Source organism: Corvus hawaiiensis, chromosome 14 (assembly GCF_020740725.1).
Source record: "Corvus hawaiiensis isolate bCorHaw1 chromosome 14, bCorHaw1.pri.cur, whole genome shotgun sequence".
NCBI classification, from domain to species: Eukaryota; Metazoa; Chordata; class Aves; order Passeriformes; family Corvidae; genus Corvus; species Corvus hawaiiensis.
Window position 1 is genome coordinate 15,286,175 of NC_063226.1, and position 514,306 is coordinate 15,800,480.

The window sequence follows — 514,306 nt, forward strand, 5'->3', positions numbered from 1 at the left end:
GTCGGGCTGGCTGCCCCAGCCCCAGCCCCAGCCCCAGCCCCAGCCCCAGCCCGGGGAACAGTGGGTGGTGGGGGCTGTTGGCAAGGCCAGGGGCCGACTCCCATTTCGTAAGCACCCCAGCCCATCCCGCCCGCCCCGCCGAAAAGCAGCTTGGCAGCCGGCTGAAGAATTAGTTGCATCCGCCCCAGCAAAGGGGGGAACCTTTGCTTCCCGGCCAGGCCGTGCAATGCCCAAATCTGGGAGCATCCCCCTGGGTGTGGACTCATCTGTAAATTCGCTGTGGAGCCTGGCTTTGAAGAAGGTGCCAGAATCAAAGCCCATCATCTTCAGCTTGCCGGTGGCCAGGTCGAGGAAGAGCTCGTCATCCTTGACGTCGTCCTCCATGTCTCCAGACGCAGCAGCCCCACCTGGCACAGCTTCTCCAGGGGCTCCTTCTTCCCTGCGGCTGAGAGCAGGCTGTCAGTGCCCCGCCCAGGGCCCCGGCTGTCAGTGAAGCAGGACAAGCAAAAGCAGCTTGCACGGCGGCCACCAGTGCTGGGAAGAGCAGCTCAGCTCCAGCACAAGGGCTGCGTGTTCCCATCTGACGACCCCTGCGCAGCGATACAGGCAGGGCAAAAAAGCCTGCGTTTCTTGGCTTCTTCTTGCCAAGGCACGTGTGGAGCTGTAACTTACCGGCTCCCTGGATCAAAGTGTGCCTGTGGCTCTCTCCCTTCTTCTACGGATGGTGAATATCCTGCAGCTAAGGATCACACGACAGGTCTTCTAATGAGGGCCTGTCCAAGGAGTGCAGGGACAGACACCATCTGATGAGTTCCTTGCAGTCTGCGGGGAGAAACCAGAAAGCGCCGGTCAGTTGCAGAAGGCTCCTGTCCGCTTTGCCCCACTATTGCCATGCCCAGGCCATGCCATGGCGGCTCCAAGCTGTGCCTGAACTTTCCCATCCATTCTTTGTTTTGGAGGAGAGCAGGAGAGCGGGGCATGTGCCACCTCCTCGGCAGCTGCCAGAGCGGGATGCTCGTGAGCCCGCTGCTGTCTCCCAGCACCGCTATTCCCCCCGTGCCGCAGAGATGAGCATCCACCTTGAGAGAGCCGTTGTGGGAGCGACAGCTGGCCCCAGCTGATGTTCCGGCCCTTCGGGAACGGGTGCTGCCCGCAGACCATCTGGTGCAGCACGATGCCCAGGGACCAGACGGTAGCTGCCTCGCCGTAGTACCAGCCAAAGTGGTTCCATTCCGGGGGGCTGTACGATGGTGTTCCTACGGAATAGAGAGGCAGTTCATTAGGGGGATGCTGCCTGCTCCCGGAGCCTCGCCCCAGCATCCCTGGGCACGCGGGGGCCGCACCAGTGGCACGCGGCGTGACCCGCTGCCCTCTCGCCAGCGCCTGTGACTTGCGGACAAACTGTGGGTTGTAAAAGAAGCCACCGGTGTCGCAAGAGGGCAGCGGAAGCCCTGGCAAGGCCCGAGCATTCCACGCAAAGGGAAAACCCGCTCAGTGCCCGGGGGGAAAAACCATGCCTTCACCCTGCCTGCCTGCATTGCCCCAAAAAACATTCTGAAGCCAAGGCAAACCAGGCAAGCTGAGCAGTCCAAGCCCTTTCTCGCCTGCACACCAAACCGGCGGGTGCACAGCTTCTGGCCCCGCCCTCTCTGCTACCCCCACCCACGGGTGTGTTTTTGTCACGCTGGCTGCCCCAGCCCCAGCGCCAGTCCTGGGCAGAGTGGCTGGCGAAGGCTGCCAGCAGCACTGGAAGATGGCCCCCTGGCCACCCACACTCAAAAGCAACTGGGCTGAACACTCGGTCCTGGCATCAAAAGGGAGAATCCCCGCTGCCACAGCCAGGCTGGGCCGCGAGATGCCGGCACCGGGAGCCTACCCCGGCGGGGACTCACCTGCAAAGCGGGTGTAGGCTGTGTCTTGCAGGTGGGTGCCGCAGCCAAAGTCAATCAATTTGGCCTGGCCGGTGGCCAGGTCAACCAGGATGTTCTCTGGTTTCAGGTCCCTGTGAAGGACCCCGCAGCTGGTGCAGTGCCGCACGGCCTCCAGGACCTGGCGGAAGAGCTCCCGTGCCACCTCCTCTGACAGGAAGCCCCGCTCTCGAATAAAATGAAGCAGGTCCTGAGAGTGCTCCGGCCGCTCCATCACCAGCACCACGTTGTTGGGGAGCTCGAGCCACTCGAGGAGCTGCACCACACCAGGGAAGCCGGTGGACACCTTGTCCAGCAGCACGACCTCGAGTGGTGCGCTGGTGCCGTTGGGCTGCGGGAGGAGCACGATGCCGTCAGTGGGGCTGATGCCGTGCCAGGGCTCGGGAAGGCCCTCGCCCAGCCCGGGATGCTCTGCGCCCTCCGCTGCCCCCACGCCCGCTCTCCCCCGAGGCGTCCTGCCGCCTTCCACCCTCCCGGGCCTCGGCTTATCCCCGCCCGTCACGCCCCGGCTTCTCCCGCTGCCCACCACCCCCCTCCTCCCCCCGCTCACTCACCAGCTCGCCCCAATGACGGATGCGGTTCCGTGGCACCCGTTTGATGGCCACCTGCAAGCCAAGGGAAGCAGCGGGTTGAGCTCGCCGCCCGCCCTGCCGAGCCCCATCCTCCTTCTCCTGCGCCCTCCTCCTCCTCCGCCCCCCCTCCTCCTGCGCCCGCCGCCGGCCCCGCCACTCACCGGGGCGCCGTCCGAGAGCCGCGTCGCCGCGAACACGCTGCCGAAGCCGCCGCGCCCCAGCAGCGAGCCCACCCGGTAGCGCTCCGTCAGGCCCTGCTGCGCCTTCCCTGCCGGCGACACGCGGCTGTCAGCGCTCGGCCCGGCTCCAGAAACGGCCCGCGGCCGCTCCTCAACCGCCCCGGGCCGGGTATCCCCAGATGTTGCCTCTTTCGAAGGGGACACCGGCAGCTCGGGGGCGGGGGCCGCGCTGCCGAGGGGAAGAGCTCGGACCGGGGAAGACGCCGCGGACGCGGCGGGAGCGGTCGCGCTGTCTGTGTCCGCGGCGGGTCCCGGGAGGAGCCGGGGCCGGGGCCGGGGCCGGGGCCGGGGCCGGGGCCGGGGCCGGAGTCGGAGTCGGAGGCGGGCCTGGGGCCGGGGCCGGAGTCGGACCAGCCGGAGCCAGAGGCTGGCAATGCTGCCCAAGAGGCAGGCACTGATGCCCGCCCAGCAGCGCCACCGCCAGTACGGCAAGAGCCGGGCGGAGGCGAGACCGCGGCGGGACGCCCGGGGGCGGGGAGGGCGCAGCCCCGCCCGGGGCCGCGGGCGGGCCGGGCGCATGGCCCGGCCTGGCATGGGGAGAGGGAGGCCGCGGAAGGGGCGGAGGGAGTGGAGCACTGAAGGGAGAGCGGGACAGGGGATGCGGGACACTGGGAGAAGGAGAGGAGGAGCAGGAGAAGGAACGCGGAGGCTCTGGAGAACCGCTGCTTTTGTGTTGCTCTTCTGCTGCTGCCGCTGCTGCCGCTGCCGCCGCTGCCGCTGAAGCGCTGGGAGCGTTTGTCCGCGTGTCCGTGTGTCTGTTGCCCGGGTGTCCGTTTTTCCGCCGCGCGCCCCGCGGCCGAGCCCCGCGCGCCCCGGGCCAGCACGGGCCGCTGCGCTCCGGGGCCGAAGCGGAGTCACGGAGCATCTCTTCCTCCCGCAGCCGCGCCACACGCACCGTCTTGTTTAGCTTCCTCTTCACCAGATTGTAACTCTTCCTTGCGGCAGTCTTGCAACTTGCCCCTGCTGCTCGCTCGCCCCGCGCCGCGGTCTCTTGCTCACGAGCAAGCAAAGCGCTGTCCGCACTTTTTGCCTGGAGCAGAGCAAAGTGCTGAATGAGGCGCCTGCCAGCGCCAGGCAGAGCCAGCCCCGTGGGAGGGCAGAGCAGGACGTGAGGAGGGAGACGTGCGGCCCCTGCGGGGCGCAGCGCTGCTCCCCGGCCGCTCGGCGTGGGCAGTGGGAGCGGCGGGGCCATGCCCGGCGCGGTGCCCTCGTCGCCAGGGCTGTTGCTATTTTCTTGTCCGGTTCCAGGTGAAAATCGGAGGCTGCCGATAGGAGGATTCAAGGAAAAGAATGGAAACACTCTTTTTGCCGAGTTCTGATGCCAGTCCAATAGAGCAGCTCAGCTCTCAGCTGTCTGCCTCCTCCCTGCCAATCCAGCACTTTCAGCCGGGAGCAAAGGCCCTCTCTGCAAAGAAACTGCAGGCTGGTTTCCTTCTCCTGCTGTTCATTGACACAGGTAGAAAAGCAGACTAGTTTGGATGCTGAGTCTGTCCAAACAGACAGTGAACTTTGCCATGTGAAGCCAAGACACGGAGTCTTGAGCCCTGCGACAGTGTCATGGGAATCACCTTTGTTGCTTCTGCTGTCTGTTGTCACTGCTGAGGGTGCAGTCCCATGGGAGCACATGCCCTGTCTCTAGAAGCCAGAGCCGAGCAATGCACTGGGCTCTAAAATCTTCCGTTGGCAGGCTTCTGGTGTCTCCAGCATTGCTTTCAAAGCCAAACAGGGAGAAGGCAAACTGTGTGTAGCTAATGATACTGTAGAGTGTCTCAAACTTGCCAAGTCCTAGGTCTTCTAGGTAAGATCAGTTTGGAATGACAGTGGGGTAGAACTAGTGCAAGACAGAAAAGGGGAGCCTAGAAGGGAAGCAATTAATAGTATACGGGAACATCTTGGGCTGTTTCTTTCCGTTTGCATGTCACTTCTGGGAAGCTGTTTTGCTTTTGCAAGAATCTTGCCCACAGTGATGTCTGCTCTTTCCAAGACCCTTTCCTGGAGACCTTGCTCGAGCTCCTGTCACAAGATGTGCCATCACGTGCAGCTTCTCTTGGCTTGCCACACTGTGTGTGCAGCACGACTCTTGCAGCAAAGCAGGACCAAGGTTTTGAGAGCTTGACAACTTGTCCTTTCTCCTCCTGGTGGGCTAGCGAGTTGTGCGGTGGGTAAGGTTTCCGTCGTTACTGTTCTAGGCTAAGGAAACAGGAGGAGGGGGTAGCAGCAGTTGTTAGGCTGGCTGAATGGAGAGAAAGAATCTCCGGAGCCTGCAGCCAGAAGTGGAGAGCTGTGGGCTAATCCTTCCAAGCTCTCAGTGGACATCTTGCAAGTGACCTGGAACGTGAGAATGGTCTGACAGAGGCGGTTGGTTTCTGAGTTCAGCGTAGATGCTTGCACATCTGGTGCGTTGGTGCGCAAATCAAGAGTACAATCGGTTCATGGGAAGCACCAGAAGAAGCTGGAGCTCTCCGAGCAGACGACTGAAAGAATCTGCAAAGGAGAAATGTGGGAAATGACTTGGTGTACCTTGCCTGGAAGAAGGGTAGTTTTTTCTAATAATTCCTAATCCGTTCCCTTGGCTTTTGACTTTCTTAACAAGGCCGTTTGCATCCCCGATTCAGCACGAAGCCAGAGGCCCGGGCTTACGGAAGCGCGCCAAAGATTCCTCCGCAGTGACGCTCAGGTGGAAAGAGGAGCGGGGCGCCTGAGCAGCCTCCGGGGAAGCATCCCGCGAGGTGCAATTTGCGCCGTGCTGGGAGAGGAGGAGGGGGAGAAGGATGGGCCGTGCGTGGCAGCAGCAGCAAGTTTGGGCCGCAGGACATTGCGCCTGCGCCGCTGCCCCACAATGGGCGGGCGTGTCCCCGGGGCTGCGGCCCCGGCACCGCGTCCGCTGAGCTGCCGACGCTGCGGGAGCTCCCCGGGCTGGGCTGGGGTTCCCGCTGGGACTGGGCAGCAGGCTGTGCTCTCACTGTGGTCAGCAGCAGCGGCACGTACCTCTGGACATCCACGTCTCCTGCTGCTGGGAAGAAGCAATGAAGCGAGTGCAGAAGTTCTGCTTCCTCTTTCTCCCGGTGGAGTTTTTCGTTTCATTCCACACTCCAGAGGCAATTTCTGTGCTGGCCTCTGTCAGCTGATTCTATTTCAAGAGCACCAGCAACAGGGCTGCGTTTGAGCGCTGTGAATGTGGCCTGTATGGCTTTCATTCTCCTCGCCTTAGTGCTCAGGGGTGGTGGGCATTCCAGTATCTGCTGATCCTTATGCCTGCGACAAAAAGACTGACTTCGCTGTCGTGAAAGCACCGTGGATAGGCCTGCTTGAAAGCGGCAGTTGCAGTTTGGCTGAAAAATGCAGGTGGCAGCCGGAAGGGGTGCCACAGCAGCCGTGGGGTCCAATTCACAAGGCAGAGGCAACAGCAGCCTCCTGACGGCGCATCACGGTGAATGAAAGGGTGCAGAAACCCGATCATTTCTTTCTCTGAAGTTTGCTTCGGGAATGTACAGGCAGGCTCTGAGGAACCAGGGCTGTTTGTGGGGGAGTGTTGTTGTGATCAAGAGATTCAATTAGAAAAAGAAGGTGTTACGCATTTTGAGTCTTGACTTCAGTGCTTAGTCAGAAAGACCCAGTAGAGTAAGAAAACACCGGGAACTTGCAACTGGGAGAACACAGAGCGTTTAGTTAGAAAGCAAGGACTATTCAGTCAAGGCAGGAGAGATGGAACAAAGCTTTTAAAAATGTAACAAGTAGCAGGTGCACAATAGTTTGCAGAAAGAAGTATTACACAAGCATTTATCTTTGGGAGAAAAGTCTGATGTTGCTGTTAGGGACTTGATCACGACTATTATTGGTTAGCAAGCTTATTAACAATTTTACTATTGGCTATCCAGGCTCACACTATTCTAACCCGATGGTGAAAAGATTATAAAAGCTATCGACACTTTTAATAAACGTCTCTGGTTATAGCCCGACTGGCGACCGCATTTCTTTGATGCGTTGCACAAGCAACGTGACTGACACTTTCGCTCTCCGTGCTCGTTCCGCAGCCACGGGTACAAAGACATTATGGGAACCCTTGTGCAGACAGAGCCTTCTATCCCTGCAGAACGCAGCGCGGCGGGTGGGGGCGGTTGGCGGGCAGCGAGCCCCGGGCAGCAGGCGAGATCCGGCTCCGCACCTGCCGGGCCCTGCTAAGGCTCAATGCCGGCTCCTCTGCAACAGCAAAGACCTTGAGCCTTGTCACTGCCCAGAGGGGCAGTGCTGGCCCGGCCGCACAGCTCGTTTTCCCCACAACTTGCAGGAGGTGAGAAGGCAACACTTGCAAACACTGACTGCGAGCCGCAGCGCCGGCTGCGCACCATTAACCTCAGCTCTGGGACCACTGTCTGCCCCAAGCTCCGGGGGATGCGGTGGGAGCCCGGCTGGGCTCTGCCCTGGGGCCATCCTCCAGTGACAGCTGCAAACAGGGAGCATTTAGTTGCCACCAAGAGCCCAGCCACGCGTGGAGGGGAGCTGGTGCAGGTGCGGCCTGCGCTGTTGCCTGCTGTGCTCTGGGGCTGCTGCTCCCCGCAGAGGGAACTGCACTGGCGTGCCAGAGGAGACAAAGAAGCTTCAGCTTAAGCCGAACTGAGCTGGGTGGCTGGGCTGGCAGGAGTGGGGAGGGTCAAGGGCATTCACAGAGCTCATCCTGCTGCAAGGACGAGGAAAAGTGGCAGTGGGAAGCTAACAGTGAGGAGAGCTGAGGCCTGGAGGGCAGCTCTTGAATGACACTCAGGTCTCGCCGGACCTCTGAGACATTGCTGTTCTTCTGCCAGTGACAGGATGAGTCCCTAAACCTGGGGCTCGCTCCTCCTCCTCGTGGTCAGGGGCATCAAGGAAGGCTACAGTGCGACAGAGACCGCCCTGAGCTGGCAACTCACTGGGGGAAAAGAGGGAGGGAGCACTTGTGAACTAAAGGGCAGGTGGGGCAGAGAACTGTTCAGAGAAGGGCTGAGCTAAAGCTTGAGCAAGCTGAGAAACGTCATTTGGGGTCATCCCACATTGATTTCATTTCACAAGTTATTGAACAAGTTTATTTGGGGCGGGGGGGGGGTGTCATGTTTTCCCCTGGAGGCGTGCACTCTGCAGGCTTGAGCTGCGTTGCCGAAATGCTCGGGCACGTCTCTGCTGCAGCTCACACCGGTTCTTCTTTGGCTTCTTCCGGCCCGGTGCTGAGCCGCAGCAGAGCCCTGGCGGAGCCCAGAGCAGCCTCAGCATCCACAGAGCCCGGCTGCAAGGAGAGAAAGCAGAAACCGCCCGTCACGTGAAGGCTGCTGTCCCCCTTGTCCCAGCCGCCCGCGGTGCCCAGGCCGTGCTGGCCGTGCTCAGAGCGGTGCCCGAAGCCGCCCGTCCCTGCTGCCTTTGGCAGGAGAGCAGGATGGCAGGACACGTGCCACCACCCGCAGCCAGCCGTGGCAGATCCACCTCCTCAGCAGCTGCCCAGAGCGGGATGCTCCTGTGCTCGCTGCCATCTCCCAAAAGCCCTTATCCCACCCGTGCCAAGAAGACGGGGACCCACCGCACGCCACCCGCCGCTGGAAGAAAAGCTGCTCCCAAGCGATGTCCTCGGCCTTCTCCAAGGCCACGTCCCATCCACGCCGCAGCTGGTCCCAAGCACTTCCCGATCCAGACTGGACACCACCTACAACGCTTCCTCGAAGAAAAACAAACAACAAATTAATGAAAAGGGATTACAGACCAAAAGGAGAAACAAGAAAAAAGGTCAAAAATCTTCTCTCTGTCGGGGGCCTGAGGAAGGCCCAACCTTCCCTACATGCTGGGGAAAAACCCACCCACGGGCGAGGGAAGCCCACGCTTTCTCCCTTCCCCCCTGCACTGCCCCCCAACAGGCACGGCGAGCCCGAAGCAAACAAGGGGAGTGGAGCAGCCCGAGCCCTTCCTTTCCCGCAAAACAAAGCAGCCCGTGCACAGCTCCTGGAGCGCCACCTCTGCTCCTGCCATGGGGGCTTGTTTGTGTCGGGCTGGCTGCCCCAGCCCCAGCCCCAGCCCCAGCCCGGGGAACAGTGGGTGGTGGGGGCTGTTGGCAGGGCCAGGGGCCGACTCCCATTTCGTAAGCACCCCAGCCCATCCCGCCCGCCCCGCCGAAAAGCAGCTTGGCAGCCGGCTGAAGAATTAGTTGCATCCGCCCCAGCAAAGGGGGGAACCTTTGCTTCCCGGCCAGGCCGTGCAATGCCCAAATCTGGGAGCATCCCCCTGGGTGTGGACTCATCTGTAAATTCGCTGTGGAGCCTGGCTTTGAAGAAGGTGCCAGAATCAAAGCCCATCATCTTCAGCTTGCCGGTGGCCAGGTCGAGGAAGAGCTCGTCATCCTTGACGTCGTCCTCCATGTCTCCAGACGCAGCAGCCCCACCTGGCACAGCTTCTCCAGGGGCTCCTTCTTCCCTGCGGCTGAGAGCAGGCTGTCAGTGCCCCGCCCAGGGCCCCGGCTGTCAGTGAAGCAGGACAAGCAAAAGCAGCTTGCACGGCGGCCACCAGTGCTGGGAAGAGCAGCTCAGCTCCAGCACAAGGGCTGCGTGTTCCCATCTGACGACCCCTGCGCAGCGATACAGGCAGGGCAAAAAAGCCTGCGTTTCTTGGCTTCTTCTTGCCAAGGCACGTGTGGAGCTGTAACTTACCGGCTCCCTGGATCAAAGTGTGCCTGTGGCTCTCTCCCTTCTTCTACGGATGGTGAATATCCTGCAGCCAAGGATCACACGACAGGTCTTCTAATGAGGGCCTGTCCAAGGAGTGCAGGGACAGACACCATCTGATGAGTTCCTTGCAGTCTGCGGGGAGAAACCAGAAAGCGCCGGTCAGTTGCAGAAGGCTCCTGTCCGCTTTGCCCCACTATTGCCATGCCCAGGCCATGCCATGGCGGCTCCAAGCTGTGCCTGAACTTTCCCATCCATTCTTTGTTTTGGAGGAGAGCAGGAGAGCGGGGCATGTGCCACCTCCTCGGCAGCTGCCAGAGCGGGATGCTCGTGAGCCCGCTGCTGTCTCCCAGCACCGCTATTCCCCCCGTGCCGCAGAGATGAGCATCCACCTTGAGAGAGCCGTTGTGGGAGCGACAGCTGGCCCCAGCTGATGTTCCGGCCCTTCGGGAACGGGTGCTGCCCGCAGACCATCTGGTGCAGCACGATGCCCAGGGACCAGACGGTAGCTGCCTCGCCGTAGTACCAGCCAAAGTGGTTCCATTCCGGGGGGCTGTACGATGGTGTTCCTACGGAATAGAGAGGCAGTTCATTAGGGGGATGCTGCCTGCTCCCGGAGCCTCGCCCCAGCATCCCTGGGCACGCGGGGGCCGCACCAGTGGCACGCGGCGTGACCCGCTGCCCTCTCGCCAGCGCCTGTGACTTGCGGACAAACTGTGGGTTGTAAAAGAAGCCACCGGTGTCGCAAGAGGGCAGCGGAAGCCCTGGCAAGGCCCGAGCATTCCACGCAAAGGGAAAACCCGCTCAGTGCCCGGGGGGAAAAACCATGCCTTCACCCTGCCTGCCTGCATTGCCCCAAAAAACATTCTGAAGCCAAGGCAAACCAGGCAAGCTGAGCAGTCCAAGCCCTTTCTCGCCTGCACACCAAACCGGCGGGTGCACAGCTTCTGGCCCCGCCCTCTCTGCTACCCCCACCCACGGGTGTGTTTTTGTCACGCTGGCTGCCCCAGCCCCAGCGCCAGTCCTGGGCAGAGTGGCTGGCGAAGGCTGCCAGCAGCACTGGAAGATGGCCCCCTGGCCACCCACACTCAAAAGCAACTGGGCTGAACACTCGGTCCTGGCATCAAAAGGGAGAATCCCCGCTGCCACAGCCAGGCTGGGCCGCGAGATGCCGGCACCGGGAGCCTACCCCGGCGGGGACTCACCTGCAAAGCGGGTGTAGGCTGTGTCTTGCAGGTGGGTGCCGCAGCCAAAGTCAATCAATTTGGCCTGGCCGGTGGCCAGGTCAACCAGGATGTTCTCTGGTTTCAGGTCCCTGTGAAGGACCCCGCAGCTGGTGCAGTGCCGCACGGCCTCCAGGACCTGGCGGAAGAGCTCCCGTGCCACCTCCTCTGACAGGAAGCCCCGCTCTCGAATAAAACGAAGCAGGTCCTGAGAGTGCTCCGGCCGCTCCATCACCAGCACCACGTTGTTGGGGAGCTCGAGCCACTCGAGGAGCTGCACCACACCAGGGAAGCCGGTGGACACCTTGTCCAGCAGCACGACCTCGAGTGGTGCGCTGGTGCCGTTGGGCTGCGGGAGGAGCACGATGCCGTCAGTGGGGCTGATGCCGTGCCAGGGCTCGGGAAGGCCCTCGCCCAGCCCGGGATGCTCTGCGCCCTCCGCTGCCCCCACGCCCGCTCTCCCCCGAGGCGTCCTGCCGCCTTCCACCCTCCCGGGCCTCGGCTTATCCCCGCCCGTCACGCCCCGGCTTCTCCCGCTGCCCACCACCCCCCTCCTCCCCCCGCTCACTCACCAGCTCGCCCCAATGACGGATGCGGTTCCGTGGCACCCGTTTGATGGCCACCTGCAAGCCAAGGGAAGCAGCGGGTTGAGCTCGCCGCCCGCCCTGCCGAGCCCCATCCTCCTTCTCCTGCGCCCTCCTCCTCCTCCGCCCCCCCTCCTCCTGCGCCCGCCGCCGGCCCCGCCACTCACCGGGGCGCCGTCCGAGAGCCGCGTCGCCGCGAACACGCTGCCGAAGCCGCCGCGCCCCAGCAGCGAGCCCACCCGGTAGCGCTCCGTCAGGCCCTGCTGCGCCTTCCCTGCCGGCGACACGCGGCTGTCAGCGCTCGGCCCGGCTCCAGAAACGGCCCGCGGCCGCTCCTCAACCGCCCCGGGCCGGGTATCCCCAGATGTTGCCTCTTTCGAAGGGGACACCGGCAGCTCGGGGGCGGGGGCCGCGCTGCCGAGGGGAAGAGCTCGGACCGGGGAAGACGCCGCGGACGCGGCGGGAGCGGTCGCGCTGTCTGTGTCCGCGGCGGGTCCCGGGAGGAGCCGGGGCCGGGGCCGGGGCCGGGGCCGGGGCCGGGGCCGGAGTCGGAGTCGGAGGCGGGCCTGGGGCCGGGGCCGGAGTCGGACCAGCCGGAGCCAGAGGCTGGCAATGCTGCCCAAGAGGCAGGCACTGATGCCCGCCCAGCAGCGCCACCGCCAGTACGGCAAGAGCCGGGCGGAGGCGAGACCGCGGCGGGACGCCCGGGGGCGGGGAGGGCGCAGCCCCGCCCGGGGCCGCGGGCGGGCCGGGCGCATGGCCCGGCCTGGCATGGGGAGAGGGAGGCCGCGGAAGGGGCGGAGGGAGTGGAGCACTGAAGGGAGAGCGGGACAGGGGATGCGGGACACTGGGAGAAGGAGAGGAGGAGCAGGAGAAGGAACGCGGAGGCTCTGGAGAACCGCTGCTTTTGTGTTGCTCTTCTGCTGCTGCCGCTGCTGCCGCTGCCGCCGCTGCCGCTGAAGCGCTGGGAGCGTTTGTCCGCGTGTCCGTGTGTCTGTTGCCCGGGTGTCCGTTTTTCCGCCGCGCGCCCCGCGGCCGAGCCCCGCGCGCCCCGGGCCAGCACGGGCCGCTGCGCTCCGGGGCCGAAGCGGAGTCACGGAGCATCTCTTCCTCCCGCAGCCGCGCCACACGCACCGTCTTGTTTAGCTTCCTCTTCACCAGATTGTAACTCTTCCTTGCGGCAGTCTTGCAACTTGCCCCTGCTGCTCGCTCGCCCCGCGCCGCGGTCTCTTGCTCACGAGCAAGCAAAGCGCTGTCCGCACTTTTTGCCTGGAGCAGAGCAAAGTGCTGAATGAGGCGCCTGCCAGCGCCAGGCAGAGCCAGCCCCGTGGGAGGGCAGAGCAGGACGTGAGGAGGGAGACGTGCGGCCCCTGCGGGGCGCAGCGCTGCTCCCCGGCCGCTCGGCGTGGGCAGTGGGAGCGGCGGGGCCATGCCCGGCGCGGTGCCCTCGTCGCCAGGGCTGTTGCTATTTTCTTGTCCGGTTCCAGGTGAAAATCGGAGGCTGCCGATAGGAGGATTCAAGGAAAAGAATGGAAACACTCTTTTTGCCGAGTTCTGATGCCAGTCCAATAGAGCAGCTCAGCTCTCAGCTGTCTGCCTCCTCCCTGCCAATCCAGCACTTTCAGCCGGGAGCAAAGGCCCTCTCTGCAAAGAAACTGCAGGCTGGTTTCCTTCTCCTGCTGTTCATTGACACAGGTAGAAAAGCAGACTAGTTTGGATGCTGAGTCTGTCCAAACAGACAGTGAACTTTGCCATGTGAAGCCAAGACACGGAGTCTTGAGCCCTGCGACAGTGTCATGGGAATCACCTTTGTTGCTTCTGCTGTCTGTTGTCACTGCTGAGGGTGCAGTCCCATGGGAGCACATGCCCTGTCTCTAGAAGCCAGAGCCGAGCAATGCACTGGGCTCTAAAATCTTCCGTTGGCAGGCTTCTGGTGTCTCCAGCATTGCTTTCAAAGCCAAACAGGGAGAAGGCAAACTGTGTGTAGCTAATGATACTGTAGAGTGTCTCAAACTTGCCAAGTCCTAGGTCTTCTAGGTAAGATCAGTTTGGAATGACAGTGGGGTAGAACTAGTGCAAGACAGAAAAGGGGAGCCTAGAAGGGAAGCAATTAATAGTATACGGGAACATCTTGGGCTGTTTCTTTCCGTTTGCATGTCACTTCTGGGAAGCTGTTTTGCTTTTGCAAGAATCTTGCCCACAGTGATGTCTGCTCTTTCCAAGACCCTTTCCTGGAGACCTTGCTCGAGCTCCTGTCACAAGATGTGCCATCACGTGCAGCTTCTCTTGGCTTGCCACACTGTGCGTGCAGCACGACTCTTGCAGCAAAGCCGGACCAAGGTTTTGAGAGCTTGACAACTTGTCCTTTCTCCTCCTGGTGGGCTAGCGAGTTGTGCGGTGGGTAAGGTTTCCGTCGTTACTGTTCTAGGCTAAGGAAACAGGAGGAGGGGGTAGCAGCAGTTGTTAGGCTGGCTGAATGGAGAGAAAGAATCTCCGGAGCCTGCAGCCAGAAGTGGAGAGCTGTGGGCTAATCCTTCCAAGCTCTCAGTGGACATCTTGCAAGTGACCTGGAACGTGAGAATGGTCTGACAGAGGCGGTTGGTTTCTGAGTTCAGCGTAGATGCTTGCACATCTGGTGCGTTGGTGCGCAAATCAAGAGTACAATCGGTTCATGGGAAGCACCAGAAGAAGCTGGAGCTCTCCGAGCAGACGACTGAAAGAATCTGCAAAGGAGAAATGTGGGAAATGACTTGGTGTACCTTGCCTGGAAGAAGGGTAGTTTTTTCTAATAATTCCTAATCCGTTCCCTTGGCTTTTGACTTTCTTAACAAGGCCGTTTGCATCCCCGATTCAGCACGAAGCCAGAGGCCCGGGCTTACGGAAGCGCGCCAAAGATTCCTCCGCAGTGACGCTCAGGTGGAAAGAGGAGCGGGGCGCCTGAGCAGCCTCCGGGGAAGCATCCCGCGAGGTGCAATTTGCGCCGTGCTGGGAGAGGAGGAGGGGGAGAAGGATGGGCCGTGCGTGGCAGCAGCAGCAAGTTTGGGCCGCAGGACATTGCGCCTGCGCCGCTGCCCCACAATGGGCGGGCGTGTCCCCGGGGCTGCGGCCCCGGCACCGCGTCCGCTGAGCTGCCGACGCTGCGGGAGCTCCCCGGGCTGGGCTGGGGTTCCCGCTGGGACTGGGCAGCAGGCTGTGCTCTCACTGTGGTCAGCAGCAGCGGCACGTACCTCTGGACATCCACGTCTCCTGCTGCTGGGAAGAAGCAATGAAGCGAGTGCAGAAGTTCTGCTTCCTCTTTCTCCCGGTGGAGTTTTTCGTTTCATTCCACACTCCAGAGGCAATTTCTGTGCTGGCCTCTGTCAGCTGATTCTATTTCAAGAGCACCAGCAACAGGGCTGCGTTTGAGCGCTGTGAATGTGGCCTGTATGGCTTTCATTCTCCTCGCCTTAGTGCTCAGGGGTGGTGGGCATTCCAGTATCTGCTGATCCTTATGCCTGCGACAAAAAGACTGACTTCGCTGTCGTGAAAGCACCGTGGATAGGCCTGCTTGAAAGCGGCAGTTGCAGTTTGGCTGAAAAATGCAGGTGGCAGCCGGAAGGGGTGCCACAGCAGCCGTGGGGTCCAATTCACAAGGCAGAGGCAACAGCAGCCTCCTGACGGCGCATCACGGTGAATGAAAGGGTGCAGAAACCCGATCATTTCTTTCTCTGAAGTTTGCTTCGGGAATGTACAGGCAGGCTCTGAGGAACCAGGGCTGTTTGTGGGGGAGTGTTGTTGTGATCAAGAGATTCAATTAGAAAAAGAAGGTGTTACGCATTTTGAGTCTTGACTTCAGTGCTTAGTCAGAAAGACCCAGTAGAGTAAGAAAACACCGGGAACTTGCAACTGGGAGAACACAGAGCGTTTAGTTAGAAAGCAAGGACTATTCAGTCAAGGCAGGAGAGATGGAACAAAGTTTTTAAAAATGTAACAAGTAGCAGGTGCACAATAGTTTGCAGAAAGAAGTATTACACAAGCATTTATCTTTGGGAGAAAAGTCTGATGTTGCTGTTAGGGACTTGATCACGACTATTATTGGTTAGCAAGCTTATTAACAATTTTACTATTGGCTATCCAGGCTCACACTATTCTAACCCGATGGTGAAAAGATTATAAAAGCTATCGACACTTTTAATAAACGTCTCTGGTTATAGCCCGACTGGCGACCGCATTTCTTTGATGCGTTGCACAAGCAACGTGACTGACACTTTCGCTCTCCGTGCTCGTTCCGCAGCCACGGGTACAAAGACATTATGGGAACCCTTGTGCAGACAGAGCCTTCTATCCCTGCAGAACGCAGCGCGGCGGGTGGGGGCGGTTGGCGGGCAGCGAGCCCCGGGCAGCAGGCGAGATCCGGCTCCGCACCTGCCGGGCCCTGCTAAGGCTCAATGCCGGCTCCTCTGCAACAGCAAAGACCTTGAGCCTTGTCACTGCCCAGAGGGGCAGTGCTGGCCCGGCCGCACAGCTCGTTTTCCCCACAACTTGCAGGAGGTGAGAAGGCAACACTTGCAAACACTGACTGCGAGCCGCAGCGCCGGCTGCGCACCATTAACCTCAGCTCTGGGACCACTGTCTGCCCCAAGCTCCGGGGGATGCGGTGGGAGCCCGGCTGGGCTCTGCCCTGGGGCCATCCTCCAGTGACAGCTGCAAACAGGGAGCATTTAGTTGCCACCAAGAGCCCAGCCACGCGTGGAGGGGAGCTGGTGCAGGTGCGGCCTGCGCTGTTGCCTGCTGTGCTCTGGGGCTGCTGCTCCCCGCAGAGGGAACTGCACTGGCGTGCCAGAGGAGACAAAGAAGCTTCAGCTTAAGCCGAACTGAGCTGGGTGGCTGGGCTGGCAGGAGTGGGGAGGGTCAAGGGCATTCACAGAGCTCATCCTGCTGCAAGGACGAGGAAAAGTGGCAGTGGGAAGCTAACAGTGAGGAGAGCTGAGGCCTGGAGGGCAGCTCTTGAATGACACTCAGGTCTCGCCGGACCTCTGAGACATTGCTGTTCTTCTGCCAGTGACAGGATGAGTCCCTAAACCTGGGGCTCGCTCCTCCTCCTCGTGGTCAGGGGCATCAAGGAAGGCTACAGTGCGACAGAGACCGCCCTGAGCTGGCAACTCACTGGGGGAAAAGAGGGAGGGAGCACTTGTGAACTAAAGGGCAGGTGGGGCAGAGAACTGTTCAGAGAAGGGCTGAGCTAAAGCTTGAGCAAGCTGAGAAACGTCATTTGGGGTCATCCCACATTGATTTCATTTCACAAGTTATTGAACAAGTTTATTTGGGGCGGGGGGGGTGTCATGTTTTCCCCTGGAGGCGTGCACTCTGCAGGCTTGAGCTGCGTTGCCGAAATGCTCGGGCACGTCTCTGCTGCAGCTCACACCGGTTCTTCTTTGGCTTCTTCCGGCCCGGTGCTGAGCCGCAGCAGAGCCCTGGCGGAGCCCAGAGCAGCCTCAGCATCCACAGAGCCCGGCTGCAAGGAGAGAAAGCAGAAACCGCCCGTCACGTGAAGGCTGCTGTCCCCCTTGTCTCAGCCGCCCGCGGTGCCCAGGCCGTGCTGGCCGTGCTCAGAGCGGTGCCCGAAGCCGCCCGTCCCTGCTGCCTTTGGCAGGAGAGCAGGATGGCAGGACACGTGCCACCACCCGCAGCCAGCCGTGGCAGATCCACCTCCTCAGCAGCTGCCCAGAGCGGGATGCTCCTGTGCTCGCTGCCATCTCCCAAAAGCCCTTATCCCACCCGTGCCAAGAAGACGGGGACCCACCGCACGCCACCCGCCGCCGGAAGAAAAGCTGCTCCCAAGCGATGTCCTCGGCCTTCTCCAAGGCCACGTCCCATCCACGCCGCAGCTGGTCCCAAGCACTTCCCGATCCAGACTGGACACCACCTACAACGCTTCCTCGAAGAAAAACAAACAACAAATTAATGAAAAGGGATTACAGACCAAAAGGAGAAACAAGAAAAAAGGTCAAAAATCTTCTCTCTGTCGGGGGCCTGAGGAAGGCCCAACCTTCCCTACATGCTGGGGAAAAACCCACCCACGGGCGAGGGAAGCCCACGCTTTCTCCCTTCCCCCCTGCACTGCCCCCCAACAGGCACGGCGAGCCCGAAGCAAACAAGGGGAGTGGAGCAGCCCGAGCCCTTCCTTTCCCGCAAAACAAAGCAGCCCGTGCACAGCTCCTGGAGCGCCACCTCTGCTCCTGCCATGGGGGCTTGTTTGTGTCGGGCTGGCTGCCCCAGCCCCAGCCCCAGCCCCAGCCCGGGGAACAGTGGGTGGTGGGGGCTGTTGGCAGGGCCAGGGGCCGACTCCCATTTCGTAAGCACCCCAGCCCATCCCGCCCGCCCCGCCGAAAAGCAGCTTGGCAGCCGGCTGAAGAATTAGTTGCATCCGCCCCAGCAAAGGGGGGAACCTTTGCTTCCCGGCCAGGCCGTGCAATGCCCAAATCTGGGAGCATCCCCCTGGGTGTGGACTCATCTGTAAATTCGCTGTGGAGCCTGGCTTTGAAGAAGGTGCCAGAATCAAAGCCCATCATCTTCAGCTTGCCGGTGGCCAGGTCGAGGAAGAGCTCGTCATCCTTGACGTCGTCCTCCATGTCTCCAGACGCAGCAGCCCCACCTGGCACAGCTTCTCCAGGGGCTCCTTCTTCCCTGCGGCTGAGAGCAGGCTGTCAGTGCCCCGCCCAGGGCCCCGGCTGTCAGTGAAGCAGGACAAGCAAAAGCAGCTTGCACGGCGGCCACCAGTGCTGGGAAGAGCAGCTCAGCTCCAGCACAAGGGCTGCGTGTTCCCATCTGACGACCCCTGCGCAGCGATACAGGCAGGGCAAAAAAGCCTGCGTTTCTTAGCTTCTTCTTGCCAAGGCACGTGTGGAGCTGTAACTTACCGGCTCCCTGGATCAAAGTGTGCCTGTGGCTCTCTCCCTTCTTCTACGGATGGTGAATATCCTGCAGCCAAGGATCACACGACAGGTCTTCTAATGAGGGCCTGTCCAAGGAGTGCAGGGACAGACACCATCTGATGAGTTCCTTGCAGTCTGCGGGGAGAAACCAGAAAGCGCCGGTCAGTTGCAGAAGGCTCCTGTCCGCTTTGCCCCACTATTGCCATGCCCAGGCCATGCCATGGCGGCTCCAAGCTGTGCCTGAACTTTCCCATCCATTCTTTGTTTTGGAGGAGAGCAGGAGAGCGGGGCATGTGCCACCTCCTCGGCAGCTGCCAGAGCGGGATGCTCGTGAGCCCGCTGCTGTCTCCCAGCACCGCTATTCCCCCCGTGCCGCAGAGATGAGCATCCACCTTGAGAGAGCCGTTGTGGGAGCGACAGCTGGCCCCAGCTGATGTTCCGGCCCTTCGGGAACGGGTGCTGCCCGCAGACCATCTGGTGCAGCACGATGCCCAGGGACCAGACGGTAGCTGCCTCGCCGTAGTACCAGCCAAAGTGGTTCCATTCCGGGGGGCTGTACGATGGTGTTCCTACGGAATAGAGAGGCAGTTCATTAGGGGGATGCTGCCTGCTCCCGGAGCCTCGCCCCAGCATCCCTGGGCACGCGGGGGCCGCACCAGTGGCACGCGGCGTGACCCGCTGCCCTCTCGCCAGCGCCTGTGACTTGCGGACAAACTGTGGGTTGTAAAAGAAGCCACCGGTGTCGCAAGAGGGCAGCGGAAGCCCTGGCAAGGCCCGAGCATTCCACGCAAAGGGAAAACCCGCTCAGTGCCGGGGGGGAAAAACCATGCCTTCACCCTGCCTGCCTGCATTGCCCCAAAAAACATTCTGAAGCCAAGGCAAACCAGGCAAGCTGAGCAGTCCAAGCCCTTTCTCGCCTGCACACCAAACCGGCGGGTGCACAGCTTCTGGCCCCACCCTCTCTGCTACCCCCACCCACGGGTGTGTTTTTGTCACGCTGGCTGCCCCAGCCCCAGCGCCAGTCCTGGGCAGAGTGGCTGGCGAAGGCTGCCAGCAGCGCTGGAAGATGGCCCCCTGGCCACCCACACTCAAAAGCAACTGGGCTGAACACTCGGTCCTGGCATCAAAAGGGAGAATCCCCGCTGCCACAGCCAGGCTGGGCCGCGAGATGCCGGCACCGGGAGCCTACCCCGGCGGGGACTCACCTGCAAAGCGGGTGTAGGCTGTGTCTTGCAGGTGGGTGCCGCAGCCAAAGTCAATCAATTTGGCCTGGCCGGTGGCCAGGTCAACCAGGATGTTCTCTGGTTTCAGGTCCCTGTGAAGGACCCCGCAGCTGGTGCAGTGCCGCACGGCCTCCAGGACCTGGCGGAAGAGCTCCCGTGCCACCTCCTCTGACAGGAAGCCCCGCTCTCGAATAAAACGAAGCAGGTCCTGAGAGTGCTCCGGCCGCTCCATCACCAGCACCACGTTGTTGGGGAGCTCGAGCCACTCGAGGAGCTGCACCACACCAGGGAAGCCGGTGGACACCTTGTCCAGCAGCACGACCTCGAGTGGTGCGCTGGTGCCGTTGGGCTGCGGGAGGAGCACGATGCCGTCAGTGGGGCTGATGCCGTGCCAGGGCTCGGGAAGGCCCTCGCCCAGCCCGGGATGCTCTGCGCCCTCCGCTGCCCCCACGCCCGCTCTCCCCCGAGGCGTCCTGCCGCCTTCCACCCTCCCGGGCCTCGGCTTATCCCCGCCCGTCACGCCCCGGCTTCTCCCGCTGCCCACCACCCCCCTCCTCCCCCCGCTCACTCACCAGCTCGCCCCAATGACGGATGCGGTTCCGTGGCACCCGTTTGATGGCCACCTGCAAGCCAAGGGAAGCAGCGGGTTGAGCTCGCCGCCCGCCCTGCCGAGCCCCATCCTCCTTCTCCTGCGCCCTCCTCCTCCTCCGCCCCCCCTCCTCCTGCGCCCGCCGCCGGCCCCGCCACTCACCGGGGCGCCGTCCGAGAGCCGCGTCGCCGCGAACACGCTGCCGAAGCCGCCGCGCCCCAGCAGCGAGCCCACCCGGTAGCGCTCCGTCAGGCCCTGCTGCGCCTTCCCTGCCGGCGACACGCGGCTGTCAGCGCTCGGCCCGGCTCCAGAAACGGCCCGCGGCCGCTCCTCAACCGCCCCGGGCCGGGTATCCCCAGATGTTGCCTCTTTCGAAGGGGACACCGGCAGCTCGGGGGCGGGGGCCGCGCTGCCGAGGGGAAGAGCTCGGACCGGGGAAGACGCCGCGGACGCGGCGGGAGCGGTCGCGCCGTCTGTGTCCGCGGCGGGTCCCGGGAGGAGCCGGGGCCGGGGCCGGGGCCGGGGCCGGGGCCGGGGCCGGGGCCGGGGCCGGAGTCGGAGTCGGAGGCGGGCCTGGGGCCGGGGCCGGAGTCGGACCAGCCGGAGCCAGAGGCTGGCAATGCTGCCCAAGAGGCAGGCACTGATGCCCGCCCAGCAGCGCCACCGCCAGTACGGCAAGAGCCGGGCGGAGGCGAGACCGCGGCGGGACGCCCGGGGGCGGGGAGGGCGCAGCCCCGCCCGGGGCCGCGGGCGGGCCGGGCGCATGGCCCGGCCTGGCATGGGGAGAGGGAGGCCGCGGAAGGGGCGGAGGGGGTGGAGCACTGAAGGGAGAGCGGGACAGGGGATGCGGGACGCTGGGAGAAGGAGAGGAGGAGCAGGAGAAGGAACGCGGAGGCTCTGGAGAACCGCTGCTTTTGTGTTGCTCTTCTGCTGCTGCCGCTGCTGCCGCTGCCGCCGCTGCCGCTGAAGCGCTGGGAGCGTTTGTCCGCGTGTCCGTGTGTCTGTTGCCCGGGTGTCCGTTTTTCCGCCGCGCGCCCCGCGGCCGAGCCCCGCGCGCCCCGGGCCAGCACGGGCCGCTGCGCTCCGGGGCCGAAGCGGAGTCACGGAGCATCTCTTCCTCCCGCAGCCGCGCCACACGCACCGTCTTGTTTAGCTTCCTCTTCACCAGATTGTAACTCTTCCTTGCGGCAGTCTTGCAACTTGCCCCTGCTGCTCGCTCGCCCCGCGCCGCGGTCTCTTGCTCACGAGCAAGCAAAGCGCTGTCCGCACTTTTTGCCTGGAGCAGAGCAAAGTGCTGAATGAGGCGCCTGCCAGCGCCAGGCGGAGCCAGCCCCGTGGGAGGGCAGAGCAGGACGTGAGGAGGGAGACGTGCGGCCCCTGCGGGGCGCAGCGCTGCTCCCCGGCCGCTCGGCGTGGGCAGTGGGAGCGGCGGGGCCGTGCCCGGCGCGGTGCCCTCGTCGCCAGGGCTGTTGCTATTTTCTTGTCCGGTTCCAGGTGAAAATCGGAGACTGCCGATAGGAGGATTCAAGGAAAAGAATGGAAACACTCTTTTTGCCGAGTTCTGATGCCAGTCCAATAGAGCAGCTCAGCTCTCAGCTGTCTGCCTCCTCCCTGCCAATCCAGCACTTTCAGCCGGGAGCAAAGGCCCTCTCTGCAAAGAAACTGCAGGCTGGTTTCCTTCTCCTGCTGTTCATTGACACAGGTAGAAAAGCAGACTAGTTTGGATGCTGAGTCTGTCCAAACAGACAGTGAACTTTGCCATGTGAAGCCAAGACACGGAGTCTTGAGCCCTGCGACAGTGTCATGGGAATCACCTTTGTTGCTTCTGCTGTCTATTGTCACTGCTGAGGGTGCAGTCCCATGGGAGCACATGCCCTGTCTCTAGAAGCCAGAGCCGAGCAATGCACTGGGCTCTAAAATCTTCCGTTGGCAGGCTTCTGGTGTCTCCAGCATTGCTTTCAAAGCCAAACAGGGAGAAGGCAAACTGTGTGTAGCTAATGATACTGTAGAGTGTCTCAAACTTGCTAAGTCCTAGGTCTTCTAGGTAAGATCAGTTTGGAATGACGGTGGGGTAGAACTAGTGCAAGACAGAAAAGGGGAGCCTAGAAGGGAAGCAATTAATAGTATACGGGAACATCTTGGGCTGTTTCTTTCCGTTTGCATGTCACTTCTGGGAAGCTGTTTTGCTTTTGCAAGAATCTTGCCCACAGTGATGTCTGCTCTTTCCAAGACCCTTTCCTGGAGACCTTGCTCGAGCTCCTGTCACAAGATGTGCCATCACGTGCAGCTTCTCTTGGCTTGCCACACTGTGCGTGCAGCACGACTCTTGCAGCAAAGCCGGACCAAGGTTTTGAGAGCTTGACAACTTGTCCTTTCTCCTCCTGGTGGGCTAGCGAGTTGTGCGGTGGGTAAGGTTTCCGTCGTTACTGTTCTAGGCTAAGGAAACAGGAGGAGGGGGTAGCAGCAGTTGTTAGGCTGGCTGAATGGAGAGAAAGAATCTCCGGAGCCTGCAGCCAGAAGTGGAGAGCTGTGGGCTAATCCTTCCAAGCTCTCAGTGGACATCTTGCAAGTGACCTGGAACGTGAGAATGGTCTGACAGAGGCGGTTGGTTTCTGAGTTCAGCGTAGATGCTTGCACATCTGGTGCGTTGGTGCGCAAATCAAGAGTACAATCGGTTCATGGGAAGCACCAGAAGAAGCTGGAGCTCTCCGAGCAGACGACTGAAAGAATCTGCAAAGGAGAAATGTGGGAAATGACTTGGTGTACCTTGCCTGGAAGAAGGGTAGTTTTTTCTAATAATTCCTAATCCGTTCCCTTGGCTTTTGACTTTCTTAACAAGGCCGTTTGCATCCCCGATTCAGCACGAAGCCAGAGGCCCGGGCTTACGGAAGCGCGCCAAAGATTCCTCCGCAGTGACGCTCAGGTGGAAAGAGGAGCGGGGCGCCTGAGCAGCCTCCGGGGAAGCATCCCGCGAGGTGCAATTTGCGCCGTGCTGGGAGAGGAGGAGGGGGAGAAGGATGGGCCGTGCGTGGCAGCAGCAGCAAGTTTGGGCCGCAGGACATTGCGCCTGCGCCGCTGCCCCACAATGGGCGGGCGTGTCCCCGGGGCTGCGGCCCCGGCACCGCGTCCGCTGAGCTGCCGACGCTGCGGGAGCTCCCCGGGCTGGGCTGGGGTTCCCGCTGGGACTGGGCAGCAGGCTGTGCTCTCACTGTGGTCAGCAGCAGCGGCACGTACCTCTGGACATCCACGTCTCCTGCTGCTGGGAAGAAGCAATGAAGCGAGTGCAGAAGTTCTGCTTCCTCTTTCTCCCGGTGGAGTTTTTCGTTTCATTCCACACTCCAGAGGCAATTTCTGTGCTGGCCTCTGTCAGCTGATTCTATTTCAAGAGCACCAGCAACAGGGCTGCGTTTGAGCGCTGTGAATGTGGCCTGTATGGCTTTCATTCTCCTCGCCTTAGTGCTCAGGGGTGGTGGGCATTCCAGTATCTGCTGATCCTTATGCCTGCGACAAAAAGACTGACTTCGCTGTCGTGAAAGCACCATGGATAGGCCTGCTTGAAAGCGGCAGTTGCAGTTTGGCTGAAAAATGCAGGTGGCAGCCGGAAGGGGTGCCACAGCAGCCGTGGGGTCCAATTCACAAGGCAGAGGCAACAGCAGCCTCCTGACGGCGCATCACGGTGAATGAAAGGGTGCAGAAACCCGATCATTTCTTTCTCTGAAGTTTGCTTCGGGAATGTACAGGCAGGCTCTGAGGAACCAGGGCTGTTTGTGGGGGAGTGTTGTTGTGATCAAGAGATTCAATTAGAAAAAGAAGGTGTTACGCATTTTGAGTCTTGACTTCAGTGCTTAGTCAGAAAGACCCAGTAGAGTAAGAAAACACCGGGAACTTGCAACTGGGAGAACACAGAGCGTTTCGTTAGAAAGCAAGGACTATTCAGTCAAGGCAGGAGAGATGGAACAAAGTTTTTAAAAATGTAACAAGTAGCAGGTGCACAATAGTTTGCAGAAAGAAGTATTACACAAGCATTTATCTTTGGGAGAAAAGTCTGATGTTGCTGTTAGGGACTTGATCACGACTATTATTGGTTAGCAAGCTTATTAACAATTTTACTATTGGCTATCCAGGCTCACACTATTCTAACCCGATGGTGAAAAGATTATAAAAGCTATCGACACTTTTAATAAACGTCTCTGGTTATAGCCCGACTGGCGACCGCATTTCTTTGATGCGTTGCACAAGCAACGTGACTGACACTTTCGCTCTCCGTGCTCGTTCCGCAGCCACGGGTACAAAGACATTATGGGAACCCTTGTGCAGACAGAGCCTTCTATCCCTGCAGAACGCAGCGCGGCGGGTGGGGGCGGTTGGCGGGCAGCGAGCCCTGGGCAGCAGGCGAGATCCGGCTCCGCACCTGCCGGGCCCTGCTAAGGCTCAATGCCGGCTCCTCTGCAACAGCAAAGACCTTGAGCCTTGTCACTGCCCAGAGGGGCAGTGCTGGCCCGGCCGCACAGCTCGTTTTCCCCACAACTTGCAGGAGGTGAGAAGGCAACACTTGCAAACACTGACTGCGAGCCGCAGCGCCGGCTGCGCACCATTAACCTCAGCTCTGGGACCACTGTCTGCCCCAAGCTCCGGGGGATGCGGTGGGAGCCCGGCTGGGCTCTGCCCTGGGGCCATCCTCCAGTGACAGCTGCAAACAGGGAGCATTTAGTTGCCACCAAGAGCCCAGCCACGCGTGGAGGGGAGCTGGTGCAGGTGCGGCCTGCGCTGTTGCCTGCTGTGCTCTGGGGCTGCTGCTCCCCGCAGAGGGAACTGCACTGGCGTGCCAGAGGAGACAAAGAAGCTTCAGCTTAAGCCGAACTGAGCTGGGTGGCTGGGCTGGCAGGAGTGGGGAGGGTCAAGGGCATTCACAGAGCTCATCCTGCTGCAAGGACGAGGAAAAGTGGCAGTGGGAAGCTAACAGTGAGGAGAGCTGAGGCCTGGAGGGCAGCTCTTGAATGACACTCAGGTCTCACCGGACCTCTGAGACATTGCTGTTCTTCTGCCAGTGACAGGATGAGTCCCTAAACCTGGGGCTCGCTCCTCCTCCTCGTGGTCAGGGGCATCAAGGAAGGCTACAGTGCGACAGAGACCACCCTGAGCTGGCAACTCACTGGGGGAAAAGAGGGAGGGAGCACTTGTGAACTAAAGGGCAGGTGGGGCAGAGAACTGTTCAGAGAAGGGCTGAGCTAAAGCTTGAGCAAGCTGAGAAACGTCATTTGGGGTCATCCCACATTGATTTCATTTCACAAGTTATTGAACAAGTTTATTTGGGGCGGGGGGGTGTCATGTTTTCCCCTGGAGGCGTGCACTCTGCAGGCTTGAGCTGCATTGCCGAAATGCTCGGGCACGTCTCTGCTGCAGCTCACACCGGTTCTTCTTTGGCTTCTTCCGGCCCGGTGCTGAGCCGCAGCAGAGCCCTGGCGGAGCCCAGAGCAGCCTCAGCATCCACAGAGCCCGGCTGCAAGGAGAGAAAGCAGAAACCGCCCGTCACGTGAAGGCTGCTGTCCCCCTTGTCCCAGCCGCCCGCGGTGCCCAGGCCGTGCTGGCCGTGCTCAGAGCGGTGCCCGAAGCCGCCCGTCCCTGCTGCCTTTGGCAGGAGAGCAGGATGGCAGGACACGTGCCACCACCCGCAGCCAGCCGTGGCAGATCCACCTCCTCAGCAGCTGCCCAGAGCGGGATGCTCCTGTGCTCGCTGCCATCTCCCAAAAGCCCTTATCCCACCCGTGCCAAGAAGACGGGGACCCACCGCACGCCACCCGCCGCCGGAAGAAAAGCTGCTCCCAAGCGATGTCCTCGGCCTTCTCCAAGGCCACGTCCCATCCACGCCGCAGCTGGTCCCAAGCACTTCCCGATCCAGACTGGACACCACCTACAACGCTTCCTCGAAGAAAAACAAACAACAAATTAATGAAAAGGGATTACAGACCAAAAGGAGAAACAAGAAAAAAGGTCAAAAATCTTCTCTCTGTCGGGGGCCTGAGGAAGGCCCAACCTTCCCTACATGCTGGGGAAAAACCCACCCACGGGCGAGGGAAGCCCACGCTTTCTCCCTTCCCCCCTGCACTGCCCCCCAACAGGCACGGCGAGCCCGAAGCAAACAAGGGGAGTGGAGCAGCCCGAGCCCTTCCTTTCCCGCAAAACAAAGCAGCCCGTGCACAGCTCCTGGAGCGCCACCTCTGCTCCTGCCATGGGGGCTTGTTTGTGTCGGGCTGGCTGCCCCAGCCCCAGCCCCAGCCCCAGCCCGGGGAACAGTGGGTGGTGGGGGCTGTTGGCAGGGCCAGGGGCCGACTCCCATTTCGTAAGCACCCCAGCCCATCCCGCCCGCCCCGCCGAAAAGCAGCTTGGCAGCCGGCTGAAGAATTAGTTGCATCCGCCCCAGCAAAGGGGGGAACCTTTGCTTCCCGGCCAGGCCGTGCAATGCCCAAATCTGGGAGCATCCCCCTGGGTGTGGACTCATCTGTAAATTCGCTGTGGAGCCTGGCTTTGAAGAAGGTGCCAGAATCAAAGCCCATCATCTTCAGCTTGCCGGTGGCCAGGTCGAGGAAGAGCTCGTCATCCTTGACGTCGTCCTCCATGTCTCCAGACGCAGCAGCCCCACCTGGCACAGCTTCTCCAGGGGCTCCTTCTTCCCTGCGGCTGAGAGCAGGCTGTCAGTGCCCCGCCCAGGGCCCCGGCTGTCAGTGAAGCAGGACAAGCAAAAGCAGCTTGCACGGCGGCCACCAGTGCTGGGAAGAGCAGCTCAGCTCCAGCACAAGGGCTGCGTGTTCCCATCTGACGACCCCTGCGCAGCGATACAGGCAGGGCAAAAAAGCCTGCGTTTCTTGGCTTCTTCTTGCCAAGGCACGTGTGGAGCTGTAACTTACCGGCTCCCTGGATCAAAGTGTGCCTGTGGCTCTCTCCCTTCTTCTACGGATGGTGAATATCCTGCAGCCAAGGATCACACGACAGGTCTTCTAATGAGGGCCTGTCCAAGGAGTGCAGGGACAGACACCATCTGATGAGTTCCTTGCAGTCTGCGGGGAGAAACCAGAAAGCGCCGGTCAGTTGCAGAAGGCTCCTGTCCGCTTTGCCCCACTATTGCCATGCCCAGGCCATGCCATGGCGGCTCCAAGCTGTGCCTGAACTTTCCCATCCATTCTTTGTTTTGGAGGAGAGCAGGAGAGCGGGGCATGTGCCACCTCCTCGGCAGCTGCCAGAGCGGGATGCTCGTGAGCCTGCTGCTGTCTCCCAGCACCGCTATTCCCCCCGTGCCGCAGAGATGAGCATCCACCTTGAGAGAGCCGTTGTGGGAGCGACAGCTGGCCCCAGCTGATGTTCCGGCCCTTCGGGAACGGGTGCTGCCCGCAGACCATCTGGTGCAGCACGATGCCCAGGGACCAGACGGTAGCTGCCTCGCCGTAGTACCAGCCAAAGTGGTTCCATTCCGGGGGGCTGTATGATGGTGTTCCTACGGAATAGAGAGGCAGTTCATTAGGGGGATGCTGCCTGCTCCCGGAGCCTCGCCCCAGCATCCCTGGGCACGCGGGGGCCGCACCAGTGGCACGCGGCGTGACCCGCTGCCCTCTCGCCAGCGCCTGTGACTTGCGGACAAACTGTGGGTTGTAAAAGAAGCCACCGGTGTCGCAAGAGGGCAGCGGAAGCCCTGGCAAGGCCCGAGCATTCCACGCAAAGGGAAAACCCGCTCAGTGCCGGGGGGGAAAAACCATGCCTTCACCCTGCCTGCCTGCATTGCCCCAAAAAACATTCTGAAGCCAAGGCAAACCAGGCAAGCTGAGCAGTCCAAGCCCTTTCTCGCCTGCACACCAAACCGGCGGGTGCACAGCTTCTGGCCCCACCCTCTCTGCTACCCCCACCCACGGGTGTGTTTTTGTCACGCTGGCTGCCCCAGCCCCAGCGCCAGTCCTGGGCAGAGTGGCTGGCGAAGGCTGCCAGCAGCGCTGGAAGATGGCCCCCTGGCCACCCACACTCAAAAGCAACTGGGCTGAACACTCGGTCCTGGCATCAAAAGGGAGAATCCCCGCTGCCACAGCCAGGCTGGGCCGCGAGATGCCGGCACCGGGAGCCTACCCCGGCGGGGACTCACCTGCAAAGCGGGTGTAGGCTGTGTCTTGCAGGTGGGTGCCGCAGCCAAAGTCAATCAATTTGGCCTGGCCGGTGGCCAGGTCAACCAGGATGTTCTCTGGTTTCAGGTCCCTGTGAAGGACCCCGCAGCTGGTGCAGTGCCGCACGGCCTCCAGGACCTGGCGGAAGAGCTCCCGTGCCACCTCCTCTGACAGGAAGCCCCGCTCTCGAATAAAACGAAGCAGGTCCTGAGAGTGCTCCGGCCGCTCCATCACCAGCACCACGTTGTTGGGGAGCTCGAGCCACTCGAGGAGCTGCACCACACCAGGGAAGCCGGTGGACACCTTGTCCAGCAGCACGACCTCGAGTGGTGCGCTGGTGCCGTTGGGCTGCGGGAGGAGCACGATGCCGTCAGTGGGGCTGATGCCGTGCCAGGGCTCGGGAAGGCCCTCGCCCAGCCCGGGATGCTCTGCGCCCTCCGCTGCCCCCACGCCCGCTCTCCCCCGAGGCGTCCTGCCGCCTTCCACCCTCCCGGGCCTCGGCTTATCCCCGCCCGTCACGCCCCGGCTTCTCCCGCTGCCCACCACCCCCCTCCTCCCCCCGCTCACTCACCAGCTCGCCCCAATGACGGATGCGGTTCCGTGGCACCCGTTTGATGGCCACCTGCAAGCCAAGGGAAGCAGCGGGTTGAGCTCGCCGCCCGCCCTGCCGAGCCCCATCCTCCTTCTCCTGCGCCCTCCTCCTCCTCCGCCCCCCCTCCTCCTGCGCCCGCCGCCGGCCCCGCCACTCACCGGGGCGCCGTCCGAGAGCCGCGTCGCCGCGAACACGCTGCCGAAGCCGCCGCGCCCCAGCAGCGAGCCCACCCGGTAGCGCTCCGTCAGGCCCTGCTGCGCCTTCCCTGCCGGCGACACGCGGCTGTCAGCGCTCGGCCCGGCTCCAGAAACGGCCCGCGGCCGCTCCTCAACCGCCCCGGGCCGGGTATCCCCAGATGTTGCCTCTTTCGAAGGGGACACCGGCAGCTCGGGGGCGGGGGCCGCGCTGCCGAGGGGAAGAGCTCGGACCGGGGAAGACGCCGCGGACGCGGCGGGAGCGGCCGCGCCGTCTGTGTCCGCGGCGGGTCCCGGGAGGAGCCGGGGCCGGGGCCGGGGCCGGGGCCGGGGCCGGGGCCGGGGCCGGAGTCGGAGTCGGAGGCGGGCCTGGGGCCGGGGCCGGGGCCGGAGTCGGACCAGCCGGAGCCAGAGGCTGGCAATGCTGCCCAAGAGGCAGGCACTGATGCCCGCCCAGCAGCGCCACCGCCAGTACGGCAAGAGCCGGGCGGAGGCGAGACCGCGGCGGGACGCCCGGGGGCGGGGAGGGCGCAGCCCCGCCCGGGGCCGCGGGCGGGCCGGGCGCATGGCCCGGCCTGGCATGGGGAGAGGGAGGCCGCGGAAGGGGCGGAGGGGGTGGAGCACTGAAGGGAGAGCGGGACAGGGGATGCGGGACGCTGGGAGAAGGAGAGGAGGAGCAGGAGAAGGAACGCGGAGGCTCTGGAGAACCGCTGCTTTTGTGTTGCTCTTCTGCTGCTGCCGCTGCTGCCGCTGCCGCCGCTGCCGCTGAAGCGCTGGGAGCGTTTGTCCGCGTGTCCGTGTGTCTGTTGCCCGGGTGTCCGTTTTTCCGCCGCGCGCCCCGCGGCCGAGCCCCGCGCGCCCCGGGCCAGCACGGGCCGCTGCGCTCCGGGGCCGAAGCGGAGTCACGGAGCATCTCTTCCTCCCGCAGCCGCGCCACACGCACCGTCTTGTTTAGCTTCCTCTTCACCAGATTGTAACTCTTCCTTGCGGCAGTCTTGCAACTTGCCCCTGCTGCTCGCTCGCCCCGCGCCGCGGTCTCTTGCTCACGAGCAAGCAAAGCGCTGTCCGCACTTTTTGCCTGGAGCAGAGCAAAGTGCTGAATGAGGCGCCTGCCAGCGCCAGGCGGAGCCAGCCCCGTGGGAGGGCAGAGCAGGACGTGAGGAGGGAGACGTGCGGCCCCTGCGGGGCGCAGCGCTGCTCCCCGGCCGCTCGGCGTGGGCAGTGGGAGCGGCGGGGCCGTGCCCGGCGCGGTGCCCTCGTCGCCAGGGCTGTTGCTATTTTCTTGTCCGGTTCCAGGTGAAAATCGGAGACTGCCGATAGGAGGATTCAAGGAAAAGAATGGAAACACTCTTTTTGCCGAGTTCTGATGCCAGTCCAATAGAGCAGCTCAGCTCTCAGCTGTCTGCCTCCTCCCTGCCAATCCAGCACTTTCAGCCGGGAGCAAAGGCCCTCTCTGCAAAGAAACTGCAGGCTGGTTTCCTTCTCCTGCTGTTCATTGACACAGGTAGAAAAGCAGACTAGTTTGGATGCTGAGTCTGTCCAAACAGACAGTGAACTTTGCCATGTGAAGCCAAGACACGGAGTCTTGAGCCCTGCGACAGTGTCATGGGAATCACCTTTGTTGCTTCTGCTGTCTATTGTCACTGCTGAGGGTGCAGTCCCATGGGAGCACATGCCCTGTCTCTAGAAGCCAGAGCCGAGCAATGCACTGGGCTCTAAAATCTTCCGTTGGCAGGCTTCTGGTGTCTCCAGCATTGCTTTCAAAGCCAAACAGGGAGAAGGCAAACTGTGTGTAGCTAATGATACTGTAGAGTGTCTCAAACTTGCTAAGTCCTAGGTCTTCTAGGTAAGATCAGTTTGGAATGACGGTGGGGTAGAACTAGTGCAAGACAGAAAAGGGGAGCCTAGAAGGGAAGCAATTAATAGTATACAGGAACATCTTGGGCTGTTTCTTTCCGTTTGCATGTCACTTCTGGGAAGCTGTTTTGCTTTTGCAAGAATCTTGCCCACAGTGATGTCTGCTCTTTCCAAGACCCTTTCCTGGAGACCTTGCTCGAGCTCCTGTCACAAGATGTGCCATCACGTGCAGCTTCTCTTGGCTTGCCACACTGTGCGTGCAGCACGACTCTTGCAGCAAAGCCGGACCAAGGTTTTGAGAGCTTGACAACTTGTCCTTTCTCCTCCTGGTGGGCTAGCGAGTTGTGCGGTGGGTAAGGTTTCCGTCGTTACTGTTCTAGGCTAAGGAAACAGGAGGAGGGGGTAGCAGCAGTTGTTAGGCTGGCTGAATGGAGAGAAAGAATCTCCGGAGCCTGCAGCCAGAAGTGGAGAGCTGTGGGCTAATCCTTCCAAGCTCTCAGTGGACATCTTGCAAGTGACCTGGAACGTGAGAATGGTCTGACAGAGGCGGTTGGTTTCTGAGTTCAGCGTAGATGCTTGCACATCTGGTGCGTTGGTGCGCAAATCAAGAGTACAATCGGTTCATGGGAAGCACCAGAAGAAGCTGGAGCTCTCCGAGCAGACGACTGAAAGAATCTGCAAAGGAGAAATGTGGGAAATGACTTGGTGTACCTTGCCTGGAAGAAGGGTAGTTTTTTCTAATAATTCCTAATCCGTTCCCTTGGCTTTTGACTTTCTTAACAAGGCCGTTTGCATCCCCGATTCAGCACGAAGCCAGAGGCCCGGGCTTACGGAAGCGCGCCAAAGATTCCTCCGCAGTGACGCTCAGGTGGAAAGAGGAGCGGGGCGCCTGAGCAGCCTCCGGGGAAGCATCCCGCGAGGTGCAATTTGCGCCGTGCTGGGAGAGGAGGAGGGGGAGAAGGATGGGCCGTGCGTGGCAGCAGCAGCAAGTTTGGGCCGCAGGACATTGCGCCTGCGCCGCTGCCCCACAATGGGCGGGCGTGTCCCCGGGGCTGCGGCCCCGGCACCGCGTCCGCTGAGCTGCCGACGCTGCGGGAGCTCCCCGGGCTGGGCTGGGGTTCCCGCTGGGACTGGGCAGCAGGCTGTGCTCTCACTGTGGTCAGCAGCAGCGGCACGTACCTCTGGACATCCACGTCTCCTGCTGCTGGGAAGAAGCAATGAAGCGAGTGCAGAAGTTCTGCTTCCTCTTTCTCCCGGTGGAGTTTTTCGTTTCATTCCACACTCCAGAGGCAATTTCTGTGCTGGCCTCTGTCAGCTGATTCTATTTCAAGAGCACCAGCAACAGGGCTGCGTTTGAGCGCTGTGAATGTGGCCTGTATGGCTTTCATTCTCCTCGCCTTAGTGCTCAGGGGTGGTGGGCATTCCAGTATCTGCTGATCCTTATGCCTGCGACAAAAAGACTGACTTCGCTGTCGTGAAAGCACCGTGGATAGGCCTGCTTGAAAGCGGCAGTTGCAGTTTGGCTGAAAAATGCAGGTGGCAGCCGGAAGGGGTGCCACAGCAGCCGTGGGGTCCAATTCACAAGGCAGAGGCAACAGCAGCCTCCTGACGGCGCATCACGGTGAATGAAAGGGTGCAGAAACCCGATCATTTCTTTCTCTGAAGTTTGCTTCGGGAATGTACAGGCAGGCTCTGAGGAACCAGGGCTGTTTGTGGGGGAGTGTTGTTGTGATCAAGAGATTCAATTAGAAAAAGAAGGTGTTACGCATTTTGAGTCTTGACTTCAGTGCTTAGTCAGAAAGACCCAGTAGAGTAAGAAAACACCGGGAACTTGCAACTGGGAGAACACAGAGCGTTTCGTTAGAAAGCAAGGACTATTCAGTCAAGGCAGGAGAGATGGAACAAAGTTTTTAAAAATGTAACAAGTAGCAGGTGCACAATAGTTTGCAGAAAGAAGTATTACACAAGCATTTATCTTTGGGAGAAAAGTCTGATGTTGCTGTTAGGGACTTGATCACGACTATTATTGGTTAGCAAGCTTATTAACAATTTTACTATTGGCTATCCAGGCTCACACTATTCTAACCCGATGGTGAAAAGATTATAAAAGCTATCGACACTTTTAATAAACGTCTCTGGTTATAGCCCGACTGGCGACCGCATTTCTTTGATGCGTTGCACAAGCAACGTGACTGACACTTTCGCTCTCCGTGCTCGTTCCGCAGCCACGGGTACAAAGACATTATGGGAACCCTTGTGCAGACAGAGCCTTCTATCCCTGCAGAACGCAGCGCGGCGGGTGGGGGCGGTTGGCGGGCAGCGAGCCCCGGGCAGCAGGCGAGATCCGGCTCCGCACCTGCCGGGCCCTGCTAAGGCTCAATGCCGGCTCCTCTGCAACAGCAAAGACCTTGAGCCTTGTCACTGCCCAGAGGGGCAGTGCTGGCCCGGCCGCACAGCTCGTTTTCCCCACAACTTGCAGGAGGTGAGAAGGCAACACTTGCAAACACTGACTGCGAGCCGCAGCGCCGGCTGCGCACCATTAACCTCAGCTCTGGGACCACTGTCTGCCCCAAGCTCCGGGGGATGCGGTGGGAGCCCGGCTGGGCTCTGCCCTGGGGCCATCCTCCAGTGACAGCTGCAAACAGGGAGCATTTAGTTGCCACCAAGAGCCCAGCCACGCGTGGAGGGGAGCTGGTGCAGGTGCGGCCTGCGCTGTTGCCTGCTGTGCTCTGGGGCTGCTGCTCCCCGCAGAGGGAACTGCACTGGCGTGCCAGAGGAGACAAAGAAGCTTCAGCTTAAGCCGAACTGAGCTGGGTGGCTGGGCTGGCAGGAGTGGGGAGGGTCAAGGGCATTCACAGAGCTCATCCTGCTGCAAGGACGAGGAAAAGTGGCAGTGGGAAGCTAACAGTGAGGAGAGCTGAGGCCTGGAGGGCAGCTCTTGAATGACACTCAGGTCTCACCGGACCTCTGAGACATTGCTGTTCTTCTGCCAGTGACAGGATGAGTCCCTAAACCTGGGGCTCGCTCCTCCTCCTCGTGGTCAGGGGCATCAAGGAAGGCTACAGTGCGACAGAGACCACCCTGAGCTGGCAACTCACTGGGGGAAAAGAGGGAGGGAGCACTTGTGAACTAAAGGGCAGGTGGGGCAGAGAACTGTTCAGAGAAGGGCTGAGCTAAAGCTTGAGCAAGCTGAGAAACGTCATTTGGGGTCATCCCACATTGATTTCATTTCACAAGTTATTGAACAAGTTTATTTGGGGCGGGGGGGGTGTCATGTTTTCCCCTGGAGGCGTGCACTCTGCAGGCTTGAGCTGCGTTGCCGAAATGCTCGGGCACGTCTCTGCTGCAGCTCACACCGGTTCTTCTTTGGCTTCTTCCGGCCCGGTGCTGAGCCGCAGCAGAGCCCTGGCGGAGCCCAGAGCAGCCTCAGCATCCACAGAGCCCGGCTGCAAGGAGAGAAAGCAGAAACCGCCCGTCACGTGAAGGCTGCTGTCCCCCTTGTCCCAGCCGCCCGCGGTGCCCAGGCCGTGCTGGCCGTGCTCAGAGCGGTGCCCGAAGCCGCCCGTCCCTGCTGCCTTTGGCAGGAGAGCAGGATGGCAGGACACGTGCCACCACCCGCAGCCAGCCGTGGCAGATCCACCTCCTCAGCAGCTGCCCAGAGCGGGATGCTCCTGTGCTCGCTGCCATCTCCCAAAAGCCCTTATCCCACCCGTGCCAAGAAGACGGGGACCCACCGCACGCCACCCGCCGCCGGAAGAAAAGCTGCTCCCAAGCGATGTCCTCGGCCTTCTCCAAGGCCACGTCCCATCCACGCCGCAGCTGGTCCCAAGCACTTCCCGATCCAGACTGGACACCACCTACAACGCTTCCTCGAAGAAAAACAAACAACAAATTAATGAAAAGGGATTACAGACCAAAAGGAGAAACAAGAAAAAAGGTCAAAAATCTTCTCTCTGTCGGGGGCCTGAGGAAGGCCCAACCTTCCCTACATGCTGGGGAAAAACCCACCCACGGGCGAGGGAAGCCCACGCTTTCTCCCTTCCCCCCTGCACTGCCCCCCAACAGGCACGGCGAGCCCGAAGCAAACAAGGGGAGTGGAGCAGCCCGAGCCCTTCCTTTCCCGCAAAACAAAGCAGCCCGTGCACAGCTCCTGGAGCGCCACCTCTGCTCCTGCCATGGGGGCTTGTTTGTGTCGGGCTGGCTGCCCCAGCCCCAGCCCCAGCCCCAGCCCGGGGAACAGTGGGTGGTGGGGGCTGTTGGCAGGGCCAGGGGCCGACTCCCATTTCGTAAGCACCCCAGCCCATCCCGCCCGCCCCGCCGAAAAGCAGCTTGGCAGCCGGCTGAAGAATTAGTTGCATCCGCCCCAGCAAAGGGGGGAACCTTTGCTTCCCGGCCAGGCCGTGCAATGCCCAAATCTGGGAGCATCCCCCTGGGTGTGGACTCATCTGTAAATTCGCTGTGGAGCCTGGCTTTGAAGAAGGTGCCAGAATCAAAGCCCATCATCTTCAGCTTGCCGGTGGCCAGGTCGAGGAAGAGCTCGTCATCCTTGACGTCGTCCTCCATGTCTCCAGACGCAGCAGCCCCACCTGGCACAGCTTCTCCAGGGGCTCCTTCTTCCCTGCGGCTGAGAGCAGGCTGTCAGTGCCCCGCCCAGGGCCCCGGCTGTCAGTGAAGCAGGACAAGCAAAAGCAGCTTGCACGGCGGCCACCAGTGCTGGGAAGAGCAGCTCAGCTCCAGCACAAGGGCTGCGTGTTCCCATCTGACGACCCCTGCGCAGCGATACAGGCAGGGCAAAAAAGCCTGCGTTTCTTGGCTTCTTCTTGCCAAGGCACGTGTGGAGCTGTAACTTACCGGCTCCCTGGATCAAAGTGTGCCTGTGGCTCTCTCCCTTCTTCTACGGATGGTGAATATCCTGCAGCCAAGGATCACACGACAGGTCTTCTAATGAGGGCCTGTCCAAGGAGTGCAGGGACAGACACCATCTGATGAGTTCCTTGCAGTCTGCGGGGAGAAACCAGAAAGCGCCGGTCAGTTGCAGAAGGCTCCTGTCCGCTTTGCCCCACTATTGCCATGCCCAGGCCATGCCATGGCGGCTCCAAGCTGTGCCTGAACTTTCCCATCCATTCTTTGTTTTGGAGGAGAGCAGGAGAGCGGGGCATGTGCCACCTCCTCGGCAGCTGCCAGAGCGGGATGCTCGTGAGCCTGCTGCTGTCTCCCAGCACCGCTATTCCCCCCGTGCCGCAGAGATGAGCATCCACCTTGAGAGAGCCGTTGTGGGAGCGACAGCTGGCCCCAGCTGATGTTCCGGCCCTTCGGGAACGGGTGCTGCCCGCAGACCATCTGGTGCAGCACGATGCCCAGGGACCAGACGGTAGCTGCCTCGCCGTAGTACCAGCCAAAGTGGTTCCATTCCGGGGGGCTGTACGATGGTGTTCCTACGGAATAGAGAGGCAGTTCATTAGGGGGATGCTGCCTGCTCCCGGAGCCTCGCCCCAGCATCCCTGGGCACGCGGGGGCCGCACCAGTGGCACGCGGCGTGACCCGCTGCCCTCTCGCCAGCGCCTGTGACTTGCGGACAAACTGTGGGTTGTAAAAGAAGCCACCGGTGTCGCAAGAGGGCAGCGGAAGCCCTGGCAAGGCCCGAGCATTCCACGCAAAGGGAAAACCCGCTCAGTGCCGGGGGGGAAAAACCATGCCTTCACCCTGCCTGCCTGCATTGCCCCAAAAAACATTCTGAAGCCAAGGCAAACCAGGCAAGCTGAGCAGTCCAAGCCCTTTCTCGCCTGCACACCAAACCGGCGGGTGCACAGCTTCTGGCCCCACCCTCTCTGCTACCCCCACCCACGGGTGTGTTTTTGTCACGCTGGCTGCCCCAGCCCCAGCGCCAGTCCTGGGCAGAGTGGCTGGCGAAGGCTGCCAGCAGCGCTGGAAGATGGCCCCCTGGCCACCCACACTCAAAAGCAACTGGGCTGAACACTCGGTCCTGGCATCAAAAGGGAGAATCCCCGCTGCCACAGCCAGGCTGGGCCGCGAGATGCCGGCACCGGGAGCCTACCCCGGCGGGGACTCACCTGCAAAGCGGGTGTAGGCTGTGTCTTGCAGGTGGGTGCCGCAGCCAAAGTCAATCAATTTGGCCTGGCCGGTGGCCAGGTCAACCAGGATGTTCTCTGGTTTCAGGTCCCTGTGAAGGACCCCGCAGCTGGTGCAGTGCCGCACGGCCTCCAGGACCTGGCGGAAGAGCTCCCGTGCCACCTCCTCTGACAGGAAGCCCCGCTCTCGAATAAAACGAAGCAGGTCCTGAGAGTGCTCCGGCCGCTCCATCACCAGCACCACGTTGTTGGGGAGCTCGAGCCACTCGAGGAGCTGCACCACACCAGGGAAGCCGGTGGACACCTTGTCCAGCAGCACGACCTCGAGTGGTGCGCTGGTGCCGTTGGGCTGCGGGAGGAGCACGATGCCGTCAGTGGGGCTGATGCCGTGCCAGGGCTCGGGAAGGCCCTCGCCCAGCCCGGGATGCTCTGCGCCCTCCGCTGCCCCCACGCCCGCTCTCCCCCGAGGCGTCCTGCCGCCTTCCACCCTCCCGGGCCTCGGCTTATCCCCGCCCGTCACGCCCCGGCTTCTCCCGCTGCCCACCACCCCCCTCCTCCCCCCGCTCACTCACCAGCTCGCCCCAATGACGGATGCGGTTCCGTGGCACCCGTTTGATGGCCACCTGCAAGCCAAGGGAAGCAGCGGGTTGAGCTCGCCGCCCGCCCTGCCGAGCCCCATCCTCCTTCTCCTGCGCCCTCCTCCTCCTCCGCCCCCCCTCCTCCTGCGCCCGCCGCCGGCCCCGCCACTCACCGGGGCGCCGTCCGAGAGCCGCGTCGCCGCGAACACGCTGCCGAAGCCGCCGCGCCCCAGCAGCGAGCCCACCCGGTAGCGCTCCGTCAGGCCCTGCTGCGCCTTCCCTGCCGGCGACACGCGGCTGTCAGCGCTCGGCCCGGCTCCAGAAACGGCCCGCGGCCGCTCCTCAACCGCCCCGGGCCGGGTATCCCCAGATGTTGCCTCTTTCGAAGGGGACACCGGCAGCTCGGGGGCGGGGGCCGCGCTGCCGAGGGGAAGAGCTCGGACCGGGGAAGACGCCGCGGACGCGGCGGGAGCGGCCGCGCCGTCTGTGTCCGCGGCGGGTCCCGGGAGGAGCCGGGGCCGGGGCCGGGGCCGGGGCCGGGGCCGGGGCCGGGGCCGGAGTCGGAGTCGGAGGCGGGCCTGGGGCCGGGGCCGGAGTCGGACCAGCCGGAGCCAGAGGCTGGCAATGCTGCCCAAGAGGCAGGCACTGATGCCCGCCCAGCAGCGCCACCGCCAGTACGGCAAGAGCCGGGCGGAGGCGAGACCGCGGCGGGACGCCCGGGGGCGGGGAGGGCGCAGCCCCGCCCGGGGCCGCGGGCGGGCCGGGCGCATGGCCCGGCCTGGCATGGGGAGAGGGAGGCCGCGGAAGGGGCGGAGGGGGTGGAGCACTGAAGGGAGAGCGGGACAGGGGATGCGGGACGCTGGGAGAAGGAGAGGAGGAGCAGGAGAAGGAACGCGGAGGCTCTGGAGAACCGCTGCTTTTGTGTTGCTCTTCTGCTGCTGCCGCTGCTGCCGCTGCCGCCGCTGCCGCTGAAGCGCTGGGAGCGTTTGTCCGCGTGTCCGTGTGTCTGTTGCCCGGGTGTCCGTTTTTCCGCCGCGCGCCCCGCGGCCGAGCCCCGCGCGCCCCGGGCCAGCACGGGCCGCTGCGCTCCGGGGCCGAAGCGGAGTCACGGAGCATCTCTTCCTCCCGCAGCCGCGCCACACGCACCGTCTTGTTTAGCTTCCTCTTCACCAGATTGTAACTCTTCCTTGCGGCAGTCTTGCAACTTGCCCCTGCTGCTCGCTCGCCCCGCGCCGCGGTCTCTTGCTCACGAGCAAGCAAAGCGCTGTCCGCACTTTTTGCCTGGAGCAGAGCAAAGTGCTGAATGAGGCGCCTGCCAGCGCCAGGCGGAGCCAGCCCCGTGGGAGGGCAGAGCAGGACGTGAGGAGGGAGACGTGCGGCCCCTGCGGGGCGCAGCGCTGCTCCCCGGCCGCTCGGCGTGGGCAGTGGGAGCGGCGGGGCCGTGCCCGGCGCGGTGCCCTCGTCGCCAGGGCTGTTGCTATTTTCTTGTCCGGTTCCAGGTGAAAATCGGAGACTGCCGATAGGAGGATTCAAGGAAAAGAATGGAAACACTCTTTTTGCCGAGTTCTGATGCCAGTCCAATAGAGCAGCTCAGCTCTCAGCTGTCTGCCTCCTCCCTGCCAATCCAGCACTTTCAGCCGGGAGCAAAGGCCCTCTCTGCAAAGAAACTGCAGGCTGGTTTCCTTCTCCTGCTGTTCATTGACACAGGTAGAAAAGCAGACTAGTTTGGATGCTGAGTCTGTCCAAACAGACAGTGAACTTTGCCATGTGAAGCCAAGACACGGAGTCTTGAGCCCTGCGACAGTGTCATGGGAATCACCTTTGTTGCTTCTGCTGTCTATTGTCACTGCTGAGGGTGCAGTCCCATGGGAGCACATGCCCTGTCTCTAGAAGCCAGAGCCGAGCAATGCACTGGGCTCTAAAATCTTCCGTTGGCAGGCTTCTGGTGTCTCCAGCATTGCTTTCAAAGCCAAACAGGGAGAAGGCAAACTGTGTGTAGCTAATGATACTGTAGAGTGTCTCAAACTTGCTAAGTCCTAGGTCTTCTAGGTAAGATCAGTTTGGAATGACGGTGGGGTAGAACTAGTGCAAGACAGAAAAGGGGAGCCTAGAAGGGAAGCAATTAATAGTATACAGGAACATCTTGGGCTGTTTCTTTCCGTTTGCATGTCACTTCTGGGAAGCTGTTTTGCTTTTGCAAGAATCTTGCCCACAGTGATGTCTGCTCTTTCCAAGACCCTTTCCTGGAGACCTTGCTCGAGCTCCTGTCACAAGATGTGCCATCACGTGCAGCTTCTCTTGGCTTGCCACACTGTGCGTGCAGCACGACTCTTGCAGCAAAGCCGGACCAAGGTTTTGAGAGCTTGACAACTTGTCCTTTCTCCTCCTGGTGGGCTAGCGAGTTGTGCGGTGGGTAAGGTTTCCGTCGTTACTGTTCTAGGCTAAGGAAACAGGAGGAGGGGGTAGCAGCAGTTGTTAGGCTGGCTGAATGGAGAGAAAGAATCTCCGGAGCCTGCAGCCAGAAGTGGAGAGCTGTGGGCTAATCCTTCCAAGCTCTCAGTGGACATCTTGCAAGTGACCTGGAACGTGAGAATGGTCTGACAGAGGCGGTTGGTTTCTGAGTTCAGCGTAGATGCTTGCACATCTGGTGCGTTGGTGCGCAAATCAAGAGTACAATCGGTTCATGGGAAGCACCAGAAGAAGCTGGAGCTCTCCGAGCAGACGACTGAAAGAATCTGCAAAGGAGAAATGTGGGAAATGACTTGGTGTACCTTGCCTGGAAGAAGGGTAGTTTTTTCTAATAATTCCTAATCCGTTCCCTTGGCTTTTGACTTTCTTAACAAGGCCGTTTGCATCCCCGATTCAGCACGAAGCCAGAGGCCCGGGCTTACGGAAGCGCGCCAAAGATTCCTCCGCAGTGACGCTCAGGTGGAAAGAGGAGCGGGGCGCCTGAGCAGCCTCCGGGGAAGCATCCCGCGAGGTGCAATTTGCGCCGTGCTGGGAGAGGAGGAGGGGGAGAAGGATGGGCCGTGCGTGGCAGCAGCAGCAAGTTTGGGCCGCAGGACATTGCGCCTGCGCCGCTGCCCCACAATGGGCGGGCGTGTCCCCGGGGCTGCGGCCCCGGCACCGCGTCCGCTGAGCTGCCGACGCTGCGGGAGCTCCCCGGGCTGGGCTGGGGTTCCCGCTGGGACTGGGCAGCAGGCTGTGCTCTCACTGTGGTCAGCAGCAGCGGCACGTACCTCTGGACATCCACGTCTCCTGCTGCTGGGAAGAAGCAATGAAGCGAGTGCAGAAGTTCTGCTTCCTCTTTCTCCCGGTGGAGTTTTTCGTTTCATTCCACACTCCAGAGGCAATTTCTGTGCTGGCCTCTGTCAGCTGATTCTATTTCAAGAGCACCAGCAACAGGGCTGCGTTTGAGCGCTGTGAATGTGGCCTGTATGGCTTTCATTCTCCTCGCCTTAGTGCTCAGGGGTGGTGGGCATTCCAGTATCTGCTGATCCTTATGCCTGCGACAAAAAGACTGACTTCGCTGTCGTGAAAGCACCGTGGATAGGCCTGCTTGAAAGCGGCAGTTGCAGTTTGGCTGAAAAATGCAGGTGGCAGCCGGAAGGGGTGCCACAGCAGCCGTGGGGTCCAATTCACAAGGCAGAGGCAACAGCAGCCTCCTGACGGCGCATCACGGTGAATGAAAGGGTGCAGAAACCCGATCATTTCTTTCTCTGAAGTTTGCTTCGGGAATGTACAGGCAGGCTCTGAGGAACCAGGGCTGTTTGTGGGGGAGTGTTGTTGTGATCAAGAGATTCAATTAGAAAAAGAAGGTGTTACGCATTTTGAGTCTTGACTTCAGTGCTTAGTCAGAAAGACCCAGTAGAGTAAGAAAACACCGGGAACTTGCAACTGGGAGAACACAGAGCGTTTCGTTAGAAAGCAAGGACTATTCAGTCAAGGCAGGAGAGATGGAACAAAGTTTTTAAAAATGTAACAAGTAGCAGGTGCACAATAGTTTGCAGAAAGAAGTATTACACAAGCATTTATCTTTGGGAGAAAAGTCTGATGTTGCTGTTAGGGACTTGATCACGACTATTATTGGTTAGCAAGCTTATTAACAATTTTACTATTGGCTATCCAGGCTCACACTATTCTAACCCGATGGTGAAAAGATTATAAAAGCTATCGACACTTTTAATAAACGTCTCTGGTTATAGCCCGACTGGCGACCGCATTTCTTTGATGCGTTGCACAAGCAACGTGACTGACACTTTCGCTCTCCGTGCTCGTTCCGCAGCCACGGGTACAAAGACATTATGGGAACCCTTGTGCAGACAGAGCCTTCTATCCCTGCAGAACGCAGCGCGGCGGGTGGGGGCGGTTGGCGGGCAGCGAGCCCCGGGCAGCAGGCGAGATCCGGCTCCGCACCTGCCGGGCCCTGCTAAGGCTCAATGCCGGCTCCTCTGCAACAGCAAAGACCTTGAGCCTTGTCACTGCCCAGAGGGGCAGTGCTGGCCCGGCCGCACAGCTCGTTTTCCCCACAACTTGCAGGAGGTGAGAAGGCAACACTTGCAAACACTGACTGCGAGCCGCAGCGCCGGCTGCGCACCATTAACCTCAGCTCTGGGACCACTGTCTGCCCCAAGCTCCGGGGGATGCGGTGGGAGCCCGGCTGGGCTCTGCCCTGGGGCCATCCTCCAGTGACAGCTGCAAACAGGGAGCATTTAGTTGCCACCAAGAGCCCAGCCACGCGTGGAGGGGAGCTGGTGCAGGTGCGGCCTGCGCTGTTGCCTGCTGTGCTCTGGGGCTGCTGCTCCCCGCAGAGGGAACTGCACTGGCGTGCCAGAGGAGACAAAGAAGCTTCAGCTTAAGCCGAACTGAGCTGGGTGGCTGGGCTGGCAGGAGTGGGGAGGGTCAAGGGCATTCACAGAGCTCATCCTGCTGCAAGGACGAGGAAAAGTGGCAGTGGGAAGCTAACAGTGAGGAGAGCTGAGGCCTGGAGGGCAGCTCTTGAATGACACTCAGGTCTCGCCGGACCTCTGAGACATTGCTGTTCTTCTGCCAGTGACAGGATGAGTCCCTAAACCTGGGGCTCGCTCCTCCTCCTCGTGGTCAGGGGCATCAAGGAAGGCTACAGTGCGACAGAGACCACCCTGAGCTGGCAACTCACTGGGGGAAAAGAGGGAGGGAGCACTTGTGAACTAAAGGGCAGGTGGGGCAGAGAACTGTTCAGAGAAGGGCTGAGCTAAAGCTTGAGCAAGCTGAGAAACGTCATTTGGGGTCATCCCACATTGATTTCATTTCACAAGTTATTGAACAAGTTTATTTGGGGCGGGGGGGGGGTGTCATGTTTTCCCCTGGAGGCGTGCACTCTGCAGGCTTGAGCTGCGTTGCCGAAATGCTCGGGCACGTCTCTGCTGCAGCTCACACCGGTTCTTCTTTGGCTTCTTCCGGCCCGGTGCTGAGCCGCAGCAGAGCCCTGGCGGAGCCCAGAGCAGCCTCAGCATCCACAGAGCCCGGCTGCAAGGAGAGAAAGCAGAAACCGCCCGTCACGTGAAGGCTGCTGTCCCCCTTGTCCCAGCCGCCCGCGGTGCCCAGGCCGTGCTGGCCGTGCTCAGAGCGGTGCCCGAAGCCGCCCGTCCCTGCTGCCTTTGGCAGGAGAGCAGGATGGCAGGACACGTGCCACCACCCGCAGCCAGCCGTGGCAGATCCACCTCCTCAGCAGCTGCCCAGAGCGGGATGCTCCTGTGCTCGCTGCCATCTCCCAAAAGCCCTTATCCCACCCGTGCCAAGAAGACGGGGACCCACCGCACGCCACCCGCCGCCGGAAGAAAAGCTGCTCCCAAGCGATGTCCTCGGCCTTCTCCAAGGCCACGTCCCATCCACGCCGCAGCTGGTCCCAAGCACTTCCCGATCCAGACTGGACACCACCTACAACGCTTCCTCGAAGAAAAACAAACAACAAATTAATGAAAAGGGATTACAGACCAAAAGGAGAAACAAGAAAAAAGGTCAAAAATCTTCTCTCTGTCGGGGGCCTGAGGAAGGCCCAACCTTCCCTACATGCTGGGGAAAAACCCACCCACGGGCGAGGGAAGCCCACGCTTTCTCCCTTCCCCCCTGCACTGCCCCCCAACAGGCACGGCGAGCCCGAAGCAAACAAGGGGAGTGGAGCAGCCCGAGCCCTTCCTTTCCCGCAAAACAAAGCAGCCCGTGCACAGCTCCTGGAGCGCCACCTCTGCTCCTGCCATGGGGGCTTGTTTGTGTCGGGCTGGCTGCCCCAGCCCCAGCCCCAGCCCCAGCCCGGGGAACAGTGGGTGGTGGGGGCTGTTGGCAGGGCCAGGGGCCGACTCCCATTTCGTAAGCACCCCAGCCCATCCCGCCCGCCCCGCCGAAAAGCAGCTTGGCAGCCGGCTGAAGAATTAGTTGCATCCGCCCCAGCAAAGGGGGGAACCTTTGCTTCCCGGCCAGGCCGTGCAATGCCCAAATCTGGGAGCATCCCCCTGGGTGTGGACTCATCTGTAAATTCGCTGTGGAGCCTGGCTTTGAAGAAGGTGCCAGAATCAAAGCCCATCATCTTCAGCTTGCCGGTGGCCAGGTCGAGGAAGAGCTCGTCATCCTTGACGTCGTCCTCCATGTCTCCAGACGCAGCAGCCCCACCTGGCACAGCTTCTCCAGGGGCTCCTTCTTCCCTGCGGCTGAGAGCAGGCTGTCAGTGCCCCGCCCAGGGCCCCGGCTGTCAGTGAAGCAGGACAAGCAAAAGCAGCTTGCACGGCGGCCACCAGTGCTGGGAAGAGCAGCTCAGCTCCAGCACAAGGGCTGCGTGTTCCCATCTGACGACCCCTGCGCAGCGATACAGGCAGGGCAAAAAAGCCTGCGTTTCTTGGCTTCTTCTTGCCAAGGCACGTGTGGAGCTGTAACTTACCGGCTCCCTGGATCAAAGTGTGCCTGTGGCTCTCTCCCTTCTTCTACGGATGGTGAATATCCTGCAGCCAAGGATCACACGACAGGTCTTCTAATGAGGGCCTGTCCAAGGAGTGCAGGGACAGACACCATCTGATGAGTTCCTTGCAGTCTGCGGGGAGAAACCAGAAAGCGCCGGTCAGTTGCAGAAGGCTCCTGTCCGCTTTGCCCCACTATTGCCATGCCCAGGCCATGCCATGGCGGCTCCAAGCTGTGCCTGAACTTTCCCATCCATTCTTTGTTTTGGAGGAGAGCAGGAGAGCGGGGCATGTGCCACCTCCTCGGCAGCTGCCAGAGCGGGATGCTCGTGAGCCTGCTGCTGTCTCCCAGCACCGCTATTCCCCCCGTGCCGCAGAGATGAGCATCCACCTTGAGAGAGCCGTTGTGGGAGCGACAGCTGGCCCCAGCTGATGTTCCGGCCCTTCGGGAACGGGTGCTGCCCGCAGACCATCTGGTGCAGCACGATGCCCAGGGACCAGACGGTAGCTGCCTCGCCGTAGTACCAGCCAAAGTGGTTCCATTCCGGGGGGCTGTACGATGGTGTTCCTACGGAATAGAGAGGCAGTTCATTAGGGGGATGCTGCCTGCTCCCGGAGCCTCGCCCCAGCATCCCTGGGCACGCGGGGGCCGCACCAGTGGCACGCGGCGTGACCCGCTGCCCTCTCGCCAGCGCCTGTGACTTGCGGACAAACTGTGGGTTGTAAAAGAAGCCACCGGTGTCGCAAGAGGGCAGCGGAAGCCCTGGCAAGGCCCGAGCATTCCACGCAAAGGGAAAACCCGCTCAGTGCCGGGGGGGAAAAACCATGCCTTCACCCTGCCTGCCTGCATTGCCCCAAAAAACATTCTGAAGCCAAGGCAAACCAGGCAAGCTGAGCAGTCCAAGCCCTTTCTCGCCTGCACACCAAACCGGCGGGTGCACAGCTTCTGGCCCCACCCTCTCTGCTACCCCCACCCACGGGTGTGTTTTTGTCACGCTGGCTGCCCCAGCCCCAGCGCCAGTCCTGGGCAGAGTGGCTGGCGAAGGCTGCCAGCAGCGCTGGAAGATGGCCCCCTGGCCACCCACACTCAAAAGCAACTGGGCTGAACACTCGGTCCTGGCATCAAAAGGGAGAATCCCCGCTGCCACAGCCAGGCTGGGCCGCGAGATGCCGGCACCGGGAGCCTACCCCGGCGGGGACTCACCTGCAAAGCGGGTGTAGGCTGTGTCTTGCAGGTGGGTGCCGCAGCCAAAGTCAATCAATTTGGCCTGGCCGGTGGCCAGGTCAACCAGGATGTTCTCTGGTTTCAGGTCCCTGTGAAGGACCCCGCAGCTGGTGCAGTGCCGCACGGCCTCCAGGACCTGGCGGAAGAGCTCCCGTGCCACCTCCTCTGACAGGAAGCCCCGCTCTCGAATAAAACGAAGCAGGTCCTGAGAGTGCTCCGGCCGCTCCATCACCAGCACCACGTTGTTGGGGAGCTCGAGCCACTCGAGGAGCTGCACCACACCAGGGAAGCCGGTGGACACCTTGTCCAGCAGCACGACCTCGAGTGGTGCGCTGGTGCCGTTGGGCTGCGGGAGGAGCACGATGCCGTCAGTGGGGCTGATGCCGTGCCAGGGCTCGGGAAGGCCCTCGCCCAGCCCGGGATGCTCTGCGCCCTCCGCTGCCCCCACGCCCGCTCTCCCCCGAGGCGTCCTGCCGCCTTCCACCCTCCCGGGCCTCGGCTTATCCCCGCCCGTCACGCCCCGGCTTCTCCCGCTGCCCACCACCCCCCTCCTCCCCCCGCTCACTCACCAGCTCGCCCCAATGACGGATGCGGTTCCGTGGCACCCGTTTGATGGCCACCTGCAAGCCAAGGGAAGCAGCGGGTTGAGCTCGCCGCCCGCCCTGCCGAGCCCCATCCTCCTTCTCCTGCGCCCTCCTCCTCCTCCGCCCCCCCTCCTCCTGCGCCCGCCGCCGGCCCCGCCACTCACCGGGGCGCCGTCCGAGAGCCGCGTCGCCGCGAACACGCTGCCGAAGCCGCCGCGCCCCAGCAGCGAGCCCACCCGGTAGCGCTCCGTCAGGCCCTGCTGCGCCTTCCCTGCCGGCGACACGCGGCTGTCAGCGCTCGGCCCGGCTCCAGAAACGGCCCGCGGCCGCTCCTCAACCGCCCCGGGCCGGGTATCCCCAGATGTTGCCTCTTTCGAAGGGGACACCGGCAGCTCGGGGGCGGGGGCCGCGCTGCCGAGGGGAAGAGCTCGGACCGGGGAAGACGCCGCGGACGCGGCGGGAGCGGCCGCGCCGTCTGTGTCCGCGGCGGGTCCCGGGAGGAGCCGGGGCCGGGGCCGGGGCCGGGGCCGGGGCCGGGGCCGGGGCCGGAGTCGGAGTCGGAGGCGGGCCTGGGGCCGGGGCCGGAGTCGGACCAGCCGGAGCCAGAGGCTGGCAATGCTGCCCAAGAGGCAGGCACTGATGCCCGCCCAGCAGCGCCACCGCCAGTACGGCAAGAGCCGGGCGGAGGCGAGACCGCGGCGGGACGCCCGGGGGCGGGGAGGGCGCAGCCCCGCCCGGGGCCGCGGGCGGGCCGGGCGCATGGCCCGGCCTGGCATGGGGAGAGGGAGGCCGCGGAAGGGGCGGAGGGGGTGGAGCACTGAAGGGAGAGCGGGACAGGGGATGCGGGACGCTGGGAGAAGGAGAGGAGGAGCAGGAGAAGGAACGCGGAGGCTCTGGAGAACCGCTGCTTTTGTGTTGCTCTTCTGCTGCTGCCGCTGCTGCCGCTGCCGCCGCTGCCGCTGAAGCGCTGGGAGCGTTTGTCCGCGTGTCCGTGTGTCTGTTGCCCGGGTGTCCGTTTTTCCGCCGCGCGCCCCGCGGCCGAGCCCCGCGCGCCCCGGGCCAGCACGGGCCGCTGCGCTCCGGGGCCGAAGCGGAGTCACGGAGCATCTCTTCCTCCCGCAGCCGCGCCACACGCACCGTCTTGTTTAGCTTCCTCTTCACCAGATTGTAACTCTTCCTTGCGGCAGTCTTGCAACTTGCCCCTGCTGCTCGCTCGCCCCGCGCCGCGGTCTCTTGCTCACGAGCAAGCAAAGCGCTGTCCGCACTTTTTGCCTGGAGCAGAGCAAAGTGCTGAATGAGGCGCCTGCCAGCGCCAGGCGGAGCCAGCCCCGTGGGAGGGCAGAGCAGGACGTGAGGAGGGAGACGTGCGGCCCCTGCGGGGCGCAGCGCTGCTCCCCGGCCGCTCGGCGTGGGCAGTGGGAGCGGCGGGGCCGTGCCCGGCGCGGTGCCCTCGTCGCCAGGGCTGTTGCTATTTTCTTGTCCGGTTCCAGGTGAAAATCGGAGACTGCCGATAGGAGGATTCAAGGAAAAGAATGGAAACACTCTTTTTGCCGAGTTCTGATGCCAGTCCAATAGAGCAGCTCAGCTCTCAGCTGTCTGCCTCCTCCCTGCCAATCCAGCACTTTCAGCCGGGAGCAAAGGCCCTCTCTGCAAAGAAACTGCAGGCTGGTTTCCTTCTCCTGCTGTTCATTGACACAGGTAGAAAAGCAGACTAGTTTGGATGCTGAGTCTGTCCAAACAGACAGTGAACTTTGCCATGTGAAGCCAAGACACGGAGTCTTGAGCCCTGCGACAGTGTCATGGGAATCACCTTTGTTGCTTCTGCTGTCTATTGTCACTGCTGAGGGTGCAGTCCCATGGGAGCACATGCCCTGTCTCTAGAAGCCAGAGCCGAGCAATGCACTGGGCTCTAAAATCTTCCGTTGGCAGGCTTCTGGTGTCTCCAGCATTGCTTTCAAAGCCAAACAGGGAGAAGGCAAACTGTGTGTAGCTAATGATACTGTAGAGTGTCTCAAACTTGCTAAGTCCTAGGTCTTCTAGGTAAGATCAGTTTGGAATGACGGTGGGGTAGAACTAGTGCAAGACAGAAAAGGGGAGCCTAGAAGGGAAGCAATTAATAGTATACAGGAACATCTTGGGCTGTTTCTTTCCGTTTGCATGTCACTTCTGGGAAGCTGTTTTGCTTTTGCAAGAATCTTGCCCACAGTGATGTCTGCTCTTTCCAAGACCCTTTCCTGGAGACCTTGCTCGAGCTCCTGTCACAAGATGTGCCATCACGTGCAGCTTCTCTTGGCTTGCCACACTGTGCGTGCAGCACGACTCTTGCAGCAAAGCCGGACCAAGGTTTTGAGAGCTTGACAACTTGTCCTTTCTCCTCCTGGTGGGCTAGCGAGTTGTGCGGTGGGTAAGGTTTCCGTCGTTACTGTTCTAGGCTAAGGAAACAGGAGGAGGGGGTAGCAGCAGTTGTTAGGCTGGCTGAATGGAGAGAAAGAATCTCCGGAGCCTGCAGCCAGAAGTGGAGAGCTGTGGGCTAATCCTTCCAAGCTCTCAGTGGACATCTTGCAAGTGACCTGGAACGTGAGAATGGTCTGACAGAGGCGGTTGGTTTCTGAGTTCAGCGTAGATGCTTGCACATCTGGTGCGTTGGTGCGCAAATCAAGAGTACAATCGGTTCATGGGAAGCACCAGAAGAAGCTGGAGCTCTCCGAGCAGACGACTGAAAGAATCTGCAAAGGAGAAATGTGGGAAATGACTTGGTGTACCTTGCCTGGAAGAAGGGTAGTTTTTTCTAATAATTCCTAATCCGTTCCCTTGGCTTTTGACTTTCTTAACAAGGCCGTTTGCATCCCCGATTCAGCACGAAGCCAGAGGCCCGGGCTTACGGAAGCGCGCCAAAGATTCCTCCGCAGTGACGCTCAGGTGGAAAGAGGAGCGGGGCGCCTGAGCAGCCTCCGGGGAAGCATCCCGCGAGGTGCAATTTGCGCCGTGCTGGGAGAGGAGGAGGGGGAGAAGGATGGGCCGTGCGTGGCAGCAGCAGCAAGTTTGGGCCGCAGGACATTGCGCCTGCGCCGCTGCCCCACAATGGGCGGGCGTGTCCCCGGGGCTGCGGCCCCGGCACCGCGTCCGCTGAGCTGCCGACGCTGCGGGAGCTCCCCGGGCTGGGCTGGGGTTCCCGCTGGGACTGGGCAGCAGGCTGTGCTCTCACTGTGGTCAGCAGCAGCGGCACGTACCTCTGGACATCCACGTCTCCTGCTGCTGGGAAGAAGCAATGAAGCGAGTGCAGAAGTTCTGCTTCCTCTTTCTCCCGGTGGAGTTTTTCGTTTCATTCCACACTCCAGAGGCAATTTCTGTGCTGGCCTCTGTCAGCTGATTCTATTTCAAGAGCACCAGCAACAGGGCTGCGTTTGAGCGCTGTGAATGTGGCCTGTATGGCTTTCATTCTCCTCGCCTTAGTGCTCAGGGGTGGTGGGCATTCCAGTATCTGCTGATCCTTATGCCTGCGACAAAAAGACTGACTTCGCTGTCGTGAAAGCACCGTGGATAGGCCTGCTTGAAAGCGGCAGTTGCAGTTTGGCTGAAAAATGCAGGTGGCAGCCGGAAGGGGTGCCACAGCAGCCGTGGGGTCCAATTCACAAGGCAGAGGCAACAGCAGCCTCCTGACGGCGCATCACGGTGAATGAAAGGGTGCAGAAACCCGATCATTTCTTTCTCTGAAGTTTGCTTCGGGAATGTACAGGCAGGCTCTGAGGAACCAGGGCTGTTTGTGGGGGAGTGTTGTTGTGATCAAGAGATTCAATTAGAAAAAGAAGGTGTTACGCATTTTGAGTCTTGACTTCAGTGCTTAGTCAGAAAGACCCAGTAGAGTAAGAAAACACCGGGAACTTGCAACTGGGAGAACACAGAGCGTTTAGTTAGAAAGCAAGGACTATTCAGTCAAGGCAGGAGAGATGGAACAAAGTTTTTAAAAATGTAACAAGTAGCAGGTGCACAATAGTTTGCAGAAAGAAGTATTACACAAGCATTTATCTTTGGGAGAAAAGTCTGATGTTGCTGTTAGGGACTTGATCACGACTATTATTGGTTAGCAAGCTTATTAACAATTTTACTATTGGCTATCCAGGCTCACACTATTCTAACCCGATGGTGAAAAGATTATAAAAGCTATCGACACTTTTAATAAACGTCTCTGGTTATAGCCCGACTGGCGACCGCATTTCTTTGATGCGTTGCACAAGCAACGTGACTGACACTTTCGCTCTCCGTGCTCGTTCCGCAGCCACGGGTACAAAGACATTATGGGAACCCTTGTGCAGACAGAGCCTTCTATCCCTGCAGAACGCAGCGCGGCGGGTGGGGGCGGTTGGCGGGCAGCGAGCCCCGGGCAGCAGGCGAGATCCGGCTCCGCACCTGCCGGGCCCTGCTAAGGCTCAATGCCGGCTCCTCTGCAACAGCAAAGACCTTGAGCCTTGTCACTGCCCAGAGGGGCAGTGCTGGCCCGGCCGCACAGCTCGTTTTCCCCACAACTTGCAGGAGGTGAGAAGGCAACACTTGCAAACACTGACTGCGAGCCGCAGCGCCGGCTGCGCACCATTAACCTCAGCTCTGGGACCACTGTCTGCCCCAAGCTCCGGGGGATGCGGTGGGAGCCCGGCTGGGCTCTGCCCTGGGGCCATCCTCCAGTGACAGCTGCAAACAGGGAGCATTTAGTTGCCACCAAGAGCCCAGCCACGCGTGGAGGGGAGCTGGTGCAGGTGCGGCCTGCGCTGTTGCCTGCTGTGCTCTGGGGCTGCTGCTCCCCGCAGAGGGAACTGCACTGGCGTGCCAGAGGAGACAAAGAAGCTTCAGCTTAAGCCGAACTGAGCTGGGTGGCTGGGCTGGCAGGAGTGGGGAGGGTCAAGGGCATTCACAGAGCTCATCCTGCTGCAAGGACGAGGAAAAGTGGCAGTGGGAAGCTAACAGTGAGGAGAGCTGAGGCCTGGAGGGCAGCTCTTGAATGACACTCAGGTCTCGCCGGACCTCTGAGACATTGCTGTTCTTCTGCCAGTGACAGGATGAGTCCCTAAACCTGGGGCTCGCTCCTCCTCCTCGTGGTCAGGGGCATCAAGGAAGGCTACAGTGCGACAGAGACCACCCTGAGCTGGCAACTCACTGGGGGAAAAGAGGGAGGGAGCACTTGTGAACTAAAGGGCAGGTGGGGCAGAGAACTGTTCAGAGAAGGGCTGAGCTAAAGCTTGAGCAAGCTGAGAAACGTCATTTGGGGTCATCCCACATTGATTTCATTTCACAAGTTATTGAACAAGTTTATTTGGGGCGGGGGGGGGGTGTCATGTTTTCCCCTGGAGGCGTGCACTCTGCAGGCTTGAGCTGCGTTGCCGAAATGCTCGGGCACGTCTCTGCTGCAGCTCACACCGGTTCTTCTTTGGCTTCTTCCGGCCCGGTGCTGAGCCGCAGCAGAGCCCTGGCGGAGCCCAGAGCAGCCTCAGCATCCACAGAGCCCGGCTGCAAGGAGAGAAAGCAGAAACCGCCCGTCACGTGAAGGCTGCTGTCCCCCTTGTCCCAGCCGCCCGCGGTGCCCAGGCCGTGCTGGCCGTGCTCAGAGCGGTGCCCGAAGCCGCCCGTCCCTGCTGCCTTTGGCAGGAGAGCAGGATGGCAGGACACGTGCCACCACCCGCAGCCAGCCGTGGCAGATCCACCTCCTCAGCAGCTGCCCAGAGCGGGATGCTCCTGTGCTCGCTGCCATCTCCCAAAAGCCCTTATCCCACCCGTGCCAAGAAGACGGGGACCCACCGCACGCCACCCGCCGCCGGAAGAAAAGCTGCTCCCAAGCGATGTCCTCGGCCTTCTCCAAGGCCACGTCCCATCCACGCCGCAGCTGGTCCCAAGCACTTCCCGATCCAGACTGGACACCACCTACAACGCTTCCTCGAAGAAAAACAAACAACAAATTAATGAAAAGGGATTACAGACCAAAAGGAGAAACAAGAAAAAAGGTCAAAAATCTTCTCTCTGTCGGGGGCCTGAGGAAGGCCCAACCTTCCCTACATGCTGGGGAAAAACCCACCCACGGGCGAGGGAAGCCCACGCTTTCTCCCTTCCCCCCTGCACTGCCCCCCAACAGGCACGGCGAGCCCGAAGCAAACAAGGGGAGTGGAGCAGCCCGAGCCCTTCCTTTCCCGCAAAACAAAGCAGCCCGTGCACAGCTCCTGGAGCGCCACCTCTGCTCCTGCCATGGGGGCTTGTTTGTGTCGGGCTGGCTGCCCCAGCCCCAGCCCCAGCCCCAGCCCGGGGAACAGTGGGTGGTGGGGGCTGTTGGCAGGGCCAGGGGCCGACTCCCATTTCGTAAGCACCCCAGCCCATCCCGCCCGCCCCGCCGAAAAGCAGCTTGGCAGCCGGCTGAAGAATTAGTTGCATCCGCCCCAGCAAAGGGGGGAACCTTTGCTTCCCGGCCAGGCCGTGCAATGCCCAAATCTGGGAGCATCCCCCTGGGTGTGGACTCATCTGTAAATTCGCTGTGGAGCCTGGCTTTGAAGAAGGTGCCAGAATCAAAGCCCATCATCTTCAGCTTGCCGGTGGCCAGGTCGAGGAAGAGCTCGTCATCCTTGACGTCGTCCTCCATGTCTCCAGACGCAGCAGCCCCACCTGGCACAGCTTCTCCAGGGGCTCCTTCTTCCCTGCGGCTGAGAGCAGGCTGTCAGTGCCCCGCCCAGGGCCCCGGCTGTCAGTGAAGCAGGACAAGCAAAAGCAGCTTGCACGGCGGCCACCAGTGCTGGGAAGAGCAGCTCAGCTCCAGCACAAGGGCTGCGTGTTCCCATCTGACGACCCCTGCGCAGCGATACAGGCAGGGCAAAAAAGCCTGCGTTTCTTAGCTTCTTCTTGCCAAGGCACGTGTGGAGCTGTAACTTACCGGCTCCCTGGATCAAAGTGTGCCTGTGGCTCTCTCCCTTCTTCTACGGATGGTGAATATCCTGCAGCCAAGGATCACACGACAGGTCTTCTAATGAGGGCCTGTCCAAGGAGTGCAGGGACAGACACCATCTGATGAGTTCCTTGCAGTCTGCGGGGAGAAACCAGAAAGCGCCGGTCAGTTGCAGAAGGCTCCTGTCCGCTTTGCCCCACTATTGCCATGCCCAGGCCATGCCATGGCGGCTCCAAGCTGTGCCTGAACTTTCCCATCCATTCTTTGTTTTGGAGGAGAGCAGGAGAGCGGGGCATGTGCCACCTCCTCGGCAGCTGCCAGAGCGGGATGCTCGTGAGCCCGCTGCTGTCTCCCAGCACCGCTATTCCCCCCGTGCCGCAGAGATGAGCATCCACCTTGAGAGAGCCGTTGTGGGAGCGACAGCTGGCCCCAGCTGATGTTCCGGCCCTTCGGGAACGGGTGCTGCCCGCAGACCATCTGGTGCAGCACGATGCCCAGGGACCAGACGGTAGCTGCCTCGCCGTAGTACCAGCCAAAGTGGTTCCATTCCGGGGGGCTGTACGATGGTGTTCCTACGGAATAGAGAGGCAGTTCATTAGGGGGATGCTGCCTGCTCCCGGAGCCTCGCCCCAGCATCCCTGGGCACGCGGGGGCCGCACCAGTGGCACGCGGCGTGACCCGCTGCCCTCTCGCCAGCGCCTGTGACTTGCGGACAAACTGTGGGTTGTAAAAGAAGCCACCGGTGTCGCAAGAGGGCAGCGGAAGCCCTGGCAAGGCCCGAGCATTCCACGCAAAGGGAAAACCCGCTCAGTGCCGGGGGGGAAAAACCATGCCTTCACCCTGCCTGCCTGCATTGCCCCAAAAAACATTCTGAAGCCAAGGCAAACCAGGCAAGCTGAGCAGTCCAAGCCCTTTCTCGCCTGCACACCAAACCGGCGGGTGCACAGCTTCTGGCCCCACCCTCTCTGCTACCCCCACCCACGGGTGTGTTTTTGTCACGCTGGCTGCCCCAGCCCCAGCGCCAGTCCTGGGCAGAGTGGCTGGCGAAGGCTGCCAGCAGCGCTGGAAGATGGCCCCCTGGCCACCCACACTCAAAAGCAACTGGGCTGAACACTCGGTCCTGGCATCAAAAGGGAGAATCCCCGCTGCCACAGCCAGGCTGGGCCGCGAGATGCCGGCACCGGGAGCCTACCCCGGCGGGGACTCACCTGCAAAGCGGGTGTAGGCTGTGTCTTGCAGGTGGGTGCCGCAGCCAAAGTCAATCAATTTGGCCTGGCCGGTGGCCAGGTCAACCAGGATGTTCTCTGGTTTCAGGTCCCTGTGAAGGACCCCGCAGCTGGTGCAGTGCCGCACGGCCTCCAGGACCTGGCGGAAGAGCTCCCGTGCCACCTCCTCTGACAGGAAGCCCCGCTCTCGAATAAAACGAAGCAGGTCCTGAGAGTGCTCCGGCCGCTCCATCACCAGCACCACGTTGTTGGGGAGCTCGAGCCACTCGAGGAGCTGCACCACACCAGGGAAGCCGGTGGACACCTTGTCCAGCAGCACGACCTCGAGTGGTGCGCTGGTGCCGTTGGGCTGCGGGAGGAGCACGATGCCGTCAGTGGGGCTGATGCCGTGCCAGGGCTCGGGAAGGCCCTCGCCCAGCCCGGGATGCTCTGCGCCCTCCGCTGCCCCCACGCCCGCTCTCCCCCGAGGCGTCCTGCCGCCTTCCACCCTCCCGGGCCTCGGCTTATCCCCGCCCGTCACGCCCCGGCTTCTCCCGCTGCCCACCACCCCCCTCCTCCCCCCGCTCACTCACCAGCTCGCCCCAATGACGGATGCGGTTCCGTGGCACCCGTTTGATGGCCACCTGCAAGCCAAGGGAAGCAGCGGGTTGAGCTCGCCGCCCGCCCTGCCGAGCCCCATCCTCCTTCTCCTGCGCCCTCCTCCTCCTCCGCCCCCCCTCCTCCTGCGCCCGCCGCCGGCCCCGCCACTCACCGGGGCGCCGTCCGAGAGCCGCGTCGCCGCGAACACGCTGCCGAAGCCGCCGCGCCCCAGCAGCGAGCCCACCCGGTAGCGCTCCGTCAGGCCCTGCTGCGCCTTCCCTGCCGGCGACACGCGGCTGTCAGCGCTCGGCCCGGCTCCAGAAACGGCCCGCGGCCGCTCCTCAACCGCCCCGGGCCGGGTATCCCCAGATGTTGCCTCTTTCGAAGGGGACACCGGCAGCTCGGGGGCGGGGGCCGCGCTGCCGAGGGGAAGAGCTCGGACCGGGGAAGACGCCGCGGACGCGGCGGGAGCGGCCGCGCCGTCTGTGTCCGCGGCGGGTCCCGGGAGGAGCCGGGGCCGGGGCCGGGGCCGGGGCCGGGGCCGGGGCCGGGGCCGGGGCCGGGGCCGGAGTCGGAGTCGGAGGCGGGCCTGGGGCCGGGGCCGGAGTCGGACCAGCCGGAGCCAGAGGCTGGCAATGCTGCCCAAGAGGCAGGCACTGATGCCCGCCCAGCAGCGCCACCGCCAGTACGGCAAGAGCCGGGCGGAGGCGAGACCGCGGCGGGACGCCCGGGGGCGGGGAGGGCGCAGCCCCGCCCGGGGCCGCGGGCGGGCCGGGCGCATGGCCCGGCCTGGCATGGGGAGAGGGAGGCCGCGGAAGGGGCGGAGGGGGTGGAGCACTGAAGGGAGAGCGGGACAGGGGATGCGGGACGCTGGGAGAAGGAGAGGAGGAGCAGGAGAAGGAACGCGGAGGCTCTGGAGAACCGCTGCTTTTGTGTTGCTCTTCTGCTGCTGCCGCTGCTGCCGCTGCCGCCGCTGCCGCTGAAGCGCTGGGAGCGTTTGTCCGCGTGTCCGTGTGTCTGTTGCCCGGGTGTCCGTTTTTCCGCCGCGCGCCCCGCGGCCGAGCCCCGCGCGCCCCGGGCCAGCACGGGCCGCTGCGCTCCGGGGCCGAAGCGGAGTCACGGAGCATCTCTTCCTCCCGCAGCCGCGCCACACGCACCGTCTTGTTTAGCTTCCTCTTCACCAGATTGTAACTCTTCCTTGCGGCAGTCTTGCAACTTGCCCCTGCTGCTCGCTCGCCCCGCGCCGCGGTCTCTTGCTCACGAGCAAGCAAAGCGCTGTCCGCACTTTTTGCCTGGAGCAGAGCAAAGTGCTGAATGAGGCGCCTGCCAGCGCCAGGCGGAGCCAGCCCCGTGGGAGGGCAGAGCAGGACGTGAGGAGGGAGACGTGCGGCCCCTGCGGGGCGCAGCGCTGCTCCCCGGCCGCTCGGCGTGGGCAGTGGGAGCGGCGGGGCCGTGCCCGGCGCGGTGCCCTCGTCGCCAGGGCTGTTGCTATTTTCTTGTCCGGTTCCAGGTGAAAATCGGAGACTGCCGATAGGAGGATTCAAGGAAAAGAATGGAAACACTCTTTTTGCCGAGTTCTGATGCCAGTCCAATAGAGCAGCTCAGCTCTCAGCTGTCTGCCTCCTCCCTGCCAATCCAGCACTTTCAGCCGGGAGCAAAGGCCCTCTCTGCAAAGAAACTGCAGGCTGGTTTCCTTCTCCTGCTGTTCATTGACACAGGTAGAAAAGCAGACTAGTTTGGATGCTGAGTCTGTCCAAACAGACAGTGAACTTTGCCATGTGAAGCCAAGACACGGAGTCTTGAGCCCTGCGACAGTGTCATGGGAATCACCTTTGTTGCTTCTGCTGTCTATTGTCACTGCTGAGGGTGCAGTCCCATGGGAGCACATGCCCTGTCTCTAGAAGCCAGAGCCGAGCAATGCACTGGGCTCTAAAATCTTCCGTTGGCAGGCTTCTGGTGTCTCCAGCATTGCTTTCAAAGCCAAACAGGGAGAAGGCAAACTGTGTGTAGCTAATGATACTGTAGAGTGTCTCAAACTTGCTAAGTCCTAGGTCTTCTAGGTAAGATCAGTTTGGAATGACGGTGGGGTAGAACTAGTGCAAGACAGAAAAGGGGAGCCTAGAAGGGAAGCAATTAATAGTATACGGGAACATCTTGGGCTGTTTCTTTCCGTTTGCATGTCACTTCTGGGAAGCTGTTTTGCTTTTGCAAGAATCTTGCCCACAGTGATGTCTGCTCTTTCCAAGACCCTTTCCTGGAGACCTTGCTCGAGCTCCTGTCACAAGATGTGCCATCACGTGCAGCTTCTCTTGGCTTGCCACACTGTGTGTGCAGCACGACTCTTGCAGCAAAGCCGGACCAAGGTTTTGAGAGCTTGACAACTTGTCCTTTCTCCTCCTGGTGGGCTAGCGAGTTGTGCGGTGGGTAAGGTTTCCGTCGTTACTGTTCTAGGCTAAGGAAACAGGAGGAGGGGGTAGCAGCAGTTGTTAGGCTGGCTGAATGGAGAGAAAGAATCTCCGGAGCCTGCAGCCAGAAGTGGAGAGCTGTGGGCTAATCCTTCCAAGCTCTCAGTGGACATCTTGCAAGTGACCTGGAACGTGAGAATGGTCTGACAGAGGCGGTTGGTTTCTGAGTTCAGCGTAGATGCTTGCACATCTGGTGCGTTGGTGCGCAAATCAAGAGTACAATCGGTTCATGGGAAGCACCAGAAGAAGCTGGAGCTCTCCGAGCAGACGACTGAAAGAATCTGCAAAGGAGAAATGTGGGAAATGACTTGGTGTACCTTGCCTGGAAGAAGGGTAGTTTTTTCTAATAATTCCTAATCCGTTCCCTTGGCTTTTGACTTTCTTAACAAGGCCGTTTGCATCCCCGATTCAGCACGAAGCCAGAGGCCCGGGCTTACGGAAGCGCGCCAAAGATTCCTCCGCAGTGACGCTCAGGTGGAAAGAGGAGCGGGGCGCCTGAGCAGCCTCCGGGGAAGCATCCCGCGAGGTGCAATTTGCGCCGTGCTGGGAGAGGAGGAGGGGGAGAAGGATGGGCCGTGCGTGGCAGCAGCAGCAAGTTTGGGCCGCAGGACATTGCGCCTGCGCCGCTGCCCCACAATGGGCGGGCGTGTCCCCGGGGCTGCGGCCCCGGCACCGCGTCCGCTGAGCTGCCGACGCTGCGGGAGCTCCCCGGGCTGGGCTGGGGTTCCCGCTGGGACTGGGCAGCAGGCTGTGCTCTCACTGTGGTCAGCAGCAGCGGCACGTACCTCTGGACATCCACGTCTCCTGCTGCTGGGAAGAAGCAATGAAGCGAGTGCAGAAGTTCTGCTTCCTCTTTCTCCCGGTGGAGTTTTTCGTTTCATTCCACACTCCAGAGGCAATTTCTGTGCTGGCCTCTGTCAGCTGATTCTATTTCAAGAGCACCAGCAACAGGGCTGCGTTTGAGCGCTGTGAATGTGGCCTGTATGGCTTTCATTCTCCTCGCCTTAGTGCTCAGGGGTGGTGGGCATTCCAGTATCTGCTGATCCTTATGCCTGCGACAAAAAGACTGACTTCGCTGTCGTGAAAGCACCGTGGATAGGCCTGCTTGAAAGCGGCAGTTGCAGTTTGGCTGAAAAATGCAGGTGGCAGCCGGAAGGGGTGCCACAGCAGCCGTGGGGTCCAATTCACAAGGCAGAGGCAACAGCAGCCTCCTGACGGCGCATCACGGTGAATGAAAGGGTGCAGAAACCCGATCATTTCTTTCTCTGAAGTTTGCTTCGGGAATGTACAGGCAGGCTCTGAGGAACCAGGGCTGTTTGTGGGGGAGTGTTGTTGTGATCAAGAGATTCAATTAGAAAAAGAAGGTGTTACGCATTTTGAGTCTTGACTTCAGTGCTTAGTCAGAAAGACCCAGTAGAGTAAGAAAACACCGGGAACTTGCAACTGGGAGAACACAGAGCGTTTCGTTAGAAAGCAAGGACTATTCAGTCAAGGCAGGAGAGATGGAACAAAGTTTTTAAAAATGTAACAAGTAGCAGGTGCACAATAGTTTGCAGAAAGAAGTATTACACAAGCATTTATCTTTGGGAGAAAAGTCTGATGTTGCTGTTAGGGACTTGATCACGACTATTATTGGTTAGCAAGCTTATTAACAATTTTACTATTGGCTATCCAGGCTCACACTATTCTAACCCGATGGTGAAAAGATTATAAAAGCTATCGACACTTTTAATAAACGTCTCTGGTTATAGCCCGACTGGCGACCGCATTTCTTTGATGCGTTGCACAAGCAACGTGACTGACACTTTCGCTCTCCGTGCTCGTTCCGCAGCCACGGGTACAAAGACATTATGGGAACCCTTGTGCAGACAGAGCCTTCTATCCCTGCAGAACGCAGCGCGGCGGGTGGGGGCGGTTGGCGGGCAGCGAGCCCCGGGCAGCAGGCGAGATCCGGCTCCGCACCTGCCGGGCCCTGCTAAGGCTCAATGCCGGCTCCTCTGCAACAGCAAAGACCTTGAGCCTTGTCACTGCCCAGAGGGGCAGTGCTGGCCCGGCCGCACAGCTCGTTTTCCCCACAACTTGCAGGAGGTGAGAAGGCAACACTTGCAAACACTGACTGCGAGCCGCAGCGCCGGCTGCGCACCATTAACCTCAGCTCTGGGACCACTGTCTGCCCCAAGCTCCGGGGGATGCGGTGGGAGCCCGGCTGGGCTCTGCCCTGGGGCCATCCTCCAGTGACAGCTGCAAACAGGGAGCATTTAGTTGCCACCAAGAGCCCAGCCACGCGTGGAGGGGAGCTGGTGCAGGTGCGGCCTGCGCTGTTGCCTGCTGTGCTCTGGGGCTGCTGCTCCCCGCAGAGGGAACTGCACTGGCGTGCCAGAGGAGACAAAGAAGCTTCAGCTTAAGCCGAACTGAGCTGGGTGGCTGGGCTGGCAGGAGTGGGGAGGGTCAAGGGCATTCACAGAGCTCATCCTGCTGCAAGGACGAGGAAAAGTGGCAGTGGGAAGCTAACAGTGAGGAGAGCTGAGGCCTGGAGGGCAGCTCTTGAATGACACTCAGGTCTCGCCGGACCTCTGAGACATTGCTGTTCTTCTGCCAGTGACAGGATGAGTCCCTAAACCTGGGGCTCGCTCCTCCTCCTCGTGGTCAGGGGCATCAAGGAAGGCTACAGTGCGACAGAGACCACCCTGAGCTGGCAACTCACTGGGGGAAAAGAGGGAGGGAGCACTTGTGAACTAAAGGGCAGGTGGGGCAGAGAACTGTTCAGAGAAGGGCTGAGCTAAAGCTTGAGCAAGCTGAGAAACGTCATTTGGGGTCATCCCACATTGATTTCATTTCACAAGTTATTGAACAAGTTTATTTGGGGCGGGGGGGGGGTGTCATGTTTTCCCCTGGAGGCGTGCACTCTGCAGGCTTGAGCTGCGTTGCCGAAATGCTCGGGCACGTCTCTGCTGCAGCTCACACCGGTTCTTCTTTGGCTTCTTCCGGCCCGGTGCTGAGCCGCAGCAGAGCCCTGGCGGAGCCCAGAGCAGCCTCAGCATCCACAGAGCCCGGCTGCAAGGAGAGAAAGCAGAAACCGCCCGTCACGTGAAGGCTGCTGTCCCCCTTGTCCCAGCCGCCCGCGGTGCCCAGGCCGTGCTGGCCGTGCTCAGAGCGGTGCCCGAAGCCGCCCGTCCCTGCTGCCTTTGGCAGGAGAGCAGGATGGCAGGACACGTGCCACCACCCGCAGCCAGCCGTGGCAGATCCACCTCCTCAGCAGCTGCCCAGAGCGGGATGCTCCTGTGCTCGCTGCCATCTCCCAAAAGCCCTTATCCCACCCGTGCCAAGAAGACGGGGACCCACCGCACGCCACCCGCCGCCGGAAGAAAAGCTGCTCCCAAGCGATGTCCTCGGCCTTCTCCAAGGCCACGTCCCATCCACGCCGCAGCTGGTCCCAAGCACTTCCCGATCCAGACTGGACACCACCTACAACGCTTCCTCGAAGAAAAACAAACAACAAATTAATGAAAAGGGATTACAGACCAAAAGGAGAAACAAGAAAAAAGGTCAAAAATCTTCTCTCTGTCGGGGGCCTGAGGAAGGCCCAACCTTCCCTACATGCTGGGGAAAAACCCACCCACGGGCGAGGGAAGCCCACGCTTTCTCCCTTCCCCCCTGCACTGCCCCCCAACAGGCACGGCGAGCCCGAAGCAAACAAGGGGAGTGGAGCAGCCCGAGCCCTTCCTTTCCCGCAAAACAAAGCAGCCCGTGCACAGCTCCTGGAGCGCCACCTCTGCTCCTGCCATGGGGGCTTGTTTGTGTCGGGCTGGCTGCCCCAGCCCCAGCCCCAGCCCCAGCCCGGGGAACAGTGGGTGGTGGGGGCTGTTGGCAGGGCCAGGGGCCGACTCCCATTTCGTAAGCACCCCAGCCCATCCCGCCCGCCCCGCCGAAAAGCAGCTTGGCAGCCGGCTGAAGAATTAGTTGCATCCGCCCCAGCAAAGGGGGGAACCTTTGCTTCCCGGCCAGGCCGTGCAATGCCCAAATCTGGGAGCATCCCCCTGGGTGTGGACTCATCTGTAAATTCGCTGTGGAGCCTGGCTTTGAAGAAGGTGCCAGAATCAAAGCCCATCATCTTCAGCTTGCCGGTGGCCAGGTCGAGGAAGAGCTCGTCATCCTTGACGTCGTCCTCCATGTCTCCAGACGCAGCAGCCCCACCTGGCACAGCTTCTCCAGGGGCTCCTTCTTCCCTGCGGCTGAGAGCAGGCTGTCAGTGCCCCGCCCAGGGCCCCGGCTGTCAGTGAAGCAGGACAAGCAAAAGCAGCTTGCACGGCGGCCACCAGTGCTGGGAAGAGCAGCTCAGCTCCAGCACAAGGGCTGCGTGTTCCCATCTGACGACCCCTGCGCAGCGATACAGGCAGGGCAAAAAAGCCTGCGTTTCTTGGCTTCTTCTTGCCAAGGCACGTGTGGAGCTGTAACTTACCGGCTCCCTGGATCAAAGTGTGCCTGTGGCTCTCTCCCTTCTTCTACGGATGGTGAATATCCTGCAGCCAAGGATCACACGACAGGTCTTCTAATGAGGGCCTGTCCAAGGAGTGCAGGGACAGACACCATCTGATGAGTTCCTTGCAGTCTGCGGGGAGAAACCAGAAAGCGCCGGTCAGTTGCAGAAGGCTCCTGTCCGCTTTGCCCCACTATTGCCATGCCCAGGCCATGCCATGGCGGCTCCAAGCTGTGCCTGAACTTTCCCATCCATTCTTTGTTTTGGAGGAGAGCAGGAGAGCGGGGCATGTGCCACCTCCTCAGCAGCTGCCAGAGCGGGATGCTCGTGAGCCCGCTGCTGTCTCCCAGCACCGCTATTCCCCCCGTGCCGCAGAGATGAGCATCCACCTTGAGAGAGCCGTTGTGGGAGCGACAGCTGGCCCCAGCTGATGTTCCGGCCCTTCGGGAACGGGTGCTGCCCGCAGACCATCTGGTGCAGCACGATGCCCAGGGACCAGACGGTAGCTGCCTCGCCGTAGTACCAGCCAAAGTGGTTCCATTCCGGGGGGCTGTACGATGGTGTTCCTACGGAATAGAGAGGCAGTTCATTAGGGGGATGCTGCCTGCTCCCGGAGCCTCGCCCCAGCATCCCTGGGCACGCGGGGGCCGCACCAGTGGCACGCGGCGTGACCCGCTGCCCTCTCGCCAGCGCCTGTGACTTGCGGACAAACTGTGGGTTGTAAAAGAAGCCACCGGTGTCGCAAGAGGGCAGCGGAAGCCCTGGCAAGGCCCGAGCATTCCACGCAAAGGGAAAACCCGCTCAGTGCCGGGGGGGAAAAACCATGCCTTCACCCTGCCTGCCTGCATTGCCCCAAAAAACATTCTGAAGCCAAGGCAAACCAGGCAAGCTGAGCAGTCCAAGCCCTTTCTCGCCTGCACACCAAACCGGCGGGTGCACAGCTTCTGGCCCCACCCTCTCTGCTACCCCCACCCACGGGTGTGTTTTTGTCACGCTGGCTGCCCCAGCCCCAGCGCCAGTCCTGGGCAGAGTGGCTGGCGAAGGCTGCCAGCAGCGCTGGAAGATGGCCCCCTGGCCACCCACACTCAAAAGCAACTGGGCTGAACACTCGGTCCTGGCATCAAAAGGGAGAATCCCCGCTGCCACAGCCAGGCTGGGCCGCGAGATGCCGGCACCGGGAGCCTACCCCGGCGGGGACTCACCTGCAAAGCGGGTGTAGGCTGTGTCTTGCAGGTGGGTGCCGCAGCCAAAGTCAATCAATTTGGCCTGGCCGGTGGCCAGGTCAACCAGGATGTTCTCTGGTTTCAGGTCCCTGTGAAGGACCCCGCAGCTGGTGCAGTGCCGCACGGCCTCCAGGACCTGGCGGAAGAGCTCCCGTGCCACCTCCTCTGACAGGAAGCCCCGCTCTCGAATAAAACGAAGCAGGTCCTGAGAGTGCTCCGGCCGCTCCATCACCAGCACCACGTTGTTGGGGAGCTCGAGCCACTCGAGGAGCTGCACCACACCAGGGAAGCCGGTGGACACCTTGTCCAGCAGCACGACCTCGAGTGGTGCGCTGGTGCCGTTGGGCTGCGGGAGGAGCACGATGCCGTCAGTGGGGCTGATGCCGTGCCAGGGCTCGGGAAGGCCCTCGCCCAGCCCGGGATGCTCTGCGCCCTCCGCTGCCCCCACGCCCGCTCTCCCCCGAGGCGTCCTGCCGCCTTCCACCCTCCCGGGCCTCGGCTTATCCCCGCCCGTCACGCCCCGGCTTCTCCCGCTGCCCACCACCCCCCTCCTCCCCCCGCTCACTCACCAGCTCGCCCCAATGACGGATGCGGTTCCGTGGCACCCGTTTGATGGCCACCTGCAAGCCAAGGGAAGCAGCGGGTTGAGCTCGCCGCCCGCCCTGCCGAGCCCCATCCTCCTTCTCCTGCGCCCTCCTCCTCCTCCGCCCCCCCTCCTCCTGCGCCCGCCGCCGGCCCCGCCACTCACCGGGGCGCCGTCCGAGAGCCGCGTCGCCGCGAACACGCTGCCGAAGCCGCCGCGCCCCAGCAGCGAGCCCACCCGGTAGCGCTCCGTCAGGCCCTGCTGCGCCTTCCCTGCCGGCGACACGCGGCTGTCAGCGCTCGGCCCGGCGCCAGAAACGGCCCGCGGCCGCTCCTCAACCGCCCCGGGCCGGGTATCCCCAGATGTTGCCTCTTTCGAAGGGGACACCGGCAGCTCGGGGGCGGGGGCCGCGCTGCCGAGGGGAAGAGCTCGGACCGGGGAAGACGCCGCGGACGCGGCGGGAGCGGCCGCGCCGTCTGTGTCCGCGGCGGGTCCCGGGAGGAGCCGGGGCCGGGGCCGGGGCCGGGGCCGGGGCCGGGGCCGGGGCCGGAGTCGGAGTCGGAGGCGGGCCTGGGGCCGGGGCCGGAGTCGGACCAGCCGGAGCCAGAGGCTGGCAATGCTGCCCAAGAGGCAGGCACTGATGCCCGCCCAGCAGCGCCACCGCCAGTACGGCAAGAGCCGGGCGGAGGCGAGACCGCGGCGGGACGCCCGGGGGCGGGGAGGGCGCAGCCCCGCCCGGGGCCGCGGGCGGGCCGGGCGCATGGCCCGGCCTGGCATGGGGAGAGGGAGGCCGCGGAAGGGGCGGAGGGGGTGGAGCACTGAAGGGAGAGCGGGACAGGGGATGCGGGACGCTGGGAGAAGGAGAGGAGGAGCAGGAGAAGGAACGCGGAGGCTCTGGAGAACCGCTGCTTTTGTGTTGCTCTTCTGCTGCTGCCGCTGCTGCCGCTGCCGCCGCTGCCGCTGAAGCGCTGGGAGCGTTTGTCCGCGTGTCCGTGTGTCTGTTGCCCGGGTGTCCGTTTTTCCGCCGCGCGCCCCGCGGCCGAGCCCCGCGCGCCCCGGGCCAGCACGGGCCGCTGCGCTCCGGGGCCGAAGCGGAGTCACGGAGCATCTCTTCCTCCCGCAGCCGCGCCACACGCACCGTCTTGTTTAGCTTCCTCTTCACCAGATTGTAACTCTTCCTTGCGGCAGTCTTGCAACTTGCCCCTGCTGCTCGCTCGCCCCGCGCCGCGGTCTCTTGCTCACGAGCAAGCAAAGCGCTGTCCGCACTTTTTGCCTGGAGCAGAGCAAAGTGCTGAATGAGGCGCCTGCCAGCGCCAGGCGGAGCCAGCCCCGTGGGAGGGCAGAGCAGGACGTGAGGAGGGAGACGTGCGGCCCCTGCGGGGCGCAGCGCTGCTCCCCGGCCGCTCGGCGTGGGCAGTGGGAGCGGCGGGGCCGTGCCCGGCGCGGTGCCCTCGTCGCCAGGGCTGTTGCTATTTTCTTGTCCGGTTCCAGGTGAAAATCGGAGACTGCCGATAGGAGGATTCAAGGAAAAGAATGGAAACACTCTTTTTGCCGAGTTCTGATGCCAGTCCAATAGAGCAGCTCAGCTCTCAGCTGTCTGCCTCCTCCCTGCCAATCCAGCACTTTCAGCCGGGAGCAAAGGCCCTCTCTGCAAAGAAACTGCAGGCTGGTTTCCTTCTCCTGCTGTTCATTGACACAGGTAGAAAAGCAGACTAGTTTGGATGCTGAGTCTGTCCAAACAGACAGTGAACTTTGCCATGTGAAGCCAAGACACGGAGTCTTGAGCCCTGCGACAGTGTCATGGGAATCACCTTTGTTGCTTCTGCTGTCTATTGTCACTGCTGAGGGTGCAGTCCCATGGGAGCACATGCCCTGTCTCTAGAAGCCAGAGCCGAGCAATGCACTGGGCTCTAAAATCTTCCGTTGGCAGGCTTCTGGTGTCTCCAGCATTGCTTTCAAAGCCAAACAGGGAGAAGGCAAACTGTGTGTAGCTAATGATACTGTAGAGTGTCTCAAACTTGCTAAGTCCTAGGTCTTCTAGGTAAGATCAGTTTGGAATGACGGTGGGGTAGAACTAGTGCAAGACAGAAAAGGGGAGCCTAGAAGGGAAGCAATTAATAGTATACAGGAACATCTTGGGCTGTTTCTTTCCGTTTGCATGTCACTTCTGGGAAGCTGTTTTGCTTTTGCAAGAATCTTGCCCACAGTGATGTCTGCTCTTTCCAAGACCCTTTCCTGGAGACCTTGCTCGAGCTCCTGTCACAAGATGTGCCATCACGTGCAGCTTCTCTTGGCTTGCCACACTGTGCGTGCAGCACGACTCTTGCAGCAAAGCCGGACCAAGGTTTTGAGAGCTTGACAACTTGTCCTTTCTCCTCCTGGTGGGCTAGCGAGTTGTGCGGTGGGTAAGGTTTCCGTCGTTACTGTTCTAGGCTAAGGAAACAGGAGGAGGGGGTAGCAGCAGTTGTTAGGCTGGCTGAATGGAGAGAAAGAATCTCCGGAGCCTGCAGCCAGAAGTGGAGAGCTGTGGGCTAATCCTTCCAAGCTCTCAGTGGACATCTTGCAAGTGACCTGGAACGTGAGAATGGTCTGACAGAGGCGGTTGGTTTCTGAGTTCAGCGTAGATGCTTGCACATCTGGTGCGTTGGTGCGCAAATCAAGAGTACAATCGGTTCATGGGAAGCACCAGAAGAAGCTGGAGCTCTCCGAGCAGACGACTGAAAGAATCTGCAAAGGAGAAATGTGGGAAATGACTTGGTGTACCTTGCCTGGAAGAAGGGTAGTTTTTTCTAATAATTCCTAATCCGTTCCCTTGGCTTTTGACTTTCTTAACAAGGCCGTTTGCATCCCCGATTCAGCACGAAGCCAGAGGCCCGGGCTTACGGAAGCGCGCCAAAGATTCCTCCGCAGTGACGCTCAGGTGGAAAGAGGAGCGGGGCGCCTGAGCAGCCTCCGGGGAAGCATCCCGCGAGGTGCAATTTGCGCCGTGCTGGGAGAGGAGGAGGGGGAGAAGGATGGGCCGTGCGTGGCAGCAGCAGCAAGTTTGGGCCGCAGGACATTGCGCCTGCGCCGCTGCCCCACAATGGGCGGGCGTGTCCCCGGGGCTGCGGCCCCGGCACCGCGTCCGCTGAGCTGCCGACGCTGCGGGAGCTCCCCGGGCTGGGCTGGGGTTCCCGCTGGGACTGGGCAGCAGGCTGTGCTCTCACTGTGGTCAGCAGCAGCGGCACGTACCTCTGGACATCCACGTCTCCTGCTGCTGGGAAGAAGCAATGAAGCGAGTGCAGAAGTTCTGCTTCCTCTTTCTCCCGGTGGAGTTTTTCGTTTCATTCCACACTCCAGAGGCAATTTCTGTGCTGGCCTCTGTCAGCTGATTCTATTTCAAGAGCACCAGCAACAGGGCTGCGTTTGAGCGCTGTGAATGTGGCCTGTATGGCTTTCATTCTCCTCGCCTTAGTGCTCAGGGGTGGTGGGCATTCCAGTATCTGCTGATCCTTATGCCTGCGACAAAAAGACTGACTTCGCTGTCGTGAAAGCACCGTGGATAGGCCTGCTTGAAAGCGGCAGTTGCAGTTTGGCTGAAAAATGCAGGTGGCAGCCGGAAGGGGTGCCACAGCAGCCGTGGGGTCCAATTCACAAGGCAGAGGCAACAGCAGCCTCCTGACGGCGCATCACGGTGAATGAAAGGGTGCAGAAACCCGATCATTTCTTTCTCTGAAGTTTGCTTCGGGAATGTACAGGCAGGCTCTGAGGAACCAGGGCTGTTTGTGGGGGAGTGTTGTTGTGATCAAGAGATTCAATTAGAAAAAGAAGGTGTTACGCATTTTGAGTCTTGACTTCAGTGCTTAGTCAGAAAGACCCAGTAGAGTAAGAAAACACCGGGAACTTGCAACTGGGAGAACACAGAGCGTTTCGTTAGAAAGCAAGGACTATTCAGTCAAGGCAGGAGAGATGGAACAAAGTTTTTAAAAATGTAACAAGTAGCAGGTGCACAATAGTTTGCAGAAAGAAGTATTACACAAGCATTTATCTTTGGGAGAAAAGTCTGATGTTGCTGTTAGGGACTTGATCACGACTATTATTGGTTAGCAAGCTTATTAACAATTTTACTATTGGCTATCCAGGCTCACACTATTCTAACCCGATGGTGAAAAGATTATAAAAGCTATCGACACTTTTAATAAACGTCTCTGGTTATAGCCCGACTGGCGACCGCATTTCTTTGATGCGTTGCACAAGCAACGTGACTGACACTTTCGCTCTCCGTGCTCGTTCCGCAGCCACGGGTACAAAGACATTATGGGAACCCTTGTGCAGACAGAGCCTTCTATCCCTGCAGAACGCAGCGCGGCGGGTGGGGGCGGTTGGCGGGCAGCGAGCCCCGGGCAGCAGGCGAGATCCGGCTCCGCACCTGCCGGGCCCTGCTAAGGCTCAATGCCGGCTCCTCTGCAACAGCAAAGACCTTGAGCCTTGTCACTGCCCAGAGGGGCAGTGCTGGCCCGGCCGCACAGCTCGTTTTCCCCACAACTTGCAGGAGGTGAGAAGGCAACACTTGCAAACACTGACTGCGAGCCGCAGCGCCGGCTGCGCACCATTAACCTCAGCTCTGGGACCACTGTCTGCCCCAAGCTCCGGGGGATGCGGTGGGAGCCCGGCTGGGCTCTGCCCTGGGGCCATCCTCCAGTGACAGCTGCAAACAGGGAGCATTTAGTTGCCACCAAGAGCCCAGCCACGCGTGGAGGGGAGCTGGTGCAGGTGCGGCCTGCGCTGTTGCCTGCTGTGCTCTGGGGCTGCTGCTCCCCGCAGAGGGAACTGCACTGGCGTGCCAGAGGAGACAAAGAAGCTTCAGCTTAAGCCGAACTGAGCTGGGTGGCTGGGCTGGCAGGAGTGGGGAGGGTCAAGGGCATTCACAGAGCTCATCCTGCTGCAAGGACGAGGAAAAGTGGCAGTGGGAAGCTAACAGTGAGGAGAGCTGAGGCCTGGAGGGCAGCTCTTGAATGACACTCAGGTCTCGCCGGACCTCTGAGACATTGCTGTTCTTCTGCCAGTGACAGGATGAGTCCCTAAACCTGGGGCTCGCTCCTCCTCCTCGTGGTCAGGGGCATCAAGGAAGGCTACAGTGCGACAGAGACCGCCCTGAGCTGGCAACTCACTGGGGGAAAAGAGGGAGGGAGCACTTGTGAACTAAAGGGCAGGTGGGGCAGAGAACTGTTCAGAGAAGGGCTGAGCTAAAGCTTGAGCAAGCTGAGAAACGTCATTTGGGGTCATCCCACATTGATTTCATTTCACAAGTTATTGAACAAGTTTATTTGGGGCGGGGGGGGTGTCATGTTTTCCCCTGGAGGCGTGCACTCTGCAGGCTTGAGCTGCGTTGCCGAAATGCTCGGGCACGTCTCTGCTGCAGCTCACACCGGTTCTTCTTTGGCTTCTTCCGGCCCGGTGCTGAGCCGCAGCAGAGCCCTGGCGGAGCCCAGAGCAGCCTCAGCATCCACAGAGCCCGGCTGCAAGGAGAGAAAGCAGAAACCGCCCGTCACGTGAAGGCTGCTGTCCCCCTTGTCCCAGCCGCCCGCGGTGCCCAGGCCGTGCTGGCCGTGCTCAGAGCGGTGCCCGAAGCCGCCCGTCCCTGCTGCCTTTGGCAGGAGAGCAGGATGGCAGGACACGTGCCACCACCCGCAGCCAGCCGTGGCAGATCCACCTCCTCAGCAGCTGCCCAGAGCGGGATGCTCCTGTGCTCGCTGCCATCTCCCAAAAGCCCTTATCCCACCCGTGCCAAGAAGACGGGGACCCACCGCACGCCACCCGCCGCCGGAAGAAAAGCTGCTCCCAAGCGATGTCCTCGGCCTTCTCCAAGGCCACGTCCCATCCACGCCGCAGCTGGTCCCAAGCACTTCCCGATCCAGACTGGACACCACCTACAACGCTTCGTCGAAGAAAAACAAACAACAAATTAATGAAAAGGGATTACAGACCAAAAGGAGAAACAAGAAAAAAGGTCAAAAATCTTCTCTCTGTCGGGGGCCTGAGGAAGGCCCAACCTTCCCTACATGCTGGGGAAAAACCCACCCACGGGCGAGGGAAGCCCACGCTTTCTCCCTTCCCCCCTGCACTGCCCCCCAACAGGCACGGCGAGCCCGAAGCAAACAAGGGGAGTGGAGCAGCCCGAGCCCTTCCTTTCCCGCAAAACAAAGCAGCCCGTGCACAGCTCCTGGAGCGCCACCTCTGCTCCTGCCATGGGGGCTTGTTTGTGTCGGGCTGGCTGCCCCAGCCCCAGCCCCAGCCCCAGCCCGGGGAACAGTGGGTGGTGGGGGCTGTTGGCAGGGCCAGGGGCCGACTCCCATTTCGTAAGCACCCCAGCCCATCCCGCCCGCCCCGCCGAAAAGCAGCTTGGCAGCCGGCTGAAGAATTAGTTGCATCCGCCCCAGCAAAGGGGGGAACCTTTGCTTCCCGGCCAGGCCGTGCAATGCCCAAATCTGGGAGCATCCCCCTGGGTGTGGACTCATCTGTAAATTCGCTGTGGAGCCTGGCTTTGAAGAAGGTGCCAGAATCAAAGCCCATCATCTTCAGCTTGCCGGTGGCCAGGTCGAGGAAGAGCTCGTCATCCTTGACGTCGTCCTCCATGTCTCCAGACGCAGCAGCCCCACCTGGCACAGCTTCTCCAGGGGCTCCTTCTTCCCTGCGGCTGAGAGCAGGCTGTCAGTGCCCCGCCCAGGGCCCCGGCTGTCAGTGAAGCAGGACAAGCAAAAGCAGCTTGCACGGCGGCCACCAGTGCTGGGAAGAGCAGCTCAGCTCCAGCACAAGGGCTGCGTGTTCCCATCTGACGACCCCTGCGCAGCGATACAGGCAGGGCAAAAAAGCCTGCGTTTCTTAGCTTCTTCTTGCCAAGGCACGTGTGGAGCTGTAACTTACCGGCTCCCTGGATCAAAGTGTGCCTGTGGCTCTCTCCCTTCTTCTACGGATGGTGAATATCCTGCAGCCAAGGATCACACGACAGGTCTTCTAATGAGGGCCTGTCCAAGGAGTGCAGGGACAGACACCATCTGATGAGTTCCTTGCAGTCTGCGGGGAGAAACCAGAAAGCGCCGGTCAGTTGCAGAAGGCTCCTGTCCGCTTTGCCCCACTATTGCCATGCCCAGGCCATGCCATGGCGGCTCCAAGCTGTGCCTGAACTTTCCCATCCATTCTTTGTTTTGGAGGAGAGCAGGAGAGCGGGGCATGTGCCACCTCCTCGGCAGCTGCCAGAGCGGGATGCTCGTGAGCCCGCTGCTGTCTCCCAGCACCGCTATTCCCCCCGTGCCGCAGAGATGAGCATCCACCTTGAGAGAGCCGTTGTGGGAGCGACAGCTGGCCCCAGCTGATGTTCCGGCCCTTCGGGAACGGGTGCTGCCCGCAGACCATCTGGTGCAGCACGATGCCCAGGGACCAGACGGTAGCTGCCTCGCCGTAGTACCAGCCAAAGTGGTTCCATTCCGGGGGGCTGTACGATGGTGTTCCTACGGAATAGAGAGGCAGTTCATTAGGGGGATGCTGCCTGCTCCCGGAGCCTCGCCCCAGCATCCCTGGGCACGCGGGGGCCGCACCAGTGGCACGCGGCGTGACCCGCTGCCCTCTCGCCAGCGCCTGTGACTTGCGGACAAACTGTGGGTTGTAAAAGAAGCCACCGGTGTCGCAAGAGGGCAGCGGAAGCCCTGGCAAGGCCCGAGCATTCCACGCAAAGGGAAAACCCGCTCAGTGCCGGGGGGGAAAAACCATGCCTTCACCCTGCCTGCCTGCATTGCCCCAAAAAACATTCTGAAGCCAAGGCAAACCAGGCAAGCTGAGCAGTCCAAGCCCTTTCTCGCCTGCACACCAAACCGGCGGGTGCACAGCTTCTGGCCCCACCCTCTCTGCTACCCCCACCCACGGGTGTGTTTTTGTCACGCTGGCTGCCCCAGCCCCAGCGCCAGTCCTGGGCAGAGTGGCTGGCGAAGGCTGCCAGCAGCGCTGGAAGATGGCCCCCTGGCCACCCACACTCAAAAGCAACTGGGCTGAACACTCGGTCCTGGCATCAAAAGGGAGAATCCCCGCTGCCACAGCCAGGCTGGGCCGCGAGATGCCGGCACCGGGAGCCTACCCCGGCGGGGACTCACCTGCAAAGCGGGTGTAGGCTGTGTCTTGCAGGTGGGTGCCGCAGCCAAAGTCAATCAATTTGGCCTGGCCGGTGGCCAGGTCAACCAGGATGTTCTCTGGTTTCAGGTCCCTGTGAAGGACCCCGCAGCTGGTGCAGTGCCGCACGGCCTCCAGGACCTGGCGGAAGAGCTCCCGTGCCACCTCCTCTGACAGGAAGCCCCGCTCTCGAATAAAACGAAGCAGGTCCTGAGAGTGCTCCGGCCGCTCCATCACCAGCACCACGTTGTTGGGGAGCTCGAGCCACTCGAGGAGCTGCACCACACCAGGGAAGCCGGTGGACACCTTGTCCAGCAGCACGACCTCGAGTGGTGCGCTGGTGCCGTTGGGCTGCGGGAGGAGCACGATGCCGTCAGTGGGGCTGATGCCGTGCCAGGGCTCGGGAAGGCCCTCGCCCAGCCCGGGATGCTCTGCGCCCTCCGCTGCCCCCACGCCCGCTCTCCCCCGAGGCGTCCTGCCGCCTTCCACCCTCCCGGGCCTCGGCTTATCCCCGCCCGTCACGCCCCGGCTTCTCCCGCTGCCCACCACCCCCCTCCTCCCCCCGCTCACTCACCAGCTCGCCCCAATGACGGATGCGGTTCCGTGGCACCCGTTTGATGGCCACCTGCAAGCCAAGGGAAGCAGCGGGTTGAGCTCGCCGCCCGCCCTGCCGAGCCCCATCCTCCTTCTCCTGCGCCCTCCTCCTCCTCCGCCCCCCCTCCTCCTGCGCCCGCCGCCGGCCCCGCCACTCACCGGGGCGCCGTCCGAGAGCCGCGTCGCCGCGAACACGCTGCCGAAGCCGCCGCGCCCCAGCAGCGAGCCCACCCGGTAGCGCTCCGTCAGGCCCTGCTGCGCCTTCCCTGCCGGCGACACGCGGCTGTCAGCGCTCGGCCCGGCTCCAGAAACGGCCCGCGGCCGCTCCTCAACCGCCCCGGGCCGGGTATCCCCAGATGTTGCCTCTTTCGAAGGGGACACCGGCAGCTCGGGGGCGGGGGCCGCGCTGCCGAGGGGAAGAGCTCGGACCGGGGAAGACGCCGCGGACGCGGCGGGAGCGGCCGCGCCGTCTGTGTCCGCGGCGGGTCCCGGGAGGAGCCGGGGCCGGGGCCGGGGCCGGGGCCGGGGCCGGGGCCGGGGCCGGAGTCGGAGTCGGAGGCGGGCCTGGGGCCGGGGCCGGAGTCGGACCAGCCGGAGCCAGAGGCTGGCAATGCTGCCCAAGAGGCAGGCACTGATGCCCGCCCAGCAGCGCCACCGCCAGTACGGCAAGAGCCGGGCGGAGGCGAGACCGCGGCGGGACGCCCGGGGGCGGGGAGGGCGCAGCCCCGCCCGGGGCCGCGGGCGGGCCGGGCGCATGGCCCGGCCTGGCATGGGGAGAGGGAGGCCGCGGAAGGGGCGGAGGGGGTGGAGCACTGAAGGGAGAGCGGGACAGGGGATGCGGGACGCTGGGAGAAGGAGAGGAGGAGCAGGAGAAGGAACGCGGAGGCTCTGGAGAACCGCTGCTTTTGTGTTGCTCTTCTGCTGCTGCCGCTGCTGCCGCTGCCGCCGCTGCCGCTGAAGCGCTGGGAGCGTTTGTCCGCGTGTCCGTGTGTCTGTTGCCCGGGTGTCCGTTTTTCCGCCGCGCGCCCCGCGGCCGAGCCCCGCGCGCCCCGGGCCAGCACGGGCCGCTGCGCTCCGGGGCCGAAGCGGAGTCACGGAGCATCTCTTCCTCCCGCAGCCGCGCCACACGCACCGTCTTGTTTAGCTTCCTCTTCACCAGATTGTAACTCTTCCTTGCGGCAGTCTTGCAACTTGCCCCTGCTGCTCGCTCGCCCCGCGCCGCGGTCTCTTGCTCACGAGCAAGCAAAGCGCTGTCCGCACTTTTTGCCTGGAGCAGAGCAAAGTGCTGAATGAGGCGCCTGCCAGCGCCAGGCGGAGCCAGCCCCGTGGGAGGGCAGAGCAGGACGTGAGGAGGGAGACGTGCGGCCCCTGCGGGGCGCAGCGCTGCTCCCCGGCCGCTCGGCGTGGGCAGTGGGAGCGGCGGGGCCGTGCCCGGCGCGGTGCCCTCGTCGCCAGGGCTGTTGCTATTTTCTTGTCCGGTTCCAGGTGAAAATCGGAGACTGCCGATAGGAGGATTCAAGGAAAAGAATGGAAACACTCTTTTTGCCGAGTTCTGATGCCAGTCCAATAGAGCAGCTCAGCTCTCAGCTGTCTGCCTCCTCCCTGCCAATCCAGCACTTTCAGCCGGGAGCAAAGGCCCTCTCTGCAAAGAAACTGCAGGCTGGTTTCCTTCTCCTGCTGTTCATTGACACAGGTAGAAAAGCAGACTAGTTTGGATGCTGAGTCTGTCCAAACAGACAGTGAACTTTGCCATGTGAAGCCAAGACACGGAGTCTTGAGCCCTGCGACAGTGTCATGGGAATCACCTTTGTTGCTTCTGCTGTCTATTGTCACTGCTGAGGGTGCAGTCCCATGGGAGCACATGCCCTGTCTCTAGAAGCCAGAGCCGAGCAATGCACTGGGCTCTAAAATCTTCCGTTGGCAGGCTTCTGGTGTCTCCAGCATTGCTTTCAAAGCCAAACAGGGAGAAGGCAAACTGTGTGTAGCTAATGATACTGTAGAGTGTCTCAAACTTGCTAAGTCCTAGGTCTTCTAGGTAAGATCAGTTTGGAATGACGGTGGGGTAGAACTAGTGCAAGACAGAAAAGGGGAGCCTAGAAGGGAAGCAATTAATAGTATACGGGAACATCTTGGGCTGTTTCTTTCCGTTTGCATGTCACTTCTGGGAAGCTGTTTTGCTTTTGCAAGAATCTTGCCCACAGTGATGTCTGCTCTTTCCAAGACCCTTTCCTGGAGACCTTGCTCGAGCTCCTGTCACAAGATGTGCCATCACGTGCAGCTTCTCTTGGCTTGCCACACTGTGCGTGCAGCACGACTCTTGCAGCAAAGCCGGACCAAGGTTTTGAGAGCTTGACAACTTGTCCTTTCTCCTCCTGGTGGGCTAGCGAGTTGTGCGGTGGGTAAGGTTTCCGTCGTTACTGTTCTAGGCTAAGGAAACAGGAGGAGGGGGTAGCAGCAGTTGTTAGGCTGGCTGAATGGAGAGAAAGAATCTCCGGAGCCTGCAGCCAGAAGTGGAGAGCTGTGGGCTAATCCTTCCAAGCTCTCAGTGGACATCTTGCAAGTGACCTGGAACGTGAGAATGGTCTGACAGAGGCGGTTGGTTTCTGAGTTCAGCGTAGATGCTTGCACATCTGGTGCGTTGGTGCGCAAATCAAGAGTACAATCGGTTCATGGGAAGCACCAGAAGAAGCTGGAGCTCTCCGAGCAGACGACTGAAAGAATCTGCAAAGGAGAAATGTGGGAAATGACTTGGTGTACCTTGCCTGGAAGAAGGGTAGTTTTTTCTAATAATTCCTAATCCGTTCCCTTGGCTTTTGACTTTCTTAACAAGGCCGTTTGCATCCCCGATTCAGCACGAAGCCAGAGGCCCGGGCTTACGGAAGCGCGCCAAAGATTCCTCCGCAGTGACGCTCAGGTGGAAAGAGGAGCGGGGCGCCTGAGCAGCCTCCGGGGAAGCATCCCGCGAGGTGCAATTTGCGCCGTGCTGGGAGAGGAGGAGGGGGAGAAGGATGGGCCGTGCGTGGCAGCAGCAGCAAGTTTGGGCCGCAGGACATTGCGCCTGCGCCGCTGCCCCACAATGGGCGGGCGTGTCCCCGGGGCTGCGGCCCCGGCACCGCGTCCGCTGAGCTGCCGACGCTGCGGGAGCTCCCCGGGCTGGGCTGGGGTTCCCGCTGGGACTGGGCAGCAGGCTGTGCTCTCACTGTGGTCAGCAGCAGCGGCACGTACCTCTGGACATCCACGTCTCCTGCTGCTGGGAAGAAGCAATGAAGCGAGTGCAGAAGTTCTGCTTCCTCTTTCTCCCGGTGGAGTTTTTCGTTTCATTCCACACTCCAGAGGCAATTTCTGTGCTGGCCTCTGTCAGCTGATTCTATTTCAAGAGCACCAGCAACAGGGCTGCGTTTGAGCGCTGTGAATGTGGCCTGTATGGCTTTCATTCTCCTCGCCTTAGTGCTCAGGGGTGGTGGGCATTCCAGTATCTGCTGATCCTTATGCCTGCGACAAAAAGACTGACTTCGCTGTCGTGAAAGCACCGTGGATAGGCCTGCTTGAAAGCGGCAGTTGCAGTTTGGCTGAAAAATGCAGGTGGCAGCCGGAAGGGGTGCCACAGCAGCCGTGGGGTCCAATTCACAAGGCAGAGGCAACAGCAGCCTCCTGACGGCGCATCACGGTGAATGAAAGGGTGCAGAAACCCGATCATTTCTTTCTCTGAAGTTTGCTTCGGGAATGTACAGGCAGGCTCTGAGGAACCAGGGCTGTTTGTGGGGGAGTGTTGTTGTGATCAAGAGATTCAATTAGAAAAAGAAGGTGTTACGCATTTTGAGTCTTGACTTCAGTGCTTAGTCAGAAAGACCCAGTAGAGTAAGAAAACACCGGGAACTTGCAACTGGGAGAACACAGAGCGTTTCGTTAGAAAGCAAGGACTATTCAGTCAAGGCAGGAGAGATGGAACAAAGTTTTTAAAAATGTAACAAGTAGCAGGTGCACAATAGTTTGCAGAAAGAAGTATTACACAAGCATTTATCTTTGGGAGAAAAGTCTGATGTTGCTGTTAGGGACTTGATCACGACTATTATTGGTTAGCAAGCTTATTAACAATTTTACTATTGGCTATCCAGGCTCACACTATTCTAACCCGATGGTGAAAAGATTATAAAAGCTATCGACACTTTTAATAAACGTCTCTGGTTATAGCCCGACTGGCGACCGCATTTCTTTGATGCGTTGCACAAGCAACGTGACTGACACTTTCGCTCTCCGTGCTCGTTCCGCAGCCACGGGTACAAAGACATTATGGGAACCCTTGTGCAGACAGAGCCTTCTATCCCTGCAGAACGCAGCGCGGCGGGTGGGGGCGGTTGGCGGGCAGCGAGCCCCGGGCAGCAGGCGAGATCCGGCTCCGCACCTGCCGGGCCCTGCTAAGGCTCAATGCCGGCTCCTCTGCAACAGCAAAGACCTTGAGCCTTGTCACTGCCCAGAGGGGCAGTGCTGGCCCGGCCGCACAGCTCGTTTTCCCCACAACTTGCAGGAGGTGAGAAGGCAACACTTGCAAACACTGACTGCGAGCCGCAGCGCCGGCTGCGCACCATTAACCTCAGCTCTGGGACCACTGTCTGCCCCAAGCTCCGGGGGATGCGGTGGGAGCCCGGCTGGGCTCTGCCCTGGGGCCATCCTCCAGTGACAGCTGCAAACAGGGAGCATTTAGTTGCCACCAAGAGCCCAGCCACGCGTGGAGGGGAGCTGGTGCAGGTGCGGCCTGCGCTGTTGCCTGCTGTGCTCTGGGGCTGCTGCTCCCCGCAGAGGGAACTGCACTGGCGTGCCAGAGGAGACAAAGAAGCTTCAGCTTAAGCCGAACTGAGCTGGGTGGCTGGGCTGGCAGGAGTGGGGAGGGTCAAGGGCATTCACAGAGCTCATCCTGCTGCAAGGACGAGGAAAAGTGGCAGTGGGAAGCTAACAGTGAGGAGAGCTGAGGCCTGGAGGGCAGCTCTTGAATGACACTCAGGTCTCACCGGACCTCTGAGACATTGCTGTTCTTCTGCCAGTGACAGGATGAGTCCCTAAACCTGGGGCTCGCTCCTCCTCCTCGTGGTCAGGGGCATCAAGGAAGGCTACAGTGCGACAGAGACCACCCTGAGCTGGCAACTCACTGGGGGAAAAGAGGGAGGGAGCACTTGTGAACTAAAGGGCAGGTGGGGCAGAGAACTGTTCAGAGAAGGGCTGAGCTAAAGCTTGAGCAAGCTGAGAAACGTCATTTGGGGTCATCCCACATTGATTTCATTTCACAAGTTATTGAACAAGTTTATTTGGGGCGGGGGGGGTGTCATGTTTTCCCCTGGAGGCGTGCACTCTGCAGGCTTGAGCTGCGTTGCCGAAATGCTCGGGCACGTCTCTGCTGCAGCTCACACCGGTTCTTCTTTGGCTTCTTCCGGCCCGGTGCTGAGCCGCAGCAGAGCCCTGGCGGAGCCCAGAGCAGCCTCAGCATCCACAGAGCCCGGCTGCAAGGAGAGAAAGCAGAAACCGCCCGTCACGTGAAGGCTGCTGTCCCCCTTGTCCCAGCCGCCCGCGGTGCCCAGGCCGTGCTGGCCGTGCTCAGAGCGGTGCCCGAAGCCGCCCGTCCCTGCTGCCTTTGGCAGGAGAGCAGGATGGCAGGACACGTGCCACCACCCGCAGCCAGCCGTGGCAGATCCACCTCCTCAGCAGCTGCCCAGAGCGGGATGCTCCTGTGCTCGCTGCCATCTCCCAAAAGCCCTTATCCCACCCGTGCCAAGAAGACGGGGACCCACCGCACGCCACCCGCCGCCGGAAGAAAAGCTGCTCCCAAGCGATGTCCTCGGCCTTCTCCAAGGCCACGTCCCATCCACGCCGCAGCTGGTCCCAAGCACTTCCCGATCCAGACTGGACACCACCTACAACGCTTCCTCGAAGAAAAACAAACAACAAATTAATGAAAAGGGATTACAGACCAAAAGGAGAAACAAGAAAAAAGGTCAAAAATCTTCTCTCTGTCGGGGGCCTGAGGAAGGCCCAACCTTCCCTACATGCTGGGGAAAAACCCACCCACGGGCGAGGGAAGCCCACGCTTTCTCCCTTCCCCCCTGCACTGCCCCCCAACAGGCACGGCGAGCCCGAAGCAAACAAGGGGAGTGGAGCAGCCCGAGCCCTTCCTTTCCCGCAAAACAAAGCAGCCCGTGCACAGCTCCTGGAGCGCCACCTCTGCTCCTGCCATGGGGGCTTGTTTGTGTCGGGCTGGCTGCCCCAGCCCCAGCCCCAGCCCCAGCCCGGGGAACAGTGGGTGGTGGGGGCTGTTGGCAGGGCCAGGGGCCGACTCCCATTTCGTAAGCACCCCAGCCCATCCCGCCCGCCCCGCCGAAAAGCAGCTTGGCAGCCGGCTGAAGAATTAGTTGCATCCGCCCCAGCAAAGGGGGGAACCTTTGCTTCCCGGCCAGGCCGTGCAATGCCCAAATCTGGGAGCATCCCCCTGGGTGTGGACTCATCTGTAAATTCGCTGTGGAGCCTGGCTTTGAAGAAGGTGCCAGAATCAAAGCCCATCATCTTCAGCTTGCCGGTGGCCAGGTCGAGGAAGAGCTCGTCATCCTTGACGTCGTCCTCCATGTCTCCAGACGCAGCAGCCCCACCTGGCACAGCTTCTCCAGGGGCTCCTTCTTCCCTGCGGCTGAGAGCAGGCTGTCAGTGCCCCGCCCAGGGCCCCGGCTGTCAGTGAAGCAGGACAAGCAAAAGCAGCTTGCACGGCGGCCACCAGTGCTGGGAAGAGCAGCTCAGCTCCAGCACAAGGGCTGCGTGTTCCCATCTGACGACCCCTGCGCAGCGATACAGGCAGGGCAAAAAAGCCTGCGTTTCTTGGCTTCTTCTTGCCAAGGCACGTGTGGAGCTGTAACTTACCGGCTCCCTGGATCAAAGTGTGCCTGTGGCTCTCTCCCTTCTTCTACGGATGGTGAATATCCTGCAGCCAAGGATCACACGACAGGTCTTCTAATGAGGGCCTGTCCAAGGAGTGCAGGGACAGACACCATCTGATGAGTTCCTTGCAGTCTGCGGGGAGAAACCAGAAAGCGCCGGTCAGTTGCAGAAGGCTCCTGTCCGCTTTGCCCCACTATTGCCATGCCCAGGCCATGCCATGGCGGCTCCAAGCTGTGCCTGAACTTTCCCATCCATTCTTTGTTTTGGAGGAGAGCAGGAGAGCGGGGCATGTGCCACCTCCTCGGCAGCTGCCAGAGCGGGATGCTCGTGAGCCTGCTGCTGTCTCCCAGCACCGCTATTCCCCCCGTGCCGCAGAGATGAGCATCCACCTTGAGAGAGCCGTTGTGGGAGCGACAGCTGGCCCCAGCTGATGTTCCGGCCCTTCGGGAACGGGTGCTGCCCGCAGACCATCTGGTGCAGCACGATGCCCAGGGACCAGACGGTAGCTGCCTCGCCGTAGTACCAGCCAAAGTGGTTCCATTCCGGGGGGCTGTACGATGGTGTTCCTACGGAATAGAGAGGCAGTTCATTAGGGGGATGCTGCCTGCTCCCGGAGCCTCGCCCCAGCATCCCTGGGCACGCGGGGGCCGCACCAGTGGCACGCGGCGTGACCCGCTGCCCTCTCGCCAGCGCCTGTGACTTGCGGACAAACTGTGGGTTGTAAAAGAAGCCACCGGTGTCGCAAGAGGGCAGCGGAAGCCCTGGCAAGGCCCGAGCATTCCACGCAAAGGGAAAACCCGCTCAGTGCCGGGGGGGAAAAACCATGCCTTCACCCTGCCTGCCTGCATTGCCCCAAAAAACATTCTGAAGCCAAGGCAAACCAGGCAAGCTGAGCAGTCCAAGCCCTTTCTCGCCTGCACACCAAACCGGCGGGTGCACAGCTTCTGGCCCCACCCTCTCTGCTACCCCCACCCACGGGTGTGTTTTTGTCACGCTGGCTGCCCCAGCCCCAGCGCCAGTCCTGGGCAGAGTGGCTGGCGAAGGCTGCCAGCAGCGCTGGAAGATGGCCCCCTGGCCACCCACACTCAAAAGCAACTGGGCTGAACACTCGGTCCTGGCATCAAAAGGGAGAATCCCCGCTGCCACAGCCAGGCTGGGCCGCGAGATGCCGGCACCGGGAGCCTACCCCGGCGGGGACTCACCTGCAAAGCGGGTGTAGGCTGTGTCTTGCAGGTGGGTGCCGCAGCCAAAGTCAATCAATTTGGCCTGGCCGGTGGCCAGGTCAACCAGGATGTTCTCTGGTTTCAGGTCCCTGTGAAGGACCCCGCAGCTGGTGCAGTGCCGCACGGCCTCCAGGACCTGGCGGAAGAGCTCCCGTGCCACCTCCTCTGACAGGAAGCCCCGCTCTCGAATAAAACGAAGCAGGTCCTGAGAGTGCTCCGGCCGCTCCATCACCAGCACCACGTTGTTGGGGAGCTCGAGCCACTCGAGGAGCTGCACCACACCAGGGAAGCCGGTGGACACCTTGTCCAGCAGCACGACCTCGAGTGGTGCGCTGGTGCCGTTGGGCTGCGGGAGGAGCACGATGCCGTCAGTGGGGCTGATGCCGTGCCAGGGCTCGGGAAGGCCCTCGCCCAGCCCGGGATGCTCTGCGCCCTCCGCTGCCCCCACGCCCGCTCTCCCCCGAGGCGTCCTGCCGCCTTCCACCCTCCCGGGCCTCGGCTTATCCCCGCCCGTCACGCCCCGGCTTCTCCCGCTGCCCACCACCCCCCTCCTCCCCCCGCTCACTCACCAGCTCGCCCCAATGACGGATGCGGTTCCGTGGCACCCGTTTGATGGCCACCTGCAAGCCAAGGGAAGCAGCGGGTTGAGCTCGCCGCCCGCCCTGCCGAGCCCCATCCTCCTTCTCCTGCGCCCTCCTCCTCCTCCGCCCCCCCTCCTCCTGCGCCCGCCGCCGGCCCCGCCACTCACCGGGGCGCCGTCCGAGAGCCGCGTCGCCGCGAACACGCTGCCGAAGCCGCCGCGCCCCAGCAGCGAGCCCACCCGGTAGCGCTCCGTCAGGCCCTGCTGCGCCTTCCCTGCCGGCGACACGCGGCTGTCAGCGCTCGGCCCGGCTCCAGAAACGGCCCGCGGCCGCTCCTCAACCGCCCCGGGCCGGGTATCCCCAGATGTTGCCTCTTTCGAAGGGGACACCGGCAGCTCGGGGGCGGGGGCCGCGCTGCCGAGGGGAAGAGCTCGGACCGGGGAAGACGCCGCGGACGCGGCGGGAGCGGCCGCGCCGTCTGTGTCCGCGGCGGGTCCCGGGAGGAGCCGGGGCCGGGGCCGGGGCCGGGGCCGGGGCCGGGGCCGGGGCCGGGGCCGGAGTCGGAGTCGGAGGCGGGCCTGGGGCCGGGGCCGGGGCCGGAGTCGGACCAGCCGGAGCCAGAGGCTGGCAATGCTGCCCAAGAGGCAGGCACTGATGCCCGCCCAGCAGCGCCACCGCCAGTACGGCAAGAGCCGGGCGGAGGCGAGACCGCGGCGGGACGCCCGGGGGCGGGGAGGGCGCAGCCCCGCCCGGGGCCGCGGGCGGGCCGGGCGCATGGCCCGGCCTGGCATGGGGAGAGGGAGGCCGCGGAAGGGGCGGAGGGGGTGGAGCACTGAAGGGAGAGCGGGACAGGGGATGCGGGACGCTGGGAGAAGGAGAGGAGGAGCAGGAGAAGGAACGCGGAGGCTCTGGAGAACCGCTGCTTTTGTGTTGCTCTTCTGCTGCTGCCGCTGCTGCCGCTGCCGCCGCTGCCGCTGAAGCGCTGGGAGCGTTTGTCCGCGTGTCCGTGTGTCTGTTGCCCGGGTGTCCGTTTTTCCGCCGCGCGCCCCGCGGCCGAGCCCCGCGCGCCCCGGGCCAGCACGGGCCGCTGCGCTCCGGGGCCGAAGCGGAGTCACGGAGCATCTCTTCCTCCCGCAGCCGCGCCACACGCACCGTCTTGTTTAGCTTCCTCTTCACCAGATTGTAACTCTTCCTTGCGGCAGTCTTGCAACTTGCCCCTGCTGCTCGCTCGCCCCGCGCCGCGGTCTCTTGCTCACGAGCAAGCAAAGCGCTGTCCGCACTTTTTGCCTGGAGCAGAGCAAAGTGCTGAATGAGGCGCCTGCCAGCGCCAGGCGGAGCCAGCCCCGTGGGAGGGCAGAGCAGGACGTGAGGAGGGAGACGTGCGGCCCCTGCGGGGCGCAGCGCTGCTCCCCGGCCGCTCGGCGTGGGCAGTGGGAGCGGCGGGGCCGTGCCCGGCGCGGTGCCCTCGTCGCCAGGGCTGTTGCTATTTTCTTGTCCGGTTCCAGGTGAAAATCGGAGACTGCCGATAGGAGGATTCAAGGAAAAGAATGGAAACACTCTTTTTGCCGAGTTCTGATGCCAGTCCAATAGAGCAGCTCAGCTCTCAGCTGTCTGCCTCCTCCCTGCCAATCCAGCACTTTCAGCCGGGAGCAAAGGCCCTCTCTGCAAAGAAACTGCAGGCTGGTTTCCTTCTCCTGCTGTTCATTGACACAGGTAGAAAAGCAGACTAGTTTGGATGCTGAGTCTGTCCAAACAGACAGTGAACTTTGCCATGTGAAGCCAAGACACGGAGTCTTGAGCCCTGCGACAGTGTCATGGGAATCACCTTTGTTGCTTCTGCTGTCTATTGTCACTGCTGAGGGTGCAGTCCCATGGGAGCACATGCCCTGTCTCTAGAAGCCAGAGCCGAGCAATGCACTGGGCTCTAAAATCTTCCGTTGGCAGGCTTCTGGTGTCTCCAGCATTGCTTTCAAAGCCAAACAGGGAGAAGGCAAACTGTGTGTAGCTAATGATACTGTAGAGTGTCTCAAACTTGCTAAGTCCTAGGTCTTCTAGGTAAGATCAGTTTGGAATGACGGTGGGGTAGAACTAGTGCAAGACAGAAAAGGGGAGCCTAGAAGGGAAGCAATTAATAGTATACGGGAACATCTTGGGCTGTTTCTTTCCGTTTGCATGTCACTTCTGGGAAGCTGTTTTGCTTTTGCAAGAATCTTGCCCACAGTGATGTCTGCTCTTTCCAAGACCCTTTCCTGGAGACCTTGCTCGAGCTCCTGTCACAAGATGTGCCATCACGTGCAGCTTCTCTTGGCTTGCCACACTGTGCGTGCAGCACGACTCTTGCAGCAAAGCCGGACCAAGGTTTTGAGAGCTTGACAACTTGTCCTTTCTCCTCCTGGTGGGCTAGCGAGTTGTGCGGTGGGTAAGGTTTCCGTCGTTACTGTTCTAGGCTAAGGAAACAGGAGGAGGGGGTAGCAGCAGTTGTTAGGCTGGCTGAATGGAGAGAAAGAATCTCCGGAGCCTGCAGCCAGAAGTGGAGAGCTGTGGGCTAATCCTTCCAAGCTCTCAGTGGACATCTTGCAAGTGACCTGGAACGTGAGAATGGTCTGACAGAGGCGGTTGGTTTCTGAGTTCAGCGTAGATGCTTGCACATCTGGTGCGTTGGTGCGCAAATCAAGAGTACAATCGGTTCATGGGAAGCACCAGAAGAAGCTGGAGCTCTCCGAGCAGACGACTGAAAGAATCTGCAAAGGAGAAATGTGGGAAATGACTTGGTGTACCTTGCCTGGAAGAAGGGTAGTTTTTTCTAATAATTCCTAATCCGTTCCCTTGGCTTTTGACTTTCTTAACAAGGCCGTTTGCATCCCCGATTCAGCACGAAGCCAGAGGCCCGGGCTTACGGAAGCGCGCCAAAGATTCCTCCGCAGTGACGCTCAGGTGGAAAGAGGAGCGGGGCGCCTGAGCAGCCTCCGGGGAAGCATCCCGCGAGGTGCAATTTGCGCCGTGCTGGGAGAGGAGGAGGGGGAGAAGGATGGGCCGTGCGTGGCAGCAGCAGCAAGTTTGGGCCGCAGGACATTGCGCCTGCGCCGCTGCCCCACAATGGGCGGGCGTGTCCCCGGGGCTGCGGCCCCGGCACCGCGTCCGCTGAGCTGCCGACGCTGCGGGAGCTCCCCGGGCTGGGCTGGGGTTCCCGCTGGGACTGGGCAGCAGGCTGTGCTCTCACTGTGGTCAGCAGCAGCGGCACGTACCTCTGGACATCCACGTCTCCTGCTGCTGGGAAGAAGCAATGAAGCGAGTGCAGAAGTTCTGCTTCCTCTTTCTCCCGGTGGAGTTTTTCGTTTCATTCCACACTCCAGAGGCAATTTCTGTGCTGGCCTCTGTCAGCTGATTCTATTTCAAGAGCACCAGCAACAGGGCTGCGTTTGAGCGCTGTGAATGTGGCCTGTATGGCTTTCATTCTCCTCGCCTTAGTGCTCAGGGGTGGTGGGCATTCCAGTATCTGCTGATCCTTATGCCTGCGACAAAAAGACTGACTTCGCTGTCGTGAAAGCACCGTGGATAGGCCTGCTTGAAAGCGGCAGTTGCAGTTTGGCTGAAAAATGCAGGTGGCAGCCGGAAGGGGTGCCACAGCAGCCGTGGGGTCCAATTCACAAGGCAGAGGCAACAGCAGCCTCCTGACGGCGCATCACGGTGAATGAAAGGGTGCAGAAACCCGATCATTTCTTTCTCTGAAGTTTGCTTCGGGAATGTACAGGCAGGCTCTGAGGAACCAGGGCTGTTTGTGGGGGAGTGTTGTTGTGATCAAGAGATTCAATTAGAAAAAGAAGGTGTTACGCATTTTGAGTCTTGACTTCAGTGCTTAGTCAGAAAGACCCAGTAGAGTAAGAAAACACCGGGAACTTGCAACTGGGAGAACACAGAGCGTTTCGTTAGAAAGCAAGGACTATTCAGTCAAGGCAGGAGAGATGGAACAAAGTTTTTAAAAATGTAACAAGTAGCAGGTGCACAATAGTTTGCAGAAAGAAGTATTACACAAGCATTTATCTTTGGGAGAAAAGTCTGATGTTGCTGTTAGGGACTTGATCACGACTATTATTGGTTAGCAAGCTTATTAACAATTTTACTATTGGCTATCCAGGCTCACACTATTCTAACCCGATGGTGAAAAGATTATAAAAGCTATCGACACTTTTAATAAACGTCTCTGGTTATAGCCCGACTGGCGACCGCATTTCTTTGATGCGTTGCACAAGCAACGTGACTGACACTTTCGCTCTCCGTGCTCGTTCCGCAGCCACGGGTACAAAGACATTATGGGAACCCTTGTGCAGACAGAGCCTTCTATCCCTGCAGAACGCAGCGCGGCGGGTGGGGGCGGTTGGCGGGCAGCGAGCCCCGGGCAGCAGGCGAGATCCGGCTCCGCACCTGCCGGGCCCTGCTAAGGCTCAATGCCGGCTCCTCTGCAACAGCAAAGACCTTGAGCCTTGTCACTGCCCAGAGGGGCAGTGCTGGCCCGGCCGCACAGCTCGTTTTCCCCACAACTTGCAGGAGGTGAGAAGGCAACACTTGCAAACACTGACTGCGAGCCGCAGCGCCGGCTGCGCACCATTAACCTCAGCTCTGGGACCACTGTCTGCCCCAAGCTCCGGGGGATGCGGTGGGAGCCCGGCTGGGCTCTGCCCTGGGGCCATCCTCCAGTGACAGCTGCAAACAGGGAGCATTTAGTTGCCACCAAGAGCCCAGCCACGCGTGGAGGGGAGCTGGTGCAGGTGCGGCCTGCGCTGTTGCCTGCTGTGCTCTGGGGCTGCTGCTCCCCGCAGAGGGAACTGCACTGGCGTGCCAGAGGAGACAAAGAAGCTTCAGCTTAAGCCGAACTGAGCTGGGTGGCTGGGCTGGCAGGAGTGGGGAGGGTCAAGGGCATTCACAGAGCTCATCCTGCTGCAAGGACGAGGAAAAGTGGCAGTGGGAAGCTAACAGTGAGGAGAGCTGAGGCCTGGAGGGCAGCTCTTGAATGACACTCAGGTCTCACCGGACCTCTGAGACATTGCTGTTCTTCTGCCAGTGACAGGATGAGTCCCTAAACCTGGGGCTCGCTCCTCCTCCTCGTGGTCAGGGGCATCAAGGAAGGCTACAGTGCGACAGAGACCACCCTGAGCTGGCAACTCACTGGGGGAAAAGAGGGAGGGAGCACTTGTGAACTAAAGGGCAGGTGGGGCAGAGAACTGTTCAGAGAAGGGCTGAGCTAAAGCTTGAGCAAGCTGAGAAACGTCATTTGGGGTCATCCCACATTGATTTCATTTCACAAGTTATTGAACAAGTTTATTTGGGGCGGGGGGGGTGTCATGTTTTCCCCTGGAGGCGTGCACTCTGCAGGCTTGAGCTGCGTTGCCGAAATGCTCGGGCACGTCTCTGCTGCAGCTCACACCGGTTCTTCTTTGGCTTCTTCCGGCCCGGTGCTGAGCCGCAGCAGAGCCCTGGCGGAGCCCAGAGCAGCCTCAGCATCCACAGAGCCCGGCTGCAAGGAGAGAAAGCAGAAACCGCCCGTCACGTGAAGGCTGCTGTCCCCCTTGTCCCAGCCGCCCGCGGTGCCCAGGCCGTGCTGGCCGTGCTCAGAGCGGTGCCCGAAGCCGCCCGTCCCTGCTGCCTTTGGCAGGAGAGCAGGATGGCAGGACACGTGCCACCACCCGCAGCCAGCCGTGGCAGATCCACCTCCTCAGCAGCTGCCCAGAGCGGGATGCTCCTGTGCTCGCTGCCATCTCCCAAAAGCCCTTATCCCACCCGTGCCAAGAAGACGGGGACCCACCGCACGCCACCCGCCGCCGGAAGAAAAGCTGCTCCCAAGCGATGTCCTCGGCCTTCTCCAAGGCCACGTCCCATCCACGCCGCAGCTGGTCCCAAGCACTTCCCGATCCAGACTGGACACCACCTACAACGCTTCCTCGAAGAAAAACAAACAACAAATTAATGAAAAGGGATTACAGACCAAAAGGAGAAACAAGAAAAAAGGTCAAAAATCTTCTCTCTGTCGGGGGCCTGAGGAAGGCCCAACCTTCCCTACATGCTGGGGAAAAACCCACCCACGGGCGAGGGAAGCCCACGCTTTCTCCCTTCCCCCCTGCACTGCCCCCCAACAGGCACGGCGAGCCCGAAGCAAACAAGGGGAGTGGAGCAGCCCGAGCCCTTCCTTTCCCGCAAAACAAAGCAGCCCGTGCACAGCTCCTGGAGCGCCACCTCTGCTCCTGCCATGGGGGCTTGTTTGTGTCGGGCTGGCTGCCCCAGCCCCAGCCCCAGCCCCAGCCCGGGGAACAGTGGGTGGTGGGGGCTGTTGGCAGGGCCAGGGGCCGACTCCCATTTCGTAAGCACCCCAGCCCATCCCGCCCGCCCCGCCGAAAAGCAGCTTGGCAGCCGGCTGAAGAATTAGTTGCATCCGCCCCAGCAAAGGGGGGAACCTTTGCTTCCCGGCCAGGCCGTGCAATGCCCAAATCTGGGAGCATCCCCCTGGGTGTGGACTCATCTGTAAATTCGCTGTGGAGCCTGGCTTTGAAGAAGGTGCCAGAATCAAAGCCCATCATCTTCAGCTTGCCGGTGGCCAGGTCGAGGAAGAGCTCGTCATCCTTGACGTCGTCCTCCATGTCTCCAGACGCAGCAGCCCCACCTGGCACAGCTTCTCCAGGGGCTCCTTCTTCCCTGCGGCTGAGAGCAGGCTGTCAGTGCCCCGCCCAGGGCCCCGGCTGTCAGTGAAGCAGGACAAGCAAAAGCAGCTTGCACGGCGGCCACCAGTGCTGGGAAGAGCAGCTCAGCTCCAGCACAAGGGCTGCGTGTTCCCATCTGACGACCCCTGCGCAGCGATACAGGCAGGGCAAAAAAGCCTGCGTTTCTTGGCTTCTTCTTGCCAAGGCACGTGTGGAGCTGTAACTTACCGGCTCCCTGGATCAAAGTGTGCCTGTGGCTCTCTCCCTTCTTCTACGGATGGTGAATATCCTGCAGCCAAGGATCACACGACAGGTCTTCTAATGAGGGCCTGTCCAAGGAGTGCAGGGACAGACACCATCTGATGAGTTCCTTGCAGTCTGCGGGGAGAAACCAGAAAGCGCCGGTCAGTTGCAGAAGGCTCCTGTCCGCTTTGCCCCACTATTGCCATGCCCAGGCCATGCCATGGCGGCTCCAAGCTGTGCCTGAACTTTCCCATCCATTCTTTGTTTTGGAGGAGAGCAGGAGAGCGGGGCATGTGCCACCTCCTCGGCAGCTGCCAGAGCGGGATGCTCGTGAGCCTGCTGCTGTCTCCCAGCACCGCTATTCCCCCCGTGCCGCAGAGATGAGCATCCACCTTGAGAGAGCCGTTGTGGGAGCGACAGCTGGCCCCAGCTGATGTTCCGGCCCTTCGGGAACGGGTGCTGCCCGCAGACCATCTGGTGCAGCACGATGCCCAGGGACCAGACGGTAGCTGCCTCGCCGTAGTACCAGCCAAAGTGGTTCCATTCCGGGGGGCTGTACGATGGTGTTCCTACGGAATAGAGAGGCAGTTCATTAGGGGGATGCTGCCTGCTCCCGGAGCCTCGCCCCAGCATCCCTGGGCACGCGGGGGCCGCACCAGTGGCACGCGGCGTGACCCGCTGCCCTCTCGCCAGCGCCTGTGACTTGCGGACAAACTGTGGGTTGTAAAAGAAGCCACCGGTGTCGCAAGAGGGCAGCGGAAGCCCTGGCAAGGCCCGAGCATTCCACGCAAAGGGAAAACCCGCTCAGTGCCGGGGGGGAAAAACCATGCCTTCACCCTGCCTGCCTGCATTGCCCCAAAAAACATTCTGAAGCCAAGGCAAACCAGGCAAGCTGAGCAGTCCAAGCCCTTTCTCGCCTGCACACCAAACCGGCGGGTGCACAGCTTCTGGCCCCACCCTCTCTGCTACCCCCACCCACGGGTGTGTTTTTGTCACGCTGGCTGCCCCAGCCCCAGCGCCAGTCCTGGGCAGAGTGGCTGGCGAAGGCTGCCAGCAGCGCTGGAAGATGGCCCCCTGGCCACCCACACTCAAAAGCAACTGGGCTGAACACTCGGTCCTGGCATCAAAAGGGAGAATCCCCGCTGCCACAGCCAGGCTGGGCCGCGAGATGCCGGCACCGGGAGCCTACCCCGGCGGGGACTCACCTGCAAAGCGGGTGTAGGCTGTGTCTTGCAGGTGGGTGCCGCAGCCAAAGTCAATCAATTTGGCCTGGCCGGTGGCCAGGTCAACCAGGATGTTCTCTGGTTTCAGGTCCCTGTGAAGGACCCCGCAGCTGGTGCAGTGCCGCACGGCCTCCAGGACCTGGCGGAAGAGCTCCCGTGCCACCTCCTCTGACAGGAAGCCCCGCTCTCGAATAAAACGAAGCAGGTCCTGAGAGTGCTCCGGCCGCTCCATCACCAGCACCACGTTGTTGGGGAGCTCGAGCCACTCGAGGAGCTGCACCACACCAGGGAAGCCGGTGGACACCTTGTCCAGCAGCACGACCTCGAGTGGTGCGCTGGTGCCGTTGGGCTGCGGGAGGAGCACGATGCCGTCAGTGGGGCTGATGCCGTGCCAGGGCTCGGGAAGGCCCTCGCCCAGCCCGGGATGCTCTGCGCCCTCCGCTGCCCCCACGCCCGCTCTCCCCCGAGGCGTCCTGCCGCCTTCCACCCTCCCGGGCCTCGGCTTATCCCCGCCCGTCACGCCCCGGCTTCTCCCGCTGCCCACCACCCCCCTCCTCCCCCCGCTCACTCACCAGCTCGCCCCAATGACGGATGCGGTTCCGTGGCACCCGTTTGATGGCCACCTGCAAGCCAAGGGAAGCAGCGGGTTGAGCTCGCCGCCCGCCCTGCCGAGCCCCATCCTCCTTCTCCTGCGCCCTCCTCCTCCTCCGCCCCCCCTCCTCCTGCGCCCGCCGCCGGCCCCGCCACTCACCGGGGCGCCGTCCGAGAGCCGCGTCGCCGCGAACACGCTGCCGAAGCCGCCGCGCCCCAGCAGCGAGCCCACCCGGTAGCGCTCCGTCAGGCCCTGCTGCGCCTTCCCTGCCGGCGACACGCGGCTGTCAGCGCTCGGCCCGGCTCCAGAAACGGCCCGCGGCCGCTCCTCAACCGCCCCGGGCCGGGTATCCCCAGATGTTGCCTCTTTCGAAGGGGACACCGGCAGCTCGGGGGCGGGGGCCGCGCTGCCGAGGGGAAGAGCTCGGACCGGGGAAGACGCCGCGGACGCGGCGGGAGCGGCCGCGCCGTCTGTGTCCGCGGCGGGTCCCGGGAGGAGCCGGGGCCGGGGCCGGGGCCGGGGCCGGGGCCGGGGCCGGGGCCGGGGCCGGAGTCGGAGTCGGAGGCGGGCCTGGGGCCGGGGCCGGGGCCGGAGTCGGACCAGCCGGAGCCAGAGGCTGGCAATGCTGCCCAAGAGGCAGGCACTGATGCCCGCCCAGCAGCGCCACCGCCAGTACGGCAAGAGCCGGGCGGAGGCGAGACCGCGGCGGGACGCCCGGGGGCGGGGAGGGCGCAGCCCCGCCCGGGGCCGCGGGCGGGCCGGGCGCATGGCCCGGCCTGGCATGGGGAGAGGGAGGCCGCGGAAGGGGCGGAGGGGGTGGAGCACTGAAGGGAGAGCGGGACAGGGGATGCGGGACGCTGGGAGAAGGAGAGGAGGAGCAGGAGAAGGAACGCGGAGGCTCTGGAGAACCGCTGCTTTTGTGTTGCTCTTCTGCTGCTGCCGCTGCTGCCGCTGCCGCCGCTGCCGCTGAAGCGCTGGGAGCGTTTGTCCGCGTGTCCGTGTGTCTGTTGCCCGGGTGTCCGTTTTTCCGCCGCGCGCCCCGCGGCCGAGCCCCGCGCGCCCCGGGCCAGCACGGGCCGCTGCGCTCCGGGGCCGAAGCGGAGTCACGGAGCATCTCTTCCTCCCGCAGCCGCGCCACACGCACCGTCTTGTTTAGCTTCCTCTTCACCAGATTGTAACTCTTCCTTGCGGCAGTCTTGCAACTTGCCCCTGCTGCTCGCTCGCCCCGCGCCGCGGTCTCTTGCTCACGAGCAAGCAAAGCGCTGTCCGCACTTTTTGCCTGGAGCAGAGCAAAGTGCTGAATGAGGCGCCTGCCAGCGCCAGGCGGAGCCAGCCCCGTGGGAGGGCAGAGCAGGACGTGAGGAGGGAGACGTGCGGCCCCTGCGGGGCGCAGCGCTGCTCCCCGGCCGCTCGGCGTGGGCAGTGGGAGCGGCGGGGCCGTGCCCGGCGCGGTGCCCTCGTCGCCAGGGCTGTTGCTATTTTCTTGTCCGGTTCCAGGTGAAAATCGGAGACTGCCGATAGGAGGATTCAAGGAAAAGAATGGAAACACTCTTTTTGCCGAGTTCTGATGCCAGTCCAATAGAGCAGCTCAGCTCTCAGCTGTCTGCCTCCTCCCTGCCAATCCAGCACTTTCAGCCGGGAGCAAAGGCCCTCTCTGCAAAGAAACTGCAGGCTGGTTTCCTTCTCCTGCTGTTCATTGACACAGGTAGAAAAGCAGACTAGTTTGGATGCTGAGTCTGTCCAAACAGACAGTGAACTTTGCCATGTGAAGCCAAGACACGGAGTCTTGAGCCCTGCGACAGTGTCATGGGAATCACCTTTGTTGCTTCTGCTGTCTATTGTCACTGCTGAGGGTGCAGTCCCATGGGAGCACATGCCCTGTCTCTAGAAGCCAGAGCCGAGCAATGCACTGGGCTCTAAAATCTTCCGTTGGCAGGCTTCTGGTGTCTCCAGCATTGCTTTCAAAGCCAAACAGGGAGAAGGCAAACTGTGTGTAGCTAATGATACTGTAGAGTGTCTCAAACTTGCTAAGTCCTAGGTCTTCTAGGTAAGATCAGTTTGGAATGACGGTGGGGTAGAACTAGTGCAAGACAGAAAAGGGGAGCCTAGAAGGGAAGCAATTAATAGTATACAGGAACATCTTGGGCTGTTTCTTTCCGTTTGCATGTCACTTCTGGGAAGCTGTTTTGCTTTTGCAAGAATCTTGCCCACAGTGATGTCTGCTCTTTCCAAGACCCTTTCCTGGAGACCTTGCTCGAGCTCCTGTCACAAGATGTGCCATCACGTGCAGCTTCTCTTGGCTTGCCACACTGTGCGTGCAGCACGACTCTTGCAGCAAAGCCGGACCAAGGTTTTGAGAGCTTGACAACTTGTCCTTTCTCCTCCTGGTGGGCTAGCGAGTTGTGCGGTGGGTAAGGTTTCCGTCGTTACTGTTCTAGGCTAAGGAAACAGGAGGAGGGGGTAGCAGCAGTTGTTAGGCTGGCTGAATGGAGAGAAAGAATCTCCGGAGCCTGCAGCCAGAAGTGGAGAGCTGTGGGCTAATCCTTCCAAGCTCTCAGTGGACATCTTGCAAGTGACCTGGAACGTGAGAATGGTCTGACAGAGGCGGTTGGTTTCTGAGTTCAGCGTAGATGCTTGCACATCTGGTGCGTTGGTGCGCAAATCAAGAGTACAATCGGTTCATGGGAAGCACCAGAAGAAGCTGGAGCTCTCCGAGCAGACGACTGAAAGAATCTGCAAAGGAGAAATGTGGGAAATGACTTGGTGTACCTTGCCTGGAAGAAGGGTAGTTTTTTCTAATAATTCCTAATCCGTTCCCTTGGCTTTTGACTTTCTTAACAAGGCCGTTTGCATCCCCGATTCAGCACGAAGCCAGAGGCCCGGGCTTACGGAAGCGCGCCAAAGATTCCTCCGCAGTGACGCTCAGGTGGAAAGAGGAGCGGGGCGCCTGAGCAGCCTCCGGGGAAGCATCCCGCGAGGTGCAATTTGCGCCGTGCTGGGAGAGGAGGAGGGGGAGAAGGATGGGCCGTGCGTGGCAGCAGCAGCAAGTTTGGGCCGCAGGACATTGCGCCTGCGCCGCTGCCCCACAATGGGCGGGCGTGTCCCCGGGGCTGCGGCCCCGGCACCGCGTCCGCTGAGCTGCCGACGCTGCGGGAGCTCCCCGGGCTGGGCTGGGGTTCCCGCTGGGACTGGGCAGCAGGCTGTGCTCTCACTGTGGTCAGCAGCAGCGGCACGTACCTCTGGACATCCACGTCTCCTGCTGCTGGGAAGAAGCAATGAAGCGAGTGCAGAAGTTCTGCTTCCTCTTTCTCCCGGTGGAGTTTTTCGTTTCATTCCACACTCCAGAGGCAATTTCTGTGCTGGCCTCTGTCAGCTGATTCTATTTCAAGAGCACCAGCAACAGGGCTGCGTTTGAGCGCTGTGAATGTGGCCTGTATGGCTTTCATTCTCCTCGCCTTAGTGCTCAGGGGTGGTGGGCATTCCAGTATCTGCTGATCCTTATGCCTGCGACAAAAAGACTGACTTCGCTGTCGTGAAAGCACCGTGGATAGGCCTGCTTGAAAGCGGCAGTTGCAGTTTGGCTGAAAAATGCAGGTGGCAGCCGGAAGGGGTGCCACAGCAGCCGTGGGGTCCAATTCACAAGGCAGAGGCAACAGCAGCCTCCTGACGGCGCATCACGGTGAATGAAAGGGTGCAGAAACCCGATCATTTCTTTCTCTGAAGTTTGCTTCGGGAATGTACAGGCAGGCTCTGAGGAACCAGGGCTGTTTGTGGGGGAGTGTTGTTGTGATCAAGAGATTCAATTAGAAAAAGAAGGTGTTACGCATTTTGAGTCTTGACTTCAGTGCTTAGTCAGAAAGACCCAGTAGAGTAAGAAAACACCGGGAACTTGCAACTGGGAGAACACAGAGCGTTTCGTTAGAAAGCAAGGACTATTCAGTCAAGGCAGGAGAGATGGAACAAAGTTTTTAAAAATGTAACAAGTAGCAGGTGCACAATAGTTTGCAGAAAGAAGTATTACACAAGCATTTATCTTTGGGAGAAAAGTCTGATGTTGCTGTTAGGGACTTGATCACGACTATTATTGGTTAGCAAGCTTATTAACAATTTTACTATTGGCTATCCAGGCTCACACTATTCTAACCCGATGGTGAAAAGATTATAAAAGCTATCGACACTTTTAATAAACGTCTCTGGTTATAGCCCGACTGGCGACCGCATTTCTTTGATGCGTTGCACAAGCAACGTGACTGACACTTTCGCTCTCCGTGCTCGTTCCGCAGCCACGGGTACAAAGACATTATGGGAACCCTTGTGCAGACAGAGCCTTCTATCCCTGCAGAACGCAGCGCGGCGGGTGGGGGCGGTTGGCGGGCAGCGAGCCCCGGGCAGCAGGCGAGATCCGGCTCCGCACCTGCCGGGCCCTGCTAAGGCTCAATGCCGGCTCCTCTGCAACAGCAAAGACCTTGAGCCTTGTCACTGCCCAGAGGGGCAGTGCTGGCCCGGCCGCACAGCTCGTTTTCCCCACAACTTGCAGGAGGTGAGAAGGCAACACTTGCAAACACTGACTGCGAGCCGCAGCGCCGGCTGCGCACCATTAACCTCAGCTCTGGGACCACTGTCTGCCCCAAGCTCCGGGGGATGCGGTGGGAGCCCGGCTGGGCTCTGCCCTGGGGCCATCCTCCAGTGACAGCTGCAAACAGGGAGCATTTAGTTGCCACCAAGAGCCCAGCCACGCGTGGAGGGGAGCTGGTGCAGGTGCGGCCTGCGCTGTTGCCTGCTGTGCTCTGGGGCTGCTGCTCCCCGCAGAGGGAACTGCACTGGCGTGCCAGAGGAGACAAAGAAGCTTCAGCTTAAGCCGAACTGAGCTGGGTGGCTGGGCTGGCAGGAGTGGGGAGGGTCAAGGGCATTCACAGAGCTCATCCTGCTGCAAGGACGAGGAAAAGTGGCAGTGGGAAGCTAACAGTGAGGAGAGCTGAGGCCTGGAGGGCAGCTCTTGAATGACACTCAGGTCTCACCGGACCTCTGAGACATTGCTGTTCTTCTGCCAGTGACAGGATGAGTCCCTAAACCTGGGGCTCGCTCCTCCTCCTCGTGGTCAGGGGCATCAAGGAAGGCTACAGTGCGACAGAGACCACCCTGAGCTGGCAACTCACTGGGGGAAAAGAGGGAGGGAGCACTTGTGAACTAAAGGGCAGGTGGGGCAGAGAACTGTTCAGAGAAGGGCTGAGCTAAAGCTTGAGCAAGCTGAGAAACGTCATTTGGGGTCATCCCACATTGATTTCATTTCACAAGTTATTGAACAAGTTTATTTGGGGCGGGGGGGGTGTCATGTTTTCCCCTGGAGGCGTGCACTCTGCAGGCTTGAGCTGCGTTGCCGAAATGCTCGGGCACGTCTCTGCTGCAGCTCACACCGGTTCTTCTTTGGCTTCTTCCGGCCCGGTGCTGAGCCGCAGCAGAGCCCTGGCGGAGCCCAGAGCAGCCTCAGCATCCACAGAGCCCGGCTGCAAGGAGAGAAAGCAGAAACCGCCCGTCACGTGAAGGCTGCTGTCCCCCTTGTCCCAGCCGCCCGCGGTGCCCAGGCCGTGCTGGCCGTGCTCAGAGCGGTGCCCGAAGCCGCCCGTCCCTGCTGCCTTTGGCAGGAGAGCAGGATGGCAGGACACGTGCCACCACCCGCAGCCAGCCGTGGCAGATCCACCTCCTCAGCAGCTGCCCAGAGCGGGATGCTCCTGTGCTCGCTGCCATCTCCCAAAAGCCCTTATCCCACCCGTGCCAAGAAGACGGGGACCCACCGCACGCCACCCGCCGCCGGAAGAAAAGCTGCTCCCAAGCGATGTCCTCGGCCTTCTCCAAGGCCACGTCCCATCCACGCCGCAGCTGGTCCCAAGCACTTCCCGATCCAGACTGGACACCACCTACAACGCTTCCTCGAAGAAAAACAAACAACAAATTAATGAAAAGGGATTACAGACCAAAAGGAGAAACAAGAAAAAAGGTCAAAAATCTTCTCTCTGTCGGGGGCCTGAGGAAGGCCCAACCTTCCCTACATGCTGGGGAAAAACCCACCCACGGGCGAGGGAAGCCCACGCTTTCTCCCTTCCCCCCTGCACTGCCCCCCAACAGGCACGGCGAGCCCGAAGCAAACAAGGGGAGTGGAGCAGCCCGAGCCCTTCCTTTCCCGCAAAACAAAGCAGCCCGTGCACAGCTCCTGGAGCGCCACCTCTGCTCCTGCCATGGGGGCTTGTTTGTGTCGGGCTGGCTGCCCCAGCCCCAGCCCCAGCCCCAGCCCGGGGAACAGTGGGTGGTGGGGGCTGTTGGCAGGGCCAGGGGCCGACTCCCATTTCGTAAGCACCCCAGCCCATCCCGCCCGCCCCGCCGAAAAGCAGCTTGGCAGCCGGCTGAAGAATTAGTTGCATCCGCCCCAGCAAAGGGGGGAACCTTTGCTTCCCGGCCAGGCCGTGCAATGCCCAAATCTGGGAGCATCCCCCTGGGTGTGGACTCATCTGTAAATTCGCTGTGGAGCCTGGCTTTGAAGAAGGTGCCAGAATCAAAGCCCATCATCTTCAGCTTGCCGGTGGCCAGGTCGAGGAAGAGCTCGTCATCCTTGACGTCGTCCTCCATGTCTCCAGACGCAGCAGCCCCACCTGGCACAGCTTCTCCAGGGGCTCCTTCTTCCCTGCGGCTGAGAGCAGGCTGTCAGTGCCCCGCCCAGGGCCCCGGCTGTCAGTGAAGCAGGACAAGCAAAAGCAGCTTGCACGGCGGCCACCAGTGCTGGGAAGAGCAGCTCAGCTCCAGCACAAGGGCTGCGTGTTCCCATCTGACGACCCCTGCGCAGCGATACAGGCAGGGCAAAAAAGCCTGCGTTTCTTGGCTTCTTCTTGCCAAGGCACGTGTGGAGCTGTAACTTACCGGCTCCCTGGATCAAAGTGTGCCTGTGGCTCTCTCCCTTCTTCTACGGATGGTGAATATCCTGCAGCCAAGGATCACACGACAGGTCTTCTAATGAGGGCCTGTCCAAGGAGTGCAGGGACAGACACCATCTGATGAGTTCCTTGCAGTCTGCGGGGAGAAACCAGAAAGCGCCGGTCAGTTGCAGAAGGCTCCTGTCCGCTTTGCCCCACTATTGCCATGCCCAGGCCATGCCATGGCGGCTCCAAGCTGTGCCTGAACTTTCCCATCCATTCTTTGTTTTGGAGGAGAGCAGGAGAGCGGGGCATGTGCCACCTCCTCGGCAGCTGCCAGAGCGGGATGCTCGTGAGCCTGCTGCTGTCTCCCAGCACCGCTATTCCCCCCGTGCCGCAGAGATGAGCATCCACCTTGAGAGAGCCGTTGTGGGAGCGACAGCTGGCCCCAGCTGATGTTCCGGCCCTTCGGGAACGGGTGCTGCCCGCAGACCATCTGGTGCAGCACGATGCCCAGGGACCAGACGGTAGCTGCCTCGCCGTAGTACCAGCCAAAGTGGTTCCATTCCGGGGGGCTGTACGATGGTGTTCCTACGGAATAGAGAGGCAGTTCATTAGGGGGATGCTGCCTGCTCCCGGAGCCTCGCCCCAGCATCCCTGGGCACGCGGGGGCCGCACCAGTGGCACGCGGCGTGACCCGCTGCCCTCTCGCCAGCGCCTGTGACTTGCGGACAAACTGTGGGTTGTAAAAGAAGCCACCGGTGTCGCAAGAGGGCAGCGGAAGCCCTGGCAAGGCCCGAGCATTCCACGCAAAGGGAAAACCCGCTCAGTGCCGGGGGGGAAAAACCATGCCTTCACCCTGCCTGCCTGCATTGCCCCAAAAAACATTCTGAAGCCAAGGCAAACCAGGCAAGCTGAGCAGTCCAAGCCCTTTCTCGCCTGCACACCAAACCGGCGGGTGCACAGCTTCTGGCCCCACCCTCTCTGCTACCCCCACCCACGGGTGTGTTTTTGTCACGCTGGCTGCCCCAGCCCCAGCGCCAGTCCTGGGCAGAGTGGCTGGCGAAGGCTGCCAGCAGCGCTGGAAGATGGCCCCCTGGCCACCCACACTCAAAAGCAACTGGGCTGAACACTCGGTCCTGGCATCAAAAGGGAGAATCCCCGCTGCCACAGCCAGGCTGGGCCGCGAGATGCCGGCACCGGGAGCCTACCCCGGCGGGGACTCACCTGCAAAGCGGGTGTAGGCTGTGTCTTGCAGGTGGGTGCCGCAGCCAAAGTCAATCAATTTGGCCTGGCCGGTGGCCAGGTCAACCAGGATGTTCTCTGGTTTCAGGTCCCTGTGAAGGACCCCGCAGCTGGTGCAGTGCCGCACGGCCTCCAGGACCTGGCGGAAGAGCTCCCGTGCCACCTCCTCTGACAGGAAGCCCCGCTCTCGAATAAAACGAAGCAGGTCCTGAGAGTGCTCCGGCCGCTCCATCACCAGCACCACGTTGTTGGGGAGCTCGAGCCACTCGAGGAGCTGCACCACACCAGGGAAGCCGGTGGACACCTTGTCCAGCAGCACGACCTCGAGTGGTGCGCTGGTGCCGTTGGGCTGCGGGAGGAGCACGATGCCGTCAGTGGGGCTGATGCCGTGCCAGGGCTCGGGAAGGCCCTCGCCCAGCCCGGGATGCTCTGCGCCCTCCGCTGCCCCCACGCCCGCTCTCCCCCGAGGCGTCCTGCCGCCTTCCACCCTCCCGGGCCTCGGCTTATCCCCGCCCGTCACGCCCCGGCTTCTCCCGCTGCCCACCACCCCCCTCCTCCCCCCGCTCACTCACCAGCTCGCCCCAATGACGGATGCGGTTCCGTGGCACCCGTTTGATGGCCACCTGCAAGCCAAGGGAAGCAGCGGGTTGAGCTCGCCGCCCGCCCTGCCGAGCCCCATCCTCCTTCTCCTGCGCCCTCCTCCTCCTCCGCCCCCCCTCCTCCTGCGCCCGCCGCCGGCCCCGCCACTCACCGGGGCGCCGTCCGAGAGCCGCGTCGCCGCGAACACGCTGCCGAAGCCGCCGCGCCCCAGCAGCGAGCCCACCCGGTAGCGCTCCGTCAGGCCCTGCTGCGCCTTCCCTGCCGGCGACACGCGGCTGTCAGCGCTCGGCCCGGCTCCAGAAACGGCCCGCGGCCGCTCCTCAACCGCCCCGGGCCGGGTATCCCCAGATGTTGCCTCTTTCGAAGGGGACACCGGCAGCTCGGGGGCGGGGGCCGCGCTGCCGAGGGGAAGAGCTCGGACCGGGGAAGACGCCGCGGACGCGGCGGGAGCGGCCGCGCCGTCTGTGTCCGCGGCGGGTCCCGGGAGGAGCCGGGGCCGGGGCCGGGGCCGGGGCCGGGGCCGGGGCCGGGGCCGGAGTCGGAGTCGGAGGCGGGCCTGGGGCCGGGGCCGGAGTCGGACCAGCCGGAGCCAGAGGCTGGCAATGCTGCCCAAGAGGCAGGCACTGATGCCCGCCCAGCAGCGCCACCGCCAGTACGGCAAGAGCCGGGCGGAGGCGAGACCGCGGCGGGACGCCCGGGGGCGGGGAGGGCGCAGCCCCGCCCGGGGCCGCGGGCGGGCCGGGCGCATGGCCCGGCCTGGCATGGGGAGAGGGAGGCCGCGGAAGGGGCGGAGGGGGTGGAGCACTGAAGGGAGAGCGGGACAGGGGATGCGGGACGCTGGGAGAAGGAGAGGAGGAGCAGGAGAAGGAACGCGGAGGCTCTGGAGAACCGCTGCTTTTGTGTTGCTCTTCTGCTGCTGCCGCTGCTGCCGCTGCCGCCGCTGCCGCTGAAGCGCTGGGAGCGTTTGTCCGCGTGTCCGTGTGTCTGTTGCCCGGGTGTCCGTTTTTCCGCCGCGCGCCCCGCGGCCGAGCCCCGCGCGCCCCGGGCCAGCACGGGCCGCTGCGCTCCGGGGCCGAAGCGGAGTCACGGAGCATCTCTTCCTCCCGCAGCCGCGCCACACGCACCGTCTTGTTTAGCTTCCTCTTCACCAGATTGTAACTCTTCCTTGCGGCAGTCTTGCAACTTGCCCCTGCTGCTCGCTCGCCCCGCGCCGCGGTCTCTTGCTCACGAGCAAGCAAAGCGCTGTCCGCACTTTTTGCCTGGAGCAGAGCAAAGTGCTGAATGAGGCGCCTGCCAGCGCCAGGCGGAGCCAGCCCCGTGGGAGGGCAGAGCAGGACGTGAGGAGGGAGACGTGCGGCCCCTGCGGGGCGCAGCGCTGCTCCCCGGCCGCTCGGCGTGGGCAGTGGGAGCGGCGGGGCCGTGCCCGGCGCGGTGCCCTCGTCGCCAGGGCTGTTGCTATTTTCTTGTCCGGTTCCAGGTGAAAATCGGAGACTGCCGATAGGAGGATTCAAGGAAAAGAATGGAAACACTCTTTTTGCCGAGTTCTGATGCCAGTCCAATAGAGCAGCTCAGCTCTCAGCTGTCTGCCTCCTCCCTGCCAATCCAGCACTTTCAGCCGGGAGCAAAGGCCCTCTCTGCAAAGAAACTGCAGGCTGGTTTCCTTCTCCTGCTGTTCATTGACACAGGTAGAAAAGCAGACTAGTTTGGATGCTGAGTCTGTCCAAACAGACAGTGAACTTTGCCATGTGAAGCCAAGACACGGAGTCTTGAGCCCTGCGACAGTGTCATGGGAATCACCTTTGTTGCTTCTGCTGTCTATTGTCACTGCTGAGGGTGCAGTCCCATGGGAGCACATGCCCTGTCTCTAGAAGCCAGAGCCGAGCAATGCACTGGGCTCTAAAATCTTCCGTTGGCAGGCTTCTGGTGTCTCCAGCATTGCTTTCAAAGCCAAACAGGGAGAAGGCAAACTGTGTGTAGCTAATGATACTGTAGAGTGTCTCAAACTTGCTAAGTCCTAGGTCTTCTAGGTAAGATCAGTTTGGAATGACGGTGGGGTAGAACTAGTGCAAGACAGAAAAGGGGAGCCTAGAAGGGAAGCAATTAATAGTATACGGGAACATCTTGGGCTGTTTCTTTCCGTTTGCATGTCACTTCTGGGAAGCTGTTTTGCTTTTGCAAGAATCTTGCCCACAGTGATGTCTGCTCTTTCCAAGACCCTTTCCTGGAGACCTTGCTCGAGCTCCTGTCACAAGATGTGCCATCACGTGCAGCTTCTCTTGGCTTGCCACACTGTGCGTGCAGCACGACTCTTGCAGCAAAGCCGGACCAAGGTTTTGAGAGCTTGACAACTTGTCCTTTCTCCTCCTGGTGGGCTAGCGAGTTGTGCGGTGGGTAAGGTTTCCGTCGTTACTGTTCTAGGCTAAGGAAACAGGAGGAGGGGGTAGCAGCAGTTGTTAGGCTGGCTGAATGGAGAGAAAGAATCTCCGGAGCCTGCAGCCAGAAGTGGAGAGCTGTGGGCTAATCCTTCCAAGCTCTCAGTGGACATCTTGCAAGTGACCTGGAACGTGAGAATGGTCTGACAGAGGCGGTTGGTTTCTGAGTTCAGCGTAGATGCTTGCACATCTGGTGCGTTGGTGCGCAAATCAAGAGTACAATCGGTTCATGGGAAGCACCAGAAGAAGCTGGAGCTCTCCGAGCAGACGACTGAAAGAATCTGCAAAGGAGAAATGTGGGAAATGACTTGGTGTACCTTGCCTGGAAGAAGGGTAGTTTTTTCTAATAATTCCTAATCCGTTCCCTTGGCTTTTGACTTTCTTAACAAGGCCGTTTGCATCCCCGATTCAGCACGAAGCCAGAGGCCCGGGCTTACGGAAGCGCGCCAAAGATTCCTCCGCAGTGACGCTCAGGTGGAAAGAGGAGCGGGGCGCCTGAGCAGCCTCCGGGGAAGCATCCCGCGAGGTGCAATTTGCGCCGTGCTGGGAGAGGAGGAGGGGGAGAAGGATGGGCCGTGCGTGGCAGCAGCAGCAAGTTTGGGCCGCAGGACATTGCGCCTGCGCCGCTGCCCCACAATGGGCGGGCGTGTCCCCGGGGCTGCGGCCCCGGCACCGCGTCCGCTGAGCTGCCGACGCTGCGGGAGCTCCCCGGGCTGGGCTGGGGTTCCCGCTGGGACTGGGCAGCAGGCTGTGCTCTCACTGTGGTCAGCAGCAGCGGCACGTACCTCTGGACATCCACGTCTCCTGCTGCTGGGAAGAAGCAATGAAGCGAGTGCAGAAGTTCTGCTTCCTCTTTCTCCCGGTGGAGTTTTTCGTTTCATTCCACACTCCAGAGGCAATTTCTGTGCTGGCCTCTGTCAGCTGATTCTATTTCAAGAGCACCAGCAACAGGGCTGCGTTTGAGCGCTGTGAATGTGGCCTGTATGGCTTTCATTCTCCTCGCCTTAGTGCTCAGGGGTGGTGGGCATTCCAGTATCTGCTGATCCTTATGCCTGCGACAAAAAGACTGACTTCGCTGTCGTGAAAGCACCGTGGATAGGCCTGCTTGAAAGCGGCAGTTGCAGTTTGGCTGAAAAATGCAGGTGGCAGCCGGAAGGGGTGCCACAGCAGCCGTGGGGTCCAATTCACAAGGCAGAGGCAACAGCAGCCTCCTGACGGCGCATCACGGTGAATGAAAGGGTGCAGAAACCCGATCATTTCTTTCTCTGAAGTTTGCTTCGGGAATGTACAGGCAGGCTCTGAGGAACCAGGGCTGTTTGTGGGGGAGTGTTGTTGTGATCAAGAGATTCAATTAGAAAAAGAAGGTGTTACGCATTTTGAGTCTTGACTTCAGTGCTTAGTCAGAAAGACCCAGTAGAGTAAGAAAACACCGGGAACTTGCAACTGGGAGAACACAGAGCGTTTAGTTAGAAAGCAAGGACTATTCAGTCAAGGCAGGAGAGATGGAACAAAGTTTTTAAAAATGTAACAAGTAGCAGGTGCACAATAGTTTGCAGAAAGAAGTATTACACAAGCATTTATCTTTGGGAGAAAAGTCTGATGTTGCTGTTAGGGACTTGATCACGACTATTATTGGTTAGCAAGCTTATTAACAATTTTACTATTGGCTATCCAGGCTCACACTATTCTAACCCGATGGTGAAAAGATTATAAAAGCTATCGACACTTTTAATAAACGTCTCTGGTTATAGCCCGACTGGCGACCGCATTTCTTTGATGCGTTGCACAAGCAACGTGACTGACACTTTCGCTCTCCGTGCTCGTTCCGCAGCCACGGGTACAAAGACATTATGGGAACCCTTGTGCAGACAGAGCCTTCTATCCCTGCAGAACGCAGCGCGGCGGGTGGGGGCGGTTGGCGGGCAGCGAGCCCCGGGCAGCAGGCGAGATCCGGCTCCGCACCTGCCGGGCCCTGCTAAGGCTCAATGCCGGCTCCTCTGCAACAGCAAAGACCTTGAGCCTTGTCACTGCCCAGAGGGGCAGTGCTGGCCCGGCCGCACAGCTCGTTTTCCCCACAACTTGCAGGAGGTGAGAAGGCAACACTTGCAAACACTGACTGCGAGCCGCAGCGCCGGCTGCGCACCATTAACCTCAGCTCTGGGACCACTGTCTGCCCCAAGCTCCGGGGGATGCGGTGGGAGCCCGGCTGGGCTCTGCCCTGGGGCCATCCTCCAGTGACAGCTGCAAACAGGGAGCATTTAGTTGCCACCAAGAGCCCAGCCACGCGTGGAGGGGAGCTGGTGCAGGTGCGGCCTGCGCTGTTGCCTGCTGTGCTCTGGGGCTGCTGCTCCCCGCAGAGGGAACTGCACTGGCGTGCCAGAGGAGACAAAGAAGCTTCAGCTTAAGCCGAACTGAGCTGGGTGGCTGGGCTGGCAGGAGTGGGGAGGGTCAAGGGCATTCACAGAGCTCATCCTGCTGCAAGGACGAGGAAAAGTGGCAGTGGGAAGCTAACAGTGAGGAGAGCTGAGGCCTGGAGGGCAGCTCTTGAATGACACTCAGGTCTCGCCGGACCTCTGAGACATTGCTGTTCTTCTGCCAGTGACAGGATGAGTCCCTAAACCTGGGGCTCGCTCCTCCTCCTCGTGGTCAGGGGCATCAAGGAAGGCTACAGTGCGACAGAGACCACCCTGAGCTGGCAACTCACTGGGGGAAAAGAGGGAGGGAGCACTTGTGAACTAAAGGGCAGGTGGGGCAGAGAACTGTTCAGAGAAGGGCTGAGCTAAAGCTTGAGCAAGCTGAGAAACGTCATTTGGGGTCATCCCACATTGATTTCATTTCACAAGTTATTGAACAAGTTTATTTGGGGCGGGGGGGGGGTGTCATGTTTTCCCCTGGAGGCGTGCACTCTGCAGGCTTGAGCTGCGTTGCCGAAATGCTCGGGCACGTCTCTGCTGCAGCTCACACCGGTTCTTCTTTGGCTTCTTCCGGCCCGGTGCTGAGCCGCAGCAGAGCCCTGGCGGAGCCCAGAGCAGCCTCAGCATCCACAGAGCCCGGCTGCAAGGAGAGAAAGCAGAAACCGCCCGTCACGTGAAGGCTGCTGTCCCCCTTGTCCCAGCCGCCCGCGGTGCCCAGGCCGTGCTGGCCGTGCTCAGAGCGGTGCCCGAAGCCGCCCGTCCCTGCTGCCTTTGGCAGGAGAGCAGGATGGCAGGACACGTGCCACCACCCGCAGCCAGCCGTGGCAGATCCACCTCCTCAGCAGCTGCCCAGAGCGGGATGCTCCTGTGCTCGCTGCCATCTCCCAAAAGCCCTTATCCCACCCGTGCCAAGAAGACGGGGACCCACCGCACGCCACCCGCCGCCGGAAGAAAAGCTGCTCCCAAGCGATGTCCTCGGCCTTCTCCAAGGCCACGTCCCATCCACGCCGCAGCTGGTCCCAAGCACTTCCCGATCCAGACTGGACACCACCTACAACGCTTCCTCGAAGAAAAACAAACAACAAATTAATGAAAAGGGATTACAGACCAAAAGGAGAAACAAGAAAAAAGGTCAAAAATCTTCTCTCTGTCGGGGGCCTGAGGAAGGCCCAACCTTCCCTACATGCTGGGGAAAAACCCACCCACGGGCGAGGGAAGCCCACGCTTTCTCCCTTCCCCCCTGCACTGCCCCCCAACAGGCACGGCGAGCCCGAAGCAAACAAGGGGAGTGGAGCAGCCCGAGCCCTTCCTTTCCCGCAAAACAAAGCAGCCCGTGCACAGCTCCTGGAGCGCCACCTCTGCTCCTGCCATGGGGGCTTGTTTGTGTCGGGCTGGCTGCCCCAGCCCCAGCCCCAGCCCCAGCCCGGGGAACAGTGGGTGGTGGGGGCTGTTGGCAGGGCCAGGGGCCGACTCCCATTTCGTAAGCACCCCAGCCCATCCCGCCCGCCCCGCCGAAAAGCAGCTTGGCAGCCGGCTGAAGAATTAGTTGCATCCGCCCCAGCAAAGGGGGGAACCTTTGCTTCCCGGCCAGGCCGTGCAATGCCCAAATCTGGGAGCATCCCCCTGGGTGTGGACTCATCTGTAAATTCGCTGTGGAGCCTGGCTTTGAAGAAGGTGCCAGAATCAAAGCCCATCATCTTCAGCTTGCCGGTGGCCAGGTCGAGGAAGAGCTCGTCATCCTTGACGTCGTCCTCCATGTCTCCAGACGCAGCAGCCCCACCTGGCACAGCTTCTCCAGGGGCTCCTTCTTCCCTGCGGCTGAGAGCAGGCTGTCAGTGCCCCGCCCAGGGCCCCGGCTGTCAGTGAAGCAGGACAAGCAAAAGCAGCTTGCACGGCGGCCACCAGTGCTGGGAAGAGCAGCTCAGCTCCAGCACAAGGGCTGCGTGTTCCCATCTGACGACCCCTGCGCAGCGATACAGGCAGGGCAAAAAAGCCTGCGTTTCTTAGCTTCTTCTTGCCAAGGCACGTGTGGAGCTGTAACTTACCGGCTCCCTGGATCAAAGTGTGCCTGTGGCTCTCTCCCTTCTTCTACGGATGGTGAATATCCTGCAGCCAAGGATCACACGACAGGTCTTCTAATGAGGGCCTGTCCAAGGAGTGCAGGGACAGACACCATCTGATGAGTTCCTTGCAGTCTGCGGGGAGAAACCAGAAAGCGCCGGTCAGTTGCAGAAGGCTCCTGTCCGCTTTGCCCCACTATTGCCATGCCCAGGCCATGCCATGGCGGCTCCAAGCTGTGCCTGAACTTTCCCATCCATTCTTTGTTTTGGAGGAGAGCAGGAGAGCGGGGCATGTGCCACCTCCTCGGCAGCTGCCAGAGCGGGATGCTCGTGAGCCCGCTGCTGTCTCCCAGCACCGCTATTCCCCCCGTGCCGCAGAGATGAGCATCCACCTTGAGAGAGCCGTTGTGGGAGCGACAGCTGGCCCCAGCTGATGTTCCGGCCCTTCGGGAACGGGTGCTGCCCGCAGACCATCTGGTGCAGCACGATGCCCAGGGACCAGACGGTAGCTGCCTCGCCGTAGTACCAGCCAAAGTGGTTCCATTCCGGGGGGCTGTACGATGGTGTTCCTACGGAATAGAGAGGCAGTTCATTAGGGGGATGCTGCCTGCTCCCGGAGCCTCGCCCCAGCATCCCTGGGCACGCGGGGGCCGCACCAGTGGCACGCGGCGTGACCCGCTGCCCTCTCGCCAGCGCCTGTGACTTGCGGACAAACTGTGGGTTGTAAAAGAAGCCACCGGTGTCGCAAGAGGGCAGCGGAAGCCCTGGCAAGGCCCGAGCATTCCACGCAAAGGGAAAACCCGCTCAGTGCCGGGGGGGAAAAACCATGCCTTCACCCTGCCTGCCTGCATTGCCCCAAAAAACATTCTGAAGCCAAGGCAAACCAGGCAAGCTGAGCAGTCCAAGCCCTTTCTCGCCTGCACACCAAACCGGCGGGTGCACAGCTTCTGGCCCCACCCTCTCTGCTACCCCCACCCACGGGTGTGTTTTTGTCACGCTGGCTGCCCCAGCCCCAGCGCCAGTCCTGGGCAGAGTGGCTGGCGAAGGCTGCCAGCAGCGCTGGAAGATGGCCCCCTGGCCACCCACACTCAAAAGCAACTGGGCTGAACACTCGGTCCTGGCATCAAAAGGGAGAATCCCCGCTGCCACAGCCAGGCTGGGCCGCGAGATGCCGGCACCGGGAGCCTACCCCGGCGGGGACTCACCTGCAAAGCGGGTGTAGGCTGTGTCTTGCAGGTGGGTGCCGCAGCCAAAGTCAATCAATTTGGCCTGGCCGGTGGCCAGGTCAACCAGGATGTTCTCTGGTTTCAGGTCCCTGTGAAGGACCCCGCAGCTGGTGCAGTGCCGCACGGCCTCCAGGACCTGGCGGAAGAGCTCCCGTGCCACCTCCTCTGACAGGAAGCCCCGCTCTCGAATAAAACGAAGCAGGTCCTGAGAGTGCTCCGGCCGCTCCATCACCAGCACCACGTTGTTGGGGAGCTCGAGCCACTCGAGGAGCTGCACCACACCAGGGAAGCCGGTGGACACCTTGTCCAGCAGCACGACCTCGAGTGGTGCGCTGGTGCCGTTGGGCTGCGGGAGGAGCACGATGCCGTCAGTGGGGCTGATGCCGTGCCAGGGCTCGGGAAGGCCCTCGCCCAGCCCGGGATGCTCTGCGCCCTCCGCTGCCCCCACGCCCGCTCTCCCCCGAGGCGTCCTGCCGCCTTCCACCCTCCCGGGCCTCGGCTTATCCCCGCCCGTCACGCCCCGGCTTCTCCCGCTGCCCACCACCCCCCTCCTCCCCCCGCTCACTCACCAGCTCGCCCCAATGACGGATGCGGTTCCGTGGCACCCGTTTGATGGCCACCTGCAAGCCAAGGGAAGCAGCGGGTTGAGCTCGCCGCCCGCCCTGCCGAGCCCCATCCTCCTTCTCCTGCGCCCTCCTCCTCCTCCGCCCCCCCTCCTCCTGCGCCCGCCGCCGGCCCCGCCACTCACCGGGGCGCCGTCCGAGAGCCGCGTCGCCGCGAACACGCTGCCGAAGCCGCCGCGCCCCAGCAGCGAGCCCACCCGGTAGCGCTCCGTCAGGCCCTGCTGCGCCTTCCCTGCCGGCGACACGCGGCTGTCAGCGCTCGGCCCGGCTCCAGAAACGGCCCGCGGCCGCTCCTCAACCGCCCCGGGCCGGGTATCCCCAGATGTTGCCTCTTTCGAAGGGGACACCGGCAGCTCGGGGGCGGGGGCCGCGCTGCCGAGGGGAAGAGCTCGGACCGGGGAAGACGCCGCGGACGCGGCGGGAGCGGCCGCGCCGTCTGTGTCCGCGGCGGGTCCCGGGAGGAGCCGGGGCCGGGGCCGGGGCCGGGGCCGGGGCCGGGGCCGGGGCCGGGGCCGGGGCCGGAGTCGGAGTCGGAGGCGGGCCTGGGGCCGGGGCCGGAGTCGGACCAGCCGGAGCCAGAGGCTGGCAATGCTGCCCAAGAGGCAGGCACTGATGCCCGCCCAGCAGCGCCACCGCCAGTACGGCAAGAGCCGGGCGGAGGCGAGACCGCGGCGGGACGCCCGGGGGCGGGGAGGGCGCAGCCCCGCCCGGGGCCGCGGGCGGGCCGGGCGCATGGCCCGGCCTGGCATGGGGAGAGGGAGGCCGCGGAAGGGGCGGAGGGGGTGGAGCACTGAAGGGAGAGCGGGACAGGGGATGCGGGACGCTGGGAGAAGGAGAGGAGGAGCAGGAGAAGGAACGCGGAGGCTCTGGAGAACCGCTGCTTTTGTGTTGCTCTTCTGCTGCTGCCGCTGCTGCCGCTGCCGCCGCTGCCGCTGAAGCGCTGGGAGCGTTTGTCCGCGTGTCCGTGTGTCTGTTGCCCGGGTGTCCGTTTTTCCGCCGCGCGCCCCGCGGCCGAGCCCCGCGCGCCCCGGGCCAGCACGGGCCGCTGCGCTCCGGGGCCGAAGCGGAGTCACGGAGCATCTCTTCCTCCCGCAGCCGCGCCACACGCACCGTCTTGTTTAGCTTCCTCTTCACCAGATTGTAACTCTTCCTTGCGGCAGTCTTGCAACTTGCCCCTGCTGCTCGCTCGCCCCGCGCCGCGGTCTCTTGCTCACGAGCAAGCAAAGCGCTGTCCGCACTTTTTGCCTGGAGCAGAGCAAAGTGCTGAATGAGGCGCCTGCCAGCGCCAGGCGGAGCCAGCCCCGTGGGAGGGCAGAGCAGGACGTGAGGAGGGAGACGTGCGGCCCCTGCGGGGCGCAGCGCTGCTCCCCGGCCGCTCGGCGTGGGCAGTGGGAGCGGCGGGGCCGTGCCCGGCGCGGTGCCCTCGTCGCCAGGGCTGTTGCTATTTTCTTGTCCGGTTCCAGGTGAAAATCGGAGACTGCCGATAGGAGGATTCAAGGAAAAGAATGGAAACACTCTTTTTGCCGAGTTCTGATGCCAGTCCAATAGAGCAGCTCAGCTCTCAGCTGTCTGCCTCCTCCCTGCCAATCCAGCACTTTCAGCCGGGAGCAAAGGCCCTCTCTGCAAAGAAACTGCAGGCTGGTTTCCTTCTCCTGCTGTTCATTGACACAGGTAGAAAAGCAGACTAGTTTGGATGCTGAGTCTGTCCAAACAGACAGTGAACTTTGCCATGTGAAGCCAAGACACGGAGTCTTGAGCCCTGCGACAGTGTCATGGGAATCACCTTTGTTGCTTCTGCTGTCTATTGTCACTGCTGAGGGTGCAGTCCCATGGGAGCACATGCCCTGTCTCTAGAAGCCAGAGCCGAGCAATGCACTGGGCTCTAAAATCTTCCGTTGGCAGGCTTCTGGTGTCTCCAGCATTGCTTTCAAAGCCAAACAGGGAGAAGGCAAACTGTGTGTAGCTAATGATACTGTAGAGTGTCTCAAACTTGCTAAGTCCTAGGTCTTCTAGGTAAGATCAGTTTGGAATGACGGTGGGGTAGAACTAGTGCAAGACAGAAAAGGGGAGCCTAGAAGGGAAGCAATTAATAGTATACGGGAACATCTTGGGCTGTTTCTTTCCGTTTGCATGTCACTTCTGGGAAGCTGTTTTGCTTTTGCAAGAATCTTGCCCACAGTGATGTCTGCTCTTTCCAAGACCCTTTCCTGGAGACCTTGCTCGAGCTCCTGTCACAAGATGTGCCATCACGTGCAGCTTCTCTTGGCTTGCCACACTGTGCGTGCAGCACGACTCTTGCAGCAAAGCCGGACCAAGGTTTTGAGAGCTTGACAACTTGTCCTTTCTCCTCCTGGTGGGCTAGCGAGTTGTGCGGTGGGTAAGGTTTCCGTCGTTACTGTTCTAGGCTAAGGAAACAGGAGGAGGGGGTAGCAGCAGTTGTTAGGCTGGCTGAATGGAGAGAAAGAATCTCCGGAGCCTGCAGCCAGAAGTGGAGAGCTGTGGGCTAATCCTTCCAAGCTCTCAGTGGACATCTTGCAAGTGACCTGGAACGTGAGAATGGTCTGACAGAGGCGGTTGGTTTCTGAGTTCAGCGTAGATGCTTGCACATCTGGTGCGTTGGTGCGCAAATCAAGAGTACAATCGGTTCATGGGAAGCACCAGAAGAAGCTGGAGCTCTCCGAGCAGACGACTGAAAGAATCTGCAAAGGAGAAATGTGGGAAATGACTTGGTGTACCTTGCCTGGAAGAAGGGTAGTTTTTTCTAATAATTCCTAATCCGTTCCCTTGGCTTTTGACTTTCTTAACAAGGCCGTTTGCATCCCCGATTCAGCACGAAGCCAGAGGCCCGGGCTTACGGAAGCGCGCCAAAGATTCCTCCGCAGTGACGCTCAGGTGGAAAGAGGAGCGGGGCGCCTGAGCAGCCTCCGGGGAAGCATCCCGCGAGGTGCAATTTGCGCCGTGCTGGGAGAGGAGGAGGGGGAGAAGGATGGGCCGTGCGTGGCAGCAGCAGCAAGTTTGGGCCGCAGGACATTGCGCCTGCGCCGCTGCCCCACAATGGGCGGGCGTGTCCCCGGGGCTGCGGCCCCGGCACCGCGTCCGCTGAGCTGCCGACGCTGCGGGAGCTCCCCGGGCTGGGCTGGGGTTCCCGCTGGGACTGGGCAGCAGGCTGTGCTCTCACTGTGGTCAGCAGCAGCGGCACGTACCTCTGGACATCCACGTCTCCTGCTGCTGGGAAGAAGCAATGAAGCGAGTGCAGAAGTTCTGCTTCCTCTTTCTCCCGGTGGAGTTTTTCGTTTCATTCCACACTCCAGAGGCAATTTCTGTGCTGGCCTCTGTCAGCTGATTCTATTTCAAGAGCACCAGCAACAGGGCTGCGTTTGAGCGCTGTGAATGTGGCCTGTATGGCTTTCATTCTCCTCGCCTTAGTGCTCAGGGGTGGTGGGCATTCCAGTATCTGCTGATCCTTATGCCTGCGACAAAAAGACTGACTTCGCTGTCGTGAAAGCACCGTGGATAGGCCTGCTTGAAAGCGGCAGTTGCAGTTTGGCTGAAAAATGCAGGTGGCAGCCGGAAGGGGTGCCACAGCAGCCGTGGGGTCCAATTCACAAGGCAGAGGCAACAGCAGCCTCCTGACGGCGCATCACGGTGAATGAAAGGGTGCAGAAACCCGATCATTTCTTTCTCTGAAGTTTGCTTCGGGAATGTACAGGCAGGCTCTGAGGAACCAGGGCTGTTTGTGGGGGAGTGTTGTTGTGATCAAGAGATTCAATTAGAAAAAGAAGGTGTTACGCATTTTGAGTCTTGACTTCAGTGCTTAGTCAGAAAGACCCAGTAGAGTAAGAAAACACCGGGAACTTGCAACTGGGAGAACACAGAGCGTTTCGTTAGAAAGCAAGGACTATTCAGTCAAGGCAGGAGAGATGGAACAAAGTTTTTAAAAATGTAACAAGTAGCAGGTGCACAATAGTTTGCAGAAAGAAGTATTACACAAGCATTTATCTTTGGGAGAAAAGTCTGATGTTGCTGTTAGGGACTTGATCACGACTATTATTGGTTAGCAAGCTTATTAACAATTTTACTATTGGCTATCCAGGCTCACACTATTCTAACCCGATGGTGAAAAGATTATAAAAGCTATCGACACTTTTAATAAACGTCTCTGGTTATAGCCCGACTGGCGACCGCATTTCTTTGATGCGTTGCACAAGCAACGTGACTGACACTTTCGCTCTCCGTGCTCGTTCCGCAGCCACGGGTACAAAGACATTATGGGAACCCTTGTGCAGACAGAGCCTTCTATCCCTGCAGAACGCAGCGCGGCGGGTGGGGGCGGTTGGCGGGCAGCGAGCCCCGGGCAGCAGGCGAGATCCGGCTCCGCACCTGCCGGGCCCTGCTAAGGCTCAATGCCGGCTCCTCTGCAACAGCAAAGACCTTGAGCCTTGTCACTGCCCAGAGGGGCAGTGCTGGCCCGGCCGCACAGCTCGTTTTCCCCACAACTTGCAGGAGGTGAGAAGGCAACACTTGCAAACACTGACTGCGAGCCGCAGCGCCGGCTGCGCACCATTAACCTCAGCTCTGGGACCACTGTCTGCCCCAAGCTCCGGGGGATGCGGTGGGAGCCCGGCTGGGCTCTGCCCTGGGGCCATCCTCCAGTGACAGCTGCAAACAGGGAGCATTTAGTTGCCACCAAGAGCCCAGCCACGCGTGGAGGGGAGCTGGTGCAGGTGCGGCCTGCGCTGTTGCCTGCTGTGCTCTGGGGCTGCTGCTCCCCGCAGAGGGAACTGCACTGGCGTGCCAGAGGAGACAAAGAAGCTTCAGCTTAAGCCGAACTGAGCTGGGTGGCTGGGCTGGCAGGAGTGGGGAGGGTCAAGGGCATTCACAGAGCTCATCCTGCTGCAAGGACGAGGAAAAGTGGCAGTGGGAAGCTAACAGTGAGGAGAGCTGAGGCCTGGAGGGCAGCTCTTGAATGACACTCAGGTCTCGCCGGACCTCTGAGACATTGCTGTTCTTCTGCCAGTGACAGGATGAGTCCCTAAACCTGGGGCTCGCTCCTCCTCCTCGTGGTCAGGGGCATCAAGGAAGGCTACAGTGCGACAGAGACCACCCTGAGCTGGCAACTCACTGGGGGAAAAGAGGGAGGGAGCACTTGTGAACTAAAGGGCAGGTGGGGCAGAGAACTGTTCAGAGAAGGGCTGAGCTAAAGCTTGAGCAAGCTGAGAAACGTCATTTGGGGTCATCCCACATTGATTTCATTTCACAAGTTATTGAACAAGTTTATTTGGGGCGGGGGGGGGGTGTCATGTTTTCCCCTGGAGGCGTGCACTCTGCAGGCTTGAGCTGCGTTGCCGAAATGCTCGGGCACGTCTCTGCTGCAGCTCACACCGGTTCTTCTTTGGCTTCTTCCGGCCCGGTGCTGAGCCGCAGCAGAGCCCTGGCGGAGCCCAGAGCAGCCTCAGCATCCACAGAGCCCGGCTGCAAGGAGAGAAAGCAGAAACCGCCCGTCACGTGAAGGCTGCTGTCCCCCTTGTCCCAGCCGCCCGCGGTGCCCAGGCCGTGCTGGCCGTGCTCAGAGCGGTGCCCGAAGCCGCCCGTCCCTGCTGCCTTTGGCAGGAGAGCAGGATGGCAGGACACGTGCCACCACCCGCAGCCAGCCGTGGCAGATCCACCTCCTCAGCAGCTGCCCAGAGCGGGATGCTCCTGTGCTCGCTGCCATCTCCCAAAAGCCCTTATCCCACCCGTGCCAAGAAGACGGGGACCCACCGCACGCCACCCGCCGCCGGAAGAAAAGCTGCTCCCAAGCGATGTCCTCGGCCTTCTCCAAGGCCACGTCCCATCCACGCCGCAGCTGGTCCCAAGCACTTCCCGATCCAGACTGGACACCACCTACAACGCTTCCTCGAAGAAAAACAAACAACAAATTAATGAAAAGGGATTACAGACCAAAAGGAGAAACAAGAAAAAAGGTCAAAAATCTTCTCTCTGTCGGGGGCCTGAGGAAGGCCCAACCTTCCCTACATGCTGGGGAAAAACCCACCCACGGGCGAGGGAAGCCCACGCTTTCTCCCTTCCCCCCTGCACTGCCCCCCAACAGGCACGGCGAGCCCGAAGCAAACAAGGGGAGTGGAGCAGCCCGAGCCCTTCCTTTCCCGCAAAACAAAGCAGCCCGTGCACAGCTCCTGGAGCGCCACCTCTGCTCCTGCCATGGGGGCTTGTTTGTGTCGGGCTGGCTGCCCCAGCCCCAGCCCCAGCCCCAGCCCGGGGAACAGTGGGTGGTGGGGGCTGTTGGCAGGGCCAGGGGCCGACTCCCATTTCGTAAGCACCCCAGCCCATCCCGCCCGCCCCGCCGAAAAGCAGCTTGGCAGCCGGCTGAAGAATTAGTTGCATCCGCCCCAGCAAAGGGGGGAACCTTTGCTTCCCGGCCAGGCCGTGCAATGCCCAAATCTGGGAGCATCCCCCTGGGTGTGGACTCATCTGTAAATTCGCTGTGGAGCCTGGCTTTGAAGAAGGTGCCAGAATCAAAGCCCATCATCTTCAGCTTGCCGGTGGCCAGGTCGAGGAAGAGCTCGTCATCCTTGACGTCGTCCTCCATGTCTCCAGACGCAGCAGCCCCACCTGGCACAGCTTCTCCAGGGGCTCCTTCTTCCCTGCGGCTGAGAGCAGGCTGTCAGTGCCCCGCCCAGGGCCCCGGCTGTCAGTGAAGCAGGACAAGCAAAAGCAGCTTGCACGGCGGCCACCAGTGCTGGGAAGAGCAGCTCAGCTCCAGCACAAGGGCTGCGTGTTCCCATCTGACGACCCCTGCGCAGCGATACAGGCAGGGCAAAAAAGCCTGCGTTTCTTGGCTTCTTCTTGCCAAGGCACGTGTGGAGCTGTAACTTACCGGCTCCCTGGATCAAAGTGTGCCTGTGGCTCTCTCCCTTCTTCTACGGATGGTGAATATCCTGCAGCCAAGGATCACACGACAGGTCTTCTAATGAGGGCCTGTCCAAGGAGTGCAGGGACAGACACCATCTGATGAGTTCCTTGCAGTCTGCGGGGAGAAACCAGAAAGCGCCGGTCAGTTGCAGAAGGCTCCTGTCCGCTTTGCCCCACTATTGCCATGCCCAGGCCATGCCATGGCGGCTCCAAGCTGTGCCTGAACTTTCCCATCCATTCTTTGTTTTGGAGGAGAGCAGGAGAGCGGGGCATGTGCCACCTCCTCAGCAGCTGCCAGAGCGGGATGCTCGTGAGCCCGCTGCTGTCTCCCAGCACCGCTATTCCCCCCGTGCCGCAGAGATGAGCATCCACCTTGAGAGAGCCGTTGTGGGAGCGACAGCTGGCCCCAGCTGATGTTCCGGCCCTTCGGGAACGGGTGCTGCCCGCAGACCATCTGGTGCAGCACGATGCCCAGGGACCAGACGGTAGCTGCCTCGCCGTAGTACCAGCCAAAGTGGTTCCATTCCGGGGGGCTGTACGATGGTGTTCCTACGGAATAGAGAGGCAGTTCATTAGGGGGATGCTGCCTGCTCCCGGAGCCTCGCCCCAGCATCCCTGGGCACGCGGGGGCCGCACCAGTGGCACGCGGCGTGACCCGCTGCCCTCTCGCCAGCGCCTGTGACTTGCGGACAAACTGTGGGTTGTAAAAGAAGCCACCGGTGTCGCAAGAGGGCAGCGGAAGCCCTGGCAAGGCCCGAGCATTCCACGCAAAGGGAAAACCCGCTCAGTGCCGGGGGGGAAAAACCATGCCTTCACCCTGCCTGCCTGCATTGCCCCAAAAAACATTCTGAAGCCAAGGCAAACCAGGCAAGCTGAGCAGTCCAAGCCCTTTCTCGCCTGCACACCAAACCGGCGGGTGCACAGCTTCTGGCCCCACCCTCTCTGCTACCCCCACCCACGGGTGTGTTTTTGTCACGCTGGCTGCCCCAGCCCCAGCGCCAGTCCTGGGCAGAGTGGCTGGCGAAGGCTGCCAGCAGCGCTGGAAGATGGCCCCCTGGCCACCCACACTCAAAAGCAACTGGGCTGAACACTCGGTCCTGGCATCAAAAGGGAGAATCCCCGCTGCCACAGCCAGGCTGGGCCGCGAGATGCCGGCACCGGGAGCCTACCCCGGCGGGGACTCACCTGCAAAGCGGGTGTAGGCTGTGTCTTGCAGGTGGGTGCCGCAGCCAAAGTCAATCAATTTGGCCTGGCCGGTGGCCAGGTCAACCAGGATGTTCTCTGGTTTCAGGTCCCTGTGAAGGACCCCGCAGCTGGTGCAGTGCCGCACGGCCTCCAGGACCTGGCGGAAGAGCTCCCGTGCCACCTCCTCTGACAGGAAGCCCCGCTCTCGAATAAAACGAAGCAGGTCCTGAGAGTGCTCCGGCCGCTCCATCACCAGCACCACGTTGTTGGGGAGCTCGAGCCACTCGAGGAGCTGCACCACACCAGGGAAGCCGGTGGACACCTTGTCCAGCAGCACGACCTCGAGTGGTGCGCTGGTGCCGTTGGGCTGCGGGAGGAGCACGATGCCGTCAGTGGGGCTGATGCCGTGCCAGGGCTCGGGAAGGCCCTCGCCCAGCCCGGGATGCTCTGCGCCCTCCGCTGCCCCCACGCCCGCTCTCCCCCGAGGCGTCCTGCCGCCTTCCACCCTCCCGGGCCTCGGCTTATCCCCGCCCGTCACGCCCCGGCTTCTCCCGCTGCCCACCACCCCCCTCCTCCCCCCGCTCACTCACCAGCTCGCCCCAATGACGGATGCGGTTCCGTGGCACCCGTTTGATGGCCACCTGCAAGCCAAGGGAAGCAGCGGGTTGAGCTCGCCGCCCGCCCTGCCGAGCCCCATCCTCCTTCTCCTGCGCCCTCCTCCTCCTCCGCCCCCCCTCCTCCTGCGCCCGCCGCCGGCCCCGCCACTCACCGGGGCGCCGTCCGAGAGCCGCGTCGCCGCGAACACGCTGCCGAAGCCGCCGCGCCCCAGCAGCGAGCCCACCCGGTAGCGCTCCGTCAGGCCCTGCTGCGCCTTCCCTGCCGGCGACACGCGGCTGTCAGCGCTCGGCCCGGCGCCAGAAACGGCCCGCGGCCGCTCCTCAACCGCCCCGGGCCGGGTATCCCCAGATGTTGCCTCTTTCGAAGGGGACACCGGCAGCTCGGGGGCGGGGGCCGCGCTGCCGAGGGGAAGAGCTCGGACCGGGGAAGACGCCGCGGACGCGGCGGGAGCGGCCGCGCCGTCTGTGTCCGCGGCGGGTCCCGGGAGGAGCCGGGGCCGGGGCCGGGGCCGGGGCCGGGGCCGGGGCCGGGGCCGGGGCCGGAGTCGGAGTCGGAGGCGGGCCTGGGGCCGGGGCCGGAGTCGGACCAGCCGGAGCCAGAGGCTGGCAATGCTGCCCAAGAGGCAGGCACTGATGCCCGCCCAGCAGCGCCACCGCCAGTACGGCAAGAGCCGGGCGGAGGCGAGACCGCGGCGGGACGCCCGGGGGCGGGGAGGGCGCAGCCCCGCCCGGGGCCGCGGGCGGGCCGGGCGCATGGCCCGGCCTGGCATGGGGAGAGGGAGGCCGCGGAAGGGGCGGAGGGGGTGGAGCACTGAAGGGAGAGCGGGACAGGGGATGCGGGACGCTGGGAGAAGGAGAGGAGGAGCAGGAGAAGGAACGCGGAGGCTCTGGAGAACCGCTGCTTTTGTGTTGCTCTTCTGCTGCTGCCGCTGCTGCCGCTGCCGCCGCTGCCGCTGAAGCGCTGGGAGCGTTTGTCCGCGTGTCCGTGTGTCTGTTGCCCGGGTGTCCGTTTTTCCGCCGCGCGCCCCGCGGCCGAGCCCCGCGCGCCCCGGGCCAGCACGGGCCGCTGCGCTCCGGGGCCGAAGCGGAGTCACGGAGCATCTCTTCCTCCCGCAGCCGCGCCACACGCACCGTCTTGTTTAGCTTCCTCTTCACCAGATTGTAACTCTTCCTTGCGGCAGTCTTGCAACTTGCCCCTGCTGCTCGCTCGCCCCGCGCCGCGGTCTCTTGCTCACGAGCAAGCAAAGCGCTGTCCGCACTTTTTGCCTGGAGCAGAGCAAAGTGCTGAATGAGGCGCCTGCCAGCGCCAGGCGGAGCCAGCCCCGTGGGAGGGCAGAGCAGGACGTGAGGAGGGAGACGTGCGGCCCCTGCGGGGCGCAGCGCTGCTCCCCGGCCGCTCGGCGTGGGCAGTGGGAGCGGCGGGGCCGTGCCCGGCGCGGTGCCCTCGTCGCCAGGGCTGTTGCTATTTTCTTGTCCGGTTCCAGGTGAAAATCGGAGACTGCCGATAGGAGGATTCAAGGAAAAGAATGGAAACACTCTTTTTGCCGAGTTCTGATGCCAGTCCAATAGAGCAGCTCAGCTCTCAGCTGTCTGCCTCCTCCCTGCCAATCCAGCACTTTCAGCCGGGAGCAAAGGCCCTCTCTGCAAAGAAACTGCAGGCTGGTTTCCTTCTCCTGCTGTTCATTGACACAGGTAGAAAAGCAGACTAGTTTGGATGCTGAGTCTGTCCAAACAGACAGTGAACTTTGCCATGTGAAGCCAAGACACGGAGTCTTGAGCCCTGCGACAGTGTCATGGGAATCACCTTTGTTGCTTCTGCTGTCTATTGTCACTGCTGAGGGTGCAGTCCCATGGGAGCACATGCCCTGTCTCTAGAAGCCAGAGCCGAGCAATGCACTGGGCTCTAAAATCTTCCGTTGGCAGGCTTCTGGTGTCTCCAGCATTGCTTTCAAAGCCAAACAGGGAGAAGGCAAACTGTGTGTAGCTAATGATACTGTAGAGTGTCTCAAACTTGCTAAGTCCTAGGTCTTCTAGGTAAGATCAGTTTGGAATGACGGTGGGGTAGAACTAGTGCAAGACAGAAAAGGGGAGCCTAGAAGGGAAGCAATTAATAGTATACAGGAACATCTTGGGCTGTTTCTTTCCGTTTGCATGTCACTTCTGGGAAGCTGTTTTGCTTTTGCAAGAATCTTGCCCACAGTGATGTCTGCTCTTTCCAAGACCCTTTCCTGGAGACCTTGCTCGAGCTCCTGTCACAAGATGTGCCATCACGTGCAGCTTCTCTTGGCTTGCCACACTGTGCGTGCAGCACAACTCTTGCAGCAAAGCCGGACCAAGGTTTTGAGAGCTTGACAACTTGTCCTTTCTCCTCCTGGTGGGCTAGCGAGTTGTGCGGTGGGTAAGGTTTCCGTCGTTACTGTTCTAGGCTAAGGAAACAGGAGGAGGGGGTAGCAGCAGTTGTTAGGCTGGCTGAATGGAGAGAAAGAATCTCCGGAGCCTGCAGCCAGAAGTGGAGAGCTGTGGGCTAATCCTTCCAAGCTCTCAGTGGACATCTTGCAAGTGACCTGGAACGTGAGAATGGTCTGACAGAGGCGGTTGGTTTCTGAGTTCAGCGTAGATGCTTGCACATCTGGTGCGTTGGTGCGCAAATCAAGAGTACAATCGGTTCATGGGAAGCACCAGAAGAAGCTGGAGCTCTCCGAGCAGACGACTGAAAGAATCTGCAAAGGAGAAATGTGGGAAATGACTTGGTGTACCTTGCCTGGAAGAAGGGTAGTTTTTTCTAATAATTCCTAATCCGTTCCCTTGGCTTTTGACTTTCTTAACAAGGCCGTTTGCATCCCCGATTCAGCACGAAGCCAGAGGCCCGGGCTTACGGAAGCGCGCCAAAGATTCCTCCGCAGTGACGCTCAGGTGGAAAGAGGAGCGGGGCGCCTGAGCAGCCTCCGGGGAAGCATCCCGCGAGGTGCAATTTGCGCCGTGCTGGGAGAGGAGGAGGGGGAGAAGGATGGGCCGTGCGTGGCAGCAGCAGCAAGTTTGGGCCGCAGGACATTGCGCCTGCGCCGCTGCCCCACAATGGGCGGGCGTGTCCCCGGGGCTGCGGCCCCGGCACCGCGTCCGCTGAGCTGCCGACGCTGCGGGAGCTCCCCGGGCTGGGCTGGGGTTCCCGCTGGGACTGGGCAGCAGGCTGTGCTCTCACTGTGGTCAGCAGCAGCGGCACGTACCTCTGGACATCCACGTCTCCTGCTGCTGGGAAGAAGCAATGAAGCGAGTGCAGAAGTTCTGCTTCCTCTTTCTCCCGGTGGAGTTTTTCGTTTCATTCCACACTCCAGAGGCAATTTCTGTGCTGGCCTCTGTCAGCTGATTCTATTTCAAGAGCACCAGCAACAGGGCTGCGTTTGAGCGCTGTGAATGTGGCCTGTATGGCTTTCATTCTCCTCGCCTTAGTGCTCAGGGGTGGTGGGCATTCCAGTATCTGCTGATCCTTATGCCTGCGACAAAAAGACTGACTTCGCTGTCGTGAAAGCACCGTGGATAGGCCTGCTTGAAAGCGGCAGTTGCAGTTTGGCTGAAAAATGCAGGTGGCAGCCGGAAGGGGTGCCACAGCAGCCGTGGGGTCCAATTCACAAGGCAGAGGCAACAGCAGCCTCCTGACGGCGCATCACGGTGAATGAAAGGGTGCAGAAACCCGATCATTTCTTTCTCTGAAGTTTGCTTCGGGAATGTACAGGCAGGCTCTGAGGAACCAGGGCTGTTTGTGGGGGAGTGTTGTTGTGATCAAGAGATTCAATTAGAAAAAGAAGGTGTTACGCATTTTGAGTCTTGACTTCAGTGCTTAGTCAGAAAGACCCAGTAGAGTAAGAAAACACCGGGAACTTGCAACTGGGAGAACACAGAGCGTTTAGTTAGAAAGCAAGGACTATTCAGTCAAGGCAGGAGAGATGGAACAAAGTTTTTAAAAATGTAACAAGTAGCAGGTGCACAATAGTTTGCAGAAAGAAGTATTACACAAGCATTTATCTTTGGGAGAAAAGTCTGATGTTGCTGTTAGGGACTTGATCACGACTATTATTGGTTAGCAAGCTTATTAACAATTTTACTATTGGCTATCCAGGCTCACACTATTCTAACCCGATGGTGAAAAGATTATAAAAGCTATCGACACTTTTAATAAACGTCTCTGGTTATAGCCCGACTGGCGACCGCATTTCTTTGATGCGTTGCACAAGCAACGTGACTGACACTTTCGCTCTCCGTGCTCGTTCCGCAGCCACGGGTACAAAGACATTATGGGAACCCTTGTGCAGACAGAGCCTTCTATCCCTGCAGAACGCAGCGCGGCGGGTGGGGGCGGTTGGCGGGCAGCGAGCCCCGGGCAGCAGGCGAGATCCGGCTCCGCACCTGCCGGGCCCTGCTAAGGCTCAATGCCGGCTCCTCTGCAACAGCAAAGACCTTGAGCCTTGTCACTGCCCAGAGGGGCAGTGCTGGCCCGGCCGCACAGCTCGTTTTCCCCACAACTTGCAGGAGGTGAGAAGGCAACACTTGCAAACACTGACTGCGAGCCGCAGCGCCGGCTGCGCACCATTAACCTCAGCTCTGGGACCACTGTCTGCCCCAAGCTCCGGGGGATGCGGTGGGAGCCCGGCTGGGCTCTGCCCTGGGGCCATCCTCCAGTGACAGCTGCAAACAGGGAGCATTTAGTTGCCACCAAGAGCCCAGCCACGCGTGGAGGGGAGCTGGTGCAGGTGCGGCCTGCGCTGTTGCCTGCTGTGCTCTGGGGCTGCTGCTCCCCGCAGAGGGAACTGCACTGGCGTGCCAGAGGAGACAAAGAAGCTTCAGCTTAAGCCGAACTGAGCTGGGTGGCTGGGCTGGCAGGAGTGGGGAGGGTCAAGGGCATTCACAGAGCTCATCCTGCTGCAAGGACGAGGAAAAGTGGCAGTGGGAAGCTAACAGTGAGGAGAGCTGAGGCCTGGAGGGCAGCTCTTGAATGACACTCAGGTCTCACCGGACCTCTGAGACATTGCTGTTCTTCTGCCAGTGACAGGATGAGTCCCTAAACCTGGGGCTCGCTCCTCCTCCTCGTGGTCAGGGGCATCAAGGAAGGCTACAGTGCGACAGAGACCACCCTGAGCTGGCAACTCACTGGGGGAAAAGAGGGAGGGAGCACTTGTGAACTAAAGGGCAGGTGGGGCAGAGAACTGTTCAGAGAAGGGCTGAGCTAAAGCTTGAGCAAGCTGAGAAACGTCATTTGGGGTCATCCCACATTGATTTCATTTCACAAGTTATTGAACAAGTTTATTTGGGGCGGGGGGGGTGTCATGTTTTCCCCTGGAGGCGTGCACTCTGCAGGCTTGAGCTGCGTTGCCGAAATGCTCGGGCACGTCTCTGCTGCAGCTCACACCGGTTCTTCTTTGGCTTCTTCCGGCCCGGTGCTGAGCCGCAGCAGAGCCCTGGCGGAGCCCAGAGCAGCCTCAGCATCCACAGAGCCCGGCTGCAAGGAGAGAAAGCAGAAACCGCCCGTCACGTGAAGGCTGCTGTCCCCCTTGTCCCAGCCGCCCGCGGTGCCCAGGCCGTGCTGGCCGTGCTCAGAGCGGTGCCCGAAGCCGCCCGTCCCTGCTGCCTTTGGCAGGAGAGCAGGATGGCAGGACACGTGCCACCACCCGCAGCCAGCCGTGGCAGATCCACCTCCTCAGCAGCTGCCCAGAGCGGGATGCTCCTGTGCTCGCTGCCATCTCCCAAAAGCCCTTATCCCACCCGTGCCAAGAAGACGGGGACCCACCGCACGCCACCCGCCGCCGGAAGAAAAGCTGCTCCCAAGCGATGTCCTCGGCCTTCTCCAAGGCCACGTCCCATCCACGCCGCAGCTGGTCCCAAGCACTTCCCGATCCAGACTGGACACCACCTACAACGCTTCCTCGAAGAAAAACAAACAACAAATTAATGAAAAGGGATTACAGACCAAAAGGAGAAACAAGAAAAAAGGTCAAAAATCTTCTCTCTGTCGGGGGCCTGAGGAAGGCCCAACCTTCCCTACATGCTGGGGAAAAACCCACCCACGGGCGAGGGAAGCCCACGCTTTCTCCCTTCCCCCCTGCACTGCCCCCCAACAGGCACGGCGAGCCCGAAGCAAACAAGGGGAGTGGAGCAGCCCGAGCCCTTCCTTTCCCGCAAAACAAAGCAGCCCGTGCACAGCTCCTGGAGCGCCACCTCTGCTCCTGCCATGGGGGCTTGTTTGTGTCGGGCTGGCTGCCCCAGCCCCAGCCCCAGCCCGGGGAACAGTGGGTGGTGGGGGCTGTTGGCAGGGCCAGGGGCCGACTCCCATTTCGTAAGCACCCCAGCCCATCCCGCCCGCCCCGCCGAAAAGCAGCTTGGCAGCCGGCTGAAGAATTAGTTGCATCCGCCCCAGCAAAGGGGGGAACCTTTGCTTCCCGGCCAGGCCGTGCAATGCCCAAATCTGGGAGCATCCCCCTGGGTGTGGACTCATCTGTAAATTCGCTGTGGAGCCTGGCTTTGAAGAAGGTGCCAGAATCAAAGCCCATCATCTTCAGCTTGCCGGTGGCCAGGTCGAGGAAGAGCTCGTCATCCTTGACGTCGTCCTCCATGTCTCCAGACGCAGCAGCCCCACCTGGCACAGCTTCTCCAGGGGCTCCTTCTTCCCTGCGGCTGAGAGCAGGCTGTCAGTGCCCCGCCCAGGGCCCCGGCTGTCAGTGAAGCAGGACAAGCAAAAGCAGCTTGCACGGCGGCCACCAGTGCTGGGAAGAGCAGCTCAGCTCCAGCACAAGGGCTGCGTGTTCCCATCTGACGACCCCTGCGCAGCGATACAGGCAGGGCAAAAAAGCCTGCGTTTCTTGGCTTCTTCTTGCCAAGGCACGTGTGGAGCTGTAACTTACCGGCTCCCTGGATCAAAGTGTGCCTGTGGCTCTCTCCCTTCTTCTACGGATGGTGAATATCCTGCAGCCAAGGATCACACGACAGGTCTTCTAATGAGGGCCTGTCCAAGGAGTGCAGGGACAGACACCATCTGATGAGTTCCTTGCAGTCTGCGGGGAGAAACCAGAAAGCGCCGGTCAGTTGCAGAAGGCTCCTGTCCGCTTTGCCCCACTATTGCCATGCCCAGGCCATGCCATGGCGGCTCCAAGCTGTGCCTGAACTTTCCCATCCATTCTTTGTTTTGGAGGAGAGCAGGAGAGCGGGGCATGTGCCACCTCCTCGGCAGCTGCCAGAGCGGGATGCTCGTGAGCCCGCTGCTGTCTCCCAGCACCGCTATTCCCCCCGTGCCGCAGAGATGAGCATCCACCTTGAGAGAGCCGTTGTGGGAGCGACAGCTGGCCCCAGCTGATGTTCCGGCCCTTCGGGAACGGGTGCTGCCCGCAGACCATCTGGTGCAGCACGATGCCCAGGGACCAGACGGTAGCTGCCTCGCCGTAGTACCAGCCAAAGTGGTTCCATTCCGGGGGGCTGTACGATGGTGTTCCTACGGAATAGAGAGGCAGTTCATTAGGGGGATGCTGCCTGCTCCCGGAGCCTCGCCCCAGCATCCCTGGGCACGCGGGGGCCGCACCAGTGGCACGCGGCGTGACCCGCTGCCCTCTCACCAGCGCCTGTGACTTGCGGACAAACTGTGGGTTGTAAAAGAAGCCACCGGTGTCGCAAGAGGGCAGCGGAAGCCCTGGCAAGGCCCGAGCATTCCACGCAAAGGGAAAACCCGCTCAGTGCCGGGGGGGAAAAACCATGCCTTCACCCTGCCTGCCTGCATTGCCCCAAAAAACATTCTGAAGCCAAGGCAAACCAGGCAAGCTGAGCAGTCCAAGCCCTTTCTCGCCTGCACACCAAACCGGCGGGTGCACAGCTTCTGGCCCCGCCCTCTCTGCTACCCCCACCCACGGGTGTGTTTTTGTCACGCTGGCTGCCCCAGCCCCAGCGCCAGTCCTGGGCAGAGTGGCTGGCGAAGGCTGCCAGCAGCGCTGGAAGATGGCCCCCTGGCCACCCACACTCAAAAGCAACTGGGCTGAACACTCGGTCCTGGCATCAAAAGGGAGAATCCCCGCTGCCACAGCCAGGCTGGGCCGCGAGATGCCGGCACCGGGAGCCTACCCCGGCGGGGACTCACCTGCAAAGCGGGTGTAGGCTGTGTCTTGCAGGTGGGTGCCGCAGCCAAAGTCAATCAATTTGGCCTGGCCGGTGGCCAGGTCAACCAGGATGTTCTCTGGTTTCAGGTCCCTGTGAAGGACCCCGCAGCTGGTGCAGTGCCGCACGGCCTCCAGGACCTGGCGGAAGAGCTCCCGTGCCACCTCCTCTGACAGGAAGCCCCGCTCTCGAATAAAACGAAGCAGGTCCTGAGAGTGCTCCGGCCGCTCCATCACCAGCACCACGTTGTTGGGGAGCTCGAGCCACTCGAGGAGCTGCACCACACCAGGGAAGCCGGTGGACACCTTGTCCAGCAGCACGACCTCGAGTGGTGCGCTGGTGCCGTTGGGCTGCGGGAGGAGCACGATGCCGTCAGTGGGGCTGATGCCGTGCCAGGGCTCGGGAAGGCCCTCGCCCAGCCCGGGATGCTCTGCGCCCTCCGCTGCCCCCACGCCCGCTCTCCCCCGAGGCGTCCTGCCGCCTTCCACCCTCCCGGGCCTCGGCTTATCCCCGCCCGTCACGCCCCGGCTTCTCCCGCTGCCCACCACCCCCCTCCTCCCCCCGCTCACTCACCAGCTCGCCCCAATGACGGATGCGGTTCCGTGGCACCCGTTTGATGGCCACCTGCAAGCCAAGGGAAGCAGCGGGTTGAGCTCGCCGCCCGCCCTGCCGAGCCCCATCCTCCTTCTCCTGCGCCCTCCTCCTCCTCCGCCCCCCCTCCTCCTGCGCCCGCCGCCGGCCCCGCCACTCACCGGGGCGCCGTCCGAGAGCCGCGTCGCCGCGAACACGCTGCCGAAGCCGCCGCGCCCCAGCAGCGAGCCCACCCGGTAGCGCTCCGTCAGGCCCTGCTGCGCCTTCCCTGCCGGCGACACGCGGCTGTCAGCGCTCGGCCCGGCGCCAGAAACGGCCCGCGGCCGCTCCTCAACCGCCCCGGGCCGGGTATCCCCAGATGTTGCCTCTTTCGAAGGGGACACCGGCAGCTCGGGGGCGGGGGCCGCGCTGCCGAGGGGAAGAGCTCGGACCGGGGAAGACGCCGCGGACGCGGCGGGAGCGGCCGCGCCGTCTGTGTCCGCGGCGGGTCCCGGGAGGAGCCGGGGCCGGGGCCGGGGCCGGGGCCGGGGCCGGGGCCGGGGCCGGGGCCGGAGTCGGAGTCGGAGGCGGGCCTGGGGCCGGGGCCGGAGTCGGACCAGCCGGAGCCAGAGGCTGGCAATGCTGCCCAAGAGGCAGGCACTGATGCCCGCCCAGCAGCGCCACCGCCAGTACGGCAAGAGCCGGGCGGAGGCGAGACCGCGGCGGGACGCCCGGGGGCGGGGAGGGCGCAGCCCCGCCCGGGGCCGCGGGCGGGCCGGGCGCATGGCCCGGCCTGGCATGGGGAGAGGGAGGCCGCGGAAGGGGCGGAGGGGGTGGAGCACTGAAGGGAGAGCGGGACAGGAGATGCGGGACGCTGGGAGAAGGAGAGGAGGAGCAGGAGAAGGAACGCGGAGGCTCTGGAGAACCGCTGCTTTTGTGTTGCTCTTCTGCTGCTGCCGCTGCTGCCGCTGCCGCCGCTGCCGCTGAAGCGCTGGGAGCGTTTGTCCGCGTGTCCGTGTGTCTGTTGCCCGGGTGTCCGTTTTTCCGCCGCGCGCCCCGCGGCCGAGCCCCGCGCGCCCCGGGCCAGCACGGGCCGCTGCGCTCCGGGGCCGAAGCGGAGTCACGGAGCATCTCTTCCTCCCGCAGCCGCGCCACACGCACCGTCTTGTTTAGCTTCCTCTTCACCAGATTGTAACTCTTCCTTGCGGCAGTCTTGCAACTTGCCCCTGCTGCTCGCTCGCCCCGCGCCGCGGTCTCTTGCTCACGAGCAAGCAAAGCGCTGTCCGCACTTTTTGCCTGGAGCAGAGCAAAGTGCTGAATGAGGCGCCTGCCAGCGCCAGGCGGAGCCAGCCCCGTGGGAGGGCAGAGCAGGACGTGAGGAGGGAGACGTGCGGCCCCTGCGGGGCGCAGCGCTGCTCCCCGGCCGCTCGGCGTGGGCAGTGGGAGCGGCGGGGCCGTGCCCGGCGCGGTGCCCTCGTCGCCAGGGCTGTTGCTATTTTCTTGTCCGGTTCCAGGTGAAAATCGGAGACTGCCGATAGGAGGATTCAAGGAAAAGAATGGAAACACTCTTTTTGCCGAGTTCTGATGCCAGTCCAATAGAGCAGCTCAGCTCTCAGCTGTCTGCCTCCTCCCTGCCAATCCAGCACTTTCAGCCGGGAGCAAAGGCCCTCTCTGCAAAGAAACTGCAGGCTGGTTTCCTTCTCCTGCTGTTCATTGACACAGGTAGAAAAGCAGACTAGTTTGGATGCTGAGTCTGTCCAAACAGACAGTGAACTTTGCCATGTGAAGCCAAGACACGGAGTCTTGAGCCCTGCGACAGTGTCATGGGAATCACCTTTGTTGCTTCTGCTGTCTATTGTCACTGCTGAGGGTGCAGTCCCATGGGAGCACATGCCCTGTCTCTAGAAGCCAGAGCCGAGCAATGCACTGGGCTCTAAAATCTTCCGTTGGCAGGCTTCTGGTGTCTCCAGCATTGCTTTCAAAGCCAAACAGGGAGAAGGCAAACTGTGTGTAGCTAATGATACTGTAGAGTGTCTCAAACTTGCTAAGTCCTAGGTCTTCTAGGTAAGATCAGTTTGGAATGACGGTGGGGTAGAACTAGTGCAAGACAGAAAAGGGGAGCCTAGAAGGGAAGCAATTAATAGTATACAGGAACATCTTGGGCTGTTTCTTTCCGTTTGCATGTCACTTCTGGGAAGCTGTTTTGCTTTTGCAAGAATCTTGCCCACAGTGATGTCTGCTCTTTCCAAGACCCTTTCCTGGAGACCTTGCTCGAGCTCCTGTCACAAGATGTGCCATCACGTGCAGCTTCTCTTGGCTTGCCACACTGTGCGTGCAGCACGACTCTTGCAGCAAAGCCGGACCAAGGTTTTGAGAGCTTGACAACTTGTCCTTTCTCCTCCTGGTGGGCTAGCGAGTTGTGCGGTGGGTAAGGTTTCCGTCGTTACTGTTCTAGGCTAAGGAAACAGGAGGAGGGGGTAGCAGCAGTTGTTAGGCTGGCTGAATGGAGAGAAAGAATCTCCGGAGCCTGCAGCCAGAAGTGGAGAGCTGTGGGCTAATCCTTCCAAGCTCTCAGTGGACATCTTGCAAGTGACCTGGAACGTGAGAATGGTCTGACAGAGGCGGTTGGTTTCTGAGTTCAGCGTAGATGCTTGCACATCTGGTGCGTTGGTGCGCAAATCAAGAGTACAATCGGTTCATGGGAAGCACCAGAAGAAGCTGGAGCTCTCCGAGCAGACGACTGAAAGAATCTGCAAAGGAGAAATGTGGGAAATGACTTGGTGTACCTTGCCTGGAAGAAGGGTAGTTTTTTCTAATAATTCCTAATCCGTTCCCTTGGCTTTTGACTTTCTTAACAAGGCCGTTTGCATCCCCGATTCAGCACGAAGCCAGAGGCCCGGGCTTACGGAAGCGCGCCAAAGATTCCTCCGCAGTGACGCTCAGGTGGAAAGAGGAGCGGGGCGCCTGAGCAGCCTCCGGGGAAGCATCCCGCGAGGTGCAATTTGCGCCGTGCTGGGAGAGGAGGAGGGGGAGAAGGATGGGCCGTGCGTGGCAGCAGCAGCAAGTTTGGGCCGCAGGACATTGCGCCTGCGCCGCTGCCCCACAATGGGCGGGCGTGTCCCCGGGGCTGCGGCCCCGGCACCGCGTCCGCTGAGCTGCCGACGCTGCGGGAGCTCCCCGGGCTGGGCTGGGGTTCCCGCTGGGACTGGGCAGCAGGCTGTGCTCTCACTGTGGTCAGCAGCAGCGGCACGTACCTCTGGACATCCACGTCTCCTGCTGCTGGGAAGAAGCAATGAAGCGAGTGCAGAAGTTCTGCTTCCTCTTTCTCCCGGTGGAGTTTTTCGTTTCATTCCACACTCCAGAGGCAATTTCTGTGCTGGCCTCTGTCAGCTGATTCTATTTCAAGAGCACCAGCAACAGGGCTGCGTTTGAGCGCTGTGAATGTGGCCTGTATGGCTTTCATTCTCCTCGCCTTAGTGCTCAGGGGTGGTGGGCATTCCAGTATCTGCTGATCCTTATGCCTGCGACAAAAAGACTGACTTCGCTGTCGTGAAAGCACCGTGGATAGGCCTGCTTGAAAGCGGCAGTTGCAGTTTGGCTGAAAAATGCAGGTGGCAGCCGGAAGGGGTGCCACAGCAGCCGTGGGGTCCAATTCACAAGGCAGAGGCAACAGCAGCCTCCTGACGGCGCATCACGGTGAATGAAAGGGTGCAGAAACCCGATCATTTCTTTCTCTGAAGTTTGCTTCGGGAATGTACAGGCAGGCTCTGAGGAACCAGGGCTGTTTGTGGGGGAGTGTTGTTGTGATCAAGAGATTCAATTAGAAAAAGAAGGTGTTACGCATTTTGAGTCTTGACTTCAGTGCTTAGTCAGAAAGACCCAGTAGAGTAAGAAAACACCGGGAACTTGCAACTGGGAGAACACAGAGCGTTTAGTTAGAAAGCAAGGACTATTCAGTCAAGGCAGGAGAGATGGAACAAAGTTTTTAAAAATGTAACAAGTAGCAGGTGCACAATAGTTTGCAGAAAGAAGTATTACACAAGCATTTATCTTTGGGAGAAAAGTCTGATGTTGCTGTTAGGGACTTGATCACGACTATTATTGGTTAGCAAGCTTATTAACAATTTTACTATTGGCTATCCAGGCTCACACTATTCTAACCCGATGGTGAAAAGATTATAAAAGCTATCGACACTTTTAATAAACGTCTCTGGTTATAGCCCGACTGGCGACCGCATTTCTTTGATGCGTTGCACAAGCAACGTGACTGACACTTTCGCTCTCCGTGCTCGTTCCGCAGCCACGGGTACAAAGACATTATGGGAACCCTTGTGCAGACAGAGCCTTCTATCCCTGCAGAACGCAGCGCGGCGGGTGGGGGCGGTTGGCGGGCAGCGAGCCCCGGGCAGCAGGCGAGATCCGGCTCCGCACCTGCCGGGCCCTGCTAAGGCTCAATGCCGGCTCCTCTGCAACAGCAAAGACCTTGAGCCTTGTCACTGCCCAGAGGGGCAGTGCTGGCCCGGCCGCACAGCTCGTTTTCCCCACAACTTGCAGGAGGTGAGAAGGCAACACTTGCAAACACTGACTGCGAGCCGCAGCGCCGGCTGCGCACCATTAACCTCAGCTCTGGGACCACTGTCTGCCCCAAGCTCCGGGGGATGCGGTGGGAGCCCGGCTGGGCTCTGCCCTGGGGCCATCCTCCAGTGACAGCTGCAAACAGGGAGCATTTAGTTGCCACCAAGAGCCCAGCCACGCGTGGAGGGGAGCTGGTGCAGGTGCGGCCTGCGCTGTTGCCTGCTGTGCTCTGGGGCTGCTGCTCCCCGCAGAGGGAACTGCACTGGCGTGCCAGAGGAGACAAAGAAGCTTCAGCTTAAGCCGAACTGAGCTGGGTGGCTGGGCTGGCAGGAGTGGGGAGGGTCAAGGGCATTCACAGAGCTCATCCTGCTGCAAGGACGAGGAAAAGTGGCAGTGGGAAGCTAACAGTGAGGAGAGCTGAGGCCTGGAGGGCAGCTCTTGAATGACACTCAGGTCTCACCGGACCTCTGAGACATTGCTGTTCTTCTGCCAGTGACAGGATGAGTCCCTAAACCTGGGGCTCGCTCCTCCTCCTCGTGGTCAGGGGCATCAAGGAAGGCTACAGTGCGACAGAGACCACCCTGAGCTGGCAACTCACTGGGGGAAAAGAGGGAGGGAGCACTTGTGAACTAAAGGGCAGGTGGGGCAGAGAACTGTTCAGAGAAGGGCTGAGCTAAAGCTTGAGCAAGCTGAGAAACGTCATTTGGGGTCATCCCACATTGATTTCATTTCACAAGTTATTGAACAAGTTTATTTGGGGCGGGGGGGGTGTCATGTTTTCCCCTGGAGGCGTGCACTCTGCAGGCTTGAGCTGCGTTGCCGAAATGCTCGGGCACGTCTCTGCTGCAGCTCACACCGGTTCTTCTTTGGCTTCTTCCGGCCCGGTGCTGAGCCGCAGCAGAGCCCTGGCGGAGCCCAGAGCAGCCTCAGCATCCACAGAGCCCGGCTGCAAGGAGAGAAAGCAGAAACCGCCCGTCACGTGAAGGCTGCTGTCCCCCTTGTCCCAGCCGCCCGCGGTGCCCAGGCCGTGCTGGCCGTGCTCAGAGCGGTGCCCGAAGCCGCCCGTCCCTGCTGCCTTTGGCAGGAGAGCAGGATGGCAGGACACGTGCCACCACCCGCAGCCAGCCGTGGCAGATCCACCTCCTCAGCAGCTGCCCAGAGCGGGATGCTCCTGTGCTCGCTGCCATCTCCCAAAAGCCCTTATCCCACCCGTGCCAAGAAGACGGGGACCCACCGCACGCCACCCGCCGCCGGAAGAAAAGCTGCTCCCAAGCGATGTCCTCGGCCTTCTCCAAGGCCACGTCCCATCCACGCCGCAGCTGGTCCCAAGCACTTCCCGATCCAGACTGGACACCACCTACAACGCTTCCTCGAAGAAAAACAAACAACAAATTAATGAAAAGGGATTACAGACCAAAAGGAGAAACAAGAAAAAAGGTCAAAAATCTTCTCTCTGTCGGGGGCCTGAGGAAGGCCCAACCTTCCCTACATGCTGGGGAAAAACCCACCCACGGGCGAGGGAAGCCCACGCTTTCTCCCTTCCCCCCTGCACTGCCCCCCAACAGGCACGGCGAGCCCGAAGCAAACAAGGGGAGTGGAGCAGCCCGAGCCCTTCCTTTCCCGCAAAACAAAGCAGCCCGTGCACAGCTCCTGGAGCGCCACCTCTGCTCCTGCCATGGGGGCTTGTTTGTGTCGGGCTGGCTGCCCCAGCCCCAGCCCCAGCCCGGGGAACAGTGGGTGGTGGGGGCTGTTGGCAGGGCCAGGGGCCGACTCCCATTTCGTAAGCACCCCAGCCCATCCCGCCCGCCCCGCCGAAAAGCAGCTTGGCAGCCGGCTGAAGAATTAGTTGCATCCGCCCCAGCAAAGGGGGGAACCTTTGCTTCCCGGCCAGGCCGTGCAATGCCCAAATCTGGGAGCATCCCCCTGGGTGTGGACTCATCTGTAAATTCGCTGTGGAGCCTGGCTTTGAAGAAGGTGCCAGAATCAAAGCCCATCATCTTCAGCTTGCCGGTGGCCAGGTCGAGGAAGAGCTCGTCATCCTTGACGTCGTCCTCCATGTCTCCAGACGCAGCAGCCCCACCTGGCACAGCTTCTCCAGGGGCTCCTTCTTCCCTGCGGCTGAGAGCAGGCTGTCAGTGCCCCGCCCAGGGCCCCGGCTGTCAGTGAAGCAGGACAAGCAAAAGCAGCTTGCACGGCGGCCACCAGTGCTGGGAAGAGCAGCTCAGCTCCAGCACAAGGGCTGCGTGTTCCCATCTGACGACCCCTGCGCAGCGATACAGGCAGGGCAAAAAAGCCTGCGTTTCTTGGCTTCTTCTTGCCAAGGCACGTGTGGAGCTGTAACTTACCGGCTCCCTGGATCAAAGTGTGCCTGTGGCTCTCTCCCTTCTTCTACGGATGGTGAATATCCTGCAGCCAAGGATCACACGACAGGTCTTCTAATGAGGGCCTGTCCAAGGAGTGCAGGGACAGACACCATCTGATGAGTTCCTTGCAGTCTGCGGGGAGAAACCAGAAAGCGCCGGTCAGTTGCAGAAGGCTCCTGTCCGCTTTGCCCCACTATTGCCATGCCCAGGCCATGCCATGGCGGCTCCAAGCTGTGCCTGAACTTTCCCATCCATTCTTTGTTTTGGAGGAGAGCAGGAGAGCGGGGCATGTGCCACCTCCTCGGCAGCTGCCAGAGCGGGATGCTCGTGAGCCCGCTGCTGTCTCCCAGCACCGCTATTCCCCCCGTGCCGCAGAGATGAGCATCCACCTTGAGAGAGCCGTTGTGGGAGCGACAGCTGGCCCCAGCTGATGTTCCGGCCCTTCGGGAACGGGTGCTGCCCGCAGACCATCTGGTGCAGCACGATGCCCAGGGACCAGACGGTAGCTGCCTCGCCGTAGTACCAGCCAAAGTGGTTCCATTCCGGGGGGCTGTACGATGGTGTTCCTACGGAATAGAGAGGCAGTTCATTAGGGGGATGCTGCCTGCTCCCGGAGCCTCGCCCCAGCATCCCTGGGCACGCGGGGGCCGCACCAGTGGCACGCGGCGTGACCCGCTGCCCTCTCACCAGCGCCTGTGACTTGCGGACAAACTGTGGGTTGTAAAAGAAGCCACCGGTGTCGCAAGAGGGCAGCGGAAGCCCTGGCAAGGCCCGAGCATTCCACGCAAAGGGAAAACCCGCTCAGTGCCGGGGGGGAAAAACCATGCCTTCACCCTGCCTGCCTGCATTGCCCCAAAAAACATTCTGAAGCCAAGGCAAACCAGGCAAGCTGAGCAGTCCAAGCCCTTTCTCGCCTGCACACCAAACCGGCGGGTGCACAGCTTCTGGCCCCGCCCTCTCTGCTACCCCCACCCACGGGTGTGTTTTTGTCACGCTGGCTGCCCCAGCCCCAGCGCCAGTCCTGGGCAGAGTGGCTGGCGAAGGCTGCCAGCAGCGCTGGAAGATGGCCCCCTGGCCACCCACACTCAAAAGCAACTGGGCTGAACACTCGGTCCTGGCATCAAAAGGGAGAATCCCCGCTGCCACAGCCAGGCTGGGCCGCGAGATGCCGGCACCGGGAGCCTACCCCGGCGGGGACTCACCTGCAAAGCGGGTGTAGGCTGTGTCTTGCAGGTGGGTGCCGCAGCCAAAGTCAATCAATTTGGCCTGGCCGGTGGCCAGGTCAACCAGGATGTTCTCTGGTTTCAGGTCCCTGTGAAGGACCCCGCAGCTGGTGCAGTGCCGCACGGCCTCCAGGACCTGGCGGAAGAGCTCCCGTGCCACCTCCTCTGACAGGAAGCCCCGCTCTCGAATAAAACGAAGCAGGTCCTGAGAGTGCTCCGGCCGCTCCATCACCAGCACCACGTTGTTGGGGAGCTCGAGCCACTCGAGGAGCTGCACCACACCAGGGAAGCCGGTGGACACCTTGTCCAGCAGCACGACCTCGAGTGGTGCGCTGGTGCCGTTGGGCTGCGGGAGGAGCACGATGCCGTCAGTGGGGCTGATGCCGTGCCAGGGCTCGGGAAGGCCCTCGCCCAGCCCGGGATGCTCTGCGCCCTCCGCTGCCCCCACGCCCGCTCTCCCCCGAGGCGTCCTGCCGCCTTCCACCCTCCCGGGCCTCGGCTTATCCCCGCCCGTCACGCCCCGGCTTCTCCCGCTGCCCACCACCCCCCTCCTCCCCCCGCTCACTCACCAGCTCGCCCCAATGACGGATGCGGTTCCGTGGCACCCGTTTGATGGCCACCTGCAAGCCAAGGGAAGCAGCGGGTTGAGCTCGCCGCCCGCCCTGCCGAGCCCCATCCTCCTTCTCCTGCGCCCTCCTCCTCCTCCGCCCCCCCTCCTCCTGCGCCCGCCGCCGGCCCCGCCACTCACCGGGGCGCCGTCCGAGAGCCGCGTCGCCGCGAACACGCTGCCGAAGCCGCCGCGCCCCAGCAGCGAGCCCACCCGGTAGCGCTCCGTCAGGCCCTGCTGCGCCTTCCCTGCCGGCGACACGCGGCTGTCAGCGCTCGGCCCGGCGCCAGAAACGGCCCGCGGCCGCTCCTCAACCGCCCCGGGCCGGGTATCCCCAGATGTTGCCTCTTTCGAAGGGGACACCGGCAGCTCGGGGGCGGGGGCCGCGCTGCCGAGGGGAAGAGCTCGGACCGGGGAAGACGCCGCGGACGCGGCGGGAGCGGCCGCGCCGTCTGTGTCCGCGGCGGGTCCCGGGAGGAGCCGGGGCCGGGGCCGGGGCCGGGGCCGGGGCCGGGGCCGGGGCCGGGGCCGGAGTCGGAGTCGGAGGCGGGCCTGGGGCCGGGGCCGGAGTCGGACCAGCCGGAGCCAGAGGCTGGCAATGCTGCCCAAGAGGCAGGCACTGATGCCCGCCCAGCAGCGCCACCGCCAGTACGGCAAGAGCCGGGCGGAGGCGAGACCGCGGCGGGACGCCCGGGGGCGGGGAGGGCGCAGCCCCGCCCGGGGCCGCGGGCGGGCCGGGCGCATGGCCCGGCCTGGCATGGGGAGAGGGAGGCCGCGGAAGGGGCGGAGGGGGTGGAGCACTGAAGGGAGAGCGGGACAGGGGATGCGGGACGCTGGGAGAAGGAGAGGAGGAGCAGGAGAAGGAACGCGGAGGCTCTGGAGAACCGCTGCTTTTGTGTTGCTCTTCTGCTGCTGCCGCTGCTGCCGCTGCCGCCGCTGCCGCTGAAGCGCTGGGAGCGTTTGTCCGCGTGTCCGTGTGTCTGTTGCCCGGGTGTCCGTTTTTCCGCCGCGCGCCCCGCGGCCGAGCCCCGCGCGCCCCGGGCCAGCACGGGCCGCTGCGCTCCGGGGCCGAAGCGGAGTCACGGAGCATCTCTTCCTCCCGCAGCCGCGCCACACGCACCGTCTTGTTTAGCTTCCTCTTCACCAGATTGTAACTCTTCCTTGCGGCAGTCTTGCAACTTGCCCCTGCTGCTCGCTCGCCCCGCGCCGCGGTCTCTTGCTCACGAGCAAGCAAAGCGCTGTCCGCACTTTTTGCCTGGAGCAGAGCAAAGTGCTGAATGAGGCGCCTGCCAGCGCCAGGCGGAGCCAGCCCCGTGGGAGGGCAGAGCAGGACGTGAGGAGGGAGACGTGCGGCCCCTGCGGGGCGCAGCGCTGCTCCCCGGCCGCTCGGCGTGGGCAGTGGGAGCGGCGGGGCCGTGCCCGGCGCGGTGCCCTCGTCGCCAGGGCTGTTGCTATTTTCTTGTCCGGTTCCAGGTGAAAATCGGAGACTGCCGATAGGAGGATTCAAGGAAAAGAATGGAAACACTCTTTTTGCCGAGTTCTGATGCCAGTCCAATAGAGCAGCTCAGCTCTCAGCTGTCTGCCTCCTCCCTGCCAATCCAGCACTTTCAGCCGGGAGCAAAGGCCCTCTCTGCAAAGAAACTGCAGGCTGGTTTCCTTCTCCTGCTGTTCATTGACACAGGTAGAAAAGCAGACTAGTTTGGATGCTGAGTCTGTCCAAACAGACAGTGAACTTTGCCATGTGAAGCCAAGACACGGAGTCTTGAGCCCTGCGACAGTGTCATGGGAATCACCTTTGTTGCTTCTGCTGTCTATTGTCACTGCTGAGGGTGCAGTCCCATGGGAGCACATGCCCTGTCTCTAGAAGCCAGAGCCGAGCAATGCACTGGGCTCTAAAATCTTCCGTTGGCAGGCTTCTGGTGTCTCCAGCATTGCTTTCAAAGCCAAACAGGGAGAAGGCAAACTGTGTGTAGCTAATGATACTGTAGAGTGTCTCAAACTTGCTAAGTCCTAGGTCTTCTAGGTAAGATCAGTTTGGAATGACGGTGGGGTAGAACTAGTGCAAGACAGAAAAGGGGAGCCTAGAAGGGAAGCAATTAATAGTATACAGGAACATCTTGGGCTGTTTCTTTCCGTTTGCATGTCACTTCTGGGAAGCTGTTTTGCTTTTGCAAGAATCTTGCCCACAGTGATGTCTGCTCTTTCCAAGACCCTTTCCTGGAGACCTTGCTCGAGCTCCTGTCACAAGATGTGCCATCACGTGCAGCTTCTCTTGGCTTGCCACACTGTGCGTGCAGCACGACTCTTGCAGCAAAGCCGGACCAAGGTTTTGAGAGCTTGACAACTTGTCCTTTCTCCTCCTGGTGGGCTAGCGAGTTGTGCGGTGGGTAAGGTTTCCGTCGTTACTGTTCTAGGCTAAGGAAACAGGAGGAGGGGGTAGCAGCAGTTGTTAGGCTGGCTGAATGGAGAGAAAGAATCTCCGGAGCCTGCAGCCAGAAGTGGAGAGCTGTGGGCTAATCCTTCCAAGCTCTCAGTGGACATCTTGCAAGTGACCTGGAACGTGAGAATGGTCTGACAGAGGCGGTTGGTTTCTGAGTTCAGCGTAGATGCTTGCACATCTGGTGCGTTGGTGCGCAAATCAAGAGTACAATCGGTTCATGGGAAGCACCAGAAGAAGCTGGAGCTCTCCGAGCAGACGACTGAAAGAATCTGCAAAGGAGAAATGTGGGAAATGACTTGGTGTACCTTGCCTGGAAGAAGGGTAGTTTTTTCTAATAATTCCTAATCCGTTCCCTTGGCTTTTGACTTTCTTAACAAGGCCGTTTGCATCCCCGATTCAGCACGAAGCCAGAGGCCCGGGCTTACGGAAGCGCGCCAAAGATTCCTCCGCGGTGACGCTCAGGTGGAAAGAGGAGCGGGGCGCCTGAGCAGCCTCCGGGGAAGCATCCCGCGAGGTGCAATTTGCGCCGTGCTGGGAGAGGAGGAGGGGGAGAAGGATGGGCCGTGCGTGGCAGCAGCAGCAAGTTTGGGCCGCAGGACATTGCGCCTGCGCCGCTGCCCCACAATGGGCGGGCGTGTCCCCGGGGCTGCGGCCCCGGCACCGCGTCCGCTGAGCTGCCGACGCTGCGGGAGCTCCCCGGGCTGGGCTGGGGTTCCCGCTGGGACTGGGCAGCAGGCTGTGCTCTCACTGTGGTCAGCAGCAGCGGCACGTACCTCTGGACATCCACGTCTCCTGCTGCTGGGAAGAAGCAATGAAGCGAGTGCAGAAGTTCTGCTTCCTCTTTCTCCCGGTGGAGTTTTTCGTTTCATTCCACACTCCAGAGGCAATTTCTGTGCTGGCCTCTGTCAGCTGATTCTATTTCAAGAGCACCAGCAACAGGGCTGCGTTTGAGCGCTGTGAATGTGGCCTGTATGGCTTTCATTCTCCTCGCCTTAGTGCTCAGGGGTGGTGGGCATTCCAGTATCTGCTGATCCTTATGCCTGCGACAAAAAGACTGACTTCGCTGTCGTGAAAGCACCGTGGATAGGCCTGCTTGAAAGCGGCAGTTGCAGTTTGGCTGAAAAATGCAGGTGGCAGCCGGAAGGGGTGCCACAGCAGCCGTGGGGTCCAATTCACAAGGCAGAGGCAACAGCAGCCTCCTGACGGCGCATCACGGTGAATGAAAGGGTGCAGAAACCCGATCATTTCTTTCTCTGAAGTTTGCTTCGGGAATGTACAGGCAGGCTCTGAGGAACCAGGGCTGTTTGTGGGGGAGTGTTGTTGTGATCAAGAGATTCAATTAGAAAAAGAAGGTGTTACGCATTTTGAGTCTTGACTTCAGTGCTTAGTCAGAAAGACCCAGTAGAGTAAGAAAACACCGGGAACTTGCAACTGGGAGAACACAGAGCGTTTAGTTAGAAAGCAAGGACTATTCAGTCAAGGCAGGAGAGATGGAACAAAGTTTTTAAAAATGTAACAAGTAGCAGGTGCACAATAGTTTGCAGAAAGAAGTATTACACAAGCATTTATCTTTGGGAGAAAAGTCTGATGTTGCTGTTAGGGACTTGATCACGACTATTATTGGTTAGCAAGCTTATTAACAATTTTACTATTGGCTATCCAGGCTCACACTATTCTAACCCGATGGTGAAAAGATTATAAAAGCTATCGACACTTTTAATAAACGTCTCTGGTTATAGCCCGACTGGCGACCGCATTTCTTTGATGCGTTGCACAAGCAACGTGACTGACACTTTCGCTCTCCGTGCTCGTTCCGCAGCCACGGGTACAAAGACATTATGGGAACCCTTGTGCAGACAGAGCCTTCTATCCCTGCAGAACGCAGCGCGGCGGGTGGGGGCGGTTGGCGGGCAGCGAGCCCCGGGCAGCAGGCGAGATCCGGCTCCGCACCTGCCGGGCCCTGCTAAGGCTCAATGCCGGCTCCTCTGCAACAGCAAAGACCTTGAGCCTTGTCACTGCCCAGAGGGGCAGTGCTGGCCCGGCCGCACAGCTCGTTTTCCCCACAACTTGCAGGAGGTGAGAAGGCAACACTTGCAAACACTGACTGCGAGCCGCAGCGCCGGCTGCGCACCATTAACCTCAGCTCTGGGACCACTGTCTGCCCCAAGCTCCGGGGGATGCGGTGGGAGCCCGGCTGGGCTCTGCCCTGGGGCCATCCTCCAGTGACAGCTGCAAACAGGGAGCATTTAGTTGCCACCAAGAGCCCAGCCACGCGTGGAGGGGAGCTGGTGCAGGTGCGGCCTGCGCTGTTGCCTGCTGTGCTCTGGGGCTGCTGCTCCCCGCAGAGGGAACTGCACTGGCGTGCCAGAGGAGACAAAGAAGCTTCAGCTTAAGCCGAACTGAGCTGGGTGGCTGGGCTGGCAGGAGTGGGGAGGGTCAAGGGCATTCACAGAGCTCATCCTGCTGCAAGGACGAGGAAAAGTGGCAGTGGGAAGCTAACAGTGAGGAGAGCTGAGGCCTGGAGGGCAGCTCTTGAATGACACTCAGGTCTCGCCGGACCTCTGAGACATTGCTGTTCTTCTGCCAGTGACAGGATGAGTCCCTAAACCTGGGGCTCGCTCCTCCTCCTCGTGGTCAGGGGCATCAAGGAAGGCTACAGTGCGACAGAGACCACCCTGAGCTGGCAACTCACTGGGGGAAAAGAGGGAGGGAGCACTTGTGAACTAAAGGGCAGGTGGGGCAGAGAACTGTTCAGAGAAGGGCTGAGCTAAAGCTTGAGCAAGCTGAGAAACGTCATTTGGGGTCATCCCACATTGATTTCATTTCACAAGTTATTGAACAAGTTTATTTGGGGCGGGGGGGGGGTGTCATGTTTTCCCCTGGAGGCGTGCACTCTGCAGGCTTGAGCTGCGTTGCCGAAATGCTCGGGCACGTCTCTGCTGCAGCTCACACCGGTTCTTCTTTGGCTTCTTCCGGCCCGGTGCTGAGCCGCAGCAGAGCCCTGGCGGAGCCCAGAGCAGCCTCAGCATCCACAGAGCCCGGCTGCAAGGAGAGAAAGCAGAAACCGCCCGTCACGTGAAGGCTGCTGTCCCCCTTGTCCCAGCCGCCCGCGGTGCCCAGGCCGTGCTGGCCGTGCTCAGAGCGGTGCCCGAAGCCGCCCGTCCCTGCTGCCTTTGGCAGGAGAGCAGGATGGCAGGACACGTGCCACCACCCGCAGCCAGCCGTGGCAGATCCACCTCCTCAGCAGCTGCCCAGAGCGGGATGCTCCTGTGCTCGCTGCCATCTCCCAAAAGCCCTTATCCCACCCGTGCCAAGAAGACGGGGACCCACCGCACGCCACCCGCCGCCGGAAGAAAAGCTGCTCCCAAGCGATGTCCTCGGCCTTCTCCAAGGCCACGTCCCATCCACGCCGCAGCTGGTCCCAAGCACTTCCCGATCCAGACTGGACACCACCTACAACGCTTCCTCGAAGAAAAACAAACAACAAATTAATGAAAAGGGATTACAGACCAAAAGGAGAAACAAGAAAAAAGGTCAAAAATCTTCTCTCTGTCGGGGGCCTGAGGAAGGCCCAACCTTCCCTACATGCTGGGGAAAAACCCACCCACGGGCGAGGGAAGCCCACGCTTTCTCCCTTCCCCCCTGCACTGCCCCCCAACAGGCACGGCGAGCCCGAAGCAAACAAGGGGAGTGGAGCAGCCCGAGCCCTTCCTTTCCCGCAAAACAAAGCAGCCCGTGCACAGCTCCTGGAGCGCCACCTCTGCTCCTGCCATGGGGGCTTGTTTGTGTCGGGCTGGCTGCCCCAGCCCCAGCCCCAGCCCCAGCCCGGGGAACAGTGGGTGGTGGGGGCTGTTGGCAGGGCCAGGGGCCGACTCCCATTTCGTAAGCACCCCAGCCCATCCCGCCCGCCCCGCCGAAAAGCAGCTTGGCAGCCGGCTGAAGAATTAGTTGCATCCGCCCCAGCAAAGGGGGGAACCTTTGCTTCCCGGCCAGGCCGTGCAATGCCCAAATCTGGGAGCATCCCCCTGGGTGTGGACTCATCTGTAAATTCGCTGTGGAGCCTGGCTTTGAAGAAGGTGCCAGAATCAAAGCCCATCATCTTCAGCTTGCCGGTGGCCAGGTCGAGGAAGAGCTCGTCATCCTTGACGTCGTCCTCCATGTCTCCAGACGCAGCAGCCCCACCTGGCACAGCTTCTCCAGGGGCTCCTTCTTCCCTGCGGCTGAGAGCAGGCTGTCAGTGCCCCGCCCAGGGCCCCGGCTGTCAGTGAAGCAGGACAAGCAAAAGCAGCTTGCACGGCGGCCACCAGTGCTGGGAAGAGCAGCTCAGCTCCAGCACAAGGGCTGCGTGTTCCCATCTGACGACCCCTGCGCAGCGATACAGGCAGGGCAAAAAAGCCTGCGTTTCTTAGCTTCTTCTTGCCAAGGCACGTGTGGAGCTGTAACTTACCGGCTCCCTGGATCAAAGTGTGCCTGTGGCTCTCTCCCTTCTTCTACGGATGGTGAATATCCTGCAGCCAAGGATCACACGACAGGTCTTCTAATGAGGGCCTGTCCAAGGAGTGCAGGGACAGACACCATCTGATGAGTTCCTTGCAGTCTGCGGGGAGAAACCAGAAAGCGCCGGTCAGTTGCAGAAGGCTCCTGTCCGCTTTGCCCCACTATTGCCATGCCCAGGCCATGCCATGGCGGCTCCAAGCTGTGCCTGAACTTTCCCATCCATTCTTTGTTTTGGAGGAGAGCAGGAGAGCGGGGCATGTGCCACCTCCTCGGCAGCTGCCAGAGCGGGATGCTCGTGAGCCCGCTGCTGTCTCCCAGCACCGCTATTCCCCCCGTGCCGCAGAGATGAGCATCCACCTTGAGAGAGCCGTTGTGGGAGCGACAGCTGGCCCCAGCTGATGTTCCGGCCCTTCGGGAACGGGTGCTGCCCGCAGACCATCTGGTGCAGCACGATGCCCAGGGACCAGACGGTAGCTGCCTCGCCGTAGTACCAGCCAAAGTGGTTCCATTCCGGGGGGCTGTACGATGGTGTTCCTACGGAATAGAGAGGCAGTTCATTAGGGGGATGCTGCCTGCTCCCGGAGCCTCGCCCCAGCATCCCTGGGCACGCGGGGGCCGCACCAGTGGCACGCGGCGTGACCCGCTGCCCTCTCGCCAGCGCCTGTGACTTGCGGACAAACTGTGGGTTGTAAAAGAAGCCACCGGTGTCGCAAGAGGGCAGCGGAAGCCCTGGCAAGGCCCGAGCATTCCACGCAAAGGGAAAACCCGCTCAGTGCCGGGGGGGAAAAACCATGCCTTCACCCTGCCTGCCTGCATTGCCCCAAAAAACATTCTGAAGCCAAGGCAAACCAGGCAAGCTGAGCAGTCCAAGCCCTTTCTCGCCTGCACACCAAACCGGCGGGTGCACAGCTTCTGGCCCCACCCTCTCTGCTACCCCCACCCACGGGTGTGTTTTTGTCACGCTGGCTGCCCCAGCCCCAGCGCCAGTCCTGGGCAGAGTGGCTGGCGAAGGCTGCCAGCAGCGCTGGAAGATGGCCCCCTGGCCACCCACACTCAAAAGCAACTGGGCTGAACACTCGGTCCTGGCATCAAAAGGGAGAATCCCCGCTGCCACAGCCAGGCTGGGCCGCGAGATGCCGGCACCGGGAGCCTACCCCGGCGGGGACTCACCTGCAAAGCGGGTGTAGGCTGTGTCTTGCAGGTGGGTGCCGCAGCCAAAGTCAATCAATTTGGCCTGGCCGGTGGCCAGGTCAACCAGGATGTTCTCTGGTTTCAGGTCCCTGTGAAGGACCCCGCAGCTGGTGCAGTGCCGCACGGCCTCCAGGACCTGGCGGAAGAGCTCCCGTGCCACCTCCTCTGACAGGAAGCCCCGCTCTCGAATAAAACGAAGCAGGTCCTGAGAGTGCTCCGGCCGCTCCATCACCAGCACCACGTTGTTGGGGAGCTCGAGCCACTCGAGGAGCTGCACCACACCAGGGAAGCCGGTGGACACCTTGTCCAGCAGCACGACCTCGAGTGGTGCGCTGGTGCCGTTGGGCTGCGGGAGGAGCACGATGCCGTCAGTGGGGCTGATGCCGTGCCAGGGCTCGGGAAGGCCCTCGCCCAGCCCGGGATGCTCTGCGCCCTCCGCTGCCCCCACGCCCGCTCTCCCCCGAGGCGTCCTGCCGCCTTCCACCCTCCCGGGCCTCGGCTTATCCCCGCCCGTCACGCCCCGGCTTCTCCCGCTGCCCACCACCCCCCTCCTCCCCCCGCTCACTCACCAGCTCGCCCCAATGACGGATGCGGTTCCGTGGCACCCGTTTGATGGCCACCTGCAAGCCAAGGGAAGCAGCGGGTTGAGCTCGCCGCCCGCCCTGCCGAGCCCCATCCTCCTTCTCCTGCGCCCTCCTCCTCCTCCGCCCCCCCTCCTCCTGCGCCCGCCGCCGGCCCCGCCACTCACCGGGGCGCCGTCCGAGAGCCGCGTCGCCGCGAACACGCTGCCGAAGCCGCCGCGCCCCAGCAGCGAGCCCACCCGGTAGCGCTCCGTCAGGCCCTGCTGCGCCTTCCCTGCCGGCGACACGCGGCTGTCAGCGCTCGGCCCGGCGCCAGAAACGGCCCGCGGCCGCTCCTCAACCGCCCCGGGCCGGGTATCCCCAGATGTTGCCTCTTTCGAAGGGGACACCGGCAGCTCGGGGGCGGGGGCCGCGCTGCCGAGGGGAAGAGCTCGGACCGGGGAAGACGCCGCGGACGCGGCGGGAGCGGCCGCGCCGTCTGTGTCCGCGGCGGGTCCCGGGAGGAGCCGGGGCCGGGGCCGGGGCCGGGGCCGGGGCCGGGGCCGGGGCCGGAGTCGGAGTCGGAGGCGGGCCTGGGGCCGGGGCCGGAGTCGGACCAGCCGGAGCCAGAGGCTGGCAATGCTGCCCAAGAGGCAGGCACTGATGCCCGCCCAGCAGCGCCACCGCCAGTACGGCAAGAGCCGGGCGGAGGCGAGACCGCGGCGGGACGCCCGGGGGCGGGGAGGGCGCAGCCCCGCCCGGGGCCGCGGGCGGGCCGGGCGCATGGCCCGGCCTGGCATGGGGAGAGGGAGGCCGCGGAAGGGGCGGAGGGGGTGGAGCACTGAAGGGAGAGCGGGACAGGGGATGCGGGACGCTGGGAGAAGGAGAGGAGGAGCAGGAGAAGGAACGCGGAGGCTCTGGAGAACCGCTGCTTTTGTGTTGCTCTTCTGCTGCTGCCGCTGCTGCCGCTGCCGCCGCTGCCGCTGAAGCGCTGGGAGCGTTTGTCCGCGTGTCCGTGTGTCTGTTGCCCGGGTGTCCGTTTTTCCGCCGCGCGCCCCGCGGCCGAGCCCCGCGCGCCCCGGGCCAGCACGGGCCGCTGCGCTCCGGGGCCGAAGCGGAGTCACGGAGCATCTCTTCCTCCCGCAGCCGCGCCACACGCACCGTCTTGTTTAGCTTCCTCTTCACCAGATTGTAACTCTTCCTTGCGGCAGTCTTGCAACTTGCCCCTGCTGCTCGCTCGCCCCGCGCCGCGGTCTCTTGCTCACGAGCAAGCAAAGCGCTGTCCGCACTTTTTGCCTGGAGCAGAGCAAAGTGCTGAATGAGGCGCCTGCCAGCGCCAGGCGGAGCCAGCCCCGTGGGAGGGCAGAGCAGGACGTGAGGAGGGAGACGTGCGGCCCCTGCGGGGCGCAGCGCTGCTCCCCGGCCGCTCGGCGTGGGCAGTGGGAGCGGCGGGGCCGTGCCCGGCGCGGTGCCCTCGTCGCCAGGGCTGTTGCTATTTTCTTGTCCGGTTCCAGGTGAAAATCGGAGACTGCCGATAGGAGGATTCAAGGAAAAGAATGGAAACACTCTTTTTGCCGAGTTCTGATGCCAGTCCAATAGAGCAGCTCAGCTCTCAGCTGTCTGCCTCCTCCCTGCCAATCCAGCACTTTCAGCCGGGAGCAAAGGCCCTCTCTGCAAAGAAACTGCAGGCTGGTTTCCTTCTCCTGCTGTTCATTGACACAGGTAGAAAAGCAGACTAGTTTGGATGCTGAGTCTGTCCAAACAGACAGTGAACTTTGCCATGTGAAGCCAAGACACGGAGTCTTGAGCCCTGCGACAGTGTCATGGGAATCACCTTTGTTGCTTCTGCTGTCTATTGTCACTGCTGAGGGTGCAGTCCCATGGGAGCACATGCCCTGTCTCTAGAAGCCAGAGCCGAGCAATGCACTGGGCTCTAAAATCTTCCGTTGGCAGGCTTCTGGTGTCTCCAGCATTGCTTTCAAAGCCAAACAGGGAGAAGGCAAACTGTGTGTAGCTAATGATACTGTAGAGTGTCTCAAACTTGCTAAGTCCTAGGTCTTCTAGGTAAGATCAGTTTGGAATGACGGTGGGGTAGAACTAGTGCAAGACAGAAAAGGGGAGCCTAGAAGGGAAGCAATTAATAGTATACGGGAACATCTTGGGCTGTTTCTTTCCGTTTGCATGTCACTTCTGGGAAGCTGTTTTGCTTTTGCAAGAATCTTGCCCACAGTGATGTCTGCTCTTTCCAAGACCCTTTCCTGGAGACCTTGCTCGAGCTCCTGTCACAAGATGTGCCATCACGTGCAGCTTCTCTTGGCTTGCCACACTGTGCGTGCAGCACGACTCTTGCAGCAAAGCCGGACCAAGGTTTTGAGAGCTTGACAACTTGTCCTTTCTCCTCCTGGTGGGCTAGCGAGTTGTGCGGTGGGTAAGGTTTCCGTCGTTACTGTTCTAGGCTAAGGAAACAGGAGGAGGGGGTAGCAGCAGTTGTTAGGCTGGCTGAATGGAGAGAAAGAATCTCCGGAGCCTGCAGCCAGAAGTGGAGAGCTGTGGGCTAATCCTTCCAAGCTCTCAGTGGACATCTTGCAAGTGACCTGGAACGTGAGAATGGTCTGACAGAGGCGGTTGGTTTCTGAGTTCAGCGTAGATGCTTGCACATCTGGTGCGTTGGTGCGCAAATCAAGAGTACAATCGGTTCATGGGAAGCACCAGAAGAAGCTGGAGCTCTCCGAGCAGACGACTGAAAGAATCTGCAAAGGAGAAATGTGGGAAATGACTTGGTGTACCTTGCCTGGAAGAAGGGTAGTTTTTTCTAATAATTCCTAATCCGTTCCCTTGGCTTTTGACTTTCTTAACAAGGCCGTTTGCATCCCCGATTCAGCACGAAGCCAGAGGCCCGGGCTTACGGAAGCGCGCCAAAGATTCCTCCGCAGTGACGCTCAGGTGGAAAGAGGAGCGGGGCGCCTGAGCAGCCTCCGGGGAAGCATCCCGCGAGGTGCAATTTGCGCCGTGCTGGGAGAGGAGGAGGGGGAGAAGGATGGGCCGTGCGTGGCAGCAGCAGCAAGTTTGGGCCGCAGGACATTGCGCCTGCGCCGCTGCCCCACAATGGGCGGGCGTGTCCCCGGGGCTGCGGCCCCGGCACCGCGTCCGCTGAGCTGCCGACGCTGCGGGAGCTCCCCGGGCTGGGCTGGGGTTCCCGCTGGGACTGGGCAGCAGGCTGTGCTCTCACTGTGGTCAGCAGCAGCGGCACGTACCTCTGGACATCCACGTCTCCTGCTGCTGGGAAGAAGCAATGAAGCGAGTGCAGAAGTTCTGCTTCCTCTTTCTCCCGGTGGAGTTTTTCGTTTCATTCCACACTCCAGAGGCAATTTCTGTGCTGGCCTCTGTCAGCTGATTCTATTTCAAGAGCACCAGCAACAGGGCTGCGTTTGAGCGCTGTGAATGTGGCCTGTATGGCTTTCATTCTCCTCGCCTTAGTGCTCAGGGGTGGTGGGCATTCCAGTATCTGCTGATCCTTATGCCTGCGACAAAAAGACTGACTTCGCTGTCGTGAAAGCACCGTGGATAGGCCTGCTTGAAAGCGGCAGTTGCAGTTTGGCTGAAAAATGCAGGTGGCAGCCGGAAGGGGTGCCACAGCAGCCGTGGGGTCCAATTCACAAGGCAGAGGCAACAGCAGCCTCCTGACGGCGCATCACGGTGAATGAAAGGGTGCAGAAACCCGATCATTTCTTTCTCTGAAGTTTGCTTCGGGAATGTACAGGCAGGCTCTGAGGAACCAGGGCTGTTTGTGGGGGAGTGTTGTTGTGATCAAGAGATTCAATTAGAAAAAGAAGGTGTTACGCATTTTGAGTCTTGACTTCAGTGCTTAGTCAGAAAGACCCAGTAGAGTAAGAAAACACCGGGAACTTGCAACTGGGAGAACACAGAGCGTTTAGTTAGAAAGCAAGGACTATTCAGTCAAGGCAGGAGAGATGGAACAAAGTTTTTAAAAATGTAACAAGTAGCAGGTGCACAATAGTTTGCAGAAAGAAGTATTACACAAGCATTTATCTTTGGGAGAAAAGTCTGATGTTGCTGTTAGGGACTTGATCACGACTATTATTGGTTAGCAAGCTTATTAACAATTTTACTATTGGCTATCCAGGCTCACACTATTCTAACCCGATGGTGAAAAGATTATAAAAGCTATCGACACTTTTAATAAACGTCTCTGGTTATAGCCCGACTGGCGACCGCATTTCTTTGATGCGTTGCACAAGCAACGTGACTGACACTTTCGCTCTCCGTGCTCGTTCCGCAGCCACGGGTACAAAGACATTATGGGAACCCTTGTGCAGACAGAGCCTTCTATCCCTGCAGAACGCAGCGCGGCGGGTGGGGGCGGTTGGCGGGCAGCGAGCCCCGGGCAGCAGGCGAGATCCGGCTCCGCACCTGCCGGGCCCTGCTAAGGCTCAATGCCGGCTCCTCTGCAACAGCAAAGACCTTGAGCCTTGTCACTGCCCAGAGGGGCAGTGCTGGCCCGGCCGCACAGCTCGTTTTCCCCACAACTTGCAGGAGGTGAGAAGGCAACACTTGCAAACACTGACTGCGAGCCGCAGCGCCGGCTGCGCACCATTAACCTCAGCTCTGGGACCACTGTCTGCCCCAAGCTCCGGGGGATGCGGTGGGAGCCCGGCTGGGCTCTGCCCTGGGGCCATCCTCCAGTGACAGCTGCAAACAGGGAGCATTTAGTTGCCACCAAGAGCCCAGCCACGCGTGGAGGGGAGCTGGTGCAGGTGCGGCCTGCGCTGTTGCCTGCTGTGCTCTGGGGCTGCTGCTCCCCGCAGAGGGAACTGCACTGGCGTGCCAGAGGAGACAAAGAAGCTTCAGCTTAAGCCGAACTGAGCTGGGTGGCTGGGCTGGCAGGAGTGGGGAGGGTCAAGGGCATTCACAGAGCTCATCCTGCTGCAAGGACGAGGAAAAGTGGCAGTGGGAAGCTAACAGTGAGGAGAGCTGAGGCCTGGAGGGCAGCTCTTGAATGACACTCAGGTCTCGCCGGACCTCTGAGACATTGCTGTTCTTCTGCCAGTGACAGGATGAGTCCCTAAACCTGGGGCTCGCTCCTCCTCCTCGTGGTCAGGGGCATCAAGGAAGGCTACAGTGCGACAGAGACCACCCTGAGCTGGCAACTCACTGGGGGAAAAGAGGGAGGGAGCACTTGTGAACTAAAGGGCAGGTGGGGCAGAGAACTGTTCAGAGAAGGGCTGAGCTAAAGCTTGAGCAAGCTGAGAAACGTCATTTGGGGTCATCCCACATTGATTTCATTTCACAAGTTATTGAACAAGTTTATTTGGGGCGGGGGGGGGGTGTCATGTTTTCCCCTGGAGGCGTGCACTCTGCAGGCTTGAGCTGCGTTGCCGAAATGCTCGGGCACGTCTCTGCTGCAGCTCACACCGGTTCTTCTTTGGCTTCTTCCGGCCCGGTGCTGAGCCGCAGCAGAGCCCTGGCGGAGCCCAGAGCAGCCTCAGCATCCACAGAGCCCGGCTGCAAGGAGAGAAAGCAGAAACCGCCCGTCACGTGAAGGCTGCTGTCCCCCTTGTCCCAGCCGCCCGCGGTGCCCAGGCCGTGCTGGCCGTGCTCAGAGCGGTGCCCGAAGCCGCCCGTCCCTGCTGCCTTTGGCAGGAGAGCAGGATGGCAGGACACGTGCCACCACCCGCAGCCAGCCGTGGCAGATCCACCTCCTCAGCAGCTGCCCAGAGCGGGATGCTCCTGTGCTCGCTGCCATCTCCCAAAAGCCCTTATCCCACCCGTGCCAAGAAGACGGGGACCCACCGCACGCCACCCGCCGCCGGAAGAAAAGCTGCTCCCAAGCGATGTCCTCGGCCTTCTCCAAGGCCACGTCCCATCCACGCCGCAGCTGGTCCCAAGCACTTCCCGATCCAGACTGGACACCACCTACAACGCTTCCTCGAAGAAAAACAAACAACAAATTAATGAAAAGGGATTACAGACCAAAAGGAGAAACAAGAAAAAAGGTCAAAAATCTTCTCTCTGTCGGGGGCCTGAGGAAGGCCCAACCTTCCCTACATGCTGGGGAAAAACCCACCCACGGGCGAGGGAAGCCCACGCTTTCTCCCTTCCCCCCTGCACTGCCCCCCAACAGGCACGGCGAGCCCGAAGCAAACAAGGGGAGTGGAGCAGCCCGAGCCCTTCCTTTCCCGCAAAACAAAGCAGCCCGTGCACAGCTCCTGGAGCGCCACCTCTGCTCCTGCCATGGGGGCTTGTTTGTGTCGGGCTGGCTGCCCCAGCCCCAGCCCCAGCCCCAGCCCGGGGAACAGTGGGTGGTGGGGGCTGTTGGCAGGGCCAGGGGCCGACTCCCATTTCGTAAGCACCCCAGCCCATCCCGCCCGCCCCGCCGAAAAGCAGCTTGGCAGCCGGCTGAAGAATTAGTTGCATCCGCCCCAGCAAAGGGGGGAACCTTTGCTTCCCGGCCAGGCCGTGCAATGCCCAAATCTGGGAGCATCCCCCTGGGTGTGGACTCATCTGTAAATTCGCTGTGGAGCCTGGCTTTGAAGAAGGTGCCAGAATCAAAGCCCATCATCTTCAGCTTGCCGGTGGCCAGGTCGAGGAAGAGCTCGTCATCCTTGACGTCGTCCTCCATGTCTCCAGACGCAGCAGCCCCACCTGGCACAGCTTCTCCAGGGGCTCCTTCTTCCCTGCGGCTGAGAGCAGGCTGTCAGTGCCCCGCCCAGGGCCCCGGCTGTCAGTGAAGCAGGACAAGCAAAAGCAGCTTGCACGGCGGCCACCAGTGCTGGGAAGAGCAGCTCAGCTCCAGCACAAGGGCTGCGTGTTCCCATCTGACGACCCCTGCGCAGCGATACAGGCAGGGCAAAAAAGCCTGCGTTTCTTAGCTTCTTCTTGCCAAGGCACGTGTGGAGCTGTAACTTACCGGCTCCCTGGATCAAAGTGTGCCTGTGGCTCTCTCCCTTCTTCTACGGATGGTGAATATCCTGCAGCCAAGGATCACACGACAGGTCTTCTAATGAGGGCCTGTCCAAGGAGTGCAGGGACAGACACCATCTGATGAGTTCCTTGCAGTCTGCGGGGAGAAACCAGAAAGCGCCGGTCAGTTGCAGAAGGCTCCTGTCCGCTTTGCCCCACTATTGCCATGCCCAGGCCATGCCATGGCGGCTCCAAGCTGTGCCTGAACTTTCCCATCCATTCTTTGTTTTGGAGGAGAGCAGGAGAGCGGGGCATGTGCCACCTCCTCGGCAGCTGCCAGAGCGGGATGCTCGTGAGCCCGCTGCTGTCTCCCAGCACCGCTATTCCCCCCGTGCCGCAGAGATGAGCATCCACCTTGAGAGAGCCGTTGTGGGAGCGACAGCTGGCCCCAGCTGATGTTCCGGCCCTTCGGGAACGGGTGCTGCCCGCAGACCATCTGGTGCAGCACGATGCCCAGGGACCAGACGGTAGCTGCCTCGCCGTAGTACCAGCCAAAGTGGTTCCATTCCGGGGGGCTGTACGATGGTGTTCCTACGGAATAGAGAGGCAGTTCATTAGGGGGATGCTGCCTGCTCCCGGAGCCTCGCCCCAGCATCCCTGGGCACGCGGGGGCCGCACCAGTGGCACGCGGCGTGACCCGCTGCCCTCTCGCCAGCGCCTGTGACTTGCGGACAAACTGTGGGTTGTAAAAGAAGCCACCGGTGTCGCAAGAGGGCAGCGGAAGCCCTGGCAAGGCCCGAGCATTCCACGCAAAGGGAAAACCCGCTCAGTGCCGGGGGGGAAAAACCATGCCTTCACCCTGCCTGCCTGCATTGCCCCAAAAAACATTCTGAAGCCAAGGCAAACCAGGCAAGCTGAGCAGTCCAAGCCCTTTCTCGCCTGCACACCAAACCGGCGGGTGCACAGCTTCTGGCCCCACCCTCTCTGCTACCCCCACCCACGGGTGTGTTTTTGTCACGCTGGCTGCCCCAGCCCCAGCGCCAGTCCTGGGCAGAGTGGCTGGCGAAGGCTGCCAGCAGCGCTGGAAGATGGCCCCCTGGCCACCCACACTCAAAAGCAACTGGGCTGAACACTCGGTCCTGGCATCAAAAGGGAGAATCCCCGCTGCCACAGCCAGGCTGGGCCGCGAGATGCCGGCACCGGGAGCCTACCCCGGCGGGGACTCACCTGCAAAGCGGGTGTAGGCTGTGTCTTGCAGGTGGGTGCCGCAGCCAAAGTCAATCAATTTGGCCTGGCCGGTGGCCAGGTCAACCAGGATGTTCTCTGGTTTCAGGTCCCTGTGAAGGACCCCGCAGCTGGTGCAGTGCCGCACGGCCTCCAGGACCTGGCGGAAGAGCTCCCGTGCCACCTCCTCTGACAGGAAGCCCCGCTCTCGAATAAAACGAAGCAGGTCCTGAGAGTGCTCCGGCCGCTCCATCACCAGCACCACGTTGTTGGGGAGCTCGAGCCACTCGAGGAGCTGCACCACACCAGGGAAGCCGGTGGACACCTTGTCCAGCAGCACGACCTCGAGTGGTGCGCTGGTGCCGTTGGGCTGCGGGAGGAGCACGATGCCGTCAGTGGGGCTGATGCCGTGCCAGGGCTCGGGAAGGCCCTCGCCCAGCCCGGGATGCTCTGCGCCCTCCGCTGCCCCCACGCCCGCTCTCCCCCGAGGCGTCCTGCCGCCTTCCACCCTCCCGGGCCTCGGCTTATCCCCGCCCGTCACGCCCCGGCTTCTCCCGCTGCCCACCACCCCCCTCCTCCCCCCGCTCACTCACCAGCTCGCCCCAATGACGGATGCGGTTCCGTGGCACCCGTTTGATGGCCACCTGCAAGCCAAGGGAAGCAGCGGGTTGAGCTCGCCGCCCGCCCTGCCGAGCCCCATCCTCCTTCTCCTGCGCCCTCCTCCTCCTCCGCCCCCCCTCCTCCTGCGCCCGCCGCCGGCCCCGCCACTCACCGGGGCGCCGTCCGAGAGCCGCGTCGCCGCGAACACGCTGCCGAAGCCGCCGCGCCCCAGCAGCGAGCCCACCCGGTAGCGCTCCGTCAGGCCCTGCTGCGCCTTCCCTGCCGGCGACACGCGGCTGTCAGCGCTCGGCCCGGCTCCAGAAACGGCCCGCGGCCGCTCCTCAACCGCCCCGGGCCGGGTATCCCCAGATGTTGCCTCTTTCGAAGGGGACACCGGCAGCTCGGGGGCGGGGGCCGCGCTGCCGAGGGGAAGAGCTCGGACCGGGGAAGACGCCGCGGACGCGGCGGGAGCGGCCGCGCCGTCTGTGTCCGCGGCGGGTCCCGGGAGGAGCCGGGGCCGGGGCCGGGGCCGGGGCCGGGGCCGGGGCCGGGGCCGGGGCCGGAGTCGGAGTCGGAGGCGGGCCTGGGGCCGGGGCCGGAGTCGGACCAGCCGGAGCCAGAGGCTGGCAATGCTGCCCAAGAGGCAGGCACTGATGCCCGCCCAGCAGCGCCACCGCCAGTACGGCAAGAGCCGGGCGGAGGCGAGACCGCGGCGGGACGCCCGGGGGCGGGGAGGGCGCAGCCCCGCCCGGGGCCGCGGGCGGGCCGGGCGCATGGCCCGGCCTGGCATGGGGAGAGGGAGGCCGCGGAAGGGGCGGAGGGGGTGGAGCACTGAAGGGAGAGCGGGACAGGGGATGCGGGACGCTGGGAGAAGGAGAGGAGGAGCAGGAGAAGGAACGCGGAGGCTCTGGAGAACCGCTGCTTTTGTGTTGCTCTTCTGCTGCTGCCGCTGCTGCCGCTGCCGCCGCTGCCGCTGAAGCGCTGGGAGCGTTTGTCCGCGTGTCCGTGTGTCTGTTGCCCGGGTGTCCGTTTTTCCGCCGCGCGCCCCGCGGCCGAGCCCCGCGCGCCCCGGGCCAGCACGGGCCGCTGCGCTCCGGGGCCGAAGCGGAGTCACGGAGCATCTCTTCCTCCCGCAGCCGCGCCACACGCACCGTCTTGTTTAGCTTCCTCTTCACCAGATTGTAACTCTTCCTTGCGGCAGTCTTGCAACTTGCCCCTGCTGCTCGCTCGCCCCGCGCCGCGGTCTCTTGCTCACGAGCAAGCAAAGCGCTGTCCGCACTTTTTGCCTGGAGCAGAGCAAAGTGCTGAATGAGGCGCCTGCCAGCGCCAGGCGGAGCCAGCCCCGTGGGAGGGCAGAGCAGGACGTGAGGAGGGAGACGTGCGGCCCCTGCGGGGCGCAGCGCTGCTCCCCGGCCGCTCGGCGTGGGCAGTGGGAGCGGCGGGGCCGTGCCCGGCGCGGTGCCCTCGTCGCCAGGGCTGTTGCTATTTTCTTGTCCGGTTCCAGGTGAAAATCGGAGACTGCCGATAGGAGGATTCAAGGAAAAGAATGGAAACACTCTTTTTGCCGAGTTCTGATGCCAGTCCAATAGAGCAGCTCAGCTCTCAGCTGTCTGCCTCCTCCCTGCCAATCCAGCACTTTCAGCCGGGAGCAAAGGCCCTCTCTGCAAAGAAACTGCAGGCTGGTTTCCTTCTCCTGCTGTTCATTGACACAGGTAGAAAAGCAGACTAGTTTGGATGCTGAGTCTGTCCAAACAGACAGTGAACTTTGCCATGTGAAGCCAAGACACGGAGTCTTGAGCCCTGCGACAGTGTCATGGGAATCACCTTTGTTGCTTCTGCTGTCTATTGTCACTGCTGAGGGTGCAGTCCCATGGGAGCACATGCCCTGTCTCTAGAAGCCAGAGCCGAGCAATGCACTGGGCTCTAAAATCTTCCGTTGGCAGGCTTCTGGTGTCTCCAGCATTGCTTTCAAAGCCAAACAGGGAGAAGGCAAACTGTGTGTAGCTAATGATACTGTAGAGTGTCTCAAACTTGCTAAGTCCTAGGTCTTCTAGGTAAGATCAGTTTGGAATGACGGTGGGGTAGAACTAGTGCAAGACAGAAAAGGGGAGCCTAGAAGGGAAGCAATTAATAGTATACGGGAACATCTTGGGCTGTTTCTTTCCGTTTGCATGTCACTTCTGGGAAGCTGTTTTGCTTTTGCAAGAATCTTGCCCACAGTGATGTCTGCTCTTTCCAAGACCCTTTCCTGGAGACCTTGCTCGAGCTCCTGTCACAAGATGTGCCATCACGTGCAGCTTCTCTTGGCTTGCCACACTGTGCGTGCAGCACGACTCTTGCAGCAAAGCCGGACCAAGGTTTTGAGAGCTTGACAACTTGTCCTTTCTCCTCCTGGTGGGCTAGCGAGTTGTGCGGTGGGTAAGGTTTCCGTCGTTACTGTTCTAGGCTAAGGAAACAGGAGGAGGGGGTAGCAGCAGTTGTTAGGCTGGCTGAATGGAGAGAAAGAATCTCCGGAGCCTGCAGCCAGAAGTGGAGAGCTGTGGGCTAATCCTTCCAAGCTCTCAGTGGACATCTTGCAAGTGACCTGGAACGTGAGAATGGTCTGACAGAGGCGGTTGGTTTCTGAGTTCAGCGTAGATGCTTGCACATCTGGTGCGTTGGTGCGCAAATCAAGAGTACAATCGGTTCATGGGAAGCACCAGAAGAAGCTGGAGCTCTCCGAGCAGACGACTGAAAGAATCTGCAAAGGAGAAATGTGGGAAATGACTTGGTGTACCTTGCCTGGAAGAAGGGTAGTTTTTTCTAATAATTCCTAATCCGTTCCCTTGGCTTTTGACTTTCTTAACAAGGCCGTTTGCATCCCCGATTCAGCACGAAGCCAGAGGCCCGGGCTTACGGAAGCGCGCCAAAGATTCCTCCGCAGTGACGCTCAGGTGGAAAGAGGAGCGGGGCGCCTGAGCAGCCTCCGGGGAAGCATCCCGCGAGGTGCAATTTGCGCCGTGCTGGGAGAGGAGGAGGGGGAGAAGGATGGGCCGTGCGTGGCAGCAGCAGCAAGTTTGGGCCGCAGGACATTGCGCCTGCGCCGCTGCCCCACAATGGGCGGGCGTGTCCCCGGGGCTGCGGCCCCGGCACCGCGTCCGCTGAGCTGCCGACGCTGCGGGAGCTCCCCGGGCTGGGCTGGGGTTCCCGCTGGGACTGGGCAGCAGGCTGTGCTCTCACTGTGGTCAGCAGCAGCGGCACGTACCTCTGGACATCCACGTCTCCTGCTGCTGGGAAGAAGCAATGAAGCGAGTGCAGAAGTTCTGCTTCCTCTTTCTCCCGGTGGAGTTTTTCGTTTCATTCCACACTCCAGAGGCAATTTCTGTGCTGGCCTCTGTCAGCTGATTCTATTTCAAGAGCACCAGCAACAGGGCTGCGTTTGAGCGCTGTGAATGTGGCCTGTATGGCTTTCATTCTCCTCGCCTTAGTGCTCAGGGGTGGTGGGCATTCCAGTATCTGCTGATCCTTATGCCTGCGACAAAAAGACTGACTTCGCTGTCGTGAAAGCACCGTGGATAGGCCTGCTTGAAAGCGGCAGTTGCAGTTTGGCTGAAAAATGCAGGTGGCAGCCGGAAGGGGTGCCACAGCAGCCGTGGGGTCCAATTCACAAGGCAGAGGCAACAGCAGCCTCCTGACGGCGCATCACGGTGAATGAAAGGGTGCAGAAACCCGATCATTTCTTTCTCTGAAGTTTGCTTCGGGAATGTACAGGCAGGCTCTGAGGAACCAGGGCTGTTTGTGGGGGAGTGTTGTTGTGATCAAGAGATTCAATTAGAAAAAGAAGGTGTTACGCATTTTGAGTCTTGACTTCAGTGCTTAGTCAGAAAGACCCAGTAGAGTAAGAAAACACCGGGAACTTGCAACTGGGAGAACACAGAGCGTTTCGTTAGAAAGCAAGGACTATTCAGTCAAGGCAGGAGAGATGGAACAAAGTTTTTAAAAATGTAACAAGTAGCAGGTGCACAATAGTTTGCAGAAAGAAGTATTACACAAGCATTTATCTTTGGGAGAAAAGTCTGATGTTGCTGTTAGGGACTTGATCACGACTATTATTGGTTAGCAAGCTTATTAACAATTTTACTATTGGCTATCCAGGCTCACACTATTCTAACCCGATGGTGAAAAGATTATAAAAGCTATCGACACTTTTAATAAACGTCTCTGGTTATAGCCCGACTGGCGACCGCATTTCTTTGATGCGTTGCACAAGCAACGTGACTGACACTTTCGCTCTCCGTGCTCGTTCCGCAGCCACGGGTACAAAGACATTATGGGAACCCTTGTGCAGACAGAGCCTTCTATCCCTGCAGAACGCAGCGCGGCGGGTGGGGGCGGTTGGCGGGCAGCGAGCCCCGGGCAGCAGGCGAGATCCGGCTCCGCACCTGCCGGGCCCTGCTAAGGCTCAATGCCGGCTCCTCTGCAACAGCAAAGACCTTGAGCCTTGTCACTGCCCAGAGGGGCAGTGCTGGCCCGGCCGCACAGCTCGTTTTCCCCACAACTTGCAGGAGGTGAGAAGGCAACACTTGCAAACACTGACTGCGAGCCGCAGCGCCGGCTGCGCACCATTAACCTCAGCTCTGGGACCACTGTCTGCCCCAAGCTCCGGGGGATGCGGTGGGAGCCCGGCTGGGCTCTGCCCTGGGGCCATCCTCCAGTGACAGCTGCAAACAGGGAGCATTTAGTTGCCACCAAGAGCCCAGCCACGCGTGGAGGGGAGCTGGTGCAGGTGCGGCCTGCGCTGTTGCCTGCTGTGCTCTGGGGCTGCTGCTCCCCGCAGAGGGAACTGCACTGGCGTGCCAGAGGAGACAAAGAAGCTTCAGCTTAAGCCGAACTGAGCTGGGTGGCTGGGCTGGCAGGAGTGGGGAGGGTCAAGGGCATTCACAGAGCTCATCCTGCTGCAAGGACGAGGAAAAGTGGCAGTGGGAAGCTAACAGTGAGGAGAGCTGAGGCCTGGAGGGCAGCTCTTGAATGACACTCAGGTCTCGCCGGACCTCTGAGACATTGCTGTTCTTCTGCCAGTGACAGGATGAGTCCCTAAACCTGGGGCTCGCTCCTCCTCCTCGTGGTCAGGGGCATCAAGGAAGGCTACAGTGCGACAGAGACCACCCTGAGCTGGCAACTCACTGGGGGAAAAGAGGGAGGGAGCACTTGTGAACTAAAGGGCAGGTGGGGCAGAGAACTGTTCAGAGAAGGGCTGAGCTAAAGCTTGAGCAAGCTGAGAAACGTCATTTGGGGTCATCCCACATTGATTTCATTTCACAAGTTATTGAACAAGTTTATTTGGGGCGGGGGGGGGGTGTCATGTTTTCCCCTGGAGGCGTGCACTCTGCAGGCTTGAGCTGCGTTGCCGAAATGCTCGGGCACGTCTCTGCTGCAGCTCACACCGGTTCTTCTTTGGCTTCTTCCGGCCCGGTGCTGAGCCGCAGCAGAGCCCTGGCGGAGCCCAGAGCAGCCTCAGCATCCACAGAGCCCGGCTGCAAGGAGAGAAAGCAGAAACCGCCCGTCACGTGAAGGCTGCTGTCCCCCTTGTCCCAGCCGCCCGCGGTGCCCAGGCCGTGCTGGCCGTGCTCAGAGCGGTGCCCGAAGCCGCCCGTCCCTGCTGCCTTTGGCAGGAGAGCAGGATGGCAGGACACGTGCCACCACCCGCAGCCAGCCGTGGCAGATCCACCTCCTCAGCAGCTGCCCAGAGCGGGATGCTCCTGTGCTCGCTGCCATCTCCCAAAAGCCCTTATCCCACCCGTGCCAAGAAGACGGGGACCCACCGCACGCCACCCGCCGCCGGAAGAAAAGCTGCTCCCAAGCGATGTCCTCGGCCTTCTCCAAGGCCACGTCCCATCCACGCCGCAGCTGGTCCCAAGCACTTCCCGATCCAGACTGGACACCACCTACAACGCTTCCTCGAAGAAAAACAAACAACAAATTAATGAAAAGGGATTACAGACCAAAAGGAGAAACAAGAAAAAAGGTCAAAAATCTTCTCTCTGTCGGGGGCCTGAGGAAGGCCCAACCTTCCCTACATGCTGGGGAAAAACCCACCCACGGGCGAGGGAAGCCCACGCTTTCTCCCTTCCCCCCTGCACTGCCCCCCAACAGGCACGGCGAGCCCGAAGCAAACAAGGGGAGTGGAGCAGCCCGAGCCCTTCCTTTCCCGCAAAACAAAGCAGCCCGTGCACAGCTCCTGGAGCGCCACCTCTGCTCCTGCCATGGGGGCTTGTTTGTGTCGGGCTGGCTGCCCCAGCCCCAGCCCCAGCCCCAGCCCGGGGAACAGTGGGTGGTGGGGGCTGTTGGCAGGGCCAGGGGCCGACTCCCATTTCGTAAGCACCCCAGCCCATCCCGCCCGCCCCGCCGAAAAGCAGCTTGGCAGCCGGCTGAAGAATTAGTTGCATCCGCCCCAGCAAAGGGGGGAACCTTTGCTTCCCGGCCAGGCCGTGCAATGCCCAAATCTGGGAGCATCCCCCTGGGTGTGGACTCATCTGTAAATTCGCTGTGGAGCCTGGCTTTGAAGAAGGTGCCAGAATCAAAGCCCATCATCTTCAGCTTGCCGGTGGCCAGGTCGAGGAAGAGCTCGTCATCCTTGACGTCGTCCTCCATGTCTCCAGACGCAGCAGCCCCACCTGGCACAGCTTCTCCAGGGGCTCCTTCTTCCCTGCGGCTGAGAGCAGGCTGTCAGTGCCCCGCCCAGGGCCCCGGCTGTCAGTGAAGCAGGACAAGCAAAAGCAGCTTGCACGGCGGCCACCAGTGCTGGGAAGAGCAGCTCAGCTCCAGCACAAGGGCTGCGTGTTCCCATCTGACGACCCCTGCGCAGCGATACAGGCAGGGCAAAAAAGCCTGCGTTTCTTGGCTTCTTCTTGCCAAGGCACGTGTGGAGCTGTAACTTACCGGCTCCCTGGATCAAAGTGTGCCTGTGGCTCTCTCCCTTCTTCTACGGATGGTGAATATCCTGCAGCCAAGGATCACACGACAGGTCTTCTAATGAGGGCCTGTCCAAGGAGTGCAGGGACAGACACCATCTGATGAGTTCCTTGCAGTCTGCGGGGAGAAACCAGAAAGCGCCGGTCAGTTGCAGAAGGCTCCTGTCCGCTTTGCCCCACTATTGCCATGCCCAGGCCATGCCATGGCGGCTCCAAGCTGTGCCTGAACTTTCCCATCCATTCTTTGTTTTGGAGGAGAGCAGGAGAGCGGGGCATGTGCCACCTCCTCAGCAGCTGCCAGAGCGGGATGCTCGTGAGCCCGCTGCTGTCTCCCAGCACCGCTATTCCCCCCGTGCCGCAGAGATGAGCATCCACCTTGAGAGAGCCGTTGTGGGAGCGACAGCTGGCCCCAGCTGATGTTCCGGCCCTTCGGGAACGGGTGCTGCCCGCAGACCATCTGGTGCAGCACGATGCCCAGGGACCAGACGGTAGCTGCCTCGCCGTAGTACCAGCCAAAGTGGTTCCATTCCGGGGGGCTGTACGATGGTGTTCCTACGGAATAGAGAGGCAGTTCATTAGGGGGATGCTGCCTGCTCCCGGAGCCTCACCCCAGCATCCCTGGGCACGCGGGGGCCGCACCAGTGGCACGCGGCGTGACCCGCTGCCCTCTCGCCAGCGCCTGTGACTTGCGGACAAACTGTGGGTTGTAAAAGAAGCCACCGGTGTCGCAAGAGGGCAGCGGAAGCCCTGGCAAGGCCCGAGCATTCCACGCAAAGGGAAAACCCGCTCAGTGCCGGGGGGGAAAAACCATGCCTTCACCCTGCCTGCCTGCATTGCCCCAAAAAACATTCTGAAGCCAAGGCAAACCAGGCAAGCTGAGCAGTCCAAGCCCTTTCTCGCCTGCACACCAAACCGGCGGGTGCACAGCTTCTGGCCCCACCCTCTCTGCTACCCCCACCCACGGGTGTGTTTTTGTCACGCTGGCTGCCCCAGCCCCAGCGCCAGTCCTGGGCAGAGTGGCTGGCGAAGGCTGCCAGCAGCGCTGGAAGATGGCCCCCTGGCCACCCACACTCAAAAGCAACTGGGCTGAACACTCGGTCCTGGCATCAAAAGGGAGAATCCCCGCTGCCACAGCCAGGCTGGGCCGCGAGATGCCGGCACCGGGAGCCTACCCCGGCGGGGACTCACCTGCAAAGCGGGTGTAGGCTGTGTCTTGCAGGTGGGTGCCGCAGCCAAAGTCAATCAATTTGGCCTGGCCGGTGGCCAGGTCAACCAGGATGTTCTCTGGTTTCAGGTCCCTGTGAAGGACCCCGCAGCTGGTGCAGTGCCGCACGGCCTCCAGGACCTGGCGGAAGAGCTCCCGTGCCACCTCCTCTGACAGGAAGCCCCGCTCTCGAATAAAACGAAGCAGGTCCTGAGAGTGCTCCGGCCGCTCCATCACCAGCACCACGTTGTTGGGGAGCTCGAGCCACTCGAGGAGCTGCACCACACCAGGGAAGCCGGTGGACACCTTGTCCAGCAGCACGACCTCGAGTGGTGCGCTGGTGCCGTTGGGCTGCGGGAGGAGCACGATGCCGTCAGTGGGGCTGATGCCGTGCCAGGGCTCGGGAAGGCCCTCGCCCAGCCCGGGATGCTCTGCGCCCTCCGCTGCCCCCACGCCCGCTCTCCCCCGAGGCGTCCTGCCGCCTTCCACCCTCCCGGGCCTCGGCTTATCCCCGCCCGTCACGCCCCGGCTTCTCCCGCTGCCCACCACCCCCCTCCTCCCCCCGCTCACTCACCAGCTCGCCCCAATGACGGATGCGGTTCCGTGGCACCCGTTTGATGGCCACCTGCAAGCCAAGGGAAGCAGCGGGTTGAGCTCGCCGCCCGCCCTGCCGAGCCCCATCCTCCTTCTCCTGCGCCCTCCTCCTCCTCCGCCCCCCCTCCTCCTGCGCCCGCCGCCGGCCCCGCCACTCACCGGGGCGCCGTCCGAGAGCCGCGTCGCCGCGAACACGCTGCCGAAGCCGCCGCGCCCCAGCAGCGAGCCCACCCGGTAGCGCTCCGTCAGGCCCTGCTGCGCCTTCCCTGCCGGCGACACGCGGCTGTCAGCGCTCGGCCCGGCGCCAGAAACGGCCCGCGGCCGCTCCTCAACCGCCCCGGGCCGGGTATCCCCAGATGTTGCCTCTTTCGAAGGGGACACCGGCAGCTCGGGGGCGGGGGCCGCGCTGCCGAGGGGAAGAGCTCGGACCGGGGAAGACGCCGCGGACGCGGCGGGAGCGGCCGCGCCGTCTGTGTCCGCGGCGGGTCCCGGGAGGAGCCGGGGCCGGGGCCGGGGCCGGGGCCGGGGCCGGGGCCGGGGCCGGAGTCGGAGTCGGAGGCGGGCCTGGGGCCGGGGCCGGAGTCGGACCAGCCGGAGCCAGAGGCTGGCAATGCTGCCCAAGAGGCAGGCACTGATGCCCGCCCAGCAGCGCCACCGCCAGTACGGCAAGAGCCGGGCGGAGGCGAGACCGCGGCGGGACGCCCGGGGGCGGGGAGGGCGCAGCCCCGCCCGGGGCCGCGGGCGGGCCGGGCGCATGGCCCGGCCTGGCATGGGGAGAGGGAGGCCGCGGAAGGGGCGGAGGGGGTGGAGCACTGAAGGGAGAGCGGGACAGGGGATGCGGGACGCTGGGAGAAGGAGAGGAGGAGCAGGAGAAGGAACGCGGAGGCTCTGGAGAACCGCTGCTTTTGTGTTGCTCTTCTGCTGCTGCCGCTGCTGCCGCTGCCGCCGCTGCCGCTGAAGCGCTGGGAGCGTTTGTCCGCGTGTCCGTGTGTCTGTTGCCCGGGTGTCCGTTTTTCCGCCGCGCGCCCCGCGGCCGAGCCCCGCGCGCCCCGGGCCAGCACGGGCCGCTGCGCTCCGGGGCCGAAGCGGAGTCACGGAGCATCTCTTCCTCCCGCAGCCGCGCCACACGCACCGTCTTGTTTAGCTTCCTCTTCACCAGATTGTAACTCTTCCTTGCGGCAGTCTTGCAACTTGCCCCTGCTGCTCGCTCGCCCCGCGCCGCGGTCTCTTGCTCACGAGCAAGCAAAGCGCTGTCCGCACTTTTTGCCTGGAGCAGAGCAAAGTGCTGAATGAGGCGCCTGCCAGCGCCAGGCGGAGCCAGCCCCGTGGGAGGGCAGAGCAGGACGTGAGGAGGGAGACGTGCGGCCCCTGCGGGGCGCAGCGCTGCTCCCCGGCCGCTCGGCGTGGGCAGTGGGAGCGGCGGGGCCGTGCCCGGCGCGGTGCCCTCGTCGCCAGGGCTGTTGCTATTTTCTTGTCCGGTTCCAGGTGAAAATCGGAGACTGCCGATAGGAGGATTCAAGGAAAAGAATGGAAACACTCTTTTTGCCGAGTTCTGATGCCAGTCCAATAGAGCAGCTCAGCTCTCAGCTGTCTGCCTCCTCCCTGCCAATCCAGCATTTTCAGCCGGGAGCAAAGGCCCTCTCTGCAAAGAAACTGCAGGCTGGTTTCCTTCTCCTGCTGTTCATTGACACAGGTAGAAAAGCAGACTAGTTTGGATGCTGAGTCTGTCCAAACAGACAGTGAACTTTGCCATGTGAAGCCAAGACACGGAGTCTTGAGCCCTGCGACAGTGTCATGGGAATCACCTTTGTTGCTTCTGCTGTCTGTTGTCACTGCTGAGGGTGCAGTCCCATGGGAGCACATGCCCTGTCTCTAGAAGCCAGAGCCGAGCAATGCACTGGGCTCTAAAATCTTCCATTGGCAGGCTTCTGGTGTCTCCAGCATTGCTTTCAAAGCCAAACAGGGAGAAGGCAAACTGTGTGTAGCTAATGATACTGTAGAGTGTCTCAAACTTGCTAAGTCCTAGGTCTTCTAGGTAAGATCAGTTTGGAATGACAGTGGGGTAGAACTAGTGCAAGACAGAAAAGGGGAGCCTAGAAGGGAAGCAATTAATAGTATACGGGAACATCTTGGGCTGTTTCTTTCCGTTTGCATGTCACTTCTGGGAAGCTGTTTTGCTTTTGCAAGAATCTTGCCCACAGTGATGTCTGCTCTTTCCAAGACCCTTTCCTGGAGACCTTGCTCGAGCTCCTGTCACAAGATGTGCCATCACGTGCAGCTTCTCTTGGCTTGCCACACTGTGTGTGCAGCACGACTCTTGCAGCAAAGCAGGACCAAGGTTTTGAGAGCTTGACAACTTGTCCTTTCTCCTCCTGGTGGGCTAGCGAGTTGTGCGGTGGGTAAGGTTTCCGTCGTTACTGTTCTAGGCTAAGGAAACAGGAGGAGGGGGTAGCAGCAGTTGTTAGGCTGGCTGAATGGAGAGAAAGAATCTCCGGAGCCTGCAGCCAGAAGTGGAGAGCTGTGGGCTAATCCTTCCAAGCTCTCAGTGGACATCTTGCAAGTGACCTGGAACGTGAGAATGGTCTGACAGAGGCGGTTGGTTTCTGAGTTCAGCGTAGATGCTTGCACATCTGGTGCGTTGGTGCGCAAATCAAGAGTACAATCGGTTCATGGGAAGCACCAGAAGAAGCTGGAGCTCTCCGAGCAGACGACTGAAAGAATCTGCAAAGGAGAAATGTGGGAAATGACTTGGTGTACCTTGCCTGGAAGAAGGGTAGTTTTTTCTAATAATTCCTAATCCGTTCCCTTGGCTTTTGACTTTCTTAACAAGGCCGTTTGCATCCCCGATTCAGCACGAAGCCAGAGGCCCGGGCTTACGGAAGCGCGCCAAAGATTCCTCCGCAGTGACGCTCAGGTGGAAAGAGGAGCGGGGCGCCTGAGCAGCCTCCGGGGAAGCATCCCGCGAGGTGCAATTTGCGCCGTGCTGGGAGAGGAGGAGGGGGAGAAGGATGGGCCGTGCGTGGCAGCAGCAGCAAGTTTGGGCCGCAGGACATTGCGCCTGCGCTGCTGCCCCACAATGGGCGGGCGTGTCCCCGGGGCTGCGGCCCCGGCACCGCGTCCGCTGAGCTGCCGACGCTGCGGGAGCTCCCCGGGCTGGGCTGGGGTTCCCGCTGGGACTGGGCAGCAGGCTGTGCTCTCACTGTGGTCAGCAGCAGCGGCACGTACCTCTGGACATCCACGTCTCCTGCTGCTGGGAAGAAGCAATGAAGCGAGTGCAGAAGTTCTGCTTCCTCTTTCTCCCGGTGGAGTTTTTCGTTTCATTCCACACTCCAGAGGCAATTTCTGTGCTGGCCTCTGTCAGCTGATTCTATTTCAAGAGCACCAGCAACAGGGCTGCGTTTGAGCGCTGTGAATGTGGCCTGTATGGCTTTCATTCTCCTCGCCTTAGTGCTCAGGGGTGGTGGGCATTCCAGTATCTGCTGATCCTTATGCCTGCGACAAAAAGACTGACTTCGCTGTCGTGAAAGCACCGTGGATAGGCCTGCTTGAAAGCGGCAGTTGCAGTTTGGCTGAAAAATGCAGGTGGCAGCCGGAAGGGGTGCCACAGCAGCCGTGGGGTCCAATTCACAAGGCAGAGGCAACAGCAGCCTCCTGACGGCGCATCACGGTGAATGAAAGGGTGCAGAAACCCGATCATTTCTTTCTCTGAAGTTTGCTTCGGGAATGTACAGGCAGGCTCTGAGGAACCAGGGCTGTTTGTGGGGGAGTGTTGTTGTGATCAAGAGATTCAATTAGAAAAAGAAGGTGTTACGCATTTTGAGTCTTGACTTCAGTGCTTAGTCAGAAAGACCCAGTAGAGTAAGAAAACACCGGGAACTTGCAACTGGGAGAACACAGAGCGTTTAGTTAGAAAGCAAGGACTATTCAGTCAAGGCAGGAGAGATGGAACAAAGTTTTTAAAAATGTAACAAGTAGCAGGTGCACAATAGTTTGCAGAAAGAAGTATTACACAAGCATTTATCTTTGGGAGAAAAGTCTGATGTTGCTGTTAGGGACTTGATCACGACTATTATTGGTTAGCAAGCTTATTAACAATTTTACTATTGGCTATCCAGGCTCACACTATTCTAACCCGATGGTGAAAAGATTATAAAAGCTATCGACACTTTTAATAAACGTCTCTGGTTATAGCCCGACTGGCGACCGCATTTCTTTGATGCGTTGCACAAGCAACGTGACTGACACTTTCGCTCTCCGTGCTCGTTCCGCAGCCACGGGTACAAAGACATTATGGGAACCCTTGTGCAGACAGAGCCTTCTATCCCTGCAGAACGCAGCGCGGCGGGTGGGGGCGGTTGGCGGGCAGCGAGCCCCGGGCAGCAGGCGAGATCCGGCTCCGCACCTGCCGGGCCCTGCTAAGGCTCAATGCCGGCTCCTCTGCAACAGCAAAGACCTTGAGCCTTGTCACTGCCCAGAGGGGCAGTGCTGGCCCGGCCGCACAGCTCGTTTTCCCCACAACTTGCAGGAGGTGAGAAGGCAACACTTGCAAACACTGACTGCGAGCCGCAGCGCCGGCTGCGCACCATTAACCTCAGCTCTGGGACCACTGTCTGCCCCAAGCTCCGGGGGATGCGGTGGGAGCCCGGCTGGGCTCTGCCCTGGGGCCATCCTCCAGTGACAGCTGCAAACAGGGAGCATTTAGTTGCCACCAAGAGCCCAGCCACGCGTGGAGGGGAGCTGGTGCAGGTGCGGCCTGCGCTGTTGCCTGCTGTGCTCTGGGGCTGCTGCTCCCCGCAGAGGGAACTGCACTGGCGTGCCAGAGGAGACAAAGAAGCTTCAGCTTAAGCCGAACTGAGCTGGGTGGCTGGGCTGGCAGGAGTGGGGAGGGTCAAGGGCATTCACAGAGCTCATCCTGCTGCAAGGACGAGGATAAGTGGCAGTGGGAAGCTAACAGTGAGGAGAGCTGAGGCCTGGAGGGCAGCTCTTGAATGACACTCAGGTCTCACCGGACCTCTGAGACATTGCTGTTCTTCTGCCAGTGACAGGATGAGTCCCTAAACCTGGGGCTCGCTCCTCCTCCTCGTGGTCAGGGGCATCAAGGAAGGCTACAGTGCGACAGAGACCACCCTGAGCTGGCAACTCACTGGGGGAAAAGAGGGAGGGAGCACTTGTGAACTAAAGGGCAGGTGGGGCAGAGAACTGTTCAGAGAAGGGCTGAGCTAAAGCTTGAGCAAGCTGAGAAACGTCATTTGGGGTCATCCCACATTGATTTCATTTCACAAGTTATTGAACAAGTTTATTTGGGGCGGGGGGGGGGTGTCATGTTTTCCCCTGGAGGCGTGCACTCTGCAGGCTTGAGCTGCGTTGCCGAAATGCTCGGGCACGTCTCTGCTGCAGCTCACACCGGTTCTTCTTTGGCTTCTTCCGGCCCGGTGCTGAGCCGCAGCAGAGCCCTGGCGGAGCCCAGAGCAGCCTCAGCATCCACAGAGCCCGGCTGCAAGGAGAGAAAGCAGAAACCGCCCGTCACGTGAAGGCTGCTGTCCCCCTTGTCCCAGCCGCCCGCGGTGCCCAGGCCGTGCTGGCCGTGCTCAGAGCGGTGCCCGAAGCCGCCCGTCCCTGCTGCCTTTGGCAGGAGAGCAGGATGGCAGGACACGTGCCACCACCCGCAGCCAGCCGTGGCAGATCCACCTCCTCAGCAGCTGCCCAGAGCGGGATGCTCCTGTGCTCGCTGCCATCTCCCAAAAGCCCTTATCCCACCCGTGCCAAGAAGACGGGGACCCACCGCACGCCACCCGCCGCCGGAAGAAAAGCTGCTCCCAAGCGATGTCCTCGGCCTTCTCCAAGGCCACGTCCCATCCACGCCGCAGCTGGTCCCAAGCACTTCCCGATCCAGACTGGACACCACCTACAACGCTTCCTCGAAGAAAAACAAACAACAAATTAATGAAAAGGGATTACAGACCAAAAGGAGAAACAAGAAAAAAGGTCAAAAATCTTCTCTCTGTCGGGGGCCTGAGGAAGGCCCAACCTTCCCTACATGCTGGGGAAAAACCCACCCACGGGCGAGGGAAGCCCACGCTTTCTCCCTTCCCCCCTGCACTGCCCCCCAACAGGCACGGCGAGCCCGAAGCAAACAAGGGGAGTGGAGCAGCCCGAGCCCTTCCTTTCCCGCAAAACAAAGCAGCCCGTGCACAGCTCCTGGAGCGCCACCTCTGCTCCTGCCATGGGGGCTTGTTTGTGTCGGGCTGGCTGCCCCAGCCCCAGCCCCAGCCCCAGCCCGGGGAACAGTGGGTGGTGGGGGCTGTTGGCAGGGCCAGGGGCCGACTCCCATTTCGTAAGCACCCCAGCCCATCCCGCCCGCCCCGCCGAAAAGCAGCTTGGCAGCCGGCTGAAGAATTAGTTGCATCCGCCCCAGCAAAGGGGGGATACCTTTGCTTCCCGGCCAGGCCGTGCAATGCCCAAATCTGGGAGCATCCCCCTGGGTGTGGACTCATCTGTAAATTCGCTGTGGAGCCTGGCTTTGAAGAAGGTGCCAGAATCAAAGCCCATCATCTTCAGCTTGCCGGTGGCCAGGTCGAGGAAGAGCTCGTCATCCTTGACGTCGTCCTCCATGTCTCCAGACGCAGCAGCCCCACCTGGCACAGCTTCTCCAGGGGCTCCTTCTTCCCTGCGGCTGAGAGCAGGCTGTCAGTGCCCCGCCCAGGGCCCCGGCTGTCAGTGAAGCAGGACAAGCAAAAGCAGCTTGCACGGCGGCCACCAGTGCTGGGAAGAGCAGCTCAGCTCCAGCACAAGGGCTGCGTGTTCCCATCTGACGACCCCTGCGCAGCGATACAGGCAGGGCAAAAAAGCCTGCGTTTCTTGGCTTCTTCTTGCCAAGGCACGTGTGGAGCTGTAACTTACCGGCTCCCTGGATCAAAGTGTGCCTGTGGCTCTCTCCCTTCTTCTACGGATGGTGAATATCCTGCAGCCAAGGATCACACGACAGGTCTTCTAATGAGGGCCTGTCCAAGGAGTGCAGGGACAGACACCATCTGATGAGTTCCTTGCAGTCTGCGGGGAGAAACCAGAAAGCGCCGGTCAGTTGCAGAAGGCTCCTGTCCGCTTTGCCCCACTATTGCCATGCCCAGGCCATGCCATGGCGGCTCCAAGCTGTGCCTGAACTTTCCCATCCATTCTTTGTTTTGGAGGAGAGCAGGAGAGCGGGGCATGTGCCACCTCCTCGGCAGCTGCCAGAGCGGGATGCTCGTGAGCCCGCTGCTGTCTCCCAGCACCGCTATTCCCCCCGTGCCGCAGAGATGAGCATCCACCTTGAGAGAGCCGTTGTGGGAGCGACAGCTGGCCCCAGCTGATGTTCCGGCCCTTCGGGAACGGGTGCTGCCCGCAGACCATCTGGTGCAGCACGATGCCCAGGGACCAGACGGTAGCTGCCTCGCCGTAGTACCAGCCAAAGTGGTTCCATTCCGGGGGGCTGTACGATGGTGTTCCTACGGAATAGAGAGGCAGTTCATTAGGGGGATGCTGCCTGCTCCCGGAGCCTCGCCCCAGCATCCCTGGGCACGCGGGGGCCGCACCAGTGGCACGCGGCGTGACCCGCTGCCCTCTCGCCAGCGCCTGTGACTTGCGGACAAACTGTGGGTTGTAAAAGAAGCCACCGGTGTCGCAAGAGGGCAGCGGAAGCCCTGGCAAGGCCCGAGCATTCCACGCAAAGGGAAAACCCGCTCAGTGCCGGGGGGGAAAAACCATGCCTTCACCCTGCCTGCCTGCATTGCCCCAAAAAACATTCTGAAGCCAAGGCAAACCAGGCAAGCTGAGCAGTCCAAGCCCTTTCTCGCCTGCACACCAAACCGGCGGGTGCACAGCTTCTGGCCCCACCCTCTCTGCTACCCCCACCCACGGGTGTGTTTTTGTCACGCTGGCTGCCCCAGCCCCAGCGCCAGTCCTGGGCAGAGTGGCTGGCGAAGGCTGCCAGCAGCGCTGGAAGATGGCCCCCTGGCCACCCACACTCAAAAGCAACTGGGCTGAACACTCGGTCCTGGCATCAAAAGGGAGAATCCCCGCTGCCACAGCCAGGCTGGGCCGCGAGATGCCGGCACCGGGAGCCTACCCCGGCGGGGACTCACCTGCAAAGCGGGTGTAGGCTGTGTCTTGCAGGTGGGTGCCGCAGCCAAAGTCAATCAATTTGGCCTGGCCGGTGGCCAGGTCAACCAGGATGTTCTCTGGTTTCAGGTCCCTGTGAAGGACCCCGCAGCTGGTGCAGTGCCGCACGGCCTCCAGGACCTGGCGGAAGAGCTCCCGTGCCACCTCCTCTGACAGGAAGCCCCGCTCTCGAATAAAACGAAGCAGGTCCTGAGAGTGCTCCGGCCGCTCCATCACCAGCACCACGTTGTTGGGGAGCTCGAGCCACTCGAGGAGCTGCACCACACCAGGGAAGCCGGTGGACACCTTGTCCAGCAGCACGACCTCGAGTGGTGCGCTGGTGCCGTTGGGCTGCGGGAGGAGCACGATGCCGTCAGTGGGGCTGATGCCGTGCCAGGGCTCGGGAAGGCCCTCGCCCAGCCCGGGATGCTCTGCGCCCTCCGCTGCCCCCACGCCCGCTCTCCCCCGAGGCGTCCTGCCGCCTTCCACCCTCCCGGGCCTCGGCTTATCCCCGCCCGTCACGCCCCGGCTTCTCCCGCTGCCCACCACCCCCCTCCTCCCCCCGCTCACTCACCAGCTCGCCCCAATGACGGATGCGGTTCCGTGGCACCCGTTTGATGGCCACCTGCAAGCCAAGGGAAGCAGCGGGTTGAGCTCGCCGCCCGCCCTGCCGAGCCCCATCCTCCTTCTCCTGCGCCCTCCTCCTCCTCCGCCCCCCCTCCTCCTGCGCCCGCCGCCGGCCCCGCCACTCACCGGGGCGCCGTCCGAGAGCCGCGTCGCCGCGAACACGCTGCCGAAGCCGCCGCGCCCCAGCAGCGAGCCCACCCGGTAGCGCTCCGTCAGGCCCTGCTGCGCCTTCCCTGCCGGCGACACGCGGCTGTCAGCGCTCGGCCCGGCGCCAGAAACGGCCCGCGGCCGCTCCTCAACCGCCCCGGGCCGGGTATCCCCAGATGTTGCCTCTTTCGAAGGGGACACCGGCAGCTCGGGGGCGGGGGCCGCGCTGCCGAGGGGAAGAGCTCGGACCGGGGAAGACGCCGCGGACGCGGCGGGAGCGGCCGCGCCGTCTGTGTCCGCGGCGGGTCCCGGGAGGAGCCGGGGCCGGGGCCGGGGCCGGGGCCGGGGCCGGGGCCGGGGCCGGAGTCGGAGTCGGAGGCGGGCCTGGGGCCGGGGCCGGAGTCGGACCAGCCGGAGCCAGAGGCTGGCAATGCTGCCCAAGAGGCAGGCACTGATGCCCGCCCAGCAGCGCCACCGCCAGTACGGCAAGAGCCGGGCGGAGGCGAGACCGCGGCGGGACGCCCGGGGGCGGGGAGGGCGCAGCCCCGCCCGGGGCCGCGGGCGGGCCGGGCGCATGGCCCGGCCTGGCATGGGGAGAGGGAGGCCGCGGAAGGGGCGGAGGGGGTGGAGCACTGAAGGGAGAGCGGGACAGGGGATGCGGGACGCTGGGAGAAGGAGAGGAGGAGCAGGAGAAGGAACGCGGAGGCTCTGGAGAACCGCTGCTTTTGTGTTGCTCTTCTGCTGCTGCCGCTGCTGCCGCTGCCGCCGCTGCCGCTGAAGCGCTGGGAGCGTTTGTCCGCGTGTCCGTGTGTCTGTTGCCCGGGTGTCCGTTTTTCCGCCGCGCGCCCCGCGGCCGAGCCCCGCGCGCCCCGGGCCAGCACGGGCCGCTGCGCTCCGGGGCCGAAGCGGAGTCACGGAGCATCTCTTCCTCCCGCAGCCGCGCCACACGCACCGTCTTGTTTAGCTTCCTCTTCACCAGATTGTAACTCTTCCTTGCGGCAGTCTTGCAACTTGCCCCTGCTGCTCGCTCGCCCCGCGCCGCGGTCTCTTGCTCACGAGCAAGCAAAGCGCTGTCCGCACTTTTTGCCTGGAGCAGAGCAAAGTGCTGAATGAGGCGCCTGCCAGCGCCAGGCGGAGCCAGCCCCGTGGGAGGGCAGAGCAGGACGTGAGGAGGGAGACGTGCGGCCCCTGCGGGGCGCAGCGCTGCTCCCCGGCCGCTCGGCGTGGGCAGTGGGAGCGGCGGGGCCGTGCCCGGCGCGGTGCCCTCGTCGCCAGGGCTGTTGCTATTTTCTTGTCCGGTTCCAGGTGAAAATCGGAGACTGCCGATAGGAGGATTCAAGGAAAAGAATGGAAACACTCTTTTTGCCGAGTTCTGATGCCAGTCCAATAGAGCAGCTCAGCTCTCAGCTGTCTGCCTCCTCCCTGCCAATCCAGCACTTTCAGCCGGGAGCAAAGGCCCTCTCTGCAAAGAAACTGCAGGCTGGTTTCCTTCTCCTGCTGTTCATTGACACAGGTAGAAAAGCAGACTAGTTTGGATGCTGAGTCTGTCCAAACAGACAGTGAACTTTGCCATGTGAAGCCAAGACACGGAGTCTTGAGCCCTGCGACAGTGTCATGGGAATCACCTTTGTTGCTTCTGCTGTCTGTTGTCACTGCTGAGGGTGCAGTCCCATGGGAGCACATGCCCTGTCTCTAGAAGCCAGAGCCGAGCAATGCACTGGGCTCTAAAATCTTCCATTGGCAGGCTTCTGGTGTCTCCAGCATTGCTTTCAAAGCCAAACAGGGAGAAGGCAAACTGTGTGTAGCTAATGATACTGTAGAGTGTCTCAAACTTGCTAAGTCCTAGGTCTTCTAGGTAAGATCAGTTTGGAATGACAGTGGGGTAGAACTAGTGCAAGACAGAAAAGGGGAGCCTAGAAGGGAAGCAATTAATAGTATACGGGAACATCTTGGGCTGTTTCTTTCCGTTTGCATGTCACTTCTGGGAAGCTGTTTTGCTTTTGCAAGAATCTTGCCCACAGTGATGTCTGCTCTTTCCAAGACCCTTTCCTGGAGACCTTGCTCGAGCTCCTGTCACAAGATGTGCCATCACGTGCAGCTTCTCTTGGCTTGCCACACTGTGTGTGCAGCACGACTCTTGCAGCAAAGCAGGACCAAGGTTTTGAGAGCTTGACAACTTGTCCTTTCTCCTCCTGGTGGGCTAGCGAGTTGTGCGGTGGGTAAGGTTTCCGTCGTTACTGTTCTAGGCTAAGGAAACAGGAGGAGGGGGTAGCAGCAGTTGTTAGGCTGGCTGAATGGAGAGAAAGAATCTCCGGAGCCTGCAGCCAGAAGTGGAGAGCTGTGGGCTAATCCTTCCAAGCTCTCAGTGGACATCTTGCAAGTGACCTGGAACGTGAGAATGGTCTGACAGAGGCGGTTGGTTTCTGAGTTCAGCGTAGATGCTTGCACATCTGGTGCGTTGGTGCGCAAATCAAGAGTACAATCGGTTCATGGGAAGCACCAGAAGAAGCTGGAGCTCTCCGAGCAGACGACTGAAAGAATCTGCAAAGGAGAAATGTGGGAAATGACTTGGTGTACCTTGCCTGGAAGAAGGGTAGTTTTTTCTAATAATTCCTAATCCGTTCCCTTGGCTTTTGACTTTCTTAACAAGGCCGTTTGCATCCCCGATTCAGCACGAAGCCAGAGGCCCGGGCTTACGGAAGCGCGCCAAAGATTCCTCCGCAGTGACGCTCAGGTGGAAAGAGGAGCGGGGCGCCTGAGCAGCCTCCGGGGAAGCATCCCGCGAGGTGCAATTTGCGCCGTGCTGGGAGAGGAGGAGGGGGAGAAGGATGGGCCGTGCGTGGCAGCAGCAGCAAGTTTGGGCCGCAGGACATTGCGCCTGCGCCGCTGCCCCACAATGGGCGGGCGTGTCCCCGGGGCTGCGGCCCCGGCACCGCGTCCGCTGAGCTGCCGACGCTGCGGGAGCTCCCCGGGCTGGGCTGGGGTTCCCGCTGGGACTGGGCAGCAGGCTGTGCTCTCACTGTGGTCAGCAGCAGCGGCACGTACCTCTGGACATCCACGTCTCCTGCTGCTGGGAAGAAGCAATGAAGCGAGTGCAGAAGTTCTGCTTCCTCTTTCTCCCGGTGGAGTTTTTCGTTTCATTCCACACTCCAGAGGCAATTTCTGTGCTGGCCTCTGTCAGCTGATTCTATTTCAAGAGCACCAGCAACAGGGCTGCGTTTGAGCGCTGTGAATGTGGCCTGTATGGCTTTCATTCTCCTCGCCTTAGTGCTCAGGGGTGGTGGGCATTCCAGTATCTGCTGATCCTTATGCCTGCGACAAAAAGACTGACTTCGCTGTCGTGAAAGCACCGTGGATAGGCCTGCTTGAAAGCGGCAGTTGCAGTTTGGCTGAAAAATGCAGGTGGCAGCCGGAAGGGGTGCCACAGCAGCCGTGGGGTCCAATTCACAAGGCAGAGGCAACAGCAGCCTCCTGACGGCGCATCACGGTGAATGAAAGGGTGCAGAAACCCGATCATTTCTTTCTCTGAAGTTTGCTTCGGGAATGTACAGGCAGGCTCTGAGGAACCAGGGCTGTTTGTGGGGGAGTGTTGTTGTGATCAAGAGATTCAATTAGAAAAAGAAGGTGTTACGCATTTTGAGTCTTGACTTCAGTGCTTAGTCAGAAAGACCCAGTAGAGTAAGAAAACACCGGGAACTTGCAACTGGGAGAACACAGAGCGTTTAGTTAGAAAGCAAGGACTATTCAGTCAAGGCAGGAGAGATGGAACAAAGTTTTTAAAAATGTAACAAGTAGCAGGTGCACAATAGTTTGCAGAAAGAAGTATTACACAAGCATTTATCTTTGGGAGAAAAGTCTGATGTTGCTGTTAGGGACTTGATCACGACTATTATTGGTTAGCAAGCTTATTAACAATTTTACTATTGGCTATCCAGGCTCACACTATTCTAACCCGATGGTGAAAAGATTATAAAAGCTATCGACACTTTTAATAAACGTCTCTGGTTATAGCCCGACTGGCGACCGCATTTCTTTGATGCGTTGCACAAGCAACGTGACTGACACTTTCGCTCTCCGTGCTCGTTCCGCAGCCACGGGTACAAAGACATTATGGGAACCCTTGTGCAGACAGAGCCTTCTATCCCTGCAGAACGCAGCGCGGCGGGTGGGGGCGGTTGGCGGGCAGCGAGCCCCGGGCAGCAGGCGAGATCCGGCTCCGCACCTGCCGGGCCCTGCTAAGGCTCAATGCCGGCTCCTCTGCAACAGCAAAGACCTTGAGCCTTGTCACTGCCCAGAGGGGCAGTGCTGGCCCGGCCGCACAGCTCGTTTTCCCCACAACTTGCAGGAGGTGAGAAGGCAACACTTGCAAACACTGACTGCGAGCCGCAGCGCCGGCTGCGCACCATTAACCTCAGCTCTGGGACCACTGTCTGCCCCAAGCTCCGGGGGATGCGGTGGGAGCCCGGCTGGGCTCTGCCCTGGGGCCATCCTCCAGTGACAGCTGCAAACAGGGAGCATTTAGTTGCCACCAAGAGCCCAGCCACGCGTGGAGGGGAGCTGGTGCAGGTGCGGCCTGCGCTGTTGCCTGCTGTGCTCTGGGGCTGCTGCTCCCCGCAGAGGGAACTGCACTGGCGTGCCAGAGGAGACAAAGAAGCTTCAGCTTAAGCCGAACTGAGCTGGGTGGCTGGGCTGGCAGGAGTGGGGAGGGTCAAGGGCATTCACAGAGCTCATCCTGCTGCAAGGACGAGGATAAGTGGCAGTGGGAAGCTAACAGTGAGGAGAGCTGAGGCCTGGAGGGCAGCTCTTGAATGACACTCAGGTCTCACCGGACCTCTGAGACATTGCTGTTCTTCTGCCAGTGACAGGATGAGTCCCTAAACCTGGGGCTCGCTCCTCCTCCTCGTGGTCAGGGGCATCAAGGAAGGCTACAGTGCGACAGAGACCACCCTGAGCTGGCAACTCACTGGGGGAAAAGAGGGAGGGAGCACTTGTGAACTAAAGGGCAGGTGGGGCAGAGAACTGTTCAGAGAAGGGCTGAGCTAAAGCTTGAGCAAGCTGAGAAACGTCATTTGGGGTCATCCCACATTGATTTCATTTCACAAGTTATTGAACAAGTTTATTTGGGGCGGGGGGGGGGTGTCATGTTTTCCCCTGGAGGCGTGCACTCTGCAGGCTTGAGCTGCGTTGCCGAAATGCTCGGGCACGTCTCTGCTGCAGCTCACACCGGTTCTTCTTTGGCTTCTTCCGGCCCGGTGCTGAGCCGCAGCAGAGCCCTGGCGGAGCCCAGAGCAGCCTCAGCATCCACAGAGCCCGGCTGCAAGGAGAGAAAGCAGAAACCGCCCGTCACGTGAAGGCTGCTGTCCCCCTTGTCCCAGCCGCCCGCGGTGCCCAGGCCGTGCTGGCCGTGCTCAGAGCGGTGCCCGAAGCCGCCCGTCCCTGCTGCCTTTGGCAGGAGAGCAGGATGGCAGGACACGTGCCATCACCCGCAGCCAGCCGTGGCAGATCCACCTCCTCAGCAGCTGCCCAGAGCGGGATGCTCCTGTGCTCGCTGCCATCTCCCAAAAGCCCTTATCCCACCCGTGCCAAGAAGACGGGGACCCACCGCACGCCACCCGCCGCCGGAAGAAAAGCTGCTCCCAAGCGATGTCCTCGGCCTTCTCCAAGGCCACGTCCCATCCACGCCGCAGCTGGTCCCAAGCACTTCCCGATCCAGACTGGACACCACCTACAACGCTTCCTCGAAGAAAAACAAACAACAAATTAATGAAAAGGGATTACAGACCAAAAGGAGAAACAAGAAAAAAGGTCAAAAATCTTCTCTCTGTCGGGGGCCTGAGGAAGGCCCAACCTTCCCTACATGCTGGGGAAAAACCCACCCACGGGCGAGGGAAGCCCACGCTTTCTCCCTTCCCCCCTGCACTGCCCCCCAACAGGCACGGCGAGCCCGAAGCAAACAAGGGGAGTGGAGCAGCCCGAGCCCTTCCTTTCCCGCAAAACAAAGCAGCCCGTGCACAGCTCCTGGAGCGCCACCTCTGCTCCTGCCATGGGGGCTTGTTTGTGTCGGGCTGGCTGCCCCAGCCCCAGCCCCAGCCCCAGCCCGGGGAACAGTGGGTGGTGGGGGCTGTTGGCAGGGCCAGGGGCCGACTCCCATTTCGTAAGCACCCCAGCCCATCCCGCCCGCCCCGCCGAAAAGCAGCTTGGCAGCCGGCTGAAGAATTAGTTGCATCCGCCCCAGCAAAGGGGGGAACCTTTGCTTCCCGGCCAGGCCGTGCAATGCCCAAATCTGGGAGCATCCCCCTGGGTGTGGACTCATCTGTAAATTCGCTGTGGAGCCTGGCTTTGAAGAAGGTGCCAGAATCAAAGCCCATCATCTTCAGCTTGCCGGTGGCCAGGTCGAGGAAGAGCTCGTCATCCTTGACGTCGTCCTCCATGTCTCCAGACGCAGCAGCCCCACCTGGCACAGCTTCTCCAGGGGCTCCTTCTTCCCTGCGGCTGAGAGCAGGCTGTCAGTGCCCCGCCCAGGGCCCCGGCTGTCAGTGAAGCAGGACAAGCAAAAGCAGCTTGCACGGCGGCCACCAGTGCTGGGAAGAGCAGCTCAGCTCCAGCACAAGGGCTGCGTGTTCCCATCTGACGACCCCTGCGCAGCGATACAGGCAGGGCAAAAAAGCCTGCGTTTCTTGGCTTCTTCTTGCCAAGGCACGTGTGGAGCTGTAACTTACCGGCTCCCTGGATCAAAGTGTGCCTGTGGCTCTCTCCCTTCTTCTACGGATGGTGAATATCCTGCAGCCAAGGATCACACGACAGGTCTTCTAATGAGGGCCTGTCCAAGGAGTGCAGGGACAGACACCATCTGATGAGTTCCTTGCAGTCTGCGGGGAGAAACCAGAAAGCGCCGGTCAGTTGCAGAAGGCTCCTGTCCGCTTTGCCCCACTATTGCCATGCCCAGGCCATGCCATGGCGGCTCCAAGCTGTGCCTGAACTTTCCCATCCATTCTTTGTTTTGGAGGAGAGCAGGAGAGCGGGGCATGTGCCACCTCCTCGGCAGCTGCCAGAGCGGGATGCTCGTGAGCCCGCTGCTGTCTCCCAGCACCGCTATTCCCCCCGTGCCGCAGAGATGAGCATCCACCTTGAGAGAGCCGTTGTGGGAGCGACAGCTGGCCCCAGCTGATGTTCCGGCCCTTCGGGAACGGGTGCTGCCCGCAGACCATCTGGTGCAGCACGATGCCCAGGGACCAGACGGTAGCTGCCTCGCCGTAGTACCAGCCAAAGTGGTTCCATTCCGGGGGGCTGTACGATGGTGTTCCTACGGAATAGAGAGGCAGTTCATTAGGGGGATGCTGCCTGCTCCCGGAGCCTCGCCCCAGCATCCCTGGGCACGCGGGGGCCGCACCAGTGGCACGCGGCGTGACCCGCTGCCCTCTCGCCAGCGCCTGTGACTTGCGGACAAACTGTGGGTTGTAAAAGAAGCCACCGGTGTCGCAAGAGGGCAGCGGAAGCCCTGGCAAGGCCCGAGCATTCCACGCAAAGGGAAAACCCGCTCAGTGCCGGGGGGGAAAAACCATGCCTTCACCCTGCCTGCCTGCATTGCCCCAAAAAACATTCTGAAGCCAAGGCAAACCAGGCAAGCTGAGCAGTCCAAGCCCTTTCTCGCCTGCACACCAAACCGGCGGGTGCACAGCTTCTGGCCCCACCCTCTCTGCTACCCCCACCCACGGGTGTGTTTTTGTCACGCTGGCTGCCCCAGCCCCAGCGCCAGTCCTGGGCAGAGTGGCTGGCGAAGGCTGCCAGCAGCGCTGGAAGATGGCCCCCTGGCCACCCACACTCAAAAGCAACTGGGCTGAACACTCGGTCCTGGCATCAAAAGGGAGAATCCCCGCTGCCACAGCCAGGCTGGGCCGCGAGATGCCGGCACCGGGAGCCTACCCCGGCGGGGACTCACCTGCAAAGCGGGTGTAGGCTGTGTCTTGCAGGTGGGTGCCGCAGCCAAAGTCAATCAATTTGGCCTGGCCGGTGGCCAGGTCAACCAGGATGTTCTCTGGTTTCAGGTCCCTGTGAAGGACCCCGCAGCTGGTGCAGTGCCGCACGGCCTCCAGGACCTGGCGGAAGAGCTCCCGTGCCACCTCCTCTGACAGGAAGCCCCGCTCTCGAATAAAACGAAGCAGGTCCTGAGAGTGCTCCGGCCGCTCCATCACCAGCACCACGTTGTTGGGGAGCTCGAGCCACTCGAGGAGCTGCACCACACCAGGGAAGCCGGTGGACACCTTGTCCAGCAGCACGACCTCGAGTGGTGCGCTGGTGCCGTTGGGCTGCGGGAGGAGCACGATGCCGTCAGTGGGGCTGATGCCGTGCCAGGGCTCGGGAAGGCCCTCGCCCAGCCCGGGATGCTCTGCGCCCTCCGCTGCCCCCACGCCCGCTCTCCCCCGAGGCGTCCTGCCGCCTTCCACCCTCCCGGGCCTCGGCTTATCCCCGCCCGTCACGCCCCGGCTTCTCCCGCTGCCCACCACCCCCCTCCTCCCCCCGCTCACTCACCAGCTCGCCCCAATGACGGATGCGGTTCCGTGGCACCCGTTTGATGGCCACCTGCAAGCCAAGGGAAGCAGCGGGTTGAGCTCGCCGCCCGCCCTGCCGAGCCCCATCCTCCTTCTCCTGCGCCCTCCTCCTCCTCCGCCCCCCCTCCTCCTGCGCCCGCCGCCGGCCCCGCCACTCACCGGGGCGCCGTCCGAGAGCCGCGTCGCCGCGAACACGCTGCCGAAGCCGCCGCGCCCCAGCAGCGAGCCCACCCGGTAGCGCTCCGTCAGGCCCTGCTGCGCCTTCCCTGCCGGCGACACGCGGCTGTCAGCGCTCGGCCCGGCGCCAGAAACGGCCCGCGGCCGCTCCTCAACCGCCCCGGGCCGGGTATCCCCAGATGTTGCCTCTTTCGAAGGGGACACCGGCAGCTCGGGGGCGGGGGCCGCGCTGCCGAGGGGAAGAGCTCGGACCGGGGAAGACGCCGCGGACGCGGCGGGAGCGGCCGCGCCGTCTGTGTCCGCGGCGGGTCCCGGGAGGAGCCGGGGCCGGGGCCGGGGCCGGGGCCGGGGCCGGGGCCGGGGCCGGGGCCGGAGTCGGAGTCGGAGGCGGGCCTGGGGCCGGGGCCGGAGTCGGACCAGCCGGAGCCAGAGGCTGGCAATGCTGCCCAAGAGGCAGGCACTGATGCCCGCCCAGCAGCGCCACCGCCAGTACGGCAAGAGCCGGGCGGAGGCGAGACCGCGGCGGGACGCCCGGGGGCGGGGAGGGCGCAGCCCCGCCCGGGGCCGCGGGCGGGCCGGGCGCATGGCCCGGCCTGGCATGGGGAGAGGGAGGCCGCGGAAGGGGCGGAGGGGGTGGAGCACTGAAGGGAGAGCGGGACAGGGGATGCGGGACGCTGGGAGAAGGAGAGGAGGAGCAGGAGAAGGAACGCGGAGGCTCTGGAGAACCGCTGCTTTTGTGTTGCTCTTCTGCTGCTGCCGCTGCTGCCGCTGCCGCCGCTGCCGCTGAAGCGCTGGGAGCGTTTGTCCGCGTGTCCGTGTGTCTGTTGCCCGGGTGTCCGTTTTTCCGCCGCGCGCCCCGCGGCCGAGCCCCGCGCGCCCCGGGCCAGCACGGGCCGCTGCGCTCCGGGGCCGAAGCGGAGTCACGGAGCATCTCTTCCTCCCGCAGCCGCGCCACACGCACCGTCTTGTTTAGCTTCCTCTTCACCAGATTGTAACTCTTCCTTGCGGCAGTCTTGCAACTTGCCCCTGCTGCTCGCTCGCCCCGCGCCGCGGTCTCTTGCTCACGAGCAAGCAAAGCGCTGTCCGCACTTTTTGCCTGAAGCAGAGCAAAGTGCTGAATGAGGCGCCTGCCAGCGCCAGGCGGAGCCAGCCCCGTGGGAGGGCAGAGCAGGACGTGAGGAGGGAGACGTGCGGCCCCTGCGGGGCGCAGCGCTGCTCCCCGGCCGCTCGGCGTGGGCAGTGGGAGCGGCGGGGCCGTGCCCGGCGCGGTGCCCTCGTCGCCAGGGCTGTTGCTATTTTCTTGTCCGGTTCCAGGTGAAAATCGGAGACTGCCGATAGGAGGATTCAAGGAAAAGAATGGAAACACTCTTTTTGCCGAGTTCTGATGCCAGTCCAATAGAGCAGCTCAGCTCTCAGCTGTCTGCCTCCTCCCTGCCAATCCAGCACTTTCAGCCGGGAGCAAAGGCCCTCTCTGCAAAGAAACTGCAGGCTGGTTTCCTTCTCCTGCTGTTCATTGACACAGGTAGAAAAGCAGACTAGTTTGGATGCTGAGTCTGTCCAAACAGACAGTGAACTTTGCCATGTGAAGCCAAGACACGGAGTCTTGAGCCCTGCGACAGTGTCATGGGAATCACCTTTGTTGCTTCTGCTGTCTGTTGTCACTGCTGAGGGTGCAGTCCCATGGGAGCACATGCCCTGTCTCTAGAAGCCAGAGCCGAGCAATGCACTGGGCTCTAAAATCTTCCATTGGCAGGCTTCTGGTGTCTCCAGCATTGCTTTCAAAGCCAAACAGGGAGAAGGCAAACTGTGTGTAGCTAATGATACTGTAGAGTGTCTCAAACTTGCTAAGTCCTAGGTCTTCTAGGTAAGATCAGTTTGGAATGACAGTGGGGTAGAACTAGTGCAAGACAGAAAAGGGGAGCCTAGAAGGGAAGCAATTAATAGTATACGGGAACATCTTGGGCTGTTTCTTTCCGTTTGCATGTCACTTCTGGGAAGCTGTTTTGCTTTTGCAAGAATCTTGCCCACAGTGATGTCTGCTCTTTCCAAGACCCTTTCCTGGAGACCTTGCTCGAGCTCCTGTCACAAGATGTGCCATCACGTGCAGCTTCTCTTGGCTTGCCACACTGTGTGTGCAGCACGACTCTTGCAGCAAAGCAGGACCAAGGTTTTGAGAGCTTGACAACTTGTCCTTTCTCCTCCTGGTGGGCTAGCGAGTTGTGCGGTGGGTAAGGTTTCCGTCGTTACTGTTCTAGGCTAAGGAAACAGGAGGAGGGGGTAGCAGCAGTTGTTAGGCTGGCTGAATGGAGAGAAAGAATCTCCGGAGCCTGCAGCCAGAAGTGGAGAGCTGTGGGCTAATCCTTCCAAGCTCTCAGTGGACATCTTGCAAGTGACCTGGAACGTGAGAATGGTCTGACAGAGGCGGTTGGTTTCTGAGTTCAGCGTAGATGCTTGCACATCTGGTGCGTTGGTGCGCAAATCAAGAGTACAATCGGTTCATGGGAAGCACCAGAAGAAGCTGGAGCTCTCCGAGCAGACGACTGAAAGAATCTGCAAAGGAGAAATGTGGGAAATGACTTGGTGTACCTTGCCTGGAAGAAGGGTAGTTTTTTCTAATAATTCCTAATCCGTTCCCTTGGCTTTTGACTTTCTTAACAAGGCCGTTTGCATCCCCGATTCAGCACGAAGCCAGAGGCCCGGGCTTACGGAAGCGCGCCAAAGATTCCTCCGCAGTGACGCTCAGGTGGAAAGAGGAGCGGGGCGCCTGAGCAGCCTCCGGGGAAGCATCCCACGAGGTGCAATTTGCGCCATGCTGGGAGAGGAGGAGGGGGAGAAGGATGGGCCGTGCGTGGCAGCAGCAGCAAGTTTGGGCCGCAGGACATTGCGCCTGCGCCGCTGCCCCACAATGGGCGGGCGTGTCCCCGGGGCTGCGGCCCCGGCACCGCGTCCGCTGAGCTGCCGACGCTGCGGGAGCTCCCCGGGCTGGGCTGGGGTTCCCGCTGGGACTGGGCAGCGGCTGTGCTCTCACTGTGGTCAGCAGCAGCGGCACGTACCTCTGGACATCCACGTCTCCTGCTGCTGGGAAGAAGCAATGAAGCGAGTGCAGAAGTTCTGCTTCCTCTTTCTCCCGGTGGAGTTTTTCGTTTCATTCCACACTCCAGAGGCAATTTCTGTGCTGGCCTCTGTCAGCTGATTCTATTTCAAGAGCACCAGCAACAGGGCTGCGTTTGAGCGCTGTGAATGTGGCCTGTATGGCTTTCATTCTCCTCGCCTTAGTGCTCAGGGGTGGTGGGCATTCCAGTATCTGCTGATCCTTATGCCTGCGACAAAAAGACTGACTTCGCTGTCGTGAAAGCACCATGGATAGGCCTGCTTGAAAGCGGCAGTTGCAGTTTGGCTGAAAAATGCAGGTGGCAGCCGGAAGGGGTGCCACAGCAGCCGTGGGGTCCAATTCACAAGGCAGAGGCAACAGCAGCCTCCTGACGGCGCATCACGGTGAATGAAAGGGTGCAGAAACCCGATCATTTCTTTCTCTGAAGTTTGCTTCGGGAATGTACAGGCAGGCTCTGAGGAACCAGGGCTGTTTGTGGGGGAGTGTTGTTGTGATCAAGAGATTCAATTAGAAAAAGAAGGTGTTACGCATTTTGAGTCTTGACTTCAGTGCTTAGTCAGAAAGACCCAGTAGAGTAAGAAAACACCGGGAACTTGCAACTGGGAGAACACAGAGCGTTTAGTTAGAAAGCAAGGACTATTCAGTCAAGGCAGGAGAGATGGAACAAAGTTTTTAAAAATGTAACAAGTAGCAGGTGCACAATAGTTTGCAGAAAGAAGTATTACACAAGCATTTATCTTTGGGAGAAAAGTCTGATGTTGCTGTTAGGGACTTGATCACGACTATTATTGGTTAGCAAGCTTATTAACAATTTTACTATTGGCTATCCAGGCTCACACTATTCTAACCCGATGGTGAAAAGATTATAAAAGCTATCGACACTTTTAATAAACGTCTCTGGTTATAGCCCGACTGGCGACCGCATTTCTTTGATGCGTTGCACAAGCAACGTGACTGACACTTTCGCTCTCCGTGCTCGTTCCGCAGCCACGGGTACAAAGACATTATGGGAACCCTTGTGCAGACAGAGCCTTCTATCCCTGCAGAACGCAGCGCGGCGGGTGGGGGCGGTTGGCGGGCAGCGAGCCCCGGGCAGCAGGCGAGATCCGGCTCCGCACCTGCCGGGCCCTGCTAAGGCTCAATGCCGGCTCCTCTGCAACAGCAAAGACCTTGAGCCTTGTCACTGCCCAGAGGGGCAGTGCTGGCCCGGCCGCACAGCTCGTTTTCCCCACAACTTGCAGGAGGTGAGAAGGCAACACTTGCAAACACTGACTGCGAGCCGCAGCGCCGGCTGCGCACCATTAACCTCAGCTCTGGGACCACTGTCTGCCCCAAGCTCCGGGGGATGCGGTGGGAGCCCGGCTGGGCTCTGCCCTGGGGCCATCCTCCAGTGACAGCTGCAAACAGGGAGCATTTAGTTGCCACCAAGAGCCCAGCCACGCGTGGAGGGGAGCTGGTGCAGGTGCGGCCTGCGCTGTTGCCTGCTGTGCTCTGGGGCTGCTGCTCCCCGCAGAGGGAACTGCACTGGCGTGCCAGAGGAGACAAAGAAGCTTCAGCTTAAGCCGAACTGAGCTGGGTGGCTGGGCTGGCAGGAGTGGGGAGGGTCAAGGGCATTCACAGAGCTCATCCTGCTGCAAGGACGAGGAAAAGTGGCAGTGGGAAGCTAACAGTGAGGAGAGCTGAGGCCTGGAGGGCAGCTCTTGAATGACACTCAGGTCTCGCCGGACCTCTGAGACATTGCTGTTCTTCTGCCAGTGACAGGATGAGTCCCTAAACCTGGGGCTCGCTCCTCCTCCTCGTGGTCAGGGGCATCAAGGAAGGCTACAGTGCGACAGAGACCGCCCTGAGCTGGCAACTCACTGGGGGAAAAGAGGGAGGGAGCACTTGTGAACTAAAGGGCAGGTGGGGCAGAGAACTGTTCAGAGAAGGGCTGAGCTAAAGCTTGAGCAAGCTGAGAAACGTCATTTGGGGTCATCCCACATTGATTTCATTTCACAAGTTATTGAACAAGTTTATTTGGGGCGGGGGGGGTGTCATGTTTTCCCCTGGAGGCGTGCACTCTGCAGGCTTGAGCTGCGTTGCCGAAATGCTCGGGCACGTCTCTGCTGCAGCTCACACCGGTTCTTCTTTGGCTTCTTCCGGCCCGGTGCTGAGCCGCAGCAGAGCCCTGGCGGAGCCCAGAGCAGCCTCAGCATCCACAGAGCCCGGCTGCAAGGAGAGAAAGCAGAAACCGCCCGTCACGTGAAGGCTGCTGTCCCCCTTGTCCCAGCCGCCCGCGGTGCCCAGGCCGTGCTGGCCGTGCTCAGAGCGGTGCCCGAAGCCGCCCGTCCCTGCTGCCTTTGGCAGGAGAGCAGGATGGCAGGACACGTGCCACCACCCGCAGCCAGCCGTGGCAGATCCACCTCCTCAGCAGCTGCCCAGAGCGGGATGCTCCTGTGCTCGCTGCCATCTCCCAAAAGCCCTTATCCCACCCGTGCCAAGAAGACGGGGACCCACCGCACGCCACCCGCCGCCGGAAGAAAAGCTGCTCCCAAGCGATGTCCTCGGCCTTCTCCAAGGCCACGTCCCATCCACGCCGCAGCTGGTCCCAAGCACTTCCCGATCCAGACTGGACACCACCTACAACGCTTCCTCGAAGAAAAACAAACAACAAATTAATGAAAAGGGATTACAGACCAAAAGGAGAAACAAGAAAAAAGGTCAAAAATCTTCTCTCTGTCGGGGGCCTGAGGAAGGCCCAACCTTCCCTACATGCTGGGGAAAAACCCACCCACGGGCGAGGGAAGCCCACGCTTTCTCCCTTCCCCCCTGCACTGCCCCCCAACAGGCACGGCGAGCCCGAAGCAAACAAGGGGAGTGGAGCAGCCCGAGCCCTTCCTTTCCCGCAAAACAAAGCAGCCCGTGCACAGCTCCTGGAGCGCCACCTCTGCTCCTGCCATGGGGGCTTGTTTGTGTCGGGCTGGCTGCCCCAGCCCCAGCCCCAGCCCCAGCCCGGGGAACAGTGGGTGGTGGGGGCTGTTGGCAGGGCCAGGGGCCGACTCCCATTTCGTAAGCACCCCAGCCCATCCCGCCCGCCCCGCCGAAAAGCAGCTTGGCAGCCGGCTGAAGAATTAGTTGCATCCGCCCCAGCAAAGGGGGGAACCTTTGCTTCCCGGCCAGGCCGTGCAATGCCCAAATCTGGGAGCATCCCCCTGGGTGTGGACTCATCTGTAAATTCGCTGTGGAGCCTGGCTTTGAAGAAGGTGCCAGAATCAAAGCCCATCATCTTCAGCTTGCCGGTGGCCAGGTCGAGGAAGAGCTCGTCATCCTTGACGTCGTCCTCCATGTCTCCAGACGCAGCAGCCCCACCTGGCACAGCTTCTCCAGGGGCTCCTTCTTCCCTGCGGCTGAGAGCAGGCTGTCAGTGCCCCGCCCAGGGCCCCGGCTGTCAGTGAAGCAGGACAAGCAAAAGCAGCTTGCACGGCGGCCACCAGTGCTGGGAAGAGCAGCTCAGCTCCAGCACAAGGGCTGCATGTTCCCATCTGACGACCCCTGCGCAGCGATACAGGCAGGGCAAAAAAGCCTGCGTTTCTTGGCTTCTTCTTGCCAAGGCACGTGTGGAGCTGTAACTTACCGGCTCCCTGGATCAAAGTGTGCCTGTGGCTCTCTCCCTTCTTCTACGGATGGTGAATATCCTGCAGCCAAGGATCACACGACAGGTCTTCTAATGAGGGCCTGTCCAAGGAGTGCAGGGACAGACACCATCTGATGAGTTCCTTGCAGTCTGCGGGGAGAAACCAGAAAGCGCCGGTCAGTTGCAGAAGGCTCCTGTCCGCTTTGCCCCACTATTGCCATGCCCAGGCCATGCCATGGCGGCTCCAAGCTGTGCCTGAACTTTCCCATCCATTCTTTGTTTTGGAGGAGAGCAGGAGAGCGGGGCATGTGCCACCTCCTCGGCAGCTGCCAGAGCGGGATGCTCGTGAGCCCGCTGCTGTCTCCCAGCACCGCTATTCCCCCCGTGCCGCAGAGATGAGCATCCACCTTGAGAGAGCCGTTGTGGGAGCGACAGCTGGCCCCAGCTGATGTTCCGGCCCTTCGGGAACGGGTGCTGCCCGCAGACCATCTGGTGCAGCACGATGCCCAGGGACCAGACGGTAGCTGCCTCGCCGTAGTACCAGCCAAAGTGGTTCCATTCCGGGGGGCTGTACGATGGTGTTCCTACGGAATAGAGAGGCAGTTCATTAGGGGGATGCTGCCTGCTCCCGGAGCCTCGCCCCAGCATCCCTGGGCACGCGGGGGCCGCACCAGTGGCACGCGGCGTGACCCGCTGCCCTCTCGCCAGCGCCTGTGACTTGCGGACAAACTGTGGGTTGTAAAAGAAGCCACCGGTGTCGCAAGAGGGCAGCGGAAGCCCTGGCAAGGCCCGAGCATTCCACGCAAAGGGAAAACCCGCTCAGTGCCGGGGGGGAAAAACCATGCCTTCACCCTGCCTGCCTGCATTGCCCCAAAAAACATTCTGAAGCCAAGGCAAACCAGGCAAGCTGAGCAGTCCAAGCCCTTTCTCGCCTGCACACCAAACCGGCGGGTGCACAGCTTCTGGCCCCGCCCTCTCTGCTACCCCCACCCACGGGTGTGTTTTTGTCACGCTGGCTGCCCCAGCCCCAGCGCCAGTCCTGGGCAGAGTGGCTGGCGAAGGCTGCCAGCAGCGCTGGAAGATGGCCCCCTGGCCACCCACACTCAAAAGCAACTGGGCTGAACACTCGGTCCTGGCATCAAAAGGGAGAATCCCCGCTGCCACAGCCAGGCTGGGCCGCGAGATGCCGGCACCGGGAGCCTACCCCGGCGGGGACTCACCTGCAAAGCGGGTGTAGGCTGTGTCTTGCAGGTGGGTGCCGCAGCCAAAGTCAATCAATTTGGCCTGGCCGGTGGCCAGGTCAACCAGGATGTTCTCTGGTTTCAGGTCCCTGTGAAGGACCCCGCAGCTGGTGCAGTGCCGCACGGCCTCCAGGACCTGGCGGAAGAGCTCCCGTGCCACCTCCTCTGACAGGAAGCCCCGCTCTCGAATAAAACGAAGCAGGTCCTGAGAGTGCTCCGGCCGCTCCATCACCAGCACCACGTTGTTGGGGAGCTCGAGCCACTCGAGGAGCTGCACCACACCAGGGAAGCCGGTGGACACCTTGTCCAGCAGCACGACCTCGAGTGGTGCGCTGGTGCCGTTGGGCTGCGGGAGGAGCACGATGCCGTCAGTGGGGCTGATGCCGTGCCAGGGCTCGGGAAGGCCCTCGCCCAGCCCGGGATGCTCTGCGCCCTCCGCTGCCCCCACGCCCGCTCTCCCCCGAGGCGTCCTGCCGCCTTCCACCCTCCCGGGCCTCGGCTTATCCCCGCCCGTCACGCCCCGGCTTCTCCCGCTGCCCACCACCCCCCTCCTCCCCCCGCTCACTCACCAGCTCGCCCCAATGACGGATGCGGTTCCGTGGCACCCGTTTGATGGCCACCTGCAAGCCAAGGGAAGCAGCGGGTTGAGCTCGCCGCCCGCCCTGCCGAGCCCCATCCTCCTTCTCCTGCGCCCTCCTCCTCCTCCGCCCCCCCTCCTCCTGCGCCCGCCGCCGGCCCCGCCACTCACCGGGGCGCCGTCCGAGAGCCGCGTCGCCGCGAACACGCTGCCGAAGCCGCCGCGCCCCAGCAGCGAGCCCACCCGGTAGCGCTCCGTCAGGCCCTGCTGCGCCTTCCCTGCCGGCGACACGCGGCTGTCAGCGCTCGGCCCGGCTCCAGAAACGGCCCGCGGCCGCTCCTCAACCGCCCCGGGCCGGGTATCCCCAGATGTTGCCTCTTTCGAAGGGGACACCGGCGGCTCGGGGGCGGGGGCCGCGCTGCCGAGGGGAAGAGCTCGGACCGGGGAAGACGCCGCGGACGCGGCGGGAGCGGTCGCGCCGTCTGTGTCCGCGGCGGGTCCCAGGAGGAGCCGGGGCCGGGGCCGGGGCCGGGGCCGGGGCCGGGGCCGGGGCCGGAGTCGGAGTCGGAGGCGGGCCTGGGGCCGGGGCCGGAGTCGGACCAGCCGGAGCCAGAGGCTGGCAATGCTGCCCAAGAGGCAGGCACTGATGCCCGCCCAGCAGCGCCACCGCCAGTACGGCAAGAGCCGGGCGGAGGCGAGACCGCGGCGGGACGCCCGGGGGCGGGGAGGGCGCAGCCCCGCCCGGGGCCGCGGGCGGGCCGGGCGCATGGCCCGGCCTGGCATGGGGAGAGGGAGGCCGCGGAAGGGGCGGAGGGAGTGGAGCACTGAAGGGAGAGCGGGACAGGGGATGCGGGACGCTGGGAGAAGGAGAGGAGGAGCAGGAGAAGGAACGCGGAGGCTCTGGAGAACCGCTGCTTTTGTGTTGCTCTTCTGCTGCTGCCGCTGCTGCCGCTGCCGCCGCTGCCGCTGAAGCGCTGGGAGCGTTTGTCCGCGTGTCCGTGTGTCTGTTGCCCGGGTGTCCGTTTTTCCGCCGCGCGCCCCGCGGCCGAGCCCCGCGCGCCCCGGGCCAGCACGGGCCGCTGCGCTCCGGGGCCGAAGCGGAGTCACGGAGCATCTCTTCCTCCCGCAGCCGCGCCACACGCACCGTCTTGTTTAGCTTCCTCTTCACCAGATTGTAACTCTTCCTTGCGGCAGTCTTGCAACTTGCCCCTGCTGCTCGCTCGCCCCGTGCCGCGGTCTCTTGCTCACGAGCAAGCAAAGCGCTGTCCGCACTTTTTGCCTGAAGCAGAGCAAAGTGCTGAATGAGGCGCCTGCCAGCGCCAGGCGGAGCCAGCCCCGTGGGAGGGCAGAGCAGGACGTGAGGAGGGAGACGTGCGGCCCCTGCGGGGCGCAGCGCTGCTCCCCGGCCGCTCGGCGTGGGCAGTGGGAGCGGCGGGGCCGTGCCCGGCGCGGTGCCCTCGTCGCCAGGGCTGTTGCTATTTTCTTGTCCGGTTCCAGGTGAAAATCGGAGACTGCCGATAGGAGGATTCAAGGAAAAGAATGGAAACACTCTTTTTGCCGAGTTCTGATGCCAGTCCAATAGAGCAGCTCAGCTCTCAGCTGTCTGCCTCCTCCCTGCCAATCCAGCACTTTCAGCCGGGAGCAAAGGCCCTCTCTGCAAAGAAACTGCAGGCTGGTTTCCTTCTCCTGCTGTTCATTGACACAGGTAGAAAAGCAGACTAGTTTGGATGCTGAGTCTGTCCAAACAGACAGTGAACTTTGCCATGTGAAGCCAAGACACGGAGTCTTGAGCCCTGCGACAGTGTCATGGGAATCACCTTTGTTGCTTCTGCTGTCTATTGTCACTGCTGAGGGTGCAGTCCCATGGGAGCACATGCCCTGTCTCTAGAAGCCAGAGCCGAGCAATGCACTGGGCTCTAAAATCTTCCGTTGGCAGGCTTCTGGTGTCTCCAGCATTGCTTTCAAAGCCAAACAGGGAGAAGGCAAACTGTGTGTAGCTAATGATACTGTAGAGTGTCTCAAACTTGCTAAGTCCTAGGTCTTCTAGGTAAGATCAGTTTGGAATGACGGTGGGGTAGAACTAGTGCAAGACAGAAAAGGGGAGCCTAGAAGGGAAGCAATTAATAGTATACGGGAACATCTTGGGCTGTTTCTTTCCGTTTGCATGTCACTTCTGGGAAGCTGTTTTGCTTTTGCAAGAATCTTGCCCACAGTGATGTCTGCTCTTTCCAAGACCCTTTCCTGGAGACCTTGCTCGAGCTCCTGTCACAAGATGTGCCATCACGTGCAGCTTCTCTTGGCTTGCCACACTGTGCGTGCAGCACGACTCTTGCAGCAAAGCAGGACCAAGGTTTTGAGAGCTTGACAACTTGTCCTTTCTCCTCCTGGTGGGCTAGCGAGTTGTGCGGTGGGTAAGGTTTCCGTCGTTACTGTTCTAGGCTAAGGAAACAGGAGGAGGGGGTAGCAGCAGTTGTTAGGCTGGCTGAATGGAGAGAAAGAATCTCCGGAGCCTGCAGCCAGAAGTGGAGAGCTGTGGGCTAATCCTTCCAAGCTCTCAGTGGACATCTTGCAAGTGACCTGGAACGTGAGAATGGTCTGACAGAGGCGGTTGGTTTCTGAGTTCAGCGTAGATGCTTGCACATCTGGTGCGTTGGTGCGCAAATCAAGAGTACAATCGGTTCATGGGAAGCACCAGAAGAAGCTGGAGCTCTCCGAGCAGACGACTGAAAGAATCTGCAAAGGAGAAATGTGGGAAATGACTTGGTGTACCTTGCCTGGAAGAAGGGTAGTTTTTTCTAATAATTCCTAATCCGTTCCCTTGGCTTTTGACTTTCTTAACAAGGCCGTTTGCATCCCCGATTCAGCACGAAGCCAGAGGCCCGGGCTTACGGAAGCGCGCCAAAGATTCCTCCGCAGTGACGCTCAGGTGGAAAGAGGAGCGGGGCGCCTGAGCAGCCTCCGGGGAAGCATCCCACGAGGTGCAATTTGCGCCATGCTGGGAGAGGAGGAGGGGGAGAAGGATGGGCCGTGCGTGGCAGCAGCAGCAAGTTTGGGCCGCAGGACATTGCGCCTGCGCCGCTGCCCCACAATGGGCGGGCGTGTCCCCGGGGCTGCGGCCCCGGCACCGCGTCCGCTGAGCTGCCGACGCTGCGGGAGCTCCCCGGGCTGGGCTGGGGTTCCCGCTGGGACTGGGCAGCGGCTGTGCTCTCACTGTGGTCAGCAGCAGCGGCACGTACCTCTGGACATCCACGTCTCCTGCTGCTGGGAAGAAGCAATGAAGCGAGTGCAGAAGTTCTGCTTCCTCTTTCTCCCGGTGGAGTTTTTCGTTTCATTCCACACTCCAGAGGCAATTTCTGTGCTGGCCTCTGTCAGCTGATTCTATTTCAAGAGCACCAGCAACAGGGCTGCGTTTGAGCGCTGTGAATGTGGCCTGTATGGCTTTCATTCTCCTCGCCTTAGTGCTCAGGGGTGGTGGGCATTCCAGTATCTGCTGATCCTTATGCCTGCGACAAAAAGACTGACTTCGCTGTCGTGAAAGCACCGTGGATAGGCCTGCTTGAAAGCGGCAGTTGCAGTTTGGCTGAAAAATGCAGGTGGCAGCCGGAAGGGGTGCCACAGCAGCCGTGGGGTCCAATTCACAAGGCAGAGGCAACAGCAGCCTCCTGACGGCGCATCACGGTGAATGAAAGGGTGCAGAAACCCGATCATTTCTTTCTCTGAAGTTTGCTTCGGGAATGTACAGGCAGGCTCTGAGGAACCAGGGCTGTTTGTGGGGGAGTGTTGTTGTGATCAAGAGATTCAATTAGAAAAAGAAGGTGTTACGCATTTTGAGTCTTGACTTCAGTGCTTAGTCAGAAAGACCCAGTAGAGTAAGAAAACACCGGGAACTTGCAACTGGGAGAACACAGAGCGTTTAGTTAGAAAGCAAGGACTATTCAGTCAAGGCAGGAGAGATGGAACAAAGTTTTTAAAAATGTAACAAGTAGCAGGTGCACAATAGTTTGCAGAAAGAAGTATTACACAAGCATTTATCTTTGGGAGAAAAGTCTGATGTTGCTGTTAGGGACTTGATCACGACTATTATTGGTTAGCAAGCTTATTAACAATTTTACTATTGGCTATCCAGGCTCACACTATTCTAACCCGATGGTGAAAAGATTATAAAAGCTATCGACACTTTTAATAAACGTCTCTGGTTATAGCCCGACTGGCGACCGCATTTCTTTGATGCGTTGCACAAGCAACGTGACTGACACTTTCGCTCTCCGTGCTCGTTCCGCAGCCACGGGTACAAAGACATTATGGGAACCCTTGTGCAGACAGAGCCTTCTATCCCTGCAGAACGCAGCGCGGCGGGTGGGGGCGGTTGGCGGGCAGCGAGCCCCGGGCAGCAGGCGAGATCCGGCTCCGCACCTGCCGGGCCCTGCTAAGGCTCAATGCCGGCTCCTCTGCAACAGCAAAGACCTTGAGCCTTGTCACTGCCCAGAGGGGCAGTGCTGGCCCGGCCGCACAGCTCGTTTTCCCCACAACTTGCAGGAGGTGAGAAGGCAACACTTGCAAACACTGACTGCGAGCCGCAGCGCCGGCTGCGCACCATTAACCTCAGCTCTGGGACCACTGTCTGCCCCAAGCTCCGGGGGATGCGGTGGGAGCCCGGCTGGGCTCTGCCCTGGGGCCATCCTCCAGTGACAGCTGCAAACAGGGAGCATTTAGTTGCCACCAAGAGCCCAGCCACGCGTGGAGGGGAGCTGGTGCAGGTGCGGCCTGCGCTGTTGCCTGCTGTGCTCTGGGGCTGCTGCTCCCCGCAGAGGGAACTGCACTGGCGTGCCAGAGGAGACAAAGAAGCTTCAGCTTAAGCCGAACTGAGCTGGGTGGCTGGGCTGGCAGGAGTGGGGAGGGTCAAGGGCATTCACAGAGCTCATCCTGCTGCAAGGACGAGGAAAAGTGGCAGTGGGAAGCTAACAGTGAGGAGAGCTGAGGCCTGGAGGGCAGCTCTTGAATGACACTCAGGTCTCGCCGGACCTCTGAGACATTGCTGTTCTTCTGCCAGTGACAGGATGAGTCCCTAAACCTGGGGCTCGCTCCTCCTCCTCGTGGTCAGGGGCATCAAGGAAGGCTACAGTGCGACAGAGACCACCCTGAGCTGGCAACTCACTGGGGGAAAAGAGGGAGGGAGCACTTGTGAACTAAAGGGCAGGTGAGGCAGAGAACTGTTCAGAGAAGGGCTGAGCTAAAGCTTGAGCAAGCTGAGAAACGTCATTTGGGGTCATCCCACATTGATTTCATTTCACAAGTTATTGAACAAGTTTATTTGGGGCGGGGGGGGTGTCATGTTTTCCCCTGGAGGCGTGCACTCTGCAGGCTTGAGCTGCGTTGCCGAAATGCTCGGGCACGTCTCTGCTGCAGCTCACACCGGTTCTTCTTTGGCTTCTTCCGGCCCGGTGCTGAGCCGCAGCAGAGCCCTGGCGGAGCCCAGAGCAGCCTCAGCATCCACAGAGCCCGGCTGCAAGGAGAGAAAGCAGAAACCGCCCGTCACGTGAAGGCTGCTGTCCCCCTTGTCCCAGCCGCCCGCGGTGCCCAGGCCGTGCTGGCCGTGCTCAGAGCGGTGCCCGAAGCCGCCCGTCCCTGCTGCCTTTGGCAGGAGAGCAGGATGGCAGGACACGTGCCACCACCCGCAGCCAGCCGTGGCAGATCCACCTCCTCAGCAGCTGCCCAGAGCGGGATGCTCCTGTGCTCGCTGCCATCTCCCAAAAGCCCTTATCCCACCCGTGCCAAGAAGACGGGGACCCACCGCACGCCACCCGCCGCCGGAAGAAAAGCTGCTCCCAAGCGATGTCCTCGGCCTTCTCCAAGGCCACGTCCCATCCACGCCGCAGCTGGTCCCAAGCACTTCCCGATCCAGACTGGACACCACCTACAACGCTTCCTCGAAGAAAAACAAACAACAAATTAATGAAAAGGGATTACAGACCAAAAGGAGAAACAAGAAAAAAGGTCAAAAATCTTCTCTCTGTCGGGGGCCTGAGGAAGGCCCAACCTTCCCTACATGCTGGGGAAAAACCCACCCACGGGCGAGGGAAGCCCACGCTTTCTCCCTTCCCCCCTGCACTGCCCCCCAACAGGCACGGCGAGCCCGAAGCAAACAAGGGGAGTGGAGCAGCCCGAGCCCTTCCTTTCCCGCAAAACAAAGCAGCCCGTGCACAGCTCCTGGAGCGCCACCTCTGCTCCTGCCATGGGGGCTTGTTTGTGTCGGGCTGGCTGCCCCAGCCCCAGCCCCAGCCCCAGCCCGGGGAACAGTGGGTGGTGGGGGCTGTTGGCAGGGCCAGGGGCCGACTCCCATTTCGTAAGCACCCCAGCCCATCCCGCCCGCCCCGCCGAAAAGCAGCTTGGCAGCCGGCTGAAGAATTAGTTGCATCCGCCCCAGCAAAGGGGGGAACCTTTGCTTCCCGGCCAGGCCGTGCAATGCCCAAATCTGGGAGCATCCCCCTGGGTGTGGACTCATCTGTAAATTCGCTGTGGAGCCTGGCTTTGAAGAAGGTGCCAGAATCAAAGCCCATCATCTTCAGCTTGCCGGTGGCCAGGTCGAGGAAGAGCTCGTCATCCTTGACGTCGTCCTCCATGTCTCCAGACGCAGCAGCCCCACCTGGCACAGCTTCTCCAGGGGCTCCTTCTTCCCTGCGGCTGAGAGCAGGCTGTCAGTGCCCCGCCCAGGGCCCCGGCTGTCAGTGAAGCAGGACAAGCAAAAGCAGCTTGCACGGCGGCCACCAGTGCTGGGAAGAGCAGCTCAGCTCCAGCACAAGGGCTGCGTGTTCCCATCTGACGACCCCTGCGCAGCGATACAGGCAGGGCAAAAAAGCCTGCGTTTCTTAGCTTCTTCTTGCCAAGGCACGTGTGGAGCTGTAACTTACCGGCTCCCTGGATCAAAGTGTGCCTGTGGCTCTCTCCCTTCTTCTACGGATGGTGAATATCCTGCAGCCAAGGATCACACGACAGGTCTTCTAATGAGGGCCTGTCCAAGGAGTGCAGGGACAGACACCATCTGATGAGTTCCTTGCAGTCTGCGGGGAGAAACCAGAAAGCGCCGGTCAGTTGCAGAAGGCTCCTGTCCGCTTTGCCCCACTATTGCCATGCCCAGGCCATGCCATGGCGGCTCCAAGCTGTGCCTGAACTTTCCCATCCATTCTTTGTTTTGGAGGAGAGCAGGAGAGCGGGGCATGTGCCACCTCCTCGGCAGCTGCCAGAGCGGGATGCTCGTGAGCCCGCTGCTGTCTCCCAGCACCGCTATTCCCCCCGTGCCGCAGAGATGAGCATCCACCTTGAGAGAGCCGTTGTGGGAGCGACAGCTGGCCCCAGCTGATGTTCCGGCCCTTCGGGAACGGGTGCTGCCCGCAGACCATCTGGTGCAGCACGATGCCCAGGGACCAGACGGTAGCTGCCTCGCCGTAGTACCAGCCAAAGTGGTTCCATTCCGGGAGGCTGTACGATGGTGTTCCTACGGAATAGAGAGGCAGTTCATTAGGGGGATGCTGCCTGCTCCCGGAGCCTCGCCCCAGCATCCCTGGGCACGCGGGGGCCGCACCAGTGGCACGCGGCGTGACCCGCTGCCCTCTCGCCAGCGCCTGTGACTTGCGGACAAACTGTGGGTTGTAAAAGAAGCCACCGGTGTCGCAAGAGGGCAGCGGAAGCCCTGGCAAGGCCCGAGCATTCCACGCAAAGGGAAAACCCGCTCAGTGCCGGGGGGGAAAAACCATGCCTTCACCCTGCCTGCCTGCATTGCCCCAAAAAACATTCTGAAGCCAAGGCAAACCAGGCAAGCTGAGCAGTCCAAGCCCTTTCTCGCCTGCACACCAAACCGGCGGGTGCACAGCTTCTGGCCCCACCCTCTCTGCTACCCCCACCCACGGGTGTGTTTTTGTCACGCTGGCTGCCCCAGCCCCAGCGCCAGTCCTGGGCAGAGTGGCTGGCGAAGGCTGCCAGCAGCGCTGGAAGATGGCCCCCTGGCCACCCACACTCAAAAGCAACTGGGCTGAACACTCGGTCCTGGCATCAAAAGGGAGAATCCCCGCTGCCACAGCCAGGCTGGGCCGCGAGATGCCGGCACCGGGAGCCTACCCCGGCGGGGACTCACCTGCAAAGCGGGTGTAGGCTGTGTCTTGCAGGTGGGTGCCGCAGCCAAAGTCAATCAATTTGGCCTGGCCGGTGGCCAGGTCAACCAGGATGTTCTCTGGTTTCAGGTCCCTGTGAAGGACCCCGCAGCTGGTGCAGTGCCGCACGGCCTCCAGGACCTGGCGGAAGAGCTCCCGTGCCACCTCCTCTGACAGGAAGCCCCGCTCTCGAATAAAACGAAGCAGGTCCTGAGAGTGCTCCGGCCGCTCCATCACCAGCACCACGTTGTTGGGGAGCTCGAGCCACTCGAGGAGCTGCACCACACCAGGGAAGCCGGTGGACACCTTGTCCAGCAGCACGACCTCGTGTGGTGCGCTGGTGCCGTTGGGCTGCGGGAGGAGCACGATGCCGTCAGTGGGGCTGATGCCGTGCCAGGGCTCGGGAAGGCCCTCGCCCAGCCCGGGATGCTCTGCGCCCTCCGCTGCCCCCACGCCCGCTCTCCCCCGAGGCGTCCTGCCGCCTTCCACCCTCCCGGGCCTCGGCTTATCCCCGCCCGTCACGCCCCGGCTTCTCCCGCTGCCCACCACCCCCCTCCTCCCCCCGCTCACTCACCAGCTCGCCCCAATGACGGATGCGGTTCCGTGGCACCCGTTTGATGGCCACCTGCAAGCCAAGGGAAGCAGCGGGTTGAGCTCGCCGCCCGCCCTGCCGAGCCCCATCCTCCTTCTCCTGCGCCCTCCTCCTCCTCCGCCCCCCCTCCTCCTGCGCCCGCCGCCGGCCCCGCCACTCACCGGGGCGCCGTCCGAGAGCCGCGTCGCCGCGAACACGCTGCCGAAGCCGCCGCGCCCCAGCAGCGAGCCCACCCGGTAGCGCTCCGTCAGGCCCTGCTGCGCCTTCCCTGCCGGCGACACGCGGCTGTCAGCGCTCGGCCCGGCTCCAGAAACGGCCCGCGGCCGCTCCTCAACCGCCCCGGGCCGGGTATCCCCAGATGTTGCCTCTTTCGAAGGGGACACCGGCAGCTCGGGGGCGGGGGCCGCGCTGCCGAGGGGAAGAGCTCGGACCGGGGAAGACGCCGCGGACGCGGCGGGAGCGGCCGCGCCGTCTGTGTCCGCGGCGGGTCCCGGGAGGAGCCGGGGCCGGGGCCGGGGCCGGGGCCGGGGCCGGGGCCGGGGCCGGAGTCGGAGTCGGAGGCGGGCCTGGGGCCGGGGCCGGAGTCGGACCAGCCGGAGCCAGAGGCTGGCAATGCTGCCCAAGAGGCAGGCACTGATGCCCGCCCAGCAGCGCCACCGCCAGTACTGCAAGAGCCGGGCGGAGGCGAGACCGCGGCGGGACGCCCGGGGGCGGGGAGGGCGCAGCCCCGCCCGGGGCCGCGGGCGGGCCGGGCGCATGGCCCGGCCTGGCATGGGGAGAGGGAGGCCGCGGAAGGGGCGGAGGGGGTGGAGCACTGAAGGGAGAGCGGGACAGGGGATGCGGGACGCTGGGAGAAGGAGAGGAGGAGCAGGAGAAGGAACGCGGAGGCTCTGGAGAACCGCTGCTTTTGTGTTGCTCTTCTGCTGCTGCCGCTGCTGCCGCTGCCGCCGCTGCCGCTGAAGCGCTGGGAGCGTTTGTCCGCGTGTCCGTGTGTCTGTTGCCCGGGTGTCCGTTTTTCCGCCGCGCGCCCCGCGGCCGAGCCCCGCGCGCCCCGGGCCAGCACGGGCCGCTGCGCTCCGGGGCCGAAGCGGAGTCACGGAGCATCTCTTCCTCCCGCAGCCGCGCCACACGCACCGTCTTGTTTAGCTTCCTCTTCACCAGATTGTAACTCTTCCTTGCGGCAGTCTTGCAACTTGCCCCTGCTGCTCGCTCGCCCCGCGCCGCGGTCTCTTGCTCACGAGCAAGCAAAGCGCTGTCCGCACTTTTTGCCTGGAGCAGAGCAAAGTGCTGAATGAGGCGCCTGCCAGCGCCAGGCGGAGCCAGCCCCGTGGGAGGGCAGAGCAGGACGTGAGGAGGGAGACGTGCGGCCCCTGCGGGGCGCAGCGCTGCTCCCCGGCCGCTCGGCGTGGGCAGTGGGAGCGGCGGGGCCGTGCCCGGCGCGGTGCCCTCGTCGCCAGGGCTGTTGCTATTTTCTTGTCCGGTTCCAGGTGAAAATCGGAGACTGCCGATAGGAGGATTCAAGGAAAAGAATGGAAACACTCTTTTTGCCGAGTTCTGATGCCAGTCCAATAGAGCAGCTCAGCTCTCAGCTGTCTGCCTCCTCCCTGCCAATCCAGCACTTTCAGCCGGGAGCAAAGGCCCTCTCTGCAAAGAAACTGCAGGCTGGTTTCCTTCTCCTGCTGTTCATTGACACAGGTAGAAAAGCAGACTAGTTTGGATGCTGAGTCTGTCCAAACAGACAGTGAACTTTGCCATGTGAAGCCAAGACACGGAGTCTTGAGCCCTGCGACAGTGTCATGGGAATCACCTTTGTTGCTTCTGCTGTCTATTGTCACTGCTGAGGGTGCAGTCCCATGGGAGCACATGCCCTGTCTCTAGAAGCCAGAGCCGAGCAATGCACTGGGCTCTAAAATCTTCCGTTGGCAGGCTTCTGGTGTCTCCAGCATTGCTTTCAAAGCCAAACAGGGAGAAGGCAAACTGTGTGTAGCTAATGATACTGTAGAGTGTCTCAAACTTGCTAAGTCCTAGGTCTTCTAGGTAAGATCAGTTTGGAATGACGGTGGGGTAGAACTAGTGCAAGACAGAAAAGGGGAGCCTAGAAGGGAAGCAATTAATAGTATACGGGAACATCTTGGGCTGTTTCTTTCCGTTTGCATGTCACTTCTGGGAAGCTGTTTTGCTTTTGCAAGAATCTTGCCCACAGTGATGTCTGCTCTTTCCAAGACCCTTTCCTGGAGACCTTGCTCGAGCTCCTGTCACAAGATGTGCCATCACGTGCAGCTTCTCTTGGCTTGCCACACTGTGCGTGCAGCACGACTCTTGCAGCAAAGCCGGACCAAGGTTTTGAGAGCTTGACAACTTGTCCTTTCTCCTCCTGGTGGGCTAGCGAGTTGTGCGGTGGGTAAGGTTTCCGTCGTTACTGTTCTAGGCTAAGGAAACAGGAGGAGGGGGTAGCAGCAGTTGTTAGGCTGGCTGAATGGAGAGAAAGAATCTCCGGAGCCTGCAGCCAGAAGTGGAGAGCTGTGGGCTAATCCTTCCAAGCTCTCAGTGGACATCTTGCAAGCGACCTGGAACGTGAGAATGGTCTGACAGAGGCGGTTGGTTTCTGAGTTCAGCGTAGATGCTTGCACATCTGGTGCGTTGGTGCGCAAATCAAGAGTACAATCGGTTCATGGGAAGCACCAGAAGAAGCTGGAGCTCTCCGAGCAGACGACTGAAAGAATCTGCAAAGGAGAAATGTGGGAAATGACTTGGTGTACCTTGCCTGGAAGAAGGGTAGTTTTTTCTAATAATTCCTAATCCGTTCCCTTGGCTTTTGACTTTCTTAACAAGGCCGTTTGCATCCCCGATTCAGCACGAAGCCAGAGGCCCGGGCTTACGGAAGCGCGCCAAAGATTCCTCCGCAGTGACGCTCAGGTGGAAAGAGGAGCGGGGCGCCTGAGCAGCCTCCGGGGAAGCATCCCGCGAGGTGCAATTTGCGCCGTGCTGGGAGAGGAGGAGGGGGAGAAGGATGGGCCGTGCGTGGCAGCAGCAGCAAGTTTGGGCCGCAGGACATTGCGCCTGCGCCGCTGCCCCACAATGGGCGGGCGTGTCCCCGGGGCTGCGGCCCCGGCACCGCGTCCGCTGAGCTGCCGACGCTGCGGGAGCTCCCCGGGCTGGGCTGGGGTTCCCGCTGGGACTGGGCAGCAGGCTGTGCTCTCACTGTGGTCAGCAGCAGCGGCACGTACCTCTGGACATCCACGTCTCCTGCTGCTGGGAAGAAGCAATGAAGCGAGTGCAGAAGTTCTGCTTCCTCTTTCTCCCGGTGGAGTTTTTCGTTTCATTCCACACTCCAGAGGCAATTTCTGTGCTGGCCTCTGTCAGCTGATTCTATTTCAAGAGCACCAGCAACAGGGCTGCGTTTGAGCGCTGTGAATGTGGCCTGTATGGCTTTCATTCTCCTCGCCTTAGTGCTCAGGGGTGGTGGGCATTCCAGTATCTGCTGATCCTTATGCCTGCGACAAAAAGACTGACTTCGCTGTCGTGAAAGCACCGTGGATAGGCCTGCTTGAAAGCGGCAGTTGCAGTTTGGCTGAAAAATGCAGGTGGCAGCCGGAAGGGGTGCCACAGCAGCCGTGGGGTCCAATTCACAAGGCAGAGGCAACAGCAGCCTCCTGACGGCGCATCACGGTGAATGAAAGGGTGCAGAAACCCGATCATTTCTTTCTCTGAAGTTTGCTTCGGGAATGTACAGGCAGGCTCTGAGGAACCAGGGCTGTTTGTGGGGGAGTGTTGTTGTGATCAAGAGATTCAATTAGAAAAAGAAGGTGTTACGCATTTTGAGTCTTGACTTCAGTGCTTAGTCAGAAAGACCCAGTAGAGTAAGAAAACACCGGGAACTTGCAACTGGGAGAACACAGAGCGTTTAGTTAGAAAGCAAGGACTATTCAGTCAAGGCAGGAGAGATGGAACAAAGTTTTTAAAAATGTAACAAGTAGCAGGTGCACAATAGTTTGCAGAAAGAAGTATTACACAAGCATTTATCTTTGGGAGAAAAGTCTGATGTTGCTGTTAGGGACTTGATCACGACTATTATTGGTTAGCAAGCTTATTAACAATTTTACTATTGGCTATCCAGGCTCACACTATTCTAACCCGATGGTGAAAAGATTATAAAAGCTATCGACACTTTTAATAAACGTCTCTGGTTATAGCCCGACTGGCGACCGCATTTCTTTGATGCGTTGCACAAGCAACGTGACTGACACTTTCGCTCTCCGTGCTCGTTCCGCAGCCACGGGTACAAAGACATTATGGGAACCCTTGTGCAGACAGAGCCTTCTATCCCTGCAGAACGCAGCGCGGTGGGTGGGGGCGGTTGGCGGGCAGCGAGCCCCGGGCAGCAGGCGAGATCCGGCTCCGCACCTGCCGGGCCCTGCTAAGGCTCAATGCCGGCTCCTCTGCAACAGCAAAGACCTTGAGCCTTGTCACTGCCCAGAGGGGCAGTGCTGGCCCGGCCGCACAGCTCGTTTTCCCCACAACTTGCAGGAGGTGAGAAGGCAACACTTGCAAACACTGACTGCGAGCCGCAGCGCCGGCTGCGCACCATTAACCTCAGCTCTGGGACCACTGTCTGCCCCAAGCTCCGGGGGATGCGGTGGGAGCCCGGCTGGGCTCTGCCCTGGGGCCATCCTCCAGTGACAGCTGCAAACAGGGAGCATTTAGTTGCCACCAAGAGCCCAGCCACGCGTGGAGGGGAGCTGGTGCAGGTGCGGCCTGCGCTGTTGCCTGCTGTGCTCTGGGGCTGCTGCTCCCCGCAGAGGGAACTGCACTGGCGTGCCAGAGGAGACAAAGAAGCTTCAGCTTAAGCCGAACTGAGCTGGGTGGCTGGGCTGGCAGGAGTGGGGAGGGTCAAGGGCATTCACAGAGCTCATCCTGCTGCAAGGACGAGGAAAAGTGGCAGTGGGAAGCTAACAGTGAGGAGAGCTGAGGCCTGGAGGGCAGCTCTTGAATGACACTCAGGTCTCGCCGGACCTCTGAGACATTGCTGTTCTTCTGCCAGTGACAGGATGAGTCCCTAAACCTGGGGCTCGCTCCTCCTCCTCGTGGTCAGGGGCATCAAGGAAGGCTACAGTGCGACAGAGACCACCCTGAGCTGGCAACTCACTGGGGGAAAAGAGGGAGGGAGCACTTGTGAACTAAAGGGCAGGTGGGGCAGAGAACTGTTCAGAGAAGGGCTGAGCTAAAGCTTGAGCAAGCTGAGAAACGTCATTTGGGGTCATCCCACATTGATTTCATTTCACAAGTTATTGAACAAGTTTATTTGGGGCGGGGGGGGGGTGTCATGTTTTCCCCTGGAGGCGTGCACTCTGCAGGCTTGAGCTGCGTTGCCGAAATGCTCGGGCACGTCTCTGCTGCAGCTCACACCGGTTCTTCTTTGGCTTCTTCCGGCCCGGTGCTGAGCCGCAGCAGAGCCCTGGCGGAGCCCAGAGCAGCCTCAGCATCCACAGAGCCCGGCTGCAAGGAGAGAAAGCAGAAACCGCCCGTCACGTGAAGGCTGCTGTCCCCCTTGTCCCAGCCGCCCGCGGTGCCCAGGCCGTGCTGGCCGTGCTCAGAGCGGTGCCCGAAGCCGCCCGTCCCTGCTGCCTTTGGCAGGAGAGCAGGATGGCAGGACACGTGCCACCACCCGCAGCCAGCCGTGGCAGATCCACCTCCTCAGCAGCTGCCCAGAGCGGGATGCTCCTGTGCTCGCTGCCATCTCCCAAAAGCCCTTATCCCACCCGTGCCAAGAAGACGGGGACCCACCGCACGCCACCCGCCGCCGGAAGAAAAGCTGCTCCCAAGCGATGTCCTCGGCCTTCTCCAAGGCCACGTCCCATCCACGCCGCAGCTGGTCCCAAGCACTTCCCGATCCAGACTGGACACCACCTACAACGCTTCCTCGAAGAAAAACAAACAACAAATTAATGAAAAGGGATTACAGACCAAAAGGAGAAACAAGAAAAAAGGTCAAAAATCTTCTCTCTGTCGGGGGCCTGAGGAAGGCCCAACCTTCCCTACATGCTGGGGAAAAACCCACCCACGGGCGAGGGAAGCCCACGCTTTCTCCCTTCCCCCCTGCACTGCCCCCCAACAGGCACGGCGAGCCCGAAGCAAACAAGGGGAGTGGAGCAGCCCGAGCCCTTCCTTTCCCGCAAAACAAAGCAGCCCGTGCACAGCTCCTGGAGCGCCACCTCTGCTCCTGCCATGGGGGCTTGTTTGTGTCGGGCTGGCTGCCCCAGCCCCAGCCCCAGCCCCAGCCCGGGGAACAGTGGGTGGTGGGGGCTGTTGGCAGGGCCAGGGGCCGACTCCCATTTCGTAAGCACCCCAGCCCATCCCGCCCGCCCCGCCGAAAAGCAGCTTGGCAGCCGGCTGAAGAATTAGTTGCATCCGCCCCAGCAAAGGGGGGAACCTTTGCTTCCCGGCCAGGCCGTGCAATGCCCAAATCTGGGAGCATCCCCCTGGGTGTGGACTCATCTGTAAATTCGCTGTGGAGCCTGGCTTTGAAGAAGGTGCCAGAATCAAAGCCCATCATCTTCAGCTTGCCGGTGGCCAGGTCGAGGAAGAGCTCGTCATCCTTGACGTCGTCCTCCATGTCTCCAGACGCAGCAGCCCCACCTGGCACAGCTTCTCCAGGGGCTCCTTCTTCCCTGCGGCTGAGAGCAGGCTGTCAGTGCCCCGCCCAGGGCCCCGGCTGTCAGTGAAGCAGGACAAGCAAAAGCAGCTTGCACGGCGGCCACCAGTGCTGGGAAGAGCAGCTCAGCTCCAGCACAAGGGCTGCGTGTTCCCATCTGACGACCCCTGCGCAGCGATACAGGCAGGGCAAAAAAGCCTGCGTTTCTTAGCTTCTTCTTGCCAAGGCACGTGTGGAGCTGTAACTTACCGGCTCCCTGGATCAAAGTGTGCCTGTGGCTCTCTCCCTTCTTCTACGGATGGTGAATATCCTGCAGCCAAGGATCACACGACAGGTCTTCTAATGAGGGCCTGTCCAAGGAGTGCAGGGACAGACACCATCTGATGAGTTCCTTGCAGTCTGCGGGGAGAAACCAGAAAGCGCCGGTCAGTTGCAGAAGGCTCCTGTCCGCTTTGCCCCACTATTGCCATGCCCAGGCCATGCCATGGCGGCTCCAAGCTGTGCCTGAACTTTCCCATCCATTCTTTGTTTTGGAGGAGAGCAGGAGAGCGGGGCATGTGCCACCTCCTCGGCAGCTGCCAGAGCGGGATGCTCGTGAGCCCGCTGCTGTCTCCCAGCACCGCTATTCCCCCCGTGCCGCAGAGATGAGCATCCACCTTGAGAGAGCCGTTGTGGGAGCGACAGCTGGCCCCAGCTGATGTTCCGGCCCTTCGGGAACGGGTGCTGCCCGCAGACCATCTGGTGCAGCACGATGCCCAGGGACCAGACGGTAGCTGCCTCGCCGTAGTACCAGCCAAAGTGGTTCCATTCCGGGGGGCTGTACGATGGTGTTCCTACGGAATAGAGAGGCAGTTCATTAGGGGGATGCTGCCTGCTCCCGGAGCCTCGCCCCAGCATCCCTGGGCACGCGGGGGCCGCACCAGTGGCACGCGGCGTGACCCGCTGCCCTCTCGCCAGCGCCTGTGACTTGCGGACAAACTGTGGGTTGTAAAAGAAGCCACCGGTGTCGCAAGAGGGCAGCGGAAGCCCTGGCAAGGCCCGAGCATTCCACGCAAAGGGAAAACCCGCTCAGTGCCGGGGGGGAAAAACCATGCCTTCACCCTGCCTGCCTGCATTGCCCCAAAAAACATTCTGAAGCCAAGGCAAACCAGGCAAGCTGAGCAGTCCAAGCCCTTTCTCACCTGCACACCAAACCGGCGGGTGCACAGCTTCTGGCCCCACCCTCTCTGCTACCCCCACCCACGGGTGTGTTTTTGTCACGCTGGCTGCCCCAGCCCCAGCGCCAGTCCTGGGCAGAGTGGCTGGCGAAGGCTGCCAGCAGCGCTGGAAGATGGCCCCCTGGCCACCCACACTCAAAAGCAACTGGGCTGAACACTCGGTCCTGGCATCAAAAGGGAGAATCCCCGCTGCCACAGCCAGGCTGGGCCGCGAGATGCCGGCACCGGGAGCCTACCCCGGCGGGGACTCACCTGCAAAGCGGGTGTAGGCTGTGTCTTGCAGGTGGGTGCCGCAGCCAAAGTCAATCAATTTGGCCTGGCCGGTGGCCAGGTCAACCAGGATGTTCTCTGGTTTCAGGTCCCTGTGAAGGACCCCGCAGCTGGTGCAGTGCCGCACGGCCTCCAGGACCTGGCGGAAGAGCTCCCGTGCCACCTCCTCTGACAGGAAGCCCCGCTCTCGAATAAAACGAAGCAGGTCCTGAGAGTGCTCCGGCCGCTCCATCACCAGCACCACGTTGTTGGGGAGCTCGAGCCACTCGAGGAGCTGCACCACACCAGGGAAGCCGGTGGACACCTTGTCCAGCAGCACGACCTCGAGTGGTGCGCTGGTGCCGTTGGGCTGCGGGAGGAGCACGATGCCGTCAGTGGGGCTGATGCCGTGCCAGGGCTCGGGAAGGCCCTCGCCCAGCCCGGGATGCTCTGCGCCCTCCGCTGCCCCCACGCCCGCTCTCCCCCGAGGCGTCCTGCCGCCTTCCACCCTCCCGGGCCTCGGCTTATCCCCGCCCGTCACGCCCCGGCTTCTCCCGCTGCCCACCACCCCCCTCCTCCCCCCGCTCACTCACCAGCTCGCCCCAATGACGGATGCGGTTCCGTGGCACCCGTTTGATGGCCACCTGCAAGCCAAGGGAAGCAGCGGGTTGAGCTCGCCGCCCGCCCTGCCGAGCCCCATCCTCCTTCTCCTGCGCCCTCCTCCTCCTCCGCCCCCCCTCCTCCTGCGCCCGCCGCCGGCCCCGCCACTCACCGGGGCGCCGTCCGAGAGCCGCGTCGCCGCGAACACGCTGCCGAAGCCGCCGCGCCCCAGCAGCGAGCCCACCCGGTAGCGCTCCGTCAGGCCCTGCTGCGCCTTCCCTGCCGGCGACACGCGGCTGTCAGCGCTCGGCCCGGCGCCAGAAACGGCCCGCGGCCGCTCCTCAACCGCCCCGGGCCGGGTATCCCCAGATGTTGCCTCTTTCGAAGGGGACACCGGCAGCTCGGGGGCGGGGGCCGCGCTGCCGAGGGGAAGAGCTCGGACCGGGGAAGACGCCGCGGACGCGGCGGGAGCGGCCGCGCCGTCTGTGTCCGCGGCGGGTCCCGGGAGGAGCCGGGGCCGGGGCCGGGGCCGGGGCCGGGGCCGGGGCCGGGGCCGGGGCCGGAGTCGGAGTCGGAGGCGGGCCTGGGGCCGGGGCCGGAGTCGGACCAGCCGGAGCCAGAGGCTGGCAATGCTGCCCAAGAGGCAGGCACTGATGCCCGCCCAGCAGCGCCACCGCCAGTACGGCAAGAGCCGGGCGGAGGCGAGACCGCGGCGGGACGCCCGGGGGCGGGGAGGGCGCAGCCCCGCCCGGGGCCGCGGGCGGGCCGGGCGCATGGCCCGGCCTGGCATGGGGAGAGGGAGGCCGCGGAAGGGGCGGAGGGGGTGGAGCACTGAAGGGAGAGCGGGACAGGGGATGCGGGGACGCTGGGAGAAGGAGAGGAGGAGCAGGAGAAGGAACGCGGAGGCTCTGGAGAACCGCTGCTTTTGTGTTGCTCTTCTGCTGCTGCCGCTGCTGCCGCTGCCGCCGCTGCCGCTGAAGCGCTGGGAGCGTTTGTCCGCGTGTCCGTGTGTCTGTTGCCCGGGTGTCCGTTTTTCCGCCGCGCGCCCCGCGGCCGAGCCCCGCGCGCCCCGGGCCAGCACGGGCCGCTGCGCTCCGGGGCCGAAGCGGAGTCACGGAGCATCTCTTCCTCCCGCAGCCGCGCCACACGCACCGTCTTGTTTAGCTTCCTCTTCACCAGATTGTAACTCTTCCTTGCGGCAGTCTTGCAACTTGCCCCTGCTGCTCGCTCGCCCCGTGCCGCGGTCTCTTGCTCACGAGCAAGCAAAGCGCTGTCCGCACTTTTTGCCTGGAGCAGAGCAAAGTGCTGAATGAGGCGCCTGCCAGCGCCAGGCAGAGCCAGCCCCGTGGGAGGGCAGAGCAGGACGTGAGGAGGGAGACGTGCGGCCCCTGCGGGGCGCAGCGCTGCTCCCCGGCCGCTCGGCGTGGGCAGTGGGAGCGGCGGGGCCGTGCCCGGCGCGGTGCCCTCGTCGCCAGGGCTGTTGCTATTTTCTTGTCCGGTTCCAGGTGAAAATCGGAGACTGCCGATAGGAGGATTCAAGGAAAAGAATGGAAACACTCTTTTTGCCGAGTTCTGATGCCAGTCCAATAGAGCAGCTCAGCTCTCAGCTGTCTGCCTCCTCCCTGCCAATCCAGCACTTTCAGCCGGGAGCAAAGGCCCTCTCTGCAAAGAAACTGCAGGCTGGTTTCCTTCTCCTGCTGTTCATTGACACAGGTAGAAAAGCAGACTAGTTTGGATGCTGAGTCTGTCCAAACAGACAGTGAACTTTGCCATGTGAAGCCAAGACACGGAGTCTTGAGCCCTGCGACAGTGTCATGGGAATCACCTTTGTTGCTTCTGCTGTCTATTGTCACTGCTGAGGGTGCAGTCCCATGGGAGCACATGCCCTGTCTCTAGAAGCCAGAGCCGAGCAATGCACTGGGCTCTAAAATCTTCCGTTGGCAGGCTTCTGGTGTCTCCAGCATTGCTTTCAAAGCCAAACAGGGAGAAGGCAAACTGTGTGTAGCTAATGATACTGTAGAGTGTCTCAAACTTGCTAAGTCCTAGGTCTTCTAGGTAAGATCAGTTTGGAATGACGGTGGGGTAGAACTAGTGCAAGACAGAAAAGGGGAGCCTAGAAGGGAAGCAATTAATAGTATACGGGAACATCTTGGGCTGTTTCTTTCCGTTTGCATGTCACTTCTGGGAAGCTGTTTTGCTTTTGCAAGAATCTTGCCCACAGTGATGTCTGCTCTTTCCAAGACCCTTTCCTGGAGACCTTGCTCGAGCTCCTGTCACAAGATGTGCCATCACGTGCAGCTTCTCTTGGCTTGCCACACTGTGCGTGCAGCACGACTCTTGCAGCAAAGCCGGACCAAGGTTTTGAGAGCTTGACAACTTGTCCTTTCTCCTCCTGGTGGGCTAGCGAGTTGTGCGGTGGGTAAGGTTTCCGTCGTTACTGTTCTAGGCTAAGGAAACAGGAGGAGGGGGTAGCAGCAGTTGTTAGGCTGGCTGAATGGAGAGAAAGAATCTCCGGAGCCTGCAGCCAGAAGTGGAGAGCTGTGGGCTAATCCTTCCAAGCTCTCAGTGGACATCTTGCAAGTGACCTGGAACGTGAGAATGGTCTGACAGAGGCGGTTGGTTTCTGAGTTCAGCGTAGATGCTTGCACATCTGGTGCGTTGGTGCGCAAATCAAGAGTACAATCGGTTCATGGGAAGCACCAGAAGAAGCTGGAGCTCTCCGAGCAGACGACTGAAAGAATCTGCAAAGGAGAAATGTGGGAAATGACTTGGTGTACCTTGCCTGGAAGAAGGGTAGTTTTTTCTAATAATTCCTAATCCGTTCCCTTGGCTTTTGACTTTCTTAACAAGGCCGTTTGCATCCCCGATTCAGCACGAAGCCAGAGGCCCGGGCTTACGGAAGCGCGCCAAAGATTCCTCCGCAGTGACGCTCAGGTGGAAAGAGGAGCGGGGCGCCTGAGCAGCCTCCGGGGAAGCATCCCGCGAGGTGCAATTTGCGCCGTGCTGGGAGAGGAGGAGGGGGAGAAGGATGGGCCGTGCGTGGCAGCAGCAGCAAGTTTGGGCCGCAGGACATTGCGCCTGCGCCGCTGCCCCACAATGGGCGGGCGTGTCCCCGGGGCTGCGGCCCCGGCACCGCGTCCGCTGAGCTGCCGACGCTGCGGGAGCTCCCCGGGCTGGGCTGGGGTTCCCGCTGGGACTGGGCAGCAGGCTGTGCTCTCACTGTGGTCAGCAGCAGCGGCACGTACCTCTGGACATCCACGTCTCCTGCTGCTGGGAAGAAGCAATGAAGCGAGTGCAGAAGTTCTGCTTCCTCTTTCTCCCGGTGGAGTTTTTCGTTTCATTCCACACTCCAGAGGCAATTTCTGTGCTGGCCTCTGTCAGCTGATTCTATTTCAAGAGCACCAGCAACAGGGCTGCGTTTGAGCGCTGTGAATGTGGCCTGTATGGCTTTCATTCTCCTCGCCTTAGTGCTCAGGGGTGGTGGGCATTCCAGTATCTGCTGATCCTTATGCCTGCGACAAAAAGACTGACTTCGCTGTCGTGAAAGCACCGTGGATAGGCCTGCTTGAAAGCGGCAGTTGCAGTTTGGCTGAAAAATGCAGGTGGCAGCCGGAAGGGGTGCCACAGCAGCCGTGGGGTCCAATTCACAAGGCAGAGGCAACAGCAGCCTCCTGACGGCGCATCACGGTGAATGAAAGGGTGCAGAAACCCGATCATTTCTTTCTCTGAAGTTTGCTTCGGGAATGTACAGGCAGGCTCTGAGGAACCAGGGCTGTTTGTGGGGGAGTGTTGTTGTGATCAAGAGATTCAATTAGAAAAAGAAGGTGTTACGCATTTTGAGTCTTGACTTCAGTGCTTAGTCAGAAAGACCCAGTAGAGTAAGAAAACACCGGGAACTTGCAACTGGGAGAACACAGAGCGTTTCGTTAGAAAGCAAGGACTATTCAGTCAAGGCAGGAGAGATGGAACAAAGTTTTTAAAAATGTAACAAGTAGCAGGTGCACAATAGTTTGCAGAAAGAAGTATTACACAAGCATTTATCTTTGGGAGAAAAGTCTGATGTTGCTGTTAGGGACTTGATCACGACTATTATTGGTTAGCAAGCTTATTAACAATTTTACTATTGGCTATCCAGGCTCACACTATTCTAACCCGATGGTGAAAAGATTATAAAAGCTATCGACACTTTTAATAAACGTCTCTGGTTATAGCCCGACTGGCGACCGCATTTCTTTGATGCGTTGCACAAGCAACGTGACTGACACTTTCGCTCTCCGTGCTCGTTCCGCAGCCACGGGTACAAAGACATTATGGGAACCCTTGTGCAGACAGAGCCTTCTATCCCTGCAGAACGCAGCGCGGCGGGTGGGGGCGGTTGGCGGGCAGCGAGCCCCGGGCAGCAGGCGAGATCCGGCTCCGCACCTGCCGGGCCCTGCTAAGGCTCAATGCCGGCTCCTCTGCAACAGCAAAGACCTTGAGCCTTGTCACTGCCCAGAGGGGCAGTGCTGGCCCGGCCGCACAGCTCGTTTTCCCCACAACTTGCAGGAGGTGAGAAGGCAACACTTGCAAACACTGACTGCGAGCCGCAGCGCCGGCTGCGCACCATTAACCTCAGCTCTGGGACCACTGTCTGCCCCAAGCTCCGGGGGATGCGGTGGGAGCCCGGCTGGGCTCTGCCCTGGGGCCATCCTCCAGTGACAGCTGCAAACAGGGAGCATTTAGTTGCCACCAAGAGCCCAGCCACGCGTGGAGGGGAGCTGGTGCAGGTGCGGCCTGCGCTGTTGCCTGCTGTGCTCTGGGGCTGCTGCTCCCCGCAGAGGGAACTGCACTGGCGTGCCAGAGGAGACAAAGAAGCTTCAGCTTAAGCCGAACTGAGCTGGGTGGCTGGGCTGGCAGGAGTGGGGAGGGTCAAGGGCATTCACAGAGCTCATCCTGCTGCAAGGACGAGGAAAAGTGGCAGTGGGAAGCTAACAGTGAGGAGAGCTGAGGCCTGGAGGGCAGCTCTTGAATGACACTCAGGTCTCGCCGGACCTCTGAGACATTGCTGTTCTTCTGCCAGTGACAGGATGAGTCCCTAAACCTGGGGCTCGCTCCTCCTCCTCGTGGTCAGGGGCATCAAGGAAGGCTACAGTGCGACAGAGACCACCCTGAGCTGGCAACTCACTGGGGGAAAAGAGGGAGGGAGCACTTGTGAACTAAAGGGCAGGTGGGGCAGAGAACTGTTCAGAGAAGGGCTGAGCTAAAGCTTGAGCAAGCTGAGAAACGTCATTTGGGGTCATCCCACATTGATTTCATTTCACAAGTTATTGAACAAGTTTATTTGGGGCGGGGGGGGGGTGTCATGTTTTCCCCTGGAGGCGTGCACTCTGCAGGCTTGAGCTGCGTTGCCGAAATGCTCGGGCACGTCTCTGCTGCAGCTCACACCGGTTCTTCTTTGGCTTCTTCCGGCCCGGTGCTGAGCCGCAGCAGAGCCCTGGCGGAGCCCAGAGCAGCCTCAGCATCCACAGAGCCCGGCTGCAAGGAGAGAAAGCAGAAACCGCCCGTCACGTGAAGGCTGCTGTCCCCCTTGTCCCAGCCGCCCGCGGTGCCCAGGCCGTGCTGGCCGTGCTCAGAGCGGTGCCCGAAGCCGCCCGTCCCTGCTGCCTTTGGCAGGAGAGCAGGATGGCAGGACACGTGCCACCACCCGCAGCCAGCCGTGGCAGATCCACCTCCTCAGCAGCTGCCCAGAGCGGGATGCTCCTGTGCTCGCTGCCATCTCCCAAAAGCCCTTATCCCACCCGTGCCAAGAAGACGGGGACCCACCGCACGCCACCCGCCGCCGGAAGAAAAGCTGCTCCCAAGCGATGTCCTCGGCCTTCTCCAAGGCCACGTCCCATCCACGCCGCAGCTGGTCCCAAGCACTTCCCGATCCAGACTGGACACCACCTACAACGCTTCCTCGAAGAAAAACAAACAACAAATTAATGAAAAGGGATTACAGACCAAAAGGAGAAACAAGAAAAAAGGTCAAAAATCTTCTCTCTGTCGGGGGCCTGAGGAAGGCCCAACCTTCCCTACATGCTGGGGAAAAACCCACCCACGGGCGAGGGAAGCCCACGCTTTCTCCCTTCCCCCCTGCACTGCCCCCCAACAGGCACGGCGAGCCCGAAGCAAACAAGGGGAGTGGAGCAGCCCGAGCCCTTCCTTTCCCGCAAAACAAAGCAGCCCGTGCACAGCTCCTGGAGCGCCACCTCTGCTCCTGCCATGGGGGCTTGTTTGTGTCGGGCTGGCTGCCCCAGCCCCAGCCCCAGCCCCAGCCCGGGGAACAGTGGGTGGTGGGGGCTGTTGGCAGGGCCAGGGGCCGACTCCCATTTCGTAAGCACCCCAGCCCATCCCGCCCGCCCCGCCGAAAAGCAGCTTGGCAGCCGGCTGAAGAATTAGTTGCATCCGCCCCAGCAAAGGGGGGAACCTTTGCTTCCCGGCCAGGCCGTGCAATGCCCAAATCTGGGAGCATCCCCCTGGGTGTGGACTCATCTGTAAATTCGCTGTGGAGCCTGGCTTTGAAGAAGGTGCCAGAATCAAAGCCCATCATCTTCAGCTTGCCGGTGGCCAGGTCGAGGAAGAGCTCGTCATCCTTGACGTCGTCCTCCATGTCTCCAGACGCAGCAGCCCCACCTGGCACAGCTTCTCCAGGGGCTCCTTCTTCCCTGCGGCTGAGAGCAGGCTGTCAGTGCCCCGCCCAGGGCCCCGGCTGTCAGTGAAGCAGGACAAGCAAAAGCAGCTTGCACGGCGGCCACCAGTGCTGGGAAGAGCAGCTCAGCTCCAGCACAAGGGCTGCGTGTTCCCATCTGACGACCCCTGCGCAGCGATACAGGCAGGGCAAAAAAGCCTGCGTTTCTTGGCTTCTTCTTGCCAAGGCACGTGTGGAGCTGTAACTTACCGGCTCCCTGGATCAAAGTGTGCCTGTGGCTCTCTCCCTTCTTCTACGGATGGTGAATATCCTGCAGCCAAGGATCACACGACAGGTCTTCTAATGAGGGCCTGTCCAAGGAGTGCAGGGACAGACACCATCTGATGAGTTCCTTGCAGTCTGCGGGGAGAAACCAGAAAGCGCCGGTCAGTTGCAGAAGGCTCCTGTCCGCTTTGCCCCACTATTGCCATGCCCAGGCCATGCCATGGCGGCTCCAAGCTGTGCCTGAACTTTCCCATCCATTCTTTGTTTTGGAGGAGAGCAGGAGAGCGGGGCATGTGCCACCTCCTCGGCAGCTGCCAGAGCGGGATGCTCGTGAGCCCGCTGCTGTCTCCCAGCACCGCTATTCCCCCCGTGCCGCAGAGATGAGCATCCACCTTGAGAGAGCCGTTGTGGGAGCGACAGCTGGCCCCAGCTGATGTTCCGGCCCTTCGGGAACGGGTGCTGCCCGCAGACCATCTGGTGCAGCACGATGCCCAGGGACCAGACGGTAGCTGCCTCGCCGTAGTACCAGCCAAAGTGGTTCCATTCCGGGGGGCTGTACGATGGTGTTCCTACGGAATAGAGAGGCAGTTCATTAGGGGGATGCTGCCTGCTCCCGGAGCCTCGCCCCAGCATCCCTGGGCACGCGGGGGCCGCACCAGTGGCACGCGGCGTGACCCGCTGCCCTCTCGCCAGCGCCTGTGACTTGCGGACAAACTGTGGGTTGTAAAAGAAGCCACCGGTGTCGCAAGAGGGCAGCGGAAGCCCTGGCAAGGCCCGAGCATTCCACGCAAAGGGAAAACCCGCTCAGTGCCGGGGGGGAAAAACCATGCCTTCACCCTGCCTGCCTGCATTGCCCCAAAAAACATTCTGAAGCCAAGGCAAACCAGGCAAGCTGAGCAGTCCAAGCCCTTTCTCACCTGCACACCAAACCGGCGGGTGCACAGCTTCTGGCCCCACCCTCTCTGCTACCCCCACCCACGGGTGTGTTTTTGTCACGCTGGCTGCCCCAGCCCCAGCGCCAGTCCTGGGCAGAGTGGCTGGCGAAGGCTGCCAGCAGCGCTGGAAGATGGCCCCCTGGCCACCCACACTCAAAAGCAACTGGGCTGAACACTCGGTCCTGGCATCAAAAGGGAGAATCCCCGCTGCCACAGCCAGGCTGGGCCGCGAGATGCCGGCACCGGGAGCCTACCCCGGCGGGGACTCACCTGCAAAGCGGGTGTAGGCTGTGTCTTGCAGGTGGGTGCCGCAGCCAAAGTCAATCAATTTGGCCTGGCCGGTGGCCAGGTCAACCAGGATGTTCTCTGGTTTCAGGTCCCTGTGAAGGACCCCGCAGCTGGTGCAGTGCCGCACGGCCTCCAGGACCTGGCGGAAGAGCTCCCGTGCCACCTCCTCTGACAGGAAGCCCCGCTCTCGAATAAAACGAAGCAGGTCCTGAGAGTGCTCCGGCCGCTCCATCACCAGCACCACGTTGTTGGGGAGCTCGAGCCACTCGAGGAGCTGCACCACACCAGGGAAGCCGGTGGACACCTTGTCCAGCAGCACGACCTCGTGTGGTGCGCTGGTGCCGTTGGGCTGCGGGAGGAGCACGATGCCGTCAGTGGGGCTGATGCCGTGCCAGGGCTCGGGAAGGCCCTCGCCCAGCCCGGGATGCTCTGCGCCCTCCGCTGCCCCCCACGCCCGCTCTCCCCCGAGGCGTCCTGCCGCCTTCCACCCTCCCGGGCCTCGGCTTATCCCCGCCCGTCACGCCCCGGCTTCTCCCGCTGCCCACCACCCCCCTCCTCCCCCCGCTCACTCACCAGCTCGCCCCAATGACGGATGCGGTTCCGTGGCACCCGTTTGATGGCCACCTGCAAGCCAAGGGAAGCAGCGGGTTGAGCTCGCCGCCCGCCCTGCCGAGCCCCATCCTCCTTCTCCTGCGCCCTCCTCCTCCTCCGCCCCCCCTCCTCCTGCGCCCGCCGCCGGCCCCGCCACTCACCGGGGCGCCGTCCGAGAGCCGCGTCGCCGCGAACACGCTGCCGAAGCCGCCGCGCCCCAGCAGCGAGCCCACCCGGTAGCGCTCCGTCAGGCCCTGCTGCGCCTTCCCTGCCGGCGACACGCGGCTGTCAGCGCTCGGCCCGGCTCCAGAAACGGCCCGCGGCCGCTCCTCAACCGCCCCGGGCCGGGTATCCCCAGATGTTGCCTCTTTCGAAGGGGACACCGGCAGCTCGGGGGCGGGGGCCGCGCTGCCGAGGGGAAGAGCTCGGACCGGGGAAGACGCCGCGGACGCGGCGGGAGCGGCCGCGCCGTCTGTGTCCGCGGCGGGTCCCGGGAGGAGCCGGGGCCGGGGCCGGGGCCGGGGCCGGGGCCGGGGCCGGGGCCGGGGCCGGAGTCGGAGTCGGAGGCGGGCCTGGGGCCGGGGCCGGAGTCGGACCAGCCGGAGCCAGAGGCTGGCAATGCTGCCCAAGAGGCAGGCACTGATGCCCGCCCAGCAGCGCCACCGCCAGTACGGCAAGAGCCGGGCGGAGGCGAGACCGCGGCGGGACGCCCGGGGGCGGGGAGGGCGCAGCCCCGCCCGGGGCCGCGGGCGGGCCGGGCGCATGGCCCGGCCTGGCATGGGGAGAGGGAGGCCGCGGAAGGGGCGGAGGGGGTGGAGCACTGAAGGGAGAGCGGGACAGGGGATGCGGGACGCTGGGAGAAGGAGAGGAGGAGCAGGAGAAGGAACGCGGAGGCTCTGGAGAACCGCTGCTTTTGTGTTGCTCTTCTGCTGCTGCCGCTGCTGCCGCTGCCGCCGCTGCCGCTGAAGCGCTGGGAGCGTTTGTCCGCGTGTCCGTGTGTCTGTTGCCCGGGTGTCCGTTTTTCCGCCGCGCGCCCCGCGGCCGAGCCCCGCGCGCCCCGGGCCAGCACGGGCCGCTGCGCTCCGGGGCCGAAGCGGAGTCACGGAGCATCTCTTCCTCCCGCAGCCGCGCCACACGCACCGTCTTGTTTAGCTTCCTCTTCACCAGATTGTAACTCTTCCTTGCGGCAGTCTTGCAACTTGCCCCTGCTGCTCGCTCGCCCCGCGCCGCGGTCTCTTGCTCACGAGCAAGCAAAGCGCTGTCCGCACTTTTTGCCTGGAGCAGAGCAAAGTGCTGAATGAGGCGCCTGCCAGCGCCAGGCGGAGCCAGCCCCGTGGGAGGGCAGAGCAGGACGTGAGGAGGGAGACGTGCGGCCCCTGCGGGGCGCAGCGCTGCTCCCCGGCCGCTCGGCGTGGGCAGTGGGAGCGGCGGGGCCGTGCCCGGCGCGGTGCCCTCGTCGCCAGGGCTGTTGCTATTTTCTTGTCCGGTTCCAGGTGAAAATCGGAGACTGCCGATAGGAGGATTCAAGGAAAAGAATGGAAACACTCTTTTTGCCGAGTTCTGATGCCAGTCCAATAGAGCAGCTCAGCTCTCAGCTGTCTGCCTCCTCCCTGCCAATCCAGCACTTTCAGCCGGGAGCAAAGGCCCTCTCTGCAAAGAAACTGCAGGCTGGTTTCCTTCTCCTGCTGTTCATTGACACAGGTAGAAAAGCAGACTAGTTTGGATGCTGAGTCTGTCCAAACAGACAGTGAACTTTGCCATGTGAAGCCAAGACACGGAGTCTTGAGCCCTGCGACAGTGTCATGGGAATCACCTTTGTTGCTTCTGCTGTCTATTGTCACTGCTGAGGGTGCAGTCCCATGGGAGCACATGCCCTGTCTCTAGAAGCCAGAGCCGAGCAATGCACTGGGCTCTAAAATCTTCCGTTGGCAGGCTTCTGGTGTCTCCAGCATTGCTTTCAAAGCCAAACAGGGAGAAGGCAAACTGTGTGTAGCTAATGATACTGTAGAGTGTCTCAAACTTGCTAAGTCCTAGGTCTTCTAGGTAAGATCAGTTTGGAATGACGGTGGGGTAGAACTAGTGCAAGACAGAAAAGGGGAGCCTAGAAGGGAAGCAATTAATAGTATACGGGAACATCTTGGGCTGTTTCTTTCCGTTTGCATGTCACTTCTGGGAAGCTGTTTTGCTTTTGCAAGAATCTTGCCCACAGTGATGTCTGCTCTTTCCAAGACCCTTTCCTGGAGACCTTGCTCGAGCTCCTGTCACAAGATGTGCCATCACGTGCAGCTTCTCTTGGCTTGCCACACTGTGCGTGCAGCACGACTCTTGCAGCAAAGCCGGACCAAGGTTTTGAGAGCTTGACAACTTGTCCTTTCTCCTCCTGGTGGGCTAGCGAGTTGTGCGGTGGGTAAGGTTTCCGTCGTTACTGTTCTAGGCTAAGGAAACAGGAGGAGGGGGTAGCAGCAGTTGTTAGGCTGGCTGAATGGAGAGAAAGAATCTCCGGAGCCTGCAGCCAGAAGTGGAGAGCTGTGGGCTAATCCTTCCAAGCTCTCAGTGGACATCTTGCAAGTGACCTGGAACGTGAGAATGGTCTGACAGAGGCGGTTGGTTTCTGAGTTCAGCGTAGATGCTTGCACATCTGGTGCGTTGGTGCGCAAATCAAGAGTACAATCGGTTCATGGGAAGCACCAGAAGAAGCTGGAGCTCTCCGAGCAGACGACTGAAAGAATCTGCAAAGGAGAAATGTGGGAAATGACTTGGTGTACCTTGCCTGGAAGAAGGGTAGTTTTTTCTAATAATTCCTAATCCGTTCCCTTGGCTTTTGACTTTCTTAACAAGGCCGTTTGCATCCCCGATTCAGCACGAAGCCAGAGGCCCGGGCTTACGGAAGCGCGCCAAAGATTCCTCCGCAGTGACGCTCAGGTGGAAAGAGGAGCGGGGCGCCTGAGCAGCCTCCGGGGAAGCATCCCGCGAGGTGCAATTTGCGCCGTGCTGGGAGAGGAGGAGGGGGAGAAGGATGGGCCGTGCGTGGCAGCAGCAGCAAGTTTGGGCCGCAGGACATTGCGCCTGCGCCGCTGCCCCACAATGGGCGGGCGTGTCCCCGGGGCTGCGGCCCCGGCACCGCGTCCGCTGAGCTGCCGACGCTGCGGGAGCTCCCCGGGCTGGGCTGGGGTTCCCGCTGGGACTGGGCAGCAGGCTGTGCTCTCACTGTGGTCAGCAGCAGCGGCACGTACCTCTGGACATCCACGTCTCCTGCTGCTGGGAAGAAGCAATGAAGCGAGTGCAGAAGTTCTGCTTCCTCTTTCTCCCGGTGGAGTTTTTCGTTTCATTCCACACTCCAGAGGCAATTTCTGTGCTGGCCTCTGTCAGCTGATTCTATTTCAAGAGCACCAGCAACAGGGCTGCGTTTGAGCGCTGTGAATGTGGCCTGTATGGCTTTCATTCTCCTCGCCTTAGTGCTCAGGGGTGGTGGGCATTCCAGTATCTGCTGATCCTTATGCCTGCGACAAAAAGACTGACTTCGCTGTCGTGAAAGCACCGTGGATAGGCCTGCTTGAAAGCGGCAGTTGCAGTTTGGCTGAAAAATGCAGGTGGCAGCCGGAAGGGGTGCCACAGCAGCCGTGGGGTCCAATTCACAAGGCAGAGGCAACAGCAGCCTCCTGACGGCGCATCACGGTGAATGAAAGGGTGCAGAAACCCGATCATTTCTTTCTCTGAAGTTTGCTTCGGGAATGTACAGGCAGGCTCTGAGGAACCAGGGCTGTTTGTGGGGGAGTGTTGTTGTGATCAAGAGATTCAATTAGAAAAAGAAGGTGTTACGCATTTTGAGTCTTGACTTCAGTGCTTAGTCAGAAAGACCCAGTAGAGTAAGAAAACACCGGGAACTTGCAACTGGGAGAACACAGAGCGTTTAGTTAGAAAGCAAGGACTATTCAGTCAAGGCAGGAGAGATGGAACAAAGTTTTTAAAAATGTAACAAGTAGCAGGTGCACAATAGTTTGCAGAAAGAAGTATTACACAAGCATTTATCTTTGGGAGAAAAGTCTGATGTTGCTGTTAGGGACTTGATCACGACTATTATTGGTTAGCAAGCTTATTAACAATTTTACTATTGGCTATCCAGGCTCACACTATTCTAACCCGATGGTGAAAAGATTATAAAAGCTATCGACACTTTTAATAAACGTCTCTGGTTATAGCCCGACTGGCGACCGCATTTCTTTGATGCGTTGCACAAGCAACGTGACTGACACTTTCGCTCTCCGTGCTCGTTCCGCAGCCACGGGTACAAAGACATTATGGGAACCCTTGTGCAGACAGAGCCTTCTATCCCTGCAGAACGCAGCGCGGCGGGTGGGGGCGGTTGGCGGGCAGCGAGCCCCGGGCAGCAGGCGAGATCCGGCTCCGCACCTGCCGGGCCCTGCTAAGGCTCAATGCCGGCTCCTCTGCAACAGCAAAGACCTTGAGCCTTGTCACTGCCCAGAGGGGCAGTGCTGGCCCGGCCGCACAGCTCGTTTTCCCCACAACTTGCAGGAGGTGAGAAGGCAACACTTGCAAACACTGACTGCGAGCCGCAGCGCCGGCTGCGCACCATTAACCTCAGCTCTGGGACCACTGTCTGCCCCAAGCTCCGGGGGATGCGGTGGGAGCCCGGCTGGGCTCTGCCCTGGGGCCATCCTCCAGTGACAGCTGCAAACAGGGAGCATTTAGTTGCCACCAAGAGCCCAGCCACGCGTGGAGGGGAGCTGGTGCAGGTGCGGCCTGCGCTGTTGCCTGCTGTGCTCTGGGGCTGCTGCTCCCCGCAGAGGGAACTGCACTGGCGTGCCAGAGGAGACAAAGAAGCTTCAGCTTAAGCCGAACTGAGCTGGGTGGCTGGGCTGGCAGGAGTGGGGAGGGTCAAGGGCATTCACAGAGCTCATCCTGCTGCAAGGACGAGGAAAAGTGGCAGTGGGAAGCTAACAGTGAGGAGAGCTGAGGCCTGGAGGGCAGCTCTTGAATGACACTCAGGTCTCGCCGGACCTCTGAGACATTGCTGTTCTTCTGCCAGTGACAGGATGAGTCCCTAAACCTGGGGCTCGCTCCTCCTCCTCGTGGTCAGGGGCATCAAGGAAGGCTACAGTGCGACAGAGACCACCCTGAGCTGGCAACTCACTGGGGGAAAAGAGGGAGGGAGCACTTGTGAACTAAAGGGCAGGTGGGGCAGAGAACTGTTCAGAGAAGGGCTGAGCTAAAGCTTGAGCAAGCTGAGAAACGTCATTTGGGGTCATCCCACATTGATTTCATTTCACAAGTTATTGAACAAGTTTATTTGGGGCGGGGGGGGGGTGTCATGTTTTCCCCTGGAGGCGTGCACTCTGCAGGCTTGAGCTGCGTTGCCGAAATGCTCGGGCACGTCTCTGCTGCAGCTCACACCGGTTCTTCTTTGGCTTCTTCCGGCCCGGTGCTGAGCCGCAGCAGAGCCCTGGCGGAGCCCAGAGCAGCCTCAGCATCCACAGAGCCCGGCTGCAAGGAGAGAAAGCAGAAACCGCCCGTCACGTGAAGGCTGCTGTCCCCCTTGTCCCAGCCGCCCGCGGTGCCCAGGCCGTGCTGGCCGTGCTCAGAGCGGTGCCCGAAGCCGCCCGTCCCTGCTGCCTTTGGCAGGAGAGCAGGATGGCAGGACACGTGCCACCACCCGCAGCCAGCCGTGGCAGATCCACCTCCTCAGCAGCTGCCCAGAGCGGGATGCTCCTGTGCTCGCTGCCATCTCCCAAAAGCCCTTATCCCACCCGTGCCAAGAAGACGGGGACCCACCGCACGCCACCCGCCGCCGGAAGAAAAGCTGCTCCCAAGCGATGTCCTCGGCCTTCTCCAAGGCCACGTCCCATCCACGCCGCAGCTGGTCCCAAGCACTTCCCGATCCAGACTGGACACCACCTACAACGCTTCCTCGAAGAAAAACAAACAACAAATTAATGAAAAGGGATTACAGACCAAAAGGAGAAACAAGAAAAAAGGTCAAAAATCTTCTCTCTGTCGGGGGCCTGAGGAAGGCCCAACCTTCCCTACATGCTGGGGAAAAACCCACCCACGGGCGAGGGAAGCCCACGCTTTCTCCCTTCCCCCCTGCACTGCCCCCCAACAGGCACGGCGAGCCCGAAGCAAACAAGGGGAGTGGAGCAGCCCGAGCCCTTCCTTTCCCGCAAAACAAAGCAGCCCGTGCACAGCTCCTGGAGCGCCACCTCTGCTCCTGCCATGGGGGCTTGTTTGTGTCGGGCTGGCTGCCCCAGCCCCAGCCCCAGCCCCAGCCCGGGGAACAGTGGGTGGTGGGGGCTGTTGGCAGGGCCAGGGGCCGACTCCCATTTCGTAAGCACCCCAGCCCATCCCGCCCGCCCCGCCGAAAAGCAGCTTGGCAGCCGGCTGAAGAATTAGTTGCATCCGCCCCAGCAAAGGGGGGAACCTTTGCTTCCCGGCCAGGCCGTGCAATGCCCAAATCTGGGAGCATCCCCCTGGGTGTGGACTCATCTGTAAATTCGCTGTGGAGCCTGGCTTTGAAGAAGGTGCCAGAATCAAAGCCCATCATCTTCAGCTTGCCGGTGGCCAGGTCGAGGAAGAGCTCGTCATCCTTGACGTCGTCCTCCATGTCTCCAGACGCAGCAGCCCCACCTGGCACAGCTTCTCCAGGGGCTCCTTCTTCCCTGCGGCTGAGAGCAGGCTGTCAGTGCCCCGCCCAGGGCCCCGGCTGTCAGTGAAGCAGGACAAGCAAAAGCAGCTTGCACGGCGGCCACCAGTGCTGGGAAGAGCAGCTCAGCTCCAGCACAAGGGCTGCGTGTTCCCATCTGACGACCCCTGCGCAGCGATACAGGCAGGGCAAAAAAGCCTGCGTTTCTTGGCTTCTTCTTGCCAAGGCACGTGTGGAGCTGTAACTTACCGGCTCCCTGGATCAAAGTGTGCCTGTGGCTCTCTCCCTTCTTCTACGGATGGTGAATATCCTGCAGCCAAGGATCACACGACAGGTCTTCTAATGAGGGCCTGTCCAAGGAGTGCAGGGACAGACACCATCTGATGAGTTCCTTGCAGTCTGCGGGGAGAAACCAGAAAGCGCCGGTCAGTTGCAGAAGGCTCCTGTCCGCTTTGCCCCACTATTGCCATGCCCAGGCCATGCCATGGCGGCTCCAAGCTGTGCCTGAACTTTCCCATCCATTCTTTGTTTTGGAGGAGAGCAGGAGAGCGGGGCATGTGCCACCTCCTCGGCAGCTGCCAGAGCGGGATGCTCGTGAGCCCGCTGCTGTCTCCCAGCACCGCTATTCCCCCCGTGCCGCAGAGATGAGCATCCACCTTGAGAGAGCCGTTGTGGGAGCGACAGCTGGCCCCAGCTGATGTTCCGGCCCTTCGGGAACGGGTGCTGCCCGCAGACCATCTGGTGCAGCACGATGCCCAGGGACCAGACGGTAGCTGCCTCGCCGTAGTACCAGCCAAAGTGGTTCCATTCCGGGGGGCTGTACGATGGTGTTCCTACGGAATAGAGAGGCAGTTCATTAGGGGGATGCTGCCTGCTCCCGGAGCCTCGCCCCAGCATCCCTGGGCACGCGGGGGCCGCACCAGTGGCACGCGGCGTGACCCGCTGCCCTCTCGCCAGCGCCTGTGACTTGCGGACAAACTGTGGGTTGTAAAAGAAGCCACCGGTGTCGCAAGAGGGCAGCGGAAGCCCTGGCAAGGCCCGAGCATTCCACGCAAAGGGAAAACCCGCTCAGTGCCGGGGGGGAAAAACCATGCCTTCACCCTGCCTGCCTGCATTGCCCCAAAAAACATTCTGAAGCCAAGGCAAACCAGGCAAGCTGAGCAGTCCAAGCCCTTTCTCGCCTGCACACCAAACCGGCGGGTGCACAGCTTCTGGCCCCACCCTCTCTGCTACCCCCACCCACGGGTGTGTTTTTGTCACGCTGGCTGCCCCAGCCCCAGCGCCAGTCCTGGGCAGAGTGGCTGGCGAAGGCTGCCAGCAGCGCTGGAAGATGGCCCCCTGGCCACCCACACTCAAAAGCAACTGGGCTGAACACTCGGTCCTGGCATCAAAAGGGAGAATCCCCGCTGCCACAGCCAGGCTGGGCCGCGAGATGCCGGCACCGGGAGCCTACCCCGGCGGGGACTCACCTGCAAAGCGGGTGTAGGCTGTGTCTTGCAGGTGGGTGCCGCAGCCAAAGTCAATCAATTTGGCCTGGCCGGTGGCCAGGTCAACCAGGATGTTCTCTGGTTTCAGGTCCCTGTGAAGGACCCCGCAGCTGGTGCAGTGCCGCACGGCCTCCAGGACCTGGCGGAAGAGCTCCCGTGCCACCTCCTCTGACAGGAAGCCCCGCTCTCGAATAAAACGAAGCAGGTCCTGAGAGTGCTCCGGCCGCTCCATCACCAGCACCACGTTGTTGGGGAGCTCGAGCCACTCGAGGAGCTGCACCACACCAGGGAAGCCGGTGGACACCTTGTCCAGCAGCACGACCTCGAGTGGTGCGCTGGTGCCGTTGGGCTGCGGGAGGAGCACGATGCCGTCAGTGGGGCTGATGCCGTGCCAGGGCTCGGGAAGGCCCTCGCCCAGCCCGGGATGCTCTGCGCCCTCCGCTGCCCCCACGCCCGCTCTCCCCCGAGGCGTCCTGCCGCCTTCCACCCTCCCGGGCCTCGGCTTATCCCCGCCCGTCACGCCCCGGCTTCTCCCGCTGCCCACCACCCCCCTCCTCCCCCCGCTCACTCACCAGCTCGCCCCAATGACGGATGCGGTTCCGTGGCACCCGTTTGATGGCCACCTGCAAGCCAAGGGAAGCAGCGGGTTGAGCTCGCCGCCCGCCCTGCCGAGCCCCATCCTCCTTCTCCTGCGCCCTCCTCCTCCTCCGCCCCCCCTCCTCCTGCGCCCGCCGCCGGCCCCGCCACTCACCGGGGCGCCGTCCGAGAGCCGCGTCGCCGCGAACACGCTGCCGAAGCCGCCGCGCCCCAGCAGCGAGCCCACCCGGTAGCGCTCCGTCAGGCCCTGCTGCGCCTTCCCTGCCGGCGACACGCGGCTGTCAGCGCTCGGCCCGGCGCCAGAAACGGCCCGCGGCCGCTCCTCAACCGCCCCGGGCCGGGTATCCCCAGATGTTGCCTCTTTCGAAGGGGACACCGGCAGCTCGGGGGCGGGGGCCGCGCTGCCGAGGGGAAGAGCTCGGACCGGGGAAGACGCCGCGGACGCGGCGGGAGCGGCCGCGCCGTCTGTGTCCGCGGCGGGTCCCGGGAGGAGCCGGGGCCGGGGCCGGGGCCGGGGCCGGGGCCGGGGCCGGGGCCGGGGCCGGGGCCGGGGCCGGAGTCGGAGTCGGAGGCGGGCCTGGGGCCGGGGCCGGAGTCGGACCAGCCGGAGCCAGAGGCTGGCAATGCTGCCCAAGAGGCAGGCACTGATGCCCGCCCAGCAGCGCCACCGCCAGTACGGCAAGAGCCGGGCGGAGGCGAGACCGCGGCGGGACGCCCGGGGGCGGGGAGGGCGCAGCCCCGCCCGGGGCCGCGGGCGGGCCGGGCGCATGGCCCGGCCTGGCATGGGGAGAGGGAGGCCGCGGAAGGGGCGGAGGGGGTGGAGCACTGAAGGGAGAGCGGGACAGGGGATGCGGGACGCTGGGAGAAGGAGAGGAGGAGCAGGAGAAGGAACGCGGAGGCTCTGGAGAACCGCTGCTTTTGTGTTGCTCTTCTGCTGCTGCCGCTGCTGCCGCTGCCGCCGCTGCCGCTGAAGCGCTGGGAGCGTTTGTCCGCGTGTCCGTGTGTCTGTTGCCCGGGTGTCCGTTTTTCCGCCGCGCGCCCCGCGGCCGAGCCCCGCGCGCCCCGGGCCAGCACGGGCCGCTGCGCTCCGGGGCCGAAGCGGAGTCACGGAGCATCTCTTCCTCCCGCAGCCGCGCCACACGCACCGTCTTGTTTAGCTTCCTCTTCACCAGATTGTAACTCTTCCTTGCGGCAGTCTTGCAACTTGCCCCTGCTGCTCGCTCGCCCCGCGCCGCGGTCTCTTGCTCACGAGCAAGCAAAGCGCTGTCCGCACTTTTTGCCTGGAGCAGAGCAAAGTGCTGAATGAGGCGCCTGCCAGCGCCAGGCGGAGCCAGCCCCGTGGGAGGGCAGAGCAGGACGTGAGGAGGGAGACGTGCGGCCCCTGCGGGGCGCAGCGCTGCTCCCCGGCCGCTCGGCGTGGGCAGTGGGAGCGGCGGGGCCGTGCCCGGCGCGGTGCCCTCGTCGCCAGGGCTGTTGCTATTTTCTTGTCCGGTTCCAGGTGAAAATCGGAGACTGCCGATAGGAGGATTCAAGGAAAAGAATGGAAACACTCTTTTTGCCGAGTTCTGATGCCAGTCCAATAGAGCAGCTCAGCTCTCAGCTGTCTGCCTCCTCCCTGCCAATCCAGCACTTTCAGCCGGGAGCAAAGGCCCTCTCTGCAAAGAAACTGCAGGCTGGTTTCCTTCTCCTGCTGTTCATTGACACAGGTAGAAAAGCAGACTAGTTTGGATGCTGAGTCTGTCCAAACAGACAGTGAACTTTGCCATGTGAAGCCAAGACACGGAGTCTTGAGCCCTGCGACAGTGTCATGGGAATCACCTTTGTTGCTTCTGCTGTCTATTGTCACTGCTGAGGGTGCAGTCCCATGGGAGCACATGCCCTGTCTCTAGAAGCCAGAGCCGAGCAATGCACTGGGCTCTAAAATCTTCCGTTGGCAGGCTTCTGGTGTCTCCAGCATTGCTTTCAAAGCCAAACAGGGAGAAGGCAAACTGTGTGTAGCTAATGATACTGTAGAGTGTCTCAAACTTGCTAAGTCCTAGGTCTTCTAGGTAAGATCAGTTTGGAATGACGGTGGGGTAGAACTAGTGCAAGACAGAAAAGGGGAGCCTAGAAGGGAAGCAATTAATAGTATACGGGAACATCTTGGGCTGTTTCTTTCCGTTTGCATGTCACTTCTGGGAAGCTGTTTTGCTTTTGCAAGAATCTTGCCCACAGTGATGTCTGCTCTTTCCAAGACCCTTTCCTGGAGACCTTGCTCGAGCTCCTGTCACAAGATGTGCCATCACGTGCAGCTTCTCTTGGCTTGCCACACTGTGCGTGCAGCACGACTCTTGCAGCAAAGCCGGACCAAGGTTTTGAGAGCTTGACAACTTGTCCTTTCTCCTCCTGGTGGGCTAGCGAGTTGTGCGGTGGGTAAGGTTTCCGTCGTTACTGTTCTAGGCTAAGGAAACAGGAGGAGGGGGTAGCAGCAGTTGTTAGGCTGGCTGAATGGAGAGAAAGAATCTCCGGAGCCTGCAGCCAGAAGTGGAGAGCTGTGGGCTAATCCTTCCAAGCTCTCAGTGGACATCTTGCAAGTGACCTGGAACGTGAGAATGGTCTGACAGAGGCGGTTGGTTTCTGAGTTCAGCGTAGATGCTTGCACATCTGGTGCGTTGGTGCGCAAATCAAGAGTACAATCGGTTCATGGGAAGCACCAGAAGAAGCTGGAGCTCTCCGAGCAGACGACTGAAAGAATCTGCAAAGGAGAAATGTGGGAAATGACTTGGTGTACCTTGCCTGGAAGAAGGGTAGTTTTTTCTAATAATTCCTAATCCGTTCCCTTGGCTTTTGACTTTCTTAACAAGGCCGTTTGCATCCCCGATTCAGCACGAAGCCAGAGGCCCGGGCTTACGGAAGCGCGCCAAAGATTCCTCCGCAGTGACGCTCAGGTGGAAAGAGGAGCGGGGCGCCTGAGCAGCCTCCGGGGAAGCATCCCGCGAGGTGCAATTTGCGCCGTGCTGGGAGAGGAGGAGGGGGAGAAGGATGGGCCGTGCGTGGCAGCAGCAGCAAGTTTGGGCCGCAGGACATTGCGCCTGCGCCGCTGCCCCACAATGGGCGGGCGTGTCCCCGGGGCTGCGGCCCCGGCACCGCGTCCGCTGAGCTGCCGACGCTGCGGGAGCTCCCCGGGCTGGGCTGGGGTTCCCGCTGGGACTGGGCAGCAGGCTGTGCTCTCACTGTGGTCAGCAGCAGCGGCACGTACCTCTGGACATCCACGTCTCCTGCTGCTGGGAAGAAGCAATGAAGCGAGTGCAGAAGTTCTGCTTCCTCTTTCTCCCGGTGGAGTTTTTCGTTTCATTCCACACTCCAGAGGCAATTTCTGTGCTGGCCTCTGTCAGCTGATTCTATTTCAAGAGCACCAGCAACAGGGCTGCGTTTGAGCGCTGTGAATGTGGCCTGTATGGCTTTCATTCTCCTCGCCTTAGTGCTCAGGGGTGGTGGGCATTCCAGTATCTGCTGATCCTTATGCCTGCGACAAAAAGACTGACTTCGCTGTCGTGAAAGCACCGTGGATAGGCCTGCTTGAAAGCGGCAGTTGCAGTTTGGCTGAAAAATGCAGGTGGCAGCCGGAAGGGGTGCCACAGCAGCCGTGGGGTCCAATTCACAAGGCAGAGGCAACAGCAGCCTCCTGACGGCGCATCACGGTGAATGAAAGGGTGCAGAAACCCGATCATTTCTTTCTCTGAAGTTTGCTTCGGGAATGTACAGGCAGGCTCTGAGGAACCAGGGCTGTTTGTGGGGGAGTGTTGTTGTGATCAAGAGATTCAATTAGAAAAAGAAGGTGTTACGCATTTTGAGTCTTGACTTCAGTGCTTAGTCAGAAAGACCCAGTAGAGTAAGAAAACACCGGGAACTTGCAACTGGGAGAACACAGAGCGTTTAGTTAGAAAGCAAGGACTATTCAGTCAAGGCAGGAGAGATGGAACAAAGTTTTTAAAAATGTAACAAGTAGCAGGTGCACAATAGTTTGCAGAAAGAAGTATTACACAAGCATTTATCTTTGGGAGAAAAGTCTGATGTTGCTGTTAGGGACTTGATCACGACTATTATTGGTTAGCAAGCTTATTAACAATTTTACTATTGGCTATCCAGGCTCACACTATTCTAACCCGATGGTGAAAAGATTATAAAAGCTATCGACACTTTTAATAAACGTCTCTGGTTATAGCCCGACTGGCGACCGCATTTCTTTGATGCGTTGCACAAGCAACGTGACTGACACTTTCGCTCTCCGTGCTCGTTCCGCAGCCACGGGTACAAAGACATTATGGGAACCCTTGTGCAGACAGAGCCTTCTATCCCTGCAGAACGCAGCGCGGCGGGTGGGGGCGGTTGGCGGGCAGCGAGCCCCGGGCAGCAGGCGAGATCCGGCTCCGCACCTGCCGGGCCCTGCTAAGGCTCAATGCCGGCTCCTCTGCAACAGCAAAGACCTTGAGCCTTGTCACTGCCCAGAGGGGCAGTGCTGGCCCGGCCGCACAGCTCGTTTTCCCCACAACTTGCAGGAGGTGAGAAGGCAACACTTGCAAACACTGACTGCGAGCCGCAGCGCCGGCTGCGCACCATTAACCTCAGCTCTGGGACCACTGTCTGCCCCAAGCTCCGGGGGATGCGGTGGGAGCCCGGCTGGGCTCTGCCCTGGGGCCATCCTCCAGTGACAGCTGCAAACAGGGAGCATTTAGTTGCCACCAAGAGCCCAGCCACGCGTGGAGGGGAGCTGGTGCAGGTGCGGCCTGCGCTGTTGCCTGCTGTGCTCTGGGGCTGCTGCTCCCCGCAGAGGGAACTGCACTGGCGTGCCAGAGGAGACAAAGAAGCTTCAGCTTAAGCCGAACTGAGCTGGGTGGCTGGGCTGGCAGGAGTGGGGAGGGTCAAGGGCATTCACAGAGCTCATCCTGCTGCAAGGACGAGGAAAAGTGGCAGTGGGAAGCTAACAGTGAGGAGAGCTGAGGCCTGGAGGGCAGCTCTTGAATGACACTCAGGTCTCGCCGGACCTCTGAGACATTGCTGTTCTTCTGCCAGTGACAGGATGAGTCCCTAAACCTGGGGCTCGCTCCTCCTCCTCGTGGTCAGGGGCATCAAGGAAGGCTACAGTGCGACAGAGACCACCCTGAGCTGGCAACTCACTGGGGGAAAAGAGGGAGGGAGCACTTGTGAACTAAAGGGCAGGTGGGGCAGAGAACTGTTCAGAGAAGGGCTGAGCTAAAGCTTGAGCAAGCTGAGAAACGTCATTTGGGGTCATCCCACATTGATTTCATTTCACAAGTTATTGAACAAGTTTATTTGGGGCGGGGGGGGGGGTGTCATGTTTTCCCCTGGAGGCGTGCACTCTGCAGGCTTGAGCTGCGTTGCCGAAATGCTCGGGCACGTCTCTGCTGCAGCTCACACCGGTTCTTCTTTGGCTTCTTCCGGCCCGGTGCTGAGCCGCAGCAGAGCCCTGGCGGAGCCCAGAGCAGCCTCAGCATCCACAGAGCCCGGCTGCAAGGAGAGAAAGCAGAAACCGCCCGTCACGTGAAGGCTGCTGTCCCCCTTGTCCCAGCCGCCCGCGGTGCCCAGGCCGTGCTGGCCGTGCTCAGAGCGGTGCCCGAAGCCGCCCGTCCCTGCTGCCTTTGGCAGGAGAGCAGGATGGCAGGACACGTGCCACCACCCGCAGCCAGCCGTGGCAGATCCACCTCCTCAGCAGCTGCCCAGAGCGGGATGCTCCTGTGCTCGCTGCCATCTCCCAAAAGCCCTTATCCCACCCGTGCCAAGAAGACGGGGACCCACCGCACGCCACCCGCCGCCGGAAGAAAAGCTGCTCCCAAGCGATGTCCTCGGCCTTCTCCAAGGCCACGTCCCATCCACGCCGCAGCTGGTCCCAAGCACTTCCCGATCCAGACTGGACACCACCTACAACGCTTCCTCGAAGAAAAACAAACAACAAATTAATGAAAAGGGATTACAGACCAAAAGGAGAAACAAGAAAAAAGGTCAAAAATCTTCTCTCTGTCGGGGGCCTGAGGAAGGCCCAACCTTCCCTACATGCTGGGGAAAAACCCACCCACGGGCGAGGGAAGCCCACGCTTTCTCCCTTCCCCCCTGCACTGCCCCCCAACAGGCACGGCGAGCCCGAAGCAAACAAGGGGAGTGGAGCAGCCCGAGCCCTTCCTTTCCCGCAAAACAAAGCAGCCCGTGCACAGCTCCTGGAGCGCCACCTCTGCTCCTGCCATGGGGGCTTGTTTGTGTCGGGCTGGCTGCCCCAGCCCCAGCCCCAGCCCCAGCCCGGGGAACAGTGGGTGGTGGGGGCTGTTGGCAGGGCCAGGGGCCGACTCCCATTTCGTAAGCACCCCAGCCCATCCCGCCCGCCCCGCCGAAAAGCAGCTTGGCAGCCGGCTGAAGAATTAGTTGCATCCGCCCCAGCAAAGGGGGGAACCTTTGCTTCCCGGCCAGGCCGTGCAATGCCCAAATCTGGGAGCATCCCCCTGGGTGTGGACTCATCTGTAAATTCGCTGTGGAGCCTGGCTTTGAAGAAGGTGCCAGAATCAAAGCCCATCATCTTCAGCTTGCCGGTGGCCAGGTCGAGGAAGAGCTCGTCATCCTTGACGTCATCCTCCATGTCTCCAGACGCAGCAGCCCCACCTGGCACAGCTTCTCCAGGGGCTCCTTCTTCCCTGCGGCTGAGAGCAGGCTGTCAGTGCCCCGCCCAGGGCCCCGGCTGTCAGTGAAGCAGGACAAGCAAAAGCAGCTTGCACGGCGGCCACCAGTGCTGGGAAGAGCAGCTCAGCTCCAGCACAAGGGCTGCGTGTTCCCATCTGACGACCCCTGCGCAGCGATACAGGCAGGGCAAAAAAGCCTGCGTTTCTTGGCTTCTTCTTGCCAAGGCACGTGTGGAGCTGTAACTTACCGGCTCCCTGGATCAAAGTGTGCCTGTGGCTCTCTCCCTTCTTCTACGGACGGTGAATATCCTGCAGCCAAGGATCACACGACAGGCCTTCTAATGAGGGCCTGTCCAAGGAGTGCAGGGACAGACACCATCTGATGAGTTCCTTGCAGTCTGCGGGGAGAAACCAGAAAGCGCCGGTCAGTTGCAGAAGGCTCCTGTCCGCTTTGCCCCACTATTGCCATGCCCAGGCCATGCCATGGCGGCTCCAAGCTGTGCCTGAACTTTCCCATCCATTCTTTGTTTTGGAGGAGAGCAGGAGAGCGGGGCATGTGCCACCTCCTCGGCAGCTGCCAGAGCGGGATGCTCGTGAGCCCGCTGCTGTCTCCCAGCACCGCTATTCCCCCCGTGCCGCAGAGATGAGCATCCACCTTGAGAGAGCCGTTGTGGGAGCGACAGCTGGCCCCAGCTGATGTTCCGGCCCTTCGGGAACGGGTGCTGCCCGCAGACCATCTGGTGCAGCACGATGCCCAGGGACCAGACGGTAGCTGCCTCGCCGTAGTACCAGCCAAAGTGGTTCCATTCCGGGGGGCTGTACGATGGTGTTCCTACGGAATAGAGAGGCAGTTCATTAGGGGGATGCACCTTGGATAGCCCTGCTTGAAAGCGGCAGTTGCAGTTTGGCTGAAAAATGCAGGTGGCAGCCGGAAGGGGTGCCACAGCAGCCATGGGGTCCAATTCACAAGGCAGAGGCAACAGCAGCCTCCTGACGGCGCATCACGGTGAGTGAAAGGGTGCAGAAACCCGATCATTTCTTTCTCTGAAGTTTACTTCAGGAATGTACAGGCAGGCTCTGAGGAACCAGGGCTGTTTGTGGGGGAGTGTTGTTGTGATCAAGAGATTCAATTAGAAAAAGAAGGTGTTACGCATTTTGAGTCTTGACTTCAGTGCTTAGTCAGTAAGACCATGGAGTTCCGTTCTGCGCTTGGTGCAGTGCAGGGAAAGGGCTGAGTGTCTGAAGTGAGTCCTCTTTTTTATCTGTATAACTTGGAAAGTATTTTAGACAGTGGTGCGGAGCAACTTTTAGTATTTGTTTTGAAGGCACCAGTGTATTTTTCATGGTTAGATGACACAAATGAACGTACAGGTGTCTGCTGTATGTGCTTTGCAGTTTGTAAGCTAGATCTTGCCTTTTTATTTTCCTGAATTTTTCTAAGTCTGGCAGCCAGGAAGTTCTCACTGTAAGATATGTGGCTTCAATGAGGTACAGTTATCTTCTGAGTTTCAAAACATATCAGCTCTGCTGGGGATTCCCAGCCACTTGACCCACTCCTTGCTTGCCCAGAGGAGCCACTGACCAGCCCAGAATGTACAGGGACTGCTGACCCCTTCAGTAACTGGCTTCCCTGCCACACCAAACAAGGTTGGTTGAGCTTCTCATCAATCAACACCCCAAGTCCTTCTCAGGGCTGCTCTCAATCCATTCTTCACCCAGCCTGGGTTTGTGCTTTTTAATCATATGGTGTACTGTAATGTGTGCATGTATAAGAGACTGTGGCTAAGCCTTATGCTCAAAATCCCCAGAACTATAGGAATTTTAGTATTCTGAGAATGTTCCAACCTTTGACTTTGGTTCAGTTTTGTCTCAGTGAAAATGCTAGAGCTAAACATCCCTAAAGCTTTGGAAGCATTTGAGTCTGAGCAGATTGGCTGCTGTTGATTGCATAAAGCTTGGTTGTATTTTCAGAGGGGTGTTAAGTTCTTCCCTGCCCCTACATGGAACAGGTTTCAAAACAAAACCACATTTCTCTGATTGCTTATGGATTTACTTGTTATTATAGCTGAGCTATTACTGCTGAAATAAGTTGTCTACTTAGATGTGGAATGGGAAAATGAAAGGTTTGTTTAAGTTAGGACAAAAGTGTTCACTTAGTAAGCTTTGTGTGTTTAGCAATATTGATCTTGAGCAAATTGCTTCATCTGCTCTTCATTAGCTGCTCTGCACACTGCTACTGAAGTAGCAAAACCAGACCAATCTCCCTGTGCTACTAAGCTGCCAAAACCTGGAGCTGCTGTGCTGGTGGGGTGGATGCTGGTGGAGGGGTTGGTTTTGAAGTGCCTGTGGCTGGCAGGGGGAGTGGGCTGGTTCCAAAGCCCCTGTCCCCAGGGAGGCATTCAAACCTGAGCTAGGTTTGGCTGTGTAATGCTCAGTGTGCTGCTCCTAGCACAGGGAAAGGAAAGGGAAATGGGCACTGCAGACGGATGGTGAGTTAATTGGTTATCAGTCACACAGGTTCAGAATCAGCCCAAAGCCTGAGGTAAAAACTGAGCAGTGGTGACTCCTATGAGAAAGGGTTGAACTCTGTGTTTACACTCGCTTTTTTGGTGCTCGTATAGGCAGCAGCTGATCCTGGGCCATGTAATCACTACTCAGGAATCTTCCCTCTCAATGGCGGGCTCTCACCCAGAGCTCCAGCCTGCGTATAGTGACATGTGGCTGTTTGGGATGTGTTTGAACGGCTCCTGGGACTCAGGGCAATTCCTGCAGAGCAGTTGATAGGAGGCAAGGCCTCTCCATCAAAAGAGTGGCTCTGTGGAGAAGAGGAACTCAAAATGTTCTTTCTCCTGTTATTTTCCTTTGTTGCCTCAAATTCCCTGCCTCAAATTCCTCTACAGCATGTCACACTCGTGGTTGCAGTGACTCTGCCAGCATTTTGATCGCACTGCCTGATGCAGGACAACTTGGCAAAAGTGTGTAAGTGCTGGAGCAAGGGACTGGTGCATGCAAACTGGCTGCCCCAAAAGTAACTGCAGGGCCCTGGAGAAACAGGACTTTTTATTGTGAGTTCCATAGATCAAATAATAATTAATGACGCCAACACAGCTAACAGATAAGTAGAAAAAGGGGTTGCTGGTTGAAGTGGCAGGTTTGAAGCATCTGTCAAATGATGGAGGCAGCAATGGCCAGTCCAGTGAGGGAACAGTACTAACCCAGTATTTCGTAAGCCAACTTCAGTCAGGACTGACTGTGCTGCTGAGTATTCAGCAAACATGAATTCAGTCATTGGAAGCAGGCTGGCTCACGGCTGGGCACCTTGCGCTGGTGCCACTGTGTCTCCGGGCTGCTGTGGAGTGTCAAGGAGATCGGCATCTTCCAGAGGTCCCGCTGCCCACGCCACGCCCCGTGCTCTGTCCATTGTGGGCACTGGGGCGGGCTGGGGGAAGAGGCCGCTGTGCTGGGACGTGATGGAGGAGGTGAGCCACCACTCCTGGGTGGCACGCGGGGGATCACCCATCACCCCGAGACGTGATGTCAGGAGGAGCCATCACTTCTGAGAGGGGGCCCGGGCGGGTGAAATCCACCCGGGAGAAACGTGGGTTGTGCGCCCGGAGAGAATACAGCGACGGGGACGCCCGGCTGCGCACCCCGCCCAGCACCGGCGAGGCCGCAGCGCCCGGGATCCCCACTCCCCGGGCAGCGGCGGGGGTCCACTCCCGGCGGGGTTCCCGCGGCGCCGGGCGGTGCTGTGCAGTGGTGCGCGGTGCGGTGCGGTGGTACGCCGTGCCGGGCTGTGCCGTGCCGTGCCGTGCCGTGCCGTGCCGTGCCGTGCCGTGCCGTGCCGTGCCGGGCCGTGCCGTGCGGAGCGATGGTGCGCGGTGCCGCGCGGAGCTGGGGGCGTGCCGCGGCGGGGGCGGCCCCGCTCCTCCCCCGGCAGCCGCGGCGGCGGCTTTAGGCGGCGGGGCGGCGGGGCCGGGCCGTGCTGGGATGCCGTCGGGGGCCGCGCTGCTGGCGCTGGCCGCGTTGCTTTGCGCCGTCCCGCCGCCCGGTCCCCGCGGGGCGGCGGCGGCGGCGTGGACCGCCTGGCTGAACGTGTCATGGGAGAACAGCGCAGACCGCAACCGGAGCGGCTGGGAGGCGGGCGAGAGCGGCCTGTATGGGCTGCACTCGCCGCTGCAGTCGGCCGAGGGGCTGCTGGTGCTGCCCGACAGCCCCGACGCCTTCAATGCCTGCAGCGCGCTCACCAACTTCAGCGGGGCCCCCCCGGCCGGCGGCTCCCCGGGCTGGCTCGCTCTCATCCAGCGCGGCGGCGGCTGCTCCTTCGCCGACAAGATCCACCTCGCCGCCGAGCGCGGCGCCGCCGCCGCCGTCATCTACAACTACCGCGGCACCGGTAACGCAGTGCTGCCCATGTCCCACCGCGGTGAGCGCCGGGGAACGGGGGGGCTTCGAAGGAGGGGGGTCCCCGCGCTGGGAGCGGCCTCTTCCCTCCCTCCCTCCCTCCCTTCTGTCGGCGGGTGCGGGAACATGGCACGGCCCGGGCGCAGCCCCCGCCGCACATCCCCGGCGCGGCTCCTCGGTAACAGCCGGGAATGTCGCTGCCTTTCTTGCACCACGGGAGTTTCTGCCCGGACTGGCCGGTGCTGTTTCGGGCGCTGCTGATGTTGTTTTTTCTCTGACTAATGAGTAACCGTGTCCGAAATCTGCGGCTGCTGCTGCGGCTGAGGACGAGCGGGCGCCAGCTGAGCGCTCTAGCTGGGCTGGGCCGGGCCCTGGCTGCAGGTGTGCGGGGCTCAGGTTTTTGGCCTGAGCCTGTAGTCGCCAGAGGTGATGGATGCTGAGGTTTTCAGTGCCTGTTAAGACTGGGGAGTTGATTTGGGCCGTAAAGTGGGCTGGGTTTCCACGGTCAGACACTGTTTCTCCCTATGCCCTGCACACTAACCAGCGCAGAAATAAGTGAAGTACGAGACTCCTCTGTAGGTAACTTTTCAGCAGCAAAATGCCACTTCTCATGCAAGTAGCTGAAGGCCTTTAAAGGTTGTTTTCCGGTTGCATAGGCTGATGACAGAATTCCTCTTCTCTTACTATAGAAAGTCTCCTATTTGCTAGAAGGTTTTTCCTGATCTGCCCATCTTTCAAATGAAAAATGAGTTTTGGCTGTATTTTAGGCTAATGGTGCCTGAGAAACAGACCAAGGCTGAAAGCTGAGTAAGTGCCTTCCGGTGATGGTCCAAGCAGGTGCCCTGTGTATCACAGGGTGAGAGGCTTTGGTGGCTCTGTCCAGCTTTTGGATGGACGCACACCCTCCAGTACCATGTGTGTTGGAATTCTGTGAAGTGGCACTGCTTTGGGAAGTTCCATCTTCTGGGGATAAACTGAACAATAGAAATGAGTAGTGCATCTTAAAGGGTCTGAGTGGTTCAAAAAATAATTATATCCCTGCAGCAACCTTCTTAGAAGGGGTGGAGACGATTTCTGTTAGCAGTGGAGGCAAGTGTTCTGGTGAGACAAGGAAACAGTAGCTGTCTCTGGAGGTTTGTTGTGTGTAATCTTAATGAGCTGTAAGACTGTTGGTACTCTGCTTTAAGAATTCAAAACATACAGTCTGGATAGGCTCTGGCCTTTCTGAGGCAAGGCTTTCTTATGTAATCAAATCATCAGCTGACAAATGCTATTGAGATCTGGCTATTGCTGGGTGAGTTCCTCCTGCTGAACTGACCGAGCATCCCTGCCCCTGAGCCCTGTTCACTGGGTGCCTGCCTCATCCTGCAGCTCTTGGAGGAGCTCCCTTGGCACTGCTGGCCTGGGTAGGTCACTGCTGAACCTGTTCTTGAGGGGAAGGGCCATGTGCTCCTGCCCCTCCTCCATCCTGGCTGCTGGGAGACTTACAGCGTCTTAACCTTGCTGGGAGCTGCCTCTCGAAATGAGCCATGTGCTCTCGGCGGGGTTTGCTCCAAGAGGAGGTCCCTCCTTTCCTATGCTGTCCTTAAGCTTTCTGCTGAGGCATTTATGTCAGAGTGGCTCTAGCTGTCCTGATTATCCTGCATGATGGGATGGATACTCGAGGGCATGTTGAAACTTCCCAGCTGAACTGCAGACAAATAGGACAGGGACTCCTTGGAGAAGACAGCTTCTGTCAAACCACTTATTTTATCTGCCTGACTCCTCCTTGCCATGTCGTAGCACAATTACTGGGCTAAGCTTGTTGCTGCTGTTGCTTTTATTGCTTGTCCTTGTTTTAGTCCCTCACTTTCTTTCCTGTTCCATCCTCCCTTTTCTTCTTCTCTGGACTTGAGTTCTTTTTCTATCATCACGTCTGTCTGCGAGTCCCTGTTCTTGGCTCTTCCCACAGCGATGCTTTTCCTTCTGCTTATGGGGCTTTGGTGACACGCTGTGCTTGGGGTGCCCCTGCCTCCTGCCCCTGCTGGGGGCCAGCGCTCTCTGGTCAAACTCAACAAATGTTGCAGGCTTTGGACGTGGCATAGCCAAGATGGAGCAATTTACAAGTCGCCAGCCTCATTCGGTTTGCCAGGTGCAGGATATTCCCTGTGTAATGCTGATGAGCTCAGCCTACAGCACTACCCCTCAAACTTAGGAGGTAAGAGCTGGTCATAATGCCCTTTGCTGAGCTGTGCTTTGGGATGGCTCCCCTCTCCTGGCCTCATTGGTGGCACTGGGTGCTCTAACCTGGAGCCGATGGGGAAGGTGGCCCTGCTCATTAAAGAATGGCCTTTGTGCAACCACAACTCCTGCCATGGCTGTAACGGCTGTAGCTGTGCTAACAGTGACTTTGCAATCTGGGTTTCCTATGTGGCTTCATTTCTGCTCTGACTGGGGCCATCAAATGCCATCAAGTGAAACCAAACACTTCCTCCAAGCTGAGGCAGTAGGAAGTAGCAGGAAATGGCTTTGCTGGGGTGAGGGGGAATTAAGTAGCAGTACTGAGGACTTTCCTCTCAAGTGTGGGGTGTGGAGCTGTCATCTGCCTGGCAGAGAAGGAAGATTTCTGTGGGTGGGCTCTGATGAAATGTATGGCATAACACACTTTTCTTTGAAGAACTTTGGTAGCAACAAAACACAAAGTTATTAGCAGAAGCTTGTCTAAAAATGCAGTGTGCCTTTTTCTGGGTGTTCAGACTTGGCTTTTGAAGCAACTTTCTTGTTTAGAGATTTAAATGGGCCTGTATTTGCAGCAGTGTTTGTCCTAGTCATCGTGCTTCCAGAGACTTTTTTTCTTATAATCATGTTTAGTCTGATGAATTCTTTATTGCATCAGTGCTCTATGTAACCTTTTGGTGTGCCAACTTAAAAAAAACCCCTAAACAACAAAAAGCAACTCACTCTGGCAATTAAAACAACAGCATGCAGTGGATAGCCAAATCAGATATGATCAAATCCTGCCTAATCATCTTTAACATGTAGAATGTCAAGAATTTAATGGAGTCCAAAGTAAAATTTGCTTTGTGATTTATAAGCACAAACCTGTATCAGTTAGCAAACTTGAATTTTAACTGTGCACATTTTAAGATGGTACTGCTCTGTGTCAGGCTGAGCAGGGTTTCAAAGTACAATTCTGTGTGCTCATAATTGCACCTCTCTGTAATCTCTATTGACCTTCTGAAAAAGACATTTGATTGGAGAAAACCAGCAGCATGTGGGGAAAAAGTGCAGGGCAAGAGTTGTTTTTTTTTTTAAAGGTGGACCTTGCCTTAAGGCAGAACTAGGCTGTTAGGTGGCTTTGGCTTGAGGGCATGGTGGTGCCGGTGGGAAGCATTCTTTGGTGTTCAGTATTTCCTTGCAGCTAGTGAAGAAGGATTCTTTGTAGGTCAGAAAGCAACTGTGATCATTTTCTTTAGTTTCTCTCCTGTGGTGTAACTCTAGACTTAAGAAGCACATCACCTGATCTGCAGAGGGCTTATTCTGGGGGAACACAGCTAAATGATTCTGGCTCAAGCAGTAACAGCATGTCTCAGGCTAACAAGATCTGGTTCAAGTGTAAACTTGAATCAGTGGGTGAAAGGGGAAGGAAAGGTTAAATAAATATGTAGCACTGCTACTTAAACTTGTTCTGCAGGAATTTCACTGAGGTGAAGCCTTACCTCCATATGCTTAGAGAAAACAGTGTATGGCAGAAGTGTCTAGTTGTGCTCCACTGCTTTTTGTGAGGTATGATCTTCAGAAACAAGCTAAAACTTTTCCAAGGTATTAAAATGCTGATGTGAGCTGTAAAACTGTTAAAGATTGAGTCAGAATTGTAATCCCAAGATGGGCTGTGCTAAGACTTTGTAAGCCTTGTGTAAACAGATGGTGTACGTCCCTTTGCAATGAGGGAAGACTTGTGCTGAGGGCATCTGAGGAGAGGAATGAGGATGCAGGATCTAATTAATGACAATTCCTCTCCCATGTTCCTTGGCCATGGCCAGATAAGCCTCTGCAGATTATTTAGCCTTTCCTACAGTTCCTTTTTGAGATGGACCTTGCATGCATCTACTGTGCCTGGGTGGTATTTGGAGTCTGTAGTGTCTGGAGTTTGTAGCTCTTTGCATCTGAGAATAGCTTTTCGATGTGCTCAAACCTCAGTTTGGTTCTCCTGGCTGCCTGGTTTAGAGTAAATTAATGTCACAGCTGTAGTGACATTCAGATAAGCAACTGTGGCACATGAGTGACCTTGATCTCCTCAGAGGATGGTAGAGTGTGACAGTGACTTGGGGCTGCCCCCAGCACCACAGTCTGTGAGCAAGCAGGAGGGACACTGAGAAGCTGGATTAGACTAACTGGTGCTATTGACAGCTTCTGATCCCTGCCCTTGCTCTTTGATATAATTTAGGTACCTCTATGACATGGAAAACTGTAGGGTAGGCCCTTATATATATTGTCCCTTAGATAGCCTGGAATAGGTCTGTGAAGTGCCCTTGCTCTTTGGGTTTACTGGGCTGCTGAAATGTGAAAGGATGCATTAAAATCCTAAGTGACAGCTGTGGTAGCAGAGGCTTCATTGTGAGAGACGTCGTCCCTAAAACAATGACAGTGCTTGTTTGCCTCCGGCCTTGGATGTGCTGGTGAGCACACAGCAGTCAGCTCAGCACAGTTCCCCACTGTGTCCAGTGTGACCTGTCATCTTTCCACAGACAGATGCTTTCTGGCTGACACTGTGCCCACTTACATCATTTTATCATTAGCTTTCTCAAACTCACTTGTGAGCACTTAGCTGCCACCAGCATGTGGAGAGCAAGGGATATTAGTGGTGAGCTCAGTCTCATTCAAAGAGGGTGAGCAATGTATTTACTAAATCAAAACTGCTGAGTAAACTCACCAAAGAATTTTCATTAGGAATGTTGCTTGCTGTTTCTCCAGGGGGTTTTAGAGGCTGTTTGCTAGATTGAAAGGCGGTGCTTTAGTCTTGCAGGTGCCACTGACCAAACAGCGTGTGAAGAGAGCTGTCCTACAGATCTCATTCATTTCTGTGCCCTTGAAAAGTGTTACTGTCCTGGCTGCTGTTTTAGAGGATGATTTCTTGTTATAAATATTCTAAGATTTAGGAGGATGGGAGCATTTACATGAGACTTTAAGGCTCAGAAGGTGAGGAGGGGGAGAAAAAAAGGGTTAGTAACTGTTGGGTTCACTTGACAAATAATAACATTACTTAAACTGAACAGATTGGAGGTTGGTTTCCACCTCTAGTATTTCCTGGGGACTGATGGAAACTCGTATCATGTAAAATGACATTTGGTCTTGATGTGCCCCTTTATACACCTAGCCTGTTTGGTAAAAAAGTTTCCCCACACTTCTTAGTGTGGAAATCTTCCTTCTCCGTGTGTCTTGCTGTCTTGTTCACCTTATTCATCCCTGATGTCTATGAAGGGATAGTGTGTGTCCTGAGCTGATAATACAGACTGGGGAGGAGTGGATATTCCTGAAGGCTGTGGTGCCATTCAGGGAGGCCTGGAAAGGTTGGAGAGCTGGGCAGAGAGAAACCTAATGAAGTTCAGCAAGGGTCCTGCACCTGGGGAGGAATAACCCTGGCCATCAGTACAGTCTGGGGCTGATCTAATGGAAAGCAGCTCTGTGGAGAAAACCCTGGGGAATCCTGGTGGACACAAGCTGTCCACGACCAGCGTGTGTTCTTGTGGGTAAGAAGGCCAGTGGGATCCTGGGGTGCATTAGGAAGAAGTCAGGGAGGTGATCCTGCCCCTCTACTTTTCCCTGGTGAGGCCTCACCTGGAGTTCTGTGCTCCTTGGTTCAAGACAGACATGGAGCACCTGCTGTGAGTCCGGAGAAGGCCTGTGAAGATGATGAGGGATTGGAGCCATCTGCTGTACAATGAATGGTTGAGGAAGCTGGGCCTATTTAGGCTGGAGGTGAGAAGAATGAGAGGGGACCTCATCAGGGCACACAAATGTGTTAAGGGTGGGTGTCAGGGGGATGGGGCCAGACTCTTTTCAGTGGCGTCTAGAGCAGCACAAGGGACAGTGGGCACGAACTGAAATAGAAAGTTCCATCTGAATAGGAGGAAAAACTGTAGTGTGAGGGTGACTGAACATTGGAACAGACTGCCCAGAGAGGTTGTGGAGTCTCCCTCATTGGAGATATTCAAAACCTGTCTGGATGTGATCCTGTGCAACCTGCTCTGGGTGAACCTGCTTTAGCAGGGGGGTTTGAACTAGATGGACCCCAGAGGTACTTCCCACCTCAGCCGTTCCATGGTTTTGTGTGACTGTTTGCCCCTGTATGCTGAAAGGCTTATGTGTTTAGGAGGAAGAGATCAGACATAGTGCCATCTGTCAAGTAAAGCAAGCTGGAAGTAGATTTAATGAAGCTTAGGTGATAGTGTGAGGAAAAAGGTATTTCAGACAAACAGTTTAGATCATAAGGGGCTGTAGCTTTAAATAACTGCAAAATAACCTGGATGTGAATTACTCTCTTATCTTGGTGCCAGGTAATGTTTGGGGTGGACAACGTGCAAAGCAGGGGAAGGAGAAGGAACAAGCCTACTGACATCAGCTTATCCAGGCTTATATTGCTTCTGAACTATGAGTTCAGTCACCCTCCCCCCTCTTGCAAAGTGAAGAGCTTATCACAGGGCAATAAAGGCGTTTCTTTTGACAGTGTCTGAGATGGCAGATGATTGTGGGGATGGGCACATTCCTGATGAGATTTTGCCTTGTGTGTGTGGATGAGTGCAATCGGCACTTTTTTTTTTTTTTTTAATCCACACTGTACCACCGATGAGAGCAGAGCTGGCTGGCAGGGTCTGGTTTCATATTGTCTGAGGCCAGGGACAGCCCTCATGTTCCTAGAGTGGTGTGGTGCTGAGGCTTGATGGCTTTTATGTGCAGTGCTGGCCTGTCATCTGAGGTGAATTACATAAGGTTGGTAATACCACCTCCGTCTGTGTACACTGCTAGTTTATTTTTCCTCCTACTGTAACAGATAACAGTAAGCTTGTACCATCCTGTTTGATAACCACCAGAAATCTCATTTCTTACTATTCCAGTATAGTGAGACAAGCAATGTTCAAGACATTATATAGGGTTTTTTTTAAACATGAAAGATAGGCTATCAGATACTCCTCTTACATGCCTGAAGAGCCAGGTGTGCTAAACTGGTAGGAAATGGTTGGAGTGTCAACTGACACTGACAGTGTCTTTCATGTTAAAGAACAGTAGATAGCTTGATCTCCTAATGCCTTTTTTGCTGATGGGGGGGTTGGAAGGGTGCCAGGGAAAAACCTCTAGCTCCTCTGACTAAGGCTTAAAGCACAGCTAGTACTGATCTGTGCTGCAAGCACCATATCTTGTAGATAAAAGCAATGATCCAGGCACCAAGGTTTGAGTTGTATTTTGTCTCCTGAAAGAGCCTTCAGATAGTGTTTCTGCTGTGGTTAGGGAGAAACTGTCCATTCTTTGATAAGTCAAACTCCAAAGTCTGCATTTTCCTTTTTTTTTTTTTTTTTTTTTTTTTTTTGTTTAATATATGAAACATTCAAAATCAATTTCTTCCATTCCTCTTTTTCTGAGTGGGTGGCTTATGTGGTGGTCAGCTGGGGTTGTTGAAATATATTGGTGATCCCACCAGGAGAAAGGATGGGGTGGGGTATTCCCAAGTGGAACGCTGGGCACGCTGGGGTGAGCTGTGCTGGTCCTGGGGAGAAGCAGTGTGGCTGTGCCATAGCAGAGGCTCTGGTTGCACAAGGTGCTCTCTGGACAGAGTGAAGGAATACTGGTAAAACTGTGGGCACTTAACTTCAGTCTGATTAAAGATGAGGCAAAACTTCAGACTTTGAGAAAGCAGGGGTGAAAAAAACGATAAAATCCAAAATGCTGGAGGCTGTGTGTGGCACGCTAGCTTTTTCCTTGTTCTGAAATAACTTGCCTACTTAGCATGTTTTATACCTTCTTTCTTAAAAATGCCCTCAAAATTATTGCCTTCCTCACATATTTTCACTGAACTGTGTTGTAGCTCGGTCTGTTCCCAAAGAGGAAAAGGGTCCATCAGTTTTACATCCCGTTCTTGGTAAACGGTGATAGAGACATTAGAGAGGTTTGGCTCTCCCTGTCCAAGAAAAGAAAAATGTATGGAATTTACACTGAGGCCTTTAAGCCAAAATGAAGGGGTCTTTCATGACTTAATTGAAGCTGAATTTGTTTGGTTTAAACAATGCAAAATGATTGCAATGCCTAAACGAGCTGAGAAATTACTTTTGAGTGAGGGTAGAGGAACTGACTTGGAGTTCCTGAGTTGGCATTGGTCAGTGGATTTGTTTGGCCTCGAGATCTGATCCTTGCCTTGATGTGCTTTAATGCATTAATAGATTGTGATTTTATTGCTAAAAGTGAGCATTGTTAAGGCACACATTGGTATCATTGCATTCTAAATATCATGGGGCGAGTGTTCTCCAGGCTCTACAACTTGTTGGGATAGATTCGTCTGTAGCACACAAAAATGTAGCACTGGATTAGAATAATCACCTTAAATGATTGTGAAAAGACAGGTGTGTACTATGCAAAAGGTAATTCTCCCAGCTCTGTGCCCCCCTTGCACATCTCATTTCTCTACTGAATTATCAAACCTGTAACTTTGTGTTTAGGAGCCGAAGTGTAATGGCAGAACAAGTGAAGTCTTTGCAGGGCAGAATTTCATATAGGCATTGATACTGCTATAAATAGATGCAACTTTACATCTAAGTCAAACTGATCCAGGAAGGTAAAACTTAGATCCCAGTCATGCACTCACTCTCCTTGTGGGCCCAATGTGCTGTGCTCCAGCTCCTCCCTGCCCCAACAAACCACTGGGGTTCTTGTGCTTCATCTGTGCCAACCCATTTCCTTCAGATTTTGGCCATCTGCTGCCTTACAATATGGGGGGTGCCCAAAGAGGCAGGCTGTGTTTTCCTAAAGAGTTGAATAACTTTCCCTCTCCAGTTTACAGGAAATGGCAAAGGAAAGAGGCTGGGAAATGTTTAACTGAACAGGTCTTGCTTCTGTTTAGCAATGAGCCCATTATCAACTAAACAGGCAGCAGATTAACTTCACCTTCTAGTGTCCCTTATAAACTGTTTCAGAAGCTTTACCTGAACCACAAAAGCTGACACCTGGGCAAAGAATGTGGGTTTCTGTGAGGTTTTTGCCATGCACAACTAACTGACTTTCCTCTTGCTTTGCTGGAGTCTGGGTGGGGAAAAGGCTGACAGCTGAGAGCAGCTGCTGTAATTGAGATACCTCTGCAGATGTCCCTGGTTTTCTGTATGATGGCCAAGCCCTGTCAGAAGCCTCTGTGTAGGTTGGTGGTTTCAAGGCCATGATAACATGTTTCAGTACCTGTCCTGATGGGACCCAAGTGAACAGCTCAGGAAGTGTTGGGTGGGGGTGATCCTCTTGCTTTTGTTATGGAAGCACAGAAGTTGTCGCAAACACGTGCTGATGGAAATGGCCACTCGCTTCTGCTCTTGTAGTGCCAGTGTCAAAAGCCACCAGCTGGCCACTCGTGTGTGTTCATCTAATTTCAGCAGAGCTGAAATTGCAGCAGAAATCTCTGGGGTTGAGAAGTGTCAGTGAGAATTAAAGCTGTCATCTGATGACATCCTTGTGAACTATGCAGTCTGAAACTTAAATGGAGGACTTTTTTTTTAAGGGTAAAACTTGTTCACAATGGATGGCTTAGTAGCTTGAATGGTTTTGCAGGCTGATGGTGACATTTCAGTAATAGGAATCCCTGTGCTGTGTCTTGTGTTGTGCGTAACCACAAGATAGATCTTCTGTGAGATGTGCAGAAATATAGGGGAATAGGGTAGGAAAAACTTTTTTTGCCTTTTTTTTGACAGGCTTTTTATTTTCTCATTGTTGCAGCCTGTTCTTCCATGCTTATGAAAGCAAGTCTCAGCTTCTGACTTGATGCTTAATTCTTTGCTTGCTGCTACCACCTGCTCATATTATAACTGATGTATACCACCTGCTCATTTTATAACTGATGTATAAGCCCTAGTTCATCCTAAAGAGTAGTTGCAGTCTCGGAGACTTTTTTTTTCTCTGTGTGATGTCCTTGTCTTTACAAGGAGCTTTCTGAATAAAAGATGAGTTTGGTCCCACTGAGGAGAGTTGCTTGCTGTGTTGGATCACAAGCATTATGGGAACAAGCTGGAAAACTAATATACACTTTCTCCAATGACAGCCTTTGTGGTTTAACACCAATTCTAGGGGGTTTTGGTAGCTGAAAGCTGAGTAACTTTCAGCAGAGGGAAGTAACTTGAATAACTCAGCAGAGGGAAAAACAATTGGTCTTCCCATTAAAGAGTGTTTGGCTGGGGGTTTAGCTAAAAATAGCACTTCGTAACAGTCTTTATTCTTCCCCCATGCAATGTCTTTTATGAATGTTGTGCAGGTGATGGTTTAATGCAGTGAGACTCCTGATCAGCTGGTCTCAAATCTCCTTTTCTTGTATTTAGTTTAGAGAGAGAGCAGTGATAATTTCCTCATCACCCTTTCTCCCTTTTTCTTCCTCTCTTAAGAGCCTATCTGTTATATTGGGTCTTTCTAATGTTTCTGCAAACAGTATCAAGTGTCCTCAAGCCCTTGCATGTCACTGAAAGGAAACTGGTTTGCTCTGGTCTGTGCTTGGTGACTGGAGTTGCTTGAAATTTCTTCCTACCATAAACCCCTTGATTGCTTTGACTTGTTGTGGTGTTCAGCTGAGCCAATAAAACCTGTTGTTAAAATCAGGATGGCCTTTGCCATCTTGCCCCTAGCTGTTTAAAAGTGGAGCACGCCTTCCTCCATATTTGCTTCCTTCTGAATTTGCAGTAGAAGCTCACAAAAACTCACTTGAAATTCACAATGAAATCTCCCTCAATCATTTCTCAATTGCTGCTGAAAATACGGAAGCAAAGGGTGATCTATGTATTTGATTGCTCAGTGTCTGGGGAAATACTCAAAAGTACTGTCAAATTTAGAAAAGAGGTGTTAAGAAGTAGCAGTGGAGCGGGGGGGGGAGTTGGATCCATTACAGGAAGCAATCCCTATACAGATATCACAATCCCCAGTGACCTTACTCTGTAGAGGATTTATTTTTAACTTCCTGTAGTTCAAAGGCATGTTAAAGTGTAAATTGCCAAAGTGTTGTGTCTAAAATAGGACAGGCTGTGTCCTCTATAGGAGTGAGGAGTGCTATGGAGACCAATGACTTCTAAGCATGGTTCACTTATGCAGCTCATAGGTAATGGGACATACTTTAAGCTGGACAAACATATAGTGATGACACTTGTTTTGCATGACATTGTTCCATCAGTTCATATTGAATCTACAAATACTATTTAGAAAGTTCCCACAGCCATTTCTTTAGCACTTGAAGCAGGATATTTAAGACAATGACTCTGATACAACACCTGGGAACTGAGCATGGATTCCCCTTCTCCTTTGCAGGTGCTGAAAAGATCGTTGCAATTATGATTGGCAACCTGAAAGGCATGGAAATCCTGCACCGGATTCAGAGTGGCATGAAAGTCACCATGGTCATCGAAGTGGGCAAAAAGCGCAGTGTTTCCATGAATATCTTCACCATCCTCTTCATCTCCGTGTCATTTTTCGTCGTGGCAGCAGCAACCTTGGGCTGCTATGTGTCTTACTCTGCTCGGAGACTCATTATGGCAAGGGCCCAGTCCAGGGAGCAGGTGAGTTTGTGTCATTGCTGTTTTATACTCCCATCCCCCCGCGGTGTGGATCTCAAGGTTTGTATTCTTTGGTTAAGTATGAAAATGATTGAATTTGTTTGTTTGATCTTTAAAATGCTGAGAGATACATCTTTGCACAGCTTAAAACTTTCCTAAGAACAGCCAAAAGTAAATTCTGTGGAGAAAAGCTGGTTGTACTCAGCTCATAGAAATACTTCCTGAACTGCAGTGCAGCCGTAATGCTGATGTCGTGGGGACTGTGAGAGAGCTGAACTGCTTTTAGCTAACTGCTTTCATCCTTCCCACTTAGCACTGCCTATGTGCTTGTTGTAACAGGAGACAAGACTGGAAGTGTGTCTGCAAAATGGGGCACGACTTTAGCTGCAGGTTGGGAGCCTGCTGCTTGTTGAAAGCTGCTTTCTGACTGAAAGCTTTCTGAGAATTACAGTGACAGACTCAATTAGGGTTGGAAGTATTGGAAGTTGTCATCTGCCTGTGAGATGCAGCATTGCCACTCCTGGATGAAATGGGGAGTTGTCTGTGTAACCTGATGCTGTCTGCTTGCTGATATTTGTGGAAAGAGATGCACAGTCAGTCTCCTGCTGATGAATTCTCTTTCATTCCCTGCCGTCTACCTTAGTCTCACAGCTCTGTTTAATAATGCTAAATAAATCTGGACAGGAGAACCTGGGTGCCCTATGCACTGTTCATTAAATCAAATTGAAATGTTTCCTCCTTTGAAGGTACTTAACAGTGCAGTTGTGAGCTATCAGGCTTTCAAGAAACTACAGAGGTTATTAATGCGTCAGTGATAGCTGGTACTGGGAAAATCCAGTCTGCTTGGCTAGCAGTCTTGGGTTCCATGTGCACAAGGAACTTAGATTGAAAAATAACATTGATAAATGATGTGCTAGTTCCACGTGATTTCAGCAGAACTGAAATCAAGGAGCCCAAATAAGTGCTTTACAGAGTATAAGAATAGAAGAAAGCTTCTCTGCTGTCAGGGTGTAAAAATGTACTGTTCTGTTAAAGTGAAACTCAAAGACAATCTAGAATTGTTTTCGGTTCTTATTGTACCCTGGCATCTCAGACTGACCTCACAGTGATTAGGTGAGTAAAGAATAACAAGAAAATGCTTGTTAGTTCAGGTGAACTACTAAAAGGTAATGCTACCATGTGACCTGTTAGCTGCTGATTGGATTTTCAGTGTAGATCCAAAGTTTGAGAGTTTTAAGTGCTTTGGCTCCATGAAGTACTGAATATTAGTTAAACAACTTCCTGGCTTGTGTGGTACGTCCTGGTGCCTCTCCTGTCATCGTTCAGCCCTTTGAAAACCCAGATTGCCTGGACTTGAGTGACTGTTGAGAAGAGCCAGTCATGTCAGCTTCTGGTCCAAGCAAAAAGAGAAGTTTAGTAGCACATCTATCCTAACCTAACAGTTAAACCAGAGTAGTTCTTTCCTCATGAGCAAGCTACACTGTGCAACCTCCTAGTTCCTTCTTGAATGCATCTTTTCTTCTGGACTTGAAATTCAAGTCTCCACTTCTGCAGTCTCTTCCTGCTTTGGGAGGTCAGTGAGCAAGAAGGTGGAAAATTGAGGCAAGCGTGGTAGGTGGCTTTCTACCTGTCTAGTCAGTGGAGTACTGAAAAATTCAGTTCTCAAAATAGTAACCTTTCTTAATAGTGCAAAATGACCCATGATGTTATCTGTGGCCTGGTTTCTAATTTCAGCTCAAGTCTTTGCTTCCTTTGATTTCATAAAGATTAAATGTTGCAGCTGAGAAATGACCTAATTAATGGCTTTGGAGGAGACAAATTGCTCAACTTTTACCAATTCAAACTGCTTTCATGGCAGTAGCTACCTGTGGGGAAGAACTTCCTTAGCTTACAGGAGAAAAGCAGGAGTTCCCAACCCTCCTCAGAGCTGTCTGGTCTGCGCTGCCATGACCGTGCTCACAGGGTCCCAGAAAGGCACCCTTATGCAGAAACGGCTGGAGGTAAAATTGGCATCTTTGAACAAGGGAGACTGAGGACTAAGCGACTGCAAACCTGATTTTCCCAATTAGGTACCTCACTACTTCAGCATGCCAGAGCCTGGATAGGAGCTGGAACCTGACCTGTTTTGTAATATCTTGACTCTATTTCCTCAACTTAGCTATTTCTTCTAGCTTTTTCTGGGTTGGGGCTTTTATACTTCTAACATAATTCACGTTTCACATTTGCTTGAAAAACTTGGCTTCACAAAATGCTTTGACATTCCAAGCTTGAGTATCCTGGTAGACTATTCAACAAAAAGCTGCTTCTGCAACCTTTCTCCATCCCCTGGAGGGATTTTCTGCTGTACTTGCCAAAATCAATGTTAAAGGTGACTTTGGCATTGATGCATTTAATGAGAAGCAATTAAACTGGTACCCATGCAAAACTTAAAATATTGTTTCAGTAAATTATTAACAGTGCAGCCAGTTGGGTCCTGTCTAATATGCTTGGCATGACATTAGATGTGTAGATGAGATATGAGGGAGTACATTCCTAGAAAGTTTAGTTTTCAGTTAATAACAAGTAGTGGTGACAATTCTGGCCATGTATGAGAAGTACTTACATTGCTGCATTCCTGCTCTGTTGATGTTACCCGGTTTGCTGCTCAGACTTTCGGGGACCTCAGTAAACGGCAGTGTGTGGCTGCTGCTCTGTGGCTTCAGTCTCAAACCTTGACAAGGGCAACATAATTTCAAAGTTAACCATAAGCAGCATACAGAAACATATATTGATGTCTTCAGCAGAACTTCACAAACTTCCAAGAAAACCTCAGTAGTTCTTGTTTCTAAACAAATCTGCACATCTGCATCCTTCACCTTTGGACTGTATGTGTCTCTTCCTTGATAGCTGTTGGTAGCTGTCAGCTGTTAAACTCTTAAAGCATGCACATGGGTACTCTTAGGGCACAAAAACAACACTGATACAAAAATAGTTCATTTTGTACCAAGACTACTTGACAGAGTCCCAGGGGGATGTGTAAATCAACTTGTTTGATATTAACTGCTTCAGCACAAGGAATCTTATGCAGATTTGAATGGCCAGTCCTTGCAAGATTGTTAGGTCTCAGCAACAGCCCTCCTCCCACCTGCCCTTCTGTACTTGTGCCACCAGCGCTGCACTTGGAAAAGTTTCATGTAAATGAGCTAAAATGCCGAAGGAGATGGAATGCTGGAAAGCCAACAGTGCAGGGCTCCTGCACAGAGCAGTTGAATTGGAAAGAGGCTTTTTGGTTAGCTGCAAAACTTGAGTCCGCTCTGTCCCTGCGGTAAGTGTTGTGTTGGGGATGGCACTGCCAGAGCTGCCTGAGGTGCACCGGGGAGGGAGAGGACAGTCGTATTCTGAGTCGGTGGAACGGCACCAACGTGTGACCTTTAAACAGAGGTTGGCTCCTGGGCTAATTCCAGGCACTGCACTGACAGCTGGACAGCAACAGTTGCCAGGCAAGCTGTAAAGCAGTGGAAGCAGAGGAGTAGTTCAGGGTGTGTTGGTGCTAAGTGGGCTGACTGGTAAAAAGAATCTCTCTCACCTTTCATCAGAATGTGAGTTTGTGGCAGGAAGGTGTCCTAAAGTGAGTAAAACATAAAACAGTTGATTGTTGAACTCAATGTTCAGTCTTCTGTACCAAGTCAGTTTGAAGGCTTCTCTTTGTTTTGGCTGGGTCTAATCTGATCAAGGTATTATCTTGCACCTTTAAAAAAAAAACTTTTTCAAAACCCCTTGGATTTCCTGTGCTTTGTGAAAAGGTTAGGTTACAACCAAAGCAGACCTAAGCCTTCTTGGTGTGTCACCCAGTCAGTAACCATATCAGTATGTCCCAAAACTGTTGTCTCCAAATAGCAGGTCATGCTTACTTGGCTTGTTTTGATAACATCAGTTTTAGAACTGTTACCTGCTTGCAGCAGGCCCCTGGGTAAGTATTAGTAAGTGAATAGAAAAGTGGCTGTGTCTAACCAGAACTGCTTTGTGTCACAGCGGCGGCTGAGGGCCAGGGCTAAGAAGGCCATTGAACAGATGCTGCTACGCACCCTGAAGGAAGGGGACAAGGTAGGACTGACCCTGTGATCTCTCCTGCTTTACAGCACAGCCTTTGCACAGAACCCAGCAAGCTCCCTCGTGCTGGAGGAGGACGGAGAAGTCTCTCTGAGGCTGTAACTCTTGGTGGCAGAGACAGTTCCTCTTTCAGACCAGGTCCTTTTCCAGGCTGCAAGACTTACATTCTTATAAATCAGTTTATTTTGTTAGCTGCTTGCTCGTAGTCTTGCTGATGTGAGAGGTCCTAATTTGCTGACATGGATGCTTAAACATAAACTAGTATCTAATCAGCTTCCCTGGCTCTTCTTTCTGTAACTAAAACTGGAGGTAGCAGTTTCTAAACCTCTACAGTAGTGCCTTCAGTAATCCAATGATGGTTTCAGCTGGAATTCTAAACCATGGGTTTAAACTTTCAGTGCTTCTTTTGAAGTGTCAGCTTGACTGTGACTAATCCACTAAGTGTGTTTATATAAGATTATATTCAGGAGCATCATGGATGACTCTAGCTAGACCCATTTGTCTGCAATAAATATGACTGGAGTTCAGAGGAAGCTTTCAAAGTGTGTTAAAGCTGTAAATTCATTTCACTGTTTTAGGAAACTGGTCCAGATGGAGATTCCTGTGTTGTGTGCTTTGAGCAGTACAAGGCGAATGACGTAATGCGTGTTCTGACTTGCAAGTAAGTTGTCTTCCAAACTGCCCCTTTATCCAAAACTCTGCCATGTTTGTTAACAAACTTTCATCAAGTTGTTGTACAGTGAGAATTCTTGAATATCTATCAAAACAATATTTTGAACAACAGAAAATGTGTGAATACACATTTGTAGTATGCCCCAATGGCTTGTGTTCATCACTTCCCCTGTGAGTGCATTGACACACACAAGTTGGCAGACCACAGTGTCCCTCAAGGGGATGCCAGGGCTTTTAAAATATTTCTTCCTTTGCTGGTGTATAAGAGTGTTACCACTAACTTGCAGATAATTGGCAAAATGTTGCCCATTTCTTGTCCCTTACATTACCACTTACTAAGAGGGTTGTGTTTCTGCTAAATTTGTTAAATCATGCTGGCTTTTGTAGTTTAAAATAAAGCATTTCTATTCTTGTATGCATCCTCTGAGATAGAGACCAAAATAGAGCTATAGCAGTTTATTTTTCTAGAATTCTCTCTTGTTGTATCTCATTCCTGTGCTGCTGTGGAAGCTCAGTAGTGAAGCACTAAGGCTTTAATGTGATTGCTCCTAAGGTGAGCAATGAAGCAGCCTCAAGGCTTAAGGAAACTTGTTCTGTGGGATTTCCCTCTGTGCCTGCTGACTGGGAATGCTCTGGCCAAGCTTCTAAAATCAGAGGGCTGCCAGGTGAACTGCCCAAACTGTGCATAGGAAGAGGTGTCATAACCCTTAGGGAGGGTTACAAAAAGCACTTGGAACCATTTTGATGTAGGATAATGAAGTTCTGAAGAATAGAAAAATGGGTAGCTGCTGTTGTGTGCTGAGCAGTGCTGTCAAACACTGTCAAATCTCAGCTGAAGTTACCTGTGCACCAGGTTACAGTTTTGCAAAGGCTTTCTCTGCTCCCAAACAGTAGAACCTCTAAGCTGTTTTGATAACACAAAGTTGGTCTGCTAAAGTGTTATCAACCAGCTTTCTTGATCTAATGCTTAAAACTTTAGAAAAAACCAAAACTGAATAACCTTTCAGGCATGTGTGTTAATGACTATTCAGTTGTCTTGTTATGTTTATGCTCATGGGTAGTTTTGCTTAGTAATGGACAAAGTCCCATGAGTACAGGAACTTTTAGACAGGCTCCAGACAACTTTTCCTTGATAGGAGACCTGACTTCTCATTATTTCCCTATAAGCCCTGCTAATCTTGGTATGAACCTGCAAACAAAGCATGACTTATTTGGGTAAGAGTGGAGTAACATCTTTTGAATGTGTTCTTCATACACGAATTTCCTGCATTTGCTCTGAGACTGCTTTTATGTACATTTGTGATGTTACATTCCTCTGCAGCCCAAATGTAGCTCTCAGAGGCACACTAGTTTAAAATGACTGCATGGACTTGATAATCTTCACAAGTGGTGATATCTGCCAGTATCAACCATATAAAATTCTCCCTCACATGAGTTATAAACTGATATTTACTGCAAGAACATGCTGGTGGTTGACCTCAACACTTCGAGCGTACTTGTTGAAAGCATTTAACTGTATCTAGGAAAGAACCACGCAAAGGAGTGCTCCTATGAGTCACATTGGTGGTATCTGAGTCCCTAGGGTGTGGGTATTTGCCGACGGCATTCTTGTCCAGAGAGTCAAACTGAATGCATTTATAGTTGGAGAGGTTCGCAAGTCCAGTGTTAAGTTCAAGGACTTAAAATAGTGAGGTGTCAAGGAAGTCTCAGGTTTTATTCTAAACATGGTGTTGATGCAGCTGGAAGGAAGTGCCGATTATGTGAGCTGAATTGGAGAATCCTTGGATCCTTCTGGAGTGTAGGGCTGCTGAGCACTGGATGTGGTGATCTCCACACTTACTTCATAATAGAGTTGATTAATACTGAGCACTGCTTGTTTGCCTTGCTGTTTCTATTCAGGCTGAGGGAACAGGCAGATTAGAGGATTTCAAGTCATTCTCCTAAATCTGTGGCCTAATTTAAACCCATTGTGGAATTGAGTGTCTTAATAGAAGCATCCATTTGCATCTGTGATGGCTGAGCTATATTTACTTTCTTGAGTGTAAAGCCTGCCAAATACCCACTTGGGATACACAGTGATTGTACAGACACAGTAAATGGGTGGGAGTACAGTTTATCTTGAGGACATAAGTCTGTGAGATGATTTGCCTATGTAGTTATAACAAAAACAAGTGCTATTTAGTCATCTGCATCTGCACGACAGAAGTTAACCTTAAAGCTGAGGCTGAGATGTCAATAGCTGTATCATCTAAATTATTGGCTAGAAGTGTATTGTACACAGTTTTGGAAAAACAGCTTTAGACTGGTTTAGCAAAAAGGGTAATGCTGAATTCTAGCAAGTTGTATTGGGATACTAATAAGCACAAACCAGCTACAGGTTGAAAGATCAACTGTCCATAACTTTCAGCTGAAACTTGTGGCAAAACAAGGTCATCTGTTCTAGAAGGAATAAATTCTTGGGGTTACAAAAGGGTCCTTCATAGCTGGCACATGAGCAATCTTCCTGGTATGAAAACTAACCTGTTGGCTACATTCTTCCACCAGCCATGTCTTCCACAAGACCTGTATTGACCCCTGGCTTCTGGAACACGGGACGTGTCCTCTGTGCAAATGTGACATCCTCAAAGTGTTGGGTGTTGAGGTAAGCCAGCAGCCTGTGGTCGTGGCAGCCACAGAGGCCATCCTGCCCTTAACGAGAGTCCGGTGTAGAGAGCAGCTTGTTACTTGTGTATGTTAACTTTGATAGAGGTCTTTTGTTCTCTCTGGAAGATGCATACCCGGGAAATGACCACAGCTATAAGCACCAGGTGTGAATGTTTTTCCTTTATCTCCCAGAACACGGGGAGATGGCATGTTTTCGTGAATGGCTGATAAGGGGCAGAAAAGTCTGCCCTGCCACGTGTTTGGTGGTGTAGCTGTTTTGTCTTTCCCTCTGCACGTTCCCAAAACTTCCTTAAAACTTTCCCATGGCAGAAACATATAAATACTGAAGTGTGTGTAATAAAGATGGATCCTGCTACAAGAAGCAGTGGTCTCTGTGTTTTTTCCAAGCTGCTGCAGCAGCTGCCAATTGCAGTGTTACACTGCTGTCGTGGCCACATCTTGAGTTATTTCATGCTGCCTCTAGAGTGCAGGTGATAAACACAGGTGTTGCCATGTCTGTGCCCAGATGCTACAGGAGTAATTGCTGTGTCCCTTTTAGGGAAGCCTGCAGCTGACCTGGTGTGAGTTGGTATCACCTAAAGGCTTGGGCAGAATGTCAGCCAAAGCTGACTCATGCCTGACGGAAGATTCGGTCTTAACTGTTGTGCTTCCAGCTAAGGGTGTTTCTCATATCTTCAGGCAGACTTTAACAACTCATACTGTCCCTGAAACCAGCTTCTCTTCAGCTGCTCAGTACTTGGAGTCCGTGAAAAGTGAATGTGTTAGCATGTATGACATTTCTGGAACTGCGTGATTTCCTGGGATACATCAGGAATTTCTGATGTGTTCTGTAATTGCTTATTGTTGCAAGTGCCAGAGGAAGATGCTGTTGCTAGTGCCTGATGCTGCCTGGACCAGCAAAAATGTAAGCCAGTTTGCCTGGGGGAGGCAGATCTCCACTGAGTGGAAGGAAGATTCTCTTTTCCTGGTACTGGGCAAACAATGCAGAAGCTGTGTCTGAACTTCCCACTCAATTAGGCAGTAACTGGTTTTCACCTCTGATGCTGGAGGTTAACAGCAGAGCTTTTATTCCATTTCATGTTTTTTCCTCTGCATAAAAGTGCTCTGGACTCAGTCCTTGTGGGCACTGTTCTCCTGGAACGATGCAGTCTCCTGCCAAGTTGCAATTTAACCCTTTTCTCTTTTGTTCACAAAGATGGATGTAGAACCACGGTCTGAGCCTGTGCAAGCCCCAGGATCCAGTGGCCAGAGACCTCTATCCACTGTTACTATAGTTAATGAAGAGGACAATCTTAGTGAAACAGCATCATCTGGATATGATTCTGTACAGGGACCAGATGAATCTGCTCAGGAGGCACATGCACCATCAGAAAGTACGTCTACTGTTTCATCTGCCTTGCTAGATCACGTTGCACTTGGCTGCATAGGCTGTGAATTAGGGGGAGTTGCCTTCATAGCATCTCACAGGGCTTGAATACTTTTGTTTTTCAGGGTTATCTTAATCTTCCCTTTTGTTTTAGCCTTTAGCTCTGACACTTGGTCTTTGTTTTAAAATGAAACAAAGCCTTAGTGTGAATTAAAAGCCGAAGTGTATGAAAGAGTAGTTCAAAGTCAGAGGCTTACTACTTCAAGAGCAGAGATTTTTCCAAATATGTCCCCTACCCCTTTGTCTCTTTGGAGATTTCATTTGGATGAGTGAGTGTTGCTTTGCTACCAGATCATCTGCTTTAAGTAGGTACTTACAGAAAACTTTTGGGGAGTCAGTCCTGCTCTAGCTCAGATGGTGCAAGAGAGAGGAGGAAGATACTTCAATTGAATTTCAGATTTGCTAAGGCTGAGTCATCCTTGAACACTTTTAGAGAGTGTTAATTTGGAAAGACTATCAGATTTTCCAAATACCTTATTTTTTTGAACGAGCAAACCAATTGAAAACGTCTTTTTAGTGGTCAGCTTTGCCAACACATACTCAGTGTTGCTGTTGGCTTTAAAAATGGAAAGGTTGCAGGTAAACAAATGAAAGTAACTACCCCTGAATTGTGGCATGGCCTTAGGAAGGGGATGCTCTATTTCTCATGGGAAGACTAGCTGACAGGAAAATCTGGGATTTGCTGCCTCCTGTGGGACTCGTTGCTGCAGCAAGTGATGTGTGTTCAGGAGTGCTCTGTTGAAGCACCCCAGTAGAGAAGAGGACACTTCCTATGAGCTAAACATCAGAAGTTGAAATTGCATCCCCCTAAGCAACTCAAGGTGTGCTGGGTTAGTTACGTGGGTCATTCTCATGTATTCTCACTTGGAGTGGGAAGGGCACACAGGGACATCAGCCAGACAAGGTTAGTCTGTAGGGAGAAGGCCTTCCTGTCCAAATCAGCATGGCCCCCGCCCTAATTCATCCTGAGCCTGGTCTCTAGGAGTTGCTCTTGATGCCTGCCTTCAGCAGCCTAAAGATTCAAGACTTGGTAATATCCTCCAGGTTGGATTTTGTAGCCATGTAGGGCCTTCTGTGGCTTAAGCACACAACTTCAGCTTGCTTAGCACTACTGAGCTGAGTAGGTGTCTCCAGAAAGGACAGGCAGTGACAAGAGTGGGCTCCCAAACGACCAAGGGGCAGGAGGAGAGAGGTAGTGGGAGCATGGCCTTGGATTTCCATCTCTGCAGGAAAAGTGCAGTGAGCTTGCGCAAATCAAGTGCGTGTGGTTTGCTTTAAGGTGCTAATGCTTGGCTGTGACACTTTTTAACTTGTCTTCACTTGGCTTTCTTCTGGACAGATGACAGCACACATCCTGTAAGTGAAGAATCCCAGCCCTCCACTGTGACTGTCTTTTCACACGGTGACAACCCAGGTTTTGAGGGAGATGAAACACAAGTTTGTGAAGGCAGGATTGTTTGTGAAGTCACGCTCTGAGAACATGCCCAGCCACATGGTGCAAGCCTTCTGCAAGGAACTGCTTACTGCCATTCCATATAAACCAAAAGTTGCAAGACTGTTGCAGAAAATGCTGCATTGGCAATGTTTAGATAAATAGACTTGTCCAAATCATAATTGTATGGTTTGCCTTTCTTAAAACTGTATTTCCTGCAGGAGTTTTAACACTCTCCAGATAAAGCTGTCTTAAATATAAAGAAAACCAGCAGATCTTCACTAAAACAAAAGTTCCATCTTCAGCAAAGCTTCTGTACCGTATTTGAGTTGTTTAAATGAGAAGATTTTTTACATCATAGTTGTCTCCACTGGGAATCGTTTTGAGTTGGGTCTTTTTGTTGTTTATTGTTTTCATTCAAGTGGATTTTCATTGTAAACAAATTTATTTTGATCTGTTCTAATACTTACTTATGAGACACAGTTTTGTTTAAAGCAACATGGTCTTTAATGTTTGATAGGAGAAAGTGCAAACTAATGCTTGTCAAACTGGATTTTGTCCACAGTGTCTTTGGTTCTCTAGTAACCAACTGATTCTCTACCTCTCAACTCCAGCCTGCCAACCCCACATTCCTAAAGGGGAAGAAAAGAGAGCTGCAAGCTGACAGGCCAAATCTGACTTTCTGTAAAGGGAACAACTGCAGGAACTTTTCAAACCTTGTTCACGTTAGCCTGTTAGTCTGAAAGATCCTCAAGTGATCTGGGGACTTAAAACCATTTCTAGCACCAGCAATATGCCAGAGTCCTGGCTTTGTGGGAGTCTGGGATAACTTCAGGAAAGACTCAGCTGAAGATGAAAAGACAGATTCTTACAAAAGGATCTGCTGTGTTTTGTTCAGAAAATGATCCAGCCTCTGAAAAATGCTGGACTGTTGCTGTACATTGTCTTGCTCAAGTGCACAAGCTGCAGGGAGATCCAATGTCCTGAGAGTGTAACAGAGGGTTGGAGAAGCTGTCTGTCCTCTGTGTGGAGTTGAGATGGGGTCAAGGAGGAGCACTGGGTGCCTCAATAGTAAGTGACTTGGCCTTGTCCAGCAAAGGTAACTAAGGACATCTTATAAATGCACTTTATTTTTTTACCTCTGCATCTCTGACTAGTTTCTAATGTTTAGTACGACTTTGTCTTAAAGCCTGCAATAAATAACTTAAGAATCTGGGGGGTGAAAGCAATGCATTTTCTTAGCTATAGTACAAATGAAATGGTTGTAAATATTTCGTAATTTGTATTGAATTTGAATATGAAAATGTAAATGTAAATAAAACTCTATTTTTGATGATCCTGACTCACATAAAATATTACCAGCTCTCATGGAAGCAGATGATGAATTTGCCCTGTCCCACAACCTCAAAACACATCTTTCTTTTGGAAGGCCAAAAAGCAGCAGTGTTTGCTCAAAGTAATTGGAATAAGGAGTGCTAGTTATGTGCAGGATGCTTCTGTTACATGGATTGAAATTGTGTTGAGAGGCTTAAACCAAGTAGCTGTACTCAATGTTAAAGAAAATCCAAGCACCTTAGGGTGTGTACAAGGGCGTGTTGAATTGTTCTACAAGGCATGTTCAGCACAAGGCAGTCTGCCACGTGCACTTCAGACCAGACTGGCTGCATCTCACTTTTCCTCTGTCAAGTTGCTCAGAAGCCCTTTCTTACCCAAGGGTGTGCTTGCTTTGAAGAAAAAACATTTTAAAAATTATTATGTGTCCTTTGTTCTATACTCTGCTATGATATACAGTAAAAGCCTGTCGCTCTCCTGGCCAGTTTGGGAGCAGTTAAGTCTTGTGTTTCTTTCTAGCTCAGTTCCAAGTTCAGTCTAGAAAATACCAGTTGGTTCTAAGCTCCAGTTGCAAAGCTGATTATAATCAGACTCCACTCTGAAGCTGTAATTTGCTGTGATTGCCTTTTTATTCTATCTGTCAAGTGCAGAGCAGTGAAAGGAACAGCCAAGCAGTAACTATGCAGCCCCCGATCACTTCATTCCATTTCACAAAGCTGGTATAAATTTATTGTGGTGTGTAAGCTGCAATGTAGTAGAATCTTATGAGGATACAGTCTCATGAAATCATCTCCCAGTCTTGTATTCAATGGGAGCAAAATTTGATGTTCAAAATAAAAACAGGATTCAGATCAATTCAGTACATTGAAAGGCACTTCTTGGGTTGCTTTGTTTGTAGAATTCAAGCTTTACATTTACTGCCTTTTAAGAGGAACAAATCTGCCTTTTCCCCAGTACTTGTATTTCTAAGGGTAATGTGAATGCATAGCACTTTCTCAGGGAATGCACTAGGGGAGAACTGGGGGGGTGCAGAAACTCACGTTGATGAACCTGTACTGCTGTAGGATCAGGTGATGTGTATGTGATCTGCCAAGGCAGCAGCTTGCTTGCTCAAGACACTTCGCTAATTTTCAGAGAGATATTTGGGATTCTTATATCAAAGGTGACCCACTGCTAAAGGAACACATTCAGGGTAAGTACCAGAGCAGTATTTGAGCTACTGTTAGGCAGAACTTAATGGTTCTCCGGTATTGCAGCTTAACTTGCAAGTCTGCCATGCTCTTACCTGTGCAGGTTTGTTTATAACTAGTAGCTATGCAAGGGATTCGGTTTAAAAACGAAAGTGTAAATTTCATGAACACCATCTGTGATACTAAACTTGGGACTGTTGCTGCCAGACTGCCTTAAAGAAATTTCAAAGTTCCACTCTCACTTTTTGTAGTTCCAAGTTTCCATGGATAGCAGCTGTCTTTAACCAACCCTACTTAGGGGACTGTGCAGCAAAATTGTCACTTGTTTTTGGTGATGCCACGGGCTAGAATGTCTCCGGGTCGTGTATATGTACGTGTTTGTGCCCTGGCATGACAGACTCTTTCCTCTAAGCAAGAGGCCAACAGGAATGTACCTGGGGATAGAGTTGTTCCTGACAAGCAGTAAAAACTTGCTGTTATTGTGCAGTAGTTTTGGCGTTTTCTATAGATACGCTAATGCTTGTGGATAACGGAATGATATAGATGAAATGATGAGCCCACAAGTGGTACAGTTGCTAAAATGTCTGCCTATTGACTGTTAATATTCCCACTGAGTCACACAGACATGTCAATTCTTCTGTCCCCAAAGAACAAACTGAACAGGCTCCGGCATCGGCATCGTGGCCAAGTGTTTACTCACTCCCTCAGGGAAAGGAAGGGAGTCACCCCTCTCCCTCAGGAATGCCCTGATCTAGACACTTGAGTGGAACACTTGTGTGGTCTCAAAGGGGAACTGGGAAAATTTTTTTATCCCTGGTGGAGAGGAAGCCTTGTTGCCTGGTGCTGGATAACTGTGCTCTCTTGTAAATCAGGCTTTACAACAGCAGGACTTAATTTTAAATGCCAAATCAAAATAAGACCATTTTCTCATCTTGAGGAAAATTTTCAGGTGTCCGTATAGAAATGTAGTTTCAGATGAGAATTTTGCTTAAAGGATAAAGCAGGACTTATGATGAGGGCCTGCAAACATATAAAAGCAGTTTGAGTCACAGGGGCTATTGGACTCTTGCCATAAAATGGAGAGACTTAGTCCATCTCAGTCTTTAGAGGGGAAATTCTGCACTTCACAAGTCCCTTAAGAATTGGACATAATAAATACAGACATTTACCTTGCCTGTGTGATTTAAATTTCTTTCCATGTTTAACACACCAGCACAGAAGGTAGCCCTGCCTTTTCCCTCAGGTTTAGACTGATGCCTTTCCTGTGCAGATGTGAATGGGGCTCCTCTCCTGCAGGGGTGTAATGTGTGCAGTTTGGAAGAGATCAAGGAAAATCTACTGGCGTCAGCAATTAATTTTGGTTTCAAGAGAAAATTGAAATCAAATTGCAGCGTTCATGCTTTGTGAATTAAAAATTATGTAATACTCCTAGTGCAACTCTGCATTGTTCAACAGTTGGTTATACAGAGTGAATCCAAAATTTATTTATATAGCTATTTATTTATATTATCTTGACGTGGTTATTTGAAAGAAATAATTTACAATATCTAATATAAGTCTTGAATAAGTGAAAGAAAAAGTCTGCAGCCCTAAATAGATCGGTATTGCTGTAGAACGCATTGATTACACTGTAGCATGATTGTGCACTGATTAAGGTTTTCAAATGGCTATATATAAATTCCTCCAAGTCCATAGAGGAGCACTCTTTGCATCTTAACAGGATTTGATTAAGAATCCAGTGCCTGAGGGAATTGGAAAAAAGAAAGACATTCAAGACCTTGAAATGAGGAGAGAAAAACAGAACACTTTCCAAGCAGTAGCATTTTACTGTTAAATATTTATCCAATTAAAAAAGTTTGAATGTTACATTAGCAAGTAACACATGTCCTAACATGTCCAGTGTGTGCATGAGTCAACAAAAGGCAAGTTCTGGGTACGAAATGCCAAGGGCCTCTTCCTTAAAATTATCATCAGAATTAGAAGGTCTTTGTTAGGTCCTTAATTTTCTGTATCCAGGGGCTTGTCTAATTGAGGAAAATTAAATGGTAAACACTCTCTCTGGGAATGCTCTTAGAGGAGCAGGATCCATGCAGGAACCACTCAATCAGTTCAGCTGGTAAATCCCCAGCAATGTCTGTTAACTTGTGGCTTCAGGTGGGGGATTGAAGACGCTGCCTCATGAAGAGCTGTGTGCCAGGGTATCTGGGACTCTCATTAATGTTTGATCTGTGTCAGTTACCACGTACTGGCTAATGACTTTTATTTTATTTTTCCTTTCTAGTAAAGGTAGACCACCAGAAATTTGTTGCTTCCTCTTCTGTTATAAAAACAAGTAAAAAAATGGTATTAGTTAAATCTATATCTGGTCCCCAAAGTAGAACTCTTCAATACTACAGCTCCTCTTGCTGTTGTGCAATGAGTGATAGAAAAGGAAAAAAAAAGTCTTATACCCGTGTAATTCACCCAGTTTTGAAGCTTCCTGTGAGTTAAATGTGATTGCACACTTGGGTCTGCTTTCACACTGGCCCTTTGGGTAGGTGGTTGCTTATGCAGCTGGAAGTGGATGAGCATTGCTAAATAATTTCTGAGACTGCTTGGCAAAACCTCGCTGTGCCTGTGCTCACAAATAGACCAGTGCTGGCAGCAGCATTTTTGGTGAAGTACTATTGAAAACCATGAAGGAAGGCAGGATGAAGCAAAAGTGCCAAGGTTGCAATGTATAGTTAGTGCACAATGTGCGTAATTTTTTTTAGAAAGAGCTCAGAGTAGAGGCTGACTTTAAACAACTGTCTGCTGCATTTTTTGTATGACACACAATCAATAAAGCATTATCCTTGAAAAATCTCAGGAAGGTCAATTATGCTGGAAATAGAGTGCTAAGGGAAGTGCACAGAAGTTCCTGGGAAACAGGAAGGTCTACTCAGTACTGAATGACAGATGGTGTTATAACAGGAGTGAATCTTGCATGGAGGTGGGAAGAGACGGTAACTCTGGGAACTCCTCGGCACCAGAGACTGGAGCAGAGTAGGCAGTAGGGCCTCCAGCCCTCTGAAGCTCGTTTGTTTTTTTTATCAGCTTCTTTCTCTCTGCGCCCCAACCCTCGCCTGCAGTGCCAGGCCCAGTGCTGACTGGAACACACCTGGGCACCACACACCGTCTCTGGTGACGATCGTCTGTCCTCTGGGCTGAAAATGGAGTCAGGTTTGGCCAGAACTGAAAACGGGACTTGTGCCATGGGCAGAGCGGCCGCAGCAGCCTCTGCCCCGCCTGCGGCGGGGGAGGTGCAGTGTGCGGGAGCGGCAGAAGAGCCGCTCCCCGGGGCACAGCAAAGCCGGGACTCGGAGCCCCCGATCCCCGCTCCGGGGCACACAAAGCCGCAATCCGCGACCCCGCTCCGGGACAGGCCCCGGGGCTCTGAGCGGCAGCACCGCCACGCGGCCCGGGGCGCGCAGGGCCCGACGGGAGCTGTAGTCCCGAGGCAGGGGAGCGCACAGCCCGACGGGAGTTGCAGTCCTATGGCCGCAGCGCAGCGCGGCCCCTCGGCGGCAAGGACTACAGCTCCCAGCATGCCCTGGGAAGCCCCCCCCTCCCCCGCCCTCCCCTGCCTAGCACAGCAGCTGCGAGCGCGGAGCGGGCACGGCGGGGGGAGCGCAGTGCCGTGAGGGGCCGCGCGATGTGGCTGAAGCCCGAGGAGGTGCTGCTGAAAAATGCCCTCAAGCTGTGGGTGCAGGAGCGCTCCAACCAGTACTTCGTGCTGCAGAGGCGGCGGGGCTATGGCGAGGAGGGCGGAGGCGGGCTGGCAGGTACTGCCCCCGTGGGGCCGGGGCAGGGCTGGAGCGGGAGGACGGGGGTCTGTCGGCCCCGGGACCCCCGGCCAGAGGGGCAGGAAGGCGGCCTGCTGGAGTTCTGGAGCCCCGGACCTTCCTGGGTTTCTCGTGGGGCTCTTCTCTCCTTCCTTTCCCCGCGTAGCGCGGCCCCAGGGGCAGCAGAGCCCGGCGGGGACGGGCACCCGGCGGGGCTGGGAGCGGCTGGTGCCCTGGGCCCCCGAGTCACCGGGGAGCTGAGGGCAGCACAGCCCAGCCTCGGCACGGGCTGAACAGCCTCTGCTCCGGTGGAGTCCGGCACACCGCCATGGGCAGCTTGGTGGAAGTGGACACGTCTGAAGAAGGACTGATCTGTCTTGCTTTGGCAAGATGCTCATTTCCAAATCCCTTTTCCTGCGTGCATCTGAGGCTGCTTGAGATGAACTCCTGCTCAGGCATTTCTGATCGCTTATTTTAAAAACAAGCATATGGTTTGATGGAGCTTGTCAGCAGTGGTGGGTCAGGAAAGTGACAGAGGGGTCAGGACAATGACCATCATATAATAAACTTTATTCCATGAGAACTTCAAGGTATGGAGCTGAATTTCTATTTTTAATTCTCGCCTGTTTGTATCATCAGGCACTGTAGGAGCCCCAGCTGCTGCTGAGACCTATGTGATGGTGGCAGCTATTCTGACTAGAACTGACTCCTTTATAGGCTGGTGGTGTCTGTCATTGACCCTGTCAAGGAGAAATGCTACAGGGAATCAGCACAAAGTCATTCCTCCGTGGGATGTGGTTCTCGAGTGTTTTGCATCTCTGTAGGTTTTCTAGGCTCTATCTAATTTGTGTCATCCTAAAGCAAGTTATGTTAAACATGAGGCATAATTGTCTTGTGGAAACATTTATTAATTTTACTGAACAAAACCACAAGGTTCAAACTCCTGGCTGGTGAATTTCAGATGTGGAAGTGGCCCTTGCAGCAGGAGGTGGTGCATTCTTCATTGGCATCTGAATGAACCACTGGCAGGGCACATGGAAAGTGTAAAAGAAAGCATCCCCAAATCCCAGGTTCCTATGCATATCATAGTCTTATAAGCAGATAGATAATGTCAGGCTTTGGCTTAGAACCAAGGGTGATACACTGCAAGCTTGGAAGTGTTGGGATCAGGCTTGATGGCCTGTTTTCTGCCTTGATATATTTGGAAGCCAAGGAAACCGAGTCGGTATGAAGGTTGATTTTCTACATGATAAAATTCATTTAAGGACTGCAATGAATGTGGAACAATGAGAACTGGAATAAGTTGTTGTTCTGAAAACCTCCTTATAGGCTTACAGCTGGGCCCTCCAATTGCCCTTTGGGTTTTGGTGAAGGTGAGGCTTCTATTGCTCCTCTCTTGTCGTGGGTGGCTGTTGACAGTGTGGGAAAAACACTTGGATGAGATAGTTGCTGTACTATGCTTTTTTTTGACGTGGCATTGCACATTTTATTTTTGTAACTTCTTATAAATTCTTACAGGTTCTTCTGTGCAAGTTACGTTTGTCACTAGACACAAACAAAAGGAGCGAGATGTTATTGAATTAAAATCGTGATTAAGAAAGATTAACAAGACAGTTGCATAAAAATGCAATTATATTTGTGTTTGCAGGTTTGAAAATATTCAAACCTCCTAGGTATGAGCCAGCATGATTTGCTGTGCCTGGGTTTAATTTGATACTGCTGTGTGTCACTCGAGAAAATTAGCACTTCCTTTAGGAAAAAGCAAAGCACAGCTGTTGTGTATGAAATCATCTCAAATGTCCCAGTACAATCCTGTTCTCCTGAAGAGCATTTTACAGCTGGTGAGACAAGGCTGGAGGTGACTAACAGCACAGAGGGACTGGGGAGTTAGGAGTGAAAGAGGGAGGCAGCAGTGCAAGACCGAGTCATGAGGGAAGAGGGGGACAATGCCTCGAGACAGGAATGGAAAGAAAGATGGGCAGTGCTGCAGGGTTTGAATAGCAGTAAGGGGACCTGGCAAAGGATTCCCAAAAATACAGGAGTACACTTGGTAAGACAGGCTTTAAGGAGGGGAGTTTTGAGGAAGCAGCCAGTACCTGGAGAAAGGTACAGACAAAGGAGGAAAAGATAGATTACAACAGAGGTACTTACCTGAAGGAAGGCTGGGAATTCTGGTGCTGTCCTAGGAAAAGAATGAAGTCTGCAGTTGGATTGTTTGTATGACCCTTCTGGAGTGACAGGGGCAGGACCAGTTTGTAATCCGTAGATGACCCAGGGAGCTGTTACGGCTTGTGTGCACACACACCACAGTTCTGAGTTTGCTCATGTGGATAACTTGTAAACAGGCACAGAAACACCCTGTGCTGGTTGTGCTCAGCCTTGGCTCTCTCCTTGCAGATATGTACTTGCTCAGCTTTACACTTCATTCTCTTTGTTTAAGAGCTCCCCTAAGGATACTGATGCTGTAACCTGTCTGAGTGGTGCTCCATTGGAAAATTCCTCATGCAGTAGTGGGCTGTCCCAAAGTGTGTCTGTTAGTGCAACCATGTAGCCATGGCCTCTGGTTCTGTCTTCTGTAGAGCCACTCTGGGAGAGCTGCTCAGGTTTTTCAGAATGGATGGATAGGAATACATTTGTGAATGCATGTGCTGTAACCAAGCTCTAGTGAGATTAAGCATGTTGGTTACAGAGCTCTAGCTTTGGTTCTAGTTTAGGCAGGACCTTGGTTAAGAGATAGGTATGCCAGGAGCAGTGATGCAAGTGAGTATTTGGTGTCATAAAATTCCAATCTTTCACTGAAATTTGAACAAACCAATTGTTTACTTTCTGTTTCTACTGTTTCAATTTGCCTCATTCTGCTTGACAAAGATAAGTAAAATGCAACTGTGAGAGGACAAAAACTTACCAGTGAAATAAATATATGGTTGGAACTAGTCTTTCCTGTGCTGTGCTTGGAAAGGTCGGGAAAACCTGTGACTCTCCCACGTCCTGGATCTCCTGTGGCAGTTGTTGCCATCCCAAATCTGTCAAAGGCCCCTGCTGGTATCCCCACTGTTTAAAAGCCGTGGCTTGTTGGCTGGGACATTGCTGGCTGGCTTGCATGCACAGGGAGTTGGGAGAAGGGGAGACAGAGCTGGGGAAATTTTCCTTCTCTGACATCTGACAGAAGGAGCAGTGTTCAAGTATTAGTCGTGGATGTCAGTGGCAAGGACTTTGTCTCTAACAAAATTTCCTGGTGGACCAGTTTAAAAAGTACTTGGTGATCTCTGTACAAACTCAGAGATATTTACTTTGGTAGGAACTTCAGAATGGGAGAGGAACCTTGTGATCTAGCTTGACCCAGTCTGCAGCACAAAGGTGCTTGGTTTTCCAGACTTCCTGGTCTGGGCAGGAATCATTTATCCCTGCTGGTGTTTCCGCACACAGAACTTTTGGTGTGGCTTTCTTACTGTGGGTCCTCAACCTGGATAGGAATCAAATGGGAAACTTGCTGGTTAATGAATCTGCAATTATGTCAGCTATGTGGTTTTTTTTTCAGCAGCTGTAGCAAAGATTATTTTGCAAGTGCCTATACTGGTGAGACAAATAACACCCTTCTGTTAAGATGCGTGTTTACATTTGGGGATGATAGGTAGAAAAAATGACCAACATGTACTTCCCAGTTCCTGTCAGACAGCTTTTTAGAAACAAAACCAAAGATGAGCTGTGATATCTGCAATACGTTTTCTGTTCTTACCAAGCAGACCAAAACTTACTATTTTTTCAGAGTTGCACTTGTAATTTTCCCTATTTCTAAGGATATCTTTCTTGCTGCATAGAGGCAAGGTTGGACACACACCTTAGTTTAATTGGTTACTGTTGTCTTACTGAGTCACAACCACTGACCATAACGCACTTGAGTTATTGTAAATGGAGTTGAAATCTTTTGGCTCTAAAGGCTTAAACTGATGTGTTTGATGTCTGAATTGTCTTAGAACATTCCTATCTCAGCCCATGCTCAGTATTTCCTTAAGCTGGAGTTTCTTAGTCATGAAATCAAGTTCACTTATGAAAGAAAATGAAGCCAAACATCTTTCTGTGCTTAATTTGAGGCTGTTGGAAAAGGAGTATGAGTCACAAGTTGGCATTCCTTAATTTAAATCAAATACACACAGACGATGTCTTTTCATGGGTTATATTATTGAAATCTGAAACTTCAGTCCATTTTTTTAAACAAAACCAAAATGCTCTATGAAAATAGTTGCTATTATAGAATGAAGTTTTATTCTGTCACTGTAAAGAAATATTTGCTGTTATGTTTCTCCCCTGTTACTGCATCCTATACCAGAGAAGCCTTAGAGGAAGTTACTGAGCATGTGCTATGTTAGGCTGGTAGTTTTGGTTCCAATGGACCTGCATTTGTGGGCTTTTGGTGTATTTTTTTCTCCCCCTGTCCCACTGGGGAGGGGGTTGATAGAGCATCTTGGTGGGCACATCCAGCCAGGGCCAACCCACAACAGCTCTCTATCACAAACTTAATTGTTTTACAGTGTTTTTCCTTCTTTGGTTCTGCTCTGATGAGGCTGTGAATTCTTCAGATTGCAGAAGGGAGCAGTTTTTGCTGGAATGAAACTGGGTATAGCTGCAGAATGTCTGCAGTATGTCTGTAGAATGTCTGCAGAGCTTTTACAGTGTTTTCCAACAACTCTTTTTTTATCGTGATGTAAATAAACTAAAAGCGAGAACGCTGTTGTACACCAACATATCTGCTGTTCAAAATCCTTGCTGCAATGGGGCTGCCCTGTGTGGTGCTAACAGAACATTTCTGTTTGTAAGGAACCCTTGCATTCTTATAAATATTTTCTATTCCTTAACACTTCTAATGTAGCAAATCAGGAGACTGTCTGATCCAGTTTTAATATAATTAACTATTGACCTCAAAGGCACTGTTATGCATTAGAGGGGAGACCAGGCCTATGCTAACTTTGCTTCAGAAAAATAGTGCTTTTTAAAAAAAAAGACAGCCTCATGTTTTCTTTGCTTCTGATTCTTCATTAGTAAGAGAAAACTGATATTATTGTTTGCATTACACTAGTCCCACAAAGGATAGGAAGGAGTCAAATTGCTATAAATAAAGTAGATCCTTAGAAATAAAAAAGCTGTAACTGGTGCTATTTCAGGAGAAGAAAATAAAAATATTTGAGACTCTGGTTTTAAAGGACCAAAAAAAAAGCACCAATATTAGTATTCTTTTGGTGTACTTGGTGAAATAAATATAGAAGGACAAAGTGGTACTGACCCCAAATGGCACAATGCTGGGCAGTTACTAACAAGTAATGTCAATTGGTATGTGCCCTAAATTGGTACAACTGAGGGCAAAATTCAGTGCTGATGTTTTGTGACACATCTCTGAGCTTATGTTGATATTTTTCTAACCAAGTCTTTTAGAGACGTCTTGGGATTAACACATGTGTATTTCAAAACTATTCTGGATCCTTGCCGTGTATTTTGGTTTCTAGGGTATTTTATCCTGTTTACTGAAGCATCTAGGGTATTTCCCAGTAGTTTTACTCAGGCAGCTATGAAACTGAAAATGTTTTCTGAAAGCAGAGCCCTTTCTCCATATAAATGTGCATCACTATCCATAGGTACTGCAGTCATTCCCTGAGGAAAGCAGGAGGATGATTAAGGTGGAATACCTGGGAGAAACTCTAGCTTTAAGCAGAGATGAAAGTAGAGGACCCTCTGTAAGTTGTCCCTTGGTTCCCATTGGGAAACAGCAATCCAAGGGAGTGCTTGCTGAGAAACACACAAGAACGTGAGGGTATGGCAACCGTGACTGATAATGCAGTATTCCAAACATTGGCAACTTGTGGAGCACTTTCAGAACTAGGATGAGAAGATGAGTGAGCCTGTGCTTGTTCCTCACAGTTACGCCAGTGTCCATAGCCATGGAATTAGTTTGTGCTGTAATGAGGGAGTATTTATTGTCCTAGGCTCGAACCTGTAGTCTAGATCCCATTCATGACTTGTGGGAATGCTGAGGTGATGGATACTCACCTGGTACAGTTCATTGTGTCTAAAATCTGATGACCTTCCAAGGAGACAGGAGCTGTGATGGCATTTTGAGGAGTGCTGCTTTCTAGTGCACTGTGGTAACCATTGGCTCAAGTTGAGTTGCATTAGCCTTATAAATGGTGAATAATATCCTTGTAGTGTATAGTATAACAGAAAATGTTACTAGGAGAATTGTGAATGAATTAATGCAACATTTGCAAAAGCAAAGCCAACTTTGAGATCCGCTCAGTGTCGTGACTCATTCAGTAAGCAGAAGCTGCTTAAACAGTCATCAATGTTATTACTTATTCAATGTCTGTCTTCAGTCAGGAACTAAAAAATAATTCTACTTTCCAACAGCAACTTACAATCTGTTAATTGCAGACAAGACCAGAGATGTAATGTACTGGTCTGTTTTTGGTTTTTTGTTGGTTTTGATTTTTTTTCCCCTGGTTGTTGGTTTGGGGTTTTTTTGTGGTTTTTCATAATTACTTACTTCCATGTTTTTGAGAAGAAGCAAAAACATTTGAAACTTGAATAGCCACAGTGAGGTAGTCTCACAGGCTCTATGCTGAAAGTGTATCCTCAGGAAAACCATGCTTTGTGGATGAGTATCTAGACTTCTTAATTTGGCCTTATTTTGCTTTCTTGTATTCTTTCACAATTTCTTTTTTTCAGAATTTGAGAGGGAGTTAATAGAAAGAAAGTGAAACCCAAAGTACCAAAGAAGCCAACCTAAAAATTCTGAAATAACTTTTGAGTGGTGTATTTGAAGTCATCTAAATCTAGTGCTTCTATAGAATATTAAAAACCAAAATCAAAAGATCATTTTCCATTAAACAGGGAAGGGTATTCAAAGATATAAAGGTGCTACAACGGTTCATATTAGTTTTGCATTCCAGCTCTCTGCTCTAATAGCATTTTTTGGGAATGCTTTGCATCTATGATCTCAACAGATTTGTGGAACAGACTTTACAGCTGGTCTTGGGGTAATTGTGTAATGGTTTTTTGGGTAATCTCATCTCTTCTTTTGCTGTTCTTCTGTAGGAGAATAAGAGCCCAGTGTGACTGCTTTGGTAACTTTGCTTCAATTGAATTTTCTGTTTCTATGGCCGTGATGGAAGGGTGCAAACATAGAAAATACAGGAAGAAGCATAAGGTCCTGTTGATTGTATTTTTGTTTCTGTTGTAACGAGAAAAGGTCTTACGGTGCATTAGGAACCAAAAGTTTGTATTGTTTCTTCAGTATTGATTTTTCTTCTTTTAGAATTTCCTGATTTTTAGATTTTAAAGGATCAGTTAAGATATCTGGGCTAATATCTTTATTACTGCACAGTGAGAGAGAATGATTTTGAGTCATTATAAAGTGCATCCTCATTTTCCCAGAAAATGTTTTTGTCCTGGTTCTGGAGAGATGAAGATTGGCTCTTTAGTGAAATTGGTATATTTTCATATGAACTCTATTTAATGGAAGTTAATTGGCAGAGAGGTGACATATCCAATTATGGTCTTCAAGGGCTCTTTCCTGTGACTGGAAAACAGAACAACAGTAAATTACTAATTAAGAGGTAGTTCAATTGCTGCTTGTGCTTATTGAAGGCTGAAGTAACTGCCCTGTTACATTTCTGGTTGTGCTCTGGTTTCACATACTGCATAGCTGTCACTTCCATGGGGGTCATCTCAAAAAACTTCTTCACCCTCATTTGTGCCTCACGGCTTTTACTGGATCAAAATATCGCCTCCCAAAGAAGTTCTTCTGGGAATACTTCATGCTCTACTCAATTGTGCTTCTTATTTTCTCAGAGTTCATTAGTCCTTACTTGGGCAGCATTCCTGTTCCCCTAGAAACGAAGGAGAGGGGAGTGTACGTTTCAAAACTTGAGTTTCACTGTGCTGTGTACATTTTCTTGGACACAACAGGTCTCCTTGTGGGAACATTAGATGCAGTGTTGGACTCGACGTCGAAAGTCGCCCCATTTCGCATCCTGCATCAGACTCCAGACTCTCAGGTCTACTGGTCCATCGCGTGCGGTACGTACCGTGCTCTGGGAGCCGACCGAGTCCAGAAAGTGGAAAAGGAGGGTGAAAAGTATGGGATCCATTTTTGGCTTAATCCTCTCACATCATTATTCATTCTCCTGACCTCTAAATGGTTTAAAAACATTTGCAAGCCTGAGCTCGACAGCAGCGTGTGGTTCCAGTTTTTCAGAACAGATCTCTGGACTCTTCCTATTACACCTTCTGATTGCCTGCTTTTTGCAGGAGTCCATCAGGTACCGAAGCCTTTGGGCACTGTTACAGTGACAGAGGCACAATCCTTTCTTCTGTAAGGTGCAAGAATAACTTGACACAGTTCAGGATGGACTCCTCAGGGTCAGCTTATCCCAAAGTGTGCTGTAGGTAGGAATAACAGTAGATGCTTATCCTAATACTTTTGTTTACTTTGTCTTTGCATGTTAAAACATGAAGGTTCCCAGTCATGGCCAGAGCTGAATTCTTCCTCATATCTGTTGCTCTTGTGGTATAAGTTCTCTCTCTTTCTCATGTTGTGTTATTAATCAATAGGGAATGGAAAAGTAAATACAGATTTGTTCTTGTAGCTTTAATTTAATGTAATTGCATGTCACTTTAAAAGGGCAGCCTTATAGAATTTGAACAGTTTGTGAATTGACAATATATTAGATTTCAGGGTCACTTCTGAAGAAGTCAGACCTGGTGACAGGCTATCAAAAAAGTACTTTAATATGTATGTTGGAAGTACACTCTGGGGAATTCAACTGCCATCAGGTCAGCCCTTTGGAAAATACAAAGGGTAATCTGCATTTTAGGACTGAATATATATAGATTTTGTGCTGCATAGATATGCTTTAGAACAGAAAGCTATATAATATAATTGTCCTAATTGTGTTAGATTGTTTCTTCTGTGAAGAAATTGAAGGGATGACACTTTGTTCCTGCTGTTACGTATTAAGAGTCTGAAACAGTGCTCCTAAACTATTTAAACAATTAATAAAATGTTTAATCATTCCTGGGTCACCTCTGTGCCTCTGATTCACACTGTAACTCAAATAATTGGTCTACATGTATAGTCTGAGAAAAAGAATTACTTTTGTGATGTAATTGCTATGTTAATTACTCTTCATATAATTTCTTAAGTGTTGTTGCAAGTCTACCCGGTGTAATGCAGTCTGACTATTTAACTGTGTTTAGAGCAATTTCTATTCACTCACAGGGCCACTTTAATCCTGTGGAGCCTGTTGAAAGTTGGTTAATTACCTTTTATAAAGTAAGCGGAGAAAAAAGCAATTGTTCAAGGTGTGTTCTTGCTTGAGGGTATCAATAATATGTGATCACACTGCCTGCTTCGATTGGTGAGCATTCTTGTGGAGGATGAAGCTGCCAATTAATTTATATTCTAGAATGCCTTTATTCAAACTTGTGTAAGTTCTTTCACTCTCCCTGTGCGCCAGCATCTGACAGGGAATCACCTGTCTGTAAAGCACTGACTCTGTATTGAATTTGCTGAAACCCTGCGGTTTCCCTCGTGGCATCTCAATCCTTGCTGCTTCCCTGGTTACAGTGATGTTTGCTTTACATCCTCACACGTGTTAGGAGGGGTTTTGCACAGCAAGTCCTAGTCTTGAAATTCTGCTCTGGAAACTGTTATGGGCCAGTGATCAAAGCTGAGGATATCAAAGGCACAGATTTAATTTCCTGCTGAGCCTCATTGGTTTGGTCTCACATTTCCCACGTTCTGGACTATTAGACTGGGAGTGTTGCAGTGGGGCTGTGCTGTCCGTGTTCGGGAGGTACTGCTGAGAGGAAGGAACTGTCAGTCTAACTCAGGCTTCACCACTGAGCCACATAATGTTAACAAAGCTGAGATGCTTTTGGATTTGAAGGCCAGAAATAGGGCTGCATAAAGGGCTTGAAAGATAAAAACATAGCAGTGCACATTTCATGTACACTAAATACGTTTTCAGTGTTCACAAAGGTAACAAATTCGAGACTTGTGGTTTTGACTTGTGTATCTAAGTTACTGTGCAACTCGGGAATTTGCTAAGTCTTCTCTTGATTAATAGTTTTGATGAAATGATTAAAGTCTGTCCTAATTTAAAGTAATACTTTCTTTTTCAATCAGGATCCAGCAGAGAAGAAATAACAGAACACTGGGAGTGGTTAGAACACAATGTTATGAAGACTTTATCTGTATTTGATTCAAATGAAGACATTACGAGCTTTGTCCAGGGAAAGATAAGAGTAAGTAACAGGCATAATTGGGAAAGGCTAAGTACATTTTTTCCTCTAACTGTACATGAGTAATACATGCTCTGTAGAATATCCAAGGACAGCATGCTAGTGCTGCCTGTTCTGATTGTGTAGTATGTGACTGTTTCTCTGCCCCACAACTAAGTAAGGTTGTTTGACATAAACTCCGCTTGGTAAATGCTACATCAAATGCCTTTAGACAGTGGTCTAAAACTGTTGATAAATTATTTCACAATAATTTTAACAGTGCCTGGGAAGCATATGGTCTATTTTTGTTCACTCTATATGTGCTAAATATTTAGCCTAGGAACTCCTGGGATTAAGTGAGGAAAATATGTCTGTTTCAGAAGAGGAGACACAGGAATGTGTGTCTTGCCTGAGCTATGTGGGAGACTTGGTGGATGAGTCTGAAATAGCACATTTTACTTGTGATTTGTGATTTGATCCTCAGACTATTCTTCCCCTTCTAAAACTTATTCTCCTGTTGGGAGAATGCTGTACTGTGTGCATGCAGGTGAATATATGACACCCACCCACATGGACACATACATAAAGTAATGTGATTTTTTGCTGTAGGGTTTGATTGCTGAAGAGGGAAAAGGTTCTTTTGTAAAAGAAGATGATCCTGAGAAGTTTCGTGAAGGTCTTATGAAGTTTGAAAAGTGTTTTGGATTACCGGAGCAGGAGAAGTTGATTACCTACTACTCGTGCAGTTACTGGAAGGGCAGAGTGCCCTGTCAAGGATGGCTCTATCTTAGTACCAACTTCCTTAGCTTCTACTCATTTTTGCTTGGAGCAGAAAGTAAGTAAACCTTGATGCTAAGATGAGTCTCTTCATGCTTCACTGCTTATCTTTCAGATTAGGAGGAATTCTTCCTATGTGTTAAAGGAGCTATTTTGTCATGTGGGCAGATGTCAACAGAGATGAGCTAAAACTGCCAACATGATTTATGGAAATGCATACATTTGTGTAACATACTACACAATATCCATTATTATGCTTCCTTCATTCAAGCTTCAGAGAGAAGGCAGACTTCCAGAAGTTGATTGTAGCTAAAAATTGTCCATCTGTTCATGCTGCATTATTAACTTCGTGAAGATTACAGTTATTTCTTCACACACAGGCTTAATATTTCACATGGATGCACTACACAGTGGTGATAATTGCACATGACTTTTTTTTTTCCCTGTGTAACATTAGTTTGAAATGCCCAAACAAATGCCTCTAATAATGTGTATTATAACTGTACTTATGTGAAAAATGGAAAACATATAGAAAGTAGGATCCTTTCAAAGCTTACTTTGATCTGTGTTGAGAAATGCCATGGCTAAAGGGCACAGTTCCTCTACATGCCAATACATGATGGATTTAATTTAAGAAGCCCTATTGGTGAGCTGTTGAAGGGGGTTGGCTTGTATGGTGGTGTTTGTTTGCTGTTTGCAGTTTCACATAAGAGCAAGAAAAAGATGATGTAGACTTGTGTTGTCATACATGGTGTGTCTTTTAATGTTTTTCGATAAAATTCTTTCAAATGGAACTATTTTTTAGGAAATGTGAAGAGAATGCGTTTTGTGCTTATTAGTTTGTAATCCTTTTCAAGTGTGTTATCATTTGACTGTGTTGCTTAATTATATTTTATTAGTGCTGCTACCACTGCATTTCTTTCTTTAATACAAGCAGATACTGAGAAGTGACTCACATGTCCTTATATTTTTATTTTCAGTAAAACTTATTATCTCCTGGGATGAAATATCAAAACTTGAGAAAACTTCCAATGTGATTCTGACAGAGAGCATTCATGTGTGCTCCCATGGGGAAGATCATTATTTTTCCATGTTTTTGCATATTAGTGAAACATTCCTTCTCATGGAGCAGCTGGCAAACTATGCAGTTAGAAGACTTTTTGACAAGGAGACATTTGAGAATGATCCAGTCCTTCATGACCCCCTGCAGATCACCAAGAGGTAATGTATTACTTATAGTTTATCTGTTGTGCACCCATTATTTGTTTAGGCAAAGAGAAAGAGAATCCTTGTCTCAAAGAGATAGTAAATATCAGCAAAGCTGTGTTGTCTTAACCAAGGGTCTCATTAAAGTGTTGGACCAAAGCCATGCGAGGCATTGTAATTTGTTGTTACTGGGCAGGATCCAAAGTCTGTATGAAGGCAGGAGGTAATCAAATCTTCAGAGCTGGTCTTCTAACTAAAGGGTTTGTGTTAGTTTGAATTTTGAAAAGGTGTTCTAGCAGCATTTAGGATTAGAAAATTCAGATTAGAGCTACAGTGTCTCCAGAGATACCTGATGAAGAAGGATAAGGTGGGGAAGAAATCATCTAATAAACATGTGTAAATGATAACTGCATGGCGTTTCTGAAAGTCCCTGGAGGTGAGTGATAAAACCAATGAGTTGCAGGTGGGTGCATGGCTTTCCTGAAGTAAAATATTATTTTGGGTTGTGGGAAAGACATGAATATCAATATCTTAATGATTAAGATCCTTCCTTTTCCTTTGATCCCTCAGTTTGGTAGCAATGCTGGAGAGGGATACTGGTCTACAACCAAAACATTGTTTCTGGCTGCAGTTATCTGGGAAAAATTAGCCCATGGCAGATGTTTACAACATGTGCTACATTTCTAGCTAATTAATCCTCTGTCAAGCCAAAACCTGTTTTATTTTTAAATGGATTATTCTGATGTATGGGGAAACAGAGCACATTATACTATTAGTATATTTGTGCACTACCTGTAGGCCCTGTAGTGCTCACCTGTGTAAAAGAACGTTACTGAATCTGGTCTTGTTTAGTGACGTACTCAAATATTTTGTTAAGTGCATGTACAGGTAGGTGTGGTCCTGCCGTTTGTTGCCTCTTCAAGAAAAACATTGAACCCTCCAGACTGACCCCATAGATTATGGGAGAGGAGAGCATGATGATTTACGGTCTTCCTAAGATATTTTTGACTTTTGTTTTTGTAAAGACATTTAAAACTTACTTAATTTTTCTTTTGTCTTTCCTTCCTATTTGTTTTATTTTTAATCCAGAGGCCTGGAGAGCCGTGCCCACAGTGAGCAGTTTAGTGCATTCTTCAGGCTACCTAAAGAAGAGTCCTTGAAGGAAGTTCATGAGTGCTTCTTATGGGTTCCTTTCAGTCATTACAACACCCATGGGAAAATGTGCATTTCAGAAAACTACATCTGCTTTGCTAGCCAGGATGGCAGCCTGTGCAGTGTAATCATTCCATTGAGAGAGGTAATGCAAACTACCAGAGTCAGTTATACCAGCAGTTTTGCACTTGTGTGGTTTTATGTCAGTTTAGCAGATTTTCATTAGGACCTCTTTACTTTGTGATGTCATGTATTTCCCCCTACCCTGGATACTGCATGTAGGAATTCTGTTTGTAGGTTTTCAGAACTGCTTTCATGTGTCAGATTTGTTTCTCTACCTTCTTTCCCTTTTCTATATAGTATATTTTCTATATACTCTTAATTTCTGTAGCTTGGTACAGAATCCAAATGTTTTAATATTTCTTTTTTTTTAATTAAAAAGCTTTTGCTTAGTCCTTGAAGGTGAGTTAATGAGACATTCTCAAGATAAGAAGTAAAGGATTGTAGCACGTAAAGGATTTTGAAGATTAGTAATCACTGCCATGTTTCTTAGCTCAGTAGTGCATTTTTTTTGCAGCAGTTGAGCAGTGCTGTCTGTTCAAAAGTGTAGCAAAATCCTGTTGGCAAGTGAGCAAGTAGCAATGCCATTACAGCTGATAATCTCAACAGACTATAAGGACAGAGTAAGGACCATATAGCAAAGGACACAGCATTGGAATTTCTATAGAGTACTATAGTAGACTGCAGAATAACTTCTGGGAAAAAACAGCCAAGCCTCTCCATTCCTGTCTTGACTTCATGTGATCTGGGACATTGCCACATTTCAGTCTTCCAGTGTTAAAAGCTTTTCCTCAACACCAGACACATTTTACAATAGCCCACAAATAAACCTTGCTCTGTAATTGCTTTACATGCTCTGTGTATTCACTGCCTAACATCTGGCATAGGGGGTGAGCTGTACTAATTTCAGCAATACACTTGGTGTTCTCCACCTACATAAAACAATTTATTTGATTATCTATAAGTAGTGCTGCAACCACTAGAGACTTCCATAACGTAAGAGGCTGTGTTAAAGGAGCTGGCTCTAAATTTATTCTTATGGACTGTCGGGCCCTCGCTATTTGTTCTACAGTACTGCAGTTACCTCATTTCAGTGGTGTTTCCTTCTTTACCTGTAACAATGTCCTCAGAGGTTTTCCATTCTTTACCTTTAACCATGTGAATGCATCAGCAATGCCAGTCTAGATCCTCATGATTGTCACGCTTGTACTTGCATGATTAAAGTGTTTTAACTGCTCTAATCTGTAACTGTTCCATCATGGCAATTAAAGTCAGCTCCAGCTGTCATGTGTTATGACAGCTGTTTTGACAGGGCATTCTCAGTGGAAATTCAGTCTTGTAAAACTTGTTTCATTTGATTACTTACAGAAGTCATGTTTTCTCTGCTTTTGGATGGTAAGAAAAAAAAAAGCAACAGCTTCAGTGGGTAGAAGGAGACAAGGTTTTCAAATAAGCTGAGTACTCACAGCTGGGAAAACCTTTTCGAAGATTTCTGGTACTCTGTCAAAAATCTATTGCATAATACTTAGGGCCTTTTGCTAAAATAGCTACAGGCAATTGAGCTTTCAACTTATACTTGTGTTACCAAGTCTGCCTGTTTCACTTACACATGTATTCTTAACAGGTTTTCTCTTTTATAAGTAAGCAGGTAAAATTTCTTGCTTAATTTATGTGTCCTTGTTTCCATAGGTCACAGGGGTGGATAAGGCAGATCCAGCCAACAGAGGAGTCAGCATTAGTACCAAAGGGAAAACAGCTTTTCGTTTCACGGAGGTGAGAGATTTTGAACTGCTTGTGACAAAGCTCAGAATGAAATGCAATGCAACTGCAAGTCCACAACACATCATAAGTACTGAGGTAACTGCTCTGGCTATTCTAACTTCTTAGAATTTGTTCATAGGAATAAGTCATGTACCTCTGGTTTTAAGGTTTGGAAAGATAAATGACTGTACTCATGTGAAACAAAATGGGTTAAACAATGGTACTCCTGTGAATGCATTACGGTTTGGGTTCTTTCACCTTGCTTTTCTTCAGGTTTTGAAAAACAACTCCAGCTCTAATGCTGGTTTTCAAGTGCTCTCAGGTTTTCTGTATAGTTCATTGTATGCATGGGGTTTTTTTGGTGGTGATGGATGGTCAAGCCTTGTTGGGGTCTCCCCCCTGCCATGGAGCCCTGGGAGATGGGCCCTGGGGAGGAGACACGGGGTTTCTCTGCCCTTGGTCAGTCTCATTTCCCATTGGTTGGTTTGTGTTCCCCGGTGTGGCCAAGGACCCTGGGGTCCCGTGACTGCAGAGTTCCTGAGCTGAGCCCCGGCCATGCGGCTGGAGAAATAAACATCTCTGAAACATCTACCACGAATCTGTCCATATATACTTCATTTCTACGGGACTCCTGGTTTGATATATGCTTGTTGCAGTAATCCCCGCTGTAACAAAGCCTCCCTATCCTCATATTCTCAGTTTTCATTACAAATATTTGTCCTTTCATAATTTTGTTTTTTTTGCTCAAGAGATGGCTTTTTTTTTTTCCCCCAAGTGAGGCCTCCTGAAAGCCCAGCTGTGCAGAGCAGGGATTGCTGTTTTTCATTTATTTTAGAAGCCTGTATTTGGTACCTGTAACTTAGTATAGTAAACAATGATGGTCTGGTATCAATGCTACTTCTTGGAGGATTATTTGTTATTTATGAATACCACTGTTACATTTTTTTCAAGGTTGCAGCTGGTTCTGCCACTGACAGTCCAAAGGATTTTGGTGCAGGACAGTCAAAGATGGGCCAGAGAGATAACAGCAAAACTGTCAGTACAGAAGCACTAATGACTGTCTACCATCCTCAGGATGCTGAGAACCTTGACTCTAAAATGGTAAGGGATAAAATGGCCAATAGTCATTGGAATTGAATTGGAAAGGACAGAATCAAAATGAATTCCAGCCAGGCTGCTGATTTCCTCTGGGTCTTTGCCAGCCTTCTTTCATCTGCATTTTCTGTATTTGGAGTCCACAGGGTGCTTCTTCATGGCTCCATTCAATTTTCTGCTCGTCTTGTTTAATAATGATATGCCTTATCTTCATGGAGTTAATTTCTCCTGCTCTTCCACCCCTCAGGGAAGAGTTGGCTGCTTGTTTTATGATAGTGAACATGTTGCACGTCTATCTGAGTTTTCAAGATACAAAGTCACTACAAACTCTTTGGGAGCAAGGAAAACGTTATAAGAAATTGACTTAACTTCTTCCTTGTTTCATTCTTCTGCACCACTGTCTAACAAAGTTATGCTTTGGAGAATATTAATGTAGTTGCTTTTGCAGCAGAACATCCAATTTTTGCTTCTCCATAGTATGTGCAAGAAGACAGGTTTCATTTCAAAGTAAGTCTTTCAGCAGAACTGGGTAAATTAAGATGCAAAATTTTTTATATTAGAAATACCAGAAAATAAATATCCTTTGGGCAGGACAAAAGGGGGTCCAGATTTTTAAGTCCTGCTTTTTATAGTATGTTGAACAAAAGTGGACAAAATCTACTTTTCCTTTCAGCACCGTTAATTGCTTTAACAACGTTAAATCTTAGTGCTGCATGCACAGAAGCTGTAGTGGTGACGTTCACCTTGTCTCAGCCCTGGAGCCTCACATGAGCTGGGGCACCCAATCAGCAATTGCTTTGCTTCAGAGAAATGTCCGTTTGACCTTCCTGTGCTGTGGCACTTGTTAGTTTCTGCCAGATGGGATACTGGATTAGATCTACCTTCTGTCTCATCTGGTATAAACATACTTTAAAGACTAGTAGGTCATGTATGAGATGGCATTTTATGCTAAATTTGTGCCCTGCATAGGCTGGATTTTGCTCTGATTTGCTTCAGCATTCATTTCCCACATCAATACGGATGCCAACGCTGCAGTTTCCAATTTATATGAATATAACAGGGAGCAAAATTTACTTTTGTTCTCTGAAACCTGCGGAGAATCTACCAGTATACTTAATGCTTGTTATCTTCTGCCTTTTGTAGTTGAAAGAAAAAATGAAGGAACAGTCGTGGAACATCCTGTTTGCGGAACGGGGCCATGGGGTCAGTATGTTTCGAACAAAGAAGACTCGAGACCTAGTTGTAAGAGGCATCCCAGAGGCATTAAGAGGAGAACTTTGGCTACTCTTCTCAGGTATTGCATAACAAGTGTAATTGATTTATTTTGGGAGTCATCATTGGCAATTTTCATTGCAGAGTGATTCCATTAATTTCGGTAGAATTACTCTGCCGCATTACTTCAGTAATATCTGGAGATTCATGAAGTACCTCAGTAGTCACCAAAATTTTTATACAAATTGCGAGCAATCAAATAACTGCTGTGCTGTTGTCCTCTAATAGTGTGCAATGCAATGTATTGGCAGGTGCTGTAAATGATATGGCATCCAATCCTGGTTATTACGCTGAGTTGGTGGAAAAGTCCTTAGGAACATGCACTTTGGCTACTGATGAAATTGAACGAGATTTACGTCGCTCCTTACCTGAGCACCCTGCTTTTCAAAGTGACACAGGAATTTCTGCACTCAGGAGAGTTCTTACAGCTTATGCATACAGGAATCCACAAATTGGATATTGTCAGGTACAGCAGTTTTGAGAGTCTCAGTGTTGGTTGTTGAAATATTAGCTCATGATGGCAGTATGGTAGCACCTCATAAAATCTGTCACAGAATTGTGGAATAGTTTCTTGCTTAGTGGTTCACTTACTTTGCTTATTTCATGCCATTGTGTAAAATGGGCTTTTACATTGTACTTGAATTAGTTTATAAGTGCTGTCATGTCCACTTCATATATGCATTTGCATTCCAACTAGGCATATAGCACAAAAAAATATTTTTATGTACTTTAAATACTCTCCTCTTTATTTAATAACATAGAAGTAAAACTCTTGTCCTGGACATGGCTGTAGGTTATCCCAGCACTTTAAAAATGTGCTGTAAAGTGCTTTCAGAAATACAAGTTCTAAGAAATAGCACCAGTTGTGTTTTCACCATCTTTTCTCTGAAATGTTTCCTTTCCTGTTTGAATGTTGCAGGCAATGAATATTCTGACATCAGTGCTTCTGCTGTATGCTAAAGAGGAGGAGGCATTCTGGCTTTTGGTTGCTGTGTGTGAGAGGATGCTCCCTGACTATTTCAATCGCCGAATCATTGGTAGCATCCATCTGCCTTTTTATCTATCTTGAATTGAATGTCTATCTATACTGAATGTCCATGGTTAAGAACAAATGTAAGAAGTGAGCTGAAGACTGACCTGTGGAGAGAAATCATTGCATTTGGTTTGGTATTGTTGAGTAGAAAATGGAGGTTTCAGAGAACATCCCATGACTCCTCCCTAAATAAGCGTGGATGTGATTTTCAGATGTTGTCAGTATTCTAGGCATAACTACTGAGGAAATAGTCAGTTACACTATTATACTGTTCTTTCGGAATTATAACTGCAATTCCTACTATTTGTTTGAAACTTAGCCAGTTTAGATAAAAGAAAAGGAGTTACTCCAGGTCCAGACTTAGACTTAGATCTCATATGCAGTTCTTAAAGGTGTATATGCTAGAAGAAAATGGGGTGTGAAGTTTCTCTCCTGTTGCAGAGGGAGTGTATTGGCTGTTAGGAGAGTCACTGGAAGCAGCCATGCACTTACCAAAGTGCCAACATACTTCAAGCATGCCTAAGGCTCTGGCCCCATGCATGGAGAGCACAGCTCCCAGCACGGGGAAAGGAGCCAATGGTTCCGTGCAGCTGGGCCTGTGTGTGCTTGTACAACAAAGCAGCACTAGGACAGGAACTTTGTTTCTGGCTGGTGCTCTGAGAAAAGTGTGTTTCTCTGTATTAAGATTTGGGTGGTGGTTTTGTTATCCTTTCCCTGCAGGTGCCTTGGTAGATCAGGCAGTGTTTGAGGAGCTCATCAGGGTTCATCTGCCTCAGTTGACAGACCACATGACGGACATGACTTTTTTCTCCTCGGTCTCTCTCTCCTGGTTCCTTACCCTTTTTATCAGTGTGCTGCCAATTGAAAGTGCAGTCAATGTGGTGGACTGTTTCTTCTATGATGGAATAAAGGCAATCTTGCAGCTGGGCCTTGCAGTGCTGGAATACAACATGGAGAAGTTGCTCACTTGTAAGGATGATGCAGAAGCAGTCACTGTTCTCAACAGGTATCAGTGTAACTTACTCTTTCAGGTTACGTAGCAGCTCTATAATTGCATATAGGTAAGTCATTCTGAGGTAACTGAGAAGACAGCTAGCCAAGACTTCCAAAGGCTTCAAAGGAATTAGTGTTCATCTCAGGCTGAAATTCTGGAAGAGGTGGCTGGAAAGTGGGCCTGGATCCTCTGAAAATCCCACCTTACATTCAAGTTCTTCTAAAACCAAAACTATTTTGTGAATTTTAAAGAAAAAGCAATGTACTTTTTACCTTGAATTTTTATCATGTATAGAAGGCATCTTTCCTAATGATGAGATGATCAAAAACACATTATGACTGTCCCAGAGAGTTCAGGCATCAACTTGCAGCAAATTCTTTAGCTCAGTTCTTGTAGTTTAGCCTGCTGAATCCTCTGCTATTAATGGCTTAAAACAGAAATAAGACCAAAAAAATGCGGTGAGTTCAATCATGATGAGATGTTTGTTCTATATTGGCAACATGAAGTGCACTTTAAACTGATGTACTGCAAACAAAACTTGCACAGTTTTTTCTTGACTAACTAAATTCTCTTGTTGACGTTGTGGTTGTGTATCATGGAGTATTAAAACAGCAAAATTACTGTGGTATAGGAGTTAACGAGTTATAACTGTTAAGAACTGATAAGAAACATTTCTGTTCAGTGAGGCTTTTACATGTTGCATGCATGTTTTACATGTTTGAATGGGGTAGGAGCTACAGAATTATTGAGGAAAATGTAATTTTTGTTATGAGATCATGCAGTCTGGTGTTTATTGTAAAATCTGGCCTCCACACTGGGTCTATGTAGGTTGGTTATGTAGGTGTGATAAGCAGGTACAGATGAAGCATGTCTTTGGCTTATACATCTGGGGGAATTAGGATTGTCTTGTTCACAGTTCAGGACAAGGATTTTTCTCTGTCCCACTTAGTACAACCTTGCTATATGGATTAGAAAACCACGGGAATGCCAAGTGGAAGGGACCTTGGAAAGGGTCTAGTTTAACTTCCTGCTCAAAAGGGGGTTACTGCTAGCACTGGGTCACATAAGCTCAGTCTTAAAAATTCTCAATGCTAGAAGCTCTACAGCCTTCTCTGGGTGGGCAGTTCCCATGTTTGTGTATCTTTGTTGGTATTACGGCACATTTGTGCTACTGACTCTGATATTCTTTGCTTTTTCCCATTCTCTGCACACTTCAGTAGATGCCAATGCTGTTGTTTTATTGGGATAAACTGGTTCTTGCTGATTTCTCATGTGTTTGCTTTGTGCAGATTTTTTGACAGTGTCACTAACAAAGACAGTCCTTTGCCTCCAGCTGTGCAGCAAGGCTCCAACCTCAGTGATACAAAGAGTGACCATCCAAAAGTGGACATCACTGACCTGATCCGAGAGTCAAATGAAGTATGTGTTCTTGTGGGTATGTTTTTGCATCCTGTGCAGTGTTTATGTTTCATGGACTAATTCAAAATAGTACAGTTGCATTGTACAAACTAGGGAAGAAAATCTGTCTGGATTGGTAGAAATTTGGCTCTGCGTTTTGTTGAGCCTCACTGAAAAACTTAAGAGGTTATGGGATAGGTTTGCTTTTCTGTTGTTTTGGGTTTTTAACTGCTGAGAAGGTCTTTCTAGTCTATCCTGAGTGGAGTTCCCTAGATTCACTGCAGGTCATGTATTACCATCCCTCGTTTGCATTATTAGGATGTTAACTAAGTGACAAAACACAGCAGGAACAGCCTTCGTGTTATACTACTTTGAGACTGATTATTGCACATTGCAGATACTGGTAACTTTTGACATAACAGTGTGTATGGGAAACTATGTACTTGAGTAGTTTATGGTATGGGTGAGGAAGACCAGCTATATTCTTTTAGTACTTTCTTTCAATTTGCAAGTTTACTTTCTGCGTTGTTAAGCTTTGGAGCTCTGCACTGGGGAGGAAATACATCTAGCTTCTCCTTTTTGTCCCCAGATTTCCATCAGACATTTTTTTCCCTTGCCATGATGTGAGTCAGGGTATTAATCTATTTGTAGATAGGTTTCTGCTCAGCTCACCAGAAGGCAAGCTGAGAGAAAAGATATGTTCATATTTTGCTTTTTCTGTTAACTGGTTTCTTTTATCTGTGTGATAGTTCTTTTGTTTTCTGATTCTCAGTCATGTTTCTAATAAAAAATCCACAGTGCATCTCTTGTCCTGACCTTGACTCAGAGAAGATTAACTAACTGTAATTTGTACAATTTAGAAACTGTCTTCTTTGATCTTTTTCTGAGAAGAGGGTGTTACTTTCAATGGGGTGAACAATGACAAGAATCAGAAACTCAGTTTCTCTTGGAACTGTCTATGGCACTGGGCTAATCATACAAAAGTGTATTCTGCTATAGTATTGTTTTACAAGAACGTTACACTGAAGAAACATGTTTGGAAAATGCCTTATGATTCTTGAAAACAAAGTTGCAAGGTATTATGGGTCTTCCTTGTCATGATGAGAACTCAAAGTGAGGATGAATACATGCAGAATAGAGACCAGAGACAGTAAATAATGAAGTGCTGTATATTGCATTCAGAAGTGTAAGTTGAAGCTTTCACAGAGATGGAATCATGACTGTAAAACAAAAATTCACTTTCTTCTGCAGGAGACCGCACCAAAGCAGTAGTCTCGGGTTTGGTATGGCTTTTGAACATTGTTTTGGGCAGATCTTTGAACCTGAGCTTTCCACTTCCAAGCTGACAGCCCTGTTCCTAGGCCCATATCCCAGTTTCTATCTCACAGGCCCTTTTTCATATGCAAATATTGTCTTCAGTTGAAACTAAGCTTCTTCAGTGCTGGCAAGTGTCTCATATTTGAGAACTGCTCATACAAAGTAAGAGTCAATTTCCTGCTTCCCATTTTGACCAGACAGTTAATTTTAATACAGTTGTGGTTTGGTAAAGGGTTTTATTTTCATACCACTGTGGAAATAAAACAAACTTCTAAATGGGAAGATTGCTGCAATGTAGAGTTGTCATTCCGCAAATAGGTTACAAATTATGGAGAAGTGAACAGAGATACTTTCTGTGATACTGTTGTTTTGAACAGGTGTTCACAAGATAAATGAGTTTAAGTGAAAAGGTATGGAGTTGAATTTAAAATGTAGTTTAGTTTCATGCCTTCGGCTCAGGCACAAATGCAGATTCTTTGGCAGTCTAATCAGGCATTAAGAAGTCATGTTTACTTAGAGAATGGAAAACTATAATGTTTTATCACATTACAGTAATTCAGAATTACCTTAGACATTGTATTTATATTCTTACTACGGCCATTGCACAATATTAGTGCTCAGAAGCCACACCAGTGAATGAGTTATGATCCAGAAATGCAATTTCTCTCTGCTTCCACTTTGTTTCAAGCCAGAAGGATGCTGGTAGTGGTCTCCACAGGAACATAGAAATACAATTCTGGGAGGAAACTCCACAGGTCATCCAGTCCAGCTTCCTGTCCAGCATTCACCCAGATCATCCTTTAAAAAGTCTAGTGCTGTTGAAACAGTTCAACAAAAGAAAATCTGCAAAATCATTAGTCCATTATAGGATTTCTCTGCCCATGTGGGAAAATATCCAGTATAATTTCTCTCGGATGTTCATAAAGCGCTATCAAGGAGAGTTGGTTGTGGTTTTCTCTGTAGTTCCTTGTTGCTATTAGGTCGTTGTTCATCATTAACCCTTTCAAGTCTGGTCATAGAATAAATTATAGAATAGTTTGGGTTGGCAGGGGCCTTTAAAGACCATCTAATCCAATGCCCCTGCAGTGAGCAGGAGCAGCTAGATCAGGCTGCTCAGTTGGAGTCCAGCCTCATCATGACTCTTAATTTACAAGAATGAGTCCTACAGATTGCTCTCCCAATAGGGAGTTGCCAGATCTATTATTTTTCTAGATTTAATACAACCAGTTCCTTTAACCTTTCATCAAAGTTAATGTGCTCAGACTCTTGTCTGTGTTGCAGTTTTTCATATCTTGTTTAAAGGGCATTGCTGATAAGGAAACAAACACACTGCAGAAAAGCTTCTGGAAAGTCCTGCATAGTTTGGTTGTTTATCACTCATTTGTTCTCAAAGTTTGTTACTAGAATTTTAGTTACAGTTTTGCCCATGGTGCATGGTGGTCATGGTTAGGCCGTGTCTTCCTGATTGCCTGTGCTGTTGAAAAGTGTCAAAAAAACTTACAGAAGAGAAGTTGAATCTGCTGTTTCACTTCTACTGAATTTCCTCATAGAAGGAAATTAAATTGATTTGGCACGGTCTTGATAAAGAATGTTGTCCTGTTTTGATCTCCTGGTTTCTGTTTAGATTTTAATTGTTTAATAATTTTGTTCCATGATTTCTCTGATAATTTGTTTCCAGTTTTTGCCTCCTATCCCACTTTTCCTTAAATGTAAATGCATTTATTCTACTCCAGTGCTCAGACACCTATCCTGTCCTTCAGAAATTACAGAGGTAGCTAGGAATGATTCAGAAATTACTTAGGTAATTTCTTAATTTCACTAGAGTGAACTTCAATTCCTGACAACATGCAAATCTCAGACTTTCCTGCCTTGCAGTAGTAGTCACCATGTGATAGCAGAGTTGGGCATAGAGCCAACACACAGTAAAATCCCTTCCTTTGTCTTCCCACAAAGGGAACTACTTCAGTTTCTTCTTTCTCCATCACTCTCTGAAACACTTTTTAAACACCCTTTTGAGAGTTACACTGGTTAGGGAGAATGTTAGTGCTCTAATAAATTATTTTTTCCTCAGAGTTTCTGTGAACTTCCTTTGTGTCCATGCCTATATTATGCTTAGCTGCAAGAAAGACAAAAATACCTGTTTAGATGTGTCTCCCAAGAGTTGAATGGAATGGTGCTTTTCTTCTTAGAGATACGGTGATATTCGCTATGAGGATGTGGAGAGCTTGCGCTGCAGGAACAGGCTTTATGTGATCCAGACCTTGGAAGCCACGACCAAGCAGAATGTGGTGAGTGACTTGGAAGAGTTCAGCCTTCTCTCTGATAAAATTCATTCCCTTTTGGAATGTTCTGAGAAGAGCTACAGTTTCCAGGGCCAAATATATTATTTTATACAGTGAGCCCCCTCATGTCTGCAGGGTGTCTGTTAACTAAGGCTTGGCCTGTGATGTTTTCAGTCTGTGAATCACAGCATGACCTTCTGGTGGTCTTACAAGTAACACCTTCGCCAGCCACTTCCAAAGGCTGGAATACCTCTCACACTCTGTGTGGATTGGAACAGGCTGACCTATATTTCTATCTGCTGAAGTTAATGCATTTCTCTTAGAGGCACAGAGCACCGTACAGTAAAATAATTAAGCACCTGCATTTTTACTCTGGGAAGCAGCACTGAAGAGGTTATTGTAGTGCATTCAACAGGGGTTGCTTTTTGTCTGTGATGTGTGTGAATGTCTGGTAATGTGGCAGCTTTCCATCTGCCTATCTCATCCTTTCAGTTCAGACTGATGAATGAAAGTGGAGGTTGTGAGGAGCTTCCTTTGTTTGCCTGTTTTCTTTCAGTGGCTCATTTCCAATACCTGGTGGTGATAATACTAGCCTGTCCACCACCCAGTGCTTCTTTCTGTAGTAAGTGTGGCTTGTAGCAACAGAAACTGTGAATGCTGGTGGTTATGCTAAGATGGCATTGTTGCATTTCATTTTACAAAACATATATATTGTGAAGATGGAAGCTGGTCTTACAGCAAACTTTGTTTTAAAAAGCTGTGAACAATTTTTTAATTTAAAAAAATGAGGTTTCAGCTTCACTGTTGAGAGCTGAACATGCATTTGCCCATTTAAAGGAAGCTATATGTTACGTCGTTATAAATAATTGCAAATATTAAGGAGTTTTATCTCCTGGGTTTCATAGTGTAGGCTCCATGTATGTTAGTAACGTGACTAGCTTTAAGCTTTTCTTTTTTTTGAGAAATTATTTCTTTTAATCTATAATCTTCTGATTACTTTTTAAAAGAAGTGCTATTCTTACTTCTAATTGTAACATGCCAAAACCTGGAATATGCAAACAGTGTCTCTTAATGTAATGTTAAGTCTCCCATAATTTTATTTTATGGCCTTATTCCAAAGAGGGAAGGCCCATTAATTAATTTTTTCTTAATTTTGTTTCAGCTACGTGTTGTGTCTCAAGAAGTAAAATTCAGTCCTAGTGATCTTGAAGAGCTTTATGAATTGTTCAAGGTAATGTGCCATTTTCCTCACTTACTGAACAGACTTTGAAATGGCTTTAATAAATAAAGGTTGGACTCAATGTATGTTTTACATGCCAGCTGTAAATCTGATTACGTAGTTAACTCCTCACATCTTTCCCCTGGAGAGACTTGTTGTTTCCTTAAACCTCATGTTTTATCTTTCTTTACAGAAGGAGCACTTTCTTTCATGTTACTGGAGTGTAAATAGTCCTGTCCTGCAACATCACGATGCCAGTCTGCCCTACCTTGACCAGTACCGCATTGACTGCCAACAGTTCAGGGTTCTCTGCCATCTCTTGAGCCCCTGGTCACACTGTGCCAACAGGGACTCCCTGGCCCTGTGGACATTCCGGCTGATGGATGAGGGCTCTGACTGCCTTATAAACTTCAAACAATTTGCCTGTGTTCTTGGTATGGCAACAACACATACATGAGCACGTTCACGAGGCTCCTGGGAGTAGTCCTGCGGTGTGTCACCTTCCATACACGATATGGAGAGCTAAGGAGACTTAGTCTCTTAACACAGGGTCAAATAGTGTGATTTTTATCACAGACAGAATAATCCCCTCTTGGAGATTAAATTTAAATATGGCTTGGCGATCAAAATATCAAAAAATTAGAATGGTCTGATCTCATTGCCCAGCCTGTTTGGTTTATGATAAATCTTCATACTAAGTCATCTTATACACAGATTGTGCAGGATGACCAATGCCTTGTATCTCTGGGGAACTGAAAGCTTTCTTGGCTCACTGCTCTGTTCCTTTCATCTTGTTTTCAAAGTGGTATTATTCAGGAAACAAAAATGTAAGGGAAATGTGGAGATGTTAGTGCTGTATTTCTTTGGTGCTGTGGTTTTATTTTAGTAAGTCATAGACATTATTAGTGTTCTTTCCTCAGCATAGGCTAACCCCAGGCTCAACCACAGGTGATAGTGCTTTCCTTAAGATTAATCTCTGATTATACTCCCTGTAAGGTAGGGCAGGTGTCCAGTTCCAACCTCCCTGGGTTGTATTTGTTTAGGTTAAACAAGTGTTTTAAAGTTTGGTCCAGTTGAATAGACTGTCCTTTCCCCTAACAGATACGATGTATAATGGAAGCTTCACTGACAAACTCAAGCTTCTTTTTAAGTTGCACATCCCTCCAGGTAAGTGAGAAGCAGTGGCATTTGGGGAGAGCTGTTTCTGGTCTTTGTCATTGTTATTACTGCTTTGGTAATGCCTGGGTGCCACAAACCCACTTTATTCAATCATTTATTGCAGCTTTTACTGAAGTAGAATATCTAAGCCCTTCCAAAGGGGATGATCTTTCAAAAGAAGAGCTGATCCACTTCAGCCAACTCAGTGGTAAGCTCCAGAGTGTGAGGTTTTGCCTGCAGAATATGAGAAGGGATCTATTACTTATCCTGTGAAAAATGGGGATTTCTTCTGAAAACTAGTAAATCCAGTAAATTATATCCCTGTTAACAGAATCCTCTGTGAAGATCTTCTGTAGATAGTTAAAATTTAATAAAGTTGTGGGGAATTTGTGGGTAGCTCATCTGATGGTTGAATTCAAAGGCCATAGGTGTTTACATGGAAATAGCAGAGCGTATTTGGTTGGCATTTTTCAGCATTGTAGGCAGCCTGTTGTGGTTTTGAAGTGATGGTCGTTTTATTTTTGCATCCTGGGCATAAAGGGATGGTATTTTCTGCCTCAAGAATTAAAATACCAAATCCATACTTACTTTGAGGCACATAAGCAAGTGTTTCAAAATTCAAACCTGAAAAAGGTTTAGTAAGTTTATGGAGTTGATAAAATAATCTGTTTCAAATACTCTTGAAAGCTGTGTGATTTTTATAGGGAAGACAGATCCCCTTTTGGTTTTTAAAATCTGCCCGAAGTAGATAATAAATAGGTACTGTTCCTGCTGCTCTTCAAGTAATGGACCATGAACATTATAAAGATTATTTGATATAACTGATAGCAGTTTCATTTGTGATCTTCTGCCTCACATTGGCTTCTATTTTTATAGAAAGTATGCAAATTTTACCATGTGGTTTCTTCTTTACCTAATCTGTGCTGAGAACATTGAGGGTCTTGCCCCTTAAGGAAGGAATTTTTGATAAGGGAAATGAAACATTGGTCCTCTTTTCTGAAATAAATAACTTGTTTGTTTGTTTGTTTCTTCTCCTAAATTGTAGTTTCATCTGTTGGGGATAGTCTTGAAAGTGATTCTTTGAAGAGCAGCCCAGAAAAAGGTAAAAGAATCCTGGTGGCACATTTGGTAACTGTGTCTTTTGGGGGAGTAGAGCTGGGAAAGTGTGTGCTGACAGAGTATATTCAGTAACATCATCCTTAGTGCGCTGCTAACATTCTCTCCACTTATGTAAGTGTAGTTGTGGGAGCAAAAGGGCAGTGTAAACTCTGCTCCTGTGTAGTCCTTGGCCCCACCACTCTGTTGAGAAGGAATGACACTGAAGATGCCAGTTCTTTTGCTTATCATCTCTTAGTTCTTGTGGGAAGCTCTTAGTTCTTGTTTGTTCACTTTTTTTTTTTTTTCCACTTCTTCCCCTTCATAAAGGGAAGGGGAAGGTTGATATTCAGGCATATCTGAAGCAATGGCAAGATGAACTTCTTAAAAAAGAAGAAAACATCAAGGATTTGCCAAGAATGAATCAGGTAAACGGTCTGTCTCTTACTTAAGTCTATTTTATCTTGAAAGTTTACCCTTTAAGTCTTGTTACAATATTTCTAAAGGATTTGTAGGATCCCTTAAATTTCAAATCTTCACATCAATCATTGGACTGTGGCTTTTTAAAACTGCTGTAACGTATGAAGAGAGGGACTTTGAGACACACAGAGGTTTCTCAGAGCTGGTCCATGCTGTCATTAGAGCAGCTGCACCAGGTGCCTGGCAGCAGCAGGCACTGGACTGAGAGCACAACAGGTAGTGAAACAAGACAGTTGTGTTGCTCTTCTCTGAACAGTCTCCTCTGTATCTCTCTGTAGTCTCAGTTTATCCAGTTCTCAAAAACTCTCTACAATCTGTTCCATGGGGATCCTGAGGAGGAGCTGTTGTATCGGGCTATCGCGGTGGTGACCAGCCTCCTGCTGAAAATGGAAGAAGTTGGCAGAAGACTGCAGAGTCCCATGTCACCTGTCAAAAGTCCACTTGCTGATACCGAGATGGCTGCTGGAGTCCCCAGAGAAAGGCAGGAGGAAAGCAGCTCTGAGCAGACTGAAGGCAGTAGAGCACAGAGTTCGGGAGGGAACCATGAATGGTCTTTTGCCTTTGAACAGATTCTGGCATCCTTATTAAATGAGCCAGCCTTTGTGAGATTTTTTGAAAAACCTCATGACATAAAAGCTAAAATAGAGAGTGCTAAAAATTTACAGCTTAAAGTAAGAACCAGAGTGTAATTTTCTTTACCTTTGACTCTGAATTAATCACATGAAATGCTTACAAATGAAGGCCGTAACTATGGAAATCAAGTCTGGTGTTTACATGGGGAATGAAGTTTGAAGAGTTAGCTTTAATTATCAGATTACTGGTATGTAATGTAAATAAAAATAGTTTGAAGCACAATCACTTTCTTGCATTGTTCATAAGTTTCACTCCGAAAAAAGGGACTGAATAATAAACTGTCTTTACCATGTTATTAAAACATGCCACATTGCTTGGAGATACTGGGTGTGTACCTGTTGCAAACCTATCTGAATGACTGTTGTTAGAGTGAGTTCTCCAGGTTCATTTCTATTACTGTGATAAAAGGAATTACTTTTTTCTATTTTCACTTTAAAGGAGTATCAACAGCTTGGAGGTTGTCTTCCACAGTAATTAATTATTTACAAACTTGCATGTGGACTGGGGTCAAAGCAGGGTGAAGACTAAGAACAGAGGCTGTGGTAGCACAAGACCATGAGATTAGAGAAGGAAGTTGCCCTGCTCTCTATTCCTCTGCTTTAATGTTACCCATGGGTCTGGACTCCAGCAGATTCCAGCCCCTCACAGCAGTTTGCAGACTGCATTCTCCCAGCCCGTGGCTCAGTATTTGCAACAAAAAACTGGTTGCCTGCTTTTCTAGCTTGGCCTAGAGGTCTCTTTCCCACTTTCATACCAATCCTCCTACAAAAAAAGGTGAAAAGGACAGAAGCTTATTTGTTCATCCAGGCTGCACAAGGATGCAAAAACTAATATTGATTGTTTGAAATCAAGGGAAAGCAGTGGCTAAATCTGTCTGACCACATGGTGTTTGTACTTTATGTGGCAAGAGGAGCCATTCTTGTCTTCTTAGGAGCATGTTGATGAAATGTAGAGTTTTTGCTGGTGTTTGAAAAGTCCAAGCACAGGCCAGCTGTAGCTGAGTGCTGACTATTGAGCTGCTCAGGGACAGATTCCAGTTGCTTCTTTGCCTACCCTGAGTCCCTATCTCAACCCAGTAATTACTATTGCTTTTCTATAGCACTCGGGATTATTGCTGCTGTAATATTTTCCATCTGTCAGGATTCAAGGCAACAAGAAAACCCCCTTGAATCTGACTTGAAATTTTTAATATAGAAAATATGATATAGTGGAGATCCTGTGGAGGAAAGCTCTGCCAGTGTAAATGCTGAGAAATGTTGACTTTGAGTCTTTGGTAACTGGTGCTAGAAGGCATTCAGAGGAGGGTAAGAGCTTGTATTTTAATAACAATAGCAAAGTAAGTGGGGAGTCTGTGCTAAACTAGATAAAAATGTCTGATTCTAAAGCCTGTATGACAATCTTTTTCTGCAGAGCAGCATTATTTTTATACTGTGCATGTTTTTTTAAAGAAGCAGAATGGGGATGGTATCTTTCTGAGGCTTTTCTTGCAATACTAGTGTGAATGAAGAATAAAACGAATTTCTGACTTGTGTTACAGGCACTTTGTGAAATGCCATCATTGCAGTTGGTGTTAAATTTATGAATTATGTCTTATACTCTCCCCGATAGTCTCAGGTATTAATGTAAAATAAAGTTTTACTGAAGAAGTCCAAAAGCTTTATCATACATGTAGAGAATGAGGAAGTTTTTTTCAGAAGCCTTCACAAAGTAATTGCACTTGATACAATATAGTGCTGATTTGTATTTTTATGTATAAAATAGAAAAACTAATTTATCCATTTAAGTGGATATGGATAGGGCCACACTGTATTACTTCTCTGAAAATGTATTTACTCACTGTTTTCACAAAGTTGTTTAGAAATACAAAGCAGATGATATTGTTGTTCTAGTCCAGAAAGTACTCAGATAAGGTTTGATCAGTGAGTAATTCTACTGCAAATAGCCATGATGAATTAATGGAGCCTCACAAAAATACATACAGCTGCCCATCCCAAAAGCTTTTGGAGGTTTATGAGAGATATTGTTTATGTCAACAAGTAGTCAAAGCTGTGAACTGTTTGCTAATCAAGGTAACAGAGATATGAAAGTCTTAAATTTCAAAGACTTTTTTTAAATGAGAAAGAGCCAAGATATGAATATCTAAGTACAGAAGAGTGTGGTGAAGGAACTTGCAAAGTACAACAACCTTCTGTTGTTAGCTGGTTGTAAAAAGGTGCTCAGTTTTAACAATACCCTTTTCTATCAGTGCCCACCCAAGAGACTGTAGAGCCTTTGCCAGGTGGGTAGAAGCTCTTGTCAGATGTTGTGTCTATGTATAAAGAAACATTACCAGCATATATATATATATATCAAAATAGATTTAAAGTGAGAAGTTAGGATATGTAGGGGAACACTAACTTTTATTAACTGCATGGATTTTTTGTTCAATTTTTTAATATTTTTTCCCAAAATGGGTGGTGTCTTTAAATTCTTCCTGTAATACACCTGCAGGTTGATCCAGGAAGACTAGTCCCAGTGACCAGGCATCCAGTCGCAGCAGGATGGAGGGTGGAGCGAGGTCACTTCCAGCAGGCTGGCAGCATTCAGGCAATGGCCCACCTTGGCAGGGTCTTCCTGTTGGAACCTCTGGAGCATGGGCTGGTCCTCTAGGGAGATGTAGATGTAGCAAGTGCCAGTGATTTCCAAGGAGTGTGACCCAGAGGTATGTTTGCTGAGCTACTACCACAGTGCACCAGAAGTTGAGCTCTGCTTGTGACAGAGTAACTCTGGAGTTAGTGTTTAGCTTCTTTCCTTTGCTTTCCTATTCCAGCTCCTTCCATCCCTATTCCAGACAGGCTGGCTAACAAATAGATGCAGGTTTACCTGGGATTTGCTAGAGCAACAGCAGCTCGTTCCCTGCCTTCATTCCTGAAGAGTGATACCTTGACTTCAAAGCCCTGCACAGTCAGGGACAGAGGTCCCTGTGCCATACAGCTTCTTGGCCAGGTGAAGCTGGTGATGCAAAGATGGCCCCAGACTCCCATCAAATCACCTGAGGGTGCTGGGTGTGCCCACAAACAGGAAGCACTTCTGTTGTGTCACTTCACTCATCTGTGTTACTTTCTTTCTGTAAGTCTTCATGAAGTTTTCCGCCTTTATTTTCAGGTTCAGTCATAGGAAATAAATGCAGGTGTATCATTCAGTACAAAATAGGCAGTTGTAGGTAGGCTATAGATTGCTACAACTACTGATGCTGTTTGTACAGTTTGACAATTGCAGTGCCTGCTGCAGCATCACCCCGTGACTTGGCAGCTGTGTCACGGGCACTCCACAGCACTGACAGTGGCTCTTGAGGACACTGCACAGTCCTTCCTTGTGGCTGGGCCATTGTTGCTGTGTACTGAGATGCCTTTTGTCAGACCTAATCAGTAGCCTAGGGACACAGCCAGCAGAGCTGTGATGTCTTCTCGGTCTTGCCATATGGAATGTGCTGCTCTGGAGCCTGGCGCTCCTCCCTGTGCTTGGGGTGACCAGTGGCAGCCCTGACCCCCACAAGGAACTGGCTGCTCTGTGTGCCCAGCACAGGCCTTGGGCATGTGAGGGGAGGAAATAACTCAAAAAATACCAGCTCTTTCCACCATGGGGGAGAACTGATGGTAATTCAACCAGTAGCATTTCCCAGGACATGGAAGTGGCTGCTGCCATGTGATACAGAAAAATCACTTTCTGTTTCCATCGATTCCTAAAACAAGCCACTTGTTCATCACTCTAATGGCTGAATAATAATGTCATTTTAGAAGAGTTTGCTACCATAGTGACTAAGAAATAGCTGTGTGTTGATTTTATCAGAAGTTTCTCATCCAATTGTACCATACAAGGTTCTTGATTGTGATTGCTGTTGTTATCTGGACTAAAACAGAAGGAAATATTCCGATTTGTTTCCAGAAAAATAGGCTATTCTGTCTTTTTTGCTATAGCTTTGTCACTTTACCAAGATGGCAGCACATGTTTGTGTTGACAGATTGGCTTTTAAACAATGTGTTGTATGCAGAGGTACTGTAAGACAAATGGGATGTTAAATAAAATATTGTTTCCCTTAAGAAAAAAACCCCTGTCTTTGAGGCACTATTATTTCTTGTGATGGCCTGTTGTGGAAGTTCCTTCAAGAGTGCTGGCCATGTTAAAGCCATGTTTAGTCAGTGCATTCCGAAACAAGGACCAAGCCAAAGCCCCTGCTGGGACAGCAGCCTCCCAGAAGTGGAAGAAAAATGGGGACCTGTGTTTTGCAGCCTGGGACTAGTTTAGGCTGGAGTGCAGCCCGAGCTGGCTTCAGTGCTGACCTGGTAAGTGAGAGAGGCCAGGAGTACTGGCACTTGCTTTTTGCATCCAGATTCAAACAGTGTGCAGACCCTGATCCCTTGTTCTTTCTAATTTATGCATTGCTCCTATTGCCTCTGGCACTGGTCGCAGAAATCCCATTCCTTGTCCTGAGCCCCATCCCTTCAGCTGTCCATGCACATGGACACAATGGCTGCTGCTCTTGTCTCTCCTGGAGAGTAGGGATCAGATCCCCAACAGACCCACACCACCCAGGGAATAACAACAGTACATAGTGTGTAAGAGTATTATTTTATTTCTTCTTATTTTTTTTTAAATACTATGTACAATCTGTTTAAAGCTTGTCAAAATGCACGGGCTCCCATTCAATGGAGCTGTGCAGGGACATAGATTCAAAACAAGAATAAAATCTTTACTGTTCATCTTCATAAGACACTTACTTTTTCCCATTACAAAATACTTTTAAGAATAGTAACATTTATAAATGTATTTATATTCAACATCATATAAAATAAACCAAGATTTATACTCAATTCTTGACTTTTTCTTTTCTTTTTTTTTCTTGCATGGACTATACAATATATACAGTAACTTCTCATTGTGTTTGTCAAATCAGCCTGATTATACCCACCAGGCTTTAGCTTATATGTACAAATACGCTAAAAGTGCAAGACTTTATTAATTAAAGCTGCCTGTGTTTTCAGAGGTCTGGAATTGTGTGGCCTACATATATTTATATATAGATATACATCTCCATACATATAAATGTATATTAAAAATACGTACATCTATATATAGACTTATAGTATATAGGTAATTGTGTATGAGAGAACCTCAGAACATTTATGACTGATAGGTCAACACTGACACTGGAGGCCAACCCTGCTGCCATCGGTCACGTCCCTGCCCTCTGCTTGTCACCAACAAGTCACACTTGTGTTTTCTTGTAAGCGGCTGGGGGGGTGTGAACCAAACCCACCAGCAACCCTCAATTCCAAATGAGTCATAAAAACACAGGTCATAGCTAACACCGAGGTAAACAAATACAAATCAACCTGAATAAAGAGATTTTTTATCCATCTATTTTTTTGAGCGTCAGGGACAATATAAGGCAAAACCCTCCTGGCCCTGACTCAGCCTCCCCCTTGGCTGGAGACAGACTGAGCAAAGACCAAGCAAGCCCCAGAAAGGGACGGTGGGATTTTGTCCTTTGGAGCATGTCAAGAAAACAAGGCCCTGCCCCTGAGGCAGTGCCTGGGACTGTGCAGCCCCCGTCCACCAGCAGCGAGGCCAGCGGCTGGGGGTGCTCTGAGATAAGGGGGGGGCACATGATAAAGTGCATTTTTAGGTGTCTGGTTTTAGCAAGGCTGATCTAACATGTAAACATCCTCACCAAGCTCCTGTGCTCCTTGCTGGGAGCTGTGAGCAGGGGCTGTGCCCCCAGCCCTCTGTCCCTGCAGCCCAGTGCTGCCATCAGCAGGGCCGTGCCCAGGGCCCAGCCCCATCTGGCGCACCCATTGCCTCCCACCTCCCCCGGAACCCCTTCCCACCCCTATTTTTTTTTGGACTCACTGCCAAAGCCACAGCAATGCCAGAAAACTGCTCTGCCTCAGCTACCTCCCTACCACGCCCTGTTAAAAAAATACACCCCCAAGCCCCCGACCCCAACCACTACCACCTCTGAGATCCATTTGATTGCCACCTGCCATGTCTGGGCTCATGTGTGGTGATGGGGCACTGCAGACAAGCCATGGGGATGTGCTGGGGTGATGCAGGTTTAATGGGGAAGCCAGGGAAATGCACAGCCTTTCCCTTCAGCCAGCCACCCTGAGCCACAAACTGCACAGTGCCGGAGCCCTAACACAAATATATGTGTTTGCCTCCCCTTCAACATTATGTGCCAAGGCTATGGTGGAAAAAACCCCACGAACAACAACCCCCACAAACAACAATCCCAAAAATACAACCCCCACCTACTGCACCCTCATGAGCCACCCCACTGCCTTAGAATGGGGAGAGGGAGACCCTAACACTAATAGGGCTTTAAAAACACAAGGTTCCTACCCTGAAGGCTCTATGCTGGCCCTTACTGCAGCGCAAACCTGCAGAGTAGGAAAGCCCCAGGTGTTACTATTTCAGCTCCAGACTGCCCCACAAAGGCAGGTGCTCCACATCCCACTACCAGCAGTGAGGTGGCCCCAGCCCATGGTTCTGCTGCAGCCACGATTTCTTGTGATGGTTTGAAATGGAGGGGCTGGCTCCAACTGTGTCCAAGAGCAGCTGCTCGGTTGCCCAGCACCCAGGGGCTGCATGTGCTGTGTGGGCTGGGGCCCAGCCAGGGACTGTGCTGACAAGGCATGAGCCCCGATACCGGACCCCAGGCTGTCGGGCACCTCACTGCCTCCATCCTATGGCCCAGAACACTCCCCAAAATGCTGCATGTGGCCAGCTCTGCAACCCACAATCCATCATGTCTTGCACCCCTGAGAGCTGTGCACTCAGTGTCCCAGTCAAAGCTGACCCGTGCAGATGCTTTTGCCAAGGGAGGGGACACATGGAAAGCCAGGGACTGGCACAGCTTTTGTTCAAAACACCAAAGCACCCTGGGGCCCTGCACCAGCCCCAAAAGCTCCTGGCTGAGCCCAGCTCCAGCAGCCTGTCCTCCCACCACCACTCCCCAGGCAACGTGGCACAGCAAAACCCCATCCCCTTCCCCAGGAAGAACTGCTGGGAAACAGCCCCTGGTGTACCAGGGCTGGACGAGCCCCACTGCGCCCTTCTCTTGAAACACAGGGCTGCTTGGAGCTGCTTGTGCCAACAACACCAGTAACACCAGCTGCTGCAGTGCTGCGAAGGGCCAAGAAAGTGGCTTGCAGAAGGAAAAGAAGGAAACACACACAAAAAGAAAACCCCATTAAAAAAAAAAAAAAAAGGCAAAACCAAGCATTCTTTGCTTGGTTTCAACAGATGCTAGGAACTAAACATTAGGAACTAACTCCTCTCTAAACCTTGCTCTGTCTGCCAGCTGGAGCTTTACTGCTAGATGGACCTGGTCCTAACTAACCACTGCCCTGCAAAGTTTACAGTAATGGCCAAACCCATCTATGTTTGGGCTCTAACAATGCCCAAAGTTAGTACTCAGCTACTAACACTTCAAAAATGTACTTTTTAATTTTTCCTTTGGAAAGACACAAACAGTAGGGACACTTAACTATACACCCACTGAGGAATAAACTGGTTTTTCAATTCATAAATATAAACATACAGTTAAAAAGTGACAATTTACAAAAATACAATTTATTGCTGACCCTATGGGCTTGTAACATCGCGTGCGTTGTGATTATACATTTTGGGTTTGCCAAATTGAAACATGACCTAGCAAAACCACAAAGTTTGCTGTCATATGCTGTTCTATGCAGGTTTGTTTGTTTTTATGTATAGAAACATATACAACTACATCACTTGAAACAAACAAAAAAAAAAGGAGTAAAGATTCTTTGTCTGTAACCTGAAAAATATTTGGCTACAGGGAGTAAAAACCATACAAATTTATCTTCACTTGTTAACCAAAACCAAAACATGACAAATATTGTACTAGCTGCGATGTGAGCTGGTATAACAACAGTAAGAAATTCAGGCAAAAGTGGTGTTATGTAAATTAGCAGCATTATCCAATCTCCTGGAAAACAAAAATATGCGGGACTGAGGTATAGAAAAAGGAAAAAGAATCCACAATGGACCTACTACAGCAAAACAAGTTATGTACACGGTAATCCAATGGTGTCCTGCGGACTGGTACAGTCTATGTGCTCCAAATGCTGGGCTTAAATTCACAGTGACTTTCAGCATTGAAGTCCTGAATGGAAAAGGGTTTTTTCCATTGCAAACTGAGCTTCACAGCGACCTGATACCTCCCCTCCCTGCAGCCAGAAAGCCACCGCTTCCAGTGGCACCACGGTGCTGGGCCAGGGCACACCCTGCTGCCGGAACAGCATCACGGACTGCTGCAGGGGAATCCCAGCAAACAAGGCCCTTGCAGCCATGCATCCCTGTCAGGGATCATCCCTCTGGCCACCACCTCCCCACGGAGCCTGACCTCTCCCGTGCCGTGCTCTGACGGCATCGTGCTCTCCTGCGTGCGCCCGCGCGCAGCAGCTGCAGCCGTGTGGTCCTTGTCTCCCAGAACCGACCTTCAGGGCAGCTGCATCTCAGGCAGGTCGGGCAGGTTGCAGGGCTGGCCCTGCGTGTGGTGGCTCTGCTGCTGCGGGTGGAGGAAGTAGCTCAAGGGGTTCTGCTGTGGGGTGTGGGGTGGCTGGAAAATGCGCTGCGTCGGAGCCCCAGGCACCAGCTCAGGACCTTGCATCTGTCGGGAGACACAAATCTGAGCAGTCAGACCTGCTGCATCACTCAGCTGTCCCTCTCTTGCTGCAGGGCTGATGCTGAGGCTCATGCCCAGGAGTGTGTGCAGCAAGTCCTAAACTTGAGGGTATCAGCTGTGCCCCTTAGGATGCTGTTGCTGTCAGCACAACCAACAATGCCTGGAGAGCACAGGGGGGAGGCAGGACCCATCTGTCCTAACAGGCTCATGGGGAGCCCAGCAGGAATGGAGACCTCCAAACACTACTCGAATGCAAGGTAAAATCTGCAGGATGTGCAGCTTTGATCTAGCATGGGAAAGACCTTCAAACAACCAAGGAAGAGGTCCTAGAGTGACCATGTATCCACCCATGGCTGGTACCCCAAAGACCTGGACTTGCTGTTTCACCCCAGTGTCCACATTGCTCGTCCTCAGGACCTCCATGAAGCCCATGAGGACATGTACCCAAAGCAGGGACAGTTCATGCCACATTTGCTAACAACAGTGATTCATTTCTCACTCTAAATCCAGTCCTGCTGTGTGGCTGCTTTCAACTGTACCTACTCCTCCTGTTTTCTTTTCTACCATCTTTGCCTGGAGGACTGTAACTGACCTCTGCCATCCAGGCAGGGCTTGGAGAGAGTGTTACTAATGAATTACTAGTTTCAACAGCCCCTCTCCTTGGTGGTGTCACTAGTTCAGCATATACTGATGTAAACTGTGTGTTGAAAAACCAAAATCACCTTGTCCAGATGCGTGTTGTGAAATACCCATTTATTAAATGAGGGCAGCTGACAAAAACCTTGCTCTGCTGAGATGTAACAGCAGGAGGTATGTTTTCCAAAGAGCTTATCTCTTATCATATTTCATGACTACAGCAAGCTTCCCACCACACCTCCTCGGGGTGAAAAGCTGTGTTTGAAAAACTGGGTATTTCTTCCGTACATGCTGTGATAACTCTGTTGGAAAATACTGCCTTGAGCGGGTGCAGTCAGCCTGCAAAGGTAGAGCACTTGGCTATGTGGAGATACAATGGGAACGGAGGATGTGCAAAGGCACTGACCAGGTTTGATCAGCCAGATAAGCCCCATTTCTTCAAAAAACCCCAACCAATCCCTAAGCCATCCCTGTACCTCCTCAGAAACCTGCTCCAATACCTGAAGGTAGAGGCGGTGCTGCTGAACCTGCTGCTGTGGCCACTGGTGGAGATGAACTGGTGTGCTGGCCTGGTGGGATGTGAAGCTGGTGTGTGGGATCATCAGAGATGGGGAGAAGATGGGTGGCGGGGCTGGAGGTCGGACGGCGCTGCAGGTGACTGGCTGCACCTGCGCTGGGGGAGGCAGGGTCTGCTGCTCTGCAACGAATCTGCCACAAGGAGGAAAACCAGGCGTGAGATCCCACACCCAGACCCACCCTCAGAAAGGGCACTGGGGAGCCCAGCTGCTGCAGGAGCCAGCCTGGAGCAGGGCTGGCCAAACCATGCAGACCCTGCTGACAGCAGGCCCCAGATTCCCCCCTGCCCACAAAGCACAGACTGGAACTGCTGAAGATAAAGGTTTTCAAGGCTGTACATTTTCTCTGTGTCTTGGCCAAGCATTTTCCGCTTTGCAAAAGCCAGAAAATGGTTAATTTTTTTTTCAAAGCACTTTATTTATCAAAAAGTTCTTTGTAGTTAAAAACTATTCTCATTACTTTTTCTCCTAACTGGCTGAATTTTTGTTTCACTTCAGACTGAGACTGTTTGTGTTTGCACAATCAGGTGCAAGTTTTTCCACGTCTTTTTCAGTGCCATTAAGTGTCCTGCTAAGACACTGCAGGAAAACAAGGGCCAGCAGAGACTCACTTTCCTTGCTGCCTGCTGGCACTGCTCTGCACAGGCTGGCCACTGCTGTTGGCTGCAGGCATCATGGCTTGGATGGACTGATCCAACAGCATCCTGTGGTGGAAGGAAAACAGAGGATGGTCAGGGAAGGGAGAGGTCCAAGCTCCTGTCAACAACTCCTTGAAAATCCTCCATGAAAGAGGGTAAACCACTATCTTGAAAACAAGCAAACAAGCTAATGAAACAGGATGCTTCTTATCACCTCACATCTCTCCTGTGAATATAGGCTGAGAAGACTGGGATTGTTGAGACTGGAGAAGAGAAGGCTCCAGGGACACCTTATAGCACCTTCCAGTCTCTAAAGGGATTACAAGAGAGCAGGAGAGGGACTTTTGACAAAGGCATGGACTGACAGGACAAGGGGGAATGGCTTTAAACCGACAGAGGGCAGGGTTAGATTAACTTATGGAATTTGGGAGAGAAAAGGATTTAATGCCCTTGATGATACAGCATGACGTGCACAGCACCTTGCTTGCCTGCACACTGGGCTCACCCCTGCAGAGGGAACATCCTTATACCTGCTGTGGCATCCCGAGCCCAGTGCCCCGAGCCCAGCCACACCTGCCCTCCCTGCTGCCCCAGTACTGCTATTTTCTGTCACTGCCCCCAGGATGGTCCCAGCAGGGCTGTGGGTACCTGAGGCTCCTGTCCTGGCTGTAGTCAGCTGGTGGTTGCCTCTCACTGCTGTCAGTTGGCACCTGCGCAGCCACAGCGATGGGGTGTGTCTGGGAGAACACCATGGGGTTGTTGTAGAGGGGCACTGAAATGCTCGCCTGCCCTGGCACACACATTTGCTGCCCTTGGCTTCCTCTCATTGGGTGCTGCTGCTGCTGCTGCTGCTGCTGCTGTACCTGAAATGAAGACATAGGTACCCATGCACATTTTAAAGCTCCCTAATGGAAGGATAAAATAATCACTTACAGTGGGCAGATGGGAAAAGGAGAAGGAACAATAGGATATTGTCTCTGAACACAGCAGTAGGAACAGTGTATCTATTCAAGACAACCAACCCATTAGTGTTTATTGTCCCTGCAAGGCAGGTGTTGGCATCCCCAGACAGTCTCTTGAGAAATTAGGTAAGGGCACAAAAGGCTTGAGGAAGAAAAGAACAGCTTAAGAGAAGAAGTGCAAATCCAAAGTCTCCAAGGAAAGCATCTCATCTGTCCTTTAAAGCAGCAGTTTTGGCTTGCTTTGCTTTTGAACAACTCAAGTCTTTCCCGTCTTAATAGTGGATTTAGGTCTACTGATGACAAAATTGTTTTTTCAAAGCTGCCTCCCAAGATTCCTCAGGCAGAGGAAAATTAATCTTTTAAAATGATGCCTACTCCCATGTTATGAAACCACAATTCTCACTGGCTATGAATGAGCATTGTGTTGATGAGAGCCCAGACTTCCCATTCACTTCCTCCCCAGTCACCAGGAGGGCTCCAGCAGTCCCTGGGGGTCAAATGCTTTTTGGCTACCTGGCTTTTATTTTTACAGTTGAGTGACGTTGTTCACAACTGACTCTTGACACAAATTCCTCAACGCCACCTACGCAGTAAAACCAACACAGAGGGGATGCTCGGGACCACGGGGAGGACTGACGGGGCAGACAAGGATTTGGAAGCCAGGAAAGGGGGTCATGAAGACAACGAAGCAGCCAGTGACCTGGGGGGCTGTGCCACAGGGGTCCCTGAGGAACGGGCGTGGTGACAGCAGGTGGGTGCTGCAGTAGTGCTTCGTCCCCATGAGGCCTGGCTGCTGTGACTTCTTGGCCGTGGTCTGCCTGGGTGTCCCCTGCGGCGGCGGCCTCCGGGGGCTCGGCTGCTGCACATTGTTAAAGACGACGGGGATTGGCTGCTGCATCAGCATCTTTAAACAAAAGAGGAACAGGAGTTGTTGGTTGTACCACCTGGCAGAAATAACACTGCAGCAGCAGCAGTATCTCTAAATCCAGGGGCAGAGTGAACTATGAGCAACGGAAAATCAAATGTTAGCTTGTGTCAAATATTTATTCAGAGACAGGACCGTTCCAGCTCCATTGTGCCTGCTGTGTTTTGCAGGAGCGGCAGTGGGGATCCAGCAGCACTAACCAGACACAGAACCACCAAGCTTTTTGTGCGCAGGAGACTTTGGATTAATTTGGGATTGGTTTTTCTAAATCACGGAAATCACTGATTCAATACTCAGATACTGATGTCGCTTCATCTCTCGGGAAACACCACTCCCACATCCGAAAACACGTTACCAATTTGTCCAGAGTTCATTCCTGAATACTTTTGCCACAGACAATTAATTTTGTTACTGCTCTGTGTGCTTAAAGGAAAAGCAAATGGCTGGTGAGTTTGGGAGCCTCAGGGGCAGCAGGTACCTGCAGGTTGGAGTCCTGCACGAGCTGGAGCTGCTCCTTGATGACGTGGAGCTCCTCTTGCTGTGTCTTGATGTCAGCTTGCAGTATGCGAGTCCTCTCCTCCAGCTGCTCCTTCAGCTGGTGCATCATCCCCAGCTGGGTGGGGAAATGGTACACTGGCTGCAGGGAAGAGAGAAAAAGGATGACAGGGTAGGACCAGTCCTGGTACTCACATTCATAGCAATGCTGGATTGAGAAAAATGATGGCTTTTCAGCTTTTGCCATAAAAAATATGATGCTGACAAAAAATGGCAATTGCATATTTAACTGAAGTGCCACTGTAGTTCCAGAGCAGCAGCACATCTGGCTCACACACAGTGCCTCCCTCCAGGTGTTGGTCTTTAGATTACTGCACAGATGAAGTGTCTATACATGGGACTCTCCTGTCCCCTCAGGATAATACCCTGCTGGTTTGGGCCCACTTGTGTTTTGTGGCAGACACTGCATCCAAACCCTTGCCACACCTCCTGGCTGGGCTTTCAGTTGTGCTGCTAATGGTATTTACCAGATGCCAGGCCCAAGTTAGGCTGCAATCCCACCTGGGGATCCATCCTTCACACCTACCCTGGCCATCTTCAATCTCTGTTTTATAGTCTGAACATTTACTGCACTGACATCAAAGCCCTGTAAGGACAGACCTTGTCATTATGGTTTATGATTCCCACATTTTTCTTGTTTTTTTCTTTTTTTCTTTTCCGGGACTAACTCAAACCTTCCTCTACTAAATGACATCCCCTTCCTCTACTAAAACTCTTCAGCATTGTATCAGCCTGCAGGTAGCTGCTACAGATTCAGGGAGAAGCCTTCAGCAGCTCACAATGCTTTTCACAAGTGTAAACCTTCTCCTGTATCCTCCTTTGGGTGTCCCACCTGCTCTCTCTGCTTGCTGAAATAAGCGGTTGCAATAATTTGGTTGCAGGTAAATCCCAGTAACAGCAACAAAAAGGGCACAGAAGCCTTGTCCCCACTCTAGGATGAGCCAGCAAGGATGGGAGGGCAGTGAACCAGAGCCACCAAGGCTGCCTTGCTGACAGGACACACCAGTGCACTTAACAAAAATAAACCACGTACCATCACAGGGTGCTGGGAGGGCACTGCCAGCTGAGCCACAGGGTTCTGAGGGAGGTGTTCACCAGGGGCTTGAGGAGTGGCTATGGCCTAGAAATGAAAATTTTGCCTTACTGTAGGTCCATAGCACCTCTAGTGCAGAGCTGGTGCTGTACCAGCTCATACCAGGGATGAACAAGTGCAGGGAATTGGACAACTGAGACTGGAGATCTGAGGATAAGTCTGCAGGGAGAATTTAGGTTCCTGCAATGCCCCTGCTAATTGCAAGTCCTTGGTGTCAGCATCCACTTTGGATAAAGGCCATTTCATGTGTACTAACCCCAAGAAAAGAGGGTTGGTGGTGTGAAAAGGCATTTGGCCCAGAGGAGCAAACTGAATCCTGAAAGAAGGCAGCAGAGGAGCCTCTAGCACCTCTCCACTAGCTCTGCCAGCCAGTGGCACTCCCCAGGAAGTCCCAGCACACTCAGAGTGTGGGATCCAGCATCTCTGAGGGTGAGATCAACGCTTGTTGAGCTCATTTCACAACAGCCTCAGAAAGGCTCTTGCTCCTCAGGCCCACTGACCTGAGCGCTCCTGACTGCTGCCAGCCGCAGGGCCGCCTTCTCGGCCGGAGCCCCCGGCACGGCCGGCTGGGTGGGGGTGCTGGTGTCCGTGCGCCGCATGGATGACGTGGCTGCAAGAGAGACATTCACTGTGATACAGCAGACCCGTGCCTGGCTACCCTGGCTAAGCCTGAACTCTGCATATGCAGATGGGCCAAACACTGCCAAAGTGAGACCCTCTGTGGTCCCTCTGGCTCCCCACCTGACTTGCTGGGTTCCCTCCTGATGCAAACCCCCTGTTCAGCCTGCCCTCCATGGGTATATCTAGATGAGATCCCTGCTCTCCCCACAGCAAGTACCTCAAGAAAAGTCCCCTGAGTTTCCTACCCATAGCCCCACACAGGGCACTGCAGTCACCTTGCTACCTCCCGAAGGGCAAGGTGGGCACTCACAGGAGCTGGGATGAAGCTGCCAGCAAGGCAGGCATCCTTCTGTGCTCCTTCTGCAGGGATTTCACATCAGAGACCCCACAATAAAATTATATTATCCCAACATAAAACTTTTGTCAGTGAGCTTGGCTCAATCAAGCTAGCGAGTCACCTCGTGTCCCCTGAACCACAGCAGACAGCCATGACCCTCAGCTGGTGAAAAGCCAGGAGAAATCTGCTCTCACACAGGCAGTGGGTTAAGAGGGAGGAGGTGGCAGGTGGCCGTGGCTCTGTTGCTGCTCTGTGACTTGTCATGACGCGATATGTTGGTGCCAGCAATGACCATTCCCCCCCACCCCGACTCGGTCCCTTCCAGCCGAACCCCAGTATTCTGGAGGCTGCTCTGCCCTCCACACCACTGCCTGCACCCAGGCTGGGCTGCCCCGGCACCTACAGGTGGAGTCGGAGAGGGCGGTGTGCGAGGAGTGCCGGGAGCTGTGCGATGACAGTGACACTCCCTCCCGGCTGGCGTCCTGGCTGCTGCCGCACTGCCCCACGTCCAGGTAGCTGCTGTGGCTCTGCGGGGAGCAAAGCACAAGCAGTGAGACCGTCAGCAGGTGGGAATGGCCCCGGAAGGGACCTCCCTGAGCTCCTGTTTGCAGATGAACCCAGCAGGCTGGGTGTGCAGCACCGTGCAACCACACCACCAAACCCTGCTCACTCTGAGTTCACCCGAAAGCCTTCGGGCACACAGGACCCTCACAGTCATGCCCTGGGCACCCGTCTGATGGCAGCGAGCAGCAGTGGAGGACTGCTCCTCTATGGGGATTGCTGCCTGTGGCCTGCACTCTGGTGTGCCACCCTCCTGCTCCCCTGCCCACAGAGCCGTGGGCAGCAGGAAATAAGCTTTTGTCGTTAGCCTCTTTCCACCTGATCTCTTCAGGGATGTCCCAGCTGGTTGGCTGTGGCTCTCTGGGGAGTGATGGCAGGGGCAATGAATGAAGGTGGCAGGAGGGGCTACCTGGGCAATAGCTTTATCCATTGCAGAGATGGAGAGAGATGACATGGAGCAGTGGCATGGGGACATCAGCCAGAGCCCCAAGAGGACCTACAGCAAACGCCTCCTGAGGGGGACAGGTACTGGGCAATGCTGAGAGCTGCAATCCCACTCACTGCTCCCTGGGGAGGAGTGGCTCCAGCAGCCTGTTCTGGGCACGACCTGGGCAACAGAGGGGAACAGCCTGAGCTCCCATAAAATAATGTCTGAACAGCAATGAGGCTGATGGAATGACAACTACACAATAATCCCCTTGAAATTACTTTGATTTCTGGTCTTATTTGTAAACTACCAAGAGAAAAAACTTAAAAGTTAAAATGACCTTGTTACTTGGGCTGAGGTGTGGTGATGCCAGACTGACTCAAGCCATGGAAGCTATTGCTCTGGTCACAATCCTACACTTCGTGTGATCCAGCAACAGAGCTGAAATCTAGGTAAGTGTTTTCCCTTCAATTCCCATCCTCATCTGAGTATCAGTGATGATCTGGCACAAGCAAGACAGGTACCCTGTGGTACTGCCCTTCTCTTGGGTCCTCTGTGCCTTACTGAGGGTGATAGGTACAGCAATCTGGCCTCCAGCTCCAGCTGTGCTTCTGAGACAAGGTGGTTTAACCCGTTTTTCGCGTCATGGTCTCAGAAAGATTACAAGGAGCAGAACAGAGCAATGCAACTGCTGAATTCGCAGTTATTGGGGTATCAGATAATACTTGGAGTTAAAGATCATCTAGGTCCAATCCCTCTGCCGCGAGCAGGGACATCCACCACTAGATCAGGCTGTTCAAGGCTCATCCACCCTCATCCAACATGGGCAATTTGGAGCCATGCAGAGGAAAGCTTCTCAGGGGCTGCTTGAGTCCTGACCCAGGTGAAGGCTTGGAATGAGATGGGAGTAAAGAAAATGGAGAAGAAAGAACAGATATGTTCCTAAGATTGGTAAGCTATTACTCAGTTTGGTTTAAACATCTTCTCATTCAACTGTGAAGGAACATGGTACCTTTAGAGAAGAGGATGCCAGTTCAATTGATGACTCTTCGAGGCGAAGATCTCGCCTTCTCTCAGCCCGAACTTCTGCATAACTAAAAAAATCGAAACAAAAAACCCCAAAAATTATTCTACAGCTCCTGTGCAGGTAAACTGCTGTAACAAGTGTACATTCATTTTCTAACCTAATGATGATGAACAAGAATCACTTTTTTGCATGGTAGCTCAGTGATCCCTACGCCAGTGCCTTGGGCAGGACAAGGTCAGGTCCCTCCTTCTGAGGGTGCACACAGCTGTGCATGCATCAGAGTTAACACCCTGCACTTCAGTGGAAGTTCCAAATAAAAACCCAGGTGCAATGTGAAGTGCAGGAATCCCTATAACGAGCCTCTAAAAGAGTATATTTTCTTTCCTTACTTTTTCCCCTCTTAAATAATAAAATATTTACAGTTACAAATGCCACATGAGTCACCACTTGGATAAACTGGAGAGGATGTTTCAAAGACTCTCTGAGTGCTCATGGATCATGGGCACTGAGAGGTGCCAGACTTTAGGGTGATGAAATATTAATGAGCTATAACCTTTGTGGGAGGCAAGAGAAGTTGCTGAACTGACCTCACTTATATAATCGTGGCAATGAATTTTCCTGAAACAACATTTTAACTTGTGTACTTCAGTAATGTATTTTAAACCTTAACTATCTGAGACAGAATTGAACTTCAAAATCTATTTAGGGCTACATTGTTAGGTTTAAGAGGCACTGGAACCAGAAAGAAGAAACAAATCAATGCACAATTAAGTTCAGACCTTAAAGTGAAGCTGAATTCCCTGAAGGATGGCAGAAGCAAGACAACTGAGAAGCAACCTCTCTGTGTAACATTTGCTTATGTTAACACTTCATATGTAATTTATATCACAGATTATAGAATCAGAATCAATAGAATTTGGGTTGAAAGGGACCTTAAAAATTATCTGGTTCCAACCCCTCGACTGTGGGAAGAACACCTTTCACTAGACCAGGTTGTTCAGGGCCCCAGCCAACCTGGCCTTCAACACTTCCAGGGATGGGGCAGCCACAGCTTCTCTGGGCTTCCAGTGCCTTACCAGCCTCATAGGGAAGAATTTCTATCTAAGATCTAATCTAAACCTATCTCTGACAGTTTGAAGCTATTCCCCTTTGTTCTACCACTCCATGTCCTCGTTCAAAGTCCTTCTCCAGCTCTCTTGGAGTTCCCTTAGGCACTGGAAGAGGCTCTAAGGTCTCCCTGGAGCCTTCTCTTCTCCAGGCTGAACAACCCCAGCACTCTCTTCCTGTCTTCACAGGAGAGGTGCTCCAGCCCTATGAGCATCTTTGTGGCCCTCCTCTGACTCACTCCAACAGATCCATGTATTTCAGATTTACTAGTGTTTGCTCTTCCAGATGTTTGACAGAAAAAGAGGGGACCAGAAAGAAATTGATTCCTGACACTAAAGAAATACACAGTGAGCAGTAAGTTTACTCAAGTTAATAGAGCAGTTAATAACAGTGAATCACTATTTTTTCAAGCCCTTCAGAAAACATATTCTTACTCTTAACACAGTCTTTTTTCAGATGGCAGCGCTGATCCAGCAGATCCCCCCCCAGAAGGTGCATTCACAGAGCATCTGTGCATTCACACATGCACTGCCTTCCAGCACGAGCTGCAGCTCAGCACAAGCAGCTTCCCACTAGGGGGGGATCCAGGGCTGGATTTGGGTGAGGAATAAGGCCAGCAAGCCAGCAGCTTAATAAGTCATAAATATTTAAAGCTCTGATCAAAAGGTTTTGTAGGAGTTATGTGATCTCATTCATGCCCAGAAAGCTGTCTGATTCCCAACAGCTTTAATTCTTTCTATGGCCATGTCATCACTAGGGATAAAAGGGGAATGTAACACACTGATAGATTTGGCCAGAGGTGGCTTCCAGGCTACTGCCCCAGTTGCCAAAAAAAAAAAAAAAAAAAAGTAAACAGGTAAATAAAACACATATTCCCTGTTGGAACAGTTTCATGGAATTAGATATCATTTTTGTGTGTCAGTACGCACAGCAGGTATTTGGTTAACATGAAGCAGAACTAGAAGAAGCGATGGCTCAACACTTAGACATAACATACACTGTGAAGAGTTTGGTGCTTGCTCCTACCTAACTACCAGGTGAGTGCAAACGATGAACTCGGGCTTGGAGTTCCACTGGTGGTAGGTGATGTAGTAGTGGGTCTGCAGCCATATCCACTGCTGCCCTTTGGTCAGGAACCGATAGTAACAGGACTTTCCTTTTCCAAACTGCATCACTGTTTAACAAAAAGAGAAAGCAATTCATAGCAAACAGGGATTTCATGGTGCAAAGGTGATTGGAAAAACAATTCAGTCCCACACCCTTCTCCCAGACTAGGGCAGTGCTAAAGTGGCTCTTGAGCTTTATAAACAAGACAGATGATACACAACCAGGTACTCGGCTTTTGTTTAGGGTCATTCCTGCTGACTTTCCGGAGTGCTGTTTGTTATTTTGAGATTGCTCTTATAACTGGTATATAACCATATAACTAGCTACATTCTTATAACTTACTCATGGGCTTCCCTGAAATAAGCATAAATAACATTAATTAAACAAATTATTTGCTTTTCATAAGTACGTGAGAATGCATTTCAAAGACTGAAGGTGTGACGTAAGAATCCTAATAATGGCACAAAACAAGACAGTGGAGTTTTAACAGTTTAACTGAGAGTTTTCTCCAAGACCTGGCCTAGGCCAGCCCGGTATGTATTATCAGGCTACATCCAGAAAAATCTCAGGTTCTGTAATACAACTGGAAAATAATGAGGGGAACTACGTTAAATAACCACACTAACTGTTCCAAACTGCAGGGAATACAAAATGAAACATGCTCACTTAAAATACCCACAATTAATGCAAAGTAAAATACAAATGTGGTTTAAACAAACCCATTTCACTTGACAGTAGTGACACAAGATGCCTGCCCAGAGTGTCAGTGTGACAAACAGGAACTTAGCAAGCCACACTAACCCAAGTGGTCTTTTACTCACCTGCACACCTCTACTTTGTTAAAATATCAGGACTGACTTCTTTAGCAATCCCATTAACAGTGATGGGCTTTAGATGAAGCACTCAGCAGAGATTTTCTGGCTAACATAACATGCTGGGGATCCCTCAGCTCCTAGTCCTGGCAGAAATGTCCTGAAGCAACTTCTCTAAGCCACTTTGCCAGCACTTTACTTTGTTTCCCTGTGCAGTAAAATGAAAAGATCCTTCCCTACAGGTGTGTTGTGCAAATATTCTTCTAATAGGTAAGAGGAATGCATGGCTGATAGAGATGTAGAATATAAATCATCAAATTGATTCTCTGCTGAATGACCTGACCCACTCTCAATACAGTTTGTGTCCATACCAAACTGCACATGCATTACCAAAAGGCCACTGTCTGGTTAAGTATCTCACTTGTATCTGAATCGTCTTTTAAGCAAACAGCACTAAGAAGTACTGTACTTGAAAACATTTAAAATACTCTGTTAATATTCCCATCTACGCTTTTGCTGCACTTGACACAACTTGTGTGTCCCCCCTGTCACAGCTTCCTCCATGTGCTCAGCCAGGCAACCCACTTCCCTGGCAGGGGCTGTACCAGTGGCTCTGCCTGGACAGGGCAGAGCAGCCAGCAGGGAAGTGGAGCAGGGAAACTTGATATGCAGGGAAGTATTCTCCCCCATTCTCTTCTAGGTCCCTCAGCTCCTCATTTGTGTAAGTGGTACAGGGTTTGTGGTAGAGATGGGGGTGGTTTGCAGCTCAGAGATGGGTTGTCTCCAGAAGGCTGTGGTTCTTGGTCCCAGCATCGTGCTGCTCTGCATCTCAGAGCAATTACAGCATCCCACTTGCTCCACTCTCCAGGGTGTCCTCATTTCCTTTTGACAAAACACTCTCCTTTCAAGTGGAGATAGCAGAGAGACAGACACTGTCCCCAACAGGAAACCTGTAATATTTCTTAGCAAAATACCTGATTACCTAGATGCATTTTACAAAGTATGTAGTTATTTTTCATTGCAGTGCTTGGCAATGCAAAACCACCGCAGGACACATGTAACTCTGGCTCAATATCTCAGTCTGAAATGCACCCAATAAAATGGAAAAATCTGGGTCTTGGGGATAAAACATCTCACACCTGCTAAGAAATGCACACTGATTAAGAGTAGACCACATCTGCAGACACCCTCTGCCCTTCTCACACTGGCTCCAGCCCTCAGCAGGAGATGGTTCTCCAGCATTCGGCTGCACTGCTGTGGAACTCACGCGAGTGCTCCTTCTATTCTGGCTCCCACAGGTCACACCACTTCTGCTTGCATGAAAATGAACTTCACGGACCTTCTGTGGTGTTCACACATCAGCCTGAACTTGACTCTTCTGCTTTGTTCGTTTTCCTTTCAGGTCGACCAAACATGAGCAATCCTCATCCACAGGGAAATTGCGTTCAGTAGTTTTGTGTTTAAAATAATACTGAATCTCCAGAAGCATTTTACTGATGAGTAAGTGAGGTTCACAACATCTAATTGCACAGGCAGGTGATCCAAATGATATGCTCAGAAGGTGTTTTGGTGAGCTGAGCCTCCTGGCTGACTCTGGAGCCCAGGGGAATGGCAAGGCCCCATGAACTGTGATGAATCAACAAAACTTGCAGGACAGAGGGGGGAAGTTCTAACTCCCAATCTTTTAATCTCATTTCACTCTGAGACAACCTGTGCTCAAACAAGGTATCTGCCAATTTAGGAAATCTGCACAAACAGTTTCTGATTTGAGTGAATTCTGCAGGTTTCAACCTCGCAGGTAAGTGTCAGCTGTGACAGTCTGTCATGGGAAGGGAGAGTTCCCTCGTGCCCCTGAAGATGAAGCCTTTTGTGATGACAGCAAAAGGTTTTGCACAACTGACAAATGAGATCAGAGACAGACACATTGCAGAGGGATGGCAACTTACAGTGTTCATGGCACCTAGCAAGAAGCTCCAGGTCATCTGCGTGGTAGTAATCATACCCTGACGTTCCCAAAACCTCAAAGGGTAAATATCCTATAATAGGTGGAGCCCTAGAAAGGAAGCAAAGAGCAGGGAGTGAGCACAAAACTTGATGCTTTGACATCCTGGCAGATAAGCTGTGATACCAGCAACAAATACCTTGTTCGTTCACTTGGCAGGGAAATCTGGAGTGGATTTTCCACAGGCAGTGATATATTTTCATATACAAACAAAAAAAAACCCCGCAGCAAGGGAGAGGTAAAAACTGGGAAAATGAAAAGGTGTGTGTTTACTCTTTGACAGCCTATTCATTATGTGGGTGTAGAGACAGGCATGTACGTATGTGAGTGACTCAATTCATTAAGGAGACACAGCTTGAGAAACGCTATGGCCGATCCCGCGCATAACAACTTGGAGCTGGAGTGAAATTATCCGGTAGGCTGGATGTAAACGTCACCTGGGTAGTAACTGTGGAAGAGAGAGTAAGTGGGAAGCTGCAGTGTGTGTCAGGACCAGCTTGGGAAGAAGTAATTGCTCCCCTGGAAAACCTTGGGAAACTACAGCCAACAAAACTTTCTGTGCTGAGAGTACAGATAGCAATAGGCATGGGGCTGATTTAGGGCTGGTTTTGTTTTGCCTGGTAGGGAAGGAATTGATGAAGTATTTAGATAGGCACATTGCAATGACTTACCTCACTATTTTGCTATCAATTCTAGATTTTCATTTTTCTAGGCAAAATAAGAGATTTTTTTTTTTTGCAGGTGTCCTAACGCAGCCTTCACCAGAGCCTGATAGCTTATGATTATGAAACCACTGAAATGTGAGGACAAAACCACTGTTTTTTTCTCTCCTCCCTATCACTGTCCATCTTCCAGCACTCAGGTACACTCCTGTCTGCACCAACTCAAGCACTCAGTGAGGCAGAACCTGTGCTAATGTGGCTCCACCTGTTTGTTCGGGCTGCAGGATGTGCTGGTAGTGTGAGGTTCACCTGCCAAGTTCAGTGTGTTTCTCAAAAACAGGGCAAAATGGTAAATAACTCAAAATGGGGCAGGCTGAAGGGGATGGTGCCCATCAAAGCTGCCTCTCCTGCTGCCCCGCTCCTGGTATGCTGACTGCTCTTAAGGAAGAAGGCCATAAAGTGGCCAGGACTATGAACAAAAAGTTATTTCAGTGTAGTACCTGTGGGTTTGGATGGATCAGCCCTGAGTTTCTTGGTTGTGTGGAGTTCTCTCTTGGCTGAGCCACCCAGCTCCACATTTGTCCTCTTGAGAGACACAGTGGGCATCAGTTATTCAGCCACAGAGAGCCCAGGCAGGTCTGTAACCTCCCTCTTCCCCACAGCTGCAGGCAGGCAGTCTGGCACCAAATGGGAAATGGAGGAAGGAGCATCTAGGGATCTGCTCAACAGCAGCCCCAGGAGGAGCAAGGTGTGAGCAGGAGCTCCCGAGTCCCAGCACAAGGGGTTAGCTGGCAGAGCCAGGCCTCCACTCCACAGCAAATCTCTTGAACCAGACTGTGCTGAGCACACAGTGGTCTCTGCCACAATACAGCTTTATTTATTCAAGTAACTTTTCATAGAGCACTCTGTTTCTTTTCCTTATGTGACCCAGATTTCTGTTAATGATGGTAATATTTGTATTTATCAAAGTGTCCTTCCTTGCTGTCTCTTCGGCAGAATGCATCACTGTTTCTCCTATTTTTAATGACATGCTTATATTCAAGACAATAATGTCTTTCAGAAGCACATCAGATAAACATTTAAGCTGATCAGGAAAGTATTATGCTTTCCTGAATATCACCAGAGCTCTTTATATAAGAAAGCAGCCACAAAATGCTCCTCATCTGTCGTTTGACAAGGAGATGCCTTGTGGAGCAATTTAAAAGTGTCTTGTTAGCTTAAGTTCCAGCCCTGAGACCTGCAACTTGCTGTGCAAATGGGAAGGCACAGTCTTCAGAGAGCCTTTTGGGTGCAGTCTTTTAATAAATGAAGGGAAAATAAGAACAGTACCACAGCGCAGAAGAGAAACAGATCATTATCAAAGTTGACGGGTTTTTCTTTCTCTACACATATTTACATATAGACCCAGAATACAGACTTTTCCTATTTTTCTCATGTTTATTCAGATCTATGGAATGCTTTTATTGCATCTGTCTTTACTCTGATTTAAGTTGCAATCATGATAGCAAAGGTCCTGATTCCAGCTCCTGCTGGGTACCCTCTGCCCCTGTTGATAGTACACCTCAGTGCCAGGCAGCCTGTGGTGATGCAAATCAGCAAGAAACAGCAACATTTCCCAGTGTCCTGCAGACTGTACTGGAGAGAGCTTTGAATCAGATTAAATGAGACAATTCCCATGATCTGCTTATTCTTGGGTCTGAGCTCACTGCTTGCATCTGGGGTTGTCACAAACTCTGCCTCAGCATCTGCATCATCTTAATTTCCTCTCAGTAACAATGGTTTCCTCGCTGGGGATATCAGTGGGACTGGAGTGTCTGCAAGCACCAGCAGAGAGATTCCTCTCTGAGTCATAACCAGATTCATCAAAGACTCTTTGACAAGTTTCAAAGTAGCTCCTACTCACATTTTTCACAGGAGCTGCTGGGACACAGCCCTGTGGAAAAGCAGCTCGCTTCATCAGTGAAGTGAGGGGTTTAGGGCTCTTTTACAAATCTTAACATTAATCAGCTGATTCTCAAAATGTGCATTATCAGACAGGCCAATTAAAGTCTAACAAAGCCACTCCAGCAAGATCTCATCTGAATGAATAATTATCCAACTGTCCCAAACCACGCATAATCAGCTGTAGGGCTGTCGCTGGGTCAGCTCCTCCATGCTTCAAGGTGTGAAGCACACACCTTGTGTTCTGTATAAATGGAAGTTATTATTCATTTGTATTTGCTCTCTCTCTTTCTTGCTCTAAATGTGCAGATGATATTTAGATATTTTCCCTCACTAATGTTTTTTTTTTCCTCAGAGCCTTATTTACTGGTCTTCTGTTTTTAGTAATGACTACCTTTGCACAGCTCATAAGGGAAGGGATAATGGAATGGGTAGGATTTTTCAATGTGCTTATTGTTCAGTGTGCACATATGTCAAATCCAGAGAAGTAAGAGTGAATAAAACCCTCCAGCTTCTTTTGAAGAAAATGAGTCCTAAATTAAGCAGCTTAATAAAGTGGTTCCAGTCTGTTTCATTCACCAAGCTGAATTCTAGCTCACCATATTGCATTGTTAAAAACTAATCTGCAATTAAATAATAAAATCCACTGGTTTTTATTTTATTTTTAGAAATTCTATAATTTCTCAAGATGAAAAATCAAAAGTTTGTTGACACAGCAAAAGATTTAGAAGGATTCCTAGAAGCTGTAGTTGTAAAACAGAGGAGCTAAACCAATATGGGGAACATACTGGGACCCACACTGCTCACTTTCAATGGCTTGTTATCTTGGTTAGAAGATCAGACATTTTTCTAGACATTTTCCATGGTTTCTTACTTGCCTAAAATATGGAAAATAGTGAAGCACTTAAGGATGCCTAATAGCTAAGTTCAGAGTATTGCTACTTACTAAGTTGCATATAATTAGAACTATTCCATTTGGGATCTCAGGCGAGAGGTACAGAAAGTTTTCTATTTTTAAACTACAGTTTATTTATTCTTCAGTGACTAAACCCAGATCTCTTACCTGTGGTCCAAGAATAAAAACTTCCATTCTAAACTATGCCTCGATGTGAATTCTTCACATGGCTCTTCAATGTTGCAGAGCTCCTGCAAAACAGTGGGCACATTCAGACATTTAATTCTATGAAATGACAAAAGGAGTCCACTATCAAAACCTAGGATCCACTTTGTTCATATAATAAACCACAGGAAAATACAGTGCTTTAAAAGCACTTGACTTATTTTCCTCTAAGGAATGTGTAAGACTTGTTTTATAGATGCATGAACTGATGAAAAATGGCTGAATAGTTTACCTTGAGCTGAATTTCAGAGCTAGGATAAATAGTCGTAGGGTTTCATCTTGCACTCTTTAGGCAAAATTCCACAGCTTTTTGCAAATACTGGTATTGGAATATGGATGACAGCTCCAGGTCCAGCCTCTAACTGAGCTGGCTAATGCCCTCCTGAGCAAGCAGCACCTGGAGTTGTTATCCCTGTCATCAGTGCACAGTGCCACAGGACATTTACAGACCAGCAGGAAGAGCCCATGACACACGTTTTCCATGTGTTTCAAGATGCAGATGGCTTCCTTGCACAAAGGAGTGGTGGATGGATATCTTTGAAGGCTGCGAATTCCCAAGTGGTGTAGCTGGTCCCCTTGTCCTGGAGCTTCCCAGGCTGCCCCCTCTGAGACACCCCATCACAAAACCAGCTCTTCTCAAAAGCAGCTCCTGCTTTATACCTTACCTTTCCCAAATACACACTTGTGTCATCTCCCACTCCCAGCCACAGCAGTGTCCTCTCTGCTCTCCCAAGCCCGTGCACAAGCAGCCTGTGCCGCAGCCCGGCTCCCGCAGCGCCCGCGGCCGCGCCCCAGGGCAGAGGCGGCACAGAGCTCACCTTTAAGAACTGTGGTGTGACGAGACGAACAGTCGCTACCAGGCAAATCTGCTCCTCCGTGGCTGACCTGAAAGCTCGTGCAATAGCTGACTCAAAGCCATTACAGGAGGGTGTAGGCACTAGAAACAACCAGACAATTTATTTAAGAAGAAGAGGAAGGAGAGCTCTCTTTTCATGTCAAGGCAGGTAGGGTGACTGATGAAACCCAAGCAACAAACTCCTCCTACCCACGGGGTGATGCCACGCTGATCCACGCTGATGTTATTTAAAGCATGACCCTTTAGGCTCCAAGTTACACAGCTGTAACCACCTATCCCTGGTTTGCAGGGGAGCTTTGTAAGACAGCTCTGAGCAGCTCACAGTGTGCAGCTGCAGTCTCCTTGTCAGCCTTTCTCCAGGCCAACATTTGCAAGATTTGGGATTTTACAGGCACCTCAAACTACTTAATCTCTGTAAAGTGTCATTTCACTGCAACAAGTGAAACAGAATACCATATTTTACTGGCTATTTGAATAAGTAGGCTGCTTTACAATAGGCAGTGGGTCAGAGGTATTTTCAGTATGGTTTCAGCTTTAGGCACAGCATGAAGGAGAGCGCACTCTTCTGATCAACAGCCTCCCCACCACTTTTGTATGAAAAATATATCCAATGTATGCACAGCTCATTCCATCTCTGACAATTACAGGGCATTTTCAGCAGAAGCAGAGCCTTTAGGATGCTACAGATCAACACAATTTAAAGGAGAGAGGTGGAGAGGCAAAGGTAGGCCGAAACAGTAACTTACCATGAGTAAAATATTTAAAATCCACTACAAATTTCACATATTCATACATCAGGGGTTCATTTGGATCTAAGCTGCCTCTTGCTAAATGGCAACAAAACTCTATTTGTTTTTCCGCTGAAATGAGAGAGAGGGAGACACAGACAGTGGTATTAGAAGTCTGCACCTTAGCTCGCTCACGTATTTAATTTATCTACCAACCCTGGTGTGGTGGTATCTGGGCACACCCTGCTGGGATGCTTCTGATACCCAAAAGTAAATATTTAACTGCTAGGAGCAATTATCAGTTGTTTCTGCTTAAGGAAATGTATTCTCACCCTTTTTTCCTTGTCTCTGCAGTCACCCAGTAAACTGGGTGTGAAACCCTGGCTGTACTGGTCAGCAGCATTGACTTCATGGATGCAGGATTTCATGCAAAGCAGTTACATGGTACTGCAGTATCCTGTTCTGGCACTGCTCAGAAGGACCCAAAGCGCACTGAACTCACCCTAAGCCATTAACAGTGAAGGGCACCGTGCCAAGCTCTAATCCAGTTTTCTGCCCCAAGTCTGAACTCCATGGATTAGGCTACGAGGCCAGCCAGAGGGAAACCACCCCCAGGGCAGAGCATCATCAGGCTGCTCAGCTCCCACTGATGCTCATGGGGCAGCAGGGAGGGGAGCCCAGTGCTGCTTGGTGCCCTTGCCAAACCCACCAGGAAAAGGGTGGGGCCCAGCACAGGTTTGGTGAAATTCAGGTGATGAGAAGATGCTCCTGCCTGCTCTGGTCCTGGGGACATTTTCTGAGGGAAAGGGACATTCTGGGGGTGGCACAGCAGCCAGCAGTACAGATTCAGACAGACTGTTCAGATAGGGAGGCTGGTGCTTAAGTTACGTTAGGGCTTCTCTCGTGTCCTGAGACATGCAAGCTTCCTAAGGAATAACAGCTCTGCCAAAACTGTTTGGGATTTCTCCAAATTTTTGTTCCCCTAAGCCCTCATTCCCTTTTCAGGCTTAGTCTAGCATCCCACCTGGGGAAAAGCATCTCCTGAGGGCAACTCCATGGGGGAAGAGCAGATGGTAAAACAAAGACTGTCCTAATCAAAGAGCAAGTACTGGGAGCACACAGGAACATTAGAACTGTGATGCACTAAACCCACAAATGCAGCAGAACAGTAGTGGCAGGCAAGAGCATTAAATAGCTGGAGAGCTCTGTGCAGACTCCCCTGGGAGCTGTTTACCTTTGGCAAACTTCCCTGACCAACAGACAAGAGCAGAACTTACCATTTAGAAAATCAGCTGCAACAGGATCTGTCATGAGCACATGTGGAGAAAGGAGCTTGTACACTTCACTCTGCTCCCGCTCAGGCAGAAAGTTTAATATATTTTGGTCCACCAAATCTGACTGATACAAAAGAATGCTTTGTCATGTTCAGCAGCACAGCCTGACACAACCACATGCCTTTTCATCCCTAAGCAGAGCACAGATGCTGCCCGTCTGGCACGGATGCCTAAGACAAGGAAGCCCAGTCAATCTGTAGATGGATCTAGGGCAGAACATAACCCTTAGGCTATTTTACCCCAGGATTACTATCTATTTGCAAAAGGTTGAATGAGTCCCAGAGGTTGCCCCTCAGTTCAGACATAGGTTGGAGAAGAAACCCTGGTACCACTGGAATATAAAATGATGAGAAGTGAAGCATTTTTCTTTGAAAGCATGACACAGAAGATGGAGAGCTCCTCCCCACATCCTCTGTTTGTCTTCTAGGCTGAACATCTGGCAAAATCAGCTTGACCTGCAAGTGATTCAGTGCTCATCGACCCACACATTCTGACTAAAGGGGTTCTACCAAAATGTCAGCACAGATTTGTTCTTTGCATACCAGGACATTCAGGTAACTGTGTGCTCAAATTTCCCCTCATATAGGGCATCCTTGGTGCTTCATGCTTGGCACCAGATAAAGAGAAAAATGTTTTTGAGGAGCCAAGCTGAAATTTCTGCACCTGACAACTAACTGGTTTCTAGAAGTTCTCCCAGAAAACCCTGAGGCCACACACTTGTTACTAAAGGCAATGGGCTCAAAGTAGAAAAACCCAATGTCATTAGAAGAGCATAGATTCAGTTCTGAAATAATGTTTACATTATCTAAGAAGAGCTTTGGCATGGATTTCACAACCATAAGATTTTCCATTAACCTGGTGGGACAAACATCTCCCAGAGCTTCAGATGTACAGCCAAGTGATGAGCTATGAGTACAGTGATTTTGCATAGTTGGGTTTTTTTGAAGCTAACTCATAGACCCTGGGAGAGAATCTGTTATTCACAGGAACTTGAGAAACTCCACAAGAGTTCATTGGTTGACCTCCCACCCACAGTCAGTCAGTTGCCTCTTTGGTTGGACAAAACCAATCCCCAGCCCTGCACTGGCTGATTTGCATTAAGGAGGGGAATGAGCCTTCAGTGTATTGCGTGGTCAGAACTTACCGGTAAGTGTCCTAGCAGAGACGAAACACTATCAGATACATAAATAATAATCCCATCAGTGGTAAGAGCAATGAGAAAGCCATCTAGTGCCTAATGATAATAGACAGGAAAAAAAAGAAAAAAAACCAAAACAGAATTATGCAAGGGAAAAACTTAAAATATTTTAGGCTAATTGATTCTTTAATGATGCTTCTAACAGCTTAAACCTAGCAGAAATTAATCATGGAAATGACAGTTCAGTGTGGAAAAATAAAAATTACACATGCTGTCTAATTCAACATTCTTTTTATATTCTTATTTTTTCATTCTCATTATTATTAAATTGACTTGTATTTTTCACCCAGCGAGTATTTATTTAACATGAAGCGAGACAGTGATGCTTATAATTTCAACACCCACACAATCCTGGTGACTTCAGTCATTTCGTTATGTGTTCTGAATTACACCATAGTTAACAAGGTCAGTGTGTAAGGAGATGTTAGATATCATCATGGCAAACCCAGCATTGTGGATGGATGGATGGATAAGCAGAGACAGAAAAATGATACAATTATGTATTTTTAGCAATTTATGGACAATATGAAGAAGATCTAAAGCCTCATTTATTTTGCTTAAAGCACTGATTTGTAAGGCTAGTGACAAAACAATTTTAAGGCTTGTTTTGTTTCCCCTTTCTTATTCACAGTGGTTTCTGTCCCAGAGTCAAAACTCCCTGTCCCTTTTAAGTCACTGCCTGTGCTTTTCTCCTTGGGTGTTGTGTTCTCCCTATTCTTCAAAACATCTCCTTGTACCATTTACCCAGTGTCTGTCCTTATTCTTCTCTAACATCAAGATCCAGGAGGTTTAATAGCTGGTCAGCACTGTGCACAAAGCCAGCTCTTCTAAAGACACTGTGAGGCTGCTCTGCAGCTTAGCTACAGGGAGCCAAAGATGCAGCATTCACCATCTCCCCCACCTCACTGCCACACTCTGCCTTTGCTCAAAATGAATCGTCTCTGGAAAAAAACCACTGATTTTAAGCAAACTGTTTAATGGCCTACCAGAGTCCAGCAAACCATCACTTATTAAAGGGCTGGCTCTCCTCCACCACTTCCAATCTTCGGGGGGAATTTGTTTTGATTCAGCTGGAACAAGCTAGCTTGTTCGGTGAGAGAGATTCCCAGAAAGAATGAACAGACTTTTCCAGAGAGGTGAGTCATGACATCCTGATGAAAAGGAATAACTAAGACACAGCAGCACCTCCCAGCTCAGCCCAGCATACACCCTTATTTTGGTGGGGCAAAGAGCAGCAGCTGCCCACGCAGGGTAGGAGATGTCCCTGCGAGAGGAGCATGCAGCACAAACCCAGAGCCACATCCTTAAGAGGGGAGAAACATAGGCCTGGGGGGTGTTTCTAGATCAGCAAAGCATTTTAGAGGTGGGAGTATCAGAGCTGTTTTCCTGAATGTACTTAAAGGCAATTCAAGCAAAAGAGGCAGCACTCCCATCACGAGGACAGCAGCACACAGCCAGCAGCTGCAGAGGCAGCACAGGCGATGCTGCCTGGCTAATGGGATGTGGGAGGAAGAGAGCTGCTCTCTTTTTTCAGGTCCTTTCAAGTTTTTCTTAAAACTGCCAGCTCTAGCAGCTCTTCTGAGAAAGGAAATTCTCTTTTTCCTCTCTTACCAGGCCAAATCAGTCTTCATTCCTAAAGGAAAAGCCATTTATCTTTAAGGAGAAGCAATCACATTTTCAATTCTGTGTCTGCAAAGCATTTAGTACAACATTGGTCTCTGTCAGGTTTGTATTGCATGTGCCATCAGAGTAGAAATCATTAACATTGGGACCTACAGGGGAAAAGGAACTGTATATCCCTGAACTACTCCACTGAACTGATTATTTCTCCCTAATATATTTCATTTCTTCTTACCTCTAACATCAACTGGGTGAACTCCTCGTTGCTAAGAAATGAAGGCTTCCAGTCTTGTCTAATCTCACAGGCTTCTGTCTGTGCTGTGATTTCTTAAAGAGAAAATATCAAAAAAGCAACATGACTCATGCTACTTGCATTTTTTTTTTCATTTTCAAGTAACACTAGATTTCTTTAAAGAGGCTTTTAGAGGAATCGTCCTCAGATCATTCTTCACACAAAGTCTTCTTGCGTGCAACAGTCATTTTCCATGCCATCATGATACAAATGCATCAGAAATCAAGAAATGGAAATCGAGACATTTTAGGTGGCCTGAAAATAACATTAAAAAGTTAAGGTCAATGGGCTAATTTTAGTGTAGTAGAGCATCCCTGTGAGCAAAGGGTGTCTGCAAATCTCAGGCTGTTTCAGAAAGGCTCTTGTGCATGCCCAGGGAGCAGGACAGGCTGACAGTCATCTCCTAATCCAAGAGACCTGGGAAGATGGCATAGAATCCTCTCCTGACTTCTGTAATGGGTGCTGTTCCTCAGTTTTGCCCTCCTCATGTTCTGTTTGAGAGTGCACAATGCAGGCCAGGGGATGGAGAGGCCAGTAAGGGAAATGATGTCTTCACAGTAAAAAGCATACAGCATCTTTCCAAAGCTATGTTTAACTGGTCAGCAATGTAGTCAGCTCTAGCCCATTTCCTGAGGCCACCTGCTGGGTCTTATCCTGCCTCTCACTTAGGCTCATGTCCTCTGTGGATGTCTGAGATGCTTGGGAAAGACAGTTCTCATTTTCTGAGTGGAAACTGGCTGCTGGGCAGATGCAGAGCCAGCACCCTCCAGTACCTTTCTGTTTCTGTAGGAAGTCGATGGTCCTCTGCAGTATTGTAGACTTGTCCATCTTGAGAGGGTGGCCGTGGCCCTGCAGCATCGTGCAAAGCTCTTTAATGAGGACATTGAACTGGTCTCTCCTCTTCTTCTCAGATTTGTTGCGTGATGCCCTGAGTGACAGAAACATAAACGCCACTAAGCAGAATGAAGGACCTACAGCTCAAGCCAGGGTGAGGTAAACTACCCTGCCCCAGCAAAACACTTTAAATACAAGAATTTAAACTCTGCTGGGAATGTTAATTTGTTTAAAATTGGGCTTGCACACAAGGATTTTGCTGGTGCTTAGAGCCTTGTAGCAAGACTGAACTCACCAGCCACAAGGAACACCTGGAGGTTACAAGTATGTCTGGGTTCATTTGGAAAAGGCCATATCCTTACATACATTTTGGCAGCAGTTCCCACTGTTTCAAAGGCAGTGATAGTGAAGGTGTTATGGGAGAAATTCCTCCACTAAGAGAAAAGTATGTTCATGTATGTTCATGTTTTGCTCACTTAATTTTATCAACTTTTGTTCTGCAGTTAGTACACACAGATATGAATGTCAAAATGTGAAGGATTTCTCTGATCTGAACTTGCAAAAGGAGCTTATCAAGAGACAAACTGCAGAGTCAACTGAACTGCAGAATAAAATCTTGTATGTGGTCTTGAAAATCTACTGCTATGGTATGAAACTGGGAATGTTAAGAGTCTGGCTGCAGAACTGCAGACTAGTTTTCACTTCACATTGACACAAATTAAGAATGTTTTATTAGGGTTTTCCCCTCCATTAAAAACAATAAAGGAGAAAGCAAATCCATCCAGTTTCTTACAAAGTGTTCTTCCCAATGCTTATATCTGAGATAACACTCTTTTCATACGACCTCTTCCAGTAGTAATTAATTTGCTTTTCAAGTGTATTCATGATGACACAACTTCCTGTGACCTAGACTGAGGGTGGTATGCAGAAAGCATTTCCATTCATATTCAGGTTGGCATTTGGATGTTCCAGATCCAGCATTCACGTTCACAGCCATCTCTGTTTTGGCACTCGTGTGCAATGACTAAATAGAACTGAGCCAAGTGCTTCTCTGACAGGAGACTAACTCAGACCTGTGCTAAAGCAGGAACTCTACCCCAGGCAGGCAGTACTGCTTGATGCCAATAAAATCACAGGTCAGGAATCCTGCTTCAAGATACTAAATAGTCATGGGATAGCACGAGATCCTGAGGGCACAGCAATGTAATTTAACGACCACTCAGCCAGACAACCCATTGTAGGGGTGGCCAAACTCTGTGAGAAACCCAAAAATGGTGACTTAAATTATGCTGCATGTGGTCAGCTATACACAGCCTGTAAACTGTGTGGGAGCTTTGCCTCTGACATCAGTGGGGTCAAGTTCTTTGTCAAGCACTGGACAACACAGCATTTACAATTCTCTTCCAGGAGTGCATCCTGTCATACCTCTTTGCCCTGTCCTTCTCATCTTCATCCATCAGTTCGTTTACACAACACAGGGCTCTGCAAGGAAAAGACAGAAGTACTTACTGAGACACATTCCCTGATCTTGCTAAGAATATCCAAACATGGAGCATAGTGGTTTGTACTTAAAGACCTCCTGGATGTTTCAATCTTCCCCTTCCCAAATTCCACTCTTGGTATGTCCTTCCTTGTCTGTTCAGTCAGCTACTGAGGCATGAGAAGTGAGACCACTGCTACATGCCCAAACATCCAGCTACAACAACAGGGAAAGATCTGAAAGCCTGCAGCCCCTCAGCCTGCCTTTGGCATTGCCCCCTGAGCCAGGATAGGGAATCCTGCTGAAGCACCCATCTCTGCACAGGAATCAGCATCTTCCTGGCAAATGGGAGAGCAAAAAAGAGAGAGATCTGACCTGGTGTCTGCACCAGGCAGCACCACAGCTGGTTGATTTCAAGCACTGCACTGCTTGAAACACATCTGGGATTTCTTTTCCAGTGGAAGGACATAGGAGAAAGAAAGAAACTGTGCTAATCCCCTAAAGGATTAGTATTAGGCAACAGCAGGATATTATCAGGGTATCTAAGAGATGGTATGATAGACAGGTTCATCCAAAGCACCCTGCAGCCAATGACTGCTGCTTGCACTGGTGGAGTTCTCCCACATCATCCGAGCTGTGTCCTGGGATTCACACCCAAGGCTTCAATTTAAAACATCCTCACCTGGCACTAACCAGGGAAGGAGAACAGTTGGCAACAACTCCCGGTAAGGACACACTACTCCCGAGCCCCATTAAAGGATGGAAAATTCAACACAAGGGTAAGGTGACTTGCTTTCTGTGACTCAGATGGGCTGAGTTTGAGGGACAGACAGTGAGGGAGGTGCAGGTGAGGCAGCTGCTGTCACTCCACGCCACATTGCCCAGGTCAGCTCTGCTGGATTGCACCCCTTCAGACACCTCCAAAGAGGAAACTGCACCTGTCTCCACCATCAGCACCAATCTGCCCCCCATCTCCAGTGAGCACTTTCCCTGCAAAACCCTCTCATGCTGCCCAGAACTCAGGGGGCATTTTTCAATAGGTACATCCAAAAGATTTTCTCTGTTTTGAGACTACTCCAAGCTCAAACAACTTGGTAGCTATGAAAGTAATGCAAAATAGAACCACCCACAACTGTCAGGAAGTTGAAGATGCTGCTCACAGCAACAGCTACAAAATTTTATCCTTTCTTCCCTGCTCCAGGGCAAGGATCTCCCTCCCTGCATATGACCTGGGCAGAAGAAACTGTATGAATTCTTTTGTTATTAATGCACTGCATAAAGAGGGAGTGGTTCTCACTGCCTGAGTCACCAAAAGCTACAAGCCAAATTAGAAATTACCTGTTCTATTCCTCAGATTCATCAGTCCAGACTGACAGAGTGGGATTAGCACTTCTTATCACCATGTAAATAGAGATGGAGAAAAATTAATCCTGGAAGGAAAAGCAAGTCCAGTTAAAACACAGTTGCAGGCAAGACTTAGCCTAGACAGCAGCAACCACTTCAAGCTGAGAAAAGTCTACCACCACGAATTAGAAACATGCCTAAATGTGACTGATGAAAGCTCAGCAAAGCCTCCAGCAATGGGAGCTGGACCAAGTTCTTGGGCTCCTGGCTCTGTGGGCACCACCCACTGCCACAGAAGCAGCCTGGGAAGGCCAGTGTGACCTCTCATGTCCAAAAAGCCATGTGACCTAGCAGGGTGGCGGAATGGCCCTACTGGCTTGGAGCCACCGAGGGTCAACTGGAGTTCTTCCAAAGTATGACAGTTTACCTGGTGTGCTGTGAAACCAAAAGTAGGACCTGTACCTCATCTATCACATCTTGCAACCAAAATCTCCTTCAAGACAAACATGATCAGCAAAAATCAGCACAAGCCACAACCACCCACCTGTGGATGGACTTAAGGCCTCCCCTTAAGATTTGCAACTGATGGGACACACAAAATCTAGGGAAAATGTCATGTAACTCCTGACACCCTCAGTGACGCTGCAACTGGAAACAACACCTGCATAGCAAACTTAAACTCAGTGGATCTGCTCTGTCTCTGTTCTCACAGCAGTTGTACCCTGGCCAAGTGACATGTTTTTATCCTGGTTCAAAAGGAGTGTGTGACCTTATTTGTCACCCACCTGTTGAGCTGAGGCACTTATCACTGCTGCTCATCCCTCAGTGCTGTTCTATCAAAATCACACAGTTGTTTCTTCTCTAGAAGAATGACCCCTACAGAAGTCTTGGTGACTTGGGATGAGTTCAGAGATACTTAGGTATAAAGAAAATTAGTTTTAAAGCAATGGATTAAATTATAAGAAGTGCTTGTGGATACACAGGAAGATCTATCACAATTTTTCAGGGAACGTTCTTTGTATGAGGACTTAAGCATGCAAAAATTCAGCTAAAGAAAAGGATTCTTCCTGAGCTTGGAGTGCAAAGCATTGTTTTATAGAAATTGTATTTTATGGAAACTTTGTCCGCAGGTTGTCTGACAACTGAAAGCACCCAGGAAGCCTGGTGGGTTTTCTGCCTCATTAGCATGGTTGGCCTCCCAGCCAGCTGGAAAAGCAGCAAGTTGAGGGAAGCTGTTTGGTCACCAAGAGAGTCAACAACCCAGCTAATGCTCACTGAGTCTAAACTGGGAAACGAAGCTTGGATTCTCCAGTCTCCAGGAGGAGCTATCACTCTGCTGCAGTACAGCTGATGTGAGCTGCCAGAAGCAGAAGGATGGGGCTTCCTAATGAATATGAGCAATGCCCTCAGCCAACACCAGCCTTCGAGGAGCTCACAGAATAAATGGCCATAAAAGAATTCACAGGCCCAACCACACAGAGCAGCTTTTTGCATGATGCAGCAGGATGGTGAGCTAGAAAAAGTCTTAGTAGAAGACACCTAAGGACAAAATAATCTTAACCGGCTTAAGCACTTCAGGCCTACATTTAGCTAAGTGCTTTTTGTCTTGTTATGAGACATAGTTAAATATAGTAACCAGAATACTTAAGAATAGTTTCATAAGGGTTGTATACACTCCTCAGCCAGATAAGGCACTTAGCACTACTGACAGCAGTATGTCTGCAGCTTAAGAGCATTTTAAATAGCCCCAGATAGAATCTCTTTGACCTTAACTGTATTAACCAGAGGGATCAAAATTTATTTATTGCCTCCTGAAAATCCCCTTCTGTAACACTTTGAGAGAGGGATTCCTGAACTCTGTGGGCAAGTAAAGAGGAGACTTGGTCTCATTTCTCATCCCACCTACAACAGGTGAGGATCAGCTTTCTCACAAAGCAATGCACATCCATCACTGCTTAATGCCCTCTGTAAAGGGAAATTATTTTTTTCTTCCTTTGTACAGGGAGCCTCAGAAACCACTCAGAGTGTTTTAAGGGCATGTTATATTTTAGACTTTTCAAATATCACAGTATTTGAAGTTGTTTCCAGGGTTACAGAAAGGGTAATCTAGCCAAATGACAGCCTTAACAAGACAAATGGACTTTGCAGACAACAACTAATAGTTAAAGCATTATTCCATGCTATCTGCTATATTTTGGCACATTTTTTACTGAAGAGAGACTGGCAGAGGGAATTTTTTTTGATTTTCTGTTTTGCAGAACTATCTGACTTCAGGAGCTATCTAAAACTGCAAACCTGTGACTAAAGAAAATGTTTACCACACAAACCATCAAAACATTGACACTACCTTGGGATCATTCTTAATGGAACAGTCAGACCCGTGCCCTGAAACCAACAGCTCCTATGAACATTTTATTATAGGTTAAATTTTAATTATTTGGTTATGTCACTGATGGCAAGGCAAAGATATTTCTATGTGAGATGCTGCCCATTTCTTTGATCAGCAATGAATAAAGCTTTCATCCATCACCTAAAAGTGTCCCTGAACCCAGATGGTTTGATTGCTTTTCCCAGCTATAACAACTGGTCTAATGAAAAACATTCTCTATGCATAAAAACTTTGTTCAGCTTGTATTTAAATTTTCCTAGAATTTTGCATTAAAGTAACATACAGCAGTTAGGGAGTCTTCAAATCTATACTGTAGGAAACATTTTAATTATGGAAATGTGCTGTGCTAATAATTTCCACATACTTTGCATGCAATGAATTCATCAGAGAGCCCTCAATTACAAGATGCAGCACTTTGTGGCACAATGCAATCACAAATAAGAGAGATAATGCATTCTCTAGCAATATGATTTATATGTCAGTATGCCAGTGTTTCATTATTCTTGAGGCAACAGGAGGGCACGACTGTGGCTGGCAGCAAACCAGCTGATTTCATTTTTGAAAGGCAGAATTTAACCTCTTCAGTAAAGTGCTACTGATTCAGCTGTAAGACACTTATGTAAACGGCATTCGAAAGACCAAAGAGTGTGGCTGAATCCCTATGGATGCTCAGCACAGGAAGGATCAGCACTTCTGCTGATGCCCAGCAGCCCTGCAGTCCCGGCCCTGCCACTGGTGCTGTGCCACCCACCTTGTGCTCCCAGCCATCTTCCCGTCACACAAATGTTTGCCCCAGTGCCACAGTGAGCGGGCCAAGAGCAGCAGCTCGGCAGGGTTGTGGCATTCCCACCCGCCAGAGCACCCCCAGGGCACAGCCTCACCACTGCTGTGTCACAGCTCAGCGTGAAGCCACCATGCAGAAATGCAAAGACTAAACCAGGTGTAGCAAAGGAGTTGCATATCTGTGTTACTGGATCTGCTTAATTTTTTCTGCCTGTTATTTCACCCTCTCCTTTCCTTGCCATGCCTTGCCTTCTGTTGTTCTTCACTCTTTCCTGCCCTTCCCTCACTTATCCCCCCTTGCTTAACATCCACTGGATCACAATTCAGAGAATTGGATCTCTTTTGAACACGGTTTCCCCCCATCTTGCTGTTTCTTATATTACCTGCCTTCATCTTTCCGTTGCTTTTTATTCTCCATGTTCTTCACTTTCCTTTTCTCAAAAGAGAAAAAAATGTACAATGACCTCAGTTTTAACAATCACCCAGCCATTTCACTGTGGGAACTTGGCTGGCCCAGGTCTGAGGCACACATGACTGACAGATTCTCTTTAGGGACAGACTGCCTTAGGAATCATGCTGGTGGGGATCTGATGGGTTTTGGCTCCCATGACACCTTGGTCCAGCTACAGGAGCACTGGGTCCTGTCCTGCCTGACAGCTCCCAATCCCAGTTTCAGACCCTCTTTGGAGGAACTGGGATCTCCCTCAGGTCAGTGGTAAAGCTGTGCAGCTCCAAGCTTTACAGAAACACCACCCTACATCCACAGTGTGGGGTGGCTGAGGGACGTGGTCCAGCACAGCACACCCTGGAACTCTTTGCAGGTACTATATATAGGTACCTATATTTTCACACAGCATCTTTGTTTGCTAGAACATGGGTGATGGTGGTCAGTGGCTGAGGGAACCAAATGTTCTGTGTTTTCCCTTTGTTAACCTGCCAGAAATGGACTTTCTGTGCCACTATTGTAACTGTTGCATCTCAATGAACTTACTTATGTACAGCATACTCTCCCCTGGTTTATTGAGCTCTAAATTTAGCTTGTTACCTGTGACAGATTTATGACTATGTTCATTATAGCAGTAACAGCTTCAGACAGAAGCTAAGAGGTGTCCAAAGAAAATGGATTATACAAAACAATTACACCATAAAAAGGGCTGTAATGGAACACTGTGATTCAGCACAGAAGCGACATGAAAGATACAGGCAGGAACAATGGTAGTGTGTTGGGGTTTTTTGGTGTTTTTTCTTTTTTTTTTAACCAGTATACGGTGCTTCTGAAAAAAGAAAGGCGGAAAAGGATTAAAAACTAACAGATACTTGAAAAGAAAAGATGATTACTGGAACATTTTGTTCTCTAGGATTTTTGTCAGATCCTGGAGAAAATAGCCAGCCAAGTTTGTTCTGTTCTAGCAAATTGCTGAACCTTGCAGGATAAAGATACAACACTGTAGAATATTATTCAAAATGTCTCTGGGGTTTCTGTAACAAGAAGAGCATGCATCTAATTAATTCTACCAATTTGTCTAATGGCCCCTTAAAATTCCCAAACCATGGCAAACAGCAGAATGCTGATTCACAACCCTAAGAAATACAAAACTGTACTTTTGGCACAAACAGGGTAGGATGAGAATGCATATGCAAATAATACTTCTTCTGCAGTCTTGGGTGAATACCTGTGTTCATTTATAGCCATTCAGTTACTACAGGAAAGGTAAATAAATATATGTTGTAGTATGAAATGATGATGTCCAACCTATAAACAATTCTTTACCATACCTGACTCAGACAAAGAGCCAAATAATCCTCAAATAATAACATGGCTTTTCCTCATGTAGGATGAGAGCAAAGGTAGCTGTTCACAGTTAATCCCTTCAGCAGCAGTTGAGATTGTGTTTTCATGGAACTACTTCCAAAAAAGGTACATAGAGCTAAAGAGAAGGCAGGAATAGTGAAAGTGAATGGACAAAAGTCTTTTGAACAGAATGTTCTCCAAAACTTCCAGCTCTTAAAGCTCTGTTTCTTTTTCTGGCTGATCCAAATGATGAAAATGCATGTGTGTGGGGGTGAGTGCATAAACACATTTTACTTCAGAGCAATTTGCAAAAAAATACCAAGAGCAATTTCTACCCAGGAAAGCAGTGGTGACATTCAGGATGACTCCTGCAGCGCTCACCTCCTGATGTTGGGAGTTAAGTAACCATTGCTGCTGAGTACATGGGAAGGGAGGTGAGCAGAGCTCCCTCACTCCTGCCTCAGGCCCCTTCCTATCATATTCACTTCTCTGGCAAATCACAAAGGAGTAGGGGGTGTGGGAAGGTCAACCCAATAAATTTCAGCAATGAAAACAGTTACTTAACAGGCTAAAAAAATCCCTCCCAAAGCTATTGATTATCCAGCTTAAAAAATCGGAACACCTTCTGATCATAAACCTGGTGTTGAAATTCTGGCTCATTGCAGGGTTTCATTCAGAAGAGTTTTACCATTACCAGAGCCAACCAGCAAAGGACATTTTTAAAAGAAACCAGCACTTTTCTCTGTCGGCAGTTATCTTCTGCAGAACTGCCTGCAAAGCTGGTGCTGGGCACCCTGACCCCTCCTGCTCCACTTTCAGGGCTCGCCAGCAGGAGCAGGGAGCACCAGACTCCCTGGGAGGTGCTGTGCATTACTCCCACCAAGAGGACACAGCTCGCAGCAACTGCATTGGTGGCATTGAATGAGGTCATCGGGTCCTTTCTCGGTTTTGGATTTTGTTTTGGCAACAAGGTAGGTACAAGGACAAACATGTCAAAGCTGCCTGTTTGGATGCATCACCCTGAAATCCCTCTTGTAATTCCTCTTCTCCTCTATTTACTACAGGTCAAACTCATCCTAAGCAGAGAGCTACATAAAGTCTGTGTGTCAGTAAACTGCCTACTTTTATGCCTTGAACTCTCCCTGTGCACAGAATAAATGTAATCATTAGACAGCAAAGAAAATCAGTGATCTAATCAGACTAAGTACCTTCTCCTCTACTTTTCTGAGTAAGAGAATACCCCCAGCAACTACCAGTTCATTGGAAGAGGCAATAGTAGCGTTCATGTCCTTAGCTGTTCTCTTTTTTTCCTCAAACAATACATTTTTTGCTTTGTTTCTTCTTTGCCTTTCTCCATCTTATATATAAAATGCATTTCAGATGCTTGAGGACGGTACAGATAAGATGAGCACTTGTGCTTTGTGTTTGCTTGTGCTGGAGGTTGAAGCGATATTGCAAAAATAAATGTGAGGCCTGAGGGGCTGCTTGCCTTGTACAGTAAAAGCAGGGGCTTTCAACTGGGTCAGGAGTGGGTTCTAGGTGGTTCCAGGACCACACTGCAGAAGTGCTCTGCTCCAGTGGGGCAAAACCACTGCATATGACTTGGCTTCATGGTGCATCTACTCCCAGTTTGCAGGACCAGCAGATGGTAGGAGCTATTTGTGGACTGGAGGATTTTCTTTCAAACGTGAACATCTTCTGTCTACAAGCATTATTCCCTGGGCATTGCTCTATAAATGTGCTTCAACTCACTTTAAAGCCTGAGAGCAGCCACAGTCGACCCTGGAGCCAGGATGCAGCCGTGGAAGTGATGTACTCACCACCTGTGAAAGCAGGAAGAGTCGAGCAGCTCCCCAGCCCACTTCAGGAAATACTCTCAGGACTCTTCCACTACCTGAGCAGACATTTAGCAGAGCTGCTCCACACCTGCACAACAGGTCTGCCCCTCTCTGGCATGCTCAGACTGGCTGTGTGTGACACAAATCAGAGTCTGTTACAAGCACACAGCTTGCTACACCTGCATCACCCTGACTGTGATCAGTCCTGTGTCTCTGGATCCCCCTTCCAAGAAAGGGCAATTCAGCTGCTCCTCTGCTGCTGTTGGGAACAGGTGGGAAGGCAGCTGGATGGGCAGGATGCTGCACAGACAGTCTGCAGACAGCCAGCAACCTTTGGCCCTGTCATTTCTGCACTTCCTTAGATCTGCTTGGTCCTCTATGCAGCCTGGGGAGCCCTTTGGCTGGTGAACTCTTGGAAGTCTGGCCCTTGCTCAGCATCCTTTGATTTCTACTGAACAATGTCTACTTTTCTGACACTTTGCAAGCATCTTGCTGCCATCCTTTCTCCTGTCTAGTGCTTTTACATCAGGAAGTCTCAGCACACTCTACAAACACAGTTATCCATCCTTGTTGTACAAATGAGGAAACGGGTACACATTTTACTTGTCTCCTTTTTACAAATGTCCCAGTTGTGGGAAGCTGAATTTGAAACAGTGAATGCAGTTACAGCCTAATTTTCAGTAATGCTGAAATCCAGCATAAGCACCTACAAATATTGAACATTTTGGAAAAGCTCAACCTAAATCATTGACCCAAGGTCATGCAGCAGAGTTAAGAAGTGAATCCAGATGTCCTGATGATTAGCTCTGTCTACTGGCATTCAGTCAAGTCCTCCCTCCTAAAATAAGCTTCCTGAAGCATCTAAGACTATAGTCTTAGAACTCCCTTAAACACACAGCACTGGTAAGACCTGATTTCCAAATTAAGGAGGGGAGGGAAAAACCCAGTGCACTATTTTTTCCTCAAGTGATCACTGAATGACCAATGAAAGGGCAGCTCAGAGTCATTTGATCTCAAACTTCTTCCTATAAATAAAAAACGGAAGATTCTTCTCCCTTTTCAAACAACATGAAGAAAAAATGTCCTGCCTCAGTAATTCTAGACCTGAGTAATTAAATCTGTTCTCTGTTATAATCTGTTTCCCATGTGTATCACCAACCTGGAATTTCTGGAACTCAATACATAAGGAAGCTATTCAATAAAAGGAAATACTACAACAAAGGGATTAGAGATAGGTCTGAACCAGACTGAAAGGCTCCCTATACCAGAGAAGGATCCAGTTCCTTGTCCAGAGTTCAACTTTTCCATCTCAACCAGTATCTCAAACCAAACACTGCAAAAACAATGGACCTCCCAGAGCCAGACCACCTCTCACTCTGGTTCGGAGGCAGAAGAAATGAGGGAACAAGTTGAGGAGACTGGTATTGCAGCAGAAGTGGAACAGCACTACCTGTCTGTACAGTTAACTGCTCAGCAGAATACAACAGAGTATTTCAGTTGGAAGGGACCTACAATGATCAGCTAGTCCATCTGCCTGATCACTTCAGGCCTGACCAAAAGTTAAAGTGTGGTATTATGGGCATTGTCCAAATGCCTCCTAAATGCTATCAAGCTTGGGAAATTGACCACCTCTCTAGGAGCCTGTTCCAGTGTCTGACTACCCTCTCATTAAAGAAAAGCTTCCCAATGTCCAGTTTATGTAAAAGACCTGTGAGAAAATTATAAAGAGCTTAGTAGTTAAAATTCAAAGTCTTCCCTCCAAGCTCAGAGTTTTATCTACTTATCCATTAAATGAATATCAAAGGATTCACTGCAGCTGAGCTAACTGACCTCATTTTACATCTTTGGCTTCATGCATTCAAGTTCAAGCATAAGAAACTTCCTTACCCTCTTGGTGTGTTTAATTCTGGAGCATTCCAGCTATAATGTGCACCTAAGTCAAAAGGAATTTAAACAAAGCACTTAGATTTCAAAATTTGTGTTATCCTCATTTGGCTCCCAGAATTTCAGCTGCTTTCCTTAAATGATCTGCTCACATCTGCTCTCCAGCTGAGCCGTGTTCATGCCCCACTGACCTGACCGCTGCCATCTCTGTAATCTTGCAGCTGAGAATAACCAGCAATGCACTCAGTCCCTGTAAGTGTCAAGGGCCTTTCAAGAAGGAGGAGGTGGAAAAGAGGCAGCCTTTATATAACAGGGAAAAGTAGGATTTCAGAGAAAAAACATTGTTCGGCTAAGGTGAGTAATGGGAGCTGCACGCCTGAAGTGCCCTGGTCCAGTTCCCTCAGGCAATGCAAACTGGAGGTGTCAGCATCTTGCAGGATTATTCTCTGCAATGGCAGCTGGCAGATATTTTTCTAATAGAGAGCACAGCAGCATCGTTCACACTCATTTGATTCTATTTGCTGCTGTTCCTATTCAAACTCGGCTAATCCGATCAAGTTATTTCTTGGCCTGTGCCTTAAAGCTGAGTAAGTAAACACCTTTCATAAGGTCTGGGCCCACTTGTTTCAAGTGCATGATTAAGGGCTAGACTTGAGCATTATTGTGAGAAAACCCACTTCATTACTCACAATTTCCAAAATCACTCACAGGTGTCTTGAAGTGGCACTTTTCCATCCAGTGTTTTACTCCCTGCATTACAAATATATAACACAGTGGCAAAGGGGCCCAAACACCAAATATACATTTGTGTTCCAGCTGCCCTAAAGAACGGCTCTTTGAGCTGAGAATAGCTCATAATGGCACCACTTAGAGACTGTGATGCAAAATATTTTCTGTGGCTACCAGACCTTCTCCACAGATGTCTATTCTTGTTTACTATGAAGAAGACAGATGATAAATATAGTCAGCAAGTGTATTTTGGACAAAGTCGTACTCATTTGTAGTATTTGCATTAAGTAACACTAGAAGACTTATGCAACAGAAAAGATGTTGACCCAACTGTAATTCCTTCTCTGGTACACCAAGGATGGATTTGTACTATTGAAGTTTACAAGTTTTTTTCAAGAAGAATTGTTGCTGCTTATGCTGGTATTGCTAATAATATAACTGGTATTGGTAATAATATAACTGGGGTTTTTACACCTTTTTTTAAAACACCCCCACACAGTTCTCCTTCTCTTTTCTGAGGCACTTTTAACTTCACATCCAATATTCTCTTTTGCATTATCTTGCCCACATCACTTCTCAACTAGCTCCTCAAAAGATGGTTATTTGTTTTGAAAGCTTTGGGAATAAAGGAATATTTAAACAATTAACTGCAATCATATTCGTCATCTTGCATGGTACCATGAATATGCACTAGAAATGTAATGAGAAAGTAAAACTTTCCTTCAGGAAGAAGAAAAGAGAAGATAAACATCCACAGATCTCTCTGTCATTACTTTCTTATCTTTTTTAGACTGCAAATATGTCAGTCATTGGAACACTTTCATACTAGGTCATTATTGTTACACATACTATGCACAAAGACCCAAGGCCTCATTCTGTCGTAGATAAGCTATTCACACACATCTTTTTTTTCCCCTTGCAGTTTATTTGCATGGCTGACTGGATAATCAGCCATAATAACAAAGTATGACTCAGCACGGCTGAATGTCCAATTCACTTTGGGGATTTTCTTGGAGGGTTTTTTTTTTAACTATTGAAGACCAGAAAAGATGTGTCCCTCCCAGATAAAATTAATGTAAAAAAGATTTGATTAAACACAGAGGTCAGGGGAAAGGGAACGGATCAAACAGCAACATTTCTGCTGCCATGCCCTCAAAGAGGCTCTGGCCTCTTCAGCTGCTCTGACCAGTGCTGCAGGGTGCAGGGTCCCTCGTCCCCCCTGCAGGATGGACAGGGGGATTTCTCATGGAAATCCCCTCCTCAGGGCAGAGGGAGGCTGCAGGACAGAGAACTGGTCATGTTCCTCAAGGATGGGCATCCTTGATATTAAGGACATATGTGTTTTCCTGGACACCTAAATTCTGCCTATGGGATATTACCATTGTGCAAGCACACTGAATATTTTAAAATATAATTTATTCCACATCTTCAATAGTCCAGTACTAAGAATCCTCCTAGTATCAGTTCAAAATCATGACTCCAGTACGACCATTAAATGAAATACATGGGTCCCTCTCTCTCAAAGGATAATTCTCCTCTACTTAAGCAAGTCAATGGCAGTAGCAGTGAACACTGCCATCCTGCTCAGCAATCCTGGCTGTATGGATGTGACAAAGATGGTGGATCTGAACCTTTGACACCTCTGGTCCCTGGTTTTCAAGTAAGAGAGCTGAAAAGGCTGCAGTGTGAGAACATATTTCACCTGGGACAGAGTGAAAAGAGCATTTAGAGCTTGGCCCTTCATTTAGCCAGATCCATTGGCACATGTCTCTATTTTTAACTATCTGTGCAATTCTTGGGTGAAAACAGATTTGTGTTTTCCAAAATTAGGGTAAACATGAGTTTTTTACCTAGGGCTTTAATGACAAAAGTACTTTAAACTGTATAACCATATACTAACAATGTCTGTTACTGTCTTCAACAGAACAAAATTAGGCTGGCTGAGAAAATACGCATTAAAATCAGCTGAAGAAAGGAATCACACTGTAATGTACATGCATAAAAACCACATGGATCTTATTTCTGTGATAATCTGACTGTGTAATACCACCAAGGCCAGCGAGATTCCTGACAAACATCTACGCAGGAGCATGAGCCCAGCAGCAGAAGTTAAAAATGCCCATGACCTTTAGCTGGCAGTCCCAGTTTCCTCAGAATTCCACACTGTTTGAGAGGCAAACATCATCTGTACTCCCAGCCTCCTTCCTTAGTGCACTGCTTACGTGCACATCTGCTAAAAATCACAAGCAAACTACACAGTAGTTTAACCGAAACTCAAACAGAGAAAACATTCAATTAGGCAGAGAGAAAAGCTAACTTCCTCCTTCCTTTCCTTCCTCTCATCAGCCTTTCTGCAAGAGATCAGTGGTGAAACTCTTATCTACTTCAAAATTGGTATTGCACCCACCCTGATTTAATGCCAAAGTTTCTTCCAATTTATTTCGGTTTTGTTTTTAACAAGTGAGAAGTGCAAAACAAACAAGACATTAAAGCTGTGTCCTTAACTATTGCTTACGTAGAGCGAGTACTTCAAAGAGCCAGCAGAGATATGAGAGCCACTGCCCGAAGGGGCACAGAGCACCTTATCCTGGCTCAGCCAGCACACACGAGCTGTGCTCACCACCACAGCTTGGCACCAACTGGGCAGTGCAAAGCCAAGGCAGAGGATGGGTGCTCAGGCTGTCATGTTCCTCTCAAAGCCAGAATTTACTCTGGTGCCATGAACATCTCCCAGTGGCAGAATCTCCAGCTTTGTGCTCATCCTGAGGACAAGCGCTGCACACTGTAAACCAGGACTGAGCTGGCCATGTTTATCAGGGTTAGGGATGTAAAGGACTGTGATTCTCCCCCTCTACTCTGCCCTCATGAAACCCCACCTGGAGTTCTGCATTCAGCTCTGGGGTCCTCAGCACAAGAAAGATGTGGACCTGCTCCAGGAAGTCCAGAGAAGGGCCGCAAAAATGATGAGGGCTGGAGCAGCTCTGCTATGGAGACAGGCTGGGAGAGCTGGGGTTGTCCAGCCTGGAGAAGAGATGGCTCTGGGGAGACCTCATTGTGGCATTCAAAGACTAAAGGGAGCTTATAAAAAAGAGGGAGAGTGACTTTTTACATAATCAGATAGTTATAGGACAAGGGGGAATGTTTTTAAACTAAAAGAGATTAGATTTAGATTAGATGTTAGGAGGGAATCCTTCACTTTGAGGGTGGTGAGGCCCTGGCACAGGTTGCCCAAAGAAGCTGTGGATGCCCATCCCTGGAAGTGTCTGAGGCCAGGTTGGGTGCAGCCCTGAGCAACCTGGTCTGGTGGAAGGTGTCCCTGCCCATGGCAGAGGGGTAGGAATTTGATGATCTTTAAGGTCCCTTCCAACCCAAACCTTTCAATGATTCTCTTTGGCTGTCTTCAAAGTGAGCCCCTGGTTATGATCAGTGCTGTCACAAAATGTAATCCAAAGTACCTAAACTTCTTTATTCTACACTGACGTTAAAATGAATAAGAAATCAAGTACAGTGCCTCAAAATGCTTCTCTTCAGCCTCAGAGGCTTGTTTACCATTGCTGTAGTAGCTGAACTGCTGAATGAAATATTTACAACTATTCATGCAATCAAACTCATTTTCCTTAGGAAATAACTGATTAGGTATCTCACATCTGTTCCTGACAATGATTTAAGCCTCTGCTGATCCCTATCCAGACCTGACATGAATGTTAATGTTTTAGAAACCATCATCCTTAATGGGAGGGTGACGACAGCCTCTCTGGGTCTGGTGGTGGTTGAATGCAATGGGGAAGCTCTGCTTCATCTGCCGGTGAAGGATGACACAATCAGCCCACAGTTTTCTCTAACCTTGTGACCCAGGGCTTGGGAAGCCCGGTAGGAGACAGAAGCTACAGTAGAGCTTGACACAGAATTATCTTGAGAATTATCTTCCTATCCCTATCAAAAGTTTTTAATATCTCCCAGATGCTGGCTCTCTTTATGCAGAGCAGCAATCCTGCTCCACCACACTCCAGGGTTGCATGTCATCCTTTCACCAGTGTTTCCCCATTGGGGCCCTTTGATGGAAGCTGCTGCAAGCGTTGCAAGGTTGTGAGAAAAACGAGCTGCTAATAAAGCTGATTGACATGATACCCTCATAAACCATGATGCTCATGTCAGGAAAGACAAAAATAAATTACACATTTTTCCTCAAATAAAAGCTGTTTCATGGGTAAAGAGTCAATGACAATGCACTATTAGAGAGAGAAATCTAATGTTTAGCTAACCTATTCATCTGACAATCCTCTTTTCCACAGGAAATTTGTCAAAAGAACTTACCAAAAAAAGTAGGAAAAAGAAGTATTTATCTTAATATACTCTTTATCTCTGCAAGAGCAAGGGAGAAATCTTCATCCCTCTCAGGTCAGCTGCCACATTGTGCCAAAGATTCCAATAAAAAAAGAGTTGGTCTCTATTACTGCTCCTTCTGGTAAGGTTGAAAACTGGGCTTCCTAAGTTCTGAAAAGAGCAACTAGATCAGAAGAAAACTTTTGGCTTTTACTACAAGGTCAAGGGACTGAAAAACAAGTGAAGTTAATGCACATTTGCCTGCAAACAACCTTGTAGAGCCGTAATTCAAATAGAAATGAAGTCTATGTAAGTGTCTGAAGAGTAATCTCTGAAACAGTCAGAAATGCTGCATAAAAGTAGATTTCAAACACAATCCAAAGAAGATTAAACTGGAAATTCATCTCTCTTAGGACTTCTATACATCATAAATAGGCATTATGCCTTCTATGTAAAGCAGCTCATTATCTGATTTATTCACCAATATATCTTCTTATTCAAACAATTCAAACGAGACTATATTGGAAAATCCCAGAACAGTTTCCTCAGCACAGCAACTTTTGAAATAAGTTGATGATTTATATTTATAAAATTTTACTTACTGTACAACTAAATTCATGTTTGTTAATATAATACACTATCTCTAAGGACAATTTTTAAGAAAGATGCTATCCCAGCTGGATCATTTATTAATATTCACATGCTTTCCTTCAAAAAAAATCAAAATACAGAAGTTGTTCTTGTCTGCATTAGTCTTTTTTTTTATCCCTCAAGTGAAAACAGAAATTCTGCTCTACTGACAACAGCCTACTACTGACAAACTAATCATTCTAACACTCCAGACTCCATTCTAACACTCCTTGCCTTTTAAACTATGAATATATCCAATATAAGGAATTCAGCTCCAGATTCAAAACATGTGCCCTAGATAAGACAAAGTTCTGACTCAGCCTCATTTCAGGTTTACAAATGGTTTAGTGACAATTTTAGTACACTATTTTTTATTCTTCTCCCATTTTAGGCAATGGATCTTTGCCCTTTCCAGACAATATACCAGGACTATTGCAGAATCATATACACTTTCCTTCTAACAACCTTTTTCTGGGAGCCTCTCCTTACACACTCTGAATGATTTCCAGAGAGTCGAAACAGAATTGCAGTCAATTTTCCCATGTAACATAATTCTCAGCAAGGCTCCCTGAGTTGTACAAACTTCCCCAAATAATGGACTTCAGCTCCAGTCCCAGTGAGACACAGATACCAGGAGGTCTTGCCGTTGAAAGGCCAAGTCCCATGAGATGTGAAGATGCCTCAGGTGAGAAGGTGCTTTCTCAGAAGTCCATGCTGCAGCAGAATGAGCAATAAGAATTGTCTGTCCCAGGACTGGCACTCAAGGGCCAGCGTAAGCTCTCCCTGCAATTACACAGCTCCACATCACTGCTGCCGTGTGGGAGGTTAACCCCAGAGTTTATGACGGAAAGAAAATACAGTAACTCACTTTTCCTGTGTTGACACATTGTCTCCACTAATGAGAAGGCTCAGCCCTCTGCATAAGCGAAATTAAACAGAAAACGTAGGTGTTAAGATTTGCACAAAGAGTTTGTTTTATTAATACTTCCTGCTGTGCCCTTGCCATGGAAAGCCTGCCTCAAAAGGAAGCCATTAGAATTATTCTATTTAAGAGAAAAGGCAAACTGTTAATACTCATCTTTAATATACACATCAGTAGTGGAGTCAACCCAAGTCCCACCTTTTTGCCTCATGTGACTCACTTAACACACACACTTAACACATCACTTAATAAAATTTGATTGGAAGCAGTTTGATCAGAGTGAATATTTTTAAGTTACTGTAAATCAAGCCAGTGTACACTGCACTCAGAGACAGGACAAACAGGTTTATGGTCAAACTTCCTCAGCAAGGGGTGTAACCCTCCCCAGCTATTAGAGCCTCCCTAATTGCTGCCTTTGCTGTGACAAGCCACCAGCGGACCAAACACACAGCATCCTCCTCTATGCATAAACACCTATTTGCAGTTTGTGCAGCAGAGCTTTGAACAGCCTAAACTCAAGGACTGACTCCCAGGGACATCCATTTTTCTCCTCAGCTGATACTTTGGGAGAGGTCCCCACAAAGAAGCTGGTGGAAGTTCGACCTTTGTCTTTATCAGGGCCAGGGGTTTATCTCATCCCCTTCAGATAAAGCCTCTGTACTGGCTTGAAAATCTTCCTATAATGCTGCCATGTCTATGCAAAATACCTATCGGCAACGGGAGCTCTTATCAGCTCATCTGTTGCTCATTAATTACCCCAAAAAATGGTTTATTGAGTGTGTTGTTTATGATCAAAACTTTATTGTCCGGAAGCAATGTGTTGCACGGTGCTGTGCATTAAACCAAGATTAAAGTAGGCTGAGCCCAGAAGAAAACCAACAAACCTTATTAATTTCTTTTAAGCATGTGTGTATGCGTGTGTTTGTGGGCTGAACAGATGAAGCAAGAGAGAAGATCAGCATTTTTATGGATATGATTCCTGCCATTGCTACATACTCGACAATCTTGCCTAGGCTTGGGCAGTTTGTAAACAAGAATAAACACACCTACAAATATCTCTGCATTTATCTATTAGTCAATCAATTAATTAATCTGTCTATAGCTGACACTCAACAAAGCACCTCACATTTACTTATAGGTGAGGGGGGACACCTCAATGATCCTTGTGGGTTCCTTCCAACTCAGAATAATCCATAATCACGGGGAGAGACAAGAGGCTCAGCACAGGTGTCTGCTGAGCTGTGACACTGCTGCTGGGTACAGGGAGGCTGAAGCCTCTGCCCAGAGCCAGGGCACAGAGAACAGTGCAGGTAACAAGTGCAGGTACAAGTGCAGGTACCACACAGCAGCCAGCCAAGACCTGGGAACTGGGTGTAAAACTCTGAAAAGTTTTATGTTTCTATTTCACACAACAGGCCCCTGCAGAGCAGTCCTGAAGGACTGAGATCCCAGAAGCTGATGGAAGGTGATGTGCAGGGTGGCAGAGCCCTCCATGCAGTGGGACAGTGGTGCAGGGAAGACCAAATCCTTTGCTGCCCCTGCCTGCTCAGGACACCAGGTGACAGGGATCCAGCAGGAGGGTGGTATAGCTGTCCCCAGTCCATCAGCTGTGCCAAGATCAGGTAGCAAAAGCGTTGAAGGCAGTTGTCATCCAAGGTCATCTCTTTGATCACACCCAGAACATGTGCATGGCCAGCAAACCGCCCGATGCTCACCTTCCACCGCCTGCAACAGGAGCCCAATTCCAACTGCTCAGGTGTGTGCGTTTGTGTGCGTGTTTGTGGCGTGCATCAGTCCTCCAAGGCCAGAGCTCCAAGGTCTCGCTCTGCCTCCCTCCCTCTCTCCCAAGGAAAGATGTTTTGCAGTGTTCCCGCGGCAATGTTTAGCAGCCTCTTGGTTACCATAGCGTTATGCACTAAAGGCATGTCGACAAATTAATCAATTGTACAATTGTGTTTGCATAAGAATACAAGTCAGTCAGATGATTCAATGCATTTCAACAGCTCCATGGAGTTTGGTTAACATACTTCCTCTTCTACCATTTCAGTGTTACCCTCATTGGTGCTGCTGTTTTTCAGTATTTCAATTTCCCTTTACAAGCAAACTGGCAGGTAGGTGATCTCTGCTGCAGGCTAAGTTGAGCTGTTTTCCTTCCTCCTTGCCTGCTTAATTTCTGTCTTTTTTTTATTTATTCCCTTCTCTCTTTCTTGTAATAAGACGGACATCATACACTCAACTTTCCAGTAACCAACTGTGTTTCTAAAGTTACTAATTCATCACTAATGGTCAGCAGTCACTTCTTTCTTCTAGATTTTATCCTGCGTGATTTGGAGAAATTTGCTCTGATCAGCAACAGAGCAGAGCTGATACTAAGTCCAGGTTTCCAATTTATTTTAGGAATATCAGGTTAAAAGGGAACACCAACACCATCACTCCAGTCTTTGAAAACAATGCTGTTAATAGCTGCTTAACAACATCTCTTCAACCTGCCAAGGAGCACCAGAAGCCCGAGAACACATCCTCATGTCATACAATAAACTTATGATACATATCAGAAGCATGCAAGATTAAACCGTGCTGTGACACAGCAAAGGGGAGGTGAAGATCACTGCCAGTACTGCAAGTCCTTGGAGCCACACAGAGTTCATTAACACCAGCAACAGAAAATCCAGATCCCAGAAAATACACCATGAAGTATAATATGGTTACTGGCAACACAGTCTGAAGGAAAAATGTCTCTGGCCCAAAATCTGATGAACAGGTTGAACCAGAGAGCATGCCAGAAAAATCTGCAGGCAATTGTGCCTGTCTAATGCTACATGGAGTCTGCACTGTACATTTTCGATGTCTAGTGCTTGAAAGGAAGGCAGATATGGGAGAAAAAATATTCAAACCTGCAGGAACAGAAAAAATTATTTCTTCCCTCAACTCTCAAGAAAACAGCAGAAGCCTTGACACATGGGGTTAAAAGTGTAAACAAACCAGGTCCATTCTCCTTTCAAGTATACATTAAAAATATGACTACACTGCAGACCAAAGAATTAACTCTGCAAATGTAATTTCCTATCTCCGGGAACTCTAATTTAATTGTATAATCTCTTTCATAAGATTATCAAGATCTATCTCAAAACTACCCTAATTGAAAGACTCTTATGCAACTTCAATCCTTGGGCAGCTACAAGCTTTCTTCTAATTCCCCACCCAAATTTATTCATGACCAACTTAAGACAATTTGACCTCCTGCAGATATTATCTTTTTAGCTTGTTTTTTTCTGCCCCCTTGCTATATAGTGCCAATTGTATGTAAAATACCCCAATGTAGCCTGTCCCTTTGCTGGTTCACCTGGCCAGAGCTAAACAAATGATGCTCTTTAACCTCACTTTGTACCACAGATGGTCTGTTTGTGTAACCACATCTGTAGCCCTCCTACTGTTGTAATTTAACATTTTCTTGACAAGGGTATCCAGAACTATGCAAAATGCCAGTGGGCTGCTCCACAAGCAATGGAAAGCTCTTGTATTGACACCCTGTATGATAATCTGTACGATGATCGTATCACATTTCCCTGAATTTCTCATATCATTTTCCTTTGGTATCCAAGGATGACAGTGGTCCCCTTCCCAGCTCTATCTCAGTGCTTGCTCCCAGGTATCTCCTGAGAAGCCAGTGCATCCACATCTCTCCCTTCTGTCATGGACAACTGATGAGCTCCTACTTCACACTGGAAATTCTTGTTACTGGTCTCCATGCTTACAACTTTACACGACTTTGCACTCAGCACTATTAAATGCCATTTTATGTCTATCACTCCCAATCAACAAAGTCATCTAAATTCCTTTCATATGATAACCTGATCCTCCTCTGTATTGACAATACCTCCCAAGTTTTTGTCATCCCACACAGCTCCTGGGCACACACCCAGACCTTGCACACATCTCACAGTCTGGTCCTGAGGGAGCACCACCACCAACCTCCCTCCATCCTGATGACTTTCTCTGAATACCTCTTTCCATTCAGACAACTTTATTTGCATGCAAAGGTTGTATCTTTTCTTTGGCCAGGTTCTTTTCCACCTTTCAATTCTTGCCTTGAACCACCATCTTCATTTTAAGCCATAATATCCTGTGGGGCATGGTATCAAATGCTTAGCTTTAGATAAATTACATTCCTGCCCTACCCCATCTAAATAATCTGTTATATGAAAAAGATGCTAGATTAGTCTAGCACAATCCATCTTTGATAAAATCGTGTTGTAATTTAGCCTGCTTCCTCATTATTTCCATGTCTAATTATTCTTTCCTACAAAATACGTCATGAGACGTTCAAACCAGCTGGGCTAACATTTCCTGCATTGCTTTTTTATTTTCTGACTCTCTACGGACTCTCTCTAAAGGACACAAATGCCTGCCCTCTTTGGCATCTGAAGAGCGACGGGAGAGCCTTGCTGCAAGCTATGCAAGCCTTGTGCCACTGCTTTCAGTATTCCAGGAGTGGGATTATTGGCACCTCTTCATTTGTCTCACTAAGATATTTAAGTTTTGCCTGTTTTCTCTGGGTTTTTTTGAAAACTTTGCTATGAATAGCTTTCACTTGCCTGCAGATTTGTCAGTAATTACACTCTGTTCCAGATTCTACAGAAGGTTCTGCTTTCATGAGAAAGTTGTGTCATTATTTAGAGACATCAGTTCCCCTTCCAGTTTAGGCACATCTAATTTCGGTTCTGTGCAAATTGACTAAGTGCAGGTTTTGGTTGAACCCAAATAAGCTCATTTGAACCAAAATAAGAATGTCCTTACACAAGGTCACATCAGGTTAATCAAATCACTTTAAAAACAGACTTAAACTAAATTGGTGTAATCTCCCCATGTAGACAAGGCCAAAGCCAATAAAGGAATATGAAGTAGGTCAAACTCTCTCATTAACTGCACACACCTTTGTGGTTTGACTGAATCTGGTGATTCTGAGGCTGGGCAGATGTGCAGCCAGCAAGCCCAGATGTGCACAGAGTGCTTGTTGGGGCCTACCACCACGTCAGCCTCCCTTAAACCCGGGCTTAAGTGAGACTGGAGTAACAATAAATAGGGCCTTGTAGGACTTTTCTACAGGGACATTGCTCCTTCAGTTTATGGGCCACAGAGCAAGAAGTCACACTGTGCCACACCAAAAGTAGCAGTGAAACAAGGAAAAAAAGGAATGGCCTCAGCCTGGGCTGAGGATGGGACAGAGCTGGTGGAGCTGCAGCCAGGCAAGCCCATCACCAGGACTGTACTGGCAGGCACAGAGCTGCTGCTGCAGCAGGACACTGAGCAGACTATGACCCCAGCTGAGCCAGGACTCGCCCAAAAGAAGGGTGTCATTCAGGTCCGAACAAATAAATGCAGTTGTTGTACCGGCCTGACTTCCCTAACAGAGATTTGGAACTGAAGTGATAGAGAGGTGTATCATTTCAATAATATCAGAAAACACTGCTTCATACTATTTTGGTTTTTATAAGTTTTACTATTCTGTTTAAAGCCACATTACTTCACTGGGATCCATAACTGTTCCAGTACAAGCCTGAATTCAGTTGTTCTGATATAGGCACATAGCTTATTTCTCCAGTCTTGAAAGAATGAGCTATGTTGGCATTAAAACCTTTGTACCATTACATGTGAATCTTGGGAGGTTGCGTAATTTAGGACAAAACAAAGCAACTTCTGTGCATAGACAAGCCCTGGCTCCAAACCGTAAAGACATTCTACCAATATTTTGATACTACTAATGAGCAGAAGTTGGATTTGACATCAGTATCTCTGCAATGTAATGCCACTTCCTCCATCATGAGACTTTAATTATGAACTACTCATTTGCTAATTTTAATCTTTAACTCTGAGCTATTTTTGTGTACTTGATGTATGTCTCAAACCAGAAAAATAATTAATACAGATATAGTCTCAATGGCTAAAAGCCAGGAACCATCACATATCTTACTGAAGTTTGCAATTTATAAAAAAAATTTCAAACCAATTTTACTTTTTCCTCTAAATCAAGTAACTGTAGTCCACAGCTTGGAATGATCAGGATAAGTGAGCAGCAAGCAACCACTCCTAAAGCCATTTGCATTTTTCCTATTACCTCTTCCAGAATAATTCTAAAGATTAGGTAGTAAACATGTTTAGCCCAAGAGATACGAATGCCTCCCTTCCACACAAATTTCAACTTTTGGCTTTCTCTGGAGCCTCCTGTCCTCATTAGTGCCTGCTGCGTTTGTCAGGGCTCCATCAGCCGCAGAGCCCCGAGTGCTGTTGTTCTGGCACATCAGTGCCAGGGCTCTGGTCCTCCCTGATGCAGCACTGACACACTGGCTTACTCTGATTAGCACATTACGGGAGAATGATCTATTTTTTTTTTTTTAGTTACAGTTTCTAAAAAACCCAAAATCCAAATGTATTTTTCTGACTGAGTAACTATGGTGAAGGGTTGCAGCCTAGGAAGCTTATAAAAATTACACAAATTCCCAACCAAAACACCACGTTGTCAGACATTCAGTACCAGGGCTTCACACTGCGTACTCTTGAAACTGTCTGCTGCTTCACACAACATCCGTTAGATCTGTGAGAACTGTAAACCCTACATATCAAACTCATGAAGAGCGAGCTGTCTCTTTCAGGCAAACTCCCATTTCCAGAACTAGGGATTAGCCAGCAGTGATCCAGCAAAATAAGGACAGGGGAGCCACCGGCATTCTGCTCAAAAATGAAGGAAGTGACTCCTAACATCTTCTCATGTCTACACCAGAACGTCTCATCCCTCTAGTGAAATCAGCACCGCAGCTTTCACTGCACACAGCAAAATAAACTTCAGCTAATAAATAACCCTGCCCTCCCCGGATGATCCTGCACCCTCCCAGGCAGGTAAGGCATGGGGCATTTTAACACCTTTGATTTCAGGGACATTATCTCCGGGGCCACTCCCCTGCTGAAGGAGACAACTTCATTCAGGAATCAGAGGTAGCTGGCACTTGGATGCCAGTTCTGTCCCCAAAAAGGGACTGACATGCTGGACTTCTCCAAAATCTACCGGACCTGCTCTGCGATGGCCCAGGAGCCTCCTGCCTTCGGGGACTGTGGCACTTCACAAAGGACTAGAGCTCTCCAAAGCGCGTGTGACACCTCACTGATGAATCACACAGGGCTCAGCTCCGACCTGTGCTTCCAGTGCAAGCTACCAAGAACAATCACTTCACAATTTCTTCCACTAAGGACCAAGGCAAGGCATGGAGTTATCATTCACAAATCCATGGCTGAAACATATGAGGGACTTTCAAAGCCTTCTTAATTTCCCACTTATAATATAAACATTCTGTAAAATCAAATGACACAACAACCGTGGTGGGAAGAGTGACTTTTCAATCTGGATTTCAGATGCTATCTTTAGGTTCAAGACTCATTTCGGAGGTTTTTCTCCACGCTCTTTTCAGCCAAACACAATCCTTGAACGACGAAACTTCAAGACAAAACGAGAAGACTGCGATCAGACCCATTTCAGTCTCCAGAAAATCGGTTTTCCCCAAAACCAAATCACCGCAGCTCTCAGCTGCGCTCAGCCCGTGGCTACTCCCGAGCCGCTCCATGCGCCCGGGTCCGTGGGCGCTGAGGGACAGGGATGTCGATGCCCAGCCTCGGCGTGCGCCGCGCTCCTGCATCCCTGTCCCGGCGTCCCCTTCCCGCCTGCCGTCTACGGCCAGAGACCCCCGGACATCCTGCGCTGCGTCCTGTGCCCATCCTGACCGAACACGGATTTTTTAAGCAAAAAATCAGAAGACTTGCGGCTGTCAGTTTTCCTTTTCAGAACTTACCTGGGACCGTCCTGGCAGTGTCCGACGAGGGCAGCGCGGAGCGGCGAGTGCCGCGTACCGGCCCTGCAGCGGGGGCTTTACCCGGGCTGCCCCGCTCCCCGCCGGCTGCAAGTGCGGGGACCGCCCCTCTCCCCCCGGCAGGGTTCGCGGTCCCCGCGGGCGTACGTACCGTCTAGGAGGATGCGCGTCCCGGAGCCGCTCTCAGTGCCATGCCCAGCCCCGGCGTGGTGCCCCCCCGGCGACAGGGGTTACCGCTCGCCGCAGGGTCCCGCTGCCCGGCGGTGACATGGCATGAGCGCGGGCAGGGCGGGGGGCAGTGCCGGCGATGCGCGGCGCGGCGCGGGGGTGGGCGCACGGGGGGCGCGGGCTGCGGGCAGCCGCGGCGGGACTTGTGAAACTCGGCTGTGGCGGCGGCCGGTTGTGTAACGCGGCGGGCTGGGCCCGGCCCCCCGGCACTGCACAGGCGCGCTGCTCCCCCGCCCCGCCGCCGCCGGCACTCGCGGGCAGAGCGCGGGCAGAGCGCGGGCGCGGGGCGGAGCGCACGGGAGGAGCGCGCAGGGAGGAGCGCACCTCCGCGGGCGCGGGGCCCGGGCGGGGCCGTGCAGGTGGCGCGGGCAGCGGCGGTGCTGTGCGCCGAGAGGAGCCGGTGGGAAGTAGGTCACCGCCGCCGATCCGCGGGCACCGGCCGCCGGGTGGCCTCGGCCGCGAAGTTCTGCCGGGACCGGCTCATCCTCCCTCCGTGCGCAGCTGTCGCCGGGCGCTGCGCGCAGCAGAGCGAGGCCCGGCCCCGGCCGCCCCGACGGGTCCCGCGGCCGCTCTGCGCTCCCCGCGAGGCGCGCGGCACCGATTCCCTGCGCGGCACGAGCTGTGCCCTGACGGGATTAGTCATCCCGTACCGTGAGTCACCCATTGAACATTTGCCGCTTCCTTCCTCATCGTTTTTTTGGGGTTTTTTTGATTCCCTTTCTCCACTGTAACTATTTACCCTCCTCTCCAAGGACGGCGGGCAGCTCCTTTCCCCTTCCCGCGACTATAGCCGTGCCCAGCTGCGGGCGCGGAGCCGCAGCCGCCGGCAGGAGCAGCGGGTCCCGCCGACCCTGCCGCGGTGCCGCCGGACAGTCGGGCTGGGGTCGCTGCTCAGTCGTACCATGTGTTCCTGCCCATCGCCAGAGTTTGGTTTATGCTCGTCTTGCATCTGGAAGCAGTAGGTGCCAAAGCTGGGGCATCAAGGCTGTTCTGAAGTCCCTTCCTCTTCTCAAGACACTGCCAGGAGGGGACCAGTGCTACGGTGGGAAGCCACTGGTTGATGCCACAGTTGGAGCGACTTGGGGGAACATCGCTGGGTCCCTGACTCCGGTCCCGGGCTGCTCCAAGCAGCTTCCAAAACTGAGTGCACTCTCTTACCAACAAGTTAATTTTTTTGGGTGCTCCCCCCCCCCCAGTTCAGCTCCTCTTGGAAAACTGCTCCTTAACCTATGCAGTGCTGGGAGGTCTGCTTCCTCTGGGAGCACCTTACTGCATAGTAGCCCTTTCCCACAGCTGGCATCCTCACCGCTGGCTTTCTTTGCTCAGCCAAAATTCCTGTTCCTCTCCCAGCCCTCGTTCTGCTGGAGGAAAGGGGCAGGCACGCAGGCCGCCTGCACGGCCCCATCCCCACACGTGCCAGTGCCCCAAAGCACAGTACGGGGGACAAAAGCAGAACCACAAAGGGGACAGTGGACAAAAGACTTTGCTATGAGGTTTTTAATATAAACCTGATGCCAGTGAGGAAAGGGAAGTGACGTTGTTACAGCAATAACCCTGAGGAACATCAGCTGTTATTGATGAGGACAAGTAAAAGGGCACCTTTGCACGCCGTTAATATTTCTTATTTGCTTTCTTATCGGAGGCAAAGAAAGTAGCGTGGTTGTGCTGCCTGCCACAAATAGCAAACCTCTTTTTCTCACTTAGAGTGGGTTTTTGAGGCATGGCCTCATCATGTGAAACACAGCAACCCTTCCCTCATTCATGTGGTAAAAATCTTTCCTGCTCAGTGTCAGGTGAGATACAAATAGGTATCAAATGCAGTGTTTCTCTCCACTTTTACTCGGGTTAAGGTGTCTCTGCAGCCTGCAGTGCAGCCCTGTCACAACAGTGACCAGCACCGAGGGGATGCCACTGCCTCCCTACACGGGCATGGAGATACACATTTGGGGAAGTAGGTGAGGAATGATGAGAACACGAACTCTGTGACTGAGGCACTTTAAGATTAAGCACCCGCAGACGGATGGGTGGGAAGTGCAGGCAGGCAGGATGTGGCCCCAAAGAGGTTGGGGTAGGTTTCCCCTCAAGGTACAAGTGCCACAGCCATTGCCCTGAGTTGTGCTGGCAGCTGGCCAGGGGTGCTAGCACTGCTGGGACAATTCCATGGCCACCCCCTATCCCACAGGCCTGGCAGGCACAGGAAACAGCATCAATACTGCCTTCTAATAAAGCAAACCGTTCAGAAATACCACTTTACCTGATAAAAAACATTATTTGCTGACCAGAAATCATGTTTTATATGAAGTTTATATGATTTATATTAATCAACTCTCCTGCAGCCCCTGGCAGGTAGAGCCAGCAGGCTTGGCACATACAGGGGCCCTTCCTCCTGGAGCAATGGTGAAGGAATCTTCATATCAATTAATTTATTTATCTCATTTAGAATAACACACTTTCCACCAAGATCTTTCCAAAAGTTAAGAAAGAACAGGGAAACAGACATTTCTGCCACCACAGAATTCACACATTGTTCAGCAAGTTGTGGTGTTGGGCAGCTTTGGCTGTGCTCAGCAATAGTTGGCATAGCCTCAAATTTGTTTATATTGTTAGTTTTTGACAGTGTTGCATTGCAAAGACATCCCAGCAGCAATAAAACCGAGAGAGAGCTGGTTTTGGTCAGAAAATACGAACATCAAAGAAAAAAATTTTTCTCTGTTGTTCTCATATATATTCTTGCATGTTTTTATATATATTCCTGTGTGTGAGTAGAAGTATATCTATATTGTATCTATGTGTATATTTATATAAAAATACATACATACATGTATATACAAATTATATATATGTATATAAAACCCAGCCTGTCCCTGCTGCACTCGCCCAGTGGACTGGGGAATCCTGCAGCCTGACAGGCACCACTAAAGAGCAACATAATTAAATGAAGAACTAGAAGGACACCTTGGGCTGTATTTTGGAAGATCACACTCGAATTTACCATCTATTATCCCGAGCAAAGGGTTGTCCAAACTAGCTTTTAAATTACACACTGCAAAAACTCCTACCCAGGAAATGCTCGCATTGCTCAGTGCTAAGTCAATAACCAGTCCCGGTTCAGGATCAGGCACCTCAGCCTTGTCTCCCTCCACTCCCTTCTGAGTGTGCCCAGAAATTCAACGTGATGTTTTTCCCTTTTCACACAGTAGTAACCGTGAGGCTTGGGATCACGCAAACTAAAAGGAAAGAGAGGAGCAGAGATGACAAAGTGGAAAAAGCACCCTTGCCTTGGTCCGAAGTGGCTGTTTCTGCGCAGGTTCCGCGGTGGCTCTGGGATGCGGCAGGGAGCGGAGAGCTGGAGCGGCAGAGCCCACCCAGCGCTCGCCATGGGAGCGTGCGGGCGAGGCCGGCGGGAGCCCCGTTCCCGGCTCTGCCCAAGGCAGGGACACAGTGTTAATTGTGTCAGTGCTATTGCACAACACTGTTGCCTTGACACCGTGTCATGTAAAGATTTTAAACTGCCTCTTTATTAGTCATCCTCTATTCATTTTAATTGTGCCTGATAAGCAGGGCCATTTCACCTTTGTGTTCTCTATACGAGCTTATCGAGCGTATTTATGTCGCCCAGAGACTTTCAGTCTCTTCCTGTAGCGTTGGTAGGTGCAGAGGAATGAGGAGGCATTGCCATCACAGCCTGCTGGGGTTCTCACCTGTTTGCTTGCTACCTTTTCAGAGCCCTGCTCTCCTGTGTGACATCTCCACAGGTCCTTGATCCTGGCACCAAAAATGCTCCCACAGAGGCTTAGGTTAATGCATGGGAACCAGTAAGAAGGGATAGGCTGATTGAAACACGCACCTAATTTTTTTTTCAGGATCAAGTGCTGTAGGTGTGTGCTTAACACCACGGGACTCACTTTGATCTTCTCCAAGGACAGAATTTTCTATGGATTAAATTCTTGCCTCTGAATTAGGGTATTGGTTATTTAACAAAATCAAAGCTGGGAGATGAATAACTAATTATTGGATTTAATGCAACGAATATAGAAAAAACTTATGGAATATTTTCGTCTCACTTACTTGCAATATAAAAATACACTGCCCAAGAGTTTGCCTGTGTGAACTCTGTCCCTGCACCTCCTTATCTAGCCTTATCTTTGTGAAGTTTGAAGTTTCACTGAAAATTCCTGGGAATAGCAGTGCATTTTCCCTTCTGGGGTATTATGACCTTCTCCTCATCCCAAACATCCCCTGTGTTTGTGGTGGGAGAAGGAAGGGCCCTTTGGCCAGGGACAATGCTGCCCACCTGTAAGAGCAGTGCAGTCAGGTGACACAGCTGCTTCCCCAGCACCTGGAGCGCTGCAGGGACTGCAGGGACTGTTTGCTTAGAGCACATGTCTGCTTCAGGAAACACCCAACACTTATCAGAGTCCTTCTCCATCTGGAGATGGATCTATTCTCTGGGCTTATTTAGTTTCACCTTAATTTTTCCCATTTAAAAAGACTCAAAGCTAGAATTCAGGTTTGAGGCACAGTCATGTGAGGAGATGGGTGAAATCCCATTCTCAATTAAGTTCAGAAAAAGGAACGGAAACGCCATTAAAGGCAGAAGAAAAACCACATTTACTCCAGTGTGAACAGGATTTCCCCCCTAGCATAAGATCTTGCATCCCTGTGGGCTGAAATGAGCTACTCTCCTACCCAGCATCTTCGAGGGCCACTTGGAATATTTATGCAACTGCTTAGAAGGATTAGGAACATACATGAATGAGTTAATCACCACTTAGGACAAAATTCCATCTAGGCTTTTGAGAACCAACTGGAATATTTTAATTTCCATCATCCAGCACCTTATTTTGTAGAAAATGGTTTAAGATGGTTCTTTTAGAGGCAACAGTAGTACCTAAATTTTGTGTGTATTTAAGGCCCTGTATTTCCTTGTGCTGGAGTAATACCATGGCCAGATAAATGAATGTATTTATTTGAAAAGCTGAGAAGTGCTCAAGTCATATTTTTGGCCCAGAAAAAGCTTAAAGAATACTTTTCATGTGGCTGATCATACTTCCAAAAATAATTATTATTTTTGTAAAGGAAAAAGTGTTCTCTCTTAACTGCAGTAAAATATTCTCTGATAAGTATTCTTGTGATCTGTTATTCTGCCTAATTCAAAGAAGGGAGGGGGGGAAACTTGCACAAACAAGAGCATGGCTGCCTTCTTCTGCCCATATCCTTTCATGAGAGCATACAAGCTAAAGCTAAAGCTCTTTGACCACATTTTAGCTTGATCCCACAGGATAAAGTACCTATGAATTAATTTTCTTTGATGCTTAGTTCATATCTTCTGGAGACTGTGCTGAAGACAAATTCAGACTGCTGCATTTAAATATGGGCTAAGTCACCTCTGATTAAGTTAATCAGCTACCAAGGGGCCTCTTGAACAGGGACATAAAATAGAAACTTAATAATAATTATGTTAAAGGCCCAAATCCCCCTGAATTCAGCAGGCAGAGGATGAATGAGCAGAGGGAGTACCAGGCAACGGCAACAGCTGCAGTATTGCCCATGTAAGAAGCACAGAGGAGGAACAAACAAGTCAGTGCAGAATTACTGTCCATCATCTGCAAGTGCATCCTTCCTAATAAATCACAGTGGTTACTACTTAGCACATTAAATCCACATTGATAACCATGGATATTTCCTATTAATGCTTATGCTGATGCTGAGCTTTATTCCTACGAGCTGGTAACGCTTTAAAGCTTCTCGCTGGTGCTTGTCCATTCTTAGTTACTTGATGCCATACACAGCAGTTGGGAATTGTGCAGGTCAACTATTCCTTCCCTCTTGGGGCTTTACTTAGGGCACATGCAAAGGTAACATCATCATCTCACAGAGTTTTCAACATCTTGGATTAGAGCAGCAACTGCTGACTCCAAGACAAAACCCAATGGGCTCCTGGCCAAACATGGCAGATGGAAAGTTGCCCTTGTCACCTGGACTTCCTACTACAAGCCAGGGTCTGAGAAGACACCCAGGTTTTACATGTGGGTGACAAAGACATGCTTGTTGTGAAGGCTGTGCTGGTACAGGAGCTGCCTCTGTCCATACCTCCCCGTCTGTCTCCCAGCTACTGCCATCCTCCTCCTCTGTTTTGCCTGGATTGGGCTGTGGCCAGAGGGCTCCCAGATATACCCTAATCTCCTCCCAAAATTGGGTCGGAAAGTGGCATTAGGATGGCTGTGACTCACAGGCATTTGCAGCAGCCCCACTCGCCCCCTGCGCAGCCTTGCTGGTGGGAAAACCTTCCCTCTGCAGAACCACCTGCAGTGGGGTGCTGAGAGAAGCTACTGCTGATTTCACTTTGTAAGGAAAGCAGAATCTTCCTTTTCATGACCAAGTGACCTGAGTGGCCCTTTCCCAGCTCTGTACAAGAAGACATTAAAATCAAGACTATTGAAGATGGATAAGGATGCAGCAGGAAGCAGACAGGGCATTTGTGTTGAGAAGATGGTGGGGTTGACACTTCTACCACACCCTGATTGGCAAAGACTGAGAAAACTATGCAAATCCATCTGTGTATGTAGCTGACACCATGCAAACTTGCTCACCTCAAACAACCACTGTGGAAAGACCAGGCATAGTCTGACAGTCGGATTATAAATGTCAAGCAGTGGCATTTTAAGCTCAAACTGTGCCGGTGGTTCTTTAGAAGAACTAAGCAGCCTGAGGGTCTTGAGGGACCAATGACAACACAACCACTGACAACACTGGAAAGGACAGAAGCCTGGAGCACAGGCCCCAGGGCAGAACTCTCCAAACACCTCCCTTAATGGTCTTTCAGGATACACAGAAAAGGTGTGTCCTTCATCCCAGGTGCACCAAAGTTAACAGGGTTCTTGGGTAATTTCCACTGTTTTCCTTCTGCCTTTTTTAAAAACACAGAAACTTTCTAGATAATTTCATCAATGCATAAAACAGGTGGACTGATATTCAATAGAGAATTTGCCCAGGGAGCAGGATGGACATGGACTGAAAGCCTCACATGCTGCTGAGGCTGTGCCACTCTGCTCATACCCAAACAAAAGCAAGTTAAATTGCAAGTCTATGAGATTTTAGAACTGTGTTTTACCCCAAAATGATATTGAAATGTGCCAAAGTTATTCAGAACTGCATGGGATGTTACTGCACTCTCTACTCACAGAAAAGCACATGGTTTTTCCGGGCACAGGGGAGGTGCTGAACACCATCAGTGAATTGATTATTATACTGGAAACGAGTATTATGTGACAGATTTTGTCTACAAGCAGTGTTGCAAAAAGTCATCCCTAATAAGAGGAAATGAACCTCTGAATAACCTGGGGAAATCAGGTTCCATTATGCAGCTCTAAATGATGGCATTTTTGTGTGTCTGTAGAAGATGAGTATATGAGACAGTTGGAATTTCCTCATCCAAATGGAAATATCAAGATCAGTTTTGGTCAGGGCTTGTGAATGAGAAGCTGGGATTGGAGAGGGGAGCTCTCTAGTGAACATGTTTTCATGAAACTCAGGAAGTGTTTTGCAGAAGTAAGACCTGTGAAAAATGGATTGCATTTTTGGTCTTTGGACTTGGCTTTTTACTTGGCCCAGATATGGTGGTGATCATGTGGGCAGTTATGTACTGCCACACTTCTCATCCTGACCCCAAACCTTCACTGCACCCCAACTGTCTTAGAAACAGTTTCTGGTTCTGTCCTCATTAAGAAACCCCCTCTTACGTCTTATTCCGGGAGAGCATCCATCTTGTCTGGCAAGCCAAGCAGCACCTTCCCAGCACATTTGCAGGCAGCCAGATGAGCCTGATGAGGTTTGTGGTGTGGGTGTGGGTTATTTTAGATTTTGGGTTTGGTGGGGGTTTTGTTTGTTTTTGGTGGGTTTTTTTGTTTGTTTGTTTTTGTTTGGTTTTTGTTGTCCTGTTTGTTTTGGTTTTTTCTTTGTTTTTGTTTTTCTTTGTTTTTGGTTTTTTTTAAATTTCAGCACAGTATGCAAACAATATAGTTCTGCAGAAAAGAGCCTGATGGCTCTCAGAGCACTGCAAACCACTTTTAGGAAAATGCTAGCTTACAACAAATTTCTTTTCAATAAAGCAAAAGGCTTCCTTCTTTGGACCATCATTGCTGTCATAGTGACATCTAGTTTCCCTGAGTTTTCATCCTTCCCTTGTCCATTTAATACATCTGCCTGCCCTTAACCCTGGTGGTGGTGCTAGTTTGCAGAATAAGTCATTTCAACTGAGGAAAAACAACATCAAGAGACTCCAAAAATAAATTTTTAAAAGTGCATTGTTTCTTCTAGAGCTTCAGTCCTTTCAGTGGCAGCGCTTTGGGTGACCTGCATTAGACAGCACTTGCACAGAGCACTACAAAAGCAGCACTCACTGTGGGTTTGCTGCCCTGTCATCATCTCCCTCAGTGAATTCAGACACCATGCAGTACCACATACCCGGCACAGATAGTGTCACTAGCACAGCAACTGGTGGGTGAATCATAATGAAACCATGAAGAGGAAACCTGTCACACGCTGAAGGAAACACTTGCTTTTCAGTGGAGTGTTTCATCTCCATAAGAGGGCTGAAGCAAAGGATGCTGATGAGAGAATTAACTCGTGCCCTGGTCACTAAATGTAGCTTTTTATGCAGTTATTTACTGCATAAAAAATTGATGGTCCTGTTGCCATGGGAAATATGAATACTTGCCATGACAACTGCAGCAGAGTGTAGCACATAATCCACTTCACACAGAGCATCTTCCAAAGGAACCACTCCCATTCATACATCCTACAAAACTCTGTGTCCTTGAGAGCAATTCAGTGTGTGTTTTTCAGGCACAGTGGTTAATTCTTCTGCACTTTCCTTGTGGAATATTTCCTTGTGTCTAATACTATTTGTTACTTGGTTCTTACATACCCTTTTCAGTAATACATCTGAAAGCACTTTGCAAAGGTAATCTCTACAAAAAACTTCTCTGTTTATTTTCCAGATGAGCAATTCAGGCAAAAAAAATTCACATGAGTCCCCACAGAGCAGTAGGATCAGGACTGGTGTTTGCACCCACATCACTCGGGCCAGTGACAGGAGCATGGCTCTCACTGCAAAAAGGTGGGATGAACTCTGAAGCCAAAATCTGCACCATCAGGGCAGAACAGCTGCTGGGGAAAACTTCAGTGATCCCAGTGCATCTGTACCTCCGATTAGACAGGAAAAACATGCCACAGTGATCTCCTTGACCCCTGGTTTGGGGTGCAGCTGGGTGGCTGCATGACTGCTGGACACTGTAGGCAGTCTGGGCATGGAGGGCAATCCCTGTGCCAGCCAGACCTCTGCAGAGAAAGGATTGCACTCCCTGTGGCATTTTGTTCCAGAAGATGCTTCTGAAAACATCTTTCCCCATTCACATAGAGGAGCTGTGCATGCTGCTGCTGATCAGAGCTGTGCACATTAAAATAGAGCACACGCTGTCTTTGCTGTGTTCATCCTGGTCAACCTGCAGCTCCAAGCACCCTGCAAGCCTGCACTGCCCTTTGGCAGATGGCCTTCCTCATGCCAAACCTCGTGCTGCTCCCCAACAGGCACAGCCAGTGACACAGGGCGAGCAAATGCCACCAGTTTGGGTGGCCAGGTTGTACTTATTTTATCCTAAGAACTCATTGAAGCCCTGCCATGCCCGGTCCACTTGTGGAGCATGGAGTTTTCTAAAGTTAGGTGCCTTAATATAATTTCTGGAGGGGAAAAAAAAAAGAAAACAACAAATTGTGATCAAGAGTTATGAGTAACCTGGAACACCAAGAATGTGCTTGGAGTAAATATGTGACTGAGAAAACCATTACCAACCCAGACAATAATTATTCTGGCTATTTACCTCTTAATCTTGCCAGACATGTTCAAAAGTGCATAATAAGTGACATCTCTCCTTTATCACAAAATTTAGCCTAGAGGGAAACTCTCTCTCTTTGAGTTACCGATGTTAACGATGTTGCTTTTGGCTTTGGATCTATTTCCCTACTTTAAAAAACAGCATTGACAACTTTTTTCCACTGTTTAATTTGCGTAGTCACAGTAATTAAATATGAATCTTCAAGTATTGCTTGACATGTTGTAGATTTATCATCAGTGAAACAGTCTTCTGCCCATTTCCATAATTATTGCTGTTCAGAACAAAATGGTTATGCGCTGAAAGACTGACAATTTTCTCCTTTTAGTTAAGTTCTCAGTTGTTTGCCCTTTTGGCAGTGCTGCATAGAAGTTTCATTCCATAATTAAATTAATTTCCCCTTGCATATGGAGGCAATAGTTTCCTTTCCTTTTTTTTTTTTTTTTTTTTTTTGTATTTTACTTTAAATTGTTTCTTAAGATGTGGACTCCAATATGTTCTGCAAGGAGCCAACATATCCTGTAACAGCATCTTGGAAAACACTGCTCTTATGTGGCCCTGAATGAGTAACAGGACCATATAAATCACCTGGATATTTCAGTTGAATATGGTGGCCTTGATGGCCAAGACAGTTTTGCCTGATTGGTGTCTTTAACCCTTCCTGCTTGTGGGGGTGGTAAATTTTGCAAAGAATTAACAGTGACTTCAGGCCTTTGTTCAGATTGAAGGGTTGGGTTTTTTCCACCTCTATGCTGAGCACTTGTACATAACGACTGCCTGTCATTATGTACCCCCATAAACCCTGGCGGAGCAGCCTGTGTGATTTCCATGCCTCAGAAAGTGCTGGGCAAAGTGCTCTCCATCCTAACTCCCCAAGCAGGTGGCTGACTAAATGTTACCTGTCCATCAGTCATGTTGTTACACAAGCTATTCTCAGAGTCTCAGCCTAACTGTACATGCGTTTGTATCTGCTCAGAAACCCTTCTGGCTGTCCTCTCCTCAGTAAATAAATATGTAACTTCTTGTGAACAAAGTCTTATCAGATTGAAGAAGCCTCTTAAGAATGGCTGAGGTATGAGAACTAGTACAATAAGCTGCAGACGGGTTGAAATACTTAAAATGATAAGAAGCCCCAATGATTTTTTTCACTAAAAATCAGTATTTCATTCTAGGGGCCAGGTTACCCTTTCATCTATAAAGGTGAGAAAGGAACAGGCTGTTCTTGTTGCATGTGCCTTTCATAAACCCTCAGCAAGCACAGCTCTCTGTGTCTCACCACCCTGCGGTTTCTGGGTGCTCCCAAGTGGGCCCTGCGTGGGCACTGCAGTCACTCCTCAATGCATCTGGTGATGGTGCTGAGAGCCCAGGGGCCTCCAGTGATGGGACCAAAGGAGATTAAAAACATGACCTTTACATTAGGAGAGAGCAAGGAGTTTCTCCCAGCCATGATTAAACCCAAGCTTTTCACTTCCTGCCTGTGTATGCCTGGAACTCACTGCTGGTGCAAAAGCCATCCTGATTCATCCAGGCCTGCAGCTCCTCCCCTCCTGGTGGAAAGATGCAGCACGTGGTCTCATGCAGCTCCTGCACTTCTCATCACATGTCTCAGGGTTTCATCACAGCCCCTAAGAGCTAGAAGAGCATTTCTTCATTTCACAGGAGCCAGATCAGTCCTCTTTGAAGAGCAGCTTTCATCACAGATTAGTGACTGTGAGACTACAGCTTTGGGGGTTTTTTTTCATCTTCATACTCAGTACAGGTTAGAGTTACGGCTGGTGGTGAAGATGGGCAAACTTCAACTTTTCAACAGGTTTCATCTAAAAGAAAGACTTACAGTTTGAAGAACTGAACCAATTGACTTTGTAATTTCCTACTAGTCACAGGCAAAACCCATTGTCCATGTGAACATCAGGTGCTTTTGCTATCACTGATCAAAACACACAGGGGCCAGGGAGCAGTGAAATGATTTCTGAGGAACAGCTCCTCCTCCTCCCTCCATGAAGGCCTGGAGATCTCCCTGTGCATGGCCAACATTCAGGTGCACGTTTCTATTTCAGGTCTCAGCTGCTGGAGCTGGCTGGAGCAGTTGACTGGCTTACCTACTGTCTTGCCAGGATCAGGGCTTGAATGCAGGCAAGCTGGCAGTGACCCAACCCAGATAAGTCTAAGGTTGTGCTGACAGGTTGTAGAAGAGAGGGGGCTGGGAGAACTTTTGCTCTCTATGGCAATAACTTGGTTTTTATTGTTCAGATTTCCAGACCCAGAGACCTTAGTGTACTGGCTTCTGCCCATCCATCAATTATAAGAAGAATGAAAGGTCTGAGTTGTATTTTTAGATTAGCTTGGAAGGTATAACCAAGGTTTTCAGCCAGGTGTATGACTGTATTTTATGTGCAATTTAAAATGGGAGCAAGTAGAGCTATATCCTCTGACTGAACAAAAAGACAACAGAAATCTTCAGGCAGAATTCTCTTCTTAGATCTACCTACGCTGCACACAGTGATGGCAAAGAACAGCATCTTCTGTGCCACTTGCAGGGAGAATGCAGCTTGAAAACAGATGCCCAAAGCATGTATCTTAGATTAATATATTTAGCCTAGAAGTGTTTCAGACTGAGAAGTGATCATGGAAAATACATTTTCCTTGCCAGTATTATTTTAGTAAATAAGGAGGAAAATTTTATCCTACTTACTATCATAGATAAACTGGTTAAAGTGGGGACGAAGGAGTAGCTTTGGGTGTGCACTGATAGGAAGTACTGTGACATGCAGTGTACTCAAACTCTTAGATCTTAATTTCTGGTTCAATGGTTAATAAATGAAGCAGAGCTTTCAGTTTTAAGCCTTTTTGGGGGAAAGGAACAGCTAAACTCCAGGAGTTTGAAACCTGCTCAGTTAGTTAAACAGGTAGAATTTTCAGTGAAAATTATCAGGTGCTAATTTTTAGTGAAAGGTGACACATAAAACTTCAGAGGGTTGATTGTTTTGTTTGAAGGAAGTAGGCAAGTGTGTGAAAAATTGCATGTAAAAGAGAGAGAGCTCTGGAGATTTTAGAAGACACATCCTAAGGAGGGAAGGCTCATACCAGCAGATACACTCATGCAAAGTGTTGCCATCAGTGCTGCCAGGACATTGGTGTGTGCCCATCACTTTCTTACATTGCTTCCCATGTACATCACTACTGCTGCCTGCTGTTCCCACCATGCCAAATGGAGGTTTTTCTCAAGAATACACTTCCAGGTGTTGCTACAGCACCACAGGTTTGCAAAGTATGTAGATCATTGCTAATGCACCACCAAAATTAGTCAATATAATTCAATATGGGAAACAACTGGCCTAGTTTGAGAAGTCTAATGGTCTAATGTAGACAGTCTTGAGCAGCCTGTCCCTATCCTTCTCCAAAAGGACAAGTTGAGTCCTAAATTCATCTGATGAGAAGTGACAAAGTGCAGAGGATACTAGAGCAGAGTAAATCAGAGAATCATGGAATGGCTGGGGAGGAAGGGACCTTTGGAGATCACAGAGTCCAACTCTCCTGCTAAAGCAGGTTCACCCAGAGCAGTTTGCACAGGGTGAACCCCAGGAGGGTTTTGAATATCACCACAGAAGGAGACTCCACAACCTCTCTGGGCAGCATAGCATATATTCAGAACAGAACACATGTTTTCTAGTTACTTGATCACTCCATTACAGAATAAAACTAACAGACACAATACAAAAATGCCATGGAGCAGGCAGTGCTATGGCTAGTCAGAACTGTAGGATCTGGCAGAGAAGAAGCATTTAAAAACTAAGCAGGGAAACATCCTTTCCTCCGGTAAAAGAATAGGGTGAGGTTTGGCCTGATAAAATGGGCTGGTTTGGCTTGGCTGGGTCTTTATCTAAATATATTATTATGCCCAAGTGAGCTGGCAATTATATATTCATCACTCATAACATGCATTGCTCAGAAGTTGCTCCCTTCAGTCACTGGGTACCATCCCAAGGGATACTCCACCAGACCCAGCTCAGGAACTTCTGCTGCTTAAGATCCATTCTCAAAGCCAGGAGCCCACCTCTTCTGCAAAACTAGGCCACTTTCACACCAGGAGGACTGGAGCTGCATTTCCTTTCCCTTTGCCAGTGCTCTGGGGATCTCCATCTCCATGTGCCTGATGAGTCAAACTTGCTCCCCAGTTCCACTGAGAAAAATGATTAGGCTGCATGGGGAAATCCTGCCTCCGTGGGGGTCCCTGCTCAGGCCCTGCCTCTGCCACACACAGGTGTGCCTGCCCTGGGGTGGCACTTCCCTTGCTCCATCCCCTGAGCTGGTTCCCAAACCTGGCTTGCTGCAGCTGCCACCTGAGGCCTGTGGCACAGCATCTGCTGTATGCAGAGTGCCAGGGAAGGAAAGGGTTTCCTTCGTGCCAGATAGTCACTTGTTGTTGCAGGCATTTAAGGCACGGTGTGCAGGTGGGGTTTGCAGTGCTTCACCTGTGCCAAAAGGCAGTCGAAGAGTTTGTGTTTGGACAGATCTGTATCTGCACAAAAGACATCACAATGAAACAGCAGGATGAGGGACTATGGGCAAACCGCCACATGAGCCATGAGCCATGAGCCATAAGCAAGTGGCTGCCAGCTTTACATATTACAATATATCACTTGCTGACAGGCAAAACTTCCCTTCCAGGGCCACTTATTCTCTAGGATAAACTCCTGTTCTCCATGAGGATCCTGTAAACACTTCCTGGGTGGGGAAGCAGACATCAGGAAGACAACGATGACACAATATAATGAAAACAATTTAAGGATTGCTTAGTGCAGAGTGAAGGACACAAGAACTCAGCAAGTTTGAAACACTACTGTAATAACAAAGAACACAAGTCAGAGGAGTCTTTTCCTTGTGGTATCACTGCAAAAAACTTCCTGTCTCTCAGATGGCTCTGCTAAGTCAGTTTTGCACTGGGACTAGCCACTGGCAGGATGACAGCCTACACTTTGCTCCTTAATCTTATTGGCACATTTACTTGGCCAGAGTTTAATTAATACTAGATTGATTTATAGCTGCAATCATGAGGGATGTGAAAGTTCTAAGAATGACTTGCAAAGTCGAGATCCATGACATTTCCTCTCATTTTCTGCTGTCCAAAATTTTTTTTGAAGCCTTCAAACATCTCTGACCTCTCTGGGCTGAAATTTGGAGGTAGGATGACTCCATAAATGCATTGGGAAATAATACTTAGTGATGGACAAACCTGAATCAGTTTGTCCTCTCAGCTCCTTTGGGATGTGGGTTAGCCAGCAGAGCCAGAAGTTGTGCAATCCCTGGATTGCCTGGCTGCAGCACTGCCCATGTCCGGCGTGCAGGGAGGTGGCTGTTTGTGCCTGTGTAATGGGGGGAAGTGTCCATTCTGAACCAAATCTAAAAACTCTTTCTCAGCACTCCTAGGACACACGTGGTGATGACTGTGCCTGATGGCTTCAGCTTGGGAAGAGGGCAGGACAAGCTTGGGAAGGAACTGACCCACAAGAGGCCTTGCACCATGTGCAGCGCAACCTGACCCCTCTCTTGTCACCCATTCCCGACTGTGCATGCTGATGTCTGATGGCAGCTGTTTTTTCAATAATAAAGCACATGCAAATAGCCTGCTGAAGGTGGATGAGACTGACGGGGTCCCAAGTACACCAGCCCTATGCACAGAAAAAACTGAAGCTGGTTCTACCAAGAAGCAGAGGTTACAGTCTGAATAATTCATTTAACTACAGCACAACTCTACCGTGACATGGATTTCAAGCCAAAAGTGAGTAATGTTTCAAAGGGCCTTTAATGACAGGGGAACTTGGGTTCTCTCTGTAAATCACAAGGGGCTGCATCCTTCAGAGGGCAGGGATGTACGTGCTTCTCTGGAAAGAAAATTGTTGCTTTTTGGAAATGTCACACATTACTTTTGCTTTTTCAAGCACACTGAGATAAAGCCAGAGAAAGTTAGGAGCTAGGAGGAAAATTATGACTCTGTTGAATAACTGTCTGGCCAATAGGATCTCCATAAACAGTTATTCAGATATGGCCTGTTCACACCTATCACCAACTAATTGCACCATGACTATAAGATCACCAGGACCGTATTGACATGAGAGGAAGTGATTATGAACACAGAGCTTCCTAAGAAGCAAGGACTGTCCCACTTTTCACAATGATGTTGGAGAACAGAAATCTCTGCAGAGCTCTAATGGGCTACAGGGGTGAGCTGACAATAAGCACTCTTTAATTAAGCTCTTTGAGAAAGTCAGGCTCCCACTGGGCTTGTTGTGAGAGCAGCAAAGCTCCTGATTTATAGCAATTCAATGCCCAAGCTTCCTAATACTGATGTAGGACACCAAATCACCAAGACCTCTTCAGTGTAATTAAAGGCAGGATGTGCTCCTGGCTGGCATATCCCAGCTCTGAATGGGAATGCAGTCAGGGGTGTTCCTGGGGTTTGTCCTGTAGCTTGCATGGTCTATGCTATATAATAGGTTGCACTGGTGATGGTAAAAGCTCAGTCAATTAGAAAAGGGGAAGAAGTAGTGATGGGGCAATAATTCAGGATCTTCCAAGTTCTGACCATGCTGCAAACTTGCTCAAAAAATTCTCAAAAAAAAGTTTTGAGAAGCCTGAAGTTTCCCTTTTCCTCTTTTACATCAAGTGGGAAAAAATAATTAAGCCCATTGGCATGCAGGGGTTAATTAGTTACGGCTTGATTTTCAGAAATGCTAAAGAAATTTCAACTCATTCTTGGCACTCTTTATCTTGGAAAAATCAGGCCAAAGAGTGTTATATTTCTTGCAGCATTTCTTTATAAAAGGAATATTGCTCCTATGAGCTAAATCTATCTTGGCCATCCCATCAGGGCTCTAAGCATTGATGCAGCACATGCAATGTCTGCAGTAACTGCTCCCTGAGCTAGTGCTCGAGCATTGGATACGCCACCAGCTTGTGAGGCCCGTGACTGCTGGCCACTCCATGTTGTCCTTATGTGGAGGTACCCAAGGAGGTGCTGCCAGTATCTCTAGCTGGAGCACACTTCAGCTGGCCACCAGCACATTAAAATGTCTGTCTGTCTGCACTTGCAACTGCCCTGCACGTGAGGATCTGGTCTCTGATGAGCCACAATGATCTGTGCAAATTGAATTGATTTGGGAATTTTAACTTCAACTTCCAGATGCTGACTCTCATAATGCCTTTATGTGCTAAATAGGAGGACTCCCTACTCAGAAGTGTTCCTTGTAGGGAATATTAGCACTTTCTAGACTGCAGTCAAGTTGGCCCTAAGCCTTTTCTTTGGCAAGCCCAGCTGGTGGAAGTTGTGGACACTTTACCAACTTCTGCATTTTCCAGTGCCTCTGTCACTCTTGTTCCTCTGCAGACTTTTATCATCCTTCTTGAATTAAAGGAATGCTTGCATGAACAGAAGCAACATCACTTAATATCCCTAACTGTAGTCCTTCTAACGCACTGTGACTATTTAACTGTAACTCTTAAAGTCTTGTTCAGAGTCGTTACTTTCAATCCTGTGAGCCTGCCTTCCCATCTGTTTCTTTTGATGCATGATTCTCAATCAGCCCACACCCATGTGCTTGCCATAGGCCACTATTCCCTTAATATTACCTTACAGGGCTAAATAAAAAAAAAAAAAAAAAGAATTTCAGTTTTCTGCTTTGGTGCAAAAAAACCACAGGAAAGAAAATGCCACCAAGAAAATCTAGGTACAATTACAACCCTCAAGGTCACAACTGTGCTGTGGCCAGTGGGATTCTTTTGTAGGTGAAGTTACTCCCTGTGCAGAGGCCCATCTGAGGCCTTTGTCCCAAAAATTCTTCATAAATCAGTTCCCCGCAGCAGCTAGGTTGCTCTTTTACTCAGGACTGAATTTCAGTCTGTGTGCATATCAGATGAGTAAGATTTGGTTCAGTGACAGAGTCTGAAGGGAAATTTTTTTCAAGCTGTGTGATGTGCAAAAACACCCAACCCATCAAGAAGAAAGACATGAAAAAAACAATAGAGAAACCAAAAGCATAAAGGAGGAATAAAGACATCCTTCGGGATAAGGCAATGGAACACGTGTGGGTGGAAAAGCACACAGGAGAGATATGGAAAGTATTCAAAGAGAAATTACTGTATGCCCAATGGTTATGTGTGCCATTGAGCTATAAATACTTCAAGACTGGAGACAAGGGTAAAATTTATACAAGGAAGTGGAAAAAGTCATCTGATGTAAGGTAAAGCTCTCTAAAAGCATAGGAAAATTGAAAAGATTGAGGTGGAGAATGGAAAGAAAGACCATTTAATGACGTGAAGAGAGCAGGACCAAAACCACATGTACTTCTTCCATGTATGGGTGTGTGTTTACTAAAACCTTACTGTTTGCAACCCTGGTGTCACTGTGAAAGAGGATTTCTGAAGCAGCCACATCACAAAGGCTCAGGCACCCTTCAGAGCCACCCTGGCAACACCTCCTGGTCATCCTGCCTTTCTCCCACTGCTTGCTGGATCCACCACTGCCTCCAGGACCACCTTACATTCGACACTCCTGTGGGTCCTGACTGCTGATTTCTTCTGTGCTTTTCAGCATCCAAGCGGCCCAGTGCCTCCATGTGCCTGAGACCAAGCAGAATTAAAAATCACACCCCCAGTGCCAAGGCTGGCTTTTAGAATCATCATTGCTGACTGCACTCATTTCTGTTTGCCCAGCAGCAAACACCTGTCCATTGACCCTTATAAGCAGGAATTTCATGTCCCCAGGTGATGGATGTGAGTGTGCAAATAAAATGTTGCAAGTCCTGTAACTATCACTACACACTGAGAACCACATACAAGACCTATGCCCAGAGGTGTGAATAACTTCTAACAAGGGTAATCATACATTACCTCAAGGAATTCAGGCTCCCCAGGGGAGGATTCATCTCAACCGAACTGAATTATTTAAGAACTCAGTGCTTACTCCCAGTTAATTGTGCTGACTTGTTTCTAGAAACAGTGGAGGGGGAAAGGCTCCTTCAAAGACTTTGACTCAGAGGCATGAAGATTGCATGCAACTTCTCTTGCCATGGCAGTCTGTTGGGCAAGGCATGGGAGGCTGCCCGGTGACTTCAACCTCATTGCAGGAAATTCTGTTTTCCAGAAATGGTTGTGCTGTTGTAATATTTTGGGGAGATGTGTCAAGAGCCGAGAAGGAACATTTTACAGAAGGGGTTGAAATGTATCTTCAAACCCACTTGGACCTACCACAAGCAGCTGTACACTGAAGCCCTGTGAAAGTTGATCCCAACAAGAGACACTTTCCCATCAGTGTCCCTTCACCACGGGCAAGTACATCCACCCTCTGTTTAGTCATGCAGGCTCTCTTGGTGAGATCAGCCCCCACACAGAAGGAACAAGAGCCACACGTGCAGCCGTGCCCTGCCCTGAGCAGCAGGCAGGCGAAAGCCGAGCTCGGCTGCCCGCTCCCTCCTCTGTCCTACTTGCTTTGCTGTGATTACATAAGCAGCATTTGCCTGGCTCTTCCTTTCTCGTTTCCTTTGCTTGTTTTCTGATTTTTAGGACACTCTTTTGCTCGAGTTACACTGACCTCTTTTGCGAGAGAAGGTACCATATTTTCTGACCAAAGCCTCTTATCTTTAATAACCCGGCACATTTACTGTCCAAGTCAATAGTTAGACTTGGGAATTCTTTTAATTAGAAAAGCAACCAGTCTAATCAATAGTGAAATCTGAAAGCCCCATGTAACAGAGAAGCAGCTATGCAGAAATCTAGACCATCCGCAAGCAAGACAGACACCTACAACAAGTATCACATTCATTTTCTCCTTTTCATTCAGCAGTGGAAAATATGTGAACATATTGCAGGGCATCCAAATGACCCTAAACACAGTCATCTGTGAGAAGTTCTGCTGTAGTTATAGTCAAATAAAAACCCAGCAGCATCATTAAAAAAAACAGGTACCAGTTAACAAATTCCAAAATTCTCCCTCCACTCTGGCCACTGTGATTTAACCATGCAGCTGTGGGAGACTGTCAGCAGCACAGTGGCTTATCTGCCTTGGCTAGTAGCTTATCAAACACAAGCTGAGGGTTTCCTTCTCAGATGTGTGGCACAGGTGGCAGCTGATGCAGTGGCACAGATAGCAAAACTCCCAGCCCAGCCAGCTGGCATGGAGATGGATTTTCTCTTTAAATCATGACATGGCCAGGTTAATTCAAAAGCTATTTTATCCATGATATAAAAGAACTTGTAATGTGGAGGGCAGGGGTGAACAAGGAGACAGAAGACACATAGTGAGGGGACACAGGAGAGAAATGGGTTAAACCAGAAGGTAACAAAATACACAAGGTTCAGCTTGATCCAGGGGTCCCCTCCTTACCCTGCACAGGGACACAGCGTGTGAGGGTACATGGGCTGCTCTCTGTGTGTATCCTAGGTACGTGTTAGGATGCCAGAGGATTGCTGTAAAATCTACTTGTCATGGGCTCCTATGTAAAAAATGTGCTCCCCCAACTTTAAGCTAAGCAGCTCCCAAGCTCCTGACTGGCAAGGCTGAACACCAACCCTGGGGATTTTGCTTGCAAGCCCTTACAGAGGATGACATTGGTTAGTGAGTGCCAAGACCCTTCTGCACCTAGCCCAGAATGATGGTGCTTCTCTGCTCAAACAGAATGGAAGATTAATCAGATGTTAAAAATTACTATTCAAAAGATATTCTGTGACATAAATACCCCGACTGACAGCAGAGCATTCAGCAACATGTCCGAATCCTCTTCCTCTTCATGAGAGGAACAGAAACCGCTTCTCAAACAAATGAGAAAAAGACTTTTGTTTTGCTTTGTTGCAAAGAAGAATCAACTGATGATAGCAGACATTTAAAAAACAACTTCATGCTTAATTATAATCCTTCTGGAGCAACCAGGATGGCTTCAGATTATTTTACATAACTGTGTTAAATCCCCCCTGAGAATTATTTGCCTCCTACACTCCAGGGTGCCTGAGCTTAAAAGATGGCCAGTTATTTAACAGGCTTGTCAGTAGCTTAAAAATGTACCAGCACTTGCTGCAAAACAACAATTGCAAGTGGGTTTATTTCATTATCTTCACAGACCCTCTACAATGGGCAGGAAATTGTTCTTTGATGGTGCATTTTATTTTGAAATGCGTATTGCACCTGTGTATTTAAATTGTAATGAACATAAAACATATATATATGTGTATGTGTATATATATATATGGCCAAAGCTTGGAGTACCCTTTTTGAGCAGTACTTGCAGCAGCAGCCTTGCAAAACTTTACAAGTCAGCTTGCATAAATACAGCATGTTTTTCTTCTGTAATTTGGGAAAGGAAGAAACATCTTATTTTCCTGCATTGCCTTCCTAGAAAAAGAGAAGCCATCTGACTAATGAATAGCCTAGTATTTCGTTGGTGACTTAAAAATGCAGCTGGGAAAGGGAAAGAGGACGTGATTCAGCCCCGGCTGAATGCTGTGATCTTTCCTTCTTAGGTTACATTTATTTGATTTTTGGTGTTTAAGACATGATTTTAACCATAATTCCTTTGTGTTCACATAACATAAATTATGAAGATAAACAACAAAGTGAGGAAAGAACTGAATTCCTGATCATGGACTTTTAAGCCCAGTACTTTCAAGGGAGTTTGCATGCAGACCTTTGTACTCTCAAATATTCCTCACCAGAGGACAAGACAATTTCTGGGTTTGAGCAGGCAGAAGGACAATTTGTGTCTTCTCTCCCTCCTCTGGCCTATCTTTTCTGAGTAGAGACAGGTCTTAAGGCAGGTAGGTAAAAGAATTAAGCAGTATGTGGGCTTCAGCATAGCCCAGGTATTCACTGTCACAGGGACAAGAAATGAGTACACTGGTAACATCTTAATTTTTGTTTCCCTCCAATGGTCTGGCAGCAAAGTATGTCATTTGTTGATCAAATTCTCAGTGAGTTATACAGGGACAAAAGTGCATATTAGCTGCAACCATGAAGATGAAAAAAGTCCCAAGTGAGATGCAGCAGATCTTTCTCAGCTGCTGATAGTAACAACCAACTCAAATGTCCCATAGAGTTGTAAATGGGAGCAGAAGCCATTCCTGAGCATCCCTGTGCCACCTCCAGCACCCTTGGGACTGCACCTATGAAGGCTATAGAAGCCTTTTCTATTATTATTTTTGATGGTTAATCATCTGAGGGCCAGATGAGTGGCATCGTGCTGATGGCAGGCAGCCAGCCCCAAGAGCAGCCTTTGGAGGGACACCTGAACTCTCTGCCAGCATTGACTCCCAGCTCAGGAACCTTTTAATTATAACTATAACCCTGACTTCTTCCAGCAATGGAAGAGCTGTAAGTACTGGAGTTATATCACTGCTGGGCTCAGGGTTAAATCTCATGCTGGGAAATTCAGAGGACTCTCCCCCTGTGCCTCATGGCTCCAGTCCCTTCTGCCAACCACTTGCACTGAGTAGGTGGGACGGGTCAGGGAATGGGAAGAGGATGCACTTTGTGGATTCAGTGTTATGGCCTTCTCTGTGCCCTGGCACTGGATTTTCTGTGTTCATGGCAGGGCAGAAGGGAAAATACAGCCCTGAGCCTGATGACTGTAATTCTTATAACCAGGCACCGATGTGAAACCTTCAGCACTAAAACCAAAACCAAACAAGAGGGTCCATAAGCTGGTCACTAAGCGATAAAACAATCTCCTGCAAACTGCCAGAAGGGAGTGTAGACCTCAGTGACCAGTTACAAGCCAACAGAGATGGAGAGAAGTTCATCATGTCCCAGGCAAGCCTGGACTACCCGCAGTCAGCATCCCCCAGCAGCAGATGGGCTCCAGTGCTTATCAAAAGGGCGAGTTGCACCTTGATGCAAACCCAAGCGTATGGGAACCTGCAGGGTCACGTCTGCTGCCAGAGTCCCTCGGCACTGCAGCACTGTGGAGCAGCGCCATGCCTCCCTTCACGCTTGGGCGAAGCTGTTCAAGAGGATGTGCCAAAACATGGATCTCTAAGCTCAGAAGGGAAAGGGTACAAGCAGAGTTCAAGCTGACAGACTATGGCACAACAGCCGAGATGAGCACCAGGACACATGGAAGATGGGATGGAGCCAGAGCAGCCCTGCAATGGCCAGAGGAGCAGGCAGTGGCTAAAACACAGCTGGTTTCTCATGAAACCTCTCTGCAGAGCTGGAGATGGCAGCAGTGGGCAGGACACTGTGCTGGTTTAGATGGATGGATGAGCAGCATGGAGGGACTGATGAAGCTAGCACTGGTACTTGCATCGTGATCTTGGGCCATGCTAGTGTCCAGTGCCCACCTCTCTCTGCATCCCAACCCGTCCCATGTACTGTGGGCTGTGTCTGACTCTGGGCCCCCACTTGCCCAGTCTCTTGGGACTATGAGGTAGGAAAGAGGAACTCTCCTTCCCTCTCTCTTTTTCTGTATTTGTAAAAAACTTCTTCTGAAAGAATGTAAATGAACTCATCTAGAAACAAGAAACTCAAGTTTTCCGAGAACACTTTGGAGAGACTGATTTTGTGTTTCTGAGGGTGTAAATTTGGGCTTTGTGACTTCAGCAGAACTATTTTGAATTTGCCCCATATAATGAAGCTAGCCATTTTGAATACAAATAGAAAATACAACAACTGATATTAAATGCCTTCAATCCCATTTTAATGAGCTCTGCATTTCAGAGCTGGGACAAGTGCCCTCACTCTCTGCAGTTACTATAAAAGCTACATGACTACCCAGTATTATTATATGTCAGAACTGACACGGAAGTACAGAACTTTATCATAATTGGTGAAAGAAAGTTAAAAGTACATAGCTGATGAACTTATCTTATTCAACCTCTGGGTTTGCCACTTATTCCATTCAGGGGAATAAACATACACCATTTACACTTGTAAGTACATTGTGTCCTTTCTTCCTCATCAATCAGTCCCAGTAGGGAGCACTGCAATTGAGCTGCAAAAAAGAAGACTTTGGAAAAAGTCAAAACAGATGATTTTAAAGCTTGAGTATATTAAAAATCTACATTGTTAGTGTGACAGATTTGTGTTTTATAAATCAGGCCTCTAACCAGCTTTCTAAAATATAATGGAGCAGTCCCAATTGCCAGTGGCAGCTCAGGGAGTGGGGCTGTGGGGGTACCACACCAGAGCACTGCAAAGAGCAGCCCCGAGCAGCTGCCCCCTGTAAGAGCAATGTCACTGCCACAGCATCTGCCTCACCCACCACAGGGAAAAACCTGCAAACAGGGAAGTGATGAAGTGCCTGAAGAAATTTAAACTCTATTCTCTAAGTCCTCACAGGGAGTTTCAGCAGCATTCCCAAAACTGGGTCCGTCTCTGAAACGTGCTGCCCCAGCTGGTGAGCAGCATTTGGCTAAGCCATGTCTTGGTTTTGAAGTGGAGGAGACAATCCATCCCTCAGCAGGAAGGTACAAGTGGCTGGGTTGTCTCCCCTTTTGTCTGTGGTCACCTGGCAGGGATGACCCAGGGAAGCCTGCAAAGGGACCCTCCCTGGGGCACTGGCCCAGATCCAGAGTGAGGTGAGGCTTTGGGCATCTGCTGTGCCAGGCCTGAGAGGATCATCAGCTCAGGCTGCATCCTCTTACTTCCCTGCTCAGTAACAAAGACAAGAAAAACTCTCAAAGCACATACTCCATGTGCTAATTTAGGTGTTCACCTACAGTTCATGGGTACTCAAAGTATCTCCATTGACTGGACATTAAAAGACTGAAACACAAAGTCTGTAGCAGGTGCTGAAGTTGATCTCTGGTGGCATGAAGGCTGTTTAAAGAAGTGCCAAGGAGAAAGGACTTCCAAAGGATCTCCAAAAATTGTCCTTGGGGGAATCAGCTGAGGTGAACCAAGCAGCCTGAGGTGATTTCCATAGTAGAGAAGGAGCGCCATCCCTTCCTCAGAACAACCAATTGCTACACCCAAAAAGAAAGTTCCCAAGCACTAGGCAAGCAGTTAGGGTTAGGCTAGGGAGGGTTAGGCTAAGCAGGTGCAATTTCCATTAAAAATAATATATTTAATATTTAGGTAACTTAAATTTTGCTCCTGTTCAATGGACTGCAGAAATTCAAGAGTAGAAAAACCCCAAAACTAAACCTGCATCAAGCCATCTGTGCCTCCTGTCTGTTCAGCATGGGGTAGAGTCTTAACAAAGAAAGATTAATGTGTGGAAATGGAAAAACCATGTACAGAAAAATGCAAATAAGCAGCGGGACCGCAGAGCCAGATCAGGGGCTGAACTGTGACCCCAAGACAAATGGAGAGGGCAGCTTTTTCTTGGATTGTCAGGAATCAACCTGTGTGTCAACTAAACTTTTCCAGCTGTGAGTAAAGAAATAAGAAAGGCCAGAGAGGGAGGGAACCTCACAGGCTGCAAACATCTCAGGGTTGGGTTATGGCAAGTACTAGAAAGGAGGAAAATATAGCACCTTCCAGTAAGGATACAAGAGAGCTGAACAGGAACTTTTGAAAAGGGCATGGAGTGATTAGGCAAGGGGGGATGGCTTTAAACTGAAAAAGAGCAGGGTTAGATTGGTTATTGGAAGAATTTCTTCCCTGTGAGGGTGGCAAGGCACTGGAACAGGATGTCCAGAAAAGCTGTGGCTACCCCATCCCTTGAGGTATTCAAGACCAGGTTGAATGAGACCCTGAGCAGCCTGGTCTAGTGGAATATGTCCCTGCCCATGGCTGGGGTGTTGGAACAAGGTGATCTTTAAGGTCCCTTAGAACCCAAACCACTCTATGATTCTATGGAAGTGTCAGTGAAACAACATGAAAAACTTCCCTGCTTGGGACCAAACTATACTAAACCATGACAGGCCTGAACCTCATGGAAAGGCAAAAGGGACAAATGACCCACAGGCACTGTGGGGCCGCAGGATGCTCAGAACAGCCCCTTGCCAGTGTGGAGCAGAAGGGTCCATGTGAGTCACACCTCCTGCAGAGCTGGTCCTCCCTGCATCATCCATGCACTTCTGCTTGCATTAACCATCCAAGGCAAGCCTTGTTGTCCACCCTTGAAGAACCCCTCCTTAGTTTTTCATGGGGCAAATAACGAAAGAACATTTTTACTTGAAACTTCAAGCGGAACTCTATAAACCCTTTTGGTAGCATTTCTCACTGAAAAGTAATAAGCCCATTTGCGAATGGCACTGCTGCTCAGTTTAATTGGTCCCCTTTCCCAGGGGAGCTCTGACCTCAAAAATCCCCGAGGGTTTTGGAATCGATCAGGATCTGTATTTTCCAGGAGAATGCCTTATTTAAAAAGCATCTGAAAGCTGACTCTCAGCTAATCCCTTCACAACAAAAAGGCACCTTCTTTCCACCTTTTCGTCTCTCTGCTATTTTTTCTATCTCCCTGTGATTTCCTACACTTTAATGTATATCCAAATTTTCCTCTCCATCCCCTTCTCTGTGGTCAGTTCTTAGTTAAAGGGTAAGTAAAAGACGTATTTTTGTACTCCTTGGGAAAGGGCAGATCTAAGGAAAGAAAGAACTGGGTGAGTGAGCCATGTACCCTCTCTCCATCACCAAGCACTTGAACAGGATGGCATCTCTGATCTCAGAGTATAGAAATACCAACAGCCCCTGTATGGAAAAAGTGAATTTTTCTAAATGCTTGGGCAAACCAAAGGTTTGGACCAGTTATTAATAGACTGGGATAGCTGGAAGAAAGCTCACTGTATACACTAATGAAAATGTGCCTAAGTACTGTGGGGCTGTGAATTTCTATTTTGAGAGGATGTGGGTAGTTAAGTAACCCCTGCCTGCTTGTGTCAGAGCAACAGTGGCAAATGCCCTCCCTGCAAAAAACCCCAAGCCACAGAGGAACAAAATAAAGTCCTAAAAGACTGAAGCAGAATCTTTCAGCTGAGGGAGACCCAGAGGGCAATGAAAAATCCGGATGGACAGACAACCACACATCGCTAAGGTAAGCCCGGCCAAACCTGGGGCAAAAGGCAGCAGGGAAGTAGCAAAAGTTCAGGACACACTGACCTAGGGCAGGAGGCGTGGGAGACCCCAACAAAATCACAGGGGGCTCTTCAGGTGGGCATTGTGCAATTATTCCTATTGAGATTCAGATATGGAGCTGGAATTAGTGGCTCTTCCTCAGCCATCAAATCCCACAAGCAGTCAGAGAGCCCTGAGCTGCTGCACGTTGGCTCCACTGCAGCTCCAAGAGCAGCCTCCAAAGCCGGGCAGCCTTCCTTGGACATGCCTCCTGCCATGCCAGCCTCATTTCAAACCTTGTTATCAGGCAACACAAAATTGAAAGGGGTGAGAACAAAGAGTAGAAAAGAGAATGATTTATACAATTTCAGGTGAAATATAGATAAAACCACTTTTGGTTGCCACACAGCCCAGGGAAGAGGCTGTTCAGGGCTCACTGTGCTCACTTGTCCACTACTCCTTCACTGTGGGCTTTGGCAAATCTGGGGGCAAGGTGACTAAACCCTGCAACCATGCTCAAACTCTCCCTGAAAATGGCTGATTTTCCCAATTTCCAGCTAACCTACCTAACGTGGTGCTTCATGGGGGACAATTAAATAGCCAGAAACAACAGGCATGAAGATAGCCTGCTGTGAGCTCTTAAGACTTTTCTATGAGTCTAGTATTTAAAAGGTTAATTACTCCCTGTGGTGGCCAAAAAATGCAAAAAAAGCCTACTCTAGAATTCCTTTGCCTTGATCACTTCCTATTCATAACAAAAACCAAAACCACAAAGCTGCCGTATTTTGCTGCAATTAAGAGCATGTGGCTAATGCTCAAGCTTGACTTTGTCCACTTAATTAATCTGGAGCAGCACCACTGAGCATCTGAGGAGCTGCTGAGAGGTGAGCATGCCAAGAGCTGATCTAAGGATTTGATCTGTATCACAGCCTTCTTCAACCTTCAAAAGAGCTGAACATTTTATTAAGGGCATCCAATAGGATGCTTGTGATCCTTCTGGGTACAGTACAGGTGCTTATCTTAATGGCATTTCTGTCCATCATCAGCTCAGACTGTTCAATACAAAAAGGAAAAAACAGAGCAGTCTAAGAAGAGTCTATGGATGGGTGGATAGCAAACCCAGAGAGGAAGAAAATTCAAATCTCTAGTTCATTCAAAGTAGAGATTCTCCACCTCCTCTCCTCTGTCAAGTTCCAAAATCTGAAACAAAAATATTCAGTGAGGAATTCTCTGTGCAGATATAGTAATTATATCCTGATGTAAATTCTGCAAACCACCTCCCATGTCACAGACAGCTATTCCAGGTGTTAGCTGACTTGCATTTCAAACACCAGAGAGGGAATGGACACAATGGGACTGCTGACACCCCTGGGCTCTGAGTAATGAGGTCCATCAGCACCATTCCTGTCTCCAGGAGCATTGCTCAGCATCACCTCAGGTATCTGCAGGCAGTCACTCTGGATTTGGGATTAGCCGTGCCATGGTCATAGAGGCAACAGAGCTGGTGTCTGCCTGGGATATTTGGATCAGGTTCAACATAATTTCATAAAGAATTTAGCTACACCAAGTGCAGAGTCCTGGGGAACAGATGGAGAGGTGGAACAGGACTCGTGAGTGGGTGCAGTGCAGAGATAATGGCGGTGCTGGGCATAGAAGCAGCATAGATTTGGTATGGCCACCACTGAGCTGGATAAGCAAGGCTGGATCCAACCCTGATTTCTGCCAAAGTTTCCAAGTGAGTCTGTGATTCTGGGACTCTAATGTAGGGCAGGGTTTCTTCACATGAGAACAGCTCAGCAGTCACCATGCACTGCACATGAGCTAATCTTTCCACTTGGACCTGGGAGCTCAGGCAGGTGAGCCAGGTCAGAACTTACATAAAGAGATGACCTGAAGGAATTTGTTAGAAACTGCCCTCTACAAACTTAGGGAGATTGTACAACCAGCCTTCTCTTGGTATAACAGGGGTCCTCCTTACTAACACAGAAAGAAAACACTTGCCAATTTTTGGAACATCACAATGTAAGTGCATGGGAAAGGGAGAAATCCCCAGTTCTCATGCTTGGTTTTCATGAAACGAAAGGTTCTGGGCCAAAATTTTAGATCCTGAGGTGACTACAAGAAAACACCTAAATAATTGTGGAGCTTACTGGAGTGCTGCAGGGATGGCTGTGCCATGATTTCAATTGGTGTGAAGCACCAGGAGCAGACCAAGAGCGATACACATCAGCCAGCAATCCGGCTTACTGAGTCTGTTCGCATTTCCTTCCCACAAGATAAAGGCTGTGCTGATGGATATGTCAGTGGTTGTCCAAGAGGGGTAAACTCTGACAAAAGAATTCAAAGCTCTCAGAGGTACTGAGAAAAGGGAAGTGGGAGATTCCTAGTCCTGCTGTTCTGGCAAGCCATTTGGCAAGTGTTCCTTAGGACCTATATTTGGGAGTAGGTGCACTTTTCAGATCAGAGGAATGAGGAGCAATGTCCTATCACTGCAATATTTCCCATTGGAGGGAATCTTCCAGGACTCAGATCTCCACCAAGAAAGACATGGCTCAAGAGCAGCTTGGAAGTGGCAGTCTTTGCTAAAATATTCCAGGTAATTAGGGTTCAGTTGTGTCCTCTTCTTCTCTGCTGTCCATTTTCCTCCAAAACTGGTGATGTTTCACAAGAGCCTGAAGGTGGGGGAGGTGGGACCTTCCTCTGGAGCTGGTGAGGACCATGGCAGAGGCTGGCTCCTGGGTGGCTGTGGTCTGGGGAAGTCAGTGCCAGGCTCCGAGTCCTACAGGGAAGGGCAGCCATGAATCCTCCTTGGGAGCTCTCAGCAGGGTGAAGGAAGGTGGCAGAGGAACCAGCCAGTTTCACTTGGTCACACGTGAGCACCAAGATGGGGCTGCCCAGCCCCTGAGAAGCCCCAGGGCCCATCACTTAGAGGGGACTGCTCAAACCCCAGCTGCAAGTCACAGACCTGGGTTCAGCTCACAGAAAATTTGAATTCTGTGCTTGGCCAGCCATTGATAGCAATGGTCTTTTCCTGCTATAAAACTCTCTCAAACACAAACATCTGTGTGTGAACATTAGCATGGCCTTGTTTTGAGGACAAAAAAAGAAATTACCTCCTTTCCCACAGCATTTGTCACAATGAATGGTAACTATGGAGCCTTTCACACTTGTTGGCAGTTTTCAGATGGAAAAAAAATCTTAGCAGGTATAAATAAATGGGAAAGATATATATATATATATATATATATATATAATATAAAGTCTCACCATAAGTTAATGGAATACAAACATGCCTGTGTCTGAATGAAAATGCAATAAGTAAAGGTTTCCATCTTTCTTTTCCATTTTTCAAATACTCTTGAAAGTAAATATTTGGGGTATTTTTCATATAGACAGAAAGAGAGGAAACCCATGCATCTTACTTTAGGAGTTATTATTTTTATATGCCTAAATAGCTGCTGTATTGAGATGCCAAGAAAAAACCACAGTGTATTTAGTCCCAAAACAAACTCAGTATGAGTAGAGCCAGTGCTGGCTGCTCTCCTGAGGGTCTCAGGAGAGATACTTCAGCTTTGGTTTGGAAAACCTTCTTCAGGGAGGGAAAACACCACAGCCCCATGTCTGCCTGGCTGCTTGCCTGCCTACAAACAGCTGGTCACGGTGCTAAAGAGGGCAGGGATGGGATTGAAAAAGACACTTTCCTCCCTTCAAAAGAAAAAGAGAGGAGAAAGTCCAGCAATCTAAAACCTGAAAAGTTTATGCACTGACTGCTGAGCTGTGGCTCCTTTTGCACAGGTCACTGGAGTGACATCAGATGGAAAGACCTTTTAATTGCTAACGGCCTGGTCTGGATTTCAACACATGACACAGAGATAAAGGTCTCTGTATCCTATTATCAGTCCCCCAAGCAACTGTTACATCTTATTAAGTGTAACTATAGATTCATAGATCAGAATCTTGTACATGGAGAGTATCATGGAACCATAGAACATTTTGGGTTGGAAGGAACCTTAAAGATCATCTAGTTCCATCAGTTCTTTGACTGGTAGTAGAGTATTATGAGGGCATTCCCTTGGTGTAATAATGGTTTGTGAGTTTCAAAGCAGAACCCCAATATCAGGCTTTATTTTTGCTTTAATGCTACAGCTGTTGAAGTGACAAAGCTGGGCTGAAGAGCTATTTGTGCAGCAGGGAATGAAGATCAGACACAGATTGCTGCTCTTTTGTGTCACTTTACACCCCAAAATAAAAAAAAGGATAGGTAAAAGCATTCAGATAGTGCTGTCATCATTGCTTTTCAGAGAGAGAAATCAAGGCCAGGCACAGCCACAGGCTTTGCAGAAGATCACACCCCAAAGCGGTGAAAGGGCAGAAGCAGAAGTGAGCATATGTGATGTGGCAGCTCTCTCTAACCAACAGACCATCACTTCCTTTGCTAACCCTGCATGGGAAGGGAAAGGCAGGATCAAGCTGTGCAGTGCCTGCAAAGCCACCGAGGATGGCACACCAGAGAAAGATGTGGATTTTCACACAGGTCAACTTCCAGCACAATTTAATATCAACACAGTCCCCTGAGAAACAAGGCCAGCAAGGACTAGTGCTGGGTATTTTGCATTTTAAATATATGCCTCTCCTTAAACCTTTAGAGCTTTAGCTTCTGAACAGACACCTGGCCATATTCTGCACCAGCATACATCAGCAGAGCTCTGCTGAAGGCAACAGAGCCGTGTCTACTTTTATCAGCTAAGAATCTGATACAGCCTTCTAAGAAAGAGGGGGCACGCAGGGGGTGAGATACTCACCTCCTTCCTGCCTCTTGTAATGCTGCTTTCCACACCAAACACTCGGCACCTCGCAGGACTGGGGTCTTCGGGGTGAGATTTAACATATATTCTCTGGTAGTGACCGAACTGATTGCCAGCAGAGAGGGAACTGTAAGTCAGCGGTGATAACCAGGGCCCTGCTGAGCCATCACCAGTGGGGAACCTTTGCAGCTCTGAGAGGTTGATAGTCTCATAAATAACAGGTCTTCTATGAGATACTGCAGTCTGACTGCATTTCATTAAACAGTAAGAAGATGAGCTGATCCCTGCTTTAAAATATGGAGATCTGTGTGTTTATTAGCTGCATTACCCACCTTGCCCTTCTTTACGAAACACAGTTTTCCTCCAGTTGCAGATATTTCGAGTCATGGACGAGGAACACGAAGAGGCATGTGCAAACCAGAGTGCTGAGGGTGGCCTTTGCAGGCTGCATGGACCGTTTTCTGGGAGTGCTGCTGATGCATTGTGATTAGATGCCATTTTAGCTCGGCAATGAGCATTAAGCGATGCTGTTCTTTCTCTCTCCTGCTACATCTGGCCTGGCAGCAGAAAGCTTTCTGTGATTTAAGACAGAGATTTTGTGAGGTGCAATCTCTCTTTGAATCCTGCTTTTTCTGCCTTTTTTTTTTTTCTTTAATTTCTTCTAGCTGAGTTTTCGGAAGCACTGAAAGCTTGATGAATCACTTGACTGAATGGCCCACATAGTTTCCTCTTAAGTCAGCTTTGGCAGCGAGCCACTGAATATATCTTGAGGCTTTCCTTTGAGTAATATTTTTGTTGGTGAGATTATTCAAATATTTGAAGCCAGGCCACCCATTCCTTGTGTACCCCACTCTTTGCACTTAACCGGGGGTGGAGAGCTGCAGTATCATGCTCCAGAAATCTGGGCACAAAGGCACTGAGCAAGAGGAAAACTTGCCTCCAACCCAAAGGAATTTCCCTTTGGATATAACATTGTATGTCCAGCTGCAAGGCTGGGGCAGTGCAGCTGTGTGCAGCTGCTGTTAATGGCAGCCGGATGTGACCAGGACCAGAAGGGGCTCGTGCCAGCCCTGCAAATGAAGGAGCCACTGCTGCTGCCTTCGTGCTCCACTTGTGGGGTGATGGAGCCTATGGCAGCAGCAGGATGAGTGATCTGCTCCAGGCTGCCATCACCCAGCACAGGAGGGACTGTGGGGTCCAATGCTTGGGACAGGTACACACCCACGTGCAGCCTGTGCCAGCTTCACCTTTGCAGTCATAAAACACAAAATCAGTGTTTAGGATGCTTCAGACCTTTAGACCTTTAAGATCATTGAGTCCAACCATCATCCCCTTGCCCCTGTGCTCTGGCTAGGAAGGAGGCTGCAATTCTCTGTCAGGTTTCCCACCCTCAGCCTGGCACTCTGCTCCCTTTCAGGGACTCGGTCCTGGCAGCAGCTGCCCTCCATCCCCATGCCCTGCAGCAGGTCTTGAGCTCTGGCTTTGTGGAGGCTTAAAAGGACAGAACACCAGGGGTGGGGGAGAAACCAGTTTTGGACAAAGCAGTGCAAACAGCAAGAGGCATTTCGAACTGATCACAACTGTAATCAAAACTCAGTTATCCCAAAATTCACTGTTCTGAGCTAGATTCAAAATATCCAGATGTCCCAAGGCTGCTTCTCTAACACAACCCTGGATCTGGGAGTAAATTCTCCTAGTAGTGAATTTGTGACCCCACATCTCTTCACTCTCCAGTGAGTTTAGAAGGTTTTTTGGCTTCCAGCTAATAATTTTAAAAGGACTGGCTTTTTTTCTAGCCACTGGATTCCAATTAGCTTTACTTTTAATTTCAAAAAAGGAGCCCCATACAGCAAGCATCCTGCAGACAGATAATCTGATGCAGGTACAGAAGGACAAGTTCAATCACACCCACCTCGCTGGTCTGAAGCACTGCTCCTGTTGATTTTAGACTCATTTCAGCGTGGCAGGTCACAGCAGTATAAACATTGCGGGGAAAAAAAAGGCCGAGCTGGCAAACAGTCAGAACTTGCTGTTCCTGACCCAGTAACCTACTTTTTGAGCACCATGTAACATGAAAGCCACCCCTAGCTCAGACTGCGACGTCACCTCTTACTTAACTTCGTAGAGGCAAATAGTGGGTCCGGTCGGAAAGAGTTAGACAAGACGTGGTCATCGTTTACTTCATGCTGACCACAAAGATCTGTTTAGGTTACACAAGAAGACACAGAGTGAGTGGTTTCTAACCTCAAGTCGTTCACAGCCACCATCTGAAATTTTGGCTACAGCACCAGTGCCACCATCAGCTTCACAGCCACAGGCAAAGAAACTGTCCAAGGGAACAACCCTTCATGAAGGACCCCTGTTTCACCTTTGCAGTGCTGCTTTAGCTATTTTCATTCCAACTCCCTCAGTCTGACCTGACGTGGTGCTCAGACAGCACAGTTTTTAAAAGCAGAAAAGACTTACGGACCCCTGTGACCAGCCAAAGCTGCTCTCTATACCTGTTCTCCCTTCAACAGGGCAACAACAGCAGCCATCAACACCCACCAGCTCTGGGATGGCATCTGTGTTCCCCTTCCACTCTGTGCTGCCCCAGATTTCTCCCCCATCACAGCTTTTCCTTTAATCAGCAAAGCTGACCCCATACTCACAAACTTTGTTATCTCTGATGAGGTTAATAAAGGATCTTGGGGAACTGTTAAATATGCCAGAAAAATATATGTTCTCACGGATGTGCAGCATCCCTTTTCTCCAGGACAACTCATGGGCTACTAGGGATTTTCTCCTGCAACTTATACATAGTTTATCTTCTTTCTGTTTTAGTGAACAGGAGTGGCATCACTGGTTGAAATGCACCTGGACAGAGTGTTGCTAGAGAAGAAACACGGTAACCTGTGGCACTTGTCATCCACAGACAGTCCCTGCCTAACGAATGGTTAAGCTTAAGTGTTAAGCTTAACAGTTGCTTAAGTTCAGCAAAACATCTACATCTTCGAAGTATTTTGTTTGCCTAAAGCCATCGGGAGTTTTCTCATCAAAACACAAATGAAGATGGACTAGGAATAAAGTTTTCAGGCAGTTTTCTACTACAAATAAAAAAAGCATAGAAACAGAAATCATACTCATCCAGTGTTCTTTGCGACTCTGCCACTGTGAACATCCTTAGAAATCACTGTTTAACACTTGCCATTAAAAAGCAAAACATAAACTAAGACTAAACTCAGGCTTAACATTTGAAAAGATTAGTATTTTACTGCACATTAGGGAAAAGAAATAAGATTGGTAAGACAGAGTGAGAGACATTACAGAGGGAGCTCTTTAGGGAAATGATGGGAAATGATTCTTTACTGAAACAAGCCCATTTTTGCAGGCAATTGCTTCCACTGCATCTATCAGCTGAAACACACACAAAATAGGAAGAGGTAGAAATGAAAATACTTTTGCTTGAATATTCCAGCTACATGCAAAAAGAAGTAGTTGAAATAATCATAACAAAGTGACTTGAAGTTATTGCACCTTCCAGCTGGCTCAAACGGACTAAGATTTTATTTCTGTTGACACTTGGACTTCCTGCTGCAGACCAGGAGGGGATAGGGCACTGCAGTATCTTAAAAATTCTAGCTACATCTTCTTGCATCATCACAGTCCATTTTCCCACCATCTCTTCTACCAGCAGTTTTAACTTAACCTAAGATTAAAAACATATGGAACTATTTTACTCTGGCTGGCATAAGCACAACACAAATGTAAGTGTTCTAATAAGAAGTAAATTTTCTTTACTACAATGTCTAATTTAGATCTCTCAAATTGTAAAATTAAAATCTATTCTAATCCATACTAACACAAAAAAGACATTTCTTGCAAATTATAATATCTAACTGCTTATTACACAAAAATCTCAGAATGACTGTATTGTAAAAAAAATAATTGCCTAATTATGAAATCCTGATGATAAAGACACCATTGTCATGAAAACATCTGGACTGCCAGCCCCCCAGAATACATGAAATTTCAATAGGCAGAACAAAATCAGGAGGCAGATGAAAGAAGAGTTTTAAAGAGGTCCAGAGAACAACTATCACCCACGGCAATTTCTCTATCAAAGTGCAGGGGATGGCTACAAACAAACCAACCAGTAACAACCTATTCACAGTGGCAGAGCAATAAAAATGTACAGGGAGATGAGGGACAATTAACAAACACTGTGCCTGGTCTTGCACAACCTTGGATAAAATATACTTCTACTCTACTCTTCTACAATGCCAACCTGGGAAAATATTCATTGCCTCAGGGTGTTAGAAACCTGTTTGTCAACCCGATGCCTTAAAATAACAGACTTGACAAATCTGAACAGAACAGCAAATAGCGTTTCTATAGCATTTAACTCACATCAAACATCATTTAAATGATATTTGAAGAACAAAACAGGAAGAGGAATAGGAATGAAGGAGGGGGAAAGGTCAGTTACACACTAACAGAAATACTGAGAAAAGTAAGAGGCGTTTGACTGTTGTGTTCAGTTCAGCCAAGCAGGGCTAACCATGAACAGGAAATCTGTTCCTTGTTGTCAAGTCTGTCGTAAATGTTACATTAATAGTGAAGTTAGTGGCTATGCACATTTTAGCTGCTTATGAAATGATGGAAGTTTTCTTGGAAAAAAGGGAGTATAAAGACATCATTATCCCAGATATGAGATGTTACATCAAAAGCACCAGAAGAAGCATGAGAACATTTCCAGCAGATTGGAGGATGCAGTCTACTAAGAAGAGACCTTGTCTGTGAGCCCAGGATATGATCATGTTGGAGAGACCTCTCCCAGTGCAGGACTTTTCTCCTTTCCAGCTGAGCTCAAGCCCTGAAGACATGTACACCTATAACTGGCCCTGAGCATGCAGGCAATTCCAGGGAATCTAATGAAGATTCTTTGTTCAGAGAGCTAAAAGTTCACTGACAGCTCCAGTAAGGTGTGATTTCTTACCTCTAACTAGAGCTCCCATTGCTGGCAGCAACGTTTCACCACTGATCAGCCTGTACGTTGGAATCCCCAGTGGAAACCTCACATGTAAATAATCTGCAAGGCCCCAGAACCAGACTTCATGGATGAGACATCAGAGAATGATGTATCACTTCTAGGATACAACACATCGGTTATGGGGGCAACTACAGGGCAGATGGCATCAAAAGCCCAGTAATCTTCTCACATGGTTGTCATCTGTGGTCCTCTGCTAAAGGTTATATCAGGACTCTATTGTAAAAGCCTGCTGGCCTTATCTATACTCCATGCTGCTTAGCTATACTCCATACCTGCAACTGAAGGACAGAGGCATTACCATTGCTTCCTCTATAAGAATAAGATTTATAATTCAGTGGACTTCTCAGTAAGAAGTCCTTCCAAATGAAAGCAGCTCAATTGTGGATGTTCTGGTCATGTTGGATATTTTTGATCACTAACATGGCAAAATCTGCAAAGCAGCATCAGCTTGTGCATCTGATATGTTTTCCACAAACAGCTCTGCACAACAGCCAAACTGATGGAGTTGATAATCTACTTCAGGTCTCACTGCTTGTTTGCATGGTGTTCAGATGGTCAGATAAAACACATTCCCTGTGCAAAGGCTCACTGTGAGATCTCTACAGCACTTTAGTCTCCCCTAAGCCTGATATTTGGGCTTACAGGGGATTTAAGATGTGTGCACTGAGGAATGGCCTGCGTGGAACCAGTGAACAGAGTTGCATGCACTAGGAAAAGCCTTCATACCTTTTCTTCTAAAGAAGCATTACTCTTCTCCCAAGAAAATAAAGATGTGCCTGTTATTTACTTTCCAGCACATATTGCAAACCTCATGTTAATTAAACTTCTAAAACACACAACAGAATAAATCTGTATTGACGTAATGCCAACAAATGTATATGAACTCTCCCCTGCTGTTTACTTTGTAAATATTTGCTTGGAAAGAACTTGCACTGTCCTAGACAAAGGACAAGCCAGTTAGGGCATTGGAGCCAAGAGCATCCTTTCTGCTCTCCTGGACTCCAGAGCTGAAACTCCAGGATCCTCTGAGTCAACTTACACAGAGTTCAAACATCAGGCAAACACATCAGGAAGGAGAGAGCCGGGATAAAACCCACAGGCCTGATGCCAGGCTCTGCGGCATCAGAGAATTTTGCTACATCAAAGACCTCATGCTTTTCCCTGGGTGATTTATAGGTTGTAGCATAGGGATATGTCAGTGGTTGGTCGAAATATGGTAGAAATATGAAACCATCTACAAAGCTCAATGTACATCACAGCAAAAAATCCCTTTTCTTTGGAGATGCCAGCCCTTTAAAAGACTGCAGCTCTCAAAATCCAGGCACTAGAAACCTAGGAATATCAGGTCTGTTACGCATTTATCTTTAGGTAAATTTCTGAAGTATTCCACATATGGATAGATTTCTAAAATCTAGTTCCCACACCCTAGTTACTCACAAAATAATGCACAAGGAACCCCAGTCAAACCTTGTTTGACATTTACAGAATGCCTTTAGATAACTCTAGTCTATAAAGGCAATTGCACTGTTAGACTATGCAGTGACTAAACATACTTGTTAATGGCAAAGCTGCCTCTGACTTCAGCAGACAGAGGTTCATCCCTAAAATCCCGTGAAATGTCAACCTGTTAATAGACCTCTCATTATTAATATACACATATTTATCTTTAAAGCAGATGGACTGATTGCACAAGGCTGAAAGTTTTCCAAAAGAGAAGTGTCTTCTATTGGGGAACAGGCTACGAAGCACAAACATTCCCAAAATACATGACTCACACTGGCAGGCTGTCACAGCACTTTTCTGAATTTGAACCAACACAATCTGAGATCCTTTTTCTTGGTGTCAAACCACATTTTAGCTCTTGTCTCTTCTTGCTGGCCAGTTCAGATACATTTCAAGAACATTTCAACTATACTAGCAAAGCCTCTTAACCTTAACATCGTCTCCCTGCTGAAGCACATGCAGCAATACGTACCAGTGAAAAAAAAAAAGGAAGATTATCTTAAACGGACATGTTATTCAGACTCTCATACCTGTCTTTCAGATACAGATTTGACAGCATTACCATCCAGGATTAGAGGGCCTGGGACTTTGTTAAAGTTTCCAAGTAACGGTCATGGGGAATTGCTTTTAGTTGGTTTCTTTTCCTCTGTGATCCACAGGGATAAGGACACGTAATGCTGCTTATCTATACTCCATACATACAACTGAAGGACAGAGGCATTACCATTGCTTCCTCCATAAGAATAAGATAAATACAGTTTATAAGAAGGCATATTTACATAAGTTTTGATTACTCATGCAACAGATAAAGAAGCCTTAATGCACATTTTTCTTCTCCTACACACTGCCGTGTGCTCAATGCTTTGTCTGGAGCTATTTCACAGAAGAATGTCTTAACAGCCTTTTTTTCTTCCATACAAGGGCTGTTTCCAAACACTAGTGGTAGCTTCTGTTCCAACAGCACTGTCACCCAGTGCACTGTTACTGCAAAGCAGATTCATTGCAACCACCAAATTTCAGCTTTGGCAAATGCAAAGTGAAATTTTCCTCTTGGCATTGCAGTGCAATGGGCTTGTGTATTTGAGAAATATAGTCTTAAATTTCCTACATAGTTGAAAGCGGTTCTGGCACCAGCTGTTACTTGATGTTATTAACTTAGACCCTTACTCAGCAAGTGCTGTAGTGAAACTGAAGTCATGCTTAGGTTCATCCCTGTTCAAAAAAGTGCTGCTGCACAACAGAAAAATTCAATGGCAGCTTTTGTGTTCCAGTAGTTATCTCTCACCAGAAGCAAGACTGCAAATGGTATTTGTGTTATTTCTAACATGGCTCAGTTTCCTTGGTTAGCACCTTTAGGAAGAAGCCTTAACACCAGTGTCCAGCTCAAAAAGGTCAAACCCACCTCAGACGTCCTCGCCAAAACCAACCAAATAAAACCACCCCAAATAAAATTAACACCTTCAGCCTGACATGGAGGACGCCAGATTGTCAGAACTGCAGAAATACTCTCTGGTAGAGCGAGGTGAAGCCGGGCTGCAGAACTGTCCCCCATAATGTGCCAGGGGGGCAATGATTACCTTCCCACCTTCCAGGAAAAAATCCTGACTTGTATAAACACAGCCATGCCTGTGAGAGCCAGTAATAACTCACATGCAATCAGACTGAGATCCCTTCTAAAATGATAAAGATCTAGACAGGGGAAATGTTATTTAAAACTAAATTCCTCAAAAAAACCCCAACACCCACGGCCAGATTCACTTGAGGTAAATACTATTAAAATTCTGACAAGTGGCTCAGGACATCCAAACTGAAATGCCTGAAAAGGATCCAGTTTCCAAGAAATCACTTGTTTGGGGTGCTCTCCAGCACTTTTCATGGGTTCCCCAACAATGCCTTCAAGGTGGAGCCCCTGTCTGGTAGGCAGGCTAATTTGGGGAGTGTTTTTTAGGCATAAATGCCTCATTGGATCTCTCCTGTGGCAGTGCAGCATTCTCATCCTCGTAGGCCTCATACTAAGGTATCATCTAAAGAGTATTCAAAACCTTAGACTGTCCATCATCTCCTAAGCTATTGCTAAAACCATCTGAAACCCCTCACCCGATTCTATGGTGGTGAAGACTGCAGAGAACATATAAACCAAATTGTATAACCCTACCAGAAAACATTTTTCTACCCTTAAAAAAAGTCACTCATAGATACCATTCCAACTAGAAACGTCTTCATCTTTGGGGAACTAGAAGTTAATTTCAACAAATACTTCCTCCTGAAGGTAAAAATAAATAAAAGGACTGTGATGGTAACAGAGCCATGCTTTTCAACAGCCTCTATATTACAGCTGGTTAAGGCCACAGTGACGTGCTCTCCAGTAAGACACAACAAACTTTTTGGCATTCAGTAGAATGATAATGCAGCTGCAGCTTTGCTATGTTTAGCAGTCGGTAACCAAAACACATTCCCAGGTAAGCACCAGAGGAGCCAGGCATGCGCTTTCCGAGGGCTCCGCTCTGTGACCCCGTTGCCCTGACGCTATCGCTGTATCCTCATTATAACACTTCAAGAGGGAACATAAACATCTTGTACATCAAAATACTCTTGACTTTTACAAGCAACCTGATTCAGCAGCCCTCAGGGTGCAGTTTCATGACCAGCTCAAGCAAATCTCACCCTTGGAAAGGCGCTTCTGCCACACCCAACTTCCTTTGTGTGAAAAATCACGCTTGCATGGTTGAAAGCTACTGCTTGGAGAGACATTTTGTAACGATCGGCTTTCAACTACTTTGCCACTACTGTGCCAATGCAGCGGAGATTGCAGGGAACAGAAGACGGAACTGCCTTCTTTGGTCTTAAACCAGCTACTCATGAATTGTTATCCTTGGTGGCACAACCTGTTGCCTACAATGGCCATCAATGAGTTTCACATGCTCCCTGTATCTGCAGGAAAAGGAGGGACCTCAGCTCTGTATCTTGGAGGCTTGTGATTACTGCTAGCATTGTTGGGCTGACAGGCAGGACTGAACCTAGAACCCTACCTCTGAATGATTTTAATAAGCCATTTAATTTATCTCCTATCTCCTTTTTCTGATAGCATTTAAACCCACTTTCCTGTCTTGTTTTCCTAAGCTGTAATTTCTTAAGCTGTAAGTCATGCAGGCACCTCTCTACCTTTGACCATTGTGGATCCCCTTGTGGGGAGCCACAAAGCTGGGGATCTCCTGAAGTTCATTGCAAGCATATTTTGTACAGCCTCATCATTGCAAAATGCATACTGTAATTGACAGCCTTCAAACCCTATGCATGATCTACTGTCCCAGCTTAATACAGTATTCCAATCTCATATGGAACTTCTCCTGCGACCACGGGAAAGACAATAGTACCAGCAAACACCTTCTGCCTGTGGAGCACTGCACAGGTGACAGGACAAATTTTAGGGGAATGAAGATATTCTTAAACACTACTAAATGCCACGGAGGAACAGTCGTTAACAGCGGATATAAAGGCCTGCAAAGAGGAAACAATTCCCAGTGTTCAGCATTGAGTTTTATTGCCCCATAAAGTTCAGCCCTGTGCCCCATATGCTGCAGTGTTATCTCAAGAAGCTGCATCTACAATCTAATGTTTACACTTATAAATACTATTGTAGCACAAAGGTTGCCAAAGATCAAGGACCTGATTCAGCAACAGACTTAGTTTAATATTAAGCAGCAACTCCATCAACATGATTATTTATCTACTCAAATTCAAGGAACTGCTACGCACTTTGGCCAAATGAGGCCAAAACGGGGGATTGTTTCTGAAAAACATGTTGTGAACAGGTGAAGTCTCACTTGTAAAAAGAGAGAGGGAAACCTGGGACAAATACACTGCTTTTCTACCACAGAAGCACGAAGGGACAATCATGCCTAAAGCAGCAACAGGGAAGAACAGCCTAGGGCTCAGCAGGAGGTGGTGCAGGAAGGTGTCAGCAGAAGTGGGTGCCCACATCCATCTTCCCACCTCTCCAAACCCATCACTGAGCCATTGCAGAGCCCACGGACTGCACTCACACTGCTGCAGATGAGGTTCCAGTGGGGTCTCTAGGTTGGGAATTGGCATCTGGCTGCACTGGTAACAGAAGGAGACAACCAAGAGCCTCTGTGTGCTACTTCCACAGCTCCCACCCATGAAAGCTTTGCTGAGAGTCCAGTACTGCTGACCAGGTCTCATTCCCCTTTTCCTCCTCAGATTTGCAAATCCTCAGATTTGCTTCCAAATCTGTGCTGCATTTTTCAGCAATGTACAAGGATATGTTTTCTGAAAAATTCTGTGTTGCTTCTGTTCCTCAGGAATGAGGGTCTAGAAGACCTTGAGCGGACACACAGATGGAGTTTATTCAGCAAAATTGATGCCTGTTCAGATCCTTAGCTTTCTTTGTGCTTCTGAGACAACAGTTTCCAAGGGACAACAGTGTTCTTGAGAAAAGCAGACTCCAAATTTCAGTTTGGGTAGAGCCCTAAGGTGGATTAGCCTGTCTCTCTGCCCATCTTCACTGCATGCTGTAAGCAGCTTACTTGCAATATGACAGATTTAGCAAAAGTGACAGTTGCTCACTGTCCAATATCATTAGCCTGCCCTGCACAAGAGCTCAGACATGGTGCTCCATTCTCCTAGCAAAATCAGCTTATTAATAACCATACAGCCTGGCACAGTATTTTCCATACAGCTGAAGCAGTGCTTTGAGCAGGGGAGTTCCCAATTCACACACATATGGAGATTCAAAATCAAATTCCAACTGAGGTCCAAACAGTGAACAGGTTCAATGGACTGGCATGTCAGAGGGATAGGACAGATAAGCATCTGTGCTTGCCTTTATTACTCATCCTTCATTACCTTTATTACTCTGGTCCCTGAGTCTGTGAAGGGAATGATAATTAATAAAAACGTTACCCAAGTCAATGAAAACAATACAATTCATTGGTCTGCCTTGGGCTCAGCTCCCCAAGCAATCAGTACCAGTGCTCCTTTTCCCTGACAGGGCTCAGCACCTTCCTCAAGGTGCTCTGTGGCAGCAGGGAAGGGCCAGACTGCTCTTCCAGGTAGACAGAGAAGGATGCAAACAGAGGAAGACCTCTGCTTCCTATGTACAGGTGTTTGTGTTACAATGTTAAAACAAGTTTGGAAGTAATTCTCTGTTGATTCCTGCAACAAAATACTTCAGCTAGAAAAAAAATTGGCAGGTCCACGAGGTTGTTGCAAACAATACCATTTGTAGTAAAGCCTCCCTTTGTATTCTAAAAAGTTCAAGTTAAAGAACAGAACCAATTTCACTGATGAAATAGAATCCCTACAATTTCCCATTTAAAGCCAGGGAAGATCACGTTCTGAACCTCTGCCTCCCCTGCTATACAAACCATGGACCTGCATGGCAGCAGCACTTCCCTGGTAATGCAGCCCAGGTGAATGATTTCCCAAAGCTCTTCATAGTAATCCCAAGACCAGGTAATTCTATAATAATTCCAAGTGAAATGTTTTTGTTTTAACATACACCTGTGGGAAAAGAACATCCCACTATTTTACAATGAGCTCTTTAAAGACATCCTGGGAAATTTTCCAAGAGCTACACCGAAATGGAAGAACATTTAGTTATTTACTTTAGGGGCTTATTAGAATGTTTGGAATCATTCTTGTTCTCTCCTCCCCCCAGAATAAAAGCCTTTATTTGCTTTGTCAATTTGAGAAACATGGCTCTGATCCTGCTGCTGAGGTTTGCATGTCGAGAATGTCACCGGCTGCAGCTTGGAGCTAAACTCTCAGGGCTCAGCCTGCACCAAAAGCAGCAGGGGGACAGGACTGGGAGAGGGCAGGGATCCATCACCCCATCCCAAGAAACTTAAACTGCAAGCGGTGGCTGAGTTGCCAGCAAACCCAGCTCTGAGCCAGCTCCAAGCTAAAGCAAGAAACACAGTAGGGTTTAAGGCCATTTTAATACCCTGAAAGGTTTATAAGCACCAGAGGGTCATTTTACTGCAAAGTGCATCAAATGGCTTTACGTTGGGAAGGTGGGATCAGCACCCATTCTCAGAACAGGTACCAACATCAGGAAGTCAGTGCAGTCCTAATGACCCTTGTCCACATCAAAATAACTCTCCTTCAAGAAGGATGTTACTCCTTGGGCAAAGCACGCCTAGCACTGCTCTTGCTGAGGTATCTGGATGGTAGGAGTTTTAACCAGGCAGAATTTCCACCATAGGAAAGTCTCAGGAGAGGTGCTGACACTGACATACCCAGGCAAGTCAGTGACAAACAAAACAAGCCACATCAGCCTGCTCAGAGAGCAGCTCCTAGAGGACACCAACTGCCCAGTGGTAAAGTTCAGACAAACTTGGAGCAGTTTCACCAACAGGAGGCTTGCAGTTAGACTGCAAATCCCACCCCCACACCACGTTGTAATGACATTTTAAATTTTTTATCTGTCTCATAATGGTAATTAAACATAGGCATGTGCACAGAGAAGTCTGCTTGATATATAGGGCAAGGCTCACTATCTGTAGGCAGCAAACATGACCCTGAGGGCTCAGCTATGGGACTGCGTAAGTTACAAAGCCACCAGCACCTCAGTGATCATGTATGAAAAACTAGGCAGCTATGTGATCTTTCTCTACCTATGGCCACTTACGGCGATCTACCTATCCTCACTGATGTACACGATGCTTGGGAGTTTGCAGCATTGGATGGCCTGACCCCATTGCTGTCTTTACCGTTCTGGGAGAACCAGCAATCTTCCCCCAAGCGGCATGCTGTTTCTGCAGCACAGAGAAGCCACCTCCCCTGGTGCAAAGATGATTATGTGCCACACCTGCCACCAAGATGAGACTTCATCAGCTCATTTCCCCTCCTGGGGTCCGAGTCCTAGACACTGTGGCCAACAGCTCCAGCTCCCCCTGCTGTACCCCCCCTTCCAGGTGCCTGGGTGGGGGTACAAAACATCGGGGAGCTGCTCCCTTCAAAACTTCTGCAGCACATCAGAAGCTCTAGCAATGGGGAGATGCAAAAGAAGGGGCCACCACACATCTGACTGCCCATGACCCCAGAGATCCAGCGTGGCAACCAGTCCTTGTGCAGCTCCCTTAAGTCTGGAGAGACTCTCTGCCCTCAGGTTAAGTCCCCCTGCGCTTACACCCATCTCCTCACACAAAGGCCACATAACCACCAAGGGACCAGCCAGACCTATGGGACCACTGGACTCAAGCACAGCAAGAGAAGGAGAACAAAGATGAAATAGGATATAGGATGTGGGCCCTGGTAGGCTGCTATTCCAGCTGAATATTGCAAGGAACAAATGCAAAAGCCAAAGTGACAGGAATTGTGGCATCAAGTGCCTTTGAGATGATAACAAAAAAAAGAGTCTAAAAATTGAGTACAAGAGATTCTCAGTCCCAGGGGAATACGAGCCTGTATCTCCTACCAACCAATTTTTCTGTTGCACAGGTCATTTTAGGACAACACTCACCCTCACAATGCCAGTCCCACGGCCTGAGGCTGCTCCGGATTCAGACACCTGACTATTCAGGAACAAGCATTTCTGTTTGTGAATAATTCAGATCCCTTGCTTATTTAGGTTCATTTGGGCTCCGTTTCTCGCTGCTGGAATCTTTTGAGCTCACAGCTGCCTGAGCTGTGGATGCACAGCCCCTCCCCACAGCCCTTCTGTCTCTGCAAGGAACCAGTTCCCCCAGTAACTCCCAGGTACTTGAAGCACATACAGCACTCACAGTGAAAACACAGATTCCACAATGTAACCCTGAAAAGCTCAGGCATTCCTTTTGTTAATCTTGTTGCAAACCAAGATTGCTTTCTGCTCTGAGATGCACATTTGACAGCAGCTATGCATACAAGTAACTCTTCCATGACAGTGGCAAGCACATCCAGACCTGTAGTCTCAGTCTTAAAACAGACAAGGATATCCAGCACTCATGGACACAATCATCCAGCATGCACTCATCAGTCAACATGAACAGTTGCACTTGGACAAGCAAACACAGCAGGTACAAGTCTGCAAGTGCAAGAAATGACAGCAAGTACAAAGAACAACAGCAAAGCTCCAGCAAGTTATATTCTGAATAGTATCAGCATCCTGGATCATTTGATATAAAGCTGCCTGAGCACAGCCTTCTCTCACAAAGTATTATTACCACTATTAAAGGAAAGCCATTGTGGCTTAAGCACAGATTATTTTTGAGTTTCAGGCATGTTAAGAGGAAAACAGACAAACAGCATAGACAAATTACACAGCTGTTTCACAAAGTAGCAATACCCTAAAATGATCTGTTTCAGGCAAGGTGCTGAGTGGCCGTGTTTGCTTGAGGTACCATTACCTGCACCCACATCTCAGTCATTAATGCTGGAGCCCCTGTTCAGCACTGTACACACTGACACCTGCGTGTGCACCCCAACACACAGTCCCCCCTGAGGAACACATCCCTGACTTACCCTTCAGCCAGCCAGCAGCCCCAAACCCTCTGAAAGCTCCTGCAGAAGAGTTGACAGAGTTTCACCTCGTTACCCAGCGAGGGCGTTATATAACCGGCACCGTTTCTGCAGGCAGCGAGGATGCACCCCGCGCACATCCCTCTCCTTCCCATCCCACACGGACACATCTCCTAACAACAGCCGTGCCACAGTGAGCCGGGGGGGCAAGGTGGGCTACGGGGTACTTGTGGAAAGCAAAGGTAACGGTTTCAAAGAAAGTTCAGAAGGTGCCTGACGTTTATTAATAGGCATTGCTACTATGAAAGGAAGCGGTGCAATGGTATAATGTTCCTTAGCCCACTGAAAGCAGCTTGGCCTAGATTTTCCTGTGCTGTTTGATGTGACCATTCATGCAAACAGGAGTAAAACTTTCTCTTTGCTTTTAATTAAGCCACAACTACAAAAAAAAAGAAAAAAAGAAAAAAAGAAAAAAAAAAAGAAAAAGTGACACATACAAAAGACCTTTTCTTGCTGCCATCTGGGTCTTCAGGGCTACTGTCAGACAGAGAATATACAGGAATCAGCCCCATTGATTAAACTATTATTAGCAGCAAACAAACAGATGTGCTCAGCCAAAGACAGGACAAACCCCATGCCCTGTACTTCAGAACTACATACAGAGAAAACCCTATTATTTTACCAAAGGCTTATTTGTTTTTTTAGCAAAGAATTCTCCAGCACAATGTGCAGAAGCAAAGCATACAGCATTTTAATATGCAGTAATTAATATAAAAAATATAACATTATTGCCTCTACTCTCTTCCCACAGACTAAACCGCACCAGCTTTCATAAGACCGGGACCAGGTCCTGTATCAGTAATAATCTTAAACAAAATGTGGCTTGTAGTCATTCAGGACATTCTGGTGTCCATGAATCACTGGCAGACACACTATGCAGCGCACAAATGCATAGGGCTGTAGCTTTAGGACAGACATAAAACTCTTATGTAAGCCATAATCCTCTCACAGACTCCTTATTCAGTGATTTTAAGAACGGTGCTGTAGAAGCCTGCTGGCATCCCAGTGGCTTTTAAACCATTTGAAAACAGGGAGACTCCTGTCCCAGCACAGACCCCTCCCTGACACCGGTGCTACCATCGGTACCCAGACCTACCTTGCAGGGTTTGGGGGCACAGAGCATTGCTGTTCGCTAATATTTTGGTCCTCCGCAGAGCTGCTGCTGTTGCTCTCTGTGCTGAGTGAATCACCAGGATTAATCTCCTGCAGAGTTCACTGAGGCTAACAATAATCAAGTTAAATTTACACTATATGATCAGACTTTAATTAGGTACTGTTATACAAGTCCTATTAATTACAGTGGTAATACCCTTATGAAATGCAGATGAGAGGGTGGGGCTCTGGTCACAGGGGGCTTGGCTTCAGATGAATTCAGGAAAAAGTCCCATCAAAATGCTGTGTGTGTACCCTCAGTTACCTGCTTGCCTCTGTCAGTGCTCAAGATGAAACAAAAAGCTTTAAAAAAAATTATAAGCCTACAAAATGTAATAAATCTAGAAGATTAAAGACCTCCTACATGCTACGCTATCACCTTCTATTTACACCAAGAAGCAAGAATTCCATTTTAAATCCCAATGAGACACAGTCATTATTAGCTTGCTCTGCTCAAAATCCTACACAGAGAAGTCCCAGGTGATAGAAGTCATCTATTTTGCATGGAGGTAAAAGTAGGCAAGCCTTCCTAACATTAAAAAAAGTAAGTTTCTCTTTTCCTCCCCCAGTTTCCTCCTCTGGATGACCTGTTGGATCAGGGCAGATGCAGCTTGTGCACGGCATTTGCTTTGTACTGTCACAGCCTCCCCTGAGACATGGACCCACATATGCCCAGGTGCCTCCTCTCCATGCCCCTGCAGCACTTGCAAGGTGTCAAGAGAAGTCTGTGGGGAGAGGCAGCTGATCTGAACCCCTCTGTGAGCTACATCACCTGGAAACTGGGATGTCTCTACCAACAAGGTGCAGCCAGGGAAACTCTGGATCTCAAGTGCAGGAGCAGACTCCAGGTTTCAGCAGGCAGTAGTAGCTGCATTAGGAGACATTGCACAGCGTGACATTCCAAGCCCCAGAATAGGTCTTTGCTTCTGCTAAATCTTCTCTGAGGTATTCCATAGAAAGAGCAAAGCTTATGCCATGTGGCTTTCATTAGCACTTGCTGCATATGCTGTTAGATGGCTTTAGTGAAACCTGCCAGAGACCATGTGCTCCTGCTGCTACTCACGTGGGAACACCAAACCCTTGCACCCACATGGTCACAGACACAGGTGAAGGTCTCTTCTTCAGTAAGTGAATCAGCAACACAGAGCGAAGCTTGTTAGCCAGAACAGATGCTGTTCTTGAACACAGACACCTGTATGAGCCTCCTGTGCCCAGGCTGCCTCTCTGCAAGTGCTTGCTCAGTGATAGGAGAAGCCCTGGCACTTTGCCATTTCTGCCACTGCAGTTAATTTAATTAAAATCCCAAAAGATGGGAAGCACATTTCCTTCTTCCTGGAGGATTTGTCACCCTCTCTCCATCAGACAGCAGCAAACGAGCACGCCTCAGCACTCCCACTTTGCACAAAACACATGTAAAAGCAGCAGTATGTTACAGTAGGTTGTACTAGACATTAATTACCAAGCCCTGCCAGCTATAATTATCTCGTTAAGTTTTGGCTATAGACACTATATTGGCCCTTTACAAAAAAGTCTGGAGGATACAGCCACACAGGATCCAGGAGGAGAGTCCTGTTCCTGAGTGTACTCTAGGTCCCACCCCACCACTGCAGACAGCCAAACTGTACATGGAGTTATTTTGACCAAATGACAATTTCAAAACAGCCTGCATGGCCCTGTGTGCGTATTCAAATTCCCCTCTCTCGATGGACAGGTCTTCTGGGGATACGCAGAAGAGAGGGAGATGATGGTTTCTTGAAAGTTCCTTGCTCTGAAGGCAGACTGAGATGGGCTTCTGGCCCATAAATTTCTCTCACAGTCCAAATTTGTATCCTTCAGAAGACCCTTAGTCTCTCCCAGACCTGGGAGTTTAGCCAAGACTATGAAAGGACCTCTGCTTTTCTGGAAGGACAGGGCTGGCAGAACACCTCAGAACCCTTGCTGGGATTTTTGCTTGATTTAGGCACAAAGGACTCACTACTCCCCCTCATTCCTTGTGCATTCCTGGCTACAAAGTATAGCTGGGACCAGGACATCGCCCAAAAGGGATACCTTGAGGACCTCCGCATCCTCATCTCAGCATAGCAGTGCTCTGACGAGACAGGCACCAAGCTTTGGCCAAAGCCTTCAGCCCTTTTTCTGCAGTTGTGACACTTTTTGGTCCCTCACTGCAGAGAACAGCACTTGTGACACACTAATGGGAGCACAGCAGTGCTCCTGCAGCAAGGCTTTGATTTAGGAAGCAGAGCTGCTCAGCCCACTCTGCTCTTGATGATGTAGTGACCTGGTTTTGTCAAGACTGTTTTTCTCCTTTCATCTTTGATGTCATTTTGGAAGGCAAGTCATGAGAATTTCATGGAGGCATTGACTCAAAAGTTGGACTAAAACAAAGCCAATCACAATACCATTATAAATGAATGAGGTGCAATTTCCCCTTAGAGGATTATTACACTATTTAGGGTTCTAGCACATTTATTTCCACAGTTTAGTAATCACTTTCATGCTTCTCATCAGAATATAATCCATTTATATTTTAATGTAACAAGTTACAAGGATTATCAGCTCATAATAAATATACTCATCCCCTAAAGCATTTAAACAGCCCCTATACTTTGTAAGGAAGATCTTGCTTAATGAGCAGACACCTACAAATGAAAATCGAAAACTAATACTGTGTTATATGGAAACCATCAAACTGCAAAATACATGCTGCTTAAATTACTTTTCTGTGAAATTAAATATTTTTCAGCACACAGATTTTTACTTTGAAATTACTTTTATCATGAGAAGCCTTTGGAAGTCTCTGAGACTGCCTTTTGCATTGGCAATTTGTTTACCTTGCAGTCTTAAATTTGGAATACTACATTCAGCTCATGCACAGGACTATGCCAAACCAACACATCGTTTATGAAAATCAAATTAAGGAAAGCTGTCAATACCAGCCAAGGGAAATCCACCCAAAAGAAAACCCCGCCTGACTTGCACTTGGGTCAGTCCTGGTGCTAGTGTCCATGAAACCGTGTCCACTGAAGCCAACTGAAATCCACTCTTGTCAGAGAAATGTAAAAATCTCTCTTGGCCTACTGGCCTGCAGTGAATCACAGTACTTTTCTCTTGCAGCTGTCTGGAGATAGGATGGGAGAAAGTAAATATTACCTGTCAAACTAAAGACATTCCTTGCCTACTCATAGAGCTGCCCAGCATATTTTTGGCAGAATTCTCTCATAAGCTTTTGGTGCTCACTGCACTTGCAGCCATAATTCTGACTGAGTTGTAAGGCAGGAGTGTGAATTACCCTCTGGAGCCTTCAAACTCTGAGCTTCAACACATAGTTCAACTTCCCAATTCTGCCAATGGTGGTGTTTTTCTTCTTCCTTCCACATGCTGTATCTGCTCAAAGTGTTTTTCTCCATTAGAAAACGTGAAATTAATGGTCTAGGTTGCTTTCATCTTTCATTTTTGCAGATGTATGTTCTCTTAAACCTTTGCTGTACAGATCACAGGCACTTGCTCTTCTGCAGGTTCACCTATCAAGAACTCCATTCACAGAAACATACTTGCTTTGGAGAGTTCCAAGAAAACAGAAGTGCTGCAAAATCTCAAAAACCCTTTTAACAGGAATCCATAGATAGTCTGGCTTTAGATTTATACAGAAAAAGGCTTTTAGCTCTGGCTGGCAAAGAGAATAGACATTATCTATTGTGCAGCCTCTGCAATTACAGCCCATCCCTCCACCCTAGGGAAAGGCAAAGGGAGGAGATAGTTATGTGTGAAGTTTTTATTTTTTATAGAAAATCAATCTCATCAGTCTTTTCTTAGTTAAGTACCAGTTATGCCAACATCTGAAAGGCAGTGTTTTGTGTGCAGTGTTCAAACAGGAACAGGTTGATGTACAGAGTGTAAACTTCTTTCTGGAAAGCTTCTTTTGTAATACCTCTCCAGATTTCACAAAAAAGAAGTCCTTGGATGCCCAGAAGACTTTGCTCAGTTAAAAAAGTCCAATGCAAAATCCACAGCTTTGCAGAAAAATGGGCTATTTTTCATGCAGTGAACTGTACTGATAAGGCTCTACTTCCTCCCAGCTAAACCCCGTGGTCTATCCACACCGTGGAGCTGCAAGGCCATACCTCATTTTAGCTTTAAACAAGCTTCTCTGCATTAATGTGGAGTCAGCTTCAGCTAAGGGTGTCTCCTCGCCACATGGGACTTCAGCAGGTACACTGACAACAAATACCTGCACCCATCCCCATCCTCCACACTCCCTTCTTAGTGAGACCAGCACAACCATTTGCAAGACTGTTTCAGAATGAAAATAAAGTGTGTTTTTACCCTAGATCAGTGTAGACTCTTACACATCCTGATAGTTTCCATCTGCAGGATTAACAAGCCCAAAGACAAAGCATTACACGTCTCTGCCTTCTGCAGTCTCTTCATGTATCAGAACCACAAACCTTCTGGCATCATCATGAAGACTTACAAGCACGCCGGACCAGGATCACTGTAAGTGTGAGCAATTAATTAAATCTAATGCTGTTTTCTTCACTTAGGGAGCAAACTTTGCAAAGCTGCTTAATGCCCAATGAAGCAGTTTTACTGTGGCAAGGAATTTTCCTCTCGTGAACTCCATGTTCAAACAAGCTCCCTGGTGAGGTACGCACAGGCTGTCTTTTAATACAAACACAAAACTCACATTTAACTTATTAGCTGGGAGAGGAATACAGATGAGGGTTGGATGAATCTCATGAGTCATCGTTTCTGTAGGATAAAAAGCAAGCTTGTCTCAAAAAAAATCAATTCATTTGTTTCTATTGTGTATTGCAGATAGAAGTGCTTAAATAATAGAAAGATTAATAGAAACACTTCAACAAATTGTTCTAGAAAAATGAAAAATAGCTTTTGCATCATGAAAGAATATTCTTTAAATACAGAGAAATAAAACATTTCAAATGAAACAATGTTTTGGGAGAGGGAGACAAATGCAGATTAGTCATGCTTGAATGTACTTTCCCAAACAATACACTGCTTAGAGCTAAGACTAAGATGTGCACATACCCCAAGGCATACATGAAAAAATAGGGTCTGTATATTAGTTTAATTCCTTTATCATTTGCTCACTGCTGTATTTTTCCAGTCTCATGCCAAGCCTTAGCCTGGATAACACCACATGCATATTCTGCATCCTGACCACTGAACTCATTCCCAGCTGAACCTTGTGGGCAAATGAAGGGATGTCCTCTTGAAGTGTGAAGCAGGACAAAAGCCCCGCACTAACACCATTGAAATGGCACCGTTGTAGTACAGCACCATCCTTCAGTGGTGTGCAAATTTCAATGAGCCTTTTTTATTACTTTAAGATTTTAGATGTGGAAGGAAATTATAAGGTAGGGAAAAGGTATACCTGAAGGAAGCCCAGAAAAGTCTAAAGCCACCTGAACAATGGCAAAAAAGTGAGGAAACAGGGGTTTAAGGGAACATTCAGAAGAACTCACAAGGAAAGAAAGCATGGGCTACAATGTCTGCAGACTTTGACGAGAGTGTCAAGCTATGCAAAATTAGGTAAAAGTCCAGGTATCCACTGATTCAAGTTCTCACCAGAAACAATCCCTAGAAAATCCCTGTGGATGGGTGGTAGTGAATGGCAGATATTGCTGGCAGAGCAGTGGGTAAAAAACTCAAGTTCCAGTCCCTTCCCCCACCTGCCCTGCAGTTCTGACCCTGCGACCCGCCATAGCAAGCAAAGTGAATCTCTTTACCTCTTCGAGGGTAGATGTGCCATAGCTCCAAGGCCAGGTCCAATGACTCCAGGAGTTATCCTGTACTAACTGCACTAAACACCTCTCTACTTCCACCTGGACACATTTGCTGTGTTTGCTGGCAATACCCCTTTATCCAGACTGATCTTGTTGTACGGTGACCTCTTCGGGACAGCGACCAGCTCTCCCTGTGTGCTCATAAGACTGAGTGCAGCTGGATCCTACCTTGTTCTTTGGCAATAGAGGCAAGAAGAGCAGGCAGCACATGCAAGGCAAGTGGTATCTGGATATTGTAACATGCCACCACATAAAGTATTTTTGATATTCACCTTTGTTTTTAGCACAGAAGGAATATGCAGTGTATTCTGGAGAGAAAAATCCATCAACATCACCACCGGTTTTATCCAAAAGCTCCTTTTTTGGCTAAAGCAGCTTAAATTCGTACCAAGTCTTAAAAGCCTAGTTTAAAGCAGAATTTTTTTCCTGAGGAAATATTACAGACAGATTGTGTTTTTCAAAGACTGTTAAGAGTAAATGATGGCTTTATACTGATTTCCCAGTGCTAGGAATGCAAATGAGAGAAAGAAGAGTCAGTTGATATCCTGTTACTGATGGATAGTCTTCTTACCCATCCAAACCATAGCAGTCCTGGCACAGTTACCTCCAATACCTCATTTTCTGCATTTCAATTATCATCTGATTTGGGACCAGTCCTTGTTAATTCTCCAAAAGCCAGGATTGCAGGCAAGGGCACTTCCCTTACAATGTAAAGCCTCACCTGCTCTTCACAGGAATCTGGAGCACACTGGCTTCTACAAACACATCAATTCCTCTTACTGGTCAATCAGTCTGTACAGGAATCTCTGAGAGGAGCAAACTGCCAAGTTTGAACTGAAAGAAAACTGTCTTGTCAGAATTCAAGGAGACAACACAAAATAAATTACTCTGTCAGCTTTACTGGTCAATCAGTTCATGTGTTATATCCATATACAGATGTGATCAACTGAACTCATGCTTATGTAATTCGACACATTATTGCATTGTTTCCTCTTTAACTGACTAGAACTGTACCAAATTTGTTCTGGTGCTCTGCAGAATTACTGGCTGAGATGAATTACCTGTTTGCTTTTTGAACAAAGTCCATAAAAAACATGCAAAAATCATTTATCCCATCAAATTGCAATTTGGACCCTGCAGTTAAGAGCACAGCTGACCTGTGGTAGAAAGTTCACAAGCCACGCAGCTCTGCTTCCAAATTAATCCCTTGCATAAGCTTGATATAAAGCAAACACAGCATTTTGGCATGGGCAGGCATCTTGAAGAGCCCCATCCATCATATATTCCTGAGAGGGTCTCTTAAGATTTCCTTACCAAAAGGCTCAGTGTAGCTTTCTTTTAGGGCTGGAGAAGTGAAAGCAGCCTGGATCCCACTGCCAATGCTACTCAGTGCACTTACATGTCCTCAAGTCCTGTAATATGCTTAAATAAAACATTTGACTGCAGAGTTGGACTGTTCTGAACCTAATAAGCATTTGACAACACAGAAATGTGCTGCTATTTTGGTGTTGCTAATTGCACCTCCCAAAGGCCCATGACAGATAACTGATACAGGAATTGTCTACAAAACTGGAAACTATTTCCTCTTCATGCTTTAAGTATCAGAGCTGATAGAACAAACAACTCTGAAAATACATGGGTAGGAAAGCAAAATACCCACCAAGTGTTAAAAAAACTTTATCTCGCCTTACAAAGTTCAACAATCTTAACTAGGGATCACACGAGATATCACACTACAGGAAAGATTTGCTTCCATGGAAAGCACTTAACAAGGAGAGGTAAAGAGGAAGAAGTACTAAAAGGAGTAACTTGCTGCTGTCTGCAGAACTTTAACAGGTTAGAAATAAATGCTAGATAGCAATAAAGGAACTGGCTTAATGATCAGTCAGCCATTACCATATAGAAAAAGGCCATTATAATTCAAATATAAAACCCAAGGTCCAGTTTTCACTTAGTAAAAATGGGAGCTGCCTTGAAGCCCCTAAGCAATAAGGCCAGCAGAGGCAGCTCTATTAAACACAGGATTTGGTGTCCACCCGTCTCAGGGATACTGGGCAAAACCTGCAGGTGATGAGCTACAGCCATTCCACATTTAAACACAGGTAGCTGCACCTAACACAAACAGCCATCAAAACAGTTCCAACACCCAAATCATCAGAATCACCTGTAGTTTGGATTTTTTGGTGAGGACATACTTTACTCTGAAGAAAAAAACATGGTATTGCAGACATAACACAAGTTTGTAAAGGAAACTATGCTCTATCATAATGCTTCACATTAAGAATCACCCAACACTTGCTAATTCTGTAGGAATTATTCTAGGAAGGGGCTCAAAGTGTGACATGGTTTGAGAGCAAAGTGGATTCTTCCATCTTCTCTGTCAGACACAAAACCACCTACCCATCAAAGACTCATTCCCTTGAAATGAGCAGCATTCCAGCTGTGAAGACAAATTTCCAGTTGATCTCTAACATTAGCAGAACTGTATTAATGACTCAAGCATGCTAAGAGAAACTGCATCTTGAGGATGAAGAACTGCAAAGGTATTAAATGTCTTCTCCATGGTGCCTGAAGCATGGGCCCACACCCACAGCAGTGTTTGTTCTTAATCTCTGACTGCTATTAGTCTCACTCATAAATCATTCTTCAATTAAAAACAGTTTTAATTAATAACATACCCCCCTGTGCCTATGCCCTGGGCCATTTCCACTAAAACTATTAAACCACAGTGTCTCATGTGCCAACTAAAAGCAGCAACAGCTTTTTTTGCAGGCCTGTGAGCAGTTTGTACTGTTTTAAGAGCACAGTTGCAGGTAAGCACCTCATCACCCCTCCAAACAGTGGGCACACAGGGGAATCATCTCAGCAAGAACATCCCGTCCAAAGCTGGTAGGACAAAAGGGTTGTGAAGTGTGACAGCAAACCAGCACCAAAAAAACTCCGTCCCAGGCATTCAGCCAGCCAGTCACCAAATTAACTACTCAACTTTCCTAGCTCTTCACCCTGGGCATCCTTCTCCACAAAGCTTCCCAGTCAGTATCCCTGCCTTTTGAAGCAGGACCTCGACTGGGTCCGTCTCGCGGTTTCAGAACTTGGAGACCAGCAGCTAAAAAAACTGCTTTCTACAGGAATCCACATGCATTTTCCCCATCCTTTTTCTTACTGCCTTAGGTTCAAACAGAGCTCAAGTCCCAAAAGTCTACCTCCATTTCCTGTCTTACAACTACAGCTCAGCATTGTCACACAACACTGTGTTTCACCTAACAAAGAGACTCAAGTTCTATGCCAATGGCTCAGAAATTCAGACACTGGTGTATCTTCAGATGAGAGAATGACTGTGGCGGCCCTGAATCATACAGCAATTTCTTCTTGCAAGCCCCATTCAAGCACCTGAGGGCCTCCTCTTACAGGGACACAATAAGCTCTGCTCCCTGTCAACTTCAAACAAACAGCTTCTGTGTCTCCCTTAAATGGACAATTGATTGGAGCTAATGAAACATTAGAATGGCAGTTGCTCTTTGGTATTTTTAAAGAAATATTTACACTCCAAGGGCTTGACTATGTCCTATGAGATGACTCAGAGTCAGTAACAATGCTGATTTGTGCAAGACAAAGTGAATAAATGTGTCCCAGATCTCACAGAGCAAAGCTGTAAACCTAAGAACAACTTTAGCTGGAAGTTTAAAATGGAATTAGCTCACTATTTTGTATGATTTACATTCAATATTTCAGACCAATGGTTCCACATAATCCCTTGAAAAACAGTGGAATAAACACTTCCAAACAAAACATACGGTGGCTCTGCCATCATATATCAAGCCATGCTAGCACATTCCAGCTCTCATCCCATCTCCCCGAGTCACTCCCTGGGTTCTCAGGACCCCTTTCTCCTCTTGCCCTATGGGCTGCACCCTACCTACATTTGTCATACTCAAAATACGGTGTTTTGTAATACGTGTGTGGCTCACTTGGTTATTTAAGGGCTCTTTGCTTTCCCATCTCTTACTCATCTGAACTATTACCAACCATACCCCTGCCTGAGGCTCTCAGCACACCCTGTCCAGCTGCACGGGCTGTCAGAAGCCTAAGCACAGTTTAACTACAGTAGTTACAGCAGGCTAAAACCCACCAAAACTGCAGTAACAGCAAACATTTTACTGTTCACCAATGCACTGAGAACATAATTTCTCGAGCACCACACCTTCCCCATGCCCTTCAGTGATCAGGTAGCAAAGCCTGCCCTCTAGTTTGTCAGGCTGCTCTAGCAGCACGGCAAAACCACAGCCTCCAGCCTGCAATCAGCCTGAGTGTGAAAATAACACAGGAGCTTGGGCCTTCTGGAGGGTACGGTTGTCGTTTTTGTATTTGGCTGTTTTCTTGGGGTTTTGGTTTTTTCTTAATGTTGAGAGTTATTACTAGGTCCTTTCTTACAATGCAAGATACAGGTAGGCAGTGCTTTATTTTGTTTCAAGTGTACTGTAAAGACTGTTTCAAGTTCATGTACCTTAATCAATGATAATTCCTGTTAACAGCATGATCACCACCATCACCATTTGCTCTGGAGACTTCTTACTCAGTGCTGGCAGTTAATAATGAGTTAAGTCGGCGTCTCTAAGCACAAACCAAAGCTGCTCACTCACCTGCACGCTCTGTACCCACCACCACAGTGTCCTGCAGGCATTTAAAAAAACAGAGATGGCAAGTACAGAAGACAAAAAACTAATGAAAAGTCACTGATTTCCCACTTCTCAATTCCCCCACTGTCTATTCAGTCTTGGAAAATGTTCTGGAAAATTTCTGCTACAATCTGTCTCAAGGTATTTGTTCACTGTGAGATACAATTGCTTGCTTTAGCTAAACTAATTGTCAACCCATGCAAACACATGATGGACCATTAAGTGAGAGGCAACTGTGAAGTACTGAAGCATTTACATAGACAGTTTTCCCAGCTGTCTTTTTAAGAGTTGTCTCAAATCCATTCCTAGTAGTAAAATTAACAAACTTACAGTACCACTTTACAGTACTACACTGTTAAAAGTTTTACATCACCATTCTATAGAAAATAAAAAAAATAAAACCAACAAGAATTCTGATTTGCTTACAACTTTTATCAGTTTACATGTGGTGTGTTTGACCCTGGTTGGGCACCAAATGCCCATCACAATCGTGCTATCACTCCCCTTTCTCAGATGCAGAGGGGAGCAAAAATGTAACAAGAGGCTCCTGCGTTGAGACAAGCACAGGCAGGTCATTCATCAATTACCATCATGGGAAAAAGAGACCTGGTTAGGGGAAATCTATTTATTACCCATCAAACCAGAGTAGGGTGATGCAAAATAAAACACCTTCACCCCAGCATTCCCTTCTTTCCAGGTTCAATTTTACTCCCAAGTTCTCTACCTGCCCCCCCAGCGGCACAGAGGGGCAGGGAATGGGTGCTGTGCTCAGTTCTTCACATATTGTTCCTGCCCTCCTTCCTCCCCAGCAGAGTCCCTCACAAACTGCTCTAGTGTGGGTGCAGTCCTTCAGGAACAGACTGCTCCAGTGTGGGTCCCCACCGCTGGCAAGGAGGCAGGGAAGAGAATGCTCCCTGTGGACCTCCCTGGGCTGCAGGGGGACAACGCTTCACAGGCTGCTGTCATTGCACCCTTTACCTGAGGGGCTGTTCCCACTCAGAAGCACAGGGAACATCAAACCAGCACCTGGCTCTGGCTGTGAAGACTCAGGCGGTGCCTCTTTTCTCACCGGGAATGTTGTTGTGGATCAAAGCATTCTCTTCAAAGATCTTCCAATAGATGGATTAATGCTCAGCTCATTACCCCCAACTGCTGAGACATTAAGAGTGCCTGCACATACAGCAGAAGCCAAACTTGTCAGATTTTTGTAACTAAACAGTTATAATAAGGAGTTCTTTTCCCATTACTCCTAGGAAATTAACTTTGTGTCTAGGGATTCTGCTACATGAAACATGAAATAGACACAGCACAGGACCCAGCTAATAGAGCATGGCAGGTGTGTTCCCCTTGAAGTCAACATCTTTGACTTCTGTAACATTCATTTTTTCTCCCACTGTCTTCCAATACCAAACAAACTCCAACTTCTTTATTTCACAAGTGTTAACTCTTCCTTTATTCTCCACTTTAATTAAAAAAAAAAAAAAAAAAAAAGCTAAGGTATTGAGCAGGGCTATATTTTTGCTTAAGCTGTATTCTACATGTGCAGTATTAAAGACATTATTCAAAAAGTGTTCAGCACACACAACATACACTTCATACACTGGAGAACAGGAAGCCAATACGCCCATGTACAAAGTGACTTTGCACTTCAAGTACTCTGAGATGATTCTCCAGTTTGCCAGCAGCAACCTGACAATGGGGCTCTGGATGGGAAAAGGTAACATGGCAGAAACAAAGTGTAAAAACTGACTTGCATTAGTGTGTCACGGTGCTTATGGACAGGGGTGGACAAGACAGGAATGAGGCTCGGGGACATAATTCTCAAGCCACTGGGCACAGATAACCAATTTTTGCCTCATTTATACTTAAGTTTTACCACAGACATGCAGCACCAAAACCATGCCAAGCCCTGTATTAAGGAAAAAACTTCCAAGAAAGGCTAAACGAATACGATAAACTGGAAAATTCAAATTAACAGAATGACCTCAAGCACAACAGCTTAACAACCATCATCAGGGTTAGGAAAGTTTTATGCCTTGCTGGACCTTTAGGAAAAATGTTTTAGCCAGAGATTAAAAAGCTTGCTAACAACAGCACAACAGTGGAATGGAATTCATGTTATCCTACAACACAAAAATCTCACTAAGGTTTGACTACAGGAAGTTCTATGCACAACCAAGGAAAAAAGAAAACAATCAACATATTGTATCATTTCACAGTGTACAAGTTAGTAGTTACAAAAAGATGCCAATTTTCCATGTGGTCACTTTTGTGTCCTCTGCTTCATAAAGGACACCATTTGCAGACAACTACAGCTTGTTTTCTCTTGCTTCTTCCCCTATCAGCCATTACAGCAGCTTATGACTGTTACTGACAGTGCTTTACCACAGGAAATCCAACTGCACACTTCAGCAAATAGCAAGGAGATACATACCTGAATAAAGACATACAAAAAAATACGCTATGCCCTTTCCTTTGCATCATCAGGATAAACTGCAGAAGAGGAGAAAGACGAGCAATGCGTAATACCACAGTCCTCCCAAAAGAAAATTAAAGATTGAATTTTACACTGCAGTTAAAAATATATTTTAAAAAAAAATTGTACTTCACATTAGAAAGACATCACCTGAGTTTCTAAACAATTCTGCTTTTTAAATTACTTCTAAACTCAGATATAGATTAATTATGCCTATCCCACTGTGTCCATTTGGGCTGGGATAGAGGTAGTTTTCTTCATAATAGCTACCATGGGGCTATGGTTTGAATTTTTACTGAAAATCAACACACTTACTTGTGCAGCTTTTGCTTTATGTATTAAATTGTCTTTATCTCAACCCATGAGTTTTCTCGCTTTGCTTTCCTGATTCCCCCACTCATCCCACTGAGGGGTCAGAATGAGTGAGCAGCTGCCTGGTGCTCAACTGCTGGCTGGAGTTAAACCACAACACATATAAATCAGGAAAGTATTCACAGCAGAGTGAAATTCCATCTTTTCCACTGTAGCTGGATAGTAAGTAATGTAGCTTTTTAAGCAGCAATTTAATTCCTGGAAAATGTAATGCTTGCTTCATGCCAGTATTATTTTCAGAGCAAGCCAGAAAAATGCTAGGCATGGCAAAAGTAGCTACAGGAGTTTTCAAAACTATATAATTATTCCACTCTAATTGCAGGTGAAGGCCTCCTCAGCTCAACATAGTAGAAGCTGGCTAAAGAACAACTTCCATCACCATTACAGAAAACACCAGAACACAGCCAAGATGAGCACAAGTCTTATTTTAACCACAACTGAGGCATCAGCCTCCTCTTTGTGCATGTGTATTAGACATTTGGAAGAACGCTTTTCCTTCAGCTCACAAAAAAATCTGATTTACAGTCTCTGGACACCAGACACCAATGATCTTCATTTTAGTCCTGTTTGCCTTCTCGCCACTGCCGTGACCCCTCATTCCAGGCTACATAAACAAAGAGAGCAAGCACCACATGGACAGTGACTACAGCAACTATGGCAGCGTAAAAATAGCTGTCTCTGTCAGACATTCCCAAGGAACCTGAGAAAACAAAGAAAGTAAAGAATATTAGTTATGAGCTAGGAACTCTGACATGGCAAGTCACAATTCTCCCTAAAGATTAAAGTTACGTTTACTCCTGTATCAAAAGTCTGAGCTCAAAACAATTCACAGGGAAGAATTCACCATGATAGTTAAAGGCCTTGAAACTATTTCTGGAACAAAGCAACACAGCAGTATTCAAGATTTAAGATTAAATATCCTAGATTTGATGTCAACAGCTTAGAGTTCTACAACATTCATTTTTTCTGTTAGTATCTTCCAGCACCAAACAAACCTCAACATCCTTTTTTCCTAAGTGTAACTCTCTTCCTGGGGCAGTAAAATGGGGGAGGGAAGTGGGAGGAAGAAGGGGGAGAATTCTATGATTAATTTGCAACTGAAACAATAGAAGAACAATCAAATTTAGAGGACTATTACCTTCTGTATTTAGACTGTAAAACAATAATGTCAGCAGTTAAGGTACATGAATGCACCTCAAATAAGCCTTCAAATATTAGAAGATCAACACTGAAATATTGTTTCCCTTAATTAATTTTAAATAAAACCAGCAAAGTCTCCCCAAAAGCAAACAAGCCCCACACATTACAGCACTCCAAAAACACCACCCTGCAAACACAAACTCAATCCTTTCAGTGTTGATGGATCTTGCCATTAACTGACACAGAAAAGTTAAAGCTCAGCTTGCTACACCTCAAAAAAAAAAGCTAAAAAGGATCTTGACTTCACAAGCTTTGAGCCTTCTATGTACTACATACAGCAGTACACACCAAACGAGAATTGTCTCAGAACAACTCAGTTACACACTCATAAACTGCTCTTAAAAGCAGCTGCTTTCTCCCCTTCTCCTCCCCACTTCTAAAGGAGATAACTTCCTAGAACTGCACGAGGTAAGTATTAAAGCCTTGTAGAATCAGGACTACAACACGGATGCTTGTTCAACAAACAGCCAAAAATCCCTCTTCCTTTTTTTTTTTAAAATTAAAAGAAAGCTCTACAAGCAACCACATTCAATATCTGAAATCGCATATAACTTGTTTAAATGCACATGTGTTTCAAAAGGCAGAATATAAACCTCATAAACAACATTGTTCTGTCTCAAACATATGATTAGTTTACAATACCTGCAGGAAACATATCCCTGATGATTCTGACAAAAGTCTGCAGCAGGGTGGTATTAAATACCCCTTAGGTAAGGGGAACAATGCACCTCTGTACCGTGTAAACCATTGTATAACAAACAGCACATATTGGATTGCAGACAGGGCAGGTAAGGATATACTGACCATTTATATGATTTTCTGTTCTAATTAGACATTAGAGGACCTTTTCTTTGTATACAGAAACAAATATTCAAAACAGGAAGAACAAAGATGCTATTAGAGGATTGTGCTTTTCCTCTATTTTTGTAATAATAATGCTAATTGGCAGAAACAGAATTACCTTCAAATACATAAGCCTTTGATGAAAAATATAGCCCAACAGGTAATGTAATCATTAGAGTTGTGAAGAACAGAAGCGTTCTTAAAGTTGATGTTAATGAACCCTCATTTCTGAAACAAATAAGAGAAGTTACACACAAAAGAAGATCACAACATATATGCCTGAAACAGGACAAGAACTTGTTCCAAACAGAAGCCAATTACTTTTCAAGAACTGAGTAACTGTATTGCGTAGAAGCAATAAAGACTTGGAGCATGCATTTGCTGGCTGCAACAAAAATGACACTATTCAAAACAATGTAATGATTCTGCCAGTCTAAGCTCACAAACAAAATTAAAAACAATCTTTAGATTTTTCCCTGTTACTGCTTTGCAAGCACTGTAACACTGGAGGGTTATATTAATATGTTTATCAGTGTATTACTGCATAATTATTAAATGCCTAGTATTAGTTTCACATGCATTTGTCATATGACAGTACTCTGCATTAAAACTTGCCAAGTTCCCTTTTTTTTTTAAAGTAACTACAAGTGCAGGAAAATGATGAATCCTGCAGGCTGGGATAGAAAGGGAAGTACATTGAATGAATTTAACAGCTTACTACTCCAAGTTCCTTTTTACTGGGTCTTGTTCTTCTACTTAAAAATAATTTCTCAGTTTGTAACTAAGAAAGCTGAAATAAGCGTAGCAACACTCAGAACATGCAGCCACTACACTAAAACTTTACCTTCAGAGGCAAAGGTCTTCTAAACCTAGAAGACCTTTAGCAAGAAAGAGCTTATGAAGGTTTAAGTACTTGGTAGGGTGGGTCTCCCTGAACCTGATCTGCTAGAACAGGTTTTGTGTTTACAAAACACCACATACAGCTTGGTTTTGTGTGTGCTTCCACCAGTTCTCACTCACTCTGCCTGGCTGACTACCTTATTTTATGCTGAAGTGAACATGTAAGCCAGGCAATACTCTTCTGACTTTCAAAGACTGCCTGATTCAAGGACGTCCTTAGGGCGTTGAAACACAAATATGTGTGTTTTTCTTTGGAAAAAAAAAGTGGAAATGAAGAAAAAAAAAATCTCATCCTCTGACAATTATGTGCAGCCATGCACAGCTTCTACACTGCAGCCAACAGCACTTTTTGCTGCTCATACACTGCCATATATTTAGGCAGCATACTAGGTAGCTTAAAAAAAAGAAAAACATTCGAATTCTTTTCCTTTACTAGCGTTTGCCTGAAGGACTGTCAGGGTGGAGAGCATAACTGCATTCAAAATTTCCCTATGGAAATTAGAAACCATTCTATCAACACTTACCCATAGAAGAGTAAGATGACCTCCAACTTATTACCGAAGTTAAAAACTCCACTGCTGACAAATACTTTTCTTACATTGACATACTCTCATCGCTCCCCTACGCAGCAAAACCCAACATTCATGTATAAGCTCAGCCTAGCTCGGCGCGTTTCCCTGAGGGCCGGCAGCCGCCACGCTCGGAACTCGGGGTGGCCCAGGGTTACGCAGCGTGACCCAGGCAAACCGGGGGCATCTTCCTCCACCCGCTCCAGCTTCTACTGGCCCGAGCTGCCGCTCCCCTCCCGCCCCGCGGCCGCTCTTGCCCGGGTGCCCCGTGGCTGCAGCCCCGCCGCGGGCTGCTGGTGCTGGGCGCGCTCCCCCGCGCCGCGGCCCAGCGCGCAGCCTTCCCGGCACCCCACCGCCCGGCCCTCCCGCCGCACGGCCCTTCCCCCGCCGCCCCGGGACTCACGGCCTGAACTCGGCCACCGGCACGGCGCTCACGGGCCCCGGCCCGAACCGCTCCATCGCGGCCCCGCCGCCGCGTCGGGCCCGCCGGAAGCCGCCACACGGGCCGCGCATGCGCGGGGAGCAGCGCCGCCGTCGCCTTAGCAACCCTGCGGCTGGCGCGGCCTAGCGGTGGACGGTGAGTACTGCAGCGAGCCCGCCCGGCCGGCGGAGGGACGGGATGGAGGGACGGGATGGAGGGACGCAGGGAGGGAGGAATGCAGGGATGAAGGGATGGAGGGAAGAAAGGACAGAAGGATTGAGGGAAGGAGAAACGGAGAGACTGAGGGATGGAGAGACTGAAGGATGGAGGGACTGAGGAATGAAGGGACAGAGGGACGGAACAATGGAGGGCCAGAGAGATGGGGGGATAGAAAGCAGCCTGGGACCTGGACCACAGCAGCGGCTTCAGCTGGGCTTGAGCGAGGTCATCTCTACCGGGAAAACTACCCCGAGCAGACTCACTGCCATCTTGGAACAGCAGGGCAATTAGTGCTGCTTACAGGTGCTTTCCTCGGGGGATGGAGAGGGTTTGTGTACGGCAAAACTGCTGTCAAATGTCTTGGGTGAAGGCTGAGGCTTTCCAGGAAATGGCCGTGGTCTTGGAGCCAATAAAACCTATGGTATGGAGATATTTTGATGAACTCACCAGCACAAAACACTACAAATGAAATAACACAGGGCTAAGGGAGACTGCAAATTGTGTCTATGTTGTCTTGTTAGGAGGGAGGCTTGTTCACTTAAAGGTTTTCTGCTCTCCAGGCATTAAACTGAAATTCCTTCTCCAGCCAAAGAAAAAAAAAATCTGTTCAAAATCTGAAAGAAACAGTCCCCATCATAACTAATAGGTGCTGCAAATGAGAGTCCAAGGACTCCTGCAGAGTTCACACTCCTCCAGCCTGATGAGCACTAAGCATTTCCAAGGTTACACTCTGTTCAAGCTATTCCTTCACATTCCTGCTGAAGCTACTCTGCTTAAATAAATACTCACCAAGGGATGGACTTGAACCCAGCTTTCCAACAGAAGCCCAGTGTTGCAATCTCTGCTGTGCAATCGGTCTCATTTGCAGGGGAACTAATCATTAATACTCAATGAACAGCTTCTGCAGGAAACAAAGCCTCGCAAGCTTCCAAACAAAAGCTCTGGAAGCTGTTTAATTGATGTTGCCGTTTAATCGAATCTCATATACCACAGTAATAACATTTGCCCCTTTTATGGTAAAACCATGATGTTATCTTGCCATTCAGCCATGCCAAACCTTAATCATGTGAGTCACTAACTCCACACGACTCCTTCCTCATCTTTCCCTGAAGTGCGCAGCCCTCCAGCATTCCTGCAGCCTCTGCCCTGCTCCTTGCTGCAGTGCCATACAGCACAAGGCATAGCACAGGGGCCTCTTCTTCCCCTCCTGGCACGGAGGGGAAGCATCCTGCTACCCTGGAAGAGAAGAAATATGAGAGGGTTGTTTTCCTTGCAATCAGTAAGATGAGAAAATAAGCACTTTGGTTTTGGTAGTTCCTGCTGTGATCTTACTTACTGTGATCTTACTCAGAGTGAGTTTCCCTCACCTGGGTTGGAGGCAGTAGACACTAAATGAGTACCAGCAGCTGTAGTGTGTAAAGGTGGAAGGCAAGGAGCAGCACTGTCTGCAGCATTGATTTTCTACACTCTGAATATGAATACTGAGGTATTCTATTTTGTTTTCTCTGGTATGCATGAGAAAGAAAGTGAATTCTGTTAAAAGCTTTTTTTTTTTCCCCAGCAATGAACAAAGCTCAGCCAGCAGCTCCCTCGTGTTTGTTAAGATGCAGCAGAATTCAAGCTGTTCAGCACTTACGGGGTCAGGTCTGGGTCTTGGGGTCATGCTTTCACTGTAAACCAACCAATTTTATGCTCTTCTAAAATAGAAGAGCCCTCCTCACCTTTGAATCCACTGCCACCTGAGCCAACAAAGTGACAGCTTGCATGAGGGGGACAGGAAGGGGCCGGCATGGACCAGGGGGAGCCTTGTAGCCCCTACTCAGTCGGATGGGGATGCAAGGAAGGTTTGCCGTGTAACTTGAGCTTAAAACTTTCAATCAGTTCTTCAAAACACCTAATAAAATTCCAGATAGCCAATCACAACATTCACCCGAAATGTGGGAGCAGGTTTTATTTACTTATAAACAAGTAAAGCAATTAAAAATAATTTAGAAAAAAAACCAGTGAAGTTAATTTACATTTAAGATAGAAATTGGATCACCGAAAAAATACGAATGTGGGTATAGAGAACATTTAATCACTGGAGGATGTTCTTTCCACTTCCGATTTGACTTTCTTGTTTGTTTCCCCAGTAGGGAAAGAAATGACATAAGACAGTTTAATAACAAAACAACAAAACAAGGAAATATAAAAGTGGAATAAGTCTCACATCATATAAACTTACCATAAAGATGCATATCAAGGATTAGAAAGTAGAAAAATCATTTAAGGCTGAACAGTCCAAGTCATTAACTTTTAATATAAAGTTACTTCATATCTCATCACAATGATGTCTCCTAGACTAATAACAGTTTTGCTGAATAACTTCCTGCATATTAGCTGCTTTTCTTTTATGAGCACATAAAGGAAATACAAAATTATTAGAAAAATTTTGCAATTGTGTAAGAAAAAGAAGCCTTTTATTTACATTTCTGTATTAGCTAAAAGACCTGGAGTATGCAAAGTTTTGTCTGTTTGCTTCAAGTTTTATACATCAGGTATTTTGACATTTCAGCCAGACCACAAACCTGTCTTACCTTCTGGATTATAGATCAAATATAAAACTTGTCCTTAAGCAGAAACTGTGCTGCAAGCACATGAAGCTGCCAATTGTGGGACTAAAATATCTGCTATTCTAAGACTTTGTCCTCAACAAAATTTGCCAGGAGATGATTGAAGAATATAAAAAATACAGGCAGCCCTGCTTTCCTGGGGGTCTGTGTCTCAAGGGTGCAGAAGAGGCAGGAAGGTGCCTGCTAAAGCAATACCATCTAGTGGCAGATGGAGAAAGAGAATCCAATCCCCCAACAGGAGCAGAGCTGGAAAGGTGAAAGCTGAAAAGACAGTATTTAGAAACAAAACCACCTGCTTGAGAGTATTTTTTTTTCATGACCTGTTTCCATGGTAATGTATCAAAAAGGATGATATATAAATAAATACTTTATTTATCTGTTCTGCGAACATCTACACCCCAGAAAAGATGTTTCATTAAAGGTGAAATTATGGATTGGCTAATTTTGTTTGGAATTCTCCATGATAGCTGGCTGAAAGCCCAGCAAACACAGAGCATGTTACATAGTTGACCACCCATCTTCTGTGGGAATAGAACCACAGTGACATTAATGCTTGGGTTGGAAAAGAAAGCATTTCTCTGGGCATTATAGGGCTATATTCCCTGTTATTGCACATCCCAAGATAAGTTAGAGCAAAGAGCTCAGGCCCCCCTATTAGCTAATGGAGTTTGGAAGTCTCACAGTGTAATTTTCACCTCTCTCTATTATTGCTGTCATTCTGCAAAGAAAACACAGGGTTACTGATGGAAGTGGCTGCCTTCCACATGCATTGTGTAATACCTGTGGCACCTACATAAACAGAGTGGGAAAGGCTTCATTCCCACAGCTGACACAAGTCAACCAATACTTAACCAGTGTCAGGTGAAACTCTAGATACTGAAGGGAAGAGGCACTTTTTCTGTAGAGGCAAATGTAAACAGTCTCACATGTTACATGCAGTTTAACCAGTATGTGATATTCTATACCCCTGCCCAGACAAACGGTGCTGACTACACAATGGGCAGTGTCAAATTTTTTTGCAGGTTTGGGGGGGGTACTTTTCCAAAAAGTAGTGTGTGTTAGGACAAATGCATGGAAAACATATCCCCTTCCCACTGCTGTCTGAGCTATAGTCAGGAAGATGGAGAGTCACAGGGGTGGTGCTTCTGATGGCCTCATCCTTGACCAGTGGTGGGTCTGTCTTGTTGCCAGGTGGCATTGACTTTGACAAAGGGGAAGCTTCTGGTGTCTTCTCAACCTATAGACTCCTCCACCAAAACCTTGCCATGTAACCCAGTACAGTACAGAATTATTTAAACTCTAACACAGTGGTCATTAAACAATTTAAGAACAGCCATGACAATAGCTTTGACATTAACAGGAACATCCAATACATGAAAGGAAACTCACAGCCTAAGGAGGCCACAAGAAAGCCCTTGAAACAGAAGAAATCTTACTATTGGTGAGGCATGACAGGAGTTTCAGTGGGGTCTCTAACTAGTGGACTCTTTACATTGCATGGCCACAGTTTCTGGTTTTCTGGTTTTGAGCTCCCTAGACAATGACCTCATTCCACTGGTTCATGGACTGTTTTCTTTGCACCCTTTACCTGAGGGGCTGTTCCCACTCAGAAGCGCAGAAACATCAAACCAGCACCTGGCTCTGGCTGTGAAGACTCAGGCGGTGCCTCTTTTCTCACCGGGAATGTTGTTGTGGATCAAAGCATTCTCTTCAAAGATCTTCCAATAGATGGATTAATGCTCAGCTCATTACCCCCAACTGCTGAGATATTAGAGTGCCTATACTTATCCTTCTTCCGTAAGTGTAACTCTGTGGGACAGAAAAAGATGGGGAGGGGGGACTGTGGATAATTCTCTAACTTATTTGCCACTATATCAGGATAAAAGAGTACAACAACAATTAAATTTAGAGAAATTCTACCTCTTCATTTGCTTAAAATCTGTTCCTTGATTGCAAGTTGATAACATGGGCAAAAAAGTCACATCTGACTAATTTCACACTAGATTATTAGATAACATCACATTATTGTTTAGTTGAGGCAGACCACGAACATTTTCCACCTTAGCCAGAAGGGTTTTGTCACAAAGGGGAGATTATTTTCTAGTTAACAAAAGACATTTTGTAAGAAAAAAATATTCAACAAAGGTAGAACTGTTGGACTGCTCTAAGAGCCCAGGAAAGCCATGAAAGCCTGGAGATGCTTCTGCCTTTGTATCCAAACACAGAAGCACTAAACCGTTCGTATGTGGTGTCTTCTGCATTTATTCTGTGTTAGGTGTTCACCTTCCTTATCTGAGTCTCTAAGGAATTTACCTGAACCTATACTAGAAAACCAATTAGGGCTGAGGCACAGGCATGAGCTCTACCTGCCACCATCCCCATTCCCCCTCTTCCAGCTTGCTCCTGGAGGGGATTTGTCCTGTGGCAGCCAGCGCTCTCTGCAGGCACTGAGTGGGGGCAGCTAGGCAGCACCAGGTCCCAGAAGGTGACAGAGAAAAAAACCTCTTCTCTTGCTGAGTTCACAGGCACCACTGGAAGCAAGAGAGTGGCTAGAGCAAATGCAACCAGGCAATAGCTTGTATCAGCAGAGCAGATTTTGGGGTTGGCACATTAACCTCCAGACCCGGGCTCAGTGCACTGGGAGTAGTAGGGAAAGAGCAATCCCCCACTCAGAATAGCAGGGGATTGCACAACAAACATTGAATGTGTTCCTTAAATCCACCCATACAAATAAACCGGAAAAGCTGTTGTTCCCTGGACAGATCTAAAGACACATTTCACAGAGTACAAAAACATCCACGGGTTTTACGGCTTGCATACTGTCTGCTCATAAAAAGCATGTCGTTTTATGCAATGGGAACTGTAATACTTTATGCCTACTAGCTCTGGGATGACAGCCCTTTTCCTTCAAAAGATGCCCTCAGCAGCAGAATTGCCCTCAGCTGTTCCTTGCTTGCAGGTGTGAAGAAGCAGGAAGAAACTGGGGTCTCCAGTGAGTTCTTTGGTAGGGGCTGGTTGTGAAGCGTTCCCCTGTTCTTTGGAAGGGCCTGGTGGGAAGCATTCCCCTTTGGCTTTCAGATCAATATTAGTGGAAAGTAAGAGGGAAAGGGTCCTTTGCAGGGGCAGGATCATGGCCATGCCCACGTGGCTTTCCTTCTGCTGTAGAAGACATTCCTGGCAGTCAGGTTGGCCGAGTGGTTACATTACAGCCTTCCCCAGCACTTGGGGTCAGATGACAACAGGGTGATGCTGTTTGCAGACAGAAAGCAGAAAGTTTTGGTGTAGACAGAAGACTGACAGATACGAACACATACATACACATGTACTTTAAACCAGCAATAAGAAAGACAGTGCCTGGGAGTAAATAATACTATATTACAACAATTAGTGATACTACTATGTGACTGCACTGTGTGGGAGGATTTAAAAACCTGTCATTTCATTGTTGAAACAGTCCTAAATGTGAAGAATTTCTGATGAGCTTCACAACATCAGTTACATGAAAATTGCTTCCCCTTCTCACCGCTCCTGAAAATCTCTATTTTATTTTCATTGCAGCTGACACAAAAAATAGTCCCTGTTCATCCTGTGTCCTGGAAAGCATTGCAGAGATCCAGAACACTGGGCCATGCACACAACAAAATTTATAAACTTTTATAAAATTACCAGCTTTTCCACCATCCTGTTACATACTAAGCCATCTATCAGTATGAAAGTGATGTTATTTGCATTCTCCAGTAAAATGAATGGTAATACTCTTATTGCCACACAGGATGCCAGCAGGTTAGGATGGAAGCCAGACTTAATTAATAGAGTAGCTAAATTTTAACTGACACTGTGGCTTGAGTTCTGTCCTTTGCATTTGGCATCTTAACTAATAAAATTCTCTAAGGTCGGCTACAGTGACAGGAATTATTTGTTTGGATCCAGTACTCACCCAAAAGACGTTTGAATCCAGCCAGAGCCTTAGCTTGGCTTTCAGGTGAATGAACACTGCTCAAAGGATACCATGAATATATAGATTTAATTTAATGAGTTGCATGCTTCATATTTTGTCCACCAAGAAGGATGGAGAGGTGCAAGTCAGGCTTTTCTCCTTGCCCAGCTTTCCTGTTGGGCACAAAGAGGAGCAAGTCACCAGGAGATGCTGCAGAATGAATCAACAGGGTTTCCTCACTCAGGGAAGGCTCCCAGTGAAGCACTTTGCTGTATCCAAGCACATGTGACAGCTTTGCTCTGGGAAAAAGGAGAGTGCAGCGTGTGTCACTGGGCAGCAGTCACTGTACAACTGTGTAATCAAATATCTATGAAGATGGTTCATTTCTACACCTTAAAAACGCAAATACTCATTTGTTTTGTCTTTAACCACAGGAAGGATATGGAATATGAAAATCTGGAGCTTTGGAGATTTTCATATCTGGAGATGTCAAGAAGATAGGAGAAAGTCATCACTTCCTCTGCACACCAGAACTGGTGATCCTCTTCTTAGGCATATGGAAACCCTGCCTGAAGCTCTTCTGAGACCTCACCAGGAACACAACTTTCAGCCCTTAAAACTGACATGGGAAAACACCTGAGGCTTTTGGAGTTTCTCAGGATTTAGGCTTAATTTTTTTCTGGTTTTTTTCATAAAACTACCAATGAAAAGACAAAAAACTCAAGCCTGCTACTGGAGACCCCTTGGTGAACTTAGGGACAGATAGGGATTCTTAGAGCAGCTCTCTAGCAGGCAGTGAAGGACCCTGCTTCACAGACCCTGGCTGGATGGGATGCAGTCACAGGGAGACATGAAGGGGGCAAAGCACCCTGTGAGCTGCAGAGACCAGTATTTCTCAGCCTTTCCTTTTGACAGGATGGCCCCTCCTTTTAGGTGAAGACTACTCATTACCTCTAGTCTTTTCAGCACACAAACACATCAGTGCTCCTCCGTAATTGGTCTGCATGTTGGGACTTGTGTGTTTTGAGAAGATGTTGAAGAACAGAGAGCCTTAGAGTACCTGGAGGTGCAGAAGTCTGGGCAGGGTTCTGTTTGCTTTCCACTGTCATAATTTTCCATTACCTCATGTCTCTGCCCCATGACTTCCCTCCCCACAAAAGCACACATTTCTGTTCTCTGTGTGAAAATGAGAAAACACCACTTTCCCTCTGTCAGGCCTTTCACCATTACACCAAAGGATTGCATCCCCTCCTTCTCTGGAACTGAACTGGCTGCTTCAGTAGTTCTGGCAGCTCCACAGTAGTTATCCATTTGGTGCTGCATGAAAGGTCTCTGCTCTATCATCCCCTCATGCTGAAATTCACAGACAATTATTAAAGTTGCTAATTAAGCATGTTGGAAAATATAAAACACTAAAAGCTTTGTTTCAAGGCTGCAGCAAATGTCATACACTGATTACATGGAGGACAGGACAAGGGAATGGGAGCATTAGCTCCAGGCCAGGTGACAGATGTTCCTGTTTCACTGGCATCCACCAATGATATGGCAATCACTCTTTAAATAAGTAATATTCACATTTCACTGAATCTCACTGCCACTTTCTTGCTAGAAGATGGTTCATTTGCTGGTCTTTCCTGTGCTTGTTACTGTTTCTGCTGAGGTTAGTAGGAATTTGGCCTTTAATGAAATGTCATGTTAAGACGTGGTGACTGTTGTATACAGAGCAGAAAAGGGGTTTTTTTTCTAGCCAATTCTTCTTCAGCTTAGAGGGACCCCCTCAAAATTATTCTGATATACTGGAAAATGGATAAGTATGATGTAACTGTGATTGACTGTAAACTCAGTTAATGATTAGTGTTTTCTTTTCATGGCTATGGCAAAACTGAGGTCTTTCCCCAGAGAACATTAACTAGCAAATCTTTTAAGTCTTGATTTTGCGTGCAGACTCTCTCTGCTGCTGATGTGCTTCTGAATATGCATCAGACAGAGCCAGCAGGTTACCTGTCAGCTGGCCTGGAGCTGGTTTTCCTCTTATTTGAAGGCAACTAGTCTTTGATCGTATTACCATTCATCAGCTCTCCAGCAAGCCTGGAGCAGAGTGCCTTCACTCACAGTTTGATTCCCCCAGCCCTTTCCCTACGTTAGGCATTCAGAATCTGCACACTTTTAGGTTTACCTCTTCTGTGAAGGATAATGCATAATGCCACAGGGTCTGCCTTTTTTTACCCCCCTTCATGCCAGCTGTGAAGGCTGCAATGTTCCATTCCTTTCTAGAGCCCAACCTTTTCCATATGTTTTCCTCCCACCTGAGAGGCTTCATGGGATGTGAGCAATGCAAAGCCTCCTGAGGAGCTGGAAAACAAGGTCCTCCTCAGAAAACCTTACTGAAGTCCTTTCTATGTAGTTCAGCAAAGAAAACCATACCAGAAACTTGCCCTGTCAGCATCCCAGGCCTGTTTAACTGTAGGTCACTACCGCCTGCAAAAGAAGTGGCCCTGAAGACAGCAAAGCTCCACCTCAGCCAGAGCTCAGAGAGGTGCCGTGGTTCCTGGCTGCTGTGCTCCCTGAGCACTGTATTGTTCCTCCCCGTAAGCAATACCTCCACCGAGGGGGAACTGGAAGTGCCCTTGAGCCTGCTTCCCTGCCCCTGGATTTCACAGCATCTTTCACCACAGGGATGAAGATCAGGGAACCAGAGTGAATTGCACCAAATGAGGCTTAATTCACGGTAAGCCTGAGTTAATTTAAAATCACAGAATCATTGAGGTTGAAAAAACCCTCAAAGATGAGCAAGTCCAACCATTAACCCAACACTGCCAGGTTCATCACTAAACCATGTCCCCGAGCACCACATCTGCACATTTTTTTAACATTTTCAGGGACGGTGGTTCCATCACTTTCCTGGGCAGCCTGCTCCAACACTTGACCACCCTTTCACTGAAGAAATTTACTCAGGTTAAGCTTGAGAAGAGACCTGATGAAAAGTGGATACTTCTAAGAGCCTCGTGTCCAGTGCCATTGCAAAGAGGAGTCACCTCTGCCTGCCCAAAACACTGAATCCTGTTTGCGCTTCCCAGGCTCAATTCCTGCTGGTGGCAGGACTGCCGCACCGCAGATGACCAAGTCCTTCTGTCCCCGCCGCTCCCGAGAAGGGCTGGGGGCAACTCCGGAGCCGGCACAGGCTGGGGCTCCAGCAGCCACGGCATCTCCCTGCTCGGAGCAGCCAAGGGCAGCGCCCTTTCCCGGAATCCTGGCGGGACATGCTGGGCTCCAGCTGCTCCCGGGCACGCAGCAGCCCCTAGATGGAGCTGCGCAGCAGGAAATGAGCACCCGCGGCCGGGAGCCCACCCGGCACCATCCCACCCACCCGTGTCCGCGACCCCCGGACTGGGGGCTCCCCGTGTTCAGCATCACTGTGCTGAGCCCCCACATCTGGCTTGGGGTGCCGGGAAAGCCCAGCAGATCCGACAGCCCTGGGCAGAAAGGATGGCTGGGTCTGGAGGTTTATTTAACTCTGCTTCATTAAATCCCTTATTTTAAGCCTTTTTTAGAAGCTGGCTGCACTTTTCTGAAATTATTTCAGTATAGAAGGAATCGTAGCTGAGCCCTCATCAAAGAAGTTTATTTCTGGCTGTTAAAGGGGGAAAATATTTTAGTTGAATTGCATTGTTTAATTGCATATTTTATAATCCAGCATTTATATCTCATTTCCAGACTGCAGCTTTATACTCCTTACTTGCTCTGCTCATCACTGAACTGTGAGATACCTGAGCAGAGGCTCAAACTGCACCAGCACCTGTGAGGATGCAGCACAAGCAGAGTCCCCAGCACATGGCTGTCCTTGCACTGGGACTGTCCTTGCACTAGGACCACTGGTGCTCATCACAGCCCTTTCTGCAGCAGACCTGGGGCAGGCCTAAGAGTGCAATGAAAGGCTGGACACGAGTTCAGAAAGACCAGGAGCTGGTGATGCTCATACCAATCCAGAGTTCACTACAGGTAATTACCCTGTATCTAAATCACAATTTTATTATGTGTTTTGCTGGGATACAAATACTTTTTTTTATGACGTTAATGCTTTATAGTGGAAATCACAGACTGAGCTCTGAAGAATCTACATTAGCACTTTTTGTCAGGCCAGAGTCTGACCTAAAGGCTATGAAAACAGAGAAAAGTGCTGTTGCCTTGGGTGAACATTGGCAGGTTGCTACAACTACACTGTGGGGGAAATCTGTGCTCTGCATTAGCTGTGTGAGAGCAGCCAGCTTGAAGGTGACAATTTCCCAAGACAGAATATCTCATCTACCCAGAGACTAGGTCAGGTGTAAACACCCTTCTCCTTTGATACACAAAAGCATAATTACAGTTCCTGGGACTGCTCTGGGAAGAACACTGATAACTTTCCCCTGCTAAGAAAATGAAACTCACAGGACTGCCTTTTTCTTCTCCCTTTCTTCCATAAAATGATGGCCAGAAACTCCCTCAGATATGTATTTTTTCACTCAGCACATGCCACTTCAGATCAGTTGGGCTAGATCCATCCACAAAAGATGCTGAACAGTTGGTGTTTAGCCCACACAAAATCCCATCCACATCCACAAAAAAAAAGTTTTCCTCTACTTTACTCACCTACAGGACTTGATTCAGCTGATATTTTCAGAGCATACAGAAGCCAGAGAAGCAACTATTGTCCTCAGCTCATTTGCCCAGTTTAAGTGGTTGTGTGGTCATCCCAGACTGAGGAGAAAGGGGCTTTACTTCTGGGATACACCTTTAAAGTTTAATTCACGTCTGCCTCCCAGGGGACTGTCCCCAACTATCCAGCAACAAATGAGTCTGGGATGGCTCCTCTCGTAGTCTGTTGACTTTACATAATGCCAAGTCCTTATTGCTTTTAAACTTCTAGCGTTTCACACAACCCCCAAACAAATCTCCAACCCATTCAAAGAATTTTCAGAGAAATAAGATTCCTCTTACAAGTGTCAATGTCTAAACATCACTCAGAATGCAGTGACATCTTTTCAGGTATGCCCCAGCAGCCCTGCTGAGTGTCACAGGCACCCCAGCCCTCTGTAGCTAGCTCCGGGACAAGAGCGGGGCAAGGAGTTGAAGGGGATGATTGTATATCTCGATGGTACAGAGTGGAAACCTCTCCTGAACATACAAAAAGCAGGATGTGTAATCTGAGCAGAGCAGTGAGGGAAATGAACCCTTCTTTTTTTCCCCCACTGTATGGTGGTTGTGAAATTTTTCATAATCACAAGCAAACAAGGTGTTGTCGTGCCTCACTCAACACACCATGCTCCAAAATACCTTGGCTTGCTCCTCTCACAACAGGCAAAACCCCATCATGTTCTGCAACTTGGGTTTTAATTTTGCAGCCTCATATCCTTGTACAAGCCTGGGCCGGTTTTATGAATTCTGATGATGTTGCAGCCTAATGTGGCAGCCTGATAGATGCAGACTGAAGGAAGGGAAGGGGGAATTTAATAGCCCTGGCCCGGGCATTGAGCTGGTAATGAAGAAGGGTTGTTATTAGTCATTTGCATAACATAAAAGGAGATCCAGATCTAGGCTTAATAAATTCTTCCTCGTATAGAATAACACAGTTATAGCCATTTCTATAAAAATGTCAAAGCCTTTACGTGAAGTAAGTATTCCTTCAGACCATAAAATACAGTCGTACAACTCAATAAAAATCGCTTGTGTCACTACACTGATTTCTTTGAAGTGTCACTAAAAAGGGCAGGGTTGTGAACTGAAACATCATTCTTGTTCTCACCTGGGTGTGAGACAGCACAATGACAAGAAGAGCTGAAGTTAGGGTGCAAGAACTAAACTGGGGACCCTGAGGAGCAAGCATAGAGAAGCAATGCCTTGGGTGTGCATCTGCCTTAAAGTCACACTGCCTTTTCTGTTTAGGTGATGTTTTGGCGCTGAGAAACTCTAGGTCATCACCCAAAATTAGAACATAACAATTGGCTCAGAGGTGGGTCAAACACCCGGGCAACGGGAGGTGGATGGATTGGGCGGCCAGGCAGCAAACAGCAACCTAGCACTGTGCAGTTTGTTTCGGTACCAGGCACAACTTGGAGAAGGCAGATTCAGGTTCTCAAAGACAACTGGTGATGCTCCACGTGGAAGAAGTTACTGCAGCAGTAGGGAAGGTGCAGCTGCGAGAAGCCTGACTGTGGGGAGATGGAGGTGGTGTTGCAGGAGCCTCAGCCACTTGTTCCATCTATATTCCTGTCTGGCATTGTCCCCTTGGAGAGATGCACATGCCCCATGCCTGGGCCAGTGCCTGTCTGGGTTGGTACACACTGCTCTGATCCCTCCAAGCACTGCAATATGGAACATCGTTTATGGCTGTCCAGAGATATGCAGTAAAATATGTATTTACTGCTCTGTGTAGTCCTGAGTGTAGAACAAGCCTTGCATCCTTACGGTGCATCCCTTCAAGACTGATCCTGCCACAGAGCAGTGCCTCAGGGCTGGTTGCTTGAAAGCCCTAAACTTGGACTGGTCCAAGAGAGACAGGGCTGTTGAAAAGTAGTGGGCTAGTAAAGCCCTTTCACAAACTGTGTGTGTTAAATTCGTGTTCCAGGCAGCTTAAAAAGCATCTGCGCACCTTCATTTTAAAAATTAAATTGTGACAACTCACATCAAGCACAGGAGTTTTCCAGGGCCCACCCTGACCATACTGCACCTCTAGAGCCTGAAAGCACTCCAAACTCAACATGTCTGGAGAGACACATACCTTTGATTTGAGGTATCAACTTTGCACCCTCTGCTCTTCAGGCAGCATTTTCCTCTGTGGGCATCTTTTAAAACCCATGGAGTTTTGGGGCAATACAATGTAAGCATCCATAGTCACTAAAACAATCTTTTATTAACTTAGTTAGAAAAAGCTTTACCATGGGGAGAAATAGACCACCTGTAATTTTAAGTCATTTTCTCTAGTCCCGTAAGTTATTCTCAGAGATAATAATACTCCAATAGCAACAAGATTCTCCTGCACTACTACAGAGCCTTTCCTCCCTGGGTGCTTTTAAACCTACTTCATCCTACTCTGTCCCCCACAATTTCAGCAGAATTTCAGGCCATACAAGGGGAACATGGTTATCTCATCCAGCCCACAGCCAAGACCCATGGCTGGGATGTGACCAACTGGAAAGCAAGTTGTGATTTTGTTTGGAAAGGGGCAGACTGAGTCCAGCTGTCTTCTGTGCACACAGGCCTGTTACTACTACTTGATGAATATTCAGAAATCATGAGGGATTTGGGTGGTAGCTCTGTGAGAAAGATGTGAGAAATTTGTTTTTAGGCTCAGAGCACTCGATCAAAAACATCACAGTCACACAACACAGCCCAGCAGTCACATACCAACCCAACCAACCAATTCAGATCTGCTCAAGACTTTCCAAGGAGTGACTTTGGGGCAGAAGTTTTCACCCCAGATGGAACACCAGCTGTGCTCCTGTAGCCAGCATAAAGCACACAAGCTAGCACACTCTAGCATGACTATACTCGTGAGCAGATATTTGACCATGAAAAATGTTCATCAGATGGAGATCTGTGATCACGTGGATCCAATACTTAATCAACAGAAATTGTCCAACATTTTCAGTTCTGGTCCCATGTACTACACAGTACTACATGTACTACACATGCACTGCTGTGTGTTCATTTGGCTGAGTTTGGGCAACCTGAGGACTAACAGTCCTCAGGTTATTTGACACAAATCATCCCATGCTACAAAATGCTGTGAGTCAATGTGAAGATTTTCAGGCTGTCTCAAAGCTTGGAAAAGCTTCTTAGACAAACTGCATGGCTCCAATGTGATATACACTCCTGATCTGACTGAAGGATGGTGAACCAGTAATCCTCTCCTTTGCTTTTTTAGAAAGAATATACTTAAAACCACACACACATATGTATGTAATATATAGCTGTAATTAGCACCACAGTGATTAGCAGATATTCTTTGCAACAAAAGAGCAGAATACAGCCAGTTACATACACACCAATTTCCACATGCATATAAGACATTCTCCTTGAAGGGGAAATTATGGTACATGGGGTGAATAAATCATCCTGGGCATATATGGGGATGTCCCACACTCCCTCACCACTCCCTCAGGAAACAGAATGTGGAGAAGCTAAAATAAATTGGAGAGATGAGCAGTAATTTATTTTCCCGTCTGGAAAAGATAATTTAACTACTCAATTAAACATTGCCTAAAGCCATACTATTAGAGTTGCATATCCCATCTGTAATACAGATGGATTTTGCTCTCTTATTACTGGTCTTCATGCTGTCTGGTACTTAAAAATTCTGGTTTAATTAGATGACACCTTCCACAAATGCCGAGCTATTGGCACATAATTCAAGCAGTATCTAGGAATTTTTGCCATCCAAGAAACCTTCTGTAGGAATCGTATGTTCTCATATCTCTGGCACATAAAAGCAGGTTGCAAGCAATACTGAATGAACTGATGATATATTATTTCTTACTTTGTGTTATTTCGAAGCACAGGGCTTCAGTCTGGGCTCTTTTCTCTCATTTTTCAGTAGTTGTCACCCAAGACCATCCACAAATCAGATAGTTTTACAATCTATTTTTCATTGATTTTTCTTAAGTGTTGATTCAATATTGAAACAGGTCATTTTAATACTGAATTAAGAAGCAGCTATCCCCATTATGAGGAGATTTCATTCACTGCTTCCCTCTGGGTAGGCACTGGTACAAGTGGAGCATTTCAGGAGCCTGGAAAAACCTCCAACCTCTTCATCACCCCCTCGCTCCATCTGATCCCACAGGCAATTCCCTGCAGCAAGTGCAAAACCTGCAAGTTTAAGGGGCTCAGATGCTCAGTGGTTCCACCTGAGAGGTGGAAAAAACATCCAGAGACTTGTTCATGGGGAACTTAGGGACATGGTTTAATGGTGAGCAGGGCAGTGCTGGGTTAACAGCTGAACTTAATAATCTTAGAGCTCTTTTCCAGCGTAACTGATTCCATATTTCTATGACTTCTGCCTTAAAAGTTATGGGGAACTTACATGTGATTGAGGATTTTGCACCACAAGTTCAACTGAATGAGCTGGAACGTTTTGCTTTCTCATGAAGAGCTCTCTGTCTCTGTACAGAAGCACTTTGTGCCTCAGACCCCCATGGTGTCCTTCTAGCTCAGTGGGGAACCAGACAAACATCACTTTATTCCCCAATATGTGGTATTTTCCCTAATCCTTTTTGTCTAACAACTTTTGCCAGGATGGGAGATTCCCTCATGCTGGGTGTTGTATGAACACAACACAAAATCAGTGTTTCATAAACTCCTTCTTGATGAAGACACTAACTTTGGGGAAAACAGAAGGATTTTCATGTATGATGAAGAGATCTCCTGTGATCACTACTCCTCGATGTCTTGGATTAACTACTCAGCTGGGCTATCAGTGACATCTTTAAGCATGAGGAGCAGTATTCTTCGTTCCATTTCATCTGAACTGCTACGAATACAGATTTCGTTGTCCATCTTAGTTTTGTAACTCTATTAAATTCTTTACCTTAACAATGTCACCACTGGAAGCACAGTACCTTGTGATTTCTTTGTATTCTACTACTTTCATGAGTCATAGGAATCAGCCAGGAGCAAAAAGGATGATGAAAGGTGCAAAAACATCTGTTTAGGTTGTTTGAATGATTTTAGTTTGAATCTATTTCACTCCTCTGCTGCTTGCTTGGTACCAGTGGTTAATGGAAGAGTTTTGGACAACTCACTCAGCCTTCAGACATCCCCAGGGATGGCAGGAGTATTGGTAGCTCTTAGGCAAACAACTGTAAGTACCTTCTATGTTCACTGGACACTGCAGGTTCTATGAAATCCCATTAAGACAAAGCCAGGAGGTTGACCTCCTGCAAAGAGCCTTAGAGATAGTTTAAAAAAATGAATTAAAAAAATTCCAAAAGATAATTCCTTCACTGTTAGATTTGTAACAGAAGCTCATCACATATATCAGATCCCTGGGTACATATGCAGATGTTTCAGCCATATGCAACAGCATATGGCATGTTTCTCACAATAACTAGTCTTTTTTCCCTGTGTAAGGCTATAAAAACAAACATGGAGTGTCTCAGCCAGCTTAGGACAGAGGGGGTGCCTCTGATGGCTTCATCTCCCCCTGTCAGGCCAACTGCCCACCAGCCAAACACTGGTTCAACCTCTCTTGCTCTCCAGTCCACTTTCCAGTTATCCTGGTACAAGTTAAGCTCTGCAGGTCACCTGAACCTGTACTGGTGGGTGGGGTTATTCCTCTCCAGGTACAGAACCTGCATTTCCCTTTGTTGAACTTTGGACAGTTCTCTGCTCAGGTCCCTCTGAAGGGCTGCACAGCCCTCTGGGGTCTCTGCCACTCCTCTCAGCTTTGTACTGTCAGCAAAGGTGCTGAGTAGACACCTACCCTTCATCCAAGTCATTGATGAACAAGTTAACACCAGGCACAGGACTGAACCTTGGGGGACACCACTAGTGACAGGCCCCCAACTAGACCCTGTGCCACTGATTACAACCCTCTGGGATCTGCCATTCAGCCAGGTCTCATTCCATCTCACTGTCCACTCATCCTGAACACCAAGGGATTCTCCTTGCCTTCTTCCCACGTGGTGTGGGGTGGGTTTCTCCACCACAACAAGCTCAGCCATGTTGTTAGCAAAGAAAATTAGAAGTAGGCACTTTGTATCTTGGTCCAACAGCCTGGCATTGGATCACAGTATCTGGTGCCTCTGCTGGAAGATCAATAGCAGCAAATTAAGTGCTGCTTAAGCTCTACTGATCAATCACCTCCCTGCCCCAGATGCTCCTGCAGTGGCAGACGTTGGTTGCAAATACCATCTCACCTCCTTCCCTGGTGCCCTTTAACAGAAGTGCACATGTTGAGAGCCACCAGCTTAACGAGTCTCACCAAATGCCAGACATTTCTCCTGCCCGATTAGTGACGAGGTTCTGTGTTTGTGAAAGTTATTTGTAGGGCAAAGAGGTTTTTTTCTGGGTGCTGGAGGAAAAATTGCTAACTCAAATGGCATTCAGTACAAGCACTTGAGATTGAAAAGGTCATGGCTGTTAGAGCAGGGAAAATTTATTTCTTCTTGGTTATAACAGCCGCAAACAGGGAAGGAGAAGCTTGGCGGTTCCAGCCTGATTTGCAACGAAATAAAGACACCCACCTGCAGGATATGTTAAGCTAATAAGCAAAAAACCAGATCAGTGTGCTTGATGATATAGGATTACAGAGAGATGCTTCAAATAGTTACAAAATCCCCAAAACAGAGAAATTCAGAGCAGCTGCTGGGATAGGGAAGGGCTTCATTCAACATAATGCAAGTGGTGCACATGTCACATATATCAGAGAGGATGGAGGACCTTAAAGTCAAAAGCCTCTATCAGGAGAGTTCCTGCTCTCTACAGCAAAAACCCTGTTGTGACTTCAGGAAGCTGCAATTGAAGGGTCTGGAACACAAGCCTGATGAGGTACAGCTGAGGGAGATGGGGGGCTCAGCCTGGAGAAAAAGAAGGCTCAGAGGGACCTTATTTCTTTACAACTACGCAACAGGAGGTTGTAGCCAGGTGATGGTTGGCCTCTTCTGATGCCTGAAGAGGCCTCCTAGAAACAGAGACTAGACAGGAGTAAGGGAATCAAAGTAGGTATTAATTTGAAAGGCCTTCAAAGGTAACCCCTGGGGAGCCAGAGGCTACTGACAAGATGGACCCCAAGATGGATGACAGGTCACGAGTCCTTCACCCTTTTATATGTTTGGTTCATTTGTATATCAGGGTTAATTCTCCAATTAAAACTTCAGTTTAATGATGGAATTCCCCTCAGCTTGCCTCTCTTTAGAGGCTCTTTGGTTTTTACTTTTCTGGCCTAGGATGATCTGGGTGTCCTCGAAGAGCAAGCCCAGAGAGGCTTTGTTATGTCTACCCAGCACGAGAGAGCAGAAATTAGCAGGCTACAAGAAACTTCAGAGTTACACACTAAGCAGTGCAGGATTTGAAAAATATGGAAGTTAAAACCTAAGGCATCACTTCTCCCAAGTAACAAGCAATAGGACAAGAAGAAATGGCCTCAAGTTGTGCCATGGGAGATTTAGATTGGCTATTAGGAAAAGTTTCTTCACCAAAAGGCTTGTCGAGCATTGGAACAGGCTTCCCAGGGCAGTGGTGGAATCGCTATCCCTGGAGGGATTTAAAAGACACACAAATGTGGCACTTGAGGACATGGATTAGTGGTGGGCTTGGTAGTGCTGGATCAATGGTTGGACTCGACAATTTCAAAGGTCTTTTCTGACCTAAATGATCATATGATTCTGAGCATGTGGCTCCAGTCAGGTAATAGTGGATGGCTCTGATGGATGTGCCAATCAAAAAGTGGATCCCCTTGAACCAAGATCCTTTCTGGATATTTTGCTTCCCAAGCCAGGTATGGAATTTTACACTTTTCCCACCCTACAACACATATTAAAATCCTGCCAACTATCCATCCTGTGGTTTAGAGCTTCATTTCCTACCTGCTCTATGCAACTTGCAACATCAACATTTCTCTCAATGCAAATACAGTCTGCCAACCCCTTAAACACAGAATTGACATTTCCACTAGAAATATGAATGCAGCATAAGTGCAGCAGTAAAAAAACCATGAATCTTTGAGAGTCTTAATCTTTGAAGTACTTTTTTTTTCACTGCGAAAAGGGGCGCTTTACTCACAGACAACTTTCTTTCCTAAATGCCTGTCTGAAGCAGGAATTATTCAAATAATGTGACTTTCTGGAGAGACATGGCTATTTCAGGCCTCTGCTGGAAGTTTATTGAAGGAGATATTTGTGTTTACATGTAAGAGAGAATGTTTGTTTGTGAGGGAAAAGAAAATAATCAGATATGAAAGGATAAAACCTGTATATTTTCAGGTTCTACTTCTAAGCTCCTTGTCTAAATAAAGATTCTGCAGCTCTAAAGGAACATGATTGTGAGGTCCTGAACCTCTGCCCACTTTCTCTGACCCCAGCAGGAGAAGGAACTGTGGAGGACATGGAGCTGTGAACAGTACTCTGCTCATCTGAGAGCTAAGGAGGAACACACTTGGAAACTGGATATCTCCAGCTGCTTCCCAACCCATCCTACCCCCTCTACTCACAGGACTGAGCCTGGAAGGAGCACATCCTGCTTGGCTGAGCCTGACAGCTCCAGCTCTGTTTTCCATAACTCTATTCAAGGGCCAATTCCTGCTCTGAGCACTTGTTGGAGTAATGGAGCTCTGTGAGTGCCAGCTCCAGGGCACATGCTGAGCTCTCAGGAGAAGCAGGGCTGCAATACCAACCCTGTGCCTGCTCTAAAAGGATCATTTTATTATTTAAACTATTTATTTTGTTTATGACCTAGAAGCTTAGCAGTTTACTATGCCTCCTTCTATTAGGAAGCAGATAAAACCAATCCCCAAACCCACATATTTCATTTTTCTCCTGAGTTCCTCTTGGCAGCTCTACAGCTGCTGCCTTACTGAGCATATGTACTAGGGAAAATCAAGTTTATCTCCTTTTTTCTCTTCAGGAAAAATACCCTCCATTCCAGGCCCAAGGTCTGGCCACCTCGTGGGTACCAAACTTGAGGCAGGCCACCAAACCACTACCACCCTTCAGTGTGGGAGCAAGCATGCCATGGGAAAGAGCACAATGTGAAGGGCAAAAGAGGCTGACTGGCATCCAGGGAAAACATCCGTCCTCCAGAAGAGGATGATGGCAAATAGAGCAACAGCTGGCGAGAACAGACCAATAAAAATGTGGTGTTGGGGGATGAGAGAGGAAAAGATGGATATAACAATCTGTGTTTTCACAAGTTTGGCAGCTGAACCACATATTTTGGAAAAGATAAAAATACATCCAGGCTTGAGATGTCTCTCTGGAGATCTTATACCTGATGGAGCAACAGCAAAGGACTCAGCTCCATGGACTCTTCTGAGCGCAGTGACAGGATGAAATTGAAATACAGGCAAAAAGTAAAAGCATTTTGCTTATTTTTCTTACAGTAAGGGTAGTCAGACACAAGAAGGAGGTTGCCCAGAGAGGTTGTGGACTCTCTGTCCTGCAAGCAGGCCTGGCACTAGACAGCCTGCTCTGGCTGTTTCTGCTGCCAGCAGGGCTGAACTGTCTGATCTCCAGAGGTGCCTGCTACCCCTGCTGTCCCATGATGATAAATTAGACAAGAATAGCCAGCCTAAGAACAACCTCTTGCCTGGTGTGTATGTGCTGTACCACATTTTGTCAGAGCGTGGAGGGCACCCGTCACCTCTACTTAGACAAAGAATAAACTTAGTGAAGGACGTTATTTGCATACTAAAAAACCCTTCCACATCTTCTGGGCATACTTTGTTCTTCTCAGTGAGAGAGAGAAAGGCTTCAGAATAACCAGTGCAATCAGGGACCTGATTTCTTCAAACAAAACAGCTCAGATGACTCATCCCATATTCCTGGCACAAACTGCTGCTAGCTCTTGGATGTTAAGTGAGATGGGCAGGATATACTAGGCAGTAGCCTGACTGTACATGAATTGAGAGCTTGATTTGATCATGCCAATTACTTTCAGAGATTAGCCTTTGCAAACACACTTTCTACAGCCAAATCTATCCCTAGCCCTGTTCAGGCACCCTTGTTCTCTCATATTCTCTGTCACCTACCATCCTGCAGCAAAGCAACAAGCCCCTCTGTATGCTGAACTAGTTCAGCTATACTCTCACCTGTATTTTGGTTTCCACCTGTATCTCTTTGCAAAACTAGTGCACAGCTAGTGCAGAGCAGAGCTCCTATTTGCTTTTTCATGCTGCTTGCTGTATATCAATAAACTGAACCCAGAGCACACAAGAGTGAAATCTTCATTCCAGGCAGGACAGAGAGAGATAACACATTTCAGTGCTTACCATTAACCTTGGCACAATGTTGGTGTAATAATTTGTCATTCTTGAACAAGAATAAAACAAGTCAATGACCCCTGTTTGACTTCAAATTGTTTTCTACATTGTCAAAACACACAAATTTAGAAAGATAATTACCCCAATACCTCTGGGTGACAATCTCAAATTAAACTACAAGAACTCCATGGCCCATCTCTCTCTTTGCAGCTGAACTCACTCCAGATGCACATAAACCAGAAAGGCAGATAACCAGAAGGCTTTACAGGCCTTGTGCCTCTGCCTCTCACTTCAGAGAGAAAGGGCCAAGTAGAGCCCCCGTTCTCACAGGCAGGGTGGGTGTGCAAGCCCACAGAGCCTGGATGGGCCTTGGAGCAGATACAGCCTCCCCCAGCACTGCAGCAGCCCCTCCGCAGAAATCAACCTGGCTGCCCTCTGACAGAGCAGGGAGAGCAAAGCTAAAAAGCAACCACCTGCTAAGGCCATCTCCCGTGGAAGACTGCTTGAGAGACACAGGCTTGCCCGCCACAAGCACAACCACAGGGCCCTGAACTTTTCCTGTCTTACCTTCTACCTGAACTTAGAGGCAAACCTTGCCCTCACTCTATCTCTCTTGGCACCAGATGCTGCTGGCTGAGCTGATCCAGTGGAACCAGGCTGCTGTGGAATTGGGACAGCTTGCAGGGTCACAGGCACCCCAGGCCAGGAACCCCTAAAGTGCCTCTATAAAATGGCAGAACAGAGTAGCCCAAACAAACAATATACCCTGGAAAGGGCAACTGCAGCCCAGCAAGCAGAGCTCACCATCCACAGAGCCACAAACCTCTAGCTGTCCCTGCCTGAGTGGAGCTAATTTAACGAGGAGCAACTGGGGAATTGGCTGGGTCCCAATTAGGCTAATTTGGGCAGTGGTGTGAGTCATGGAGGCAGTGAGAAAGAGGCTGGCAACTTCAAGTAATTTGGGGACCTACCAGAGGTTATCAACGGTGTTGCAATTGAGCATTTGCTTGAAAATCTGTGTGTCTAACCAGTTCTCTGTCTTTCCCACAGGGATTTGGGCTGCCCAGTGAACCCAGCCCTCCCTCTGAGAACACAGCACAACACCTCTTACCATGCCTCTGGCAGAACTTGCTTACTTGATCTTGCAGTGTCTTTCTATCGAGCAATCCCTCTTCAGTGTGGTTTCTGCAATGGGTTTTCACTGAGTTCTGTTCATTCAATCATCCTTTTATCAGTGAGAAAGCATCACATGCTCTTGCATTGTCAAGTGTGGAACCCAACCTGCACACACTCTGTCACAGTGTGAGGGCAGGGCACTGCAAGCCATGGATCCAGCTCAGCATGAACAAAATTCCCACCTTCCTGTTTCATACAGAGCCGTGCATCTCACCTGCTCTCAGAGCTCTAGCCTGACATGGTCTCTACTGAAAAGTGCTGAAATTGCAGATGATAACCCTCCCATGGAACAACTATCAGCTCAAAATCTGCACTTCTAGACTATCACCTGCTCATGTAGCCTGACCTGGAGCTCACAGATGTTCAGTGTAAGGGTACAGATTTAGTATAAATATCTACTTCTTTTCGTTTTTTCTATCATGATTATAGAATAACTAGAAAATAATCTAAATATGTTTTATTCTAGGTAAAAGCCAGCAATTATTAATATAAGCAGGTATGATATGCCTTTCAAGGCAAAGCTGATTTTAATTCAGGTTTTTTCCAAATCTGGAAATGTATTTCATTTTTTCTGGATCCATGTGGAAACCAATGAGAAGTAGTCCTTTCTATTTATGTTCCTTAATTCAGCTTATACTATTATATATTAATGTAGGTTGCTACTTAGCCAGGGCCAAGATTTAAGATGTTATTGTGCTCTCCTCAGGATGCTAATTCTTCCCTGAGTGCTCTTGCTGAGTACTGCACAAATCAGGTGGTTAATCACACATCAGGTAAAAGGTCTCAGAGCTCCTAAGGATGTAGCCACTTTTTTGTTGTTGATGTTGTCATTCCTGTGCTTTTTTTTATGGTTTAATGTAACATAGCAGAGTCGGGATGTGGCTTACTGCAGAGATAAACTGGGCAATTCACTGTTGGACATGCAGCTACAGGGAGAACTATTGAAAACCAACATAATTAACCAGTTGTAATCTCTGACATAAGATCTGAGACCAAAAGCCAATTCAGGATTTCAGAGGAGGAAGAAATATTTCTCTGACTAATGGGCACAACACTGGTCTGGGCTCTGAAAACATTTGAAGCCCTGTAAGATTTCTATTCCAAAAGAACTATCTGCTTTTGAGTTTTGGAGCTGAAGAGGTCAAAAGGTGAGCCTGTCTCTCTGGTGAGCTGTGCTGGCAGGGGCAAGGATGAGGCAGAGGGGTGACTCCAGGTGCGCTGGTGGCCAGCAGCTCACTGACCCTTCACATACTGCACCATGTTTTGTAGTCAGAACATCACTGACATCAGTATTTCCCTGCTAGCCTTAGATAGATAAATAAAACTGTACTTTGCATTAATTTTCTTTGGGGTTTTTTGGCATCTCTTAGCTCAATTTTTTTTTGTTGCTGTACAGTGAAATTTTCTGCTTTCTTTCAGTTGACTTAAAATTTAATTTCTTAAATCAGGGAAATGTTTTTACTTCTCTGTTAAATAATCAGCTTTCTTTGAACTGTGAGGCAATGCAAGAATGTCCTGTGGGGAACACCAAGAGAGGATAGATCAGATGAATGCAACAGGGTGTAGTTTTGGGATCTTTTTATGGGATTTGCCCACTGTCCTTATCTAGTAAGTGAGAGACTATAACTCCAGTGTCACATGCGGTTGAGGGACCTTAATGTCACCCCCTGAAAGTGTTCAAAAAACATGTGGATATGGCACTTTAGGACATGGTTTAGTGGTGAACATTGTGGTGGTGCTGGATTGATGGCTGAACTTGATGAATTTAAAGCTCTTTTCCAACTTTAATGTATCTATGATTCTATGATTAGAAATGAGCTCCACTTGCTCCTCTAGTACTACCTACTTTAAATGCCTTTGTTTTATTATGGGCTCTAATTATCTGCTTTGGTTTCACGAGTTGCATTGTGATGAGTGAAGCAAATGTGTGATCATCATGTTCTAATAAGCTGCCAGCAATTTAGCCCTGATTAAAAAACATAGCCTGTGTTGCTAAACCAGGCTATCACTGAACCAGTAGCTCCTTTAGCTCTCAGAAACACAACCAGAAAGTGTCCAAACACAACTGCCCAGAGAGAGCACCTTACCCATGCAGTAAGGATGAGCATCACCCTCTTGCCCTAGAGCCGGGCATTTAAGCAGCTACTGAACTGCAAACAAAATCCATAAAGGCTTTTAAAATGTTGCTCCAATTAGTGCTCAATTATCTGCCCTCCTCTGGGAGGTCAGCTCTCATGCTTATTTAACTCATTCCTTTTGCAAGGCTATGAATGGGCTGGCAGTCTGAGGGTAGTGGGAATTTTGATTTGGGAAAGAGTGAGAGCTGAAGTACAAGCAGGAACCAGGGAGTGTCCCTCTGTGGCCACCAATCCCCTGGAGGGACTGGGGGAAGCCCTGGCTGCCACATCCAGGCACCACAGGAAGGGTTGGGGAGAGGGAAAACTTCCTCTTGCCTTTGCATCAGTGAGCTGCCTTTTCTGAGAGCTATGCAGGGGAACCTCTCCCTCAGGCCAGGTGCTGGCCATGTCCCCTTCTGGAGGGTGTGGGAAGAGGGTCCTCATGGTTTGTACTCGTCCATTTGCCATTCTCACACCTCTGTGATCCTCAGCCAGACTCTTCCCCTCCTGGCACAACTGGGGCTGCTTTGATTCACAGCACAAGGCATCAGCTCAGCAGAGCTGCCCATGCCCTGGAGGACATTCTGTTTGAAGAATGTACTTGAGTTCACAACAGAACTGAAGGAGCTGAAATGCTGTATTAAGCTGCTTGTGTCTACCATCAATTCACATTAGATGTAGTCAAGCTATTGACTTAAAACCTCCATTCCCCTTTTACAAAAGAATGAAGCTGGAATTGGAAGAGGAAAAAGAAATCTGCATTTTCATGAGTCAGTGCCTGTGATTTTTCAGTGTGCAGATGAAAATTGAGAGGAATGCAGCACAATAAACCAGGAGAGGAAACAGCCCAGTCGTGAAGTTGTCACCAGGAAAACCTCAGGCAAAAGTTGCACAGCCTCTGCAAATCTGAGTGCTTCTCCAGTGAGACGCAATGAAAACAACCCATGAAAAGATATCAAGGTGATGACACAGAATTAAAAATAAGTCTGAAATACTGAGCTAGCTGAGGAAAGAGATCTCTTCCTGCTGTGAGTGTGTGGCCAGGACCCTCCTCTTGGCAGAGAGTCTGCCTGCTCTGGGTCTTTGGGATCCTCAGAGCTCTAAGATGATGAAGTTTCCATGGGTGCTTGTAACTGAATCCTTATTCCTCTTTTCTCCAGAGTGTGGGTGGGAAGTTTTGATAGTTGTGACAGCATCTGGGGTATTAATCTTTGGGAAGTTATCACCCTGTAGCATTTGCAAAGTCCACCAGAGCTACCCATTCACTTCAATAGATTACTCCTTAGTAAAGACCCTATAACCTGTATTCCTGTTTTATGTTGCACCTCTATTGATGTATCTAAAATGTGTGCAGAATAACTGCTATGGTTATTCCACATACCGGTTAAAGAACTTTAAATTTGTTAAATATAAAACTAAAAAAGATTCCAAGAAGACACCTGTGGAGATGTGTCTCCTAGCAAACTGAGGTGTGACTAAGATTTATTCAAACTGAATAAAGAAATAAAGTCAAGAAAGTAATCAAAAGCATATTTAGTGGACTATCAGATGATTAACCAATATGTTCACATAGCCAAACCTCTGTATCTGTCTTTTTACTGATTCATTAATTTCTCTTGGCATGAACAAATTTACAAACATCTAGCTGACCTTGACATTTGAGAAAAGTGAATTCTGACAATTCCCTTATTTATATCATGAAAAACTTATTTGTCAGGAAGTAGTTTGAAATAGGGATACAAATATTGTGCTTTTCCCCCCCTTGAACTGGAATTACAGAATGAAAGCATTGCTGTCCTCATACAGCACATACTGTACTACAGAAATGAAATTGCTGTGAATTAAAGGAACACTTAATGCAAGGGATTCAGATGGATTTCTTTCATTTACTTGCAATGACTTGTTAATTTAGAATGACTTCATTATGAAACTGCACAGTCAGACACAGCACCGAGTAAGGAAGTCTGAAAGTGCATGAGTAATTTCTGTATACTTACAAGCAGGCTCAGAACTCCTCACCTGTATCAATAAAAATGTTGATTGTACCCTGTGCTTGTGATTTACTGAAGTGGTGTAATACTGGTTCTTTTCCTTGGCTAAATGACACTTGCTGCTGTTCAAGGTAATCTGTGCCTGTTACAACTAGATCCACTATTTGAGCTCTCTTTTCACCCACAGTGATGTAAAAAACCCACCAGAAATTATGAACTTGAATTAAACCAATTTAATCCAGCCTTGCTCACCCCATTCTTGACAAACATCTTCTGCAAATGCTCAGCAGATGAAGCTTCATGAGAATGAATCCAAGCAAAAATCGTGCTTGAATCTATTCCATGTTCAATTTTTTCCTAGATCAAATCCTATGTCACAGAAAACAGAATATTGGGTAGCCTTGAGCAATGCTCAGTAACTTTCTTCAAACTTAGGACTTAATGCAGGGCAACCTCCCTACCAACAGAAGTGAGTTTTAAAGTATTTTGCCAAATTAGGACCTAAATCCCACAGCTGTTCAGTTTCTACTCACATCAGACCTATCTGATCATCATTCTTCAAATCATCTTGGATTAGTTATATTACTTTGATAATATAAAATTATCTTCTATTAGTTTCTCATAAATATAAATTGCATTAAAAAGCCAAACCCTTCATTTCACTTAAGGTTCCCCTGTGATAGAATTACGCTTCCCTATCTCATAATTTACAAAAAATCCAGGCACTTATGAACAAGAAAATTAATAATTAAGGACATAATAAATCATATATGCCAACTTAATAAACACATTAAAAACTAGAAAGCACGTTTCATCTCAGTGTAACAACCCAATTAAAATTTCAAGGGCAGTTTATGGTTGAAGGTGGCATCATTTCTACTTCAATGTCTGAGTTACCCATGGCTGGGCAGCCATCCAGCCTGGAGACTGGGGGGCTTTTTCCCCCTTGCCTCCAGGGGATGTTGAGAACACGTAGGTGATGTGCAGGGAGTGAGAGAGGGGAGTGGGGCTTGATCCCTTTTCTAGTGACAGCATCTCCCCCAAGGCCCTGTGGCAGTGTCCTCAGCTGCCGTAGCCCTGAGCTGGCTGTAGGCGAGTCTTGGAGTGGGTTTGAGCACAGAGGGCCAAGCAAGGACAGAGCAGAGCAGGCTGGTTCAGGGCACAGAGTTCCTTGTTTCCCCTTTCAGAGACACAGAGCAGCTTTCCCAAGCAGTGTGAGATAAAAGGCTGCCTGGAAAACATACAAAGGGTCTGGGACATTGTGAAGAGGAGAAGGAATATTGCATTAGAAAGGCTACCAGAAACTGTTTTGAATGTACTGCAGTCCCTCACAAAGCTCATTGCTATTTTTGGACAAAAAATACATTTCAGACCCCTAGAAGCAAAAACAATGGCTAAAGAAGCTCCATTTTTTATTTGAGCTATTCCTAGAACTGGAAAAATATATAAACTTATCCAGACAAAGCTTTAAGAAATATCATTGACTAACACTTTTTAGGTTTAGCTGAGTTACACTTAATTAAAGCAGATGACTGGTCATTCCCTGAAAGCAGTGAAGCAGGAATATACAGAAGACCCCTCTGTTTTGAACACACCGTGTGAGTTACAGGATTGCAACAACACACTCACCCTAGAGGCAAACAAAACCACCTGTCTTGGGGTGACTTAACGGTATGTATCCCATATCACTGCTCTATGCCCAGAAATTAATTTTGTGCCTTTCTGTGCCTTTAAACTGAGCCTGAGAGGGGGGAGAGAAAAAAACCAAGCAAACGTTTCAAAGCAGTTGTTCAAGGACACAGATGCACGCTCCTCTCTGCTCTGCTGCTGCGGGGAGAAGAGCAGAGGAAGCGCCCTTCTTGCTTTCCAGCCAGCTTTTGGCTCCTTTTCTCTGGAGGGAGACAGAGAGTTGAGCTTTGTTTTCCTGGGACTTCAGGGTTTTTTTCCCTTCTTCTCTTCTGGACTGTTTCAACATCAGAACACATCGGGAGGATTTTCTACCGAGGTGGAGGCCCTGGAGGTGAGCCCACACTGACCCAGCTCTGAGGAGGAGGAGAGAGACCACACCTACGGAAGGACTCTGAAATTTTCCCAGGTTTCTCTCCACAGCGAGAGGTTTTATTATTTAGCATTATTATCCTTTCCCTGTGTGTTTGTAAAATAAATAGTTTTTATCTCTTTTACTTTCCTCTGAGGAAAATTTCCTTTTTTCCTGAACCTGGTGGGGGAGGGATGATTGTAACCTGCCTTCTATCAGAGGTTATTTTCCTCCAATTTGTCCAAACCGGCACAACACCACTGCACACTGTGACACCAACTCAGCTGCAATGAACTGCAAGGTCCGTCTACTCATCTGGCAGAGATATGCACTTTAACAAGGTACTCAGGGCAGAAAGAGGTTCTCTCAGGCCAGTTTTGAATCCCCAACTGGGATTCATCCTTACGGGTGAGCACTCATAGATACTGTCAAAGGCAGCTGCCATAAACATGGGTAAAAATAAGCTGAGTTTTTTCTCTCTGAGCCAAAAACATAGCTCCTGTTGGTCCCTGTGGGATCTGGGTCTGGAGGGCACAGCCAATATCTCTGTTCCAGTCTAATGTCCTACAAGAAGGAAGAGAACAGAAGCTGTAGGAAATCTCTACTGGCTCCAAAAGTTAGATACATGCAATAGACTTTTTTGTCACTGCCATAATACATTACAGACTACATTCTCCTTGCACTGATTAAGAAGATTTCTTTTTTAATTTATTACTTTTGGACAGTTTCATTTTGCTGTAACAAATCACTCCAATGCAGACATGGTAAGGACAATCTGCTGGGTAATTTCTGCCTTTCTCAGGAGTATTTGGGACAGATTTGAACAAGAGTTTCCAGTTTAGCATGATCAAGCATTCAGACCAAATTTAAAGATGAATCGCTTTGATATCGCACTTAAGCCTTTTGAAGAAAGCTTGCTAAAAAGATTGACTGATGTGATCATACCTAGGCAACAGCACCACGTTCCCACTTAGCAGTACAGGTGCAGTTCCAGTAGACACAAGAAGGAATAGAAAATTAAATTTATGGGATAAACCTTGCTTTGCTACCTCAATTCTCACCATGACAACCCTCCTGGTCTCCACCCCAAGCCCCCTTTGGAAAGGAACCTGGGCCATATGTGTGTGCCAGGGTGTGCTCCCCATTTCAGAAACATTATTTTGGAAACCCAACCAAAAACCCGAAGAAAGCCAGATGGGAACCCCACTCGATTGCACAGGACAGCCATCCTCAACAGAATCTCCCCTTACACATTCACCTCTCAGAAGCTCTTTTCATAAGCAGATGGAAAATGAGAAAGCTAGACAAGTGCAGCTTTGACAGCACAAGAGCTTATTAGAAATGATGAGGAAGTTACAAAGAAAACCACCTTATTAAAAAGAAAGGACAAGTCCTTTTGGGAGCCTGGCACTGCTCCTAATTCATCAGCACATTTCTTCTTTCTAAAGCGAAGCTACCCCAGCACTCCTCAATGAGACACAGTGAGCAGCAATGGCAAAGGTCTGCTGGATTCATTACCTGAAGATAGGGAATGAGTCCCTCATCCTGAGGCTGGCACTGCATGGGCCATTAGGTGAATGAATCTGTGGGTAAACTGCAGTCTGACCTAGAAAACACCTGCTCAAGGGACCACGACAGCAGCAAAGAGGTGGAAGGAGGGATGGGAAGATCACCGTGTCCTGTCCTCACTGTGTGTGGTTGGAGCAGCACCGAGTCCAACCCTTCACACAGTGCTGCAGACTCAGCAGCAGAAATGGGAGCATAAATAGCATCATGGCAGGCTGGAGGAAAAGTGCATAGACTGTTTGATACTTCCCCAGAGACAGGCTATGACCAGCTTGGATTACTAACATCATCTCCAGAACATTTTTGAAATGAGTCAAAGCAACCTTACATGGTTTCTGGGCAGGGTGAGAATCAGGAAGCTTCCTCTGCGCCCGAGGCCAAGTCTGTCTATGCCTGGCTGCTGATCCCCACCTCCTACTATCCCTCCATGCCTGGGATGCCTACATTGCTGATGGCAATCCTCAAACTTTCCAAAATGAGACCCAGCCACGCACATTTCCACTGCCTGGCCACCAGTGAGGGCTCACTCTTCAGCCTTCACGGTGCCAAAATCCAACAATCCTGCCAAGCAATTTCTCACTTCCCAGAAATTTCAAAGCACTTTAATTAAATTCTGCAAAAAAATTGCCTTGGAAATCCCTTCTGGTAGCCTTGAACAGGATCAGTTTTGAAAGGCTGCTATTTTATCTCCTCATTTGCCTGCATTTTTCTAGCTCGAGCTGGACACCCTCATTCCCTATCTTCTCCCAGCCAAGGTCACACAGCCCAACGATTTAGCAGGGCTCTTGCTTCCTGCTGCTGGTGCTGTAACAGCCATTTCATCAGCTGTTTTTCAATAACTTTTATTTTAAGTCTACACTAGGTTTTATTATTTCTTTCTAGTCTCATAAGCTGCTGCAGGTTAAATACCTTCCCCTCGGAATCAGGCTGTAGATCACAGAGCAGAGTTACCAGCAGTTATCAGATGACGCATTTGATCAGCCGAACGCTGCTCTAACATATGCTTTCTGACAGATTAGCCACCATAAATTTTAATCACTCGGATTACAGTCGTGCCAAGTTGGCCTTGAGCTGTGGCTGCGCCCTGGGAAGGGACGTCTTAAAGCAGTGTTTGAATGGTGTGCACATTTCAGGAGGGCCGTTTGGAGACATGGGAATTACAGCCTCTACCTAAACTCAAAGATGTCATTTCCCAGATAGAAAGGGGAGGGGCAGGGAGAGGGTTTGCTATGTAAAATGCAGATGAACAGCATGTGATGCAAGGAAGCTCAGCACAAAGTCCTGCGGTGCCAAATGGTACACACCAGCAAAGGCACTGAGACTTTAGTCCCATCCAGCCACAAGCTTCAAGCCTGTTCCAAAACTAATTTACAGCTTTTAATCTCCATTTCATTCAGTCCTTGCCTCAACCATTGCAGTAATTTAACACGCTGGGTTTTTTAAAACAATGAATCATACATTCCAATTAAAGGATATTTGGGATTGTTCCAGGACCTTCTGTTGGGTGTTGCTCAGGTGAGGAATCTCTGTCAACACCAGAACAACACTGATCCTTTAAGCCCCAGAACCCAGCAGCTGGGTCCCTGCCCAGGTACCAGGAGCTGACCTTTCCATAGGAGCACTGCCAACAGGATCCTGAGAAGATCCGTAGGTGTAGGCTGTGCAAGTATTTCCAGCCCCTGTGCAGCTGCCAGAAGCAGCATTACTCACCCTCTGGTTAAATTACGATATTGTTTTACCTCACAGTACTGTTTGAGAGCTCACAGGAACCTTTGGCAGATGGCCACTTTGCATTTCTTCAGTGTCCTAAACATGAAATCCATCTGTTTGCTCTTGCTTCAGGCATAATCTCAGCAGTTTTAATCTCTGTTCCTCTCTCTGGCATTTACATACACACGCTTTCAAAAAACATCAGAGCTTAGTCTCAGGACGTTATATTCAGAGCTTTCAACTCAGTAGGAAGAACTGTAACTTCAAGAATATAGAGACCAGTAAAGCTGTAAGGAGCCTACATCACATTATCAACTGCTACATAAACCTTACATTGCTCTCAAGTTAACGGAAAGCATCCTAAAACCTGGTGTCCTTTATGAAGTTTGCTCTGTCATTTACTAACTGTGCCACAGCCAACTGGATTATTGGGCCTTTCCCAGCCCTCTGCCAGGGAAAACCTCCTGTCAAGGGAAAGCAAAGCAATAGGATGTTTGGTAGCACAGCAGGGGATATCCAGGAGCAGTCCTGGGACAAGCGGGTTCCCAGGACTCCCTCTGGGACATCTTGAAGTCAGCCGTCAGATGAAGAGGTTGATCTTTCTTCCTTTGAGCTGCAGAGAGGCAATTTCCAGACTCCAGAGTAACTGTTGGTGAGCCATTAGTCAAGTCCATAAAATGCCAGAATGCCCCAAATCTTCTTCAACAACAAAGTGCAAAAGTAAGCCCATTTCTGCAGAACAGTTGGGAGCAATCTGTATCTCGCTTCTCTCTGCATGTACTCAGTCCAAGGGAAAAGGTTCCCTACGTGGCAATCCTACCACAGTATTTCTTGGTTTAGGATGTATAACGAATTTCTAGTGCAGATGTGGCTTAAAGAAGATTCAAGGAGTCACAAGAAAAACATGCTCACAAGGCAAGAGAGGGCAGAAACAGGAGCAGATCACCAGGTGCTCGTGTCCTGCAACATCTGGATGAGAGGGCTCACCAGGAAGGGCTCTGGCCTGGTGCTGTGATGCTGCCCATGCTTGTGGGCACCAACAGGACTGCAGTTGTGCCAGGGGGATCCTGGACCAAATACAACGGAGGTGCCTAAAGGTTATACCAGTTCATGTGACCTCTTGCTGGGGTGGAAGCTCAGTTTCAGAGAGTATGTTCTGGGTTTGTTGAAGCATTCCCTGCAACGTAGTAGAGACGTTCACCTCTTCTGCTGGCCCCCTGCAGATGCTGTATAACCTGCTGAGCAAGTGGCTGCTTGTAAGCACACTGTGTCAGTCACAGACCTACAGGCCCTCCTGCATTGCTGGTAAGAGGCTGCGTGGCAGGGGAGTGACAGACTGCTTGCTTTTTGCAGCATTTCAGTTCAGTACTGGTATCAGGCACCAAACCAAGGTGGCTCCAGCCTTGCAACCACACTGGGACTGACTACCAACTGCACAGGTGGACTTACAGTAAATGCAAAAATGTGGCCCTATATAGATTACATGCTACTTTCCATATTTAACTTTTATTAGGAAAACAGGATGACGCAAAACAAGGGGTTGCCAGATGTAAACCTGTGGCTTTCCTCATCCGGGCCTGTTATTTTGATTCATGCCATGGCCCTGCCTCGGTCAGTTCCTGATGTGGCTCATTCTCAGCCTCTCCCCTTCCCCACAGCTCACCCACACTCTGCCCATCACTCACCGTGTCAGTCTACATCCCGCAAGGCTTAAATTATTAATAAAGTCAAATTCTCCTAAGAGTCTGCCTGCAAGTGATGAGCAGAGAGGCTCTGGGAAGTGGCAGTCCTTTCAGGAGTTGCTTGTACTTTGTGTGAAGCAGATCCAAACCAGAGGAAGACTTAAATTCAGACCTTCTGTGCCCCAGAGGCACCAGAGTTACCAGCCAGCACGGGACAGTGTCACTGTGTCTCCTGCTCTTCCCTCTACTCCTCCACTATTTGATTTGGAGGAAAAAGCATTTTCTAAGAGAGAGAGAGTATGGAGATGCTGGTTTAGCAGAGTTCCTGTGCTCTGGCAGGGAGCCTATATCTGCACCCCCTTCTTGTGGATTTTTACCAGGGCTGAGTGGAAAAGAGTTTTCCAGTCATATTGCATTTGAGACTTTGAAAATGTTCTATATTCCAGCACCAAAGACAATCAAAAACTTCTGTGAACTGAAATGTCAAAAATCCTCTTGAAGCCTGGGACTGATTCATTCAAACTGGAGCCCTAAAAAAATTAGCGAACATTTTGACTTTGACCTTGAAAGTATTCTTTTTTTTTACTCCAAAAGTCAAAACATTATTATTTCCAGTGTTTCAGAACAACTCTTTTTAATTTAAAGAGCTGCCATTTTCCCCACCCACTGTCCCAACATTTGAATGACAAAGAAATTTAGGAAATGCCAATAATCCAAATAGCTCACAAGCTTTATTTTTAGTTCGCAGAGATTAAACATCCTTCACATTAATGATTGTTCTATGTTTTACTTCAGCTCATACATTTTCCTCCCTTAGTGAATAACAGACCTCTCAGAAATCAACACAGCTTGTTAGGAAAAAGACAAAATGCCTATTAAATTATCAAGTGCATTTCTCATCAGAGTGCAGCCATCGTTCTCTGCAAAGAAGCACTATAGCTTAATTGACTTCCTAGAAAAAGCAGTGTTTAGGCAGATGGTACTGAGAATCATCTGAGTGTTAAGTCTTTAAATTGCCTTGGTTAAGTGGTGGGGACATTTGGGAAACATGAGAAGGGCAGAGTGGGCAGTGCAGCTTGGGACACACATCCCCCTCTGGCCTCTGCAGGAGGCATTGGCACCACACCTGGATGGCCTTGGCAAAGCCCCCTAAAAGCAGCTGGCTGGAGGTCACTGGTTTGATCAGTGAGTGTCAGGGAGGCTTTGTGCCTGGGCTCAGTGCCCATGGTGTGGCACACAGCTGGGCAAAGAGCAGGGACTGCTGGGTGTGATGCAGGGGCAGCCAAGTCTTTGCTTAAAAATGGTTAGTGAACATTTTCAGGAAAAGAAAAACAATCCTGAAAAAAAGCGCCAAACTTCCACTCATCTATGAAATAAAAAATCTATGAAATAAAAAATCTATGAAAATAGATTCCTAAGGGTCCACGGTGGTATGGAGCAGAAAAGCTGTAACTGAGGCAGATGAGCATCCCTGAGCACCTGCATTTCCAGTGTGGAGCAGGGCACTCAGAAGTTTGGATGTTAGTGCAGGGACAAAGTGTCCCCTTGAGGAGCCTGTGTGTCCCTCTGTCACTGTGCAGAAGTAGGCTGAAGCATTTCCCAATAAAGGACAACCTCTTCACTGCTTGTTCATCTGAAAACTGAAGATGCTGCAGAGGTAAATTAAGCTTCAAGGCAGTAGAGTTAAAATAGAAATCCTATTACTGAACTTTCTAAGGCCCATCCCTAAAGTGAGTATCAATACTCTGCTCATTAACAGGCTTCTGTGGAAACAAAGCCCATTTGCTTCAATTCTTCTGAATTTCATCCTCATTATTTTGGTTCTGCATTCAAATTATATATTAACTAGAAAAAAAAAAAAATCCTGAGTAGCTTAAGCTTGTGACCTTTGGAGAAGTGCTGATATTGGTGATCATCTCCAGAACTTTTCCCTATCATCAAAAAAAATGGAAAATGTTCCTTCGAGTTACAAATCTATTAAGAAGCTTTTCAGAACATGAAAGATCCCTAAGTATAAATTATTTAGACTTAGTCCTGCTGGGAAATTGAGCAGTAGAATCAATGGCAAGCACAGAGGAACAGGAATATTTTAGAATCATGGGCCATCCTGCCCTTTTTCTGATGTGTTTCACTGCTGAAGCTGTCAGAAGAGCCTGTCAAAGAGCTAAGCATATTGCTTAGGACTGTCTCCCTGCAAAGCAGAGAGGAAATCCTGTAAATGGGATTTCAAGAGCCACTGGAGTCAAGACTGCAGCTGCTGAAACATTTTTCTGGCAACCTGACAGCTTCAGTGAGCATCAGGAGATGCACCCAGCCAGCACAGGAGCTTAAGCTGGGAGCTGGTAATGGAGGCCTGGCTACTGGGACAAGACACTCGGTTGCTCATCTGGTTGCCAAACCACCCAAGGGCTTTTATGATGTGCCAAACAAAGCTTTTAGAGCAGCCCAGGGAGCAAAACAGAAAGGAACCTGGAAATTATGTCAAAAAATCTTCCTTCCCAATGCAATCCACAGCAGCTCTGGCTACTCTAAAACAAGTCTGCTCAGATAAAAGCCACATGTGCTTTTGCAGTACAAAAACTCAGCTTACCTGGTTTGCAAGCTAAGGGCCCAGGCACAAATTTTCTTCAGAATGGATGTGCCCTGTGTGTTAATATCTGGGAAAACCCAGGGCATTACAGCCAGGTCTTGTGAGTGGATACCAAGGTGGAGGAACAGCAGGGGCAACACAAGGCTGCCCTTGCTGGAGCAGCAACCAGCTGGGTCCCAGTGGGCTCTGCTGGGATGGAGGGAACAGGACTGGTGCCACATACCCTGCCCCGCAGGGGGAGCGTGCACCACGTCAGGGAAGCAGTGCAGAAGTTGCCACCATTTAAAAGCCTCCCTCCCTCTGTAAATCTGCCTGGGCTGTGGTGGAACACCAGAGGTGTTAAAGAGTAGCACAGAAGGTTTGTGACACCTTCCTCTTAAGCTAGCTTTGCCCTGTCTACTGAGGATGCTTGCAGAGTGCCCATCCTTGTCAGCGATCATGGGCTCTGGGATGGAGATTGCAAGGACCTGAAATCCAGGCTGCTTTGCTCATCCCAACCCCAGCAGGTAACGTTTGCCAAACAGGGCTTTCCTCAAAGAGGAGCTCTCCCCATCTGTGACAGCAGTAACAAAACACAGGAGGAGCACCATCTGTTCATCTAATGGGTACCACTGGTATCAATCCTCACCACAGCAGTTACAGACTTTAATAAATACATAGAACTCATTTTTTTTCCAAATACAGGGAATTGGCCTAACCACAGAATTGCTATTCCAGCAGGGTTTATTGTGATTTGTATTACACCAACAGCCTGCTTTTGTAACAAACACCCCAGGCTGTATTGAGTCCTGTAACAAATCCTTAGTGCTCAGATGCCCATTCCTTGCTCTGTGCCCAGGGAAAGTGGGAGTGTGAGACGTGGTGGAGGTGGCTTCTGCCCCAAGCATCCCCAGCAGCAGCCTGGAGAGGAGACAGCTCTCTCCAGAACCTTTCCCCTATGGCTTTACAGGCACAAGCTGGGGCTCACAGGCACATCATGCATCCTTTGCCCTGCATGCACAGCCTTCTCCAGCACCATCTTCTTTCTTTGACCCCAGCACTACCATCACAGAGAATTTGGATTGTCTTCTTGTTTTACAAATGTCACAAATGCCACATGGACTGTAGCTATTTCGGAGTAGAGAAAAATACATCCTAAGCTGATAGAGATCTCAGCATTCAGCCTCATTGGCCAGCCAGGAAGCAGAACAAGTGGCCTTGTTGCTCTCTGAAGTCTCTACTCACTGATTTTGGACTCCCTGGAGTTGGTTGTAAGACAAGCACTGTTTTAGTGGAACTTTTCCTGACAACAGTGATTTGCCCTAAGCAGGGACGTGGGATTAATAACCTTACCTTGCTTCCTGAAAGGAAGAAAGAAACTGGAGGTGGGTTTGGGTGGCATGGAGGACATCAGGCAGATTGAGAATGTCACCTCCAAGCACTCCATAGTTTGGAGCAAGTGTGGAACATTACTGAAAGGAAATTTGGGTCCCAGCACCCAAAGCCAGGAGCCATGGGACCAGCTGTGCCTTCAGATACTTCTATTTTCCTTGCTTTGCTAACAGATGGTACCTTAGGCTCTTGAAATAAATAACATTTTGTTGCCTAAGCTACGAATGCTGGCACGAGCTTTCAGATAAAAAGAAAATACCCATGTATGGGGCTGTGTTATGAGGATGCTTTTAAAATTGCTGGAATTACCAGGAAAAGGGAGGGCTCTAAGTGTTCCCATCCCACTGACAGTAGCAGGGATTGCTGGATTGGGCTCTCTCATCTGACAAATGCTGAGCAGGGTTCCAGGAGCACATGGGGCTGTACCCACCAGCCTGCTCACTAATGACAGAGCCACCAGATCAGTGTGTGGGCACTGCCTCATTGCTGTTTTAGTCAATAAACCCCACTCGGTGAAACTACCAGCATGTTTATTACAAATAATATTTGACAGGATGAAATTAGCACATAGATGCTCTTATGTTGGTTAATGAGGTCTGAAATCTAATCCTATAAATCATCAACAACAGCCAGCTGGTGACAGATAAAAAGTAGAGAGGGTGGTTATAACACGTCTACATCACTGTGGTTTAAAATAGCAGCATACCTTCATGCAGGATAGCATGGATTAGGAAACAATCAGGTGTTTACCCTGGTTGCAGAGTTTCCCTTTCAAGCAGACATCATGCTGGGGAGCTGGGGTGCAGTTCAGAGCTGCTGAAGCAATTGAGCCTTCCACTACATCCAGTTGCAGGCTGGTGGCCCCTTCAGTCAGCTGTTGGGTGAGAAAGACCTGATCAGGTTGTCCTTCCAACAAAGAAGTTGCAGCTGCTATGACAGAATGGGCTACATCTGAGTTTACAGATCAAATGGAAAGAAAAGTGTCTGTGTGATTTCCAACCCTGACTGGTACCAGTGAAAATAAAGGCAAATCATGGCCAGTCTGAAATTGTTGAACATTTATAAGAAATACATGCTCTAATTTGCAGTATTTAGCATCCAACAGAAGCCCTCGTTCTCACGACTTAGGAAGCAGTCATGCTTTCTAAATGTATGTCTATTCTTATTCAAACACAACAGGAGCAAGTAAATGACTTTATTACATTTACTGTCCAGTATTTTTTATTTAGGAAGTAAATCTACTTGAAAGGCCACCACAGGTAGCAGGAGAAGAGGAGGCAAGAGTGTGTGTGAGGCACCACAACCACTCCCCACCTCCCATGCACAGCTGAATCACAGCTGCAAGCACATCTCTGCACACAGTTCTCTTCATAGCTGGGCTGGTTTATGGGCACACACATCTCCTGCTTTAGTGCCCAATTCACAGAGTATTTAGTACTGGGAACAAATTCCAGGACTACTTATTTATTTACAACCTCCAGTCATCACCTGGGGTTGTATCTGACTGGTCCAGGCAGCCCTTCCACCTGTGCCTCCTAGCAAGCATTGCAACCTTTGCATAGAGGGTAAATAAGCACCTTCTGGCCTGTTCTATGCCTTAGACAAGCACTTTCCAGAAAAGCAGACTATTCTTCCCTGTAGGCTGGGTTCTGGGAGAGAAGTATATCGTAAACGTTTAATATATGATAAAATACTGTGCAAAAATTATAGCCCTAAATATTTACTCACTGCTGCTTGCCCTGTGCTTTAAATTATCCTATGATGGGGTTATAAAATATCCACACATATTTAAGCTTTCTCCTGTTTTGTAACCTGCTACAGTCTGATGCATCACTGGGGGTTTCACATCAATTTTAATAGTGTTCATTTGGTTTTCCCACCTATGCAAATGTGCTGCTAACACTTCACTTCACCCCTGTTGTTTCAGTGTTCAATAGCATCCTACAACAGTGTAAGATTTTCTATGGAGAGGGAGCTGCAGGTGTTTATCCTGGAGAAAAGGAGGCTTGAGGGGGACCTTTCTGCTCTCCACATCTACCCAAAAGGATGGTGTAACAAGGTGGGGGTCAGTCTCTTCTCCCAAGTAGCAAGCAGTAGGGCAAGAGGAAGTGGCCTCAAATTGTGTCAGGGAAGGTTTGGACTGGATACTGGGAAGAAATTCTTCATAAAAAGGGTTATCAAGAACTGGAACAGGCTGCTCAGGGCAGTGGTGGGGTCACCATCCCTGGAGGGGTTTAAAACATGTGTGGATGTTGTGCTTGGGGACATGGTTTAGTGGTGGCCTTGGCAGTGCTGGGTTAATGTTTGGACTTGATGATCTTCTCCAGTCTAAATGAGTCTATGAGTTTTGACAATAACAACTGCAATATTTACGTATTTCTTATATTTTCCTCAGTACTTTCGTATTTCAAGTCATGTCAGCCTCCCACTGGGGACCAGAACCTCTAGGCTGGATGCTGCAAGTATTTCCCTTACAATCAAACAGGAAATGTAGCAGAATATGTGTGAATTACTCATATTCACCAAGGAAATAACTGTGCTCTGAAAATCTGGGATGAAGAAATACCTCATCTAATAAACAATATTCATTTCTGCAAGAAAAGACTAGCTCACTGATGCATTGCATTATTTTAGCATAAGGTATGCTGTCCCCATGCTGTGAGAAAGAAACACCATTTCAGATCTCCAAGAACCAGCATATTACAGTGACACCTGTGAACATTCCTCCTATTCAGTGAACTGGGAATTAGCTCAGAAAGAAACCAAACTTCACTGTGTGTGTAAGAGGCTTTGCCTGTACTCTGGGTATTTTTTGAAGCATTCTTTCTTGCACACTGCTCACTGCAAAGATTTGTGGATGACTATTGTATTGCCCAGGGAAAAAGGAGGTTCATGAAAAGCCACTAGGAGAACCTGGAAATAGTCAATGGCAACATGATAGGCAAAGCAGGGAGCTCCCTTACTTGGCACTAATAGGTATAAAGAAACTTAATTAGTACCAGCAGTTATAGTAATCCTCAGAGACTTTGACCCTGGAGCTGATCTTAAGTGTACAACTGCTTATCATACACCAACAAGCAGGGGCAAGCTGATCAGGCTTCTCACATGGGCTACCACAGAGGAACAAGAAACCCAGGAGGAAAACAAAAACGTGTGGCACGTGTAAAGCCACTGCTAAAGTGCGGAGGCTGAAGGGGGCTGAGCTGCAGGAGGACTCCCTGGGTCAGCTTCAGCTGGTGCAGCCCGGTGTTTGGTAAGCCCCTGGAAAGAGTTGGTGTGGGGAATGTTTGATGGAGAAAGTGTGGGTTCTGACAAGTTCATTTTGAGAAAACATGGCATTTGGGGTTTGGAACATAGGCAGGATCTAACTTAGGATGCCAGGAAATGCTTGGACTCCTTGTGGAAAATGAACTGTCAGCAATAACAGGAAACATCTTTGAAAAAGCTGGGCACTAATTCCAAGTATGAGGCACGGAGCGAAGAATGTGACCTGGTTACATGTCTTTTATGCTTGGATATCAAACTGCCTCCCGACCCACAAACAACAATAGATTTTGCTCAGTTGCTTGCTCTGCTGATATAACCTTATCACTCCTGACACATAAAGTGCAGTGATGGCTTTCCTGATGCAGTCTCTATCCTTTACAGCCATACTTACGCGCTGTAAGATTAATCTGCAAGCATTCATTGTGAGTCTCTTAATGCAAATAACTCATTTTTTGTAGTCATTCCACAAAAAAGATTACATTTGCAAAAGGATACAGGGCTTTAAAATGTCACATCTTGCACCCTATGAATGCAATGTATTTCTAAGTCAGCCTTGTCATAGGAAGCAGACACACCATTCAAAAAACCAGCAGCCTGCCTCTGTTAGTTTGAGAGGTAACAAAAATAGGAGAACTTTCCTTGATGTAAGACTGGGGAGGAGAAAAATTCTGTTCAAGTCACTATTACTGTGCATGCAGTAAGGCTAACGAGTGGCAACTGCACTTCTAATAAAGGTGTACCCTGACTTACTAAACAGAGCCCTGCAGCGATCACCCAGCTGACATGGAGAGGGATCCTTGCTTGGCACGTGTGCCATGGGTTAGCAAGCATAGTCCTGGAAGGGATGTTCTTGCAAAGGGGTGCTTACAGCTTCCTCTGTGACCTGACAGAACCTATCAGCTGGCCAGTTTGAATATGGACAATTCTTTGAGCCACTTAAAGTTGTGACCGCCTCTGTGATCCACACTTAAGAATAGGAAACTCCGAGGCAGACCCTCTCTCTCTCGTTTCCGGCGCTGGGACAGGTGGCTGTGGGCCCGTGCAGCGGCCGGTGGGCCCAGCCCAGGCCCTGCTCGGGCCAGGCCAGGCCACGGCCATCCTGGAGCCGATGGGCCCTGTTCCACCCGCGGAACCCCCCCACAGCCCTGCTGTGGGCAGCCAGAGCAGCTTGGTTCCCCTTCTCCAGTGAGGCCAAGATTCAGCTGAAGCTGCACCGCTGTCCGGCAAAGATCATGTGATCAACAGCGATAAGCGAAACTCCAGCTGTAAGGCCTAGGTGAGATTAACCCTTTTAGTGCTGTGAAGAGCTGAAAACCTGAGGGAGAAGAAAGAGGAGATGCTTAAAGCTGAAATTCTGCTGTAAAGCTATGATGTATCAGAGTACCCATTGTAATTTCATGAAGGCATGGGGGGGGTGGAGCGTTCAACTTGTACTTGTGAGCAAAAGCATCTGTGCTGAGAAAGGCAGATGTTGATGCAGCTGTAATTTCATGAGAAATTTGAACAGGGAGAGATGGAAGCGATGAGGACTTTTGCTCCAAATGGAAAAGGAGAAAACCTTAGTTCCTAGAGATGGACCAGAGATAGTCCTAAAGATGAAGAAGACCCTTTGCTCCCAGGGAAGGAGAAGGGCCTCTGTTCTTAGAGATGAAATGTTCCCAGAGATGGGTGAAGAGAACTTTTGTTCCTGAACGGCTCAACCTTAAAATTTTACCCCAAAAACCTTCAAGAGTGGACCCTCGAAAGCAGTTGTGGGAAAAGCTGCAAGTCGGGAGAAGGGACTCACATGCAAGCAGAGAACCAACCCGGGTGGCTGTCTCGTTGTGATAATGTTTTCATAGCATGGGCAAGAGAGACTCCTCTTCCTAAATGGACTGAACAAAAGTTATTATGGAAGTGGTAAACAGACTGAACATCTCAAGGGTTGTCTTTTTACACTGTCAGTGGTAGAAGGGAGGAAGGCGGGGGGAGGAGAAGAGTTCTGAAGGTGTGGTATGATTTTTTTTTTTTCCTTCTTTTAGGTCTGTTAATAAACCTCTTTATATTCTTTCAAGTTTGGTGCCTGCTTTGCATTTCTCCTAATTCTTATCACACAGAGGATAAACAGTAATGAGTATTTTGGACCAAACCACTACACTAAATTGGTGTTTCTGCCTGGTTACAAACCCAACCCGCTACAACACGGAATATGGGAAAGGACTCACTTCCCACCCTGCAAAGACAGTCCTTGGGACCTGGAAGAGCCTCAGTTGTCACGCCTGGGATGCCACTACTGCCACAGGCGCTGTGGTTGCCAGTGATCCCCCATCTCTCAACCAGCGTTTGGGAGGTGCTCTGACACCCCCAGTCCGTACAGAAGTCTAGGATTCAATTCCTCCTTCTGGCCTTCACAGGGCTTTTTCTGGGTTCCATCCCCCAGAACTGACCACCACTCTTTTGCAAAAGCCACACCTTTAAGTATTTGATCACCTAATCTCAAAAGGGCCTCAAGACCACAGCAATTCTCAAAGCTGGAACGACTGCCTCTGCTAGCAGTGAAAAAGAAATTACTCAAATCAACTGATGGTAGAATATTCAAGATGAATATTTAAGGCGTTTCAGAAGCTTATCAGGGATCACAATTTTGTGACTTGTTTTCAAATTTCCTCTGTAAGTCATGTGTCAAAAAAAGAATGCAAATAAACAATGAAAAAGATATTGAAAATATTACTTCAGTCAGCAGTAAAATGAAACAATGCAATGGAAGATTAATTTCCCCTCTGCGCATGCTGAGTGATGACACAAATACTGATTTCAAAAGATGCAAAAGGCATTGTGCCCCAAAAGATGGAGCATGATTATGAGCTTAATGGGCTGTTTAACTTGATAAAGTGCCAGTTTCTAAATAGAAGCTGTGCTTTAAATATTTAATCAAATTTTGAACAGTCTTCTATTTTTTTTCCTTGGCTAAAAACAGACACAAAAAAATTGCATTTTTCTTTAAGCATCCAAAAACATTGATAAAGAAACTAAGCACGAGGAGGAAGATTTAGGTAAATTTGAACCTATTTATTAGGTGCCTTCTAATCAAAGCAGTGAAGGTTCAGCGCAGATCCCAGCCCCTTGTCAAGCACATCACCCAACAGAGATTTGCCTGTGCCTTTTGACTTTCCAGTGGTTTACACACCTACAAGTGGGGGGGTTCTTTCCCTTGCATCCCCATGGCTCCAGTGCCTCACACCAGCATCAGTGTGGTACCACTACTGCAACCTGGAGTCCTCTCACCTCCCTTGCCCAGAGAATTGATAGCCCTGGCATAAAGCTAACAATGGGATGTGCCAAATGCAGTCTGTGCATTAAATGTCACCAGCAGGGACCCTTTGCCTCTCATCAAACCTTTTGCATTGCTACCCTCTCCCACCTGCTTGAGTCTCCATCAATATTTTAGTCCCTTCCCACCTGCAGCCCCTGAGCAGCTCAGGACATCCCCTGCTTGTCTTCCCTTCTGTCACAGGAACTTAGAAAACCTATATATTCCCATCAAAAGATACTGCAAAACATTTAAAATAACTAGAAAGATGTCAAACAGTCCTGTTGGAAGCCACGCCAAGGCCACTGGCTGCTATTTTGCCACCTTGAATACAACAAGGCAAAAGAAGGATAAAAATAAGTTCTGAGGGCCCCTCCAAGCCAGAGGGATCCCCAACCAGCCTCTGAAGGACCAGGGTGCCCAGACACTGTGGGAGAAGTGGGCTGATGGCACAGGAATCCTGGTGGTTTTAGCTTTGAACCCACAAGGGCTGGATCACCCACACTGAGCTGCCCACATTCACAATGTCACTGTTGTCCCCTGGCAGGCTCTGGCCAAAGACCAGAGCACATCACAGTAGCCCAGTTCCAAAAACCCAAGAGGCTTTTTCCTTTCCAAACACTCGCCTGTGCCCTCTCCAGTTGTCACCTCCCATGAGAGAAAAAAGCTGCTGTCCCTTTATTGCCAAGGCCACAGCAGTGGACTTTGAAAGAAGGAAATGCCTTTGTGGCCGGAGGTTTTATATCCCAATGACAGATTGCTCCCCGAGTGCAGCCAGCCAGTGTCCCCGACACGTGGCTACAGCCCCAGCCCAGCGGAGCAGGGATGAGAACAACCCCTCCAGCTTCTTGCAGAAATAGGTCCTTGGCAGCCAGGAACAAATTAACATTCAAGTGAGTCTGTTTGGATAACAGAAAAAGCAAAAACTCCGCATGGCAAGTGATCCCTTTTAGAGCAGCATTACAAGCCTGGCAGTTGTCCAACTGGCACAGTAGCTCTGAAACAGTGAGCACACACCACTTAGCTGGTGATGTGTAAAGGGCACCTCTTAACAATTTCTGCCTTGAAAACTGTCTTGTGAAATTTTTGAACTTGGGTTGTATTCATACATCACCCAAATCAGCTGTGTATCATTCAGCACAGCTATTAGTTCCAGACTCTAAATAAATCTAGCATCTGTGTTACTCAGCAGCAGTAACAGTGTGACACTTCTTTTTTCAGTGTGCCTGTTTTCCTTTCTTTTTGGCACAGATGGCTGGGTGACAAAGTCATGGATACTTCCTAAAGTGACTGTTTTTGCACCCTTCATTGTTTTAACTATCAGAAGCTCCCTGTGTTTGGAGCTATAAAACCCACTGCACCCCCAGCTGCAGATTAAACTTCCCTAGAAGCTCTTTTTTCCAATCCCATTTTCACTAATGCCCTCACTGGATCAAACGTCACAGTCAGCTGTCCAAGGTGTGCTGCTCCTTCATTTTACCACAGAATATTTGAGCCAAGCCATAGGTACCTCACAGCCCAGTCTGACTTTTCTAGAAAGGTCCTGTTGGGATCATGTCTCTCCTCCACTGAGCTTCATGGGCACAAAGGCGCAAATCCAGATGGAAGAATCCTCCTCAAAGCAGCTGCCTGGAATCTGTCTGCTTTCTCAGGTCCCAGAACACTGGCCATGCTCCTTGTGGAGAGAGTAAACATTCATGTTGATGCAACCCAACGAGAGCACCCTGCCATTTACAGAGGAATGAGAAAGAACTGATGTGCACAGGCAGGGATGTCACTCACCCACACAGGCAGAAGTACAACACTCTCGCAAGGAGTAGCTCTGGAGACTTCCAACTTCTGATATACTGACAGAGGGAACCACCATATTCAGAAAGGCTTCTGGAAGCCAAGGAGCTCCAAACAATGAAAATGGAAGCATGTTCTTCTGTAGGTCAGGTTACACCCACCATTCTCACTCCATTGATACCAGCGCGGTTTCCTGCAGGATAAATTCCTGATCAGCAGTGAGTTAGAAAAATAAAATCTGACCCTCATGGGGTTTTTGCCATTGTTTTTATTGCTGGGACCTTTTTTACTCCTGATCTCATTATTTCTATTGTGGAACTCATTACTTTCACTTGGTCTGCATCTATCACACAACAGCCAATTTACAAGGCTAAAATTTAATGTTAAGAAAAACCCTTCAAAACTAAAAACTAGCAATCTGAACAAAAGAGGTCTAATGAAGTAACTATATGCAAATAAGCAGATTGCATAGATAGCAGAAATGGAGAGAGAATAATAAGAAAAGAAGCAGTAATAGGAAAAGCTGCTTTAGTAACTTCAGTAGGAAAATGGGAAACTTTTTGCCTGATATATTTTTAAAGGCCAATTGGACAGGCCAGGTTTTGGAACTAGAGGACTTTGCCCCTGGCATGAGTGAGGCCCATAAGAAAAATACCCACACCTCAAGATCTGACTTTGTGAACACAATTTCTGCAGCAAATCTTCAATGTTTCTTGCCTAGTTTAAGTCACTAAGAGCCAGGTGATGGAAGGAATGGGACTACCCCAGGCATTGCATGGAAGAACACCCAGCCTGGGACACACATCCTTCCCTGCAGCCTTGCAGCATATTGGGATGTTTTTGATGCCTGCTCCTGCCCAAAGTGTTTTTGAAGCGTTTGATGCTTCCCACAGCCACCTGCAGGGGCTGGCTGAGCACAGCTCAGCTCAAGACTGACTTACAGATGGTTTTTCCTTGTGACCAGATTCATATTTGAATTGCATTAAAAGCACGCCACTCTGCACAGCCCTTTGTGGGATCAATGCCTCAAGCCATTCTGGTCATCTTCAAGAACAGGGTTGTGGCCTTTCATGCCGTATCATCGCTGCATGCTACATGCACCCCAAAAAGCAGCTGGGTTTGCAGAGTTCAGACCCCCCCACAGGACACAGCTAATGCTGCAGCTGCTTCTGAAAAGCACTTTCCCCAGACAGACTGACAGAGAGCAGCCACTCAGCTCCTTGCAGAGGGACCCTGCTAACCTTTTACTCCTTCCTTCTGCAACACTACTGCAGCAGCGTAGGTTTCCTTCCCAGATCCAAATGAACTGAGCACATGGCAGTGCTATCAGCAGGTGATGTTTCGCTTGCAGGACTCCATTCGTTTTGCTCAGAAGACAAAATACCAAAACTGCCTTACTGTGCTGGCCGGACAGAGGCTCATGAGAGCATGTTGAGAGCAGCCAGGGTCACTTGTGTTTGTAGCCATTCAAGCTCAGGGGCAAAGTCTATTACAAGAGCTTTTTAGGGGTTGATTTAGAGCGCAGAGGAGAGGGGACACCCAGGGTGGTGGCAGCAAGGGGACACACAGGTCTGCTGGTACACACGACCAACGCAGAAGCCACTCTGCTGGGCTGGGGAAGACTGGGCTCCCCAGGAGGGCTGCCTGCACAGCCTGGTTCTAAGCTGCACCACCTCCCAGAGCTGGATTTTCTCCTGGGAGCAAATTCGAGCTTATTTAGCTGAGTGCATCAAAAGTAAAAAATAATAGACAAAAACATCAAGAAATGTAAGACAAAATTAGCTAGGATAAAACCTGTGTGATGGGTGGCATTATAAATGCCTAGGAATAATCACAGCCCACCCAAGACTATTTTCAAAGGAAAGTAGCTCAGCTTTGATGCCTTTGGAGTCCAAGGATTTCGGCTTTTTGCTTAAACTCCTTCCATTGTGTTTTATGTTTTCTCAGGGGAAAACACAGGCATCAGAAAAACACCCTTTTAAAGTAGGCTGCAGCTGAAGAAATGGCTTCATCTCCTGTGAAGAGATAAGAAGTGCTTTGCTTTTCAAGAGGTTGAAGTAAACAAAAATCAGCAATCAAGGGAATCAAAGTGCCCAAAGAGTCTTTGCTCACTGCTTGTCAGTGCTGAACAAGTTCTATTAAAACCAAAAAACCAAACCAAGCCACAACCCCAGAATCACAACAGATGTTCAAGCACTCATGCTTCCCAGTCTGGCTGTAAGAGGAAGAAGTGACATAGCAAGAAGAGATGCTGAAGTGTACTTTTCCCCAGGAAAACAAAAATAAAAGCTCTGTGAGAGACACATTCAAGACCTGCACCCTGTGGAGCGCAGCAGGAACATCGCTTGTGCTCACCACCACATCCCTGCTCCCCACCACATCCCTGCTCCCCACAGTCCCATGTGATGATGCATCAGGAGCCTCAGGGCTTTGCTTCCTCCTCTGAGGGCTGACGTTTGCCTCCATCCCCAGGCAGCCCTGCTCCAGCTGCCTCTTGCAGCTCCCTTGTGAGCTGGGACTATTGCTCAGCCCTTCTGTCCTCTCCAGGTGGTGGTGGAGGCCTGCTCCTGGCCTTCCAGTGCCATTGTGTTCTCCCACACCCTCTGATCATCCCCACAGGCCAGCCAGGGGCATGGCAGAGCCAACAGCATATCCGCAGGACCACCCTGCCCACAGAAGGCCCCAGGGAGCACTTGGACAATTCCCTGCAGAGCTCCCATAAACTACTTGAGTTAGGTTGGAGGCCATGCAGGTGATGGCACTCAAGGGCTGATTGGCAGCACCCAAACACACAAGTAAGGAGCAGATGGTGTCTCAGGAAGTGCTCCCCGTACCTGGCCAGGGGCCAGAAACATGCTGGCCACCACACCAACTTATCAGCAGCAGACAACTCTGCAAACAGCCTGCAGACAAGCTGCTGCATAAATCACAGAGCCTCAGACAGGGTGAGGAACCCCATCCACAAAGTACAGGGCAGTGAAATGCTGTTTCCTAGGCAAGGCAGGGATGCTGACAGCAGCAGTGGGTGCAGCACAGCCCTGGGAGCAGCATGGCAGGAGGAGGCATCTCAGAGACCTGCCTGCCACCCTCCACTCCTGGCAGAGATGGACTCTGGTTGCTAAGTCCAGCATTCATGTTTTAGCTGTATATTTTCCTCAGGCTGGCCGTGTTCTTATTTCCCCCATGAAAACACAGCTCCAAGGCTCGTCCCATCTCCCCACAGTGCTTCCACATCCCTAACAACTTCACATCCCCCATGCAACCCTCAGCCACTGCTGCAGACTGCGAGCCACCGCCTCTGGCCGGTCCTGGGAAGCAGCAGATGGGTGCAAATCCTCACTGCTGTAGCAGAAAGGCTACACAACAGGACAAGCCCTGCTCTATTGTCCACCAATATCTACCTCTCCATCTTCAGGCAATGCAGATTTCAGGTTTCTGCAATAGTCAGATGGACTTGGATGCTTTTTATGATTAAATGGATGTGTCAAGCAGGGCCCTTCTAGATAAAGTGGCTTTCAATAAAAAGGCTGTTTCTAGTCCTGTAAATGATGGCATTATTTGAAATAGGAAAGTCATTAGCAAACCATTGCCAATCAGCATTTAATGAACCAGAATACAAGAAAACTACTACCATAATTATCTGCTGTGGTAATTTTACATTTTCTTTCATTAAGTGAATGAAAAATAAAGTGGCCACAATTATCTGAGATTCTAAGTGAAGTCTCCCAGCCCTCCCAGTTATTTGACTATGTGACACTATAGTGCTTCGTCTGACTGCACAGATGATAAGAGGAGGCCACCTTGGGGTGCAGCACCACGTGCATTGTATAGGCAAATACAAAAGAGTTTTACCTGCCACAGGATGTGGATACAGCTATTTTGTAGGCAAGGACCAGATCTTGTCTTCACCAACATCAATGACCTCCAGTGAAGTGCCATCAGGCCAAACCTGGTGTCAGCAGAAGTAAAAGACCAGGTTGATTAGTTACATGTGGTCAGTGCCAGTCCCCTGGCTGGCAGGAGGGCCCACACTGGCCCAGAATCACTGCAAAGCCTCCAAAACACCCAGAGGAACAAGGACATCCCCAAGGACATTCCAGCAGCATGCCACTCTGCTAAGCTGGGAAGGGGTGAGTGAAGGGAATCTTCTGTTGGGTTGTGGTACCTGTGATATGACATAAATTAAAGGTGACTGCGCTGCTGCCTCCCAGGAGTGCCACCATGGCTATCAAGGCTGTGCTGCTGCAGCCGGGGGGGGGGCACTGAAACACTTCAGACTTCTGCTCTGTAGTGAAGTCTGTAAACCCAATGACCTGACACTGCTTGACAGACAGAGGAGAAGACATCCAGCATATTGAGGTTGTTAGCAAGAGCCAGGGAACAACAAACATTGTCGTGCTATGAAATTAAATTGAAATGCGATAAAAGTCTCACATGGGAAAATATGCAGATCAACCTGAACTTTGTCACTTTGCTGAATTACAGCACGTTTGGTGACAGGGATTGCTTTTCAACTGGAAAGTAACAGATTTTTCTCTCTGATGTTGCTGAAATCTGGACATAAAAAGCAGTTTTTTTAGGAAGTGACAGTAGAAATACAATAGAACTTCTAGAGGATGTCGCTTTCTTTCATTCAAAGGGATATCGGTTTAAGGAGAATTGAAGTTCTAATCAAAGATATTTCTTATGTTTGTCAAAAGCAGGGAAAAGTGACAACTGCTTGTTGGCTGTTGGCTCGTGCTGAGCCAACCCTTTGAATATTATTCCAGTTGATTAAATTTGCATTGCTAATAGGGGAGAAGCCATATGCCTTGCACACCTGTAGAACACAGCTCCGGGTTTTGAAAGGTTATTAATGCACCATTGTGTTCTGGAGAGAAAGGATTTTATCAGAACGGGATGAGGAGCTTCTGGGGGTGCAGAGAGTCCCCTGCCACTGCTCCCCTTCCATGCTGCGCATGTGCTCCCTACACAGCTCACCCCAGAGCTGGCTACACAAATGTAGCAGCAGGGAAGGGGAGAAACCTGCCTCTTCCTAGCAAAAACCTGTTGGCTTCAGCAGGGAAGTGTCTATCTGGGCAGCATGAAGTCTCACTGAGAAAAAGAAAAAAAAAAAAAAAGAAAGAAAAAGAGCATGCAAGAGATTTAAATCGAACAGAATGGCTTATAAAGATAATGGAATTTGTGCTCTCTATATGGCTTCAGCTGAATTTTAAATGTCTTGGGTAAAACTGAGGGGTTTGTTTTTCCTGTTGTCCAGTTAAGAACTTTGTCATCACTAGAAATTGCCAAAATTATTGCTTTCTCCTTCAGGTCATATTCAAAAAATTAAACAGACTACTCCTACTCCCCTTCAGACTTCGTAGAGGGATTTTATCCTGATTAAAGCATTAAAAATTAATGCCACTCAGAACAAGTCCCTTTGGATTCTACAGACTGCAGCTATTGCCTGTCTCCTCCAGGTATTTCACTCGACATTATCTGTAATTAACATTACGTGTCTTAGCCAGTGGCTTTTTGTCAGAGAATTTTCAGCAGTGTAAATGGGAGCCAGCTCTGCCTGCTGTGAAAACCTGCCTCAAATGCCAGGCAGATCCAGTCTTGTCCTCCTTCTGGCGTGCAGCTTTCTTAGCAGTGAAACAAACACTATACTTAGGCAATTTAGTGTGCATTTAACTTTCCAGGCTAAGGACCCTGCTAGGAATCACTTCTCAACACTCACTCCTACCCCTGCCACATTCAGGCTCAGACACCATTTGCTTTTTCCACTTAAAAGCTGCTGTCTGGGGAGAGGACAATGCATTCCAGGAAACTCAGCTGAGCTCACTCTGTGTTCAATACAGGTGGGGAAGTGTTTGGACTCAAGATGAAAAATGACTCCCATCCACCACCAAAAGGGCCCTGGGCAAGCATTACTTTCACCAGTTACCAACCCCATCAACCCAGCCTTAGCATTGGGAGTTACGAGTTTCACTCTCCCCTGAATTTCCAAAACTTTATTGGACTAATTGAGAACCCTTTAGGGACCATCAGACAATGAAGTTCTTCACAGCAACGGTGCAGAAAGTGTGATAAAGAGACAGAAACATGGTCAGGTATTTGTTCACAGGCATGTATGTGCATTCTCCTTTCTCTGTGGATGTCTTTGGACAGACAGAAGGAAACAGACACCTGAGTGCACTTTTTCCTAAAGCACTCTGATTATCCTGACCCAGCAAAGATGAACCAACAGGACAAACACTGCTTTCTGTGCAAAAACAGACAGGAAATACCTGTTGTAATGAGCTCAGGGTGAGTCCAGGCAGCAGCATCCGGAGTGCAGCCAAGCAATGCTGGAGAATGAGAGCCAGTGGTTCCCTCCACAGTGACTGGGAAGGAGCCCTGCAAGGCAAAGGGACATGGGGAGGGAGTTGCAGTGGCTGCAGGTGACACCTCTGGCCCAGCATTTGTGAAAATCAATGCCTTCCTGCAAATACCTAAGGAAAAACTTGGCACTTGGGACTTTTAAAGACTCAAGAGGAGAGCTGCCCTGTTTGTTGGCTATATTAATGTGTATATTAAACTTGCACTGCTTTGGTCCCCCCTGCACTGGCTGGAGAGAGGCAGCATTGACTGCATCATCTTCTGATACACCATGCCTGTCCCTTTCCACCTGCATCCCTTTCTTGGTTTGAAAAATACATCTGCATCAAGACAGCTGATTCCTGTCATGATGCCTGGAATCACAGGTTGTCTTAATTAATGGACGTTTTTCAGAGTTGGCAAGAGCATTACTGTGGTCAGTTTGTCAGAAACTTTTGTTTGGGTTCATTAGCAATTTGCCTTTTTTAATTGCAAAGTCATTTAGATTTGATAAAGCTTGTTATCAGTTTCCCAGAAATGTCTGAGGTGATAATTGCCATTTTTAAAATATTCTTCAGAAAAACTTTCATTTGAAGTTATTTGTCAAATTATGAGATTTTTTTTTACATTTTCAAACCAAAAATATCCGGGAAAACAGACAGGATGAAGGAGGCAGTGGTGGCATGAAATGGCTTCAAAAATTTCATGTTGTTGACCTTACACAAGGCAGAAATGTCAAACCCTCAAAATTACTAGTAGGACAAGATATCAAACCACCCAAAGGATCCTATAATGATGCCTTAATGCCCATGCAGGGTTCACTGTAACATCAGCCATGGTCAAGATGTTGTTGGAAACCTGCTTTACCTAGAGTTCCAATGACTCTGCCACCGCAGCACAAACGAGGTGCCTTCTCCTGTGACAGCCCACCCCAGCAGCCAGCAGGGCTCTCGAGTCTGGCATGGGTGCACAAGCTATTCCTGTTGCCTTTCCCAGAGCTGTAAAAGCGCCCGTGTGGTTGGAAAAGGCTGGTTCCAGCAAAGGGCACCTCGGCTCAGTTTTAAGAAGGGCACAGAGCACAGATTCCTATGGCAGGCTTTTTCTCAGCTTCCACGGGGTTTACGCCTTCCCAGACAAGAGAACAACAACCAAGGAAAGCGACAATTGCCACATAATTGCAACATTCTGAAAACAATCCACTTCCTTTGGTAAAGGAGCACGTTACTAACAAATGTACAGAAGTAAGACTGAAATCGGGCTGCAAGGTAATGAAAAGTGTGCAAGGACTCACAACAATTCCCAGCAGAACAACAGAGCCTCTTCCAGGCTCAGCACTGACATCCCACATCTGGGACAGCTCATTAGAAACACCCACGGCACGGAGCAGAGCTTGAGCTATGGACAGGAGCAAAAGGAAGAGAAGAGGTCGGAGCCCTCTTCAAGGTGAGCCAAGGCCACTCAAGCGGCGTGAGCTGCAGAAGCCATCGGCAGAGTCAGCCACAGAGACAGCTAACAAGGCACAAACGCATCCTTTTAGGAACAAAGGCAGCCCCTCCCCAGCCACACTGCACGCTAAGCTCAAGGACGTGGTGTGTCAGCACACAGAGCTCCACTCTCTACTCTCTAACTTGGAAAGGGCCTTGAATGCTCTGTTTAAATTTAATTTATAGACAAGAAACCCAAAGTTTCTTAAAAGAGCACGTCAGTAAATTAGCATCAAATTTTGCTGCCTTGTCAAGGATTAGCAGTTTTAATCCATTTCAAGTATGAATTGGGAATTAGAAAATAGTGCTGAGATATTAATAACAAGTAGTTCAGTGTGTGCCCTTAATTTGCTTAAATTTAAAAGGGCTGGTAGGAATTTTTATGCAGTGGAGATAAAGCTGAGCAGATAGAATAAAAATGTCTTAATGGCACAACATACCTAGAGCTTTTGGGCTAAAGCTCTGTTTTTCTATTGCTTTCTACATCAGATATTTGCTGGCTACCTGAGGTCTTCTGCTAAATCCTTCTGTCACTGACAGTTGCTGTCTCCAGCCATTCACCTCCTCCTTCCATGAGCAGCTGGGAAGACAACTGAACATGTGCTTGAATAACCAGAAGTTGCCTGTTAGAGCCCATAGTTCAGAGTGTCAGAGTCAGCCCATGCTCACACACGCACATCCTCTCTGGACACAGTACCTGCACACTCAGGAGCCTCTAGCCAAAGTGCTGCACTTCCAAAAGCAGAACAGGTGGGGATAAAGAAGGTAAGATACACCAAAGGGCTTTTTAACTCATTGTCAGCACCTCGGAGATAAAATTTACATACCCCAAGGTGTTTGGAGAACGCCCACAAAGCCTGCTCTCCAGCACAGCCCCATAAATCACCGATTTAATGGGTGTTAATGGGCTGGTGCCTTCAAAGCTTTTCAGTCAGCGCAGATGTTTCCTCTTTGACAAACCACTTTGATCATTTATGCTACTAGTTATTTTTAATTCAGAAAATGTCATATTAATTGTTTGAAATGTGCTGTACAACAGGCCATGGTATTGTTGATTGCCTTCCCTAAACTCCTGCAAAACAACTATCAAAAGTTTGGTCCAGGCACATAAGAAGGAAATGCAATTAATATAAATTGAGCTGTAAGCTAAGGTTCAGTTTCTCCTCCCAGATAACAGTAGATGCCATTAGGATAAGTTGTGCAAAGAAGTCAAGACAAGACTGTGATATTATGGTCATAAATCACAGTGTCTTGACATAATCTCATTTACAAAATGCACCTCATTCTCACGGCCCTTGCCATTACACAGGAAAACACAGGGGTGCTCCAAAACCAAGAAGAGATTGCACAGCTGAAGTGAAGAGAGCAGAGACCACACTCATCAATAGTCGCATTCCAGCAACAGAAAACAGCCCTCTTTTTTCCTAGGCAGAATGACAACAGCAGAAATCTCATCATGTCACACAGTCACTGTACATTACATCTCTAATCTTGTCTGTCCAAATTTTTCAACAGCTCAGTGCGTTTCCCCTTCAAAAGAGCTGCTGTAGTTTATCTGGAGCATAACAAGTAGGGTGACAAAAAACCAAAGCTAAACCAAACAGCTGTGGATCAACCAAAACTGCTGGCCCTGGCTGGCACATCAACTCCCTGCAAAGGGGGGCAGCTCAGGTGCTCCATCAGTAGCACTGAATGCTGGTCAGGAGATGAGGTTCCCACCATGGGATGTGCAGCACTGCTGACTGGTTCCAAATGTTTTGCAGATAATAAACTGTTCCGAAGTAAAATTTTCCCAATAACTTAAAATTGGTTTCTTGCTGATAAAATTTAAGCTATTTAGTAGTATTTCCTATCAACCACTCCATACCTTTTGCTAGGATCTCTTATGCTAAGATTAAGGAAATCACAAAAACATTAGAAAATATGGGAAGAAAATTGTTAAGATGATATTTGTCCTCAGTTTGACCTTATTTTGGAATAGGCCATAACAAAATGAAAGTAAATCTTTCAAAATAGAGGTACAGGTTTAAATTGCTCCTAATTAAAAAATAGCTGTAAACAATCTGCTTAAATGAAACAGCCTGAATGAATGAGGGGAGGAGGTGCATCCCACCTCCTCCCTTGTTTGAAACAGGCCAAATCAACTTACTGCACTTCCAAGTTGTTGACATTATTCCAGAAGTAATCATGTTGCTGTCTAGCCAGGGAAGATTGACGCCTATCTGTGCTGACAGACATGCTGATGCCTCTTCTCCTTAAGTTTCCAAGGTTATGGTTTGACAATCAATTAAAAAGTTCTCTCTTCCCTAACAAAGTGTTGGGCTCCACTGACTTTCTCCTGCCCCTTCCCTACTTGTAAAACACCTTCACGTTGTCCCCTTGACCACAGGGATTTTATGAGCACCCTTTTTCAGCAGCCTGTTTTGGGATGACTTTCTTCAAGCTCTTCTGTACCACGGAGCACCCACAACTGGGCACCACTCATGTCTCCTGCCAAGGTGACAGAGGGACACAAATGCCACAGCTGCTCTCACTTACACAGGAGTCTCAGCTATATCCCATGAAATTGCTGGTTCCTCACTGCCACTACCAGCCCTGCCAGAGAAGGATGGATGGGGGTCAGTCCCCAGAGCGCTGCCCTTGCCTCTCCCCATGAGCACGGCAGAGCTCATTGCCGCCGTGGCAGGATCCAAGAGAGCAAACCTAGACAGCACGGGAGGTGCCAAAGTTGCACATTCCCAGCTTCATTCTTCTACCTGTAGATGGCATGGATATACCTTGCTATAGCTCAAGCAGCTCTCCACTCCTGCTCACTTGCTTAGTAGGCAGCGTTCTAGAGATCAGCACTTTTAAACATGAAGTACTATCTAGTGGGTGAAATGAACTCCCACCAGATGATACAGGACCTATATAAAGTATCTGCTTAGAACACCAATGCTTTTAAGGGCAGTGAAAGTAATACTCAAGTGAGAAACAACCGTAGGAACTATTGCACTTGGCTTTGCAGTAACATCTTTACACAGTGATTTCCCACGGCAAATGGAGTTGTCTGCAGAGCGAAAAACAAAACCCGCCACACTTCCAAAGAAACAAAAACCAGGAGAAAGCCATCTGAGCAGAATCCAAGCTACACAAAGTGTAGGACTATGCCTGTGAACTTCACCCACCGAGACATCCCTCAGCAAATACTACTGCTGAGACAAGCTGTAGGAGGCTGTTCTCAGGAGAAGCCGCCTATCTGGCTAAATTTGTTACCGTGCCTTTGTAGCTTTGGGCTGCTTATGCAAAAAGTATTTCATTCCCTCAAGGTTCAGAGCAGTGCTTAGTAAGAATGACAGGAAAAAGTCAAAATTCCTAGCAAGTGTGACTGCCAGGAGAATGAGGTACCCTGGCATTTCCATAACTCTCACTTCCCCTCCCTTCTTCCACAATTTAACCAGTTAAGCACCTTTGTAAATCAAAACCACAGCATCTTTCTTTAGGTACTCATGAAAAGTTTAGCCTTAACTAAAAAACACTCAGATTTATTTTTTCCCCAAAACATTTTGTCATTTTTGGCATTTGATTAAAATAAGGGATTTACTCTGTGCAGAAAGCAAATCTCAAACAGAACTTAATACCTTCAGATGAGAACGCCCACAAAAGTGACTCTCTGCAGAGAGCTGGAGGTTATCTGTAAAAACTTGCTTGCTGCAATGCCTCTCCTCTACAGAAAAATAATAATGATATTAATTTGGGGCATTTTGTTTAGCTGCAGCATTCAGAAGCCATTCCTGCAAAGGCTTCTCACATGGTGCTGTTAGCACCTACTTGAAATGCACCAAATTAAATGTGTAGGCAGGATTGTGGAGAAGTGAAGTCAAAATAATTCGTATGTGCAGCTACCTAGGACACTGCTTAAAAGACACAACAGAAATCTTGCACATAACTTAAAACTTCTCACAGTCATTTCAGTAACACTCCAAAATTTTGTCCTATACTAAGAGCACCAAGCAGCTTCAGGTCAACTCCTGACTTGGACCAGTAACCTCACCTTAGAGCAACAGCTATCTGCTCAGAGCGTATCCTTATTTTACCTCTCCCCACACCTGAGCCCAGCTCTGCTAGTCATTGCAGAACACATAAATCACACACCCTTTTGGAAATGAAAAAGTGTTTGAAATCTGGACGGACTTCACGCTGTGGACATGCCAGAAATTAGAAGAATTAAGTTGGCATAAGAAACAACAAGCATTAAATCATGCCTGCATTAGGGACAAGGGTTCACTCTGAAAGGACTACTGCTCTGTTATTTTATTTTCTCATTCTTTTTAGAGTTGAGGAAGGGGTGGAAAGTGACATTAAAAAAAATTACATAGAGGACAATATTTTAATTGCAGCTTTTAAATTTTGAGCTTTGAAAACAACGCCCATATTCTTCAATGGGTTTGAGAAATGCTAACCTTCATTCTTAAGTGACTAAGGTATCTTGTTCACATTCACTCTGTAGCATGAACCACAATGGACTGTGTTTATCCTTTAAAAAGATCAAAGGAAGCAACTGGCAATGTAATTAACTTCCTTTAATGCATAAGAAAATATAGAGGCAATTTCCCTGAGTGTGCAGAGATACCACATATATTTAGTACCCTGCACCAAAAATCAACCTTGTTTAAAATAGAAAGCCACATGGAGAAATGCGACTGGAGCACAACACCCTTTTACAGACCTGTGAAATATTCAGGTCTGTTTTATCAGCCAACATGTTTCAATTCAAATCAGAACACTAAGGGACAGTGCCAGAAGCAGTTTCATCTTGTGTACCTAGACTTTAGATCGATTTAATCAAGATAAATTGGCCCTGGCTTTTAATTTACTATATCTGAGGGTTCCATAAACACCTCGAGCTTGTGTTGTGCTATGCAAATTATTAAATGAATAAAGAAATGAAGACAAATCTCTTCAAGATGTTCTAAGTACTGAAAAGAATAATTAAATTTGATCTTAGCTCTGTATTTTGGTGTTTTATTTCTCAACTTTTAATATCAAAATAATCCTCCCCTCCAATATTATAAATCATTCTCCAATTCTGTCCCTCCTAAAGACAAGTAATTGCACAATCTGTCTCCTACATTCATTTAGCTGAGAACGTATCCACAGACTCTGAGGGAACTGGCAGAGGGAGTGACTAAGACATCATATTTGAGAAGTCATGGCACTACACTGAAGTTCCCACTCATTATAAAAGGGGAAACATAACCCCCATTTTTAAAAAGGTTAAAAAAAAGACACAGGGAACTACAGGAACAGTCAGTGTCACCTTGGCATGCCTCAAGATCATGCAGTAGATGCTCCTTTCTATGCTAAGGCACATGGAAAATAAGGAGGTGGCTGGTGACAGCCAACACAGCTTCACTAGAGGCAAAACATGCCTGACAAATTTGGTGGCCTTCTATGAAGGGGTTACAGCAGTGGTGGACAAAGGAAGAGCAGCTGACATCTACCTGGACTTGTGCAGTGTTTGACACTGTCTTGCACAACATCCTTGTTTCTAAATTGGAGAAACATGGATTTGATGGGTGTGATTGCCCTGGTGGAAGGTGTCCCTGCCCCGTGGCAAGGAGTGTGGAACTGTATGACCTTTAAGGTCCCTTCAAACACAAGACATTGTGTGGTTCTATGATTACTTATGCCAAGTGTCCGTTTGGATCCACTGCAACCAGAAACAACGTGCTTTCTGAACTCCAGTGCCACCCCAAAGCTCACATTTTAAATATGTTTGGTCAAGTTGTCCTATCATTTCTCTAACAGAACTGCAAAAATACAGGTTTTTTTAAATAAATGACACTATTTTTAGTAAGGTACAGAGAGTCCTTTGGGTTCAGCCATTCCCCATTGCTGCACATTCTCTACCCTCAATGCAGTTATATCAAAACAACACAAGTGCTAAGGGCACAGAAGGTCTTGACTACTTGGGGTGAGCCAAGCAATAACTCATTTGTCTCTTAGGCACACTCAGCTATTTTGTTGTTTACAGCTGTATACGCAGGGCCAGCCTGGGGCTGCTGAAGAGCTTGACCAGTACAGCCAAGGCAGCTATTGTTTTTTACCAGGGCCTTACACAAGAGAGGTAGTTCACTCCTGGCCTATTAACACCTAGTTATGGTCAAATTTATGCCAGTATCTCAGCCTAAATAAATCTGCGGGCAACAAAATGACAGTAATCATCTCAACTATCACACCTGAGTCAAAGTCTTCCCTGAAATTAATGATCTAAAAAATCTCCTACACTCAGCTACAGGCTGCTGTGAAGAAATAACATTCATCCATGGAAAATAAGTGTTGAAATTGGAACACAAGAACCCTTATAAAGTTGATAAGCTGGAGTTGCCAGAAAAATAAAAGCTTAGAAAAACTGCCTTGAGAAAGTTGACATTGGCATTGATCACAAATGCCCCAAATCAAGGGAGAGCTGTGAAGTCCATGAGCCTTCGAGGATCTCTCTTTGCACAAGGGTCTGTAAAATAAGACTTTGCAAACAGTGCTTTTTACTGTGCCTGACCATTTCTGGATCTCACAGCAGAATAGTGTGGCTGAAGAGAGAAACCACCAGGAAACAGTTCTTATTCCATTTTTCCTGACACCCACTAGCATCATTCAGTGTTGACTTCTGACAAATGGAATGCTATGGGTGTTTCAGAGGACTGGAAGAAAATAAGCAAATAAAAGAAAATAAGCCAAATATAAGAAAATAAGCCAAAATAAGCAGATGGACATGAAACTATAATCTTGCATGAACCCAAGCAAAATGACAGAAAGGCTAATATGCTACGCAAACCCAAAAGAATTAAGATTATAATATAACTGAATGTTCCATCAAGATAACTCTGCTGTGAAATTCTCAGCTCTAGCTGATAAAGATGACCCGGTTGGTTCAACATGCTTCTGTATGCTTTTTACTCAAGTGAGTGACTTTATGCCTGCTGGTGTTGCAGGACAATATGGTACAAAGTCAGCACTATGGATAGATCAATGTAGATCAAAGTTAATTGGAAGACCATTAACTGATAAATCACAAGAAGCAGTTGTAACATTATAAACCCAGTCACACTGCAAGGTGAGTTCAGGCAAGTCACTCTTGATTTCCCAGCAATAATGAGATACACAGAAGAGACATCAACAGCTGTCAGGAAGCAGTAGCCTCATTAGGTCTGTGAATTCCAGGCCAAAGAACCCATTTCACATTAGATCTGAAATGAAGACAGCATGTTTACAAAGCCTGGTACTCAATCCAATCCTTCTGCAGAGAAAGGACATTCACCTGCCTCTCCCCACTGTGCTGCCAATTGAGGAACTCCTGTAGAGTGTTACCTGCCTGGCTTCTCTTCCTAGAGACGTGTTGGAGAAAGGCCTGTATAGATTCTCTCCTTGACAAGCCTGCTTGGATAACTCCTTTTGTTTTACCTGAAGATACAAAGGCCCATTGGGACCAGTCACCCTTCGAATTGGTCATAATATGTCACTTCATGCACTTCCTCGGTTCTCACAGTCAAACTGTGCCTGAATCCTGCAAACTCTTTCAGGATAAACTCAATGCACAGACTCTTCTCTACCTTTACCTAACCAACATTGTCATCTGGGTGGTTGTTTCATGTCTGGATCACTGACTTCCTTCAAGCTTGAAAAACATGATCTTGCCCTACATGCTTCTGCATATATGATCTGACAAGAGGTGTGAAGTTCTACATGTATTCCTACTAGAGTCTCATTTCCAGGTTTATAAAGTAGGAAAGAAAAGGTAAAAAATTTCCCAGCCATACCCAAATGTCTGAACTGCATCTTTCACAGTAATTTCTTGATCCACTAGGATTGTATTTGCTATTCATGTGAGTGTTAACACAGCAGGAATAATAAGCCTGTCCTAATCAACACTGCTCCTTCTCATTTGCAGAAGGGCTGATGGACAGAACTGAACATGCTTCTAGACTGCCAGAGCTGCATGACACACCATCCTTTCTGCTTTCAGAAAAAAACCACATTAATGATTTATTCATCCAGCAAAAGTTGTGACAAATCAGCATTGCCCAGTTCTGGGGCATCAACACCATGTATTTCACTGACTCTCACATTCCAGCTAAGTGCATTCCTCCTGAAGTGATGGGCATTCTTCCCCCTGGCATCCCAGGATATGCAGGTGCAAATTACTGAGCAAAAATGCATGACTCGATGGTCCTCAAAGCCTGTCACCTGCTGGGAGGCTCCTCTGCTACTCAGTCTCACCAGGGGAAAATATCTGGGGCCAGTAAAGGCTCTGCTGATCTCTCACTGCTGTCCTCCTTTACCCACGTAAGCCTGGCCTACACTAAAATCCTACTGGAAGCTGAGAGCAAATTCAAAGTACCCCTCAAGGAAGAACCAGTTTTACCAAAAGAAGAAGGTGGCCTGTTAGATCTAGTTAAAATTTTAAAAAGTAGCAGTTCTTGGCCTGGAGCAATTTTATGCCTAGCCTGGAGGCTCGTGTCCTTAATCACAGCAGGACAGCACAATGGTAGTTTTTTAGAAAACAGGCAAACATGTAATCCCACCTCAGCAAGAAACAAAGATGAGCCATGTAAATACAATCTCTTGGACACCAGCTGATCCTCCACACACATCTGTCCATACACAGCCTGGCACCTCCCTTATGGCAGCATCCCCGTCTCCACCTTCCTCAGGCAAATGACCTTTTCCAAAAAAGTCCTGATGACTTTGCAGCTGCACACCTGCACTACACCTTCAAATCTGGAGGACGACATTCTCTTTATGCATAGTCCTGGCAGCAACAAAACACATTTTATTTACCAACAGCAACCCAAGAGGCAGGATTCAGACCTACTACTGTGGAAGAAAGCAAATTCAGCACACAATTTCAATTACTTGGGTTAGACAACTGATTTCCATTACTGCTAATGGGATTTATGCATCCATTCAACTGAGCATGGTACTGAAAATCTGCACCTCATTTTGACCCTAGAAGTTTTTCTTCCCAATATAGCTTTAAAAGAATAGAATAAAATGCAAATAAAATGAACGCTGTGTTAATCACTGCCTTAGCTTTGGGCCATTAGCAATGCCTCTGCCTCTCTGGAGCAGCTTATTTTATTTTCAATAGACATCTCTCCCCACTCCAGAGATGAAGCCGTTGTTGCAGGTAGTCTGTCTGCCCTGGGTTTATATGCTGCCTCTACTGGCAAGTTCCACTTTCATTCCTCTTCCTACAGGCATGAAAGCTCAACTGCTTTGAGATCCTTGGCTTTGTCAGACATCTTCCAGAACTTCACCTTTCATTCCTGTTAAATTAACACTTCATGGAGAATCTCTTCCCTCAGCTGTCTCCTACATGGAAGGCACAGGTCTGGAGGAACACCCACCCCAGGAAGTGCTGGGACAGAAAATCTGCATTAGTGACTCTGCTGTCACTAATGCTCAAAAAGCACACAATCATATTTTTCAGTGGTAAGAAACAGTTAAAACTTGAATTGCAGCAATGAAAATGAGAATGTCAACACCTCTTTGTCTCTTGGATGATTTCCAGACTAGCTCTGTTTATTTAATAAGAAACCATGACATGGCCACCTGTTTAACAAAGTCTCTGCAAGCCTCTTACTAACCTTTGCATTTCATTTTTCTTAAACTGTTTATAGACATGGGAGGGCTCCATCCCAACCAGAGTCTTGGAACTTCCTGGTAGTTTTTTTAAAAGGTCAAAGTGAAAAGGAGTGATTGTGTGCTGAAGAGGAGGCAAAGCTCGCAGGAGCTGCATCCTGCATGGGGTGAAGCATGGAGGGATGACGTCAAGGAAATTCTAGAGATTTTATTCTTGTTGCTCAGTTTGGTTGTGTTTTCACACTAAGGAGTCTGTGATCAGGTACTCCAGTAATGGAGTATAAGGGGAGGTTAGGATTTATGAGTTGGACAAAATGGTTACAGGTGAAATTGCATGGAATAACAGATCTCTACAAGAGTGTCCCATGGGGGTGGACTCCCACATCCCTGCTGCTGACAGGAAAATGAAAAAACGTCATCCTCCCTTTCTACTTTGACTTGTCCTTCTCAGACACAGCCTTCCCCTCCCCCCCCCCCCCCCCCCCCAACCCCCAACCAGTTTGGTCACTCCAAGAGCATTGTGACACCTTCAATCTCTTAAAAGCAGTGAACTGTCTTCATTTAAATATCACCTAAATATCATCCAGATTAAATTACATTTGCAAGACACAATGTCACTCCACACTGTAATAAGTCCATTGTTGATGGAAGCTGCCCCCAGTGACACACATGTCATGTAGATGGTCCTCCTGACCCCACTGAGCTGGGACATCTCATCAGTCTTGACCATCCTACAATCTACTCCTGGGATCTGTCAAAGGGCATAGAGAAATTTTTCCAGTTTCTTCCAGATAATAAACCAGTGTAACCCAGCCTTAGTGCAACAATCACAGCAGGTCAATACTTAATACAACACTTTCAGGTAGGTGAAAGTCACACCCCAGATCTAATGAAGAACCTGAAATAGCTATAGGCAAAGTTTCAACAGCTTAAATACCAGTTTAACAAGCGTGGAGAAATAAAATAATTTCTGCACAAGCTTGTACTTCAGGTAAAATTATATTTCCAGGGCAGTGAAAAGAGCAGAAACCACATCTTTGGACATGGCATTAAGAGGAGAGGTTCCTTGCTCATATCCCAAACGTAAATGGGGTCTGGGCTCCTTGGAGAACCAAGTCAGCAGCAAACACTGCAGGGCCTAAAGGAACCCCTTTACATCCTGGCTGAGCAGTGGAGCTTTCTCTGTGAAATAGAGGGAATTATTTAAGCCCGAAGCTGGACAAGGAGTCACCGTAGGTGGCTGAAGCAGAGGCTAAGAAGGTTCTGCCTCAAATCCTGCTCCCCTTTGGATACTTCCAGCCTAGCGCTTTTGCTGTAGCAGTGCAGACCCCTCCACACAACAAGGGTAGGACAGCTGACATGAGCCTTGCTTTGCTCAGTTACCTTCCATTCATCCTTCAGAAACAGTCTGTGGCTCTTGGTAGATTTGTGACCAAGTCATGAAATTAAATAAAATAAACAAATAATAATTGTAATTTAAAAAAAAAAAAAAAAAAAAAAAAAAAAAGCTGAAAGGCTGAAGGACATAACTGAAACCAGGATGGGGAACCAGCTAATGCAGAGTTTAGTTTGGGAATGGCAGAGACAACCGTGAGAGCAAGGTATAACAGGCAGAGATCAAAAGAGAATAGACAAGCACAGCAAGTACAGGCATCAGATCACAATTTAAGATTAGCTTTGGGGACATAAAGGACTATTGTTATTAGTTTCATGCAGGTGTTAGAGACACCTTCTGCACTCTAAAACAGACTCTGTATGAAAGTCTTTAAAAGTCCTTAGTCCTCTCATACTCATGTCCTTTAGGTCACAGAAATCACTTTAAAGTCAGCGTGGAAAAAACACCCTGCTGTCTTCCGACAACTAAATGGGGCATACCCTAGTGCTGTCAGCAAGATTGACTGTAGCCTCTGTGCTCTGAGAGACCATAAATCCCTTTATTGGCACAGATTACCAACCTGATTGCTTGCATACAGATTAATGCAGCAGCATGAATCCTCTGGGTGACTGCTGAGCAGGGAAAGCAGGAGGGGGGGAATTTATTTGCTCGGAAGCTCGTGATATTTATCTATCAATCACCAAGGAAAAAACATTTCATGAGCTTAATTCCAAAAATATCTTTGTATACAGAGAACGGAGAGCTGAGAAAATTACCCAGATTAAAAGAGGGAAGGAAACAGCTCTGTAGCTGCATACATAAAAGCCCAAAGTTGTGCCAGCTGCCCAGGATCCACGTGCCCTGACACCACACCTGAGGTCTCCCCCCAACTGTGGGATTTCCTAACCTACCTCATTCCAGCAGTAAGTAGCAATAAAAAGGAGAGCATGGCAGAAAGAGGAGAGCTAACGCATGAAACAATCATTCAACTTCTTGAGAGCCTCGGCAAATTCTTTCCATTTTTAATTCACCACTAAATACGGTGAATTGAAGAGAGGTTGTGAGACCTTTCTCACGGCAGGGAAGATGAAGGGGCAGCCCCTTCACATTTTTAATTAACTCTGCATTGAATAATGACAATTGATACTTTATCACCTCTGTTTCATGCTCCTTACCCAGTCCCTGCCTTGCTGATGTGACCAGCCATAGGTGGCGCAGCGTAAGTCCCTCAGCCCAGGGAGGGGTGCACCCTCCCCAGCCCCCCAAGCCCCAGAGATGCTGCTGCCACTGCTGACAGACCACTTTTGCACAGCTCTTTTACTGCTGAGGGGAGCCAGGTCCCAGCCTGTGACACACTGCACCAGTAACCAAGGGCCACCACTGAAAAGGTTCCAGCTCCTTCCAGGGATCCTGCAGAGAGCCAAGCCAGGAGCTCAGGGCTTTTCTTCTTCTCCAAGAGGCTTCCAGGAACTAGGGACCTACTGCACAACCAACCCACCCAATTTAAAGACCTGTCTGGTTAGGGAAATATTGCTCTGATACCCAAAAGCAGGTAGGTGCTTGGCTGGCACTCAAGTCCATTTGGGGTCCCAGACCTGACCTGCCTCATGCCAGCATGTTTTGGGCAGCTGGATGTACTAGCTTGGCACTCCTGGGAAACTCAGTCCCCAATTTGAAAACGCACCTCAGACATGAAAATGTGACTTAAAAATATAGACACACGAACTGTGCTAAATTAAGACAGCAGCACTTTTTAATTTTTATTTATTTATTTATTTTCCTGAGCTTGGCTCTCCCTGAAATTTTTTACTAATGAAATTATTTGAGCTAATTTCTCAGGAGACAATTAACATCACAGATTCATTTAGCAAAAGGGAATTCTTCTAAGCTTAATTGACACTCATACATGAAAATTGAGATCTGCTGCTAAATACTTTGTCTCCCCCCAAAGAGCAGACTATAAAGTCAATAATAAGCACAATGATATATTTACCAAAGAACTAGAGGGGGAAAAAAATTGAAATGATCCGTTCCTAAATTTCAGTGTTGGGAAAACAGTCTGGTTCCATTTCTGAAGTAAATACTGCCACTTGCACCACCTGTGTTTATCCAGTTCAATGTGGAGCACAGAATCAGAGTGGTTTGGGTTGGAAGGGAACTTTAAAGGTCCCAGTCCAACCCCCCTGCAATGAGCGGGGACATCTTCAACTAGAACAGCTCAGAGCCTGATCCAACCTGACCTTGAATATTTCCAGTATAACTCACTGTTGCAGCTTTCTAAACACAACAGGAGCAATAACAACAACAACAAAAAAAATCACAGTCATCAACACAAAAATATTCCAGCCATCACTCGATTGCTTTTTTGTTGATTATACTTTGGACTACAGACAATATTTATTTTCTGACTTGCTACAGTTACTTTGTGTGGGCCATAAAAGTGACTTTACTTGGGAGAAAAGAAAATATTATCTATGGGAAGTGCTGTTGCCAAAAGAGAAAAAAAAAAACAAAAAAAAAATCTTCCAAACTAAATTCAAAATATTTGTGTTCAGGCAACAGGCCACCATTTTTAAGTAATTTGATTTAAAGAGAAAAAATGACAACACCATAACAGCACTATCTGGATACAATCCAGTAAAGCGGACTTAATTCAGGACTTGGATGCAAAACTGGGAGGAAAACTTGAAAGGAAATTAAGTACTGACTTGCAGTATTTGCAATTATTTTACTTTTTAAGTTTTTAGAAGTTACATGCTGAGGATTGGTTAGCACAACCTAATGGGGATGCACCAGTCCCCACACTGATTTGCAATATCCTTCTGAGAGCATCCAGCCTTCCACACTGATCCAAGGGAATCTGATACAAGGGAAACATGTCAGGAGGTTGGTACAAAATTAAAGTAAGAGGAAAGAAAGTAGGAGCAGTGACAAGACTGTCACTGAGCATTTGGGCAAAATTAATGGACCCTCCTTGTCCCTATTCTCCCTCCTCTCCCAGGAGGGCAGGGGAAGCAACAGCATGTCAGAGCGGCACCACAGCTCCTCTGGCCCTGCTCAGATCGAGGAGATGATGAGGGAGCTGCTGAGGGCAAGGTTAAGAAAGCAAATCAGAGCTTCGGCTGGAAGTCAAGTGCAGCCTGTGCAATCAGTCAGGCTTTGCTCATCGCCTGCATGACCCTCAGGATGCCCTTTCCCGAGCGCTGACACTCGGTTCTGGTGAGACAGGAGAGCCAGACCTCTGCCAAGGAGACCCACAGAGGAGAGAAGGGAGGAAGACAGTGAAAGCCACAGGCACACAGCAAGCCTCTTCCAACCCAAACACAAAACTTCAGCCAGTTCGAGTCTAAGAGATAAGAATTAAGAGGCAATTAAATATGTTAATTAAATGAGTGTTTTAAGGGAAAAGCAGAGTATAAAGCTGCTTCTGCCCAGTCCGTGCTGGATGCAATGATGCTGCATGGGTAGACTGGGACAATGCTGTCAGGAGGTTGCACGGGCCTTCTGGAGCCACAGCACACAAGACCAGGATGACAAAAGGAAAGAATCTGTTTGGAAAGACTTGCATGGACCTGCCATGCTCCTGAGCACTGACCCTGCACACAGTCAGGTCCTGTGCTGTCACGGCAGCAGAACAGCTCTTTGATTTCCCAGAAAGTAACAATTCCACACTGAGAGCAAACAGCCTAACGCAGCATTTGTGCAACACAGCAAAGCCCACAGAGGGTGGGAGGAGTCCTCTCACGGAAGGATAACCATGACCTATGCTTTTATGATCTACACTCTGATCATACTCCCCAAACCATACACCAAAAACTCGAGTACACTGAAGCTGGCATGTGCTAAAAGCAAAGCAGGTTAACTGGCAGTTTTCTTGAATTCAAGGGATTTAACCTTTTCTTTCTCTTGCTCTAAATTGTCCTTAAAATAAAACCACGACTCTAGAAATTTGTATACCCAGTTTAACATTACAAGGGAGTAATGAAAAGCTGTGTTCATTTTTGATGTAATTAGAGAGATGCATTTCCTCTTCTTTTTTGTGTTTTCAGCCATAAACACCAAGTATGACCACAGCTCTCCCTGCTCCTGGTCTGCAGTTACAGGCCAGCCCTCAAGTCCTCCAGCTTGAGGACTCTACGTGCTGCTGTGTGCCCACATCACGTACACAGCAAGGGAATCCATTAATGCTGGGTCAAAGGTTACATTTCTAGCCCATGCACACACAGGAGCAGTAGCAGCACACCTACAAAGGCCACAGGCCTCCCTAATCCTCTCAAAGATGACATTTCTTGCACATTTCCTTGGTCCCTGTCCTGTGCTGGCAGCCTGCAGGGCAGCTCCAACACACAGCCACGTGTTTTGCCTACACTGTAGTTTCATGAGCAGCCTGAGCTGACATAAAGCAGCACTTAAAGGAAAGAGCTGGTTCCTTTCTGCTCCTGTCCTTCCCTCCTGTACTCTGACAAAAGCAGTACCGAAGGGCTGCTTCAGATCATAACTGTTTTTTACTGCAGGCTGGTTTTCATTAGGCTCTTAGCACAGTCCTGCCCCTGCACAGCTTCCCAACACCTCTGCCAGTGCTAGGGGAACCCGGGCATCACAGGGCAGGAATGAGCAGCATGGGTGATGAGGAAAGGACTTGGCAGCCTTCCCACTTCGAGCTTTGACATTGGTTTCAGCTGACCTTGGCTGCCCTCGTTGCTGGAACAGGAACCCTGGTGACTTAACCCCTCATCCCAGCCCATGTTTCCATTATTGTCTTTGTGCCAGCAGCAGACTGCCAGAAAATAAACTCATGAATAAAATGCTTTTCCCTCCACCTTTTGTCTAACCAAGACACAGGTGTTACCCTCAACTGAAGTGGTTACTAAAACATAGCATTAGGCTTAAAATTCCAACACATAATTTCAGCTGCAAGTGTGGAGGCTCAAAGCGCCCCAGGACACAGGTCCAACACCAAGTTTGTCTCCTGGCATTAACCTGAGTGAGCACATTACACCATTGGGGTGGAGCATCCCTCGGCCCCCTGTGTTCTCTGCTTGCTGGATTCTCCCAGTTGAGCTGCTTTACTTCACCTGAAAATAAATACATTAATGAATCCTTGGTTTCATTTGCTCTGCAAGCAGGGAGCAGGCTCAGGCCTTGGGTGTGAAGCAAGGCACATCTCTGGGAAGGGGTCAGTGAAAGCAGAGCAAGTGCTTCTTCTTGCCAGAGCTCACAGCTCAGGACATTTCAGCATCAAGAGTCTTATCTGAGCTCTCAGAGAAAACAAAGAAATGTGCTAGCCTTGGCCACCAACTCTGCCGAAGAGCATTGATAAAATCTTACAAAAGGAGCCTTCTAATTCATACTAGTTTGATGGACACCACAATGTTATCAGCAGAGCCGCCCTCCGGGCGCGCTGCCAGCAGATGTACTTGGCACGGGGAAGGGCTGCGGTAGCACACCCTGCATCCCGGACATCCCCGGCTGGGGACAGGCTGGGGACGACTACCAACACTCGCTGGACACGGCACGGGAGCCCAGAGCCCTGTAACAGCAAACAAACAGCAGTCCGGAGATAACCTCTTCGGAAGAGCACCGAGACCGACGTGGCTGAGCAGCCAAAGGGTAAGCACATTGCTTAAGAAAACCGAAGTAAGTACCACGAAAGCGGTAGACATCTCACACATCACAGCTAACACCACCAGGGACAGGAGAACGGGGAAAAGCAGTTGTTTGGCTTTGTCCCCTACATCAGGTACTTCACTAAGTAGTTCAAAACACCCTCCCTCCCGTGGTTGCATAGCAAAACTGATGTGGAGGGAGCTGATGTGTGCAAATACCTGTGTAATTGTCTGTTCTGGCTCACAGACTTCACGTGATCACAGCAGCACTCCTACGTGGGAAAGTGAGCTCAGCTATGCAGGTGGAGGGAGAGGAGCTGCCTCTACCCAGCCCTGGCCTGGAGGAATAGTCACAAGGAAAGGATGAAAATGCAGCAGAATTAATGAAGAATAAATTACTATTTTAATGTACAGTTTCATTTTTTCTTATTGGCAAGAAAGTTTTGTGCATTTTTGGGGGTTGTTGCCAAGTAGATAATTTCTGCTTTGAGAAATGCTTCTATAAATTGACTTTTAGGGTCTGTCTAAACTCAGAAATATTTCTAGCTTGTTTTAAAGCCAGTTCTGCCTAAACGATTTCTAAATTGGTTGAAGTCATCACATGGATTTCAGATAGTATAAAGCAAGCAGCCGATTTTTTTCCTGCTCTAAGTTCAAGGTAACTTTGAGAAGTCCATTAAAGCTAATGCAATAAAAGTGTTCAGATCACCTGTAGTCTTGTTGTGCTGGTTTGGGCTGGGGTAGAGTTGGGCTGAAAATGATGTTGATAATACAGAGATGTTTTTGTTGTTGCTGAGCAGCTCTTACCCAGAGCCAAGGCCTTTCCTGCTCCCCACCCACCCCACCAGAGAGAGGCTGGGGGGCACAAGGAGCTGGGAGGGGACACAGCCAGGACAGCCGACCCCAACTGACCCAGGGGATATCCCAGACCATATGGCACCACGCTCAGCATATAAAGCTGGGGAGGAGGAGCAAGGGGGGACATTTGGAGTGATGGTGTTTGTCTTCCCAAGTCACCATTACGGGTGATGGAGCCCTGCTGTCCTGGGGATGCTGAACACCTGCCTGCCCTGGGAAGTGGGGAATGAATCCCTTGGTTTGCTTTACCTGTTAAACTGCCTTTATCCCAATCCATGAGTTTTCTCACTTTTACCCTTCCAATTCTCTCCCCCATCCCGACGTAGGGGATGTGAGCAAATGCCTGCAATGAAATCATTGTGAATAAAACACTTGGGAAAAGTTTTAAAGTTTTGGATTGCCTGACCAAGAGCCAAGCAGGTACTGAGTTAACTGGTAAGGAATCACCTTATTCCTTTCTTCAAACTAAACTACAGAAGGTAACAGCCACTGCCAAGAAAGGTGGGGCCAGCTGGAATCTAAACTGTTGCTTGAAGGAGGAGCTGGGAACAGGCTGTCAAAAAAGGTCACCTATTGTCACCCACTTTCATCTACATTTGTGATTTATCTCACCACGTTGTAATCTCAGGTCTTGTGGCCCCAGCCCACACATGCTGACTTTTCCTGCTCTAGCTCCCCATTCCCTCTCTTCAAACCCCATCAGTCAGGAGGAGCTGGGAGCACCACTGAGTTGTGTTTACTAGCTCAGCAGCCAGCTCCTGTGGCTGCTCCTTGTGGGCTGACTTGAGGCTATATTTAGAGCATGAAATCCCTCTTACCTCTATAAATTCTTTCAGTGACTCATCACGGGGAAATTAGCAGCCCTACACAATCATGAAAACAGAGAAAAGGATACTTTTGGGAGAACTGCCAGCACCCTTTATCTCCAATGGGAGTTTTAATTGGCACCAGCATTTGTGTTCATTTTGATCCACACTCTTCTACACTCAACATCGATATTTAAGCATGAGAAGGCGTAGAAATGGTACAGATGAGGCATGTGACCATGAAAGCCATATGGGAAAGTGCTGATCCCTTCTCTCTCTAGTATCAGCCTGCATTTATTCCAGTGTCTCTGCTGCAACTCAGGGTTTACACAAACTCAGCAAAGATGGTATTAGCAGTCAGTCAGGAGTGCACAGACAGTCAGATGCTGCACCTCAGCTGATGGGCAGTAACACCTGCTCATGCTCCCATGCCATCATCTGGAATATGGCTGGACCAAGTTCTGTTCAAAATGCCATGCCCAGGATGGCAGGCAGATGTCTACTCAAGCACTGCTGTCAACAAGAGGCAACAATCCTCTGAAAAAGAACAAAAATTCTGGTCCTTGCCCCCCCACTAGACATGGATGGATCTGGGGGACAGCATCCACCACAGCCTCTGTGGTTCAGCCACAAAGAGAAGCCACTTGCTGGAATATGCAAACCTGTGCTCTGCTCTGAACTGAGCAGGAGCTGTAGGCACCATCCACCTTTGCTATTTCAAAGTTCTTGTCAAAGAAGAGACTGTGTAGAGGAATATGGAAATACAAAACAAACTTGTCAATAGTGGTGGGCAACTGTGTTCAATATTGAAATCAGTTTTGAGAGCAAAAAGATATTCTGCAAGCAAAGAGCCGATCTTGCAGTCCAGCACATTTGGTTGTTTTCCAAAAGAACAAAATGCAGGAAAACATAGAGCTGCAGCATAAGCACTGTCTGTCCTGCTTACCCAGTGAGCAATGAAGATGACATTTCACACACATTTTGAGTGAATGCATATTTAAGCATTACAGCTCTTACAATCTGCTGGATACATAAACGTGGAAGTTTTTTAAGCACACTTTTGCTCTCCCTCTGGATTCCCCACCTTGTCAGGCTGGGTGCAAGGAAAGGACACCATGAGCTGGTTCTCCCACCTGCTCTGTAAGCTTGGCTGTGCCTCCTCAGGCTGCATTTTCCACCCTCTCTGCCCTCTCCTAGGCATGGTATGTGTCCTGCAAGAAGGGCTGCCAGCCTGGTGGCCTGGCCAGGTCATGTCCTGCCTGTGGATCCCAACAGTCCCAACCATAAGGGGCTCCCTTGACTGGGTTCAGGCCCCACGAAGGGAAGACTGATTGCACTGTGTAGTTTCTCCTCCACATGCCAGAAAGATGAGCCAGGACTGAGTTGAACACACCCAGAAAAGGGTTATTAAGATCGAAAAATATTTCTGGGGCCCCCCAGAAAGACAAAAATACAACCACATTGTCACAGAGCAGGGACACAACAGTCCCACCATGGGGATGATGACTGATGGGATGGATGACTGATGCCCCAGGACTTTCCTCTCCTGCAGCAATGGAAAGGCCTCAGCTTTTCCCTAGGAGCACAGGCAGGAGGTTCATCTTCCTCCAAACAGCTTTCACACAAGCACTTTCTTTCTTCCACAGCCTCCTAAGAGTCTGTGAGCTCCTGCAGCTCAAGCAAGGGCTGACCCAACTTGCCATATTTCAGTGCTGCTAACAACAACTCAGAAGAAATCTCAGGGTGGTAGGAGGGGGCAGGAGGAAGAGTTTTGTATCATTCCATTTTTGCATGGTGAGAGTCTAATAGGCAACTCTGAGGGGAACTTGGGCTTGTCATGTTTAATTATCTTCCTCTTGTTAAAAACAACTTAAACCACCTCATTAGTTACCATCCATGGCTGATCAATTGAAGCAGGAATCAGCACTCCAAATGGGCAAAATTAACTTCAGTAATATTCATCTTTCTGTATAAACTCATATTATGGAGATGATAATTTTGCTGGAATGGGTATCACTTTTTGTTGTTCATTTTCCCTGGCTTGCTGTGAGCATTAGGGCTCTGAACCTGCTGTGGTGGGTAACACTAGGGAGCATTAGGAGCTTAGTACAGGATATGCCCAGAGTTGCCTGTATTTCTACCTAGCAGGGCTGAAAGAGAAGAAAAAGCTGGCTGGCCACAAATAACTTGTATACAAAGGGCAAGGGCACCAAGCACAAAATGCAGACATTGCAATTATTCCTTCCAGTGGCTCCTTGTGCCCCCTGCTGAGCCAAGGCAGCTCCTAAATACCAACACCCCACCAGTGACCAGGGGAGCCAAGACAAGAACAGGAGCTGCAGCTGCTCCAGCAGCGCCAAACTCCAAAAGAGGAGCCCCCAGATAGGCTGGTATCAGGGAGATAAGGCAGGAGCCCGAGCTGGCAGTCCCAAGCACCATCACACACTCCTGAGGGAAACAGGGCTGGATGCAATCAGTGCATGGCTTAAACTCCTGGCTCTGTGGAATGGCAGTCCTGGACTGTGCCAGTTCAGAGCAGAGCACAGGAGTGCTGTGCAGGCTGCAGCTGCTTCAGCCTTCCCCAGCTCAGCTGGCCTCAAGGGCAGCCTTCAAGGTTGATTTTTCTCCCCAAAATCATAGCTCTCCCCCCGTTGTGTTCAGATGTACCTACAAGGGACTGACTGGGTCCCATACAGCCACACTAAAACTTCCGTGATAGAAGCTTTAGGATTCATGACCATATAAATGCTCCTGAGATATCAGAGTTCAGAGCATGCTCTGCTCTTTCATCACTTCCAGCTATTTAGCCCTTCACTAACAACGATAACAACCCATAACATGGGAGCCACTCCTTTGGGCTGTGAGCCATGCTAGAAGCCTGGCTGAGACTATGGAAAGCAGTAGCTCAGGAGACAATTCAGCCCCCCACAATTACTTCACCAGCATCACCGATAATAATGAGCGGATGCAGACAATTAGTGACTGGGGAAAAGCCCCATGGTTTCATTCAGTCCTCACGAAGTAAGAACCCTACAGTAAGAAAGTCTCTCAAAAACAGCTGAGTTTGTGTTTGGGTTTTGTTTCCCAGTGTGCAGAAATTAGGAAGGAAATACTGCTGTAAATCAGGCTGTTAGAAGAGCTCCCCCAGCCCTTTACTCACATCAATCATCTGATTGCCTCCAGTGAGAGTGTTTCCATGAGTGAGGACTTTTGGCAGGAGTAAAGTTGGAAAGATGAAGCACTTGCACATAATGACAGATTCATGGAATAATATGAATATTTATACACACTGGCATGGGAGCACTAAGCTTGCCATACAATTATTTATACTCTATGTTCAGACATGCCATTCATCTCAGCTGCTCTCAGTCGAGCAGGTTTGTGGCTCGCAGAGGCAGCCGACACACACTCGGCCACGCGTTGCTCTGGTTTGTACCAGCTCCGATTCCATCCTGCAGCTCCTGCTGAGCAATGCCAAGGCAGTGGAGGCAGATTTCAGCCCAGCATTATCACAAGGACCTCTACAAGCTTCAGTGGCTGGGCCTCTCCTCCCCACAGCTCTGCTTGCTCTTTGCTTTTCACGAAGCCAGAGAGGTTCTCCACCACCCGACATCTCTAAATGACTCATTGAGGCCAAGGCCCAGAGACAGAGCTGGAGAGGTCTGACTCTCTCTACAGGTTTGTTCATGGAGCAAACACACCATTTTTTTGGTGCCAAAGCAGTATTTTCAAGAGCGTGGTGTTAGCTGCAAAGGGGCGAGCAGTTAAGTAAAGACTTTGCAGACCTGGGGTGCCAGCTTGCTACAGTATGCTGCAGGAAAAAAAAAATTTTGCTATTGTTACTTCTCTTAATGAATAATGGCAGTAGGAGTGAATCTACCAAATGCATCCTGAAACAGCAGGATACAAGTGTTGCAGGGCAAAGCTACCTGACATCTCACAGGGCAAGGGATATGAGCAGGCACAGCATGGAAATGGTGCAGATCTCCTGCCCAAGAAAACCAGCCTGGGAGAGGCCTTCACCATGGTGAGGTAAGAAACCTTACATTCTTGCTGTATTGACCGAGATATTTTCCTACCTGTAGTACTTTCCTTCGTAGAGCAGAAATCAGCAGAGAAATACTCCTAAGCCCATGGCATGGGTGGCAGCCCAGAGACTCACATCCTGCCAGAGCTGAACGGTGAACTCCTAAGCCCAGAGCACTACAAAAACGTGCTCCCAGGGAAGATTGCTTTCTAGCAGCATTTTCCTCCCCCTCCCCTTTTTTTTTTAATATACAAAATGCAAATATCACTGCACTCACAGACTGCCAGCAGCAATAATGTAAGGGAGCCACAGCCTGCCCCTCTCATGTAACACCTTCCCGATTACTCCTGCCATCCTGCACAATCAATACTCATTACAGCCACACTGTCACTTTGCTAGCAAGGAGTAAAATGGTGATGAGAACGATGATGGGGTAATAGAAACATTCATCCTTTGCACATCGGTAATCCCAACTCACTCATATGTTCCAAAGGCGTTAGGGTGGATGTGCTCTGAATCCAGAGAGGTTCAGATCAGACTGGGGAATAGCTGTGTGAACTGTTCTGACCGTAGCCCCTCAAAGTTAATTAAAACATCAAGTGCCTCCAAACCAGTGGCCTGTAAATAAACATTTTTCATAGGTACTCTCATTCATTAAAACATAGAAGACAGACTGCATCAGTAGCAGGAGATCTCTGCCATTCTTTGAGGTGAAAAAAGCCCAAGCTCATCCTCCCCCAGTGCCAGATGCTGAATAGTGCTTTGGGAGCACAAGATCCAGCAGCAGCAGCTCTGTTGCGAGACTCACCACTAGAAGCTCCTTGTGTGTAGCCCACACTCAGCATCATCCAAGGAGTCAGCTGTAGTGGGCAGAGCAAGTTTTCCTACCAGAGCATGATTTGAACACTGTCACCACAGGCAGGCTGTGTCCAGGGGTCAGTGATGCCCCAAGAGCACAGTTTATCCCTGAATCTCACAGTACCTTCATGGCCATAACATAACATACAGCCCTGAGCCTTGCAAATCTCATACACACACAAAGCTGTCTTTAAATCATGCATGCCTAAAACCCAAACACAAGCTCTCGTGAGCATTTGAGTGCCAGACTCCTCTGTGCAAAGTTTTTTTTAAGGCACACAATTCAGACACATAGGGATTACCTTTTTACCCCCAGTGCTACACATACCAGACTCAGAGGCTGAACCAGGAGCAGTCAGCAGCGTGCTCAGCAGGATCCTCTGCTGACAGACCAAATGCCCCAGCACAAAGGTAACTATGGGCACTGCACCATTTGGTGAAACACAGGAGGAAAGTCAGACTGTGTGGCCAGCTAGGTCTGGCTGTCAAAATAGAACATTTAACCAAGAAAAGTAAATAGAAAAAGAAAAGACTGAAAACAGGCTAAAAATCCATCAACAAAAGTTGTGCTGCATGGTAGAGGTTGGAATAGAGCCCCAGTGTCCCCCAAATCCATTGCTTTCTGATCCGTGCCAAAACTCAATTTATTGCCTTCCCCTCCCACCAGGAACAAGATTTATGCAAGACCCAAGCAGGCCAGTGTCAAATCAAAAGGCATCAAACATACAGAATGCTGCTTTACCTACCACAATGCAAATTATATCAGCCATAAGCCATAAAAGAGCTCATTTCAAACAACAGAAATTTAACAGAGTTATTCCAAGGAGAACTAGTGGCTATATTTGTTTTCTTTCTGATATTGCAATAGCAAACCATGCATGAAGTTTATTAAGCCATGCTAATTGTCTTTCTGTTCTAGTACATTTTAGCCATATGGAGAATCTGGCTGGCACTCAAAATACAAAATTGTTATTTGGGGAAAAATATCCTGAAAAGCTTCAACCGCTCCAATTGTTAATTTCTTCAACAATGTGAATAATACATAATCAAAATGTCAGCCTGTATGTGGTACAACATGTAATCCATCAGAGGAAGGTAATTTGCAGACCCTGAGGAGAGACAGGCAGGAAAACACCTGAGTTCACATGAAACATTTGCCGTGACCTGAAGGGCTCGTGCTCCCCGGGGAGAGCAGGTGACTGAGCAGGGTGCAGAGCCCATCCAGCCACCAGTGCTGTGGCATGGAGAAATCCCTCCCAGGGCAGCCAGGTGTCCAAGCTGAAGGCTGGAGATACTAAACCTGTGGGGAGAAATCAGAGTCAGGTTCAGATCCCCAAGTCTGTCTTTCACTGTGACCTTGGGAGAAGCCCAGAGAGCACCACAGCTCACCCAGGGACACAAGCCCTGCCCAGGGTGCTGGGCACTGAGTGGGAGGGAGAGGTTCAAAGGGAAGAAAGGTGATGCTGGAGTTACTGATACCATTTCCATTAATGAAAAATTTCAAAAACTTTACATGCAGAAACAAAACCCTGGAAGAAGCCTTCTCAGCATAGAGAACCCCCTAAAAGTTACATGTAAGTGATTTTTCAGGTGAAAAATCTCTTTCAGGTGGTAAATTCTCATTCAGATACAATTCACATGGGAAATATCAGCAGAAGTTGAGACTTTAAAGTTTATCACTATCAACTACCTTTGTTAAACTTTCCAGACCCTTTCAACCATATATCAGTATCAATACACAAGATTTGGATTTCATAATCATTTGCATGCCTTGCCTAATTATTTTTATATTAGATGTATGATTTTCATTTTATTGAAAGATGACACAATGTCAATAAATTAATTCCAAGAAACATTTTACATGCCATCATTTTTTTGCTATTCTCAGGACATATCTTTTTTTTTGTGCTGCTGTAATTCATGCCACCATTTGAAACAGTGACTTTCAGTAAGGTTAGCCATAAAACAAGTCAGGGCTGATAGTCTTATGTTACAATCCAGTTATTTATGAAAAAAGAGATTTTATTTTATTACTCCCTTCTAACCTAAACAATAAAATGTAATGACTTGCTGCTGAGAAGGAAGACATGAGCACCAAATCATGACATATGAGATATAGTAAATATGAATGATATGGTGGAGTTCTATTTTTAAATATTTAAAATAATACTGATCATGGATTAATAGAATTTATAGTTGCATGATTCTCAGCTTTTTCATTACCTGGCTCTGAACCCCCAAACCAGCAGAATAATTAATGTGTTATGTATGGATATGGATTACTTAAGGTGAATATTAAGAACAAGGTAAAATGTACAAAACACCTGAAAGCAAATTGTCATCTAGGTGAGGAAAATCCACGTGGACACCCAGTACCATAACCAACTGTTTGAACAGTTACTTTGAGAAAGGTAATAGAATATTGTCAGAAATGGAGGGTGGGCTGTACCAAAGCCTTCGCCCACATTGCCCAAGAGGATGCTCTTGGATGAGCACAACAGCCATGCCTGGAAGCGTGGCCATCCTCCACAGGCCCTCATCAGAGCCTGGAGGAAAAGTGGAGGCTTTCCTTCAAATACATCCTGCAGCCTGGAAAGGATGGGCAGCAAGGCTGGTCCCCCACACTCCCCTTGTGCCAGCTCCTTCCTTGAGGACATCCCACTCTGCAGCCTCTGTCCTCCTGCCCTGAAACATGGGGCTGGAAGGCCTTGAAAATTGTCTTCTGCAGCTTCATCTGTGTGAGCTAAAGCAAACCAGGACAGCTTTACACCAAGACTCTACCACAAGATCTACCTTAAATTGCAATAAACTACTTAATGGAAATTGTAGTTGGGTATTACACAGTACTCCGGCAACAAAAACTGTGGGTTTGGAGTTTTTTCATTTATGCAAGCAGTCAGTTTGAAAAACGGCACTTGAGAACATGATTTAGTGGTGAACACAGCAGCACTGGGTTAATGGTTGGACTTGGTGACCTTAGAGGTCATTTTCAACTTTACCTATTCTATGGTTCTATGAAAAAGAGAAACCAAGATCAAATCTTTTGTTGCTTCTCATTTTTACGTGCCTTGCTGTATGACAGAATAAGGATTTTTACTAACTTCAACACAACAATTCATGCATTGCTACTGGACTAAGCACAATTGGTTCTGAGTATAACCAGGCTCTAAAAGAAGCTCATAAATCCATATTTCTCCTGCCCGTTTGGAACTTCCTTCCAAACAGAAATTGCTGAAGCTAATTGTTCTGTGGATCTCAAGTGATTCTTAGAAAAACTCAGGATGACATGAAGCATCTCCCAGGAAAAGACAGTATTTTCTGTACTGTGAGAAATGTTAGAGGGCAAACAAGCCCACTCCCCCACCCCCATGCTTGACACATCTTCCCCACATCAAAACAAACCCTTCGTTTTGCTTGCTGAAAACCAGCAGGACAAAAAAGTTTAAACAAAACAATAATCAGATGTCATCACATAGGCTCTCCTGCTTAAACTGCATGGGGAGCTGCATGACTCACTGCTTCAGTCACGCAGCAGAGGAATGAGTGAAGTTGCAGTGAGGAAGAGTAACTTCCATGACAACTTTTTCTTCCAACAGAGTTCCATTTTCAGCATTAGAAGGAGATTATTCTTTCCACAGTACTTACATGCATGCAGGCATCTCCTACCAGATGGAGTCAAGCCCCACATCATTTTAACACCTTTATAAATGCATGGGAATGGTTTACTCATCCCAGTCCTCGACAGGGGGCTTGCTAAACAAAGGGAATGAAGAGCCTCTCATGGTGCTCATTCCCATCTGGCAGTTTTGGAAAGCCAGACACAAAGGCCAAGTTTTGCAAGGCCTCAGGAAGAACTGGCTGCAGAGGTGACCTTACTGGAGCCTCTAGGATTTAGTCCTCCCTCCACAGAGCTAACTCAGCACCACAGAATCACAGAATGGTTTGGATTGAAAGCGATCTTTAAAGGTCATCTTGTCCAATCTCACTGCCATGAACAGGGACATCTTCAACTAGATCAGGTTGCTCAGAGCCTCGTCCAACCCAACCTTGAATGTTTGTAGGGATGGGGCATCCATCACCTCTCTGGGCAACCTGAACATCTCAGCACCTACAAGGGAAAGGGACTTGCAGCCCAAGCCACTGAACATGCACAGAAGCTGTCTGGGCAGCCTCCTGCTATCTTGCCTATTTTCAGTTTTGCTGCTTTTCCTCACTTTCGCCATTCCCTGTGCTCACCTGCACACCCTGTGGGTGTCGTTGTACCACACTCCACCTCAAGCCTGTGTGTGCCCACCAACCTTGGGATGCTCCTCTCCTCTCTCATTTATTCCACAAATAATGTGTTCAAGTGAGAGAGGGGTTTACAGCCCTGGAATTTTGCAAATGGGAAAGATAAGCTTTAATGAGGGAGAAGTACGGATATTTTTGCATCAAACAACATTTACTGAACATACTTCCTTCTGAAGATTAAAAGGGGTTCTTAAAAAAATAATGAACACACCTGGGTTTATGCATTCAAATGAGTCCTAAAACTCAAAGAATCTGAATTAGCCTCATTTCATCAGGGAAGAATTTTTTATAAATGTAATTTACACATACTAGAGACTTAATCTGGACATCCACATGAAAGCTGGAGGGGGAAGAAAAAAAAATGAAGTGAAACATCCTTTCAGTACCTCATTTCTGGTGGTTTGCCTTTGGAATTACAGAAAGTAAGCAGCAGCAGAGGAAAAAAGAAGGGCAAGAAAATCCTCATATGTCTATCTTTACTAGTGACACACACCAGCATTTCCTCATCTGCACAACCTTCATTGCTGTTTGCATCTTGCTCAGTTTTGTGTGGTCTATTACACAGTCAGTGAGGCACAGAACTTGGTAGCATCCTGATCATCAGAGAAGATCTAGGTTAATTCTAGGTTTATCTGAGACTATAGGTAATTAGAAAAAAATAGGAATAATAATAAAATAATAAAAAATATCACCTACTAGCATTACTTATCTGATGCAGAATCAAGTGCAAAAGAAAGTGCAAACTCCCCCTTACAACCAGAGGGACACCCTGTGCTGCACACGTGGAGTGGTGCCGCACATCTCAGAAGAGAAGGCTCCAGGGACACCTCAGAGCAACTTCCAGTACCTAAAGGGGCTACAAGAGAGCTGGAGAGGGACTTTGCACAAGAGCAGAGAGTGACAGTACAGGGGGAAATTACTTCAAGCTGACAGAGAGCAGTCTCAGATTAGGTATTAGGAAGAAATTTTTCCCTGTGAGGGTGTTGAGGCACTGGCACGGGTTGTCCAGAGAAGTTGTGGATGCCCCATTCCTGAAAGTGTTCCAGGTCAGGTTGGAGGAGGCTTTGAGCAATGTGGTCTAGGGCAAGGCATCCTTGCCCACAGCAAGGGGGTTGGAACAAGATTATCTTTAAGATCCTTTCCAACCCAAGCCCTTCTGTGACTCTATGACTTCATGCAAGCTGAGCTGTGGTAACTGTGTATGCTCCTCTTATTCAAAAAAATGTGAAAAAGACAGACAGAAAGACAGACAGAAAGACAGACAGAAAGACAGACAGAAAGACAGACAGAAAGACAGAAGCTCTTAAGTCACTGTGTTGGGGAGAATTCCTCAGAGTCATGACAGGATGAGATAGAAAAGCTGTAGAAAAGCTGCAAACTAATGCCAGATCTCCTCCCTCCCACTCTGACACTTTTAGCTGTAAGGCCATCTGGTAAGAGGGATATAAAGCAAATTTTAACTTGCACTCAAAACACAAGCATAGTTGAAAACTAGATTAACTATAGTCCATTTGAGTTCACTGGAAATGTACCAACCAGAAAATTAGATTGATCACCACTAATCTCCATCTCCATCACTGCTGGTCCCTGGTTGAGCCCAGGGATAGAACCAGTAGAGCCAAATGGGAGGAAATTGAATCAAGGGTTTGATTGTATGTCTTCAATAATTTTTAAGGAACAGACAGGCAGACCAGGCCACTCTGAGCTTCCAACCCCTTGTAGTGGAGAAGCTGCAGAGAATTAAACTGCAGAAAGTTTGTCCAGAATTTTGAACTCTGACTAAAAGATGATTTTACCCTCATTAACCCAGTCAAACAATTCCTTCCAAGTCTGACCCTGAACTGCAAACATGCAGGGGATGTATACTACAAGGCATTCACAATGCAAGTCCTGCTCCTTTTATTGCTTTAGAAGAGTTTAGTCTGTACAAATCCTCTCTGAGGTACAGGTCATGTGTGCTCTGCAGAGAGAGATCCTGTAAATTTCAGGCAGTGAAGAAAGGTTCTGCATGTTTGTCACATTCAAAGGCAGAGTTGGCTGAAATGACAATTATATCCCCTGAAATAGAAATGTCTGTCTGTGCTGAGAATTTCCTTGAGGAAAAACAAGCCACTTCCTGATGTTTAAATTCCTCATAGAAGAGCCAAGAGAAAATCAAAACAATAGAACAACAAAATATGTGACTGTTGATTTACATTAACCTCATTTTTGAATCACTAGGACATGATGCTTCTCTGCTGAGCCCAACTTGAGCATGAGGCAGCCTTTAAGCCACCCCTTCCAAGTCATGTATCCCTGACCTAGCTGTGCAGCACGTCAGCAAACACAGTGTCCTGATTTACTGAGTGATTCAGGAGTTAAGTATTATGGGTCAATGTAGTCTTCATTTAGACACAGCTTTCTAGCATTAATAGTAATCTCAAAAAATATTACGTTGATTATTTCTACATCTCACTGACCCTGAACCATATCTTTATTTTTCAGCTGCCTTCCCCCTTGCTACTGCTCTATTTCCTTCCTAAGTTTTCAACTAAATACAAGTCATTGACGTAATTCAGGCATTTTGAGGGCAAAACAACACCCACCCTTGATCCTGATCCAGAAATTTTTAAAAACCATACTGAGGTCAAGTCATTAGGATTTCTCAGATGGCCCAAGAACCACATGGAAGGTGCTCCCAGGTGCTGAACAGCTCCAAGGTACTGTTTCTTAGACTAAACAGCTTCTGCTGTAGTTCACTGAGGGCCTCAGCAGCTGCCAACACTGGTTGCTAAAGAAGCTTTCTCAGTTTAGCAGACAAAAGTTGGATTTCACCTGTGTAGCACTCATACACATGAACAAAAATAAGACATTAAATACCTCTCACTTCAAAAAGCAATGTATGAACCAGTGTTAAAAGATTTAAGCTCTCCATTTCCAGACAATTCTGCCCCTTACTTCATCTTGAGTAAAAGAAAAACTACCCTCAGGGACTCCCCATTTGACAATGCTGAGAGATTATCAGCAATAAAGCCATAATCTAAACTGATGCCAGACTTTATGTTCAAATATTGCTGGTCTCTACTTGGGTCTTCTAGTCTTGAATTTTCAATATTTGCCTTCAGAAAGACACATCCCTGGTGTCGTTATTAACAACACTCTACTTTGAACATTACTTGAGCTGTTAAGGAAAAAGCTGGAGGTTTCTGCCAGGTAAAACATCAGAGAGCAAGAAAAGCCACAACCAGTGTTAAGAGAGAATCAGAAAATTTGTAATTGAACAGTAGTTAGAAAATAACAGCCTCCAACCCACAGTGTAACTACACCCCCCACCTCTAAGAGGACATCACTATACAAAATTTTTAGTATCTTGGCTATTAGCAGGGCTACATGTACAAAGCTGGTTATGAAACAACAATTTTAAACAGCAGCATTTCAATGGTCTCATATTTCCATTATTACTGGCAAATTATCTAAACCTGCAACACTTTCTGTTTTAATAATCTTTGACAATCTTTGCTTCACTACCTCTAGTAATCAAATACAACAGCAGCAGAAATATTAACCTTGGAAAATTGCATGAAGTGCAAAGCCAGGCATATATTTTGGCAATTTAACTGCCTTTTACCCAGTGCAGTTAAATAAGCTATGTGATTTCCATCTGCTTTGTGGGACTGGCATGCTGGATAGATGTTGGAACAGATCTTTTCTGCATCTGGTAAATGGATTCCCTGCTTCATCCAGTCACGAACCACGATCTTCACCAAGGTGCTGCTACTGCTCTGGCAAAAATGGAGGGCTGACAATAGTTGGGCTGAGCTACTCTCAGATGATCTTGAGATAGCAATGACAACATTTCAGAATTTCATATTTTAGGAAACTGAGCCAAAGAATAATGCTCTTAGCTGCAATTCCATGGGAAAAGGACAGTTTCTCCTATGTATGTCTTAGGAACATCTTCCCGTTGCTTTTGCTGAGGCTTAAACTAGCCAGCTCACACACACTGAGCATGCTGTTAGCTGGCCAAGTTACAGCACATAGGCTGCTTGCCAGGACTCATTCAGAATAAAGCACTCAGTAACTGCAGCTTCAGACATATCTATCTGCATCCCAGTGTGACTTGTCAGCTGGATTGCACTACCACGATGGGCTAAGAGACTGGAAAAAAATTGTTTCGGGATAAAACAGGCACTAGGTCCAGCACTCAGGGAGCTAAAAGCACCTGGGCCATGGCAGCCTATGCTCTGCCCTCTTTGCACTGGACCTCCTCTCTCCCTGCCAAGTGATTTACCCAGTTATTCTCCAGAAAATGCCACAGCCCTGGGGAGAGCTGTGGGCTCACAGCAATCTGCAGCAGCCAAGCCATTGCTGTGATAACATCCAGGCTTCCCATTACATGTTTGTGGTGCAAAAGCATTCGGCTCCCCATAGGTCATGGCTGGGCTGGAGGCAGTGAGAAGGGATACCCAGGCTGTAGGGAAAGCAGCTGGAGCCCAGCCTGCCCAGCCTCTGACACAGCAGCGTCTCCCTCCATCAGTCCTGCGACTGTCCTTGCCAACAGCTCCACTCATCACTCGCTTGCTCAGGCCAGACAGTGCAGCCCTGTGTTATGTGTGGAGATCCAGATGGTGCTGAAAGGACAAAGTTTTTGTCACAACAACTCTCACCTGAGATTTCACTCTTACTTAAAACAGGTTTCTTGCCTGTTGGTTTTAGTGTGATATTAATTGTTAGAGTAACACAGGCTCACATCACACTCATAACTGCTACAATGAAAAGCTTTTATTTCCCATTGCTGAAATGGAAAATATGGATGGGAAGTTGGAAGTGCCCAGAACTCCCTAATCTCTGTGCTCACCTATTTCAAAAATGTAAAGAAGCACAGCTGCACTGTCACCTTATTCCAGTAAATAAGGATTTAACTTTACCAGTTATTGCAGTGATGTCACCAATCCTTTGGTGATCAGTGGCATAAAGTCTGGTACACTTGTACTGCAGTGATTCCCTGGAGATGGGTTCAAGTCACATGGGGCTTCACTTGGGAACGAATCAGCTCCCTAAGGGTCACAAAGACTACGTTTGCAGCAGATGTTTCTTCTCCTTAGCTTTCTATTCAATATTCCATTCTCCTGCAGCTGGGACAGTTTGTCTGTTATGAACACAAACCATTGGGAAAGTCCTTACAGAGCCATCAATCTGCTCAAGTATGTTCCAGATCTCAAAGCCATTTGCTCTTCCTCCTGCTCCCCAGGGCCATGCTCTAAAGGAGGCGTCATTAAACACCTACCCAGCTCTTCCTGAATTTCACTGCTGCATCTCAAGAGGCAGGATATAGATTCATGCTGGCTGGCATCAGGTACTTCACATCTGCTTTTTATAGCCCTGACAGTGTCGCACTCAGGTAGCTGAGGTGGTGGGAACAGCAGTGACTGCTAGGTCTGAGCAGAGGTGCCTGCTGCACAACCAGACAGGCCTCATGTCCCAGGCAGAGAGCTTCTCCTGCAGCTCCAGAGTGGGTGGCTGCCTTATACAGAGAGAGGATTGCAGATCACAGTGTCCCAAATATCTTCTGTGGTCTCACTTTACTCAGGTTACTGATCACCACTTTGCCTTTCGAGACATCTGATTTTCCACACGCCTCACTGCAGCTCACTTCATGTTCCAGACCTTAACTCTAGAAACTGCAACTGGCACTAGCCCAGCCCTGCATCTGGCCTTCATTCCTCATCCTAAAAACACAGACACTCCATTCACCCCACAGAAACCCAGACATCAAAAAAAAAAAAAAAAAAAAAAAAAAAAAGAGCTATTATTTGCCTTCAGCAGATTGCCTCCTTATTGCCCTCTGAGTGTCATCCATGCAAATGGATGACACCAGTCTGCTTCCCTGGAGAGTCATGGAGCCTCTCTCAAGTGTTTTTCTGGCCAAAGCCCATCTGCTAGCAGACAGCACCAAGCCAGCCCTCAGCAAGTGCAGCTCTGGAAGGCTTGTTTACAGGAGTTCTAGTCTAAAAGTTTGACAGGGAGTACAAATTCTAGTTAAAAAGATACTCAGATATTTGTCTGAAATTCATACTCAAGCTACAGACAGCCAACTCATTTCAACCAGTACAATAAGGTACAAGGGTTCAGGAGGAAAGAAGGGGTGGTGGGTTTTTTAAAACCATAAAAAAGCCAAACATGAAAAATGGGTATTTCTTGGGTAATACTACATCATGTCAATGAAAAAACAGGATTTGACTTGGAGGAAATAAAAGGCAATGGCTTTCTTTCCTAATAGCCTTTACTTTCCAAGCAAACAGCGATGGGAGTAGAATAAAAAAAAACCCCACTGACCTAAGGATAGCTCCAGCACTCAGCAGCTTGCTGAGCACTGAAGCTGCACTAACAGAGTGATGGGTCCCAGGGGTGGTTAAAAGAGTAAGGCCATGAGAAAGAACACCAGGCTTTTGGAGAGTGGTAGGAGAATCTTCACAAGACATGGGAAAAAAAAAAAGCATATAAATAGCAGCTATCATTAGCAGATGCATACAGACTGAAGGGGAATGCAAGGCACTGATCATCATACCATGAATGTTCTTGTAAGACAGGATGAGAATATATCTAATGTATCTCCATTTTTATAAAGGTTTATCCATCCTAGGGTTGCACTGCACATGAGATATCTATCCACATAGGAAATATTTTTGTCCTTAGCATCTACCTGTCTCACCATCAAGAAAATGCACCTCACCAAACAAGTGTGGGTATTTACTTCTTACTGGGCTATTCCGCAGCAGAACACCATCAGCACACCACCAGGATGCACTGGAAATGATGCAGTGCTCTGTGCTGGAAGAAAACCAGATCTAAACCGAAAAACTCCTTAGGTTTTCATGATAATTAGGTGCCTGTAACACCTTCTGCCTCCCAGGGAGGGAGGGAAAGAAGTAATTATCAGCCATCCAAACTCCCTGCTACACAAAGAGGGCTCCCACGCTCCTGTCAGCTGTGACAACAGCCACTTCTCTGTGGGCAGCACCTGTCCTCTCCCGCTGCCTAACAGCAGCTGAACGAGGCTGCTTTTACCACTCTGCCTGCGCTGGCACGGGCCACCCTCCTGCACAACACAAACTGCCACGCTCCAACCAAGGAGCTCATTCTCAGCGGTCTCTAGAGCGCTTTGGAGAGACAGGGCCGATGAGTACCAGTCTCAACACTCACATCTGCAGTCTGTAGAGATCAGCTTGTGGGATCACATCTGGCCAAAGCCCATCTGCCAGCAGAGAGCACCAAGCCAGCTCTTGGCAAGTGCAGCACAGCAGCTTCGAGAGCAAGCTGGGAGCTGGGATTGCTGTCCTGCCCCCATGGGCAACAGCTCTGCTCTCTCAAGTCATGGATGGCTGATCCTGCCTCAAGAAACAGCAAAGGCAGAACAGAGCTCCATTCTGTGCTCATAGATTTCAGTAATCACGTTTCAGTCAACTTCAACAAGGGCAGAATAGATTTTTCTTAGTCAGTTTTTTTCTTCTGCTTAAAAATAGGTGACATCAATTTGACTTGTCAGTTTTAATTAGTATTTGCATTATGTTCTGCTCTAAAGAAGTTGTTCTGTTTTGACAAACAAGGGAGGAAAAAATCTGATACATAACTCAAGCCTAGAATTTAGGATGTCAACATGAAAGGCAAAACTAATTAAGATGCTTCACAGGAGATCCCAGCGCTTCCCACAAACACCAGTGACATGATGTTTTAGACAGGCATTCTTTATATTTGTATATATACAAACACATCCAAGTAGTCAGGAATTCACAAAATTAAAACTGACATCAATTAGTGCCAGCAATGGAACACAGATCAAGAGTTGTAGCTAAGTTCAAGCCTAATGATACTGGATATTGCTGCAAGAACACATCAAGAATCAATCCCTATTTCAAATAATAGAATGTAGTGACTCAAGACAAAGATGTGAAGAAAGTGTTGTTAGCAGCAGCAGCAGCTAATGAATAGAAAATTGACAAAAAAGTGCAGATTCTCCAGAGTGCACTGCTGTAGTCAGTCAGTATTGCATACAGATATACCCCCAGGGACACCAGCAGAAATAAGCATAATTTTTAAAAAAAGTTATTTGACTTATTAGACATTTCAATTGACTCTGAAGCAGACTGGCAGAAGAAATATTTTTCTGTTTTGAAGCATCTAATTTAACCAAACTTATAGGTGTGAAGTGTGCAGCCAGGGCAAACTTGAACGCACATTCCAATGATTCTGTTTAATGTTTAGTGCCATTTCTGACACTGAAGACTGTTAGAAGCATGAATGATGCAGAGCATTGAGGAGCATCACTGAAAAGTCAGTCAAAGCACACTGGAAGGTTCTTCTCCAACCCTTTGAGGGTTCAGCTCTTACAGCAGGGAGAGGCCCAAAAAGACGGGAGCCATCTTCAGTCCTAGAACAGTATTCAAGTTTGAATTGTTTTTCCACTTGCCATAAATTGTTTAGATACCACTGATGCTTTTAAAACCAAGTGAAATGTGCACAGGACAGCTCTACACAACAGAAACAGCAGAAACATTTCCAGCTGTGTGTATTCCCCTTTGTTCCCTCACCTGTTCCCAATGGCAGGAAAAGACACTGCTCCAAGCAAAGCTTCCCACAGCACAGGGAGGCAGAGCACAAGAGCTTCATTTCTCCTGTTTTATACTTTTGGCATTACCTGACCTGGAAGCAGAACCCGCCAGCATTAACCAAGGCATGAGTAAGGATAGACATAGTAACTTCACTGAAATACAGCAGCAGGATAAGCACACTGAAGAAAGGGAAAAGCTAGGTAAGATGAAGAACAGTGCAAAAAAACCCCCAAACATTGACATATGCAGGCAAGTTTCACTGGAAACTAAGAGTCACTAGAACAGCCTTCGAGGAGCTGGAAGGGGTTAGGGTTGCCTTTCTGGTTTTAAGATAAGAGTTTTGTTCTGCCTATGATGGTTTGTGTGACATAGCTGGCTGCAGTTGTGAGTGGTGGGAATGCAGGCAGGACCCATGACCAGGGTGACCTCTTGTACATTCCTTCTGCCAACATCAACTGTTGGCTTGCTTGAAGTGTGCTTGAATTTGAGCAAAAGTATTGGGGAAGCCTTGGTGGTAGGAAGGGGTGGGGTGAACAGAGAGGAAAAGGGAGGAGAAAGCATGAATACTTTTAAGACAATACCTCAGTTTTGCAGGACTATTTACTTGTTGAACAGGCAAGTTATGAGACTCTTGGGAATCAAGCTTTGTACTGAAGTAGCAATTGGCCTCTGGTTACCACCGTCTGAACCCTGCTGCTTTAATAAAACATCAAAATCTAAGCTGAACCATGCCACAAAGGGAAGATTTCAGAAAGAGGATTTGTTTTGTTTGGTTGGTTGTTGTTTTGTTTTTTGAATGGCTGTGACCCGATCACAATCAGATTAGCAAAAAAGCAGTTGGTGGGGTTTTTTCCTTAATACAACAGGAAGAAGAAGAGTGCAGACAAGAAAGGTAACTCAAAATAGGGAAATATTTGTGTTAATAGAAATGCTGGCATGTTTCAGTGGAAGAGACCAACTGTTTTGGTGCATCTCCCTCTTGTGTCACAAGCTCTCCCCTCAACATGTCACTGTGGTAGGACCAGGGCTTGCCAGAGGGAAGACATGCTCATTGCAGGGCTGAAACACCAAAACAAGTCCTGCAGTGAAAGCTCTCTGCCTACCAACACAAACCTTGCCCCTGTAGAAATCACCAGGTTTTATTCCACCTGGGTTTTCCAAAATGCTCTTTTCCCTTTATCTAAATTTGATTATGGTGCTCACCCACAGGGGAATTCAGGCTACTCCAGGTATTTAAATCTCTCCTCACAGTAGGTACTCAAGTTCAGGGTTATAAATTTAAACATAGGAGAGCCAAGATGAGTCCAAGCTTCTTTGTACATGGGCAGAGCAACCAACTCCATCTCACTTGTCAGATGGGAACAAATGTGACAGCCTGCAACTCTCCAAGGTTAGAGCACAAAGATGAACAAGGCAGGCCTGAGTAAGACTGCTGGGCTCTCTGACCTGTATTTCAGTGAAGCTTCCCTCTGGGCACCTACATACTTTGTAGCTGTGTGCACAAAATCCTCAAAACTGAGGAGCTGAGTTGACATCACCCAGGATGGGACCTGCTCCAGCATCCTGCAAGTCAACAGTAAGACTTCCCATCATCTCTAAAGAGCTCCATGTCCCATGCCATAGCCACAAGAGGGATCTGCACCAGGATGAGGATCAAGCACAGCATGGCCCCCTCATCTTGTTTTAAACCTCCAGCTGAGCAGAACAACTTCACATGAATTAAGTCCATGCATCAGTCTGTTTCCAGAGTTAAAAGTCTTTCCTTAAATACAACACAAAATAAAGGAGGCTTAAAAATTTCACCAGGCTTACATAAATGCCTCTTAACCATGAAATACTGATGTTAATACAGAACATGAAAAATTGAGCTTCTGATTTCTCTGAAAAGTCTGGTCTTACCAAATGTTACAGGACATATAAATTATATTTGGATAGTAGAGGAAATAACAAATGGTTTCACCTCTTAACCCTGTCTCATAGGCAGCCTTAAGAACACCAAAGTACAGTAATTGCTATAATGGCAGTTTGCCCAAGTTAAGTCTTAATAATGTTATAATAAAAATTCTTTTTGGCTCTTCTTTTTAAGATTGATTCACCTTAAAAAGTAATCAATAAATGCATTTTTTCACTTCATCACTGCAAATACCTGCTTGGTATTCTTTAGCTTTTCCTGCACTCAGCTTTGCTGGAGTCCTACAACAGTGAGCCACCTGGTCATGGATGCTCTAGCATCCCCTCAGTCTGGAAGTGGCCAGGTACAGCTAATGGGACAGATGTGGAAACAAGGAAAGACAGGAGCAGTGATCCTGCTGTTTCAGTCCTTCCTTCAGACTCCTTAGTCCCCATTTCCTATCACTAGACTCCCAAGGACATTTTATTCCAACAAGAAAATACCCAAAAATAAACATCAAGTGAGGGCTGACCAGGGCTTGGCTGGCTACCAAAGCCTCTTCCACAGACTTTCCCAAGCACTGCTGTGCACTGCAAAGGACTCTGTGGCACCCCACAGGCCAAGCCAGCGGTGACAGTGCTACCAGCACAAGTGACTGCAGAGCTCTGGTCGGACTGAGCACATAAATCCTGTGACCAGGGAGTCCTCAGAGCAATCACTGTGCACCATCCTCTTTGCAGACTTTCCCATTTGACTCATACCCTCCATGCTGTTAACAGAACAGGGGGCCTGAAACACAATGCCTTCATTTCACCTGATTTAACCAGCTTGTTATTAGAAATACGTCAAATGAAGAAGTGATTGCACTTCCCTTTACAAAAAGAAATACCACCAGGGTAATTATTCTTTACTGACATAATAATATTCTGATAGCTCACCTAGAGCCAAAGGCAGTCCAGTGGGAGCCAGGCAGGTGCTCAAAGATCCCCACGCCCAGCCTAGTCCAGTGCTGAAACGGTCTCATATTTCTCAGGATTCCTGCCTAACTCCATATATCAATTTAGGGCTGTATTTGAGCACTGAAATCACCCATGCCCCAGTGACAGGGCAGGAAATAGGTACCTAAGGCACTAGCAAAGAGTCAAGATGTCACTGCACAAGCTGCTTGCCTGAAGCTGGCCCAGGGATGAGCACTTAGGTGGAATTTCACAGTGCCAACAACAGTCCTAAAATCAGTTAAATTATTTAGAAAAGGATGATTACAAAACCTCTAGGTATCTTTCTGAAGAATGAAACCCAGCAGATAATATAACTGAGTATCTAATTTCACAGCAGCTGTGAAATTGTCTGCAAAACATCTACCCCTCACACATCTCGTCCCATCTACATAAAATCCATCCCAAGTGACTTAGAAGCACTAGAAACTCAGTCTAGCTGACAAACCGAAGCAGTGGATGCAATTTTACAGCTAATTGTGACAAATTCTGTTTGGGCCAGTCCTGTTTATTATCTCTATCAATTATCTGGATGAGGGGATCAAGAGCATACTCAGTCAGTTTGCATATGACACCAAGTGGCTGGGAGGGCAGGAAGGCTCTGCAGAGGCATCTGGACAGGATGGATTGATGCGCCAAGGCCAATTGTGTAAGGCTCAGCAAGGCAAAGGGGCACACACAATGACCCCTGCAGTGCTCCAGGGTCAGGGCAGAGGGGCTGGAAGGTGCCTGAGGGAAAAGACCTGAGGGTGCTGGTTGAGAGTAGCTGAACAGGAGCCAGCTCTGCCCAGGTGGCCAAGAAGGCCAATGGCACCTGGGCTGTATCAGCCATGGTGTGGCAGCAGGACCAGGGCAGCGACTGTTTCCCTGTGCTGGTGAGGCCACACCTCAAGTCCTGTGTTCAGTTTTGGGCCCCTAATGACAAGGAGGACATTGAGGGGCTGCAGTGTGTCCAGAGAAGGGAACAGAGCTGAGGAAGGATCTGGAGCACAAGTCTGATGAGGAGCAGCTGAGGGAGCTGGGGGTGTTTATTCTGGAGAAAAAGAGGCTCAAGGGGGACCTTATCACTCTGTACAACTGCCTGAAAGGAGGGTGTAGCCAGGTAGGGGTCGGTCTCTTTTCCCAGGTAACAAGCAACAGTAGAGGAAATGGCCTCTAGTTGCTCCAGGGGATGTTTAGATTGGATATTAGGAGAAATTCCTTCACTGGAAGGGCCATCGAGCTTCGGAACAGGCTGCCCAGGGAAGTAGTGGAGTCACCATCCCTGAAGGGATTTAAAAGACACACAGATGTGGCACCTGGGGACATGGATTAGTGCTGGACTTGGCAGAGCTTGGTTGGACTTGGTGTTCTTAAAGGTCTTTTCCAAGCTAAATGGTTCTAATCTAAGCAATGAGATATTCTTGTTGAGAACACAAGCTATTATACCTCAGTTTTGACAGGCCTTCACAGTAGCTTAAAATATACATTTTCTACATGAATATATCTCTCACTAGTGCACACAGCCACTGCTGGTTTTCCTCAAATTGAGAGACACTAGCAATAACAGTACTACCTGTGCATGTTCATATGTGTGTGTGTACATATACATATTAATGTAGTATCGCTGATTTCTCTCCAGATACACTCTTCCATTGTATTTATGAATATTCAATACAGACACGATGTAGTTTTGTAGAGCACAGAAGTGATTTTTTAATACCAGAAGGCATTGGCATAGTGAGGCAGAGTGACCCCCAGCCTCACAGACTATAACTCCTACATTGCTTTCTTAAAAGGGCTGCTGCTTTTGCCTGCCAGCTCCCACTAAATCCCTAGCCCCATGTCAGCTGAACATGGTACATTTTCCCCCCCTTGCAAACACCAGGGATATTGTTAGTTTTGCCTACACGTGAACTGCTGGAGCAATCTCCCATTTTTAAAAAATATCTATTTATACTTCTATCATTAAATCATTTCTCACTTTCATTTTTTATTGCCACTTAAACCTCCAACAACCCTAATTTCTAACTGATAAAACCAAATCATACTGGATTGGGCCCAGTTCTCCTCCTACACTAGTATTACATCAGCATAACCACAGCTTTCAGTGAAATTAGTCTTGTTCCCTTTGCTGGGAAACAAAGAAGAATCAGTCCTACTGTTTCCTCCCTAATACACTTACAGGAGGAGTTTAGTCCACAAATACATATGCATGACCCAACACTGGAGGGAGAATTACTCAGTATGGCCAAAGAGTAGGGCAGCAAATCTGAAGTTTCATTGTCACTAATCATTTTCATCAAGAAAACTGGCTCATTTCAGTTATCACAACACCTGAAGACACTAGAATTAGACAGTAGACATTAGTATGAACACCAAACAAATCAAAATAAAATCAGTCCTATGTCTGCATTGAAACAACTCCACAAACACCACGAGGGAAATTATAAATGAGCTTGGCTGGACTCTAATGTGTTACAGATAATTGCACATCTAAGCAAATTAAACATGGCCTGCAGATCTGATCTTTTCCCCACTACTTTTGACTGTTCTCACAACAGTTGCTCTGTTACAGAAAAAAAAAAAAATCAGGGGACTACAGCAGTGTGACAACCTGTTATCCAGGACGCAGGCCCCGGGTTTTGTCCCAGGCTGATGTAAAACCATGGGCTCTGCAAAGCCTTGTCACAGCTGACTTATTCAATCCTCTACACTTCTAAAAACAATATTCACCTTTGATTTTCACTTCAAAGGTCCTGCTTCAGCAGGGTTAATGAGAAACAAAGAAATCACAAAGCAAATTACGGTTTAATCATTGTGCAATTCCCTTAGATAACTTAATTGTCTCATCCTCACTGTTTTGCAGTGTAATTAACTATATCTCAGAACCAAAGGTAGAACATGCTTCAGTTCAAGGTCACAAAACAAGCAGAAAGAGGCAAGAACAGAGGCAAGATGTCCTGACTTGTCGCCTCCACTCAGTCCCCTGCTTCAACCATTAGGTAGCATCCACTCTTCAAGTTGACACAAAACCCAAGAAACCAGAGTCAATGCTAGCTGCTAACTAAAAACATGAGAACAGAGGCTGGAAAAGGAGCCTTTCCACATTGATCATATAAAGGAACTGCAGCTTAAGTCAGTGTTTGATGTGCAGTATGTCTGACAAATAGACTTGTATACAAAGTTATCTAGATCTTTTTACACATCATTGTAATAACTTACAGCAACTATGGACTTAAAGATTCAAGCACCACTTCTGAACTCAGCTGTAATTTACTCTTCCTTGCTGAGCTGTTTATCATCCTAATGGCCCTGCCAAAACTAGGATAAATTCCACCAGACATATCATTAAGGTATTTAGTAATCACTACAAGACAGTGACATAATTCACTAAACCCAAAATACCCCAAAATGCTGTTTCTGTCCCTTTACAGTTACTGAAGTGCCTTAATGAAATTCTATTTGGCTGCAAAGTGAAGATATGGATGGATTTACACATAACATAGAAATAGTCCATTTAATTAGCAGCTGAGATGTTTAATGGCTAGTATTAATTTCTGTTAAACAGAAACTGTTATCTGTTCAACAGATAACTCTCAGCTGAAAGCTCTGCATTCAGAGAGTTGTTCAGGATTCATTTTACTTCAAAGGCTCAAAAGTAAATTTCAGATGCAAGCGCACAACTAAGAAGTCTGAGTTACGAGCAGATCAAGAGACCAACATTCAGAACTAAGAAGACCTACAGAAATTGCTCCATCCAAGGTGGCCATCCCACATCCATCCCAGGCTGTAGTAAATACTCTCTGCTGCAGCCCCAGAGGACAGTGCAGTTAGAGAGTAGCAATTTGTTCCTTACCCAAAAGCCCAATTACCATACTCCACAAAGCATGAAGATGGAGAGATTGTGCAATTTCCATCCCAGCTATTATCACCAGCTGTGCTGTTCCAGCCCAGCTCCGTGCCCCTTCAAAGATGTCACTTATATGTAACAGCAATTCCTCAAACAGCAATACCCACAAACATGTTCCAAGGCAAGCAACCAGCTACAAGCACTCACAAGATACTGCCTCTTGGGGTGGGAGCAGTAAAGACTATTCATTGTTTTCCAAAATTTCAGCATCAGAAAACAGAACGAGGGAAAGGTCTGGCATCTGAAATGACACATTCTGTCAGCCCGAGGACCCACAGTTAAAAACAAAGTCTTTATTTCCTTCTTGGAATAAAGCCTGGCCAAATCTCTCCAGCCCTCAGATGGGATCAGCAGGGGAGAAGCATCCCCACTTTTGTGCTCTTACAAAGGCACTGAGTGGCGCCGATTCCCACTGCAGAGCAGGACTCATGCAAACCAGCCAGCAGGACTGGCCTTGCTTTTCATCTACAAACTTCACTTTTGAAACATGCTGAGCACAGAAACCCTTCAGTGTCTGTATTACCAACCTCCTAATTCTTTTTCTGCGCAGTCCTAAGAATATGGCAAAAATAAACTGAGGCTTCTATTGCCCACTGAAAAAGCAAAGGAGAAGCTTGTGCATGGCAACTAAAACAAAGCTCATTTTACACTTTCCAGTCACTGATACACAAAGTACAAACCCCTGCATTCCCTGATGGAAATACAGGGCCTCCAGGGAGACCTTATAGCACCTTCCAGTACCTAAAGGAGCCAGAAGAGAGCTGGAGAGGGATTTTTACAAGGGCATAGAATGACAGGACAAGGAATAATGGCTTCAAACTGACAGAGGACAGGCACAGATCAGATATAAGGAAGAAATTCTTCCCTTTGAGGATGCTGAGGCCCTGGCACAGGTTACTCAGAGAGGTAGGTTGTGGTTGCCCCATTCCTGGAAGTCTTCAAGGCTGGATGGGGCTTTGAGTAACCTGGTCCAGTGGAATGTGTCCCTGCCCATGGCAGGGATTTGGGATTGAATGAGCTTTATTGTCCCTTCCCACCCAAATAATTCCATTGCATTTCCTCAGTAAAAATAAAAATACCAGCCTTCTTCCACATGCACAAACCCCCATATTTTTCTTTGTTGCTTGTAGGTTATTGATTTTCAGTTGTTCAAGTATAAGTGAACCTGTAAGACTTCACCTCTAACCACCCTGCATGTGCTTCTATGTTACAGAGCAGTTTCAGGCAGCAAAATGTCAAAATAAACAAGATAAACAGGTAACTGTGACAAGTTTTCCCAAGGGTAGAAAAACATTAGCAGCACCTGCTGCGTTTTCCATCTGCTCTGAAGTACCCAGGAGCAAAAAACCAAGAACTTTAATGCAGCAAATGATTTGAAATGTACGACTGGTCTTGATTCCTTCAGGAAAACCCAGGCTGTATCAATAAGTAAGTATTTATACATACACACATTTCTATACTATGAGGAAAGCAGTATAAGATCTACTCTAGAATCCAAAGAGCTTCAAGTCAAAGTGCAGCTCTTTTTCCGTCACCTGTGTATTCCTCTCTTTCAGTGGTGGCCTGCAGGCAAGGGATGAGCCCTGGGAAGGAGGGTAATTTCTGCTTTAGGAGACATCAGGAGAGTCATGTGGAAGCAACTGCCCTCAAGGTTTGCAGACAAAGGCCCTGCTACCACTTTCATACATGGCTTGGTTATGACTAACCCAAGTAGGGTTTAGCCTGTGTCATTGCCTAAATATTTAACATTTCTCACACCCCCTAGGCTGAGCTGGGTGTGCTGGGGCTTGGTATCATCAGCTCAGTCAGGAGCACAGCAGCTCTGTGGGGACAGGTGGGCTGGGAGGGGCACAGCCAGTGCAGGGCAGCAAGAGGTACAGGTCCTCTGTGTGGAAAACACCCCTTGTCACCACTCTAATTCCTCCATCACCACCAGCAGGGCAGGGAAAGCCACGAGCTACCAGGACAGAGAGCTCTGTTTTCCACAGGAGACATCTGCTTTCTAGAACATGTTCTGACTTTCCCATAAAGAGTATTGTGCCAAGGAAGCAATCCTCCCTCCCTCAGCACCCCGCTCCTGGGGCAGAACTGCCCCCTCCTACCTCAGTGAGGTGTCTCTCCTGGTTTAGGCTCACCAGTCCCCGCTGCAACTGGATGTGGTCTCAGTTTTGCACAACCTCTGGGTGCTGGAGCCCTGGAGCACCCCTGGGACTGGCACAGCAGCCACAGCACAACAGCACCGTCCTCTTCCAGCCATGCACTGCCTGAGAAAGCACAGCCTCTCCCCAGCGGAAGTCAAGCCCTTGGGGGTGGGTGTGACTCCCCTCCCCCCCAGGGGCAGCTCATCAGCCCCATCCTATCCCTGTCTGGCCATGCTGTGTCCAGATTACCATTCCTACATCTTGGGGCTCCCCAGAACTAACTCAAACCTAAAGAAAATTGTCCTTTGGGAGCACTTGGTAGTAATCATTTTATTTACAACTAAATCATAGCTCGGGAGGGAAAGAAAAAAAAGACCAAAAGGCAAAAGCTTACTAAATTACCAATACATGTGTTCATTTAATAGTTTCTGAAGTGTGTTCTGGTTTTCTCTAGGTTTCTTTAGTTTTCCTTACTGTATTGCCCATTTCTCTGCAGCCAGACACCCGTTCCCTGCCACCTGCATGTCCCTGTGCCATAAAAATCCTTGGGTCATTTTTTATATTAAGGGGTTTTTTAACTTCATTGTCCTGGCCAGGTCCCAGTTTAAATACAATCCCTTCAAATATTCCTCTCTTATTTCAACCAGAAATGGCTATTACAATTATTTCCTGCAAATTGTTTTGGAGCTTTTTCCATGCCCTTTTTTTTAAATTGCAAAACAGCTGTCACCCAGGAGATGGTTGTATTTTGACGCCACATTAATACCTCTATCCTACACACTTACCAAAACCAGTGGAAACCTACCTCGAGGCAAAGCAACCTGCTTACAGTTGAGAAAACAATTTTGCACCCTATTTCCAGGGAAATTCAGAAATTTTGCTTGCAGGAGGAGCACAATGATGAAGGAAGGACTTAATAGTTTATTAAATGTGCTATGTACAAAATATTCTACATGCAAAATTAATTATGTGCTTCAACTAGATAGACTTCTAAAATGGTTTGATGGCTCAAGTCTCTTTAAAAGGTAATCTGAGCAAGCTGTGACTGTACAGACATTGCGCCTCATCGAAAAGACATTAAAGTTTCCCTGACCTCTTAAAAGCAATCATTTGAGTTAAAAACCTTATCAGGAGACCATGCTTGGAAGAAAACATAGAAACATATTTCAGTTAATGGTTCAGACCCACCTTGTTTGCTCTGGAAACTGACCCTGTACTGTAAATTCTATCTCTGGTGTACAGTACTTATAGTCCATGAATAATGGATATTATAAACAAGCACTAGAAAATGAAAATTCAATTGACAATATTATGGAGCCTCCATTCACAAGTATAGTTCGTGAGTGATATGAATTTTATGGTTCTTATCACCAATGAAAAAAATTTGCATATCCCATCACAGAGTTCTTATAAGAACCTATTCTGCATTTCTTATCTCAGGGTTTTTGTGATAAGAAATATTGCATTAGGTCCAGTGATTTTCATTTTTCCAATAGAATTCTAAATACATATGCAGTAGCTCTTTACTGACTGGTTTCATGTCATAAATTATGAGCTTGGAGGTAAATACATTAGGACAAATATTGATTTCTAAATAGTCACCATGAGTGATGATGACTGTGGTAATAAATTATCACACCTCTTGTCTTTTATATCTCTGTCTTATCTCTCAGTTACTATACTTTGTGACAAGTAAGTAAATAAATAACGCTGCCTCACTTCTGACAGTTCAATTCATTCAGAATTAGAAACAGCAGGTATGACTACATGATA

The 514,306-nt window shown here is 51.8% G+C and overlaps 30 protein-coding genes and 1 long non-coding RNA gene across 38 annotated transcripts; 2 read left to right on the forward strand and 29 right to left on the reverse strand.

Moving 5' to 3' along the window:
* Positions 1-349: 349 nt before the first annotated feature.
* On the reverse strand, positions 350-3,931 carry LOC125333338 (serine/threonine-protein kinase pim-1-like). The gene is made up of 7 exons (XM_048319200.1): positions 3,564-3,931; positions 2,662-2,908; positions 2,483-2,533; positions 1,893-2,259; positions 1,080-1,256; positions 673-822; positions 350-445 (listed from the first exon to the last, which is right to left on the reverse strand). Exons 1-6 carry the CDS (start codon positions 3,929-3,931, stop codon positions 740-742), a joined length of 1,293 nt encoding a protein of 430 aa, XP_048175157.1. The 3' UTR covers positions 350-445; positions 673-739.
* A 5,147-nt stretch (positions 3,932-9,078) lies between these two features.
* LOC125333339 (serine/threonine-protein kinase pim-1-like) lies at positions 9,079-12,654 on the reverse strand. The gene is made up of 7 exons (XM_048319202.1): positions 12,287-12,654; positions 11,391-11,637; positions 11,212-11,262; positions 10,622-10,988; positions 9,809-9,985; positions 9,402-9,551; positions 9,079-9,174 (listed from the first exon to the last, which is right to left on the reverse strand). The coding sequence occupies exons 1-6, from the start codon at positions 12,652-12,654 to the stop codon at positions 9,445-9,447; spliced, it is 1,317 nt and encodes a 438-aa protein (XP_048175159.1). The 3' UTR covers positions 9,079-9,174; positions 9,402-9,444.
* A 5,145-nt stretch (positions 12,655-17,799) lies between these two features.
* On the reverse strand, positions 17,800-20,666 carry LOC125333340 (serine/threonine-protein kinase pim-1-like; the record flags this gene model as incomplete). The annotated part of the gene is made up of 6 exons (XM_048319203.1): positions 17,800-17,895; positions 18,123-18,272; positions 18,530-18,706; positions 19,343-19,709; positions 19,933-19,983; positions 20,112-20,666. Coding segments are annotated over 5 exons (1,257 nt in total), but the record flags the coding sequence as incomplete, so codon positions are not given.
* Positions 20,667-25,882: 5,216 nt separating this feature from the next.
* LOC125333341 (serine/threonine-protein kinase pim-1-like) lies at positions 25,883-33,712 on the reverse strand. The gene is made up of 9 exons (XM_048319204.1): positions 33,697-33,712; positions 33,248-33,371; positions 29,752-30,189; positions 28,844-29,090; positions 28,665-28,715; positions 28,075-28,441; positions 27,262-27,438; positions 26,855-27,004; positions 25,883-26,627 (listed from the first exon to the last, which is right to left on the reverse strand). Exons 1-8 carry the CDS (start codon positions 33,710-33,712, stop codon positions 26,898-26,900), a joined length of 1,527 nt encoding a protein of 508 aa, XP_048175161.1. The 3' UTR covers positions 25,883-26,627; positions 26,855-26,897.
* Positions 33,713-35,264: 1,552 nt separating this feature from the next.
* Positions 35,265-41,706, reverse strand: LOC125333342 (serine/threonine-protein kinase pim-1-like). Its single transcript, XM_048319205.1, has 11 exons — positions 41,661-41,706; positions 40,618-40,667; positions 40,295-40,400; positions 38,777-38,916; positions 38,479-38,684; positions 37,577-37,823; positions 37,398-37,448; positions 36,808-37,174; positions 35,995-36,171; positions 35,588-35,737; positions 35,265-35,360 (listed from the first exon to the last, which is right to left on the reverse strand). Exons 1-10 carry the CDS (start codon positions 41,704-41,706, stop codon positions 35,631-35,633), a joined length of 1,497 nt encoding a protein of 498 aa, XP_048175162.1. The 3' UTR covers positions 35,265-35,360; positions 35,588-35,630.
* A 2,287-nt stretch (positions 41,707-43,993) lies between these two features.
* On the reverse strand, positions 43,994-50,435 carry LOC125333343 (serine/threonine-protein kinase pim-1-like). Its single transcript, XM_048319206.1, has 11 exons — positions 50,390-50,435; positions 49,347-49,396; positions 49,024-49,129; positions 47,506-47,645; positions 47,208-47,413; positions 46,306-46,552; positions 46,127-46,177; positions 45,537-45,903; positions 44,724-44,900; positions 44,317-44,466; positions 43,994-44,089 (listed from the first exon to the last, which is right to left on the reverse strand). Exons 1-10 carry the CDS (start codon positions 50,433-50,435, stop codon positions 44,360-44,362), a joined length of 1,497 nt encoding a protein of 498 aa, XP_048175163.1. The 3' UTR covers positions 43,994-44,089; positions 44,317-44,359.
* Positions 50,436-52,722: 2,287 nt separating this feature from the next.
* Positions 52,723-59,176, reverse strand: LOC125333344 (serine/threonine-protein kinase pim-1-like). Its single transcript, XM_048319207.1, has 11 exons — positions 59,131-59,176; positions 58,088-58,137; positions 57,765-57,870; positions 56,247-56,386; positions 55,949-56,154; positions 55,035-55,281; positions 54,856-54,906; positions 54,266-54,632; positions 53,453-53,629; positions 53,046-53,195; positions 52,723-52,818 (listed from the first exon to the last, which is right to left on the reverse strand). Exons 1-10 carry the CDS (start codon positions 59,174-59,176, stop codon positions 53,089-53,091), a joined length of 1,497 nt encoding a protein of 498 aa, XP_048175164.1. The 3' UTR covers positions 52,723-52,818; positions 53,046-53,088.
* Positions 59,177-61,463: 2,287 nt separating this feature from the next.
* Positions 61,464-70,225, reverse strand: LOC125333345 (serine/threonine-protein kinase pim-1-like). The gene is made up of 8 exons (XM_048319208.1): positions 70,043-70,225; positions 64,678-64,883; positions 63,776-64,022; positions 63,597-63,647; positions 63,007-63,373; positions 62,194-62,370; positions 61,787-61,936; positions 61,464-61,559 (listed from the first exon to the last, which is right to left on the reverse strand). The coding sequence occupies exons 1-7, from the start codon at positions 70,223-70,225 to the stop codon at positions 61,830-61,832; spliced, it is 1,338 nt and encodes a 445-aa protein (XP_048175165.1). The 3' UTR covers positions 61,464-61,559; positions 61,787-61,829.
* A 59-nt stretch (positions 70,226-70,284) lies between these two features.
* Positions 70,285-77,365, reverse strand: LOC125333347 (serine/threonine-protein kinase pim-1-like). The gene is made up of 9 exons (XM_048319209.1): positions 77,350-77,365; positions 76,901-77,024; positions 73,405-73,842; positions 72,503-72,749; positions 72,324-72,374; positions 71,734-72,100; positions 70,921-71,097; positions 70,514-70,663; positions 70,285-70,324 (listed from the first exon to the last, which is right to left on the reverse strand). The coding sequence occupies exons 1-8, from the start codon at positions 77,363-77,365 to the stop codon at positions 70,557-70,559; spliced, it is 1,527 nt and encodes a 508-aa protein (XP_048175166.1). The 3' UTR covers positions 70,285-70,324; positions 70,514-70,556.
* Positions 77,366-78,917: 1,552 nt separating this feature from the next.
* Positions 78,918-86,104, reverse strand: LOC125333348 (serine/threonine-protein kinase pim-1-like). Its single transcript, XM_048319210.1, has 9 exons — positions 86,089-86,104; positions 85,640-85,763; positions 82,144-82,581; positions 81,230-81,476; positions 81,051-81,101; positions 80,461-80,827; positions 79,648-79,824; positions 79,241-79,390; positions 78,918-79,013 (listed from the first exon to the last, which is right to left on the reverse strand). The coding sequence occupies exons 1-8, from the start codon at positions 86,102-86,104 to the stop codon at positions 79,284-79,286; spliced, it is 1,527 nt and encodes a 508-aa protein (XP_048175167.1). The 3' UTR covers positions 78,918-79,013; positions 79,241-79,283.
* A 1,552-nt stretch (positions 86,105-87,656) lies between these two features.
* On the reverse strand, positions 87,657-94,843 carry LOC125333349 (serine/threonine-protein kinase pim-1-like). Its single transcript, XM_048319211.1, has 9 exons — positions 94,828-94,843; positions 94,379-94,502; positions 90,883-91,320; positions 89,969-90,215; positions 89,790-89,840; positions 89,200-89,566; positions 88,387-88,563; positions 87,980-88,129; positions 87,657-87,752 (listed from the first exon to the last, which is right to left on the reverse strand). Exons 1-8 carry the CDS (start codon positions 94,841-94,843, stop codon positions 88,023-88,025), a joined length of 1,527 nt encoding a protein of 508 aa, XP_048175168.1. The 3' UTR covers positions 87,657-87,752; positions 87,980-88,022.
* A 1,552-nt stretch (positions 94,844-96,395) lies between these two features.
* Positions 96,396-102,837, reverse strand: LOC125333350 (serine/threonine-protein kinase pim-1-like). The gene is made up of 11 exons (XM_048319213.1): positions 102,792-102,837; positions 101,749-101,798; positions 101,426-101,531; positions 99,908-100,047; positions 99,610-99,815; positions 98,708-98,954; positions 98,529-98,579; positions 97,939-98,305; positions 97,126-97,302; positions 96,719-96,868; positions 96,396-96,491 (listed from the first exon to the last, which is right to left on the reverse strand). Exons 1-10 carry the CDS (start codon positions 102,835-102,837, stop codon positions 96,762-96,764), a joined length of 1,497 nt encoding a protein of 498 aa, XP_048175170.1. The 3' UTR covers positions 96,396-96,491; positions 96,719-96,761.
* Positions 102,838-105,124: 2,287 nt separating this feature from the next.
* On the reverse strand, positions 105,125-111,578 carry LOC125333351 (serine/threonine-protein kinase pim-1-like). The gene is made up of 11 exons (XM_048319214.1): positions 111,533-111,578; positions 110,490-110,539; positions 110,167-110,272; positions 108,649-108,788; positions 108,351-108,556; positions 107,437-107,683; positions 107,258-107,308; positions 106,668-107,034; positions 105,855-106,031; positions 105,448-105,597; positions 105,125-105,220 (listed from the first exon to the last, which is right to left on the reverse strand). The coding sequence occupies exons 1-10, from the start codon at positions 111,576-111,578 to the stop codon at positions 105,491-105,493; spliced, it is 1,497 nt and encodes a 498-aa protein (XP_048175171.1). The 3' UTR covers positions 105,125-105,220; positions 105,448-105,490.
* Positions 111,579-113,865: 2,287 nt separating this feature from the next.
* LOC125333352 (serine/threonine-protein kinase pim-1-like) lies at positions 113,866-121,046 on the reverse strand. The gene is made up of 9 exons (XM_048319215.1): positions 121,031-121,046; positions 120,582-120,705; positions 117,086-117,523; positions 116,178-116,424; positions 115,999-116,049; positions 115,409-115,775; positions 114,596-114,772; positions 114,189-114,338; positions 113,866-113,961 (listed from the first exon to the last, which is right to left on the reverse strand). The coding sequence occupies exons 1-8, from the start codon at positions 121,044-121,046 to the stop codon at positions 114,232-114,234; spliced, it is 1,527 nt and encodes a 508-aa protein (XP_048175172.1). The 3' UTR covers positions 113,866-113,961; positions 114,189-114,231.
* Positions 121,047-122,592: 1,546 nt separating this feature from the next.
* LOC125333353 (serine/threonine-protein kinase pim-1-like) lies at positions 122,593-129,773 on the reverse strand. Its single transcript, XM_048319216.1, has 9 exons — positions 129,758-129,773; positions 129,309-129,432; positions 125,813-126,250; positions 124,905-125,151; positions 124,726-124,776; positions 124,136-124,502; positions 123,323-123,499; positions 122,916-123,065; positions 122,593-122,688 (listed from the first exon to the last, which is right to left on the reverse strand). The coding sequence occupies exons 1-8, from the start codon at positions 129,771-129,773 to the stop codon at positions 122,959-122,961; spliced, it is 1,527 nt and encodes a 508-aa protein (XP_048175173.1). The 3' UTR covers positions 122,593-122,688; positions 122,916-122,958.
* A 1,546-nt stretch (positions 129,774-131,319) lies between these two features.
* On the reverse strand, positions 131,320-137,767 carry LOC125333354 (serine/threonine-protein kinase pim-1-like). Its single transcript, XM_048319217.1, has 11 exons — positions 137,722-137,767; positions 136,679-136,728; positions 136,356-136,461; positions 134,838-134,977; positions 134,540-134,745; positions 133,632-133,878; positions 133,453-133,503; positions 132,863-133,229; positions 132,050-132,226; positions 131,643-131,792; positions 131,320-131,415 (listed from the first exon to the last, which is right to left on the reverse strand). Exons 1-10 carry the CDS (start codon positions 137,765-137,767, stop codon positions 131,686-131,688), a joined length of 1,497 nt encoding a protein of 498 aa, XP_048175174.1. The 3' UTR covers positions 131,320-131,415; positions 131,643-131,685.
* Positions 137,768-140,054: 2,287 nt separating this feature from the next.
* LOC125333355 (serine/threonine-protein kinase pim-1-like) lies at positions 140,055-146,496 on the reverse strand. Its single transcript, XM_048319218.1, has 11 exons — positions 146,451-146,496; positions 145,408-145,457; positions 145,085-145,190; positions 143,567-143,706; positions 143,269-143,474; positions 142,367-142,613; positions 142,188-142,238; positions 141,598-141,964; positions 140,785-140,961; positions 140,378-140,527; positions 140,055-140,150 (listed from the first exon to the last, which is right to left on the reverse strand). The coding sequence occupies exons 1-10, from the start codon at positions 146,494-146,496 to the stop codon at positions 140,421-140,423; spliced, it is 1,497 nt and encodes a 498-aa protein (XP_048175175.1). The 3' UTR covers positions 140,055-140,150; positions 140,378-140,420.
* A 2,287-nt stretch (positions 146,497-148,783) lies between these two features.
* LOC125333356 (serine/threonine-protein kinase pim-1-like) lies at positions 148,784-155,231 on the reverse strand. The gene is made up of 11 exons (XM_048319220.1): positions 155,186-155,231; positions 154,143-154,192; positions 153,820-153,925; positions 152,302-152,441; positions 152,004-152,209; positions 151,096-151,342; positions 150,917-150,967; positions 150,327-150,693; positions 149,514-149,690; positions 149,107-149,256; positions 148,784-148,879 (listed from the first exon to the last, which is right to left on the reverse strand). Exons 1-10 carry the CDS (start codon positions 155,229-155,231, stop codon positions 149,150-149,152), a joined length of 1,497 nt encoding a protein of 498 aa, XP_048175177.1. The 3' UTR covers positions 148,784-148,879; positions 149,107-149,149.
* Positions 155,232-157,518: 2,287 nt separating this feature from the next.
* Positions 157,519-164,693, reverse strand: LOC125333357 (serine/threonine-protein kinase pim-1-like). The gene is made up of 9 exons (XM_048319221.1): positions 164,678-164,693; positions 164,229-164,352; positions 160,733-161,170; positions 159,831-160,077; positions 159,652-159,702; positions 159,062-159,428; positions 158,249-158,425; positions 157,842-157,991; positions 157,519-157,614 (listed from the first exon to the last, which is right to left on the reverse strand). The coding sequence occupies exons 1-8, from the start codon at positions 164,691-164,693 to the stop codon at positions 157,885-157,887; spliced, it is 1,527 nt and encodes a 508-aa protein (XP_048175178.1). The 3' UTR covers positions 157,519-157,614; positions 157,842-157,884.
* A 1,555-nt stretch (positions 164,694-166,248) lies between these two features.
* On the reverse strand, positions 166,249-173,423 carry LOC125333361 (serine/threonine-protein kinase pim-1-like). The gene is made up of 9 exons (XM_048319225.1): positions 173,408-173,423; positions 172,959-173,082; positions 169,463-169,900; positions 168,561-168,807; positions 168,382-168,432; positions 167,792-168,158; positions 166,979-167,155; positions 166,572-166,721; positions 166,249-166,344 (listed from the first exon to the last, which is right to left on the reverse strand). The coding sequence occupies exons 1-8, from the start codon at positions 173,421-173,423 to the stop codon at positions 166,615-166,617; spliced, it is 1,527 nt and encodes a 508-aa protein (XP_048175182.1). The 3' UTR covers positions 166,249-166,344; positions 166,572-166,614.
* Positions 173,424-174,977: 1,554 nt separating this feature from the next.
* LOC125333362 (serine/threonine-protein kinase pim-1-like) lies at positions 174,978-181,424 on the reverse strand. The gene is made up of 10 exons (XM_048319226.1): positions 181,379-181,424; positions 180,212-180,385; positions 178,496-178,635; positions 178,198-178,403; positions 177,290-177,536; positions 177,111-177,161; positions 176,521-176,887; positions 175,708-175,884; positions 175,301-175,450; positions 174,978-175,073 (listed from the first exon to the last, which is right to left on the reverse strand). Exons 1-9 carry the CDS (start codon positions 181,422-181,424, stop codon positions 175,344-175,346), a joined length of 1,515 nt encoding a protein of 504 aa, XP_048175183.1. The 3' UTR covers positions 174,978-175,073; positions 175,301-175,343.
* Positions 181,425-183,709: 2,285 nt separating this feature from the next.
* Positions 183,710-186,570, reverse strand: LOC125333363 (serine/threonine-protein kinase pim-1-like; the record flags this gene model as incomplete). The annotated part of the gene is made up of 6 exons (XM_048319228.1): positions 183,710-183,805; positions 184,033-184,182; positions 184,440-184,616; positions 185,253-185,619; positions 185,843-185,893; positions 186,022-186,570. Coding segments are annotated over 5 exons (1,251 nt in total), but the record flags the coding sequence as incomplete, so codon positions are not given.
* A 5,865-nt stretch (positions 186,571-192,435) lies between these two features.
* LOC125333364 (serine/threonine-protein kinase pim-1-like) lies at positions 192,436-198,877 on the reverse strand. Its single transcript, XM_048319229.1, has 11 exons — positions 198,832-198,877; positions 197,789-197,838; positions 197,466-197,571; positions 195,948-196,087; positions 195,650-195,855; positions 194,748-194,994; positions 194,569-194,619; positions 193,979-194,345; positions 193,166-193,342; positions 192,759-192,908; positions 192,436-192,531 (listed from the first exon to the last, which is right to left on the reverse strand). Exons 1-10 carry the CDS (start codon positions 198,875-198,877, stop codon positions 192,802-192,804), a joined length of 1,497 nt encoding a protein of 498 aa, XP_048175186.1. The 3' UTR covers positions 192,436-192,531; positions 192,759-192,801.
* A 2,287-nt stretch (positions 198,878-201,164) lies between these two features.
* On the reverse strand, positions 201,165-207,613 carry LOC125333365 (serine/threonine-protein kinase pim-1-like). Its single transcript, XM_048319230.1, has 11 exons — positions 207,568-207,613; positions 206,525-206,574; positions 206,202-206,307; positions 204,684-204,823; positions 204,386-204,591; positions 203,477-203,723; positions 203,298-203,348; positions 202,708-203,074; positions 201,895-202,071; positions 201,488-201,637; positions 201,165-201,260 (listed from the first exon to the last, which is right to left on the reverse strand). The coding sequence occupies exons 1-10, from the start codon at positions 207,611-207,613 to the stop codon at positions 201,531-201,533; spliced, it is 1,497 nt and encodes a 498-aa protein (XP_048175187.1). The 3' UTR covers positions 201,165-201,260; positions 201,488-201,530.
* Positions 207,614-209,900: 2,287 nt separating this feature from the next.
* LOC125333366 (serine/threonine-protein kinase pim-1-like) lies at positions 209,901-216,349 on the reverse strand. Its single transcript, XM_048319231.1, has 11 exons — positions 216,304-216,349; positions 215,261-215,310; positions 214,938-215,043; positions 213,420-213,559; positions 213,122-213,327; positions 212,214-212,460; positions 212,035-212,085; positions 211,444-211,810; positions 210,631-210,807; positions 210,224-210,373; positions 209,901-209,996 (listed from the first exon to the last, which is right to left on the reverse strand). Exons 1-10 carry the CDS (start codon positions 216,347-216,349, stop codon positions 210,267-210,269), a joined length of 1,497 nt encoding a protein of 498 aa, XP_048175188.1. The 3' UTR covers positions 209,901-209,996; positions 210,224-210,266.
* A 2,287-nt stretch (positions 216,350-218,636) lies between these two features.
* LOC125333367 (serine/threonine-protein kinase pim-1-like) lies at positions 218,637-225,096 on the reverse strand. Its single transcript, XM_048319232.1, has 11 exons — positions 225,051-225,096; positions 224,008-224,057; positions 223,685-223,790; positions 222,167-222,306; positions 221,869-222,074; positions 220,949-221,195; positions 220,770-220,820; positions 220,180-220,546; positions 219,367-219,543; positions 218,960-219,109; positions 218,637-218,732 (listed from the first exon to the last, which is right to left on the reverse strand). The coding sequence occupies exons 1-10, from the start codon at positions 225,094-225,096 to the stop codon at positions 219,003-219,005; spliced, it is 1,497 nt and encodes a 498-aa protein (XP_048175189.1). The 3' UTR covers positions 218,637-218,732; positions 218,960-219,002.
* A 1,166-nt stretch (positions 225,097-226,262) lies between these two features.
* On the reverse strand, positions 226,263-227,740 carry LOC125333291. The gene is made up of 4 exons (XR_007206826.1): positions 227,708-227,740; positions 226,865-227,480; positions 226,591-226,725; positions 226,263-226,302 (listed from the first exon to the last, which is right to left on the reverse strand). It is a non-coding gene; the product is annotated as an uncharacterized LOC125333291 (long non-coding RNA).
* A 3,670-nt stretch (positions 227,741-231,410) lies between these two features.
* On the forward strand, positions 231,411-255,241 carry RNF128 (ring finger protein 128). Its single transcript, XM_048319133.1, has 7 exons — positions 231,411-231,885; positions 243,378-243,625; positions 247,634-247,705; positions 248,290-248,372; positions 250,928-251,024; positions 252,243-252,420; positions 253,813-255,241. Exons 1-7 carry the CDS (start codon positions 231,450-231,452, stop codon positions 253,947-253,949), a joined length of 1,251 nt encoding a protein of 416 aa, XP_048175090.1. The 5' UTR covers positions 231,411-231,449; the 3' UTR covers positions 253,950-255,241.
* Positions 255,242-260,024: 4,783 nt separating this feature from the next.
* TBC1D8B (TBC1 domain family member 8B) lies at positions 260,025-289,656 on the forward strand. 3 transcript variants are annotated; one of them, XM_048318877.1, is made up of 21 exons: positions 260,025-260,230; positions 268,187-268,297; positions 270,408-270,526; positions 271,112-271,337; positions 272,260-272,500; positions 273,575-273,782; positions 275,387-275,554; positions 276,410-276,559; positions 277,697-277,847; positions 278,077-278,291; positions 278,745-278,862; positions 279,579-279,864; positions 281,142-281,271; positions 284,757-284,855; positions 286,012-286,080; positions 286,262-286,502; positions 287,170-287,235; positions 287,351-287,434; positions 288,272-288,328; positions 288,652-288,749; positions 289,080-289,656. In XM_048318877.1, exons 1-21 carry the CDS (start codon positions 260,101-260,103, stop codon positions 289,488-289,490), a joined length of 3,378 nt encoding a protein of 1,125 aa, XP_048174834.1. In that variant the 5' UTR covers positions 260,025-260,100; the 3' UTR covers positions 289,491-289,656. The 3 variants fall into 3 exon arrangements, 2 of the variants coding, with proteins under 2 accessions (XP_048174834.1, XP_048174835.1); XR_007206785.1 differs by lacking the exons at positions 286,012-286,080; positions 286,262-286,502; positions 287,170-287,235; ... (2 more) ...; positions 288,652-288,749; positions 289,080-289,656 and having other exon boundaries at positions 281,186-281,271; positions 284,757-284,845; XM_048318878.1 differs by lacking the exons at positions 286,012-286,080; positions 286,262-286,502; positions 287,170-287,235; ... (2 more) ...; positions 288,652-288,749; positions 289,080-289,656 and having other exon boundaries at positions 281,142-281,287; positions 284,757-284,846.
* A 4,372-nt stretch (positions 289,657-294,028) lies between these two features.
* On the reverse strand, positions 294,029-396,345 carry PASD1 (PAS domain containing repressor 1). Of its 6 annotated transcripts, none has more exons than XM_048318882.1 (22): positions 396,131-396,345; positions 324,918-325,009; positions 323,525-323,581; positions 322,039-322,193; positions 321,209-321,300; positions 319,300-319,389; positions 318,099-318,219; positions 316,840-316,953; positions 316,056-316,174; positions 315,181-315,263; positions 311,459-311,565; positions 308,620-308,767; positions 306,472-306,553; positions 304,875-304,998; positions 304,014-304,123; positions 303,454-303,540; positions 302,344-302,502; positions 301,641-301,844; positions 300,627-300,841; positions 299,952-300,044; positions 299,266-299,473; positions 294,029-298,114 (listed from the first exon to the last, which is right to left on the reverse strand). In XM_048318882.1, the coding sequence occupies exons 3-22, from the start codon at positions 323,554-323,556 to the stop codon at positions 297,944-297,946; spliced, it is 2,514 nt and encodes an 837-aa protein (XP_048174839.1). In that variant the 5' UTR covers positions 323,557-323,581; positions 324,918-325,009; positions 396,131-396,345; the 3' UTR covers positions 294,029-297,943. The 6 variants fall into 6 exon arrangements, with proteins under 6 accessions (XP_048174839.1, XP_048174838.1, XP_048174836.1 ...); XM_048318881.1 differs by lacking the exon at positions 396,131-396,345 and adding an exon at positions 394,978-395,070; XM_048318879.1 differs by lacking the exon at positions 396,131-396,345 and adding an exon at positions 348,221-348,399.
* Positions 396,346-408,098: 11,753 nt separating this feature from the next.
* VMA21 (vacuolar ATPase assembly factor VMA21) lies at positions 408,099-413,557 on the reverse strand. The gene is made up of 3 exons (XM_048318886.1): positions 413,433-413,557; positions 411,679-411,788; positions 408,099-410,217 (listed from the first exon to the last, which is right to left on the reverse strand). The coding sequence occupies exons 1-3, from the start codon at positions 413,540-413,542 to the stop codon at positions 410,075-410,077; spliced, it is 363 nt and encodes a 120-aa protein (XP_048174843.1). The 5' UTR covers positions 413,543-413,557; the 3' UTR covers positions 408,099-410,074.
* Between the last annotated feature and the right edge of the window lie 100,749 nt (positions 413,558-514,306).

Excerpts from the sequence above, each read along its gene's own strand:
- LOC125333338 (XM_048319200.1), bottom strand. The coding sequence starts at position 3,931 with ATGGCCCCGCCGCTCCCACTGCCCACGCCGAGCGGCCGGGGAGCAGCG. Across the intron at positions 2,909-3,563 it reads GCCCCGGAGCGCAGCGGCCC|CGCGGCCCCCGCCCCCGAGC; the intron begins GTGCTGGCCCGG and ends TCCCCTCGGCAG. Across the intron at positions 1,257-1,892 it reads AGCCTACACCCGCTTTGCAG|GAACACCATCGTACAGCCCC; the intron begins GTGAGTCCCCGC and ends TCTATTCCGTAG.
- LOC125333339 (XM_048319202.1), bottom strand. The coding sequence starts at position 12,654 with ATGGCCCCGCCGCTCCCACTGCCCACGCCGAGCGGCCGGGGAGCAGCG. Across the intron at positions 11,263-11,390 it reads GGCTCTCGGACGGCGCCCCG|GTGGCCATCAAACGGGTGCC; the intron begins GTGAGTGGCGGG and ends CTTGGCTTGCAG. Across the intron at positions 10,989-11,211 it reads TCCGTCATTGGGGCGAGCTG|CCCAACGGCACCAGCGCACC; the intron begins GTGAGTGAGCGG and ends CTCCTCCCGCAG.
- LOC125333341 (XM_048319204.1), bottom strand. Across the intron at positions 28,716-28,843 it reads GGCTCTCGGACGGCGCCCCG|GTGGCCATCAAACGGGTGCC; the intron begins GTGAGTGGCGGG and ends CTTGGCTTGCAG. Across the intron at positions 27,439-28,074 it reads AGCCTACACCCGCTTTGCAG|GAACACCATCATACAGCCCC; the intron begins GTGAGTCCCCGC and ends TCTATTCCGTAG.
- LOC125333342 (XM_048319205.1), bottom strand. The coding sequence starts at position 41,706 with ATGTCTTTGTACCCGTGGCTGCGGAACGAGCACGGAGAGCGAAAGT. Across the intron at positions 40,668-41,660 it reads CGAGCACGGAGAGCGAAAGT|CAGCAGGAGACGTGGATGTC; the intron begins GTCAGTCACGTT and ends GCTTCTTCCCAG. Across the intron at positions 40,401-40,617 it reads TGCCGCTGCTGCTGACCACA|CACGGCGCAAATTGCACCTC; the intron begins GTGAGAGCACAG and ends CTCCTCTCCCAG.
- LOC125333343 (XM_048319206.1), bottom strand. The coding sequence starts at position 50,435 with ATGTCTTTGTACCCGTGGCTGCGGAACGAGCACGGAGAGCGAAAGT. Across the intron at positions 46,178-46,305 it reads GGCTCTCGGACGGCGCCCCG|GTGGCCATCAAACGGGTGCC; the intron begins GTGAGTGGCGGG and ends CTTGGCTTGCAG. Across the intron at positions 44,467-44,723 it reads CCCACAACGGCTCTCTCAAG|ACTGCAAGGAACTCATCAGA; the intron begins GTGGATGCTCAT and ends TTCTCCCCGCAG.
- LOC125333344 (XM_048319207.1), bottom strand. The coding sequence starts at position 59,176 with ATGTCTTTGTACCCGTGGCTGCGGAACGAGCACGGAGAGCGAAAGT. Across the intron at positions 56,155-56,246 it reads GCGCCCCGCAGGGGCCGCAC|GCAAAAAGTGCGGACAGCGC; the intron begins GTCTCCCTCCTC and ends GCTCTGCTCCAG. Across the intron at positions 54,633-54,855 it reads TCCGTCATTGGGGCGAGCTG|CCCAACGGCACCAGCGCACC; the intron begins GTGAGTGAGCGG and ends CTCCTCCCGCAG.
- LOC125333345 (XM_048319208.1), bottom strand. The coding sequence starts at position 70,225 with ATGGAGGACGACGTCAAGGATGACGAGCTCTTCCTCGACCTGGCCACC. Across the intron at positions 64,884-70,042 it reads GGCCTGGCCGGGAAGCAAAG|GCAAAAAGTGCGGACAGCGC; the intron begins GTTCCCCCCTTT and ends GCTCTGCTCCAG. Across the intron at positions 61,937-62,193 it reads CCCACAACGGCTCTCTCAAG|ACTGCAAGGAACTCATCAGA; the intron begins GTGGATGCTCAT and ends TTCTCCCCGCAG.
- LOC125333347 (XM_048319209.1), bottom strand. Across the intron at positions 73,843-76,900 it reads AGCCGGCGCTGCGGCTCGCA|TCTCCGATTTTCACCTGGAA; the intron begins GTCAGTGTTTGC and ends TCCTATCGGCAG. Across the intron at positions 72,101-72,323 it reads TCCGTCATTGGGGCGAGCTG|CCCAACGGCACCAGCGCACC; the intron begins GTGAGTGAGCGG and ends CTCCTCCCGCAG.
- LOC125333348 (XM_048319210.1), bottom strand. Across the intron at positions 81,102-81,229 it reads GGCTCTCGGACGGCGCCCCG|GTGGCCATCAAACGGGTGCC; the intron begins GTGAGTGGCGGG and ends CTTGGCTTGCAG. Across the intron at positions 79,391-79,647 it reads CCCACAACGGCTCTCTCAAG|ACTGCAAGGAACTCATCAGA; the intron begins GTGGATGCTCAT and ends TTCTCCCCGCAG.
- LOC125333349 (XM_048319211.1), bottom strand. Across the intron at positions 89,567-89,789 it reads TCCGTCATTGGGGCGAGCTG|CCCAACGGCACCAGCGCACC; the intron begins GTGAGTGAGCGG and ends CTCCTCCCGCAG. Across the intron at positions 88,130-88,386 it reads CCCACAACGGCTCTCTCAAG|ACTGCAAGGAACTCATCAGA; the intron begins GTGGATGCTCAT and ends TTCTCCCCGCAG.
- LOC125333350 (XM_048319213.1), bottom strand. The coding sequence starts at position 102,837 with ATGTCTTTGTACCCGTGGCTGCGGAACGAGCACGGAGAGCGAAAGT. Across the intron at positions 100,048-101,425 it reads GGAATCTTTGGCGCGCTTCC|TCTCCGATTTTCACCTGGAA; the intron begins GTAAGCCCGGGC and ends TCCTATCGGCAG. Across the intron at positions 98,306-98,528 it reads TCCGTCATTGGGGCGAGCTG|CCCAACGGCACCAGCGCACC; the intron begins GTGAGTGAGCGG and ends CTCCTCCCGCAG.
- LOC125333351 (XM_048319214.1), bottom strand. The coding sequence starts at position 111,578 with ATGTCTTTGTACCCGTGGCTGCGGAACGAGCACGGAGAGCGAAAGT. Across the intron at positions 107,309-107,436 it reads GGCTCTCGGACGGCGCCCCG|GTGGCCATCAAACGGGTGCC; the intron begins GTGAGTGGCGGG and ends CTTGGCTTGCAG. Across the intron at positions 107,035-107,257 it reads TCCGTCATTGGGGCGAGCTG|CCCAACGGCACCAGCGCACC; the intron begins GTGAGTGAGCGG and ends CTCCTCCCGCAG.
- LOC125333352 (XM_048319215.1), bottom strand. Across the intron at positions 116,050-116,177 it reads GGCTCTCGGACGGCGCCCCG|GTGGCCATCAAACGGGTGCC; the intron begins GTGAGTGGCGGG and ends CTTGGCTTGCAG. Across the intron at positions 115,776-115,998 it reads TCCGTCATTGGGGCGAGCTG|CCCAACGGCACCAGCGCACC; the intron begins GTGAGTGAGCGG and ends CTCCTCCCGCAG.
- LOC125333353 (XM_048319216.1), bottom strand. Across the intron at positions 124,777-124,904 it reads GGCTCTCGGACGGCGCCCCG|GTGGCCATCAAACGGGTGCC; the intron begins GTGAGTGGCGGG and ends CTTGGCTTGCAG. Across the intron at positions 123,500-124,135 it reads AGCCTACACCCGCTTTGCAG|GAACACCATCGTACAGCCCC; the intron begins GTGAGTCCCCGC and ends TCTATTCCGTAG.
- LOC125333354 (XM_048319217.1), bottom strand. The coding sequence starts at position 137,767 with ATGTCTTTGTACCCGTGGCTGCGGAACGAGCACGGAGAGCGAAAGT. Across the intron at positions 133,879-134,539 it reads GCCCCGGAGCGCAGCGGCCC|CGCGGCCCCCGCCCCCGAGC; the intron begins GTGCTGGCCCGG and ends TCCCCTCGGCAG. Across the intron at positions 133,230-133,452 it reads TCCGTCATTGGGGCGAGCTG|CCCAACGGCACCAGCGCACC; the intron begins GTGAGTGAGCGG and ends CTCCTCCCGCAG.
- LOC125333355 (XM_048319218.1), bottom strand. The coding sequence starts at position 146,496 with ATGTCTTTGTACCCGTGGCTGCGGAACGAGCACGGAGAGCGAAAGT. Across the intron at positions 145,458-146,450 it reads CGAGCACGGAGAGCGAAAGT|CAGCAGGAGACGTGGATGTC; the intron begins GTCAGTCACGTT and ends GCTTCTTCCCAG. Across the intron at positions 145,191-145,407 it reads TGCCGCTGCTGCTGACCACA|CACGGCGCAAATTGCACCTC; the intron begins GTGAGAGCACAG and ends CTCCTCTCCCAG.
- LOC125333356 (XM_048319220.1), bottom strand. The coding sequence starts at position 155,231 with ATGTCTTTGTACCCGTGGCTGCGGAACGAGCACGGAGAGCGAAAGT. Across the intron at positions 152,210-152,301 it reads GCGCCCCGCAGGGGCCGCAC|GCAAAAAGTGCGGACAGCGC; the intron begins GTCTCCCTCCTC and ends GCTCTGCTCCAG. Across the intron at positions 150,694-150,916 it reads TCCGTCATTGGGGCGAGCTG|CCCAACGGCACCAGCGCACC; the intron begins GTGAGTGAGCGG and ends CTCCTCCCGCAG.
- LOC125333357 (XM_048319221.1), bottom strand. Across the intron at positions 159,703-159,830 it reads GGCTCTCGGACGGCGCCCCG|GTGGCCATCAAACGGGTGCC; the intron begins GTGAGTGGCGGG and ends CTTGGCTTGCAG. Across the intron at positions 159,429-159,651 it reads TCCGTCATTGGGGCGAGCTG|CCCAACGGCACCAGCGCACC; the intron begins GTGAGTGAGCGG and ends CTCCTCCCGCAG.
- LOC125333361 (XM_048319225.1), bottom strand. Across the intron at positions 168,159-168,381 it reads TCCGTCATTGGGGCGAGCTG|CCCAACGGCACCAGCGCACC; the intron begins GTGAGTGAGCGG and ends CTCCTCCCGCAG. Across the intron at positions 166,722-166,978 it reads CCCACAACGGCTCTCTCAAG|ACTGCAAGGAACTCATCAGA; the intron begins GTGGATGCTCAT and ends TTCTCCCCGCAG.
- LOC125333362 (XM_048319226.1), bottom strand. The coding sequence starts at position 181,424 with ATGTCTTTGTACCCGTGGCTGCGGAACGAGCACGGAGAGCGAAAGT. Across the intron at positions 175,885-176,520 it reads AGCCTACACCCGCTTTGCAG|GAACACCATCGTACAGCCCC; the intron begins GTGAGTCCCCGC and ends TCTATTCCGTAG. Across the intron at positions 175,451-175,707 it reads CCCACAACGGCTCTCTCAAG|ACTGCAAGGAACTCATCAGA; the intron begins GTGGATGCTCAT and ends TTCTCCCCGCAG.
- LOC125333364 (XM_048319229.1), bottom strand. The coding sequence starts at position 198,877 with ATGTCTTTGTACCCGTGGCTGCGGAACGAGCACGGAGAGCGAAAGT. Across the intron at positions 197,839-198,831 it reads CGAGCACGGAGAGCGAAAGT|CAGCAGGAGACGTGGATGTC; the intron begins GTCAGTCACGTT and ends GCTTCTTCCCAG. Across the intron at positions 194,995-195,649 it reads GCCCCGGAGCGCAGCGGCCC|CGCGGCCCCCGCCCCCGAGC; the intron begins GTGCTGGCCCGG and ends TCCCCTCGGCAG.
- LOC125333365 (XM_048319230.1), bottom strand. The coding sequence starts at position 207,613 with ATGTCTTTGTACCCGTGGCTGCGGAACGAGCACGGAGAGCGAAAGT. Across the intron at positions 206,308-206,524 it reads TGCCGCTGCTGCTGACCACA|CACGGCGCAAATTGCACCTC; the intron begins GTGAGAGCACAG and ends CTCCTCTCCCAG. Across the intron at positions 203,075-203,297 it reads TCCGTCATTGGGGCGAGCTG|CCCAACGGCACCAGCGCACC; the intron begins GTGAGTGAGCGG and ends CTCCTCCCGCAG.
- LOC125333366 (XM_048319231.1), bottom strand. The coding sequence starts at position 216,349 with ATGTCTTTGTACCCGTGGCTGCGGAACGAGCACGGAGAGCGAAAGT. Across the intron at positions 213,328-213,419 it reads GCGCCCCGCAGGGGCCGCAC|GCAAAAAGTGCGGACAGCGC; the intron begins GTCTCCCTCCTC and ends GCTCTGCTCCAG. Across the intron at positions 212,086-212,213 it reads GGCTCTCGGACGGCGCCCCG|GTGGCCATCAAACGGGTGCC; the intron begins GTGAGTGGCGGG and ends CTTGGCTTGCAG.
- LOC125333367 (XM_048319232.1), bottom strand. The coding sequence starts at position 225,096 with ATGTCTTTGTACCCGTGGCTGCGGAACGAGCACGGAGAGCGAAAGT. Across the intron at positions 224,058-225,050 it reads CGAGCACGGAGAGCGAAAGT|CAGCAGGAGACGTGGATGTC; the intron begins GTCAGTCACGTT and ends GCTTCTTCCCAG. Across the intron at positions 220,821-220,948 it reads GGCTCTCGGACGGCGCCCCG|GTGGCCATCAAACGGGTGCC; the intron begins GTGAGTGGCGGG and ends CTTGGCTTGCAG.
- RNF128 (XM_048319133.1), top strand. The coding sequence starts at position 231,450 with ATGCCGTCGGGGGCCGCGCTGCTGGCGCTGGCCGCGTTGCTTTGCGCC. Across the intron at positions 247,706-248,289 it reads CCCTGAAGGAAGGGGACAAG|GAAACTGGTCCAGATGGAGA; the intron begins GTAGGACTGACC and ends TCACTGTTTTAG. Across the intron at positions 248,373-250,927 it reads ATGCGTGTTCTGACTTGCAA|CCATGTCTTCCACAAGACCT; the intron begins GTAAGTTGTCTT and ends TTCTTCCACCAG.
- TBC1D8B (XM_048318877.1), top strand. The coding sequence starts at position 260,101 with ATGTGGCTGAAGCCCGAGGAGGTGCTGCTGAAAAATGCCCTCAAGCTG. Across the intron at positions 277,848-278,076 it reads ACTTTGGCTACTCTTCTCAG|GTGCTGTAAATGATATGGCA; the intron begins GTATTGCATAAC and ends ATGTATTGGCAG. Across the intron at positions 286,503-287,169 it reads ACAATTTGCCTGTGTTCTTG|ATACGATGTATAATGGAAGC; the intron begins GTATGGCAACAA and ends TTCCCCTAACAG.
- PASD1 (XM_048318882.1), bottom strand. The coding sequence starts at position 323,556 with ATGGATGAAGATGAGAAGGACAGGGCAAAGAG. Across the intron at positions 315,264-316,055 it reads TCACACCACAGTTCTTAAAG|GAGCTCTGCAACATTGAAGA; the intron begins GTGAGCTCTGTG and ends ACTGTTTTGCAG. Across the intron at positions 300,045-300,626 it reads AGCCAGGACAGGAGCCTCAG|GATGCTGTTGGATCAGTCCA; the intron begins GTACCCACAGCC and ends CTTCCACCACAG.
- VMA21 (XM_048318886.1), bottom strand. The coding sequence starts at position 413,542 with ATGCGCGGCCCGTGTGGCGGCTTCCGGCGGGCCCGACGCGGCGGCGGG. Across the intron at positions 411,789-413,432 it reads CCGGTGGCCGAGTTCAGGCC|AAATGAGGGTTCATTAACAT; the intron begins GTGAGTCCCGGG and ends TATTTGTTTCAG. Across the intron at positions 410,218-411,678 it reads AAAGGCTTATGTATTTGAAG|GTTCCTTGGGAATGTCTGAC; the intron begins GTAATTCTGTTT and ends TTGTTTTCTCAG.